Source organism: Amblyomma americanum, chromosome 9 (assembly GCF_052857255.1).
Source record: "Amblyomma americanum isolate KBUSLIRL-KWMA chromosome 9, ASM5285725v1, whole genome shotgun sequence".
Classification (NCBI taxonomy): domain Eukaryota; kingdom Metazoa; phylum Arthropoda; class Arachnida; order Ixodida; family Ixodidae; genus Amblyomma; species Amblyomma americanum.
Genome location: NC_135505.1, coordinates 39,073,820 through 39,650,535, shown reverse-complemented (window position 1 = coordinate 39,650,535; position 576,716 = coordinate 39,073,820). Strand labels below are relative to the sequence as shown.

The window sequence follows — 576,716 nt, the reverse complement described above, 5'->3', positions numbered from 1 at the left end:
GCACGTTAAAACATCAAAATTGCTTCTAAAAAATGGCATTCCTGGAATGGACACTCGAATTGATTGGCCCGCTAAGTTTACTCTCCACGCCTTTTATTTCCACCTAGGGTATTACTCAAACTCTCTCACGAAGTAATAAGAGAAACACGAAAATACATCAAAAACACTCTCACCTGTCGCCGGCTTTCTGAGTTCCTGCGACCCTGGCTTCTTCCAGCATTATGGCAATTATCGATCTCACACGAGCCGCTATCAGCGCGAGTAACAAACTACTCGTCTTGGTGACAACTGTTGACAGGCGTCCCCAAAAATCTGGAAAGTGGCGCCGACCTGTCGTTGCTGCCTCGGAACGTTCGTCAGCATCCCTTTGTACATCTACATTTCGTTAAGCTGGCCCTCTTCTAGAGAGCCGCTGGCATGCACCGTCCTCGGGCGTCTGGTAGGCGCATCCGCGCTGACCGTGCGCTGCGCTTCATTGTTCTCGGTCAAGCGCGAGCGTCCACACCGGTTTCGCCCAACGGTGATGACCCCTGAAACCTAGACGGACCAGGGGGGCGGTGGGCGCATGGCGGCTTCCACAGAGTCACTGCTCGTGTCTCCCCACTCAGCCGCATTGTCGCCGCAAAACGGGGACGTCGGCGGGGGTTCTGAGAAAAGCGTCCCTCTCCTTCCCTCTAGCACTGTCGCGGCCTCGGGTGGCGAACGTCCGTAACCTGCCTGCGTGTTTAAGTTTGCTAGCCACTGCAGACAAGCCCAATGTTGCCCATGCCCGTTGCTGACAAGTGCAATGTTGTCAGAACAGGCGCTACAGCCAAGTTCAGTGTTGCCCACGCCCGTTCCCGACAAATGCAATGTTTTCCAGCTGTTACCTGCTGTTGGAAACATGCGCTGCAGACGCCCCGCGTTTCGCAGGCCCAAGTTGTAGTGTAGTAACGCTAGCCTGGCCTGCATTTGTGCGAATAGGTGAGAGTCACCGGCAGTGTAAAAAATTCCTGGCCTTTCACAATAAGCAAACCAACATTCCTACTGGAACTTTTGTTTCATTGTCGGTGATTTTTCTGCGGCACTGTCTCTTTGTTGAGTCTTCTCTTAGCGGGGCTGCTGTAAAGTCCTTGCCGGAGTGGTTTTTGTATGCTGTATGTTTTCAGCGTATATTTTCGTGGTTTATTGCACAATTGTTGCGACAGTCCGTACTCAATTTTCCCATTCTTTGTCTTGGTTTGTGGCACATTTTTTTTTCAAATTGCTGAATCGTCAAACGTTAATATCCATCTCACACCTCTCATGAAAGCTGCGGTTACGGGTGACGTTGTCGCATGATTGATTAGGCGAAACTGATATAAAGGAGCTGAAGTGACAGTTGTGTCAGGTAATCTAGAACAGTACATTGGGTTGTAAGATCATTTCTTTTAGACACTGTTGCGAACAGTTTCATGATGGCATATACTTGCTCTCTTATCTTAACATTGGATACAGGAATATAAAAATCCCACTAAACACAACTTCCCCTAACTAAACTGTTCAGAGTGCAAACAGTAGTCATTATTAATATTGCATCCACTGCTCTGTGTCTAATCTGAGCTCGATGTGGCATCCACATATCCTCTGCAATCTGTGATCTAGTAGGTCCTAAGCATAGGCGATAGTGCTTCTGAAAGTGAAAGCTTCTCTCACTTAGAGACCTGCATTTCATGCTTCGTTTATGTGCTTGCTCCTTTTCTCCAATGCATAACGTCTCTTTTGATGTTGTGTAGTGAGCCCCCTTTGATGGCTTGGAGCTTATCTAGTGTCCTGAGAATAAAAAGAAAGGTGGCTACTTCTCTGAACATCAATTTTTATTTTTTATTTAACAGTTGTTTGCACCACCTCATAGTTCATTACTGCAAGGAGTAAAAAATGTTAAAAAGGAAACAAACTACTCATTGAAATCATGGAAGAAAACACCATTGGATAATGTATGAACAGTACATGACACTACGTTGTTCCACTCTAGGATAGGTAAAAAACAGAAGAATGGAAAACATCACCCTTTAAGGAACGCTCTTTTACCTTGAAATGATTCAGTATGTAATTAAGTTGTTGGTTGAGTATATTTCTCACAGTTCACAGCAGTTCTAGCAAGTAAATATTGTAGAAAGATTTTAATCCAAGATTTTTGCCGTGGTCGTTCTGCTGTTTCTATTTCAGTTTGCGGTTGCTCTGGCATTCTGAGTTACTGTCTTTATTTCCCTGTAGAAATCAAGCAGCGCTGTTGTGAATTTTTTTCAATTTTCAATTTCAATTTCCATTGAGGACTGCCGCCAATTGCAAGCTGACATTAACAACGTTGAGAATTGGTGTTTGATGAATCGCTTAAAACTGAATATTAAGAAGACTTCCGTTCTGTCTCTAACTAGGAAACGTGACACAGTTACGTTTGATTACACACTTTTGGCGGGTGAGATTTCTCGCGTGGCTCATGTACGAGACCTTGGTGTTGTTGTTGATTCAAAGCTTGATTTTAGACTGCATGTAAATTCAATTGTGTTACGCGCATTGAGGCATATTGGTCTTATCTCTAGATTAACAAAAAAATTTCGACGGCACGAATGTCTACGCACTCTATACTGTGCCCTTTTGAGACCGCGTATTGAGTTCGCGTCAGTAGCCTGGAATTGCGTATCTGTCGCCTATTGCACAAAAATTGAAAATGTCCAGCGTAAGTTCATACGCATCTATTATGATAGATATATTGGTCGCCGTCGTTTCTACGACTATAATTCTCTCTTGGCAGACCTCAATATGTCTACCCTTGGCGACAGGCGACGCATACGTGACATGCAGTTTCTGCAAAACGTCGTGCGCGGTTACATTAACTGTGGGACCTTACTGATGTCGCTGAATTTTCGTGTGCCGCATGCAAAAGCTGCAAAATGTTTCGACACATTTTATCCCGGTTTGCACGCCATCTGTCCAATGACTCGTTTACAAATCTTATATAACAAAACGTTTAATGACATGGACATATTTGCCTAATTGTTGTTTTCGTGCCTGCTTTTAAATCTTTTGAAATGGTGTTTTTGATGTATCTGACCTAGTGTGCGCTCGTTTAGGCCACTTGGCTGTTGAGGCACACTCAAATAAACATATCTATCTATCTATCTATCTATAAGTGGCCATGTATGCAAGCGCCAAGAAACACATCCATATTCAAGTATTGATCAGATATGACTATCAGCTGTAGTCTGAAATTATTTGCAAATGACCAAATCTCTACTGTAATAAACCCTGAACAGATGGCGGCCTTGTTAAAAATGTAATTCACATGATTATTCTAAGGCCTGAGATAAAAAGCACTCCCAAACTAAACGTCTTGCTTGTTCCTAAAGTAATATGGTTAACTCTGTACCTATCGAAATGATTACACAATTTGTGAATTACACTGGAGGAATATCATCAGGACCAAATACCTTGGCCTGATTAACATCTTCGAATAATATACCAATCGCGTTAACTCAAAATCTGACATCTAGAACGCGGTCTAGCTTAGCAGGCGGTGTGAATCGAAGAGTATGTGAGCAAGACGGCATGCAGATGACGAATAACCACTGCAAAATTTTGTTTGACATACACTATTGTTCAAAAACTAGTGCAGGTATGCGGTAAATGAATTAGTAGAGGAGGAGCACCAAGTAGAAACTGTCGGGGGGACCTCCTGTTATTAATTGTATATATGACGCATAGTAGCAACTACATGTCGGAAAAGAGGTGCAGCACGAATTAACAGTCACAAAAAATTTGATTAAGCATGCCCAATTTTACAAACTCATGAAGGAACACAGCAAAAAGAGAACAAAATACTATAGAAAACCACTCAAGCAATTAAAGTCATACACAATATATACCGGGTTCACTGGCACGGCAAAAGGAGGTAATTAAAAAGTACACACTTTTTCATCTTTTTATGGAATGATGCTTCTGTACTAGATGATGCGATGGTTGTTAGTAGAGAGTTGCAGACAGTGATTGCGGAGAATAATGACTAAAGACCAAACTCTAGAATATCATCACTTTTCATGCCAGGTATAGAGCTGTTGTCCGCAAAAAAAAGGAAAGATTTCGAGGCGTAGTGTACAGCACACTGTGCAGAGACTGCAAAAATCATGTGTATGTGGGTGAAAGTGGAAACTTTGTTGAAAGGTTGAAACAACACCAGTTCGATGTTGCAAACAAGAAACCTTCTTCAAAGGCAGTCGCCAAAAATTTTGAAAGCAAGCAGCATGATACAGATTGAAACAATGCGCTCATTTTAAAAACAGAAAAGAACATCTGGAGCTGTCTATTTCTAGACTCCTTAATCATTAAGACAACCGAACACTCCTAATCGCACTGACGGGGCACTTTCTAGTGCATACGCCTGCTGCCTAGGGCACATTTTCAAGATTAAATAGCTAGTCTTACACATCTGCACCTGTATGTGAACAAGCCTCCCGTGTGGGGCTGAAACGTCATTTAGAAGTTCATTTTATTTTGCCCTGTGTTCTGCCTTCTCCATGTACAGCCCCGACGAGACAGGTTTCCGTCCAACCCTCGAATTCATGCAGCAAGCATATACTTTCTAGAAAGCTCCCTACAGGGAACCTAAACTCAAACGTCAGCATGTGTTCATGCTCTAGGTCATCCTGCTAGGATTGCAGCCACTGCAAAAAAGTGTGAAGTTGCTTCCATGCATGTTGCATAAAGCATTATCTAACATTTTCTCTAACCATAAGTATCAGTGTACTCCAAAAATGCAGAAAACGTACCCTGAGAAACTGCCAGAAAGCACATGTTAGGTGCAACAGGTTTGCAGCATAGGAATGCAGTTATCTAAAAGCTTGCTACATTTTATTCCATTGCAAGGAAAGTAACTTCAAACACTCTGTGCACTGCAGCTACTAGCTTGCTAGATATACCTATTAACTGAAACAGGTGCAATCAGACTCCACAGCCTTGGCAAAAGAATAGAAAATTGGAAAGGGGTAAGTAGTGCAGGCAGCACTGAAGCAAAAACCCTCTTATAATCAAAGAGTAAACATGAACTTTCATAGTGAGAGGCACTCAATGGGAACTGTATAGTGAGAGTGCGATTGATTTGTGTCCTAAGTCTGTGTCAGCAATGCTGTATCAAAAGTATCGTTACAATAGGATGCATATATTCTTAAAGACTCAATAGAAAATTCGTGTTGACAGTGGCAGCATGGAGCTTCTTATTTTGTTTTGAGTTTCAGATTGCTAACTGTTCTGGGGCAAGGGTAATATTGGGGAATGGAAGATGATCTTAGAATGCACATTCACAATATAGTCCAAAGTGTTTAAAGGAAACACTACAGGCGAAGTGCATTTCAATTAGGCAGTAATTACTCATGAGTTTCTACTTGATCGCAGTTATACGGTTGCAGAGCAAAGCTAGACAGCTTTCTCAGAAGCTTTGCAGCTGAAGGAAAATTCTTCTTAGTCTGGGGATAGAACCAGGGACCACTGCCTGCCAGGGCAGTCACTCAATATTCAAGCTAACCAGAATGCCTAGCAGATGCAATGGCGAGGTCGAATTGATCAACAACCTGAAGCAAGAACGGTGTTAGTCTCGCTCTGAGCTGTTGATCAATTAGCTTTCTTTACATAAATGCTTTGAAGCTTCTGACACTAAGACACTACGCAGGAAATAGTTCGGGATAGCCCTTGCCCTTTTGCTTCTGACAGCTTATGCAAAGTTCTCGAGACAGCATGGTCACATTCCATAAAATGTATCTCTTCAGTCTTCTTTACGTGCTTTAAATTAATCCGGAGCAATCCTTTAAGGTGGCCCTTGTAGCCGGCGGGTTGTTTTTGGAAGTTAAACCCTACAATTTACAAATTTTTCATGAGCAGTACGCTGGCGCCATAGATGCGGCTGAGAGAAAGTCAAGAAGAGAGGCAATCCAGTGGTCTTTACGCTGCTCAGAAGGCATGTCGCAGGTGTTGAGCGAAGGCGCAGCGGATTCGAGTGCAGAGCGGCTGGCAAGCTCGGCCAATAGCGGGGAGCAGAACAAGGCATCAGCATCATGGTGCTTGCGGCCCGACCGATATAAGACGTGTGTGATGTTCTTGTAGATGTAGAGCTCATTGAGCCAGGCGACCGAATGGATCTTTTAACGAATAAAGCCAACATAGAGCACGGTGGTTGACGACCACGTCAAAAGGACGGCCATTATGATGAAGTCAAGAGTTGCCAAGGGCCCAGACAATGGCCAAGGTAGGCCAACATAGTCAAGCACTCACTCTTCAGTATACTTCATACATATCTGGCGACTGACTAGCTTGGTGGAGTTGCAAGAAACGCTTCTCCAAGAACTCTCGTCCCGCTAACTTTTGTCCCCGATAGTATATATGTGAATAGTGGCGTGTCACGTCCGCGAAATCTGCGGTGCGGCAATGCTGTATTCTTCTAAACGCGGCTTATCTCAGCCTGCAATCTTTACCCGTCCTTGTGAAACGAGATATGACGCCTCGATAAAAGGGGTCGAGACTGCGCAATTCATTTCTTCGCCATATCTTCCATGTCCCTCCATGAATGCCAGCACCTCAGTTCAGCCGCTGCTGTGGTTATTGTGCTCGGTTTCTCACCCGAAAGAAGCCGGCTCGATCCCACGGCGGCTGTCGGTTTTCGATGGAGGCGTTAATGCTACAGGCCCGTGTACTGTCTGATGGCAGTGCACGCTATGGAACCGAAACCAATCTTGTTCGGTTAGGAGAGAGCATTTGATTCGAGAAAAAATACCTAGACCTACGGTGTACATAAGAAGCTTGTAAATTTCTGCTTGAAATATTTCTCATGCCTGGCAGATCCCCCGCTGCCGTGACGCAGGTGCTGTCGCGACTCGGACCGGAAAAAAGTGGTGCCGGTTTTAGGAATAACATTTTCATGCTTCAAATTTGAGACTCAAGTTGGTGCAGTTGTAGGTCAACTCAGTTCGATGACAAAAAAAAATGGTAAAGTCGTCTGCCGAGTGCTTTCTTTGCAGAGTTTCGGTTTTGATTTTATAGTTGGCAGTTTTGTATAAAATCTGTACTATCGTTATTTTTGCTGTCAGCTTTCGTTGTTTTTATGGTGCTTCTGTGGTGTCCTTTCTTAATGATTCTCAGCAATGCTTCCAGCGCATTTCGTATCAGTTGCAGAAAAAGTTCATTTCATAGGTAGCGTTGTAGCGCCATCTGCTTGGGAAGGCCTGCCCATCGACATCAGCTTCATCATTCTGCGTGCCGCGCGTTGTTTTTATTTGTGGCTGGATTGGTGCTGTCCTTGTGTTTGTTGTAACAATAAGTGCATTTTTAAGCGCAAGCAAAAAGTTATGCTGCAGTGTTCAAGTATGACATGTTGGAGCCAGTTCAGGTGGGCTCTCCGTACTGCGCTGCTATCTACACGGCCTTCGTTAGTACTGTACTAACCTTTGGGAAAACAGCAGTTGAGGTACCTTATGGCCACTTTTCTTTTCGCAGGCTTTCACTGCTGCGTAATCCTTTCGGACAGAGTGGAGTTCATACTGCGTAAGTGTATGTACCACCAGCACCAAAATTAATGGGGTGCGTGTTCTCGGGGAAGAAAAAATTTTGTGGGGCTTCCTCGCGAACTAGTGTTTTATAAATGCTAACAGGGTGTGGCGAATGCAAGTCCCCTCGTTCAGACACTTCGATCGATTGGCTCACGTGGCGCTTGGCAACTGTGCCGGAGTTCCCGGGTTCGAACCCGACCGCGGCCGCGTTATCGATGGAGGCGAAACGCGAAGGCGCCCGTGTGCTGTGCGATGTGAGTGCAGGCTAAACATTCCCAGGTGGTCTAAATTATTCTGAAGCTCCCCACTACGGCACATATTTCTGCCTTTCTTCTTTCAGTCCCTCCGATATCCCTTCTCTTACGGCATGGTTCAGTTGTCCGCCAAGATGCGAGACAGATACCGCACCATTGTTCTTGTTGTCCTCATACTATGGCACCTGCCCACATAGGGGGATTGGCCGAGAATTGGAGGGCACACAGATTTTTTGAGGCAAATAATTCCTGGATGAAATTAAAATGAATGGTAAGGACCGAAGAAGCGAACAAAAAGAACAACGAAATGAAACGGGAAATGCGGAACGCACGCAGGAGATCTAGACTGATGTTTATAGCCGAGTAGTTAAATGATAATTATAATTGTAAGAATAAAAATATTATTAAAAAATTTAAAAAATAACAAGGTAGCCGTCTTGATTCCATTAAAGAAATTTGCACGGCAGTAAAAACAGACTTGTGGCTGTACCCAAGTATGGTGCTTCCAAAGAGATCCAGTTGTCATTCTTAACAAACTTTGTCTCCGGCAACAAAAAAACAATAAATGGTCTATGGTTTCGTGCTCACCACAAAATACGCAGACGGGAATAAGCGCCAACCCAGACCTGTGCAAATAAAAATTTAAGGGTGGGATTTGGCAGCGGAGCCTTGACAGAGATACCTCAGCCTGCCGTGAACGGCATGATTGCCTGCTCCACGAATACCTCAGGTGCAGGTAATCAATTTTAAAAGAGATCCAGTTGTCATTCTTAACAAATTTTGTTTCCGGAACCTCGCTGCTGTAATGTTTGCTATAGCCGGAACGATAGGTAGCACGGGGCCATTGAGGGAGGCCTTTGCCAGGCAGTCCGCAACTTCATTGGCTGTCACACCGCTATGACCTGGCATCCATATTGACATGTGTCATTTATCTTTATCGGGCGACCACGTTTTGCCGCCTAACAAGTGTTATCGCACAGCGCGGGACGCGCCTGCATCTATCCGAAGTTTCTTTCAAGTCATCGATGATTCTGTTCGCTGTCTGTTGTAGACGAACCATATGTTATCTGATTTCATCGCCTGACGCGAATGGTGTAGAACTTTGTGGAAGGCACGCGGGTCCCAACTATTAGTCTGGAACATTCGACGACTGCTATATAACAGCCGACGAGCTTGACCCGCGGATCAAATTTTCGGCGATCGCCTACCGTGCTCGCCGCTACCGTTGTATTTTGCTTCTTTTTGAAATTACATTATGTACTCTTCGTGACTGCCAGTGTTCTTCTGTAAATGTGGTCTGGTGTACCAATAAATTCTCTTTATACCGTTGTGCTGTAAGTGTAGCCTCTTTTGTGGGCACCGGTTCGCCCAATAAAAGTTAGTTTTCTCTTTCACAGTATTGCTACTGTGATCTTCAACGTCACCACCACGTGGCATCTGGTGGAGGCGCTTCTTTTTTGTTTTGTTCATGTACAGGACGCCCCCTACAAGCCGTGATCCAAGCCCGGACCGCAAAGAGAACACCAACGTAGACCTGGACAGTCGAGCAAGCCGCCGTCTTCAACAGCTGCCCCCGGAGCACGGACTTCTGCCTAAGAAGACCAAGAAGATTGTGGCCGAGGCAACCCCAATGGCAGCCCCAGCGTCCCTCATCGCGCTGCAGCAGCCCAGGGAACCACCGACGTTCCGCGGTTCCACACTTGAGGACCCGGAAAGCTGGCTGGAAACGTATAAGAGGGTCGCTACGTTTAACAGCTGGGCAAGCGACAAGCTGCGACATGTCTATTTAGCATTGGAGGACGCCGCCAGGACGTGGTTCCAGAATCGAGAAGCCACCTTGACGACGTGGGACCTGTTCCGAAGCAGCTTCCTGCAAACATTTACAAGCGTCCTGCGTAAAGAGCGAGCCCAAGTTCTACTGGAGACCAGAGTGCAGCTGCCGTATGAGACGATCGCAATTTTCACTGAGGAAATGAGCCGTCTGTTCCGGCACGCCGACACTGAAATGTCTGAAGAGAAGAAAGTCCGCCTACTGATGCGTGGTGTAAAGGAAGCCCACCGACGACCATAGAAGAGTTCCTTCGCGAGGCCACCAGCATTGAGAAGACACTCAAAATGCGGAACCGACAATACAACCGCCGCACGAACTCGACAAACTACGCCGGAGTTCAGTCACTGGCCACCGACGACCTGCGGGAGACCATCAGGGCAGTCGTAGGAGAGGAGCTTCAAAGGATCTTCCCTTCATCGCAACCTCAAGTGGCCTCAGTCGCCGAAATTGTCAAAGAAGAAGCCCAGCGATCGCTGGGAGTTCCCGAGGTACAACCACAATCATCGCAGCCCCAGCCAGAAGCGATGACCTACGCCGCCGTCGCCCGCCGTCAAGGTCCCCCTCCACTCCACGACTGCGCCAGAACCCTGTAGCGTCGCAATTCCGTCGACCACCGCCGCCGCCACCAACACGCCCACCCGTCGACCAGCGCAGCTACCCGAGGAAGACAGACGTTTGGCGCGCTCCTGACCACCGCCCGCTCTGCTACCACTGCGGGGAAGCCGGCCATGTGTACCACCGATGCCCATACCGCGACCTGGGATTGCGAGGGTTCGCCGTCGACGCACCGCGCCCTCGGGGAGGCGAACGCCCTCGTGACATCGCCGACTACCTCGCCGCTACTCAGTGGAGCCCTCGACGGCTATCCCGGTCGCCTTCACCAGGCCGCTACCTGTGGCCGCAGCGCCGTCCATACACTGGCCCAGCACGGGGCCGCTCTGCGAGCCCATATCCGGAAAACTAAAAGCAGCAACCGATGGAGGTGCGGTTGCTGTTCGTCGAACTGACGAAGATCCTCCGCCGCCGTCGAAGACGGCGCAGAGACCACCTAGACGACATAATAACGACACGCCGCCGTCCCGACGAAGTCAGGAAGCCACGAATACACCGACGAAAGACGACTTGACGACGCGACGTTCCAACTTCAGTTCAACACGACGCAGCCGTGATCCGGCGCCAAGACCTAACTGCAACACCAGACAAAGAACCACCGACCTCGACGTGCTTCTCGACGGCCACGCAGTTACCGCCTTAGTGGACACAGGGGCTGATTACTCCGTAATGAGTGGACACATCGCCGCCCAGTTGAAGAAAGTTAAGACTGCATGGGAAGGCCCTCAAATTCGGACCGCTGGAGGACACCTCATCACGCCGACTGGAATCTGCACGGCAAGAATAACCATTCATGACCGCACTTACCCTGCCACCTTCGTTATCCTCCAACAGTGTTCACGAGACGTCATTCTCGGTATGGACTTCCTGAACCCACACGGCGCAATCATCGACCTGAAGTCGAAGTCAATAACGCTGTCGGGAAGATAAAGCAATACCGCCGGAGAGCCCTCGTAGTCACCACGCTTTGAGTGTGCTCGAAGATCAGGTGAGCATCCCGCCTCGCTCAAGCATTGTTATTTCGGCCGGCACCGAAATACCCGCTGACGTAGAAGGTGTCATCGAAGGCAACCAACGTCTACTGCTAGACCGTGAAAGTTGCGTCGCAAGAGGGATCGCTCGACTGCATGGAGGGAAAACTGAAGTGTTGCTGACAAACTTCAGCCAGGCGTTCAAGCACATCAACAAGGGCACGACGATCGCATACATCGAGAAAATTCTGGAAACCAGTAATGCGTTTGTCCTCTCGGATTCCGCCGCATCTACCACGACGACCATGGTTCCCGAAGCAGACTACAACATTAATCCAAGTCTCCCCGTGATTAAGCAACAGCAGCTCAGAAGTCTGCTCCGACGATACAAAGGCTGCTTTTCGACGTCGTCGAGGATTCGACAAACACCAGTCGCCAAGCATCGCATAATCGCCGAGGAGTGCGCTCGACCACTCCGGCAGAGCCCTTACCGAAATTCGCCGCGAGAACGTGAAGCGATAAGAGAGCGAGTCGACGAAATGCTGCGCGACGACATCATCCAGCCGTCGAAAAGCCCGTGGGCATCTCCTGTTGTCCTGGTGAAGAAAAAGGACGGAACCATCCGTTTCTGCGTCGATTATCGTCGTCTGAACAAGATCACGAAGAAGGACGTATACCCCTTCCCACGGATAGACGACGCATTGGATCGGCTCTGCAACGCAAAATACTTCTCGTCGATGGACCTCAAGTCTGGCTAGTGTCAAATAGAAGTCGACAAAAAAGATCGCGAAAAGACCGCCTTCATCACCCCAGACGGCCTCTACGAGTTCGAGGTTATGCCATTTGGACTGTGCTCGGCGCGTGCAACGTTCCAGCGCGTGATGGACACGGTTTTAGCAGGATTGAAGAGGCAGACCTGTCTCGTTTACTTGGATGACGTCGTTGTCTTCGCCGCAAATTTCGACGATCACCTTAGGCGACTTGCCACAGTTCTAGAGGCCATCAACTCATCAGGGCTCACTCTAAAGCCAGAAAAGTGACGCTTCGCTTACGATGAGCTTCTGTTCCTAGGCCACATCATCAGCAAGTCTGGAGTCCACCCTGACCCACAGAAGACAGCTGCCATCGCACAGTTCCCGCAGCCCATCGACAAGAAGGCAGTGCGTAGATTTCTTGGCATGTGTGCCTACTACAGGCGATTTGTCAAGGACTTTTCACGCATCGCTGAGCCGCTGACACAGCTCACTAAATGTGACGTCGAGTTCAAGTGGGAAACGCCGCAGGCCGACGCATTTCAAGCACTCAAACGATGCATGCAGTCGCCGCCCGTACTTGCGCACTTCGACGAGCACGCCGATACCGAAATCCACACTGACGCCAGTAGCCTAGGCCTCGGTGCCGTCCTAGTCCAGAGAAAGGATGGGCATGAACACGTGATAGCTCACGCTAGCCGGTCGTTATCAAAAGCGGAAGGCAATTTTTCTACAACCGAAAAGGAATGCCTCGCCATCGTTTGGGCAACAGCGAAATTTCGCCCTTACCTATATGGCAGGCCATTCAAAGTGGCCAGCGACCATCACGCATTGTGTTGGCTAGCTATCTTAAAGGACCCTTCAGGACGGCTGGCACGGTGGAGCCTCAGACTACAAGAATACGACATCACTGTAACCTACAAGTCCGGACGAAAACACTCAGGTGCCGATTGCCTATCACGCGCCCCCCTTGACCCGCCCCGCAAGATGACAAGGATGACGACGCCTACCTTGGAATAATAAGTGCGGAAGACTTCGCCGAACAGCAACGAGGAGACCCGGAGCTAAAAGCCCTAGTCGATTATTTAGAAGGGCACACCGACGTTGTCCCTATGGCATTTAAGCGTGGATTGTCTTCGTTCACGCTTCGAAACAACCTACTCGTGATGAAGAACTTCTCACCAGTCCGCGCCAACTATCTTCTTCTTGTTCCGTCGGCGCTGCGTCCAAAAGTACTGCACGCCCTACATGACGATCCGACCGCTGGGCACCTCGGTTTCTCCCGTACGCTATCAAGGATACAAGAAAGATATTACTGGCCGCACCTAACCGCCGATGTCGCCCGTTACGTCAAGACATGCCGAGACTGTCAGCGACGCAAGACACTACCGACAAGGCCAGCCGGATTACTACAGCCGATCAAGCCTCCTTACCGACCTTTTCAGCAGATCGGGATGGACTTGTTGCGACCGTTTCCGACATCAACTTCCGGAAATAAGTGGATCGTCGTGGCGACGGACTATCTCACCCGCTTCGCTGAAACTAACTCTGCCGAAAGGCAGCGCAGCCGAAGTGGCGAAATTTTTCGTCGAGAACATCCTTCTGCGACATTGTGCTCCAGAAGTCCTCATCACCGACAGAGGAACGGCTTTTGCAGCAGAGCTCACGCAAGCCATTCTGCAATACAGCCAGACAAGTCACAGGAGGACAACTGCCTACCATCTGCAGACGAATGGTCTCACGGAGCGCCTGAACAAGACCCTCGCCGACATGCTAGCAATGTACGTCGACGTCGAGCACAAGACATGGGATGCGGTCCTGCCGTACGTAACATTCGCTTACAACACGGCGGTGCAAGAAAGAACACAGATCACGCCATTTAAGTTAGTTTACGGCAGGAACCCGACGACGACGCTCGACGCCATGCTGCCGCACGTCTCTGACGAGGAAAATCTTGACGTCGCTATCTATCTCCAGCGCGCCGAAGAAGCTCGACAGCTCGCCCGACTACGGATCCAGAACCAGCAGCGTACCGACAACCGACACTACAACCTGCGATGACGCTTCGTCGAGTACCAGCCCGGCGACCGTGTTTGGGTATGGACCCCGATACGCCGACGAGGACTCAGTGAGAAACTATTGCGACGCTATTTCGGACCTTACAAGGTCATTCGACGTATTGGCTCACTGGACTATGAGGTCGTGCCAGAGGGCATTTCGCATTCACAGCGGCGCCGCGCACGATCTGAAGTGATCCACGTGGTGCGCCTTAAACCCTTTTACGGACGCTGACGAACTTCCTTATTTTTGTTGTTTTCCTTGCTACGAGTGCTTTTCTTTATTTCGTTTGTTTGCAGCATCGGGTCGATGCTTTTCAAGAGGGGGTAATGACACGTGTCATTTATCTTTATCGGGCGGCCACGTTTCGCCGCCTAACAAGTGTTATCGCACAGCGCGGGACGCGCCTGCATCTATCCGAAGTTTCAGGCAAGTCATCGATGCTTCTGTTCGCTGTCTGTTGTAGACGATCCTTATGTTATCTGTTTTCATCGCCTGACGCGAATGGTGTAGAACTTTGTGGAAGGCACGCGGGTCTCAACGATTAGTCTGGAACATTCGACGACTGCTATATAACAGCGGACGCGCTTGACCCGCGGATCACATTTTCGACGATCGCCGACCGTGCTCGCCGCTACCGTTGTGCTGTAAGTGTAGCCTCTTTTTGTGGGCACAGGTTCGCCCAATAAAAGTTAGTTTTGTCTTTCACAGTATTGCTACTGTGTTCTTCAACGTCACCACCACGTGACAATATTATGCTAGTTAGGTAGGTATATTGATTTTAATGGCGCAAAAGCAACTGAGGCTATGATGCGCCAAACACACGGTTAGAGCTTTAGTTAAAGGTTACGCTTTTTATATCTAAAGTTTGTTTAAATCATTGGCTTCTCTGAGACACTAAAAAATACTTGTAAAATCATCCAGTGCTTGATCACCCAAAAGTAACATGGGGTGTAGTGGGAGGTATTCATTGTAGAATGTTGTGAAATATTTTTCCTCAGTTGTTACAGTTTTGTGCATAAAATCAAAATATGGTTTACCGTGAGTTCATCGCCACACATTTCACAGAGAGGCTTGTCTTTTTTTGTCACTAAGAAGTTGTGTGTAAGGTTTGTGTGTTCAATGCGTAGTCGATACAAAATAACCGTTGAAAAACGTTCCTGATGTTTACATGATCTTTATACTCCCAAAACGGGCTTTATAGAATGTAGTTTGTTGTCTGTCTGTTCGTCCTATGCAACCTGCCACTTATTTCTGAGTTTCCTGTGCAGTAATTTAGAAAAATCTCTGTGGTATGCTAACTTGTTTTATATCACCAATTCGAGCTTGTGCAGCGAAAGCACCTGCTCTCTCATTACCTAAAATTCTAACATCGCTAGGGATCCAGCAGAATATAATGTTATGTTTTTGCTTTGTGATTTTAACAATGTTATGTATGATTTTTCCGATTATGGGCTCAGAGGCATTTGTAGAGTGCAGCGCTTTGATCATACTCAGTGAATGGGTGTAAATGATGCTATTTTTTATGTTTTGTTTTACTATTTGTTTTACGGCTACAAAGATGGCATGACACTCCGCAGTACATACCGATGCATACTGTGGCAATCGTATCATTTTTTTCGTTTTTTCCTTGAATTACTGCACTTCCGACATGACTTTTTCTTCTTGAGCCATCAGTGTAAAATTCAGTGCAGGTGGCATATTTTTCTTGTAGTGCAAAGAACTCTTGCAGTATGCGCTCATGTGACATTTTATCTTTGTTTACCTGTGTCAGTGTGAAGTCGCACACCGAAGGGAGGCTGTACCATGGTGGCAGATATTCATGTATTTGTGCAATATTCGGTAGGGCGTCCAGCACTGAAAACTCTTCACATTTATCTTCGAAGCGCATTATTAGTGGCCTATTAAAATGTGGTTTATTATTGAATAATCTTCTAGATGGGCACTTGGTAACAATCGGATAGCAGAGATGTTTAGGAAGAGAACGGGTTTTTAGGATATACGTGCATGTAAGCGTGACTCTTCTATCCTCTAGTGTGGGCTCATTCGCTTCAACATAAAGACTATTTACCGGGGATGTTCTATATGCGCCAGTTGATAGGCGCAGGCCAAGATTATGAACAGGGTCCAGTCGTTTTAAGTAGGATGCTCTTGCTGAACCATATACTATGCACCCGTAGTCCAGATTGGAGCGCACCAAAGAGCGGTATATATGTAATAGGCATGCTCTGTCGGACCCCCACCGTTTTCGCGAGAGTACTTTTAATACATTGAGGACTTGGGATGCTTTCTTTTTAAGGTTGCTAATGTGTAGTAGAAATGTGAGTTTTTGTCAAAAGTGACGCCTAAAATTTATGTTCTTGTTTTACTGGCAGTGTGGATTGATTCAAGCACAGGTGGGAATCGACCTGCAGGCCTCGTCGTAATGAGAACCGAACAGCTACTGTTTTTTGAGGAGAGAACCTGAATCAATTTTTCTCTGCCCAAGCAGCCAGTTTATTTAGTGTCATTTGTATTTTTCTCTCGCAGGACACTGTGCTGGAAGAAGTGCATGCTATCTGTAGGTCATCTACATAAATTGAATACATTACGGACTTGGGTATTACTTTGGCTAAAGAATTCATTTTTACTATGAAGAGTGTCGTACTTGAAATTCATCGCTGGGGTACGCCCTTCTCTTGTGTGAATGTCATTGACAGAGTTGCTCCTAGATGGACTCTGAATGTGAGGTTAGGAAGTCGTTCGAGCAGTTCAGCATCCTGCCGCTGATCCCTAGTTCTGCAAGGTCATGGAGGATGCCGAACTTCCACGTAATATCATAGGCCTCCAAATCGAAGAAGACACTGATACAGTGCTGTTTGTGGATAAACGCCTCCCGGATGGTGTTTTCTAGGCGGACAAGGTGATCAGTGGTCGAGCATGCTTTCTTAAATCCACATTGATGTACATCTAAGGGTCGACGAGATTCAAGTGTGAAGGTCAGTCTAATGTTTATTATGCTTTCGAAAGATTTAGCAATGCAGCTGGTGAGGGCTATCGGCCTGTAATTGGTAGGACTTGTTGGTGGTGTTCCGGGTTTCAGAAAAGGTACAATTATTGCTTTCTTCCACTCCTCAGGTATATTCAAAGTTATCCATATTTCGTTAAAGAATTCCTGGAGTGTGATGGGTTGATTGGTAGTCCTCGTGCATACCTGCTTCAAATGGAAGTTTTTGTTTTTCTACTATTGCTTTTTACTTCTGGAACGTGTTTGTGTAATTGGACGAACTGGAAACTTCAGCAAAATGCTCACCCAGTATGTTAGCCTGTTCTTCCAATGACGTTTGTGTCCAGGGTGTAGTCAATAGAGGAAGTCTAAAAAGGGTGTGGTCACTACTAAATCTACGAACCTTTTCCCACGTTTTTTTAGGTTATTGAGCTGTTTATTGAGGACACATATTTCTGCCACGAGGATTTCTCGACATTTCTTCGGACGAGTCGCGCTCTGGGCTTGGCCCTTTCAAAGGCAATCAAGTTCTCCGCTGTGGGATACCCACACAGAGAGCCCCAAGCTTAATTTTGTTGTTTTTTTGCCAATTTGCATTCTTTTTTCCGCCATAATTGGTTTTCTGTCCTGTTGTTTGTGGTATGGCTAGTGTAGCGGCCGATATTATACATGTAGTAAACTTCAATAATTTCGTCTATGCTGAGATCTTCACAAAATTCTTTTTCTAGTGTGGCACTTGCTGTAAAAAGTGACCAGTCGGCGAGGTGAAGTTTCCAGCGCCGTGGTCTTGTGGGTATGACTGGAGTGGACGATGAGAGACTGATGATAGTAGGTAGGTGATCACTTCCCAGAGGGTCATTTAAAACATCCCATTTAAAATCGTGTAAAAAGCGATGGTGATGCGAAAGCTAAATCGAGGAAGCTCATTTTTGCCGAGCTTGGGCAACAATAGGTGGCTTTTCGCGTATTTAAAAGACAGATAATATTTGAGAGAATAAAAGCTTCAATTATTTGTCCCCTTGAGTCACATCGTTCGCTACCCCAAAATGGAGAGTGAGCATTAAAATCGCCAACTACCAGATATGGCTCCGGCAGTTGATCAATCAGGCCTTCTAAATCTTCGATTGTTAATGTGATGTGTGGGGGAAGATATAGAGAAATGACTGTTATTGTTTTGTACTAACGACGCTAACTGCAACTGCCTCAAGGTTTGTGTTAAGTGTGATTTCTTGAGCAGGAACGCCGCTTTGAACGACAATCACGACGCCTCCCGAGAGTCGATTTGCCTGCTCGCGATCGCGTCTAAAAGTTTTGTATTGTTTCAGGATATTCATATGTTGTGGATCTAGGTTAGTTTCCTGGAGACATAAGGCTACGGGCAACATTGACCCTAAAATATCTGTTATGTCACTGTAATTCCTCAACAGGCCTCTACAGTTACACTGAACTAAAAGAGCCATGTTTAAGTTTTTGAGAGGAAATAAAGCGAGGTCTACTTATGTGGTGGGGCCGTTATGAGGGGCCGGTGGTTTTTTCCTCTCAAGAGAGCCCTTCCGCCTCTGTAATGGAGGCGGAGTGGGGCCTCTCCCGATGGGGAGAGGTCCTGCGGGACGGCGACCCATGGACCGGCTCTCCCTGCTTTGAGGGTGGCAGAGCAGCCTTCGTTGTCCCTGCATGGGGCGTAGATGGCCCTGCCATCGGCTCGGTAGAAGCCGAGAAGAATGGGGGTCCTTCGAAGCACATTTCGCGCAGGTTTTTCGGCCGCGGGAACTTTGTGAGCCGTGGCCAAACTTCTGGCAATTGAAACATTGGCGGGGATTTGGTATGCAGTGTGTGACGTTGACCTTCATATATCCAACTTCGATAGCTTCGGGCAAGGTGCTGGTGTTAAATGTAAGGACCATGTGCTTAGTATCTATTTCCTAGTTGTCCTTGCGGATTTTGATTCTGTGAACGTCAATTACATTTTGGTCAGATAGTCCTTGAAGCATTTCGAATTCTGTCAGATGGATAAAGTCAGTTTCAGAGATTACGCCTCGGAGTGTGTTGAGAGATCGGTGGGGAGTCACGGAGACAGAGATGTTCCCTATAGATGCAATGCTTGAGAGTTTGGAACATTGTGTGCTGTCACGTAATTCAAGCAGTAAGTCACCACTGGCCATTTTTGAGATCCTGTACCCGGGTCCCAAGGGGTCGGTTAAGCATTTGGACACGAGAAATGGGGATAATATACGGGCTTGCTTTTCTTCACATTTAGTGTGTATGACATGGAACTTCGTGAAAGTCGGTTTCTTTTTGGCAAAAAAAATCTGCTGCTTCGTTCCGCCCTCTCTTGCGAGAGCGATCTGGTTTCGAAAGGGGAGGGGGGAGGAGCCATAAAAATGCAGTTATTCGGTCATAGTGCCAGCCACCAACCATGGAGTCCAACAAGGGGACGGGACAGGAACTTTATAGCAAGTCCTGCCCACGCCAGCTGTACACCTCAACTATAACCAAATATGATACAACTCAGCGTAGTTGGTCGCACAAGGTTAACACTCGACGCCAGGAAAGAAGGAAAAACCAAGAAGTGAGTAGGAGATAGGAGTGTTTTGAGAAAGAGATAGGAAAGTGAAATATGGAGGGGAGAATAGGAAAAGGCGACTGCCGATTTCCCCCGGTCGGGTCAGGCTGGAGGTGCCGTCTACAGGAAGCTGGGGCCAAAGTGGTGTGTTGCCTCCGCCGAGCGGCCTTAAAGGTCCAAACGCACGGCATCGGCTCAACCACCAGGATCCCGTTTTCCCCTGACACGGCGATGCCACGCACGGCTAGGCACGGGTGCTCGGGTCCGTGGTGATGCACTGTTCACCATCACCCCCCTGCGGGGATCTCCCTGCGGATGCTCGGGAACCCTTGGTGTTGCCAGTCACCAACGCCTGCAAGCTGCAGGCGCCCCCCTGCGGGGTCATATCATGTGAACAAGGCTCAAATGCGCAGGGAGTAATGAATGAAGGTGTGCTGGATTGGCGAATCTACAGCCGAAGCAAGGGACGAACACAAAGAAAGAGGGTCTATAATGACAGCCACTGAAGAGAAAGCTGGCTCTAGTTTGCGAAGAGCAAGCACCACCGCCAGAAACTCCACTTGAAAATTGGGGTGTAGTCGAGAAGCCGCACAGAAAAAGAGCAATCTAGAAGCGGGCAATATATTCCCGCCCCTGCCTTTTCATCACATTTGGAGGCGTCTGTAGCTATCGTTAAGCTAATAGGTAGGCTTTGTAAATGGTCTTCTAATAATCCATTTAAATGCGGGGTGGTAATTGCTTAGCGTTTTTCGAGAAAATGTCATCACAGACAATTTCTACAGAGTACCCACTGTTTTTTTTGTCGGAAGGATGTTGTACAAAAAAAAACATTTAGAGGTTCAAGCAAATTTTGTACCATAACTTCCTGCGGGGTATGAAATCTACGCCAGTAGACTCCGAAAAAGGATGCCAGCTGGCAACAAAAAACACACAAGGAACGGTGTAAATCTGATTCTATATTCTTAGGTACGTCCGAACAGTTAGGAATTGAAATCTAGATGATAAAAGACGAATACGGGCTTCAAGATAAACCACGTTATTGTCCACACATTTGGGGAGGCCAAGGCACAACCGATGCGCTTCCCGCTCTTAAAGTACGAGCGGGCGAATTTTGTAAGCAGCCGTACCGAAAAACAGCACAGCTCCAAATTCTAAAATTGGTCGGACAACATACAAAACATATATCAGCAAAAGTGCATCTCTCCGCATTCCAGACCGGGAATTACTTAATCTATGAAACATGCCCACAGCACGAGCCCCTTTCGCTGCGACATGGTCAATGTGGGAGCGCCATGTGAGGCTGTCATCGTAAATGACATCAAGATATTTTAATGACTTAACTTGAGGAATATTTTGTCGCTGGTAACGGATACAGATGAACAGGATCTTTCATTTGGAAAACAAGTACAGCGCACTTGTTTATATTTAGGGTGAGACGTAAGTCAAACAACCAACTTTTAAGCAAATTAAGGTACCGTTGCTGTCGCACGTAGAGAGATTAAATGTCAGCTACAGCAGTGAAAAATGCAGTGTCATCCGCAGAGATGAACATGCGAATGTTTCGATGGCTGGGAATAGAGCTCCTTAGAATATTAAAGAGCACAGGTGACAAGACTACCCGTTGTGGAACACCTCTAGATTGTTTATATCTTCCAGAATTGACACCATTTAGAATACAAAAAAACTGTCTGTTTTCAAGGAACGCAGATATTTACACAAGTAAGTAATTCGGAAACTGCAGAGCATATAATCTTTGCAATATTATGCAGTTTTCTACGCTGTCATAAGCTTTGGCTACATCAAAGGTCACCAACGCCGCATGCATTTTTTGGTGCGGCTCAAGACGAATGCGACTCTCAAGATCAGTGTGAGCATTTCATATGGAACATTTGTGACAGAAACGAATTTGACAGGGACTAAGGATGTTATTACGGTCCACAAGCTCCGAAACATGTAAGAGTATGACTTTTTCAATTAACTTACCCACGTTTGATACCAATGAAATGGGTCTAATATTTTCCAGAGAATAGTCACCACCATTGTTTTTTAGGTAAAGGGATCACTTTTGCGATTTTCCACTCAGGAGAAATCCATGCATGTTCGATTGAAAAATTTACCAGCTGCGATAAGGATTTAGGAGACTCCTCAAAGAGGATCCTTAACGTTTTTGATGTTACTGTTACGTTCTACTGGTCGAAGGCCGGCAGCTACGCGATGAAATCCAGGCCGATTCGCAGAGCAGAAAGACGACTCTCTGTTTCCAGCTCAGAAATATATATAGAAGCGAAAAGAGAGAAAGAAGGAAAGAGGGACCATCGACGCATGCGCGGAGAGGCGCACGTTGCCCCGATTAGGTTATCTGCAGCATTCCTTTCCCCTAGTAGCCGTAGCGCTCCACTGGCTTTCCGGTTCTTGTGGACCGACGTAGGTCAGGAACAGGTCCTTCGGGAAGGTCTTGAGCCTCGTATTTTGGTGCTCCTAAGGTCGTCGGAGGCGATTCCTCGGGACTTGATATGTGTATGCTTCCGTGTGTGTCTAATGGACGTTTCCGGATCTGGTCGACATGGCGTCGAACGACATCGTCCTCAGTAGCCACAGTGACTAAACGGGCACCACTCATCGATTTTACTTTGCCTAGTGACCACTTTTCTCCTATGCCGTAGTTGCGCACATAGACGGCCTCTCCAGGGGCGAAGTAGCAAATGGCGGAATCATCCGCTGGATTCTTGGGCTTTTCGTGGCTCCTGGGAGGAAGACACACATCTAGTCTTGTACGCAAACGGCACTCAAGAAGAAGTTCGGACGGTGAAAACCCTTAATCCTGTTGCGAATTTCTGTAGTTAAGAAGAATTCTAGTCAAAGCAGTTTCCAACTCCACATCAGGCATTCTCTAACCTTGAAGTCCCCGCAAATGCGCACTATTCCGTCCTTCTTCGAAATTGGCACGATGGGAGTTGCCCATTCGGAATGAGGAACTCGATATATTATACCAGCTGAGACAAATCTGTCAAGCTTCTTAGACACTTTATCAAGAAGTGCAAAAGGAATTTTCCTTGCCTTGAACTTGAGGTTTGCTCCGGCATTGATGTGCAGTCGGGCTGGCGGGCCTTTTATGAGACCAGCGCCTTCAGTGAAAAGGTCTGGGTGTTGCTGGAGCAGCGTCGGCCAGTTTTCCAAGGATTGTTTTGGCACACCTAGGAGCCGTCAAATACACGCTCAGCACCTGAATGCGTTCATCCGTTAATTTTTTCAGCAGGTCCCGACCGCATAGAATGGGGCCATTGCAGTCTAAAACTGTCAGACTGCACTGCACTGTGGTACCTTCATGAGAAAGTAGCATTGTCAGTGCACCCAGAAGCGGCAACTTTCCGAGATAGCATGACAGCTGTACTTCAGCCTTTTGTAGCTGCGGCCATCGGTGAGAGTGCAATTTGTAAATGCTCTTGGGAATGACACAAACAGGGGAGCCAGAATCGACGTCTATCCTTTTTTCAATGCCATTCCACGCAAACGATTTTCTGATGAGCGGTATGAGAGAGCGCGTGGTGGTCAAGGACCAAATTTGTGACGTGCTGCTATCACTCTCATTGGTTTCCGTAACCTGAGCAGTTACTGCTAGCATTTTGCTTGTTTCATTTGCCGCACACATTCTCGCTAAATGCCCTGGCCGTGCACACTGTAACATTTGCGCTTGATTAGTCGACAAGCATTGGTCTTGTGACCACGCTTACCGCAACATTTGCATTGTTACACGCCTTGCGACTTCGCGCGCGATACGTATTGACCAGAGAGTTTTAGCAATCTTGCTTGTTCTTGGTCCGTAACAATACCTTGCGAATCGCGTTCAGACCTCTCTCCGGCAACGGCAAGAGCCTCGGCTTCTTCAAGATTCAGATCTTTCTTCGCTAGCAGCTGCTTCTGCATGTTCTTGGATCTGACGCCACACACAATACGGTCCTTTATCATTCTGTCCAGCATAGTTCCAAAATTGCAGTTGTGTGCCATCTGCCGTATTGCCACTATGAATGCACGTACAGTATCCCCTTTTTGCTGGCAGCGATGGAAGAACTTGAAACATTCTAAAATTTCATTCGGTACCGGGTCGTAGTAGTAGCTGTCTAACGTCTGCACAACTTCATTATAGGTCAGGGTGTTAGGCTTTCGCCAAAATTCCATTGTCCTTCTATTGTCCTATTTCTATTGTCCTTGTTCCAAGCGCAGCTACCAGCAGGGCTCTTTGCTTAGCATCGTCCTTCACATCATTTGCTTCGAAATAGGCTTCAACCTTGACTAGGTACGCCTGCCACTTATGTTTTTCGTTTTCAAATTCCGGTAGCCTATGTGCCATGGTCGGTGGTGGGCTCCTTCTGCTTGGCTTCCTTGCTGCAGCAGAATCCTCGTCGCCACTGCTATGTCCTACCTGCCAAAGGCCGGCAGCTACGCAATTAAATCCAGGCCGATTCGCGGAGGAAAAATACGGCATTTTATTTTCCGCTCGGAAATATATGTAGAAGAGAAAAAAGAGAAAGAAGTAAAGAGGGACCATCGACGCATTCGCGGAGAGACGCACGTGGCCCCGATTAGGTTATCTGCAGCAGTTACCCTATCAGGGCCAGGAGCAGCAGTTGGTAACCTCAACACTATCGGGGAAAGGTCGGGAAGGGTAAAAGGTGGGACATGCTGAAACTGGTCGCGGGGTCAAACACATGAGGGTGAATTTTCTGAAACCCGAATTTTTTTCCGCCGTCTTAAGAAACCGAAAAGTGCGCGATGATTTCCTGATTTTGATCGGGAATCAAAATGCTCGGATTCAATTTTCTTTCGCTTGTGAGACTGCGTTTAAAAGTAGCCGCAATGAACTTATAATCATGCCAATTTTTGGGGCACTGATTATGTAGGCGCTTCTTTCATGCGCCTTTCTGCGTCTGTAATCCCGCGAGCAATCTGCATTCCACCACCTAGCTGAAGTATTCCGCCTTGATGTACGTCCCAAAATTCGGACTTCTTTCGGCATTTGTCAATGGCCAAGCATATGCCTTTTGCTGTATGTTCTTCAGCAGAATTAACCGCTAAAGCAAGAGTGGAGCACGAAAAGGACTGAAACTGGTCATAGTTTATGTATGACCTCAGCTGAGAGCACGGCGGAGTTAAGCGGCAATTAACATCATAAACGATAGGTATGTGATCGTTAGATGTTCCACAATCCACAGTCGACCAATTAGTACAGGAAACACTAGGGCTGGTGAAAGTTAAATCTGACACAGATCGAATTTGTGCAAGGAGAAATGTGGCCGAACCTGAATTCATACACGTAAGGTTATCAGTAACCGAATCCCAAAGGCGCTTACCACAGAAATCTATCCTATAGCCCCATGACACATGATGAGAATTAAAGTCACCGGCGAAGAGAATTGAGTTCTGACAATTATGGAGCAGGAGATCTAGCAGCCTCATATCCTGCACACATCAAGGAAAATTAACATTTACTAATGAAAACGAATAGCACCCCGGAATTTCAATGTCAAAAGCCAATAACTCACAGTATATAGCAGAGGACTGAAAGGTAATCTAAGCCCTGTGATAAAATTTACAAGAAACTAGTATGAGTAAGCCTCCTCCTCTTGATTGACAATCTTGTCGAAATGAAGAATAATTTTGCAAATGGAAATGTTTTTCAGATGTAAGCCAAGTTTCTTGTAAAATAGTTATGTCTGAATTATGTTGAGATATAAGGTACCGCAAGTCTGTTGAAGCTGAAAGAATTGACAGACAATTCCACTGGAGAACTCTTGACACCCATATGGTTGAGAAATCCGGGCAGCAGCAACTGCCTGCCCTAAAATAGTTTCTTTCGGCTTAGAGCCAATCTGCTGCTTTTTTGATTTCGGCTGAGGATGTGAAGAAGGGTTAGACATAGGATATCCGCTACGTTTGAGGATTCGCGCATCCGAATCCACCGTGTCTGCATCATGAATAATTTGAGCATTATCTGAATTAGTGGACCGAGGAAGCGGGGAAACAGCAGTAACCTGTTCTTGGGGCAGAGACTGCTCAGGCAAGAAGTGTTGGGTTAGTAACGAAGGCATGGCTGACATGGCACAAGTCATTCCAGTTTGCATAGCCTGGGTAATCTGCGTTGCCAGAGCATCAGATATGCACTCTGTTACAGTGGCCACTATCCTGTCAACCCATCTTAGCCGTAAAGGTTTCCACAGCAGTCACTATTGCCTGAGAGATAGACGAATCTAGTGTCACTCCTGAACGGGCTGACACACCTGCATAGCCGTGAGCTCTCTCTTTAATTTCTGATATTGTCTCGCGCCGCGAACAGTGTTTGCGGTCGGTTCTGTCTAGAATTTGCAATTCATGATCCCGAGAAGGACAATCTATGAAATTTGCAGCGTGAGATCCACCACAAAGGCAACACTTCTCGTTTTGATCAGAGCATAAAATGGCTGGATGGTCATTGTCGCATTTACAACAGCGCAAGGTGGACTTTCTGCCACGAGCACTATGGCCATATCGCCAGCAATTGCTGCACTGCAGTGGCTTAGACGGAAGGGGTTCTACACTGAAAATTGGGGGCCATGCTTTCATTTCTTAGGGGCCGGCAGTACCCGCAAAAGTGGCACTAACCGTTTCCATTGGCACTCGCTCATTGTTCACCTCCCGGCTACAGCGATACACAGCAACAACACCCGCTGCCAACAGAAGCTCGAGGGTCTCAACTGGAGACAAGCCAGAGTCCACACCGCGAGCCAGACCTTTTGTACAGGCAAGATGAGACGAACTGAAGCTGTTTACCGAAAGAGACTCAAAAGATGAGCAGTGTAGAATATTCTTTAATCACGACAGGTCTGGTGAACGGCACAGAATCCCGCCACGTCCAAACTGCCTTACCTCAGTGGTTGCCTCATAAAGGGAAGTGGCCGCCTGGAGAGCAGCTCGAACAGGTCCTGGATTATTAATTTTGATAGAACCACCATCCATTGGCACCAGCGCCACAGGAATGCTGCGGATGCCGAAGTGCTGAAAAGCTTCCAGAGGCATCTCATGAGGTGGTAGGGAAGCCGACCAAGGGGACCTCCCATAGCTGGGAGACTGCGTAGACATTACCTGTGATTTAGAAACTCACCGCATGCGTTATCCACACAAGAAAAAAGGTGCAAAGGCACAGGGGGGAAAGGAAAACAGGGCCAGCCGCCCAATACTTAGCCAATCTCTCGTCTTCCTCTGGAAGGAAGGAAGGAAGGAAGGAAGGAAGGAAGGAAGGAAGGAAGGAAGGAAGGAAGGAAGGAAGGAAGGAAGGAAGGAAGGAAGGAAGGAAGGAAGGAAGGAAGGAAGGAAGGAAGGAAGGAAGGAATGAAGGAAGGAAGGAAGGAAGGAAGGAAGGCCTCAGACGTTGCATGCACATACCAACTACGGGGGAGTGGCCAAGACACAGGCGGTTAATTACTGGATAAAGGAAAGTTTTGACGGGAAAAGCAGTGGCAGTAGTATGTAGTCTGATAGATTGGAAGAGGGAAGGAAAATGTCCAGTTAACTTGGAGATCGAAGACGGGACAATTGCTTAATGTGCATAATAGTACTCAATGCCTGTAATGTTGCAATGTCGTACTGACTAAGAGCGGGAAAAAGAAATTAGAATGGGAGTCGCTGCGTTTCTTGAAGAAAATTTTGCACAGCAGAGCGAAAACTCCTGTCGCTTCGTCCAAGCAAAGAAGCGCCAATGGAAAGAATAACCGCGGAAGACACAGGCAAGCCCAGTTGATGAAATGGAATTTGCAAAAGACGCTTCCTCAAATGAGAAAAGCGGCGGCAGAACAGCAGGAAGTGATCTATTGTCTCAGGTTCGGCACAAAAAGGGCACGGTGGGGAAGCTGCCAGGCCAGATCTGTGAAGGTAGAAATTTAGAAGGGGAACCCGGCAACGCAAGCGCGTGAAAGAGACCTCTAGTCTGCGTGAGCGCCAGTCTTTGCTACTCCAAGGATGCAGAAGATGCTCATATTCGGGAGATGATGTAAGAGCCGAGGAAGCAAATTCCTGAAATATTGTGTAGCGGCGAAACCTCACCGCAGCTGTATATGCACACGATGGTAGGCCGGCAAAACGCGAGCAACTTCTTCCACTCATTCAGATGATGTCCCGTGATGTCGCCATTTCTTTTCCCCAAAAACCTATCTTCTTCCCCGTACACGCCCACATCATAAATTTTGCCTGCTAATAGTACCTTCGTGTGACGCGATTCAAAATTGATCACTTCAGGCCTGACCTGCTCAATTGAGTGAGTTCACACAGTTAATTTTCTTAGAAATACTGAGCGCAGTGCGCGAGCTCAGCCACTGTGTCCCTGTATAGTAGACGGGTACCGCACAAAGGGGGAAAATGGTAGGGTTTTAACGCAGTTAAACCGAGTATATGTGCGAAAGCATGTGTATAGTCTGTTTGTCTCATGGCTTTGCTCTGCTATGTCGTCGGCACTTCTGGCGACGAGGTTAGTTCTAGAGCAGTTTTAGTTGAGGGAAGACGACGTCTTGCAATGCACATCGCGAGCGTGTGTTTGAGTTTAACGCGAGCCGTGGTCGTCTGCGGCAGCAGCATAGGAAGAGGAAGAAGCCGTTCTGAGCGGCTGTGCTTCAACATGCTCCATGCTGGAAACAGCGCATCGGCCGTTGGCCGAGGTCTACCGACGTCTCAGGACACTACGGACTCGTACAAAGTTGTCCTTCCCCGATTGCCAACCGGTAATGTTGTCCTTAATACCGTTTTCCTGCATGCTGACCTTAAGGGTCGCCCGTACCGAGCACCTGACTTCCGTGACGCACTCGCACAGATATTGGATCTCCGGGAAATTTTGTGCATTGGTCAATACCAAATGAGCCACGTGTGGATGGTTACCTGCGAGAGTAGTTCTTCCAAACAGAAGCTTGTTAACAAAGCGGAGTTTCCTGTCAAAGGACTGCGGTGCATGGTGTTTGACCCGGATACTAAGAACGTCAAGGTTAAGCTCCTTTGGCTTCCCCGCTATATGGAACACCGGAGGATTGTGGAAGCATTAGAGCCTTATGGCACGGTCCAGTCTGTGGAGCGTGAAAAGTGGCGGTGCCCAGGGATGGAGCATATGGAAACGGCGAACCGTGAACTCTCCCTCACACTCAAGGATGGAGTGTCAGCTAGCACCATTCCACACACACTTAATGTTTATGGAGTGCAGGCATTAGTCCTTATCCCAGGGAGACCTCCACTGTGCCTCCGATGTAGCCGGGTTGGACATGTCCGGCGCCAGTGTCGCACGCCTCGATGCACTCAGTGCCGACGCTTTGGCCATACTGCGGAGAACGGTGTCTTGAGTTACGCTGACAGGCTGCGTCAAGGCCAGTGGTCACGGGAAGATGACGTGGCATCAGAACACATTATGGATGTGTCTGAGGTTGTGGACGCGACCGGAGAACTAAGTCATGAGCATCGAATGGATGGGGAACAGAAGACTTCAACACCTCAAAACAACACGGAATATGAAGCGACTGGCCATCTAGCATCCACGCCTCCAGGACGAAAACCGCCGGACTCGGGCCTCCCCGTGAGTGTTACAGAGACTGCTGTGCTTGCTGCACAGGAACACCTCGTTGCCACAGGTCAACGTCCGGATATGCCTCCTGTGGAGTCAGTCGAGGCGATACAGCTAGTGAATGCTCGCCGATCCTCCTCTGATGCTGATTCTGCTTCGTCGTTGGAGGGTAACGGTGAGACGTGTGTGGCGTCGATCTCTGGCGTGTCAGGTTCTCTGTCGGCTGTCAGTGTGGCAGCGAGTGATGTGCTCCCCTCGGGTTCGTGGGCCGAGGCCTTGGCTGTCTCAGAGGAAGACATGGACAGCACCGCACCTTCGAAGCGTCCTGCAGATGCTGACGAGGTGTGTATCGATGGCGCTAACCAGAAGGCACAATGTGTAGAGGCCACGGGAAGGGTGGTGTTAAAGAGGAGGGCGATGTCTGCCCGAGAGGCCGCCAATTTGGCGGCGGGCCACCACATTCCAGGGAATGGCGTTTGTTAAGACTGGCACCAAAATGGCGAGCGTCGCAGCATATCAAGTCGCTACCCTTAACGTTAGGGGTATGCGTAATCGTAGGAGGCAACAGCAGGTACGGCACCTCTTAAAGAAATGGAGTGTGTGTGTAGCCGCTATCCAGGAAACAAAGTTGTCCTCTGATGAAGAGACAGCAGCTGCTCTTGAGCCTTTTTTGTCGGAATACAGCATTATTGTTAGCCACGCGAGAGGCTTATCCGGAGGTTGTATGCTATTCCTGGCGAACACGCTAGAGATGACAGCCATGTCTTATTGCATAGATGACGAGGGGCGACTTATATGCTCTGATCTCACAATTTCAGGTGTACAGTGGCGGATTATTTGTGTTTATGCCCCCACAAAGCAGCGCGATAGAAGGCTTTTTTTTCTGTCATTAGTTGAACATTTGTGCACGGACCGCAAAATTATATTGTTGGGAGATTTTAATTGCGTTTGTAGGGATGAGGACCGTTCAGTGGTATGTAAGAGATACGACCATAGTGCTGCATTACTTACCGATTTGGTTTCTGAATATAGTCTTGTGGATGTGGGGCAGGAAAAAGGCGACAGTATACATTTCACTCATTTTCAGTTTTCCTCTAATGCTCGCCTTGACAGAATTTACGTTTCTGTTGACGCATTAGCAAGTGTGTTTGGCTACTGGGTGCGGCCCATTTTCTTCAGTGACCACTGTATGGTGTCTCTTCAGATAGGAAAGTACACTCGGCATGTACTTCACCCTCGATGGGAGTTGTGGAAGATGAATAACTGTCTGCTCTCAGACGAAATCTTTCAGCGTGCTGTACCTACTTGTTTGAAGGACGTATGGTCACGCCGTGACCTTTCCATTTTTCAAAAGTGGGACTTGTTTAAACAGGAGATCAAAAACTTGGCAATTGAGGCCTCAGCAAGAATCGCTTTCCTGAAGAGACACCACCTTCGTGAGCTTGAGCGCACCCTAACGGAGCTACATGAGCTAGAGAGGGTAAGCCCGGGTGCCTATCTCGAAGAGATTAATAACGTAAAAGCACAGCTTCAACAATTTGCGACAGACAGATATAAGGGGGCCTTGATACGATCTAGGTCCCGAAGGTTTCTTGATGAGCCACCTTCTCGTCGGGCCCTGAGTGATGAAAGAGAGAATGCTCTTGCGAAGGAAATATTGGAAATTCAGTATGGTGATTGCACATACAGTGATGCGCCTGGTATTCTTGCTGCTTTCTTCGACTATTATCGGAAGCTGTTTGGCAGTTGCGAAGATCCAAGTCAGGGTTTCGATTACAGTTCCTTGCTCGGAAACTTCCCTCGACTTGATGATGAGAAGTGTGCTATAGTGAAGGGACCTATCACTTTGGATGAAATTCAATCAGCCATTTCTGCCCTGCAGAGCTAGAAATCTCCTGGGCCAGATGGTATTACTAGCGAATTCTATAAAACATTTTCGCCTTGCCTAGTGCCTGTTTTGATGGAAGTTTTCAAAGCATCTTATGATGTGGGTGTCCTGCCTCCCACTTTTTATTCTGGGCACACAATATTAATTCCCAAAAGCAAAGATACTAATCGGTTGAAAACTGTTGAGGGATATCGTCCAATTTCTCTTTGCAATGTTGATTACAAAATTTTTGCCAAGGTTCTTAGCAGTCGTCTGCAGCTCGTCATTATGGACTTGATAGGTCCGCATCAGGTCTGTGGTATTAGAGGCCGCAGTATTCAAACACATATCCATATTGCACGTTCAGTATTAGAGACAGTATCAGATGAGATAGGCCAAGTAGCTCTGATTCAAATTGACTTGGCTAAGGCGTTTGATAAAGTTCGGCACGATTTCTTGTTCGCGGTCTTGGAGTATGCAAATATTGGTGACGTCTTGCTCAAAGGTATAAGGCTGTGCTATAAGAACTCCTATGCAAGGATTATTGTTAATCAGGAGCTAACGAAACCAGTACCACTAGAAGCATCTGTTCGTCAAGGATGTCCACTGTCTCCATTGTTGTTTGCCCTATATCTGGAACCCATCTGTCTCAGTATAATTAACAGCGCAGCTATCCGCGGTTTCTCTCTGGCTCAATGTGAAGTTAAAGTTTTAGCTTACGCTGATGATGTCGCCCTCTTTTGTTCTGACAAAAAGAGTGTACTCGAGGCTCTAAGCTTGACTAAACAGTTCTGCGATGTATCAGGCGCGGCTCTTAATTTAGAGAAATCCAAAGGCTTTTGGTTGGGTCATTGGGGAACTAGGCCAAGCCACTTCGGTGGTATATGCTTGAACTGTAGCCCTCTTGAGTACCTAGGCGTTCCGCTGCACCAAGTTCGCAACAGTACAGCCTACTGGGATTCACAAACTGTAACTCTACGGCGGCAAACACAGGCTTGGATGGGTAGGGAGCTCTCAGTGTTTGCGAGGGCACAGGTCTGTAACATTATTTTGTTTGCAAAGCTCGCGTATGTCCTTCAAGGCCTGCACTGTGCGAGGAGGAAGGTGCAAGCAATACATAGAATATTTGCAGCATTCGTTTGGCGCTCTCAATGGGAGCCGATGAGGCGTGACAACTTGTTCCTTCCCTTAGAGGGTGGTGGAGTGGGCCTTGTTCATCTGTTCGTGCATCAACTCGTTTCCCGTTTTTTTCTTTTTCAAATCGGCAAACGACCCGTTTCTGGTAGCTGTGCTCATTAGGCGGCTTAGTTTTCATTTGCCTTACTTATTCGCACCGACTGTGCAGGCTCGTGAGGGGACTTTATGGGGATTTCTTAAGGAGGTTGCTGACACTTTCAATTTTCTCACTGTGCGCTTCTCTTTAGATTACCTGTTTAGCCTCTCGAGAAAGCAGATGACCCAGGCTCTCACTGAGTCTTTGTTCCTTACACCATTGTCATCATCATCATCATCATCAGCCTTACTACACCCACTGCAGGGCAAAGGCCTCTCTCATGTCTCTCCAATTAACCCTATCCTTTGCCAGCTGCATCCACCCTTTGCCTGCAAACTTCTTAATCTCATCCGCCCACCTAACGTTCTGCCGCCCCCTGCTACGCTTACTTTCTCTTGGAACCCACTCCGTTACCCTTAAAGACCAGCGGTTATCCTGCCTTCGCATTACATGCCCTGCCCAAGCCCATTTCTTTCTCTTGATTTCGACTAGGATGTCATTAACCCGTGTTTGTTCCCTCACCCACTCTGCCCGCTTCCGATCTCTTAACGTTACACCTATCATTTTTCTTTCCATGGCTCGCTGCGTTGTCCTTAACTTAAGCTGAACTCTTTTCGTTAGCCTCCACGTTTCTGCCCCGTAGGTGAGTACCGGTAAGATCATGCTGTTGTACACTTTCCTCTTGAGGGAAATTGGTAAACTGCCACTCATGATCTGCGAGAATTTGCCATATGCGCTCCACCCCATTCTTATCCTTCTAGTTATCTCCCTCTCATGATCAGGATCAGCTGTCACTACCTGCCCTAAGTAGACGTATTCCGGCACAATTTCTAGGCTCTCGCTGCCAATTGTGAACTGTTGTTCCCTTGCTAGGCTGTTGAACATTATTTTCATTTTCTGCATGTTAATTTTTAGACCCATCGATCTGCTCTGCCTGTCTAACTCGTTGATCATGATTTGCAGTTCACCTCCTGAGTGACTCAGCAAGGCAATGTCATCAGCAAATCGCAGATTATTTAGGTATTCTCCATTTATTCTTATTCCCAACTGTTCCCAATTCAGGCCTCGAAATACCTCCTGCAAACATGCGGTGAACAGCATTGGCGATATCGTGTCTCCTTGCCTGACGCCCTTCGTTATTGGAATTTTATTGCTGACTTTATGGAGGACTATAGTAGCTGTGCAGTTGCTATATATATCTTCCAGTATTTTGACATAAGGCTCTTCTACCCCCTGATTACGCAATGCCTGTATGACTGCTGAGGTTTCCACTGAGTCGAATGCTTTCTCGTAATCAATGAAAGCTATATATAGAGGTTGGTTATATTCTGCGCATTTCTCTATCACCTGATTGACAGCGTGAATATGATCTATTGTGGAATATCCTTTACGAAAGCCTGCCTGATCATTTGGTTGATTAAACTCTAACGTTGCCCTGACTCTATTAGCGATTACCTTAATAAGTACTTTGTAGGCAACGGATAGTAAGCTGATCGGCCTGTAATTTTTCAACTCCTTGGCGTCTCCCTTCTTATGAATTAAGATAATGTTTGCATTCTTCCAAGCTTCTGGTACAGTCGAGGTCATAAGGCATTGCGTATACAGGGTGGCTAGTTTTTCTAGCACAATGTCCCCTCCATCCTTCAACAGATCTGCTGTTACCTGATCCTCCCCAGCTGCTTTTTCCCTTTTCATATCTTCTAAGGCTTTCTTTACTTCATCTTTCGTTACTGGCGGGATGACGCATTGCTGTGCACTGCTGTCTTTCTCTTTAGCGCTCTGATTACATTGGCTACTGTACAGGTCTGTATAGAACTCTTCGGCTACGTTAACTATCTTATCCATATTGCTAATGACATTGCCCTGCTTGTCTCTTAATGCATACATCTGGTTTTTACCTATGCCTAGTTTCCTCTTCACTGTTTTTAGGCTACCTCCGGTCTTTATAGCATGCTCGATTCTCTCCATATTAAACTTCCTTATGTCGGCTACCTTGCGCTTATTTATTAACTTTGATAGCTCCGTTAGTTCTATTCTATCGGTAGTGCTAGATGCCTTCATGTTTTGGCGCTTCTTAATCAGATCTTTCGTCACCTGAGATAGCTTCCCGGTATCTTTTCGAACTGTCCTGCTACCTACTTCTACTGCGCACTCCGTAATTATTGATGTCAGATTATCGTGCATTGAATTAACATCAAGATCATCTTCCTCAGTTAAAGCCGAATATCTGTTTTGCAGCGCTATCCTAAACTCCTGTGCTTTCCCTCTTACGGCTAACTCGTTAATGGTCTTCTTCTTCGCTAGCTTCTTCCGTTCCCTCTTCAAGTCTAACCTAATTCTATACCTTACCATTCTATGGTCGCTGCAACGCACCCTTCCGAGGACGGCCACATCCTGAATGATGCCAGGTTTAGCGCATAGTATGAAGTCGATTTCATTTTTAATCTCACCATTGGGGCTCTTCCAGGTCCATTTCCTGTTTTCTCGTTTGCGGAAGAAGGTATTCATGATCCGTAAATTATTTCTATCCGCGAATTCGACTAATAACTCTCCCCTGCCATTTCTAGAGCCTATCCCATAGTCACCTACCGCGTGGTCGTCAGCCTGCTTCTTGCCCACCTTCGCATTGAAGTCGCCCATCAGTACAGTGTACTGCGATTTTACTCTATTCATTGCTGATTCTACGTCCTCATAGAAGCTTTCAACGGTCTGGTCATCATGGCTGGATGTGGGTGCGTAGGCCTGCACCACTTTCAGCTTGTACCTCCTATTCAGCCTAATTACTATAGCTGCTACCCTCTCGTTAATACTGTAGAGCTCCTCTACGTTGCCAGCTATATCCTTATTGATGAGGAAACCCACACCTAGTTCTCGTCTATCCTCTAACCCGCGATAGCACAGTATGTGTCCGTCCTTTAGTGCTGTATACGCCTCACCTGTCCTCCTAACTTCGCTAAGCCCTATCACATCCCATTTAATTCCCGCTAGTTCCTCAAACAGCACTGCTAGGCTAGCCTCACTAGCTAAAGTTCTAGCGTTAAACGTTGCCAGGTTCAGATTCCAATGGCGGCCTGTCCGGAGCCAGAGATTCTTAGCACCCTCCGCTGCGTCACAGGTCTGACCGCCGCCGTGGTCAGTTGCTCTGCAGCCGCTGGGGACTGAGGGCCGAGGGTTAATTGGTTTGATCATAGAAGGTTGTGGCCAAGTACTACACCAGGGTGGCCAAATCCTGCTCTGGTGAGGGAGTGCGTTGTCGGTTTTGGTCACCGAGATCAGGCCACACTCCAGGCCTGGTTATGCAATTCCATCGACACGCGGATTTTTTTTTTTAAACCCGGTGGAGAATTGCGCGGCACCAGGATTTGAACCCCGGTCCTCTTGCACGCGAGGCGGATGTTCTACCTCTACGCCATCGCTGCATCCATTGTATCGGCAGCCTTATCTGGGGTCTTTGGACATCAGTGTTCTAAAGCGTGTTAGGCGGATGTGCATTCAGGCAGCCGCTAAAACGTTCTTTTTCAAACTACACACAGCGACGCTGCCTGTCAAGACATTTCTTAATGACAAGGGGATGTTTGTACCCTAGAATGTGAATTGTCGTCTGTGTAACGTGCCTGAGACAATTGATCATTGCTTCATTCTGTGCCGTGATGCCATGTTCTTTTGGGACATACTACAACGAACTCTTAAGAAGGACATTGAAATTACACCATACACTATTAGATTTCTGCCTGTTGACAAAAACTCTGTTGTGCCTTATGACGTGTTTGTGTTGATGGGACTATTTAGTCTTTGGAAAAGCCGTATGATGGACAGACATGCCGAGCCACCAAGATAGTCCAAATCTGTGTTTCGGGAACAGTGTGCGTTGGTGAGGAGTGTATATGCTGCTCGCGACGAACCTCCAAGCTGGCTGCCATGCCTAGATGCTTGTGTGTGCCTCCCTGAATTTTGATGTTTTGATGGGAATGCAGTGGTGAGTTAGAGCTATGGGGGGCTCATATTAAGCAGCCCGGTAACTTGAGACGCGAACTAGTCTTATTGAAGTTTCCTCCTTTCTACAGAAGTTCTTCCATGCAATAAAGAAAAAAAACTGCGGCAGCAGCATAGTTCTCTCGTGCACAGGCCAGCGAAATTGATCTGCTCGCGCCGCCGCGGGTTCGAATCGCAGTTGCGGCAATATTTATTTTATTAGGTCAAGCTTCACACTAATTTTGTGAGCCAGTTAGACCTCGTGAAGTAGTACTTTGACACAAAAATATTAGCTCTCCTGAGCCAGAATGACAGTGACAACGTTAACAATTGCTGTACAGTTGATGCCTTCACAACCGTATAAAAACACTCCATAAGCACGTTTCTGACCAGCCCTACTCAATTCAGCACCTCAAATGAGTGTGAGCGCGCCTACCAGTTCAGTTTGACATAACTAGTGTTAACAGAGGTCATCAACATGCTTCAGCAAAGCATCTGTATTTGATAGCCTCTTCTCTCTATTTTTCTTTTTTACTGTGTTTTTCACTACCACTGCCTGCTCATAATGACAAATGCTACAACTGGTTAACATGTCTTGTATTTGGCAACAGCATGGCAAGACAGCCTAATACATTTGTAGCAAAGTCTGCCAAACAAGTTGTGGTACTATGTATTGCTGAACTTGGCATCACCGTATGCTGATGTTGTGAAGTAACATTGAGTGGCAGTTAAGTCTCGTTGCGTTCTTCTCAGATCTGTCTGCTGTACTTCAAAGTTTAGGCACACGAGTGCAAAACAGATTTGTTCAAAATACTTCTCACGAAAACAATTACTTACGGTACTGAGTACTGTGTAACAAGAAAGTATCTGCTGAGGCTATGTTCAACTCTAAAAAATGTCTGAACAGTGAAAAGTAAATCATTCTTAGTGTCGTGGCGCACGGGTTTACTCGAACCCGGGCTCCATTGGGTAGCGTGTCCGAACCTTCGGGTTGAAGAAATATAGAACTTGAAGCTTGGGAAAACGAAAAACAGAACGGGTTTACTGGCACTTTTCAAGAAACTTGATTACATAATTTAGAAGGAAACAGAGAGAGCAAACAGTCAAGGATTAAAAGTTCATAGCGTCGAGCTACTGGATGAGCCTTGTCGTCAGGGCCCAGAGCGATCGTTCGTGCTCAGGACACTCGTTAAATACACTGAGGCTCCGCCCCTTTAACCACACGATTCACAGATCGGAAGAGTCGCCGCACATAGCCCGCTGAGCCCCGTGGGAATGGGCGAGTAGGACACGGAGGTCCGCTGCTACTTCGTCCGAAGCAGTCAGTCACGGTAGTTTCGGGAATGCGCTTTTGCCCGCTTCCTTTTATCGTCTTGTCCATCGTGGGTCGCGTCTCGCGGTCCCACACAAGGGGAACGTGCGTGGGAAAGATTCCGCGGGTAGTTTCCCTGAGACATTTTTTTTCTTTTTCGTAAGGTCCTTGAGGGGTCAAACAACGTGCCCACAGCAGGGTTGTAACAATAGTTAGCAGCAAATTGAGAATGAGAAAAGGAGCATTACAAAAAAAACCTGTGGATACCAATGATGGCAGGGGGGGGGGGGTCACCTTTATCTCGGCCATGGAAGAACAGATGTGGTAACTTGCAGATAGTGGCTACATACAGAGTGCTGTAAGGTGGCATTTCTGGAGTGCACCCATGGCAATAAACAGACTCACAGTAAAGTATTCCTGCATCATTGTCGGCTGCTGAAGTGTCAAGCAAGAGTGATTTCTGCATATTTCCAACCAGTCTGCTGGCACTTAGTGATTGCCAAATGGCCACTGCTTCAAACTACGTTTCTGGTCATGTGCCACTCTGTGTAAAAAAAAAGGTGGCACCTTGCCCATTTTCAAAGTTCACTCGCACTTGACAAATAAATGTGAGAACCAGTCAGAAAGGCAATGCAGCAAGCAATACGGCACTTGATGTAAATGATAGGATTTCATGTCAACATAATGGGTCCGGCATTCTGTCCCACATCTTCATTGAAGAAGCCAGACAACTTTCAACAAAATGTAGTTTGTTTCTAGCTGTATTTGCATGAAATGTTTTTAGCAATATAAAAATAATTTTATGACTACTCTCATCAAATGTCACTGTTTTATGTGCGGAATATTACTTTCCAATTTTTTTAAAGGCTGCAGACCTAAGAAAATATAGCAGAAGGCTAGGTCAACATTCATTGTTCTTGCAGGGTGAAGTCATTCTTGTAATTTTTGTTTTTGTTTTGCAAAGCTCAAATTTTCGTTTTCAATTTTTTATATTCAGTGTTTGTTGACATACAAAAGTAAGAAGACAATTTTTTGTGAGAAGTTTAAAATAATAAATATGAAAAACAACGCTTGTCCAGACCTGCGGTGCGGTTTTAGGAGTGCAACGAAACAAGTGGTCCAGATAACATAAAACGGTTGGAGAGAAATATGCTCCGCAAGGGAAGTATCTAGGCAGGAAACTTTAACGGAGAAAACTGCCCATTTCTTGAATGTTTCCTCACAATTCACAGCCGCCGAGGTTCACAAAACAATTTTTTTACAGTACTCCCAGTCGATTTCAAGAATTAAATTTGGGGACAGCAGAGTCATTCCACGCGAAAGGAGATGCACCAAATTCTTGGTATTTTAGAATTCGCTGAGAAAATTCATAAAAGAAAAGTCGCAACAGAAGTGTAGAGACCTTTCGAGGAAAAAAAAATTTCTCCATATATCATGCTCATCTGGGCATTTTGCAAAAATTATTGTTCAGGAACCGGTCCTTGTCGGCAAAGTTAATCTCCGCATGTAGTCTGGTATTGAGATGCCATGTCACGCCTTAAGAGCACAGGGTAAGCCCTATGCTTCGCATGCATTTTAGGCCATGTTGAGGTACATGTTTCTCACTAAATATAAACAGTAGCCTAATAATACATATATTATTGTTTGCCAAATTTTGTGCTCTTTTTACTGAACTAGAATATTTGAAATGTGTTGAAAATTTGATTCTTAATAAAAAATTTTCCGGTAGTACACAAATCTGGCCTTTCTTTGTGCATTTCAAAATTCATAACAGAATAACTGCTCATTGAATTTGCTTAATTCTAGTTCAGTAGTTGGCAACACTTATGTAGATGATTGCAAAAAAAATCAGCCGTCTGTCTTGAAAGGCATTGGAAATAATGGTACCTTTGTAAGAAAAAACACTGTTTTGAGATAATAGAGCGTAAAGAGAAAAAAGATGTGAAAAACCATTTTTTATTCGCAGAAACGCCTCCATAGTAATTGGTTTATTAGCCCCCTGCTTCGTAGTCACTGTCGCCGTCATTTTTTCGCTTTTCGGCTTGTCGTTTTGACTGTCGGGCCTCTTTTGTAAGCTGTCGTGTTGCTCGGTCCGCAAAGTACATGCGCTTATGATCAGCTTCCCTCAGCCACTTGATGGTGTTGCTCCCTGGGTTCAATCCACACGCCTTCAAAACGTTGGCCCGTGCGATGCTACCATCATTAAATGAAAGAACAGCATCCATTGTTGCCATCCGTAGGGTCCGAAGCCTAACAAACACATTCTTTGGCGCGCGTTCCCAAACAACATGGTTGAACGACTCATTTGCATTTTGAGTTCGCCCATGCAGGCACTTCTCTAGGAGCTCAGCCTTCGATAGCTCCCTATAAATGGGTTTGATAGCCTCCAAGACAGATGCAGGCAAACGCTCCTTGTGGAAAAATGGCTTGCCCTCTGACTGACTTCTGTTGAAGGCACACCACGTATCAGGTCCCTTTGGGCAAAGTCCATGGCATGGGTCATCGTCTGTGGCCGATAAGTGGAAGAAGGTTGCCCAAACGGCCTTTCGCATTTCATCCAGGTTTCCTACATTTATTCTGATGGCCAAACCATAGTACGTCTGGAGCTTGTCTATTACTGCATCAGTCAGTCGGCCTCGGCCCGAGAGGCTCTTTCCATCAGAGAGTTTTCCTGCTTTGTTTCCTTTTTTTAGCCTTCGTAACCTTGTGCCCATCCTTTTTTGCACGTGCCCTATGCACTCAACCTTGGATATTTCAACGGAATCACCATATGGCATTTTTGCCTTCACAGCCATAAAAGCCTTGCTGTCACCATCCCCAAGGTATTTGACGTATCGAACGCCGTGAAGCTCCTCACTCCTGCCGAAAATTTTCAGTGCTCCTGCGACTTCCATTCCACCGCTGGTGCCTTGGTAGTTGCTTTGGCACACCTCTCTATGAAGGGGGTCACTCTTTGTACCCTTGATGCTGCACTTTGGACAACGTTTAGACAAAACCTACACATCCAGCACTTTCCCAGAGTCTACACTGGTCGCAGAGACTATGCCGTTATTGGAAGTATGGCCTCGCTTCTGCCAGCTTCCATCAAGAGCAACTGCGATGTCTTTATCCCCCTCATTCAGCTGCACAGCTTCGTCAGCAGCCCTTTTCATCGACTCCTGAGCAGCAGCTTCGATGTGACCTAGAAGCTCTTGATTGTGTTTCGCAAACTTTGTCGGCAGCTTAGGAAGGTTTAGCATAGCACAGAGTATATTTCCTGCAGCCATTCCCTTACCAATGGACCTCAAGGCATACACTAACCTGAGGTTGGCTTCATAGAGGCGAGAAGTAGTTTTCTTCGACGTCTAAAATCGTTGTGCGGCACTACACACTTCACAGTTCAATCTGTAAACGCTTGCAACACCTACCCGTTTTGTCACAATTTCGATGAGCTCAACACTTCCACCGCACTCTCTGCACACACAAATCTGTGTAATTGCGGCACAAATGCCGTCCATGTCCATTAAGGCATATTGGCTGCTGCTCTGTAGCACATCCTCTTCCTGGAAGCACAGAGAAAATCTTGAAAGCTTCGATGTCGAGGAGCTGGCGCGTTCGGCGTTCGGGATCTCATTCGGTCGTGGACATCCTTTTGCTTTTTCACGATGAGCGTAGCGGTTGCCGTGAAATTCACGCCTGACGAAGGCCTTCTTTGCCCTGGGCATCTCCACTTATCAGCAGCAACCAACATCGGCACAATTTACAATACTGATCGAAAGGGATAGCACTCGGACGCAGCTGCATGAAGGTTGCAGAAACGTGGAAAAAACGTGCAAAGCGTCTCAGGATTGTCTTGGCTAAAAAAGAGGAGCTGTACAATAGTTTCCAGACAATTTTTTATATGTAGTTGATTTTAGACAAGTTTTGAAATCAGGTGATGGACTTTTTGGTTGAAAAAATTGACGTTAATCCTGAAAGGGGGCGTGGCCGCTCACTACTTGGTTTCGGAAAAAGCGTTTTTTCAGCCGTAAATATGGCTTTCTGAGGAAAGTGCGATCATGGAACATGTGTAGAAAGAATTGAACTTCTAAAATTCCAAAAGAAAAAAAACGATTTTTTCTAATTTTACCTTACCCTGTGCCCTTAAAAAATAAACTGTGGATGATGCCATTTTCGTTTAAAATGGAATTGCTTAACAGGAGAAAAATTTGAAGATTTCGCCATTTTGTAAACTAAATTTGGAGTCTAAATTTGAGCAAACTTTTTTGGAGTTTTGCCTGAAACCTTGATCTAGCACTGTTTAAAATAAACTTGAACCTTGCGTTGTTCTGTAATTTAATAAAAAGTATATCGACTTTTGCGGAAACCGCCACATTGAGGACCAGAAAAGGCTATGTGGGCAACGGCGCTAGACAAAAAAATTAGCCAAACGGTCAACCCTTTGAGTTTCGCTTATTAAAAAAAACTAGAAAAATATTTTTGTTGGCGAGAAATAAATTTTTATAGAGGAGTTCCAGCGATGTGGTGCCCGACATGTTACGGTTCGGTAAAACACTGCTTTTATTTTTGGCCTCGCTAAACTCTAGGAACTGCCATTAGCATTGGACATATTGTGAGAAGATGGCCGAACGGAGCCATTTCAGTGTTTTCTTTTATTCTTAAAGAAAATGTTTGGGCGGAATACTCATAGTATACTGGGTGTTCCATGACAACGCAGGATTTAAAAAGCCAGTCTGAAAGCGTTAGATGCATGAGCATTTATTATTTACATTGCACCTGACTGAGGCATCAGCCTCAACGATTATTCAACTTCCAGAGCTGTGGTGTATAGCAAATGCAATGTTTAATGAACTATTCGGATAGAATTAAATAGGACACCTTGTATATGCACAAAATATGAAGGGGAGACTGCATAGTACAGCAAGAAAAAGGGGTTATAACATCCGGTGGCCTTAATTGCGAACAGCTGGGGATAAGGGTTAATAGAGAATACCTAAATAATCTGTGATTTGCTGATGACATTCCCTTGATGAGTCACACGATAGATGAATTGCTAATCATGATCAATGATTTAGTAGGCAGAGCATAATGGTGGGTCTAAAAATTAACATGCAGAAAACCAAAGTAATGTTCAATAGCCTAGGAAGGGAACAGTTTTCACAATTTGAGCGAGGTGCTGGAAGTGGTAAAGAGAATACGTCTACTTAGAGAAGGCAGAGAGTGTTGATCTAGATCATGGGAGGGAAATAACTAGAAGGATAATAATGGTTATGGTTAATGGTTAATGGGTGTTTAACGTCCCAAAGCCACTCAAGCTATGAGAGACGCCGTTGTGAAGGGCTTCGCAAATTTCGACCACCTGGCGTTCTTTAACGTGCACTGACATCGCACAGTAAACGGGCCTCTAGAATATCGCCTGCATCGAAATTCGACCGCCGCGGCCAGGATCGGATAAGAATGGGGTCGAGCCTATATGACAGGTTCTCGCAGATCATGATTAGCAGTTTACCAATATCCCTCAACAGAAAACTGTACAACAGCTCTATCTTGCCGGTACTCTCCTACTGGGCAGAAACGTGGAGGCTAACGAAAAGGGTTGAGCTTAAGTTAAGGACAACGCAGCGAGCCATCGCAAGAAAAATGATAGGTGTAACGTTACGAGACCGGAAGTGGGCAGAGCCGGTGAGGGAACAAACAGTGGTTAATGACATCCTATTTGAAATCAAGAGGAATAAAGGGGCTGGGCAGGGCATATATTGCAAAGGCAAGACAGCCGCTGGTCCTTAAAGTTAACAGAGTGGATTCCGAAAGAAGGCAACAGTAGCAGGGGAAAGCAGAAAGTTAGGCGGGCGGATGAGATTAGGAAGTTTGCAGGCATACAGGGGGCGCAGCTGGCGAAGGGCAGGGTTAATTGGAGAGATATGGGAGAGTGCTTTGCTCTGCAGTGGGCGCAGTCAGGCTGATGATGATAATGATGAAGATAGCGTGCTCATATACTTTTGGCGGCATTCTTGGCGATACGAAAGCCTCAATTAGATTCCTTTCAGTTCTACCTCTTGCTTTTGCAAAGAACAATGTGTTCTCAAGGGCAGGGAAGCAGCCATGTTTCTTGCATTTACTATAGTGCATTGCCAATTGGGCATACTCCCCATGGTAGGCGAATCTCGGCGTGTATTCCAATTTGTGTTCCTTTTGAAAATATCCCTTTCAGCGACACCTGATTGGCCAAAATGCCTAAAGTAGATGTGGATCTACTTCCGCCATTTGGGGCAGTCAGGTGTCACCGAATGGAATTTTGAAAAAAAAAGACAATGCACAAAACAAACAACACAGGAGAAAGACAGACGAAAGAAGTGCAACTCTGCCACTGTGTATTGACTTGGAAAGCGAGTGAATACATCAGCAAAAAGGCAAGACTAGACTTCTACAAGCTGGCTATTCTACTCTGCTGAGTTGCCAAAGTGTTACTGAAAAAAGGGTAAAAAGAAAAGTTTAATAACAGTGCAAAAACAATGTTGCCAAATAGAAAACTAAACATCTGATAATTCCATATATTCATAAGATGGCACACAATCTTAAACGTGTTGAGGCAAAGTTTAAAGTTCGTGTAGTTTTTTCCACCCCCAAGAAGCTGTTCTCCTTGTGTGGCAAAATGAATCCAAACAAGCCGAAAAATGCAGAACGCCAGAAAAAGCATGTCACGCCGTTTGTGAAATGTGCAGTGGGCGTAGTTTATCAGATCCCGCTGACGTGTGGAAAATCTTACATTGACCAAACGGGCTGATGTATTAACGATAGCCTTGCTGACCGCAATTGCGCGTTAAAGAACGGCACGGGTACTCTCTTACCACATTACTGTAAAGCCTGTGGGGAAAAAGGAGAAAAAATACCAGGCGAAGATGAGGAAACAAAAATCCTAAGCAGGGCAAAGATACCACAGCCCTTGAACTTATAGAGGCGTCCACATCAACAAAGGCAGAAGACATTATGTAAGCACACCATCGCTTACAATTGACAGAAAAGAAAGTGACTGTTTAGATATGTGCTGAGTCACATTTTTTCTATAGCCATTTGTTACTAACAAGTTTGTTTCCGGCTTCATTGAGTAGCTTCGGCAGTTGGGCGGAGCTGTTGTATTCGAGCTCTCGGCTAATTTAATCCATTGACAGCACGCATCTGAAGGTACATGCAAGTGAGCGCGAGAGCCCGATCCAGTGGACACCATACCTCCGGAAACGCGCGAAACCCGTTGAGGCGTCGTGCGTCGGCAATACTTTCAAGCCGCCAACATTAAATGCGAGTGCCCTTGAGCACCCACCCATTTTTTCTGGAAAAAAAAACTGGCCCTTCCAACCGTGGGAAACCTCGACGCCTCCTGCTGCACGGTGCAACAGCGCCATTCAAGGAATCACAATCCACTGGCCCCATAGCTTCGAAACGCCTACGATGCACGCGGCGCGCCGACCTTTTCCTCGCCCCTCGCGACTCCTGCCCTGGGGTTATGATATTTATTTAGCAACAGCTGCTCACACAGGAATGGGCAAACGATCCACTGGAGCCTAACCTAACCGTGCTCCCTCAAAAGCATAGCACGCTCTGTGGGGTTGAGGTCGCTTAAATGCAGGCCGGAGATTTTGCGAGAACTTCGTTGTCGTGTTCTCGAACAGGATCCAACTTAACGATTGCAAGACGCCGGTGCAAATTTGAACGAAGCGATGGTTGCGGCCCCTGATATATGCGATACGTTCAACGTACGAAAGCCGTAGCTTTCATTTGGGCTGCTGGTAGACCGCACCGCCAGCCGCCAGAAATCACGGAGTCTGCCTTTACGTCACGTTTCACGTCATTCCGTCCTATGACATCGTAGGAGGACGCCGTGATGTCATAAGAAGGTGCCGAGTTTGAATCGGAGCGACCTGAAAACTTTTTAAACTTCGAATTCAAATTTCTTTGAAATAATTGCATCTTTCGCTACTGGGCAAGCGGCAACAAAGCCATGAAATGCCGAGCAATCAGATTTTGCTAACAAAAAAAGTTAATAGAGTTCTCCTCACTGTCCCTTTAAAATACATGACCAATGCGTACGTAGACTCATTGACTATACAGAAAGATGTCCCACAGCAATATGCTGTAATGGGACCTCTTAATTGCACACTTTAAGACAACACAATGCAGACGTTTTCATATGTCTGTCTTGAAGTGTAGAGCAGCACATCCGCTGCTCCAGTGGACTGCATGCCAAATGCAGAAGTGAGTAGCGCTGACTATGAATGCAATACCCACCCTCTTATTCCCGCCACAGGACAAAACAACTTCAGTAATACACTCCTAGCAAAGTGTGCAAACGCTCCTCGAAGTGGTCACAAGATGCGACAACTTGTGTGTGTAGAATTATGGAGTACAAATGCAACTCAATGGCACACATACAAAGGCAGCACATACCTTAGGGCACTGACCGCAGCCTTGCGTTTTAAGCCACGTTTCTGCAAAGAAAGTAAAAAGATAAATGCTGAAGCAGAGAGTCTGTTTGACCATATCTTTTAATTCCTCCCCCTTTTTCCTAAGGGCAATTACCTTAGAAGGAAAAAAGGCTGGTTAGTTGTAATACCAGACTGATTCGGCACAATCTGCACAGAGATGACTATTATGTTTCATTTCTCAAGAAAAGTGGGCTGCCAGAAAAAGCTTTTTGCTCGTAACCAAATACTAGACATCGAGCAGTTAGGGAGACAACATGCTGTTCCGGATCACTTTCATAACAGTGTAAATGAAACTTCTATGCCCACTACTATCCGTGTCAGCATCACAGACTGGATTGCATTAAAACTACTCTTATAGGCACATGCCTAAAAAAACGACCATTTTCAAAGTAATTATGTACCCACCAAGTTTATTGAAGTGGATGTCTTCAATTCTATTAAGGTGCACCTGCTGGTCAGCAGTTTTTTCTTTAATGTTTGGTTCTTCTTTCGAACACTCATTTTTTTGTTGCTCATCGAGGGGCAATTTTTTTTTTTTTTGGCACTACATCATCGTCGCCATCAGAACTGCTTTCTTCTCTTGGGAGAAAGTCTGCCATTTTGCGCTTCTCCGCAGTTCTCCGGTTCCGTGAGGCATCTTTTTTTGAAGGGGCCTAGATTAAGAAAAAACTTCGGTAATATCACATATCATAGGATAAAGAGAATATTAAAATTAGAAGAGGGTGTCACTGCACAAAATTATCAGCCTGAGAATGTACATTCAGAAAGAAATGCATTTTATGAGCGGAATACAGGGCTGGAATCAAAGACATGCCAGTGTGCGAGTGCCACTCGGGTACTGGCATGAGCAAGTGGATAAACCAAAATAACTGTGGCAGGACTGCTTTTCAGCACTATCTGATGGCACGTGCCGGTTGTCAAGATGTCCGCAGTGAGCCCTTCCCAATAGTATGCTAGCCTGTTCGCATGCCCATAAGCAATCGTCTTGAAATTACGCGGTTGAGCAAAAAAAATTAAAGCCATGCAAGTAGCTCCAGAGGCATGCCCACCAGTGGAGCCGCTCTTTGAGCTTGTTTATAATTTCAAAGGCTCCTGCTCTCAGAACAAATATGCCCACTAACAGGCTCTGGTCGAGTACACCTTTTTTGACTATGCAGGGAAAGCTATGAGCGTGAGAAGTCGCCTTCTGCGCTGTTCTCCTGCGCTCACAAGACTAATAGACAGATCTGTTAGCTGGTGGTTCGCACTTGTAGCTTCCACTACATACAGAAAGCTGTCCTTGATTACAGCATCCTTTGAATCATCATCATCAGCCTGACTACACCCACTGCAGGGCAAAGGCCTCTCCCATGTCTCTCCAATTAACCCCGTCCTTTGCCAGCTACGCACACCTTATACCTACGAACTCCTTAATCTCATCCGCCCACCTTACCATCTGCCGCCCACCGCTATGCTTTTCTTCTCTTGGAATCCACTCCGTAACCCTTAAGGACCAGCGGTTATCTTGCCTTCGCATCACATGCCCTGCCCAAGCCCATTTCTTCCTCTTGATTTCGACTAGGATGCCATTAACCCGCGTTTGTTCCCTCACCCACTCTGCCCGCTTCCGGTCTGTTAACGCTACTCCTACCATTTTACTTTCCATGGCTCCTTCCGTTGTCCTTAAGCTGAACCCATTTAGTTCGCCTCCACATTTCTGCCCCGTAGGTGAGTACTGGCAAGATGCAGCTGTTGTACGCTTTTCTCTTGAGGGATATTCGTAAACTGCCATTCATGATCTGAGAGAACCTGCCATATGTGCTCCACTCCATCCTTATCCGCCTAGTTATTTCTCTCTCATGATCCGGATCGCTGTTACTACCTGCCCTGAGAAGATCTTTACCACTTCCATCACCTCGCTTCCAATTCTGAATTGCTGTTCCCTTGCTTGGCTGTTAAAAATTACTTTGGTTTTGTGCATGTTAATTTTTCGACCCACCATTCTGCTCTGCCTGTCTAAATCAACAATCATGCTGTGCAATTCACCTCCTGAGAGACTGAGCAAGACAATGTCATCAGCGAATCGCAGATTATTTAGGGAATCTCCATTAACTATTATCCCCAACTATTTCCAATTCAGGTCTCGGAATACCTCCTGTAAACAGGAGCGAATAGCACTGGTGAAATTGTGTCTCCTTCCCTGGCGCCTTTAAATATATACATATTGTCGCGTAGTGGTGACGGCAATCGAAGCAGCGATGAAGACGGACAAAACAGTTTTCTAAAAGAAAACTTTATTCGGCTGACTTGTACCCAAATGGACTGAATCACTCGGCGGCGGAGAAGCGACAAGCGTGCTCGGCGCTCGTCGAATAGAATGCCCGCCGCTGTCGGCCGTGCTCAATTTAAAGCTGATAGCGAACTTTTTAGATAAACAGCGCAAAGTTACTAGAACATTCCGAAACGACGTAGAATCAGCTCTGCCTGGCTGCGATCAATCGAGATAAATCTAGTCGCGTCTTGCGTCGCAAACAAAGTGATAAAGTGGTGTGGCGGCAGATTTGAAAAACGAACAAGCACTGCAAATATTCGCGGCATTTCTCCCTCTCAAATAAGCATCGACCCGATGCATTAAAACAAATAATGCGACTAGTATTAGAAAAAAAAAACGGATTATGCGAAAATAGAGCATGGAAATGCAGCGGCGTTTAGCGCAGATAATACGGCTTCAGACGGACTACATGAACAACTTCTGGTCGTACGCGGCGTCGCTGGGATGCAGTCATTGCGTCAGGGATGACTTCATAATCCAGTTCACCTAGCCGACGAAGAACCTTGTACGGGCCGAAATAGCGACGCAAAAGCTTTTCACTCAATCCACGGCAGCGAATGGGCGTCCACACGCAGACTTGGTCTCCTGGATTGTATTCCGCGTTGCGTCTTCGTAGGTTGTAGCGTCTGGCGTCGCTCCGCTGCTGATCTTTGATCCGTAATCGGGCAAGCCTTCGAGCTGCTTCTGCGTGTTGAAGGTAGGCGGCAACGTCGACGTTCTCTTCTTCAGTAACGTTAGGCAGCATGGCGTCTAGCGTGGTCGTGGGCTTCCTGCCATGAACGAGCCTAAAAGGCGTCATCTGGGTGGTCTCCTGCACTGCGGTGTTGTAGGCGAAGACGACGTAAGGCAGGATGACATCTCAGGTATTGTGTTCGGCATCGACATACATGGCGAGCATATCGGCGATGGTTTTGTTCAGGCGCTCGGTCAGTAAGTTGGTCTGCGGATGGTATGCAGTTGTCCTCCGGGGGCTGGTTTGGCTATAACGCAGGATGGCTTGCGTTAGTTCCGCCGTGAATGCTGTTCCTCTGTCCGTAATGAGCACATCGGGGGCGTCGTGTCGAAGAATGCATTCCACGAAAAATTTGGCGACTTCTGCTGCTGTTCCGTTCGGTAGGGCTTTCGCCTCGGCATAGAGGGTAAGGTAGTCGGTCGCTATGATGATCCACTAATTTCTAGATGTTGATGTTGGAAAAGGGCCAAGCAAGTCCATGCCGATCTGCTAAAAGGGCCTTGAGGGAGGTTCAATGGGGTTCAGAAATCCTGCTGGTCGTGTGGGAGGGGTCTTTCGTCGCTGACAATCTCGGCAGGATTTCACATAGTGTGCGACATCGGCAGACAGTCGGGGCCAGTAATACTGGTCTTGAATGCGGCGGAGAGCGCGAGTAAACCCGAGATGTCCAGCCGTCGGCTCGTCGTGTGAAGCCTGTAGAACTTCTGCACGAAGACAAGCAGGTAAACAAGGAGGTAGGCTGTTTTGCTCGCTGCAAAGTTCTTCACGAGGACCTCATTCTGCACACAGAAAGAAGACAGTCCTCGCTTGAATGAAGCGGGGGGTGAAGAAACCTTGCCTTCCAGGTACTCGATGAGGCGTTTTAGGTCGGGGTCGGAGGGTTGCTGCTCTGCAAACGAGCTGGGGCTGATGGGTCTCAGGAAGGCATCCTCATCGTCGTCCGGCGGCGGTGTATCTACAGGGGCTCGTGAGAGGCAATCGGCGTCAGAGTGCTTGCGTCCGGACTTGTAAACGACGGTGACGTCAAACTCCTGGAGACACAGACTCCATCGAGCGAGTCGGCCAGAGGGGTCCTTCAAAGTGGCGAGCCAGCACTGCGCGTGCTGATCGCTGACCACCTTGAATGGTCGTCCGTACAAGTAGGGGCGGAATTTTGACGTGGCCCAGATGATGGCAAGGCACTCCTCAGTTGTCGAATAGTTAGCCTCGGCCTTGGAAAGGGAACGGCTAGCGTATGCGATGACCTTCTCCAGCCCGTCGCTTTTTTGAACGAGAACGGCACCTAGGCCCACGCTGCTTGCGTCGGTATGAACTTCAGTGTCGGCGTTTTCATCAAAATGCGCGAGGATCAGTGGGGAATGTAAACGACGCTGAACTTACTCGAAGGCTTCTGCTTGCGGCGCTTCCAATTTAAACGGCACGTCTGTTTTCGTCAGTTGGGTCAGGGGCTCGGCAATGCGCGAAAAGTTTTTCACAAATTGTCGGTAATATGCGCACAGTCCGAGATATCTGCGCACTGCATTCTTATCTTCCGGAGGTGGAAACTGTTCAATAGCAGCTGTTTTCTGCGGGTCCGTGCGTACTCCCTCCTTGCTAACGATGTGGCCTAGAAACAGTAGCTCTTCGTAGTCAAAGTGGCACTTCTCTGCCTTCAAGGTTAGACCAGACGACTTGATGGAGTCTAGTACTGTTCGAAGTCTTTTGAGGTGCTCTTCAAAGTTCGAGGCGAAGACAGCGACGTCATCTAAATATACCACACAAATTTTCCACTTCAGGCCTGCCACCACTGTATCCATTACTCGCTGAAACGTCGCTGGTGCGGAACAGAGACAAAATGGCATCACCTTGAACTCAAACAGCCCATCCGGAGTTATGAGTGCTGTCTTCTCGCGATCTCTTTCGTCGACCTCAATTTGCCAGTAGCCGCTCTTGAGGTCCATCGACGAGAAATATTTGGCGTTGCAGAGGCGGTCCAGTGTGTCGTCGATGCGGGGGAGGGGTAGAAGTCCTTCTTTGTTATGTTGTTCAAGCGGCGGTTATCTATGCAGAATCGCAGTGCGCCGTCTATCTTTCTCACTAGAACAACCGGTGCAGCCCATGTGCTGTTTGAAGGCTGGATGACGTCGTCGCGAAGCATTTCTTCGACTTGGTCCCGGATGGCTTGTCGTTCTTGCGGTGACTCACGGTGGGGGCTTTGACGGAGAGGTCGGACGTGTTGATCCGTTATAATGCGATGCTTGGCAATTGGCGTCTGTCGCACCTTCGGCGATGTCGAAAAACACTCACTGTAGCTTTGAAGCAGATTGCGGATCTGGTCTTGTCTGTTCCGGTGCAGGTCTGGGTTGATGTCGAAAGTGGGCAGGTTCTCTTGGTTAGGCGAATCTCCTGCGGAGGGGTTGGAGAGGGCAAATGAGTCTCGTACGTCGGATATTTCGTCGAAGAAAGCAATCGTCTCTCCTCTGTTAATATGTCGGTATTCTTCGCTGAAGTTAGGCAGCAGTACTTCGGCCTGGCCATTGCGCAAATGTGCGATGCCTCTTGCGATGCTGATTCCTCAGTCTAGGAGCAACTGCATGTTGCCCTCGGTGATGGCTTCAGCGTTAATGGCTTTAGTGGCGCCTACGGTCACGATAACGCTTGATCGCTTCTTCCTCCAGGGCCCTCAGGGCAACGTGATTTTCCCGAGTTTTCATTGAAGCGATGGCTTCGTCCGTCGAAAGCGTGATCAGCTTGGATCGTAGGTCGATGATCGCCTGATGCTCATTAAAGAAATCCATACCCAAGATCACTTTGTGAGAGCATTGCGGTAGCACAACAAAGGTCACAGGATAGGTATGTCCTTTGACAGTCACTCGCGCTTGCCATCGTCCTGATGGAGTAATGAGGTGGCCCCCTGCGGTGCGAATTTGTGGGCCGTCCCAAGCCGTTGTTACTTTTCTCAGCTGCGAAGCGAATGTTCCATTTATCACCAACTAATCGGCTCCTGTTTCGACTAGAGCGGTAACTTTCCGGCCGTCGATAGTCACTTCTAAGTCATGGGTCCTGGTTCTTGCATTGCATGTCGCTCTCGGCATCGGGTCACGGCTTCGTCGCGTATGCGAATCGCGGGTGGGGCGTGTGGTCGAAGCTCTTCTTGGTGGCGGCGTCGTTTTCAAGGCAGCCTGCGTCATGTTCGGGGTTCTCATTGTGTGCGGCGTCGGTGCAGCGAGTGCCGGTTCATCATGCGGCATCGCGGGTGCAGCGTCTTCATGGGGCGTGGTCGGTGGAGGATCTTCGACGTTTCGCTCTTGAGCAACCGCACCTCCAGAGGTTGCTGCCTTTAGTTTCCCCTACGGGGGCTGGGAGACCTTCCTCGTACCGCGGCTGCGTAGCTGCGGCGTGGCGACGCAACGTGCGAGGTTGACGGCGATGGTGAGCGCGAAAAGCGGTTCGGCGTGTACTCTTTTCGACGCAGGTACTCGTCGATTTCCTGCGGATGTTGTACGAAGCGTGGTCGTGGGGCGTTAACGGCAAATCCTCGAAGGCCGATACGTCGGTACGGGCAGTGACGAAGAATGTGGCCGGCCTCATCGCAATGGAAGCACAACGGCCGGTTGTCGGATGTCTTCCACGCGTCGCATTTCCTAGGGCTTGAGCGTCGGTCGTAGGCTGGGCGGGCGGGGTCTGGGAGGCGGCGTTGTGGAACAAGTGGCTCATCTCGGGGAGGACGTGGTAGTTGTCGTTGGGGCTGCGCAGTCCTTACTGCTGCGGCGTAGGTCATTGCCTGGGGTTCTGTGGCCGTCGGGGTGCCAAGTGCCTGTTGCACTTCCTCCCGTACCACATCCATCAGAGTCGCTGCTTGTGGGTGTGAGGAGGATGGCAGTAATCGGCGTAGCTCCTCTCGGACGATTTCTCGGATAACTTCCAGCAAGCTGTCACTGGTGGTGGCCGGCGTGTCTGAACGGATTGCACAGGCAGAGGAAGGGCGATTGTACTGCCGATGTCGCACACTATGTGAAATCCTGCCGAGATCTGCGAGAGGTACGGGGATCGATACCCCGAACCTCCACCAGATGTCACGTAGTGGTGACGGCAGTCGAAGCAGCGATGAAGACGGACAAAAGGGTCTTCTAAAAGAAAACTGTTTATTGGGCTGACTTGCACCCAAAATGGACTGAATCACTCGGCGTCGGCGAAGTGACAAGCGTGCTCGGCGGTCGTCGAACAGAATATCCCGCCGCTGTCGGCCGTACTCAATTTAAAGCTGATAGCTAACTTTTGAGACAAAGAGCGCAAAGTTACTAACATTCCGGAACAACTTAGAATCAGCTCTGCCTGGCTACGATCAATCGAGATAAATTTAGTCGCATCTTGCGTCGCGAACAAAGCGATAAAGTGGTGTGGTGGCAGATTTGAAAAACGAACACTGCAAACACTGCAAACTCCAACTATTTCCAATTCAGGCCTCGGAATACCTCCTGTAAACAGGCGGTGAATAGCACCGGTGAAATTGTGTTTGCTTTCCTGGCGCCTTTAAATATATACATATAACCTCCTTGCGGTGGCAACAAGGCATCCCTAAAAGTGCCGCAATTTATTAACTCGACCTGCAAAGCCGCGTACCAGCTCAAGCTTACGGTGGGCATTGCCGTGATGAGGGTGAATGTTGGTGCCACCTGTTGTGGTGCGCCGTCCCTCCTGAGGAATCGCATTATACTTCCGCAGACAAACACCGTCATAGGATGCGGCTTTGTGAACACGTCTCGAAATAATAAAGCCGGCCGTGGTTTAGACAAAATTCACTATGGACTGTTCTTCGCTTCCTAGGGGGCAGACTGTCTGGCCGAGATTTACAGCTCACGAATTGTTTTATTATTCAACCACCACAAGCCACTTCCGCAGCACAATTCTTTGCATCAGTTCTGCAACGCACAGCTTCTACATGATGGCGGTAAATCCTATGTCGTGATCCTGCAGAGTGAAAGCTTCCCGAGCTATGTCTCCTGTGAAACTTGCCAACTTTCCCGTTCAACAAAAGATGAAGGAATGTTGGCACAATTCATAAGACAATACACAGCACGAAATTTTTGCCACACTGCCTGATCATGGATTACTTGCACAGAGCCGGCAGAGCTTATGCGCAAAATTGTGCCATACAAGTGGCATACGACAAAGAAATTATAAAAGGAATCACACACGTTAACTCACTAAGTGCGATAACCTGCCACCACGGAAGTGACAGAGTTTTTCTGTCAAATAAAGACACGTCCAATTGAACTGTGTTTGCAAGCAGGCCAGCAGTTTAGGGCCACGTCTCGACAATGGGCATGCACCATCAGATAGCGCTGACAAACAGTTCTGCCACCATTCTAGTAGTCTCTCCACCTGTGCTCTTGTCTAATCATCGGTTTCCAAGTGACATACATAATGGAGTCAAGCAAAGAGCTATGATGATGTAAAGGACAGCAGCAGTCTTCAAGATGACGACCACGCAGGTGATAGCAAGGTGGTGAACTGTGACTGCAATAATGCACTGCACTCAGTACATTTGGGAATGCCAATATAGGTGGCTTGCACATGACGTAAGGGGTGCCATGATGGCAATCCTAAGCTTCGGCGGTGTGGAACAAAGCAGGTGGCCATAAAAAGATTATAAAATATGCATGCCATCGCTGCACTCCTGTTTTTCTAACATGGCAGCTGCTGTGACATCAGTGCAAGCCACCTATAAATCTTTTTGCGATCCTTCCTAAGATCATTTCTTGCAAAGGGCATGGTCAACACTCCGGGACAAACGTACACTCATCTTTTGGCCATCTCCTCCAAGTGCATGTTCTTCAAAAATGAACCGTGGTACAGGGATCTTGCGCTTCGCTAGCATCTGGATCAGGTCCACCTTTGTAACTGTGCCATGGTGCAAACAAAAATGTGAATTATTGCATGTACGATGTACAGCCTGTGTCAAAAACACACAGCCAAAGTGCAAAGTGCACCATGGAGTTCGTATCCTTCTGCATCACCAGGATTCAAAATCTCTAAAAGGAAAGGTACTTTTGTCCTCACACCTCCAACATCAGCTGCTGAGCTAGGATGTCTTGCTATTCAGAATAGAAGCAAACCCATTGGGTTGCATACATTTAGCAAAAGCTGTACGCTAGAAAAGCACTGCTTGGAAAGTTTTAAGAACACTTTCCAAATCCCGTAAGTTAACTTCTCTTAAAAGCATAATCCTGCATCACAAAGGCGCGTCCTGTCCGCCAGTAAGACAGTGCAGCGGTCGAGAGCCCTGAAGGCAGAATAATACAACGCGCCCATCCTGTACCTTTCTTCCGTGAATTAAATGTGGCAATGTGGGAGTCGCATGACTGGAAAGCAACAGCTGTGCTGGTGCATGCAGGAACACGCTCAGGCAAGCCTTGCTTGCAGTATATTTACAGTACTGCACTTAACTTATATCGCGCTGCTATGGTTGAGGGGCTCTTACTGTACACAGAAGGAAGCAGATTTCGCTAGTTGTGCAAAGGACTGCTTGTTTGCACTCACTGCTAAGCACAATTTCCAGCACAGGCAGCGATGACGGTACTGAGTGCCGTTCTCTTTGTTATCAGAAGGCAGCATGCAAATGATAAGGCGTTAATAGCCTTGCAAGTTCAAGGAACAAGTATCAGGGCACTAACACGCCGCTTATATTTGACAACACTGCGTCGCTCATTACTGGGGTAGATTTTCGTCACCTAGCTGCTCCAAATGGTCAGTACACGCACACCGGTAAGCAGCAGTGCTTTTGACTATAGAGTCCCTCATGGAGTCCAAACAAAGGTTACATTAGGCTAAAGAAAAAACAATTGCCCTGCCCGCACTAGAAGGAAGCGACCGCTGCTACGCGCTATATAGGCAGTTGAATCATTGTGAAGGCCATGTTACTACTCACCGCCAAGCTCCACAACGTCCGCTTCATAGAAGCCTTCATCACTGGTCCCCTTCTCGGTGCTGCTGCACCAGTAAACGCTTCTGGCTTTTTTAGCAAGGTCGTTGACTGACGACGGGTCGTAGTTCTTAATGAGATGTGTACAACTGCCTTGAACCCGTCCTTATACTTCACGTACGCGAATGCAGGTGATGACACGAAGTAATTGCTTGTCAAGTACAGTACTTTCTTGCTCGCGACGCTCGCAACACACGCTGCTAGTCTGCTACGAGGGCTAAAGCTGACATGCGGCCAATGCGGCTGACTCAAAACAAAACAAGCCTCAATTCCCTTGGCTTGTCCCACGCCGCACCTAAAACGCAGCTCGCTGTAGGATTGCGCAGCGCGTTCTGCGCTAGCACACGACGTAGGTAGACCAGTAGACGGGACAACGCGGTGTGACTGGTGTGGCTTTATGTCAGGCGCTGGCTTTCACGAAAGTATCTTCTTGGGATTCAGTAATCTTAGCCGCGTCGCAGGGCTCATTCTAAGCACACTGCGCGAATAGAGAGAAGGATCAGATGAAAGCGTAAGCAAAATTGAAAAAAAAACTAAGAAATTGCCATCGTTCTTGAGGCAACAACAACAACAACATGCCAGGTCTCCGCAATATCGCTCTACTACTCTGCTGAACACGAAAAAAAATTCACCACATGTTGTCTATGAATTTCCATATTCCAATAAAGACGGCCAACATGCTGGTATTGGTGTGGATAGCTGCCCATGAAAAATGGTACGTGATCTGCAAAGTGTATATAAGCACGCACTATATAGGCAGAAACTAAAGAGCACAAGGATTATTTTTTGGGCTGTAATAATTGTGCTATGCTTGTTTGTGGAAGCCCCAATGCGCTATATCTGATATGCGTTTTTTTTTGTGCGCTGATGTTGCGGCGTTCGAAGCTAACAGCGCGGAAGATGGAAGAGATATGCGACTATAGACACGGTTCGGTATACGTTTGCCCCGCTACATATTCCACGTACAAGCTTCATCTTTTGAGCTATCTAGACAGTCTTCCATGCTAGCTACATTCACACCGAGATAGGCTGCCGCAGTGCTTAATAATAATTGTTTTTTTGGTGAAATGAAATGGAGCAGTATCTGTCTCATATATCTTTGGACACCTGAACCGCGCCGTAAGGGAAGGGATAAAGGAGGGAGTGTAAGAAAGGAAGAATAGGTGCCGTAGTGGAGGGCTCAGGAATACTTTCGACCGCCTGGGGATCTTTAAAGTGCACTGACATCGCACAGCACACGGGCGCCTTACCGTTTTTCCTCCATAAAGACGCAGCCGCCGCGGTCGGGTTCGAACCCGGGAACTCCGGATCAGTAGTCAAGCGCCCTAACCACTGAGCCACCGCGGCGGGGCCCGCACTGCTTGAGAAACGCGAAATATACGCGTAGCGTAAAGCAATTATATTAACTCTTGCCATGTACAGGTGTTAGGTGCGAAAAATCTTATCATGATCGAGTTGTACGGACGCCTTCCGCAAATGAAAAGGCACACGCTAATTTCAGCTGTATGTGCGCGGATTCCTGCTGGAGCGCAGGCGTTTGAGCGGAAATTTCTAGATGGCTCCAACTGCGGAGTAAAATTTTCCAGTGCAGTAAACACTTCCAACATGGGCGCGATTTCGGGTTGGCTGGAAACTGACGTAAATTTATGTGGATGGTTTCGAGCTTGAAAAGAGTGACCTGTTAATTTAATCCAGAGCTAGAAATGGGTTTTTATCATTGAGCCAGCGCCGCCACTATAATTCGCTCTTCAGTTTTTTATTTCAATCCTTTTTAATGCATGCTTTCTGTGCATTAACATCTTCTCTTCTCGGTTATGTTTGTCGTACGCATGCGTTAACCCATTACAACGTCCATGTGGAATCTAATGCAGCGCAAGGAAACCAAATGTATGTATAGGGCAAATTATCTATCCACGCACGTGTCGTCAACCAAAATGGAACAGTCCAACCAATTTTTGCCACTTCGATTTGAATTGGTTTCATCGTTCTAATTGGACATTTTACTCCAAATTTGTACCAGGTCAAACTATTTTTAGAACTATTATAAGTTCAGAATTGATATCCAGCTCAAATGGTTCCCAACTTCGTCCATTCGGAATCAAGTTGGAACAATTCTTCGGTGATCCAATTTGTTATTTATGAGTTCCACTGTAACGTGGTAACAGCACGAAAACGACTTCACGACAGAGAAAACAGGGCACACACAGCGCTGTTGTCTGTAAATGTTGACCATTTTTTTGAATAAACTCATGAGTTGATAGTCATAAAGAAAAGATAGGAAGCAGCTCTCTGCGTTCCCCTGTAGTAATTCGTTTCCGCGTTGTGACCACGTTACCTTGAATAACCGACTCGCCTGTACTTCCTCCCTCGTTAGGGTTTCCACCTGTTCCGTTTGGTTTAAAGCAGCCCCAACAGGATTATTCAGCCTGTTGATAACTCTGTCGTTCCAGTTGCAGTTTAATTCGGCACTTTACTCGCGTTTGATAGTGCACTGATGTCCAAAAAGACTTTAAATAGGGCTGATTAGCTGGTTATGAGAATAGCTCTCGAGGCACCTGTGCGCACACACAGAATAACGCTCCTAGAGATAAGTATCTTGCACATTCACTGGTGCCCCGCTTTTCACTTATCCTTCTAATCGATGGGTCCCCCTGTTTTAAAACTCCTTGCTATTTATTATTCATTCAAGACTAAAGAAAGCTTCAGATAAGCGAATCAGTAGACGTTTTTCGAGCTCCTCGATCGTCCTCGCTTTTGAGTAAAATGTCATTGCTATCATTCTTTTTTTGTCCGTGTTGTTTACGCTGCAATATCGCCCTCGTCAAATGGCCTATGAGGGACGCCGTAGTGGAGAGCTCCGAAATAATTTAGACCACCTGGTTCTTTCAACGCACACTGATATTACAAAGGAAACAGGCGCATTGCCTCTCGCCTCCACCAACACGCTGGCGGGATCGAACCCCTATCCTCGGGCTCAACAATCAAGCGCCTTGATCATAGCGGCAGAGCAATCACTCTCAGTTCAGGTCATGGTTCAAGTTTAAGTGAGGTGGACTTCATGGCTCGCACCTCTCAAAGCAATACGTACGCGACCAAAACACGAGACCAGAGGAAGACTTTTCATGTAAACAGACACAGGGCCGAACGGTCAATTATTAACACATACGTGCCATATCCTAGCGCAAAATCAACAATTACTTCTTTCAGAAGAGAGAGAGAAAACCTTTATTTCCACCAGAAATGGTGGGGATTCACACCTCGCGGAACGCACGCAAGCGACCGGAGGGTGTCCCCCACCGCAGTCTAAGGACTAGAGGACGAATTTTGCCACAGCCTTGGTCGCCACATGAATTATGGAGAGCTTAATTTAGATCCGGACATCGCCACGTGGTCTCCCACTCCGTTTTATTTCTGAATTTGCCGTACCCTCAGTATTGCGTGCACTGCCATATTATATGGTATTACGTGGCTACGGCACCGCAGAATTGGCATTTAGCGTCCCGCTCGTCTCTCGTCTGAGTCATGCTTCTCCATAAGCGAGACATAGCGTTCCCTGCCTGCAAGCGCCGCCAAGCGCGGGCCTCCGAAGGGCCGAGTGCACTGTCGGGGGGAGCGTATACCCTCCTTCCCAGCTTGAAATGTTCGGTTATTTCGTGGAATCAATACACGGTGTCTTTTGAATCGCTAACGTCTGGCGGCGACGGAAGAGAGCGTTGGTGTATGGGGATTTAAGGACACCTAACTTTCAGGTGCTTGTTTTCTTCTTTGTAATGATCCGTAAGGCATTATTATACACATATTACTGCCTGGTATTCTCCTATGACAGCTGAATAATTTATAATCGGATTTCTTTCTCGTGCTGTATCAGTTTTGGTTTCAACAGCCGCATGAGGACTCACGCCGACGTCTGCTTACAGGTCACGTGAGACATAAAAAAAACTGCTTTATAATCGCTGCTTCAACAATCGTTGTCATTCAGGCTCTTGAGGAAGGCTAGATTCAGCACTGCAGTAAATTAAAACGATGAAGCAGCGATTGTATGGACGTTTTTCATGCCCACGTGACACAGAAAAAAAAACACACTGACGTCACAGCCATCGTTCGGCTGTTAAAACCGAAACCAAAACAGCATGTCAGAAACAAATTGATTAAAAATTATTTAACAACCTTAGGCGAATATCAACGGTGATTCACGCGTAGCACTGTCTCCCGCATCATTGCAGAGAAGAAAACATGCTACCAAAAATTTTCTGCGGTTTTAACTACTGCTGAAACTGGTTAGGGAGCGAAATCTGGAGTGTATCAGGCAAGTAGACGCAGCTTGACGTCTGTAACGTTGAATGCGTTCCGCACACTGAACAGGTACCCGCCGCGGTAGCCCAGTGGTTAAGAGGCTTGACTTCTGAGACGGAGTACCCGGGTTCGAATCCAACCGCGGTGGCCGCGTGTCGATGGAGGCGAAACGCACCTGAGGGCACTTGAATATGCTTACGTGGAGGAATGCGAAAGCATGTATGTGTTTGAGGAAAGGAAACGTTTTGACGAAGGGAAAGGATGCAGTAGCTCTCAGATTTCGATATCTCGATGGACACCACAACCCTGCGAAAGCGTGACCTGGCTCTAGGAAGGTCCAATTTCGCGACACACGAAGAGCGGCTTTAGCTAGCTTATAAGTAGTGGTAGAGGACTGCGGATGATTTCGAAAACCTTTGTTTAATTCTTTAACGTGCACTGACAACGCGCAGTACAGGGTCCTCCAGCATTTCAATTTTTTATTATTTATCGGTGGACACCAGAACCGCGCCGTAAGGGAATGGAGGAAGCAGGAAGTGAAAGAAGAAATAGGTACCGTAGTGGAAGTCTCCTGAATAATTTCGCCCGCGTGAAGATCTTTGACGCACTGATACCACACAGCACACGGCCCCTTTTGTGTTACGCCTCCATCGAAACGCGGCCGCCACGGTAGGGTTCGAACCCAGGAACTCCGGCACTGTAGTCGAGCGCGCTAACCACAGTGGTGGGTACCAGCATCGGTACACAAGCATTTTGCCTCCACCGAAATGCGACCACCGGGCCGAGGTCAATGAAAGTTAGCCGGCGCGGCTACTGCGGCGGCAATGCATAGCAAGTCAATCCAATCCGCTCTTTGTGTACTTTCGCGCGCTAGTCGTCTGCGCCTGTTTGCGAAATCCGCTGTCACATTTCAAGGGGCATTGGCATGCGTGGCGTTCTTTAATTTTCTGCTGTGTTAGTGTTGGATTATCGACGTACGCATGTTTTCATTTGGCATTTGTTACTGTTGAATTGAAGTGAGTACGTCAGCACCATTTTCCGCAAGCTCCACTGCTCCACGAACGAAGGAGTACGCCCGCAAGTTCGTAACCGCAGCCCCTGCTAGGGACCCACTTCTTCGCCGATCATGAGCCAGGAGGCACCACCAAACCGTCGTAAGCTCTACTTAATCGATGCAACACAGCCATTTGTTGTCCCGCGCACAATGCTGTGGGCCAATAAGCAGCTGTCTGTCGCGCCGGCCAGCGCGAGAGTATCGTCCCTTCAACTTGTCGCCACACCGCAAGCTGAACCTTGTGATGAACAACTGCAGAACAGTGCGCCTGGACTGCCTTCCGAGGCCAGCTCATCAACGCAGCCAACAGTTTGCGATGTGACCAGCAGGGACCCCGTTGTGTCTCAGCTCAGAGCCTCTGGGCTGGCAGAGCTGGCAGCAGACACTGAAAGTGACTTTAGCTGCACCACTGAAGAAAGTGAGCAGGCAGACCACTGCGAACACGATGCTACTAGTGAGCCCCACGTCCAGGATGACACTGTACCGCAGTTTGACTATGTTATGCCTGTTATGCCTTCCAGCCCAAATGCATAAAGACGCGGACTCCCAGACCCGGAATTCCCTGAAAACCACCGCGAAGGTGAATGAGCCCTCTGGGGGAGACGTGACTCCAGGACTGCCAGAGGGAACGACGACAATAGCGTCCCCACGTGTTCTAACAGGAATGCTGGAAGAAGCGACGATAGCGTCCCCATAGTGACGATGGCGTTCAACAGGAATGCCGGAAGCAGCGACGATAGCGTCCCCATAGCGACGATAGCGCTCAACAGGAATGCGAACGACGACCATAAGCGTATTCGTCCCGGTCCTCGCCACGACGAAGTGCGGTATCAGTGTGGTCCCCTTCAGTCACGCTGGATTGGAACAATTGCCCGAGTGCCGCACCTGCGACAGAGCTTCCACGATCCGGTCACCAGTGCAAGCTCTTTCGACACCTGCGGGGAGACAGCCTGCATTCCTGTGTCATGCAGGTGCCCTCCGGACGCACGAGCGCGGCCACCTGGAAGCCGCGGGGACGACAACGTGACCGGGTCCTGTTCCCTTTCCCTCGACCGAGCTGCGAAGAAACATCAGGACCGCCCTGCCGTGGGTGGTACCATCAGTGCCATCGTGTGATTGGACGTCATTCTTTTCAATTCAATTCAATTCTTTTATTTTTCCAGAAATAAAGGATCCTGGAAAGGGTCAAGAGCTAAAAGCTGTCTCGACAGCTTGACTAGGCCCATGACCCCTTCTACAAGGCAGTAGTGGTTTACAGCAACAGGTAGTGTCCATATTAACATCAATTAATAAATGCAAAGAACAATGAGTTATACAGTAGCAGAAATGCAATTTAATTATTAACTAAACAGCATATGATTTCAAAATGTGTCTACAAACGCTGTACTTATATTTTTGAACACAGCACAATACCAACAAGAGAAGTTAATCAGACAGAAATATAAAAAAAATAGAATACATACATGTTCTTAAAAAACAGCACTTGCAAATGAAAAGGTAAACACGCATAGCCATTCATTCTTTGAATCGAAAAAACATTCTCAGTTCTTTTACACCGCAACTCATCACACATTTATGCTCAATTAGAATAAATGGCAGATTATGCTGTAGTGACTGAAATTTATAATTATTTCGAAATTTCGGGCGCATCCAGACATCATCATTACGCGTGGATAGTGTAACATGTCTTCTTTTTAGAGATCCTAGATTCATTAAAAAATCCTGAAAAGCTACAGTGGAAAAGTAAAAAGACCGGAGCAGGCGATATGGATACATACATTCAGCACTAATGATGTTGTAGCTTATAAAAGCACTTCGCGTGGGAGACAGGTAATCAAAGTTTGCAATATGTCGCATGATTCTCTTTTGAAGTACAACTATCTTTGCAACGTTTCCTTTTGTCGTTGTAGCCCATACTAGACCACAGTAGTCGATATGTGAAGCAAACAGTGCGTGATAAATTTGGATTTTGGCCTGTGTTGGAAGAAGATGTCGGCAGCGAGATAAGATTCCCGTCACTGCGGCCAGTTTTCTACAAACATCTTCTACGTGTTTATCCCAACTTAAGTTCGAAGAAAACGTAACCCCGAGAATTCTATGTTCATTCACTACTTGAACTTCTTGGCCGTGGCATCGGACAACATGGCATGTCTTGACTCTTATTTTTAGCTCTAAATATTACTACTTTCGTCTTCTTAGGTTTTATTCTAATGCAATTTAAATTGGACCAGAGGTGTAATTTGTCAAGTATTTGATTACATTTGATAATTAAATCATCTACATTAGGACCCGAAATTATTATGCTGCTGTCGTCTGCATATATGATAAATTTTACGTTTGAATCAATGTTCACGATATCATTTATATATATATATATATATATATATATATATATATATATATATATATATATATCAGCAGACAAGTTAAAGGAAATGAGGGGCCCGTTTGACAAATTTATGAAGGGAGCCAACAGTCACCGAAACCAAGGTGCATAGGGGAACGTTAATTTTTTTTTTTTTAATGTGTTATGCGTATCAGTGGGATAATAATTCTTAGATTAGTAAATCGCTTAAAGAAAATTACTTATAAAGCAGCAGAAAAAACAACTATGCCGCCGGTGGGATCCGAACCCACGACCTCCGAATATCGCGTCCGGTGCTCTTACCAACTGAGCTACGGCGACGGCTGTCCAATCTGCTGCTCTCGTGGGTATTTATGTTTACTGGGTGTAAGCGAGCCTTGAGAGTGTTCACCAGCGCCACCCTCGACCATAGCGGCGGACGTAGCACGTCCTGTAATACCGCGAGCGTGACGTAGAACGTCATCTAACGGTGAGGGCGGAAACTGTGCGAGAGCCCTCTTATGCTACCTTTGGCATTAAGACTGCCAGAACCGAGACCCTCGTTAAGCTATCAGCAGACAAGTTAAAGGAAATGAGGGGCCCGTTTGACAAATTTGTCAAACGGGCCCCTCATTTCCTTTAACTTGTCTGCTGATAGCTTAACGAGGGTCTCGGTTCTGGCAGTCTTAATGCCAAAGGTAGCATAAGAGGGCTCTCGCACAGTTTCCGCCCTCACCGTTAGATGACGTTCTACGTCACGCTCGCGGTATTACAGGACGTGCTACGTCCGCCGCTATGGTCGAGGGTGGCGCTGGTGAACACTCTCAAGGCTCGCTTACACCCAGTAAACATAAATACCCACGAGAGCAGCAGATTGGACAGCCGTCGCCGTAGCTCAGTTGGTAAGAGCACCGGACGCGATATTCGGAGGTCGTGGGTTCGGATCCCACCGGCGGCATAGTTGTTTTTTCTGCTGCTTTATAAGTAATTTTCTTTAAGCGATTTACTAATCTAAGAATTATTATCCCACTGATACGCATAACACATTAAAAAAAAAAAAATTAACGTTCCCCTATGCACCTTGGTTTCGGTGACTGTTGGCTCCCTTCATAAATATATATATATATATATATATATATATATATATATATATATATATATATATATATATATATATATATATATATATATATATATATATATATATATATATATATATATATATATATATATTAAACAGCAAACGCCCTAATACACTGCCTTGTGGTACACCATTTTGCACTGGTAAAAACGGGATTTCTGATTATCTATGTACACTGCCTGCTTCCTGTTTTCCAAGTACGACTTTATTAAAGCAAGAGGTGTTCCGCGGATTCCACTGATTGAAAGCTTGTAAATTAAAATATTATGGTTTAGGCAGTGAAACGCCTTACTAAAATCAATAAACAGGCCGAGAGTGAAAAGGTTTTCTTGAATATTTTGCACAATAATTTCCTTAAGCGTTAGTAGGGCGGTTTTTGTTGATCGCCCATTCCGGAAGCCGAATTGGGCGTCACATATAATATTCTTACAAAGGAAAAATTTAGACATGCGAGTGAATATCACCTTCTCAAATCCTTTAGAAAAGACAGGAATGACAGAGGCTGGCCTATAATTGCTTGTGTCGTTTCTGTCACCGCCCTTGAATATGACGCTCACCCTACTTTTCTTCATTTCAACAGGATAGACGCCCGTTTCTAGAATCAGGTTAAAAATATCAGCAATCACAGGAGCTATGAATTCTATGACATACTTAACTGGTTTTATTTGAAGGTTATCTGCGTCTAGGGCTTTGCTATTGTTTAAGTTCATGAATGTCCTGTAAACCTCTAATTCGTCGGTCGGCTCAAAAAAAAAGACTGTAGGCGCATGTCTTTATCGGCGCTTCTGAATTGGGTATCTGATTCACAAGCATTCCAACATTCGTGAAATGACTATTGAAATGGTCTGCAAGTGCGCTCCCTGACAGCTCACTTCCTTTATGGTTTATTCTTCCGACCGACGCATTCTTTCTGCCGCGGCCTGTAACGTCATTTTTCAGCTTCCAAAGTACGTTGGGCTGTTTCCTCGTAAGTTCAGAAAATAGTTGCTGATAATATGTTCGCTTGGCCTGTCTAAGCTCAGCGTTTAGTTTGTTTCGTGCGCTTTTGAATGTAATCAAAATTTCTGGCGACCGAGTACGTAGAAAAGCGTGATAAAGCTTATTCTTGTTCTTTATCATTTTAATATGTGCGGGTGCGACCCACGATTTCTTATTTTTTTTAGTGCTTCATTTCGTTGAGAGGAAAATGTGAGGCGTATATTGTTATAAATTCGGAAATAAACTTTGTGTACGCAGCATCTGCGTCTTTTATCTTGTATAAATGAGACCAATCGTGAATACTAATGTCATGCTTGAATCTTTCCAGAGCACTATGTGATATGTATTGTATGTAAATTGGCATTTCAGGACGACTGCAACTTTTCGGATCTGTGTAAAAGAACATAAACACAGGCCAGTGATCACTGACGTCTGAGGTAATGGTACCAGCTTGGTTGACGATAGTTTCAACATTAGTAATGAGCAGATCAATACAGGATGAAGTAGTCTGCGTAACACGTGTAGGTGTGTTGATTAAATTCATGAAACCAGTCGACTGAAGGGTAATCAGAAAACGTTGGGTTAAGGTGCTATCCCCTGCGATATATACATTGAAATCACCTCCGCAGATGAGGCGAAAATTGTTTGCACTAACGTAGTCTAAAAATGTTTCAAAGAAGTCTATGAAGCTTGAAATAATGCCGTTCAAAGGCCGGTAAACTACCGTATTAATTTACAAGTTGCATTTCAAGGTTACCATCTCATAATCACTCGTTGAAATGCAGATCTCCGGAACAGGAACGCAACGGCGCTGTGTTTCAATGTATGCGGCAACAACGCCACCACGTCTGTTTGGCCGATTTATGAAATAATTGCTGTACCCATTTAGGCCTAGTGCGCTGCTATCGCTATTGAACCATGTTTTGGTTAGCATAATAATACTAAAATGAAAACTGAATTGGCTCAGCAGTTCTGTTATATGGTCTTCTTTATTATTAGCTGGGCGAGCGTTGATATGTAAAACTGAACTAAGAGGCTGGTTTGGAAGCTGAACGCAAGAGGGTAAAATGAAATCGTGATATTCCATTTTGACTGTTTATGAAGACCTATCGATACCGGAACTTGGTTCAGGGCCCGCCTTGGCCGAGTCCGCTTCACTAGATAAAGGAGCACCTGTAGCTTCAGGGAAGGGGCCTATCTTTGCAAGGTCCGCTTCACAAGATATATGTTTAACTTCAGAGCAATCAGCCCGCCTTGCAAAGATCTTACCATTGTTTGTCCAAACTGATTTCCATTTATATTCATGCTTCCTTTTCACTGCCATTCCTAGTAGTTTTTTCTGCGCCGGACAAAGGTGTTCGTTCACATATACCGGTGTTTCGTCCACTAGTCCTATGTCGTTGTTAGTGAGCCGTGTCTTCTTTGCTTTCCTGAGGGCAGTGTCACGCTTTGTTCTTGACTTAAATTTAACCACTATGTTATGTCAGGCTTGTGGTTGGGCACTCGATGACATGTTTCGATGTCAGATTCAGTGATAGGTTCTTTGATGGCGCTACCAATTTCGGACAAAATGGCCACAACGTCTTCGCTTTCCTTCTCGATGACCCGAAAAATCTCAAGATTTGCTTTCCGCGAGTATTGCTCTGAATGAACAACTCGTTTTTCTAGCTCTGAGGCAGTCATTTCAAGAGTAGAGCATTTATCCTTAAGCACATCATTTTCACTTGCCTGCTTTGCGCTTTTTGATCTTTCGTCCTTCAGTTCTTTCTTCAAATCACGGATTTCAGCATAAGCATATTCAAGACTCTGAGTAAGATTATGTTGTTCAAGGCGTAAGTCCCTGACTACATTCCGAAGTTCCCTTTCCATCGATTCTTTGAACGTCTTTAGCTCTTGTTTGAGCTCTTCTTTTAGCCTAACAAAATCTTCTTTCAATTTAGTCAAATCTTTCGACATGCTTCACGACGCAACAAACAAAGAAAGCACGACAACTTGACAACTTAGCAGTAGCGGCGACTGACGCAAAGAAAAGAAAGTTACGTGTACCGTACTAACCTGCAGCAAAAAAAGGCAGCAGGCGCTTAAACGATGCTCTGTTGTCGCCACCACTGCCAAGTGAGCCGGACAGTGAACGATGTCTTCTTTTATAGCCAGCTGCTTGCCGAGATGCCGCAGATTGCGTACACAGCTGACAGATACGCCTCCTGGTGATGACAGTGCTCGGCTATAGCGCGTGGGAGCCCAACCGGTAAAGGGCGTCGGAAGCAGCTGCGCTGATCGGCGATCTGCAGCAAAAAAAGGCAGCAGGCGCTTAAATGATGCTCTGCTGTCGCCACCACTGCCAAGTGCCCAACTGTATTCCCCAGTTATGGATCTGGGGAATACGAAGAGTATTTAAGGAGCTGCTGGTTTGTTACCAGAGAGAGCCCCCTTTTGAGAGATAACCTTTGCTGGGAGAGACTCCCGACTTCTAACAAGCTCTTTTTACTGAGAAGCATTCTCAGTTGCCCTACTTGTACATTATGTAAATAGTTTTTGTATAAAGTTTTCCTTTCCTTGTTTTCCCTTCGTAATCACGTCTCCGATGATCCTCGTTCCTTCTCCGGCCCGACCACGCTACCCCATCCCAACAACTGGTGATCAGTGGTGTGATCCGAAGCCTGGGCGCGCCACTGAAGACAGAGATGCCCACGTCAAGTCACCAGCTCCAATGGACCCCGGCAGCTGCGTGATTGACTGATGGCATCAGCTACGCTCCTGAAGACCGAGAGATGAACGCGTCAGGTCACCGGCTCCAACGGACTCCGGCAGCTACGGGACTGACGGCGTCAGCTGTACCTCGGCAGTGTGAGTGCCGGATGTTTTCCATTCATATCGCTAGACGGCACTAGCACAGGAAGATGTTAGTAGTGGATTTTGGATTTCTGGGGAATGAAATTTTGGCTTTTTGCGTTTTGTTCGCTTCAAGTTGAGGCCTGTATTGTAGTGGGGGATCAGCGGCACGAGGTGTGATCCGCGATGGAGAATTTCAAGGTAAAGAACCTCCTCGAAATTCTAGAAGAATTAGGGATTTTAGTAGACCCCACTGAAACGAGAGAAGCGATCATGGATGTTATACGGGCGGAGGAGGTGACGGTCGAGGAGGCAGACGAGGCGTGGGAGACGATTTTGGAACGAAGATCTGAGCTAGAAAAACAAAGGCTCCGTGAGGAGAAATAGAAGCGAGAGCATCTTGATCAACAAGAAAGGCGAATTCTTCGTGAAGGAACAGAAAAGCAGAGGAAGGCGGAGCATCTCGAGAGACAGGCAGAGATAGAAAAGCAACACGAACGAGAACTGGAAGACCTCAGGCGTAAAGTAAAATTGCTCAGATGGCAAAGAGCGAGAGCACGTCTGAGAATTTTTAGAAGAGAAGAAAATTTCCAAAATTTTCTCGCAAATTTTGAATACTTTTGCGCAGATGATCAGGTAGACCAGGGCGACTGGCCATGGATGTTGACGGCCATCCTCCCTTGTGATGTCGGCGCCGTATTAGCGCGGCTGTCCGAAGAGGAGGCCGACAACTACGAAATGGCAAAAAGAGCCCTCTTCCACTTTTTCGGCATACGTACAGAGGCGCAATGACGTAGCGATGGCGTAGAGGTAGAACATCCACCTCGCGTGCAAGAGGACCGGGGTTCAAATCCTGGTGCCGCGCAATTCTCCACCAGGTTTAAAAAAAAAACCCGCGTGTCAATGGAATTGCATAACCAGGCCTGGAGTGCGGCCTGATCTCGGTAATCAGAATCGACAACGCACTCTCTCACCAGAGCAGGATTTGGCCATCCTGGTGTAGTACTTTGCCACAACCTTCTGTGATCAAACCAATTAACCCTCGGCCCTCAGTCCCCAGCGGCTGCAGAGCAACTGACCACGGCGGCGGTCAGACCTGTGACGCAGCGGAGGGTGCTAAGAATCTCTGGCGGAATCTGAACCTGGCAACGTTTAACGCTAGAACTTTAGCTAGTGAGGCTAGCCTAGCAGTGCTGTTTGAGGAACTAGCGGGAATTGAATGGGATGTGATAGGGCTTAGCGAAGTTAGGAGGACAGGTGAGGCGTATACAGTATTAAAGCGAAGTTAGGAGGACAGGTGAGGCGTATACAGTATTAAAGGACGGACACATACTGTGCTATAGCGGGTTAGAGGATAGACGAGAACTAGGTGTGGGATTCCTCATCAATAAGTATATAGCTGGCAACGTAGAGGAGTTCTACAGTATTAACGAGAGGATAGCAGCTATAGTAATTAGGCTGAATAGGAGGTACAAGCTGAAAGTGGTGCAGGCCTACGCACCCACATCCAGCCATGATGACCAGACCGTTGAAAGTTTCTATGAGGACGTAGAATCGGCAATGAATAAAGTAAAATCGCAGTACACTGTACTGATGGGCGACTTCAATGCGAAGGTGGGCAAGAAGCAGGCTGACGACCACGCGGTAGGTGACTATGGGATTGGCTCTAGAAATAGCAGGGGAGAGTTATTAGTCGAATTCCCGGATCGAAATAATTTACGGATCACGAATACCTTCTTCCGCAAACCAGAAAACATGAAGTGGACCTGTAAGAGCCCCAATATTGGGATTAAAAATGAAATCGACTTCATATTATGCGCTAAACCTGGCATCATTCAGGATTTGGCCGTCCTCGGAAAGGTGCGTTGTAGCGACCACAGAATGGTAAGGTCTAGAATTAGCTTAGACTTGAAGAGGGAACGGAAGAAGCTAGCGAAGAAGACCATTAACGAGATAGCCGTAAGAGGGAAATCACAGGAGTTTAGAATAGCGCTGCAAAATAGTTATTCGGCTTAAACTGAGGGAGATGTTCTTGATGTTCATTCAATGCACGATTATCTAACATCGATAATTACGCAGTGCGCAGTAGAAGTAGGCGGTAGGACAGTTCGAAAAGATACCGGAAAGCTATCTCAGGTGACGAAAGATCTGATTAAGAAGCGCCAATACATGAGGGCATCTAACCCTACCTATAGAAGAGAACCAACGGAGCTATCAAAGTTAATAAATAAACGCAAGGTAGCCGACATAAGAAAGTTTAATATGGAGAGAATCGAGCATGCTGTAAAGAATGGAGGTAGCCTAAAAACAGTGAAGAGGAAACTAGGCATAGGTAAAAACCAGATGTATGCATTAAGAGACAAGCAGGGCAATGTCATTAGCAATATGGATAAGATAGTTAACGTAGCCGAAGAGTTCTACACAGACCTGTACAGTAGCCAATGTAATCAGAGCGTTAATGAGAAAGACAGCAGTGCACAGCAATGCGTCATCCCGCCAGTAATGAAAGATGAAGTAAAGAAAGCCTTGGAAGCAATGAAAAGGGGAAAAGCAGCTGGGGAGGATTAGGTAACAGCAGATCTGTTGAAGGATGGACTGGACATCGTGCTAGAAAAACTAGCCACCCTGTATACGCAATGCCTTATGACCTCGACTGTACCAGAAGCTTGGAAGAATGCAATCATTATCTTAATTCTTAAGAAGGGAGACGCCAAGGACTTGAAAAATTACAGGCCGATCAGCTTACTATCCGTTGCCTACAAAGTATTTACTAAGGTAATCGCTAATAGAGTCAGGGCAACGTTAGACTTTAATCAATCAAATGATCAGGCAGGCTTTCGTAAAAGTTATTCCAAAATAGATCATATTCACACTATCAATCAGATGATAGAGAAATGCGCAGAATATAACCAACCTCTATATATAGCTTTCATTGATTACGAGAAAGCATTCGACTCAGTGGAAACCTCAGCTGTCATACAGGCATTGCGTAATCAGTGGGTAGAAGAGCCTTATATCAAAATACTGGGAAATATATATAGCAACTGCACAGCTACTATAGTCCTCCATAAAGTCAGATATAAAATTCAAATAAAAAAGGGCGTCAGGCAAGGAGACACGATCTCGCCAATGCTGTTCACCGCATGTTTACAGGAGGTATTTCGAGGCCTGAATTGGGAACAGTTGGGAATAAGAATAAATGGAGAATACCTAAATAATCTGCAATTTGCTGATGACATTGCCTTGATGAGTCACTCAGGAGGTGAACTGCAAATCATGATCAATGAGTTAGACCGGCAGAGCAGATCAATGGGTCTAGAAATTAACATGCAGTAAACCAAGGTAATGTTCAACAGCCTAGCAAGGGAACAACAGTTCACAATTGGCAGCGAGAGCCTAGAAATTGTGACGGAATACGTCTACTTAGGGCAGGTAGTGACAGCTGATCCGGATCATGAGAGGGAGATAACTGGAAGGATAAGAAGGGGGTGGAGCGCATACGGAAAACTCTCGCAGATCATGAGTGGCAGTTTACCAATTTCCCTCAAGAGGAAAGTGTACAACAGCATAATCTTACCGGTACTCACCTACGGGGCAGAAACTTGGAGGCTAACGAAAAGAGTTCAGCTTAAGTTAAGGACAACGCAGCGAGCCATGGAAAGAAAAATGATAGGTGTAACGTTAAGAGATCGGAAGCGGGCAGAGTGGGTGAGGGAACAAACACGGGTTAATGATATCCTAGTCGAAATCGAGAAAGAAATGGGCTTGGGCAGGGCATGTAATTCGAAGGCAAGATAACCGCTGGTCCTTAAGGGTAACGGAGTGGGTTCCAAGAGAAAGTAAGCGGAGCAGGGGGCGGCCGAAGGTTAGGTGGGCAAATGAGATTAAGAAGTTTGCAGGCAAAGGGTGGATGCAGCTGGCAAGGGATAGGGTTAATTGGAGAGACATGGGAGAGGCCTTTGCCCTGCATGGGGTGTAGTAAGGCGCATGATGACATAGGCGCACTCTAAAGATCGTAGTGATGGCAGCGGGCTGCGCTCCCATCAGAGTGTCAGCGACCAGCCCACGAACCCCGCTTGGTCAGATAGGGACGCAATTGTTGCTCGGAAGAGTGGAGAAAGGGACGGTTCTAGCCATGATACAGATGCCGCTATGGCAAATGAGGCAGAGATTGCGCGCCAGAAAGACTGCGGTGAACTTGTATGTCACCACACGGAAAGAGAGCTTTCCGTCGAAGAGCGTAACGCAGAGTCATTTGACAGCAGCGTTGAAGCGCCAAGACAGAGCGCAGCGTTAGTTGAAAAGTGCGATGTCACAGTAACCCGGAATGGCAATGACGCTGCTCCGATATCCAGAATTCAGGACAGCGAAATGTTACGCTCTGCGGAGATGCAAATGCGGGCAGACTGTTTTGAGTTGCCGACGGGTAGTGGCCCACGGATAGCGCCCGCTGACAGTTCAATTGTAAGCGCAGAATGCGGCTCAGCGCTGCATCGAAACAAATAGAAGCTCAGTGATGAGGAAATCACAGCGGCTAGTGACCGACCGCAAGAAAATGAGCTACCTTGTTTAGAAGAAAGAACAGCAACCGGCTCGTCAGGGGAACCGTCACCTGGCACTGAGAGCAAAGCGCGAGTGGCTTCGCTGCGCGAGAGAAACAGAGAACGCGACAAGCATTTGCCAAATGCTACGTCGGCTGCTGGTGTTGAGGCGAAGGCCGGCAGCTTAACAACACCCGACGGCACCGCAAGAACTGATGACAGAACGGGAAAATGAACAATGGTAGTTTCCCGAATACGGCTGCAGGCGAAGAAAGATGTGCGGGTCAAAAGCACCGGAAGTGTGAAAACAAATCAGCAGTTTAACGGCCCGACATCTTCACCGCGGCACAGGAAATCAGAAAGGCGTCGCGTGCAATACCAACCAACTAAGCGTGCAGGGCGAAAGCCACCTGTTCTATTGTGGGACCACGACAGGAGTTATCGCGAGACAGGTTACGTGTGCGGCGTGCTGCGCAGAAGGGCGCGAAGCTGCCACACAAAAGGGCGCCACAGAACGCGCGGGTGTCGGAGGGGGGCACAACATGCAAGAAAGGGAGAGAGGAGGAAGCGGCCCTGTCCAACACCCTTGCACTGTAAAGTTCCCAGGAGCCACCCGAGATTTCGACGCATGCCGCACAAAGGAAAGTCTCTGGAGGGTATTTACAGAGGCGTAGCTAATCAGCCTTTCAACTTTTGGGAAGCCTTGGCCTTAGGAGGCTATGCCTTGGCTGGTACAGCGGCCGTCCGACCGCATCCGCGCAGGGCGCGGCTGAAGAAACAGTTGATTCCTTGAGTCGCAAAATGGTTTTAGGCGTATTCAAGGAATAGGTCCTCTTTGTATATACTGTTTGCTTTTCTATTCATTAGAACCAAGATTTGAGTTTTATGCTTGAGTAGAATTTTGTACTCCTCATGAATTTTGTGCTGTAGTGATGTAGCTTTGATCTTAGTTTTTATGTAACTACTTAGTGTTGTTCAGTTAAATGTAGCGCAATATACCACTGTAGAAACAACCATTTGCTTTGTGAGCTGTAATCTCACCCGCGCAGTTATCTCATGTTTTGCTCTTTTCTTTCACGGCATTACTTATGCTTATCGGTTTGATGCGAATCACATTGCGGCATATTTAGCTGCGCACTGCGAGAGTGTCCGCTGATGAGCGGAAATAGTGACGTCATTGATGGGCTTATGTGGCGTAGTCCCTCGCTTGGGCACTACGAGATTACTTCTAGGCTTAATTTTGTGAGGATTGTTATATGGTCTTGCAAGAAAAATTACTTGCAGTTTTGGTTACATGCTAGTGTCCGCACTTGGACATTTGTAGATTAGGTCGCTCGCGAAAGCTCCTAGAGATGCTACTTGGTTTTACCGCATGAAATTGTGCAGCATATTGTTTCTGCACTTTTTGTTGTGCAAGATTTGCACATTTAGGTCGTGTCTGCTGCCATGCACAACGAAAGGAAGACCGTATGGTCAATTGCGCTAGTTAGGAATAAAGAATAGCTTGGGGCAAAATTGAAAGCCTCTGTTTAACCTCTCGGTTGATTCCTCCCTGCCCGGGTGACATCTGAGATCGTTTCAAACTTTCCGACCGATTGTACACCAATTCTAAATTTTCTTCTTTCTTGAGTGTCACGTATGACAACACTTTGAAGAGGTCCGAACACCAGAACTTTGCTTCGGGTATGCACCTCGTGTTCATTGAGGAAAATTTTGGTTCAGTTTAAAGTTTAGCATAGAGGGATTTTTCTAGTGTAATCTGTTTGTTTTGGTCTGGCGGGACGAATGGGTTTCAAACGGCCCTTGCTTTTGTCGTGTGCGGCTTGGCGTTTGTTGTCCCGTTTCGCTCGCCTCGCAGAGATCATGGAGCTGGACTTCCCCGGTGGAGGAGGAGAGGCCTGGATTACTGCTGAACGAGAGGCTATTCTCGCACGTTCTGTCAGCCTAGCTGCGTAGGAGCAGCTCATCTTCCCGACACATTTTCTGGTGGCGGCGGTGCTGTTACGCCTGGCATGCCTTCTAGCCCAAATGCATAAAGACGCGGACTCCCCGACCTGGAATTCCCTGAAAACCACCGCGAAGGTTAATGAGCCCTCTGGGGGAGACGTGACTGCAGGACTGCCAGAGGGAGCGACGACAATAGCGTCCCCACGTTTTCGAACAGGAATGACGGAAGCAGCGATGATAGCGTCCCCATAGCGACGATAGCGTTCAACAGGAATGCGAGCGACGACCATAGGCGTATTCGTTCCGGTCTTCGCCACGACGAAGTGCGGTATCAGTGTGGTCCCCTTCAGTCACGCTGGATTTGAACAATTGCTCGAGTGCCGCACCTGCGACAGAGCTTCCGCGTTCCGGTCACCAGTGCAAGCTCTTTCGACACCTGCGGGGAAACAGCCTGCATTCTTGTGTCATGCAGGTGCCCTCCGGACGCACGTGCGCGGCCACCTAAAAGCCGCGGGGAAGACAACGTGACCGGGTCCTGTTCCCTTTCCCTCGACCGAGCTGCGAAGAAACATCAGGACCGCCCTGCCGTGGGTGGTACCATCAGTGCCATCGTGTGATTGGACGTCTTTCTTCGAACTGCATTCCCCAGCTAGGGATCTGGGGAATACGAAGAGTATTTAGGGAGCTGCTGGTTTGATACCAGAGAGAGCCCCCTCTTGAGAGATACCCTTTGCTGGGAGAGATTCCCGACTGCTAGCAAGCTCTCTTTACTGAGGAGCATTCTCAGATGCCCTGCTTGTACTTTATGTAAAAGGTTTTTGTATAAAGTATTCCTTTCCTTGTTTTCCTTTCGTAACCACGTCTCCGATGCTCCTCGTCCCTTCTCTGGCCCGACCACGCTACCCCATCCCAACAACGACTGTGAGCTGTTTGCACAGTGTGTTCAGGACTTTGGGCAGAAAACGTTGCCAAACTCTACAACTCTGGCAGAGGCCATTGTTTTGATTATGTCATTTGTGGTGGCACATGAACTGACTTGGACAGCTGTTAACGACATGCTGAAGTGTATTGATGCACTCTTCGGTTACCAGCGGTCAGGCTTGCCTCACACTAAATACCTGTTCTGAAAGATGTGGGCACCAAAGTGTGCAACAATGATGAACACCCATTACATTTGTGAAGTATGTATCTCCCTCCTTGACCCTGATGATCGAAACTTGCATGCGACATCTGCAAGTCAACTATTTCCATCCGTGACGCCAGGAAGAAGGCCAGCTTCTTCATTATCATGGGCATAAAAAAACAGCTTTGCCAAGTCATGGCACGAGTGATAGATGTGCTATTCACCAGCCTTTCGAAGCTAAGAAACGAAATGAATGCAGGAGGCACACTGGTGACAGACCTTGGCAACGCTGCAAAGTGTCTTAGGCTTCGTAAAGGGGGACGTCCAAAATGGAGCAACCTAACGCTGACTGTAAACACTGATGGAAGCCCGCTGTAGAATTCCACGAAAGCTTCCATCTGGCATATCCAACTGTGCATCAATGAACTTCCTCAGCCTAGTCGTAATGATAACTGTTTTCTTGCTGGCCTGTGGTTTGGGCGAAAACACCCAGACATGCTACTTTTCATGGATAAATTTGTGCAAGCGCTCACAAGTGTTGGAGACTTTCTGTGGCAGCATGGCTCTTTGTCACTATCATCAAAAGTGTACCTGACATGCGTCTGCGTTGATGCCCCTACTAGGGCGTCTGTTGGGAACCATGTCCAGTTCAACGGACCTTTTGGCTGGCCGTCGTGCCTCAGTTGTGGACTGTTTGAAAATGGTAAGGATGTCATTGTACTAACATTCACTCAAGGCATTGTTTCCCTGCATGCTGAAATTGATACTACATTAATAGTCAAATAAATAACAAGGGATGTGTTTAACGTGCATGCATGAGAAACCTCGATAGTAAATGTCTCATTTCTGCTGCAAGTATTCCAAATCTATTTTATGTAATCTACGCGATATGAGATGTCCATGTGATGTTTATGTTATATCCAATAATTCATACAATCTTCACGTTTACGAAAGTGGATGCCACATAACACTCACATCACCACACCTGAATCTAAGACATTTAGAGCCAATACAGTCGTGCCTTCTTAGTATGGACACTTTGGTTGCCGAGCAAAAGTATCCATAAAGCGAGTTGTCTGTAATAACAAATCATTAAAGAAAAATAAATAAATATTTTGAAAACACGTTTTATGTTTACAGAGAGCTCCTGTGCGTATTTGCCGGCAGTAAAGTGGAAATCAGGCAATCATAACAGTTGAAGCCGCATTATTCTGGCTTCAATTACATTGAAAATTATGCGGGCTAGGTTGAAGCGTGTTTGAAGCACCCAGTGGCCTATGAGGGACATGACAGTTCCTCTTGGCATGACAAAATAGCTCCTACTACAACTGTTCACATCCCAACAACTGGGTACTCGCTCGGCGCACAGCTGCTCACTGTAGTTTTCAACAGAGAGTACAGATCTTTTTTTTTCGCATCCATTCATGCAATGCGGCCAAGGGCAAGGCGCCTTGACCACTGCAAAACACGAAATCACGCACACGCAAAAAGGTCATTCCTATGCAATTTTCACATTCTCGCTGCCTTTCACTGGTGTTCTGCGCTCAAAATATAAGCGACGGGGCTTCTGGTATTTCGCTCTCATCTGATCTCATAATAACAAGACAAAAATGCATGGCTCCCAATGGGCTCCGTGCATTTTCACTCTGTCCATTGTCCGCACAGTGAGTTTTCTCTTTAACGAGGCATGAATACATTGAAAAAGTATGGTCCTTAGCAAAACTGTCCATAATTCGAATCATCTATATTAACAAGGGTCGTATTGACGGGACATGACTGCATGCTGACTTTTGCACTGATAAACTTGCACTATACAAAAGCTGCTTGTTTGGGTCGCGAATGGTGCTGGCGATTATAATTAACTGTGATAAAATCAGGAATGCACTATCGCGATGGAAAGAAATGCGAACAACGCGGCACCTACGTGCTCCTCTATAAGAATGTCTTTTGATCATGCTTTTACCTTGGTGATAAGCAAATGACGTTGCAGTCGTCCTAGAATGCATCATGGATGACTCTAGCATCTTTTTGCTATCACCAAAGTAAAGGCACGATGAAAAGAAATGCGAATAGTACTGCGCATTGACTCCGCTCTGTTCGCATTTCTTTCCATCGGCCCTGTACATCATCCAAATTTGGTATTGAATAACCAAGAATGTCGTATGCCCTCGCTATCAAATTGCACCGCAAATAAGTGAGCGGTTTAACTGATAGACGCATCATACGGTGCGCGTATAGCATTGCATCAGTCTATATTTTCAAGTTTGGGGCGGCGTCTCTGTTAAATATGTTGTTCATTAATTTTTCTATTATAGACTTTCTGAAATATAATCCTGACTCAACCTTGTCTTTTAGGGCGCCGGCTCTACGTTGAGACAGAACCTCCTGCTGCAGAGAGGACAGCAGAGGGCGCACGTAGAGACATGGAGCGTGCCACACAGCTGGAGACATCAATAAATGGCTTCGAAGAACCATTGCCTTTTGCTGCTCTTGCATACCTGGACGTCGTGTGGTGCTATACTGTCGACTATATATACTGCGTATTCTTCGGTGTTACAAGGCAGTTTAGCGACTACTGGTTTGAATCATCCAATTGTCGAGAGCGGTACTACATAGGTGAGCAGTAGCAGTCTTTCTACATGTTGCGTGTATTTCAAATACCATTGCCTTGAGCTAGCTTCCAAATATAGTTGTGCGTCTACTTAAAAAAACTTTCAACTTTGCAGGGCGACCGGCTACTATGAATGTCGTCAACAAGCGCCTCCTCAGCATTACTCCACATCACATAACACCCTTGCCTCGCCCACTGCTGGAAAGACATTACTGGAAGGCACATGAATGGCGAAATTGGTTATTTTACTGCATACCTTGCTGCCGTGATGTCATCATCATCATCATCATCAGCCTTGCTACACCCACTGCAGGGCAAAGGCCTCTCCCATGTCTCTCCAATTAACCCTATCCTTTGCCAGCTGCTTCCACCCTTTGCCTGCAAACTTCTTAATCTCATCCGCCCATCTAACCTTCTGCCGCCCCCTGCTACGCTTACTTTCTCTTGGAACCCACTCCGTTATCCTTAAAGACCAGCGGTTATCTTGCCTTCGCATCACATGCCCTGCCCAAGCCCATTTCTTTCTCTTGATTTCGACTAGGATGTCATTAACCCGTGTTTGTTCCCTCACCCACTCTGCCCGCTTCCGATCTCTTAACGTTACACCTATCATTTTTCTTTCCATGGCTCGCTGCGTTGTCCTTAACTTAAGCTGAACTCTTTTCGTTAGCCTCCACGTTTCTGCCCCGTAGGTGAGTACCGGTAAGATTATGCTGTTGTACACTTTCCTCCTGAGGGAAATTGGTAAACTGCCACTCATGATCTGGGAGAATTTGCCATATGCGCTCCACCCCATTCTTATCCTTCTAGTTATCTCCCTCTCATGATCCGGATCAGCTGTCACTACCTGCCCTAAGTAGACGTATTCCGGCACAATTTCTAGGCTCTCGCTGCCAATTGTGAACTGTTGTTTCTTGCTAGACTGTTGAACATTACCTTGGTTTTCTGCATGTTAATTTTTAGACCCATCGATCTGCTCTGCCTGTCTAACTCGTTGATCATGATTTGCAGTTCACCTCCTGAGTGACTCAGCAAGGCAATGTCATCAGCAAATCTCAGATTATTTACGTATTCTCAATTTATTCTTATTCCCAACTGTTCCCAATTCAGGCCTCGAAATACCTCCTGCAAACATGCGGTGAACAGCATTGGCGATATCGTGTCTCCTTGCCTGACGCCCTTCGTTATTGGAATTTTATTGCTGACTTTATGGAGGACTATAGTAGCTGTGCAGTTGCTATATATATCTTCCAGTATTTTGACATAAGGCTCTTCTACCCCCTGATTACGCAATGCCTGTATGACTGCTGAGGTTTCCACTGAGTCGAATGCTTTCTCGTAATCAATGAAAGCTATATATAGAGGTTGGTTATATTCTGCGCATTTCTCTATCACCTGATTGATAGTGTGAATATGATCTATTGTGGAATATCCTTTACGAAAGCCTGCCTGATCATTTGGTTGATTAAAGTCTAACGTTGCCCTGACTCTATTAGCGATTACCTTAGTAAATACTTTGTAGGCAACGGATAGTAAGCTGATCGGCCTGTAATTTTTCAAGTCCTTGGCGTCTCCCTTCTTATGAATTAAGATAATGTTTGCATTCTTCCAAGCTTCTGGTACAGTCGAGGTCATAAGGCATTGCGTATACAGGGTGGCTAGTTTTTCTAGCACGACGTCCCCTCCATCCTTCAACAGATCTGCTGTTACCTGATCCTCCCCAGCTGCTTTTCCCCTTTTCATTGCTTCGAAGGCTTTCTTTACTTCATCTTTCGTTACTGGCGGGATGACGCATTGCTGTGCACTGCTGTCTTTCTCATTGGCGCTCTGATTACATTGGCTACTGTACAGCTCTGTGTAGAACTCTTCGGCTACGTTAACTATCTTATCCATATTGCTAATGACATTGCCCTGCTTGTCTCTTAATGCATACATCTGGTTTTTACCTATGCCTAGTTTCCTCTTCACTGTTTTTAGGCTACCTCCGTTCTTTATAGCATGCTCGATTCTCTCCATATTAAACTTCCTTATGTCGGCTACCTTGCGCTTATTTATTAACTTTGATAGCTCCGTTAGTTCTATTCTATCGGTAGTGTTAGATGCCTTCATGTTTTGGCGCTTCTTAATCAGATCTTTCGTCACCTGAGATAGCTTCCCGGTATCTTTTCGAACTGTCCTACCGCCTACTTCTACTGCGCACTCCGTAATTATTGATGTCAGGTTATCGTGCATTGAATGAACATCAAGATCATCTTCCTCACTTAAAGCCGAGTATCTGTTTTGCAGCGCTATCCTAAACTCCTGTGCTTTCCCTCTTACGGCTAACTCGTTAATGGTCTTCTTCTTCGCTAGCTTCTTCCGTTCCCTCTTCAAGTCTAAGCTAATTCTAGACCTTACCATTCTATGGTCGCTGCAACGCACCCTTCCGAGGACGGCCACATCCTGAATGATGCCAGGTTTAGCGCATAGTATGAAGTCGATTTCATTTTTAATCTCACCATTGGGGCTCTTCCAGGTCCACTTCCTGTTTTCTCGTTTGCGGAAGAAGGTATTCATGATCCGTAAATTATTTCTATCCGCGAATTCGACTAATAACTCTCCCCTGCTATTTCTAGAGCCTATCCCATAGTCACCTACCGCGTGGTCGTCAGCCTGCTTCTTGCCCACCTTCGCATTGAAGTCGCCCATCAGTACAGTGTACTGCGATTTTACTCTATTCATTGCTGATTCTACGTCCTCATAGAAGCTTTCAACGGTCTGGTCATCATGGCTGGATGTGGGTGCGTAGGCCTGCACCACTTTCAGCTTGTACCTCCTATTCAGCCTAATTACTATTGCTGCTACCCTCTCGTTAATACTGTAGAACTCCTCTACGTTGCCAGCTATATCCTTATTATTGAGGAAACCCACACCTAGTTCTCGTCTATCCTTTAGCCCGCGATAGCACAGTATGTGCCGTGATGTGGTGCCATCCAAATACCTGAGGCACTTTTCTCTGCTCTCTGAGGCCATTTTCATTCTTCTGCGTGACCAAACTTTCGACTGCTTCTGTCAACTATGCAGGTAAGCCTAAGCTTCCCTGCCTGGAGTGAAATCGATTGAAAATTTTTTTATCATGCCTATTGTATACAGAGCGCATGTCACTTGAGCCTAGGCTTAAAAAAATTGTTGTATGCTGCAGGTGCTTGAAGACCATGAAATATCTGTCAACATTCTATGTAGCTGGCTTTAAATTCTAATGATGTAATCAGCCGAGATTCATTATGTAAATTTTTAAATATTGATATCAGGCCCACCAACAACAGCTTCAACTGAATGTGTTTTATTTGCATAAATCAAATGCTATTTATGTGAGGCCGCATTAGCATGTAAAGCTGGATGCTGCTTCATTTCAGATAACCTCCTACGTCGTTTCGTCAGCCACGCTAAAGGACTGTATGGCAAACGCTGCATGAGTTTTAATGTGCATAAACTCACACCTTGTCACAGGCTGCCCGCAACTTCGGTCCACTGTGGGCCCACCCAGCTTTCGTATTTGAGAGTAGGAGTGGCGGTATTGTGAAGCTGGTAACAGCTGCAAATGGTGTGCCTGACCAGATCATTGAGCGGGTGATTATGGCTCAAGAAGTGCAGCTGTTGCTTTCTCTACCAGAAATCTCTGCCCAGTGCAAAATGCTGTGTGAAGAATTTATTACTTATAAGAGGATAGACAATGTCCATCATGTAGGTGGTGCATACATGTTTGGCACACCCAATCAGGTGCCTGCCGTTCTAGCTACTGAAAGAGCATGTTTGGAATCCTTACCAGGTAGTGTGCCTGAGATGCAAGAGCTCTTCAGGTTTTTCTATCGAGGAACCATCTTCCGTAGTAAGGTGTATAAACGGAGCTGCAGAGGAAACAGTACGTGTTTCGAATCAAGCAATGGTTACTCTTTCTTTATAAAGCGCATCTTTGAGGTTACTTATGAGAGGTCGGAACACAATGGTGATGTAATTTTGCTTTCCGGCAAAATTGTTCCTGAAGAATCGGAAGTTGTATTGCCGCCTCACATTACAGAGTGTTTTTTTTTTCTCGACAGTGTTCGCTTGTTGCCGTGAATATTCTTGACTTGTCTAAGCCTTGTATTTTCTTGTCTTTTAGTGGTGAGGAAACCTTCCTCTGCAAAATTCTAAATATTTTTGGGCGAGACTAACCTGCATCTGATGTGGACTGTTATCAGAAACTGCATGCAAATACAAGAACGAATAGACAAGCAAAGATAAACACGCCGCCCAGTGTAAACTGCATTGTCTTTAGTTGGTATGTTTCCCGGAGTTTTTGAAAACGAGCTATTTACACCAACTAGCCCACCAGAAAAGATTGCTGGGCGTGGGCGTGGGGACAGCGTCGTCATGCGGCTGCTTCACGGAATGCGTTTCTTCATGCAGATAACGGCAATGCTTCATCTCAGCGCGGGACCTATGGCACCGGCTGATGCCATTCCGGCTACGCCTGTGACTGTCGACGTTCAAGTTGGCAGCGTGGAAATTGGAGAACTCTGGCAACCCTGCTACACTATGGCTCCATCGTACAAGTCCTGCGCATCGTCCACGACATCACCTTTCCATCTGGATAAAAACAGGCTGCAGTGGCCTGCGCCTTTCAGTGGGCGTGGGGACAGCGTCGTCATGCGGCTGCTTCACGGAATGCGTTTCTTCATGCAGATAACGGCAATGCTTCATCTCAGCGCGGGACCAATGGCACCGGCTGATGCCATTCTGGCTACGCCTGTGACTGTCGACGTTCAAGTTGGCAGCGTGGAAATTGGAGAACTGGCAACCCTGCTACACTATGGCTCCATCGTACAAGTCCTGCGCATCGTCCACGACATCACCTTTCCATCTGGATAAAAACAGGCTGCAGTGGCCTGCGCCTTTCAGTGGGCGTGGGGACAGCGTCGTCATGCGGCTGCTTCACGGAATGCGTTTCTTCATGCAGGTTGGTAATAAGGAATCCATGTTTGCTAAGAAATCGAGCAATATGTGCCTGCTCCTGTTCCCACGCCCGGGAGTGCTGCTGATTTTGCTCGCCCAGTGCTTCGATGTTTCTCGTCAACTACTTTTGGTGTCGGGGGATGTTGAGCTTAATCCTGGCCCCGGGGCGGGCTCTGGCGCTGCTACGCGGTCCGAAGACAGCGCTGTTGATATTTCTCTGCAGAAACAGCTTAACGACATGTTGACTCTGTTAGAAGGCGTTAATTCAAGGACTGCTAAAATGGAGTTAGAGCAGTCACACTTAATAGCCTCTATAAGTGAACTGAAACTGAATCAGGAATCTATGATTAGAAACATTGCCGATATTGACGCGAGGTTGTCGGAAGTCGAATCTAAATCATCCGCCAGCGATTCGGCGCATGGGGAATTGCGGATTTTGCGTGAGCTAACCGATCAGCTTGTCAATGAGAATAACAAGTTACGTCTTGGACAGGCTGAGCTGGAAGACCGGCAGCGCAGGGATAATCTTCTGTTCTTCGGCGTACCCGACAGTTTGTCCGAAACGTGGGATGAAACGGAAGAAAAATTATTGAACCTTGTTTCAGGCTGCTTTGATCCTGTTCTTACGAATGACATGTTTGAACGAACACACAGGATTGGTGTGTTCTCGGATAAAAAGTGTCGTCCGATTGTTGTGAAGTTCCGGTCTTTCAAAACAAAACAACAAATCCTAGTGCAGTCTACCAAACTTATAAATAAAAAGGTCACTGGAAGTGAAGATTATTCTTTGCAGACACGTGTCGCTCGAAAGAAGCTTGTGCAGTTCGCGAAGGACGCTGACTTTAAGTATAAGCTGAGGTATAACAAACTGTATTGTAACAACAAATGCTACGCCTTTGACCCTGTTCGCGATAGCATTTTCGAGCTAGCTGGCCCACCGGGATCTTTAGTGGCCCCTTATCGCACTGCTCTGCTTCTGGCTCGTCTCACGCTTCGCCATAGAGATACGGGAGGGGCAGTGGACGGGCGACTGGAGATAAGACAGCGCTTTCAATTCTTTTCACAAACATCAGAAGCCTAATACTGAAGCGGGAAGATCTAAGCTCTGTCATCGACTCATGTGATGCCGAAGTTGTATTGCTGTTCGATTGCAAGAAGCGCTACAATGTTTATCGTTCTGATAGAGGTCACAGAAGTGGAGGAGGTGTTTTAATAGCCATCGCCAATAATATTCTGTCTTCGCCCATTAGTCTTTCTAACACCTTAGAGTTGGTTTGGGTTGAACTTCATCTTCATTTCAGGAAACTAATTCTGGGCATATGCTACCGTTCCCCGTCTTCGTGTGCAACTTTCGTTGAAGATTTGCATGATGCTCTTAACATGATCTCAGTACGTTATCCGGGTGCGGCAATCCTTCTTGCTGGTGACTTCAATTATCCCAGCATCGTGTGGGCTAATACATCGCCGTATCCTCGCCCCTTTTCTACCGAATGCAATAACTTTTTGCGAACCTGTTTGGGTTTCAACCTTTCGCAGCTAGTTACTAAGCCAACTCGAGTCACGCCATCATGTTCCAGTGCATTAGACCTTGTGTTAACCAACGCGCCGGATCTTATCCCTTCAATCTCGTACTTACCTGGTCTTAGTGATCACTCCCTGATTCATTTCGATGTAAAAATTAAAATTCCTAATCACCGGAGCATTCTCAAGTCTATTAGAGATTACAAACGGGCGGACTATGATGCCATTATTCGTGAATTAGCTCTTTTCTTAAACAGTTATTTACCAGAATTTTCACAGCGTTCTGTCAATACTAATTGGGAATTGTTTAGGGACACTGTTGAACGTCTCACTAATACATTTGTGCCACTAAGACTTTTGCGGTGTAATAGCCAATCACCGTGCTTCAATAACATTTTAAAAAGGCTATCCAATAAGAAAAAAACGTTTGTTTCGCTCGGCCAAATCATCGAATTCGCAACAACGATGGGACGGTTACCTTTCTGCGGCCGCTGAGTACAAATTAGCTCTGAAAAATGCTAAGGACTCCTTCTTTAACAGTACTTTGCCTGCTCTGCTGATTAATAACCCTAGACAGTTTTGGAACACTGTGAACCAGAAAGATAGTTCGTCACTACTACTTACATCTTCTGACGGCGTTGCATATTCACCTAATGAATGCGCTAGTGTTCTTAATAGTGTTTTTGTTGCTGCTTTTTCTGGCAATGTTTGCCTTACCAATCTGGAGTGTCCGGTCCTGGATGCTTTTCCCATGGATCCAATTCATTTTGACACAACTGGCATCCTGAGAATAATTGAGAACCTTAAGATTTATTCCTCCTGTGGCGTCGATAACATTAATTCAAAATTTCTGGTTAATACAAAGATGTACAGTTCAATGATCCTTACCAAACTGTTTGACCAGTCTCTGGAAACAGGCTGTATTCCCAATGACCGGAAGGTTGGGAGGGTGATTCCGCTGCACAAGTCTGGCGATAAACATTGCCCTGATAACTTTCGCCCTGTGTCGCTCACCAGCATTCCATGTAAAATCATGGAACATGTCATCTACTCTCATCTTGTTACCTTTTTAGAATCCAATTGCTTTTTCATTAATCCCCAACACGGCTTCCGCAAGTCATTTTCATGCGAAACGCAACTCATATGCTTCACAAATGACTTGCATTGAATTCTAGATCGTGGGTCCCGTGCTGATTCTATATTTATGGATTTTTCTAAAGCATTTGACAAGGTTTCACATGAGCTTCTTTTTCTTAAACTAAACAGCCTTAACATCGATTCCACATTACTTGCATGGTTGTATTGCTTTCTTTCAAACCGAAGTCAGTTCTTAACAGCAAATAACGTCAATTCAGATTCCTCGCCTGTGGCTCTGGTGTGCCTCAGGGGTCCGTTCTTGGGCCCCTCCTCTTTCTCATTTATATAAACGACTTACCCACTACTATATCGTCTTCCGTTTGTCTTTTTGCCGATGACTGTGTTATTTACCGCGAAATTATGATAATGATGCATCTGTTCTTCAGTCAGATATTAACAAGGTACTGGATTGGTGTAACCTGTGGAATATGAAGTTAAACATTACTAAATGCAAGCATTTGCCCATTTCTCGTCTGTCTACTACACACTCTACCTACTACATTAATGGCATCACTCTTGAAACTGTGTCGTCTTATAAATATCTGGGTGTTCATGTCTCTTCTAACCTGGGTTGGAAACCTCATGTTGACTACATTATAAATAACGCTAACCGCATCCTTGGATACCTTCGCAGAAATTTTTCATGTGCACCGAGTTCATTAAAACTACTACTTTACAAAACTTTGGACCGCTCGAAATTGGAATATGCTTCATCGGTGTGAAACCCTGGGGTCGAATCTCTCATTTCTGACTTAGAATCAGTTCAAAACCGCGGTTGTCGTTTCATACTTTCCAACTATTATCGTACTAGTAGTGTAACTGCCATGAAAGCTAACCTTTCCCTACAGCTTCTTTCCCATCGCAGGTCAATAGCTTCATTATGTACTTTTCACAAAATTTATCATAATTCTTATCTTAAAGAGAGGTTTTTAAAAAGACCATCATATATTTCAGCACGCATGGATCACCGCCACAAAGTTTGGATCCCTCCTTGTCGCACGAGATGTTTTCACGTTTCATTCATACCTAGAACTTGTGTCAGCTGGAATCACCTTCCCCACGATATTGTTGAAATTACCGATACTGTTGCCTTTCGAAACGCTGTTACTAATTTTATATAAGTCTCTGTCTATATCTATGTTTTATTTTATTTGCTGCTGTTTTCTTTTGTGGTTTGTTTTGTGTAATGCTGCCTTTTGCTAGTGCTGTTACTAATCTTAAATCAGTGTGTGCTGTAACTATATTCAAATTTTTTAGCTGCTGTTTTTGTTTTTTGTACCTATATGTTATTCCCACTCCCCTCTGTAACGCCTAACGGCCCTGAGGGTAAATAAATGAAATAAATGAAATGAAATTTCCAAGCCGAAAAACAAGTGCGCCGGGATAATCATCTCCCAAGGAGTCTGTGCATCGAGTGGTCTGCGCAGGCCAGGCCCCCAGGCGCACCATTTAAAAGCAGCACTTCAGCGATCCGCGTTGGTGGTGATTCTCTTTGATGAGGCATGTGAAACTTTTGATCTGTTGCTGTGTTTTAAGTGCTTTCAAGTGTAAAATACCATATGATAGTCTTCTGCAATGTCCAGTCTCTGTCTTGCCTAATGCTATGTAGCATCTCCACTTCAGCAACCTCTTTTCTAATCTTGAGTAACAATAAAACAATTATATGGCATGTAAAGTGGCTCTTCATTTAAAAGGTAGTGTTTATAAAGGTTACAATTTACTGCTGTCTATATCTACATTTCAAACAGCAATTTTCTTTAAAAATATGAGATTACACGTTCTTGGTGCCAAAAATTGCATCAGTTGCGTGACACTTATACACGTCATTACCAGAAGCTAAATTTTGTTGCTCAGCCTGTCAAATTACGGTGCACTCTTGTAGGTCAAATAGAGGCTTACACTTTGATATCATTATATGCTTTCAAGCTCTTAAATATCTTGTAGTACTGTTAAGTAGTACACTCAAATAAATTTTTACTTTACTGCATCTCATGGGCACTGAGTGGTCACCATTGTTGAATTATACACAATTTAGACACATAATCCATACTTAGAATTCCATGATTCTTTTTATGAATATGTGCATGTATTCCAGCTGTACAGCTTTAGCTGTTGCACAATAATTTGATCCTGGTGGTCATTGTAGCCAGGATGCAAATGTGGCTCCCTCTCCCTATATATATCGCATTCTCAAGCCTTGTTTTTGTGAGATCAAAATGGGATACTGTAAAGTAGGCGTGGGCACAGGATATGAGAGTAAGGCATGAAGCATCATGTGATTGAACATTGCGCATATTACAGTTGCGTGACCCGTGTTATGCTGCAGAACACTGTGTATTTCACAGTCCATTGTTTTAGAACTTTAGAGCTTCTTTTTGAAAAAAAATTGTGCATAGATAGTCATAGACGAAAGTTAGCGGGTTGGCAGAAAAAAAATTACTATGTATATCAGCGCAGAGCAAAGCATTACGACCGAGGGGGAATGTGTGTTCCATCTGCTGGAACTCTACATGACTGGTTAGAAGGCCACACAGAGATAGTACTTTTGCGAATCGCATCCTGTAAATTTTTGCCCATGACTACAACATCGCGAGTGTGGCACTTCCGGCTGATAACAAATAGAACACATGAATGCCAATTTAAATGTTTCGTACTAGGGGGAGGCAAGTTGAAAAAGAAAACTGCAAACTTGGATTTAATTTTGCGAGTGCCACATGGACTGTGAGGGCACGATTAATATATAACAGATTTCTGTTTTTTAACATGCGTTACATCTAGCACACTGATGTTTTTGTATTTCCTACGTCTGCATTGAAATACGACCATCATGGCAGGGGTTAAACCCCAAATTTGGATAATCAGCATCCGAACACAAAGCTGTGCTCTGGCCATCATGCCGGGAAGACGCGCGTTGATGCAAGACATACACAATCTGACGAGAGCTCGCGTCGATCTGCAGAAGTGGGCCACACAAATTCATACGAGAAGTTTGGCACACGAGCTTGTATGCAGCACATGCACACATACGACTCGTATGCAGCGGGACTGCACACATATGGGACACATAAGACTTGTAAGCAGCACATATGAAGTCATACGAAAGAGTCTTGCGACACATATGCACACATATCACCTCGTATGCAGCACTTACGCATCTCTTATGCGACACATATGCACACGCATCACCCCGTATGTAAAACAAATGAATCTCTTATCTCACACGTATGCACACGTATCACCTCGTATGCAGCAGATACGCATCTCTTATGCCACACATATTCACGCGTATGACTTCCTATACAACACGTATGAATTTATACGAGACACGTATGAAATAATATGAGATTTTTCGATAGGGTTATTGTCAGCATTTTATGCCCTAATTTATGTTTGTGATTATCTATCGAAGTGTTCTGCTCATGGGCTAGAATTCACAGTTAGAGCTACGATGAGAGTGGAAATAGTAAATAACCGACTAGTGCAGTGATGCCTAGATCACATATCGGTTAGAACTCTTAACTGCTCATTTCGGTCGTGTACGATTTTAGAAACGTTGGCTGACCACGATTGTGTAGCATGCCGTTTTGTTTACCTCAACGCGTCTGGAACCCCTAATATGGTTACTGCTTCTAGTCAGTGCAAATCCCTTGTCCCCATTGCCAACCAGCCAAAGCTTGATACTATTATCGCTTCGTTTGATTGGGCATCGGTAACTAAGCAAATTTCAGCGGGCGAGGTCTATGAAAAATTGCGTATGCAGCTGAAAAACTTTGAATTACAGTGCACTCGGTTGGTAACTAAAACAGTAAGAAAGGGTTACTGCTAGATGAGGCCGGACATTTTTACTGCAGTTTCGCATAGAGATAATTTGTAGAAACGGTGCAAAATAAGTAAAAAAACCCACAGCTCTACGTTTAGAATACAAGTCAGCAAGAAACAGGGTTGTCGCCCGTTTGCGCTGCGGCAAGCACCGTTTCTTCTTTTATAAATTTCGGCAATCTTCAAATAATGTGAGCAAAACTTGGTCTCTGGCAAATTATTACAGAGGTATGAATTCTAATAAATGCTTTGTTCTGGATTCTTTTCGTCAGCCTCCGCCAGCAGTAGCTGACGGTTTCAACAGGCACTTTAGCGTCGCAGAGGGCTGTTACTCCAACTACTAGCTCTACTTCGTTAATGCAATCCATATCTGCATCAGCTTTTCTTCCTAGGATCTTGAGACGTAATCTGGAAGAGATGCTTTTCAACTTAAGCCCAAACAAGCCTACTGGATATGATGGCATAGCATCACACATTCTTCACACGAACTTTAATGCTCTGTCAGATATTCTCCTTTGCATACTAATTGCTTTTTCGAAGGTGAAGAAATTCCTGAACGCCAAACAGCTGCAGTTGTTTTACCGCTACACAAGTCAAGAAAGGTATATAAGATTGAAAACTACCGGCCAGTTTGTTTTACCTGTAATTTCCCAGGTCTTGAAAATTTCTTTTCTTCACTGTGTCTTCTTTTCTTAACACATTTTCTGTCCTGAATGATCGCCAGTTTGGCTTTGTCTCTGGGCGTGGCACTATTCCCCTTCTTGAGGAATTTTCGGATGAACTGTTTCCAGCATTTGATGCTCTCTTCTTAGATGTAAAGAAAGCATTTCATCATCAAACCTGAACCATCAAATCTTTCTAAGCAAGCTGTATTTGTCGGGATCCCGTAGGCCTCTATACCACATTCTCAGGAACTACCTAAGCAGTCGTTATCAAGTGGTAGATACCGATGATAATGGCGTTTCCAGTTCTAAGCTCCCGCTGAATGCGGGTGTACCGCAGCGGTCAATTTTACCTCCATTGTTGTTCAATATTTTTTCAGTGCCTTCCCTTTGGCCATTTCCAAATGCTTAGTGTTCAATATGCTGATTACAGTGTTACTGGCAAAGCATCTTTCCAACAAAATGGCCTCTCGTTTGCTATAAAGTGACATTTACAATTCAACGCGCTGTTTGCTGACAATGTAATTGCTGTCAATGCCCAAAAATGCAGCTCGTTTGTTTTGCGTCTCCACTAAAGGAAACTGGTAATAACTTTCCTATTTACTCACGTATTTCAAACTGTGTTTATTGTAACTGCTCACCTGTTGAATATGTGCAATATGTTAAGTATCTAGGAGTGTTCTAGTAATGTCTTCCGAGAGTAGCTTCACCTGGCATCATCACTTATCTCATATGTGTTCTAAACTGAGGTCAGTGGCATGGTTGTTTATTCACAAAAGGTTTGTGCCTTCATCTGTAAAAAAAAAAACGATTGTACATGCTTTGGCGTACACTGTGTTAAGATACGGTGTTACCATCTTCGCCCTTTGCTCGGATTTTTGGATATGCACGATCGACAGCATATTAAAGAATATTCATAAAAACGTTGCTTATAACAAATCCATTTTCTCAGCTCAAAATATCTTCCGTGTATCAAGACTACCAAACTTCAAATCGTTGTTCGCTGATACAGTTCTCCTTAAGCATTATTGGTTCTATCAATTTAAACAGGAACCTACACCGACAAGACAACTTAAAAAACTAACCGTTACATTGTTCCTCGTTCAAACACGAGGTGTGGTGCGGCCAGGCGTTGCACTTATGTTCCGGCTACTCTTAACTGCCGCATGAAATCTTTACTGTTAGTTGTAGATGCAAGCTGAGAGAATTATTGAAGAATGAATTGCGAATATATTTAGGATTAGTGCAATCTGTTTCGCACGGTTTGATTTTGCGTCTTTATGATCTTTTCAGTTTCCTTTTGAATATGGTTACTAATTATAGTGTGATCTTTTGATTTTATTGTTTTGTTTTTGTCTATATACGCAAAATTCATGCTTTTCAGTACTATGTATTTTTTAGGCACGATCCTACAAGACATCTAAAGGATAAACCGCCTGTCCGGGATATTGACGGTGACAAAATAAATATTATTATAGTCACATCTGGACAGAGTGGTACCAAAGTTCTCACGCCGTTATATGCTGCAAAACGCACAAATCTTACTCCTTTTATTTAATTCTCTTTTTTTCGCCTCCACCTTTATCCCTTCCTTACGGCGCGGTTCGGTTGTCCACGCCGATACGTGAGTAAGTTACTGCGCCATTTCCTTCCCTTAAAACCAATTTCTGCCCGGCAAGCTCATTGGTTTCCGAGTAATACCTTGTTGCGAGCTTGTGCTGCGTGGAACATGAACTTAGTATGTCGTCGACGACTCTGGACAGAAGAGTGTGACCACTGTCGGTGAGCAGTTGACGAGGAGCACCGTTCTGAAGAATGAGATTTTGTAAGACAAATTCCTTGTCACCTGTAGCGCAACTTCTCGACAAGGCACACATGATGGCGTGTAGAATCGCATTGTCAGCTGCCACAGCGATCGAACTGCTGCCGGAGAAGAATGTGGAAAAAGGTCGAGACCAACGTGGTAAAAGGATTCCAGCGGGATATCAGTGGGTTTGTGGACTGCGGAAGGCCTCTTCCTACATTGACATGGGTCACACCCGGTGACGTACTCTTTACGGTACGATATAAACCAGGACAAAAAAACGCGCAAGACCAGAGGTAGATGCGGGGCACACCGAGCTATACGGCTGTCGGTATATCGTGGAGTTCAGGGACTAAGAAGCGCAGCTGTTGAGGAATTACAAGCAGTAGCGTAGGCCATCAGGACGTAGGCTGCGGTAGTAGAGAATTCCAGTCTGAAGAACACAATTTTGAAGGATGGATTCGGGTTTTTTGAGCTTAGGCCATCAATGAGGGGTCGTAAGGAGGAATCTTGGCGTTGTTTTCCGGTGATATGTAGAGATCACAGATATAAAAGAAGCAAGACACGGTATCAGTTTTACCAAGACTATGCAGCTCCACAGGACAGGGCCCTGACTTGTACGCGACTATACACTAATACTTCTTGGAGTCGCAGCCCCCAACGACTAAGGCGGTCGATGGGGTTTTTTAGTGAAGACACACAACAAAGGACGCGGTGGCCCGTCACGACTGAGAAAGAACGGCCGAAGAGGTAGGGCCTAAATTTGTTGACTGCCTAGACAAGGACGAGACACTCGCGCTGAGCAATTTAGTAATTTTTCTCGGAATTTAGAAGAAAGCGGCTGGTATAAGCGACGATGTAGTCGTGACCGCCATCACGCTGGGCAAGCACGGCGCCACCCTCGTATCCGGAGGCCTCGGTGCAAGCTTCAATGGGAGACTGTTGATCGAAATGGGCTAAAATGGGCGCAGTAGTGAGCATGTGGACAAGCAAAGAAAATCTGGTCTCCTGATCAGGGCCTCAGGCAAAGGCGGTGTCGGTTTTAAGATTGCTGAGGGGACAAGCAATGCCGGTGAAATCTGATAAAACGGCAGACTTATGAGCAAAGTCCAGCAAAACTGCGCTCGTCCTTGAACGACCGTGTTAGAGGAAAATATTTAACGACTTGAATTTTAGCGGTTTCCGGGCGTACACCAGAGGTGTCAATCATGTGCCCCAGATGGTTAGTTGTCAGCGGACGAATTTGCATTTCGAGGAGTTGAGCCGGAGCCCTATTGTGCGGAACACTGCCAGAATACTCGTGAGGCCATCGAAGTGCGTTGCAAATGTAGGCGAAAAAACCACAACGTCATTTAGGTAAAATGACAGATAAACCATGAACCGCGAAGAAGGGAGTCCTTCATTCGTCCGAACATAGCCGGCGTGTTGCAAAACCCGAAAGGCATAACTTTTAAACTGATATAAGCTGTCAGTCGTCACGAAGGCGGTCATTTTGCGGTCCTTGTAATCGACAGTGTTTTGCCATTACTTATACTGACGATCAACCGAATAAAAGTACACGGCTCCCTGAAGGTAATCCAATGGGTCACCAATTCCAGGCAGAGGATAGACGTCCTTCGTGATGCGGTTGACCCGAAGCGCCAGCTCCCGTCTTTTTTAGGCAAAGAGCACAGAATGTCTGCATGGTTGTCTGAGGAGGGCTGATGAATAGAAGAACAACCTTTCTTTTGTAAGCTGTGTGCCGTCGTCTGTCATTATAATCACACTTCTGGATAAAGTGGCACCAAAGTGCCTACGCTCTTACATGCTGCTAAACGCACAAATAACTCCCCTTTTATTGCATAGAAGTGGAGGCCAAGAACACCCACTAAAACAAGAAATACACAGAAGTATTCACTTTTAACTGTCATTTAAATACGAATAAGTGACTCATTTGGGTAAAACCCGCTCATTCCTTCTGTACGTCGTTCATAGCCAAAGGTGCCATTCAGCGCAGCATTCGTCTCAGGCATTCCGCTAGAGATATCGCACAATGTTTCTCTTTAGAGAGCCCTGAGGGGCAAGTTAGTGAACGGTGGTCGCCTTTGGCTTTCCCCACTGTGCTGTGCAGTGACCGGCAACAACACAAGTGACACCGCAGTTGAATACTCTCGACTGTTTTAAGTGGCTCTGCCGCACTGTTTGTTGTATCTAGTTAGCAAGGTTAAAGAAGATAGGACCGGTCGGCGCGTCAATGGTGACTCGCTGCATGTTTCGCCCAAGCCATATGCCAGTGCAAATATGCAATTGCAGAAGCGCCCTGCTCGTGTGGAAAAGGGTTCTTAGCCGAGAAGCAACATAGAGCCAGTCTAAGCGATTTATCTTCTTTGACATGCCATTTAGAGAACAATTCTCTCTCTAACGCTCTGCTCATTGATTTTCTCAAACCTGAGCCTGCTTGCTCTCACTCGTGGAAAGTACATGTCGCATAGAGGAAAAAAATGACAAACGACGGGACGGAAAATGTTTGGAAGGTATATTTCAGATATACGTTCCTCAAAAAGAAAAAAGAAACAACACTCGAGATGTGGCAAACACTGGTGAACCCTTCGCGCCCTCTGGAGATGCACCGAGCGCTCGCGCTGAAGGCAGTGGTGTCACAGCGCTTCTCTTCCGCGGCTCTCTTAAGGCGCCAGGCCGCGTAACGGGCACCTTCGAAGGGAGGCAGCGTCAAACACCATTCAGGCCGTTGCTGAAGACCCTTTTGAGCACCTCCATGAAAACTGTGCGCTCCTGCAGCTCGGAACGGAGCCTCAGCTCACGCTCCTGGCGTTCTATCTCGAAACGAGCTTTCTCAAGCGTCAGCTTCTCCTCTTGCAGCCGCAGCCGAGCCTTCTCCAGCTGAACTTCCTCCCGGCGGATCTTCAACTCGCGCTCGCGGACCTTGGGAGACAAGCAGGACGAAAACTGTTAGACTTCTTGTTGGACGTGTTGGTGCATTGGTATTGTTTAGAACGAGTGGCGCGCACATAAAATACGAACACGGGAAAACGATGAAGGCGGAAAGTGCGCAATCAACTGGTTTTATTGGCGCCCCGGCTAAAGAGAAATAAAATTCTAGGCAGGACCAAAGACAAGTAGGGTTTTAGAACCCTACAATATGTAAGTAAAGGGCGATTACTGCAATAATGACTTTAGTCGCCCTGTACAATACGAAAAAAAAACTTCCCCCGCGGATTCTCGTTATTTGCGCGCAGGCTTTTTTTGCCCTCTGCCCCCTTATTTTAGGCACGTGTGTACATAGCCTATATAAGCAATATTGAAAAGAATAAAAGCAATTGATAGTTTGCGCTCTTTCTGTACATTGTCTTTTATATGTTCGTACGTTATGTGTGCGCAGCTCACAGCAGAAAAACTACAGAGCTATACCACAGCACCAGGCCACTGGCGTCCAGAATGCCATTTTCAGGCGCTAATAAATAGCGATCATGGTAGCTTTTGCAAATCTTTCTTTTTTAACTTGCCATGACATGTTTGCACAGATAATATTCCCATATTCCACGGCGACTCATTATGACATTTCTCTAAAGTCCTAAAATATTCACATTATGCCTCAACACTGTTTTCAAGGTCTCAATTACACTTTTGATTCATTACAGTGAAATAAGTCATTATGTTCAGTAGCACAGATCAGTCTCTGTAAAGCGTTCAAGTGTGCTGAACGCAAGCACACTTCCTGGAGCCACACAATACCTACCGTGTAGAGCACAGAACAATTCATTTTAAAAATGGCTTTCTCCGTTAATTTTGCATACCTCATGTGAGGCGTTTGTAGAGATTATTACTCATATCTGGGCACTTTTGTTTCTCTTACGTTTGTGGTCGTTGTGCTTTGTGTACAGTCGCGGGTAAAAAAGATTAGCACACAGGACGGAACAACGGAGCGCCGGAATGACAACGCGTGGCGCTGCGGGTACGAAGAGTCTGATAACTAGAGCGCTGGGCCGTTCCCATTCTACAGTATTAGGGGGGTTCAGCGAAGTGTGACAGCCGAGCAAGATATATTTTTCTGCAACGCCCTCTCTTTTTTTTTATGCGTTGCATATTGCAATCACTCAGTTCAGCCCTTGGGCGCGGCCGGCAAGCCACCAAACCACGTGACGTGACGTCACGACAGCCGGAGGAAAAGCTGGACCCCAACTCGCGCGGTCGCGCGCGGCCGCAGCCACCACCTGACTCCCGCTCCTCCCGCTAGGGGCGCTGCGCCGGCGCGTGACGTCACGGAGGAAAAGCTGGGCCCCATCGCGGCCGCAACCACCACCTGACTCCCGCTAGGGGCGCTGCGCCGGCGCGTGACGTCACGGAGGAAAAGCTGGGCCCCAACTGGCGCGGTCGCGCGCGGCCGCAGCCACCATCTGACTCCCGCTCCTCCCGCTAGGGGCGCTGCGCTATGGTTGACGTCACGGCATATGTATAAGAGAGCTGCGTTCCTTCGCCGGGACAGTCTTATGCCCCTGTCACACGGGCATTTCGAGGGCCCTCGAACCGATAGTCTATCGACTCAAAGGCGATCGAGCGCTGCTACACGGGCAGTTTCAATGGCGATCGAGTCAAAGTCAACAGCCTATCGAGTCAACGGAGCAGCACGGAACTCCATCGAGATATGCAACGCATTATTGGCTTAACCAAGCTAAGCCTGGCCATTTTTTTGATACAGCCTTGCTCCCGCAGGCGAATGGTGAAGAATAGGATAGTTGTTTGTTTTTTTGCTTGTTTGGCAGTTATTTTTGCGAGCAGCCTCAGCCGCGCTGCGGAAGGATGACTATGAAAGAAGAGGAAACAATTGCCTGAAATAGGGTGGTTTATGGGATGTTGCCTAAGCGATAGGCCGAGCGAAGAAAAACGGTGATATCGCTCAGCCTGTTCGCGATGGGCGATAACACAGGTGTTATAAATTAGACCCAGGCCCTAACAATCTCGCCAGAAGGAAAAAAGACATGCCGCGCGTCAACCTCGCTACAAGAGCGGAAATCCTGACATTAGTTCAGGAAGGCAGGTCCCGGAGAAGCATTGCTGCCGAAGTAGGGTGCGCAGTAGGGACTGTGACACGCATTGTGCGTGCCTTCCTAGAAGAGAGGACTGGCGACGCGGAGCGTAGCGGACGTCCGAGAGCCCTAACTGAGGAGCAAGATTGGCTAATCATTGAGGCCGCCTTCCGCAGCCCTCATATTACCGCTGCCGAGATACAGCAGGAACTTGGCCTCCAGGGAGTCTCTGTGTGGACGATTAGGAGACGCCTTCGGTCAGCCGGAATGTATAGTCGAGTCGGTTTTCGGAGGCCACTTCTCACTGCACATCACCAACGACTCCGTCTTGACTTTGCCACAAGCCACCTCACTTGGACTGCAGAAGATTGGGGGCTAGTCATATTCTCAGATGAATCGACTTTCTCCACGAAGTGGGACCAGCAGCGGCGCGTCTGGAGGCCGGTTGGCGCGTGGTAGGTGCACAACAATCCTTTTTTATCTTTTACTTACTCGACGGCGAGACATTGATCTCGCCAGTAACTACGGTTAGTGCTCCTTCTCAAGTGAAATGCATTGTATGCTGCTGTTATTTTTATACGGTTTTATCGCTAAAAGTTCATCTTGGTGCACTTAAGGTGTAGCATTCTAATCTTTAACACTAAAGAGTCATGAATGACTATGCTTAAGTTATTAGAAATTTCAATCTTTTACTCCATACTAATGAGAAGTTTTGGCCAATAGGTGCTCAGCTTTTCTCAGACAAATTGCATACAGTATTTATTTTTTGCAGGTATGAACCACAGTTGGCGCAGGCCGTCGCATCCAGCGGACGTCGCTCCATTAACGTGTGGGGTTGCATTACGCACCAAGGGCTCGGGCCACTGATCAGGGCCGAGGGAACGCTGACTGCTGCTTCCTACTTAGCTATTATTCAAAATGACCTTCTCCCTTTTGTTTTGGACGGCCCATTCCCTGGTGGGTGCTTCCACTTTCAGCACGACAGAAGTCCTATCCACACATGCAGGTATGACAACGTTTTATCTCTGGTTATGTCACGCCGAGATAGTGTCTGCAAAACGAATTGCATTTCCATCGCAAGTGTGAACTAGAGCTGAGTAGAGTGAAGAGCGAAACAAAGCTACGCTGATAAGCAGGTCATATCTGGCAGCAACGCGCATATAGCAAGGCAGACACGACATGGAGAAGACGAGGAGCAAAAGTGAAGATACCGCCAGCATAAGCGCCTTCATTTCGATTTCACTGAAATAATAAACGTTTCGTGTCCCTATAAACACCTCTTCCCCCTGTTTTGGCAATGCACTATAAAGAAAACAAAGTCACGTTTTCGCAAGGAACAATTGTTTCCATGTGATGTCATACTACACTAAAAGCGATACAAAACGGACAAAATCGTTCCGCTTGCTTTATTCAATGTTCCCTAGCGTATTTTTACTGTTCTTTCATGCAAACACGAAACGAATGCTTGCTTGCAGCGTGTAATTGTTTTCTTTTTTTCTCAGGCGGGTGCGGCAACTGCTTGAAGAGCTCTGCATCCAGGAGCTACCATGGCCTCCCAAGGGAGCAGATTTTAATATCATTTTAAATATATGGGGGCTAATGAAAAAGCGACTAGAGAAAAGGCAGCTGCACGAGTCATCGCCAGATATTCTTTGGGCGGCGGTTCAAGAGGAATGGAGCAGGCTCCAGGCGCTTCCTGGCCTTGCAAGGAGCCTGTTTAAATCCTTGCCTGAGCGCCTTCACAGCGTTGTGAGGATGGGTGGGGCCTATGCACGCCACTAGTGCAATGACGTGCTTGCTTTCGCATACCGACAGCCAGCTGGCTATCCTCCTTCCTTCTTTTCTTGAATTGATGGGATAGTGCTCCTGTCACTATTATGTGGATTAGTTGCATTGAAAAAAAATAGTTATCTGTTTGTCGAGCTTTAGTAATACTGGCTAAAAGCAGCGCTGTCATCTATCCCCCCCCCCCCCCGAGTTTCTTTTGACAAACCACCACGGACATAAAAAAGACAGTAATAGAAAAGAATACATTTTTGCTGATGATAACCCAGCCAAAATAAATGCTGCCTGCAGAGTCACGTAGGGTAGGCACTTTGGCACTAAGGCGATAGCAGGCTTGATAAAGCTTACTTCCTACCCCGTCCCCCCCCCCCCCCCCCCTGTGCTACAAGAATGGAAACGACCCGATAGGCAGGTCCGCGAACCGCAGCGCCGCGTGGTGAGATTCCACAATTGTAATCGCAAGTGATCTGTGCTAATATTTTTTTGCCTGCGACTGTACGATGATATAAAGCTTTTCAACTCGATCCACATACGTGGATCCTACATCACAACTGCCGCTTCGCAAAGACATCTGTGGTCTTCGGCTGGAAGAAATTTCTTATGCAGGCCAGTGCACAGGTAGCGACCATCTTGAGTGGCCCATTGCGATGCAAGAGAAACAGTGTGCACAGGTTGGTTCTGATAAGCCCCATGAAAAGACGCGCTCCGAATCTGCCGTTATCGCATGCCGATAACTGCTGCACGCTGCGGTGCTCAGGCCGGTACGAGCCAGAGGTAACATGAAAAAACAAGCACGCTATCGACAGCGCAAAATTACGCACCTGAACAGCACAAACTCCTGTACTGAGGTCGCATTTCGAGCGCTAATTTTCTATATTATATTATTTACAGTCTTCCAGATCTTTAGCATGAACGCGCGAGCGTCGACCGCTATGTCGAAGAGCGCCGTGATCACTGAACGCCGCGACGAAATGTCTGTGAAATACGCACGTGATCGTCGATCCCGGACACGGACTCAAGCCCTTTTTTAGCACCTTATTGTCTTATTTCGTTTTTTTTTTTATGAACGCCGTCGCCAAGTTGCAAATAAAACGCCACATGCTAGAGCAGATGCGGGGAAAGAACTGCACGAACGAGACGCGGACGGCCAAGAGACAAAGACGCACACAAAAGCAGACTGACAAATACACTACGTGAAGGAATACAATGCGTATATATAAGCGAACTCAGCATCAACTTACAATCTAGCCTAAAAAGAACGCCGTTGTTGCATTTTCGATTAGGCTGTAAATGAGGTGCTGAGAACGCCTATATACACACACACACACACACGAAGGAAGGCAACAGCCACAGACACCAAGGCACACATAGGGGAATTTTTTTTTAATAATACTTCGATTTATCTGTCGCTTAAACGAAATTGCTTATAAAGCAGCAGAAAACACAACCATGCCGCCGGTGAGGTCCGAACCATATATATATTAGCAGACAAGGCAAATGAACTGAACTGAGGGGCTCGCTTGACATACATATTTAGGAAGCCAACAGTCGCCTAAATCAAGGTGCATAGGAGAATGTTTCTTTTTTAATATCTAGTGCCAATCAATAAGATTTTTTGAAAGAAAATTTCTTATAAAGCAGCAGAAAAAACAACCATGCCGCCGGTGGGATCTGAACCCACGACCTCCACGAACCCACGACCTCCACGAAAGCAGCAGATTGGACAGCCGTCGCCGTAGCTCACTTGGTAAGAGCACCGGACGCGATATTCGGAGGTCGTGGGTTCGCATCCCACCGGCGGCATGGTTGTTTTTTCTTCTGCATTATAAGAAGTTTTCTTTAAAAAAAACTAATTGATTGGCATTAGATAATAAAAAAAGAAACATTCTCCTATGCACCTTGATTTCGGTGACTGTTGGCTTCCTAAATATGTTTGTCAAACGAGCCCCTCACTTCATTTGCCTTGTCTGCTAATAGCTCAACGGGGGTCTCGGTTCTGGCAGTCTTGAAGCGATAGGTAGCATAAGAGGGCTCTCGCACAGTTTCCGCCCTCGCCGACAGAAGACGTTCTACGTCACACTTGCGGTATTACAGGACGTGCTACATCCACCGCTATGGACGAGGGTGGCGCTGGTGAACACTCTCAAGGTTCGCTTACACGCAAAACAAATACCCACGAAAGCAGCAGATTGGACAGCCGTCGCCGTAGCTCACTTGGTAAGAGCACCGGACGCGATATTCGGAGGTCGTGGGTTCGCATCCCACCGGCGGCATGGTTGTTTTTTCTTCTGCATTATAAGAAGTTTTCTTTAAAAAAAACTAATTGATTGGCATTAGATAATAAAAAAAGAAACATTCTCCTATGCACCTTGATTTCGGTGACTGTTGGCTTCCTAAATATGTTTGTCAAACGAGCCCCTCACTTCATTTGCCTTGTCTGCTAATAGCTCAACGGGGGTCTCGGTTCTGGCAGTCTTGATGCCAAAGGTAGCATAAAAGGGCTCTCGCACAGTTTCCGCCCTCGCCGTTAGATGACGTTCCACGTCACACTTGCGGTATTACAGGACGTGCTACGTCCACCGCTATGGACGAGGGTGGCGCTGGTGAACACCCTCAAGGTTCGCTTAGACGCAAAACATAAATACCCACGAAAGAAGCAGATTGGACAGCCGTCGCCGTAGCTCGGTTGGTAAGAGCACCGGAGGCGATATTCGGATGTCGTGGGTTCGGATCCCACCGGCGGCATGGTTGTTTTTTCAGCTGCTTTATAAGTAATCTTCTTTAAAAAACTAATTGATTGGCATTAGATATTTAAAAAAGAAACATTCTCCTATGCACCTTGATTTCGGTGACTGTTGGCTTCCTAAATATGTTTGTCAAACGAGTCCCTCACTTCATTTGCCTTGTCTGCTGATAGCTTAACGGGGGTCTCGGTTCTGGCAGTGTTGATGCCATAGGTAGCATAAGAGGGCTCTCGCACAGTTTCCCCCCTCGCCGTTAGATGACGTTCTACGTCACACTTGCGGTATTACAGGACGTGCTACGTCCACCGCTATGGACGAGGGTGGCGCTGGTGAACACTCTCAAGCTTCGCTTATACGCAAAAAATAAATACTCTCGAAAGCAGCAGATTGGGTGGCCGTCGCCGTAGCTCTGCTGGTAAGAGCACCAGACGCGATATTCGGAGGTCGTGGGTTCGGATCCCACTGGCGGCATGGTTGTTCTTTCTGCTGCTTTATAAGTAAATTTCTCTAAAAAACTAATTGATTGCCACTAGATATTAAAAAAAGAAACATTCTCCTATGCACCTTGATTTCGGTGAATGTTGGCTTCCTAAATATGTTTGTCAAACGAGCCCCTCACTTCATTTGCCTTGTCTGCTAATAGCTTAACGGGGGTCTCGGTTCTGGCAGTGTTGATGCCATAGGTAGCATAAGAGGGCTCTCGCACAGTTTCCGCCCTCGCCGTTAGATGACGTTCTACGTCACACTTGCGGTATTACAGGACGTGCTACGTCCACCGCTATGGACGAGGGTGACGCTGGTGAACACTCTCAAGGTTCGCTTACACACAAAACATAAATTCCCACGAAAGCAGCAGATTGGACAGCCGTCGCCGTAGCTCAGTTGGTAAGAGCACCGGTAGTGATATTCGGAGGTCGTGGGTTCGGATCCCACCGGCGGCATGGTTGTTTTTTCTGCTGCTTTATACGTAATTTTCTTGAAAAAAACTGATTGGCGCTAGATATAAAGAAAAAGAAACATTCTCCTATGCACCATGATTTCGGTGACTGTTGGCTTCCTAAATATGTTTGTCAGACGAGCCCCTCACTTCATTTGCCTTGTCTGCTAATAGCTTAACGGCGGTCTCGGCTCTGGTAGTCTTGATGCCATAGGTAGCATAAGGGGGCTCTCGCACAGTTTCCGCACTCCCCGTTAGATGACGTTCTACGTCACACATGCAGTATTACAGGACGTGCTACGTCCACCGCTATTGACAAGAGTGGCGCTGGTGAACACTCTCAAGGTTCGCTTACACGCAAAACATAAATACCCGCGAAAGCAGCAGATTGGACAGCCGTCACCGTAGCTCAGTTGGTAAGGGCACCGGACGCGATATTCGGAAGTCGTTGGTTCGGATCCCACCGGCGGCATGGTTGTTTTTCAGCTGCTTTATAAGTAACTTTCTTGAAAAAAACTGATTGGCACTAGATATAAAGAAAAAGAAACATTCTCCTATGCACCATGATTTCGGTGACTGTTGGCTTCCTAAATATGTTTGTCAGACGAGCCCCTCACTTCATTTGCCTTGTCTGCTAATAGCTTAACGGCGGTCTCGGTTCTGGCAGTCTTGATGCCATAGGTAGCATAAGAGGGCTCTCGCACAGTTTCCGCCCTCGCCGTTAGATGACGTTCTACGTCACACTTGCGGTATTACAGGACGTGCTACGTCCACCGCTATGGACGAGGGTGGCGCTGGTGAACACTCTCAAGTTTCGCTTACACGCAAAACATAAATACCAACGAAAGCAGCAGATTGGGCGGCCGTCGCCGTAGCTCTGCTGGTAAGAGCACCAGACGCGATATTCGGAGGTCGTGGGTTCGGATCCCACTGGCGGCATGGTTGTTCTTTCTGCTGCTTTATAAGTAAATTTCTGTAAAAAACTAATTGATTGCCACTAGATATAAAAAAAGAAACATTCTCCTATGCACCTTGATTTCGGTGAATGTTGGCTTCCTAAATATGTTTGTCAAACGAGCCCCTCACTTCATTTGCCTTGTCTGCTAATAGCTTAACGGGGGTCTCGGTTCTGGCAGTGTTGATGCCATAGGTAGCATAAGAGGGCTCTCGCACAGTTTGCCCCCTCGCCGTTAGATGACGTTCTACGTCACACTTGCGGTATTACAGGACGTGCTACGTCCACCGCTATGGACGAGGGTGGCGCTGGTGAACACTCTCAAGCTTCGCTTATACGCAAAAAATAAATACTCTCGAAAGCAGCAGATTGGGCGGCCGTCGCCGTAGCTCTGCTGGTAAGAGCACCAGACGCGATATTCGGAGGTCGTGGGTTCGGATCCCACTGGCGGCATGGTTGTTCTTTCTGCTGCTTTATAAGTAAATTTCTGTAAAAAACTAATTGATTGCCACTAGATATTAAAAAAAGAAACATTCTCCTATGCACCTTGATTTCGGTGAATGTTGGCTTCCTAAATATGTTTGTCAAACGAGCCCCTCACTTCATTTGCCTTGTCTGCTAATAGCTTAACGGGGGTCTCGGTTCTGGCAGTGTTGATGCCATAGGTAGCATAAGAGGGCTCTCGCACAGTTTCCGCCCTCGCCGTTAGATGACGTTCTACGTCACACTTGCGGTATTACAGGACGTGCTACGTCCACCGCTATGGACGAGGGTGACGCTGGTGAACACTCTCAAGGTTCGCTTACACACAAAACATAAATTCCCACGAAAGCAGCAGATTGGACAGCCGTCGCCGTAGCTCAGTTGGTAAGAGCACCGGTAGTGATATTCGGAGGTCGTGGGTTCGGATCCCACCGGCGGCATGGTTGTTTTTTCTGCTGCTTTATACGTAATTTTCTTGAAAAAAACTGATTGGCACTAGATATAAAGAAAAAGAAACATTCTCCTATGCACCATGATTTCGGTGACTGTTGGCTTCCTAAATATGTTTGTCAGACGAGCCCCTCACTTCATTTGCCTTGTCTGCTAATAGCTTAACGGCGGTCTCGGTTCTGGCAGTCTTGATGCCATAGGTAGCATAAGGGGGCTCTCGCACAGTTTCCGCACTCCCCGTTAGATGACGTTCTACGTCACACATGCAGTATTACAGGACGTGCTACGTCCACCGCTATTGACAAGAGTGGCGCTGGTGAACACTCTCAAGGTTCGCTTACACGCAAAACATAAATACCCGCGAAAGCAGCAGATTGGACAGCCGTCACCGTAGCTCAGTTGGTAAGGGCACCGGACGCGATATTCGGAAGTCGTTGGTTCGGATCCCACCGGCGGCATGGTTGTTTTTCAGCTGCTTTATAAGTAACTTTCTTTAAAAAAAAACTAATTGATTGGCACTAGATATTTAAAAAAAGAAACATTCCCCTATGCACCTTGATTTCGGTGACTATTGGCTTCCTAAATATGTTTGTCAAACGAGTCCCTTACTTCATTTGCCTTGTCTGCTGATAGCTTAACGGGGGTCTCGGTTCTGGCAGTCTTGATGCCATAGGTAGCATAACATGGCTCTCGCACAGTTTCCGCCCTCGCCGTTAGATGAGGTTCTACGTCACACTTGCGGTATTACAGGACGTGCTACATCCACCGCTATGGACGAGGGTGGCGCTGGTGAACACTCTCAAGGTTCGCTTACACGCAAAACAAATACAAACGAATGCAGCAGATTGGACAGCCGTCCCCGTTGCTCAGTTGGTAAAAGCACAGGACGCGATATTCGGAGGTCGTGGGTTCGGATCCCACCGGCGGCATGGTTATTTTTTTTGCTGCTTTATAAGTAATTTTCCTTTTTAAAAAAATTAATTGATTGGCACTAGATATTTAAAAAAAAGAAACATTCTCCTATGCACCTTGATTTCGGTGACTGTTGGCTTCCTAAATATGTTTGTCAAACGAGCCCCTCACTTCATTTGCCTTGTCTGCTAATACCTTAACGGGGGTCTCGGTTCTGGCAGTCATGATGCCATAGGTAGCATAAAAGGGCTCTCGCACAGTTTCCGCACTCGCCGTTAGATGACGATCTACGTCACACTTGCGGTATTACAGGACGTGCTACGTCCACCGCTATGGACGAGGGTGGCGCTGGTGAACACTCTCAAGGTTCGCATACACGCAAAACATAAATACCAACGAAAGCAGCAGATTGGACAGCCGTCGCCGTAGGTCAGTTGGTAAGAGCACCGGACGCGATATTCGGAGGTCGTAGGTTCGGATCCCGCCGGCGGCATGGTTGTTTTTTCAGCTCCTTTATAAGTAACATTCTTTAAAAAAACTAATTGATTGGCACTAGATATTTAAAAAAGAAACATTGCCCTATGCACCCTGATATCGGTGACTGTTGGCTTTCTAAATATATTTGTCATACGAGTCCCTCACTTCATTTGCATTGTCTGCTGATAGCTTAACGGGGGTCACGGTTCTGCCATTCTTGATGCCATAGTTAGCATGAGAGGGCTCTCGCACAGTTTCCGCCCTCGCCGTTAGATGACGTTCTACGTCACACTTGCGGTATTACAGGACGTGCTACATCCACCGCTATGGACGAGGGTGGCGCTGCTGAACACTCTCAAGGTTCGCTTACACGCAAAACAAATACCCACGAAAGCAGCAGATTGGACAGCCGTCGCGGTTGCTCAGTTGGTAAAAGCACCGGACGCGATATTCGGAGGTCGTGGGTTCGGATCCCACCGGCGGCATGGTTGTTTTTTCTGCTGCTTTATAAGTAATTTTCTTTTAAAAAAATAGCTAATTGATTGTCACTAGATATTAAAAAAAGAAACATTCTCCTATGCACCTTGATTTCGGTGACTGTTGACTTCCGAAATGTGTTTGTCAAACGAGCCCCTCACTTCATTTGCCTTGTCTGCTAATAGCTTAACGGGGGTCACGGTTCTGGCAGTCTTGATGCCATAGTTAGCTTAAGAGGGCTCTCGCACAGTTTCCGCCCTCGCCGTTAGGTGACGTTCTACGTCACACTTGCGGTAATACAGGACGTGCTACTCCCACCGCTATGGACGAGGGTGGAGCAGGTGAACACCCTCAAGGTTCGCTTACACGCAAAAGATAAATTCCCACGAAAGCAGCAGATTGGACAGCCGTCGCCGTAGCTCAGTTGGTAAGAGCACCGGTAGTGATATTCGGAGGTCGTGGGTTCGGATCCCACCGGCGGCATGGTTGTTTTTTCTGCTGCTTTATACGTAATTTTCTTGAAAAAACACTGATTGGCACTAGATATAAAGAAAAAGAAACATTCTCCTATGCACCTTGATTTCGGTGACTGTTGGCTTCCTTAATATGTTTGTCAAACGAGCCCCTCACTTCATTTGCCTTGTCTGCTAATAGCTTAACGGCGGTCTCGGTTCTGGCAGTCTTGATGCCATAGGTAGCATAAGGGGGCTCTCACACAGTTTCCGCCCTCCCCGTTAGATGACGTTCTACGTCACACATGCAGTATTACAGGACGTGCTACGTCCACCGCTATTGACAAGAGTGGCGCTGGTGAAAACTCTCAAGGTTCGCTTACACGCAAAACATAAATACCCGCGAAAGCAGCAGATTGGACAGCCGTCACCGTAGCTCAGTTGGTAAGGGCACCGGACGCGATATTCGGATGTCGTTGGTTCGGATCCCACCGGCGGCATGGTTGTTTTTCAGCTGCTTTATAAGTAACTTTCTTTAAAAAAAAACTAATTGATTGGCACTAGATATTTAAAAAAAGAAACATTCCCCTATGCACCTTGATTTCGGTGACTATTGGCTTCCTAAATATGTTTGTCAAACGAGTCCCTCACTTCATTTGCCTTGTCTGCTGATAGCTTAACGGGGGTCTCGGTTCTGGCAGTCTTGATGCCATAGGTAGCATAAGATGGCTCTCGCACAGTTTCCGCCCTCGCCGTTAGATGAGGTTCTACGTCACACTTGCGGTATTACAGGACGTGCTACATCCACCGCTATGGACGAGGGTGGCGCTGGTGAACACTCTCAAGGTTCGCTTACACGCAAAACAAATACCCACGAAAGTAGCAGATTGGACAGCCGTCCCCGTTGCTCAGTTGGTAAAAGCACAGGACGCGATATTCGGAGGTCGTGGGTTCGGATCCCACCGGCGGCATGGTTATTTTTTTTTTGCTGCTTTATAAGTAATTTTCTTTTTTAAAAAATTAATTGATTGGCACTAGATATTTAAAAAAAAGAAACATTCTCCTATGCACCTTGATTTCGGTGACTGTTGGCTTCCTAAATATGTTTGTCAAACGAGCCCCTCACTTCATTTGCCTTGTCTGCTAATACCTTAACGGGGGTCTCGGTTCTGGCAGTCATGATGCCATAGGTAGCATAAAAGAGCTCTCGCACAGTTTCCGCACTCGCCGTTAGATGACGATCTACGTCACACTTGCGGTATTACAGGACGTGCTACGTCCACCGCTATGGACGAGGGTGGCGCTGGTGAACACTCTCAAGGTTCGCATACACGCAAAACATAAATACCAACGAAAGCAGCAGATTGGACAGCCGTCGCCGTAGGTCAGTTGGTAAGAGCACCGGACGCGATATTCGGAGGTCGTAGGTTCGGATCCCGCCGGCGGCATGGTTGTTTTTTCAGCTGCTTTATAAGTAACATTCTTTAAAAAAACTAATTGATTGGCACTAGATATTTAAAAAAGAAACATTCCCCTATGCACCCTGATATCGGTGACTGTTGGCTTCCTAAATATATTTGTCATACGAGGCCCTCACTTCACTTGCATTGTCTGCTGATAGCTTAACGGGGGTCACGGTTCTGGCATTCTTGATGCCATAGTTAGCATGAGAGGGCTCTCGCAAAGTTTCCGCCCTCGCCGTTAGATGACGTTCTACGTCACACTTGCGGTATTACAGGACGTGCTACATCCACCGCTATGGACGAGGGTGGCGCTGCTGAACACTCTCAAGGTTCGCTTACACGCAAAACATAAATACCCACGAAACCAGCAGATTGGACAGCCGTCGCCGTAGCTCAGTTGGTAAGAGCACCGGACGCGATATTCGGAGGTCGTGGGTTCGGATCCCACCGGCGGCATGGTTGTTTTTTCTGCTGCTTTATAAATAATTTTCTTTTTTAAAAAACTAATTGATTGGCACTAGATATTTAAAATAAGAAACATTCCCCTATGCACCTTGATTTCGGTGACTGTTGGGTTCCTAAATATGTTTGTCAAACGAGTCCCTCACTTCATTTGCCTTGTCTTCTGATAGCTTAACGGGGGTCACGGTTCTGCCGTTCTTGATGCCATAGTTAGCATGAGAGGGCTCTCGCAGAGTTTCCGCCCTCGCCGTTAGATGACGTTCTACGTCACACTTGCGGTATTACAGGACGTCCTACATCCACCGCTATGGACGAGGGTGGCGCTGGTGAACACTCTCAAGGTTCGCTTACACGCAAAGCAAATACCCCCGAAAGCAGCAGATTGGACAGCCGTCGCCGTTGCTCAGTTGGTAAGAGCACCGGACGCGATATTCGGAGGTTGTGGGTTCGGATCCCACCGGCGGCTTGGTTGTTTTTTCTGCTGCTTTATAAGTATTTTTCTTTTTTAAAAAACTAATAATTGGCACTAGATATTTAAAAAAAAGAAACATCCTCCTATGCACGTTGATTTCGGTGACTGTTGGCTTCCTAAATATGTTTGTCAAACGAGCCCCTCACTTCATTTGCCTTGTCTGCTAATAGCTTAACGGGGGTCTCGGTTCTGGCAGTGTTGATGCCATAGGTAGCATAAGAGGGCTCTCGCACAGTTTCCGCCCTCGCCGTTAGATGACGTTCTACGTCACACTTGCGGTATTACAGGACGTGCTACGCCCACCGCTATGGACGAGGGTGGAGCTGGTGAACACCCTCAAGGTTCGCTTACACGCAAAACATAAATTCCCACGAAAGCAGCAGATTGGACAGCCGTCGCCGTAGCTCTGTTGGTAAGAGCACCAGACGCGATATTCGGAGGTCGTGGGTTCGGATCCCACTGGCGGCATGGTTGTTTTTTCAGCTGCTTTATAAGTAACTTTCTTTAAAAAAACTAATTGATTGGCACTAGATATTTAAAAAAGAAACATTCCCCTATGCACCCTGATATCGGTGAGTGTTGGCTTCCTAAATATATTTGTCATACGAGTCCCTCACTTCATTTGCATTGTCTGCTGATAGCTTAACGGGGGCCACGGTTCTGGCATTCTTGATGCCATAGTTAGCCTGAGAGGGCTCTCGCACAGTTTCCGCCCTCGCCGTTAGATGACGTTCTACGTCACACTTGCGGTATTACAGTACGTGCTACATCCACCGCTATGGACGAGGGTGGCGCTGCTGAACACTCTCAAGGTTCGCTTACACGCAAAACATAAATACCCACGAAACCAGCAGATTGGACAGCCGTCGCCGTAGCTCAGTTGGTAAGAGCACCGGACGCGATATTCGGAGGTCGTGGGTTCGGATCCCACCGGCGGCATGGTTGTTTTTTCTGCTGCTTTATAAATAATTCTTTTTTAAAAAACTAATTGATTGGCACTAGATATTTAAAATAAGAAACATTCCCCTATGCACCTTGATTTCGGTGACTGTTGGGTTCCTAATGTTTGTCAAACGAGTCCCTCACTTCATTTGCCTTGTCTTCTGATAGCTTAACGGGGGTCACGGTTCTGCCGTTCTTGATGCCATAGTTAGCATGAGAGGGCTCTCGCACAGTTTCCGCCCTCGCCGTTAGATGACGTTCTACGTCACACTTGCGGTATTACAGGACGTGCTACATCCACCGCTATGGACGAGGGTGGCGCTGGTGAACACTCTCAAGGTTCGCTTACACGCAAAGCAAATACCCCCGAAAGCAGCAGATTGGACAGCCGTCGCAGTTGCTCAGTTGGTAAGAGCACCGGACGCGATATTCGGAGGTTGTGGGTTCGGATCCCACCGGCGGCTTGGTTGTTTTTTCTGCTGCTTTATAAGTATTTTTCTTTTTTAAAAAACTAATAATTGGCACTAGATATTTAAAAAAAAGAAACATCCTCCTATGCACCTTGATTTCGGTGACTGTTGGCTTCCTAAATATGTTTGTCAAACGAGCCCCTCACTTCATTTGCCTTGTCTGCTAATAGCTTAACGGGGGTCTCGGTTCTGGCAGTGTTGATGCCATAGGTAGCATAAGAGGGCTCTCGCACAGTTTCCGCCCTCGCCGTTAGATGACGTTCTACGTCACACTTGTGGTATTACAGGACGTGCTACGCCCACCGCTATGGACGAGGGTGGAGCTGGTGAACACCCTCAAGGTTCGCTTACACGCAAAACATAAATTCCCACGAAAGCAGCAGATTGGACAGCCGTCGCCGTAGCTCTGTTGGTAAGAGCACCAGACGCGATATTCGGAGGTCGTGGGTTCGGATCCCACTGGCGGCATGGTTGTTTTTTCAGCTGCTTTATAAGTAACTTTCTTTAAAAAAACTAATTGATTGGCACTAGATATTTAAAAAAGAAACATTCCCCTATGCACCCTGATATCGGTGAGTGTTGGCTTCCTAAATATATTTGTCATACGAGCCCCTCACTTCATTTGCCTTGTCTGCTAATAGCTTAACGGGGGTCTCGGTTCTGGCAGTGTTGATGCCATAGGTAGCATAAGAGGGCTCTCGCACAGTTTCCGCCCTCGCCGTTAGATGACGTTCTACGTCACACTTGCGGTATTACAGGACGTGCTACATCCACCGCTATGGACGAGGGTGGCGCTGCTGAACACTCTCAAGGTTCGCTTACACGCAAAACATAAATACCCACGAAAGCAGCAGATTGGACAGCCGTCGCCGTAGCTCTGTTGGTAAGAGCAGCAGACACGATATTCGGAGGTCGTGGGTTCGGATCCCACTGGCGGCATGGTTGTTCTTTCTGCTGCTTTATAAGTAAATTTCTGTAAAAAAACTAATTGATTGGCACTAGATACTTAAAAAAAGAAACATTCCCCTATGCACCTTGATTTCGGTGACTGTTGGCTTCCTAAATATGTTTGTCAAACGAGTCCCACACTTCATTTGCCTTGTCTGCTGATAGCTTAACGGGGGTCTCGGTTCTGGCAGTCTTGATGCCATAGGTAGCATAAGAGGGCTCTCGCACAGTTTCCGCCCTCGCCGTTAGATGACGTTCTACGTCACACTTGCGGTATTACAGGACGTACTACGTCCACCGCTATGGACAAGGGTGGCGCTGGTGAACACTCTCAAGGTTCGCTTATACGCAAAACATAAATATCGACGAAAGCAGGAGATTGGACAGCCGTCACCGTAGCTCTGTTGGTAAGAGCACCAGACGCGATATTCGGAGGTCGTGGGTTCGGATCCCACTGGCGGCATGGTTGTTTTTTCAACTGCTTTATAAGCAACTTTCTTTAAAAAAACTAATTGATTGGCACTAGATATTTAAAAAAAGAAACATTCCCCTATGCACCTTGATTTCGGTGACTGTTGGCTTCCTAAATATGTTTGTCAAACGAGTCCCTCACTTCATTTGCCATGTCTGCTGACAGCTTAACGGGGGTCACGGTTCTGGCATTCTTGATGCCATAGTTAGCATGAGAGAGCTCTCGCACAGTTTCCACCCTCGCCGTTAGATGACGTTCTACGTCACACTTGCGGTATTACAGGACGTGCTACATCCACCGCTATGGACGAGGGTGGCGCTGGTGAACACTCTCAAGGTTCGCATACACGCAAAACATAAATACCAACGATAGCAGCAGATTGGACAGCCGTCGCCGTAGGTCAGTTGGTAAGAGCACCGGACGCGATATTCGGAGGTCGTAGGTTCGGATCCCACCGGCGGCGTGGTTGTTTTTTCTGCTGCTTTATAAGTAATTTTCTTTTAAAAAAAACTAATTGATTGGCACTAGATATTTAAAAAAAAGAAACATCCTCCTATGCACCTTGATTTCGGTGACTGTTGGCTTCCTAAATATGTTTGTCAAACGAGTCCCTCACTTCATTTGCCTTGTCTGCTGATAGCTTAACGGGGGTCACGGTTCTGCCATTCTTGATGCCATAGTTAGCTTGAGAGGGCTCTCGCACAGTTTCCGCCCTCGCCGTTAGATGACGTTCTACGTCACACTTGCGGTATTACAGGACGTGCTACATCCACCGCTATGGACGAGGGTGGCGCTGGTGAACACCCTCAAGGTTCGCTTACACGCAAAACAAATACCCACGAAAGCAGCAGATTGGACAGCCGTCGCCGTAGCTCTGTTGGTAAGAGCACCAGACGCGATATTCGGAGGTCGTGGGTTCGGATCCCACTGGCGGCATGGTTGTTCTTTCTGCTGCTTTATAAGTAAATTTCTGTAAAAAAACTAACTGAATGGCACTAGATATTAAAAAAAAGAAACATTCTCCTATGCACCTTGATTTCGGTGACTGTTGGCTTCCTAAATATGTTTGTCAAACGTGCCCCTCACTTCATTTGCCTTGTCTGCTAATAGCTTAACGGCGGTCTCGGTTCTGGCAGTCTTGATGCCATAGGTAGCATAAGGGGGCTCTCGCACAGTTTCCGCCCTCGCCGTTAGATGAAGTTCTACGTCACACTTGCGGTATTGCAGGACGTGCTACGTCCTCCGCTATCGACGAGGGTGGCGCTGGTGAACACTCTCAAGCTTCGCTTACACGCAAAACATAAATACCCGCGAAAGATGCAGATTGCACAGCCGTCGCTGTAGCTCAGTTGGTAAGAGCACCGGACGCGATATTCAGAGGTCGTGGGTTCGGATCCCACCGGCGGCATGGTTGTTTTTTCTGCAGCTTAACAAGTAATTTTTTTTTTAACAAAACTAATTGATTGGCACTAGATATAAAGAAAAAAAAACATTCTCCTATGCACCTTGATTTCGGTGACTGTTGGCTTCCTAAATATGTTGGCGAAACGTGCCCTTCACTTCATTTGCCTTGTCTGCTAATAGCTTAACGGGGGTCTCGGTTCTGGCAGTCTTGATGCCATAGGTAGCATAAGAGGGCTCTCGCACATTTTCTGCCCTCGCCGTGAGATGACGTTCTGCGTCACACTTGCGGTATTACAGGACGTGCTACGTCCTCCGCTATCGACGAGGGTGGCGCTGGTGAACACTCTCAAGGTTCGCTTACACGCAAAACAAATACCCACGAAAGCAGCAGATTGGACAGCCGTCGCGGTTGCTCAGTTGGTAAAAGCACCGGACGCGATATTCGGAGGTCGTGGGTTCGGATCCCACCGGCGGCATGGTTGTTTTTTCTGCTGCTTTATAAGTAAATTTCTGTAAAAAAACTGATTGGCACTAGATATTAAAAAAAGAAACATTCTCCTATGCACCTTGATTTCGGTGACAGTTGGCTTCCGAAATATGTTTGTCAAACGAGTCCCTCACTTCATTTGCCTTGTCTGCTGATAGCTTAACGGGGGTCACGGTTCTGCCATTCTTGATGCCATAGTTAGCATGAGAGGGCTCTCGCACAGTTTCCGCCCTCGCCGTTAGATGACGTTCTACGTCACACTTGCGGTATTACAGGACGTGCTACATCCACCGCTATGGACGAGGGTGGCGCTGGTGAACACCCTCAAGGTTCGCTTACACGCAAAACAAATACCCACGAAAGCAGCAGATTGGACAGCCGCCGCCGTAGCTCTGTTGGTAAGAGCACCAGACGCGATATTCGGAGGTCGTGGGTTCGGATCCCACTGGCGGCATGGTTGTTCTTTCTGCTGCTTTATAAGTAAATTTCTGTAAAAAAACTAATTGAATGGCACTAGATATTAAAAAAAAGAAACATTCTCCTATGCACCTTGATTTCGGTGACTGTTGGCTTCCTAAATATGTTTGTCAAACGTGCCCCTCACTTCATTTGCCTTGTCTGCTAATAGCTTAACGGCGGTCTCGGTTCTGGCAGTCTTGATGCCATAGGTAGCATAAGGGGGCTCTCGCACAGTTTCCGCCCTCGCCGTTAGATGAAGTTCTACGTCACACTTGCGGTATTGCAGGACGTGCTACGTCCTCCGCTATCGACGAGGGTGGCGCTGGTGAACACTCTCAAGCTTCGCTTACACGCAAAACATAAATACCCGCGAAAGATGCAGATTGGACAGCCGTCGCTGTAGCTCAGTTGGTAAGAGCACCGGACGCGATATTCAGAGGTCGTGGGTTCGGATCCCACCGGCGGCATGGTTGTTTTTTCTGCAGCTTAACAAGTAATTTTTTTTTAACAAAACTAATTGATTGGCACTAGATATAAAGAAAAAGAAACATTCTCCTATGCACCTTGATTTCGGTGACTGTTGGCTTCCTAAATATGTTGGCGAAACGTGCCCTTCACTTCATTTGCCTTGTCTGCTAATAGCTTAACGGGGGTCTCGGTTCTGGCAGTCTTGATGCCATAGGTAGCATAAGAGGGCTCTCGCACATTTTCTGCCCTCGCCGTGAGATGACGTTCTGCGTCACACTTGCGGTATTACAGGACGTGCTACGTCCTCCGCTATCGACGAGGGTGGCGCTGGTGAACACTCTCAAGGTTCGCTTACACGCAAAACAAATACCCACGAAAGCAGCAGATTGGACAGCCGTCGCGGTTGCTCAGTTGGTAAAAGCACCGGACGCGATATTCGGAGGTCGTGGGTTCGGATCCCACCGGCGGCATGGTTGTTTTTTCTGCTGCTTTATAAGTAAATTTCTGTAAAAAAACTGATTGGCACTAGATATTAAAAAAAGAAACATTCTCCTATGCACCTTGATTTCGGTGACAGTTGGCTTCCGAAATATGTTTGTCAAACGAGTCCCTCACTTCATTTGCCTTGTATGCTGATAGCTAAACGGGGGTCTCGGTTCTGGCAGTCTTGATGCCATAGTTAGCATAAGAGGGCTCTCGCACAGTTTCCGCCCTCGCCGTTAGATGACGTTCTACGTCACACTTGCGGTATTACAGGACTTGCTACGTCCACCGGTATGGACAAGGGTGGCGCTGGTGAACACTCTCAAGCTTCGCTTACACGCAAAACATAAATACCCGCGAAAGCTGCAGATTGGACAGCCGTCGCTGTAGCTCAGTTGGTAAGAGCACCGGACGCGATATTCAGAGGTCGTGGGTTCGGATCCCACCGGCGGCATGGTTGTTTTTTCTGCAGCTTAACAAGTAATTTTTTTTAACAAAACTAATTGATTGGCACTAGATATAAAGAAAAAGAAACATCCTCCTATGCACCTTGATTTCGATAAATGTTGGCTTCCTAAGTATGTTTGTCAAACGAGCCCCTCACTTCATTTGCATTGTCTGCTAATATCTTAACGGGGGTCTCGGTTCTGGCAGTCTTGATGCCATATGTAGCGTAAGAGGGCTCTCGCACAGTTTCCGCCCTCGCCGTGAGATGACGTTCTACGTCACACTTGCGGTAGTATAGGACGTGCTACGTCCACCGCTATGGTCAAGGGTGGCGCTGGTGAACACTCTCAAGGTTCGCTTATACGCAAAGCATAAATACCGACGAAAGCAGCAGATTGGACAGCCGTCGCCGTAGCTCTGTTTTAAGAGCACCAGACGCGATATTCTGAGGTCGTCGGTTCGGATCCCACCGGCGGCATGGTTGTTTTTTCTGCTGCTTTATAAGTAATTTTCTTTTTTAAAAAAACTAATTGATTGGCACTAGATATTAAAAAAAAGAAACCTTCTCCTCAGCACCTTGATTTCGGTGACTGTTGGCTTCTTAAATATGTTTGTCAAACGAGCCCCTCACTTCATTTGCCTTGTCTGCTAAAGCTTAACGGGGGTCTCGGTTTTGGCAGTATTGATGCCATAGGTGGCATAAGAGGGCTCTCGCACAGTTTCCGCCCTCGCCGTTAGATGACGTTCTACGTCACACTTGCGGTATTACAGGACGTGCTACGTCCACCGCTATGAACGAGGGTGGCGCTGGTGAACACCCTCAAGGTTCACGTACACGCAAAACGTAAATACCCACGAAAGCAGCAGATTGGACAGCCGTCACCGTAGCTCAGTTGGTAAGAGCACCGGACGCGATATTCGGAGGTCGTGGGTTCGGATCCCACCTGCGGCATGGTTGTTTTTTCTGCTGCTTTATAAGTAATTTCCTTTTAAAAAAACTATTTTATTGGCACTAGATATTAAAAAAAAGAAACATTCTCCTATGCACCGTGATTTCGGTAAATGTTGGCTTCTAAATATATATATATATATATATATATATATATATATATATATATATATATATATATATATATATATATATACCAAAAGTGATTTCTGGCAGCTGATTTGGTCAATTTAATATAAAATCACCAAAAATTGAAGAAACATAACAGGATTTAATTCACGACGTTTCGGCTGGAGGAGCAGCCTTTTTCGAGTGTCCTCCGAGTGTCCGAAAGACTGGTCCTCCAGCCTAATGTCGTGGATTTAAATCATGCCCCGTGGTATTCTTTAGCGGAGAACCTATCTTCACAAGTGAGGTAACAAAACGTTCTGGTACCTTAGAACATTGAAAAGCGAAAAAAAGAAGATACCGACGTAGAAAGAACTTGTCTGTCCTTGAATTCCAACCGCGCGCTAATAGAAAAACACTTCAGTGGATGAATGCTCCGTAAACAGCATTCCGGAAGTTTCGGTCCTTTTTTGTTTGCGCTTTTCGAAATAAGTTACACTTTTATGAATAAAATTAGCTCTAAAGAATTTTAAAAAAGCGAAGAATATTGATTTCATAGCATTTTAGACAAGAGTCGAAGTCTATGACGGTGGGCAACACAGTCGCAGCCGCAGACGACTCGGGACGAGTTTGTTTTGTGTTTCACGCTATCCGCTGTGGCAGTTAGGTGCGTTTGGTTTAGTTACTGTGTGGGTTTTTTTTTTGCGTATACGTTTGCTAGATACACATTGCTGTTACTATTGACAAAAAGTTTACGTAAAAAGAATGCTGATAGTCCCCTGCACTATAAAACCTGCTGCATAAATTCCCTGAACCTCGCTGAAAGTAAACAACATCGCCAGTGCGTGTGTGTGCAAATGAGTGTGAACAGTACTTCTTGCCGTTCACTGTGTGGCGTATTGCGGTTGTTGCCCGACCATTAGACTGTGTTTCAGCCCCTGTGTTCAACTATGCAACTATCGCGACATTCTACATCGGCCGTAGGGACCGTGCCACGGAGTATTCTTGCTGCTAACGCGATCTAATCGCGCGGCTCAGCAACTGAGTGAAACTACGTCAGCGTGACCTTTTTCTTTGTTTGCTCGTGTGTTTGTGCGCGCCCATGCGTCCAAGTGACCGGTGGTTTTACAGTTTTCTTTTTGTTTAAATAATTGTTTTTTAAACAGAGTAATGTAGGTACTTCATAACTTTATTGACATGAACAGTGCACAAAATACAGTTAGGAGATCCTGCCAAGCGGGCAGAAATTTCTGCATACAATAAACAGTTCTGCTGAAATAAACAATTCCTTGTAAAGCAAACAATTAAAATTGTCAAACTCTTATTGTAGTAAAAGAATGGCCATATTTGTGATACATCAGACTTATCATGAATAAGTCCCAAAAAATAGTAGAGGTTTAACATAGGGGAGAGGACTTAGTAGGGGATACGAAAGCACGCCTTTCCTTTTCTGAACTTCCTTTTTATTTTTATTTTTCTAATGAATATACAGTGTAATTCATGCGGCCACCTCCTAAAGGGGTTATAACACCATGACAGAGACGCTCATCTTTCCTTTCTTCAACTTCCTCCTTTTTGTCCCCCTAAAGGACATAGTTGATGTTGTTGCCAGTGACCACATGAAAGAGATAAAACTAGTAGTGCTTTCAAATCAAAATTAGCAGTGAGGAATCGCAGTGCACTACCTAATGCTACTGGCAGTAACGTGTATTCTAATCCTTCTTCTGCCACATTTCTGGGAGCATTAAATTTTTTCTAGGAGGATAAGGCTTCTTTTTTTATGAGGATTGACATTCTGGTTTTCTAAAATGTTGCAAGCAGTGCGTCTGATATGCCGTGACATGTAGGGAAACAACTGCCTAAGTGCAGAGCAACTTGAATGCTACTTCAGAGCTTAAATGTAGACAGCCTGTTTGTTATTAAGCCATCCTCATTCAAGCGTACATAACTTTCAGCAATCACCATCAACTGCAAAACAGCTGATGAGGGGACTGTTAGTGCCAGCTTCTCTTTGTTGTAGCACTTCAGCATGGTTAGCTTGATGCCCTCGGCTGAGCTGTTGACTGCTTCAAGACAGGCTTGGCAACTGTTTACTTTTTTTATTTGCGCGGCAACATACCCTGCATTGCACTCGAGAGATTCATGTTCCAAATTATCAATGTAAAGCAGGTCAGATCGACAGACAACATATATCTTGTTTTCGTCTGGTTTATCCTCCTCCATGCCAGTAACAAAAAGCAGTCCTCCTCAGCATAGCTGCCGTCCTTACTTGGCTGCCGAAACTGAGACACTGTAGCAGCTCAAAGTGTACGCTTGAATTCAAAAACATGGGGCACAGGGGTTTTGCACCGAAGTGTCGAGCAAACATTCTCAAGGCCGTCTTGGCTAAATCTCCTTAGAAGCAGGAACTTGAAGTTGTACTTCTCGAGAAACAGGGCCTGCAGATGTAACACGGATGATTTTGCTAGGATGACACCGGTCTGCGCTGGCTTCCAAACAAATTTCCTTTCATCATCACTAACAGAAATTTTCTAGAAAAGTGCAATTGTTTCCTCAAAAACCTGGAGAGCCTTCCGATACGCAATATTATTAAAATGACTCAGTGCCAGTTTTAATGCTGTTGAAGTTATCAGACGGAACAATCAAAACACCATCTCAACAAACCATGCAGTTGTTATGGCTGACTTATCCACCGATTCTTTCTCTACAAGCAAGCGTAACGCAGCAGCGGTGTCACTGTTAATGAGGCTGAAAGCTGGCCCAACCTTCATTTTGTCATAATGGCTTGGATCTACTGAAGAAGCCTTAAGGTGAGGCGCTAGCTTTAGCTCTGCATTGGCGTCAATTTCAATCAGTGTCCTGATAGGCTCGATTGACACTACGTTTTCTGGCAAACTGTTTCTTCTGGCATTTTGTTAAATGGCTCCTCGGGTTCTTAACGAGATGAGGAACGTCAGGCATGAAGAAAAGCTGCCTAGATGCATCACATAGGTGGGGACACGAGGTTTTAGGCTTGCTGCGTTTGCCTACGACTATACCGAATAGTTTCCAAATGGCTTGGTTTCCTCCTTCCATGTCTGTGACAATGACATCTACTCTTAGAGAAATTGCGTCACATGCTTTTTTGAAGTCAAGGATTATGTCCTTAACTGTTTTGGCATGGAATGAATTCTCAGTAAAGTGGTAAGCAACTGTGCTTCCAGCGGGTTGTGATGGTCCCGATCATAAACACCAGCTCATGAGTGGCCAGGCTTTCAATTGGTATTGGTCCATCTGCAAGCAGGATAGTGGGGGCTCCAAGCACTCTATCTAAAGATGGGCTGTACACTAAGCGTGGTGTAAGCAGCATTTCGTCCAGCATTAAAGTTGCATGCCGCTGTTCAGGTGACATGAGGCTGACCTGTGAGAAGGAAAGGATTAGTCAGTGAGAACAGAGCTACTCTAATAGTGACATAGGTGAGTGGTCATGAGCATGTACCTATTTACCTTAAGATCAAGTGACTCAGTGATCTCCTGCAGCAAACCTGGTGCAAACTTGTACCCTTCCAGGTTACGATTTAGAGTGCGTTCTGTTGGCAGAGGCTGACCAAGCTCCCTGATCGCTTCAGAGCCACGTGCTCCACAGGAAAATCTCACTTTCAGTGCCTTTATAATGGTCTTCTTAGTCCATCGTGTTCCCTTCATTGTTGCCATTTTTAGACATTTAACATGGTCCTCATTCAAATAATTAGTCAGACCGGCAACGAGGTGCTTATTTGCTTTTAGTGCCTGCAACCGCAGCTTTTCAGTAAGTTTAGCTTCAAGCTGCGCTATTCTCTTTTGCAGGGCTTCTTGTATCAGCTGGGCTGTAAGAGCGAAGCAAAATTTGCTGCAGAGCAGTTATAAAGAGCGTCCGAAATAATACCTTGCTGACAGTGGATGAACTTATATGAAAGAAAAGAGAATGCATATAGGAGCATACTGGACAAGTTGCAGTATTCATGGATATTATTTTCGGACTGTGCTCTTCACATTGTTTATTTGCCCTTACTTTGCACTAACGTCTGACAAACAGTGTTGTTAAAATGTATTGATGATTACATCAGAAAGGAGATGTTTTGACTGCAGGATAATAACTTGGCAGAAAAAAAAGCTTGTGTCACCTTGCTTACTTCAGTAAGCAAAAAGCAGTGGATGACAGAACGCTGCAAAAATCAAAGAATAATTTTTAACTCACCAGCTTCCGTACTTTCTTGTGGGAAAGCGACACCCATTTCTTTGGCTGATTGCACGTCAGAAGTACGTGCGAGCAGAACACGGCATTATGACAACCCTCCTTGTAGAAATACATTAGTATTAAATATGGAGAAAATACATACAGGATGTCAAATGCTTTGTCCCGCATTCAACTGCCGCCTCTGTGCTTGGATGGCCTGTGGATACAGGTACATAAAACATGCGAGAGTTTGCTGCATACACTGGACGAGAAAAAAATCGATATACAGAATATATAATTTGCCTATCTCTGTGCTGTCTGCACACATGTTTTATCTGCATGTGAACACGAGAAGAGCATGAAGACAAAAATGCTAACAGGAAAAATTGTGAGAGTACATGTAAGAAAGCTTACCAATTTCAGTGTCCACAGGTCGAGATCTGATGTCCACCTGTATGTTTGGCTCGATTATAGGGGCGTCTACGCAGGATACATGAAAACCATGAAACATGACAACTGAAGAATAAGTTCGTATAGTAAGTTTGGCTTCAAGGCTCTAACTTCTATTCAAAAATTTGACCCAATGAACACCATGTACTACGTACCAGCACTATCCACTCTTATTCTTCTGGGAGGTGGCTTTCGCAGCTTGTCAGCTGGTCGGTGCAAAAAGATGCTTGGCGTCGCAAATGGCTTTAACATTTTTGGCCGGTATTCTTTAAAAGAATCGACTCGAACTTATCTTTCGTGAAGTGGTCCTGTGGCAGAAGTGAAAAAGATTTCTGAGCTTGCTAGCAGTAGTATCCCACTCGGATTTTGGCCAGATCTGTATTTCACATACATTCACAGGACACATGTGCTATACTGCAAGCCTCTAGGGCTGTGCTCGAGATATCATCGCCTTCCTCTTCTTTAAAGCGCGATCGAATCAGTCCACACACGAGAGCACTTCGTCACGATCTTGTGTGAGGCAAAAGTAAAACCCGGCCCTTCATAATGCTGGTCCATTTAATTCTCATCGAATTACTCATAGCAATTGAGCATCGATTTTTTTTAAGCGCATGTTTAACAATGCGCATAGAAACACAGCTGCCAAAAAACTGCAAAAGTGGAAATGAATTCAGAAATTTATTAGTATTATCTCAAGAAACGCAATTCGCACATTTGTTAGCGACTTTTTCGCGCTCCTGTAACGCCTTACTTGCACGCTATATAAGACTGCGTGAGCTACGCTAGAATGCCGTGATATTCACGGTGGACTTTGGTCCTCAACACGTGCGCGCGCGAAATACTGTCGCAGCTCGGCACGTGCAGGTGAAACCTCTCTCTCGAACCTCTGTGTCGCGAACATTGCTTACCTCGCATAGTCGGCCAGTTGTCAAAGGTTCATAGTCTTTCCGGCTGATTCTCTGTAGCCACACTTTTCTTCTAGCCAAGTTTTGCTTCCCGCGCGGGATGCAAAATAATTTCTTGCCGTCTTCTGTCCGGACTAGGCACCCAACCATACAGCAGCAAGGCATTATGGCTTTTCCAGATCCTGATTAGCACAGCAATGTACGTATACTCATGTCACGATCTCTCAGAGAAAAAAAAAACTTTTTCGTTGAAAAGAGAAGATTGCGGGCAGTTGGCAAAGCAGGCGATGCCGCTGCAGCCCTCAGGTACTGTATATATATATATATATATATATATATATATATATATATATATATATATATATATATATATATATATATATATATATATATATATATATATATATATATATATATATATATATATATATATAGCCATGAAGAGGTAGCGATGGCGTAGAGGTAGAACATCCGCCTCGCGCTCAAGAGGACCGGGGTTCAAATCCTGGTGCCGCGCAATTCTCCACCGGGTTAAAAAAAAAAATCCGCGTGTCGATGCAATTGCATAACCAGGCCTGGAGTGCGGCCTTATCTCGATGACCAGAACCGACAACACATTCTCTCACCAGAGCAGGATTTGGCCACCCTGGTGTAGTACTTGGCCACAACCTTCTATGATCAAACCAATTAACCCTCGGCCCTCAGTCCCCAGCGGCTGAAGAGCAACTGACCACGGCGGCGGTCAGACCTGTGACGCAGTGGAGGGTGCTAAGAATCTCTGGCTCCGGACAGGCCGCCATTGGAATCTGAACCTGGCAACGTTTAACGCTAGAACTTTAGCTAGTGAGGCTAGCCCTGCACTGCTGTTTGAGGAACTAGCGGAATTAAATGGGATGTGATAGGGCTTAGCGAAGTTAGGAGGACAGGTGAGGCGTATACAGTACTAAAGGACGGACACATACTGTGCTATCGCGGGTTAGAGGATAGATGAGAACTAGGTGTGGGATTCGTCATCAATAAGGATATAGCTGGCAACGTAGAGGAGCTCTACATTATTAACGAGAGGGTAGCAGCTATAGTAATTAGGCTGAATAGGAGGTACAAGCTGAAAGTGGTGCAGGCCTACGCACCCACATCCAGCCATGATGACTAGACAGTTGAAAGTTTCTATGAGGACGTAGAATCAGCAATGAATAAAGTAAAATCCCAGTACACTGTACTGATGGGCGACTTCAATGCGAAGGTGGGCAAGAAGCAGGCTGACGACCACGCGGTAGGTGACTATAAGATAGGCTCTAGGAATAGCAGGGGAGAGCTATTAGTCGAATTCGCGGATAGAAATAATTTACGGATCATGAATACCTTCTTCCGGAAACGAGAAAACAGGAAGTGGACCTGGAAGAGCCCCAATGGTGAGATTAAAAATGAAATCGACTTCATACTATGCGCTAAACCTGGCATCATTCAGGATGTGCCCGCCCTCGGAAAGGTGCGCTGAAGCGACCACAGAATGGTAAGGTCTAGAATTAGCTTAGACTTGAAGAGGGAACGGAAGAAGCTAGCGAAGAAGAAGACCATTAACGAGTTAGCCTTTATTTTCCCGTCCCATGCGAAGCATATGCCCGCACATACACTAAATGGTCTTCTTTCTGAACACCTACAGAATTTTCCACATCATACTGTTCTCTCCACTGATGCCTCCAGCAGCTGTGAGAAGGCGGCGATTGGCATATATCCGCAGGATCTAGATTGGAGCTACTCCGTTCGTATCCCTGATTATACTCCTATATTCTTCGCAGAGTTTTTGGCCATTGGTTTGGCTCTTCTCAAAATTCCCAGACATGTCGCACGGGTTCTTATTCTCACAGACTGCCTTTCAGTTATTGTCTCTCTCCAAAATTCGGAAAAATCTTTCTTGACTCGTTCACTTAGGTTTTTTGTTCCGAGAACAGTGCGCGAGATCCGTTTGGTCTGGGTACCTGGGCATTCAGGCGTCTATTTTAACGAGGTGGCTGATTTATTGGCAAGGTCAGCTCTCAGCGCACCTGTAATATATCCCGTCCCTCACCTCATTCTGTTAGCAGCTTCACGTTTCCAGCGGTTCCAACATATTTCAGCCACTTTGAGTGATCCGTTGCTGAATACCGTGGACTTTCAACACCTAAAGTACCCATGGAATATCCGGTGGTGTAAGTCAAGGCTTTGTGAAGTGTCCATGACGCTCCTGCGATGTAGAATCCCTCACTTAAACTTGTACTTACGCAGGTGCGGGTTCGCTGCGACAAACCTTTGTGTATCATGTGGGCAAGTTGAATCAATCGATCATTTTCTCCTCTCTTGCCGGCGGTTCGCGGTTCAGAGAAAGCAATATCTGGAGGTTCCTCTTTCGAGACTAGGACTGCCTCTGTCTCTTACAGTTCTTCTATCGTTCGGTGCGAGTGCCAAGGGATTCCCGTTAAGCAGTGTATGCGGCTACCTTCACGATTACATAAGTGCAACTAATCGATTATCCTGTTAGCTATACACAAAATTCTTTCGCATGTCCAAAAAAGGCTAGATTGATTCTATTCCGGATGACTCATACCTCTTGAATTCATTTTATTTTTCCCAATTTTTTTTTATCTTGATTCAGTCTTCTGACGTTTCCTTCCCCGCGCAAATGCTTCATTGGCATTCTACCCTATACCTTGGCCAATCCCCCCACGTGGGTATGTGCCATATTACTTGAGGAGAAGAAGAAGAAGAAGAAGTTAGCCGTAAGAGGGAAATCACAGGTGTTTAGGATAGCGCTGCAAAACAGATATTCGGCTTTAACTGAGGAAGATGATCTTGATGTTCATTCAATGCACGATAATCTGACATCAATAATTACGGAGTGCGCAGTAGAAGTAGGCGGTAGGACAGTTCGAAAGGATACCGGGAAGCTATCTCAGGTGACGAAAGATCTGATTAAGAAGCGCCAAAACATGAGGGCATCTAACCCTACCGATAGAATAGAACAAACGGAGCTATTAAATTTAATAAACAAGCGCAAGGTAGCCGCATAAGGAAGTTTAATATGGAGAGAATCGAGCATGCTATAAAGAACGGAGGTAGCCTAAATACAGTGAAGAGGAAACTAGGCATAGGTAAAAACCAGATGTATGCATTAAGAGACAAGCAGGGCAATGTCATTAGCAATATGGATAAGATAGTTAACGTAGCCGAAGAGTTCTACACAGACCTGTACAGTAGCCAATGTAATCAGAGCGTTAATGAGAAAGACAGCAGTGCACAGCAATGCGTCATCCCGCCAGTAACGAAAGATGAAGTAAAGAAAGCCTTTGAAGCAATGAAAAGGGGAAAAGCAGCTGGGGAGGATCAGGTAACAGCAGATCTGTTAAAGGATGGAGGGGACATCGTGCTAGAAAAACTAGCCACCCTGTATACGCAATGCCTTACGACCTCGACTGTACCAGAAGCTTGGAAGAATGCAAACATTATCTTAATTCATAAGAATGGAGACGCCAAGGACTTGAAAAATTACAGGCCGATCAGCTTACTATCCGTTGCCTACAAAGTATTTACTAAGGTAATCGCTAATACAGTCAGGGCAACGTTAGACTTTGATCAACCAAATGATCAGGCAGGCTTTCGTAAAGGATATTCCACAATAGATCATATTCACACTATCAATCAGGTGTTAGTGAAATGCGCAGAATATAACCAACCTCTATATATAGCTTTCACTGATTACGAGAAAGCATTCGACTCAGTGGAAACCTCAGCAGTCATACAGGCATTGCGCAATCAGGGGGTAGAAGAGCCTTATGTCAAAATACTGGAAGATATATATAGCAACTGCACAGCTACTATAGTCCTCCATAAAGTCAGCAATAATATTCCAATAAGGAAGGGCGTCAGGTAAGGAGACACGATCTCGCCAATGCTGTTCACTGCATGTTTACAGGAGGTATTTCGAGGCCGGAATTGGGAACAGTTTGGAATAAGAATAAATGGAGAACACCTAAATAATCTGCGATTCGCAGATGACATTGCCTTGCTGAGTCACTCAGGAGGTGAACTGCAAATCATGATCAATGAGTTAGACAGGCAGAGCAGATCGATGGGTCTAAAAATTAACATGCAGAAAACCAAGGTAATGTTCAACAGCCTAGCAAGAGAACAACAGTTCACAATTGGCAGCGAGAGCCTAGAAATTGTGACGGAATACGTCTACTTAAGGCAGGTAGTGACAGCTGATCCGGATCATGAGAGGGAGATAACTAGAAGGATAAGAATGGGGTGGAGCGCATATGGCAAATTCTCGCAGATCATGAGTGGCAGTTTACCAAATTCCCTCAAGAGGAAAGTGTACAACAGCATAATCTTACCGGTACTCACCTACGGGGCAGAAACTTGGAGGCTAACGAAAAGAGTTCAGCTTAAGTTAAGGACAACGCAGCGAGCCATGGAAAGAAAAATGATAGGTGTAACGTTAAGAGATCGGAAGCGGGCAGAGTGGGTGAGGGAACAAACACGGGTTAATGACATCCTAGTCGAAATCAAGAGAAAGAAATGGGCTTGGGCAGGGCATGTAATTCGAAGGCAAGATAACCGCTGGTCCTTAAGGGTAACGGAGTGGGTTCCAAGAGAAAGTAAGCGTAGCAGGGGGCGGCAGAAGGTTAGGTGGGCGGATGAGATTAAGAAGTTTGCAGGCAAAGGGTGGATGCAGCTGGCAAAGGATAGGGTTAATTGGAGAGACATGGGAGAGGCCTTTGTGTTTAGCAAGGCTGATGATATATATATATATATATATATATATATATATATATATATATATATATATATATATATACCAACTATATTCAAACGTTATATAAACATTATAGAAAGATAAACGTATTTGGTTGCTAGAGGCAAAATGCAAAGTTGTGAAACGCTTCAGTTAGCCAAAGATTTATTTTGAGTCGACGTTTCGGACAGAGCCTGTTCTTTCTCAGGACTCAAGTCCTTGGAAAGGACAGGCTCTGTCCGAAACGTCGACTCAAAATAAATCTATGGCTAACGGAAGCGTTTCACAACTTTGCATATATATATATATATATATATATATATATATATATATATATATATATATATATATATATATATATATATATATATATTCGGGTTCGGATCCCGCCGACGGCATGGTTGTTTTTCTGCTGCTTTATAATAAATTTTGTTTAACTAATTCATTGGCACTAAACGTTAAAAAAAAGAAACATTCCCCTGTGCACCTTGGTTTCGTGACTGTTGGCTTCCTTCATATGTTTGTCAAACGAGCCTCTCATTTCATATATATATATATATATACGCCTTGTATTCCTTCATGTACTGAAGTTGTTAGTCTGCGTTTGTGTGCATATTTATCCTTTGTCTCTCCATGTCTCGCTCGAGCGGTTCTTTTCTTGCATCTAAAATGAACACACTAGCATGACAAGTTCAACTGTTAGCGCAGTGGCAACGGAAGCTGATCGCATTATATGGCTTTATACTTGTGGCGACACACTCCGCACATATTTCTGCGCAGCTTCCGCCTTTTTATTATCCTGCCCAGCCTAACACGACCACACGCTGGACTGCGTTCCCGATAAAACACAGCTCCACCGCTGCGTCACCGGAAGCATGCGTGACCGACAGTGGCTACAAAAATAGGCTGCCCGGCTGGGAAGATCGCTAGTCTAAATTCCGCTACCGAGACGAGCGTAGCGTCGGTATGCTCGTCCGCTGCCATCGGCAATCGAATAAACCCTTGTTACGTTTTTTTTTTATGTTGGGATCCGTCCTTCGATAGAAACGACATTCCAAAAACTCATCACTTTTCTTTGCTAGATAAGGGATGGCGGTACCAAGCTGCCTTTTGCACTCTGCTCTCAGATGCGTGCAGCAAACTGAACATACGGAGATAAACTCAAAAGCAAGTGCGGATGGGTCCGTTTCCCGGAAAGGCGTGGCAAAGGACATATACACCGGACTGTTCATTACACGCACGCGCACGTTCTCGCGCACTGCGCCGCTGCGCTTCGTGACGCGGCGCGCCTTGGAGGACGACGCTCGTGTGTTCCTCTTAAAAAACTGGAAGAGTGTGCCTTTCTAATGCAGCGCCATCTGCTCTCTTTTTCATCTAACCTAATTATTAATTATGCTTCAGATTGTGAAAAAAAACTTCCCAAAATGTACACGCAGAAAAAAAAAACTTCTGGGCCTTCTTAGCCATATTCTTAAACGAAAAATGAGATGGCTTTTCGGTGTCTCCTATGGCGCCTACAAGGAGTGTCTAACGCTCTCTTGAGATTTTCCCGCTAACACTCGGGTTGGAACTGGTTCCGTTGCCCTTCTTATATGGTACGTATGAGTTATCACCTTCTAGAATGTCCAAAGTTAAATTATCCTATGAAATTATACTATTCGGTCACATTATTCCACCTAAATCTACCCACTAAAGGAAAGTGAAATTAGAGTTTTATTCTGCAACAGAAAATGTAGCTTGAAGACCAGGTAATAAGCTGTAAAAAATAGCTTAAGGAGCTCTGACGCTCTTACACAGAGCAGCACAGCAGCGTGCAACGAAGGCGGTACACATGTCGGCACATATTTAGGCTAAGATACATCACGTGAGAGAGCAAACAAAAAAAAAAGAAACACAAATGAACTGAGAAAAATATGACAATTTACATTATCATACAAATATTGTACGCGGTGGCCTTGATAAGATTTTGGAGATGTCAGTGTTTGTCTTAACAAATATCTGATTTAAATCAATCTGTAATGAACAATTTAACATCTGTTTTCCGTAGTTTGGCATTTGGTAGCGTACGTTGTAAAGGTAGAATTTTTTCCGCAAATCCTGCTAGATGAGTTAAAGCGCTATAACGTTCAAATCATTCTGGTTTATATAGGAGACGTAGTTCGTAAATGCATGGTGACGTAACACGAACGATGTTGTGCTTTTTGAAAAGTTCTAATGTCTGGGAACGATGCGGAACTTTACAGGAAAGACGCAAGATTCGCTTCAGCAATTCTGAAAGCTTTATAATGTTTTCTGCTGTTTAGGTGGACCATCCTAGAAACGCGTATTTTAACAAAGAAGGAAATGGCGAACTGTATCAAAACAAGTTAACCTAGGTGGGGAGGACAACTTATTAACCATACACATCACAACTTCATTCAATGTAATATTTTCAGAGAAATATACCCCTAGTGATTTACAAGTATTTACCAATTCAATGTTGGTGTTAGCAAACACATTTTGCTGCCACTGAATATGCCTATGACGCAGATGAAAAAGTGCAGCTTCGGTTTCATGAAGGTTAAGTTTTAAACAATTGCTTCGAGCCAATATATTTACTTCGAACAATTTGTTATTGGCTTGATTCTCTTAATACTCACGCGACCTGTCTGAACACCTCTAGTTATTAACATTACTGTAGAGTTTTGTCCTCTATAAATAAAAACTGAGGTTGATTTTGCAGATAGGATGCGATTATATTCTGTGCTGTTCCCTTAATGCAGTAGTAATATTCAACTTTTTAATGAAATTTTTCTAGTCATTAAGACCAAAAGCTTTCGAAAAATCAGAACGAAGTCTTAGCACCTTATTACTGTGCTCGAATTTTTCCATCATGAGTTCCTGTGGAGGAATGAAGGAATTCTTCGTGTTCCTGCGAAAGCCTTAATACTAGGATGAATATATGCGATTATGACGGACAGTAAATGAGGACAGGCGTTTTAGAACTATTTTCTCAAGGCGTTTTGCAAAAAAGAACGGGTAAAAACAATACAGGACGATAATTTGTCATATTATTTCTATCGATTTTATTGACTGTAGTTGTCAACTTAGCTCTCTTTATATTACACGAGAAAATTCCAGTTGACAAACATTGAAAACAGCGCTAAAGCAAGGTGCAATTGCGTTGTAATTACTTATTTCACAGGTTTCCTCTGAATGTTTCTGGCATCGGATGCTTTGGTATTTTTGTCCGCAGTAATTCACCTTAATCCATTTTGTGGGAAGAGCAAAATTCCAAATTTTGGGGGCCCCCAGATTTTCGACTTTGCCGGTGTCCTATGATTGTTCTACACGCAGTCACGTAGTGTTGATGGCACAACTTTCTCGAGCAATCAGGGATTTTGAAAATATGAAAGTGAGCTGAATTTTTTGTTACTAGATAACCGAAATGTGTGTCTAAATGTCCTTTGCATCTAGCATTGAAATTAATCTCAGCAAAGGAGACTCCCGTTCAAGCTTAGCTGCACCTTTGCGCGTCAGCATTCAGAGCGCACAAGATCCATTGGCGTCTCCACCAGCTCGCTCAGGCGTGCTCCTATATAACCCTTGTCTGACCTTAAGTGAATCGCTTAAAGCATAGAGAAAGAAAAATACAGAGAGGAAACCAAACAGAAACTGGTCTCAGGAAGTACGTCATGACAACGCAAGCGTCTAGTATTCTCATCGAACGCCACAGGACGCGAAAGCGAAAATAAATGTTCTTATATTAACGCGAACAAACTTCTTGTTGCTAAATAATTATGTCCTGCTTCAACGCCAATATTTTAACATCTATATCAAGATGAAATTTATTGGAAAACGTTCGAGAGTTTGTATCGGTTTTATTTTTCGACCGTTGTCTTCACTGCTATCTGAACGTGAATGTGGGCGTCGGCTGCGTGGGTGTTGCTGTGTTGCAGAAACAACTTTTCTCGTGTTGGACAGCTGGTGAGACACATTTCTTACAGAAATGGTGCTTGAAAACGCTGATATAAGGAGTCAGCACAAGCAACTGTTGGGTTTTTACATAGCAGTGCGCTGTTAACTCAGCACTGAGTGCAGAACTCAGATTTTTTTGTAACAAATTGACAAATGTCCAACCCTCTGAAGGCAGCAGCTCCTCCGTGACTGCGAAGGGCCTTCTGTGGGCTTGCTGAAGGAATCTTTGGCCAGCAGCTTAACCGCGACAGAAAAGGCTTTTTTATAGGTAAGTTAGTGGTGTTTACTTTTAGTTCACAGATTTTACTGCTGTAGTAACTTCTTCAGGTGGCGTGCAAGATTCTTCTGGCAGCAGTATTCGAGTGACTGAACTGACTACAGAGGACACCATTGAGGACCAGTTCAGCACCAGCTCCCTGAGAGAATGTCCTACTGCACACTAATTATGGCTTCAATATTGATACGGGAATAAAAGAAGAGGCGGAGAGCGAGCGCGAGCGGCGAGCGCGCGGCTCTAGCACGAGGGAGATAGAACGAGAAAGCTTGGCCGCCGCCGGTCGTGCTTCGCCGGCTCTCCTCCGTACTGCTGCTATATTTCTCTGGGCGGGCCCGTGGCCACCCCGTGGCATCCCACACCGTAACATTTTGGTGGCAGCGGTGGGATCATGCCGCTCACCCGCTCCCAGAGTCAAGCACCCGACGTGCCAGACGACAGGAGTCCATCATCAGCCGATAGCGCCGACGACGCGGCGGCCGGCGCCGCTAGACCTAGGCGCTCGGAGGGGCTCGGCTCTTCGCAGCAGCCGGACGCCGGTGTTGAGCGCCTCCTGGATACAGTCACCCAACGGATGGACGCATGGGAGGCCCGTCTGACTGCCCAGGCTGGGGAGATGGAAGCTCTCCGGCGCGAACTCCGTCGCCTGGTGCCAGCCAAGCCGAGCACAGGTCAGGTGCCTTTGGGCGTCCCCGCCGCCGCTGTTTACGGCTCTGCCGTCGCTGGGCCTGCGGTCGTGGCCGCCAATGGCGTGCTCGGCCCGGGTGCGTCCTCGCCGCAGTGTTCGTTGGACGTTGTGGAATTGTCCACATTTGACGGCACCATCTCGTGGGATGCTTACCGCATCCAGCTGGATGGTATTGCGGCGGCGAGAGGCTGGGACGAGCAAATGAAGGCATGGATGCTCGTTGCAAAACTGAGGGGCCGCGCCACCGAGCTGCTGCAGAACGTGCCGCCCGGCCAGCTGGGCTCTTACACTGTTCTGGCGGGCCTCCTCGCCGACCACTATGGTGCCTCAGGTCAACCCCGTGTGCAGTACCACCGCCTGCGAGCCCGCCGTCAAGAGCCCGGGGAGACGTACCAGGACCTCGCCGCCGCCATTGAGCGCCTGGCTCTGCAGTCGCTGCCGGGAGCGCCTCAGAACGCCGTGGCCCTGGTCGGCACCGAGGCGTTTGTCGACGCCATCCGACTCCCCGAGGTGCAGCGCTTGGTCCGCTCTGGCCGTCCTGATTCCGTCCGCGCCGCCATGGCGCTCGCCATCGAGGCGGAATTGACTTTGCTGGCCATGCGGGGGTCGCCACCGTCTGCCGAGCGCAGCGTCCGGGTGCAGGCTCCTCGGTCCGCAGCCCCAACTGCGGCCTCTATCCGACGCCTGCGTAACGACGTCCGCATGACCTGCTTCCGCTGCGGCCTGCGGGGACACTACGTGAGGGACTGTGCCGGCCCTCCAACGCCGGGAAACGATTTGGCGGAACTCCGGGGGCGCCGTTCCGTCCCCACACTCCTTCGTTCTCCGCGTCCCCTCCTTTCGTCGGCTCCGATTACCACTGATGCTCCTTACGTGCTCGTCGACGTCACCCTGCTTGACCGGCACGTAAAGGCCTTGGTTGACACTGGAGCGGCTGTCAATGTACTGCACAAATCGTTTGTTGCTAACGCGCCCCACCTGCTTCTGCCAGCCGCCAAAACCCGGCTCTTAGCTTTTAACGGCACCCCTGTGGAGCAAGTCGGACGTGTCGTCGTCAACCTGACAGCACTCGGAAATACCATCTCCACCGAGTTTGTTGTCGCAGACAGCCCTATTTGGCCAGTGGTCCTCGGGTGCGGGTGGTGCCAGCAAGCCGGAGTCGTCCTTAATTTTACTAGAACCAAACCACGGGCGAGCCGAACTCTCTGTGGGCCGGGCTGGCTTAGCCGGGTTTCCAGCCTCGGTGTCGCCCTGTGGCAGTCCCTGGTGTCGGCGACCAAGCGTGCCTCAGCATCTCTGCGTGACCTCGCGACGAAGTGGCCGTGTCGAGTCAAGCCGTTCGACGTCACTACCGTGACTGTGGCGTCCGCCGTGACCCTGCCACCGGGTGCGGCAACGTGGGTGTATGCCAAGCTTGACAGTCCGGTCACAGCAGACGTGCTGTTCGAACCCATCCGGTGTTCAGCTCCAGCCCGTCAGATGACCTCCCCTCGAAGCCTTCTGCCTGTGCTCAAAGGAGAGGCCCACGTATTTCTACTCAACATCAGCAGCGTACCTCTCGCGCTGACTCCCGGCACGCAATTGGGTACAGCCTCAGTTTTGGACCCCGGGTCACCAGTGGCGTCTCTGCAACCTGAAGCCCCGCCTCGCCACCCTCCAGCGCCGGCGATCCTATCATGGGAAGAATTTAACTTTGGACCCAGCCTGACCTGCGCGGAGCTCGCCTCTCTGAAGACCTTGCTGCTCGAGCATCGCAGTTGTCTTGCTCTCAGCGCCGGTGAACTCGGGTGCACTTCCTGGGCTCAACATCGGATCAACACCGAAAACCGCGGGCCCGTTCATCACCAACCTCGCCGTGTAGCGCCAGCCGAACGGAGAGTCATCCAGCAGCACGTGTGCGACATGCTTGACCAGGGAATCATTGCCCCTTCTTGTAGCCCTTGGTCCTCCCCTGTCGTCCTTGTGCGCAAGAAGGATGGAACACTCCGCTTCTGCGTTGACTATCGGAAGCTAAATGCTATTACTAATTGCGACGTGTACCCGCTGCCTCGCCTCGACGTTGCGCTTGACCGCCTGAAGGGGGCCCGTTATTTTTCCACGCTAGATCTGCTCTCGGGCTACTGGCAGGTGCCTGTTCACCCCGATGATGCGGAAAAGACGGCTTTCGTGACTCCCGACGGCCTTTACCAATTCAACCGTATGCCCTTCGGTCTCTCGAATGCTCCAGCCACCTTCCAGCGTCTCATGGACCGAGTCTTAGGCCATTTGAAGTGGACTATGGCGTTGGTCTACCTGGATGACGTAATTGTCTACGCGGCTACATTTGAAGAACACCAGAGACGCCTCAAACTCGTCCTCGAAGCCCTTACCTCTGCTGGGCTTCGCTTAAAACCAAAAAAATGTTTCTTCGGTTTCGCGGAGGTGACGTACTTGGGTCACGTTGTGAGCCGGCATGGCATCCTTCCCGACCCTGAAAAGCTAAAAGCGCTTACAGCTTACGAAGCTCCCACCACCGCCAAGGAGCTCAAAAGTTTCCTTGGATTTGCTTCGTATTTCCGTCGTTTCATTCCGGACTTTGCCAAGCGCAGCGCTCCATTGACCGCCCTGCTGAAGAATGCACCGTGGAGTTGGACGCAGGCCCAACAGCTCGCGTTTCTTGACGTCAAGCACGCCCTCCTCGAGCCTCCTACATTGGCCCATTACGACGAATCGGCCCCCATCGTCCTCCACACGGATGCCAGCCAAGATGGGCTCGGCGCTGTCCTCCTGCAAGAAGACGAGTCTGGTGACCACAAAGTCCTAGCTTATGCCAGCCGCCAGCTTTCCGACGTTGAGCGCCGCCGCCACTCTTCAGAACTCGAGTGCCTCACCGTTGTCTGGGCCGTCGAGAAGTTCCGTCCCTACCTGTACGGCCGTCACTTCACCATAGTCACGGACAATAGCGCTCCCACTTGGCTGCAGTCCGCCAAACATTTGAATGCCAAGATTGCACGCTGGTCCCTGCAACTTCAAGAGTACAATTTCACAATAGTGCATCGGCGCGGCTCTGCCCATCAAGATGCCGATTTCCTTTCTCGCCACCCTTGTTCCGTGACGGCTTTGACGGACCTGAGGACTGCACAAACGCAAGATCCCGCCATTGCTGCCATAATCCACTCCCTTGGCACCGCCGCCGGCGCAGGCCTCCGCCAACTACGCCGGGTCTATCGAATGAAGGACGACCTCTTGTGTCATGTGAAGCGGCTCCGTGGTCGACCACCCGTCTGGTTGCCAGTTGTGCCGGCAACACTGCGGTCGCAAATCTTGCGCGGCTTACACGACGCTCCCACGGCTGGTCACCTTGGTCGCGGCAAGACCTACGCACGAGTGTCGGAGCGGTTTTGGTGGCCTAATATGTCCAGAGATGTCAAGGAACACGTGGCGTCCTGCCAGACATGCCAGTACAGAAAACCGTCCACAGGTGTAACCAAGCCACCCCCGCAGGCTTTTTCGCCACGAAGTTCACCTTTCGAGCTGGTTGGACTGGATCATTTGGGCCCGTTTCCGAAGACGCGTGCCGGCAACCGGTATGTTCTGGTTGCGATCGACTACTTCTCCAAGTGGGTCGAAGCACTGCCCGTTCCAGACACGTCGTCCGCTCATGCCGTCGCGTTTGTGGAACAGCATCTCGTTCTTCGGCACGGTGTTCCCCGGCGCCTCATCACGGACCGTGGGAGCTGCTTTATGTCCCATGAATTCGAGCGAGCCTTCCGCTCCTTCGGCATTGCGCATTCCACTACATCCGTCAATCATCCGCAGTGCAATGGCCTCGTGGAGCGTGTTAACCGTACCCTCACGGATATACTCGCATCCTACGTCGCTCCGTCCCACACAAACTGGGATCGTTTTGTTTCTGCTGCAGCTTTTGCAGTCAACACTGCAGCGCAAGAAACAACGCATGTGACGCCGTTCTCAGTCGTCTATGGCAGAACGCCCTCCATCCCTCTCGACGCGCAGTTGGGCCTTCCCCATCCCACTGCGTCACCAACTGAATCTGCTCAACGACTTCTTTCCGCCCGCCTCGACGCCCAGCGCAACCTCCTCACGGCTCACGCGCGTGTGGAAGCGGCCAACGCGGCAGCACCACCACATCCCCCCTTCCGGCCCGGTGACTTGGTCCTCGTTCGCCGCACCATCCGTGCGACTGGCCGTGCCGCAAAGCTCTTGCCCCGATACCGCGGCCCTTACCGTGTCGTTGCCCGACTCGGCCCCGTGACATACCGCCTCGAAGACCTGCCAGAGCATCGACCATGCGGTGTGCACCACATTTTCCCAGAGCATGTTTCAAACATGAAGCGATATGTCTACGGCGCCTGCGGTGACTCCGACTTAGCTACCGGGTCCTCATCAGTGCCGTCGTCGCCTGCTGGCTCCATGCCTTCCCCACGCAATGCAGTCCCATAAACGGATCGCCGCTCAATATGCATAAAACTCCCTGAAGTTAGCCTAACCGGTGTGGGACCTTCTTCGGCGACTGCACACACCTTCGCCCAGCTCACACACTTCGAATTCAACGAAGAGTGTGACCGTTTCCTATCTGCGAGCCCACATTGCATCGCCCCAGGAAACCCTGCATCAAAGCACGGCCTGACTTCTCCGCCCCCCCCCCCCCCCCCGGTGGAGAGGTGATACGGGAATAAAAGAAGAGGCGGAGAGCGAGCGCGAGCGGCGAGCGCGCGGCTCTAGCACGAGGGAGATAGAACGAGAAAGCTTGGCCGCCGCCGGTCGTGCTTCGCCGGCTCTCCTCCGTACTGCTGCTATATTTCTCTGGGCGGGCCCGTGGCCACCCCGTGGCATCCCACACCGTAACAATATAGCTTTTCTTATGCAGTATTTTCAATTCACATAATGTAAATTAGGCTATCTTTAAAAACACTCTGCATGTTCAAGAACGCAAGGTCAAATTGGGCTATTTGTGCTATTCTCTCTTACAAGAGGAATTGTGTCGCATTTTTTATTGTAATTATGCTTTCATGCCTACATAATTAGGAAAATGTGTATACAGCTCCTTATTAGGAACCCTAAATGGCAAGGGCTGGAGAAATGCACAAAAACATTTCGTCAGACGTCAGGCCATTGTACTCTCTTCCTGCTCGGCGTTACACTCTGTCTTGCTCAGTCATATTTGAACGCCCACCCGTGGCTCAGGGAGGGCCATGCGCACCTGCAATCACACTGCTATTGCAATATTATCAAACATTGTTTTCCGATGCACTGTGTGACACTCCTTAACACCATAGTGTGGCTAGGCCCACAGCTCCTTTCACATAGAGCAGATACAATGGAATCGCGCTTCCAATAGAGTACGCTTCTTTAAAAGCAGTATATACGACGGAGCTATTAAAACTTTCTATATCCATGATACCCTTGATTTAGATTAGTCAGAAATAATTGGTGGAGGTACTCGTACGAGATGGTTTGCTGTTTGCTCTTATATCATTATTTTTCTCTGCTGCAGCAGTTTCGTTCATACCTAAGATCAGTTCTGCATCAAAGAAGTACAAACGGACCATTAAACGTACACCAAGAAAGCAAGCCAGCGGAAAACTATCAGAAGACTGCAGAGACAGCGACGGAAGGCTCCGTCATCGATCTGAAAGACCCTTGGCGTTATTCAGCCGCATGTCACTGAGAAAGTTTTCAAACTTCTCTCTGCTCTTGTTCGCTTGAGGCCAAAAAGCAAAAGCAAGCGGTTTCCACTGTGGTTAAAGAAATTTGCCCTGCACTTAAACTTCCGTGGCCCGCGAGCCTACCGTTTTCTGGATCCATATATTTTCTTCCCACCCATGTTAATATGATACCAGGGATCATTCCTGGAATCATTCCTTCCATGGGAGCAAGTACTCAAACTTGGAACGAACATGACCGGGTTCTCTAATTTTTGATTAAATAGCACGAAAAAATACATGCTATGGAGTTACACAAGGTGTTGTCCACGGTTTTACAGACGATGGTATAAACCGCACTTCGAACATTGCTGACAGGGCTATGGTTGTTCTTCTTGCTGGTGTTTCTAGGAGGTGGGTCCAGCCGGTAGCCTTTACTGTAGGGCACACGTCAACACCACGTCAGTCATACACAACCTTCTGGTGTCGCTCAATTTGGAGCTTAGACGAGTCAACATTAAAGTGATAGCTTCAACGTGTGACCAGGGCACTTCAAATGTCAATTTCGCTAACCGGCGAGGCATTACTATTCAAAAGCATTTTTAAAAGTTACCGCTAGGAAGGTGTATTTCGTCTTGAATATAGTACCGCATTTGATTAAAACAACACGCAATAATGTCAGAGCACGCAAGCTGCGCATTGGCGATGACATTGTTAACTGGTCACACATTGTCAGCCTTTACGAATCCACATGAGTTGCGATTGCGGTTGGCTCCAAAGTTAATAGAACGGCACATCTTTAACAGACCTTTTGCATTGTAATCATGGCGATGGTGTATGCAAATGACCTCCCTGCTTCAGCCATGCTATGGCACAATTGTGTGACCACATGGACAAGCTTTTCGATGCTCTCAATAGTACGAGTACGAAAAAAAAATCTGCAAAAGTTTCACCGTGAAATTAAGAAGGGGGATTCCGAGTTGACTGACTTCCTTCGAGGCCGACTTCTTTGGATTGCATCATGGAAGTTTGACGGCAGACATCGGCAGCTTACTGCTGGGTGGTAGATAACAATTCAGGCCGATTGTCAGCTCTGGGATGACATCTAAAAAAATACAGCTTTGAATACGTGCTCATGCGTAGACTCCAAAAGGATCCCCTTGAAAACATATTTGGTCATAGACAGAAAAAAGGATGTAACACAAAGCCCAAAGTGTAACAATTTATTTCTGGTCTGAAACCTATCTGCCCCAGAAAGCTTTTCAAGCAACCCGAGCATGGAAATGTGGAGGACGATGGATGTGACCTCCTTCATGAGCGTTCACCATTCTCCCTCAATAGTGAATATCTTGTTAGCAATGAGGAGTGTGCGCAGCCTGATGACTTTCTCTCTTTGGACAACCTTTCTTATCTTGCAAGTGATGTTCATTCTCACATCATTGATGACTCTGCAGCTTATTATGTGGCTGGCTTTCTGATCAAACTGTTTGTTGGGAACTCAGGTAACGCTTGCAGTTGCCTGCGGTTACTGAGACTACAAAATTAGGGTGCGCGAGCAAAAGGAATTAAGAATAACAGTGCCCAGCCCACACCGCTTAGAGCACAACGGCCTTACAGACAGCACTGAGACTCTGAACAATCCCCGCCAGTATTTCACTGTTCTGAAAGCATACCACGTCCATAGCAGACTGTTTGGCAATCTGACTGTGCGTACGAAACAAGCTTTTTCTTATGTCCAGTAGGCTGAATCACACTTTCTAGTATTAATTCAGGCCACTGAACATCTCCCAGAAGTATTTGATGATTGGTATCGCCATTTTTCGCGAGTTGGCAATTTTTATTGCTGTTCTGCTGAGTACGTGTCACAACAGGTTTGTGCAATTTTTTTGCAGAAACAGAAACTTAGATAAAGTCCTGTTTCAATCTTCGGTCTCTGGTGTGCAACTTGTCAAATTTAAAGGTTAGAATGTGCTCTGCACGAACGTTTACCTTCTCTGAAGAGCCAGAACACTGCAGTGCAGCTCGTTGAAGTGATTTAAATTACCTTGAAAACATATTACAACTCATATTTTGTGTGCATTTTTTTTTAATCTGAAGTATTTACGGGTGAACTGTGGGTATTTGGTGCAGCTAGGTTGATCGCTATGTGCGCTACAGCTCAAGTCACACATTGATAGCAAGATCACTTCGGATGCTGGAATGTTTTCAGATGGGTTATAAACATCGCTGCAAGCATCGTACTTTAATGTGGGCACGTTTTGTCTCGTTACTCTTCTCACGGTCGAGCTTTTCGTCGACCACGTAACTCGTCGTCAAACGTCTTGTAATAATCCTCAAACTTGTAGCCTATGGTGGTGCACTGGAGGTTGTCCCCTAATATTACTCACTGTTTATGAAAGAGAACACAACATGCACAGCCTTAGTCTGCAGTAAATAGCCAAATGAGTTAGCTTCTCAAGCGTGAAATAGCGTTCTTGTAGCGTTAATTGAGGTTCTTACTTTCCGGAGGTGTGATAACTACTTTTCCTTTCGCCTTTATGATATTTGCATCGCTGACACTGACCGTCCAGCCACACGATACTCTAAACTTGTGATAAGGTGGTACATAAGAGAGGCAAAACGCCCTGCCGACGTGTGTAGCACCGTTTATTTTTCACTTTGTGCGCCAGTCGCAAAGCACTACCATTTAAGGACATCCAGCTTGTTCTTTTTTTCTGTAAAACTAGCGATGTGTTGACTGGCTGTCTTTTATTTCTCTGGATGTGTCGACTGCCTGTCTTTTGTCTTCCCTGTTAATACTTTCAGGTTTGTCTATATTAAGGAACGGGGTTATGTTTACATCCATGTAGCCTTTCTGTTCCATGCAAGCCTCGGTTTGCGTCCAGCCTTTATGCGTTTATTGTTTATATTTCCCTGGAATTAGCACTCTCGTCGACACTCTGTCAGTTTATTAAATTCTGCATGCTGAATGACCACTTGCTCCGAACAGGAGACAAGGGCGCCAGAAAGAGCCCTTGTTGATAATTGAGCCCATAGCTGCCCCTTTTATAGTTCAGTTGTCGGTACAACTCACACTCAAAGAATTCCGGTAGGACAAAATTTGCACAAGGGATTAAGCGAGATATTCCGTCCACCTCCGGCCACAGGCAAGCGTGGGCAACACGCAAGCAATTCGAAATTTGCACCAGTGAAACAGAAACAACAAATGTGTGCCAGTTCTTTTCACGAACCGCTTGGTGCGCTAGAATTGATTGGGCGGCGCGTAAGCAATCTGAATTTCGCTGCAGTGAAACCGAAACAAGTGTGGGCCAGCTGCTTCATCCAGCGGATGTAGCTTCACCAGTCGTTAGGTACCTTGAAATCGTTTTAAGCGGCACGCAAGAAATTCGAAATTCGGGCCCGTGAAACCGAAACAGGACGTGTGGGCCAGTTGCTCTGAGCAGCCGCTAGATGTGCTACAATCGATTAGGACACTCGGGTCTATGGGAGTGTCTTTTCTTATTCGTTCTTTCTCTATGCTTAAAGTTTAGAATTTATCCCAGAGGCCCGGTAAGAGGGCCAGTATTATGCACTCCAAATGTGAAAAAAGAGGAAAGTTTGAAATGGGACTGGCACCTTCTTTCAGGCAGGGACGCGGTTACCTGTGCCTCCTTGGCCTGCCGGGTGAGAAGAAAAGTGACCGCCTGCATGGGGAAGTCCACGGCGGCTCCGGCGGCGACCACTGCCCTACCAGCGTCGTGCCTCGCCTCGGCCACAGTGCTCTCCACCATGGCGGCCACCGCGGCCGTGCTCTCCTCCGGGGTGACAGCTGCCGCCGCCGCTGCTGCAGCCGCCTTGATCTCCTCGATGAGCACCTCGTCCTCAGTCAGCCGTGGACGCTTAGGGGTGTGCTCCGGACGGTCGTCCTTGTCCGGCTCACTGCTCACTGTAAAGTCGGTTAGTCGATGGAAGATTAACGGGAGAAATTTGACCGCAAAACTCTCGCGGCCAGAAATCGAGGGCAGAACGCTGCCGTGTATTTGTACCACCATGTGAGCAAGGAGCGCAGTCTGGCCACGGGCAGTGTATACGCATAGTCGCCGTAGCGATGCTGTTATTACCCACAATAGCTGCAGGGCTGAGAAGATGTGGGCAGATATACAAATAAAAACTACGCAAATAGAAAATATAGAAATGAGAAAAATAAGCCATTAGAGGCAAGTGGCAGAACAGGAATCGTGTCGTTAAGCCAAAACGTAGAATACTGCAAAAGTGTGCACAATCTTCAAAAAGTGTCCTGGTAACCAAAAGAGGCCGGAGTGCAAAACAAAATTCACATGCCATTGATGGGTGGTAATGTGCAACAATGCAACAGCATTCTACTATATACCTTGTGTTTGGCGCATGATATCATTACATGTTTTATGTTTCACTAAGCCTAACGCCTAACAGCGATAACAACATTGTCAATGTTGTACTATGTTGCGATAACAGTGGACCACATTTCTTCAATATAACGCGAAAACTTTAAACATTATTCAACATTGCATAATGTTGCTGCAATATTACTTGTATCATTCTGAGAATGTTGCTCTAAAGTGGTTTTTTTTTCATATTGCAAACAATATTTTTAAATGCTGAGTGTTGAACCACATAGGCTGCTACTGCTATATTATTATTGTTATATATTAAGTGTGCTGTCTTTCAGGCAATTTCTGCAGGCTAAAGAGAAAAGCCGCTGCCAGATCACTTCTCACCATGACAATATCTTTTTTTAATTAGAGTGTGAGCTTGCATATAATATGCGTGCAAGTGGTGAGCAGTGCAAATGTACTAACTTTGTGACGCTGAGGTAGAAAGATATATCTCAGCGGACAATATTTTTAAACAGCTGCAATTGCTTTATTTTTGAATTAAATGCGCAGACTAAACTGAAACTGTCTAAAAAATTTAGTTCTGGTTTCATAACCCACGACGCCAACCGCCTAAAAAACGACGACGCCACTCAGAAAAGCTTCGACCACACGCCACACCCGCGACTCGCATACGCGACGAAGCCGTGATCGAAGGCTGTAACATATATTAAGGAGCGTAAATTAAATTTTAGAGGAAAAAGTTCTGAAGAAGACGACGCGAATTAACCGAAGAATAAAGAAGAGGAAAAAGAAGCATTCGGGGAGGTGGAGGGAGATGATTGGTGGAGAAGCATTCAGTGAGGTGGAGAGAGATGATTGGTGTAGAAGAAAAGAAGACGAAGACAAGGCGCCGGTCAACAAGTGGAAGAAGGGCTGCGAAGCGGACGTGCTGACGTGTTCTTGCTGGCCGCTGCTGTTTTCTGCATCTTCTGGTGGTTCCGGCTTGTTCATCCTTGGTGAGCCCGTACTACGTTGGGGGGTTATGGCCAAGTCGTAGTTTAAGACGCAGTTCATGTGAACCTGAGAGCGCGTTTTGCTGAGATGTCGTTGACCTCCCCAGGTGGAGGGTCGGCAGCTTGGTTTGCCAGCTTGCCAGCCCAAAGCCTGCCACTTGAGTCCTACCACAAAAATGGCATTGATGCGGTTCCCGTGGCTATCGTCCCAATTGGTGAGGGTGCGATCAAAATGAAAACCCCCAAGCTAATTCAACAGGAGCTAAGATCATTGACTGCCCAATACCTGTAGATCTCTGAAGTGCGTCCACTTGGCTGTCGAGGAATTGTGCGCAAGTCCTCAGACATCCCTTTCCTTACGGCGCGGTTCAGGTGTCCAGCGATATATGAGACAGATACTGTGCCATTTCCTTTCCCCAAAAAACCAAATATTATTATTATTATTATTGTGTTGCACACTTGCTTAAGTGCACAATTTTCAGATCTCAGCTCATTGCCGGTGAAAGCATTCATTCCCGATCAGCTTGCATGTGTCAAGGGTATCGTAAGAGGTGTCGACCCAGCGTCGTCCCCGCAAGAAATTCTACAGGAATTTCAGGATGCAGGCGTTGCGGTCATTTCAGTCTACCGCTGCAGTAGAGATGTTAACGGCTCGCGTGTTGCTATTGAGTCTGTAATAACAACTTTTGCTGGCTATTCCTGCCCTGCTGAACTAAAAATCTGGCCGATTGTATACCGTGTGGACCCTCTAGAACCCCGCCCTCTTCAATGCACCAACTGTTGGCGGTTCGGGCATAGCGGCAAAGCATGCCAGTCGGAGACCCACTAACGTTTACGTGGAAAAGGTCATTCTGCTGATAACTGCACCTCAGAGCAGCCTCATTGTTGCCTATGCAGCAACATTCACTCAGCTGATGATGCCAACTGCGCAAAACGTAGTGAAGAGCGTAGCTTGTTGGACATTATCAAAGAGAAGCGGTGCTCAAGAGCCAATGCTTAAGCTGTTCTTAACAGGAAAAAAGATTCATATGCTAGTCGTGGGCGCGCTTCTGTTGGGTACATTGAGTCCAACTTGACTGCCTCAACTGTGAGCACAGTAGAAAAAGCTCTTAATAATGTGGTTGAACGAAAGCTAAACACTTTCTCTGAGGCGTTGGCTCAGTTTGTTGCAGTTCAGTCTGCGTCACCCTCAACACCCGTCCTGGCAGGAACGTCTGCGTCTGTTTCAGCTTCTGCAGCTAGTGCTAGCCGCTCTACATCACTTTCTGATGCTCCCCAGGTCCCACATCACATCTCTGTTCCTAGCAGTGAATGTCGCTGTGATATCTGCACAACAGATGTCGAAATGTCGTGCCCTACGCAGAAGCGCCGTGCTTCCTCATCACCATCTAATTCTAGTTCTCCACAGATGAAAGCTAAAAAGGGACCACCCAAACTTCATCCCCATGTTAATATCCTTAATGAGGCGGTTTCGGCCTCTTCAATTGGTCAATAATCATGGCAGGTATCAAAGTGTTACAATAGAATTGCCGTTCCGTCTTGTCTTCTCTTCCAGATCTAGAATACTTATTCACAAGCATAAGCCTGAAATTGTAATTTTACAAGAAACGCGGTTATCACCGTATAAATCATTTTCAATGAGAAACTTTCGAGTTTTCAGGTAAGATCGAAATGTTGGCAGGGGACTTGGATTAGTAACCATGCTATCTAAAAATTTATGTCATCAGGCATATATCTCTAAGAAAATTCTCCCTGACTGCGAGCTTTTAGCGATCAAAATTTCATTTCCGCATTGTGCTGATATTACAATTGCTAATGTCTATTTTCCTTTAGGTGTACACAGGACAGACTGTTTAGACAGCTTGGTGACTGGCACAAACAATGCAGTCATCGCAGGAGATTTTAATTCTCACCATAGTGACTGCGGAAGTCATACTGATTCGTGCGGCCAGCTTCCCTGGTCGTGGCTGTCTGCAAATGCTGTACGCTGCTGCAATTCTAGAGAAATAACCTTTATGCGAGGGGTAGCTCGCGCAGCCGTTCACTTAACATTATAAGCAGGTAGGCTAGATGTGACTGATTGGTCGACAGAGGATTCGGGTACGTCTAGTGATCACTTTCCTATAACTTTCACTATCCGGTTATCTCCTCTCAAAACTAGTTGTGTAACCCATAAGTTTGTCAACCACAAAATTTATAAAAATCTGATGTCCGCCTTACTTGCCTCTATAATTAATACAACCCGGGATGACAGAGCTCAGCAGACGGTTTCATTTTTGCAAAATGCAATAGACCACTCAATATTCGCTGTGCCCGCAGCAGCCTCTAATAAACAGCCGTCTCCTTGGTGGACAGAAGAATATGAGAAGGTCTATCGTCACAGAAAAGCGGCCTGGAAGAGGCTGTCCCGCAACCAGAGTCCGGCTAATTGGTTAAATTACAAATTCTTCTCTGCATCTTTCAAAAGGACACTTGCAAAAGCCAAGGAGGAGTACAACCAAAATTTAAACACATATCTTTCAAATCCTCGTCATCGGAAAGCCCAAGACTTCTGCCCTCCCTCTTGTCACTAGTTCAACAGTGTTATCACCACAAAAGGCTCAGGAGAGCCTGGATTGTATTGCTCAGGGATTGGCGTTACGCTTCCAGACGCAGAGAAACGTCCCTTTGTGCACAATTTCACCCTCTTCGGATTATACCGACGTAATGCATCAGAGCTCCTCTCAGTCCTGGCAATGTTGCATCCTGCCGCTCCTGGACCAGATGGTGTCACTGTTGGTGTGGTTAAAATTTTAGCCCAGGAGTTTGCAAGCGCCCTCTCAGATATGGTCAATGCTTCTCTGGAAAATGCACGGATTCCAAGCATTTGGACGATGGCGAAAATTATTTTAATAATGAAAGATTTAGGAAACGGATACGTCTATGATAATATTCGGGCAATTGCGCTGACTTCAAATTTAGTCAAATTAATAGAAAGATTAGTGCACAGTCGCCTCACAAAACATGTTCATAACATCAACGGTCTCAGCTCAGCCCAGATTGGCTTTCGTCGTGGATGCTTTATATGGTCCGCGCATGTGGATCTAGAAAGCAGAATCCGGCTCTCGCTACGCAGAAGAGAACTTTCAGCTTTGGTCACTCTTGATGTAGCAAAGGCCTACGACAGTGTAGAGCATACTATTCTACTTAACAGACTTGCTCAGTTACATCCTCCAACCTACATTTATGCGGGGAGATCTGAATTTCTGAAGGAGAGATTCTTTTACTGCGCCGAGGGAACCCTATGTTCAAATACATATTACCAATAAAGAGGTGTGCCACAAGGATCGGTGCTATCCCCTCTGCTATTTAATATTTTGGTCAATGGCATCCCCATTCGTCCTGATATAACAGTTTTTGTGTATACAGACGACATAGCTTTTTTCGCCTCGGCCAGGGATATCCACTCCCTTTACCACATTCTGCAGGGATATTTGGATGCTCTTGGAGTATGGTTGCAGGGTATTAATTTATCCCTGAATGTAGACAAATGCGGAGTTTTGGTAGTTTCTCCAGACAGGCCTTTGCACATTTCATTAGTCCATCGCTCTCTCCAGATTCCATAAGTGGAATCCGTAAAATATCTAGATGTTCCTTATCACCCAGCATTAGATTGTAGCCTTCATATAAGAACAATGCGTTTAAAGGAGATCGCGCTCTAGGCCGGCTGACAAGAATCGCCAATAAAATGTTTGGGATGCGCCGCGACACGTTATTGTTACTATACAAAGCCTACGTAAGAGCTAAACTTGAATTTCGTTGCATTCTGTTCTCTGGTAGCGCAAGCTACAAGATTCAACCCATAATCTTACTGGAAAGGCGCGCTCTCCGCCTCAGCCTTGGTCTCCCAAAATCAGTTACAAACGCCCTGCTTTACTGGAAGCCCGTATCCCTGATCTAACTTCCCGTTTTCAAATACTCACGGTGCGAACTTTCCTCAGGTCGATGGACCCAGTGACTGATGTCAGTACTCCTATTTTTGTGTCTCAGCCGGCCTTATTCTTTTCTCATCATTGACCACGGTATCAAATTCCACAAATTATGTTAACGCAGAGCCGGCAGCAGTGGAATTTCATTTCGACCACATCTTCCCATCTCATGCGAAACACATGCCCGCAAAATTTTTAAACGGTATTCTCTCGGATCACATAGAGGAATACCCCCATCATACGGTGCTTCCTACCGATGCCTACGTCAACTGCCAAAAAGTTGCAGTTGGCATCCTTTCGCAGGATTTGGCATGGAGCTATTCTGTCCGCATCCCAGATTATATTCCTATATTCTATGCGAAATGTTTGGCTCTTGGAATGGCCCTTCACAAAATTCTATGCCATGTGTCTCGTGTTATTATTCTCGCTGATTGTTTGTCAGTGTTAGTCTGCCTTGACACTTCACAAGAAGATTGTTTGAGCCGTATCCTGCGATTTTTTGTCCTATGCACTTTGAAGGTGGGCCGTTTTGTTCGGATCCCTGGCCATGCAGGTATTCATTCAAATGAGGTGGCTGATTACTTAGCAAGGTCGGCTCTTGACGGGTCAGTGACGCATCCCGTCCCGAATTTCAGCCTGCTGGCGATTTCCAGATCTCAGCGTTCCCTACATATATCAGCCAGGTTACGAGATTCCTTACTAAATACCACTGACTATCAGCACTTAGCATATAATTGGAACGTCCGTTCGTGCAAATCCAGGCTGTGTGAGGTAACAATGACGCGGTTGCGGTGCAGCATTCCAAGTTAGAATTTATATCTATGCAGGTGTGGGTTTACATTCACAGCGCAAAGACAAACACGGACTTTAGGGGAGACACCACAAAGCGCCGACTTCAACAACGTTTATTGCTCCACGCAGCGACTACATATAGCATACAGCGGGCATGCGCAGCAACGAAAAGGAAAGTCATGTGAGACTGGTAGCAGCGCCAACCCGCAAAGGAAACGCATCATTACAGGCACAAGGAAGACAACATAAAGCTAAAACCTAAAAGTCAGGACACAAACAAGAACAAAAACCATGATACCCTAGTTGGAAATTCCTAAGACCCGACGTTCTTTACCACTTAACAACACCGAAGGGGTGCTGACACAATAATCTCCTTTTTCTGCAATCTCACCAGCCTCTGCTACCTCCCTGGCAGTTTTGCTGACATACTTATGAAGAACTGTTGTTTTCCCAAAAAGGACCACGTTCCTTACACTGTTGGCAATCACTGCATGTATGCCTAGATGACGGGATGCCCCGACGACACTATACTGTGTTCCATGAGCCTCTCGTTTAGACATCTGCCAGTTCGGCCAACGTAGGCTCGGCCGCAGGGCAAAGGTATAGAGTACACTACGTTTTTTGCGCACTCTACGAAAGGTTGCCTGTGCCTAACAGTGCAGGAATCGCTGCCAGTAATGGTGGAATTTACCCTCTTGCACAGTTTCGACCGTTTCTCTGGTGCGGAAAACACCACATGCACACCTGCTCTTTTCCCTATTTTTTTGAGCTGGTGGGCGACGGTGTGCATGTACGGTAGTACCGCCACATTTTTTTTCCAATTTGTGTCAGTCCCAACGGTGTCCGGCACTACTTCCCTGCTTTCTTTGAGCATGTTCTCGGCAACCGATAACAAGAGTGAACACGGGTAACCAGAGCCGCTCAACCGGGTCACCTGGCTTGAAAACGCATAATCCAATCGATGTTCGCATGATTTCGTAGGAGCACTGCAAAAGCAAAATTTTACAATTGCCCGTTTGACTAGTTTTGTGTGGGCTGAACCAAAAGGAAGGACAGGTTTGTTTCCTCGCGGTTCATAAGCCCAACACACATGGTCAGCAGAAAAATGACTGCCCAGATCAAGAAATCTGATGAATTCGTTCACAGCCTCTTCATGAATCCGGATTAGTGGATCAAGGCATTCGGAAAACATATCAAGGATACTGAACATGCTAGCCTGATTGGACATATAATGTGAGTTGGTAAAAACGAGAAAATCAACATATCTGAAAATGCCCGCAACACTGGAACCTTCACTTTTGCGTTTCAACTCTCGGTCCCGCTCCGCTAGAAAAATGTCGCTCAAAACAGGAGCAACGAAGGAGCCAATGGATATTCCGTTTTTTTGAGTGACGATGTTACCTTCCCAAACAGCGAATGTAGACTTGAGGTACGTTGAAAGCAATTCCAGAAAGTTATTTACGGACAGACCACAACTGTTCTGAAACGGAATCACTCCGTGTCTGTCAATGCAGTTCCTGACACTGATCAACAGGTTGTCCTGAGGAATAGAATAATAAAGGTCTTTAATGTCGACTGAGAAATCCGACAGGTTCGCCTTGGGCCTGTCCTTAAGAAATCGGATCACCTCCTCAGAGTTCTTCACCTTAAAAGGGTCGTCAATCGTAAGAACATTTAATTTTTCTGCAGAAACCTTGCAATCGACTTCTGCCATGTCCCATTCTCAGAAATATTTACCCGCAGTGGGCAGTCCACTTTATGAGTTTTTGCAGCGAAGAAAAGTTCCAAGCCGAGCTTTTCCGCCTTGTCTATGGACTTAACAAGCTTATCCAAATTCATGGAGCTGCATAATCTTTTTGCCGCACTCTTTAAATGCTCCAGACGTACCTCATTTCTTCTATCGAACACCGAGAACAGCGCTTCCTCTGCTTTTGCTCTATACGTGTCCTCCGACAGCACCACAAAGCCTCCTTCGTAGTCGCCGGTTAGGAGCGCTAAAGAATTATCCCGCAAATAAGACACAGTTCTCTGGATGGGCAATCTACGACATTGGGCTTTACAACAAGAGACAACGTCCACACCCTCCGAAAGGCATCTCCCACTCTCCGAGCCAGGAGCAAGACTTGACACTTGCCTCACCATAACCAAACGTTCGGCGGCTGTCTTCTTTGGCACCACGGCGAACTTGGGTCCGCAGCTGAGCACCTGTCGCACATAAGACAGTAGTTGGACATCACCGACGATGTGGGCAGTGTTTCCGTGATGAGGTGTCCTAGGCGAAAGCACCCGGCGAAGCGCAGGAAGCTCTTGCTGCCACGGAAATTTCGTTGCCCTATCAACTTCGAGGGAATGTTTCCGCCAACGGAAAGCAGCGCTCGCAGAACTGCCGCCTGAGCCAGCCCATAGGCTCCGTACACTGGTCAGAGGGCGCTACGGAGCAGCGCCGCGCTCAGCGCCGCCGTGGCAGATTCCGCCCTACTGAGCCGGCGGGGCGGCAGGGCGCAAGCTGCCCACTTGCTCTTTTCGCCTTCGTGTGCACGGCCAGCGTCCGCTTTCGTGTTGCATCCACGGTCGGCACGATCCTCTGCAATGTCCCAGGTGGTTTTAGCGGGGTTTAGGCCCATTAAGGGTACAGAAGAATATTTTCATCCCGCCTCTCTGACGAGCGGGAAGAAGTTGTACGACGCTGGACACGTTTCCTTTGTGACGGAAGTTGACGGCGTGAACGTGCGGGCGAAGTGCCGCTCTCAACAAGGGAAACAAGTTTACGACGTTTCTTTGCACGTGAGTAAAGTTGTGGCATTTTTAACGTGGCAACAGCCACTGCTGAATACGGACCCCGCTGTCGGCGGTGCACGTTTTGTATCGCTCGTAGCATGTGGATTCGCGAACCGCTTTTCAAATCTCCGTGAGGCTTGTTACAGCGACATTATCATGTGCACGAATAAGCAACATCACTTCTCAGGAATATGATTGCCTTACAAAGTGGAGTTTTTCAAGTCTCTTAGGAGGGTTTGTAAAGGTATTGCGCGGTGGGAACGTAATTAATCATAATATGCGGGAATCATGTGCGAACGTTCTCATGTTGTTGGGTGGCTAGTTTGGCGGTCATAGTTTGTGTCAACTGTTGCATTTACATTGTGTTCACCGCAGAAAAAGAAGAATGACCGCGAACTGCAAGCTCGACTTTGCAGTTGCAGGTACGGCGCTGCAGGGTCTTGCAAACACTGCGCGGCTGTCGCGCTGCATGTCAACATGCACGACGACATCTCCTGCACATCTGAGAGGCAAAGGTGTGGAAGTCCATCGAAAAAGGCCCGTGTGGACGATAAAGCGTCGATTGAAGAACTTTGGTGGTAAGCATTGCATTTCACTGCTGAAGTAATGGAAGTTAAATGTAGTACCTATTTTTATTATGTATTGCCCGACATTTTGGCATTAGTTAAGAAACATATTGCTTGTTACGCAGTGGTAGAAGACAATAATGCTTGTGCTGTTCAGTCTGTTTCCACAAAGCATGCCCCAGCTTTGTTTCAGCTAATGCACCTGCATATTTTCTCTCAGCTAACAAGCACCCACATGTTGGTGGTGGAGAGCCTCCCAAACCGTTGGACCCAAGCTTTCTGATAAAGCACTTCCCCGACATTCAATGTCCAATGTCTAGAATTTTGAAAGCACAAAATGAAAATGATGAAAGTGCATGCAAGACAGTCTTTCAAGATATCATAAAGTAGTACTTGAAGAAGAAATAGAAAAACTCTTGTGTCTTTTGCAAGAACCAAAAAAAGGCTCTGCACTCTTTAATGGTAACAACAAAGTTTCCAAAAATATTAATTAAAAAAAGGAGTACGAAGAAGAAATGCCAGCAGAAGTGGCAGCGTACTACACCAAGAACATAAAATGCTTAAGTGCTCTGCACCTATGTGCACTGACAAAGGGGCAGGCTAATAATCACAGGTAGGTGCTTCACCTCCTTGTTCATATGTCACCTTGGATAGTTGCAATGTAACGTATCTCCAAATTATCCTGTTAAAATTTATAACAGGTGGCACAGAGAAAGAAGATTAACCCCCGAATGCAGAAATGTAACTTGGCTCGCGCTTCGACTCAACTTCGGCAAGTCGAGTCGAAGCACCAAGGCGGCTTCAGAACGGCCAAGTTGGGTTTCGTGTTTCATAGATGCTCAACCTGACTTGCTTCGTCAAGTTAAGCGCGTGCTTGAAAGCGAGGGCGCATTGCTCGTCTGGGGATGAGAGTATTGAACAATCTGTTATAATAACACCCATTTTGCTCCTATAAAACAACGCATCTCGTTCAGCAGTCATAAACAGGCACTAGGTGTGACTTCTGCGGAAAATTGCTGACTATAAAAACTACATTTCAACGATACTCGCTGCTTCCGCTTGATTGAAGCTTCAGTCTGGCAACATGCCCCACATTGAGCCAATTCTAGTTGAGCCATAGCCAGTTTTTTCCATGCTTTTTCTTTGTTGCTCGCGTGTTGTACTGGCAAGTCTCTCCTGCACGCTGTGTTCACCTCACGGGCAGCAAAATGTCGCTCCAATCATCGCAAGACGACTCCTGCTCCCAGCGGAGACCAGCGCCTCGCTTTACTTTCGAAGAAAAAGAAATCTTACTGGGTTTGATGAAGACATACCAGCATGTGCTGGAGTGCAAAAAAACCGACGTGTCGTCGCTGGCAAAAAAGAATGCCACCTGGAAGGAAGTTGCCGGGCTCTTCAACAGCCATCACGGGGTAACCCGACGGGACCCCAATCAGCTCAAGAAATGCTGGGCTAATATGAAGCAGAAGTCGAAGGGGGAGGACGCGACGAAAAAGAGAGATCGCCACAAGACAGGTGAGCGCGGCTTGCAGGCCGTTTACAAATGCTTGTTCCTGCATGCTTTGTATGCCATGGTTAAGGGCATGATTATTCTACTTGGGTCTGCGTAAGCAGCATGTACTGGAATGCATAGTGTTTTTGGCAACAATGTGATAACATGGAAATGGGCACGTAATAACCTTTCGGTGTAGTGTACACTGCTTTATTTACAAACGCAGATAAGTGCAACCTGCGTTAATCGTGTAAATAATGCAAGAGCAGTATCCTGTACAGCCTCCTTAATTGTTAAAAACTACATAGAATGTTTACTACATTCAAGTCAGTACGAAGGCATGCGATTTCTGCTACATAGAAGACGACGATGAGCGGGCAGCGCAGTGGGACGGAGGGCTCGCGCCAGGCCAGCAGCGAACAGACAACGCACGCTTTTGCTCGGGGTTGGTACCCTTCGCATACTGTCGCACCGCGAAGCGCAAATTGGGTGCACCGTAGTTCAGACGGTGTCCACACTAGCGATCTTCACGTTCATGAGGAAACTTGCCGCGCAATTTCGCTTGGTACTATCAAAAATCCGGAAGGCTGTACATACAGCTACCTACCTCGGCATAAAAACGGAGCGAAAACAACACGCAGTTGCATGCATTGGTATGCCTTTGGTTGCTTTTGTGTGGCACTTCATGAACAAAATATTTCAATGGCACATTGTCTATAAATTAAGGCTAGCGTCACTGTGTGCGATTGTTTTTTTCTTTTCAGGAGGAGGGCCAGCGAAATGCCACGTGAGCGCTCTGAGCGAGCAGGTGATGGCTGTTGCCAGCCACATCTCGACCAGGGCAGGCAACGCCACAGACTCGGATGGGGGCATCGACCTGCCACCAGTGGCAAGTTTGCCTGTGATAAGGCTGCTGCAGCCAATGGTGGATGAGCCAGGCGATGCAGAATGCCATTACTCAGGTAAAGCACTTCGCATGTTGTTGGAAAACAGCACTCCTCTCTTTATATTCCTTTGATGTGTACTGTGTGTACTGTGTGTACTGTCACGATTGACAGTGTTTCAATTTTTTATATTGCCTTGAACCTGCTGTGAGGAATGTAGGGTTCATCTACAACAAATTATACAAATCTCATTTATACAACACTGTGGAAAGCTGCTGTACATGTGGTTGGCTGAATGTTTGTGCAGATAAAGGCTGCATTGGTTGACAGTGCGAAAGGATGACCTGCTCCAAGCTGCATGTTGTTGGACAGCACTCCGAAGGCATTTTGTCTTGACTGCCTACATTCATGTGAGTGGTATGGTGTGTTTCTGTAGTGGAAGGAGGGTTAACCGTCGGACACTGAGGGAGCGGGCATTCAGTGCTGCAACCTGAACTGCATTCATTATGACATTCTCACCTGATGTTTTTGAGTCTTGTTTGGCATTCCTGCCTCACTTTAAACAAATGCCAACTTTAATGCAGTTTCATTATACATGCACTCCTTTACATACATTTCCATATTTTTGTGTACTTGTACATGATGGTGCTCCAGGGATAAGGTAACAACATTCTTGTGAATAATGGTGCAGCTTGCCTATGTGTAATGCTCAAAGCCTTTTTGAATTGGGCTGCTAGTTTTAAGGAAATTGTTAGTTTTGCAATGCAGAGGTTTCACTCGAAGCGTGTTTTCTGTAGCCCTGAATTAGGTTGCCTACAAGCATGCTTATTAGTGCAGACTGAAAAGTAGCACTAGTGGCTGCAGTGTGCACACAATAAAACTGTGCAGTAATATTTATGCAGGTAGCGTCAACAGTAAAAACTTCTTGCATAACAGAAGACTCAATTGTCACTTGTGCACAGTTTATTTTTACAGTGCACTGTATTACATAAACATAAAGGAGGTTGCAATACCAGCTATATGAATTGCACTGCCGATACAACACAACAACACTGAAACAGTATTCAGAGATTTTCTGATTCAGGACTACACGAGAAATAGCAGCTTTGTACTGTAGCTGCTATTTTGTACTGTAGCCGATAATGGACATGCGTCCATTATCGGCTGTGGCTCAGGCTGCAGCATTTGTCACTTTTCTTGTATGCCCCACCTTAGCATTGGTATCGCATATATGCGGCGAAGCAAGCAGGCAGGCATTACAAGAAAACCTTTGCAAAAAATTGAAAGTGGATTACCTCAGCTACTCCAGGATGTACAAAGTGAATGCTGTCGGCGTTCATTGGCATTGACAACATTCTAGACGCCGATCATTTTGAGGAAAGGAAGGGTGTATAACTGGCTCCCTGGGTCAGGGGACACACGCCAGTGCAAACTAGCAAATGTACTAAAACTGAAAAGAAACCCATTGAAAGAACAAAAAAGCTGCAGAGTTTGAGGATAACCACATGTGTAAAAACTCGTGGCCTGCGTGACTATCACTACAGTATCAGCAGAAAAAATAAAGTGAGGTCACCAGGCATACTTCAGAGTGAAAGCTGAGGAATATGGCAGATTAAAACAGAACAACTAAACTGGGGCCCCAAGAAACAAAGGCAGCTATTTGGCGCTGAGAAGGGCAACTGATGCCTTAGATAAGAACATTATAAAGCTTTCGTTATGTCTCTTCACCATTTGACCTAACAATCTGTGCTGTTGAGTCAGACAGCTAATGTATTGTTAGCTTAGGTTTGTGCAACTAATTTTTACCTTTTCTTTGTTACAGAAGACGAGTGGGAAACTCCATTCATGGATCAGCCGCAGTCAACAGTGGCGGCTCTTGGTAGGAGTGGGGCAACTCCAGAAGCAATTGAGCAAGAGAGCAATCTCTTTTTTCCTGCTGTGCAACCTGTTGCACAACCTGCTGATGCTTCAAGCACAGCTGCAGCAGGCTGCATTAGTGCTACAGTTGCTTCTGGAGCTGCCGCTGGTTCCACTACTGCTGAAGCAGTGGCCACTGGTGAACCTGCCAGGGCTCCAAGAGGGCGGATGGCCCTTTTAGAAAAGTCGCTCGCTGATGAAAACGACTTCAGAGCGGCTCTACTGCGAGAAGAGCACGAACTGCGTCTTAAGCTGATGAGGGAAGACCACAAAAGCACTCTGGACGAACGGCACGAAAAAAAAATTCTCGACATCCAGAAAAAAAAAATTAGAACTGGAAATATTGGAAATTGAAAAACAAATAAAACTCGAGCAGCTTTGTAGGCTGCGAGAGGCACCAGAGTAAACGGTGCCTACAACTAAAGAAACTGGAATGCTGTCTGAATGCTTGCACAAATATGTGGCAAATCCACATAACTGCACTTCATTTGCACATGTATGGTTTTAAGCACATGACTTGGGAACAAACATACAGCCCCATCACCACTTTGCATGCAAGTCTGACAAGCTATCGCATAGCAGGAGGCAGGTAGGATGGTTGCGTGGTACTTCTCCTGCTGTTATGCCTATATGGCGCTTGTGGATCTTTGTATGCAAGCAGCAATTTATTCATGGAAATACGCATTGCTGTATGCTACAAATCTGGCTGCTCTTGGAAGGAAAAACCTCCCCTGGCATGGCTGGCAAAACCAACCAGTAGGAAAAATTGTAGGCCACATTGTTAAAGTTTCCATGTATGAAAAGTCTCAACAATCTTGGCTCACGCAGCAGTCAACACTACATAAATGCACAAAGGCCAGCACTGCTCTCTACGCGTTCCATTATCTTTGCTGTCTCACCTAACCTAAACACTTGCAGCTAGTGCCTCCTACTCAAGAACCTTAAACCTTTGAATGCAGTTCCTCCGATGCCGTCTACAAAATGGGCCCATAGCTTGAGTCAATGAAATGCCACAGCCTGCCACTTTGCTGAAGTAATCTATTGCTCCAAAAATATGGCCAGCACATGCCTGTGACAACCCGCACTAGGCATGGAAAAAAAAAGACTAAAGAAACATGCGTCCAAAAACACTTGCTGATGGCACCCACGTTCTGCTATTTCGAACCCCGCCAAACCATGTAACAATTTTAAAACATGCCAGTTCTCGATAAATGGAATCGGTACTGCTCCAAGAAGGCCGGCTAAATGCAAAGTTTAAGCTGCGACAGCCAACCAGTACCTGCAGGTACAAATCAAAAGAACTGCTAGTCTACGTGTTTGCATGTGAAAGATTTCACTACAGCACTTGCAAGCTAGAAGTAACTACCAAGTCATATCGCAAACCATTAATTGAACCACAAAACAAAATGTTGCAAAGACTACTGGGGTCATAAAAGTTATCTTTCAGTAGTCCACCATGACTGCAGCAGCAAGAACTTTCCAAACGTCAGCAGTGCCTGCACACAATGATCTTGACTAAAGTGTTGGCTCATGATGACTCACTTTAAGACGTAGTGTTCAGCCATGCAAAGCAAGGCGCCTAACAAACACCAGGTGCATGTGGCTAGAGTACAATGAATATTGAGTGCAACTGCTCGCAGACAGATTGTACAGCCTTTAGCAACTGTTACAGGAGCTCTATGTACTACCATGACCAGGCGGCAGAGGCCCATAAAGGTCGATGCCCACACGATCAAACGGACGGGCAGGGCAAAGTAAGGGCTGCAATGGTCCGGAAAAGTGCTGCGGTGGTCACTTGCGGCGTTGGCAGTCAAGGCACAAGCGAATGTACTTTAATAGAAAGGTGTACAAAGGTATACAGAGGTATGGTGTAAATTTAGTTATTGCCCACAAGATGGCCACAAACATTCTTTTCCGGACACGGAGTAATTGATCTTGGCCTTAGACAGCGTGCGGTTGGCACAGGCGACAGCATATTCATGAAATCCAGGCTTCCGTTGTGCAAGCACAGCACCAATGCCGATGCCACTAGCATCCGTGTGAATCTCGGTTGGAGCGTTCTGGTCACATTTCGGTTGCAACAGTGCCGTTTCTCAGCTCCAGGACGGGGTCAGAGCACACCTCCACCACTTGCAATGGGTTTTTCGGGCACAAAGCACGGCATAAAGCACTGAACGGCGTTCACAGTCAACGGTTCCAGCAGCACCAACCGGAAGCACGCGCTCGCCGAGAGCAGTCCCGCTGCCATGTGGGCACTTCTTCGTCATTACAATTGTGACATAAAAACAAAAATATACTCAATACATAGAAAACATGCAAGAGCCGAAGCTTAAACTGCAAGCCGGGGGAAAGAAGAAAAGACGAAGTAGCAGAACTACCTGCTGTGAGGAACCATAATTCCATGCCGCTACCAAAGCAGCCACACAAATGTTCGCTCTGTGGAAAGGTGCACAAGCCCCGTGACTGCACCACCTAAGGCCTGACTGTTGTACTTCACCAAATCTGGGAATTTTTCACATGTGTGTAAGCAAAGCCGCCAAGGCAGCAGCTCTTAAGACAAATGAACTGAGCGCCATTAAGGCCCTCAGCAGCAGGTTCAACAAGATCTTTTCTGGTATTCGCCTCCTGCAAGATCAATACAGCATTTTTGAAAAATAGCATTTGGAATAGAACACTATAGCAACAAATGCAGGACCTAGAAGTACAAGAGTAGCAGCTTGTTAGCGCAACAAGCTCACAACATAAAAGGTTCCAAAGCTGAGAAAAAATTCTGGTGTAAAGGGGTGTATCCGCAGTGCAGGTCTGTGGTCGTAGATCAAAGCGCGTCATGATGAGCACACTCTCAGGAGCCACTCAGGATCCACCGCTGCACTTCGCCAACCTCTTCATCCTGCCGCTCGAACTGCTGCCAGTCATTCCCATTACTCTAAAATTTCTTTAGCTCCTGCAGAGAAGTTGGGATACGGGTAGCATGAGCAACTGCGGATTATAAACATACTTGATTCAAAATGCATGGTACAGTGTTGAGGACTGTGCATTTCTTACTTATATGAAGCTCTTCTGGATGAGCACCCGTCGTGCCTGCATTCCTGACAGGCTGTCGCTGACAGCATCAACAGGTGGAAGGTACTGTGGCCGCCTTGCTGCTGTCGTGCTGGTGCGAGTCGGTGGAGTGCCCTGATTGGGAGCGCTTTGAATAGGAGGCTGCGGCTCCTTCATTAAGCATGCAAAGTTCTGCAGGGCTGCACAAGCTGTTATGATAACTGCAGCTTGTTTCGGCTTGTGCTGGAGCCCCATATCCAGACAAGGGAAGCGGCGCTTCCAGACACCGAATGTCCTTTCGACCACATTCCGTGTCTTCATGTGGGCTTTCTTGTACCTGCATGCGTAAAAGAATATTGCATTGATTTAATGCCACAGCTCGAAAGTGTGGTCAAGCTTTGTCCACTTTGTCATGCACTGTCATTGGAAACATATTAACTAACCTTCCTTGCGGTGAATTTGCCGGGCCAGGGTCTGACAGCGGTGTCATCAGGAAAGGCTGGCATGCATAGCCAGCGTCTCCCAGCAGCACTCCAGGCACCCGACCCTCCTCGTAGAGCACCCGCAGGCGGGAATTGTCGAATATCCGACTGTCATGCACAGAGCCTGGCCAGTCGGCAACAATGTTAAAAAATTGCAATTCGGGTCCGCTAACAGCCTGCACCAAACAAACAAAAAGACCAATCAGCAAAGGCAGGGCGACATACGGCACCTTCTACTTCTTCAACTCGTAATGCAACTGTTGACACAATAGCCTATCTTTGAGAACGCGCAGTTCTTGAACAAGCGTGAAACCCGCTCTCGAGCGCAAGGGAGCAAAAAAAAAGAGAGAGAGACACGACAGACAGTGATTGCGTGCTGCTATAGCGCCTAGAATGCAGTGGCATACTCTTCACGGAGCATGGAGAACGAAGCTACATTATAAAGCAGTACTGGCTTTAAAAGAAATTTGTGGGCCTCGATCGCATATTCCAAAGAGACACATTTCGCTATCTGTCAGCGCTCGACGCAAGCATGCTTGTTTGGTTTTAGGTTTTAGGAGTTCCCAAAGTCAAGCTACGAAGGAGGCCGTAGTGAAGGGCTCCGGAAATTTTGACCACCTGGGGTTTTTCAGCGTGCACCGACGTCGCACAGTACACGGGCCCCTAGCGTTTCGCCTCCATCGAAATGTGACCACCGCGGCCGGGATCGAGCCCGTCTTTCGGGCAAGTAATCTTGTGATTGTACGTTCGTAGCACCGCGGTGAAATAAATAAAATGACAATACGTCCACTACGCGAACGAATACGCATGAGCTGAACAGTCGTAACTGTTCAGAGAACTTCAATTTTCATTGCTCACCTGCACATTGATGGAGAAATAGCCTTTGCGGTTTCGGTAGACTTCCGCATCTGCGTTACCCGGGCTGTTGATGCGGACATGCGTGCAATCTATGCAGCCGGTCACACCAGGGAATTCAGCGATGTCGTAAAAGTCCCGCATCAGCTTTCCAAACTGCGAGGCGGCTGGAAACTGCACCAGCATCGGGCGCAGGTGCTTGGCAATCAGCAAAGTGACCTTGCCAACTGCGCGGCACACCGTGGGCTGCGAAATCCGCACCAGATCCCCGGTGACGGTTTGGAAAGTGCCGGCCCCGTAAAACCTCAAAGCCAGGAGCAGCTGCAGCATCGGAGGCACAGGCTGTCCCCTGTTGTCGGGACTTTCACGCAGGGGCAACATGGTCAGCAGCTCCCGCACGGCGTTCTTGGAGAACCGATAGCGGGCGAGGAACTGCTCGTCGTCGTAGAGTTCCATGGGGTTCCCCCGATCACGTAGCGCTGGCCGTGGAATCTTCGGCAACGAATGGGCCTCAGAAAATGCTACGTCCATGGCGTGGCAAGCGAACTCGAACGCAGCTACCCTCCGTGCGACGTCCGATCGGTAGGTGGCCATGTTGGAAAATACAACGAAGTCGGCTTCAAGCAAGCTCCTCAGCCGACTTGAAGTTGGACCGAACTAGGATCGAGCCAAGCCGGTTGCAAGTCGCACTTCAAGCCGAGTTCGGTTTATGAAACACGATGGAGCTCACTTGAGACCGATGGAAGTTAAGTTCGAGCCAAGTTACATTTCTGCATTCGGGGGTAAGAATAACTTGTTCGCAAGCACACATGATACTGAGAACAAGGAAGCCTCCTCAAGACCTCTTGAAGATAATTCTGCATCGTCGAGGGTTTTGCTCTGCGGCCTCATCATATGGTACGTTTTCCAATATCACAACATCGCACGTTGGGCTGACTGAAAGTTACTTTTCAGGCATGAAAATGGAGCCAGTGGCACGCAAGAACTTTGAGGAGAAAGTTTGTGCCGATGTGTGAGAGGTAAGCTACATGTGTACAACCTGCTTGACTTAAAAATTTGTGATTTCACATTTGGTAGCCTCATTGCTTTCATATTTGCACATGACCATTGCACTTTCATGTCTGCGTTTGCATTATTTATATTAATTGTGTACTTGTGGGACATACACTTCAGAAAAGTACTTTTTCTCTTTTCATTTGCTTCAGAAAAATATTATTTCTTTTTCCATACTGGACTTGTGGTCCATACAGCCCAGCCGTGGCTTTGCGGAAGCCCTGACGGGCTCTTTGAAACGGCAAAGGGTGTTTGCCTTTTAGAGATAAAGTGCCCGTTTTCAAGACGGGTTACATTTGTGCCGTACATTAAGTACAAGAATGGCAAATTGACGCTCCTTGCAAGTCACCGTATTACACACAGGTGCAACTGTTAATATATATGTGTAATCTCAATGAATGTTTTTTTTTGTTTATTCATAACAACAAAACATCACCATCATTGTAGAGAAAGACGATGACTTCCTATGTTCCGCTGTGCGAGCACTGGAGGAATTTTACTTTACGTGGCTGCTCCCCACCCTTGTCAAGTCCACGAGAGTGTGATTAACCTTTCGTTTGAATAAAAAGATGTGTGGAAATGAGAATATAGCGTAGGTCTGCTGATTGTAGATGGTGCAGCACTTCAAACCTCACTGTTCGGAGCTTATAATAGCCGGCTGGAGATTTGCCAAGACGCAGCAGACATGAAATACGTCGCTCATCACTGCAATCAGCTCTGTGGGTATGCGTGTGTTGAGGATGTTGAACATCTTTATGCGCTGGATAATTCTTTCCACATGAATTCGCACCTGTGCAATTTGGTACGTCTCATGCACCTCACTTTCAGAAAATTGGTCCTGACCTTGCAAAAATGGGGGCATCACTAATACAGCCCGTACCTCTTCAAGGCCTGCCTTTATACCCGGAAACCCCTTATCGGCCATCACAACATCGCCTGGTTGCACTAGGTCTAGAAACCCAGAATCCACTGTAATAAAGGAATCTGAACACCTGCCTCCGTATGCCTTTGAGCAGAAGCAGACTGCACCACATGGCGTGATTCCAACAAGGAATTTCAGAGTATATCCTCCTTTGTAATGTGAATACAGCACACGCTGTTGCTGTACAGTGTACGGTTGTTCTGTACGGACTTCTGTACAATCAATTATCATCGAGCAGTCCTGGTAGTGAAGTTTAAGGCAATTTGGCATTGTCTGCCTAATGACATGATCAGGAGGGCGATATATCCACTTCTGCGTGGCAATGCTAAGTATTTTAAGAACACTCTTAAAATGACGAGAGACTGTGTTCCTGGACACGCAGAAAAACACTGCAAGAGATGAGTAATACCCCTGTCACACGGGACGTTGAATGTCATTCGCAGCGAATGGCATTACGTTTGAACAGGACTTGTCGGGCTAGTTGGTTGATCATAATGCAAAAAAGACGAACTGCGCAACAAGAACACGGACGAAAGGGAGGCAGACACACACTGCGTTAGTGTGTGTCTGCCTCCCTTTCGTCCGTGTTCTTGTTGCGCAGTTCGTCTTTTTTGCATTATTACGTTTGAATGGCGTTTTTTTCGCTGCTACACGGGCACAGTCAATGACATTCACAGCTAACGACATTCGCCCATTGAATGAGTTTCCCGAACTCATGCACGCGCGACCTGTGTAATCTCGACGACAGCGGCTTGGCGAAAAATTACAAAACTGATTAGTGAGAACAAGACGTATTCAAAGAAAACTTTATTTTAATTGCTGCAATGAGCTTTTGAATCATCTTTTCATGTAAAATAAGGTATTTGAAGCGATTTGCGCAACTACACTCTTGTTCCCAGTCGCCGCCAGTTACTGTAGAGACGGCCGCGTTTGTTTACAAACCGTTCTCCATCTTGCCTGAGTAGCGTGGTCGTCACTCCATTTGCCTTCAGTGCTCGCAATGGAAAACAACTCTGCAGCTTCGCCAGCCCAGCAGAAGGCGTGTGAACAAGCAATGTTCGCTTGCACTGTTGCTCATCAGCGACTGTCAAGAATTCGGCACCAATTTCGCAGCCCTCCATAGTGCCCACAGCGGGAGGAAGGGCGGGCGGCATGTACGGGAGGGATCGTGAGCGGCTTTGAGCCTGTCTTGCTTTGGATATTTCAGTGGATTGCTTGTTGACTATTGCTGCCGCAAGGCGTTGCAAAAAAGTTTTAAACAGTTTAATAATGTGTAACAGTGTGATACTAGCAATAAACATAAAATATGTGTATGAAAAACATGATTTGTAACGTTCTGCTATCATAGCAGTTAGCCGATGGACATCGCCATCATTTGCAAATGCCGTTTTGTGTACCCGTGTAGAACGGGAACGCCAGCAGGCAATGACATTCGTTGTGAATGTCATTCGCTGCGAATGACATTCAGCGTCCCGTGTGACAGAGGTATAAGTGATCCCAAGTTTAAGCTTCATCAAAAACAGCACAAGCCTATCGGTTATTGGCACATCAGAAGTTCGCTCAGCAGAACGGGGCATTATGCTAAGCAGGAGGGCATATATGTCGGGAGACACGCCACACAGATCCTTCATGGCAGCTGCACATGCTTGGACACTGTCGTATCCTGTGAAGCAAGCTGTCCTGCTGTCTCTACCAGACTGGTGGGAAACCACTGCAGGCTTGCACTGTACTTCGGCGTCGCGAACAATTTTGTGGTTGACTTGAGTGCACGCCTCATTGCCTCGTGTCGTACACAGGAACACCGAAAATGTGATAGAACATCTTGCAATGTCGTCGGCTTGGCAAGACTGCGTAGAAAAGAAAAAACAGGTATCAGTCATAAAACTGGACAGCTATGTCACCTGCACTGCAGTGAGATGCATATACATAAATTAGACTTTAAACACTTTAATTCACAGCAACGAGAGCAGGCAGTAAACTGCTGAAATTTCACACTTAAACTCTGCATGTAACATGTACACAGAGACGGCTTTGCATCAAAATAAAGAATGGCAGCGTCATTGTTCCATGGCCATCCCGGTTGCTTACCTCGTCTTTTTGTGCAGCGTCAACAGCCATGCAAAGTACCTCCAGGTTGGATGGCTCTTAATTCAGGGGATCCGTTTCAGAGGTGTCTTCTTCAGTGCTTGATGCCGTGTCTTTTTCGCTAACAGTGGCAGATGCCTGCTTTGGCATTACTCAGGCAGACGATGCCCTAGCCCTCCTCATCCTATGCAACCTGAAGCATATGAAAGATTCGAAATTTTATATTCTCCTTGTGGTCCTTCTTCTGAACGTTACATAATGAAAATTACCAGCTGCATTCAAATTCTGCAGACTAATTGAACTTAGAATTGCACACAGTAGTTCAAATATTGAATTCTTATAGGTGGTTCACAGTGCTAAAAGACATTTCATACCTTTCATATCGTGGAAGCTGCTTAGTAGCATCGACGTGGCTGACCCTGTATGCATCCGGGAATATGGTTGGGTAGTACCCTGGATGCGATGCGATCGTACTCTTCTCTCCGTTGACGAAATGCTTAGAGCATATTCTTGTCCTCTCATTCGGCACCCACTCGGAACCTTCGGCCAGGCTGAAAAAGACGACACAGCATTGTTTACACCACAAAATCCTCAACCCACAGAGGGCGGAGGCAGACAATACATGCATAATGTTTCCCTAATTCGCCTGCAATTTTACAGAACACAAGTTGTTTACACTACGGAGAAGTGGTCTGCGTACACCGCATAAAAGTTCTACCGGCACGCTCTATCATGTTTGCCACACTTTTCGCCATTTGCAGGGCCCAAAATAGCTTTGACACATGAGCCAACCGCACTCCTAGCGAATGTGCATGCGCGATAACTTCTTCCGTACCCAACCCAGTGCGCCGTACTCACGTTCCTAGGCAAGTGCAGTATGTACATACATGAGAGGAAGTTTGTACGTAGGCGCGACTAAAGAAGTACAATCGAAGAAATGCAGCGCGGACAAACGCCATAGAAAGTTAAGCGCGGTGATATATCCGCGATGAGAATGACACGTATGCGTAGGTACATATGCACGAGGTTCGAACAAAATTTCCGCAAACTTCACCGCCCGGAGCGCGGCGAGGCGTTCACATTTAAAATTACCACTCGCGGTATGAAACTGCTAAACGTACTATGTTGAAAAGACGCTAAGACTGGTGTTAAATGCGACAAAGAACTTACTTGATTCTCCGCACTGCCGTGATCCACTTCTTTCGTCGATCTCTTTCGTACGGCCTACCTGGAAATCTGTACAGCTTAATGCCAAACTGTCCTTCGCGGCTATGGCAATCCTTCACGCAGCAATACCGACAACTGCTTTTTCTTTTCGCATTTTTTTTGCCGAGGCCACCGCCACTACTACTGCTTGCCATCGTTGCAACGCGACTGAAAGCGTGCAGCCGGTGCAGCTGAGCGCGGCGGCGGAGCTTCCATTCAGCCGGCCCACAGACTCACTGGAGCGGCGCTAGGTGGCGCAAGGATCGTGACCAAACTTGACTGTACGGAGCCTATAGCCGAAGATGTTCTTTGAGAAGACGGGCTTGTCGCTGCCATTCCGAGCGCATGAGTTTGCACATCCTAACGCTATGGCTATTCGGCGGTGCCAACACTCCGAACGGTGCCACAAGATCGGGAGGGGTTATCCTGTGGCGAATGCAGACACCGAGTGACCTGGCCTTGCACGAGGCCACTGCTACCAAAGATACAATGCGACATTGGTCACTGAGAGAGACAGAACACTGAGAAAAAATGAACTTGCTGAAAATCAGTTGCTGGGCGAGTTGGTACTTCATGCTTACCTACACAGCGCAAAGACAAACACGGACTTGAGGGGAGACACCACAAAGCGCCGACTTCAACAACGTTTATTGCTGCGCGCAGCGACTACATATAGCATACGGCGGGCATGCGCAGCAACGAAAAGGAAAGTCATGTGAGACTGGTAGCAGCGAAAACCCGCAAAGGAAACACATCATCACAGGTACAAGGAAGACAACATAAAGCTAAACCTAAATGTCAGGACGCAAACAAGAACAAAAATAAGAACGAAAAGGTGCTGACACAATATTCTCCTTTTTCTGCAATCTCACCAGCCTGTGCAATGTCCCTGGCAGTTTTGCTGACATACTTCTGAAGAAAAAAGAACGGAATATGCATTGGCTCTTGCGTTGCTCCTGTTTTGAGCGACATTTTTCTAGCGGAGCGGGACCGAGAGTTTAAACGCAGAAGTGAAGGTTCCAGTGTTGCGGGCATTTTCAGATATGTTGATTTTCTCGTTTTTACCAGCTCACAGGATATGTCCAATCAGGCTAGCATGTTCAGTATCCTTGATATGTTTTCCGAATGCCTTGATCCACTAATCCTGACGCATGAAGAGGCTGTGAACGAATTCATCAGATTTCTTGATCTGGGCATTTATTTTTCTGCTGACCATGTGTGTTGGGCTTATGAACCGCAAAGAAACAAACCTGTCCTTCCTTTTGGTTCAGCCCACTCAAAACTAGTCAAACGGGCTATTGTAAAATCTTGCTTTTTCAGTGCTCTTACGAAATCATGCGAGCATCGACTGGATTATGCGTTTTCTAGCCAGGTGACCCGGTTGAGCGGCTCTGGCTACCCGTGTTCACTCTTGTTATCGGTTGCCGAGAACATGCTCAAAGAAAGCAGGGAAGTAGTGCCGGACACCGTTGGGACTGACACAAATGGGAAGAAAAATGTGGCGGTACTACCGTACATGCACAACATCGCCAACCAGCTCAAAAAAATATGGAAAAGAGCAGGTGTGCATGTGGTGTTTTCCGTACCAGAGAAGCTGTCGAAACTGTGCAAGAGGGTAAATTACACCATTACTGGCAGCGATTCCTGCACTGCAAGGCACAGGCCACCTTTTGTAGAGTGCGCGAAAAACGGTGTGTACTCTATACCTTTGCCCTGCGGCCGATCCTACGTTGGCCAAACTGGCAGATGTCTAAACGAGAGGCTCATGGAACACAGCAATAGTGTCGTCGGGGCATCCTGTCATCTAGGCATACACTGCCGTGATTGCCAACAGTGTAAGGAACGTGGTCCTTTTTTGGGAAAAACAGTCCTTCATAAGTATGTCAGCAAAACTGCCAGGAAGATAGCAGAGGCTGGTGAGATTGCAGAAAAAGGAGATTATTGTGTCAGCACCCCTTCGGTGTTAAGTGGTGAAGAACGTCGGGTCTTAGGAATTTCCAACTAGGGTATCATGGTTTTTGTTCTTGTTTGTGTCCTGAGTTTTAGGTTTTAGCTTTATGTTGTCTTCCTTGTGCCTGTAATGATGTGTTTCCTTTGCGGGTTGGCGCTGCTACCAGTCTCACATGACTTTCCTTTTCGTTGCTGCGCATGCCCGCTGTATGCTATATGTAGTCGCTGCGCGCAGCAATAAACGTTGTTGAAGTCGGCGCTTTGTGGTGTCTCCCCTCAATTCCGTGTTTGTCTTTGCGCTGTGAATGTAAGCATGAAGTACCAACTCGCCCAGCAACTGATTTTAAGATGCGGGTTGACACCGACGAACCTATGTGACGCATGTGGGAAAGTTGAATCTTTAGACCATTTTCTCCTCTACTGCCCAAAGTTCGCACTTCAGAGAAAGATTTATCTGGAGCTCCCTCTCTCCAGGTTAGGGCTCCCTTTATCATTGCCAGTATTATTATCGTTTGGTGCGAACGCCAAGGGATTTGCATTGGGTTCTATTTGTGGGTTTCTCCACGATTACATAATTTCAACTGGTACGTTGATGTGCTAATTCTTTTAAAGTTCTACGAGCTCTTCTTTTTTCACCAAAATGCTGCCTGTTATTTAACTGTCAATATTGTTCTGTTGTTTTTATTCATTTATTTTTCAAAATTCACGATTGGTGCTACAATTTTGTCATCTTCCATGGAAATTTCTTTGTTTATTCAACTACACCTTGGCCAATCCCCCCGTGTGGGTATGTGCCATATACCTGGGGTGAAGAAGAAGAAGAAGAACACCGAGGCTATAAAATGGCGAGTGAGAGCGAGGTCCGGGGGGGGGGACAGCAGAGAAGCGGAGGCTCCGGAAGGTCAGGGACACATCGGCTGGAAGAGAGAGACGCCGGCTACTACTCCGGTGAGCTCGCGTTCTACGACATCGCCTCGTGGACTTCCTGCCGTGCCTGAGCCCGTTCCGGGGAGTCAATAGAGGACGCTACCACCTGCTACGGCTAGGAGTGTCTCCAGCGCTGTTGCCACTCATCCGGGTGGTGCCCCAACGCCAACAACATCGGCATCACCTCCACGGGCGCTTGGACCGGGAGCTTGTACGACACAGCCAGCGACGCCAGCCCAAGCACGCCGAACGCCGCCTCGACGTCGGCCACGGGATCCATACAACGCCGCAGCCGCACCGAACCAGCCGTGAGCACGAACGCCCACCACGAATAGTAGAACGCTAGTAGTAGACGCTGGTAGTAGTGTGCCCGGGTCGTGTGTATTTATAGCCTTTGTGTGTTGTGTTAGTTTTGTTAGTTTTGTGTTCTAGTGTGTGTGTCACGTAGGGTGTATAAATGTGCGTTTGTGTGGGTACACCCATCGCCTAGTCCATTCTTTCGGTCCGAGTGTTCTCTGGAGAGATCCGTGACAAACGCCGAGGGCGAATTGCAATACAAGAGCCAGGACATCCGACTTAGAAGTGACTATCGACGGCCGAAAAGTTACCGCTCTGGTCGACACAGGAGCCGATTACTCGGTGATGAATGGAACATTCGCTGCGCAGCTGACGAAAGTCACAACAGAATCAGGAACGCTTCAACTATTTCCCTCGTTCACTGGTCTCTATGCCTGTGCAAAATTGTTGTCGTATTGAAAGGTGGGGTGCATTTGCACTCAAGCGAATATAAGGCAAGATTAAGGGGGTGGTGCCCAGGAGCGTTCATGTTCTCTTAAGTGGTCATTCACGCATCTCCCGGTTTGGCCGATGTAGCATAGTCCAGAAGATAGCTCAATATTTTACACTACATTTTTTCGGCACGGAACATAACGGAATTCACGGTTCTTTTCACAATCGGCAGGTGGCGGTCTTTCACAGTTGACTTTCTTGCACAGGCGCCTTAATTTGTTAGGAGCGGAAAAAACGACTCGCACACCCGCTTCCCGGCTATCCTTTTCAAGTTGTGCGATAACTTATGTGCATGAGGTATTACCGCACCTGTGTCTGTCCGCTCCTTTAGTCTGGTCTATTTGCGCTCTACGTTTTGCTGCGAAATGCACCGACTAGCCCAGACTAATACCCTTTTGCAATATTTCTCATCGATTGCCCTCAAGAACGGCTACTGGAAAATTGGGGCGACGAAAGAGATCGCGAGAAGGCAGCTAGCATTCATAACTCCGGCTGGGCGCTTTTGAGTTTTGAGAGCGAAATTTAACACGTTTGGAATATACTTCGGGATATTTATAAAGTATTTTAAACATATTTTTTATTCATGAATGCACTAAAAATATGCCGGAAATACGTTCCTGAAGTTTTATATGCTTGGTATTCGAAATATATTCTTAAAATTTTCCAAGAAGACGTCCTTAAAGCATGCTTGGAGCACATTTCAAATACGTGAAAAAATATGAATGTGATTTTAGCTTCTTTTCAGTATATTGAAAGTGTACATTGGAAAATATGAAATTAATGCATTAGAAGTATAGGCCACCTAAAGCCTTTTTCGAGCACGTTTTAAATACGTGAAAAATTATGAATGCGGTTTTACATCTTGTCTATATATTAAAAAGTGTACTTTGGTAAATATGGAATTATTGCATTCGAAGTATACGTCACCTAAAGCATGTTTTGAGTACGTTTCAAATACGCGAAAAAATATGAATTATGTTTTAGCATCTTGTCAATATATTAAAAGTGTACTTCCGTAAATATTAAATTCATGCATTCGAAGTATACGTCACTTCAAGCATGTTTAGAGTACGTTTCAAATACGCGAAAAATATGAATGCGGTTTTAGCACCTTGTCAATATACTAAAAGTACTTTCGTAAATATGAAATTAATGCATTCGAAGTATACGTCACTTAAATCATGTTTCGAGCACGTTTCATACGCGTGAAAAAAATAGCAATTCGGTTTTAGCATCTTGTCATTATATTAAATATGTACTTCCTTAAATGTTACATTAATGCATTCGAAGTATACGTCACTTAAAGAAGGCTTTGAGCCCGTTTCAAACACGTCAGAAAATATAGATGCGGTTTTAGCATCTTGGCAGTGTAATAAAGGTGTACTTTCGTAAAAATGAAATGAATTCATCTCAAGTAAACATCAATTTTAACAAACGGGCAGTCGTTTTAAACATATTTTAAGCACACTTTTATCTGCCGTTGTACATTGTAATGCTCAAAATCGCGCTTCGAGAAATGGTCTTTGCATGTTGACAATGTATTGAAAGTGTACTTTCACAAATACGATATTAATTCGTCCAAAGTACACTTCAGTTCTAACTAATCAGGTCTCCGCGTAAACGTATTTGCAGTACACTTCAAGCTGCCGTTGAACAGTTAGTGCTCGAAATCGCGTATCGGGAAATGACATGTTGGCAATGCATATAAAGTGTCCTTTCGTAAATGTGAAATTAATTCGTGCATAGTATACGTCAACTTTAACAAATGGGCAGTCCGCGTCAGCATATTTGCAGCACACTTCAAGCTGCCGTGGAACAACCTAGTTCTCGAAATCACGTTTCCGGGAACAGTGAAAACTGTCCCTTTTCGTTCATTCATTTATGTTAACTTCTAGCCGAAAGGCAATCACCACTTATGTAAATGAAGTGTGGACATCGTGATAGCACTGTACCGGCATGAGCGCCATGCATACCTCCGGGCCCGAGCATGTCAGCGAAAAGGACCCCGACTGGCAGGGCCGACCGGCTCCCACAGACGCTCATCTATTTGTTCGCGAACAGTTCTACTCCTGACCAACGCCTGACGCAACTTACGAGTAGCACTTCGGTTTTAGACAGACCGCAGATTGCAAAGCAACCACTCCGACGCTTGTGCGACAATTTGGGGGCCCACAGTCTTTCCGCAAAAAAGCGCCTCACCGGACAGCATAATGTGTCCTCTCTCGAAGGAAATATAAGCCACGCGAAGTATTATGCTTGTCAGAGGAGTTCGTGTTTGCTGACGTCACTATCCGTCGGCATTTTCTGCGTGGCGACATCTTTCACGTTCAGGTCTCGTCACGTGACCTTGCACTGGCATTTACTTCTTAATGACAACGCGTTTTATCTGGGATTGTCTATCTCCTGATGCTTATATTCAGTTCAGTCATTACTTCTGCGGTTGACAACATTTATCAGTATTATCCGGTTAATCCGACAAGTGCACGTTCTGTTAAGCCGAGCCGAGGTGAATATATTTTGAATGTATTCATCCTATATGTTTACTGTACTTTAAATGTAGTGTAATTCATTTAATATATATTTCTGGCATAATTTTAATGTATTAATTGTATAATTTTAGCATATTTTTAATGTATTTATGTGTATTTTAAGCACATTTTTAATGCGTAATAAATATGCTAAGCGGACAAAAAATTCATTTTTGATGCAATTGTAGGAATGTTCAGAAAACTACTCCTAACATACTTAGAAAGCACTTGTATTGCACTTTAAGCATAGAGACAAAAAAAATCCAAAATAAATACGAAATTAATAAAGGCGTTCGAAATGCATTTTTAGCACAGCCTTTTTTCGAAGTGGAAAATTTGTCTAGTATATGTAGATGAAGACGTTGTCTTCGCCTCGAACTTTGAAGAGCACCTCAAAAGACTTCGAACCGTACTAGACGCCGTCAAGTCGTCTGGCCTAACCTTTAACGCAGAGAAGTGCCACTTTGCCTATGAAGAGCTGCTGTTTCTAGACCACATCGTTAGCAAAGAGGGAGTACGCCCAGATCCTCAGAAAACAGCTGCTATGAACAGTCTCCACCGCCGGCCGATAAGAAAGCAGTGCGCCGATTCCACGGACTGTGGGCATATTACCGACGATTTGTGCAAGACTTTTCGCGCATCGCCGAGCCCCTGACCCAGCTCACGAAGGCAGACGTGCCTTTTAAATGGAAAGCGCTGCAAGCAGAAGCCTTCAAAGAACTTCAGTGCCGTTGACAATTCCCACAGATCCTCGCGCATTTTGATGAAAACGCCGATACTGAAGTTCATACCGACGCAAGCAGCGTGGGCCTAGGCGCCGTAATCGTTCAAAAAATCTACGGGCTGGAGAAAGTCATCGCATATGCCAGCCGTTCCCTTTCCAAGGTTGAGGCTGACTAATCGACAACTCAGAAGGAGTGCCTTTCCATCATTTGCGCTACCTCGAAATTCTGCCCCTACCTGTACGGATGACCATTCAAGGTGGTCAGCGATCACCACGCACTGTGCTGGCTTGCCAATTTGAAGGACCCCTCGGGTCGCCTCGCTCGATAGAGTCTGCGTCTCCAGGAGTTTGATGTCACCGTCGTTTACAAGTCAGGACACAAAAATTCTGACGCCGATTGCCTCTCACTAGCCCCTGTAGATACACCGCCGCCGGACGACTATGAGGCCGCCTTCCTGGGACGCATCAGCCACAGCTCTTTTGCTCAGCAGCAATGCTCGCACCCCGACCTACGACGCCTCATCGAGTGCCTGGAAGGTAAGAAGGTTTCTTCATCCACCGGTTTATTCAAGCGAGGACTGTCTTCCTTCTGTGTGCAGAATGATGTCCTTGTGAAGAAAAGCTTCGCAGCGAGCAAAACAGCCTACCTCCTGATTGTACCTGCTTGTCTCCGCGAAGAAGTTCTACACGCTTCACAAGACGAACCGACAGCTGGACATCTTCGGTTTACTCGCACCCTCAAGGCAAGTATTACTGGCCTCGACTGTCTGCCAATGTCGCACATTATGTGAAAACCTGCCGAGAATGTCAGCGACGAAGGACCCCTCCCACACGACCAGCAGGATTTCTGAACCCTGTTGAAACTTCCTCAAGGCCCTTTCAGCAGATCGGCATGGATTTGCTTTGTCCTTTTCCAAAGTCACGTCTGGAATAAGTGGATCAACATTGCGACCGACTACCTATCCCGCTGCGCCGAGGCAGAAGCCCTACCGAACAGAGCAGCAGAAGTCGACAAATTTTTCGTGGAGTGCATTATTCTTCGACACAGCGCCCCCGATGTGCTAATCACGGACAGAGGAACAGCATTCACGGCGGAACTAACGCAAGCCATCCTGCGTTAGAGCCAAACCAGCCACCGGAGGACAACTGCATACCATACGCAGACCAACGGACTGAACGAGCGCCTGATCAAAACCATTGCCGATATGCTCGCCATGTTTGTCGATGCCGAACAGAAGACATGGGATGTCATCTTACCTTACGTCGTCTTCGCCTACAACACCGTCGTGCAGCAGACCACCCAGATGACGCCTTTTAGGCTCGTCCATGGCAGGGAGGCCACGACCACTCTAGACGCCAAGCTGCCCAACGTTACAGAAGAAGAGAACTTTGACGTCGCCGCCTACCTTCAATGCGCAGAAGCTCCAAGGCTTGCCCGATTACAGATCAAATTCCAGCAGCGGACCGAAGCCAGATGCTACAACCTACGAAGACGCAACGCGGAATACAAGCCAGGAGACTAAGTCAGGGTTAGGACGCCCATTTGCAGCCGTGGATTGAGTGAAAAGCTTTTGCGCCGCTATTCCGGCCCGAACAAGGTTCTTCGTCGACTAGGTGACCTGGATTATGAACTCTTTCCTGACGCAATGACTGCATCCGAGCGAGTTGTCCATGGCGTCCATCTGAAGCCCTATTATGCGCACTAAAGGGCGCAGAATTTACACACTCTGTTTTCGCAAGATCCGTTTTATTGGTGGCTTGTCGCATTATTTGTTTTAAAGCATCGGGTCGATGCTTCTTTGAGAGGGGAGTATTGCCGCGAATCTTTGCAGTGTTTCTTCGCTGTTCAAATCTGCCGCCGCGCCGCTTTATCGCTTTGCGACGCAAGACGCGACTAGATTTATCTCGATTGATCGCAGCCAGGCAGAGCTGAATCTACGTTGTTCCAGAATGTTCTAGTAACTTTGTACGCTTTATCTAGAAAGTTCGCTATGAGCTTTGAATTGAGCACGGCCGACAGCAGCGGTCATTCTCTTCGATGACCCCGAGCACGTTTTTTGCTACGATGCCGCCGAGTGATTCAGTTCATTGTGGGTGCGGGTCAGCCCCAGGTAAAGTTTTATTTAGACGCCATCGTCGCTGTCGTTCTGCGTCTCGGATTGCAGTCGCCAATTCGTGACAATATGCACCTGTTTTTTGGGGGTTTATTAAGGAACTGCTCTTTTGTTATTGGGCGTCTAAAACCCATCAGCTTCAAAAATGTCGCCACAGTCAAAGCTTTATGTATCCATGCTGCTTGCTAGTTTTGGTTTATGTGTTCCAAGTGACATGAAGCGCAGGCTACGATCACTGAAATTTTTGCAGCACTGGAAAGCGGTTGAATTTATGAAATTTCTACTCAACTACACACCACTTTTCTTCATAGGAAATATGAAGTTCGCAAAGGAAATCTTACAATGACTTTATGAGGCTGAGGGCTGCTATTAATGCGAAAGCATTACACGGTTATGTCGCGTCAGCAAAAAGGTTCTGCAAATTTTGCCCGCATGATTATGTCGTTCTATGGAGATAAATGTGCAACAGTTTGATTTTATTAGGCCGTGGGTGAGTAGGTCGTGAAATGGAAAATGGTTGGTTGATGAATTGCTAACATTTAATTCATTAAACGAAATTACTTCAAATAAATGATTTGTTTGAAGGAGGTTTTGTGCGACAAATTCGATGAAGAACTATGTAAAAGCGTGAGATGGCATACTTAGTAAAAAAATGAAAAATAGAAATGAAACCAAATTAACAGGAAATATAAAATTTTGCACGCAAAGAATTGAAAATGAAGGGAGAAACAGAGAACAGACAAAGGCCTTCTGCATTTTCGCTCTTAGGCAGACTTAAGTGCAATCCTGTAATTTTGCTATCTTTGCATGCCCAGATTACGAAGTGCCTAATGTGGGCTTGGCGGAGCGCCTTGTTCAAGAATTTGTAGATCATGCTGGCTCCCTATATTGAATGGGGATCTACGTCTATAACGTGCACTTATTGATGCACCTAGCTGACGATGTCAGAAAAATTGGCCCTCTTGATGACCTTTCAGCTTTCATTTTTGAAAACTTCCTCTATAAACTGAAGACCCTAGTAAGGATGAAGGCTCGATCTCTTCAGCAGGTTATCAAGCGCCTCATCGACGAACGTCTTCTTAGTAATGTTTTCACAGGCTATCTCACTTCATACCCAAGCCTTTCAGGAAAGCACTGTAATGGACCTGTGCCACCAGGATTTAAAAGCAGACGGTACTCTGTGCTGGAGTTCTAAGAAACTGTGCTAAAGCGTGGCAGGCTGGATAGTTGTGTCCAGCTTAAAGAGCGTCACACGGTATTAGTATTTTATATTTATTTCAGTCCGTGTGGAGGGCCAGCATATGCGGGTACTATTTTACAACTTTAGCTGACATGTATTCATATCTATTGCCATCTTCAGATTTCTTCGTTTTTGTTGCTAGAGACCTTTGACAAGATCTCTGTGTCTGACCTGCTGATGACATCAAAAATTAATGCATGTGCTTACCAAGTGGTGGAGATAATTAAGCAGTTTTTTCCTCTATTGCACACATGCCATGGTTTAGTCCACTGAAATTAATGGACTAAACGAGACAAGTATAGCCTATGCTGCTATACTTGCTAATTTAAAATGTTCATTTCACTGAACCTGCTCTTCTCAAGGTCATGAGATTCAGTCCTTGCCACAGTGGCTACAATTTGATGGAGTGAAAATGCCTGTGTTCAGTGTGATCTCACTGTATGTTAAAGAACCCAGAGTTGTAAAAGTTAATTCGCAGTCTTCCACTTTTGCGTCCCTAAAAATCCATGTGCAGCTTCGGAAAGTTCAACCTCTGACTCCACCATGTCGTTACCTGCAGTACAAGTGTAGCAGTTGCATTGTGGAATAATGGGAAAGGCGGTATTTCCAGAGACCACTAGTTGATTTCTTAAATTATAAAACTTAGCTTAAACATTGACTCGAAATTGATGTAACATGGGCGATATATTGTTTCAACGTTTTCTTATCTATGTTGCGATAATGCAGCAAGGAGGCGACCCTAGTCACGCTAAGGCAATGTTAGAAGCTAACGTTGTTGTTACACTGAGGCAGCAAAGTGTGCTACTAGGAAGCATGGCTCGCTGCCAGCCCACAGCTCGTCACAAATGCTTTCTTAAATTGATTCAATTTTGTTTGGTGTTATATGGGGCTTTAACTTCCCAAAGCGACTGAGGCTATGAGGGACGCTGTAGTGAAGGGCTCCGGGAATTTCGACCACCTGGGGTTCTTTAACGTGCAACGACAGAGTACAGTACACGAGCGTCTATAATTTCGCCTCCATCGAAATTTGACTGCCGCGTCCGGGATCTAAACCGCGTCTTTCGGTTCAGCAGCCGAGCGCCATAACCACTGAGCCACTAAGTCTGTTTGTTGCTAATTATTCTTCCTTTTAGGTTCAGCAGCCGAGCGCCATAACCACTGAGCCACTAAGTCAGTTTGTTGCTAATTATTCCATTTTAGGTGCGAGGCATGTAGCGAATGACGCGTGACGCGCCCACGCGCAATTGCGGTGACACAGACCCGCCAATCCACTGTTCTCGTGGCATGCGCGCGCCCGCTTTCACGGCTACTGGCGCTGTCTCAACTTAATGACACTTCTTTCCTGCTCGAATGACTTGGTGCTTGTGGTGGATTGGCTATATGCATGCTTGGTTCCCAACGTAAAGGTTGTGAGTTGTAAGCCATGTATATTTCTTTAAGTTTCCTTTCATCTCTCCCCAGATTCCTCCGTCGATTGATGCTTTTTGTCTCTAATGAGCCCTCTAATGGTCGCGCATCAAAAATAAACATGCCGTGCACCGGCATAGAAACCAGTACGTTTGTGCACCAGCCGGGCAAAAGTGCTGTGTTGACCGCGCGCTATGCATTTTAAATGTTGCCCGAGGAGGCTGTTCATATACATCCATCGTATTACCTTTGCTTCAGGTCAACATTGCAAGGTATTTCTCTTAAGCCATAGATCTGACAACGTCCTGAGGGTTGTTTAGAGTCCGCTTCTTCAGCACCAAGCATATTCGTTATTACTGTACGCAAGACAAAACTCAGCTGTACAGTGGCTGCCAACCGGCCGTGACAACGTAGCTCATCAGAGAAAATTCACTTGCATTCCTGTAATTTCCGTTAATGCTTCGTCACCACAACCAAAGCATGTGAGAAGAACAATATAAGCATTTATTTCGTTATTTGAAGTCTAATGAGCCAACCTCGCATTTTCTCTATACTGCAACACATGCATTCACTTCACTTAAGAAGCGGCCGTGCAGCACTCGACGACGGCACCTTTTCATGCGTTAGCATTTGAACCCCCATGTCAGGAAAAACCATCCGGTGTCGTTCTCTGAAGCGTCCGAGAAAGGGTGAGTATAAAAAAAATATAGCCTCGAGCAAGACTCGAATCCGCGGCGGCGCGAACAGATAAGCCTGCCTTGCCGCTGCTTTAGACCCTGGGGCCATCACCGCAGCCTATTGCCTTCCATTTGAAACTGCCAGCCTCACGCGCTGCGCTTTTGATATGATGACTGTGATTTTTTATAGGGTTACGGCATCTGGGGCCAAAGAGCGTCATGATACAAAGTATTTCTTCTCCTTAAGGTGAGGTCAAAGACCAGTTTCCCAAGCATTTTGCCGAAAAGAAGCCGAGCACCAGGCCAGGGGAAGGCTTGTACTCATTGTATTGGCAAGGAAGCGGCATCTGACGAGCACGATCAAGTTATAGGAAGCGGCGAGACCTTTGAAGCTTGAACCATGGTGGCAGGGCAACAAAGGCCATATCTTTCACTGATTATCTTCTTACTGCCATAAACTCTTATCCTACCTCGACTGCATGTTTTTATATTTCTCCAAAGCGTTTGATCTTGTTAACCAACAATTACGATGTTTGAAGCTTAGCAGGCTTAAGACTGATCCCAACGTTTTAGCATGAACCACAAATTTTCTTCTCAACAGAACGCAGTTTGTATATGCCAATAATTCAGATTGTTCTTCTCCAGTTTGCTCGTACCCTAGGGTTCTGTGCCTGAACTATTACTTTTCCTTATCTACATTAATGACTTGCCTGACCACATTAACTCTTTTATCAGATTGTTCGCCGCAGACGGCATAACTTACAGAACGACATCTTCAATCTCTGACTCCGCCCAACTTCAGTCTGACATTAACAGTATATCCCACTGGTGTAACACCTGTAACATGCGCCTTAACCATAATAAGTGCAAAGCAGTGCCAATTCCTCGGAACCCGCTTTCTGTTTCCATTGACCTTTAAGACTACCAGATCGATGACCCTTCCCTAGAACACGTAACGTCTTACATATACCTAGGTGTATACATAACCAACAATCTGTCCTGGCAAAAGCATATATATTTCATTCGAAGCAATGCCAATCACATGTTTGGATATTTAAGGCGAAATTTCATTGTGGCACAGTCCTCTTTAAACCATTTACTCTATAAATTACTCGTACGTCCTAAACCGGACTCTGCATGCTCGCTGTTGGATCCTGGTGTCGAATGTAACATTAAAACGTTGGAGTCTGGAAAATCGCTGTCCAGGATGCATACTTCACAACAAATCTCGTATATCTAGTGTGCCAAGTATGAATGCAACTTTGAACCTTCTACTTCTTTCCTTACAAAGAAAAGTGTCTCGCTTATCTCTCTTTCACAAAGTTTATCGTCACAATCGCAATCTTAAAGAAGCGCTTCTCTTTGAACCTGAATACATTTCAACCCGTAGAGATCACCCTCCTAAAGTAGGTATCCTCTTTTGTCGCATGAACACATATCATCACTCCTTTATTCCGAAGACAAGCAATAAATGGAACCACCTGCCCACCAACTGCCACAATTAGCGACTCGGTTTTGTTCAAACCTGTCCTCCAAAAATAAGTTTATTCCTAGTAATCTGCATTTTACCGCGTTAATGTTGTTCCTATTTTCCCTTCTGTATTTTTCAGTATTATAATAATAATAATTGGGTTTTTTTTTGGGGGGGGGGGAAAGGAAATGGCGCAGTATCTTTCTCATATATCGTTGGGCACCTGAACCGCGCCGTAAGGGAAGGGTAAAGGAGGGAGGGAAAGAAGAAAGGAAGAGAGAGGTGCCGTAGTGGAGGGCTCCGGATTAATTTCGACCACCTGGGGATCTTTAACATGCACTGACATCGCACAGCACACGGGCGCCTTAGCGTTTTTCCTCCATAAAAACGCAGCCGCCGCGGTCGGGTTCGAACCCTGGAACTCCGGATCAGTAGTCGAGCGCCCTAACCACTGAGCCACCGCGGCGGGGTTCAGTATTATCGCAATTCCTGTGTTATAATTATATATATATATATATATATATATATATATATATATATATATATATATATATATATATATATGCTCCCTTCCTCCCAGCTCTTTTAAATTAACCCCCGCCTTACATTTGATGGAGGAGCCGGGTAACAGCCCTGGAATTGCGCAACCGTACTCTCCCGCCACCTGCGATGCCTCACGCCGTTCAACATCAAGCCTTGCAAGTGGGCCCAGCTGTTACCTGCGCCGGCTCCCTTCGCCAACGGGACCCGGCCATCTTCAGTGGGACCGATGAGCAGGATGTCGAGGATTGGCTCACGTCTTACGAGAGGGTGAGCCTTTACAACAAATGGGACGATGCCATCAAACTAAAAACGTAATTTTTTATCTCACCGGCGTGGCTAACCTGTGGTATCGGAACCACGAGTTAACATTCTCACCTGGTCTGCTTTCAACACAACCTTCTCCGAAGTGTTTGGTCGTCCTGCTGTTCGGAAACTCCGCGCCGAACAACGCTTGCGTGAACGGTCTCAGCAGGTCGGCGAAAGCTTTACCAGTTACATCGAAGACGTCATTGACCTGTGCAAGCGTGTCAACCTCAACATGTCAGAAGCTGACAAGATTAAACACATTTTGAAGGGTGTTGACGACGACGCCTTTCAGATGCTGGTAGCGCGCGACTTGCGCAACGTTGCTGAAGTCGTCACCCGCTGCCAAAGCTTCGAGGAGCTGCGAAAGCAGAGGCTCCTGACTCGAGAGCATCCTCTACAGGTTGAGTCGCTTGCTGGACTGACACCAGCACATGACACCTCATCGCTGCTGCAACAAATCAAAGTGGCGCGTCAGCTTTCTCTTCTGCCGAACCCGACAGGGCAAGCTCCAGATTTGGCTCCGGCCCTTCGACACGCCATCCAAGACTAGGTTGCCGAGGCTCTTCCGCCCGCCCATCCGCCACCACCTGTCGACGCTCCGCTGACATACGCGGACGTTGTCGCCCAGACGCCGCCCCCTATGGCCGCTCCGCCGACATACGTGGACGTCGTCGCCAGACCTCGACCTATGCTTTGCCTCCAACACCTGCGCGAGCGGTGGCTCCTTCTCTTCTGCCGGCTCCGCGACTCAGCAATCCCTGGCGCACCATCGACAACCGGCCTATCTGCTACAATTGCTGCTTGCCTGGTCATGTGGCCCGGCTTTGCCGCCGCCGTCTCCCAGTCTACGCGCCAACTCCTCCAGCTCCCGCGTGCTGGCCTTCCACGAGTCAGTACTTCAGATCTGCTGAGCCGCCGTCTAGTCGTCCTTTTTCTCGTGACCGTTCAGCCCTTTTTAGACGCCGTTCACCTTCACCGAGGCGCCGCTCCGTTTCTCCTATGCGACGTCGCCCCAATCTCCCTCCGGAGGAAATCTAGGTGCCGCAGTTCCTGAGGCGAGAACTGCATCCCGGTCTAACTTTCCAAGGCGTCACATATCCCCTGCTAATCTGATCGAAATTTCTGTCGAGGGCATTACTGTCTTGGCCCTTGTGGACACCGGTGCTGCGATTTCTGTTATGGACGAAAAGTTTTATAGTTCGTTGAAGAAGGTAAAGACGCCGATTGCTGGACTGTCGCTGCGTGCGGCCAGCGCTGAGCACATCAAGCCGTCCGCAGCGTGTAGCGCTCGAGTTGTGATTCAGGACTCCCTCTACACGATAGAATTCGTCATGCTGCCTTCCTGTTTCATCCTGTTATTCTGGGCTGGGATTTCCTTTCCGTCCATGAAGCTATCATCGACTGTGCTCGAGCGGAAGTCGGGTTTTCTTCTCTGCCCAATCTTTTTCTGGACGCTACTCCTCCTGTTGCCTGTGTTAAAGCCCTCGCCGCCGAAGAAATCGACATTCCCCCGTGCTCTTCCGTTCTTGTACACTTGTCTTGTGACTCTATCGGTGACGACACTGTCCTCTTTACTCCAGGCCATACTTTTCTGCACCGCAAGTATCTCCCTCTGCCATACGCCGTACTGACTGTGTCCGCTGGCCTTTCGATACTTTTGGTTTCTAACCCGTTTTCCTGCCCTACCGCTCTGCGCCTTGGTGTATGTCTCGGCAGTGTGTAGCCCATCGCACCTCTCCTCATCCGCGAGGAGACCGACGGTACACCGCTCCTCGCCATGAACGCGCTCAGCCCTCCTGCCTCTACGCCAGATCGCTCTTCTACCGAATTGTTCTTGCGCTCCATCGACGCCGATCTTCCCTCGCCGCACTGAACACAGCTTCTCGACCTCCTTCATCAATTTCGCTCCTCCGACGCTCACCAGACTTTTTTGGGCCGAACTTCCACCGTCACCCATCGCATCGACACTGGTGCCCACGCGCCGCTGCGGCAGGGCCCCTATCATGTGTCTCCAACCGAGCGCCAGACTATTACAGAGCAAGTCGACCAAATGCTTCAAAATGAGGTCATTCAGCCCTCAAGTAGCCCTTGGGCATCGCCTGTTGTCCTTGTGAAAAAGAAAGATGGCTCCATACGCTTCTGCGTCGATTACCGCCGCATTAATAAGATAACGCGCAAGGATGTGTATCCGCTCCCCCGCATAGATGACGCTCTGGACTGCTTGCAACAGGCGGAGCTCTTTTCCTCCCTCGATTTACGTTCTGGGTACTGGCAGGTACACATGGATGAGGCCGATCGTCCCAAAACTGCTTTTGTGACACCCGACGAATTGTATGAATTTACTGTGATGCCATTCGGCCTTTGTAATTCCCCTGCAACCTTCGAACGGATGATGGACTCCGTTTTGCGTGAACTCAAGTGGAAAATGTGTCTACGCTATCTCGACGACACTGTCGTCTTTTCCCCCGACTTTGAAACCCATCTATCTCGCCTGAAGCACGTTTTGACCTGCCTTTCTGACACTGGCCTACAGCTCAACTTGAAGAAATGCCGTTTTGCTGCGCGTCAGCTGACAATTTCAGGACACGTTGTCTCTAAGCAAGGCGTTCGTCCCGACCCAGCTAAACTTCGCGCTGTCGCATACTTTCCCAAACCCACTTCCATCAAATACTTGCGCAGCTTCTTAGGTCTGTGCTTTTATTTTCGGAGGTTTATTCGCAACTTTGCTTCACTTGCAGCGCCTTTAACACAACTGTCCGGCAGCTCCGACTTATCGATGTGGTCTCCGGCGTGCGATGATTCGTATAACACCTTGCGCCGCCTCCTCACAGCGCCGCCCATACTGTGCCATTTACTGCTCCTACCGAGGTCCACACGGACGCCAGTGGTGTCGGCCTCGGCGCCGTAATCGCCAAGCGCATCTGTGGTATTCATGAATACGTTGTTGCCTACGCAAGCCGCACACTTTCGAAGGCTGAAACTATATACTCCGTAAGCGAAAAAGAGTGTTTGGCCATCGTATGGGCCCTTGCCAAATTCCGCCCGTACCTCTATGGCCGCTCTTTTGAAGTTGTGACGGACCATGATGCGCTTTGTTGGCTTTCTTCCTTGAAAGACCCATCCGGCCGCCTTGCCAGGTGGGCTCTTCGTCTGCAAGGATATGACATCCGCGTGGTCTATCGTTCCGGCCGCAAGCATCAAGACGCTGATGCCCTGTCCCGCTGCCCACTTCCAGCCAAGATCGCCAGCCTTTCCACCCCTGACGACTCCCCGTCGTCCCTTCACATTAGCGACATGCCCTCAGTGCAACGTACTGACCCCTCGATCGCTTCTCTTCTCGACTTTCTCTCCAACCCCACGGCTGCTTCTCCATCCCGTGCTCTCCGCCGCCATGCTTCCCACTTCGTGATTCGCGGTAACCTCCTCTAACGCCGGAAGTACAGCACCGACGGCCGCAAGTGGTTACTCGTTATTCCTCGCCACCTGCGCATGAACATATGCGCCTATTTCCACGCTGACCATAATCCGGTCACGCGGGAGTTTTCAAGACATACACCCGCATCCGGCTGCGCAATTACTGGCGCGGCATGTACACCTTCGTACTTAAATACGTACGTTCCTGTCTCGCCTGTCAACGTCGCAAGCCATCTCCTCATCGTTCTGCTGGAGAGTTGCAGCCACTACCTTGCCCACCGACCGTATCGGAATTGATTTCCACGGCCCGCTTCCGTACACTGCGGCCCGCAACCGTTGGGCTATCGTTGCGGTTGATCATCTCACGAGATATGCCGAAACCGCCACTCTTCCGTCTGCCACAGCGACAGACGTTGCCTCCTTCCTGTTGCAACGTTTCGTCCTTCATCACGGTGCACCTCGTGAACCGCGGACGCGCATTTTTGTCAAATGTCCTCACCGCCCTACTCCGCCAGTGCAAGATAATCCATCGTAACACCTCCGCCTATCATCCGCAGACCAACGGCCTCACCGAGCGATTTAACCGCACCCTCGGGGACATGCTCTCTATGTACGTCGCATCCAACCACTCCAATTGGGATCTCATCCTCCCTTATGTGACTTTCGCCTACAACACCGCCCAGCAGTCTACTACTGGCTTCTCTTCCTTCTTTCTCCTTTACGACCGTCATCCATCTGCTACCATAGACACCATTCTGCCTTACCAACCTGACTCCTCCGAATATACCCCTGTTTCCGAAGCCGCGCAACACGCAGAAGATTGAAGCCAAATCGCCCGGTAACTCACAACTGACGCCCAGTATCGCCAGAAATTCCGCCACGACAACGCTCACACCACATCGCACTTCTCTCCTGGTGCGCTTGTGTGGCTCTGGATACCATCCAGTACTCCTGGACTCTCCTCGAAATTTCTCGCCAAGTATCACGGCCCTTACCGTGTCCTGGAGCGCACATCTTCCGTTAATTACGTCGTCGAACCCCTCACGCCATCTCCCGATCTCCGCCGCCGCGGCCGCGAGACAGTTCACATCCAGCGTCTCAAGCCTTACTACAACCCCTCCATATTGCAGTCGCCGTAAGTCGCCAGGATGGCTCCTCTTCGCCCTGGGGGTGATAGTGAAGAAGATGATGACCCAGACAAAGCAGGTAACTCGTGAAAACGAAGATGGCCCTGCGCGTCAGCCGTATTGCTATCGCCACGTGTCTGTGCCCGACCTGGTTGCCCTCGGATTGTTCTCGCCGCTGCTCCCTTCCTCCCAGCTCTTTTAAATAAACCCCGCCTTACAATATATATATATATATATATATATATATATATATATATATATATATATATATATATATATAGATGCCGTCTTTTGCACTTATGGTACTGTTCCTTGAGTAGGTTGTATTTTGTTACTGTGTTGAAATGTTTTTACCTGTCATTTCTCTTTTTTCGTCTTTCTCTAACAACGTATAATGATTCTCCTGTTTAACTTTCTCTGCTAATTTTGCCGACTTCTAAGCTTGACGAAGCTTGTCAGGCGAACATTGCGAACCGCTTTTTTTTCGTCACCCACGGTTTTTGTACGACAAAAGCTGAAATAAACTTGACTATATATATAGAAGCCAACCGCCACAGAAACCAAGGAGCATAGGGGGAGGTATTATTGCCATTATTTGTGGTGTTGATTTCTGGAGGTTTCTATTGAATTATTTTTCATTGCTTGTAAAATAATTGGTTACAAACAAGGAGAAAAAAGAACCACATGCCGCCGTTGGGCACCGATATATATATATATATATATATATATATATATATATATATATATATATATATATATATATATATATATATATATATATATATATATATATATAAAGAGAGAGAGAGAGAAGGTAAAGGAAATGTAGGAAGGCAACAGACAGCGAAACCAAGGTGCATAGGGGAATGTTTCTTTTTTTATTTTTGTAGTGTTGATCAGTGGGAGAGTAATACTGCTCCTAATCTTTATTTAACAGAAGTATTAATATCCCGCTGATCAGCATTACAAAAGTAAAAGAAATTCCCCTATGGGGGATTTTTTTTTATTTGTATGCCAGTAAGTTGGATTAAGGAAAATTATAAAGCAGCATAAAAAACAACCATGGAGCCGCTGGGATCCCAACGCACGGCCTCCGAATATCGCACCCGGTGCTCTACCAACTGAGCTACGGTGAGGGCTGTCCAATCATCTGCTTTCGTGGGTGTTTATTTTGCGTGTAAACGAACCTTGAGAGTGTTCACCAGCGCCACCCTCATCAATAGCGGTGAACGTGGCACTTTCTGTAATACAGCGAGTGTGACTTAGAACATCATCAAACGGCGAGGACGGAAACGGCGCGAGAACCTTTTTATGCTACCTATGGCATCAAGAGTGCCAGAACCGAGACCCTCATTAAGCCATTAACAGACAAGGTAAAGGAAATGAGGGGCTAGTTTTGACAAGCATATGAAGGAAGCCAACAGTCCCAGAAAACCAAGGTGCACCAGGGAATGTATTTTTTTTTTTTGAATTTGTAGTGTCAATCAATAGGTTTAAACAAAATTACTTATAAAGCAGCTGGAAACAGAAACCATGCCGCCGGTCGGATCCAAACCCACGACCTCCGAATATGGCATCAGGGGCTCTACCAAATGAGCTACGGCGACTTTTTTTTTCTTTATTGCAATTTGACAAAGGGTACAACAAATAAAACATGTCAGCAACACTTTTACTGACACGGTGAGTTCAAATTTTTTTTAGTTCAGCCAAGTCATCAAGCATATTTATCCATTTTGGCTGATCAGGCTGTGCCTGATACACTTCCCACACACTTATGACACCTTCAATAAAATGCTCGCGTGAAGATCTCACAACTACATCCGCATTGTTGAATTGTGTCCTTGTTTTCCATAAACTATGGAGGCCAAGGAGCATAATAGTGTCATAAGGGATGTCCTGTTTTTCTACCGGTAAAAACCTGATGCCATGCGGATGTAATGGTAAGTCTTTCTTTAAAGTTCTTTGAAGCACATCCCAGAAAAAAATAAAATCCCAACAATCTAAAAACACGTGATCTATTGTTTCAGATTTCTTACGCAAAAATCAGTCTGTCGACCAAGGGACAATGAGACCTTTATCATGCATCCATGCTTTCACCTACAGTGGGCCTGTGCGAAGTTAAAAGAAGTTTTTAAAGATAGGTACACCGGCATTCTTTTTACCCTTTTGAGCACATCTGCTCCTGGGCCTCCACAATATGACAAACGGTAAATGGGTACAGGGAGCATTGTTTCTATTAGATCTTTTTACAGATTTTTCCTAGTGACGTTGGAGAGGTACTGCATTGAAAATCGCACCTGTAACATCCTGTACGCAAGCACAACTTCGCGCAGGTAACCTCTCACGGTACCACGCATTTCTTCAACCGAGCATACTACAAATTTTGGTAGCAATCGACATAAACGAACTTGCTTAACAGTGCGAAGAAAAGTGTCGTTCTGGTCGCGAAGAAACATAAAGCGAGACACTATTTGTCGTACAAATAAATTCGCCAGACCGAGACCTCCTCTCTTGACGGGCATGAATAAGTTTGTTCGAGTGGTTCTTTCCCAAGTCGACGCCCAAACAAAAACGGCAAAAACCCTGTGAATCTTTTGAATACTGATCCGCGTGGCGCCCAACACATTCAAGACATACCATATCTTGGAGATGAGAAACAGGTTACACACGGTGGCGCGCGAGAACATTGATAGTTGCCGCCCATGCCACGCACTGGCCTTTTCCTGTGCCATTGGCGCCTGTTCACTTCAGTATTGTTCGGGTCTGCTATAACAATCCAGCGGCACGCCGAGATACGTCGTCGGAGTAGTGGCCCAGCCCATCGAAGTCGAGAGTAGTAGTCTGGCGTTTCCTCCCAGTCACCATGCCAGAATCCATAACTCTTCTCCCAATTTATTTGCGCCCCGGTGCATTTGCAAAACTCCTCAACGACCACCGTGGCTTCACAGATACTCTGTCTTCTTGAGCAGGAAACAGCGATGTCGTCGGCGTAAGCCAAGATTTTCACGTGAGCTGACAGTAACCTGAAGCCAGTTATACGGTCAAAATTTTGTATAGCCAGACAGAGGGGCTCGAGATAGACTGCGAACAAGAGGGGTGACAATTGACATCCCTGCCTCACTGAAGAGCGTACGTGGAGGCTTTCAGTGAGCTCCCCATTAACAATGACGCGCGTTGTGCAGTTTTCGTACGCCATTCGTACGCCCTCCTATATTACACAGCCCACATTAGCATGATCTAGCAAGCTGAACAGAACATCATGTGACACACGGTCGAAAGCCTCTGCGAGATCTAGCTACATCATTGCCACCCTGTCGCCAAGTGCGTCGCAACACTCAAGAACACTTCGCGCAGTGTGTATATTAGTGGCGATGCTCCGACCCTTGATACCGCAAGTTTGATGACTCCCCACTAACATTGTAATGACACCCTGAATTCTCTTTGCCAGAGCCTTCATTAATATCTTATTGTCTACGTTGGTGAGGCTTATCGGGCGATAAGACCCCACGATCAGACGTTTTTCTGGCTCAGAGAACTTCGGTATGAGTACAATGTGCGATGTTGTGAAAGACAATGGCGTATGTTTTTTCTCATATGCTTTGACAAGAACTTTCATCAAAATCTGCGCAGTCTTGAAATGTTTGTAAAAGGCGGCTCCTAAACCATCAGGGCCGAGTGCTTTACCCAATGGCATTTCGCCTATTGCTTCCTCTAACTCTTTGACGGATATTGACTGTTCAAGACGAATTCGGACTTCATCATCGAGCCTTGTTATAAGCGATAAAAAATCTTTTTAGAAACCTGCCTCCGTACTTCGTGTGTGACCCAGCAAGTCGTTGAAATGATCTCTGATTACGCGCTTGATAATATCGTTATCGGCCGACACCACGTCGCCGTTTTGTATCTGGTGTATTTCTTTTTAGCGGGCGTATCTTTTTTCATCGCCTAATGTGCGGTTTGTTGGCAATTCACCTGCCCAGAGTTTATCGGCGCGTGCGCGCACCACCGCTGCGCTGTACTCATCTGTATCTATTTTTTCCAACTGCGCTTTTTTCCTTATTTCTTTAAAAAACGTTCCTGGCTGAGTGTTTTCTATACTAATGAGCAGCGCAAGCTGCTCACGGAGCTGGGTTACCTTCTGTTCTTCTTCAAACATTAAGCTGCTTGTTTCAATTTCACTCATTTTGACAAACTGCTTAAATTCTTCCCACTGAACAGCGTAACTTGCCAGTTGCTCCATGAGCAGCTCTTCTAGCTCTTTTCCTACTCTACTGACGAAGCCTTCTTGCTTCAATAACTTTATATTGAGTTTCCATAAAGCCCAATTAAAGCGCTTTTTAAAGCAACTACTGCCAAAGTTAGCAACCACTAGGCAATGGTCGCTAAATGGCACCGGTTTGACTTCGTACGAGGTGCACAAAGGAAGAAAGTCTGTCGGCACATATATCCGGTCCAGTCGAGCATTGCTATCTCTCTGAAAGTGCTTGTACTGCGAACGCGTGCCAGTCATACATACACATCCTACATCAATCAATCAATCAGTCTTTATTTTCATTCTGTCAGTGATAGAGAAAGAAGTCACTGGCCAGACCATTCAAGAATTCTGCACTCTTATCACGTACGGCCGAATGCTTGGCCTGGTCGACTGCCTGACAAACACAGTTCATATTGCTACGGACGCTGGGAGGACGAGGAAGTGGTTGGTAACGAAGCCGACGCTGAGGTGCGCGCTTGTGTGCTGAGAGTCTACTCCAAGCCATCGGTTCCTTGCGTAGCAGGTTACCTCTGCTCTTTCTACTGCTGCTTCTAGCCGCCACGTATCATTTGGTGGAGGTTGCTAAATTCGATCACCGACCTCAAGCTGGCTCTCCGTCGTGGCCGCCGTCTCGCCAACATGTCTACCGAGTCCGAGCCATCTCCCTCTCCGTCAACACCGCCAGCGGTCGTCGTCGCCCACCACCGCGAACCGGGCACGTTCTGCGGCACAGACGACGTTGATGTGGACGACTGGCTGGCCCTTTACGAACGCGTCAGCACGCACAACAGGTGGGATCCAACACTGATGCTCGCTAATGTGATATTTTACCTGACCGGCACCGCGAGAGTGTGGGTCGAAACCCACGAATATGACTTGACCTCATGGGACATATGTAAGCAGAAGCTCCGCGACCTCTTCGGAAAACCCATCGGCCGCCAACTCGCCGCCAAGAAGGCACTCGCGTCCCACGCCCAAACCTCCTCCGAACCATACATAGCCTACATACAAGACGTCCTCGCCTTGTGCCGTAAAGTTGATAAAGACATGACCGAAGCAGATCGAGTTGGCCACATACTGAAAGGCATTGCCGACGATGCCTTTAATCTGCTTCTATGCACAGACTGTTCCACGGCCGCTTCTGTTCTTGAAGTGTGCCGCCGTTTCGAGCAAGCCAAACACCGGCGCATTTATCACCGTTTTGACCGGCTGCCGAACACTGCTGCTAGCTCCTCCTGTGATGATCTGCCAACATTGCGGCAGCCTTCTGACCCGGCTAACTTAACCCGTATCGTGCGCCGCGAACTGGAGGCGATGACGCCCGCTGTTTCTTCCTTGCCACTGCCGGACAACACCTTGGCCCTCATCCAAGCCGTCGTTCGCCAGGAGGTTGCGAACTTGGCCGTCCCTTCTCCTCGCGTCGTGGACAACGCTCATGCCAGCCCGGACCCTCCAGTGATCGCAGCTGCCACTTACAGTCGCAGCTTCTCGCCTCGGTACCGATATCGCAATCTTGCGGAATGGCGTACCTCTGATGACAGGCCGATCTGTTTTACCTGCTCTCGCGTCGGACACATCTCCCGTCACTGCCGCAGCCGTTGGTCCCCGCCACCTCGCCCCTACTCCTTCGTCGACCGCCGCAACGACTACGGCCCGCACCGCTTCACACCACGACCCGATCAGCTCCCTGACGAGCCCGCTCCGCACGCTCGTGGGTCCAGCCGCTCACCTTCCCCATTAGGCCGCCGCTCCCGTTCTTCTCCCACACGCCGCAGTCCTTCTCCTTCGACCTCCCGCCATTTCTCGGAAAACTAGCCGATGCAGCCCCCGGAGGTGTCGCTGCATCATTGACCCGGCCTGAAAATCCTCTCTTGACCTCCGCTGCCCAACGTAGTCTCTTGAATGTTCTCGTGGATGGTGTCCCGGTCCTTGCCCTCATTGATACTGGCGCCCAAGTGTCTGTCCTGAGCTCTTCTTTGCGCCGCCGTCTGAAGAACGTTTTAACGCCTGCCGCCATGTCCACGGTTCGCGTCGCCGATGGCAGCCCCGCTGCCGTGATTGGAATGTGCACTGCGAGAGTCAGCATTGCCGGGCGCCATATACCCGTTCTGTTCACCGTCCTGACCCAGTCCCCTCAGGACATAATCCTTCGCCTTGACTTTTTAACCGCCCATTCAGCTCTTATTGACTGTTCCTCAGGCCTTCTTCGATTGGATCTGCCCTTGTGCAATGACGACTCCACCAACTCACCTCGCCTTCAATCCACCGAGTTTGCTCGTCTCCCGCCACAAACTGCTGTCTACATCCCTCTGTCGCCTTCTCCTCCCGTCCCTGATGGAGACTACGTCGCCTGCCCTATCACCGCTGTGATTCTGAATCGTAATGTCCTTTTTCCCCACACTATTGTCCACATCACCAACAACTGCACCTGCCTTCCTGTCCTCAACTTCAGCCTGTCCCCTCAGGTACTTCCGACCGACATTTCCCTTGCTGATCTGTCCCCATTGACCGATTGCACAGTTTCTGTCCTGGCTCCTGACCCAACGACTGCCGTCTCCAATGTCCCTACATCGCAAACCTCCCGTGAGGACTCTATTTCCCGGATGATCGCGGCCGATCTGCCCTCTGCTGATTCTACAGCTCTTCGCAGCCTTTTGTCCTCCTACAGTGATATTTTTGATTTTGGGGATCGTCCCTTGGGTCAAACCTCTGTTGGCGCCCACCACATTGACACCGGCGAAGCCCGCCCTATTCGCGGACGGCCCTATAGGGTCTCCCTCGCAGAGCGCCGTGTTATTCAGGCAGAGGAGAACAAGATGCTGGCCCGCAACATCATCGAGCCTTCGAGTAGTCCTTGGGCGTCCCCTGTCGTGCTTGTTAAAAAGATAAAAAGAAAGATCAAACCTGGCGATTCTGCGTCGATTACCGGCATCTGAATGCCGTCACAAAGAAAGACGTCTACCCTTTGCCCTGAATTGACGACGCTCTCGACTGCTTGCGCGGCGCCAGTTACTTTTCCTCCATCGATCTTCGCTCAGGGTACTGGCAGATCGCTGTCGATGAACGGGATCGTTAGAAAACCGCCTTTGCCACTCCGGACGGCCTGTACCAATTTAAAGTAATGCCTTTCGGCCTGTGCAATGCCCCTGCGACCTTCGAGCGCATGATGGACTCCCTCCTGCGCGGTTTTAAGTGGACGATATGCCTCTGCTACTTAGATGACGTGATTGTTTTTTCGTCCACATTCCAAAGCCACCTGCATCGCCTCTCAGCCATCCTTGCCGTCTTCCACCGCGCTGGTCTTCAGCTGAACTCGAAGAAATGTACCTTCGGCCGCCGTCAGCTCAAGGTCCTTGGCCACTTGGTCGATTCTGCTGGGATCCAACCCGACCCCGACAAAGTGCGCGCCGTGTCTTCATTTCCTACTCCGCGCTCCTCCGGTGATGTGCGCAGCTTTCTCGGCCTATGTTTCTATTTCCGCCGGTTCATCCAGAACTTTGCGGAAATAGCCCGACCTCTTACCACGCTCCTCAAGAAGGACATCCCGTTCTCTTGGGGACCCCCCCAAGCTGACGCCTTCAGAGCCCTTATCAGTGCCCTCACTGCTCCACCTGTGTTGGCGCACTTTGATCCATCAGCCCCTACGGATCTTCGGACTGATGCGAGCGGCCATGGCATTGTTGCCCTACTTGCTCAGCGGCAACGCAACAAGCTTCGCGTTATTGCGTACGCCAGCCGTCTCCTTTCTGTGTCAGAGCGCAACTATTCTATCACCGAGCGGGAATGCCTCCCTCTGGTTTGGGCTATTGCAAAATACCGCCCTTACTTGATTGGGCACGGATCACCACGCCTTATGCTGGCTTTCTTCGCTCAAAGACCCTACTTGCCGGCTGGGGCGCTGGGCTCTTCGCCTTCAAGAGTACACAGTTTGTGTCGTCCACAAGTCCGGCCGCTTGCACCAGGACGCGGATTGCTTGTCCCGTTACCTTGTCGATCCGCCTTCCTCCAAGGAATGCGAGGCTGACGCCTGCGTCTTATCCATCTCGGCCTTCCGCAACATTGCGCAAGAACAGCGCTTGGATTCGTCGCTACGTTCCCTCATCGACCGCCTCACTGCCAACCGCTGTGATGCGTCCCTCGCCCCGTTATTGCTCCATGAGAACGTCCTCTACCGGCGCAATATGCGGCCTGACGGCGCTGACCTCTTGCTCGTGGTCCCTCAACACCTGCGCAGCAGCGTCCTTGAACAGCTTCATGACGTTCCCACGGCCGGTCATCTTGGAGTCTCCCGCACCTACGACAGCGTGCGCCGCCGCTTCTTTTGGCCCGGTCTATACCGTTCTGTCCGCCGTTATGTGGCCGCTTGCGAACTGTGCCAACGGCGGAAGACGCCCTCGGTTCTCCCTCCCGGGCACCTTCAGCCGATTCCCATCCCCGTAGACCCGTTTTCCCGTGTCGGCCTCGACCTGCTCGGCCCTTTTCCGGTGTCTGCTTTGGGAAACAAATGGATCGCGGTCGCGACGGACTACTCCACGCGCTACGCTATTACTCGAGCGATCCCTACCAGCTGCGCAACTGATGTTGCTGACTTTCTCCTCCACGACGTCATACTCCACTACGGTGCTCCCCGTCACCTGCTCACAGATCGCGGTCGCTGCTTTCTTTACAAAGTGGTCGCCGAACTCCTCCGCTCCTGCTCCGTCCGTCATCAATTCGCCACGGCCTACCATCCGCAGACGAACGGCCTCACTGAACGTCTGAACCGTACCCTCACCTACATGATTTCCATGTACGTCTCCGACCATCACCGCGACTGGGATATTAGCCTCCCATTTGTTACATTCGCCTACAATTCTACGCGTCACGATACAGCCGGTTTCTCCCCTTTTTACCTTCTCTTTGGCCGCGATCCTTTGCTGCCCTTCGACAGTGTACTGCCCGCCACCGCCTCCACGAGTCCTTACGCTCGGGACGCCATCGCTCGCGCCGACGCTGCCGGTCTTGTCGCCCGCCAGCGGCTGTCGGCCTCCCAAGTCAATCAGAAACGACGTCATGACTGTCGCCGTCGTGAAGTCACCTACTCTCCTGGCTCCCTTGTGTTACTCTGGATCCCTTCCCGCCGTGTGGGCCTTTGTGAAAAACTGCTCCCTCGATATACAGGCCCTTATCGGGTCGTACGTCCGGTGACCACGGTGACGTACGAGATCACCCGGCTACATCCGCCATCTCCGGCCGCTGCACCCCGCATCGACATCGTCCATGTGTCCCGCCTCAAACCTTACAACTCGCCGTCTAGCTGGCCTGTGTAGTGCGCACCGGGACGGTGCTTTTTGCCGCGAGGGGGGGGGGGGTCATGCTACGGACGCTGGGAGGACGACGAAGTGGTTGGTAACGAAGACGACGCTGAGGTGCGCGCTTGTGTGCTGAGAGTCTACTCCAAGCCATCGGTTCCTTGCGTAGCAGGTTACCTCTGCTCTTTCTACTGCTGCTTCTAGCCGCCACGTATCAATATCTCCTAAGAACATAACAATCTTGTCGCATTTTAAAAACGACTCAGTTCAATCAGAAAACAATTTGCGTTCCATTTCTACATTTGGTGCACACACAAATCACTCGAAAAGGCAAGTCATAGTACAAGAAATCGGCGACCAGGAGACGACCGCTTTCACGCGAAAAGAGCGACTGCATAGTTTTGCCTTTGTTGCTTCTAATAAAGACAATGCGACCACCTGAGGCACCGACAGTATGACACACGAACACATCAAAGTGCACACGAAAGGTAGACATCAATCGGTCAGTCGCTTCTTGGCTTTCAATTTTTGTTTCCTTGATTGCAGTTACGTGAAGGTCGTTCTCAAGAAGAAGCCGACTGAGCTGGCACTGTCGCTTTCTCGCTCCGATGCCTCTAACGTGGCTACAGGTAGCACTTCGCGTAGGTTAGCTGCCATTTCGGAAACAAAGGGTGCCTTATTTTATGGTATCTACCTTCGTATTACACATACGAAGATAGATACCACACCCCAAAGCAAGTTCAGCGACAAAAAAAATGGCCTATGGAGGCAGTTTACCCGCCTGCCGTGAGTCAACCGGCACGTTTGGCCGCGGCTTTAAGGTCGAACGCCTCATACCTGGCGCTTTGGTCGGAGGCTCGTCTCCATCACTGGCGTCAAGTTGAGGCGCACTGCAACCGGCTTCATCGGGCGTACGTTTTGCGGCCGCGCTGTTTGTTGCGGGTGACAAAACGTCCATGGGTTCCGCCGAAGGTTCGGTGCCGCTCTCCGAAGAGTCCACAGGCGTTTCTGTCGCACCCCTCGGCATGCTGGCGACTGGTGTAGTATCTACGGGAGCTACAACCAGCTGTCCGGTTGCTGCAGTGACTTTGGGTAGCATCTCCGGTTGATCCGTCTGGGGAGGCGTCAACGTGGATTCTTGAGTTGCTAGTTCACTTGCCGCTTTCGATGCTTCCTCCGCGTCGGCTTCGTCCATGATCAGCTCCGGGCTGTCCTCGCTGCTCACCCGCCCGGTGACGTTGGCGTAAGTACGAGCGCACTGATGTTATTCATGCCCAAACCGATGGCTGGAACCGCACCGTGGTATCCGGCACTCACGACGGATATGTCCTGTGCCCCGGCATCGGAGGCAGAGCGGAGCCCTGCCCGGGAAGACCACGAGCGCCAGCTCGCCAGCGCCGCTCACTTGATGGGGCACGTCGTCCAGCTTCACGCCGGCGTTCAACCTCAAAGTCACGAGCCTCGTCGTTGAACCCTTGTCAGACACCCAGTGTACGCGCCGCCGCTCCCTCGACACGTCCGTCACCTTTCCAAATGGTGCGAAGGCAAGCCGCACATCTTCGCCCAGAACACTGTGAAGCAGCCAGTGCAACTTCATTCGTACGTCCTAGTTAGCGGGGTCGATCACAAGACACCGGGCACTTTTCACTTTCAGCGCGCCGGCACTATCTTCTTCAGCGTTTCGTCGTCTTTTAAAGTGACCGCCAAGACAAGATTCATGCGATACGCGCCTAGGGCGACCACTTCCGGCAAGAGTAATAGCTGAGCGAGCGCATCACGAAAATCTCCCACCCGGTATGGGCGGGCCCTGACATCAGCGTGCAAAAATACGGTGTTCACAACAAAACGCCCTGTAGGCAGACTCGGCAATACAACCTGGTACTCAGATCCTGACGACAAAGCAGAAGCAAAAGGCCTGTCCGCTGAAGCCCCTCCAGCAGAGCTCGTCATTTCACGTCCGTCACGGTCGGTGGCCGGAAGTGGAATCCTCTGAGCTACGGCGACGGCCGTCCAATCTGCTGCCCTCGGGGGTATTTATATTTATTGTTTTATTTTTTTATTTTTTTATTTAAAACATACTGCAGTCATTGAAGACCAAGCAGGAAGGGCAATACAGGTCACAAAAAATGCAATTCAGCGCCACCATTGGGAAACAATCACAAAATATAAAACGAACAGGGTGCAGTGCAAACACATGATATAAAGTACAAAAGGGGAAATGAATCGGCAACCATTAAAACAAAAAAATAAAGGAAAAAATCAGCACAGGGTTTTTCGTACACTTGCTTCAAAAACTGTTACATTATCAGCGGAAAAAAACATCTCTTGGAAGAGCATTCCACTGGGTGACAGTGCGTGGAAAAAAAGAATTTTTAAGTCTGTTAGTACGTGCAAAGATTGGTTCCAGGTTGTGACGGTGGGAGTGCCGAGTTTGACGACTCACACGTGGATGAATGAATAATTGTGGATTGATGCCAAGTTGGTGATTGTTGAGCAGATACAGAAACCGCAGCCTGGAAATCATTCGTCGGCTTTCTAACGTCAAAATGTTGTTAGCACTCGTCAGAGACGATGGTGAATCTAATCGGCCATATGAATTGAATATGAAACGGACGGCTTTTCTCTGTACCATTTCTAGTTTGGTTACGTTTTTCTTCAAGGGTCCCATACTACACAAGCATACTCCAGCTGAGGTCTGATTAGGGTATTGAATGCAAGCAGATTAACATGGGAAGGGGCTGATCTTAATTTAAAATGAAGAAAACCTAGAAGGCTGATGCACAGGTTTTATTAATGTGGCTCGTCCAATTCAAGTGATTAGTTATCGTCACACCTAGGTATTTATACTCGTAGACCTGAACTATTGGATATTCGTTGATTTTGTACAAAAACTGAAACAGGGTTTTCTTGTTAGTTGCCTGAAGAAGGACGGATTTTTCTCGGTTTAATTCCATAGACCAAAGGCTACACCACTGGTGTACAGCATTAAGGTTATTGTTCAAAGCAATTTGGTCATCGATACAACGAATAGTTTTGAACAGAATGCAGTCATCTGCAAATAGCCTGATACTAACAGATGCGATGTCAACTGAGGCAACGATGTCATTAATATATATTAAGATTAAAACAGGGCCAAGGACACCACCCTGAGGGACCCCAGAGCCAACCGGTAAAATTTCAGAGGAGCAGCCATTGACGTGGACGAACTGTTTTCGGTTACTGAGGTAGGCTTGAATCCATTTCACTATCGGTAGAGGTAGACCAATGTTCTGAAGTTTTACGAATAGTTTGCTATGTGAGACACGATCAAACGCTTTGCTGAAGTCTAGGAATATCATATCTATTTGCTCGGCCTTATCAAGAGAGGATGCCACTTCGTGAATGGTAGTTACCAGTTGAGTAACAGTTGAAAGACCATTCCGAAATCCATGCTGGAAACACGACAAAATATTGTGTCTTTCGAGAAGTGCAATTATGAAGTTAGACACGATATGTTCCATGAGTTTACATATGCTGGAGGTTAATGAAATTGGACAATAGTTTCCAACATCAAGACGGTCACCTTTTTTGAAAACCGGAAACACTCGAGCCATTCGCCAATCGTCAGGAAGAACATTGTTTCCAAATGATAACTGGAACAGATGAGTAAGAAAATGGTCCAAGGGTCCCGCATAGCGACGTAGGAATACGATAGGTACATTATCAGGGCCGACAGAGGTCTTCACTTTAAGGTTGAGGAGCATATTAAAAATACCTTCGTACGTAATGATATCGGGTGATAGATCCGGGAGCGAATAATCAAATTGGACGTCACCGTGTGCCGTAGTGAAAACAGAGTGAAAGTACTGATTAAAGCAGTTGGAAATAACGGACGGGTCATGTGAAATGCAATTATTAACAGATAATTGACTCGGCTCTTTTTTAGTTTCGCTGAGGTACCGCCAGAACTTCTCAGGTCTATCCTTGAGAGTGTTCACCAGTGCCACCCTTGTCCGCAACGGCGGACGTAGCACGTCCTGTAATACCGCGAATGTGACGTTAAACGTCATCTAACGGCGAGGGCGGAAACTGTGCGAGAGCCCTCTTATGCTGCCAATGGCATCAAGACTGCCAGACCCGAGACCCTCGTTAAGCTATTTGCAGACAAAGTAAAGGAAATGAGGGGCTCGTTTGAGAAACTTATCAAGGGAGCGAAGTCACCGTAACCAAGGTGCATAGGGGAATGTTTTAAATTTTTTTAATGTCTCGTGCTAATCAGGGGGATAATAACACAGATTATTTTGTCGCGTATAAAAATTGCTTATAAAGCAGCAGAAAAAACAACCTTGCCGCTGGTGGGGTCCGAACCCACGACCTCCGAATATCGCGTCCGGTGCTCTACCAACTGAGCTACGGCGACGACAGTCCAATCTGCTGCTCTCGTGGGTATTTATGTTTATTGGGTGTAAGCGAACCTTGAGAGTGATCACCAGCGTCACCCTCGTCCATAGCGGCGGACGTAGCACGTCCTGTATCACCGCGAGTGCGACTTGGAGCATCATCTAACGGCGAGGGGGGAAACTGTGCGAGAGCCCTCTTATGCTACCTATGGCATCAAGACTGCCAGAACAGAGACCGCCGTTAAGCTATTAGCAAACAAAGTTAAGGAAATGAGGGGCTCGTTTGATAAACCTATAAAGGAAGGCAACAGTCACCGAAACCAAGGCGCATAGGGGAATGTTTAATTCTTTTTTTATGTGTTTTACTTAACAGTGGGATAATTACACATTAATATATCGCTTGAACGAGCGGACTGATACTGCATCATCTCGTTTCCGCAGCAAACAATTTTTTTTTCGCCCGCCGCAGTGGCTCATGGCTAGGGCACTCGGCTACTGATCCGGAGTTCCCGGTTTCGAACCCGACCGCGGCGGCTGCGTTTTTATGGAGGAAAACGCTAAGGCGCCCGTGTGCTCTGCGATGTCAGTGCACGTTAAAGATTCCCAGATGGTCGAAATTATTCTGAAGTCCTCCACTACGGCACCTCTTTCTTCCTTTCTTCTTTCACTCCGTCTTTATCTCTTCCCTTACGTCGCTGTTCAGGTGTCCAACGATATATGAGACCGATACTGTGCCATTTCCTTCCCCCAAAAACCAATTATTATTATTAAAGGAAATAGCGCAGTATCTGTCTCACATGACGGCGGACACCTGAACCGCGCCGTAAGCGAAGGGATGAAGGAGTAACTGACTGAGAGAAGGAAGAAAGAAAGAAGTGTCGTAGTGGAGGGCTCCGGAATAATTTCGACCACCTGGGGATCCTTAACGTGCACTCACATCGCACAGCACACGGGCACCTTTGCGTTTCGCCTCCATCGGAACGCTGTCGCTGTGGTTGGGTTCCAACCTGGGTACTCCGGATTAGTACCCGAGCGCTCTAACCACTGAGCCATCGCAGCGGATGCGTTTTCTTCCATTGCGCTTACTTCCAAGGCGAGCGGCTGCTCAGCGGCTTCTATTTTCCGCCGCGGTGCAGCAGCTAAGAGCATAGCGCATGCGCCCTTCCTTTCTTTAAAATCATCGGCGCCTAGACCGTTGTCAACGCCAACGCCATTGAACACAATGAACCCTGACAGCTCTCACTTTGTAGATCCATAGATTAGCTTAACTAAACCACATTAATTTTTTGCTGGATAATTTTAGAGCGCAGCTCTCAGGCGACCGCTCCTGGCTTCCGCGTCGTAGTCGTCAGCGTAGCCGGTTGTCGAATTCGAAGAACGAAATGCCATCTGGAAGGTGACTGCAACGGGGAGGTCCTGTACAATGCCTAGCAGCGTAAAGCCCAGTGTACGATCGTTTCTGAGCAGCATGCGGACGCGTCCTTGCGACTATGCGCAGTAACCAACAATGGAGCCGATGGTCGCATCTGCCCGGGCGGACCAAGTAGCTCAAATTCAACTTTCGGGCGCACAACCGTATGGTCGCTTCACATCTATAGGCTGCTGTCCCGTGACATGCCAGCTCCCGACTCCTCAATTTTGCCTGTGCAAAATGGCCGCTCGCGAAGCGGGGTGAGAAACCAGCCTTAGATGGTAGTAGCTATGCCGTGTAACACATAATATTGGCCGCATATAGCAATTACGAGTGCCGAAAGCGACTTCGAACTTCGCCGTGTGCGACAGTAGCGAGCGACAGTTTCCCCAAAGTTGCTTTGTCGTCGTCAACACTGAGTTGATTGAGTGGCCTTCAAACCTGTGCAAGACGTGGACAGCGGCGGTGTCGCGAAGTGTGTAATTTGCGCCGTTTGCGATTGTTACAAGTGCTGTTTATTCCCACGAGGATCTTTACGAACAGCATTGATGAGCAACTACCTAGGGTGAATTTCCTGCGCATGCAGTAAGCCTCACAGGACACTAACCATTGAGAGTGCAGTGAAAGTCATTACTTGCGGAACGAGTGCTGTTTCGATAGTTGGTAGAATAGCCTGCAAATATATATTCCGGTATAAAAGCTCACCACGCACGCGTTGTTTTCCTAATGTCGAAATGAACGTAGAGCTCTACAGGTGGTCGCATTCGTCCCGACGGTTGCAGTGATCCAGAGCGTAAGTCGTTCTTGGGACCTAGACATCGCTGATATTGATCCAGGTTCGTTAGTGAACCGCTGAGTTTTGCGTATGCGAAACGACCTCGGCGGCACGGGCATTGAGCTGTTTTCTGCCGAGACTACAGGAGCGCCAATACCATTATGCGGCATTGTGCTCCAAAAAGTGCATTTTTCGAATATGGTTGGCCGTATTACGATGGTGTGCCGGCATTCTGTGATCTGTGTGGAATCATTGTTGCGCACGGCCGCTGTCACTTCAGGAGCGTCTTTCTGTTATTTCCTACCGGCAGTGCGGGCCTATCTGCAATAAATATTTCTGTGGCGAACAGAATGAATCCAACTTCCCCTGCATGTGATCATAATCTGAGCCAAAGCAGTAGTTTTAAATTTATGTTGTGACATATTATTAGATCAGGAACTCATGTATGTACAAACGCCATTGTCGGAACTCACTCGCAGTTTTTTCACCACGCGCAAATATCTCACAAGTACCTACTACTGCTGCTCTTTCTCATGATCATTTCCTTTGATGTGATGCAAAAAGAAAGAGCACAGCACACGCTTGCTCTTCTCAAAGCAAGCAACGCACATAGAGTTGTGCCTTTTCTTATGAGCGCTGGTTCTGGATAAAAACTGTACATAAGCCGAGTTTTCCTTAATAGCGAATCGGGACTGAAAACGAGGGAAAGCATTTTCAGTAAACCGCTGGGAATAAAATATACTTTCCTTAGCAGCATGAAGGGAAGCTTGATTTCAGACATATGTTTGACAACAATAAGTGCATTACCATGGTTACCATAGACATTGGTAAAATTCAGCAGTCTTGAAGTGCTTCGTGAGCTATAAAATAAAGATAAAAACTGTACGCGTTGAATCGGATTCTGTTTCCATATTTGTTGTCGCCGAGCTGCTGGACAACTTGTCTTTATTTCTGTCGAACAGTTGGGAAGCACCGCTTCCTAGGTAAGCTGCACCAGCTTGTGTGAGATAATATCGACGCATTTAGAAGCATATATGTCATCAGTGCACATGCACAATAGCATCTGCTACGTTCATTTGCCTGTGACTGCCTACAATGAACATTATTTCCCTGCTGGGTGAAGGCGATGGTGGAACGCTGAGAACCGTATGCTTCTTAAATTTCTTTAGTGTTTCTTGCATTTGCTGCATGCCTAAATTTGTTTGCTTGAACATAAGAGCTTATCTGCACCTTCCACTCCATTTTTGTGCGTATTGCCAAACCACATTAACAAGGCTTATCTTGATTTTTCACATTGTCCTGTGCGCTACTCTACGGTGGCTGGTTCTGCAATACTGACGATGACCCATTTCTGAAAGTCCCGCCGTGCCGGTGAAGCCATAGACCTGTCTAGGATGAGACCACGTTTAATTTGAACCCATTTCGTTACTACTCGTAATGCATTCGCAAATTCTCTGCTTTGCACCTATGCTACGTTCGCCTCCTGCCTGACATGCTTTGAACTCGAGTAGTTTTTTTTTTCTTGCCACGTGCTCTGTTAAAAAAAAGCTTCGTGTAGAGAGCAGGCATCCGTGACATTGCAACAAAAGTTATGCTGCAAGTGAGGGGTCTAATTAGGTTTGTGCTAAACAATGTGCGCCAGGAACTGATTCGCAGAACCTTTCAGTGCCAATGATTTTGACACTAGAAAGAGAGGCGCTTTGTCCATCAGAAAGTCTGAGCGAAGAGAATCGGCGTGCTTGGCAGTTCACGGTTTAAAAAAAACTGCGCGCTATGCTACAAGTGTTATGATGGAAATTACATGGTGTAGCAAGCTTAGGATTCAGTCCGTATTTGAATTTCCTCCTCAAATCGAAACACCTCTAACAATCCTTCCGCCGTGTAATAGTATCTGGTTACCACAGTTGAGATGCTGTTCGAATCGCAATCGATATTACGCGACTAAGGTATGTAGCTACCTGTGGTCTTGGTGCGTTTTCACCCTGTCTATAGTATAAACAGCAAGTTGTCATGTTAATAAGGCGTACAGACTTCGAGAAAGTTTCGTCCCCAGAGAAGCTGTATATAATTTGAGTCGCCATACTACAGGGTTGACATTAACGAGGAATGACTGTATACAGCAAAATTTTGTATTTTTTGGTTGTGGTAACATCACAAGCAAAAAATACTGTTGCTTAGCTACATGGCAAAATTTGTAAATTTTGTAAAAAGTTGTAAAAACAAAAGTTGTACCTGGCAAAAGTTGTAATTGTTCTCTGCAAATGGCACGAGTTGATTAGAGTAATGTGTTGTATGACACAAGCGTTTAGTGGTTGAAAAATAATAGTCAGCTTTACCGAACATCATCAATTTAAAACAGCAGATTGTTAAATGATCCCTATGATGCTGCTAAAACAACGGTACTGTACAAGGGCGAGAGCAAAGATCAGACACCGCCACTGCTTCAGACAGCAATTCTGGTTGTGTTTTCCTCGTCTCTTAGTGCAGTTTCATATTGTTGCTTTAGCATCAACTAGCCGTACAGCACGCACTGTTCAAGCCCTGTGGCACTGAACCAAGGCAACAACTGAACAAAGTGCAGCAAGCATTTTGCATATATATATATATATATATATATATATATATATATATATATATATATATATATATATATATATATATAAGAGAAGTGGGCACTTCTACAAAGACACTTTTATTTATCAACGTTTCGACCGCGGTGCGGTCTTCTTCAGGACTGTAGTGGTCTCGCGTCAGATGGACGTTTTAAGTTTGTGAGCTCAAGAGGAGGGAGAAAGGAGTGTAACACGCAAATAGCAACAACGGTTCAAAAAATGGAAAATAAAATAAAAAATAAAGATGGGGGTGCGGGGAGCAGACAGGAACAATACTGGGGGAGGAAGCAAAAAATAGAAATAAAAGAAAAAAAAAGGGGGGGGGACTAGTGTAGTAAGGAAGGGTGGGGTACAAAAGGAGATGGCGAAACGAGAGAAAGGGAGAGGAAGACGGTGCGGGGGACATGGGCAGCACGGCAACCACAGGCGTACGAAAGCAAAACGTGCAAACAAAACACACAAACAAAATGCACAAACACAAAGGGCGCCGCTGCAGATGCGTGGCCGAAGAGGAGCCGCTGCGCAAATGACACTGGCAGTGACGAACAGGCCAAACCAGGCGCCTTTTGGGGTCTCACTAATTTCCGGTGAGCCGAGGGCTAGAACGTTAAGGAAGGAGTGGGCTACGTTAACGAGCACATGTCTAAGAACTCACTCACGGGGTCTGGGTTTCACTGAACGGTGCACCCCTCTCCGTGGGTGGGTCGTTGAACCGACCTCGCCGGGAATACTTGTTTGTAGGGGAGGAGGGCTGGGCTAGCTGTGTGCAAAGATTTCAAATTGTCGGAAAATGTAAGGAAAGAACGTCAAAAGCTTATCAATACTGCACGAGGCAGGATAGTGTAAGTAAGGAGGGGTATGATTGCCTGGGATATACACTAGGAGTTATAAAAGGTATATCTGAGTTAGCCAATTAACGAGAAATGTAGTATTATTTTGTTTTGAGGTCGTGAATAAAAGAAACGGTACCAGGCTTTTCGTTAACGCCTTCTTGAATAGTATTAAACTTTTGGATAAAATAGGATTCACGCTGTTCGCGTTCTCGCCTGTTTTTCAAGCCCCCTTGAATAATTGTTACTTTTAGTTGGTCAAATGGGTGTCCTTCTGCGTTTACATGCTTGGATAGGGGAAGGTTTGGAAGAGACTTGGCGTGTGCCCGGTGATTGTTAAATCGAATGCGGAATGCAGTGTTTGTCCTATGTATTGCTGGTTACACAGAGTGCATTCAAGAAGATAAATAATGTTTGATGAGTCGCAGTCAAAGTTACCGTTGATTGAATGCTGGAAAACTGACCTCGTACTAGTTGCGGAACACGTAGTCTGCATGTGCTTGCAAATTTTGCAGCGACCCTTACCACAGGGCTGGCATCCATATTTTGGGGTTTTGTGTTCCTTGGAGTGTACTAGGTGGTTCTGAATGTTTTTGGCACGCCTGTAAATCACGCGGGGTGCGCATGTAAATATTTTCGATGGTCGTTGACTTTGCTGGAGAATGTTAAAGTGCTTATTAAGAATTTTGTTTATGTTCGGTGCGTTACTGTTAAATGTGAGGATAAGGTTTGTAGTGTAATCATTTCGGTTATCTATTTGGTGCCCCTGGAGTATTTGACTACGGTTAAGATTTGAAGCTCTGCTTATGGCGTCATCAATAAGGGAACGTGGATAGCGCTGTGTTAAGAGCACGTTGCGCATGTGTTCGGAGTTTTCATGAAAGTCTAGGTCGTTAGAGCAGATTCTTCGAAAACGATGGGCCTGCGAATAAGGGATGCTGGTTTTGCAGTGACGGGGATGGGCGCTTTGAAAATGTAGATATTTTTGTGAGTCGGGTGGTTTTCTATAAATGGTTGTACTAACTGACCCCTTGTCCACCAGAATGTCAACATCAAGAAAATTGATTTGACTGGCTGAGTAGGTGTGCGTAAACTTTATGTTTGGGTCCACGGAGTTGAAACCGTCAATGAAATGGATAAGTTGTTGTTCCGTGTTTGTCCATATTATAAAAATATCATCCAAATAGCGCTTGTAAAAGTACGGCTGAATTGGACAAGAAGAAAGAAATTTTGACTCTATATGATGCATGAAGATATTCGCATAATTTGGGGCCATTCTTGTCCCCATAGCGGTGCCACTTACTTGCAGATAATATTGAAGATCAAATTCGAAGCTATTACATTCTAACACAATTTTGGCTAGTGTTCCTAACACGTTTGGGCTTGGAGATTCATGAGGTTTGTGCTGTCGATAAGATTCTAAAAGGGCTGCAATGCCGTCGGCATGGGGAATGTTTGTGTATAAAGATGTTACATCCATGGTCACAAGAAAGGCTCCTTCTGGTAATGTTATATTGTCTATCTGGCGGAGAAAGTGGTTTGTATCTTTGATGTAGGATGGATGTGTGGCTGGAATGTGGCTAATTAGTGTGTGAATGTACTTTGATATTGGTTCTGTGAGAGTGCCGATTCCTGAAATTATTGGCCGTCCAGGAATACCGGCTTTATGTAATTTAGAGAGCATGTAGAAACGCCCAGGAGAAGGATGGGTAGCCTTGAGTGCCTTGCATAGTTTCGGGGAGATTTCATTGTGTTTTGTGAGGTCGAGGAGAATGTCAGATATAGCTTTTGAGTGCTCGTCGGTGGGGTCGCCATGCAGTTGTTTATAAAAATGGTTGTCAGAAAGCTGTCGGATGCCTTCTGCTATATAGTCATCCCTGTTCAAGATAACAATGCCTCCGCCCTTATCAGCTGGCTTTATGGCGATGTCGGTACGGTTGCTGAGCGTCTCGAGAGCAGTACGTTCTCTTTTAGGAAGATTGTCTGGTCCTAACGTGCAGTTCTTAAGATTTTCAACAAAGTCATTTTGAGCTGCCCTAATATAGATATCCAAGTGTTTTTCCCGCCCGATGTTGGGAGTCCAATTTTGGTTTGCTGGGTGGAAGTCCGTGTTTTGGTGGGGGTTTTTGGGCTTATCAAAGAAGTATTCTCTCAGGCGAAGTTTTCTGGCGAAGTCGTCAAGATCTTTCAGGAGTTGGAATTCATTGAATTTGCCTGTGCGGGGGCAAAAAGTCAGCCCTCTAGATAGGACGGCTCGCTCATACTCTGTGAGCGGTGTTAGAGATAGATTGATGATGTTGTCTACACTGTGATGGCCCTGTTTTGAGAGTGTTTGCCCTTCGCTGACCTTTGACTGAGCGATATCGTGGTTGGGAGACCACTACAGTCCTGAAGAAGACCGCACCGCGGTCGAAACGTTGATAAATAAAAGTGTCTTTGTAGAAGTGCCCACTTCTCTTAAATCTTTATTCTGCGGAGCCAACGCAACCTACGTTCGTAACATATATATATATATATATATATATATATGCAAAATAACCAGGGCGTCCAGGCTAACTTTTGCCAAGGATTAAAAAATAAGATATTTGAGGTAGTCCAGGGAAACGACTTTCATACAGCTACCAGCCAGCTTGCGCATCTAGAAATTTTTTGTATTGCTGGTAATTAAGAAGTAATTAGGATAATTTTTATAAATGCGTAAATATTGAATTTAGAGAGATGATGTGAATGGGAGAGTTGCAGTGCACCTTCAGAAACCCCCATTTCATTTATTTGTGATAAAGAAAGCCTCACGTGCATCTTTTTTTCGAGCTCGAAAGAAAGCCCGCGAAATAGAAAAAAAAAATCACGTGACTAGCGCCTACGCGCGCCACGATTGTGCTGCTCTCAATGCTGGCTTGAGTGAACGAAAAGCAGCTGCTGGCAAGGCGCGACGACCCAATTGCTCCGGAAGGCAGATATGTCGACAGTGGTTGCCCCGTCACCCTTGCAAACTGGCTCGCGCGGGCGTCCCAACCACCGTCGAAATATCGGCCTACCGGAGCAATTGGGGTCGTCGCGCCTCGCTAGCAGCTGATCTAGTTCACTCCAGCCAGGATTGAGAGCAGCATCATCGTGGCGCGCGAATGCGCTAGTCACGTGATTTTTTTTTGTATTTCGCGGGCTTTGTTTGCAGGTCGGAAAAAAGGTACACGTGAGGCTTTCTTTCTCACAATAAATAGAATGGGGTTTCTGAAGGTGCACCCCAACTTTGCTAATCACATCTGCCGTCTAATTTCAATATTTAAGCATTAAAAATCTTTATTGCTAATTAAATAATTGCAAAACAAAAACATTCTATGATGCGCAAGCCGGTTGGTAGGTGTATGTAAGTGGTTTCCCTGGCCTACCTCAAATATCTTTTCTTTTAACCTTTGGCTAAAGTTAGCCTGGACACCCTCTATATGACTAAGGCCAGACCCTGGTTAAACGTTACAATAATGACAGCTGTTTTTCCACCGTGTTTCCACTTCATTCCGTTTATGTTCTACCGAATCCATCAGATCTTAACCCCCTGCGTCAGCCAGTTGGCACACAAGACGGTTATACTTGCCGCCGTCAACATATCGGCCTGCCGCTGCTGCGGGGCCGTCGGGTCAAGGCTACAGGTGGTTTCGTTTGCTAAGCTAGAGAGCAGCACGATCGGGGCGCGCGAATGTGTTAGTCACGTGGTTAATTTGTATTTCACGGGCTTTCTTTCAAGATGGAAAAAAGACACACCTGAGGGTTTTCTTATCGTAAATGATGTAATTAGGGTTTCTGAAGGTGTTGGACCACTCTTCGAATGCAATTTGTTCTCTAAAATTAATATATTTAAAATTTTGATAATGAAACTTATTTACATTATAATTTAATTGCAAACAAAAAATTGCCTTGCTGTCACCAATATGGAACTGCTTTGACTCGTCTATCTCTCAAAATTTATTTTTTTAACCTTTGGATGAACATACAGGGACACCCAGTATATATATATATATATATATATATATATATATATATATATATATATATATATATATATATATATATATATATATATGTATATATATATATATATATATAGCAGACAAGGAAAGGGAAGTCAGGGGCTGGTTATACATATCAGAGACGCCAGCATCCACAGAAACCAAGGAGCGTAGGGGGGCGGGCATTATTACTATTTGTGCTGTTGATTCATTGATTGAGATTACTGTGGAATATGTTTTTTATTGCTTTTAAGATAATTGATTGGAAAGGGGCAGAAAAAACAACCACATGCCGCTGGTGAGAACCGAACCCACGACCTCCGAATTACGCGTGCGGTGCGCTGCCAACTGTTGCTTTCCTGATGCTTTTCTAATCAATTATCTTAAAAGCAATAAAAAATTATTCAAAAATAATCTTCATCGATGAATCAACACCACGAATAGTAATAATGCCCGCCCCCTATGCTCCTTGCTTTCTGTGGCTGTTGCCTTCTCTGATATATATAATATAGCAGACAAGGCAATTGAGATGAGGGCCTCGTTTGAGAAATATATGAAGGAAGCCAACAGTCACCGAAACCAAGGTGCACAGGGGAATGTATATTTTATTTAATTACTAGTGCCAATCAATTAGGTTAAAGAAAATTGCTTATAAAGAAGCAGAAAAAACAACCATGCCGCCGGAGGGATCTGAACCCACGACCTCCGAATATCGCGTCCGGCGCTCTACCAACTCAGCTACGGCATTGGCTATCGAATCTGCTGCTTTGGTGGGTATTTATATTTTTCCGTGTAAGCGAACTTTGAGTGTGTTCACCAGTGCCACCCTCGTCCTTACCGGTGGCCGTAGCAAGTCCTAAAGCGTGGCTCGCATGGAGCGTTTTTTGCCCTTGAAATCGCGCCGTGCGCCCGACGCCCGCGCCGGCGTCGACGAATTGACTCCCGCATGGTCAGTAGCCGAGCGGCGTTTTTTTGACGTCCAGTTGTGCGACGCGCGCGCCCCCATCCATTCTGAAAGCAGACGGATGTGCAGGAAGCGAAGTGAAGCCGCTAGCTCTCGCGGGCGAAACGTTCGCGAGCGCGCATCCACCATGCGAGAGTCTCCCCTGGCAGGGTAATTGTAGCCGGGTGCACTGGCGCGGCCCCGTCCAGAATCACGTGACGCCCACTCCGGCTCTCATTGGCCCTCTGTCGCTGACCTCTCCCGGCGTCGGCGATTTTATCTGTTCCGGCAAAGACCGACAATTTGGCAAACACGTCAACTCCCACGGCAAAAAAGCGCTCCGCTGCCGTCGACGCCGGCGAATCGCCCAGAAAAACGCTCCTTGGGGGCCACGCTTAATACCGCGAGTGTGACGTAGAACGTCATCTAACGGTGAGGGCGGAAACGGTGCGAGAACCCTCTTATGCTACCTATGGCATCAAGACTGCCGGAACCGAGACCCTCTTTAAACTATTACAAGACAAAGCAAATGAAATGAGGGGCTCGTTTGACAAACATATGAACTAAGCCAACAGTCACCGAAACCAAGGTGCACAGGGGAATGTTCTTTTTTTCTTTAGTTAGTAGTGCGAATCAATTGGTTTAAAGAAAATTACTTTTAAAACAGCAGAAAAAACAACCGTGCCGCAGGTCGGATCCGAACCCACGACCTCCGAATATCGCATCAGGGTCTCTACACACTGAGCTACGTCGACGGCTCTCCAATCAGCTGCTTCCGTGGATGATTATGATTTGCGTGTAAACGAACCTTGAAGGGTTCACCAGCGCCACCCTCGTGCAAAGCGGTGAACGTAGCTGTCCTGTAATACCGCGAGTGTGATGTAGAACGTGATTTACCACACTGCGTAAATCATTTCTCACCTCTCAAATCAGTTTTGACAATCATCTCACACCAACCATTGCCCCATTTGTTTGCCTAACATTGCTCCTAATGATGAAAAATATTTACTCGCATACTGCTAGACTGGTGAGGCAATTAAATTGTTCGCTCCAAATCGGCACGCTCTTCCAAAAGTGTTTGCTTGATAGCCAACTTGTCAATTTTCGTAACATGCACTTGCACCTTGCTTTCCTTGAGAAGAAGGGTCGGTATGCGGGCCAGTTGGTTCACAGTAACTTGAAAAAAACCAGTCACAAAAGACAATGGACAAGAGAGCAGTGTACACGCCACAACGACTGGACTGTCAACTGAGATTTATTAGACAAAATCATAGTCCCAGCAAGGCCAGCAGAGCATGCGCAACAGCCGTATCACAACTCGCAGCGCATAGGGCACACAAGATACACCTCTACCGTGACCGGCCTAAAGAAGCAAATTCCTTTTCGAGTAAGCGCACCGAAGTTGTGCTAATGCAATCTTGGCCTGACAAACTGATATGGTAAGCCTCCAAGATTTCTCGCTCTTGCTTACCCCTGCCTCTACCAAGAATCATTACGTTGCTGAACAGTGGATAACACCCACATTCATTGCAATGGCGAGGCAAGTTGGCACCGTCATCGGACACCAGTGAGAAGTGGTGCTCACGCAGCTGGACATTAATAGATCGACCTGTTTAGCCTATGTATACTCTTTCGTGTGTGAGGGGGAATTTGTACACGACCTGAGCGACACACGCCGTGAAGCGGTTCTCGTGCTGCGTTGTACAAACGTAGTTCCTTTTCCTGCCTCCAGAAAGGCGGGAGCACAGACCCGAAAGCTTGCAACGGGCAGAAAACACCACACTCACACCCTGCCTGGCCGCCACTTTTTTGATGCCGTGTCTAACTTTATGCACGTACGGCATGACCTCGAACTTTTGGCGTTCAGTTGCTCCACCATCAGCCGGCGTCGCCCGTTCTTTCTTGAGCTTCTGAAGCAGCGAGTCAGCCACTGCTTTCAAAAAATTTTTAGGGAACCCTGTGGCTTCCAAACGTTGGAACTGATTATCAAGGCTCTTTTTGACAGCGTGGTGACAGCTTTTTTCCAGTGCATTGCGGAAATAATTCATCACAATGCCTCTCTTTAAAATCTTTGAGTGCGTAGAACCGAACGGTAACAGAGCGTTCTTGCTTCTAGGTAAAAACATCCTTGTCAGGGAGTTCATGGGTGCAATTAAAAGCGCGTAAAGAAGCTTTAAAAGCACTCAAAACGTCGTCTACTGCTGCAGGCAGAGTGTCATTAGGTAAAAGCTCCAAAAGTACTAAAAAATCATCCACGTACCAAAAAACATTGCACACTAGCTTGTCCTGAAGATGTTCCTGAATTGTTCTGTTAAATTTTGATAAAAATATCTGAGAAAGTACTGGAGCGACGCTAGAGTCAATACATACTCCACTTTTCTGAAGGAACAAGGAGCCTTTAAATTCAACAACGGTTGATGGCAGGTAAAAAGATAACAACTCCAGAAAGGTATTAACCGACATGCCACATGCGTTCTGAAAGTTCACCGTACTGCAAAGATCAATAAGTTCACGCGCAGCGACAAAGAGTTCATTGTGGGGAATGCTGTAGAAAAGGTCCTTAATGTCAACTGAAAAAGCCACGTTGGCACCAGGAATACCGCTATTAAGAGCGTCAACAACCGCTGCCGAGCTGGCCACGCTGAAAGGGTCCTGCACATTGAGGGCCGTGAACTGTTGCTGAAGGAATTGGCTCACTACCTTCTGCCATGAGCCAGTCTCCGTGATGATGGCTCGCAGAGGGCAACCACCTTATGTGTTTTTGCTGAAAAAAAAAACACTTGCAGGCGGTCTCTCTTGCATTTCTTGACACTATTCGAAAGTTTCTCCAAGTTGCTTTCCTTCAGTAGCTTCATGGCTTCAGTCTTTAACCTCGAGGGGTTCCGAATGGCAGGCACAAAGTTTTTCGCTACAGCAGCCATTGGCTTCTCTCCAAAAGAAGTTGTCGGAAGTACCACGAAGCCACCTTCTTTGTCCGCTTGGAGTAGGGTCAGGTCATTTTCGATTAAGTGGTAAACAACATGGTTAAGTGCGCGATGGCTGCATACTGACTGCTTGCCATTAACCTTCAAATGAACGTCAACCCCTTCAGACAAAAAGCGCTGTTTTTCATCCTTTTGCGCGTTATCAGCCAGCTGGTATACGGTGGCGAGCAGCTCATGGCCCCTCAACCTTGGTGTAAGGCTTTACTTAGGGCCATTTTTCAACAGGTCATCAGCAACCTTTGGCACTGTCGCACCTTCCAAGTATGGCATTTCAACTGCTCCACTAAATTTACAGGACGCAGGTTTAAAATAATATGTTCATGCAGTGCTTAGAGTCTATTTGAGGCCTAAATATTACCGCTTCAGTCGTACACTCGTTTATCTCCATTAAATTATCTGTGGACCAACTTCAAGAGCTTTCATTATGGTGTTACACTGAACAAGGTATCGAGTGTCATTACGAGCAAAAAATAGACTCGTATCATCTGCAGAGATGACAAACTTCGCATTATGGCTAATACTGTGAATATTATTTCTGTAAATATTGAACAGTACAGGCCTCAGTGTACTCCCTGGAGGGACACCATATCTCCGACAAGCATGGACTTTATAAGCAAGTCGCTTGATGAGACAAACCAGCGGCTTGAAGTAAGCTTGAGCGAAAACAAAGAACTGAAAAAGGAGAACCAAATGCTTCAGCAAAAGCTCTCAAAGCCGAGAAGGACCTGGCGGAAACTGAAGCAGCGCTCCTTAGGTCTGAACAGTATTCGCGAAACAGAAGCCTAGAAATAAAAGAAGTTATGGAGGAGCCAAATGAAATACTTGAGCAGGTGCTTAGGAAAGTTGGTGAAGTAATTGGCGAACCCATCACGCGGAATGACATTGATGTGTGCCACAGGGTGCCGACCAAGGATGCAAACAAGAAAAATCATTATCGTTCAATTTCAACGCCGTGAAAAACGTGACAAAGTTTTTCAGCTCGCTAAAAAGAAACTACTAACAAATACTACCCTAGACCTCACTTCAGATGAGCCCATTTTCATAAACGAACACCTATGCCCAGCTACGCAAAAAGTGTTAGGCATGGCTTCGGCCCGCAGGTACGAGCACGGTTGGAAACACGTATGGACTCGAAACGGTTCCATCTTTGCGCGGCGCACTGCGTCATCCCCAGTGATTCCGATTACTCGAGAAACTGATCTAGACAAGATCAGCAGCGACGCGCGGGACACTGTGTCACCAGCAGTCGTCCCAAACGGCGACGCTTCTGCGTGGAAAGGTCTTTTGATACTTATGAATGTTCATATCAGAAATGGTCAGTGCTTTCACTTCTCCCAAACAAAACAACACACCAAGCGTCTTAGACTGCTGCATTTGAATGCGAGATCAATGGAATCAAAAAAGGGGGACATATCTGCATTGCTTAAATCTTGCCATTGCAACTTTGATGTCCTTTTTATTCCGAAGACGTGGCACAACCAAAACTCTATTTTGTGCTACCCGAATATCACGATTTCTGTTTAAATCTCACAGACAAGAGAGGAGGCGGCGTGTCAATACTAACGTTGTTATCGCACTGTGAAATTTTAAATGAATATAGCCTTATCACAGACGACTACGAAATGCCAAGCGTGAAAAATGATAAAAATTTGTTTTCAGTGGTGTATCGCCCTCCCGCTGGTAATGTTAATTTATTCTTCGAGTTCTTTGAAAGCTTCCTTTCTTACATAAATGACTCGGCCTATACATTAACAATTGGAGGGAATTTTAATTTAGATCTATCTAAAACGTCTACCCAAGGCATAGAATTTCAATCACTACTCGAGTGCAATGGTTTTTTATAATGTCATTTCAGTACCAAAACGAGTCACTTCATCCTGGTCATTATTACTTGACTTGTTCATTACAAACTGATCTGATAAGATTGTAAAGTCAGGAGCTCTAATATGCGGCATTAGCGACTACCTCCCCATATTTTTGTTCTTACGGCGCAAAGAACCCACGTGTAAGCAGACACATCAGAGCACGTATCGTTGCATATGACCTGAAGCATTAGCACATTTCAAGGAAATGATTAGACAGACTGACTGGACAGATATTTTGACATTTTAGATACGAACAAAGCATATGAAACCATTTTTAGCCAGATTCCAAGCAAAATGCTCATTGTTTCCCTCTTAAACCTTATTTTCAGCCTAGAAAGGCTCGGAACCCGTGGATTACAGAAGAGTTGATGAGGAAAAATAAACCAGAAGAACAAACTTTATCAGCATTATATAGAATCACGCGATCCAGTAAAGTGGCGGCAATATAAAGCATTTCGTGATAAACTGAACACAGAAAAAGATAAATCAAAAAAGGACTACTACCACCGTATTTTTGACGTAGAGTGTCTACGGAAGAGCGACAAATTATGGAAGAAATTAAACAAATTGGAATGAGAAGATGAACCAGCCCCGAAGCCAACGACGACGAAGCGCTCGCGCCGCCGGTTGGATACTCGTGCTGGATGGAACACTGCCGCTTGTGTCTGGTCTCTCGGCTCTCTGCCTCGTAGATTGCCTGTGCCAAGGTCTTCGTAGCCGGCACTTCCATCGTGCCAATAAACCGCTCTGCATTTGGTGGAGGCTGCTGTGTTCCCCTTTTCACCATCACCGTGGACCTTCGCAGCCGCACCATCCCGATGTCCACTACCAAGGCCAGTCAACCGCCCGCCGCCACGTCGCAGCCAGTCATCTGCTCCGGTGCCGTCCGGCAGCGCGACCCCGCTGTCTTCAGCGGCCATAGCGACCAGGACGTGGAAGATTGGCTGGAATCATACGAACGGGTGAGCCGCCACAACAACTGGGACGACCGCGTCAAGCTTACCAACGTCATCTTCTGCCTCAGCGATGTCGCGAACCTCTGGTTCCGCAACCACGAGGCCGACATTCCCACTTGGGCCGTTCTATAGAGCACCCTTGCGGAGGTTTTTGGCCGTCCTGCAGTGCGGAAACTGCGCGCTGAGCAAAGCCTGCGCGTCCGAGCTCAGCACACGGATGAGACTTTCACCAGCTACATTGACGACGTAGTAGACCTCTGCAAGCGTGTTGATCCGGCTATGTCCGAGGCTGACAAGATCAAACACATCATGAAGGGTATCGATGACGATGCTTTTCAGCTGTTGTTAGCGAAGAGTCCCACCACCGTTACCTCGGTGTATACCCTTTGCCAGAGTTTCGACGAGTTGCGCAAGCAACGTCTTTGCGCTCGTCGGCCTCCTCCGCCTGCCGACTACATCTCCGGCCTGGCCATCAATCCAGATCTACTTGCTACCATTAAAGACTTTGTGCGGGACGAGGTCGGCCGGCAGCTCTCGCTCCTATCTCGCCAACATCAGACACCGACCCCCCTCAGCGCTGAGATCCGGCACGCCATCACGCAGGCGGTCGCTGACGCCCTCCCTCCTCTTCCACAACCAGCCCCCTTGGATCCCCAGGTCGGCCTTCCCCCGACCCCGCCACCGCCTGCTGCTGCTCCGTTGAGCTACGGTCCTCCAGTTGAAGTGCCGCCTGCCCCCACTCCCGTGCCTCTCACGTATGCCGAGGCTGTCGCGCGACCACCGCGACCGCAGGCTTATACGTACGTTCCTCAAATGGTGCCTGCGCCTGCTGCTCCAAGGACCCGCTTCACGCCCCCTACCTACAACCCTTGGCGCACGGCTGACAATCGACCGATATGCTACGCCTGCGGTCTTCCGGGCCACGTCGCGCGCCTCTGTCGATGTACTCTGCATGCGCCTGTCCACCCTCTGCCAGACTACCCTGATGCAGACAGTACCTTTCGCCCACGTTTCGGACCACAACCTCAGAAGACCTCTCCCGACCGCGAGCACGGTCGCCAGCCCTACGTTTCCCACCGCTCGCCTTCGCCTCGCCGCCGCTCATTGTTGCCCATGAGGCGTCGCAACGTCCGCGCCGATTCGGAAAACTAGCAGCCGCAGTTCCGGGGGCACGAACTGCGCACTCATCGCCCTGCTTAAGTCCTCGCCTTTCCCCGCCGAAACTTCTTGACGTTTTTGTCGACGGAGTCAAGACACTTGCGCTTGTGGACACTGGGGCCACCGTTTCTGTTATTCACGAAAACTTCTGCCGCTCGCTTCGCAAAGTTACAACCTCATCTTCTGGACTCTCACTCCGTACCGCCAGCTGTTGGAAGTTGGAAGCTGTTGGAAGCTGTTGGAAATTTGTTGGAAGTTAGTGCTCGTGTTGTTCGTTTCTTCTGTGTCCTGTCTACTCTGCGCTATAGTCTCTTGCTTGATCATGCACCAACAAGCCCAAGAAGCCACGCTTTTGCCGTGGAAAGTTCCTGTCACGCGCACTAGTTATGGCCGCCAACGCATTGATTACACACTCCCACACGCACTCAATGACTTCGCGAAGCAAGATGTAGATATTACGGCACTTAGCAAAGCTGACACAATGCAGTTGTTTGTTAACGACCATTAGTTTAACTAGACGCTACTCTTTTATACTTTCGTTTTCACTGTGATTTCTTTTTTTTTCCTAGTGAAATGAACAGAAAATTGAACCTTTACAGTGCTGTCATTGCTGCCAGGGTGGTTGGAGCTTTGTCAAGCTGCTATTGTACAGCTTATTCTCCTACCCCCCTTTTTCGCCATGTATACCTTATTTTGGTGAAAATAAAATTGAAATTGAAATTGAAAAAAAATTGAAACTGAAAATTAAAAGTGGTTTCGGTTCAGCCTGCGTACCATCAATCAATACTGCTTCCTGTAAAAATGATAAATACGAGTTCTTTGTTGATAATATTTTTCTTCGGATACCGTACCACTGCAATTTATTTAGGAGGGTTTTGATACCTGATAGGTCAAAAGCCTTCAAAATATTCACTGAAACTCCTAATAGCTTTGTTTTCGAGCTTTGTTATGTATTATTTTTGTTGAATAAAATGAAGCTCAATTAATTTGCCTTTGCAGGAACCTAACTGAAATCGAGTTAGCAGGTTAAATTTATGAAAGAAATCTGACAATTTTTGATGAAGCATTTTTTCAATAGTTTTTGAGAACACTTGCCAGAAACGGAATCGGCCTGTAGTCTCCATGGACATTTCTATCTCCTTTAATTGTAAATGACGACTTTCGCTATTTGCATTCTTACCATAAAGACTGCAGTCAGTAAACAGAGGTTGAAGATATGAGCAAGTATGGGCGCGATTATACCAGCTATATGCTTGACTGGCTGCATTTTAATGTCACCAATGTCGTAGCTACTGTTGTTTATCCTTCGTATTACTGACACTATTTCGCCTTCTAGATGCAGGAAAAATGTTTCATAATTTGTACTGCATATATATTTGCAAGCATCAGTATGGGCAACACGAGAACCCAGATTCCTTTGCGTTAAGAAACTATTGAATCCGTTAGCCAATTCCACACGAGAAAATTCCTTTACATCGATATTGTTTTGGTTAGTGTGGTGCGTGCACAATCTCTCTGTAGAAGTGAATTTAATCTTGCCCATAGTTTAACTATGTCGAATATTCTTAACATTCAGAAGTAATAAGTGATAAAAGCTCGCGCAGATCGCAGCATTTAAGCCAGGTTATTCCTATATTTCTTAAAGATCACAAGGTGCTCAACCTCTCGTGTACGCAAAACTTTTCTATATAGCTCGTCTTTGCATTGTATTTCTGTGCGTAGCTCTGGGGTTACTCACGGATTCGGGATTTTACGAATTTTCGTTCGTGTCATGGGAGGTAAAGTTGTGATATGATTGTTGTTGTTGATGATGATGATGACTACATCCTCATTTCTGTAACATTGCTGTTGAGTCTCGATTCCTTTGCATAATATATTGCTAGCCAGCGTTATTGCTGCAGCAATAAATGCCTTGTCTGTGTCAGCCAGAGTGTCGTTTCTTTGTTTCCCCCACATTACAAGGCCCACCGTGGTCGGCCAGTGATCGGTAGCGCGCGCGATGACGTGATTGGATGGGTGCTTTTGAACTGCGTCAGCCACGGTTAAGCGTGCAAAACGTATTTCTCTTCCCTATTACAAACCCACACAATGGAGGCAATGCAAAACCCACTGCTAGGTATATGGAACAGAGTAAGCGGAAACAAGGTCTGCGTTGGCAATATCTCCTGTAAGAAGCTAACAGTACATTTTGTGAGTTCACTTATTTTCATTGATGAGTCATTCCACGCCAAACGTCGCAGACGTTGCGCTGGACCATCTTCAATTTGTTCAAAAAAATTCATTTAAACTTATCCTATTATGCGCAATGAAAGCCTGAAATATTTTTGCCGAAAAAAATTTCTGTGAGGTAAAGGCAGTTTGAATATTTACAAATGGCGAGAAAACAGGCACTGCTCAATAAATAATGAAACGTTCAGATTTCCAGAAAACACTTCACAATTTTTTCATTGTCATTTACACAGATTCTGGCTTTTTTATAATTCGGAGCATGTACCTTTATACGGTATAAGTATTTTTTTAAAAAAACGAAGGAAAATACGAAATATACCAATTTTGTCGTTTTTTTAAAATATCAGCTGGCTCTCGGAAATTTACAGATAGCCGTTTTATTTCTCTTCATGTTTGGTATCTATAATAAATATTACAGGTCATGAAACTGCGTACATCAAAGTAAAAAATAATGAAGTTCCAAAAAGTGGGTTCTGATCCAAAAGGCCCGTTAATTTCACCCTGAGTTGTTCCAAGTAAAGCTATAAAGAATAGTGGTTTACGTAGAACAGTTTATTGCCTTTCATTCCTGAAACTATTATTCAGGTAATTGTTGTTTAAAGTGAGAAAAAAATTTCGAATGTGAGCTCTCGCACCGTAAGTTGCGTCGTCTTTAAACGCCTTTTCACCACAGAGCACACCACCTGGCATGGCACGACACTTATCGCCAGAGAACAATTTTCTGTTGTTTGCTGTCATGCATTTTTAGGGCTGGAGCTAAAGAAGTTATCGCGTGCCATTCGGCTGAGGATATGCAATAAACGAGATCGTTTTTGCTTTCGAAGTTCGAACAGACCCGATTTGGTGCGGGGATGCCAAGAGAAGAATTGCTGGTCGTATATATCTGATTAACATTGGTCCAAAGTGAAAAGCTGCATCGCCCTGGCTACGTTAGTGGTCGAGTGACTGGCGGTTTTAATATTTTTTTATTTGTTAAACATCTTGCTTCCATCAAAACGACATAAAAAGGCGCTCACACAAGACGGTATATATTTAATATAGCTTCTGTGACATTTACAACTGTATTATTGCTCGTTGTATGCGGAGATATGGAACCAAATCCGGTTGCAAACTACACCCAAATTCTGCACATAATTTCAGAAAGCCAAATTGACAGAGAAATTAGTTTTTTGGGGAAAGGAAATAGCTGAATATGTATGAAATAGCGTAATTTCTTTTTCTTTAAACTAACTTTGATTTTCCTTCGCTTACTCGCGGTTCGAGTATCCACCGAGATATGTGAGACAAGCCTAATCTCTTTTCCTTAAAACCAACTTTCATATACCTTTCCTTCCATTACGGCGCGATTCGGATGTCCACCAAGATATTTGAGACAGGCGCAGTTTCCTTGCCTTAAACCCAATTTTCATCTCATTTTCCTTCCCTTACGGGCGCGTTCCGGGTGTCCACCGAGATATGCGAGACGGGCGTCATATCCTTGTTTGACCTCTAGCTACATTCAAGATCAAACTTGCGGCCCCGCTGACGGCTAGAAAGGCTGGCGTAGTGAACAAGGGTATTGAGCGTGCTGTCTGGCATGAACCACCAGGAGGGAGGACCAGCTATCACAAGCCCTTTATTCATATCCGAATAAGATCGCGAAGAGCCCGCGCGAAGGAGTGACGTGCACAGGTGCGGCACTGAACGCGGCCCGCTCGCGCGTAGGTGCGTCGCTGACATTTCCAGATCGGCGTCTCGCAAGCTCATACTGGCGCTTACGTCTGTCATGGCAGCGACAAGAGTGAGACTGCGACAGAACCACACCGAACAACTATAGCTCACATGGGCATGTGCCACCCAGGGAGCGTTACGAAAATCTTTTCACACGGATACCTACTCAATGCTCACATGCTTGCCTGCACTGCAAAGCTCACTTAAGAACAAGAACTCAACATTTCGTCTGACCAGACTGTCAGTAGTGTCGTGCTATGCGGTGAAGAGGCGTAAAGAGACGACGCAAGTTGATGCGCGAGAGCTCAACTTCAATCATACTTTTCTCACTTTAAACAAAACTTAATTCGATAAAAATTTCACAAATGAAAGGAATTGAGCTGTTCTACGTAACCCACTATTTTTTGCCCTTTTACTTGGACCACCCCAGGGAGAAATTAACGACCGCTTTTGGCTTAAAACGCACTTTTTTCAACTTTACTCTTTTTTTGTACAGTTTCCTCCCCTGTAACATTAGTTGCACGTTCTAGACGTAGAGGAAAACAAAACGGCTATTTCCAAATTTCCGAGAGCAATCTTATATTTAAAACAAAAAACGACAAAAATTGTACCATTCTATACTTTTCCTCGATTTTTAAAAAATACTTCTACCTTATAAATCTGCATGCTCTGAATTATACCGAAAGCCAGAATCTGTGTAAATATCAATGAAAAAATTGTGAAGTCTTTTCTAATAATAATAATTGGTTTTTTGGGGAAAGGAAACGGCGCAGTATCTGTCTCATATATCGTTGGACACCTGAACCGCGCCGTAAGGGAAGGAATAAAGGAGGGACTGAAAGAAGAAAGGAATAGGTGCCGTAGTGGAGGGCTCCGGAATAATTTCGACCACCTGGGGATCTTTAACGTGCACTGACATCGCACAGCACACGGGCGCCTTAGCGTATTTCCTCCATAAAAACGCAGCCGCCGCGGTCGGCTGCGTTTTTCTAAAAATTTAATTTTTTCATTAATTACTGAGAAGTGCCTGGTTTCTCGCCTTTTCTAAATATTCAAACTGACGTCACTTCCTGAAAAAAAAATTTCCGGCAAAAGTATTTTAGGCTTTGATTACGCACATTATGATAAGCTTCCATGAATGTTTTTGAAAAAAATTGGAGATCGTCGAGTGCAACGTCTAGGACGTTTGGCATGGAATCACCGTGATCTATTTTTCATTTTCTTCAAATTAAACAATTGGCAATTCTCTTTTATTTTTACTTTCCTCTCTCGCAATTATTTTGAAGAATTGCTTCTTTATCAATTTGACTCCTGTATCCTAAATACCGCTATAGAGAACTGATAAACGTTCATGGTAACCAGCTGTTTGTACTTTGCGCTATCCCATAGTAGCAATTGGTCTGTCTAACTGAATACTTCTGTTGAATATATTTGTTATAAAGTAAAAGTGCTTCTGTGTAATGTTTTGTTGCGCTCACATTTAAATTAAACTACAACAGCTTATTAGATTAGGTCCACGCTATTATTATTATGATGTTGCACTTTTTGTTGTTCCAAAGCTTGCAACAACAATGTACAGAATTTTGTTATGTTTGCAATCTTTGTACCAAGTACTTTGTGCCGGCATGTAAGAATTATTGTTTGTCTTATAGTGTTATTTTTCGTTACATGATTTATTTACCTTTTTTTCTCCTTCTTATTTCCCCAAGAAGATTTTGGTGTGAAGCTTTTTTTAAAGCTATGTTTAACGTTTGTGCAAAACTGTATGCGGGGCAAGAGCCATCGTCAGGGGTTTCGCCTTTTGCTCTTGCTCCTCTTTCTGCATCAGAAAGGAACAAGTAAATAAAAAGACGGTTTTAAAAAGCAAGAAAGAGGCCATTCTTGAAATTAAAGGCTCCTCGGAATGGTTCCTAGCCTGCCAAATATGCACCTGACAAGACAACCTAATTTTCATGCACAGGATTACTAATATTTTCAACCGCTATGCTTATAGACTATTGCGCACAGATAAAAGAGAACAATGAAGATGCACAAGCAACATAACAGAGTTAGCCCTATCTAATAAAGTGGCTAAGGATAGGTTAATTGGAGAGACATGGGAGACGCCTTTGCCCTGCATTGGTTGTAGTCGGGCTGATGATGATGATAAGCTGCAAATATTGACATAGGAAGCATTAGCTACTCTGACATCTTCGACTACATTCTCCTTGAAGCTTCCCTTTACTAATCCACATATTTCTGCTTGCGAGAACTTTTGTAATAAAAGTATTTTCGCTACTGGTATTGTTGTTGTTCCCCTGTTGTGTACCCATTCTTATTTTGGGGACTGTAATTGTTGCTGTTTTTTTCATTCTCGACACACACCGCTGATTCCGTATTTGTTTTCTTATTTCGTGCTTATGCTTAGTTTCAGCTTTCTGTTTGCTATCGTGACAGAAGTGCCGTGGCATGCCGCTGCCCACTTGCTGCATGGGGGGTGAGAACTTTGTCAAGGGCTAAACGCTTTTAATCCCATCCAAGCCATCACTGTGTGAAGATGAAAAATAAATCACTGATATTGTTATTAAATGGGTCATTCCATGCCAAAGGTCCAAGATATTGCTCTTAGCCATCTTCAATTTGTTCAAAAAAATTCATGGAAACTTATCCTAATGTGCTTAATCGAAGCCTGAATATTTTTCCGAAAAAAAATTTATTCGCGAGGTGAGGGCGGTTTGAAAATTTCGAAAAGGCGAGAAACCAGGCACTGTTTCAATGATAATAAAAAAATTCAAATTTTAGAAAACACTTCACCGTTTTCTTCACTGACCTTTGCACAGAATCTGGCTTTCGACGTAATTCGGAGCATGCTGCTTTATAGGATATAAGTATTTTTAAAAAATAAAATGAAGGACAATGAACGATTTTTGTCGTTGTTTTAAGTATCAACTTGCTCTCGGAAATTCGAAAATAGCCGTTTTGTTTCTCTAGATGTCTAGTACCTACAACACATATTACAGTTGATGAAAGTGCGTACATCGAATTAAAAAAACAATACTGAATTTGAAGAAGGTGCGTTTTGAGCCAGAAACACTCGTCAATTTCACCCTGATGTGGTCCAATAGAAATGCAAACAATAACAGGTTACGTAGAAGAGTTTATTTCCTTTATTTCTGAATTTGTTATCGAGGAAATATTTGTTTAAAGCGAGAAAAGAATTTGGGAAGTTGGGCTCTTGCGGCGCAAGTTGCGTCGTACCAGCATAAGAGCTTCTGAGACGGCGATCTGGAAATTACCCGAACGATCCAGTGTTGAAAGAATCCGCGTCGCAGCAGCACCTCGTGATATCTGAGTCTTGTGGCACTTGTGGCCGTGCATGCGCATGCATTCATTCAGTGAACTGACGGAGGCCTGCAAAGCCGAGCATCGCCTCTACCCTCTATCCCATCCCTCCCTCGACAATTATCGCCAGACACTTTGGAGGCGGCTCCAAACACGCACCTTACCCTCCCCTTATATACGCTCGCGCTATCACCAAGTCCACACAAACCCCTCCAGTACCCTCTGCCACCACCCCAAAGCCACTCTCGATCATGTCCTTTTCCTCTGCCCGACGGATCCTTCCCCGCGGGGCCTAGAGCACCTTACCACTTGGGAGGCTTAGGAGACCCTACAGCGCTCCGAGGACCCGGCCAAGCAAGCCATCGCCACAGGCCAGGCTGCCAGCGTCATGAGCCTCCGGGAGATTAACGTTTGAGTGCAGTGAGGTCGTGCGGGGGCCCAATGACCTGCGTGTCCTAAACTCCGCTGTGTCCATTAAAGTCATCACCACCACCACCACGCTGAATACCCCCATCTTTTCTCTCTTGGCTGCCCCGCACCAAAGCGTATGTGTTTGAACTTCGCAAGCAAAACGATCTCATTTGTTGCATACCACACGCAGAATGTCACGTGATATCCTCTTTACCTCCAGCACTAAAAATGCACGACAGCGAGCGACGGCAAACTGCAGTGGTTATCTGGGAATGTGTTGCGCCAAGTTTGATGCCGTGTTCTGCGGTGAAGAAGCGTTAACAGATGACGCGACTTCAAAAACTCTTTTCTCGCTTTAAACAAAAATTACCTAGATAAAAATTTCATAATTGGAAGGCACTAAACCTTTCTACGTAACCCACTATTGGCCATAGGTGTTGTGACATTCCAGGTGCCACGTTCTACGGCGAAGAGGCGTTAAGAGAGGACGCAATTTGCGGCGTGAGACCTCCACTTCAAAAATTCTCTCCTCGCTCTAAACAAAAATTACCTCGATAAAATTCTGAGAAAAGAAAGGGAAGAATTTGTTCTACGTATTCCGCTATTGTTTGTATTTTTACTTGGAACACATCACGGTGAAATTAGTGTTTTTGGCTCAAAACACACTTTTTGCAAATTTAGTTTATTTTTTCACTTCGCTGTTCGCAGTTTCGCCACCTGTAGCATTTCTTATAGGTACTAGACATGTAGAGAAACGAACGGGCTATTTCCGAATTTTTGAAAACAGGTTCATATTCAAAACGAAAAACTGCAAAATAGTACATTTTCATCCTTTTTCTCGATTTTTCAAAAATATTTATGCCGCATAAAGCTGCATGCTCCAAACTATATCGAAAGCCATTATCTGAGCAAATATCAATGAAAAAAAGGGTGAAGTTTTTCTAAGAAATTGAATTTTTTATTATAGAGCAGTGACTGGTTTCTCACCTTTTTTAAATACTCAAACTGTGCACCCCACGAATAACATTTTTTCGGGAGAAAGATTTCAGGCCCTGATTGCGCACATTAGGATAAGTTTCAATTAATTTTTTTGAACAAATTGCAGATTGTGGAGCGCAATGTCTGGGACATTTGGTGTGGAATTACACATATACGATGTCTATGTACGAGAAGGAGGTAGGAGGATCGCACACACGTAAAGCTGTCTGCGTGACATCTTTTTTCTAGGTCTCCACTCCTGCATTTTTTAGTTGATCCAAATAAATCAACAGCTAAGAGTGAGTCAGTAACGATGTCTTTATGTATCTATTACAGAAGCCGATGAAAATATTGCTACGCTTAGAGGCTTCAGAGTGGTGCTTTTGTCAAATTGAATGATTGACAGTAAGGACTTGGCATTTTGTCGATTCATTATGTTTGATGCAAGGAGTGATAGAGGTAAACTTATAGCACAGACATCACCTATGGAGGTGCGTAATTAAGTTGTGTCCGAATTCCTGGATGAGCACCTGAAGGCAACGCGCGTGGTCAGTAACTGCCCTGCTAGAGTGTTTTAGCAGGGAGACGAAAAGAAATATGCAGCGAAGAGAATACGAAGTGGATGGGGGGGAGAGGGGGGGACAAGGAGAATTTGTGCATTGTGTCTCAAATTATCTTATTCAGCGGAAAGCTGAAAGTGTATGCCTTGAAGTAAGCTAATAGCAAAGCCTGAAATTACCTTTTTATAGTGCCTATCGATTTAAAACTACACTCTCCCACCTATAGTCTTTCAATTTGATACCAGCTATAGACGTAACCATTAGGAGAACCTCACATGATTAGCGCCGTAGGCCTCGGGTAATTAACCCGCGACTTCTCATCGTGGTAATGTTAAGATGCAGCACCGTCTTCCTCGCAACCTAGACTGGTTTAAGCTAATTGGTGGTAATGAGATCAGTAGATGAAACGCAATTGCGCGCAAGGACGAAAACACGGTAGACAGGACGCGAGCTGTCTGCTGTGTTTTCGTCCTTCGCACTAAACACGAATCTGCTCTAGTGCCGGTAACAGAGAGACTCATACCACTTCATTGGCCAGTCCTAGACATATATTCCGAAGCTAATAAATAAAACCGGTTGTTCTATTGACACTATACCCGTCCCAACTTAGGAAGCGTATGCGCAACATGACTCGATTCTATTCCAACCCTGAAAAAGCATTTTTTACATCAAGGTGGTAATTGATTACCTTTCGGAGGTGAGATTCTGTCTCGAGTTTAACTTAAATCAGATTTTAATTTAGAGCATGCGCTTTCTATCTTTCCACGATCAAATGTCGAAAAAAACGAAGAAAAAATGCGCAGATCGATAAGGAGATATTGTTTCGCGTTTTATTACCAGCCTGGTAACCGTAGAAAGATGTACGGAAACATCTGAAACCCATGAAAACAATAAACCCACCAGAACCGTTTAAATTTGTCGCGAACCAGCTGTTCGTAGTTGACTGCTGCCGTCGTTCGAATGTGATCATGCTCGCGATAGCTGGAGCGTCACTTATTAAGCAGGCCATTTAATTTTCCGAGAGGGAACCACCAGCTCACTCTTGTCGCAGTGTGGCCTCCGTAGGCTGGAATGCGCCACCGGCAGAGCCCACACCCCCACCGCCGCCTCGTGGCACTCGCCACGTTAAATGGACTCCCCGTTAGGGCCGGTTTCGAGGGACGAGTGCGAGCCCCCTCGACACCGGCCATGGCCCAGTGCGTTCACGTCAGCCCGACTGCATAGCAGAAGCGCACTTACCACGTTGCCAGAATGGCATCGCGGGTGAGCCATTGACTGCTTACTTGCGAATTACAACGCAGTAAAAGCCTTGACGCCACTGCTGAGTCACCGCTGCTATATATAGTTTCAACTGCTTTCAGGTTGGGCTGATCACCGATTTCAAGCAACCATGATTGTGTTTCAGTCCCGAATGCACTGAAACATCTGGCAGCGTAGTTCAAATTGTTTACAATAAGTGCCTTTGCAACTTGAGAAGCTTCTAGAAGCTTGGAAGAACGGAGACATTATCTTAATTCATAAGAAAGGAGAAGCCAAGGACTTCAAAAATTATAGACCTATCAGCTTACAGTCCGTTGCCTACCAGGTATTTCTTAAGGTAATTGCAAATGGAGTCAGGGCAACCATAGACTTTAATCAACCAAAGGATGAGGCAGGATTTCGTAAGGATAGTTTACAACAGATAATTTTCGCACTATCAATGAGGTGATAGAGAAATGCGTAGACTATAACCAACCACAATATATAGCCTTCATTGAGTACGAAAAAGCATTGTTTCCGGGAAAACATGAGCAGTTATACAGGCATGGCGGAATCAGGTTGTAGAAGAGCCTTATACCAAAATACTGGAAGCTATATAGAAACTGCACAGCTACCACAGTCCTCCATAAAGCCAGCAAAAAAATTCCATTATGGAAGAACGTCCGGCAAGGCGACACGATCTCGCCAATGCAATTCACCTCCTCTTTACAGGAGCTATTCGGAGGCCTGAGCTGGGAACAGTTGGAGATAAGAGTTAATGGAGAACCCCTAAATAATTTGTGATTCGCTGATTGGATTGCCGTGCTCAGTCACTGAGGAGGTGAACTGCAAATCACGATCAATCAGTTGGACAGACCGAGCAGAACGGTGGGTCTAAAAAATGACATGCAGAAAACCAAACTAATGTTCACCAGTATAGCAAGGGAACAGGAGTTCACAATTGGCAGCGGGGTGCTCGAAGTCGTAAAGAAATACGTCTACTTTGAGCAGGTACCTAAAGCTGGTCCAGATCATGAGAGAGAAATAATTAGGAGGATAAGAATGGGGTGCCGCGCATATGGCAGGTTCTCTCAGATCATGGATGGCAGTTCACCAACATCCCTCAAGAGACAAGTGTAAAACTGCTGTATTTTAACGGTATTCACTTACGGAGCAGAAACGTGGAGGCTAACGAAAATGCTTCAGCTTGAGTTAAGGACAACACAGCGAGGCATAGAAACAGAAACTGACAGGTGTAATGTTAAGAGCCCGTAAGCGGGCAGAGTGAGTGAGGGAAGAAAAGAGGGTTAAAGATATCCTAGTCGAAATCAAGGGGAACATCAAGGGGGGGCTTGGCAGGGCACGTAATGCGAAGGCAAGATAACGGCTGTCCTTGGGGGTAACGGCGTGGATTCCAAGAGAAGGCAAGTGTAGCAGAGGGGAGGCAGAAAGTTAGGTGCGCGGATTAGATTAAGAAGCAGAGCGAGAAGTTGGGCATGTTGCTACCGGTTCATCTCAATTCAAGGACAGCGCAGAAAAGGACGAGACACTTGAAGGAACAAATACACGACGAGCGCTCGCAAGTTTGCAGGTATGTAGTGGGCGCCGCTGGCAAACGACTGAGCTAACTGGAGAGACATAGGACAGGCCTTTCCCTTGCAGTGGGTGCAGTTAGGCTGCTGATGACAATTTGAGAAACAAGTGTCTGATTGATTCAGACAATGAAATCAGCTATGTTCCCTACACGCACTATGTGAGTGGTCGGTAAACTTATTTCACACACATTATAATGTTCTGCATGCTGAGGATTGTCACTGTTTAACTTTGTGCATTTCCATCTGAGGAGCACAGCTGAAGACATACAACAAGAAAGAATATGTGTTTTGGCTGAGTATCTTCTAAAGCTACAGGACTTTCGTTTTAGGTATTTCATGAATGCACCAATTAAAATAATTTAGAATCTTGAGAGTCTTGAGAATCTTGAGAATTGATAATGTTGAGAAACTTGAGAATCTTAACTTAAATTATAAGGTTATTTTTTGGATCAGGAGTTTTTCGGCCAGTCGATATCTAACCGTCTTTGTTAATGGGCATTCATCGTCCATCTCCCCTGTTAAATCTGGAGTACCACAAGAGTCTGTACTCGGGCCTATCTTGTTCTTAGTATATATTAATGACATAAGTAATAAGCTAAATTCCACGGTCAGATTATTTGCAGATGATTGCGTTACGTACAGACAGATTACTGATCCTTCCGACTCTAATCGTCTACAATCAGTCCTTAACAAGATTAATGATTGGCGCATACAATTTCAAATGAAAATTAACACCTCAAAAACAAAACTACTAAGATTTGCCACATTGTCTAGCGCCGAACGTTGTCATTACAAAGCTTCGGCCTTGGTCACTGTTGGGTGCAGTGGTGGCATTGTTCTTTGAGTTGGAAATGGCGCAGTAACTGCCTCGCATCTCGACGGGCACTGCAACCGCGCCTTAAGAGGGCTCAACAGCTACTAGGCAACTCAGATTTGAACTTTATCGGTCGATAGATGGCAGCACTTAACTACCACAAAAAAGGAGGGAACTTCTATTTCCCCTCCAGGTGTGTAAATTCTACCGCGACACCCCCTTGACCGCTTCACGGAAGTAGTAGTTCTACCGCGAACAAAGTAGGGCCGAGAACTTTCTTTGGATATCCTGCCAAAGCTGGAAATAAGAATAACACCTCTCAAGGGGTGGTGGTCAGAGAATGGACCTTTTTCCAGTAACCCCCCACACAGCTGACACAACGAAAAATAGGTTTTTGAGTTTGGCTCCCCCTAAGCTCTCTCGAATCTTTTCTGAGAAAATTCACTTACAATGACAGCTGTCAGCTAGGATGGGGTATACAGCCTATGCTGGTTTCCCATAGACAGAACAGATAAGTGTGAGTCATCTTTTGACACACCTTGGGAACACCTCCCCTTCAGCACTTCGTCCGGCTATTCCGTATTCCGCGTATTCCTCCGTCCCCATACACAATGCAAGCCTAGTGGCCGTGTACGAGTGTGGACGCCGATTCGGCGCCGTGGCCTCAGTGAAAAGCTTTTTGCGCTCTCATTGTTTGCGCTGCCAGTGTTTATTTCACATTGTCATTGCTGTTGTTGCCCTTACTTTTCGTTTAACAAGTCAACTCTGATTTGAACTTTTTCTGTCGATAGATGGTAGCACTTAAGCACCCCCAAACAAAGGTGGTAAGTTCTATCTCCCTCCAGGTATGTAAACTACACAGCGACAAAAAAGCATTCGTTCTTGCGCGTTCAAAGAGTAGAGCCCAGATTTTTCTGTAGGTACGCGGCGAAATTTCGGGGGACCGAAGCACAACAAATATAAACCCCTCTGAAGCCATTCAGCAACGAAGGATTTGGGAGTCAGACAATGGGCCATTTCGCAGTAACCCACAAATTTAGCGTTTCTGGTTTGGGCCGCCTAAGCTCCCTCAACCTTTCTGAGAAAATTATTTTAGAGTGGTAGGGTGGGGTTTCTGGTTTCGCGTGAGCAGACAGGTGTGCTCGATTGAAATGGCGGAAGGGACTTGGCGCATCCCCAGGACATTACTGGAAAAAGGTCCATTGGGTTGAGCACCTATGTAGCCAGCCCCAAATAAACGCAAAGAAAGGAGCCCCTAGCACGAGGCCTCATGGCTGGTCTTCTTCCCTTTCCCGTGTAGCCTTCCTTATATAGCTACAGATGGATGTGCTCGAGTGCAGTGACAGCGTGTAGCTTACATTTCCTAGTCCCGTACGAGCGTTCCCAGCGCCGAACAGCCATGTTCCGCTTCTCAGCACTAACAAGGCTTGAGTGTTTGGCTTGTTTTAACGGTGGTCATCATCTTGTGGCACTTTTATGCGCTATACTTTTGATCCCTGTCTTGACAGCAGTAGATTTGTCTCAAAGGGCTTGAATACCAGCAGGCAACAAGTCAGCAGAAAATGCCATCAAAAATTTCAGGTACAGGAAGCGTAAGCGTGCAGGTGCACTGATTGCGAACATCAGAAAGCGGCCAGCTCTCGAAAACGAAGCTCCTACGAGCAAAAGACACTCTTCTCGCTATCGTGGTGACCTTTTTCACCCTGCTGACGGTTATTCGACGCCTGAAGTCAACGAGCACAACCCAAGGCCGGCAGACGTTGAAGCCCTCATCAAAGAATCGGAGGTGCCAGGAAGTGCCCTGTCGTCTTCTTCATCTTCAGTGATGAGCGCAACATGGTCGTGCGACGAAGATATTGCTATTGGATGTTCCGCGACCACCTCAGTAAAGAACGGCAGTGCAAGTGCTGGAATTCAAGGGCGGCGCATTGTTAGCCTTCAGTACCTGTTGAGCAGCTTGCAAAAGACCGCCCTGCATGCTCCCTTCAACTACACTTTAGTGGATATGGACTGTGAGTCTGAAAGAAAGCAAGGTCTTCGAAGCACGTTGACTCTCGTATGCAGGATGTGCCGAAGGAAGGATGTCATCCACACGGACCCGCCACCTGACGCACAAGCTTCTGTTGGCTTCGGTGATGTAAACACATCAGCGGTATGTGGTATAGTGTCAATTGGCTGTGGCTTCTCAAACCTTAACGAACTGCTTGCGTCTATAAACATCCCAAGAATGTCATCGGACACTTACACAAAAATAGAGGACAAAGTTGGCCACATCAATCAAGCCGCCTGGGAGGAAATGAAAAGAGTGGGCGCAGAAGAGGCAAGGCTGGCAAGAGAATGTGGCAACATTGACAGTGACGGTACACCCACGATAGCAGTCATCGCAGATGGTGCGTAGTCAAAGAGATCCTACAAGAACAAATATGACGCTTCGTCAGGCGTGGTGAATGTAAAAATTTATTTAATTCCCAAAGTGGTAACAATGCTGCATTTTGTTCTCGAAATATTTTACACTTGCTCCTTCGGCTAATTGAAGAGATATGGAAAAGGCCCGCGCTTTCATAACAAAGCAATGAAACTAGTTTAGGTGCTAGCGCCAACGAAGAGAGAGAGCGCGCAGTAATTAGAACTGTGAATACAAAAATGCTGTTAGCGATGTTATGTGTGCTTGAGTTGGTCTTTGTATACGTGCAAACGCACAGTTTTAATAATTATAATTTTTTCCTGTTGTTCAGTGATTAGTATCTTGTGATAAACAGAGTATTTACATCACACTACTAGCAGGAAGAAAGACTATGTAATAAGCATGAAAGCGGAGCTATGTACCGCTGTGATCGAAAGGCATCAATTTGCCTGGAGGTAGTTACAAAGCAGCACTTGAGTCACAAGCATGACAATGCGTGTATGTTCTAGCGATTAGCAGTGCAGCCAGTATGGCAGCTTCGTGACTAATATTGGTCTTACTCTTTCAGGCTGCCACCGTTGGTCACAGAACTGGAAAAGTCCTGCACCTTGGCGTGAAAAACAAGGTATGCGCAATGTGTCGTCGGACTCCACAAGGTGCCACCCCGAAAGAGCATCAGTGCCACAAGAACTGGCAGGGAAGCTCAACAAGCATGGGGAAAGATGTTGTTGAAGGCTTCAAGAAAAGCGTTGAGCTACATGGCATCAAATATACAAAGCTTATAGCTGATGGTGAATCCAGCACTTACCGATCTATCGTCGCAGCAGCACCGTATGGCAACCAGCGGATTGAAAAAATTGAGTGCAGGAACCACCTACTTCGAAACTATGCAGCAAAAATAAGAGGGATCGCTCAGAAGAAGCGGCTGGAAAAAATTCCTCCTAATCTAAAAAACTCTATTTTCAAAGCAGCAGTGCGCCTATGTCATGGAGTTGCAACAGCAATAAAAAGTTAGAAGCAGTGAAGATGCATCGTTTTCTGAATAAGTAGACCGTCTTGCTCATGACATAAATAACGGCCCAAATCTTGTGTTTGGAGACCACGCCAACTGCGCTGATTACTTCTGTTCCGGAAGCAAAGCAGGAGAAGAAAATATATTTCATGAAATAGTTCAGAAAGGCATCTTTGAAGGAATTTGTGTTGCCATGAGCAGAGTGGTTGCAAATGCGGCGAGCCTAATAATGGACGTCGATAACAATGCTGCCGAGCATTACAATTCCGTTGTGGCAAAATTTGTAGGAGGAAAGGGGATAAACTATTCCTTGAAAGCATCTTACAAGACAAGGTGTTTTGCAGCCTCCTTATCGCTCAACTGCCGAGGAACATACCAGGAAAAAATCGCGCGCAGGATATCGGGAGGGCAGCTTGGAGGATGCACAGCATCATTTGTGAAGGAATTAATTTCCAGGAGAGATTCGAAGCAAAAGCTACCGAAAAAGAAGATATCAATCACTCAACGCTGCCAGCATCGAGAAAAAGAGTGACATATTGGTGCCGATGCTGATTACGGCGTACCAGACATGGAGCCTGATGCTTTTCAATCTGCTTCCGACAACTTCCTGAAATCACTCTCGCTATCAGCAACCAACATCAAAGACCTGCAGTGAGCAACGTCAAAGCTGAGTGGATCCACTGTGTGGAAACAAGAAAGGCGAAAAAGATTGACGGCATCATGCATTGTTTGGTGCTATTTTTAAAATGAAGCCAACGACGGGATGTGGGCGGACAGTTGGTGACATCCTGTACAAAGAAATAACTTCCGAAGCGATTAGATATGGAAAGGACCACGAGTGTTTAGCACTCAAGCAAATGGAGAATGAGTGGAATGTCGTGGTGAAGAAGTGCGGCCTGTTTGTTGATCGGGAGAGCCCCTTTCTTGGCGCTTCCCCGGACGGACTCATTGGGGAGGACGTTCTTGTTGAAGTCAAGTGTCCGTACTCAGCGAGAGACCTTACTCCACTGGAAGGAGTTCGCGCCAAAAAAATAACGTGCTGTGAGGAAAACAAGAACGGGAGAATGCAGCTGAAGACAAAGAGCAATTACTGGTATCACGTGCAAGCACAGTTGAATAATGCTCGCCGTAGGAAGTGCTTGTTTGTGTTGTCGACCAAAAAAGGCACAAGCACTTAGGTGATATCCAGGAATCAATCGTTTTGGGAGGACGAGATGTTGCCGTGGCTCAAAAAATTTTATATGCACTGCTTGCTGCCTGAGCTCGTGGACACAAGGAGGAGCCGTGGCCTTCCAACTCGTGAGCCTGATTACATTCTCGAAGCACAAAACACTCGTTCGCTCAAGCGACCATTGAAGGAAACATCGAAAAACGACGATAACCAAGAAACCACCTAGGACACCCATTGTGACTACAGCGCGTATTTTCCTTCTTTCACTGTGTCCTGCGTGACACACACGAACTGCGTTCACTGTGGGGCTAACGCAAGCCATCGTGCGCTAGAGTATAGATGCCGTCGAACGACGACTGTGTTTCATCCACAGATGAGCGGCCTCACGCAGCGCTTGAATAAAACCACTGCAGACAAGCTCGCCATGGTCGCCGACGCTGAACCTGGGATGTCTTCCTTCCGTACGTCATGTTTTTTCTACTACACCGCAGTTGAGATGACCAGTCATATATGACACATTTTAGTCTCATTTACGGCGAAGAAGCAACGACAACGCTTGACGCCATGCTGCCAAACGTCGCCAGTGAGGACAACCTTGACGTCACCGTCTGCTTGCAGCGTGCGGGAGCTCTACGAGTCGCTCGGCTACGCATTACACACCAAGAGCGAACCTGCGCCCGACGCTACAATCTCCGCCGTCGCCACGCACAATACAAGCCAAGTGATCGCGTATTGGTGTAGACGCCTATTCTGCAGCAGCGCATTAAAGAGCTTGTTTCAATACCACGTTAATCTGCTCGTCTGTTTTTTCATGGCATTTTCACCGCCTCGTACAATATTTATTATAAATTGTAGTAGATTTACTTCCTTTCACACCTCCTTCCCTGCTTATAATTTCACAACGAAATAAGTCAAAGTTGGATAAAATTTAAAAGGGCGGGAAGCGAGTTCTTGGTTAGCGCTGTTTACATGAACCAATAACGTCTGGTTGAGTAGGGGGTTGGGCTGAGCGAGGTCTACCCAACTCGACCAGTGCGTGTTTAGATGAACTTGATTTTAGGGAGTCGAGACCGGTTCAACTGCAGCGACACCAAGCGTCGAGCGAGCAAGCAGTGGCAGCCTCCGAAATTGGGCCGCCATCGCTGTATAGGTGGCGCGACGGCGCACGTGATAAGCAAGTGATAACCAAAAGAGCAAACGACGCACTGGGTGTGGAACGGTTGCCAGATTATCCTAAAGCGTTTGGCAACGCTGGTCAAACAGGTGTTTCCTCCCGACCCATAACTGTGTGATAGAATGGTGCAGGTGCGGCCCTTTGTCCAATTCCTCAATGGCGTGGGGCGACTTGCTAACCCCCGTCGAAAGCTTGGTCATGATAGGGAACGCTGTTCAGCTTGTCAAAACAGCGCGCCAGCTCAACGTCACGCACCATAAGCTCGAGCAAAAAAGGAAAGCAGAAATCCTTTCAGAAAACAGCCCAAGCAAGAGAAAGGGGAAGAAAGAGCTCAAGTCCTTCCAAGTTCTGAGTAAAAACCTGCGCGCACGAACACAGACAACCAAGAGGTTGGTGGTAGAGTGTACTAGCGACAAAAATATGCTGATGCCAGGTGGAGCCACGTCGCAGTGGTTACATATGGCGCGAATTTCAAATTCCCGCAGAAAATACATACACAACATTCAGAGCCTGTAAAACGCAAACACTAGGCTCGATATGGATGAAAATTGCAGCTTAACAACCAAGAGAGAAAAAGGAAGGAAATGTTGCGGACGAAATTTTGATATCTGTCTTAGTTTTTTCACTAGATGACATGAAAGACCGATATATCTAAATGTTCAATTTTTCTGGATATTTACCTCTGAATTGTAAAAAAATTAAACTTGAAAAATAAAATCTATCTGCAACATTTCCTCTCTTCACTAAAAAAGAAAACGTTGCCACAAACCTCATGAAAATCTGTCTATTTTTAGACACGATACAGCTTCTGAAAGTTCCCATGTATTTCCTATGGACACTGTCACTGGTGAACCCTCTTAAAGGTAGGGGTAGAGAGTCTGGGATGGCATAGAATTGAAGGTGTACATGCCATCGGCCAGAATTCCTATTGCAAGCTAGCCTCTAACTTGACTAGTACATGCAACCTATATTTTTTTTCTTTTTCTTTCTTTTTATTTTGACAGAACTGGTTACAATACAAGACCGAATAACACACATTGGTATAAAGCACTGCCAAGGTAGACGAGGCAAAAGGCGTTTAATGCACGCCTGACGAGGCCTCGTCTCCGGAATATTGCATCAGGACAGACGAGTGGCCGGTCGCGCCAACAACAAGAAAGAATAAGGAGGCAGCAAAACTGTGCAGTTACAAAACAATCAGAAAGATTCGGTACAAGACGCCATTATTAGAAACATCAATCACTAAGCAGGTAGAATACAATGCAAAGGCAATACTCAAGATACAATGGAATACCGTACATAAAAAAAAACACTTAAGAAAAAATCAAACAAATTAAAACAGCATACATCAAAACAGCGCAGTTATGCTTTATCTAGTAAAAAAGTTTTAACTTGTCTCTTAAAACTATTTACTGAGTTGGAGTTACAGACTATTTGAACAATTTCCTGAAACATGTTTAAAAGTGCAGGGATCTGAAAGTCAACCGACTGCTTCCCGTAGGATGTTCTGATCAGGTTTGAAGTAAACAATACATTTCTCAACTCGTAGCCACAGTGAGCACGTTCATATGTTGCGAAAAAGCCTGGTTGATCACGTTTAATTTCGTTGTATATTCTGAGGGCTAGTACTTGGCGAAATACGTTAGTAAATGTAAGAATCTTGTTTTCATAGAAAAAACCTTGAGTATGTTCACGTGCTGATAAGTTTTCAATAAATCGAATCGCTTTCTTCTGCATGATATGAAGCCGTTCAAGATTGCCCTTTGAAGTCGTGCCCCATACCAGTACGCAGCAGTGTAGTCGTGAGTAGATCATTGCATAGTACAACTGTCGCTTGAACCACGTGGGTAAAATGTACCTGAATTTGTTTAGGATACCTAAGGTTTTCGATATATTGGTGCAGATGCTATCGATATGTGAAAAACGAGAAATCATATGAGACCACCCGGAACGCTCTAATACAAACGGTTCCTTCACAATTTTGGCATGAATATGATGGTCTAAATTGGGGTGCTGAGCTTGCTGTGTGCATCAAAGACCGCTTCATGACGTCACCCTATATTTCTTGCCATCGCTGGGATTTTCTCGACCATCTGCGAGGACACGCACTACCGCACCCAAGCCGCCGGCTTTACTCGTAATGGGACTATAATGCCTTCGAATTTATGTCACTGGTCAACACTGCCCCACATGTGGTGCAAATGCTCTGCAGTGGGAGACTCACGCTCGAGGCTGTCGGCAGCAGAGTGTTCAGGCGTGGAGTCCTCCTGGAGGATGACGCGTGGCTTGTACAGTTCGAAGTCGTCCTCGTCCTCGTCCGGCGCACCAGTCGCGGCAACCGCCGGCACGTTGCTGACCAGGCCGCCCCCTATGCGCGAGCTGTAGCCGCCGGCACCACTCTCGTACTGCTGCAGAACCTGCATGCGCAGCAGCAAAATGCACGTTGGGGATCTTCCATCGACTAGAGAAATCCTAATCCTTCAGTTGCGATTTCATGAAGAGACAAACGATGCGCTAATAAATAAATTCGCCCCATCGACAACCGTAGTAAAGACGACACCATAGCGCCGACATGGACGACACACCCGCGATTGTTCCAAGGGCCAATTTTCCCGCAGCCAAATGCCCGCATAACGAAGTCAGTAGGTGAGAACGCCGCATTGTTTTGGCTGTAATATAGCGCACCAGACCTCTGGCTTAAAGATTGCTCACGGGCACCTCAAACTTTTTCATTCTGCCGCGGCTCTATTTATATTACTGCTTTTTACGTTGTAACGCTTCAGCAAATTTAAATAGAAAATATATCTTTCTCTTGACTGCCTTGATATAGAAAAAAAACATTCGTTCTTACTTGCTGTGGAGTTCGCTGACCATTCCGCGAACTCGTTGATCTTGTGTTCGCAAGGAAAGCTGCTCCCACGGGGTCGGAAGTCCCCAACAAAGGGGCCCGTCCCATCCCTGCCGCCCCTTTGTGCAGCGGACGTCCTCGTTTACGCCGCGCCGTCACGGGGATGACCCGCCGGGAAAAACGCGAACCAAGTACAGCTAACGACATGTGGTTGTTAAGGGGTTGACGAGGTTTCGGGGGCGCACGAGATATTAGCCGAGTGACCGGAAGCCCACTATTCCTGTAACGACTGCCTACTTCCCTTAACGACTGTGTTCTCTTTGTTGCTGTCAACAACCTGAGTCATCGCCTCGTCGGCACATGTTTCTAGCGTCTGTGGTGCCGTGGGTGGCGTGGGAACGGAAGTCGCATTTGCGTTGTTTGTGTAGTTATTTGAAACCTCCTTCCCAAATGTTTTAATCAGACCTTTTTCCCCAATCTCTGATCAGTGGGCGGACCTTATTTTCCTTTCCCTAACCACTGATTGGCGAGATGGGTCGTTGGTTATCTTATTGGTTGCTGTCCCCGCTAAGGGCGGAGACAGAGGGTTTAAAACCAAGCGCTCTGGGTTGAGCGGTGGCTGAATTCGTCTGATCCACGATTTAGTCATGTAAATAGTTTTCTCCTTGCTTTGCTTCTTCTCGTTTTTTTTACCTATGTTGTAAATAAATAGTTAACCTTCTCCTTCCCTTGAGTAATGTGAATGTTTGCGAGTAGAACCACCGGGTCATCAAGAAACCCCGATTTCATCATCAAGTAGTTTCCTCTCATCGCCACAGGAAGTTGAAACTCAACTGGCGCAGTCGACACAGGATCTCAACTGGCGCAGCACATAGGAAACTCAACTGGCGCAGTCGACACAGGATCGCAAATTCTTTCTACTCAAGGCATTGGACGGAAGGTGAGAAGAACAAGTCGGTGGACAAGCTGTTTGTCCTAAAGGAGAAAACGTGAAGCTGCGTCGCAAGACTGACGTCGAAAGCTTCGGGATCACGGGTCGAGTTCGAGAGGACGTCGGAGGCTCAAGTCAGCTAGGAGCTGAAGGAGCCGGGCAACAACAAGCCATCGAGGGTTCGAGTCAGCGAGCTGCTGAAAAGAACCAGGCGTCCACATCGAACGGGTTCGAGTCAGCGAGCTGCTGAAAAGTAACCAGGCGACCAAGTCAAGCCAGTCAAACGAGGCAGAAGTCAGCGAGCTGCTGAGAGATCCAGAGCTCAAGTCGTCCGCATCGAGGAGCCTGTCGTCATCACTGAGGACGACGAGATCACCGGGGCAGAGAGCAACCAGTAAGGTAGGAGACCTTTCTGCTTTCTCCGAATTCACCATGTCGGTGTAGTGTTTAGTGCTAGAAACGATAGCACGGAAAACGGAGATGGCTGCCGTACGGTATGATCAGGAGGGCAGGATGCGACGTGTTGAGCAGGAGGAGGCTGAACAGCTGAGTGAAATTGAAAATTTGAAATTCCAAATTGAACTAGAAAAGAAAAAACTTGCACAGATGCAATTGAAATTAAGGCAGGGGACGAAAGTGGATAGCGAGGTCTTATTCGCAGCAGTTCAATGTTATACCTGCATGAAATTTGGACACTCGATGATTGACTGCCTGAATTCAAAGCAAAAACAAGATGTTCCCGCTGTGAGGACAGATGTGTGCAAACTAGTAGCTCAGGTAGAGATACTGGCGCCTGATAAGCTACATTCCCAGTCGGAGATGACTGTTAATAAGGTCAGTCAACCAGATGGGATGGATGATCCGGCATGCGGAGACTTACATACCGAAGGTCAGAGTTCTGAAACCTGTGTGGATTCAGGGACTGAAATAAAATTAACAGGAGACCAAATTCAGTTACGTTCTAGGGGTGAGTGCTCTGAAGAAACGAAACAGGAAGATCCGGTTCTCCAGGTAGCGGACGCTGATCTCTCGTGTGTGCCGATGACTACAGCTTTGAAAGCTGAAGCGGTCAGACAGCAGGGCCTAATCTTGTGTGTCGCACCAGAAGAGATAGGCATAGGAGCGTTAGTCACTCCTGTGACGAACATGTTGTCAGAGCAACCCAATATAGACCAGACCCAGGAGACACATGACTGTATTGCTTGCGAACAAGAGTTCACCATCGCGCCCCAGCCAGTGTGCGTTAACTCTGACGCAGCATCAAGGGTCGAGGACGGGGAGAAGGCGGACCTGATTGTGAGAACGCTCTTTGCAGTCGATAGTAATCTAGCCGCCAAAGATGAGTTGTTTTGCCAGCCGGTGCTGACACTGTGCGCGCTGACAGATCTAGCTGAAGGTGCAGGGCAGCTAGTAACATCGGAAATACACTCGCTACTAGAGCAGCCAGAAGGGGACCAGTCAGATGAAGAACATCAGAGCTCAGATTTCGATGAGCGTTTCAGAATCTCGCACGAATCTGTTCGAGACAGACTCGAGGCTTCAGTGGAGCTTCAGGCAAATCCGGAAGCTGCAAATGTTTCTGCATCAGATTGGGAGCTGACAGGGACAGCTGCAAAGAGTTTCGCAGCGCATAGGAAACTGGTGGATGCGGGCAATTCCTCCATTCCTGTAGGTTTCCACATGGAGCAACCTGCCCCATTAGCAGAAGTGTGGAAGCAAGGCGGCGAAGGTGATCGTAAAACGATAACGAATGAGCGCATGCTTTTCTTTGAGGAGAACGCCGGCTGCCAAAGCTTGAAACAGCTAGCACTGCCGGAAACTGCATGCCAAAATGTAGGTCAAGTTGCCGATGACAGGCCCAACCCTATTCTAAAGTTCAAAATAAGGGCGAATGCAGACGCAATACCAACAGCAGCCTTCGTGGCCCGTGGGGAGTCTGTAAGCTCTATTAATTTTGAGAAGAGCGACAAGGGAGATCCGATAGCGGCGGCAGCCTTTGCAACCGGCGATGTGCCGGATAATTCGAAATGTAGAGTCAATCTGGTTGACAAAGCTAAAAAGAAACATGAGCCTCTGTTTCGAGATGTAGGCGGCTAGAAATAATTCCTGCCAATTTGGTGCACCGATCTGACATGGTGGATTATGGAATGTGCAGATTGGTGTCCTAACCTTGTGTGCACGGAACGAATTGAAGCTGTGTATGTGTGTGTGCCCAGTGCTGCTTGGAACCTTGTGGACGGACTTTAATGTCACACTGACAGCAAGTGTCCGCGTGACATTCTTGGTTGGGAGGTGTGGAGTTCGCTGACCATTCCGCGAACTCGTTGATCTTGTGTTCGCAAGGAAAGCTGCTCCCACGGGGTCGGAAGTCCCCAACAAAGGGGCCCGTCCCATCCCTGCCGCCCCTTTGTGCAGCGGACGTCCTCGTTTACGCCGCGCCGTCACGGGGATGACCCGCCGGGAAAAACGCGAACCAAGTACAGCTAACGACATGTGGTTGTTAAGGGGTTGACGAGGTTTCGGGGGCGCACGAGATATTAGCCGAGTGACCGGAAGCCCACTATTCCTGTAACGACTGCCTACTTCCCTTAACGACTGTGTTCTCTTTGTTGCTGTCAACAACCTGAGTCATCGCCTCGTCGGCACATGTTTCTAGCGTCTGTGGTGCCGTGGGTGGCGTGGGAACGGAAGTCGCATTTGCGTTGTTTGTGTAGTTATTTGAAACCTCCTTCCCAAATGTTTTAATCAGACCTTTTTCCCCAATCTCTGATGAGTGGGCGGACCTTATTTTCCTTTCCCTAACCACTGATTGGCGAGATGGGTCGTTGGTTATCTTATTGGTTGCTGTCCCCGCTAAAGGCGGAGACAGAGGGTTTAAAACAAGCGCTCTGGGTTGAGCGGGGGTTGAATTCGTCTGATCCACGATTTAGTCATGTAAATAGTTTTCTCCTTGCTTTGTTTCTTCTCGTTTTTTTTACCTATGTTGTAAATAAATAGTTAACCTTCTCCTTTCCTTGAGTAATGTGAATGTTTGCGAGTAGAACCACCGGGTCATCAAGAAACCCCGATTTCATCTTCAAGTAGTTTCCTCTCATCGCCACCGGAAGGGGAAAATCAACTCTTGCTATTTGGTGCACACTGCTATACACCATTCTAAACAGCGTCGGAAGCAATGGAAAATAAAATATGCTTGCTACAATGCAGCACTGCAAAAACGGTTGCGATAAAAGCACGAACCTTCAGAAAAAACAATTCGTATAGCTGGCTGCCATCGTCTTCCAAGCGATGGGTAGGAAGCTTTAAAATGTATGCTGAATCTCTCCAAATTTGATCGACCTAACTTTGGACGATGTAGCCCACCAGTCAAAGGAGTGAATTAAAACACACCATTTAAGCCTTTCAGAAAACTTCGTTCGAAAAACTCAAAATGCTGGCGCAGAAAACTTTTGATTCTTTAGTTTCTCGCATGTATCTATGCCACGAAAAGGCGCAAGTGTAAAATATTTCTATATTAACTGGAGTAGTGAACGGGCTCGCATAATGGACGTATACCCCCTATTTGCTTTATCTGTCAAAAGGTGCAAACCTCGCGTAATGAACACCCCCTTCCCTCAAATTTCACGAGTACTTTTTGCTGGCGATAGTGAATGATAACAGATATCTTTTTGAACATCGAAACAAGAATACAACTCGTTTTGTGCGAAATTTGTGGATTTTGCGAAATTCTAGAATGATCTGGTTACTTCCTTTGTTTCTTTTGTCATGTGTGCATAGGTGGACAGGAATGTCGGAAGAGAAAACTAAATTTTTTTGAGCTTTTGATTCACGCACAGAGAATACTGTTTTTTTGCTGAACTTTTAACATTCCAAGATGACCTTCTAGCATGTTATGTAGCTTTCTACTTCTTTATGTGTTTGTGTGCATGTTTATGTTTTTCTTGAGTATGTGCATATGCAAACACGAAACTCAGACTACTCTCACAGTTTTCAGTTGAAAGTTTATTAATGCATTCAGACAAAGTTACAAACGTATACAGCGAGAGATCCCTTGGTGCAACACCGTGGGCGGGGCCTCCCATGACAAAAAATTTCAATAAGCAACCAAATAAGAATTACACAACACATTAATTAGCGACGTCGAGAATAAATACATAGTGAAACATGAGTTACCGAAATATTTAAATACAAATAATATAATGCAGGAGAATGTACAACAAAACACTCACAGATGCCGCGATACAGAGGTTCAATAACAAAAAAGAAGGAAAAGCTTTAATTTGACCTTGAACAAAGAAAGCGTATTAGTTTGATGTCTAAGTTCAAAGAATTCCAAAATCGTATGTATAAAAACTAAGGCATTGTTTCCCGTAGTTAGTTCTGTCATTAGGCAGTAAAACTTATTACGCAGCTCAAAACGTGTGCCAATGTTGCTTATGAGCGTGCCGGCAGAAAATATGCTTAGCGGGAACTGATGATGAAGAATTTTAAAGAATAGGATGCCGATGTTGTAAAAATAAAGGGCCGAGATAGGTAGAACGTTTAAATGTATGACCAAAATGCCTGAGGGTGACATTCGAGGGGTATAGGTTTTGATGTGCATGGCTTGCTTTTGCAGTTTCATTAAAGGCCAGGAATTAATATTGATACGTGGCGGCTAGAAGCAGCAGTATAAAGAGCAGAGGCAACGTGCTACGCAAGGAACCGATGGCTTGGAGTAGACTCTCAGCACACAAGCGCGCACCTCAGCGTCGTCTTCGTTACCAACCATTTTGTCGTCCTCCCAGCGTCCGTAGCATGACCCCCCCCCCTCGCGGCAAAAGCACCGTCCCGGTGCGCACTACACAGGCCAGCTAGACGGCGAGTTGTAAGGTTTGAGGCGGGACACATGGACGATGTCGGTGCGGGGTGCAGCGGCCGGAGATGGCGGATGTAGCGGTGTGATCTCGTACGTCACCGCGGTCACCGGACGTACGACCCGATAAGGGCCTGTATATCGGGGAAGCAGTTTTTCACAAAGGCCCACACGGCGGGAAGGGATCCAGAGTAACACAAGGGAGCCAGGAGAGTAGGTGACTTCACAACGGCGACAGTCATGACGTCGTTTCTGATTGACTTGGGAGGCCGACAGCCGCTGGCGGGCGACAAGACGGGCAGCGTCGGCGCGAGCGATGGCGTCCCGAGCGTAAGGACTCGTGGAGGCGGTGGCGGGCAGTACACTGTCGAAGGGCAGCAAAGGATCGCGGCCAAAGAGAAGGTAAAAAGGGGAGAAACCGGCTGTATCGTGACGCGTAGAATTGTAGGCGAATGTAACAAATGGGAGGCTAATATCCCAGTCGCGGTGATGGTCGGAGACGTACATGGAAATCATGTAGGTGAGGGTACGTTTCAGACGTTCAGTGAGGCCGATCGTCTGCGGATGGTAGGCCGTGGCGAATTGATGACGGACGGAGCAGGAGCGGAGGAGTTAGGCGACCACTTTGGAAAGAAAGCAGCGACCGCGATCGGTGAGCAGGTGACGGGGAGCACCGTAGTGGAGTACGACGTCGTGCAGGAGAAAGTCAGCGACATCAGTTGCGCAGCTGGTTGGTATCGCTCGAGTAATAGCGTAGCGCGTGGAGAAGTCCGTCGCGACGGCGATCCATTTGTTTCCCATAGCACACACCGGAAAAGGGCCGAGCAGGTCGAGGCCGACACGGGAAAACGTGTCTACGGGGATGGGAATCGGCTGAAGGTGCCCGGGAGGGAGAACCGAGGGCGTCTTCCGCCGTTGGCACAGTTCGCAAGCGGCCACATAACGGCGGACAGAACGGTATAGACCGGGCCAAAAGAAGCGGCGGCGCACGCTGTCGTAGGTGCGGGAGACTCCAAGATGACCGGCCGTGGGAACGTCATGAAGCTGTTCAAGGACGCTGCTGCGCAGGTGTTGAGGGACCACGAGCAAGAGGTCAGCCCCGTGAGGCCGCATATTGCGCCGGTAGAGGACGTTCTCATGGAGCACAAACGGGGTGAGGGACGCATCACAGCGGTTGGCAGTGAGGCGGTCGATGAGGGAGCGTAGCGACGAATCTAAGCGCTGTTCTTGCGCAATGTTGCGGAAGGCCGAGATGGATAAGACGCAGGCGTCAGCCTCGCATTCGTTGGAGGAAGGCGGATCGATAGGGTACCGGGACAAGCAATCCGCGTCCTGGTGCAAGCGGCCGGACTTGTGGACGACACAAAATGTGTACTCTTGAAGGCGAAGAGCCCAGCGCCCCAGCCGGCCAGTAGGGTCTTTGAGCGAAGAAAGCCAGCATAAGGCGTGGTGATCCGTGATAACAGAGAAAGGGTGCCCAAACAAGTAAGGGCGGATTTTTGCAATAGCCCAAACCAGAGCGAGGCATTCCCGCTCGATGATAGAATAGTTGCGCTCTGACACAGAAAGGAGACGGCTGGCGTACGCAATAACGCGAAGCTTGTTGCGTTGCCGCTGAGCAAGTAGGGCACCAATGCCATGGCCGCTCGCATCGGTGCGAAGTTCCGTAGGGGCTGAAGGATCAAATTGCGCCAACACAGGTGGAGCAGTGAGCAGTGATAGGTGTTACCCCAAGATGAGATACCGTAGCTTAAATGGCTGTGGATGAATGCGTAGTAATGGGATAATAGTTTGTATTGGGAAATAGCTTCGGGATTTAATTAGTGCGCGTAACCCATACGAAATTTTCTTGCACGTTTGAGCTACATGATGATAGAATTTTAAGTGAGGGTCAATGATAACACCCAGAAATGAAACTCGATCTTGTGACAAAATAGCGGCAGAATTGAGGTATAGTAGTACTGTAATGGGCGATGGCTTCTGAGGGGATGGAAATTCTGAAAACAAGTCTTAGTAACGTTCACGGACAGGCGGGTAATGTGGCACCAGCGCTCAAGAGAATTAAGGTCATATTGTTGGTTATGTACGAGGTGATTATGTCCTGGTGCGATGATATCATGGTAGAGTCATCTGCTTATAGTATACTATTGCAATTCTTTAAACAGGATGGTAAATCATTACAGTAGAGTAAAAATAATACCGAGCCTAGAATAGTTATCAATATTGAGTGTAACAGGTTCTGAGGCTCTTGTCAGGCAGGAATACTGCCTCCTTACCCTGCCTTCTTTACCGCTCAGCACTAATTAAGATCAACCCAAATCAATAAATCAATATCGATATCTCGCGAACAGCCAATCAAAATGATCCGCGAGGAATCTAGAACCCAAAAGAAGCCTGGCCACTCGCAAGTGGTTGTTCTCTGTAATCTGCCACATTAAGTACTATAGAAATTTGCTGCTGTGCGGTTTGATGTTGAATGCTGTATTGAGCTGGAATGAACACTTGCTGTTCTCTCCTTAAATAGAAATATGAGCCGGTAAGATAAATATCTGAAAAGGTTAGCAAGTCTAGTTTTTCACTATTCTCGCTAGAGTAGAAACCGTGCTGAGGGTGTACTATATTTTATTTTTGAAGAGGAGGTATTTACGCATCAGTATTTATTTCACCGGTCCATTTTTGTCCCTTTTTTAGGTTTCAGAATTTTTCAAAATATTTCGCTGCGGGTAAAAAACTCCCCCCAATCTTCAGCTATGTTTTGGAAAAGTGACGTGCATTATGTGCAAGTACACACGGTGTTCAAGTCTTAAAACTGTGATTTATGCCGTCCTCAGTTTTAAAGAGCGTGACGCACAACGGTGCTCCAGTCAATAAGGGCGCGCATGCATTGGACACCTCTAGTTCCCTTTTGTTGCCAAGTCCCAGTTCCTAAAATTTGTCCTTCACGAAAGCAGTTTTCTGCAAGCGAAGTGATTGCGGCCTTGAACCATTAATCGTGACGCGGACTTCTGAAACGGTCGACCGCCACTCGAATGTGCCTGCAGCAGGCGCCTAATTTTCGCCCTGCAAAAGGAAGCAGACTCTAAAGAAATGTCCGCACGAAGCCCGTTTCCAATACCAAGCGGGTGGCGTGCGCGGGCGCTAATTCGGTCTCTTTCCAGCGCTGAAAACACTAGGCCTGCGACTTGTAGCACCGCTCGAGCGGCGGATGAATCGTGTCGGCAATGAAGCGGCTTCCAGCTCCGCAGGCGCCGCGGCGACGTGCGTGCACGTGAACGATTGGGCACTGCGCTGCAGAAGAGGGCACACAACTGTAAACACGGTTAAGAGCGTACCAAGCGTCCCCTCCTTGCGCCAGTTCTTGAGTAATTCAATGGCGACCGACGACAAAGGCAAGCACTTAGTGCAGCTTCGCTTTCCACTGTTCGCCGAATTCAGGGGCCAAATATCCTGTGTGTAATTTGTGTTTAATCTGCCCTTGCTTGGGCGTTAATATAGCAATAGTAATATTGATGGAAAATGTACGCTTGAGGTGTTTGCAGAACATTAAACACACAGAAAAAATTGGGAGACACTTAAAGTTCACCTTAAGAGGCCTCACCAGCTACGAGGCAACTCAGATTTGAACTTTTTCGGTCGATAGATGGCAGCACTTAACTACCACAAAAAAGGAGGGAACTTCTATTTCCCCTCCAGGTGTGTAAATTCTACCTGGACACCCCCTTGACCGCTTCACGGAAGTAGTAGTTCTACCGCGAACAAAGTAGGGCCGAGAACTTTCTTTGTATATCCTGCCAAAGCTGGAAATAAGAATAACCCCTCTCAAGGGATGGTGGTCAGAGAATGGACCTTTTTCCAGTAACCCACCACACAGCTGACACAACGAAAAATACGTTTTTGAGTTTTCGGTCCCCCTAAGCTCCCTCGAATCTTTGCTGAGAAAATTCACTTACAATTACAGTTGACAGCTAGGTTGGAGTATACAGCCTATGCTGATTTCCCATAGCCAGAACAGATAAGTGTGAGTCATCTTTTGACACACCTTGGGAACACCTCCCCTTCGGCACTTCGTCCGGCTATTCTGTATTCCGCGTATTCCTCCGTCCCCACACACAATGCAAGCCTAGTGGCCGTGTACGAGTGTGGACGCTGATTCGGCGACGCGGCCTCAACAAAAAGCTTTTTGCGCTCTCATTGTTTGCGCTGCCAGTGTTTATTTCGCATTGTCTTTGCTGTTGTTGCCCTTACTTTTCGTTTAACAAGAAAACTCTGATTTGAACTTTTCTGTCGATAGATGGTAGCACTTAAGCACCCCCAAAAAATGTGGTAAGCTCTATCCCCCTCCAGGTATGTAAACTACACAGCGACACGAAAGCATTCGTTCTTGCGCGTTCAAAGACTAGAGCCCAGATTTTTCTGTAGGTACGCGGCGAAATTTCCGGAGACCGAAGCACAACAAAGTTAACCCCTCTGAAGCCATTCAGCAAAGTAGGATGTGGGAGTCAGACAATGGACCATTTGGCAGTAACCCACCAATTTAGCGTTTCTGGTTTTGGCCGCCTAAGCTCCCTCGACTTTTCTGAGAAAATTATTTTACAGTGGTAGGGCGGGGTTTCTGGTTTCGCTTGAGTAGACAGGTGTGCTCGATTGAAATGGCGGAAGGGACTTGGCACATCGCAAGGACGTTACTGGACAAAGGTCCATTGGGTTGAGCACCTATGTAGCCAGCCCCAAATAAAGGGAAAGGAAGGAGCTCCTAGCACAAGGCCTCATGGCTGGTCTTCTTCCCTTTCCGCGTATCCTTCCTTATATCGCTACAGATGGATGTTCTCGAGTGCAGTGACAGCGTGTAGCTTACTTTTCCTAGTCTCGTACGAGCGTTCCCAGCGCCGAACACCCATGTTCCGCTTCTCAGCACAAAACAAGGCTTGAGTGTTTGGCTTGTTCTAACGGTGGTAATCATCTTGTGGCACTTTTGTGCGCCATACTTTTGATCCCTGTCTTGACAGCAGTAGATTTGTCTCAAAGGGCTTGAATACCAGCAGGCAACAAGTCAGCAGAAAATGCCATCAAAAATTTCAGGTACGGGAAGCGTAAGCATGCAGGTGCACTGATTGCGAACACCAGAAACCGGCCAGCTCTCGTAAACGAAGCTCCAACGAGCAAAAGACACTCTTCTCGCTATCGTGGTGACCTTGGCCACCCTGCTGAAGGTTATTCGACGCCTAAAGCCAACGAGCACAACCCAAGGCGGGCAGACTTTGAAGCCCTCATCAGAGAACCGGAGGTGCCAGGAAGTGCCCTGTCATCTTCATCGTCTTCAGCGATGAGCGCAACAGGGTCGTGCGACGAAGATATTGCTATTGGAGGTTCCGCGACCACCTCAGTAAAGAACGGCAGTGCAAGTGCTGGAATTCAAGGGCGGCGCATTGTTAGCCTTCAGTACCTGTTGAGCAGCTTGCAAAAGACCGCCCTCCATGCTGCCTTCAACTGCACTTTAGCGGATATGGACTGTGATTCTGAAAGAAAGCAAGGTCTTCGAAGCACGTTGACTCTCGTATGCAGGATGTGCCGAAGGAAGGATGTCATCCACACGGACCCGCCACCTGACGCACAAGCTTCTGTCGGCTGCGGTGATGTAAACACATCAGCGGTATGTGGAATAATGTCAATTGGCTGTGGCTTCTCAAACCTTAACGAACTGCTTGCGTCTATGAACATCCCAAGAATGTCATCGGACACTTAAACAAAAATAGAGGACAACGTTGGCCACATTATCAATCAAGCCGCCTGGGAGGAAATGAAAAGAGTGGGCGCAGAAGAGGCAAGGCTTGCAAGAGAACGTGGCAACATTGACAGTGACGGTACACCCACGATAGGAGTCATCGCAAATGGTGCGTGGTCAAAGAGATCCTACAAGAACAAATATGACGCTTCGTCAGGCGTGGTGAGTGTAAAAAATTATTTAATTGCCAAAGTGATAACAATGCTGCATTTTGAACTTGAAATATTTTACAGTTGCTCCTTCGGCTAATTGAAGAGATATGGAAAAGGCCCGCGCATTCATAATAAAGCACTGAAACTAGTTTCAGTGCTAGCGTCAACGAAGAGAGAGAGCGTGCAGTAATTAGAAATGTGAATACAAAAATGCTGTCAGCGATGTTATGTGTGTTTGAGTTGGTCCTAGTATACGTGCAAACGCACAGTTCTAATAATTATAATTTTTTTCCTGTTGTTCAGGGATTAATATCTTGTGAAATAAAGAGTATTTACATCACACTACGAGCAGGAAGAAAGAATATAGAATAAGCATAAAAGCGGGGCTATGTACCGCTGTCATCGAAAGGCATCAATTTGCCTGGAGGTAGTTACAAAGCAGCACTTGAGTCACAAGCATGACAATACCTATAGGTTCTAGCGATTAGCAGTGCAGCCAGTATGGCAGCTTCGTGACTAATAATGGTCTTACTCTTTCAGGCTGCCATCGTTGGTCACAGAACTGGAAAAGTCCTGTACCTTGGCGTGAAAACAAGGTATGCGCAATGTGCCGTTGGACTCCACAAGGTGCCACCCCGAAAGAGCATCAGTGCCACAAGAACTGGCAGGGAAGCTCAACAAGCATGGAGCAAGATATTGTTGTTGAAGGCTTCAAGAAAAGCGTTGAGCTACATGGCATCAAATATACAAAGCTTATAGCTGATGGTGATTCCAGCACTTACCGATCGATCGTCGCAGCAGCACCGTATGGCAACCAGTGGGTTGAAAAAAATTGAGTGCAGGAACCACCTACTTCGAAACTATGCAGAAAAAATAAGAGAGATCGCTCAGAAGAAGCGGCTGGAAAGATTTCTTCCTAAACTAAAAAACTCTTTTTTCCAAGCAGCTGTGCGCCTACGGCATGGAGTTGCAACAGCAATAAAAGTTAGAAGCAGTGAAGATGCATCGTTTTCTGAAAAAATAGACCGTCTTGCTCATGACATAAAGAACAGCCCAAATCATGTGTTTGGAGACCACGCCAACTGCGCTGATTACTTCTGTTCCGGAAGCAAATCGGGAGAAGAAAATATATTTCCTAAAATAGTTCAGAAAGGCATCTTTGAAGGAATTTGTGTTGCCATGAGCAGAGTGGTTGCAAACGCGGCGAGCCTAATAATGGACGTCGATAACAATGCTGCCGAGCATTACAATACCGTTGTGGAAAAATTTGTAGGTGGAAAGAGGATAATCTATTCCTAGAAAGCATCTTACGAGACAAGGTGTTTTGCAGCCTCCTTGTCGCTCAACTGCCGAGGAACATACCAGGAATAAATCGCGCGCAGGGTATTGGGAGGGCAGCTTGGAGGATGCACAGCATCATTTGTGAAGGCATTAATTTCTAGGAAAGATTCGAAGCGGAAGCTACGGAAAAAGAAGATATCAATCACTCCACGCTGCGAGCATCGAGAAAAAGAGCGACATATTGGTGCGGATGCTGATTACGGCGTACCAGACATGGAGCCTGATGCTTTTCAATCTGCTTCCACAACTTCCTGAAATCGCTCTCGCTATCAGCAACCAACATCGAAGACTTGCAGTGAGCAACATCAAAGCAGAGTGGATCCACTGTGTGGAAACAAGAAAGGCGAAAAAGATTAACGGCATCATTGTTTGGTGCTATTTGTAAAATGAAGCCAACGACGGGATGTGGGCGGACAGTTGGTGACATCCTGTACAAAGAAATAACTTCCGAAGCGATTCGGTACGGAAAGGACCACGAGTGCTTAGCACTCAAGCAAATGGAGAATGAGTGCAATGTCGTGGTGAAGGAGTGCGGCCTGTTTGTTGACCTGGAGAGCCCCTTTCTTGGCGCTTCCCCGGACAGACTCATTGGGGAGGACGTTCTTGTTGAAGTCAAGTGTCCATACTCAGCGAGAGTCCTTACTCCACTGAAAGCAGTTCGCGTCAAAAAAATAACATGCTGTGAGGAAAACAAGAACGGGAGATTGCAGCTGTAGACAAACAGTAATTACTGGTATCAAGTGCAAGGACAGTTGAATATTGCTAGCCGTAGGAAGTGCTTGTTTTTGTTGTGGACCAAAAAAATGCATCAGCACTGAGGTGATATCCAGGAATCAATCGTTTTGGGAGGACGAGATGTTGCCGCGGCTCAAAAAATTTTATATGCACTGCTTGCTGCCTGAGCTCGTGGACCCAAGGAGAAGCCGTGGCCTTCAAATTCGTGAGCCTGATTGCATTCTCGAAGCACAATACACTCGGTCGCTCAAGCGACCATTAAAAAAAACGTCGAAAAACGACGATAACCAAGAAACCACCTAGGACACCCATTGTGACTACATCGCCTATTTTCCTTCTTTCACTGTGTCCTGCGTGACACACACGAACTGCGTTCACTGTGGGGCTAACGCAAGCCATCGTGCGCTAGAGTATAGATGCCGTCGGACGACGACTGTGTTTCATCCACAGATGAGCGGCCTCACGCAGCGCTAGAACAAAACCACTGCAGATAAGCTCGCCATGGTCGCCGACGCTGAACCTGGGATGTCTTCCTTCCGTACGTCATGTTCGTCTACTACACCACAGTTGAGATGACCAGTCATATGTGGCACATTTTGGGCTCATTTACGGCGAAGAAGCACCGACAACGCTTGACGCCATGCTGCCAAACGTCACCAGTGAGGACAACCTTGACGTCACCGCCTGCTTGCAGCGTGCGGGAGCTCTACGAGTCGCTCGGCTACGCATTACACACCAAGAGCGAACCTGCGCCCGACGCTACAATCTCCGCCGTCGCCACGCACAATACAAACAAAGTGACCGCGTATGGGTGTAGACGCCTATTCTGCAGAAGCCCAATAAAGAGCTTGTTTCAATACCACGTTAATCTGCTCGTCTGTTTTTTCATGGCATTTTCACCGCCTCGTGACAATATTTATTATAAATAGTAGTAGATTTACTTCCTTTCACACCACCTTCACTGCTTATAATTTCACAACGAAATAAGTCAAAGTTGGATAAAACTTAAAAGGGCGGGAAGCGAGTTCTTGGTTAGCCCTGTTTACATGAACCAATAACGTCTGGTTGTGTAGGGGGTCGGGCTGAGCGAGGTCCACCCAACTCGACCAGTGCGTGTTTAGATGAACTTGATGTTAGAAAGTCGAGACCGGTTCAACTGCAGCGACACCAAGCGTCGAGCGAGCAAGCAGTGGCAGCCTCCGAAATTGGGGCCGCCATCGCTGTATAGGAGGGGCGCCGGCGCACGTGATAAGCAAGTGATAACCAAAAGAGCAAACGACGCACTGGGTGTACAACTGTTGCCAGATTATCTTAAAGCGTTTGGCAACGCTGGTCAAACAGGCGTTTCCTCCCGACCCATAACTGTGTGATAGAATGGTGCAGGTGCGGCCCTTTGTCCAATTCCTCAATGGCGTGGGGCGACTTGCTAACCCCCGTCGAACGCTTTGTCATGGTAGGGAACGCTGTGCAGCTTGTTAAAACAGCGCGCCAGCTCAACCTCACGCACCATAAGCTCGAGGAAAAAAGTAAAGCAGAAATCCTTTCAGAAAACAGCACAAGCAAGAAAGAAGGGAAGAAAGAGCTGAAGTCCGTCCAAGTTCTGAGTAAAAACCTGCGCGCACGAACACAGACAACCAAGAGGTTGGTGGTAGAGTGTACTAGCGACAAAAATACGCTGATGCCAGGTGTAGCCACGTGGCAGTGGTTACATATGGCGCGAATTTCAAATCCCCGCAGAAAATACACAACTTTCAGAGCCTGTAAAACGCAAACACTAGGCTCGATATGGATGAAAATTGCAGCTTAACAACCAAGAGGGAAAAAGGAAGGAAATGTTGCGGACGAAATGTTGGTATCTGACATAGTTTTTTCACAAGATGACACGAAAGACCGACATATCTAAAGGTGCAATTTTTCTGGATATTTACCTCTGAATTGTAAAGAAATTAAACTTAAAAAATAAACTCTGTCGCAACATTTCCTCTGTTCACTAAAAAAGAAAACGCTGTCGCAAACCTCGTGAAAATCTGACCATTTTTAGACACGATACAGCTTATGAAAGTTCCCATGTATTTCCTATGGACACTGTCACTAGTGAACCCTCTTAAGAGTATGACGCGATAAAGTTAAAGCGTCCCTACGGTCCTTTGGCAGTCCCCTGGCACACGCTTTCTCAGACATCAACACGCATGTTGCCAACGCATACTGCTTTATTACACTTCACTCTCCATATTTACTGATGACGCAGAGAAGTGACGCTAATTAAGCAAGTGTTCCTGTCGTGTATTTGGGATACTGTGCGGCGCTATGAGGTGATGGCACAAGACCTCTATTTATGAAGGTGGACGGACGTTTCTAAGTATTGTGGAGGCAGCTTGCCCTGATCCCGATCCAAAATAATAATAATTTTAATAGTAATAATATATTAATAATAATAATAATAATAATAATAATAATAATTGGTTTTGGGGGAAAGGAAATGGCGCAGTATCTGTCTCATATATCGTTGGACACCTGAACCGCGCCGTAAGGGAAGGGATAAAGAAGGGAGTGAAAGAAGAAAGGAAGAAGAGGTGCCGTAGTGGAGGGCTCCGGAAAAATTTCGACCACGTGGGGATCTTTACCGTGCACTGACATCGCACAGCACACGGGCGCCTTAGCGTTTTTCTCCAAAAATCAGCGGTTCAAATTCGCTTCACCACCTTTTTATTTTCATTTTAACACAGTGTCTACGTTACTGACCACAGTACCGATCTGAATCTTCACGTCACGATGGCGCGGACTTTTCAGCCGAACGGGAACTGCAATCCAGGCGACACACAGAAACTAACACCGACATGCGTGCTCATGTCTGTTTCTTCCCCTGTGTCCCTTAACCAAACATGTTTTCGCCGTATTACTGCACAACAGTGCATAAAGACCAACTATCTAGCCAAAGAGTTCTTACACCCGAGGTCATGAAGGATTGCGACTGCTTCTGTACAATGGCATAGAATCTTCACGGCAGCAAAAACCTGGCAGCGACCGTGCGGCGTCGTGCAGAAAAATCCTGATTGGCTAGCGGGCATTGTTGTCACCAAAGCGGAGAAATCCCATTGGCTGGAGGGCTATGACATCATCAGACCAAAGAATGCCTATCGACTGGAGCGAAGTTACGTCACCAGAAAAGGTTAGTCTTACCTAAGTCCACACCTGCCAATCGTGGCAGGTGGCAAGCGACGCACGGGAAGAGCTCGGGAAAGGCAGCACAGGTCTCACAAGCGTCATCGTTGACTTCGTTTGAAAGAGAGACCTGCCGCGGCATTGGAGCATCGCTTAACCGCTGCACCACTGTGTAAGTAGGGGTAAGAGCTCCAAACGTGGCTCCTCATTTTTACACACGGGTCTGTCTTACTTCAGACAAGACAGGCTATTTATTATTGCCTGCCACATTCCCTCCCTCCAAATTTCTAGAACGTGCAAGTTCGGCTTTCCAGCTAGTTCAACCGCCTCATAGATAGCTGCTCTTTGTCTTGCTGCGGATCTGATTGAACAGCGACGCCCTCAATATCCCGTCTCCATCCTGGCAGACTCCAAAGCTGCTTTCATAAGCCTACAAGGGCCAAAACATACTTCTCCAGCCGCAGCTCTCCTTGAGTCTCATCTGATGGCTTTAGATGACATCAGCATAGGTATTGCCCTTGACTGGCTTCCTTCGATCTCATTGCGCAACTCAGGCCAATCAAGGCGTTGGCGCTCTGGCAAAATCGGTTCAGTCTTCTTCTCCTGAAGTATCATTAGCAGCCAGAATTCTCTGCTTCCTCACATGACATTTTTGTACCGTTCTATCTTATCCTGATTCAAAAGTCTCTACAGGTCTTCCCTACAAGCGCACCCGGCGAACCTTTCCAGACGAAGACGTTCGTTTCTGCTTCGCCTCAGAATTGGCTCCACCTGGACAAGGTCTCGGAAATTCAGTCATGGATTAGTGCCAGACCCCAACTGTTAACAATGTAGTGAATCTGAGAAAGTAGGGCATCACCTCCTTGCCTGCCGTGCATATGACAGGCAACGCAATAATGTACTAACACATACCTATAGACGACATGGAGTGCCTGTGCTAAAAAAGAATCACCGTCTCTTTTTAAGGCGGGACTTCCTTCTAACAAGTCAAGATCTTCTCACCTTCCTTGACGTGTGCAAGTCTTTTCTTGGTACTACGACCTTCTCATCAATACCAATCTTCATAGTTCCACTGATAATACTATTTTTCCTATCCCATTCCATGTAGTTCCTTTAACTCCAGTGCAAAATCTATCTTTCAAAATCTCACACTCTTCTGACAGCGTATGTGCTTGCTGTACATTTATCCTCGCCTTTTCTGTTCCTTTCGACATTCTGAAGGGTCAATCTTATTTCCGAGCACCGCAATGACTTTGTGTATGCCTTTCACACTCATTAGTGACATTCCTTAGTCTCACAGCATAATTTCTGTATTTGTGAGCTTTCCTTTAAATTATTAACCTCTTGATATTCTTCCAGTGCGATGTCAGTGAATGTGCGTGTGGTACATCCATGTGCTACCTGACAGTTCATTTTAACTTCCCTTTGTGCCAGTGCATAGGTACATTTTACTGTGCTAACTGACAGTGCATACTGACTTCCCAGTGCATGGAGATATTGTCGTGTGTGTCACCTATGCTTGCGGCTGACTGCTCGGGGCAGATCGGCAATGAAGGTATATGCCGCATAACCGCTCCACGCGTGCTGCGCTAAGTTTAATCTCAAGCCCGGGTCGCCGTCCCTTCGCTGAGGAGGCTGCGATTCCTGCCTGCCGGCGTCTACAAGGCTGCACTTTCGGTCGTCGGTCCTCTGCCAACCCTCAGCAAAAGTGGTACGTCAGAACGTACCATGGCAACGCAGACGGTGACCCAATACGAGCAAACGAGCCCCTTCCCCGCGTTTGCCGCTTTGCCGCCGTGGTGGCCCAGTGGCCATGGCGCTGGGCTGTTGACCAGAAAACCGCGGGATCGATCCCGGCCGCAGTGGTCGAACCTCGATGTAGGCAATATTCTAGAGGCCCGTGTACTGTGCGATGTCAGTGCAGGTTAAAGAACTCCAGGTGATCGAAGTTTCCGGAGCCCTTCACTACGGCGTCCCTCATAGCCTATGGGGTCACTCTGCGTCCAGCCGGCCGGGAAGGCGAGCTTCTGTGCAAGCTACACGAAGGCGTTATTCAAGTACGCAACACGTTTGCCCAACCCGTGGCGAAGAGTCGCAGCCACGGCAGGTCCGGACGAAATAGGCAACGGCAGGGCACGCTACGAAACAGTTTATTATCCTAACACGAGGTAAAGCACACTGTGGAAGAATGTTCTATCCGTAAAATAGATGTTCAGCAGCTCACCAGGTCGTTGACGTCGTCTGGCGTTGGTGTTCTGGGGCCGGCGGGCAGCTGAGCGGGTCCGTGGGGCAGTCAGGCCAGGCCCGGCAGCGAGAGTCCCCTCCCGCCGCGCGTTTCCCCCTTTTATCCCCTCGGTCATTGCCTCCTTGGCAGCAAATCGTTGCCGTCAAGCTTAGGCGTGCTACCCTCTCCGCAGAAGGCAGCGCGCTGCCGTGACGTCACGTCAGTGCTGGGGCGGAAATGAGCAGAGTCGCAGGGGTGCATTCTCTCCACATTCCTGGTGGCCAGCGCGCCCGTGTAAGTCACGGTCGCCGCTGGCGCGGGGGACGAGGAGGGGATACCAGTGTATCCCACATCCTCCCCTCCTTAAGAAGCCTCCTGAACACAGAAACAGGGGCAACATTACCTGATCTTCTCCGCCATCCTGGGATCGAGGTTCGAAGTTCTTCAGCTCCCGCATGTGCATCGGTTGACGGCCGCGCCACGCCCCCGCCGATCAGCTGCTTCGCTCCGAAGGCTTGGCCTCCCGCACGATGACGCTTGGCATCTTGCTCCCTGTCACGGTCTTCCGAGTGCGCGCGGCTGCGCCGTTCCGGTGAATTCGGTCGACCGCCTCCTTGGCGCCGGCTGCGATGGCTTGGAGGCCAGGTCCATGGCTGCGCCCCTGAGGTACTGGGTCAGGTGGCTTCAGGGGCCAGGGCTGCGGCGCTTTATGGTTGAGGCCGGTTGGGCTGGCCTGGCATACCTGGTCAGCAGGCGAGGACCCAGGGTTGCGGTGGTAATGGGGCCCCGCAGGCGGTGGCGCACAGTCGGCGGGTGGGCAGCTCCGATGCTGTGTGACAGGTAGCAGGGGTGGCCAGGGTGGCGACTGCAAGTCGCGGACGGTGCGTAGCGTCGAGCCTTGGGCGCGGCGCGTTGCCGAAGCTGGATGGTGGCTGGTAGTTGGTAGTGGAACGGTGTCTTTCTGATGTGCCCTGCTTCTTTTCCATCTGCGCTGAAAAAGGTCAACAAAGATGCAGCCAACTCCCGCAGCGCGTGCTGCGTGGTTGTTCGACCCTCACGATGGTCATGCAGGTTAACGCAAGTCCGTCTTGCGTGACTGATCGGCATGAGCAGCCCGTACGTTCATGCATCTAACGAGACTGCCTGCCGGCTCGCGCCCTCGCTCTAGGCTGCGCAGGCAGATTCTGTTTCTGCTTAGGGCGCAAGTTATAGCGGGACGCGGGGTTCGCCGGCTGATCGCAGCGCTCGTTATCCGACTGTGGCGCGGGTCGAGCTGTGTCCTCTACCCACTCATCTCGCTGCACGTAGCGTTTCAGGTCGCATACGTGCACCGGTCCGCCTGTCGGTTTCGACCGCAAGTAAACGAGCGAGGAAAGTTTCTCTCGCACGCGGAACGGCCCGATCCATTTCGGCGCCAACGAGGCCGCAAACTGTTTGCTAGCGTCGCTGAGAACGTGCTGGCGTCGAAGCACCAGATCGCCCACTTCGTAGTGAACATCCCGGTGCGAGCGGTCGTACTGTGCTTTCTGCTGCGCCCTAGCGGTGCTCAGGTTGCGGCGAGCATTATGTAAGGCCTCCGTCATCTTAGCGCGCAGCTGCGTCGCGTACTCAGCTCGTGCTGACGAAGCGACTGGCGTCTTCCTGCTGTCCGATAGAATCCGGTCCACCGGATTTAGCAGCTCTCTACCCAAATTGAGAGAAGACGGCGCATACCCAGTCGAGCGGTTAACGCTCGAACGGAAAGCAAACGCGATCTCCGGCAGATAGGAGTCCCAATCTTTGTGCCTCTCAGAGTACGCGACAAGCAAGTGCTTAACGTTGCGATTGGCTTGTTACGTGAAGTTCGAGTGAACATGATAGGTGGTCGTTTTCTTGTGCTTAATGCCGAGTGCAGCGCACGAATCAACGAACATTTTCGCAGTGAAGTAGGACGCGTTGTCCGTTATCAGCTGCTCTGGGAAACCGAACCTGGTGAATACGTCCATTAGCTTCTCCATGATAACTCGTGCCGTCAGCTTTCTAAGGGGGAAAAGTTCAACCCACTTACTGAAGTGATCCGTGACTACCAGCAAGAACTTGTTCCTACTCGGTGTCATAGGATACGGACCCATGATGTCACTTGCCGCGATTTGCCAGGGAGTCTGGCTGTTAATCGGGTGCATGAGGCCGGGTGGTCGTCGCCTCGGGGCTACACACTTTCGCACACATGGCACGAGCGGGCGTAGCGTATTACGTCCCTTTTCATGCCAAGCCAGGTAGCAAAGCGACACAACTTAGTGTAAGTCTTGGGGCCGCTTGCATGCCCAGCGATGCACGAGTCGTGAAAGTAGCGTAACAGTGCTGCTCTCAATACTTGTGGTATCACCACCTTGAACGCCTCGTTTGTGTCGTTCTCGGAGGGACTATACCTCAGCAGGACGCCGTCGGAATCCAGCAGATACGAATCCATCGCGCTCACATCACTACCAGCTGTTTCCGAGCGCTCCGCAACGACAGCAAGACCAGCTGTCTCCGTGTGCGCGGCGGCCCTGCCGCCCGGCTCCCGGCGCCCGTCGAACAACTTTCGACAAAACGGATCTTTCTGCTGATCTTAGAGCAGCTCCTTTCTGCTGAACACGATCCCCACGGAACTCGCGTAGACCACGTGGTTCACGCTCTCGCCCTGGATGAAAGGTTGGTCCGCGTTCCTTACATGGGCTACGGCTCGGGTCTGTCCCTCCCTCTCTCCGGCTGTCGGGCGGTCGGTAGCGTGACCTTCCTCACACTGGACATGCGCTCGCGAGAGTGCGTCAGCCACAGCGTTGTTTTTCCCTTTGCGGTAGCGCACGGTGAAGTCGTAACGCTGCAGCAACAGGGACCAGCGCGCTAGGCGGCCGCTCGGCTCGCTGAGTCGTCTCAGCCAGGTGAGCGCCATGTGATCCGTCTCGATCACAAATGCCACTCCATCGACGTAGTAGTCGAACTTACGCAAAGCAAAAACTATCGCGAGACACGGCTCGCGAAAGCTACCGGACGGAGAACGCCGTCATGCTCCTGAAGCAACACTGCTTTCAAGCCCAGGTCAGCCGTGTCAGCGAGCACTTTGGTGAGGTTGCGCAGTGCATCCTCGTGCTCGTGACACCAACTCCAGCGCTCGCATTTCTTGAAAAGCTTTATCAAAGGCGCCTGCAGCGCTGCGCAATCTGGGATGAACTGGCGATAAAAGTTCGCCATTCCCAGGAAGCGTCTGAGACCGGCTATATCTTGGGTGACGGAAACTTAAGCAAAGCCTCAAGCTTATCGTCGCACGGCAGAATGCGGCCTCTGTCGATCGTGAACTCCAACAGTGTTATTCGGGTCGCGGCGACCTGCGCCTTCTTCAGGTTCAAAGTGATTTCCGCGGACCTCAGCCTCTCTAGGACGTCTCTAAAGTGGCGCAGGTGTTCCTCGAACGTTTTCGAGTACACCACGATGTCGTCTAGGTACGCGAGCGCATGTTGCCACTTCGCATCTCCCAGAACACGGTACATGAGGCGCTGATAAGTAGCGGGTGCTCCTACCAAGCCAAAAGACATTCTCTTGAATTGGAAAAGGCCTCTGTGAAAAGTGAAAGCAGTTTTCTCCTTGTCGTGCTCATTCGTTTTAACCTGAAAGTATCCGCGTCTAGCATCGAGCGTTGTGAAGTACTTCGCCCCACCTAGGTTGGACACTAGGGAAGAAATCGTTGGCAGAGGGTACGCATCTTTCCTCGTAACCTCATTCAGCATGCGGCAGTCCACGCAAAGTCGATATGTATCGTCTTTCTTTGGAACCAAGACTACCGGGAAGCCCCAAGGGCTGTTACACCTCTCAACAACGCCAGTGTCGATAAGTTCGTCTAAGGCGCTGTCCAGTGCTTTTCTCTTGGCCAAGCTAATTGGTCTAGGATTGCACTTCCAAGGCAGTGCGTCACCCGTGTCTATTCTGTGCCTGACTAGGGTAGTGAGGCCCGGGCGGTCAGTGAATGTCTGATTGTACTCGTAGAGGAGCGATGACAAGCGTGCCTTCTCCCTCTCCATCACGCTGTTAACTTCCGACAAGGGGTGCGCTGACCCTCTCTGCGCAGCAGAACAGCTTTCTACCGCGGCAACCTTTTCTCTGCCCTCTCTCTCTCAGCGGCGATGGTCCGCTTGCCTCCCGGATCTCGGGCTGGGGGTGGATTTGTCACGGTCTCCCCCTGCTCGCGCCGCGTTCGGAGTCTGAATGGTCTGCGACGCCGCGGGCGCTTTCGCGAAGGGCTTCAAGGCGCCTGACGTGCGCTCCCTGTAGCCTCGGCTGCTGATGTCTATCACAATACGTGTCTTGGCTAGGAAGTCTCGTCCAAGAATTACAGGAAGGGATAAACAGGGAAGATGAACGAGGCATTGTCGACGCACGCGTCTTTCCCAGTGAACCACGATCCTAGCTGCACCGCTTGATTGCGCTGTGCCCCTCGCGAGGCGAAAAGTGGTATCGCACTCTCTCAGCCGGATTTTGTTCTCGCGGAGATGGTTCAACATCTCGTCACCGAACAAAGAAGCGCTTGCTCCTGTATCTAGTAACGCGGTGAATTTCTTTCGAGCTATCGTTAGCTCAATTTACGGCGCTGACAGGTCAACAGAACTTCCTACGCGACATGCCAAAGGCGCTAACAAACCAGGGTTTTCTGTGTAGGCCGTGCGGGATATAAGGTCGATCACCGGCGGCTTTGGCCGTTTCCCGACCGTGTTTGGTCACGGGCGGGTGGGCGGCCACACTCGCGGGCGAAGTGCTCCGGCTGGGCGCACCGGTAGCAACGGTTGCCCGGGCCCCGACGGGCTAGGCGCTGGTCGCTCTGTTCCGGTCGGTCATCTCGAACTCGCGGCCCGGATGGTGGGGACCGCGTGTCGGCCTCCCGATCTCGCCTCGGTTCGTTCCGCTCTGCGGCAGCGTGTGCTGTTCGCAACGCGTAGCTGAATGGGTCCAAAGCGCGGTCGGAGAACTCCCAACCCTTTGGGGCACGCTCGTCAGCAAACTGTGCTGACGCTTCATCTCTATATGGACTGCGCGCTGAGCTGCCATTCCACGCACAGCGCGGCTCAAGTGACAGCGATGCGGGTGGAGGCGGCCGATACGCTCGCGCAGAAAGGATGTCTCCGTGAATGCGCTTCGCCTCAGCTGCCAGCTCATCCAAATCTCTGAACCTGACTCCTCTCAGGTAGGCCGTGAAAATCGGGTGCGCTTGTCTCGTGACACGCTCAACTTTCTCCGTGTTCGTGGCGCGAGGGTCAGCGAGGCGATAAAGTTCGTCCATCGCTCGGACGTACTCTAACAGAGACTCGTCGGGGTGCTGGGTTCGGAGCACCAGCTCTCTCCTCAAACGCCACTCATAGTTTGCGGGAAGGACTTCGTCACGGAAGCTTGCTCAAAACTCCTCCATTGTCCTCGCTCGGTTGCCGGCTAGTCGGTACCAGCTGGCCGCTTGCTCCGTCAAAGAAACAGGCACAACACGCGTGAGCATTTCGGCGTCTGCGATTCCTGTCACTTGCTGATAATGCAGCAGACGTTCGAGATACTCATTTCTCCCGTAATGTCGTGGTACCCGGTGTAGGTTGGCAAGTCTATCCTAACACGTGGTAACTGGGTCGGGGATTGCAAATTGTTTTGCAAAACACCCGCTAGACTCTGCATAACCTGCATTGCGTTCTGCAAGAGCACCTCGGATGATTGCGGACTAACGCCCCCGGAGTTGGGCGCAGCCGCTGATAACGTCGAATGATGAGGCCTACCTAGGTGCCTCATTGTTCGCGCCGCGGAGCGGCGAGGCGCCCGATGTGGAGCCCCCCATGCCAGGCCTAAGTCCTACCAACGCGTCAGGGGATGTTACTCGGCTATTCCGCGTGGAACGCCCAAGATTCACAAATTCAAACCCTTCCAACGGCGCGTCAAGTAGGGAGCCCTGGTTATGTGCCGCTGGCTCTGACAGCATGAACAAAGACTGCAAGTTACTCCTGTCGGCTGCCATCCTTTGTTAGGCCGACGGTAGTCGTTCGCTCCAACAAAGGTCACTGCTCAATTGGCTAGTTCGCCCCACGTTCGAGCGACAAGATATGGGGTCACTCTGCGTCCAGCCGGCCAGGAAGGCGAGCTTCCATGCAAGCTACACGCAGGCGTTACTCAAGTACGCAACACGTTTTCCCAACCCGTGGCGCAGAGTCGCAGCCACGGCAGGTCCGGACGAAATAGGCACCGGCAGGGCACGCTAGGAAACAGTTTATTATCCTAACGCGAGGTAAAGCACACTGCGGAAGAATGTTCTATCCGTAAAATAGGTGTTCAGCAGCTCACCAGGTTGTTGACGTCGTCTGGCGTTGGTGTTCAGGGGCCGGCGGGCAGCGAAGGGGGTCCGTGGGGCAGTCAGGACAGGTCCGGCAGCGACATTCCCTTCCCGCCGCTCGTTCCCCCCTTTTATCCCCTGGTCATTTCTTCCCTGGCAGCAAATCGTTGCCGTCAAGCTTAGGCGTGCTACCCCCTCCGCGGAAGGCAGCGCGCTGCCGTGACGTCACGTCAGTGCTGGGGCGGAACTGAGCAGAGTCGCAGGGGTGCCTTCTCTCCACATTCCTGGTGGCCAGCGCGCCTGTGTAAGTCACGGTCGCCGCTGGCGCGGGGGATGAGGAGGGGATACCAGTGTATCCCACAAGCCTGAGTCGCTTTGGGAAGTCAAAACCTTCCCAACCCATGGCTCCTGCCGTTGTCTCTTATCGTACAGCTGCAACGATCCATGGCATTGCCTCCGAGGATATGGACGACTAGCTCGACCAGTAAGAACTTGTCAGCCACCCCAATGGCTGTGCTCCAGAACATTGCAAGCAGAATCTGTACTTTTGTCTGGAGTGTATTGCTCGTGAACAGTACGAGAACCACGAGGCCGTTCTTACGTTCTGGGATACCTGCCAGAATGGGCAGTTTCCTCGCTGGCGTGCCGAAACCCCTCTTGCAACGGCGCCTTTCCTCCTCCTGCACCCTCCTCGCCCTTTTCTCTCTTCCCCTCTATTTTCTCTCCTCCTCCGCCTGCTCGCCTAGTTTTTCTCTTTCACAGCCGTTCCGCTCTTCGCTCCATTCCTTTTTTTAACCTCCGGCCTGAGGCAATTCCCTCAATAGCGTTCTCTACGCGACATTTTTTTTCTGTCGCGTGGTGTATGCTTGGCCCGAATACTTGACTACGGGTAGTTTGACTCGCGTTATTGCGCGTTGGACCACGTTTCGAACGCGTACCGAAGGCGAAAATGCGTCCCCGAATCGCTTTCTCTGCAGCGGTTAATGAACGGGGCTCTGCGGCTGCAGGAATGCTCGAAAATAAGCGCACTCAAGACGCTGGACCGCGCTTTCTATGCCCGAGCCGCAGCACGGCAAAATGGCCGCCCCGCACACGCGAAGATACCGCTGTAAGCTCAATGGCGAGGCGGGAGGTTAAAAAAAAAGGAATGGAGCGAAGAGCGGAACAGCTGGGCGAGAACAACTAGGCGAGGAGGCGGAGGAGGAGAGAAAATAGAGGGGAAGAGAAAAACAGAGGACGAGGAGGGTACAGGAGGAGGAGAGGCGCCGTTGCGAGTGGGGTTTCGGCACGCCAACGAGGAAACTGCAGACGCCAACCAATGGGCTCCGTGCGCTGGTATGGTGGCGCCAGCAGCGACCACGTCGCCAGCGCCGCCTCGTGGCACTCACCGCGTTAAACCGAACGCTCAGTCACGGCCGCTCTCTCCAAGGAAGAGCGCGCGCGCCCCCCTCGAGACTGAAAGTGGTGGCCCTGCGCCTTCCTCCATACCCGATGCGTTCCCGCCAGCCCGGCCGCATAGCAGACGCGTACTGACCACGACGCCATTCTAAGTCAATGCCTGCTTCTCTGCGGATTTCAAGGCATTGAAAGCCTTGACGCCACCACTGCTACTGCTTCTGCTGATCGCTCATTCCGAGCAACCATGACTGTGTAGCAGTCCCGACGGCACTGCAATATCTGGCAGCGCAGTTGAGCTTATTGAGATTATTTAAGTACCTTTACAGTTTGAGAAACAAGCCTCGGACCCAAATAATGAATTCAGCTATGTAATTTACATCCACTGTGACATCGAATATGTGAATTTTCGGCTAGAATTGCGAAAAACGCAAACTTGCTACACATATATATCAGATGATTGTGCTCTATATCCTGCAGGGTCGACACTGCTTTACTTTTTGTATTCCTCTCAGAGAAGCATAGCTCTAAGCATACAAAAAGACGATGGGTTTCTTCCTAAGTATCTTCCACAGGACTTTCATTTCAGGAATTTCATGAAGACACCAATTAGATGAATTATTTTGGTGGTATTGCTCTTTTGGTAAATACTTAACTATAGAAAGGCCGCCGCGGTGGCTCAGTGGTTATGGTGCTCAGCTGCTGACCCAAATGACTCGTGTTCGATGCTGGTTGCGGCGGTCGCATTTCGGTGAAGGCAAAATTTTAGAGGCCTGCGTACTGCGCGATGTCAGTGCACGTTAAAGAACTCCAAGTGGTTGCAATTATCTGGAACCTCCTACTATGGCGCCCCTTATAGTCTGCGTTGCATTGGGACGATAAACCCAAATAAAATCAAAAGATTAATTTCCGAAATTAAGTGTTTAGCGATGTTGTGAAATCCCAGAAATATATATCGAGAAATTCGAACCACTCTCTATTTTTCTATTTATTCGTGTAGAAAAGGATTTGAGATCTCATAAATGCAACAAATAAAGATACAAAATTTTAAACCACTGAAGGAAATAAAACGATGCAAATAAAACACAAAAGCTTAGGTGCCACGATGTGAAACTCAGAAGTACGACGTCGCTCTCACAGGATACACACACGCACGAAAAAAAAAACTAGAAACAAAATTGACACGCTGAACCACAAATGAGCATAGCAAACGAAGACTTAAACTTCAGATGCTAGCTCCAAGAACTTCATCGTAGACCATTTCCTGTGACTGACTGAGCGCATTCCTTCGCTCTACATAAAGACATAAAGCAGCTGCTACCAATGATGGCACGTTCAATACACCCCCGTCAATGTAAACCGTTTCCCAGCTCACACTCACGAATTTAATTCCACAGTGCAGTCATTTCCAGCAGACCCTCTGTGCATGAGCGAGCATGCACAATTTCCAAGCAAAGCGTTTAAATATAGTCGTTACCTTGACTGCAGTGTTTTTATAGCTTTTATGACATTGGGTAAACACAGCAGCCGGTAGAGTACCCATAATTATCCATGTTTGTTTTCGCCTTTGGACGAAACACCTCACCGCTCGCCTTGCTCACTGCAAACTGAACCGGAGAGCTGCGTTGTCTGCGTCCGCCTTTCGCCACCGCTCTTAACCAGGTGGCGCCACTCCCGCGCGCCAAACTGCAGCGCACGGAGCTTATATCGGCGACACCGTGCACAGGATATCCTGCAAACGAGGTACCAGAGACCAAATGAGTCCGTGACCACCAGTTTCGTCGAAGACGGCTTGTGGTTTGCGCCCGCGCCAGCCCCCGAGGCAACGAGTACAAAAAGGTACGAGCTCTCATGCGAGGCGCCAAGTGCGAAATTTTTCGCGGGCTGATTCGGAATCCACGGGCTACAGTGACCGGCTTTGTCAGCGAGGTAATGAACAATGAACCAGCCCAGGCTTCGCGGGAGGACCATTATCGTCGCCTTGCTGCAATTCGCAGTGTTTCCAGCCTCTCTGCTTCACGCTTACCGGCGGACACCATGGACACCGTGAACCTTCGCGAGCTCATCCGCGTAGTTGTCCGGAATTAGCTTAGGCAGCTGCTCCCGCCTACTGCCATTCCAGCTTCGTCCTCCTTCACTGCGGCTGTCCGCGAAGAAGTGCCACGCGTCCTCTATCCTCAGTGATTCGTTGCTTCCGCGCCTCTCTAGCCGCCGTGTTGTGCGCCTCCGTCGTTCGTTGCTCGCCTCCGCCGGTGCCGGTCCGCCGTCATTACTGGCCTGCACAACTCCTACCGCACCCTCCATCTATGTAAAACCCCCGCCCGCAGCAGCGGGGTCTCGAGGCCGACGTGTAGACGATAACCGACCGACGCCCACAGTGCTTCTACTGCGCAGAAGCCGGCCACGTCTATCGTCACTGTCATTACCGCGAGCTCGGCCTTCGCGGCTTTCAGCGGGATGCTCAACGTCCTCGATACGGCGATAAGCCTCACAACATTGCTAACTGAGAGTGCATATTCACTTCCCCTTGTGCCAGTGCATAGTCACATTTTTCTGTGCTAACAGGCACTACATACTGATTTCCTCTCCTGCCAGTGCGTGGTGGTATTGCCGCCAGCGCTGAAGAGGGTAACGAACATTTCCGACGAAGAAATGGGAGGCTCGTGTTTTCTCCTCGTCCGTTATTTCTGACCGCTTCGGTGGCTAATTCTTCGGAATTCGTCCTTGACTCACCCGCAAGGCTATTTACCTACGTAAATAGCATACGTGACATCTGGTGGAGGTGCCGGGTCGGCATTTCATGTACCAGACACTCCCTACAAGCCGGAATCAAGCCAAGGACGCACACCAACGGAACACACTCTAGTTCATCAGGCCACTCGCTGACTAAAAGGCCTTCCTCCCCAATTCGGACCTCTCCCTGACTGCAGGGTACAAGAAGCGTCGGCGTTGACACAATGGATCCGCCAGCATCAACAGCGCCAGTTCTGCTTCAACATCCGCGGGACCCACGCCGTTTGCACGGCTTTCCACATGAAGATGACGAGGACTGCTGAAGCCGTTCGAATGAGTGGCCGTTTTCAATGCTTAGGACGCTGACAATAAGCCGCGCCATGTCCACTTCGCGCTCGAAGACTCTGGGAGGACATAGTTTGAGAATCGTGAAGCAGGCCTCCGCACATGGGACACATCCCAGGCGGAATTACTGCTCACTTTCACTAGAACAATTCGCAAGGAAAAGGCAAACGTTTTTTTTCTTGAAGCGCATCTAGCATCCAAACGAGAGCGTGACAGTATATGTTGAAGAGACGAAACTGCTTTTCCGTCACGCGGACCCGAACATGTCGAAACATAAAGTGCCTTTCTTGATGAGGGAAGCCGGCAGAGTGGGTGAGAGGACAAACGCGGGTTAATGACATCCTAGTCGAAATCAAGAGGAAGAAATGGGCTTGGGCTGGATTTTTCATGCGAAGGCAAGATAACCGCTGGCCCTTAAGGGTAACGAAGTGGATTCCAAGAGAAGGCAAGCGTAGCAGGGGTGGAAAATAGTGAGGTGAGTGGATAAGATTAAGTTTACAAGTGAAGGATGAGCGCAGTGGCAACGAACCGGGTTAATTTGAGAGAAATGGCAGATGCGTTTGCCCTGTAGTAGCTGTAGTCACGCTGATGGTGAAGATGTCAAGGAACAACTGGTCGCTGGCCAAGTGCGAAGTCCTCCGTCACCAGTACCGATACCGTCAGTGAGGCGGGCGCAACAGAAAAGTTCTTTGACTTATGAGCCCGGCAGTACCGCCACACAACTGTATCAATGATCGCCGCCAGTGCTGAGGGAACTGCGACTCCTCCCGCAGAGTCGCTGCGCGAGCTGATACGGGCCATAGTGATGGCTGTTCTTTCTGACCGCTGCGGTGCCTAATTCTTCGGACTTCATCCATGGCTCACCGCAAGGCTATTTGCCTACGTAAATAGTCTACGGGACAATATTAAACTGTGCTAACTTACAGTGCATATTGACTTCCCCTTGTGCCAGTGTGTAGTGATACTATACTGTGCTAATGGACAGTGCTTATTGACTTCCCGTCATGCCAGTGCATAGTGACATTTTACTGGGCTGACAGTGCATATTCACTTCCCCTCCTGCCAGTGCATGGTGATATTATACAGTGCTGACAGCGCACATTGACTTCCCCTCGTCCCAGTGTATAGTAACAGTTACTGTGCTGATAGTTAATATTGACTTCGCTTTGAGCCAGCGCATATTAATATTGTTACGTGGCGGCCAGCCGATGAATGAGAGTAGACTCATGGCAACGAGATGGTTCTAATGGGCGCCGGCTTAGCGAGAGCACTCCGTCCCGCACCACTGCCAGCTTCGTGTTCTTCGTCACATTACACGGAGTCATCGAGTGATCGTCCCTATCAAATCGAATCAAATCAAATTTATTCAACATCACTGATGCTGGAGGGCACAGTCAAAATTCAGTTATTGACTTCACAGGGAATGTGCCCCCTGGACAAAACAACGGTAGCACGCACACTTAAACACGTTGCTGTTTGTCACAAAGTAAAATAAACATTCAATATGGAAGTCCGTTATTATTCACAACAATATTAAATGTACAAAAAATTACAAGTGAAGTAGAGATTAACAGTTTCCAGCATATCTGTAGACTTGCCTTCTAAAAATATCGGGAACATGCATACAAAACCATCACAAAATATTTTATAAAGCAATGTAGCGAAACACAGAAGACACTAACGAAGGAACGCGCGAAATAATGATGGGCTTCAGCAACGGCATAATAGAAAGGACATGGTGGTGGTGTGCTGGCAGCCACGTTGAGAGAGATGAGAGAATAAGCCTGGTTCACGGAGCTTCCGGGCCACAGGATCTTAGCAGGCAATCGCTGAGGCCCCACGACGCGCCGAATGGCCTGGGCATGGGAACAGTGTCTTCATGCGCCGCCAGCGCCTCGGGTCAGTCAGGCCATAGGTTATGGGGTAGCCGCATCATCATTTCCGTCCTTTCTTGTTGTCGGGGCCGGCGACGGGGCTGAGTTGAGCGGCGAGGTTGGTGCAGGCCTGAAAGGCTGGAGCAAGGCAGGGCGACGCAGGCCAAGAACTCACGGCTGGAAGCAATGGCTAACACAGGACGCCGAAGCTCCAGGAGGAGGAATCACCTCACACGAATTGTTAAGCGGCGACCAGCGAAAAATTGAGGCGCGATGAACGATGGGCAAAAGATGATTTTAATGAGCGCTGGTCTAGTGCAAGCGCTCCGTCCCGCGCACAGCCTGCTTCGTCTTCGTCTCAACATTACACTGCGCTAACTTACAGTGCATACTGACTTGCCCTCTGGATAGCGCGTAGTGACTTTATGTATTTCCTCTGTCCATTGACACAATGCGTGCATTTTGTGCGTCTCAATTCTAACGCTCATTGTGCATTTTGATATTCAACAGTGAAGTTCCTTATAACCTAGCTCTGTAACTCCTGTGTACAAGCCTTCAACTTCATTTCCTTCGACAAATCAGAGTGACCATGCATAATACCGCTCCTACAGCAGTCTCAAAAGAAGAAATGCACAGTGTCTAAGCCATCACTCATCATGATCGTCAGCTTGACTAAGACCATTGCAGGGCAAAGGCCTCTCCCCTGTCTTCTCAAATAACCCTGTTCTTTGCCAGCTCCGCCAACCCTATGCGAGAAACATCTCAATCTCATCTGCCAACCTAACTTTCTGTCGCCTCCTGCTATGCTTGCCTTCTCTTGGAATCCACTCCATTACCATTATGGAGCAGCAGTTATCTTCCCTTCGCATTATATGTCCAGGCCCATTTCTTCCTCTTTATTTCGACTTGATATCATTAACCCGAATTGGTTCCCTAACCCACTCTGTCCACCACCGGTCTCTTATCGTTACACCTATCATTTTTATTTTCATAGCTCGCTGCGTTGTCCTTAACTTGACCAGAACCCTTTTCGTTAGCCTCCACGTTTCTCCACGTTTCTGCTCTCTTGTTGAGTACTGTTAAGATACAACTGTTGTACACTTTTCTCTTGGGGGATGTTGGTAAACTGCCATTCATGATCTTAGAGAAGCTACCACACGCACTCCACCCCATTCTTATTCATCCAGTTATTTCCATCTCACTACACGGTTGAGCTGTCACGAGCTGCCCTAAGGAGTATTCCTTTACCATTTCGAGCACCTCGATGACAATTGTGAATTGCTGCTCTCTTGCTAGACTGTTGAACAATACTTTGGTTTTCTGCATGTTCATTTTTATACCCACTGTTCTGCTCTACCTGTCTAACTCACTGATCATTCTTTGCAGTTTATACCCTCGGTGACTAAGCAAGGCAATGTCATCTCCGAATCGCAAATTAATTGGGTATTATCCATTACATTTTGTCGCCAACGGTTCCCAGTCAAGATCAGGGAATACCTCCTTTTAACAGGCGGTGAATAGCATTGGCGAAATCGTGTCTCCTTGCCTGACGCCGTTCCTTATTGGAATTTGTTGCTGACTTTATGGAGGAGAATAGTAGCTGTGCAGTTGCAGTAGACAACTTCCAATATTTTCACATGAGGCTCTTCTACGCCCTGATTTCACAATGCCTGCATGACTGCTGAGGTTTCCAATCAGTGAAATTCTTTCTCGTAATCAATAAATGCTATACATGTTGGTTCGTAATATTATCCGCATTTCTTTATCACCTAATTGATTCTGGTAATATCATTTATTGTGGAATATTATTTACAAAACCTGCCTGATCACCTGGTTGATTAAATCAAAGGTTGCCCTGACTCTATTAGCGATTACGTTAGTAAATACCTATTAGGCAACGGAGAGTAATCTGATCGGTCTGTAATTTTTCAGACTTTGGCGTCTCTATTTCATGAATTAAGAAAATGTTAGCGTTCTTCCTTGCTTCCACACGGTTGAACTCATAAGGTATTGTGTACACAGGGTAGCTAGTTTTTCTAGCACAATGTCCCCTCCTTCATCCAATAGATCTGCTGTTACCCGATTCTCACCAGCTGCTTTTACCCTTTGCATTGCTCCTACGGTTTTCTCACTTCGTCTTTCGTTACTGACGAGATGACGCATTGCTGTTCGCTATTGTCTCTCTCAGTAAACTTCTGGTTACATTGGCTACTGTATAGATTTGTGTAGAACTTATCGGCTACTTTAAATATCTTATCCATACGGCTAATGCAATTGCCCTCCTTGTCTCTTAACACAGGCTTCTGATTTTAACGTATGCCTAGTGTCCTCTTCGCCGCTTTTAGTCTACCTCCGTTCTTAAGAGCATGCTAGATTCACCCCATATAAAACTTGTTTATTTATTAACTTCGATAGCTCTGCTAGTTGTATTATGTCTGTAGGGTTACGCGCCCTCCTCTGGCATTTCTTCATCAGATTTTTCGTCTCCGGAGCTAGTTTGAAGGTATCCTGTCGAACCGTCCTACCGCCTACCTCTATTGTGCAGTCTACACTGATGTGAGATTATCGTTCATTGAATGGACATAACGATCGGCTTCCGTAGTTAAAGCTGAATATCTGTTCTGCAGTGAAATCTGGAAATTCTCTAGTTTCCCTCTTACCCCTAACTTCTTAATGGGCTTCTAGGCTAGGCTAATTCGATATCTTACCATTCTGTGGTCGCTACACCGCACCTTTCCGAAGACATCCACACACTGCACAATGCCGGGGTTAGCGCATTGTACGAAGTCTATTGCATTTTTCGTCTCACTATTTGTGCTTTTCCGGATTCACTTCCTGTTCCCTCGTTGGCGGAAGAAGGTATTCATGATCCGTAAATTATTTCTATCTGCGAACTCGACTAATAACTCACCCCTGCTATTCCTAGAACCTTTCCGATAGTCGCCTGCAGCCTGGTCGCCAGCGTGCTGCTTTCGCATCCTCGCATTGAAGTCGCCCATCAGTACAGTGTACTGCGATTTCACTTTGTTCACTGCCGATTCCACGTCTTCATAGAAGCTTTCAATGATCTGGTCATCATGGCTGGATATATGCGCGTAGGCCCGCACCACCTACAACTTGTGCCTTCTGTTGAGCATAACTACGATAGCTGCCACCCTCTCGTTAATTGATGAAGAATCCCCCACTAAGTTCTCGTCTATCCTCTAATCCGCGATAGCACAGTTTGTACCCACTCTTTAGTACTGTATAAACCTCACCTGCCCTAACTTTACGAAGCCCTATGACACCCCATTTAGTGCACGCTAGTTCCACGGGCAGCACTGCTAGACTAGCCTCACTGGATAAGGGTCTATCGTTAAACCTTGCCAGGTTCACACTCCAATGGCGGCTAGTGATTCATATCACCCTCGGCTGCGTCACAGGTCTGACCGCCACCTTGGTAAGTTGCTCCGTAGCCGCTGGAGACTGAGGGCCGAGGGTTAATTGGCTTGTTCATGCAAGGTTGTGGCCAAGTACTACACCAGGGTGGGCAAATACTGTTCTGCTGAGGGAATGCTCTGTCGGCTCTTAGGTTCTCGTCGCCAAGATCAGGCCGCACCCCTGCCCTGGATATGCAATTCGATCAGTGTGCGGATTTTTTTTCCCTTCAAACCGGGTGGAATATTGCGTGGCCCCAGGATACGAAACCCGGTCCACTTGCATGAGAGGCGGACGTTCTACCTCGACACCATTGCTGCATCTCGGTCGTAGCATAGGTGGCTTGAGGCGTCCGCCACCGCTTCGTGAGGTGCAAGGTTTGAATGCTAGCACCGCCGGACACCCAACGGTTAAAAAAAGCTGGCAGAAGAGGCCGCCTCCGCCTTACCCCCGGCACTATCATGGTGCGGGCTCGGAAAGGAGCCTTCCAGTTTTAGCCGACTACGCTTGCAAAGCTCGCGCTGCTGCTAAAAAACGGACCACCCTGAATGCTTCGTCAAAGTTCGTAAGACTTGTCCAATTCTGTGCAGCGCAGTGAGCGCTACTCTGCTTTTCTACAGGTGCAGTCTCAGTGCCCTAAGGGTGACTCCATTACAGTTCTCCAGTCACTGTTTGAGCCCCACACCTCAAGCAAGAGAGACCAGCGCTCCTTGTGCGGTTAACTCTAACACGGACGCCGTTTCACCTCTGCCTAGTGCTACAGTTATATAGTGTCCTGTAGTGAATCACATCTTCGGCGCGTCACTGCCCCTCATCATGATAATCATCAGCCTGACTATGCCCACTGTTCGGGAAGGCCGCTCTGACGTCCTTTCAAATAACCCCGTCGTTATCCAACGACGGCTACCGTTTCCCCGCAAACTTCCCAATCAAACCTGCCCACCTAAAGTTCTTCGCCCTGTATAGGCTTCCCTCCCCTTCCAATCCACTCTGTTACCCTTAAGAACCAGAAGTTATCGCGCCTTCGTACTACATGTATTGCCCAATCCCATTCCTTCCTTTTCATTTCAACTATAGGATGTCGTTAAACAGCGTTTTTTCCCTCACCAACACAGCTCACCTCTGGTTTCTTAACGTTACATCGATCATTTTCGTTCCATAGCTCGCTGCGTTGTCCTTAACATAAGCAGGACCCTTTTCGTTAGAATCCACGTTTCTGCCCCCTAAGAGAGTACCGGTAAGGTACAACGGTTACATAGTGTTCTCTTGAGGGAATTTGGTAAACTGGCATTCACGATCTGAACACCTGCTGTATACAGGCGGTGAATTGCATTTGCGAGATCGTTGCTACCGGCCGGGTGCCCTATTTTATTGCAGTTTTTTTCCGGCATTATGCAGGGCTATGGCAGCTGTGCAGTTGCTACAGATCTCTTCCAGTGTTTTCACATAAGGCTCTCCTACATCCCGATTCCGCAATGCCTGCAAAACTGCTGAGGTTTTCACGGACTCAAATGCTTTCTCGTAACCAATCAAGGCAATGTATAGGTGTTGGTTACACTCTGCCTATTTCGCTTGTAACTGATTGATAGTGTGAATATGGCCTATTCTCCAGTATCCTTTGTGAAAGCCTGCCTGATCCTTTTGTTGATTGAAATCTAAGGTTGTCCTAATTCTATTAGCGATTTTCTTAGGGAACACCTTTTACGCGACGGACAGTAAGCTGATCGATGTGTAATTTTTCACCTCCATGGCGTTTCCTTTCTTATGAATTAAGAAAACCTAAGCGTTCTTCCAAGCTTCTGGTGCGCTCGAGGTCTAGAGTCGTTCCGTATACAAGGTGGCTAGTTCTTCTAGCAGAGTCTCCCGTCCGTTTTTCAACAGATCTGGTGTTACCTGGTGTTTTCCCCCTTATGCATTGCTCCTTATGCTTTCTTCATTTCCTCTTTCATTACTACCGCAATGTCCCATTGCTGTGTGCTACCGGTTCTTTTTTAACGTTATAATTAATGTGGCCACTGTATACAGGGTGTTTCAGGGAAGACTAAGTAATTTTCAAAAATAGGCTTTTGGGGGTAAAGACATGGCTTTTGCTGTATAGTATTAGCAGTGTTGGTGGACACAGGAAATCATGTGAAGTAGCTCAAGTAGTTATCTGGTTAATTAATTTCTTATAATTAACTCTTTAACTATTACATTTGGGCGCCTTCTTCAAAATCGATATTTTTAGCCGGTCGTTAGTATTATACAGATCAGTATTTAGAACTTCTAAAACACGATTACCATCATCGATGTGGCTCGATAAAATCTGGCTACATCGTGCCAAGATACATGCGCGTTCAAAAAGCATGCAGGCAAAGCAACCTTTCCAGTGCACGTAACTAGTAAAAAAAGTCGAATTCTGTCGACCCACATCGCGAAGGATAATCGTGGTTTCAAAATTTTGATAACTGATGTTGCTGTTACTAACGACCGGCTACCAATTTCTGATTGAAACTATGCGCCTAACTCTAATAAATATAGAGTTAATTATTAACAAATAGTTAAGCAGCTTACTACATAAAACGATTCACAGCTTTCCTGGCGTCCGCCAATCCTGCTAATACGATGCTGAAAAAGCCATAGCTTTGCCTCAAAAACGGTATTTTTGAGAATTACTTAGTCTTCCTTAAAACACCCTGTAGATTTGTGTAGAATTCTTTGGCTACTTTAACCAACTTATTCATATTGCTAATGACACTGCCTTTTGGCCTCTGCTTCTCTACTTCCTCTTTCGTTACTGGCGGGTTTTCCCATTGCTGCGTGCTACTGGCTTCCTCATTAACGTCCTGATTGCATTCGCTTCAGTATAGATTTCTATAGAGCTCGACTACTTTAACTATCTTATCCGTATCGCCAATGACATTGCCTTCTTCGTGTCTAACGCACTGTTACATCTGGTTTTTACCTTTGCCCAGTTTCTTATTCACAGCTTGAGGGATACACCTTGGTTCTTTACAGCATGCTCATTTTTCTCCATAATAAACTTCCTTATGTCGGCTACCTTGCACTTATTAACTAACTTCGAAAGCTCTGCCAGTTCTATTCTGTCTGTACGGTTAGACGCTTTTATGCTTTGGCGTTTCTTAATCACTTCGTGTCGTGAGATAGCTTGATGTTGTACTGTCGAGGCACCCTGCCACCTGCTTCTATTGCGCACTCCGTAATCATAGTTGTATGATTATTGTTCATTGTATGAACATTAGCATCGTCTTCTAGAGTTACAGCCAAATATCTTTTATGAAGCGATATCCTGAATTCCTGTACTTTCCCCCTTACCGCTAACTGATTAGTGAACTTACGCTACACTACCTTTTTCCGTTCCCTCGTCATTCTAAGAAAATGCAAGACCTTTCCATTCTGTGGTCGCTACAACGTACCTTAACCCCCTACCTCAAGCCCTCTCCAAGGAAGACCTCTTTGCCACCCATCTATGTGGCTTGCCTGGTGTGTTTTGTGCCCTCTTTCACGAACCGCCCTTCCCTACCCAGCCGCCGCGGTGGCTTAGTGGTTATGGCGCTCGACTGCAGGCCCGAAAGACGCGGGTTCGATCCCGGCCGCGGCGGTCGAATTTCGATGGAGGCGAAATTCTTGAGGCCCGTGTGCTGCGCGATGTCAGTGCACGTTAAAGAACCTCAGGTGGTCGAAAATTTCCGGAGTCCTTCACTACGGCGTCCCTCATAGTCTGAATTGCTTTGGGACGTTAAAACCTCCATAAACCATAAACCTTCCCTACCCTCCGCGCTCAACCCTTCCCCTCTCTGAGCTGTGAATCTCGCAAAGGACAGCAAATGAAAGAGCTATAACCGCCCCCCCCTCCCCCAACGAAGCGACGACAGGACTCCGCACGGATCTATGAATGGTATTGAGAGGGTTGTGACGTCTACAACACCACGTGACCCTCAGTGGACCGATTACAGGGCACCGCCACACTTGAAAATGTAAGGACCCCAAAAATTTGGAAGTTAGCTCCGCCACGAAAATTCTCAAGGACGCGCAAATTTCGGAAAAGCTCGAACATTCTAGAAGCAACCAATTCGCGCATACCTCTAACGAGAACGGTACGGGTTACAATACGAGTTTTGCAGGAAAATTGCACTAGTCTAAATGATAGCGCATTTTTAAGAGCGTGGTGAAGTAGGCCCCAATTTTTTATCGAATATCAGACTTCATCTTCACTCACCGGATTACACGTCTAAATGACATTTTAGGCTTTCCTTACTACCTCTTTCGTTACATTCACTATGTCAATTACATGAGCACCACTGCAAATGTCAATAATGGAATTGTTACTGCGGCTGCTGCCCGAAAACGTTCATTACCCATCAACTCCTTCAACTCTCTTTTACAACTTGCTGACGACATTCTCCTTGTCTGTCTTCTTATTTATTGTTACTTAAGCCCATGCACAATTTTATATTTCTTGCTGCCATGCCTTCTCTGCTCTGCAGTGTATCCGCACCTGTATTCGTGCTTGCATACAACACGACAGATTCGCTCCGTTTTCTCTTCCGTAAACATAAATTAAGCACATAATCAGCACTGCAAGCAGATATTCTGCTGTCGAGTATCATTGAAGACTGAGGTCGTAGTGCGATGTGCACATCGACAGTGTAGCCTCTCTCTCGCCGTGCTCTCGCAAGAAGCCAATACAAACAAGGCCGCGCTTTCGCCAAGCTTGACGCCCTCCCCGGTAGTGTTTTGCAGTCATTAGACTACGCACCAGAGGGCATTGCAGATCCATTCATAGTTTCACAGAAAGTTGCGCGTGCTTATATTTGAGCAGCATTTAGTCATTGCCATTGCACACCCATGACATTCATGGTGGTGTTAACAAAAAGAACATCAAAAGAACACACCTTTAGTCTCCAAAGGCGGCATCGTGAACTGAAAAAATTAACTACGCTATAGGGAACAACAAAAGGAATACACTCTCCTCTAGTGCAACCCCCAACAGTCAGGACACTCCCTAATAGGGAAGAGTATGCTGCCCGATCCCCGGGGTAAATTTTGATTCCAAAATATACGCAGTGTAATACTGTTGGCTAAGGAGGCACATCTCCACCTGAAATCAAACCTTGATACACTCAGCGACGGAAAAATCAATTAGAGGAGAAATGAATCCTGGGTTAAAATCTTGGCAGCTACTAGAACTTCGCATGTTTCGAAGAGAGAAAATCCATTCGTTTCCAATCCTAAATGTACCGTATTTTTAGGGATAGAAAAATATCCCCCAAGGCTTGCGCAGCATATCCTGCCCGCTATTAGAATGAGCTAACTGCCAGTAGACTATATTTTTAGTCGTTCATATGGTAATTAGTGTTTAGAGTGTCGGCGCACTATAATTCGCGGCCTGTGCTGGCGTGAGAGTCCAGAAGCCCACCTTAGCATAGCCGTCAGCGAGTACTACAACGCAAATAGTAATTAGACGCATTGGCTACGCTTCAGTCCGCCCACGGGTTACGCCTCAAAAGCTCGGCGCCGCGCAACGTTTACACCGTCAATCTAGCCAAGCTCACGTCTCACCGTCTGCCTAGTGCGAAGCGCCTGCACACTACCTGTACCTTTCTCAACATCCCGTCAGTCTCAATAACCTGCCACTGACCTCTCCTACCAGGTCCCTTCGGCACCGTGCTGCCATCCCGCAGAGAGGCGTGTTGCCTGCTAGCACACGCCTTTCGCCGACGCCTGCTCCTCGGACATCCCGCTCCTCCTGCTAGGCACCCAAACTTCGTGCACTGCACTTCAGACTCGGCAAACCACCTTGCCGCGGACTACGAAATCGGCCTCCTTCCGTACATTTGTACGTCCGTATTGTTCAAGCGCAACTGCCGCCACTGCTCCTCCGGCCCACGCTTTACAGGCGGCGGGTCCTGCAGCGTTTCTTATGCCACACTCAGGACGGGGCCAGTGGATGACGCAATACTCGTGTCAGTTTCATTACCTACGCTAGCGCGGCTGGTTAATCCGCGCCGCAGCTTCGACAATCTCATTCTTTATAAATGCACAAGCGTCAAAATAGCAAAGTCAATAGACCTCATACAGAATTGGAAAGGAGAAGAACTTCGACGTTATAATGGACTTTGGCTCCCGAGCAGAACTGTATATAAAATGAGCCGGTACAATAAAGAATGATGAAGAAACTGACGATGTTTCACGGTTGTTAGGCGGAAAAGAAATTATGTGCGCTAGCACTTCGGTTTCGGGTTGGGGCTCGGTTTTCAAGGTCACGCAGGCTTGTGACAACCATCGACGGAAGTTGTAGAATGGGGGCCCTCGTGCTAGCATATAAACCTGGACGGGCCACTTAAGCTCCCTCTTAAGGGAATCACGCGATATCGTTAATGAGTTAATGGCCATACAAGCGGAATTTGTCTTTTTTTTCTTTAGATTCACAGATCGCTGGGAGTCATCATTCTACTCCTGGCGCAGTGGCGCAGCGGTTAAGCGAAGCGCCACTGCCCTGCAATAGCACATGCTGCTACTGGTGGGGCTTGTGAGACCTAGGTAGCGCTCCCGAGTAGCCTATGGGGCTGAAAGGTGACGGCTAACGAAAACGATTCAACTTAAATTGCGGACAACGCAGCACACCGCGCAAAGAAAATTGATAGGCATAACGTTAAGGGACAGAAAGAGGGCAGTGTGGGTCAGAGAACAAACGCGGGTTAATGACATACTGGCCGCGATCAAGAGGAAGAAATGGGTTACAGCAGCGCATGTAATGCGAAGGCAAGATAACCGATGGTCGTTAAAGGTAACGGACTTGATACCAACAAAAGGCAAGTGTAGCAGGGGGCGGCACAAAGGTATGTAAGGGGACGAGATGAGTTTCGGGCGATAAGGGGGCCACAGATGGCATAGGACCGGGTTAACTGTAGAGACATGGGAGAGGCTTTTGTCCTTTAATGGGTCCTCTAGAAATTAGAATTTGCGGTTTAAGCCGAAAAACACTGATAAATAGGCGTCGAATTCATTTTTGGAAATTCGGTTTTAACCAAAAAATGGAAGTATTTCTGGCATGTATATCACAACAAACTGGCTATTCAGTAGCAGTTACAGAAGGTCACAGCAGAAAGCTAAGATAGCCCAAAAGCCAGGAATGTGTTGAGACAAAGGTATCTTAGTAATTTAGTGCAGTGACTGTACGATATGAGGCATTGATCCGCGAACCCATACACGCCGAACACAGCTCCGTACACAGCGCCGTACACCCAAACACAGCTCGATCAATTAGCTAAGCGCTACTGGCTAGCGTAGTGCCCTCTGATCAGACGTTTATCAACCGACTTGGGGCTGTCACTTTTTTAGGGGTTTTTTTTTTCACTTCAGGTAAGAACATTATAACTTTTTGGAACATTAACAAGCAACCGTGAATGCGAAACGGTATGCGATTGCATAAACAGCTCGAAGGTGTCGTGTTTTGCTTCCGCCACAATTAAGCAGCAGTCCCATCACTACCTCATCACGCGGAGTGTAGTGTGAGCGGTCCTGTCGTTTAGCCCAGAGTGCAACCAGATTGTGACAATCAGGGTTTTAGAACTGAAATCCCTCTTGCGTTTAGGCTAATGGTCCAACTTCGGCATTTTTGCTTTTTCTTACGACTACACGACTTTCATCAGCAAAGCCCGCTGAATCAGGGGCCCTGAAACAACATCCTAGGAGAGAACTTCAACTAGCTCAATCCCTGCATTGTGTTGTCATGAACACCTGAGCCAAATTATACATTTCTATACGCAGCAGAGAGCCCACAATTACGCGCGTAAGTTGGCGAGCCCTTCCCGGCGACATTTTCAAACTCGCACCCTCCTCCGCAGCTCGCATCTGCGTAACAAGTTACTAGGTGTCTATTGGTTAAATTCTTTCCGGCGTCAGGCAACTACCGTGGTCAAGAATGTCCGGCAGGTCAACAATGTCCGCCCCTGGAGATTGCGCCGGCGGAGAAGCGCCGACATTCCAGCGTGCAATAAGTTACGAGAAGAGAGTTAAAGGCGTGCAGACGCTCAAATTTAAACATTGACTGCAGATAACTCAGCTTCTGCAAAACACATTTAAAAATTATTCCCGTATAACATTCGTGAAGCGGCGTGCTTTAACTTCGCAGTTATACCGCAACTTTATTAGAGGCACTTCTAGAGAACCTTTTAGGCAGCCATTTATGCGGTACATACTGCTACATGAGCAGCTGGTTAAAAAAAGGGTAATATAAGCTGTTCGTAACTTTTCACCGCACAGGGACCTCACATATTTCATCGACAAAAAAAATTAAATTCTTATGTATAAAATAATATTCGCCAAAGAAACCGAAACTGGCGTTGTGAAATAAACACGAAAAAAGTCCGCCAAATTTTCTAAAAATAAAAACCGCTAAGTCCAACCATCTCATATATGGCAATCGAACCAGTTCAAATCGGAGGTTTAGCAAGCGCAGCAGTGGGCGATAGGAAGCTTGATGTGGGGATGAGATTATGTTTGTGGGGACAGGGTGGCCGCAGCTGGCAAAGACAGGGTTAATTGGAGAGACATAGAGGATGCCTTAGCCCTGCACTACGTGTAGCCTGCCTGATGATGATGATGATGATGATGATGATGATGATGATGATGATGATGTAGACCCCTATGGCAGGCCATCTAATTGCGGCCGTGTTTATTTCTTTAAGAATGTCGTTAAGACAAGCTTTGCCTACTATTGACTTCTGGTCTGTAAGATTCCACCCCGTTTGTGGTTCCGCTACCGCCTCTGAGCTAGGGTGTCTGGCTGCTTGAAATGTTTACTCTCTGTTCGAACAGATAAGCGACGCCATTAAAAAGGGGGCTACGAGCGCTTTCTCATCTGCACCGGCACCAATGCAAACACCGTGCTGAAGGTTCCGCCGAAAGCGCTTTGGGAAGCATCTGTAATCGTCATTTGCAACATTTGTTCGCAAAGAAAAAAGGGCGTATACTCAGTCTTCTGGCAGCGGCTGTACTTTGCTTGCTGTCTAGCGTATGCTGGACAGAGACCTGCCTTCGGTCGCCGTTCATATATTACGATAAATGGAATGATGCATCGACACGGCGCATTTACAGCATGAGCCATGAAACCACGGAACAAAAAAGAGATGCCATTATTGATCCGGTATTCGAATCGACGATCCAGTCCAGCTCTTTGGATCTACAAAGTGGTAAGATACCCTTCGTGTTTGAATCAAAACTCAGGATCAGAACCCAAATCGAAAAATGGAAACACGCTCTTCGGTTTCTCGGAGCAAATAAAAACTTGGCACCAATCACCGATTGAAATACGTCATGAGTCACTTGCGCTTTCTCGATGTCTTTGGCCAGTACCAGGGGTGCGTGTCAAAGAAACTTTTTTCTGCCTCACCTCGCAATTTATCTTCGGCTGCTGTCCTGTACTCAGAACGCAAGAAATTAAACTTATTTTCTCATTGCTGTCCTTAATAAGACAACCAAAATATTTAAGTGGTCGGTGCACTTTCCCCTTGTCCATCGTACGGACACCGTCGGGTAGACTGCAGTTAGTGAGCACGCGCATTCCATAGCTTGGCGCTCAGATTTCTCTGGGAATATGCGCTTGGAAAAATGGCCTTTAATTGGCTAAACAGCAAAGCAGATTCCAGTTGTTGACAGCAAAACGAATAACCGATTGCTCACACAGCGGTTAGATTGCCAGTCGCCGCGCGCCCTTGTACAAGCTCCTACTACATTTCAGCCACTTCTGTGAACATGTGCGCTGTTATACGCAATACGTGCTCTACGTGAGACCCACGGACCTGTTGCAGCAGCTGCTCCTTGACGGCGAACTCGTCCTTGGTGCAGAAGCGCTGCAGGCTTGCCAAGTCCCCTTTGATGAACTGGTCCAACATGAGGATAGTGCGCTCGCGGCAACGCCTGGAGCTGATGCGCAGCACGTTCTCCAGGTTGCGCGATATTGAGGCCCACGCCGTGGTAGGAGGAGTGTCCTTGAACGGGTTCAGGCTCACCACCTGCGCCAGTGCGACTACGCATTAATCCATCTTTCAGCGCTAACTGATGAGTTGCGGCGTGTGCTGTGACAGAAATTGCTGACTGATTAATGCGACCTTTATGAAGCTGGTTAAAGAAAAATAATAGGGACACTTGAAAAGTCACCTTTAGAACGGAATTCTACAGAACTGGAAGCAACGTTGCTATTACTTGTTCATGTTTCTGCCACTGTTTCATCGCATCCGCCGCGTTATTTCAATTCATCTTATTTTTATTTCGACACAAATATTCATGTGCTGATTGTGTCCGCCGAGAACTTGTTCCGGCCCGTTTGTCTAACCTTTCCCCAGTTCCGCACTCGCCCCTTGTCATTGAGTTTTTTTAATTTTCGCGCCGCAGGCAAGTGACCTGGTGATATCATCGCCCTCTTGGCTAATCAGCGACTTTTGAGATTAACCCGGGACGCGAAATTACATTAGGAGAAGTGTACTAGTAGGCCGGCGGGAGTTCCCGGGTTCGGACCCGACCGCGGCGGCTGCGTTTTTATGGAGGAAAAACACTAAAGCGCCCGTGTGCTGTGCGATGTCAGTGCACGTTAAAGATCCCCAGGTGGTCGAAATTATTCCGGAGCCCTCCACTACGGCACCTCTCTCTTCCTTTCTTCTTTCACTCTGTCCTTTATCCCTTCCCTTACGGCGCGGTTCACGTGTCCAACGATATATGAGACAGATACTGCGCCATTTCCTTTCCCAAAAAGCAATTATTGTTATTAAGTGCGCTGAATTACATTAATTGCCACATTCTACTTTGGGCAGGGTGTAATTCCATCACAATGTCACGTGACCTTGTGACGTCACCGCCCTTTCGGCCAATCAGCTAACACCCGACGCGAATCGCATAATGTGAAGTCTGATGCTGCTGCAATAAAATGGCCACATCCTTCGCGCCGTGAGGCAATAGAGGAAGCTAGGCGTAAAAGAAGAAAGAGGCGCCATACAGCACTGCTCCAGGTTACTTTAGACCGAATGGGGGCCTTTAACGTGCACTCACATCTCGCAGCACACGGGCGCCTTTTGTGTTTCGTCTCCATCGAAGCTCGCCCCATTCTGAACCCACGCCCTCCCGCTCAAAAGTCCAGGATTGCTGGCCATATTTGGGCTCGGTGGCTGTGCCACGATGCGGTCGATTAACCCGTTCTGCCTCGGCATGCAGGTGATTGCTCCCCTCTGGATTACCACGCTTTTCCTCGCCCCTCTTGCTGCCTGTCCACCGGACATCTCGCCGGAATGGACGCCCGCTCTCAACCGAACCGATATGTGCCAGCCTTGCGCCATCACCGCTTCGCCCGATCGTGCGCTGACCTCACCAGTGCACTGCACCCTCGACAGACAGTTGGAAACACCATCGCCATCAACATCCTCTCCCGCTCCAGCTTTTAAGCAGCTTCGGCCACCGGCGTCGCTTTGTGGGCTCGGTGGCTGTGCCACGATGCGGTCGCTTAACCCGTTCTGCCTCGCCATGCAGGTTAGTAAGCTTTGTTGTCTTTACGCTAAGAAATCTAGGGATTACTTTTTGATACAGCTGCCGAGCCCGCAATGCTGCCTTGCCATTGTCACTGAGTGTTCTGATGTCATTATTTCCTTGCTTTTGTTGTCCGGTGACATAGAGACTAACCCCGGCCCTGCTTCACTCGAAACTATAGTCACGGAACTTAAAAAATTGTCCGCCGGTCAGTCGACATTAATCGCGGAAGTTACAGACCTCAAAAACCAGTTACTAACAACAGACAACCTTATTTTTGATCTAAGCAGGCGCATCAGCGCTCACGAAGGTCATTACCAAACCATACAGTCACTACGCACAGAGATAGAAGGCCTAAGCACTCACACCACCCCGAAAACTCGCCAGCTCTGTGATCTCGAGGATCGCATAGACGAAGCAGAAAACCAATCACGAAGAAACAACCTCATATTCTACAACATTCCGGACCCTGACCCATCTGAAACGTGGGCCGACTCTGAAAAGCTACTAATTCGTCATTGATCCGAATTTTTGGACATCACCCTCGACCCCAAAACGATAGACCGCACTCACCGTCTTGGGCGCCACGAACCTGGTCGCTGCCGTCCGTTAATTGCCAAATTCGCACTTTTCAAAACGAAGGACGAAATTCTAGCTAATGGCCGCAAATTCAAGGACACTGACTACTCCGTTGGTGAAGATTTTTCACGCCGCGTTCGCAATGTGCGCAAACACCTAGTTACATTTGCCAAAAGCAAGACTAACCGTTTTTCTTTGCGATACAAAACCCTGTTCATCGGTTCCCGACGATATATCTTCGACGAACCATCGCAATCTGTAAAAGAGATACCATAGCGGTTGCTGCGCCGCCAGCCCCCAGCCGCTCATGTACCTGCCACCCCCCAGCCTAATCTTTCCTTTTCGGCGATTTTCACAAACATACGTAGTTTTCTTCCGAAACGCGAAATCATCTCCAATCTTGTGTGTTCCTCTACTAGTAACTTGCTGATACTTACCGAAACATGGCTCACTAATGGCATCACCGATACTGAGGTTCTTGCTGACTTACCGAATTTTAACCTTCTTCGCAAAGATCGCACATCCGCTCGAGGTGGAGGCGTTTTCATCGCAGTTAGCAATCAGTTCTCGTGTACAGTTATTAATATTCCATCAGACCTTGAGATAGTATGGCTACTTTGTCGCGCTGCGCCCCAAACCGTACTGCTGGGCCTTTGTTATAGAGCACCAAATACCAACTCCGATTTCTCTCGAATGCTTAACGACGAGATCAGCCAATTAACGAGGAAATACCCAAAAGCGCATATCATTCTTTATGGAGACTTCAATTTTCCAGAAATCAACTGGCAGACACAGACAGCAGTCGGCAACAGGGAAGCGAATGATTTTATCGAGGTCTGCCTAAACTTCAACTTAACTCAAGTCGTATCTGAACCGATCCGCGGTGCAAACATCCTAGATCTAATCCTGACTACCCACCCGGAAGCCCTCTCATCTATCACTTATCTACGCGAAATCAGCGACCATAAAGTAATCCACGCCACATTTGAGTTCCACCCATCACGACGCCAGAATCAAAACAAAACTATTCGCCTCTACGACAAAGGAAACTATGAAGCCTTTAGTGTTAAATTAAACCAATATCTCACAACATTTGAAGCATCTTTTCACGATAATTCAGTAAATGACAATTGGTCCCGTTTTAAGAAAAAGGTTAGCGAACTAAAAGATAGATACATCCCCAAAATAAGCTTCCACTCGGACCGCCAGAAACCATGGTATACCAAAACGATAAAAAAACTCGACAATAAAAAGAAGCCCCTTTTCCGTGCGGCAAAATTAAAGCAATACGACGAGTGCGCATGGGAAAAATACTATACAGCCGAACGCAAGTACCTATCAGAAATTCGCAACGCAAAATACTCTTTCCTTCACAACGACCTCCCCAAATTGTTGACTTCCAATCCCAGAAAGTTTTGGCAGGTCATAAGTGAGCACCCGGCACATACCATCACTCTAACTAAAGAGTCTGGAGAGGAAGCTGATGACATTGAGTGCGCTGACATTTTTAATAACGCCTTTTTATCTGTGTTCACTAACGAAATTCACCCAGCAACTGCAACTTTCGCCGTCAATATAGAGTCCAGCATGCCTGCTATCGCGTTTTCTGAAGCCGGCATTTCCTTGCTCATTTAACACCTTAAAACTTCATCATCGGCCGGAGTCGACGAAATTAACTCCAAAATACTGCGCAACACTAAGAATATTTCTGCAATGTACTTAATGTTATTGTTTTCACAGTCTCTTTCTACAGGTTTCATTCCGGATGACTGGAAAGTGGGAAAGGTCATTCCCGTCTTTAAGTCCGGTAATAAAGATTCTCCTTTAAATTACCGTCCGATATCATTAACCAGCATACCTTGCAAAATCATGGAACACGTCATCTATTCTCAAATCATAGACTTTCTTGACGCTATCAACTTCTTTCATCCCTCACAACACGGGTTTCGCAAGGGTTTGTCATGTGAAACTCAACTGGCCGTCTTTCTTCATGACGTTCACTCTAACCTCGACCTAAATTTACAAACTGACGCTATTTTTTCTAGACTTTGCAAGCATTTGATAAAGTTCCCCACAGGCATTTACTGCTAAAACTAACCATGCTAAAACTGCATCCTAACGTCTTATTGTGGATCGAAGAATTCCTTTCTAACCGCTCCCAGTTTGTTCTCGCTAACAGCCAGAGTTCTAACCCTCTTCCAGTAACATCAGGCGTACCCCAAGGTTCTGTGCTTGCTCCCCTCCTATTCTTAATCTACATAAACGACTTACCCTCAAACCTGGTTTGCAATGTTAGTCTGTTTGCAGAGGACTGCGTTATGTACCACACGATTTCCAACACCTTTGACCAATCACAGCTCCAAAACGACATTGACACAGTGCATGCCTGGTGCGATGTCTGGCTAATGTCGCTTAATCCTAATAAATGTAAACTCGTATCTTTTCACCGCCGGCGTAACCCCCATATTTTCCCTTACTCCGTTGCTAACGTTCCACTAGAATCTGTATACTCATACAAGTACCTAGGTGTCACCTTGTGCCAGGATCTCTCCTGGCGCTCTCATGTAACGAACATCGTCGCATCCGCTAACCGGTCATTGGGTTTTTTGAAACGTCATCTACGGCACGCCCCTCAAAGTATTAAAATTCTCGCCTACCAATCACTCATTCGACCAAAACTAGAATACGCATCTGCTATCTGGAGCCCGCAACAAGCATATCTCATCAGTTCACTAGAATCTGTCCAAAATCGCGCCACGAGGTTCATTCATTCTGAATATTCATACAACATCAGTGTATCGTCACTTAAACGACAATCAGGTTTATCAACTCTTGCCCATCGTCGTCGCATTGCTTCTCTTAGTCTGTTTCATAAGTTTTTTTACAGTTCCCTCGGACAACCACCCTACATCCCACCGCCCGCTCGCATATCTCATCGCACCGGCCATCCACTGCAAGTGTCATGCCAACGCACCCCCACCGTCACTTTTTCCGCATCCTTTTTTCTTCGCACTGCTAAAGACTGGAATGGCCTTCCCCACGACGTTGATGCCATCACCTGCCAATCAAGTTTTGTGAACAATTTAAATATGCATTTCATAAATATCATGTAAGCAATCATATTCTACCCATATTTGTACTCCCACCCCTTATGTAACACCCCCGAAGTGGGGTCTTTAAGGTAATAAAGTGAAGTGAAGTGAACTGTGAAATTCAACTTACTGTTACGGAAATAACTGTGGTAATGACACAATGTTCCAGAACGTAGCGAAATGTTTTGAATATTGGCCTTCGCTCCCACTGAGAATTTAAGACTTCCATACAAAACATATGGGGAACGTTTTTGACGGTAGCAAAAATATTAGCAAAAAAACTAAATTCCTCCCGAGGGGAGATGAGTGGATATATTGATTTTATAGCGGAATCTTAAGACATGGGCGAAAACTGCATTCATAACCAAGTTCGTGTGGAAAAAATTGGAGAACGCTTAAGCTTCGCCTTTGAGAGCGGTAAGTGACATCGTGTTGTAGCGCTGCCGGGGTATTACGCATGTACGCATCAGCACAGAAATACGCTTCACGAAGTCAAAACCGACAACAAATTTACTGAGAACACTTTTATTCATTTCGTACCAACCAGCTTTCTTAGCGTGATTTAAGTTACACACCGGGATACTACCAGTTAAAGAGTTTTTGGAGGGAAAGGATTTCTTTCTACCGTGGTGATCGAACTGCTTGATTTGTAAACAGCCCGAAACAATAGACCACGTTTTTTTTGCATTGCTGGGAAGGGATTTATTTTTGGGATGTATTACAAAGGACAAAAAAGAAAGAGCTACCACTTGACGCGCAGGGAATTCGTTATTTAAGCGCTGACAATGAGGATGGGGTACCATTTGATCTCATAATGCTCTTGGGCCTCCACTGTATATGGCGCTCCAGAATGGGAGGCTATTATTGTGACAAAGACGGACGACCTACCCGAATTTATTTTCGGGAAAGAATGAACTGCTTTCTTGCCATCCAGAAAGGCGCTGCGGAGCCTCCCGAGTGTCTCTCCAGGCTAGAGCCGCTCTGTATGCTTCGTGAATTTTAATATGACGAGGCCAGACTCACGCTGGCTGACCACGACAGTGTCGTATGTACACCCTCCCACTTTTTTAACCTGAATGCACGAGTGTCGAACGCCGAGTCGATAAGCGCCGTACGACGGAGCGCAGGGGCGAAATGAGCGAGAATACGCGTGTGCGCGCAGTGAGCACTGCGGTGCAGCTGACCTCTGCCTGGCTGTTCTGCGAACGGGACCTCACCCCTGCTTCGTTTGGGCACCGTTATCATCATCATCCTTTTTCTTCTCTGAACGCTTCCATCAAGTTATAAATAAGTGGTCAGGTGGTAGCGCTAGCGATGGATGGAATGCGATATACGCCCGCTGATTATACTACATGCTTATCAGCATTTTGTTTCTTTTTGCTACGGGTCACAGTAGCACTTTCCTGCGGCAAACTAAAGGTATCTGCCACTCGAAGTCCTGCTGAACAGGAACTTCTATCTTGGAAAGAAAACCGCAGACGCATTGTCACTGTCATAACAGAAATATATTTATTGCTTTTTCGAGAATCAAAAAGAAAAATGCATAGAATATATAAGGATACATCTGCTCGCACTAGCACTAAGGGGTATTAGAGATTTTCCTAATACAGCTGCTTGACAAACAGTGGGCTTCCGGTTGTCTTCAGTAGCTGCAAAAAGCTCCACCAGATTGAACAACCACGGCATTGCGTCGCGGAAGAGAGTCGTACAGCGCTGGTACGAGGTCGCGGTCCATTTTCAAAAGCTCCCATTCGGCTTGAACTTTGCGCCACAATTCATCCCAGCTGGTGTTGTGAAGCCCCATTTTGGACAGGTTTGTTTTCATTATGCCCCTCACGTTTTCAATGATATTGATGTCCGCTCCCAGTGGCGGCCAATCAATGGTCATGATACAGAGTTCTTCCAGGCGGCCTTTGACAGCGCGAGACGTGTGCCCGGGAGACAAATCCTGTTGTAAAATGAAGAAGTTGTCAACAAAAGGACCGTCGAGAACATGAGGAAGCTCCTGTTCTATAATACTCATATTCTAAAATACTAATGTATGAGTTAGCACAAAATCGGCCCTCAATTCTCTGTAGTGCTCCGGGACCCTCTTTTTTTGTTACCATCCCCCAAACTCTGACACTTCTGCGTTCACTGGCTCTTACTTGCTGGACGTATCGGGGGTCATACCTATAAGAGATGAAAACAATTACTCAATTTTTATGAGGAGTTTTGTAACAAAAATTCGATATCATTTGTCATGCATTACAGAAACATTTATTGCTGAATAATTATTAGTGATTTGTTTGCAATTGTGGTTATGCATGTTTGTGATGTAATCCTTGTGTGCCGAACTGCATACGGAGCAAAGGCCTTTGTCCGGCTTCTTGCCTTTTACCTTTGCTCCAGTTTCTGTAATCCAGTATAAAACAAATAAAATTACATGATAAACAGAAACAGGCGGACACTAAATAAATATACATAGTATGAAAATGCGAACCTGGTTAGTTCTGGTCAGTATACTATGCGCTTTTGGTCCCACTGCGTGCAGAATGTGGACACGTCGGTACAAACGACAATGTGCCAGTCACTTGCTGTCCAATGAAGATGGGCTTGGGCAAAATCTAGTCTTTTTGCCTTCGCGGCGTCCGAAAGAAGTGGCTTTTGAGCAGCACTTCGACTCTTCAGGTCTTCTTCCAAAAGGCGTCTTCTCACAAACTCTTCGTTGACATCCAGGCCAACCGCATCTCTAACCTGGCCGGCCGTCATGAAGGGATTGGCCTCGACGACAAGAACCAAGGCGGCATCCTCTTCTTCTGTCGTCTTCCGAACGCAGTTCCTTGCTGCGTCACATATGCGCCCTTCATCTCTAAACGCGCAAATTATCCTGTTCATTGCAGCTAGCTGTGAATCTGAAGTGCTCGCGCTCTGTCGTTGGGATGCGCCGCTCAAAGACATGCGTACTGCAGCTACTCTCTTTTCCTCTGGATCCCGAGGCAGCATCATTCACGCTATGCGAAGCACACTCCCGAATAAAACAGATGAAAGGCCTTATTATCATGAAGCGCGATGGCAACGACATCTGATGGGGTTACTTCGCTTATCAATTCACACCTTCCTCTCATACAGGAAAGCAGACGGTACCACGTCACCTTTTTTAATCTTTTCCCAGCGGCATGGAGAAAATAGAAGGAAATGCGATAACGCACAAAAAGCAGGTGGGGTTGGATCCGGTTCCCGTAACAGCCTGCCAAAGGACAGCTGCACCGGAGTGCTCATTGCGCGCGCGCGCGCATTCTCGCTCATTTCGCCCCTGCGCTCCGTCGTACGGCGCTTATCGACTCGGCGGTCGACGCTCGTGCGTTCTGGTTAAAAAAGTGGGAGGGTGTACATAGCGTTTTGTGTGTTTTTTGTTGAGTGTTTTTTGGTTAAATTTTATGAGCCAAAGCCAGGAAATAAGGAAAAAAAAAGCCTTCTTAGTGTGCTCTGCCCATGCTCGCCTCGCAATTTGAAAGGCCTGGGTTCGATTCCCGTTACCTTTGCAAGCTTTCTTTTATTTGCAGATTCTCGTTTTACAACGCCAACAACGTCGACACCGGGTTTTCTGCGACGCAAGCACCTTAACGCTGTCGGGTTGTTTTGCGCTTGTCCAGAATCTCTGGGTGTAACAGCAACGCCGCGCCCTACATACTTCATCATCATCGTCAGCCTGACTACGTCCACAGCAGGGAAAAGGCCTCTCCTATGTCTCTTCAATTAACTCTGTCCTTTGCCAGCTGCATCCACCCTTTGCTTGCAAACTTCTTGAATCTCATCTGCCCAACTAACTATCTGCCGCCCCTGTTACGCTTGCATTCTCTTGGAATGCACTCAGTTACCATTAACGACCAGCGGTTATCATACCTTCACATTACATACCCAGCACTTGCCATTATGAATAGTATGACATTAAGCCGCGTTTGTTCCCTCATCCATTCTGCCCGCTTCCTGACTCTTAACGTTAAGCCTGTAATTTTTATTTGCATGGCTCGCTGCGCTGTCCTTAACTTAAGCTGAACTCTTTCCGCTAGCCTCCACGTTTCTGACCCATAGATGAGTGCCGGCAAGACAGCTGTTCTATACTTTTCTCTTCAGGGATATTGGCAAACTACCATTCATGATCTGAGAAATTCTGCCATACGCGCTCCACCAGATTTTTATTCTAGTTCTTTTAATTTCATGATCGGGTTGAGCGGCCACTACCTGCCCTAAGTAGACGTATTCCCTTACCACTCCCAGCATCTAGATACCAATTGTGAACTGCTGTTTTCTTGCGAGACTGTTGAACATTATTTGGTTTCCTGGATATGGGCACCTCGACCGAGCGACCGCTCGAACTCGGGGTGCTCAAACCGTGGGCAGAATTGGCGGAGGCAGTGCAAGCCTCCCAGTTAGAGAGGCTAAGTACGACCAAGAGAGGCAGGGTGACCTTTGTAAAAGTGAGACTCAAGCCAGACAAATTAATCCATACCGAATTCGAAATTAGTACGGAATTGCCCCGCCGCGGTGGCTCAGTGGTTAGGGCGCTCGACTACTGATCCGGAGTTCCCGAGTTCGAACCCGACCGCGGCGGCTGCGTTTTTATGGAGGAAAAACGCTAAGGCGCTCGTGTTCTGTGCGATGTCAGTGCACATTAAAGATCACCAGGTGGTCGAAATTATTCCGGAGCCCTCCACTACGGCACCTCTTCTTCCTTTCTTCTTTCACTCCCTCCTTTATCCCTTCCCTTACGGCGCGGTTCAGGTGTCCAACGATATATGAGACAGATACTGGGCCATTTCTTTTCCCCCAAAAACCAATTATTGTTATTGAAATTAGTACGGAAAGCAGGAACACATTGGGAGTCCTCTCTTCCCTAGAAACATGCACCCAGAATTTAACATAGAAAAAAGTGCCAAACAAGCCAAACAGCGAACAGCCGAAGAGCGAAAGATCCAAAATATGGAAGCGAAGAAAGTCGCCCATGTCGATGCGGCAAGTGACAGAACGTGTGCGGCGTTAGCTTTGACAGTCAATGGCCAAGGTGGCGCCGGTATCCGTGGCACCCATCAGAGGCCGCAACAGAGTGACTGCGGAGAAAGTTGCGATAGCACTCGCTTGCGCAGGAACGGAAGCCACGTTCATAATTAGCGACAGCAAAACTGCCATCCAAATTTTTCGAAAGGTGAGGACATCGCCGGAAGCGGCCAAAATCCTCAACCAATGAATACTGAATAGGAGATTTCAGTTAATTTGGACAAAGGCTGTTGAGACCTGGTTCCCGGCCTGTTCGCTTCGTTAATTTGTAGGGGACTAAGTCTCTGTCCCTCTACAGTTTGGTAAACCCGGACGTGATGCACGCGGATAACGCCGCCACGGTTGCGGCGCCCAGGACCCAGGTCCCGACTCATGCACAAAGCTACGGTGGACATCGCCAGCGTCCACGTTCACCTGCCGTCATTGTGGCCTAGGAATCCTGCCGTATGGTTCGCGCAAGTGAAGGCTGTGTTCGACCTTCGACTTATCGCTTCACAACGCGTGAAGTATCTATACGTCCTGTGAACTCTCTCCCCCGATGTAATGGACTAGTGTGACGACGTTTTGAAGACGCCCGACCCTTTCTCCCCGCATGATCGCTTCAAGGCTACGGTCCTGGCCCGGAAGGCCATCTCGGAGCGCAGCCGCGCCTGCAGCAGTTTCTCAGCACTGAGGACCTTGGCGACCGTCCGCCATCTCAGCTCCTCCACCGCATGCGACAGCTGCTCGGCGACCACCCACAGGATCAACGTCTACAGCCCGCTACTACTTGAGCTGTTCCTTAAGCGCCTCGTGGTCGTCCTAGCTGCAGAAAGTGATGTTAGCTTGGATAAACTCGCGTAGTTGGTTGATCGTGTCTCGGACTATTCTGGCCCGCGTTCTGTGGCTGCCATTCCTTCCGCCGCGTCGTCCACTCTCGTCGATCGTCAGTCAAGCCTCGAGGCTAAAATCGACAACCTCGCGAGCACCGTTGCCGCACTGCGGGCGTCGTTTCCTCGTCGCTATCGGTGTTCCTCTCATCAACGATTGCGTCATCGTTCAAGTTCTATTAATCGATCGAACCCAGCTAGCACTGCGGTGGGTTCTGCTGGTACCACCGCAAGTTCGGCGCCGCTGCCCGACAGCGCCGGCAGCCTTGCCTATGGTCGCAAAACGCGCCGGCAAGTCACTGATGGCGGCCGGTGACTCTGGTTCTACATCCAGCCGCCTACTATACGTCACCGAGAATATCTCGGGAAGCCGCTTCCTCGTGGACACCGTTGCACAAGTTATGCATCGTGCCTGCCTCCCGCCTCGATGGGCAACGCGTTGTGCAAGGTGTTACGTTTGGAGACGCCAACATGCCAAGAATATTCATGCCACTGAGAAGCATCAATCGACAGAGGCTTCAAAGGGCCGTTGACGTGGTTGCGGCGCCACAAGTGCAGGTGGTGGCCTCTACAAGGGACCTTCCTTTCCACCCCCCCCCTGCTGTTTACCAGGTGAAACGGCCCTTCGCTGCCTGAGAACGGCTTTGGTGAACCTGTCGTTTGTTCTCAACGCCGGACCCTCCCGGAACATAACGACGTCTTTCTCCCGGAGGGGACGGCGGAGGAGCCGGCGAGCGGCGGGGCTGCAAATGAGCCGTGGCAAATGCGGCCGTGTTTGACTAGCCAACGACGCCGGAATCCTCGTGCTTCGAAAACAACCTCGTCTTAGACTAAGTGCTTTTCCTTATACCTGGAACCTTCTGCAAACTGCAGTGACAACCTTTCGTTACCACGCTACCGCTGTGAAGTGCAGGTGACTGTCCTTCGACGCTGCATGGGGCCCCCTTCGAGTTATTCATCACTGCTGCCTGGACAGCGCGGACCATAACTTGCCCGAAGTGGCGAGAGTGTGTTGTTGGGGGCGTCCTGGAAGGCGGACCCTAAAGCCTGGACACGTGATCCACATCACAGTGATTCGACGCATTTTTAATGAACTAAATTCCCTTATTAGGGACCTGGGGACAGCGGACCCTATTTATGCAGCAATCTGGCGTGTGATCAGCCAGCTCCCGATTCACTCTTTCGAACTATGTAAAAATGTAAATAAACCCTTTCAGTCTCTTCTCCACCTCGAAGACCCTCTCATCTCTTCGTCACCCCACAACAGCAGTCTCCCGATCCGGAACCCGGGGACACCGACCTGAGCGAGAGACGGCACAGGCGAACCAGGGGCCCGCATCTAACTACTGGTGGCAGCGGTGTGATCGAATCGCAATCCCCCAACACCGGTGGCCTGCGACGGGATAAAAGCCCCACACCTAACAACTGGTTGGCAGCGGTTGGATAGACCATGCGGCACGGTGTTGCTTCTGTGGGTGAGTGCTTGAATTTTCCATGAGATTCGCCAGGCTTCAATTGTTTGGGTTAATACATTGAACTGCTGGGAATCGAGGGAAGTTGATCAGTGAGTCTGAGTGCGTGTAGCTCACGTCGACAGTTGTTCAGCAAAGTCAAGGCTTAGAGCAGCAAATATGGACCTAATAAAGTTTCTATGGTCAGATTTGCTCTCAATTTTGTGAAGAGTTGGGTGTAGATGTAGAGGTTAATATCAAAAAGACGGATATTTGCAAATTGCTTTTGGAAAGCGCCGAGGAAACAATTAGCGATACATGGGAACTCCTCAAAGCAGAGCGAAAGAAAAAGATGAGCGGAGAAACATAGAGGAACAAAGGCTAGCGGCAGAGAAAAAGGAGCGGGAGCTCAGAAGGTTACAGCTCGCGTATGAGCGAAAGAAACTGGAAGATGAGATCTCGAGAGACAAGACTCCAGAGAGAGCGAGTCAGGCAGGATCGTTCCAGTTGGACAGATGTGACGACGTAAAACAGTATTGTGAAACAGCGCACAACCGTCATGAAGACTGCGGAGCTGTAATGTTGAAACGCAGTATCGAAAGCCACGCGGAGAGGACGAAAGCTACATTGCAGACGAGCAGGGCGTTTCAGGGGTAAGCGCTCAGGCCGATGAGCGGGCGGTGGAGGACTGCCTTCAGGAAAGCGAACTGCCCAACTCGGGGGCAGCGGAAGGTACGTCTGTCAGCAGTGGGGAGCTGACACTGACCTGCGAAGGCAAAGCGGCCAGTTTGCAATTGGATGAAGGTCTCCGAGGTGCCTCTGAAAAACTAGATCAAGCTGGTTGCGATCAGGAGACACAAACAGAAGTGTCTAGGCGTAAAAAAAGGTATAGGGCAAGGACCAAGAAAAAGCGGTTGAAATGCCAAGCCCTAAACTTAGCTGCACAGACAGGTGCTAATGTTAGCATACATGAAAATGCGGCAGAAGGAGAAGAAAAACCTTCCCGCATTGGACCTTGTAATCTTGCAGCTACAGTTACTGGTCAGAGGGCACGCGCAGGTCCTTCTAAAGGCGACCGCATTAATGGAAAGGGAAGAGCGCGTCTACCAAGTAGAACAGCGGCGAAGCTTTTCAAATGACATCGGCAAGCGGGAAGACACAGACCCCCCCGACCTAATAGTAAGGCGGTAAGGAAGAAAGGAAATCTTCCCGAAAGAGAAAGATCAGAAGGCGCTAGTTTGCGAGACACCCCGCGCATGCAAGCGCAGTGGTCGAGCAACAGAGACCACGCATGCAGGCGTGTTCGGCGTGCGCTCTTGAGAAGGATGGGTCCTCCACTTTCCCCACTGTATTCGAGGAAGCGCGCAGGGCGAAAGGGTAGCCGGGCTTGCTTGGGGCGAGAACAAGAGAGTAGCTTCTCGCGCTGGTCGCTGTCCGTCGTTCGAAATCGGTTATCGGCACTGCATGGGCTACCGGGGCCTTCTGAGCGTGTCGAGGGGCTGTGGAGATGACAGTAGCGATCAGGGATGTCTCTTTCCAGTTGCCCTTTGTCACGAGTTGACAGCAGTACAATCAGTCAGAGCGCGACCACGGCGGGCGCAGCTGAAAGACTAATCTTTTCGACGCGGGGGTGGTGAGCCATGTTAGACCTCGCGTAGCAATTTGAAGTAGCTGTTTTTTTATTCCTCTTTTTTGTGTGTGCGTGTAAAAACAGGGAGGAAATGCTACTTTGTTTTACGTTAAAGATTTGGATTTGATCAGGTGTTACTGTTTTCTTAACACTTAGATCAAGGTTATTGTGCCATTCAGTTAGAAAGGACATGTGTTAATTTGGGATGCTACCGAGAGATAAAGGCACTCACAGGAGTGCAGCGAACACAGTTCCTGAACATACGATGAGCTCTTTGCGTATGTAGAACCGCTGAGAGCTAGCAAGTTTTTTTTTTGTGTGTTTGAAAACTTCGCACAGGATTGTTTTTATATATTTAGTACATTCAGACATGTAAGTCTTGGTCGAGATACCAAGTGTTTTTCGCTAAGTAACGGCAGTGTTGCTTATGTCAGGCGAAGGCAAAGAAAGCACGGAAATTTGTGCCCATTTGAGTACTTGTGTTTAGCGGGGCTAGGTTAGCTAGCCGATATTGGTATTCAAAGATTAAGCGAACGAAGTGAGGCGACAGAATTCTGCGGAGAACAGCTGTAGCAGCTTTCTGTACAAGTGATGGTGACGAGGCGCATGACTGACTCATTGAGTTTAAGAGAAGTCTCTCGCCGGTACGGGCAGGAGTAAGGATTGCGATGCGCAGTCGCATCTTTACGAGTTCAACTCGAACAGTTGATTATTAGACTCGAGCGTCAAGCTTCTTTGAAAAGAGCCTGTGGATTAATTTGGTCGTGGGCCAAATTTTAAGCAATCTATCGGTATTCCGGTGGTATAAGGGTATCAGAGCTTTGGTTGATAAGGAATAGAGTTTCTAATCAAAAATTTGTAGGCTTTGGCACACCACCGCGTATTGTACAACTTGGCAGTCTGTCCTCGGCGACATCAGATGAGACGCGGACGCTCTCTTGACCCTAAATTCGGGCACAATTGAGGTGCCAATTTGTTTGTTTATTCTAGTTTTGCTTCCAAATTTTCCACTCCTCTTTAAGTCGTGTACTGCGAATCGGGCCTTGGCAACAAATTTGGCAGACATGGAAGCTGACCTTAGTAGCGGAGATTATTGCTGTCAGCTACAAGATTTTGTGTTTACGTTTATATTGACAATGTAGTAGTAATGCATAACAGCCTGGCGGCTCTCGGGTGAATTTCGTGCACTGCCTAGGGAGTGGCGCCATGTTGAGTGGCTGGTTTCAACTAATGCCTCCGTTGTCCGAGGTTTAGGATTCTGCTCTGTGCTTGCAGACAAGATGAAGAAGGGCCTTCCACACTACTACTCAAGTCATCTCTCCTCGACCAGTGATTGTGACCACTGGCCTATCGAGATTGTCCTGGCCGAGGAGGAGCTGTTACCTTTGGAGACGCCAACATGCCAAGAATATTCATGCCACTGAGAAGCATCAATCGACAGAGGCTTCAAAAGGCCTTCGACGTGGCGGCAGCGCCACGAGTGCAGGTGGTGGCGTCTACAAGAGACCTTCCCCTCCCCCCTGCTGTTTACGGGGTGAAACGGCCCTCCGCTGCCTGAGAACGGCTTTGGTGAACCTGTCGTTTGTTCTCAACGCCGGACCCACCCGGAACATAACGACGTCTTTCTCCCGGAGGGGACGGCGGAGGAGCCGGTGAGCGACGGGGCAGCAAATGAGCCGTGGCAAATGCGGCCGTGTTTGACTAAGCCAACGACGCCGGAATCCTCGTGCTTCGAAAACAACCTCGTCTTAGACTAAGTGCTTTTCCTTATACGTGGAACCTTCTGCAAACTGCAGTGACAACTTTTCGTTACCACGCTACCGCTGTGAAGTGCAGGTGACTGTCCTTCGACACTGCATGGGGCCCCCTTCGAGCTATTCATCACTGCTGCCTGGACAGCGCGGACCATAACTTGCCCGAAGTGGCGAGAGTGTGTTGTTGGGGGCGTCCTGGAAGGCGGACCCTAAAGCCTGGACACGTGATCCACATCACAGTGATTCGACGCATTTTTATGAACTAAATTCCCCAACTAGGGACCTGGGGACAGCGGACCCTGTTTAAGCAGCGATCTGGCGTGTGATCAGCCAGCTCCCGATTCACTCTTTCGAACTATGTAAATATGTAAATAAACCCTTTGTCTCTTCTCCACCTCGAAGACCCTCTCATCTCTTCGTCACCCCACAACAGCAGTCTCCCGATCCGGAACCCGGGGACACCGACCTGAGCGAGAGACGGCACAGGCGAACTAGGGGCCCGCATCTAACAACTGGTGGCAGCGGTGGGATCGAAGCGCAATCCCCCAACACCGGTGACCTGCTACTGGATAGAAGCACCACACCTAACAAAGGAGAGCCTTTGCAGGAGGTCAGCGCCTGCCAGATCGCTACCTACGGACAGCGCTCAGTCACCCTCAATTTGGGCTTACGATGGATTCCTCCTTTCGATGGAATTTCATCATCGCAGACGTGTGGTTTGCCATCCTTGGAGCGGGCTTTCTCGCCACTTTTGGTCCGGCTGTCGACCATCGATCTCGTCGACTTGTGGACCGCACGACTCACTTGTCTGTTAACGGCGTAATCGCCCCTGTGGCCACCCCCATCCTCGAAGGCGCTCCGCAGCTCCCGTCGACCGCCTTTGCTGCGGTTCTGGCCAATTTTCCTGTCATCACGTGGCCCACCAGCCTTGAACTTCCCGTCCGTCAGACCGTTACGCACCGCATAGCCACTACGGACCCACCAGTGTTCTGCCCACCGCACCGCCTTGCTAGCGACCGCCTCGTCATTGCCCGCCGCGAATTTGACCATATGCTGCAATTGGGCATCATTCGGACGTCCTCCAGCAGTTTGTCTTCGGTGCTGCATATGGTGCCGAAAAGTGACCCCGGCGATTGGCGCCCATGCGGCGAATATCGTGCACTAAACGCCCGCACTGCACCGGATCGATATCCTCTCTCTCATATTCACGACTTTGCGGCCGGCCTGCATGTCATGATCATATTTTCCAAGATTGACGTGGTGAAGGCCTACCATCAGATCCCGGTGAAGGCCTACCATTAGAGCCTGTAGACATCCCTAAGACTGCCATTGTAACACCGTTTGGCCCCTTCCAGAAGGTCCGTATGCCGTTTGGTGTGCGAAACATTCCAACGCATCATCACGCGGCCACTCGTGGCCTACGTTTTGTGTTCGCATATCTCGATGATCTGCTGGTCGCCAGTTCCTCGTCAGAAGAACAGGCTGAACACCTGCGCCTGCTCTTTTCACTCCTCGAAGAGCACGGTCTTGTCATCAATCCTGCCAAGTGCATTTTTGACGTCGATGCCATCGAGTTCCATGGCCGTCATGTCACAGCGCGGGGAATTCGGCCTTTGGAGAGCAAGGTGCGCGCCATCCGCGACCTTCTTCGCCCCAAGTCGCTTCGCAAGCTTCTCGAGTTCCTCGGCCACATGAACTTCCACCGACGTTTCTTGGCCGGCATTGCCCGCATTACCCTGCCCCTCACCGATCTCTTAAAGTCATTCCATGGTCCTCACGCTCCTCTCGAGTGGACTTCAGCTGCCGAAATCGCCTTCCAAGCCGCCAAGAACACCTTTTCCAATGCTACTCTGCTCATGCACCCGCTGGCCGTCGCCTCGTTGCGTCTCATCACAGACGCCTCTGGTGCAGCTGTAGGTGCCGCTTCACGACGCCTGCTGGTGCCAGCTGGGTTTCTTTTCCCACAAGCTCAAGCCCGCAGAAACGCGCTACAGTAATTTCGGTCATGAGTTGCTAGCTGTCTATATCGTCATTCGACACTTCCGTTACATCTTGGGTGGAGCCGTTTTTTATGTGTCACGGACCACAAACCCTTAACTTTTGTTTTCCCTGTGATTCAAGGCTCATACACTGCATGAGAGATACTGTACCTGAGTTTTATTTCGGAGTTTACGAAGTATATAAGACGCATCTAAGGACCCATGAACAGTGCCGCTGATGCGCTCTCCCGTGGCGCTGCTCTTGCATCAGGCGCGCTTGGTTTCGCAGCGCTGCCTGCCACAAAGGCGTTAGACCGTGAGCTTCAAGCCCTTCAGATCAACCCTGGCTCGCTAACCTAGTCGCCAATGCCCCTGCCGTTCTGCTCAGACACCATCGTGTGAGACATTTCCAGTCGTTCTCCATGGCCTTTTGTACCTACCGTGTTCCGCCGCCAAGTGTTCGAAAAGCTGCACAACGTAAGCCATCCCGGCATTCGTGCTACGCAGCGGCTGGTGACATCTAAGCTCGTCTGGCTAAGCGTCAACCGAGATGTGCGCCGCTGGGCTCGTGATTACTTGCAATATCAGCGTGCCTAAACACCGCGCCACACGCGGTCGAATCTCCACCATTTTCGGCTCCCTGACTGTCGTTTCGACCATGTCCACGTCGAAATTGTTGGCCCTCTTCCTCCATCACGAGGTTTCCATACATACGTGTGTTGACCGCTACACACTGTGGCCCGAAGATTTTCAGCTGCCCGATATCACGGTGTCTGCAGTGGCGTCCACTTTTGTCAGGGGATGGATTTCCCGTTCCGGCTGCTCTACTGTAGTGACGACGGATCGTGGCCGCCAGTTCACCTTGTTTCGCGCCCTGACATCTATGCTTGGCGTGCGCCATGTTCACACCACCGCGCATCATCCCTCCGTGAACGGCATGGTTAAACGCGTGCACCGACAGCTGAAGGCTGCCCATGTTGCACGCGAAACTCGCACCTCTCGGCCCGATTGCCTTCCTATGGTGCTCCTCGGCCTTCGATCAGTCTTTAAAAAAGATCTTCAGTGCACGGCGGCCGAAATGGTCTACGGGACAACCATCCGTTTGTCCGGCAAGTTCGTTTCGGTCCGCACCGAGGACATCTGTCCGCTTGCCAACGTTCAACAACTACGCCTGCTCTTCAGGCACCTGCAACCCAACCCCACACGTCCATCGACTCAGTCTTCGTGAGCAAAGCCCTCGACACGTCCTCACATGTCTTTGTGTGTCGAGACATCACCAAGCCTTCGCTCACCCTTCCCTACGATGGCCCTTATCCCGTCTTGCAGCGGGCTGAGAGAACTCTGAAGCGGTCCGTCGATGGACGAGAAGAAATTGTTGCCATCGACCACGTCAAAACCGCCTACATTGCGCATGTATCTCTTTCAATCAGCCAACACTAAATCTCAAGCCCCTGTTCTTCCACTGCCTCGGTTCGCGGCGTCAGCCGGAATGTCTCATAGGTGCGGTGCTGTTGACTGCCATTCCCTTTCCTATCCTTGGGAAGGGGGGAGAGCCCTGTAGCGGCACTATCACCATCAGCAATGCTGCGCCGCCTCGGCTCGTGACACGCACATGCGCTGGCTATGTGCGCAGTAGAATAAAGACAGTTGATTCCAGGTTCCCGGCCTGTTCGCTTCGTACGCATGGCTCTCCGATAATTTTTAGGGGACTAAGTCTCTGTCCCGCTACGCTACCATCCAGCGACGCATCATCCATCACGTGGAAGAGGCCCCAACCAGCCAAGGGCTGCCTGCCAGTCTGCAATCCGCGGGCGCATGACTCCCCGTCTTTCCAGGCTGGCGTGTCAGGGGCGGTTGGGAAGGAGCACTTTTTCCGACGGAAAAAAGTTACTTCAATAAATCAAGCAACCAAATCCACCAATCAATCTGAATAATAATTTTAGACCCACCGTTCTGCTCTCTATCTAACTCATTGACGATGTCTTGTAGTTACCCTCCTGAGTGACTTAACAAGGCAATGTCATCAGTGAATCGCAAATTACTAGGGTGTTGTGCAAAAACTCTTATTCTCAACTGTTATCAATTCCGGCCTCAGAATACCTCTTGTAAACAAGCGGTAGATAGCCTGGCACCCTTCCTGATTGGAAATTTATTGCTGACTTTATGAAGGACCATATAACTGTGCAATGGCTATAGATATACTCCGGTATCTTCACATAAGTCTCTTCTACAACCTGATTCCGCAATGCCTGCATGACAGCTCAGGTTGTTGTGTGAAAGGAAGTCTTGCGCGCACGCACGGACACACCCAAATGCCTTGTTGTGGCCCCTTCCACTGTCGTATACGTTCTCTTTCTGCTTTATTTGTGTCTATAATGTCTTACCAAGCGGGTTGCAGCCGTACCCTCATAAATTGCGAAGTCTCTTGACTCAGAAGCGCGCGGTTTCCCGAATGTGAGTTTTACTGCGGAGCAATTTGCAAGAACCGAATATTGCTGTTCCGTGCATCTGTTCCTTTCGTCCTCCGTTCGTGGAATGTATACAAATCTCCGCAGGTAGTGATCGCACAGATCAGTTTACTCTCTCTCTCTATTTTTGGGCCGGCCTATAAGGCGCCCTAGTAGTTCGTGCGTTTCTCGGCCCAGCTTCTTGCGCTGCTCTACTTCCATCGGCACCTGGCGTTTATGATGAGGATTCGGCACCGCTAATAGTTTACGGTCGCAATCTGTAAGCATTAGAAAATGAAGAAGGAACGTATAGATGGCGGCGATTCGCAACAGAAAAATAGTTATTTCAATGCTCTTGGTGTAAATAGAATCAGCGAGGACAAGCGGAATGAAACAACGCGACAGGGGGCAGATGTCAACTGAATTTGGTAAACATTTTGTATAGAAATTCCTAAAATTTATTCTGCAATAGATCACAGTCACACTATTAGTCAGTTGATAGAAAAATATGCAGAATATAACTTACCCCTCTATATAGCCTTCATTGATTACGAGAAAGAATTTGACTCAGTAGGAACCTCTGCAGTCATGCAGGTATTTCGAAATCAGGGTGCAGAAGAGCCTTATGTGAAAATTCTTAAATATGTCTAGAGCAATTGCGCAGCATAAAAAACAAGGTCGATGATCTAGTAATATTCCTTCAGTCCCTGACTATTAAATTTAAAGCTCTAGTTCTAACAGAAACCTGGTTAACAAAGGGCGACATACCACCTCACCTGCCAGGTTATAGGTGCGAAAGCATATTCAAGGGAAGCAAGAAAGGAGGCGGAATTGTAGTATATCTTGAGCAAAATATGTATTACGAAGTTATAGATAATTCGACAATGATTGACCAAAACGTAGAAAGTTTGTTTACCGAATTATCTGGTACTGTGATAGGAGCAATATACAGGCCGCCATCTGGCTGTGTATCTGAATTTAGCGACTTCTTTGAAAATGCACTGAGTTTTCTAGGATCTGTTACAAAATCGTTTATAATTCTTGGAGATGTCAACATTGATACAATATCGGACAGCTCGAATGCAAATGAATTTCGTGACCTTATTCATCTCTATGATTGTACGAACGTTGTGACAGTTCCAACAAGGGTGACCACCGATACCGCAACGTGTCTTGACATCTACGTTACAAATATGAATTGTGACGATATCGCCGCTGGTGTTATAACATGTGACCTCAGTGATCATCTTCCCTTGTTCTGTTTGGGTCCCCCTGTTTCCAGCAGACACAGAGGTAATAAGGAAAAGACCTGCCATCGTAAAATAAATGATGAAACTCTGAAGCTCTTTTGCACCCTAATAGAGAACGAAAGCTGTGATGACGTTTACAAGGAATAGAATGCTACAACCGCGTATAGAATATTTCTGAAAAGACTTCTGCGGTGCTACGATGCAGCTTTTCCTTTGTGTGAGCATAAAACAAAAAGAAAAAAGGTATGCGTAAACCTTGAATGACCGTGGAGCTATTCAAGCGCATAAAAGAAAAAAAAAGAACTTTCATGCTTTTTTCAAATCTCGCGATCTGCATCTATTTGTCAAGTTTAAAAGCTTCGGGAACAAATTGAACTCAGACCTGAAGAAAGCGAAAATTGAGTATTTTAAGCTGAAATTCTTCGGGTCCGTAATGACAATCGAAGGCTATGGGAGATCGTCAATATTTTAAGGAACAGAAAACGACCAAATCCCTGCGTACCAGCTATTACAGTGAATGGGGATCGCCTCCCTGATGCGCAGCTTGCGGACGAAATGAATCTTAGTTTCATTAGCATTGGAAAGTATACAGGTCCATTTGCTAGTACGTACCAGCCGACGCATACCAATGGTCCAATGAGCTCCATCTCGCTTTCTCCTAGCAGTCCATCAGAAATTTACAGAATAATCAAGATTTTGAAAAACAACGTAGCATCTGGAGATGACGGGATAAAATCTTTGCCAATTAAACATATCGCAAGCGTAAGTCACGTGTTGTCATATGTGGTTATTCTGATGCTTCTTACTGGAAATTTTCCTGCAGATATAAATATAGCAAAAGTAGTTCCCGTGTATAAAGGCGGTGGTGCAGCAAAAATTAATAACTATAGGCCAATTTCTGTTTTGACTATTTTCTACAAAATATTTGAGCTCGTTGTCAATGACAGACTCACTAGTTTTTTTTTTTCAGAAACATGGAATAATAGCTGACGTTCAGTATGGCTTTCGAGCAAAAAAATCTACAGAACAGGCTCTTCTGCATATAAAAGATAGAATTATTGAAAACATAGAAAAAAGCTCCTAACACTGGGTCTATTATAGATCTTAGCAAAGCGTTTGATACTGTACAACACGATATATTATTAACGAAGCTAGAGATCTGTGGGATTAGGGGTGTAGCGCTCAGACTACTTGGAACATATCTGAAGGGTAGGTCCCAGTATGTAATTATAAACAACTCTATGTCTAGTAGAATTGAGTTACAGTACGGCGTCCGTCAAGGATTCATTCTGGGACCTTTACTATTTCTTTTATACGTGAACGATATAACATAATACGAGGAACTGCTCAATTAATCATATACGCAGATAACACTAATATATTTTTTACCGAAGCAACAAAAGCATGCTTAGAAAAATCTGTAAATGAATACTTACTAAAACTATCTACGTGGCTGCAAGCCAGTCGTATAAACCTAAATATAACAAAATCTAAATACGTAATTTTCAAACCCACAAGCAAGCGAGATGCGACGGCAACCCGCTAGCGGAGGTCACCGAGCAAAAGTTCTTGAAGTATGGTTCAGTACCGATCTCTCATGGAACACCCACGTACATATCCTTAAGTCCGAATTATCGCGGTTTACAGGCTGCCGCTACCGAATTCAACCCTTAATTCCATCTTGGTTGAAGCTGACATTATATTATTCTCTGTTCTCCTCTAGGATAAGCTATAGTATACTAGTTTGGTTCACAACTGTCTCAAATTACAACAAATTAATTACTTTGCAGAAGAAAGTGCTACGCATATGCGAAACTTAGTATGAGGATAAACGGAAACTAAGAACTCACCCACTTTTTAGTAAGTACAATATTCTGAGGGCAGACCAGGTATACTACTTTGAGCTTCTACAATGGATACATAAGAACAGACTGTATAACGTACCTACGGAGAGTGTAAGCCCGTACGACATCAGAGATCCGAAAATAAGAATGCCAATAGTTCTAACAAAATATGGCCGGCCAACACTACCGTTCCATGTTACCAAAATGTTCAATGGAAGAGATATTCCCGTTAATTACCATAAGCCGTTCCCTACCTTCAAGAAGGTAAGAGAGCTCTTTTGTTCAGTGGTGTTTTCTACTCTTCTCACTAATATCTTTTCCGTGGAAGTGTAGTGTATAGATGTTTTCTCTCTTTTACAATTAATCATGTTCCCTTTGCCATCTCTCATTTTTCTTACTTGCGATGCCTGTACTGTTCGTATATGTGTGGATATTTGTTAATGGAGATATTTTCTTTCTGTGCTTGAAGGGGAAGAGGAAAGGGGAAAAATGAGGAAAGATCTCTGATTTAGTGTATTATGTTGCATATGCATCATGATTCTTATCATTTTTATGTTGTACCCATTCCACATTTATAGTGCAATTTTCTCGTTTAGTGCCCTTTCCTTTTAGAAATGTATCTTTGTGTTTGTTTCTTGTATGCACTGTATGCGTTTTTTTGACCAATGATATTGTTTGTATGCCGCCCAGCCGCACTATATATATATATATATATATATATATAACAGCGCGGCTGGGCGGCACAAAAACAATATCATTGGCTTGATCAATGGCATTGGTTTGATCGTGTCTCCTTGCGTGACGCTATTTCCTATTGTAAGTGTATTGCTGACTTTATGGAGGACTATGGTATATTTCTTTCTTTCTTTATTTTTTCTTAGACATTTGTCTAAGAGAGGGCTGAGACTAAAGGCTTGGTATCGCCTGACGAGGCCTCAGACCCCTGTGCATGACAACGAGGCAAACAATTTATATATATATATATATATATATATATATATATATATATATATATATATATATATATATATACGACACCGCATCAAGTATGCAGCGTACTCAGCTACTGCTATTGCTGGTGACCGTCACTTGGGCCGTTTGCCCAGCACTTCCCGGCACGTGCAGACTGCGCACCGATGATGCGACACCACCTCGGCTTGCCTTGGTAATCACGGCGCCGAATCCAGACCAGACTTTAGCGCACATCTGGCAACGGCGATTGGGGACTACAACGGACACCACCAAAGGAGGACTTAAAAGCCAGCCAGCAAGCGTCCACTTCGGGCATGACACCGCCTCGAGTATGCAGCGTACTCGGCTACTGCTATGGCAGGTTAGTTACGTACGGTGGGCTTCAAGCTTTAGGAGTAACAACTTCTGTTTGATCGTGGTGTCATGCCCACTTGAGTGGATTGATGTCTTAAAGCGTTCTATTCTGTGTTCGCTCTACTCTGCAATGTTTGATTTGCTCCTCTTGCTTTCTGGCGACGTTGAGACGAACCCAGGTCCAATGTCAAAAGCTGAGGCAGATGCGTTTGCCTCGGCTCTTGAGTCGATACAGAAACTAGAGGCCGCACAAGAGGCGCTCTTGACAGAATTAAAAAGCGCAAAGGGCAAACAAGCTGCCACTGATAATGAACTCATCATTCTAAAAACCAAGGTTGCGGCGCTTGAGTTGGCCACTTCCTCAGAAAACGCTGCAGATTCGAGCGTGAAGGAAAAATGAATCAAAACTGTAGTGATGTCTCAGACCAGCTGCAAACAATAACTTCAAGATGTGAGTACGCAGAAAACAGGCTCAGACGAATTAATTTGCTGTTTTTCGGGATAGAAGATGACCCTGATGAGGACTGGGCTACCCCTGAAAAGGAAGTCATAAAATTCTGCTCTGAAAAACTGCAAACTGAAACAATCAGTTCGCAATTCGAACGCGTACATAGGCTTGGGAAATACCAAGAAGGAAAGAACAGGCCTATAATAGCTAAACTAACTTTTTTTAAAGACAAGCAACGCATCTTGTCATCTGCACACAAATTAAAAGGCTTAAAATATTCAATCGGTGAAGATTTCTCCCCAGCTATGCGACAAGCTAGAAAGAAGCTGCTTGACTTCGCCAAACCTCAAAAAGTTCCTTTTAAACTGTCAGTAGATCGGCTGTTTATAAGAAATCAGACTTACACGTACGACAAAAACACTGATACCGTTGTCATGTCGCAAAGATTGCTAGACATAAGCACTTGCTCAGGCGATCTTCCACAGTCAAAGCTACCTATCAATGGGTCTTTGTTGACACTATCTTACGCAAACATACGAAGCATCATGCCCAAGCGCGAATTAGTTTGCTCTCTGCTTGAGGATCACGAATCTAATATTCTTGTTCTTACCGAAACATGGCTAAATCCTGAAATTACTGACGACGAAATTCTTCCTGATAACCATTCTTATAATATTTACCGCAAAGATCGAAATAGCAAGAGAGGCGGGGGCGTTCTTCTTGGTGTTAAAAAGTACTTATCATCACTTATTATCGACTCGAACTCATCTCTTGAGATTGTGTGGGTTGAAGTAATAATAAATACGACCAAACTACTGGTAGGTGCTTGCTACCATCCACCTGACTACAGCACTTCTTTCGTTACAGAACTACGCAATAGCCTAACCACGGCCCTCCAGCTCTGTCCTGCGCATTCTGTTTACTTATTCGGTGATTTTAACTTTCCGCTCATAAATTAGCGGAATTATCATCATCTTGTCGAATATCTGTGGATTTTCTTAACTAGTGGGAAGCCTGCTAGATTCCCGCCGTGGCGTCTGCGCGGCATCCCGCGTCGCTCTCTTTCCCTTTCTCCCGCCTCGGGCGGCGGAGAGACGGCTGGTGGCTAATCGCTGTCATTCGGCCGCAGCTCCGCCCCCGGCTTCCCAAGGGCCTTTGCCATTGGTGACTTTTGGCGGGAATTCGGGACCCGTTTGGGGTGGTCGCGCGGCGCGCGTGCGTCCGAGCGGGGCGCAGAGAGAGAGACCCCTCCGAGACAGCGTAAGGTGCGTACGTTACTGTTCGTCCGGGCCGGCCTCTGCCGTTCGGACCCGTTCATACCCGAGCTCGCCAGCGTGGGTCCTCGATCCGCCGCGGCTCGAGCCTGTCCAGGGGTCCAACGACCTCTGACAGGCGCACCTTGCGTTGACTGCCCACTCTCTCTCGCAAACGGCCCAACGACCGACACGAGAGAGACCACAGCACTGCCGCGGGGACAATCTCCTGCAGCGGCGTGCTAGCGGCGCGCATTTCTCTTGTTGCCCCGAGCGCGCACCGGAGCCTTGCTCTGAGCGCGCCCCGGGACGAGGTGACTGTTGAGTGTGTGTATGTACCGCTGGAGGACGGCGTCAATAAACGTCTCCTTTGTGAACTTGGAGGCCTGTTTCTTGCGGCGAGCCGCTCTCCTCTCTGCAGAGGTTGAACACCGCCGCAGCGGTGCCCCAGGGTGCGTGTGGTGACGGCTGATCGGGGCCCTTGGCTCGCGCGAAGCTCGAACCCGCGGTGGGTAGTGGCCTGTGCCTACTGAGAAACCCACAACTGGCGCCCAACGTGCTAAGTCACTGGCTCCTAGCCTTTGATAGCACATTTGCCGAGCAGGTCGCCTTGACGATCACGCTTGCGCACCATGTCTGCCACCCCCATCGGGGCACTCGGCAGCTACGTGTCGGCTCTCTTAGGAGTCGTAGCGTCCTTTGATCCGTTGGCGGCTGTTTCTTCGAATAGCCAAACACCGTTGTTCGCCGCGGCCCCCATTCGGGCATACGGCGGTACAACCCCCAACGTCGATCACGCAGCTCCCATTGGAGCTGTATCGGGAGCACCCTGCGGTGCACCCGTCAATCACATGCCTCCGCTGTGCGTGCTTTGCACCCAGTGCGAAAGCGGTGCGTGCGACGCTGCCGCAACCGGCCGTCCTGAACAGCAGCAGCCGTGCCCCGCGAGCAGTCAATTCTGCTCTGGGAACGGTGAGGCGCTGGCCCGGCTCCCTGTGGAAACCGCGCCGCTCATCGAACTGGGCGCCTTGCCTCCTGGGTTCGTGCAGCCCGCCCAAGCCTCCTCTGAGGCCGGGGCGCAGTCGCTGCTAAGAAGTGCTGCCCAGATGATTCAGTCGCTGTCAAGGGCGGTTGAGACGCTTTTGGCCGCGCCGAAGGTGTCTCACCCCGCGGTCAAGTTGCCCATGCCAACATACCGCGGGTATGATGACCTCCTCAGTGCCCGGGATTTCCTTGAGTCCCTCACCCATTACCAGAGAGCTATGGGTCTCACTGATCAGGTTGTGCTTGCACACATCATCCCCGCAGCACTGACTGACACCGCAGCTAGGTGGCATCGGCTTTGCGGCCACCGGGCAGCGACTCTCGAGGAGTTCCGTGCAGCATTCTTGCGCGAATTCCTGCCCGCTGACTATGAGCGTAGGATGCGGCGAGAGTTGGAGCTCCGTACACAGGCTCCGGATGAGTCACTCCTGGAGTACGTACGTGCGATGGAGGACCTTTTCTCAATCGCCGAGCCCAGAGCCTCGAACGAGGAACGTGTGGAAAGGACGATCAGGCAGGCACATCCGACTTTTTCGGCATACCTGCGCGGAGGCCGGTTCCGAGATTTTGAGGAGCTGGCCGCCGAGGCAAAGCGCATTCACGGCGACATTCTCGCCGCGCGCGCCTATCGTCCGCCAACGCCGGCAAGCGAGGCCCTCGAGCCACGCTGTGCATGGAGAGGGGCCATGCCCCTACCCAACCGGCGACCACCCGCACACGCTGCCTCTGCAGCCGTTAGCGGGCAAAACGAAGTATGGGAGTTGAGCGAACGAGCTCTCGATCCCTACTCCTACAGGAGCCGGACAGCCTGCACTGCACCGTTTTCTGGACCGCCGGCCGAGGGACGCCAAGCGCCCCAACGCACAGCGGAGGGGGAAGCCCGAATCAGCCAGCCCTTTGGCCGTGCAACGGGCGGAACCAGGCAGGGAGAGGCGCCATTGTTCCGCGACCAAGCTCGCGCTGTGCGCTGTTTCCGCTGTCAAGAGAAGGGGCACTTAGCGAGAGAATGCCCCGTAACCAGGTCTCCTTTGAGGCAGGGAAATGGCGGCGCGGGTCGGTCGTAAAGGGACGACCGGCCCAATCCTTGCTAATCCCCGCTGCGTACAGAGCAAGCTGCCTTGCTAATGCGCACGCGCCGTTTATTCCGGTCACCATTGCTGGCCGCGAATTTTTGGCGTTACTGGATGCGGGAGCCACTGCCTGCTTGTTCGGTGAAGAGGTGTTGTCCCACTTGCAAAAGCACTCGGTGCGCTTGCGGGACTGCCGTACGACATTCGACCTTGCGAAAGGCGTAGCCCATTCGGCTGGAGCCGCGAGGCTGACTGTCAGGCGGGGAGAGCGGACGAGACGCACGCGATTCATCCACCTCCCAGGGCTCAGTGTGCCCGTGATTCTCGGAAGGGACTTTCTCCTGAAAACCGGGATCGTGGTGGACATTGCGAATGGCGGCTATCGCGACGGACCATTTTCCCAGCTGAAGCCGTTCATCTGCCCATTGGCGTCAATAACTGCCTGCGCAGTGAAGGCGTTCGGAGAGTGCCACGCTCAGCGACCAGGGCCAAGCCCTTGTGTCGAGCGTTCCGTTGTTCACGCTCCCCTTTGGGACCGAGTGGCGCGGCACCACCAGGCACCACATCCGCTGGCCGCCTTTGCGGTAACGTTGGATGACACTCAGAAGGCTCGTTTGACAGCACTGTTGCGTCAGTACGAGGAGCTCTTCACGGATCAACCTGGCTGTACTAATTTAGTGAACCACAAGATCCACACCGGAGATGCGATTCCTTTGAAGTGCAACCCCAGACCCGTCAGCCTTGCGAAAAGGCAGGTGATCGATGGGTTGCTGGATGAGATGCTGTCGGCGGACATTATCCGTCGCTCGTCCAGCGCTTGGGCGTCTCCGGTTGTGTTGGTGCCTGACAAAGATGGCAGCCACCGGTTGTCTGTGGATTATCGCCGTCTGAATGCGCTGACTCGAAAGGATGCCTATCCGCTCCCGACGATCAGCTCAATCGTAGGAAACCTGGGCAGTCCGCGGTACTTTTCCACGCTAGATGCCTCCAAAGGTTACCTACAGGTCCAGATGGCGGACGCTGACCGGTCTAAGACCGTGTTCACGTGCCACAGAGGGCTGTTTGAGTTCACTCGCATGCCCTTCGGTTGCTGCAATGGTCCTGCGACTTTTCAGAGGCTCATGGACCGCGTCCTAGGGGAACCTAAATGGTCTCATGCCATGTGCTACCTGTACGATATCGTGATTTATTCACGAACCTTCGATGAGCACTTAGGCCACATTGCCGACGTGCTCGCGAGGGTACGGGCTGCTGGGATGACTTTGAATCCTGCGAAAGCCCAAATAGCGCGGACCCGAGTTCAGTTGCTAGGGTTCACGCTGGGCGAGGGCTCCATTGAGCCCGATGCGGACAAACTCCGAGCTATACTCAAGTTTCCCGCGCCCAAGGACGTACGCGGCCTCCGCCGTTTTCTGGGAATAGCCAATTTCTATCGGTTGTTGATCCCGTCCTGTGCCCGCGTGCAGGCACCCTTGACCAAGCTCTTGGGAAAGACTGCCGCGTGGCGATGGGGCCCGAGCAAGAGCGATCCTTTCGCCTCCTGTCTAGTGCCATTGCCGAGACAGCGCAGCTCAGGCTACCCGACCTGACCAGACAGTTCGTAGTCCAGACTGACGCGAGTGATCTGGGTTTAGGAGCAGTTCTCCTACAGGATTTCGATGGCCTGCTGCAGCCGCTGGCCTTTGCCAGCCGCTCCTTGCTGCCCTCGGAGAGGAATTACTCCGTGACCGAGAAGGAGTGCCTCGCCATCGTGTTTGCACTGCGGAAATTCGACGTCTACCTTGACGGGACGCAATTCGTGGTGCAGACAGACCACAGTGCGCTCAGTTGGCTGATGCGGCTCCGCGAGCCTGCGGGTCGGCTGGCGCGCTGGGCTCTCCTGATACAGCATTACGACTTTTCGGTGTAGTATCGAAAGGGGAGCACGAACGTGGTAGCTGACGCGCTATCCCGTGCCCCACTCGCCAGCGGCGCCTTGACGCCAGCAGGCGGAGCGGGCGAAAAAGCGGACGAGCCGCCGGGCGACAAGGAGGGGGAGCCCGCAAACGGGCTAACCCATTCCGCTAACCAGGCAAGCAGCGCTTCGCAAAGCGGGCGAGAGGCAAAGCTCCGCGTGAGCGCCTCGGAGACGCCGTCGCGAGCGGAAATTTTTGCTGCAAACCTGAAGGGGGACGAGACCAGGCCCCCCTCTGGGGTAACAGGAATCGTTTTCAGCCGGAAAGAGCTGCTGAAAGCCCAGCAAAATGACCCCATGTGTCGCGAGATGAGCGACGGCCTCAGGGAGACGGAGCGCCGGGACGCTACTTGTAGCGAGCGCAGGGGGTGAAAGCCAGCGTGTGTCGCGGCGAGCCCCGGGGGATTCATTTTTGTTGGGCCATGACGGGCTCGTGCTGAAATACATAGCCACCGATGATGAGTCCATTGACCCGTTCAAGGTGGTTATCCCCAAAAGTCTGAGAGGCGCACTGTTGCGATTTTCTCATGACGAACCACTGGCCGGTCACCTGAGTGGCTCCAAAGTTTTTGCAAAACTGAGTCAATCGGTGACGTGGCCCGGCATGAAGCGTGACATTTTCTCTATTGCCGTTCCTGCCATGTCTGTCAAGCGGTGAACTCAAGGGGCGGCAAGCCGCACGGAATGATGAAACCAATTGACAGTGTGCGTCCGTGGCAGATGGCCACCTGCGATCTGATGGGGCCTTTCCCCAGGAGTAAGCAGGGGTTCATTCACCTGATGGTGGTAGCTGACCATTTTTCCAAATGGGTCGAGTTGTACCCGCTTCGGAAAGTGTCAGCACGAGCGGTGCTGGATAAACTCCAGGAAGTGTTCTGTCGGTTCGGCTTTCCGGAAAGACTTATCACGGACAATGCGTCCTATTTCACCGCTCGGGTGTTCGGTAACACGTGCCGTTCCCTCGGGATCGAGCACTACACCACTTCACCCTACCATCCCCAGTCCAACTTGACCGAGCGAATCAACCGAACGCTCAAGCCAATGCTGCCGGCCTTTGCCGAGTGTCAAAAGGACTGGGCAGACCATTTGAGCGAATTTGCGTTCGCCATTCGAACAGCTCAGAATCGCTCAACTGGTTTCTCTCCCGCCTTCCTCAATTTCGGGAGGGAGCTGGCGAATCCGATGTCAAACGTCGTGCAGAACCAGCTCTGGGATGAGAAGACGCGGGCAGACTGCTCTGCTTATGCGTCGACGCTTCGGGACCGGCTTGGTCGGGCTCTCAACAGAGCAAAGCAGAGTTTGGCGGCAGCCAGAGCCCAGCAGAAGGCTCAGTATGACCGCAAGCACCGCAGCCTGACTTTTCGGGCGGGTGATCTTGTCCTCAAGCGCAACCACGTTCTTAGTGATGCGAGCAAGGGGTTCTCAGCCTCGCTCGCTCCTAAGTGACTCTGACCGAGTCTGGTTGCCGCTCGCGTACCTGTTGGAGGATCCCCTTACGGAGAAAACCAGCCGTGCCCACATCGCAGACCTGAAGGCCTATGCGTCACGGTCTGGCGAGTTTGCGTCGGTACCCATTGGTATCACAAGCAAGCGCAAAGGCAGAACTGGTGCTGCGGAACGCAACCGTACCGAGCACCGGTACAATCTGAGGTGACGGTCACCGATGTGATTGATGCCGGATGGCGGACTCTTCCGCAACCGAAGGCACGCAGCCTCAGCTAGCTGGCGAGCTTTCTCGTCGGGCCCTACCCCAGGTGAAGCACGGCGGTTTCTTTCTTTTTTGTTTGCCGCATGCTCCGTTACAGCCTTGTGCAGTTATTTAGTCGTTTGTTTTAGTCAGTCTGTAGCATGTTTTTGTTTCCAGTTTATTCGTTGTTTCTTCAAATGTTCCGAGATCTGTACATATGTAATATACGTTTGCGTTGGCGTTCAGTTTTTTAAACGAGACTTGTACATATGTAAAGTTCAGCCTACTCGCGATTGCACTTTTCTTGTAGCGCAGAGATGGCCTTCTTTTGTACAGCGCGCCTTGTTTTCATTTATGTTCTGACCCCACCGGTGCGGCCTTCCTCGCGAACACGGGACCGGCTGGTTCGCGGAGGGGTCGGCGAAAGTCTCCCCTTCCGGCTGGGGAGTGGTTTGCTCGTTAAGGAGCGATTGTCTCGCGGCATGGTTTTTGTGTGAAGAGTGCGTCTGTGTGTCCTTTGACCCCTGCCACGGCGCCTCGAGACGATTCCGACAAGCGGGTCGTTGTCACTGATCGATGTCCACTTCTGTGCCGTTGCGTGCCTGGGATGATGTGCGTGTTCCCAAGAACAAAGGCAATGCCGAGAAGGGGGCAGGAAGGACAGCACCCTTTCCCGTGCGGGTCCTCTTCGGGATCGTCGAGCATCGTCGACGTCCTCATGCTCAACTTTGATGACCTTGTGGAGGACATGGGACCGCCGTCAATAAATCGTCCACCGGGACCCTGAAGGCAGCAAAAGCGTGAGTTGGCCGCCGACAGGCCCAATGGGCCGCGCCACCGAACATTATGAGGCTGCAGGCCACCTGTCAGTTGGTATTGTGTACAGTGTACAGTGTAGTTAGTTTTGTGTTGCAAGTGTTTTGTTTTCCGTTCTTGTTTGTTTGTCTTTTGAGTTTATGGCTGGAACTGAAGTGTGGTAGTTTTATATGGGTTATTTTTTTATTATTATTATTTTATTTTGCCGCGCGCTTTCGCCGATGGGTAGGAGGGCATTTAAGGAGAGGAGGATGTGGGAAGCCTGCTAGACTCCCGCCGTGGCGTCTGCGCGGCATCCCGCGTCGCTCTCTTTCCCTTTCTCCCGCCTCGGGCGGCGGAGAGACGGCTGGTGGCTAATCGCTGTCATTCGGCCGCAGCTCCGCCCCCGTCTTCCCAAGGGCCTTTGCCATTGGTGACTTTTGGCGGGAATTCGGGACCCGTTTGGGGTGGTCGCGCGGCGCGCGTCCGTCCGAGCGGGGCGCAGAGAGAGAGACCCCTCCGAGACAGCGTAATACCCTCTTTACACGGGCAGCCTTAACCATGGTTAAGCTTAACTGTGGTTATAGGACTTAACTATGGTTAGCGCAAATCGTAGTTGGCCGCGCTTACACGCGGTTTAGGCATGTCGGTTAGTGTGACGGAAACCACCATGTGATCACCTCCATTGCGAATTTGTGACTGCACGTATACCAGTGTATTATTAAATACGGTTACTTTAATAAGGATAAATGAAAGAAAAAAAAGGTTTTTTATCGCACTACCCCCTGCGGGGCAGAGCTTTGGTTACGCATGTGGCGGACATTACCGAAAAGCAAAAAGAAGTTACAAACGATGGTTTTAGCTGACTTTTTAGCCGGCATAATAGCCACTTGTAGCCACTACTGTGCTGGGAACCGTCGTGGGGGCATTGTGCCTCTTTTGATTGCAAGCGCACCTCGTGTACGTGATCAGTGCAGTCACGTGCGGCGTCTAATTGCCTGCTTACGTTCTGTGTGTGCAATATCGTGTATTGTGAGTGTGTCGACATTCAGCATTCAGGCTGCGGTGGCTTCACGCGTGCCTGTGGCGGACGGTGGGGACGACGCCGACGTTGAGTTTTGGGCTGTGTTTGCGGCGCATCAGGCAGCACTTCAACGTCTCCGCATGCAGCGGCTTGCTCTGAGCGCCGAAATCGACATGCTGGAAGCGAAAAGTAGGCGTCATCGCAGGCGATCGAAACGCCTTTTGTTGGCGGCGGTTCTTCAATGCACGCGGCAGCGAGCGTTATGGATGTATCCACGCCCAAATTCGTGGTACGAGACGACGCTGCCCCATCTTCCGGACAGCGGCTTCCGCGATAATTTCAGAATGAACCGCCCCACATTTCACTATATTGTGGGCGTTTGCGAGAACATGCGTCGGCAAGACACCAGCATGCGAAAGGCAATCGCTCTGGAAAAACGCGTGGCGATTGGCCTTTACCGCCTCGCAACGTCAGCTGAAGAGCGGACTGTAGCGAACCTTTTTGGCGTGAGCCCTGCCTCTGTGAACATGATATTTCGCGAGTTCTGCGCCGTAATTGTGAACAACTTGGAAGCTCAACTTGTGTGTTTCCCGAAGTTGCATGAATTGCAGGAGCACATGCGCCAGTTCGCTGCAGTTTGTGGCTTTCCTCAAGGTGTTGGTGCCCTGGATGGCTGCCACATCGAGGTGTGCGCTCCAAAGGAAGAGGCGGCAGATTATTTTAACTATAAAGGGTGGTACAGCATCATCCTCCTCGCTGTGGTTGACCACACGTACAAGTTTTTGTACACCAACAGTGGGAGTCCTGGCAAAAAGAATGACTCTGCAGTGTTTCAAACCTCACGACTTCCGCGTATTTTAGACAGTGACCTGTTTCAATTAGAAACAAGGACAATTCAAGGGGTGCAAGTTGGCCCAGTGCTTCTTGCTGACCAAGCGTTCGCCCTGCAGAGGAATGTAATGAAGCCCTACTCCTTTTCTGGAACTGCTGGGTCGCCCGCACAGGCCTTCAACTACCATCTGTCAAGTGCCAGACGTGTCGTAGAAAATGCGTTTGGACGTGTTAAGGCACGCTTCAGAATGCTGTTGAAAGGCCTCGAGTGCAGTATTCACAATGTGAACATTGTGGTCCGAGCTGCTTGTGTGCTACACAATGTCTGCGAGCAATTCAGTGATGGGTGTGATGCAGGATGGCTGAGTGCGGTGCAAAGTGCAAACGAAAGGTGTCCCCAACCAGAATACACGAGTAGCCGATTAGAGCCGTCAGGAGTAGCAATAAGGAATGCCCTGGCGAACCACCTTGCAGGCAACTGAAGCATTTTGCATAAATCTGGCAAATCTGGCATAAGGTGGCACAATCTTTAGCTTTTCGTGAGAGCTACAAAAACAGACGCTTAGTTTTTTGCTGATCGGCAGAGATTTGATTGTTTCATTACCAGTTTATAAAAGAAGAGCGTCCACTTCTGAACAGGCCATAGCAAAGTTAAGAGAAAAGTGACAACAGAGATGAATGGTAATGTATGCATATTCAAATAACCTAAAATGAGTGATATCAGAAGACATTGTTGTAAGACTGGACACGGGCTTTAGAATGTTCAGACGCTGGCGCTCAACGAAGAAGACGACGAGAAGCGCCGAACACTCCGAAGCTCGTGCGTTCTCTGAACTGAACGCGGTCTCTGATCTGTGCCTGGATGGTTCCGCTGGTTGTTCGTGACGCTGTGCTTATTACTGTGCTGTGCTCTTATTACTGTGCTGTGGTGTGGTGTGCTGTGTGTGCTGTATTAGTAGTGTGCTGTGTACTTATTACAAGTGGTGGAGGTGCCAACGATCCCTCGCCCTGGAGCTTCGCACCCGCGCATTGCCTACCACCTGCGGTGGCGGCCCTCACCTGCTGCCCGTCTACAGGCCACCTACCCCGCAGTTAGAACCCCAGCGACCTGCAACCCCACCTTACCATCCGGTTGCCCACCCCCGATCACAGCTGCAGCCACTCAACCCCTGGTGCACACAAGACAACCGCACTATTTGCTACGCCTGTGGCATCGCTGGTCATGTGGCTCGTTTGTGTCGCAGTCGTGACCACCGTCCCTACGATTATAGGCGTGAGCCAACGTACGACCTTCCGCCGTCGTCCTCGCCTGCGTCACACTTTCCGCCTCCGGATTCCTCTCCTAGTTACCATCCCCGCTCCCACCGCTCGCCGTCTCCTGGCCGTCGTTCCCGTTCTCCAATGCTCCGTCGCCAACCCGCCGTCCACGCGGAAAACTAACCACCGCAGTTCCGGAGGCAAGAACTGCGTCATCAGCGGCTCACTCAAGACCTGTTTCTGCACCTGCCAATATTACTGTTTTCGTTGAAGGAGTCGCCGTCGAAGCACTTGTTGACACTGGCGCAGCCGTTTCGGTTCTCAGTCACACCCTCTGTCGCAGACTCAAAAAAGTGACGACGCCCCTTCCTCCCGTTTCTTTCCGCACGGCCAGCGCTCAGGACATTCGACCGTTAGCCGCCTGCACCGCCCGCCTGCTCATCGGGAATGTTCCCTACACAATCGAGTTCATCGTCCTCGCCCGCTCCTCTCATGACGTTATCCTTGGTTGGGACTTCCTCTCCTCACATCACCCTGTTATTGACTGCGCCCGTGCTCAGCTTGACTTGTCGCCCTACAGTGACGCCCCCTTGGACGTAACCGGTGCTGCTGCCGCTACTGTGGTCGTCTCAGAGGACACAGACGTTCCACCTTTCTCTTCAGTGTTGGTGCCTCTTTCTTGTGCTGTGCTCTCAGATGCAACTGTGACTTATACCCCCTCTTTACGATGCACTGACCAGAAGTCTGTTTTGCTGCCTCATGCTGTGCTGACAATTGTTCGTGGCTCCAGCGCTATTTATGTGGCCAACCCGCTCTCCTGCCCTACCACTTTACTCCGTGGCCAATCGCCTGGTAACGTTGCTGTTCTCGATCGCGCCTCTGCATACCCCCTCATCGTTAGCACGGCCGGCCTTCACGTCAGCGCCATTACGCCTGTTCCCATCACGAATCAGTCGTCTGTCGATATTTTTCACCATTCCGTCGACGCCGCCCTGACGTCTACTCAACGAGACCAGCTTGTAGCCCTTCTGCAGCGTTTTCAAGATTCGTTTGACTACCGGCAACCTTCCTTGGGCCACACCACCACCGTTACCCACTGTATTTACACTGGAACGCATGCCCCTTTGCGCCAACGTCCGTACCGCGTGTCAGCCTCTGAGCGCAGCATCATTGACGCCCAGGTGACCGACATGCTCCAGCGTCACGTGATACAACCGTCTCACAGCCCGCGGGCATCGCCAGTGGTTCTGGTCAAGAAAAAAGACTTAGGCCGATCGCCCAAAAACTGCATTCGTCACACCCGAGGGGCTCTATGAATTTATTGTCATGCCCTTCGGACTCTGCAATGCACCCGCCACATTCGAGCGCATGATGGACGCATCTGCAGCGATGGCGTAGAGGTAGAACATCCGCCTCGCGTGCAAGAAGACCGGGGTTCAAATCCTGGTGCCGCGCAATTCTCCACCGGGTTTAAAAAAAAAAATCCGCGTGTAGATGGAATTGCATAACCAGGCCTGGAGTGCGGCCTTATATCGGTGACCAGAACCGACAACGCACTCTCTCACCAGAACAGGATTTGGCCACCCTGGTGTAGTACTTGGCCACAACCTTCTATGATCAAACCAATTAACCCTCGGCCCTCAGTCCCCAGCGGCTGCAGAGCAACTGACCACGGCGGCGGTCAGACCTGTGACGCAGCGGAGGGTGCTAAGAATCTCTGGCTCCGGACAGGCCGCCATTGGAATCTGAACCTGGCAACGTTTAACGCTAGAACATTAGCCAGTGAGGCTAGCCTAGCAGTGCTGTTTGAGGAAATAGCGGGAATTAAATGGGATGTGATAGGGCTTAGCGAAGTTAGGAGGACAGGTGAGGCGTATACAGTACTAAAGGGCGGACACATACTGTGCTATCGCGGGTTAGAGGATAGACGAGAACTAGGTGTGGGTTTCCTCATTAATAAGGATATAGCTGGCAACGTAGAGGAGCTCTACAGTATTAACGAGAGGGTAGCAGCTATAGTAATTAGGCTGAATAGGAGGTACAAGCTGAAAGTAGTGCAGGCCTACGCACCCACATCCAGCCATGATGACCAGACCGTTGAAAGCTTCTATGAGGACGTAGAATCAGCAATGAATATAGTAAAATCGCAGTACACTGTACTGATGGGCGACTTCAATGCGAAGGTGGGCAAGAAGCAGGCTGACGACCACGCGGTAGGTGACTATGGGATAGGCTCTAGAAATAGCAGGGGAGAGTTATTAGTCGAATTCGCGGATAGAAATAATTTACGGATCATGAATACCTTCTTCCGCAAACGAGAAAACAGGAAGTGGACCTGGAAGAGCCCCAATGGTGAGATTAAAAATGAAATCGACTTCATACTATGCGCTAAACCTGGCATCATTCAGGATGTGGCCGTCCTCGGAAGGGTGCGTTGCAGCGACCATAGAATGGTAAGGTCTAGAATTAGCTTAGACTTGAAGAGGGAACGGAAGAAGCTAGCGAAGAAGAAGTCCATTAACGAGTTAGCCGTAAGAGGGAAAGCACAGGAGTTTAGGATAGCGCTGCAAAACAGATACTCGGCTTTAACTGAGGAAGATGATCTTGATGTTCATTCAATGCACGATAACCTGACATCAATAATTACGGAGTGCGCAGTAGAAGTAGGCGGTAGGACAGTTCGAAAAGATACCGGGAAGCTATCTCAGGTGACGAAAGATCTGATTAAGAAGCGCCAAAACATGAAGGCATCAAACACTACCGATAGAATAGAACTAACGGAGCTATCAAAGTTAATAAATAAGCGCAAGGTAGCCGACATAAGGAAGTTTAATATGGAGAGAATCGAGCATGCTATAAAGAACGGAGGAAGCCTAAAAACAGTGAAGAGGAAACTAGGCATAGGTAAAAACCAGATGTATGCAATAAGAGACAAGCAGGGCAATGTCATTAGCAATATGGATAAGATAGTTAACGTAGCCGAAGAGTTCTACACAGACCTGTACAGTAGCCAATGTAATCAGAGCGCTAATGAGAAAGACAGCAGTGCACAGCAATGCGTCATCCCGCCAGTAACGAAAGATGAAGTAAAGAAAGCCTTAGAAGCAATGAAAAGGGGAAAAGCAGCTGGGGAGGATCAGGTAACAGCAGATCTGTTGAAGGATGGAGGGGACATCGTGCTAGAAAAACTAGCCACCCTGTATACGCAATGCCTTATGACCTCGACTGTACCAGAAGCTTGGAAGAATGCAAACATTATCTTAATTCATAAGAAGGGAGACGCCAAGGACTTGAAAAATTACAGGCCGATCAGCTTACTATCCGTTGCCTACAAAGTATTTACTAAGGTAATCGCTAATAGAGTCAGGGCAACGTTAGACTTTAATCAACCAAATGATCAGGCAGGCTTTCGTAAAGGATATTCCACAATAGATCATATTCACACTATCAATCAGGTGATAGAGAAATGCGCAGAATATAACCAACCTCTATATATAGCTTTCATTGATTACTAGAAAGCATTCGACTCAGTGGAAACCTCAGCAGTCATACAGGCATTGCGTAATCAGGGGGTAGAAGAGCCTTATGTCAAAATACTGGAAGATATATATAGCAACTGCACAGCTACTATAGTCCTCCATAAAGTCAGCAATAAAATTCCAATAAGGAAGGGCGTCAGGCAAGGAGACACAATCTCGCCAATGCTGTTTACCGCATGTTTGCAGGAGGTATTTCGAGGCCTGAATTGGGAACAGTTGGGAATAAGAATAAATGGAGAATACCTAAATAATCTCAGATTTGCTGATGACATTGCCTTGCTGAGTCACTCAGGAGGTGAACTGCAAATCATGATCAACGAGTTAGACAGGCAGAGCAGATCGATGGGTCTAAAAATTAACATGCAGAAAACCAAGGTAATGTTCAACAGCCTAGCAAGGGAACAACAGTTCACAATTGGCAGCGAGAGCCTAGAAATTGTGCCGGAATACGTCTACTTAGGGCAGGTAGTGACAGCTGATCCGGATCATGAGAGGGAGATAACTAGAAGAATAAGAATGGGGTGGAGCGCATATGGCAAATTCTCGCAGATCGTGAGTGGCAGTTTACCAATTTCCCTCAAGAGGAAAGTGTACAACAGCATAATCTTACCGGTACTCACCTACGGGGCAGAAACGTGGAGGCTAACGAAAAGAGTTCAGCTTAAGTTAAGGACAACGCAGCGAGCCATGGAAAGAAAAATGATAGGTGTAACGTTAAGAGATCGGAAGCGGGCCGAGTGGGTGAGGGAACAAACACGGGTTAATGACATCCTAGTCGAAATCAAGAGAAAGAAATGGGCTTGGGCAGGGCATGTAATGCGAAGGCAAGATAACCGCTGGTCTTTAAGGGTAACGGAGTGGGTTCCAAGAGAAAGTAAGCGTAGCAGGGGGCGGCAGAAGGTTAGATGGGCGGATGAGATTAAGAAGTTTGCAGGCAAAGGGTGGATGCAGCTGGCAAAGGATAGGGTTAATTGGAGAGACATGGGAGAGGCCTTTGCCCTGCAGTGGGTGTAGTAAGGCTGATGATGATGATGATGATGATGATGATGATGATGGACAACATACTCCAAGGGCTCAAATGGCACACATGCCTTTGTTATCTAGACGACGTTGTAATCTTTTCCCCGGACTTTCCGTCTCGCCTCCAGCGCCTCGAGGCTGTTCTTCGCTGCCTGGCCGACGCTGGCCTCTAACTTAATTTGAAAAAGTGCCGCTTCGGAGCTCGGCAGCTCACCATTCTCTGTCATGTCGTGTCGAAAGATGGCGGTCTCCCGGACCCGGCCAAGTTGCGAGCTGTGGCTGAATTTCCAAAGCCCACTTCTGTAAAAGACCTCCGCAGCTTCGTCGGCCTCTGCTCCTACTTCCGCCGCTTTGTCCGCAATTTTTCCACTATCGTCGACCCCCTGAACAAGCTCCTTTCCAGCCACGACCTTTCGGCCTGGTCGCCAGCCTGTGATGAAGCGTTTACGACACTCCGTCGCCTCCTCACCACTCCACCAATTTTGCGTCACTTCGACCCTCGTTCTCCGACGGAACTCCACACCGATGCCAGCAGCGTCGGCCTCGGTGCAGTACTCGCTCAACGCAAGCAAGGCTTTGACGAATACGTTGTCGCTTACGCTAACTGGACACTCACAAAAGCTGTAGCCAACTATTCTGTCACCGAGAAGGAGTGTTTAGCCATCCTTTAGGCGATTGTCAAATTTCGCCCCTATCTGTACGGGCGCCCTTTTGACGTTGTCACCGATCACCATGCCCTCTGCTGGCTGTCCTCTTTGAAAGATCCCTCTGGTCGACTGGCGCGATGGGTTCTGCGACTCCAAGAGCACGACATTCGCGTTATCTATTGTTCCGGCCGCAAACATGCCGATGCTGATGCCCTCTTACGTTCCCCTGTACCATCTGAGGCAGCGCCTTGTATATCCGCCCTGCCTTCTTAGAAGTTTGAGTTCGCTGATATGGCTTCCGAGCAATGCAAAGACCCGTGGATCATTTGCCTTTTTGATCTCCTATCTGGCCAATCGTCTCGACCTCCTTCCCGTGCTCTCCGTCGTGAGTCCCACCATTTCGCCATCCGAGACGAGCTCCTTTACCGCCGCAACTATCTCCCGGATGGTCGCAAGTGGCTTCTCGTCATTCCGACACATCTGCGCTCCTTCATTTGCTCTTCCTACTACGATGATCCCCAGTGTGCCCATGCCGGATTCTTGAAGACTTTCATCCATCTACGACAGCGGTACTACTGGCGTGGGATGGCCCATTACGTCTGCCAGTACGTTCAGTCCTGCACTGCATGCCAGTTACGGAAACATCCACGTCGCCGACCCACCGCTCCTATGCAGCCGCTGCCTTGCCCAGTACAGCCCTTCGAGCGTGTTGGCATCGACCTCTATGGCCCTCTTCCCAGCACATCAGCCGGGAACTGCTGGATCATCGTTGCCACTGACCACCTTACACGTTACGCTGAAACATCGCCTTTACCATCTGCTACAGCCCACGACATTGCATCCTTCATTCTCCATCGCATCATTATTCGCCATGGTGCGCCCAAAGAGCTGCTCAGTGATAGAGGTCCGGCCTTCCTCTCAGAAGTTGTAGAAGCTCTCCTTCAGGAATGCAACGTTGTTCACCGCACCAGCTCCGCCTACCATCCCCAGACAAATGGCATGGTTGAGCGTTTTAATCGCACCCTCGGCGACATGCTGGCCATGTATGTTGCTTCCGACCATTGTAACTGGGACCGCGTTCTCCCTTTTGTCGCATACGCTTATAACTCCGCTGCTCAAGCCACCACCGGATTCTCTCCGTACTTTCTCCTGTACGGCCGTGAGCCTTCTTGCACAATGGACACCATTCTACCTTACCGCCCTGATGCTTCCGAATTTACAACTCTTTCTGAAGCCGCAACTTATGCCGAATAATGCCGACAGCTTGCCCGGTCCTTCACTTCTCACACCCAGCAGCAGCAGAAAAGCACCCGTGATCCCCCTGCACTTTCTCCCGCTTACCTTCCTGACTATTTGGTCTGGCTCTGTGTACCCTCCTCAGGTCCCGGCCTTTTGTCCAAACTTGTTAGCAAGTACCAGGGACCCTACCGTATTCTTCAGCAGACATCCCCCGTCAATTACCTCATCGAACCCCTTACGCCATCCTCTGATCATCGCCGCCGAGGCCGCGAAATTGTCCACACGACCCGCCTCAAACCGTACTACAACCCCGCCGTCGTCACATCGCCCTAGGCCGCCAGGATGGCGCCCTTTCGCCCGGGAGGAATTGTAAGACTGGACACGGGCTTTAGAATCTTTAGACGCTGGCGCTCAACGAAGAAGACGACGAGAACCGCCGAACACTGTGGCGCTCGAGCGCCAAACGCTCGGTCGCTCGTGCGTGCTCTGGACTAAACGCGGTCTCTGATCTGTGCCTGGACGGTTCCGCTGGTTGTTCGTGACGCTGTGCTTATTACTGTGGTGTGCTGTGTGTGCTGTATTAGTAGTGTGCTATGTTCTTATTACATTGTTTACATATAAATTACACAAAACTGGCAACAAAACTGAACTCCGATGTTGACCAGATTGCAAAACACTTGAGCTAAAGTAGTAACCTGTTCGAATGACCTGAGCATAGCTACAAAGGTAGTTGCAAAAAAATAATAAATACAATTTTTCACAAATCTTTTATATCCTGTGTTTTGCACTGTGCTTTCTATTCTTAAATACTCTGAAAGCAACAGTGATGTTACTGGTTACCTTCACCCACTCCTTATTCACATAATACTCTTGTAGTGCATATGCATGCTTACTGCTTTGAAGTTATGCCTGTAAAATATCGGTATTATGGCTGCAGGGCAGTGCGCACACCTGTGAGCGAACCTTGGTGAGCCTCTGTGCACTTCTCGAACAGAGGGGCTTGACATCCCGTCTGTTTTGCATCAAGTAGTGCCGTGCAGTGACCGAACGCTCCGCGTGTGCAACCTCGGACGATTAACAGCTGGGCACCCTGCTGCAGCTGTTGTGTGCGAACTGTTGTGCGCGTGTTTTTCCGTTCTTTTATTAACTCTGCACGATCGCGACTTGTACAAATGTATTATGTAAATAGTGTATTTATCACCTCATCCTCTATCCTTTCTTACTGACCGCTCACCTCTTTCATTTCATTTCTTCAAGCTGCCTGCTGTCCTGTATTTCCGCTGCCCCAGCTCAGGTGCTTCAGTATCGATGACAGATGCCGGGGCTGGCAAAAATCTTTTCCTTCCTTTTTGTTAATTTTAAAATAAACACTTACTGCTACTGTTAATCACATGCTGTTGTATCATGAATGCAAACCAACAAATATTGAGCATTCATAATGAATGTTCAGTTTATTTATTTTATTTATTTAAAATATCCCCAAAGGCCCTCATTCGAGGTTATTACATGGGGGGGGGGAAGTGGGTACAAGGCATTGTTTCAAGGTTATAATAATGCACTAAACCAAACCGGTTAAATCACAAACATCTTTTTTTTTATGGTGCAAAGGCATCTATGGCCAAAGAGCGCCATGACACAAGGTAATTTTCTTTTTCTCAAGGTGGGGTCAAAGACCCATTTCCCAAGCATTTCACCCTAAATAAATCGAGCACCAGGGCAGGGGAAAGCTTGTACCCATTGTATCATCGGTGGGTACCCGGCGGCACTGGGGATCGAACTCCGCACCTCTCGCATACGAGACAGATGCTCAACAACTTGGCCACCGCTGTGGTTTCACAAATATCAATGAAAAATAGACATCCACAAGAAGAGTCTGAACAATGCACATAGCAGCAGAATTTTAGGAACAGATAACAGCACCGCAAGGAAAAGACAACGCCGGAAAAAGTGCGCTGAAGTACATATGAAAAATAAAAGAAGACAAGGCAGAAGACAGTACGCTCAAAAAAACCTTCTTAGTTGTTGAAACATGCGTGATTAAGGTGTTGGAACTTATTTAGGTCGCATATGGCAATGTGTGATGGTAAAGTTCAGTTATTTTGCAGGGTAAAAAAGAATATGCATAATGGGATGGCTGGTAGTTAATGTGTTTAACTTTGTGAGGATGATCACGACGTGGAAAGGCAATAGGCAGTGGCTGAAAGAATTCGCCATGAAGGAAAGGATGGTGATAAAGGTTACGGAAAGTGATAGGCAGGAAATTTTCTTACTCGGCTGTAAACTTCAATGAGGTGACACTGGTGTAACATGAATAATCAGAAAAGATGAATCACGCAGCACGGTTTTGCAAGGCTTTGATGTTACTTATGATATAAGTCTGATGAGGATCCCAAATGGCAGACGTGTATGAAGAGTTTCGGACTGAATAATGTGGTATGCGCAAGATTTTTTTACATTTGTTGCGGCCTCTCAAATTATGTTTGAGAAGTCTAAAAGTACGATTAGCGGAGGCAAGAGTGAGATTAATGTGATTATTCCATGATAAGTTGAACTGAAGATTCACGCCAAGATACTTGTAACTTGTGGCGAGTTCTACAATATAGCTATGAAGAGAGTAGGTGGTAGGAACATGTGGCTTTTTGGTGAATTACATGACCTTAGATTTGGAAAGATTTAATGGCATTAACCAATTAGAACACTGTGCTTATCGCTTCTAGATCAGACTGTAGTAATTGGTTGTCAGCGTTGCAGGTTATACATCAATAAAGCACACAATCATAAGCAAATAGCCTGATTATAGACGTCACGTAACTGGGTAAATCATTAATATAGATGAGAAAATTAAACTGCCTTCCAGACGTAACATTAGCAAAACATGAGTTTGAGTTGTTAACTGCTGTGAACTGGATTTTAGATGAGAGGAAATCTGCTATCCATGCAATAATATAAGGGTGAATGTTCAGTTGTGAAAGTTTAACAACCTTTGGTGAGGAATGCAATCAAATGCTTAAGAAAAATCGCAAAATATTGCTTCAACTTGAAAACCAGCGTCAGTCAGTGCATGTATGTCGTAAATAAAACCGGCAAGTTGGGTGTCGCATGAGTAGCCCTTGCGAAAACAGCACTGATGATCGAAGATAATGCTATGATCGTCAGGGTAGTTGATGATAGGAGTATGTATAATATTTACTGCATTTACTGGTCATTTTACTTGAGGGGATGCTTGTAGCGTGACAAAAAATAGACAAGGGACAGAAGACGAATGGGACAAGTGCTACTCTCAACTAGTTTTATTGAAAGATCGATGGCACACATTTATACATTTTCTTTTTTCCTTCAAGAACACAATCACCAGAACACTCATGCGAATGACACACAAATTTCACATGCTTGCATCAGATCAGGCTATCTAAAAGCTTATACTCGTAAGAGTACATCTTCACCGAAGGGCTGCTGACGCAGTCCGACCCTTTCTTTTTAGCACCAGATGTAGAAAAAGACATAACCTGTAGTAATCAAAATTTATATATACGATCAACTCGTATCATGTTACATGCAGTAAAGTATGCATAGTTGTGTGCATTGGCTGTATATTCGCTACATGAAGGATTGCGTTTTCTGAAGAAGTAGAACTTTGTTTTAGTTGAACTCCAGACTAACATGCAATAATTTATATATGAAGAAACAAGGCATGATATATTTGGAGTTTAGCAGTTTGAGGAAGGATCATTCGGCCATGTGACAATATTCCAGTAACAGCCGAAAGCTTTCGCAGGTAGTCTGCATGACTGTCCCACTGTAGATGAGAGGCGAAATAAACACCAAGGGTTTTATGTTTCAGTTTCAGTTTATTTATTTCTTGCTACAGAGCAGTGGGCCCCGGGAAGAAATGCCGTAGCTTGGCAAGCTCCCAAGGCCCACAACATCCAGCAACAGTGGCACCATTGGTCACATGCAAACAAGAAAGGCATACATAAACCTAAGGCATAATTCACAATTCATGAATGAATAGCGGAAACACAAACTAAGCGCACAATATAACATAAAGAACAAGTTATATACAAAATTCAAAGCATGCACTGGAAGCATGATTTAAACATTCTATATACAGATTATAGCACTTAATTTCACAGCAGTGAACACATTGACAACGTATAAAAAAGAACAATTTTCAACATACATGAATGAAGACAACATGATATTGGCGTGCTGTCGGGTTATGCTAAGCTTTCAACGAACCTGCATATTTCGACCATATACGAAACAGCCACAAACCATAAAAAAGAGAATTATTTAGTGAAAGAACGCCCGGAGGTCAGCATTGCTGCATTTATTAATGTCAATGCCTGCATCAAAGATGCGGTTGGGTAGTGCGGGTAGATAATATCTGTTGTATCGTAGTAATGATAATTAGCAATGAAACAGTACACGTAGCATACGGTCGAGCCGATCTGTATTCTCCTACTTCGTCGTCTCTTCTCCCCCCATGCGCGCGAGTGCGTGCAGCGCACTTGCCACACTTCATCTTTATCACATTTCCGCCGCACTTAAAAAAAAACAAAATATCTAGCGGATGTCATAGTCTTTGAACCATGCGGGCCGCTTCTTTTTGCGAGTAGTTCAGCGAGGCGGCGCAGGAGGTGAAGCCGCAGTTGCCGCTGTGGATTTACTACACGAGGGTTGAGGAGCGGCTGCCGATTCCGGAGCGGGCGGAACGGCTGGCATCATATGGATTGAAGGCGCGTCCGAAGAAGGACCCTGGACCACGGTTCCGGACTGTGGACTGGGCGGCGGCATTCGGTTGCCGTCGATAGGCGGCGAAATATCATCGAAAAGGGCCGCTGGAGCTGAGGAGGACAGTTGCTGCTGAACTACTTCTGGGCGAACCGCAGAAAACTTGGACGAGTGCCACACTCGCCCATCATTCAGCAGATAAGATGCAGGTCCACGCTGCTCCACAACCTTCCGAGGCTCCGAAAACCGAGCTGACAGTTTGCCTCGCACATTTGGTTTGCGGACACGCACGTACTGGCCAATCTGAAAGTCACGACACTGGGCGCCACTCCGCTGGTCCGCATAAAGCTTGTATTGCGCTTGTTTCTCGTCAAGCCTCTGCCGCAAAAGCTTAAGCGCTTTTGTCGGATCCATTGAGAAGGACTGATCCGGCAGTCCTACGACGTTATGTCTTGTGCGGGGCAACCGGCCATGAAGTAGGACAGCTGGTGCAATTCCTCTCGTGGCATGGGGCGTACAGCGGTAGACACCGAGGTAGTCCACAATCGCTGTACGTAGGTCGCGTCGCTCGCACAGAGCTAGCTGAATGTAGGACTTAAGCACTCGATTGAATCGTTCAACGAGTCGATTAGCTTGGGGATGGTACACTGAAGAGTAGCAATGGCGTATCCCCCGTTCGCGGAGGAAAGTTTGCATGGCCATCGATGAAAATTGAGGTCCGTGGTCAGAGACAATCTCTTGAGGGTAACCCTCACGAGCGAAGAGGCCAAGCAGGAATTCTTGAACGGTTTGAGTTGTGATGGCATCAGCGAAGACAACTTCTGGCCACTTACTGTAATAATCCATGAGAGTAATCGCGAAGCGGCAGCCACTGGGAGCTTGGTCGAAAGGCCCCACGATATCAATGGCAACCTTATCCCAAGGTTTCTCTGAGAAGGCGACAGGTTGCAGAGGAGCTGCCACCGGACGAGCCGATTTGTCACAGGACTGGCACACGACGCATGTCCGTACCATTTCTTCGACGTGCTCGTCCATTCGCGGCCACCAGTAGAGCTCTCGCAGTCGACTTTTCGTGCAGCTGATCCCGGGGTGTGACTCGTGCGCGATGTCCATGAGGCGTCGTCGCAAACCTTCGGGAATGACGAGCCTGTCACCTCGGTACAAGACGCCTTGCACGACGGACAGCTCCGAGCGCAGGAGATAGTATGGCCTAAGGTTCTCCGGTAGGGATTTCTTGTCCGGCCATGTCGCCGATGTAAACTGAATGGCTTGAGCAACTGCCGCGTCGCTGATGGTTGCCTCTTGAAGCTCTTGTAGAGTCACGGCTGGCGATAGCAGGCAGACGAAGTCGTCGTCACTAGCGTCGAACTCATTGGGCTCACTGCACGATGTGGTCGGTAAGGGAAGGCGAGACAGAGCATCCGCAACAGAGTTGTCATTGCCTTTGCGGTACTCTACAGTGTAGTTGTAGCACAACAGGCGAGCCGACCAACGTGAAATTCGCAACGGCCGATGGCCCGTTCCTTTCGTCGACAGCAAAATGACAAGTGCACTGTGGTCGGTGTGTAGAACAAAAGGCCGGCCCCACAAATACACGTGCCACCGTTCGCACGCCCAAACGCAAGCTAGGGCCTCACGTTCACCAACAGAGTACTTTCTTTCTTGGGGTGTCAAGGTACGCGAGGCAAACGCAACAGTTTGCAGGGAATGGCCGTTGTCTTGCTGAAGCACTGCCCCAAGGGCATATCCGGAAGCGTCAGTCGTTACGACCACGGGAAGGGCAGGGTCAATAAAATGCAACACGTCACATGACGTCAACATGGACTTCAGTAGTTTGAAGCTTGAATCCGCAGCAGCTGTCCAAGTGAAGGCGGAGTCGCTGCCTCGAAGTAGGGCGCGCATAGGCTCAACGACGTCGGAGTAATGCGGGATAAACTTGGAGTAGAAACCCGCAAGTCCAAGGAGGGAGCGAAGCTCGCTGATGTTAGATGGAGTCGGAGCCTTCGTAATCGCCTCGATGGCAGAAGAAAGCGGAAACAGTCCTTCACCGCTGACAACATGCCCCAAGAAAGTGAGCTTCGGAACATCAAAGACACATTTGTGGTTGAGCTTGAGTCCGGCTTGGGACAGGCGCTCGAGAACAGCATGAAGGTTGGTCAGGTGCTCCTGTCGGGAGGTGCCATGGACTATGATGTCGTCGATGTAGAAGAGGACACCTTTGCACCCTTTTAAAATTAAGTGCATCATCTTCTGAAAAGCCGAAGGCGCCGAAGCAAGGCCGAAACACACTCGTTTGAAGCGGAAGAGGCCATCATGGGTAATGAATGTGGTCAATTCCCGACTCTCAGAGCTAAGTGGTACTTGATGGTAAGCCGAGGCAAGGTCCAACTTCGAAAAACGCAGTGACCCGGCCAAGCTATGTAGAAGTTCTTCCGTTTGAGGCAAAGGAAAACTGTCGACCACAATAGCCTTGTTCGGCTCACGCAAATCGACACACATTCGGATGGAGCCATCTTTTTTCCGAGCCACGACTATGGGTGAAATCCACTTGGAAGCGTCGACCCGTTCACTGATGTCTTGAGCTTCAAGCTTCTGGAGTTCCTCGGACACCTGCTGACGAATAGCAAACGGCAGCCGTCGGAGCTTGAAAGCAACAGGAGAAACGGAATCCTGCACTCTGACTTTGTGCACGTAGCCACGAGCAACTCCGAGTTCCTTGGAGAAGAGATGTTCGAAGTGTGGACGTAGCTCAGGAGGTAACAGAGGCGTATCAGGTGTCATGGAAAGACATTCCAACGATGCACCTTTGATCTTCATTTGTAGAGCGGCAATGGAATCCAGGCCCAGCAGCGTTGTGCCTCCCGAGACAACGTACAATAGGATGCAGGCGGTACGGTCGTGGAACTTTGCTGTGGCAACAAAACACACTTGGACTATAATCCGAGACTTAGAATAGTCGAATAGTTGAACTGCAGTTGATTTAAGCGGGAAACATTTAGCGAAGAATCAGTGGTATAGATCTTCAGAAATAATTGACACAGATGAGCCGGTGTCAATCAGGAAGCGGATGAACTTGCCTTCAATCAGGACTGAGGCGAAAATTCCGTTTTTTTTTACTTTCAACATTGAGAATAGACGCACTGCTGGAGCCATCCGGCATTGACGATGTGTCAGCAGTATCTGCAACTTGCTGAACTTGAACAGGACGGTCGGACGACTTGCAGAGAGAGTCGAAATGGCCCACCTTGCCGCACCGACGACACTTGCGGTTGCGGGCTCGGCATGCAGGGTTGTTCGCTAGGTGAGTTGTAGAACCGCAGCGGTAGCACATGCGCTCTGGTATTGCAGCAGCAGGTTGTGATGGTTGACTTTGGCACTTGCAGCAATAGGCCTGAGGTGGTGTTTGTCTCGATCCGCGCTCGCATCTCACACGATGTACTGGAGCGTCCTCCTCAGCCAATTCCCTGGCTTCCCGGGAAGCTTGCTCACACTGTCGAGCAAGGAGCATGGCGCGCGACAGAGTCAAGGAGGAGCCTTCCATGAGTAGGCGCTCACGCAGATGGCAACTCGAGGTCTTCTCCACCAGCTGGTCTCTGATCATATCGTCCGCCATGGTCCCAAACCCGCAGTCGCCGACAAGGCTGCGAAGGACAGCGACGTACTCATCGGTTGTCTCTCCTGGAGCCTGAACTCGACGGCGAAAGCGATGACGTGCGGCGATTACATTAACGGACGATTTGTAATGCTCCGACAGGATGGATATCGCCGCATCAAATTCGTCAAGGCGGGGCGCCTCGTCACCGGAGTGCGAAGCCGCAGCTGTAGGCGCTGGAGTGGACGACGGCGGCGCCAATGTATAAAAAATGCGCTGACCTTCCAGTCCGAGGCAATTCAGCAGGATGGCCTTCCGCCTGTCCGCGCCCAGAGTAGAGGCACCAGAGGCCAGCATGTAATTCCGGAACGCCAGCTCCCATTGCTCCCATGGAAGGGCAGGACGACCAGGAGTCGGCAGGAAGGGTGGTGGTGGCTGAAGCCCAGAAAAGCTCATGACGGATGGTGAGCAGGCCACGTGAAGGTCCCGAATCAAAACAGCATCCTCGTCGCCAAAATATGTTGTATCGTAGTAATGATAATTAGCAATGAAACAGTACAAGTAGCATACGGTCGAGCCGATCTGTATTCTCCTACTTCGTCGTCTCTTCTCCGCCCATGCGCGCGAGTGCCTGCAGCGCACTTGCCACACTTCATCTTTATCACAATATCTAAGCATCTGTATCCCGTAGTTAGTTCGTGGCGCGTTAAGGTTGTAGTGCCGCAGACGGCGTAGCGGGTATGTAGGTACAAGGAGCTCAAGCTTAGCGATTTGAGATATTGTTGAAATTTTGTCCCAAGTTTCCTGTTTGTAGCGCAAGGACAGACGTATATCAAAGAGACTAAATATTCTCGGCACGTTACTATTGTGAAAAAGGGCTGCGGAAGGATAATCATAAGGTTGGTTAAAATAATTCTTAAGGCCTTCTTCTGAAGGAGGTAAATATTTTGAAGAGTGGTCTTTGGAGCAGCTCCCCAAACTAGGTTTCTCTTCAATGCACTTAAGAACAGAGGTAAACAGTTCTTTGTGGGGAATAGAATAGTAGAGATCTTCAACGTCTATGGCGGCAGCCAACTCTACCGGCACCAGCCCTTTCCTTATGCAATACGCCAAGCGTCTTGCCTTGCATGTCGTCCAAGTGATGTGGGTGATTAACACAGACTCTTGCGATGGAGAGGAAAACACGAAAGAAGGGCCCACTGTACTAGAAATGAAGTTCAATAAAACTTTTTGTTGGGCAAGTTGGTTCATTTTACTTGAGGCGATGCTTGTAGCGCGACAAAAAGCAGACAAGGCACAGAGATGAACGGGACAAGCGCTGCTCTTAACTAGTTTAATTGAAAGATCGATCGCACATATTTACATAGTTTCCTTTTTCCTTCAAGAACACAATCACCAGAACGCTCATGCGAATGGCACACAAATTTCACACGCCTGCATCAGATCAGGCTATCTAAAAACATACTCGTCAGAGTACATCTTCACCGAAGAGCTGCTGATGCAGTCTGGCCCTTTCTTTTTGATATGGAACGCCTATACCAGTTCCCGCTTTAGCGCGCATTCGCTTTGACCAATGACCTCTTGTCTTTTTTAGGAATGACGAGCATTTGCAAGACTTGCAGTGAACTACCGGATTCGTTCCACTCCCATTCTCGACGCATTTTTCATGCTCGCACTAACACGGGAACTGATAGAGGCGTTCCATATCAAAAAGAAAGGGTTGGAGTGCGCCACCAGCCCTTCGGTAAAGATGTACTCTACGAGCATAAGTTTTTAAATAGCCTGATGTGATGCGTGTGAAATTTGTGCGTCATTCGCATGAGTGTTCTAGTGATTGTGTTCTTGAAGGAAAAGGGAAATTGTATAAATGAGTGCGATTGATCTTTCAATAAATCTAGTTGAGAGTAGCACTTGTCCCGTTCGACATCTGCCCCGTGTTTGTTTTTTGTCGCGCTACAAGCATTCCTTCAAGTAAAATGAACCAACTTGCCCAGCAAAAAGTTTTATTAAATTACCTGTCATTATTTTCTTTATCCTCTTTTGATTTTATGTAGTTGTCTAACAGTCGAACCAAGTTGGCGTTAATATCATTGCCCTCTTGTGTCATTCTAAGCATTTTCTTTCTAAATTTGTGGGCCCTTTTCTCCGCTTTCACCGCCTGTGCGGCTTCGTCTTTATGAAGCGCAAGAAGCTGGTGCACAACGGAACTGCTGTCCCGCTTGCGTCGGCTTCTGCCGCCTCCACTTGTTCCACCAACGTTAGCTCGGTTGCTGCAGCCCATGGTTACACTGGTACTGGGTAGCACAGCCAGGGGAGACGTGCTCAGCAGTTGGGTGTCCGCTCTGTCTCCGAGGGGCTCGTCTTCCCCTGACGCCAGTACCTCGGCAGTGCCTGGCACCTCATTGACGACTGGCAGCTGCACACGACCAAACATAGTATATTGTATTTTTCATCTTCCCAGGTGAATGGTCAAAGCTGCCGTAATAGTATGCAATCATCAGCTGCCTTAACCTATGCCAGCTAGAACAAAAGGACAGTTCAAATCTTTTATCTGCATATAACTGCATAGATATATTATTGAAGAACTTAACACAGTCTAGTAGCTGCATAGATATATTATTGAAGAACCTAATTATAGAGTCTAGCAAAAACTAATCACTGAACAGCAATAATGAATAGCATGTTTAAAATGAATGAGACATCGATAGTGTCATTGGTAATATATAACCAGTCTTGTTCACATTGCATAAAATAAGTTACCAACTACAATTACAATAACTCCATCTGAAATGTAACTGATTACAGTGGTCAATTACCGCCCCAGTATGGCTAAACGGCTCTGTTCCTGAGACCTGGAAATTGGCCACTGTGATCCCAATTACAAAAGCAGGGAAGCCACCGACGGATCTTGGCAACTTCCGGCCTATTTCTCTAAAATCAACACTGTGCAAGCTCACAGAGGTATTTTAGCCGCACGACTGAGCGGCTAACATTATTATATATGTTATAATAATAACGCGGCTCAATTATTATATATGTTGATGTCAGTACCCAGGGCTGTGTAACAACAACTGCAGTTTACTGTCCCTGCAAGCCTGCACTTGACAAGACGGTCAGGTTTCGATTCGCGGAACCTTCTTCCTTCTGTGCTGAGCTGGTTGCTATACAAGACTCGCTTCCCTCTGTAGCCGCAGTTACCTTGCTTCCCTACAGCCCACATTATCATCCGCACTGACGCCCTTCAAGCAATACGTCTACTCCGACGCGTCAGCCGCAGCCCAGAAATCTGCCAGAATATACATCGCCTGGTGGCTCGCATCCCGCAAGCCATTCGAATTGAGTGGGTCCCACGTGACCTAATCAATTCACAAAGCTCTGCAGATTCTGCAACCTGCTTGCCGACCCTACCCATATCAATGCCTCAATTCCTCAGTATAGATGATGCTACCCTCCTCACAAGGAACACCTCCGGCGCCACACACGTGCTCTCGTCCCTCAGAATGCGATAACCCTCCGCCTCACGGTCAAATCAAATCAAATCAAATCAAATCAAAGGTTTATTTGCACTTCATACAAAGAAATGCAGGGCACAGGGACAAAAAAGCTTGTCAGAAGACAGCTTGACAGGGCCCCTGCGCCCTTACAAATTGCTGGCGTACAGTGCAACAAAAAGCATCACTAAGGACTGAAATAACATGACATAATTACCACAATCAAAACGAAATTAGGTACACAAAAGAACTACTACAAAGATTTAGTTGTTTTGACCTTGAGGAGTGACCAGTTGCAGACACATTTATTAAAAATTCAACAGATACGTCTTAAGTTCGGCCGGTTTCATGCTGTATACATTTACATTTTTTGAGATTAACTCATTTAGAAGCCTGCTTATACGATTTTAAATGCTGTTCCACCCCTGACTCGTCCTAGAAAACGGAACCAACCATAATTCCTGGTTCCGAAGAGAATATTGCACGTCAGGAGGCCGTTTCAGATTAAGCAGTGATAGATATGCCTTATTATTGAATTTCAGGCATGTCTTATATCGCGTTATCAGTCGGTAGCTGTACAAGTTAGTGAACGGTAAAACGTTGTACGCTTGAAAAAGAGGCATTGATGGTGCGTCCCAAGAAACTCCCGCAACTTGCCGGAGAGCTTTTTTCTGTAATATGTGGATTCTATTAATATTTACCTTTGATGTTGTACTCCAAACTAAAGAGCAGTAGTCTATTTTGGATGAAAAAAGGCAATTATATACCTGAAGTTTAAGCCTTGCAGGTAAAACATGATGGCAGTTACACAGTACTCCAACTACTTTCGCCAAAATAGCAAGGACATAGTTCACATGCGAGTTCCATACCAAATGTTCATTAAATATGACACCGAGCACCATAGTCTCTGGTACAAGTGCAATCTTGTCTGATCCAATATAGAGGTGAAATATGCAACTTATGCGTTTTTCGGCCACAGTAAAAAGGATTGCCTTAGTCTTTTTAGTGTTAATATGCAGTGAGTTTGCTTGGCTCCAATGGTGTAACGCCTCAAGGGTGGCATTGGCTGCATCATGAAGATCGTCAAGGCTGTCAGACTTTATAAATACGCTCGTGTCGTCTGCATAGATAATGAAGGAAGCATGGTCTGTGATGTTTACAATATCATACAATACAATACCCGTGCAGAGGAGATTGTGCTCCGGAGGATCCGGGTAGGGGTTGCCCTCACTCCTGCCGTAACTGGGACGTGGCCTCAATTTCGCCACTTATATCCTTCCTCTTTTCTTCCCAACTCTCCTTATGCCCAGAGGCAATAAACAATGCTATAAAAATAAAGGATAACTATATAACCTGTAATGTTAGTCTGAAAAAGTAATTGATTACAAAATTACATAAAATGTATTCAATTACAAGTAACAGATTACAAGTAATCAACTACGTACAACTTGGTATATAACCTTGGCAAGAGGCCAAACCAATGAACCAAAGTAGATAGAGATGAGGTGGTAACTGCAGTATGACACTTTGGATTGAACTGCTGTGGGTTAAGAACCTTTTGTTCGCGCTTGCCTGACAACCATGGTTGTACAAGTGTCGTTTTTTTTCTGTGCAACCTCTTCCCTCCCTTTTCTACTCAGTTCTCTAGTATCCGCAGCCGGCGTGCCTTGTGCAGTATTCTGTACATTTAAAAAATTCATAGTGATGGAATTCCACAGTGACTGAGCGGTCTAATAATGGGTAATGTTTGAAATTGTAAATTACCTCCAAACTTTCCTCGACCCGCCCATCATCATTGATGGGTAGGCTGCCGAGGAAACTGTGCAGCTGCCAGTAGAACTGCCACGGGACACCAGGAGAGCCAGTGGCAGTTCCAGTTCGTCTCAGCTGCCTGGAAATATAGAAATGATTTCAATAATAAATGTGCTCTTGGTGATCTCTTAAGGCCATCAAACTTCCTGTGAACACTGGTACTTAAGACAAATGTTACATCAATATGCCGGTACCAACTGGCAGGTACTGGTGAAAATGTCACTTAACTGCACCAGTTGGAGCTTTTCAAGTGATCGGTTCAGCTGATAGCATTCTAGCAATATCTGCATAGTAGGCCAGTGAGGCCTAAAGTTATATATTTCAGAAAATCGAGACATTTGCTGAACTGTTACCTTAGCTGGTAGCCAGAAGTACCCGAGCACTCTATAAAGACACCTTAGCTCAGAAAAAAAAGAGCGAAATTTTGAAGCACGTGTATTCGGTTCTGCACGCAATGCTTACACTTGAGCGGAAGTTGATTGACTGAGAATTTCGCCTGCCAATCAATTAGTGCAAGTTAAATAGGAGATAAGTAATGATCACAACGCTGACCATGCGTGCTGCCATGCGTGCTAGCGGCTGTATGGCAAGGTCACTATGTACAGCGCTCTGTCAGTTTGAAACAAAAGCTTTGAACGACAACAGCTGCCGCGAAAATGAGAAAGACAAAGTTTGCATGCAGAGCGGTGCATGCACGCGTACACAAACGAATACGACAAGGTGCTTTTCTTTTTTATTAACTCAGTACAGGTGAATAGCCATCCGATTCTTGGCCGATCCCCCAGTGTGGGTATGTGTCATCTTTTGTTAGGCCAACAACTACGCAGTTTACGAAGAAAAAAAAAAACGGACTGGCGCTGTGTAACATACGCTGCTCCCGTCACACGGCACTCGTTGTTCAGTTCTTATATGAGTACATACATAATTGAAACATCTTGGGCGCTCGCGAGGTAAACAATACGCGACGACGGCGAAAAGTTTGCACGTTGCTGAACCAACACACTGCTGCCGCACACGTGGGGCTGACGTCGCTCCATAAAAACAGCGCTAGGTGAGCAATGCAATGAGAGTAAAGATAGCACTTACCGGTATTTTTTGTTCAGATTATTCATTTTTTGCTTGACCTGCTTTGCAGTGTAGGGGCCTTCGCCCGGCGCTAGACCGGCGTTCAGCTCCGCTGCCATGGCAGCGTATATACGCGCATTGCGCGTATTTCCCCGCAGAGCGGGTAGCTGGTCCTTTCAGATGCGAATCAAAGCCGCTGTTGTTACATCAGGCCAGTTGACACGCTTCTGGGAGGACGACTGCTGCGACACTGCTGCTGCTGCCTCCATGCCTTCCACGGACGCCGCCATTTTGTCGGTTAAGCGCAAACGGAGGTTAGCCAGCTCGGTTTACGGTAACTACGGTTAGTGGCGTAACTACAGTTTAGCTTTCCGTGTGAGCGCGGCTAACTATAGTTAAGGGTAACCGCAGTTTACTTAACCATGGTTAAGGGTGCCCGTGTAAATGCGGTATAAGGTGCGTACGTTACTGTTCGTCCGGGCCGGCCTCTGCCGTTCGGACCAGTTCATACTCGAGCTCGCCAGCGTAGGTCCTCGATCCGCCGCGGCTCGAGCCTTTCCAGGGGTCCAACGACCTCTGACAGGCGCACCTTGCGTTGACTGCCCACTCTCTCTCGCAAACGGCCCAACGACCGACACGAGAGAGATCACAGCACTGCCGCGGGGACAATCTCCTGCAGCGGCGCGCTAGCGGCGCGCATTTCTCTTGTTGCCCCGAGCGCGCACCGGAGCCTTGCTCTGAGCGCGCCCCGGGACGGGGTGACTGTTGAGTGTGTGTATGTACCGCTGGAGGACGGCGTCAATAAACGTCTCCCTTGTGAACTTGGAGGCCTGTTTCCTGCGGCGAGCCGCTCTCCTCTCTGCAGAGGTTGAACGCCGCCGCAGCGGTGCCCCAGGGTGCGTGTGGTGACGGCTGATCGGGGCCTTGGCTCGCGCGAAGCTCGAACCCGCGGTGGCTAGTGGCCTGTGCCTACTGAGAAACCCACAAATATAACTTTAGATATTAACCTGTTCCAGGTCGTTAACAAATCAAGCCGCGGTACTAACATTCTAGACCTTATACTCACCAACACCCCCGAAAAAATTGAATCTGTAGTTCATCTAAACGGCTTTAGCGATCACGACCTTCTTCAGGTAACAATCAGTGTTCCACTGCCCTTTTCAGGGATCTCAAAGAAAATAATACGTGATTATAATTAAGCAAACTACTCTAAATTAAAGATGAACTTGAAATATTTTCAACCGCACGCTACTTCCTTCTTTTTATAATCACTCGGTGGAAGATAACTGGGTATGTTTCAAGAATAAAATGTCTACTCTAATTAACAAATATATACCGTTGATCTCGATAACAAATGACAAAACAAATCCTTGGTTTACTAATGCCCTACGTAAGCTCAGGAATAAAAAGAAACGTCGGTACAATACCGCTAAACGCGTCAATAATGCTCCTTCGTGGGAAAGGTACAGCCTTTGCTTAAAAACGTACTGTTCTGCCTTAGCTGCAGCTAAAAATAAATATTTCTCCACAGATTTACCTTCTCTCTTAAATTCGAATCCAAAAAAGTTTTGGCGAGTTATATCACCTGACCGTAACTCTCACCAGATAGCCTTGCATAGCGATACAAATACTCCCCTCCCTAACAATGTGTGCCCCTCTGCGTTTAATACGTTTTTTTCATCGATTTTCAGCCGCGAGGATCATACCAATGAACCTGATGTTGCTGATTTTGACTGGCAATTCATAGAAAGTATTGAAATCTCGGTGGAGGGAATTGCATGTCTTATTAATAATTTGAAGTTTTCTACTTCATCTGGTGTTGACAATATTAGTTCCAAGATATTACAAAATACCATTTCTATATCCAGTAACATTCTGTACCATATATTCAAGCAGTCTTTGTCATCGGGACAGCTGACCAATGACTGGAAAATGGCCAAAACCACACCCATATTTAAAACTGGGGATAAACACTCCCCGGAAAATTACCGTCCAATTTCATTGACCTGCATTTGCTGCAAGATGCTCGAACATATAATTGCTACTCATATTTATAATCACCTAGAGTCCAATAATTTCTTTTTTCGCCATCAGCATGGTTTCAGGAAAGGATTATCATGTGAGACGCAGTTACTCGAAATCACGACTGATCTGCACCTTAACATGAACAATAACCAGCAGACCGATTGCATTTTCCTTGACTTTTCCAAAGCATTTGATCGTGTACCTCATTGTCGCCTTATTGCTAAATTAACTGCACTTCGAACTGACTCCTTCACTCTAACATGGCTTCGTAATTTTCTTTCGAATCGTCAACAGTTCACAGTAGTTAATAATATTGCTTCGTATCCTACTTACGTTACTTCTGGTGTGCCTCAGGGCAGTGTTTTGGGCTCTTTACTCTTCCTAATTCACATAAATGATTTGCCAATTAATGTTTCTTCTCGATTACGTATTTTCGCTGACGACTGCATTATTTACAGATCAATTAACAGTACTGACGACCAACTGACCCTTCAAAATGACCTTAGCCTAATTCATAGTTGGTGTAACACCTGGTTAATGGCTTTAAATGTGTCAAAATGTCAGGTAATTTCTTTTAGTCGTAAGCGTGACAACTCCCATTTTTTATACGACGTCAATAATAACGAATTGTTACATACAGTATCGTATAAATGTTTGGGTGTTCACCTAACCGATAACCTCTCCTGGACAGACCATATTACAGCCGTTTGCGCAAAAGCTTCAAGGACATTAGGTTACCTACGTCGTAATGTGATTAATTCACCTTCCCACATCCGCAAATTGGCCTATCAGACATTTGTTCGTCCTCAGCTCGAGCATGCATCTTCCATTTGGTCCCCACATCCTACATACTTAATCGACATGCTTGAATCAGTCCAGAAACGAGCTGGCCGTTTCATTTCACGTAATTATAGTCATCACTCCTGCGTAACGCAAATGAAACTCGATCATTCCATACAGCCTTTAGTTCTTCGCCGTAATATCGCTTTGTTATCCTTGTTTCACAAATATGTTTATAATGCCACACAATCCACACTACATATCCAGACCGCCTCGAACACGTCTCGTCGTTTAAATAACCACTTAAGTTTTGCGCGCATGTACGGTACGACACATGCTTTTAACTTTTCCGCACTCCTACCGCCATTCGCTTGTGGAATAATCTGCCTGATCACATTGCTTCCGAGTCAGAACAAGAAACATTGCGTCATCTCCTACACGAGCATTGTTCATAATAGCACTTACAAATAACTTTATCTTGTTTCTTACACTTGGCAATCTGCTTCGAACTTCTTGTGATATTTGTTATGCATTGCTATCTCGCTCCTGTGAATTGCTATTTTATGCTGCGTCGTGTGTTCACTTGTATGACCTGTATATATTATTGCTTTTTTGCATCTTTTTCCCTGAATACCACTTCAAGAATTGTACTCCCTGATATGTTCATTCTTTGTGTATTTTACTTTCTAGTATTAATGCCTTACGTTAAGTTTTACTCATGTTATTTCCTTAAGTGTACCTTTGTGGCCATTCACTACTACAGTTGTTCCTGTTTCATGTTTTTATCTTGGTAGTAATGTTGATGAGCCCTGTATTGAGGTGGATCTTTTGTATACCACTTTAGAAGGCTGCTTACTCTGTAACCGCCCCTTACACAATGCCCCCATGGGGCCTGTAAGTTATTTTAAATAAATAAATAAATAACAGTGCGGCTGGGCGGCACACAAACAATATCATTTGTCATATATATATATATATATATATATATATATATATATATATATATATATATATATATATATATATAAATTATTTGCCTCTTTGTCATGCAGAGGGGTCTGAGGCCTCATCAGGCGATACTAAGCCTTTAGTCTCAGCCCTCTCTTAGACAAATGTCTAAGAAAAAATAAATGAATAAAGAAAGAAATATACCATAGTCCTCCATAAAGTCAGCAATACACTTACAGTAGGAAATGGCGTCACGCAAGGAGACATGATCAAGCCAATGCCATTCACAGCCTGTTTACAAGAGGTATTCCGAGGCCTGAATTGGCAACAGTTAAGGATAAGAGTTAATGGACAGTTCCCAAATAATCCGTAATTCCCTGATAGCATTGCCTTCCTGAGTCACCTATAGGATCAAGTGCAAAGAATGATCAATGAGTTGGGCAGGCAGATAAGAAAGCTGGGTGTGAGAGTTAGCATGATGAAAACCCAAATTATGTTAAACATTCTAGCCCGGGAACAGCAGTTCACAAGAAATAGCAATGTGCTGGAAATGCTAAAGGAATATATACTTAGGGCAGGTGGTGACAGCTGATCCGGGTCATGAGTGGGAAATAAACTAGAATAAGAATAGGGTGGAGCGCATATGGCAGGTTGTCGCAGATCATGAATGGAAGTTTATCAGTATCCCTCCCCTCCCCCCTCCCCCCCCCCCCCCCCCAAGAGAAAATGATACTCTCCTATTTGGTACTGACCTACGGGACAGAAACGTGGAGGCTAACGAAAAGGGTTCAGCTTAAGTTAAGGACAACGCAGCGAGCCATGGAAAGAGAAATGATAGGTGTAGCGTTAAGAGACCGGAAGCGGGCCGAGTGGGTGAGGAAACAAATGCGGCTTAATGACATCCTAGTCGAAATCAAGGGGTAGAAGTGGGCTTGGGCAGGGCATCTAATGGGAAGGCAGGGTAACCCATGGTCGTTAAGAGCAACGGAGTTTATCCCAAGTGAAGGCAAGCTAGCAGGGGGCGGCAGTAGGTTAGGTGGGCCGACAAGATTGAGAAGTTTTCGGGACACGGTGGGCCCAATTGGAAAAGGACAGGGTTAACTGCAGAGACACGGGAGATGGCTTTGCTTTGCAGTGGGCGTAGTACGGCTGATGATAATCACATGGAAATGGAATCTGGTGGCCAATCCTGCACCGCGGCCACCGAGAACGTTACAGGGCCAACGTACACGACTACGGAATGGGCGGTATGAGGCGATTGGCGAGGTGGGCGGCATCACTCCCTTCACCTTTTCCAAAAGTAGCCTGGCTTGACAGAGGTGTCCGTATCTTTGGCTTTGGCAGCACTGCCTAGTAAGCGTAAAAAAGTAGTACTAGAACAAAAAAAAAACTTATTTCGTTGAATACTTGGAAAGGCTGTTAAAAATTACAGGATAGCATTAAGTCTGCTTAAGACTGAAATGCGAAATTATTTCCTTCTCCTCTTGCCCGCCGTGGTGGCTCAGTGGTTAGCGCGCTCGGCTACTGATCCGGAGTTCGAACGACTATCGGCCACACCAACTGGCAGATACATTCTGTCCACACTAGGCATAACATACGAACGACAAGGCGGACCCACAACTGACCTTCCCAAACATATACGCCAGCTTCTGGTCATTCCTCCACTACCTCGGAACATGCACCCAGATTTCCACGCTGAACGTCGTACAGAGAGAGCCAAATCATTAGGCAAACGCTTTCTTAATGATACCTCTGTGGTATATGTAGATGCGGCAGATTCTTCGGCTGACAAGATGGTAGCTGTGGTCACAACAGAACGTGGTACACTCATAACTGGGGGCACTATACGCACTCAGCACACACATGTTGGAGAAGAAACAGCCATTGCTCTAGCCATTGTGGGATCCTCGGCAGAAACCATTGTCAGCGACTCAAAATTGGCTATACGTAACTACACGTTTCGAAGAATCTCCCCACAAGCAGCACGGATTCTGCTAAATTATCAGCCCACGCGGCGCATTCGCCTAATCTGGACGCCTGCTCATGCTTCCCTTGCTGGTAATGAGGCGGCTCATAACCTAGCTCGAGAACTGCCCCGCCGAGCTGGGTCGTGCAGCCCACCCGCCCTATACTCTGGCAAGGACAGGTTGTTTTCTTACAGAGAAATCCTGCAGCACTACAGGCTTGCAAGACTCAGATTCCCCCCAGCAGATAAAACGCTCTCCAAGCAACAGGCCAAAGCATGGAGTAAACTTCAAACTAACACCTATCCAAATCCCCAATTGTGTAGCTTCTGTTCGGAAGGACTCTACTCAAACAAATGCAAAAATTGTGATGCGAAAGAAGATATAAATCATATAATCTGGAACTGCCCGCAGTCCCTACCCGCGAGTCACTTCATTACCGACTCTGCTCATTGGGAGGCTCTATTGCTCAGCCCCGACCCGGGGATACAGATCAAGCTCCTCCAGCTGGCTGAAGACGCCGCCGCTGCCCAAGGGATAGCGGCCGCCGTTCAAGCCGGGGGCGACTTCGTGTCGCTCCTCTATATCCGCTGGAAATAAAGTTTCACAACCAACCAACCAACCGGAGTTTCCGGGTTCGAACCCGACCGCGGCGGCTGCGTTTCGATGGAGGCGAAACGCTAAGGCGCCCGTGTACTGTGCGATGTCAGTGCGCGTTAAAGATCCCCAAGTGGTCGAAATTATTCCGGAGCCCTCCACTACGGCACCTCTTTCTTCCTTTCTTCTTTCACTCCCTGCTTTATCCCTTACCTTACGGCGCGGTTCAGGTGTCCGCCGATATATGAGACCGATACTCCGCCATTTCCTTTCCGGAAAAACGAATTATATATATTTCCTTCTCCTCTCTTTCTCCCTCAATTTTTCATTCATTAGTTTTTATTATTAGAAATTGTTACGTTTTCATTTTATTTTTATTCCTTTTTATTTTCCTATTATGTTGATTTAAATTTTGGTGTTTTCACTTTATTTATTTGTTTTTTCTATTGTTTATTTTCTCTTATTCCTCACTACTTTTTTTTCAACACATTCACTCAAAGCCCGCTTCACACACAGCAATTAATTATATAAATCAATTTAAATATTTACAATTCTTCAACCAAATTTATCACACTTCAAGATGTACCACACAGTGCCTATGACAAACTTCACATCTATCTACATACGATGACGGGATCGTGCGGAAAAAGTTTGCGGACACGTTTTCCGGGCAGTTTTTGGTGACACGACATATCCATGTAATACTTTCCCATTAATAATTCTGGTATACGAACGAAACGGTGGCACTGACGGCCTCGAGGTAAGAAGCGCACCAAAGACGTGTTCAGAAATGCCACGCAGGGTTAAGCCCACTTCCCAGCCAATCTTGCATGCGTGTTTCACGACAGCGCATAGGGGCCTTGAGGTAACCTCGGTTGTGACGGCTACAATCGGGCACAACTTTTCTTGCCATGTGAGGGCAGGTCCCTAGCTGTGTCATTCGACGAAACAGTTCTACCCAACGATGGTGTGACTGGCAGCCTGACTGCTGCTCCCTTCACGGCAGCTTCTGTAGATTGCGCAGCTCGCTCCATCTACGGATGCTTCTTGTAACTAGACGTGCCTATCCACGACCGGACTGAAGAAGCGGCGCGCGCCGTGCCGCCGCTCGAGCTCGGCCGTGGCCTGGCAAATTCACTGCAATCAAGCTATTTTTGCCGCGACTTCCTAACTTTGAGTGTTGGCAGATATTCTATAATATTTCGAAAATATAATTTCTCTAGTGAAAACTTTGACCGCAGATTGGGGACTGCATTCCGCAGCATGGAATGAGAAGACGTGTTTTCGCACCATAGTTTCCATGGTGTGGCCGAGAGATGATGTTGCTTAGTACAGAAATACGCAGGCGTATCAAATTTTCAAATTCTTATTCACCTGTCGCAAGCTGCCTCCCTCCAATCTTATTAGCAATCAACACTTTTGATGGCATGCTGAGGTAACTTTCTAGTGTGCTGGTGATGTGATATGCCTCCGCACCAGCGTATGGACTGCGATGTCCATATTCCACTTTAGGAATGCGGACCATTTTAAGGCCATTTTTCTCACATCCGATTGACAGCTCAGCTACATCGAGTTGTTCGTTTTTTCGAAACACCCTAGTTCATTTTGTCTACACTGAGCGCCTTCAAGTAAATTCGAAACATTCATAGGAAGCGGCGAGCTATCTCTAGATAGCGACTGCGGGCCTTATACAGCTTCTAAGAAACAATATAAAACTCAACCGTTCAACAGCTCACGCTCTAGGAGTTTGTTGGTTTGATTTATGGAGTTGAAGTTTCCCTTACCACGCGAATACGAATCATTCAATTTGAACGATGGCGTACAATGGCCCATTCTCAGTGATCGGGGCCGCTTCTGGACAACTAACCCCATGGAATATTTTGCAAAATGATTGTATACTTCAGTTTCAAAATCGGTTTTCGTCATATGATTGACGGAGAATGCTTGAATTCCGCGCGATACCTCTCAACATGGAGAGATCGCGGCAAGCATGTCGCCCAGGTGGCATCCTTGTCTCGCATCGACCCTGCTTAGCAGTGACGGTGTTCTCGAGACTTCGGAGCATCAATATTTAATGCTCCGAATGCGGCGCTCCTTTAAGTTCCGTAAAGTGCGGCTCCTGGGGTCCTGCTTGAACATCACCAATTTATTATTAAACTAATACTGTACAATTTCCTCTCGTTCCTAAATGATTTCCCTAAGTTTCGCAGCCATGCCACATTTCATCGCAGCGAGAACTGGTTTTCCACGAACACTTATTTTCAACGTCGCCAACTCTCTCTGCATGGTACAAGACGTCATCTGCTTCACAAAAAAAAAATATTTTGAGGCTACGTCGCCCCAGACATTACATGAACACAGTGATTGTTTTCAGTCGCTACTGCAGCTGCCAAAAACACGCTTACGTGTGTTTTTCTAGTTATATTGGGAGGTCATCGTTGTAACAAGCGAACCGTCGTCGCTGGACACGGATTGTGTTGGTTTTCGGTTTGCTGTTTTCGCAGTCTTAAATTGGTACTACTGCGTATTTTGAGAAACAGTTTGTCGTGGCGGAGGGAACGGACTGTTGAGAATGTCATCTGATTATGACTTCAATATATAAGGACAACACTTGCAGTTACCTTTTATGCAGTGCAGCCACAAATTTTGGAACGACATATGTCGATGCCACATTGCCCAGTTGCGCAGCGTAGCACGAAGGAGTAGGACGGAAAAAATAGAAAGGGGCAGGTCTGCCGTGCGTGGCAGCCACGCCCAGTTTCGGTGGTGAAAGGCGACGACGACCCTGAGGTCTGAAGCTCGCCTTGTGACCGAACGTTTGGCAAGCACTGCTGTCGGATTCCGCAAGTGATCCGGATTCAAGTGAGCCACAGCCCGTTTTTCATTTCGTAGAGGCTGCTGAACCTTCGCCCTGTCAACCTGGAGCTCCGTAGCCACACCTTAGCTCCGACTTCCGGTATGCCTGAAGTATGCCCTTCTGACTGTCTGCGAAGGCCACAGCGCAGTCTACGTCACGAACCCTTTTTATTGCCCGTCAGCGCTTCTCCGTGGGGAATGTCTCAGACATGTCGAATCGCACGATCACGTTGTTATATGCATCGTCTCTGATGAGCCCGCCTCTTTCAATTCAGTTCGTGTATTTTCAGAGCGGTTGCAGACACAGTCCTGAAGGTCCCCTGGGCTAAAAGTCGAACTCAGCAACTTGACGAGGCCCAGTGGCCAGAGTACAAAACAGCAGCCAACGCAGGTCATGGAACAATAAAGAAAGTACACACTTCAGAGTTGAAAGAACATGTGCAAAGATATTTGTATCAAACACACACATCATGAAAAAATAATCTATTATAATACAGAAGCCCAGAAACACAGGACAAGTGAATTCGTTTAACAAATATTAATCAAAAAGTGAATTCGTTTAACAAATAATAATCAAAAACCACACGCCAATAAGAGCTTTCAGAAATATAGGGTGAAGCGTATCGTTTGAGCTGTGGTTGGAAAACAACTTTTTAAATTCTTTCTTGCATGAAAAAGACTCTTTTGGGTATTTGTTTAGAAGTGATGGTAGGTTATGTGTAAGGACTGTAACTTGTGCTGGGTGCGGAAATAGAGAACTAATGAATATAAAAAATTTCTTCTGACAAATTTGTTGTTCGCTGCTATAATAATGCCATAAGTTTAAGAAAATTTACAGATTCTGCGGAGGAAAAATAGACCCGGTTCAACAACTGATGTTCATAACTGTGCAAGAATATAATGATGCCATATTTCGGGAATAGGTTCTTTATGGTTGTCTGTACGTCCACGTTCGCCAAATAACGCAGAACCTTTTTGTGAAGCACGTCGATTTTATCATTATTTCGTTTTCTTGTTGAGCTCCAAATAATACTCCAGTAATTTATGTGAGTTGCGAATACGCATGATTTAAATTAAGTTTGATTTGTTGAGGTCAGGTATTTCTGCAGAATGACAGAGTGTCTGCTACCGCAGAGAGGTTCTTGCACACATTGTTAATGCAGTGACCCGAGCTTAAGTGAGAGTTCAGAGTAACACCAAGAACGTTATGTTCATCTAATATTGCGATTTGGTGATTCATATAACTGACAGAATTTTGCAGTGTAATTATTTTATACCTTGCTGTAAACAGTAAAGCTTTTGTTTTTGTGGAATTAATTATAATTTGGTTAGACTGGGATAACCATGCCAGTTTTTCAAGCGTTCTGTTGCAGTGAAGGATCCGGTCATTTGCATCTTTACCGGAAAGTAGGAGGCTACTGTCATCGACATAGATAAACCATCTGGCTAGCTGATTAGAATTGTCACGGTATTCGTGACAAGGTAGGGACCCGGCATGACAGGGCTCGACAGCACGTCCTTTAGCAGTGGGAGACAGCGAACTTCAAGGTACTCTAATCCGAGCGCCACCAGCGTCTACGTCTTTTTGCCTGAGTGCCCACCTGGCATTCCTCCCCTCTTAAAAACAAACGCGAGCACACAAACGCACATAAGCACATGAGAAAGGTTCGCCGAAGCGGGGGAGGGGGGGGGGGGGACCGCAAAAAATGGATTAACGCGCCAAACGTAGACGACCTCTGGACGCGGAAGCCAACGTCTTCACTGCTATGGAAGTGTCTCCTTCGTATAGACTAGGCAACACTGCCATTTAAGAGTGGCACAAACAGTGTCCATCATCCGCTGAAATGTGGCAGACGCAGAAAAAACATCGAAAGGTAGAACTTTAAATTCATAAAGGCCGTCGGGAGTGAAAAAATTGGCTGTGGTTTAGCTCTGGTTAACCCAATTTGAATTGCGAAAGCTTCGTTTCCTCGGCACGTCGTCTACGCAGCGTCTCATTCCGACGCTCTCGAGAACTCAAACCGGTCTCTTCTGCGGATTAAGAGCCACTCCGGGACGTGGCACTACTTCTTTTAGCCGCATCTTCGTTACGACGCTTCTCGAGTTGTGCGGTGCGCTCTTCTGGCGTCTCTTGAGCGCGTTGTCTCTTCCTCGCTTCGTTCTGTCGTTCTTGCGCGTCTTTCACGCTCTCCATAACGACTACAATACACTGAGGCGAAGCGCATATATATATATATATATATATATATATATATATATATATATATATATATATATATATATATATATATATATATATACATATATATATATATATATATATATATATATATATATATATATATATATATATATATATATATATATATATAAATATATATATTAGCAGATAAGTTAAATGAAATGAGGGGCCCGTTTGACAAACTTATTAAGGGAGCTAACAGTCACCGAAACCAAGGTGCATAGGGGAATGTTTTTTTTAATGTGTTGTGCTTATCAGTGGGATAATATAGTACTTAGATTATTAAATCGATTAAAGAAAATTACTTATAAAGCAGCAGAAAAAACAACCATGTCGCCAGTGGGATCCGAACCCACGACCTCCGAATATCGCGTCCGATGCTCTTACCAACTGAGCTACGGCGACGGCTGTCCAATCTGCTGCTCTCGTGGGTATTTATGTTCATTGGGTGTAAACGAACCTTGAGAGTGTTCACCAACGCCACCCTCGACCATAGCGGCGGACGTAGCACGTCCTGTAATACCGCGAGTGTGACGTGGAACGTCATCTAAGGGCGAGGGCGGAAACTGTGCGAGAGCCCTCTTAAGCTACCTATGGCATCAAGACTGCCAGAACCGAGACCCTCGTTAAGCTATTAGCAGAGAAGTTAAATGAAATGAGGGGCCCGTTTGACAAACTTATTAAGGGAGCTAACAGTCACCGAAACCAAGGTGCATAGGGGAATGTTTTTTTTAATGTGCTGTGCTTATCAGTGGGATAATATAGTATTAGATTAATAAATCGATTAAAGAAAATTACTTATAAAGCAGCAGAAAAAACAACCATGTCGCCGGTGAGATCCGAACCCACGACCTCCGAATATCGCGTCCGGTGCTCTTACCAACTGTGCTACGGCGATGGCTGTCCAGTCTGCTGCTCTCGTGGGTATTTATGTTCATTGGGTGTAAGCGAACCTTTAATCGATTTATTAATCTAACTACTATATTATCCCACTGATAAGCACAACACATTAAAAAAAACATTCCCCTATGCACCTTGGTTTCGGTGACTGTTAGCTCCCTTAATAAGTATATATATATATATATATATATATATATATATATATATATATATATATATGAAGGGAGCCAACAGTCACCGAAACCAAGGTGCATAGGGGAACGTTATTTTTTTTTTATGTGTGTTATGCTTATCAGTGGGATAATAATACTTAGATTAATAAATCGCTTAAAGAAAATTACTTATAAAGCAGCAGAAAAAACAACCATGCCGCCGGTGGGATCCGAACCCACGACCTCCGAATATCGCGTCCGGTGCTCTTACCAACTGAGCTACGGCGACGGCCGTCCAATCTGCTGCTCTCGTGGGTTCGGATCCCACCGGCGGCATGGTTGTTTTTTCTGCTGCTTTATAAGTAATTTTCTTTAAGCGATTTATTAATCTAAGTATTATTATCCCACTGATAAGCATAACACACATAAAAAAAAATAACGTTCCCCTATGCACCTTGGTTTCGGTGACTGTTGGCTCCCTTCATAAATTTGTCCAACGGGCCCCTCATTTCATTTAACTTGTCTGCTAATAGCTTAACGAGGGTCTCGGTTCTGGCAGTCTTGATGCCATAGGTAGCATAAGAGGGCTCTCGCACAGTTTCCGCCCTCGCCGTTAGATGACGTTCTACGTCACGCTCGCGGTATTACAGGACGTGCTACGTCCGCCGCTATGGTCGAGGGTGGCGCTGGTGAACACTCTCAAGGCTCGCTTACACCCAGTAAACATAAATACCCACGAGAGCAGCAGATTGGACGGCCGTCGCCGTAGCTCAGTTGGTAAGAGCACCGGACGCGATATTCGGAGGTCGTGGGTTCGGATCCCACCGGCGGCATGGTTGTTTTTTCTGCTGCTTTATAAGTAATTTTCTTTAAGCGATTTATTAATCTAAGTATTATTATCCCATTGATAAGCATAACACACATAAAAAAAAAATAACGTTCCCCTATGCACCTTGGTTTCGGTGACTGTTGGCTCCCTTCATAAATTTGTCAAACGGGCCCCTCATTTCATTTTACTTGTCTGCTAATATATATATATATATATATAAGAGCGCCGGACGCAATATTCGGAGGTCTTGGGTTCGGATCCCACCGGCAGCATGGTTGTTTTTTCTGCTGCTTTATATAAGTAATTTTTTTTAAACCGATTGATTGGCAATACAAATTAAAAAAAATAAAAAAACATTCCCCTATGCACCTTGGTTTCAGTGACTGTTGGCTTCCTTAATATGTTTGTCAAACGAGCCCCTCATTTCCTTTACCTTGTCTGCTAATAGCTTAACGAGGATCTCGGTTCTGGCAGTCTTGTTGCCATAGGTAGCATAAGAGGGCTCTCGCACAGTTTCCGCCCTCACCGTTAGATAAAGTTCTACGTCACACTCGCGGAATTACAGGACGTGCTACATCGACCGCTATGGTCGAGGGTGGCGCTGGTGAACACTCTCAAGGTTCGTTTACACCCAAAGAACATAAATACCCACGAGAGCAGCAGATTGGACAGCCGTCGCCGTAGCTCAGTTGGTAAGAGCACCAGACGCGATATTCGGAGGCCGTGGGTTCGGATCCCACCGGCGGCATGGTTGTTTTTTCTGCTGCTTTATAAGTAATTTTCCTTAAAACCGATCGATTGGCACTACAATTTAAAAAAATTAAGAACATTCCCCTATGCAAACTTCTGTATCGATAAAGTATTGAACATAAAGAAAGGTTGTAGAAAAAAGAGCTAGATACGAACATCATGTGCAAGCCTTAGACCTGTATAGCCGTGCAAATATCATTCCGAAAGGCATGAGAATATACTTAAAACCAGCCACATCAGACTTATCGCTTCCTCTAAAAACCCATTGGCAGGACATACTTCAGAAAGCGTCAAGAGAACTAATGGATATTGTAATCCAACATGATAAGTCTTGTCTGGACGTTTTGAGGCTCAAGGAAGCTCAGCTACGCACAGACGTTCATCTGACCGATAAGGAAACTGCACATTTAGAGCTATTTCTAAACAAGAAACAGCGTTCACTCCTAACTCAGAGAGAGAGGAAGTTCCTTCGGGATGGGGTTCCTCTGCAGCTCCATTCGTCAGAATCAGAAATTTGTCAGCTCCATTCAACCGGTAGTTCAACCTCTGCATCAGATATAAGAATCAGTTCACCCAACTCAGGCTCATGCCAATCAACCTTAAAAGTCACCAAATCTACACCAAACAATGTTGTCATTTTCTCATCGGTACCTTTGTCACACGATGAGTGCATGGTGCTGTCCAAGGGCCTCAACTTTTGCCCCACTAGCGGTGTACTTAATGAACTTCAACCTTACAAAGATCTGGATAATTTCTCCCGAAACCTTAGACTGAGAGAATACTACCACAGTCGCCTCCAAAAATTGTATCCTGGTCCAAAACTTCGATCTATTGTTCATTGGACTCCACCTCCGCAGCGCGATAAGTGTCTAGATTTATACATAAAGGCAGTGCAACAGGATATCCTTTCCGAATTTCAAAAACGACGCTCTTATCGCCCGAATCTCGCAATACTTGAACGCAATGCGTTGCAGGCTCTCAGCAGCCGATCTGACATCGTAATAAAACCAGCGGATAAAGGTGGCGTCATCGTAGTTATGAATGAAAAAGATTACCTTGATGAGGCCCAAAGGCAATTAAGTGATTCCTCATTTTACAAGGCTCTCCCTACTGATCCCACGCCAGAGTATAATAAAAAGTTTCAGAATCTATTTTAGGTTTGGCAAAAAAGAAGAAAATTGAGGACAAGATCGCAAAAGCTCTAATTCCGTTGCATTCAAGTCCAGGACGTTTTTATCTTCTTCCAAATATTCATAAAGAAAACAATTCGGGAAGACCAATTGTCTCTGGAATTGGAACCGTTACTGAAAACATCTAGAGTTATGTCGACAGCCTCATCAGGGATATCCCTCCATAATATCCTTCCTATGTTAAGGACACCACCCTTTTTTTGAGTGACATTCTCGACTTAGTCATTCCAGATGATTCCCTACTAGTGGCCCTGGATGTCGCTTCACTGTACACCAATATACCGCATGCTGATGGCATCAACGCAGTCGTCTATGCTTATGAGCTCTTAGAATCCAAACAACCGGTTGACGGCAGCACACTTGCAGGGATGTTAAAACTGATACTTGAGTTAAATAACTTCGAGCTTAATGGCCAGCACTACGTGCAAATAAGTGGAACGTCAATGGGAACCAAAATTGGACCAAATTACGCTAATATATTATTGGCTGTGCTTGAGACGAAATTCCTCAGCAACTTTCCTTTTAAGCTAATATTTTACAGAAGATTCATCGATGACATATTTATGATCTGGACACATGGTGAAGAAACCCTAAGTTTATTTCGGACTTAATCAGCACTCATCCTAACATCTCGTTTTCCTCGTCGCATTCAGCCTCGACAATGAATTTTCTTGACGTCCAGGTGACCATCACGAAGAACAGACTTGAGACAACAGTCTACAGAAAACCCACAGACCGACACCAGTACCTACACTACCAGAGCAGTCACACTCGCCATTATAAAACATCCATCGCTTACAGTCAGTCCCTACGTTTCCGTACGATTTGTTCTAAAGAAGGCGACTTTTAATCAAACTGCGAGCAACTCCGTGTGGACCTAGCACGACAGAGGCACCCATTGTCAGTCATCGACGATTCAGTCAAGAAAGCTTCAAAGCATGACCGGCGCGAACTCATAAATGGCAAAAAGCAGCCACGCCCGGACTATCAAGTCAATCTGGTCCTTACCCATTCGGCTTCAATGCCCAATGTTAGCACAATTCTTAAAAACACCACAACATCCTTCAACAGAGTGAAAAGATGAAAGAAGTTATCCCTGATCCCCCACGTGTTGCGTATAGGCGCGCAAGGAACATCCGGGATATGATAACATCGTCTACAATCGGCAACCGTAGCTTCAGAGCATCTGCGCCATGCAATAAACCTAGGTGCAAACTCTGTCCGATGATGACAACAACCAGTGCTAAAAGCACAGCGTCATCCTTCTCATTTCAGATAAAAGGTAACTTTTCATGCGACAGCGCTAATGTTGTCGACCTCCTGGAATGTGGCACCTGTAAAGCTCAGTACGTAGGGCAGACAGTTACAGCGTTCAGAATTCGCATCAACCACCACAGATCACTGTGCGGACACAGCCAAATCTCCCACTTTCAAAACACATCAACAAACTTGGGCACCCATTCAATCACTTTACAGCTATTGTACTCCAATCGGGGTTCAAAACAAATTATGACCGCGAGAGCTGTGAATCGTACCTGATTCACAAATTTAACACAGTCTCGAGTGGCATTCACAAAACAGTAGGCCGGCTATCATGCTTACACACTCAATAGATGTAACAAATAGTTATCCCAGACTCCTAGAAAAATATTTATCCCAGACTATCCCAAATAATTATCCCAGACTCATAGAACGAGCGACAGCATGCATAACAAGCATAGTCCGAAGTGTTTTGCTTTTTTCACTTGCATTGTCCCCATTTTTTTCACTTGCATTGCCCCACATTTACTGCTATTTTATTTCACCTTTTTATTATTACTCTAATCTTGTATTGTCGCGCATTGTATTATATTGTCACCCATTTGCTATTATCCCCCCTCATTTTTTGCGGTCATGTCAGTCTTCCCTTCATACATTGATTAACTGCCGTGGGGACCATTACATTGTTTACTCTAAATGGTCATTTGTCTTGCTGTAGATTGTACTTGCGACTCATTGCAGTTCGTTTCTGGTGTTTGATTTATTGTTAGCCTCGTCTTTTTCTGTATCTGTATGCGTGTGTACGGAGTGCCCTTGTAAGGATTGATTAGAAACTTGTATTTTGATTTCTCTCGTGTTGCCACAACCCTTGTCTGAATGGATATTTCCAGGTCTTGTACAATGGCTCTTCTTTCATTTTTCCCTATTTTTTTTCTTTTTCTTATAATTTTTGTTTTTGTGTTTTTTTCGTTTTTTGCTCTTCTTTCTTTAGAGGCCTCGTTGGCATTCCTCTTTACCCCCTCCCTTCCCCCCTATCGATTCCTCTGGAATATTTTATTGCCTTCTGCATGTACAGGGGTCAAGCCCTTCACGCTTGTCACCAAAATGCGCCCTTCACGCCTTTCCAAGACAGCCCTGAGGTGGTGGAAGAGAATCTCCCCCCCCCTTTTTTTATGTCCTATTTTGTATTCTCTCCTGTTGCCACCACCCTTCTCTGAATGCATATTACCAAGCCTTGTACAATGGCTCCACTTTCCTTTTTTAACTACTCTTCCTTTTTTTCGTCTTTTTCACTACTCTTCCTTTTTTTCCTTTTTCGCCTTTTTTCTTTATTAAAGGCCTCGTCTGGGTTCCTCTTTACTCCCCCTCCTCCCCCCCAACTAGTTTCTCTGGAATGTAGCTTCCTCCTTGTACAGGGGTCGAGCCCTTCACGCTTGTCACCAAAATTCTGCGAGGAGCGACACCTCGAGGGCAGCCCTTAGGTGGTGGGAAAGAATCTCCCCCTTTTTTATACTTTTATTATCTTAATCTTTTTATTCTTTTGATATTAAAAAAAAATTTCGGCCCCTCGGGAACACCTGCATTAAGGTTAGGAGACGCCTTCTTAGATTGTCACCGATTGTCTCTCTTCATTTGTTAAAAAAAATTGTTCTTCCTGGTCTCTTTCCCCCCCCCCCCCCTCCTAGTGTTTTGAACTCGTGCTTTGCTGTAAACTTTGTACCTCGCGCACGCTGTGTGTTTCAAACTGCGCGTTTCAAACGCTGTACTACACTCGAAAAAGGCTGGTCCTCCAGCCGAAACGTCGTGAATTAAATACTGTTCTGTTTCTTCAATTTTTGGTAAATATATATATATATATATATATATATATATATATATATATATATATATATATATATATATATATTGTTACAGGTTCTATTTACAAATAATATTTACAAGGCAGGTCGAGAGGAGCCTGGTGCGCCGGCGGAAGGATACTTGACTTTCTCTTCTACTTCCAGCCGCCGCACGTCTTCTTTATTCCTCAGAGCCCATGCGCAGCACGTGACATTTCCCCGTTCGCAGACGAAGCCCTCTGGGCCAGTCAATCAATCGGGGTCCCGAGAGTGGAATGGCTTCAGCCGTGCGACATGCACGACCTGGGTTGTCCTTGAGCGGCGTCCTTGCGTTGATTGGGGAGAAATGACATAGTTGAGGTCATTGAGGCGAGCAACAACGATGAACGGGCCTGTGTAGTGGGATAGCAGCTTTTCTGATAAGCCACGCTTGCGTAGGGGCGTCCACAGCCATACAACGTCACCGGGCAGGTAGGAGACATCCTTGCGGCGGCGGTCATAACGCTGCTTAGAGCGATGCTGTGATGCCAAGGTGCGTATCCGGGCAATCCGACGGGCTTCTTCAGCGCGACATAGAGTGTTGGCAATAGAAGGCTCGGTGTCGAGAGAGAAAGGTAAGATGCTGTCGAGGGAGCTTCGAGGCGGACGGGCATAAAGAAGGAAGAATGGGCTGTAACCAGTTATTTCATGCCTCGACGTGTTATAGGCGTATGTAATGAAGGGAAGCACGTCGTCCCAGTTCTTATGGCGGGAATCGACATACATGGCCAGCATGGTCGTGAGTGTCCGATTGGTACGTTCAACCAGTCCATTAGTCTGGGGGTGGTACGGCGTCGAGTGGCGAAAATGGCATGAACTAAGACGCAGAAGCTCTTCCACAACGTCTGCCGTAAACTGGCGACCGCGGTCACTGATAACAACTCGAGGAGGTCCATGCCGGAGGATGACAGCACGAAGAAGGAAGAGCGAGACCTCAGCAGCGGTGGCGCAAAGTAGGGCGGCGGTCTCACAGTAACGGGTGTGGTGATCAACGCACACTATAATCCAGCGGTTACCGTTGGACGAGCGGGGAAACGGGCCGAGCAGATCGAGTCCAACTTGTTCATATGGCGTGCTTGGAGGTGGCAAAGGATGCAGGCGTCCAGGCGGAGAAGTCGTGGGAAGCTTGAACCGCTGACACTGCACGCAGGTGGCCACGTAGCGCTGAACCATGTGACGCATTTTCGGCCAGTAAAAACGTTCTTTGATGCGGTTAAGGGTCCTGGCAAACCCCAAGTGCCCAGCCGTGACGTCATCGTGCATTGCCTGCAGAACAGAGGAGTACAGAGTAGCCGGAACGACGAGGAGAAAGCGCGCACCTCCAGGCGAGTAATTCGTTCTGTAGAGTAAACCGTCGCGAACGCAGAAAGGGCTTGCGGATGTCGGGTCACGGGCTTCGGCAAAAAGCGGCGCCAAGTGCTGATCCTTGCGTTGTTCCATCTGGAAAGTGCCAAGATCTGGAAACTCTTGGGAAACGGCAGCGAGATAGTCATCGAAGTTTTCATCATCGGAAGTAGTAACCGTGAGCGGCAGCCGCTAGAGGCAATCTGCGTCGGCGTGTTGGCGGCCACTTTTGTAAGACACTTTGAAGTTAAACTCTTGGAGGCGTAACGCCCAGCGGGCCAACCGACCGCAGGGGTCGCGTAGATTGACGAGCCAGCACAGAGAGTGATGGTCTGTGACGACCGTCAAAGCACGTCCATAAAGGTACGAACGAAACCGTTGTACGCCGAAAACAACGGCGAGACACTCTTGCTCTGTTACAGTGTAATTGCGTTCCGACTTGCTGAGGGTGCGACTTGCATAAGCGACAACGTGTTGATTGCCCTCATGGCGTTGGATAAGCACAGCACCCACGCCGATGCCGCTGGCGTCAGTGTGGAGTTCAGTCGGTGCTGTCGGGCAGAAATGACGCAATATTGGCCGCGAGGTGAGGAGAAACTTGAGCTGCCGAAACGCGGAGTCGCATTCGGGAGTCCAGTGGAAAGGGCTTTCTTTCTGCAGGAGACTTGTAAGCGGGTAGGCTAAATCAGAAAACTTGGGAACGAAACGCCGAAAATATGAGCAAAGTCCTAGGAAACTCCTGAGCTCTTTCACTGATTTGGGTTCTTTGACACTGCTTACAGCTTCAACCTTCTGCGGGTCGGGTCTGAGGCCGACCTTGTCAACGAGATGACCAAGCACAGTAATTTGGCGTTCACCGAAGCGACACTTCTTCAAGTTCAGCACGAGGCCCGCTCTCTCTATGCAGTCTAGGACAATGGCTAAGCGGCTGTTATGTTCGGCGAAGGTCCTACCAAAAATAACATCGTCCAGATAACACATGCAAACTTGCCACTTCAGGTCACGTAAAAGCGTATCCATAAATCGTTCAAAAGTGGCAGGAGCGTTGCAAAGGCCGAAAGGCATAACATTAAATTCATACAACCCGTCAGGTGTCACGAATGCTGTCTTCTCTTTGTCTTGCGGGTGCATCGGGATCTGCCAGTACCCGGACCGTAGATCCACCGAGGAAAAGTAGGAGGCTGAGTGGAGGCAGTCAATGGCATCATCAACGCGCGGGAGCGGGTAAACATCCTTCTTTGTGACAGTGCTAAGCCGGCGGTAGTCGACAGAAAATCGCCAAGTGCCATCTTTCTTTTTGACAAGGATCACTGGAGCAGCCCACGGGCTTGAAGATTCCTGAATGATGCCGCGGTGCAACATGTCACGGACTTGTTCATCGATTATCTGACGTTCGGAAGGCGAGACGCGGTATGGCTTCTGGCGAATCGGCTGTGCAGATCCAGTATTGATCATGTGATGGGTACGGAAAGCTGGAATCGGCGGTGGTTGGTCGCGACCGAAGTCAAACACGTCCGCATGCTTCATAAGAACGGCCACTAGTACCTGGCGGTCACTAGTGGGTAGGGATTTGTTGACCATGGCTAGGAATTGAGAGTCGCTCAGATCGCGGTGTCTAGTTGGACGAGACACGTTGTCAGTGATCGCGGCAACTGGTACAGAAAAACGTTCTTCAAAGCCAGCAAGTTTTAAACCACATGGCAATACTGCAGGTTCGTTGGAATGATTGACAGTCGAAAGAGTGGCATGGCCCTTGGTCACATGGACGACGCTGCGGGGTACTAGCACACTTTTCTTTGCACAGTTAAGGGAACAAGGTTCCACCACAGCATCGAAGGCATCAGAAATCGTGCTCGAGGACACAACGGGAACGAATATGGCAGACATTGCTGGAACGACGGTATCTTCAGAGACAGAAAACACTTGGGCAACCACTTGCGAGTCTTCTATGAGAGCTGACCGAAGGCCAGGACTTAACGATATGCCACCACTGCGGAAGTCGAGAGTAGCGCCGCACTGGTGCAAAAAGTCAATACCGAGGATGATATCATGCGTAGAAGGAGGGAGCACCGTGAATTCAGTTCGGAACATGTGGCCAGCGATCACTACATTCACAAAACAAATACCAATCGGAATCTTGAGAACACAGCGCTTGCAGACAAAGGACCAGAACAAGAAGGACACACACCTGCGCTAACTAACAACTTTTATTTCGGAAGGGGGCCGATCCGCGCCTTTTATACAGAATTGGAGGGAATGATGCGCACGCGCACAACACAGCCAGGTGGGAGCATGGAAAGAGCCAACACATAGACCAACTATTCTTATCGCCACTGATAACCAACAACGCAGCCAAAACAAGCAAGAAAAGAAAAAAGAAAAAAGAAAAAGGAAAAAAGAAAAAAAGAAAAAAGAAAAGAAGAGAAAGAACCAACGGGGGGAGCAAAGGCAGGGAAAGTAAGAAACAATTCCAAAAAGTACCAAAAGATCCCGAAGAAGCCAACAACCAACACGGCTAAACGACTGACGATGAAAGGTAACAAGATGAAGGCACTAAAAACTGAACAAACAGGCATAAAAGGTGCAGGAAAAACCTGCGGGAGAGTAAAAGATTCGGCACAGCTAAAAGATGACGGAAACTAAAGGCGTTAAAACAGATGCAAGCAAAAACCCAAGAAGCCGACGCGAAAGAATACAAGCAGAAAAGGTGGTCACTAAAATATGTCATTGAACAGACAACAGATCTCTAAAAACAAGCAAAGAATCGTAAAAAACGTGTGGGCGATAAAACATAACAGAGAAGAATACAGAAGAGTTTAAAAAGGAAAAACATCGCAAAAAAATCATCACGGAATGAAACGAAAAGAATGCACTGAATCAAATCAAAGCAGAGAGGAATGAACACTCTTTGTCTAACAATGCAACTGATGGTGTGCTAACGCACTCATCTTTTAGCTTGGTAATAGTGGCTGCTTCAATGATTTCTCGAGTCAGTTGATTTAAGTTTTTTGCCAAAATATCTGTTTCCTTGAAAGTGCGGGAGACGCGTCGGCAAGGACTGCAATCACGGCAGTGATTGCAGTCGTGATTGCAGTCGTGATTGCAGTCCTTGCCGACGCGTCTCCCCCACTTTCAAGGAAACAGATATTTTGGCAAAAAACTTAAATCAACTGACTCGAGAAATCATTGAAGCAGCCACTATTACCAAGCTAAAAGATGAGTGCGTTAGCGCACCATCAGTTGCATTGTTAGACAAAGAGTGTTCATTCCTCTCTGCTTTGATTTGATTCAGTGCATTCTTTTCGTTTCATTCCGTGATGATTTTTTTGCGATGTTTTTCCTTTTTAAACTCTTCTGTATTCTTCTCTGTTATGTTTTATCGCCCACACGTTTTTTACGATTCTTTGCTTGTTTTTAGAGATCTGTTGTCTGTTCAATGACATATTTTAGTGACCACCTTTTCTGCTTGTATTCTTTCGCGTCGGCTTCTTGGGTTTTTGCTTGTATCTGTTTTAACGCCTTTAGTTTCCGTCATCTTTTAGCTGTGCCGAATCTTTTACTCTCCCGCAGGTTTTTCCTGCACCTTTTATGCCCGTTTGTTCAGTTTTTAGTGCCTTCATCTTGTTACCTTTCATCGTCACTCGTTTAGCCGTGTTGGTTGTTGGCTTCTTCGGGATCTTTTGGTACTTTTTGGAATTGTTTCTTACTTTCCCTGCCTTTGCTCCCCCCGTTGGTTCTTTCTCTTCTTTTCTTTTTTCTTTTCTCTTTTTTTCCTTTTTCTTTTTTCTTTTTTCTTTTCTTGCTTGTTTTGGCTGCGTTGTTGGTTATCAGTGGCGATAAGAATAGTTGGTCTATGTGTTGGCTCTTTCCATGCTCCCACCTGGCTGTGTTGTGCGCGTGCGCATCATTCCCTCCAATTCTGTATAAAAGGCGCGGATCGGCCCCCTTCCGAAATTGTGTGTCCTTCTTGTTCTGGTCCTTTGTCTGCAAGCGCTGTGTTCTCAAGATGTACCCCAACCAACTCGCCCAGCAACAAACCTTACCAATCGGAACCAATGATTCTCCCCCTACACCCCGGAATATAACAGCACGATCCCAAGCGAATATTATTTTACGACCCAGACGGTTCTTGAAAGTTGAACTCATCACTGACACCGTGGCACCAGTGTCCACTAAGGCCATGACGTAAATACCGTCCACTAAAACTTCAAGGCGGTTCCTTAACATAACAATGGGCAGAGGAATTGGCACTATCGATGATCCGGCGACCGCACCTCCATCGGCCGCACACGCTAGTTTCCCGGGGACGGTGGGGAACGATGTTCGGGGGAAGGCGAGCGGCGAGAGCGGTGCGGAGGTGGAGTCAGACTTCGGTCAGAGGCAGGGGAGTCGTTCCGTGGCGGCGCGTAACTGGATGGGCGCTGAGACGATGTGAAGACACGGTCATGAACAGGCGCATTGAAACTCTGACGAGGGTTCGACCATTGGCGCTGGGAGCGGGAAAACTGGCCCCGGCGACGGCAGAATCTAGAGATGTGACCGATCATACCACAGCGGTAACAAAGTGGTGGGTCGGGGGGGGGGGGGGGGGGGGGCACTCGGGATAACACTCCTCGTAGCCAGTGTCGAAACGACCATCGTACTCCGGCTGCCGCAGGTGGCGTTGCGGATGAGCTGGCGCCCTGGGGCCGGGGCGGGTGGTCTGGGGAGCGTCGCTGTAATCAATGCGAGTAGCACTGGTAGGGGCCTGGGCAGACAAACTCCAAGGGGAGGAGCGGTAGGCGGGAGCCGCCTGCAGAGAACAGCTCCCATACGGGACCTCACTGCGGCGCGCAAGATCTTGATGCCGGGAGAGTTGACACGCACGATTTGACGAATGACGTCAGGGAGAGTCGCCGCATTCACAGGCTCGTGGAAATCCACGCTGGCGACGGTGGTGACGTTAGGCAGGCGACCGAACTTGGGAGTAATTCGACGCAGTTTTAGAGCTTCAAAGGTGCGGCAGTGCTTGATGATATCCGTGGGCGAGTCTAAATTTTCTTTACTAATAAGAAAGCTGTAGACGTCCTCTGCGATGCCCTTGAGGAGATGACCAACGCGATCTTCGTCGGACATACTGGGATTAACGACTTTGCACAGCTTCAAGACCTCTTCTGTGTAAGTCGTGCAGGTCTCTCCAGGCACTTGCGCTCTCTGAAGCAAAGACTGCTCAGCGCATTTTCGTTTGGCAACAGTATCCCCGAAGCAGGCTGCGGAGCTCTTCTATGAAGCGGTCCCAACTTGTTATTGATGCCTCATGGTTTTCGAACCAAGTTAGCGCGGTGCCATCGAGAAAGAAGACGACATTGGCCAGCTGAAGAGTGGCATCCCAGCCGTTGTATTTGCTCACCCGCTTGTAATTGGTGAGCCAATCATCCACGTCTTCGCCAGCCTTCCCGGAAAACGTCCGCGGCTCACGGTAGTGCTGCCAAGCGGGCGTTGCGGCGCCGGTCGGACGTGCGTCGGCTTCCTTGGGCATTTGCACGGGCAACGGTGGCAATCCGGCGATTCTTCGGCTGCAGCGGTTGCGAGAGGTACGGGGATCGATACCCAGCACCTCCACCACACTGTTACAGGTTCTATTTACAAATAATATTTACAAGGCAGGTCGAGAGGAGCCTGGTGCGCCGGCGGCAGGATACTTGACTTTCTCTTCTACTTCCAGCCGCCGCACGTCTTCTTTATACCTCAGAGCCCATGCGCAGCACGTGACAATATATCAATATATATATATATATATATAATATATATATATATATATATATATATATATATATATATATATATTGGTGCCGGGTATACTGGCGGTTCCCCGGAGACGGATCCCCTGCTTCACCGTCGCTGGAGTCGTCGCATTGCTGGTCAACCGCCTTCTGTGCGTGACGTCCCTGGACGGCTACGGTCCGAAGTCTGTGCCCAGCAGTTCGTGGCAGCATTTACCTTACCGGGAGCCACGGTCGTTCGCGGGCTCAACCAGCGACGACGTGGATGAATGGCTCACCCACTACCCACGCGTGAGCCGCTACAATAAGTGGAACTCCTCCGCTCGACTTGCCAATGTTTTGTTTTCCCTAACGGACACGGCCCTAACGTGGTATGAAAACCACGAGGATTTTTCCACGACGTGGGACTGCTTTGTGAGGACCCGAAGAAGTGCTTCGGCGACTCAGTCGCGAAGAAGAGTGCTGAGCAAATGCTTGCGCAAAGGGCTCAGCTTCCCGGTGAGACATGTACGAAGTACATAGAGAAAATCGTCAAGTTATGCAAGGTCGTCTCTCCGAACATGGCATAAGAGGACAAAGTTGGCCATTTACTTAAAGGATTCGCCGAAGACGTCTATAATTTTCTTATTAGAAAAGAAAGTCTTGAGTTCGTGTCCGACGTAATCCAGCACTGCTGCACGTTTGATACATTGAGAATGCGTCGCATCACACCTAAATTTGGCCGATTGGGTGACGACGGTGGCAGCTGTAGACACATCATCGTCATGTGATCTGGCTTCCACAATACGCCAGATCGTTCGCGAAGAGTTGACCAGGTCGCTGGAACTCACACGGGATTCGTCAGCTCTCCCTCCTGTGTATCCCACGCGCCCTCCACCGCCAGCCGCCGTTAACGCAGTGGACTTTGAGGAGCACCGGGTACCCCGAGGGCTGCAGCCGAGCAACATACCGCGATCGCCCCCGGAAAACCGGTCCCGATTTTACCATCCTACGCCGGCCACATACGACGAGAACTTTCGGCCCGGCCCTTCGTATGATGACTGCATGCCGGCGCAGCCTCCTGCTGATTTTGCTCTTGTGTGCTACCGCTGTGGCCAACCCGGTCACATCTCGCGATTTTGTCCCCGTCGACGACAGCGACAGCCCTCCCGTTACGATTCCTCTACCTATCCTCCGCGGCTGAATTACCAACCCGCTTCTGCCCGGTACACATCCTACACGCCTGATTCCGGCAACCCATGGTCTGCACAAATGAGAAATCGTTCGCCGGCATCGGATACAAGTTTGTCACCACCTCCAGCTCTCCGCACTCGTCGATCTCCATCCCCCCGACGCCGATCCTCCTCACCTCCGCCGGAAAACTAGTCGGCGCGACCGATGGGGGTGAGGTCGCTGGACGTCTGCCGCTGGAAGAGATACCTCTGCCTGTAGTGATGTTACGAAACAAAGTGAATGTGCTAGTGGATGGAGTACCTGTGTTGGCTTTAGTGGATACCGGTGCTACTGTTTCAGTTATGAGTGCTACGTTTAAGTGTCGCCTCGGACGTAAAGTCTTATTTCGATGGGACAAAAATGTCCAGTTTTGTGGTATGAGTGGCGAACCGTTGCCTGCCGTTGGAGTGTGTAGTGTTAAGGTTTCTTTGAGTGGTGAAGCGTTCAGCACGGAATAGGCGGTGCACGCCCGGTCGTCGCACGATGTTATTCTTGGCCTCGAATTTTTGCAGCTGTGTGGCGCTAACGTCAACTGTCACACTGGTGAGCTCAACGTCGGCAAATGTTCCACCTCTGGCCTTGTGGAAGGCTCGTGCAGTGAAGAAAGTGTGTTTTGTGTTACTCGAGATACTGCCATGCCTCTTTCTTCGGCTGTCTGCGTACCCGTTTTCTGCCCCAATACCCCTCTCCACGTGTTTGATGCGACTGTGGAGCCGAATCACTTGAACTGCAGGAAGAAGAACATCTTGGTTCCACATGCCATGGTTTCTGTCACCAACGGAAGCACTGAACTCTCGACAGTGAATTGTTCAACAGAATCTGTAGTTCTGCCTGAAGGCCTCAAGCTTGCGTCATGCAGCCACGACACGCCGGTATCCGTTGCCTTTGTTACCACCGCCTCGGGCGCTGCACCACCAGAGCTTTACGACGAGTCGCAGTTTCTTCGCATGATCGACAACTCGCTTTCCACGCATGAGCGCCGTGCTTTGTTGGCCATCCTCGGGCGACACTCCACTGTGTTCGATTTTTCACAGCCCGGCGGCGCATCTTCCATTCCCTCGTCTCGGACCCTCCACAGGGTTGACGCTGGCGCCTCACATCCGATCCGACAAAAGCCCTACCGAGTGTCTCCGTCTGAACGCAAGGTGATCAATGAACAAGTCCAGGATATGTTAACCAAAGGTGTTATACATGAGTCCTCGAGTCCTTGGGCTGCCCCAGTAATCCTTGTTGGAAAAAAAGATGGATCATGGCGTTTCTGCGTGGATTACCATCGTCTAAATGCCGTCACCAGAAAATACGTATACCCTCTCCCTCAAATCGACGATGCCATCGACTGCCTTTTTTCAGCGTCTTAACTTTTCTTCTATTGACCTCCGGTCGGGGTATTGGCAAATCCCTATGCATCCCGCGGATAAGGAGAAAACAGCGTTTAGTACACCTTACGGCCTTTATGAATTTAATGTAATGCCATACGGTCTTTGTAATGCACCCGCCACTTTCGAGAGATTTATGGACACTATACTGAGTGGTTTGAAATCGGAGATATGCATGTGCTACCTTGACGATGTTATTATTTTCGGAAAGACGTTCAGTGAGATCTTTAGCTCTCGTCCTGGACTGCATGCGCAAAGCTGGTCTTGTGCTTAATTCTTAAAAGTTCCACTTTGGTGCCGCCAAGCGTTAGTGCTTGGACCCCTCGTTGACAAAGACGGTGTCAGACTTGATCCAGCCAAGACTGCACCTGTCGAGTCTTTAAAGCCACCACAGTCTGTCAAAGAGCTGTGACGTTTCTTGGGCTTGTGCTCATACTTTCGCCGTTTCATCCATCGCTTTGCGGACATCGCATACCCGCTGACAGGCCTGCTTCAGAAAGATGTGGCTTTCGAGTGGACCCCTGAGTGCGACTCCGCCTTCCGTCAACTGAAATTCCTTCTCACGTCCCACCCTGAACATCGCCACTTCGATCCCTCCGCCCCCACAGAGATTCATAACGACGCCAGCGGGGTTGGTCTCGGGGCTGTGTTCATCTAGCGCTGCGACACCAAAGAGCACGTTGTTGCGTATTCAAGTCGTTTACTCAGTAAGCCGGAGCGCAATTACACGGTCACCGAGCTGGAATGGCTCGCCGTCGTCTTCGCCGCGCAGCGTTTCCGTTCGTATCTCTACGGACGCCCATTCACCATCGTCACCGATCATCATGCACTCTGCTGGCTTGTTAAGAGGGCTCACGAGCTACGAGGCAACTCAGATTTGAACTTTTTCTGTCGATAGATGGCAGCACTTAACTAACACAAAAAGGAGGGAACTTCTATTTCCCCTCCAAGTGTGTAAATTCTACCGCGACACCCCCTTGACCGCTTCACGGAAGTTGTAGTCCTTCCGCGAAAAAAGTAGGGCCGAGAACTTAGTTTGTATATTCTGCCAAAGCTGGAAATAAGAATAACCCCTCTCAAAGGGTGGTGGTCAGAGAGTGGACCTTTTTCCAGTAACCCACCACACAGCTGACACAGCGCAAAATACGTTTTTGAGTTTGGGTCCCCCTAAGCTCCCTCGAATCTTTTCTGAGAAAATTCGCTTACAATGACAGGTGACAGCTAGGATGGGGTATACAGCCTATGCTGGTTTGCCATAGCCAGAGCAGATAAGTGTGAGTCATCTTTTGACACACCTTGGGAACACCTCCCCTTCGGCACTTCGGCCGGCTATTCCGTATACCGCGTATTCCTCCGTCCCCACACACAATGCAAGCCTAGTGGCCGTGTATGAGTGTGGACGCCGATTCGGCGACGCGGCCTCAGCGAAAAGCTTTTTGCGCTCTCATTGTTTGCGCTGCCAGTGTTTATTTCGCATTGTATTTGCTGTTGTTGCCCTTACTTTTCGTTTAACAAGACAACTCTGATTTGAACTTTTTCTGTCGATAGATGGTACCACTTAAGCACCCCCAAAAAAAGGTGGTAAGTTCTATCCCCCCTCCAGGTATGTAAACTACACAGCGACAAAAAAGCATTCGTTCTTGCGCGTGCAAAAAGTAGAGCCCAGAACGTTCTGTAGGTACGCGGCGAAATTTCGGGGGACCGAAGCACAAAAAAGTTAACTGCTCTGAAGCCATTCAGCAAAGAAGGATGTGGGCGTCAGACAATGGGCCATTTCGCAGTATCCCACCAATTTATAATAATATTAATTGGTTTTTTGGGGAAAGGAAATGGCGCAGTATCTGTCTCATATATCGTTGGACACCTGAACCGCGCCGTAAGGGAAGGGATAAAGGAGGGAGTGAAAGAATTTATCGTTTCTGGTTTGGGCCGCCTAAGCTCCCTCGACTTTTCTGAGAACATTCTTTTACAGTGGCAGGGTGGGGATTCTGGTTTCGCTTGAGCAGACAGGTGTGCTCGATTAAAATGGCGGAAGAGACTTGGCGCATACCCAGGACATTACTGGAAAAAGGTCCATTGGGTTGAGCACCTATGTAGCCAACCCCAAATAAAAGGAAAGAAAGGAGCTCCTAGCACAAGGCCTCATGGCTGGTCTTCTTCCCTTTCCCGCGTAGCCTTCCTTATATAGCTACAGATGGATGACCTCGAGTGCAGTGACAGCGTGTAGCTTACTTTTCCTAGTCTCGTAAGAGCGTTCCCAGCGCCGAACACCCATGTTCCGCTTCTCAGCACCAACAAAGCTTGAGTGTTTGGCTTGTTCTAACAGTGGTCATCATCTTGTGGCACTTTTGTGCGCCATACTTTTGATCCCTGTCTTGACAGCAGTAGATTTGTATCACAGGCTTGAATACCAGCCGGCAACAAGTCAGCAAAAAATGCCATCAAAGAATTTTAGGTACGGGAAGCGTAAGCGTGCAGGTGCACTGATTGCGAACACCAGAAAGCGGCCAGCTCTCAAAAACAAAGCTCCTACGAGCAAAAGACACTCTTCTAGCTATCGTGGTAACCTTGGCTACCCTGCTTAAGGTTATTCGACGCCTGAAGTCAACGAGCACAACCCAAGGCCGGCAGACGTTGAAGCCCTCATCAGAGAACCGGAAGTACCAGGAAGTGCCCTGTGGTCTTCATCATCTTCAGTGATGAGCGCAACAGGGTCGTGCGACGAAGATATTGCTATTGGAGGTTCCGCGACCACCTCAGTAAAGAACGGCAGTGCAAGTGCTGGAATTCAAGGGCGGCGCATTTTTAGCCTTCAGTACCTGTTGAGCAGCTTGCAAAAGACCGCCCTCCATGCTCCCTTCAACTACACTTTAGAGGATATGGACTGTGAGTCTGAAAGAAAGCAAGGTCTTCGAAGCACGTTGACTCTCGTATGCAGGAGGTGCCGAAGGAAGGATGTCATCCACACGGACCCGCCACCTGACGCACAAGCTTCTATCGGCTGCGGTGATGTAAACACATCAGCGGTATGTGGAATAATGTCAATTGGCTGTCGCTTCTCAAACCTTAACGAACTGCTTGCGTCTATGAACATCCCAAGAATGTCATCGGACACTTACACAAAAATAGCGGACAACGTTGGCCACATTATCAATCAAGTCGCCTGGGAGGAAGTGAAAAGAGCGGGCGTAGAAGAGGCAAGGCTGGCAAGAGAATGTGGCAACATTGACAGTGACGGTACACCCACGATAGGAGTCATCGCAGATGGTGCGTGGTGAAAGAGATCCTACGAGAACAAATATGACGCTTCGTCAGGCGTGGTGAGTGTAAAAATTTATTTAATTGCCAAAGTGTTAACAATGCTGCATTTTGTACTCGAAATATTTTACACTTGCTCCATCGGCTGATTGAAAAGATATGGAAAAGGCCCGCGCTTTCATAACAAAGCACTGAAACTAGTTTCAGTGCTAGCGTCAACGAAGAGAGAGAGCGCGCAGTAATTAGAACTGTGAATACAAAAATGCTGTCAGCGATGTTATGTGTGTTTGAGTTGGTCCTTGTATACGTGCAAACGCACAGTTTTAATAATTATAATTTTTTTCCTGTTGTTCAGTGATTAATATCTTGTGAAAAACAGAGTATTTACATCACACTACGAGCTGGAAGAAAGACTATCGAATAAGCATGAAAGCGGGGCTTTGTACCGCTGTGATCGAAAGGCATCAATTTGCCTGGAGGTAGTTACAAAGCAGCACTTGAGTCACAAGCATGACAATACCTATGTGTTCTAGCGATTAGCAGTGCAGCCAGTATGGCAGCTTCGTGACTAATATTCGTCTTCCTCTTTCAGGCTGCCATCGTTGGTCACAGAACTGAAAAAGTACTGTACCTTGGCGTGAAAAACAAGGCATGCGCAATGTGTCGTCGGACTCCACAAGGTGCCACCCCGAAAGAGCATCAGTGCCACAAGAACTGGCAGGGAATCTCAACAAGCATGGAGCAAGCTATTGTTGTTGAAAGCTTCAAGAAAAGCGTTGAGCTACATGGCATCAAATATACAAAGCTTATAGCTGATGGTGATTCCAGCACTTACCTATCTATCGTCGCAGCAGCACCGTATCGCAACCAGCGGGTTGAAAAAATAGAGTGCAGGAACCACCTACTTCGAAACTATGCAGCAAATATAAGAGAGATCGCCCAGAAGAAGCGGCTGGAAAAAATTACTCCTAAATTAAAAGACTCTATTTTCCAAGCAGATGTGCGCCTACGGCATGGAGTTGCAACAGCAATAAAAGTTAGAAGCAGTGAAGATGCATCGTTTTCTGAAAAAATAGACCGTCTTGCTCATGACATAAAGAATGGCACAAATCATGTGTTTGGAGACCGCGCCAACTGCGCTGATTACTTCTGTTCCGGAAGCAAAGCGGGAGAAGAAAATATATTTCCTGAAATAGTTCAGAAAGGCATCTTTGAAGAAATTTGTGTTGTCATGAGCAGAGTGGTTGCAAACGCGGCGAGCCTAATAATGGACGTCGATAACAATGCTGCCGAGCATTACAATTCCGTTGTGGCAAAATTTGTAGGAGGAAAGGGGATAAACTATTCCTTGAAAGCATCTTACAAGACAAGGTGTTTTGCAGCCTCCTTATCGCTCAACTGCCGAGGAACATACCAGGAAAAAATCGCGCGCAGGATATCGGGAGGGCAGCTTGGAGGATGCACAGCATCATTTGTGAAGGAATTAATTTCTAGGAGAGATTCGAAGCGAAAGCTACCGAAAAAGAAGATATCAATCACTCCACGCTGCCAGCATTGAGAAAAAGAGCGACATATTGGTGCCGATGCTGATTACGGCGCACCAGACATGGAGCCTGATGCTTTTCAATCTGCTTCCGACAACTTCCTGAAATCGCTCTCGCTATCAGCAACCAACATCGAAGACCTGCGTCGAGCAACGTCAAAGCAGAGTGGATCCACTGTGTGGAAACAAGGCGAAAAAGACTAACGTCATCATTTTTTGGTGCTATTTGTAAAATGAAGCCAACGACGGGATGTGGGCGGACAGTTGGTGACATCCTGTACAAAGAAATAACTTCCGAAGCGATTCGGTATGGAAAGGACCACGAGTACTTAGCACTCAAGCAAATCGAGAATGAGTGCAACGTCGTGGTGAAGGAGTGCGGCCTGTTTGTTGACCAGGAGAGCCCCTTTCTTGGCGCTTCCCCGGACGGACTCATTGGGGAGGACGTTCTTGTTGAAGTCAAGTGTCCGTACTCAGCGAGAGACCTTACTCTACTGGAAGGAGTTCGCGCCAAAAAAATAACGTGCTGTGAGGAAAACAAGAACGGGAGATTTCAGCGGAAGACAAACAGTAATTACTGGTATCAAGTGCAAGGACAGTTGAATATTGCTCGCCGTAGAAAGTGCTTGTTTGTGTTGTGGACGAAACAAGGCATCAGCACTGTGGTGATATCCAGGAATCAATCGTTTTGGGAGGACGAGATGTTGCCGCGGCTAAAAAAATTTTATATGCACTGCTTGCTGCCTGAGCTCGTGGACACAAGGAGGAGCCGTGGCCATCCAATTCCTGAGCCTGATTACATTCTCGAAGCACAAAACACTCGGTCGCTCAAGCGACCATTGAAGGAAACGTCGAAAAACGACGATAACCAAGAAACCACCTAGGACACCCATTGTGAATACAGCGCGTATTTTCCTTCTTTCACTGTGTCCTGCGTGACACACACGAACTGCGTTCACTGTGGGGCTAACGCAACCATCGTGCGCTGCAGTATAGATGCCGTCGGACGACGACTGTGTTTCATCCACAGATGAGCGGCCTCATGCAGCGCTTGAAGAAAACCACTGCAGACAAGCTCGCCATGGTCGCCGACGCTGAACCTGGGATGTCTTCCTTCCGTACGTCATGTTCGTCTACTACACCGCAGTTGAGATGACCAGTCATAAATGACACATTTTAGGCTCATTTACGGCGAAGAAGCAACGACAACGCTTGACGCCATGCTGCCAAACGTCACCAGTGAGGACAACCTTGACGTCACCGCCTGCTTGCAGCGTGCGGGAGCTCTACGAGTCGCTCGGCTACGCATTACACACCAAGAGCGAACCTACGCCCGACGCTACAATCTCCGCCGTCGCCACGCACAATACAAGCCAAGTGACCGCGTATGGGTGTAGACGCCTATTCTGCAGCAGCCCAATAAAGAACTTGTTTCAATACCACGTTAATCTGCTCCTCTGTTTTTGCATGTATTTTCACCGCCTCGTGACTATATTTATTATAAATTGTAGTAGATTTACTTCCTTTCACGCATGCTTCACTGTTTATAATTTCACAACGAAATAAGTCAAAGTTAGATAAAACTTAAAAACGCGGGAAGCGACTTCTTGGTTAGCCCTGTTTACATGAACCAATAACGTCTGGTTCAGTAGGGGGTCGGGCTGAGCGAGGTCTACCCAACTCGACCAGTGCGTGTTTAGATGAACTTGATTTTAGGGAGTCGAAACCGGTTCAACTGCAGCGACACCAAGCGTCGAGCGAGCAAGCAGTGGCAGCCTCCGAAATTGGGGCCGCCATCGCTGTATAGGAGGCGCGACGGCGCACGTGATAAGCTAGTGATAACCAAAAGAGCAAACGACGCACTGGGTGTACAACTGTTGCCAGATTATCTTAATGCGTTTGGCAACGCCGGTCAAACAGGTGTTTTCTCCCGACCCATGACTGTGTGATAGAATGGTGCAGGTGCGGCCCTTTGTCCAATTCCTCAATGGCTTGGGCTGTCTTGCTAACCCCCGTCGATCGCTTTGTCATGGTAGGGAACACTGTGCAGCTTGTCAAAACAGCGCGCCAGCTCAACGTCACGCACCATAAGCTCGAGAAAAAAAGGAAAGCAAAAAACCTTTCAGAAAACAGCCCAAGCAAGAAAAAAGGAGAGCGAGTTGACGGGCTAGTTGGTATTGCATGGTGTAGGAATAGCGCTAAGAACAGGACAGAAGTCAAACATGGAAGCACAGGGACGGGCGCTTCACAGCGCCTGTCCCTGTGCTTCCATGTTTGACTTCTGTCCTGTTCTTAGCGCTGTTCCTACACCAAGAAAAAGGGAAGAAAGAGCTCAAGTCCGTCCAAGTTCTGAGTAAAAACCTGCGCGCACGAACACAGACAACCAAGAGGTTGGTGGTAGAGTGTAGTAGCGACAAAAATATGCTGATGCCAGGTGGAGTCATGTCGCAGTGGTTACATATGACGCGAATTTCAAATCCCCGCAGAAAACACATACACAACTTTCAGAGCCTGTAAAACGCAAACACTAGACTCGATATGGATGAAAATTGCTGCTTAACAACCAAGAGAGAAAAAGGAAGCAAATGTTGCGGACGAAATTTTGATATCTGGCTTAGTTTTTCCACAAGATGACATGAAAGACCGACATATCTAATTGTGCAATTTTCTGGATATTTACCTCTGAATTGTAAAAAAAATTAAACTTAAAAAATAAAATCTGTCCGCAAAATTTCCTCTGCACACTAAAAACGAAAACGCTACCACAAACCTCATGAAAATCTGTCCATTTTTAGACACGATACAGCTTCTGAAAGTTCTAATGTATTTCCTATGAGAACACTGTCACTGGTGAACCCTCTTAACCTTGCACGGTGGGCTTTCCGGCTACAAGAGTTTGACTACACAGTCGCCTACAAGAGCGGTCGCCGGCACGCTGACGCGGACTGCCTTTCGCGGTTGCCTCTTTCTGAGACAAAGTCTTACATCGATGATTTCGATCACTGCGTCGCGTCAGTCTCATCGTGTTTTGCCGACTTCGCCACATTCCAAGCCGAGCAGCAGCGAGATTTGACCCTACGGCTTCTTCTTGCGGAGGCTGAACATCCCTCCGGTGCAAACCACTTCTACTTGCGAGATGGTCTGCTATGGAAGAAAAATTATTCTTCTACATGCCAGCGCTTCCTTCTGGTAGTTCCGCAGAGCCTGTACACCTCCGTCTTGCAGACCATGCACTGCGACCCTAAATCTGGACATCTTGGGTCGGCACGAACGATCCACCGTGTCGAGGCACGTTCTATTGGCCGAAGATGAGCACCACGACTGAGCGGTACGTCGCCAGCTGCCCTCAGTGCCAACGATATAAGCGCCTTTCTAGCGTTGCTGCTGGTCAGCTTCACCCTGTGACACCACTTTCCGCACCGTTCGAGCAAGTGGGCATAGACCTACTTGGCCCATTTCCCAAATCCTATTATAGGAACCGATGGATAGTGGTTTGTGTTGATTACTTCACTCGGTATTGTGAAACGGCCGCCCTACCCTCGTCTACGGCGTCTCATGCGTCCTCGTTTATGCTCCGCCCCATAGTTCTCCGCCATGGACCCTCAAAAGTTATCATCAGTGACCGTGGTCGGCAGTTCACCGCTGACGTTGTCGAACAGCCTCTCTGTTCTTGTGCATCGCATTTTCGCCATTCCTTGCCTTACCATCCCCAGACGAATGGGCTAACTGAGCGCACGAACCGAACAATTACCAACATGCTCTCAATGTACGTTGGTTCGAAACATAAAAACTGGGACAGCGTCCTGCCGTTCATTACCTACGCGTTCAATACCGCGCGTCATGAGACTACTGGATTCAGCCCCTTCTTTCTACTATATGCTCGCCCTCCACGCTACACCCTGGACACCATACTACCATTTTCTGCCGAGTCTCATGGAGACCCTTCCATCGCCGAGACACTTTGTCTCGCCGAAGAGGCCCGGCGTCTCGCCCGCCTTCGTGCCCTCGCCTCCCAAGATCGGGCCAAAGCGCGTTACGATGCCCACCGCCGTCACGTCACTTACAGACCTGGTGATTTGGTCTTGTTGTGGAAGCCTGTCCGAAAGCGGGGACTGTCCCAAAATCTGCTGTGCCACTACGATGGATCATATGTCATTACTGAGAAAATTAGTGACCTCAACTACCACATAGCGCGTCTCACGGCAAGCGGCCGTCGTTCTACACGAAATGACGTGACTCACATTGCCCGGCTGAAGCCCTACCATTCCCGCGGTGCTTTTTGACTCGCCCAGCTGGCTTCGGCTGTGTAGGGGGAAGTGTGACGCTCACGAAGAGGCGATGCCTAGTCTATTTGGTCGGCATCGCTTGGTAGAGAGAGGAAGAGGAGAACGAGGTCGTTGGTGGCGTCTCGTGCTTGGAGATTGGACCCCATCTGGCTTTACAGTAGCCCGTCGTGTTTTGAATAAATCCCGGACGTAACACACACACACACACACACACACACACACACACACACACACACACACACACACACACACACACACACACACACACACACACACACACACATATATATATATATATATATATATATATATATATATATATATTGCACGTAGATCATTGCACGTAGTGGCAGCGGCAGCAACGGCCTGTGACGGACTATACATAATCCTTTCAAACCGTGTTTTACAGCTGCTTGGCGGTGTGGCCCGACAACACTGCATGACCTGCATCTTTGCCTGCATCCCGATTGGCCCGTCCGGAGCAACGTCATCAGTGACAGCCCATGGACAACTATAAGAAGCGGTCGACGCACCAAGCTTCGCATCATTGCACGTAGTGGCAGCGGCAGCAACGGCCTGTGACGGACTATACATAATCCTTTCAAACCGTGTTTTACAGGTTGGTGCTCTTTTTCTTTTTTTGCTCAGATAGAAATAAGCTCTAAACGACTAAGTAGTTGCGAAATTTTTTCTGCTGCCGCTGCTGTGTTTTCTGTTTGCTGTGTTGCGGTGTTTTCCTAGACTCTATGCCTTGTGACGTATGCCTGGCTTGCCAGCAGACTATTTCAAAGGAATCTACGGCTATAAAATGTTCTGAGTGTTCATTCTCTTATCATGCTGGCAACTGCTCAGGAGTGGGGGAAGCAGCAGTGAAATCCAAACCGGATATAGGAAAGTCATGGCTCTGCCCGACATGTAAATCTTCTAAACTAAGGGGGGGCCCAAGCTCTGCAAAGGGTAAACCTGAACAAGATGCTGATATTGCGGCTAGGCTAATCGTGATGAATCGGAACATCACCGCCCTACTCCCACTTCTTGAGAAAATTGATGATCTCATGTCAGTCAAAGAAACTGTCGAAAGCATTGAGACAAGCATCAGCTTTTTGTCTGATAAGTACGATAAGGTTATCGAAATGGTTGACTCACAAAAAAAGGACATTGACGACCTCAAAGAGAGAGTGGAAAAAATCGAAACACAAACAGCGACTGAAGAAATCAAAGAACTTAAACAGCAACTAAACGACCTGGACCAATATAACCGCCGACAGAACCTTGAAATTCACGGCCTCAAGCAGACTGATGATGAAAATTTGTTGAGCAAGCTGAACGACATTGCACGAGAGTTGAACATTGAAGAAGTCACACACAGGGACATAGAAGCCGTACACAGGCTGCCGTCCAAACCCCCGAAGACACCCATTGTCCTTGTACGGTTTGCTTCGCGCGCCGTAAAAGAACAGTGGTCCGAACGAAAAGCACTTCTCCGAACGAAACTTCCCGACCTTAGTTTTTTTGACAACATGACTTCACAAACCCGGAAACTGCTGTGGCTGGCTAAGATGAGGGCAAAGGAACGTTCGTAGCAGTTTGCTTGGCAAAAAAACGGCAGGATCCTTGTCAGGAAAAAGCAAGGTGAAGCGGCCATCCACATAAAGTCAGAAGATGACATCATGCAAATCGCTTGATCGCTTGAACAAGTCACGTGTCTAGAGGAGCGCCTATCATCATGGCTGAGCAGTCTTGTAACTGCTGTTATCATGACACAAACTCTTTCAACAAATTGATAAAAGAGCAACCACGGAGGAAATCTATATCTCTATTCCATCTTAACACCCGAAGTTTGCAAAATAAGCATATCGATGTTGGTACATATTTGGACGCACTGAATCACAATTTTTCCATACTAGCCTTCACGGAAACTTGGTTCGAAAACGCGCAAGATGCAGTGCACTTCAACAATTATAACTGCGAAACACTGTGTCGTCAGCGGCAAAGGGGTGGCGGTGTGGCACTTTATATCAGCAGAGATATTATGTACACTGTTATTCCAGAATATACACTTATCACAGAAAACTACGAATGTCTAACAGTTGTAAGTCATGCTTTTGCAGTAGCCGTTATTTACCGTCCACCTTCAGGGTCTGTTTCCGCATTCTTAAGCTTCTTTGAAGAACTCGGCGAATACCTGCTCTCATTACATATTCCATTCGTCATGCCAGGCGATTTCAACATAAACATGCTTTCTTTCGACAATTCTTGCAATGCTTTCCTCGCGACGATGCATTCGATAGGACTTGTTAATGTGATTGGTATCCCAACACGCGTAACACCAGACAGCGAGACGTTAATTGATCTATGCCCTACAAACTGTTTAGAGGACACCGTGTGCTGTGGAGTGTTTTCAGTGAACATTAGTGACCACATGCCATTTTTTTGTTTTTTACCTATCATCCAAAGACATAGCGGACCCCAAACTGAAAGAAACATCGCGCAGATTTATCAGCGATAAAGGCATTGCGCAATTCCGTAATCATCTATCAGAAACAACATGGTATGACGTCTTGAGCACCGACGACCCGAACGATGCGTATAACTCCTTCATTCGTACAGTAAAAGAATTATATAATATTGCTTTCCCTCTCAAACAAATAAAAAGAAATAAGAAAGGAAGAAAACCATGGATTACAGATGAATACATCAATAGACTGAACTATAGAAATAATCTGTTCCACTCATTTATTGCGACTAAAGATAGCTCGAAATTCCTAGAATTCAAAAAGGTTAGGAATAAGTTAAACGCTGACTTAAAAAAAGCCCGTACATCGTACTACATGAGCAAGTTTACAGCAGCTTATACCTGTCCGAAAGAAACATGGGCACTTATGCGCTCTCTTGTCTGTAAAAATCAAGATTCTGTCCCCCAGCAAATAATCATTGATGGCAAAACCTATTCAGGTCCTTCACTGGCAGATAAATTTAACGGTCATTTTCTAGCATCTGGTGCGTCACAGAGCACACAGAGCAGTTCATCTAGGAGTTACATAACTAAGATAGAAACTAGTTCCATATTCTTGTCTCCAACCACGCCAAGTGAAATCGAAACAGTCATCAAAAGCCTCAAAGATACTTGCGCATGTGGATGACGATATTGCAGTCCGTGCGGTGAAAGGATCATGCGACATTTTGAGCGTACCCCTTTGTCATATCTGCAACTGCATAATGCGTCATGCGTCATTCCCTGATGAAATGAAGATCGCCCGAGTGTGCGCAATACATAAGAGCGGGGCAAAGAACAATATTGGTAACTATCGCCCAATATCCGTGCTTCCAGTTTTCGCGAAGGTGGCGGAAAAAATAATCAACACTAGAATCAGCAGTTTTTTGTCCTCTAAGGGTATAATTTCAAACCAACAGTACGGTTTCCAAAAAGGGAAATCCGTTGAATCGCACTACTGAATATTAAGGAAAAAATAATAACAAACATAGAGAGACAGCTATATACTCTTGGTATATTCCTAGATTTCAGGAAGGCATTTGACTCCATTAAACACGATATATTGTTTAGTAAACTTTACGACTATGGAATCCGCGGCAAAGCTCTTGATTTGATAAAAAGTTATTTGTACAACCGCCTCCAATTCGTTAGTATTCATAACAGCAGATCAACAGCACAGGTAATTAAATATGGCGTACCCCCAGGTTCCATCTTAGGTCCTCTCCTATTTCTCTTATATATTAATGACATTGTATCAATACCCCAAACCCCCGAAATAGTGTTGTATGCTGATGATACTAATGTGTTTTTCCATGGCAATTGTCTAATCACCCTAATGAAGAATGCCAATACATGGCTAGAAGAATTATCGACGTGGTTGCAGCATAGCCAGTTACGACTCAATACAGACAAAACCAACTACATTATCTTTCGGGCTAAAAATAAGGCGATTGACACTAAACTTAAACTAGTCTTCGAGGGGCAAACATTAAACCGTGTTAGCGCTCAGAAATTTCTGGGTGTACATTTCCACGAAAACTTGAACTGGACACACCACATAAACTATTTGACTATGGACCTCGCGAAAACTATTGGAATGCTAAATAGATTTAAGTTTATGCTCCCAGCGTGGTTCAAACGCCAGCTTTATTATACCATGATTAATTCAAGACTGCAATACTGCATACTAGTTTGGGGCACCACTACCACTGGTAATTTGGAACGTCTTCATATTCTTCAAAAGAAATGCATCCGATTCATAGAAAATGCAGCGTTGCGAGAACACACAGCTCCACTGTTCGTAAAAAATGAAATACTTGCAATTACAAGTATATTTCGACAGCGCTTGGCACTGAACATATTCACTCACATAAAAAGTAACCTAAATTCATTTCTTGGGAAGTACCGACGTCAAGAATGCGGCTATAACTTTAGGGCAAATTCATTTGTTAAGAAAAAAGTCAGAACTTCCTATGGTACACAATCGTTAGACTACCAGATTCCTGTCCATTTAAATTTGTTTCCAGAGCTTATTGACATCGCAGTGAATGTACAGTCACCGTATACTTATAAAGCACGGATAAAAAAAGTACTCCTGGTAGAAAAAAAATGACCTGTCTCCTTGTTATTTCATTTAGGTTTGTGTTTCGTTTGTATTGCTGTGTTCCTTGTTAGATTCTTGAAATATGTCGATACAAATGTTGCTTCTTCAGGCTTTTGACTCTGTAATAATTTTCTGGTTAGGAGCTAATCTTTTGTTGAGATAAATATTTATGCAACTGCGGTTCTTACCTTCTGACACAATAATAACTAACAGGTTGTGATGTAAGCTTTTTTTTTTGTTTTGTGAAGAAAATTTCTCTTGTTTTCTGTAGTACTTACAGTTTTAATTTCATATAATGCTTGTTCACAATGCTTCTGTTTTCTACACGTAATGAATGGTACAATATATTTTTTACAACGGCTTTTGTAGCATAGAGAGTGCAATGTATCTCGCCAGGAGGCGAGGCCTTGTCAGGCGTAGATGAAACGCCTTTTGCCTCGTCTTCCTTGGTAGAATAATCCTCTTTTAAACTCTCTTGCTCATGATGTATACTTGCTTTCTACCAGAAATAAAGTGAATTTGAATATATATACCCGCGAGAGTCACCTCCTCTCCCTCTACCCCAGCGGAGCACATCTGGTGGAGCGAGCGGCGACGGCAGCGGCGTCGACGGCTGCGCCATCTGTTGGAGCGCGGCTGCGGCGTTGCTAGGCAACGGAGGCTCAAGGTCAAGCCACGATCATACGGCTTAAGTGCGTGACGAGCCGAAATGGCTCGCTGGCTGGAGCAGTAAAGCTTTCGCTTAAAATGCCGTCTTCTCACGGTCCGATTCATCGACTTAAATTTGCCAGTAGCCACTTTATAGGTCGATGTAAGAAAAATACGGAGCGCGCTGAAGGCGGTCGAGAGAGTCTTAAATACGTGGCAATGGTAAACGTGACTGGTGACTGCGCTCAGCTTCTGGTAATCGACGCAAAACACAGCGTGCCATCTTTCTTTTTAAAGAGGACTACAGGCGAGGACCATGGGCTGTTGGAAGGCTAGATAACGCAGCCTTCAAGCATCTCCCTAACTTGCGACTTAATGACTTCGCGCTCTGTAGATGATACGCGATAGTGAGGCTGAGGGAGTGGGTGTACGTCATCGAACGTCGCGATGTGGTGCTTGCTTATGGGAGTTTGACGGACTTTCGACGAGGAAGCGAAGCACTCTCCGAATTCGGGAAACAGCGCACACAGCTGTTCCTGTTGGCTCGTGGACAGCGCGGAGTTGACGTCGAGGCTTTCGAGGGACATGGGAAGCAGTATTGGTGTTGAGGAGAAGCACTTGGAAACATCGCAGACACTGTGGCGAAGAAGACAAACTGTCAGTGGCGCGGGCAGGAGTGCTCGTGCTGTGTCAGCAGCCATTAAAATGATCTCAATGCCATCGATCATCACGCCCCTAACTTCGCCTGGCTGGCATGTAACATTTGGTGTGCGTGCGGGGTATTATCGGCATCCTTGTCCTGGAGCTTCGGCGTCCTGCGTCAGCCATGGTTCTCGGCCGTGAGTTCTTGGCCTGCGTCGCTCAGCCGTGCCCCAGCCTTTGAGACCTGAACCGACCCCGCCGTTGTTCCTCCCGCCCCGTCCCCGACCCAGACCACTGAACATGACGAATTGAACCCGATGAAAGGACCTGACCTACCGACCCTACCGACCCGAGACGCCGCTTACATCTGAAGACGCCGTTCCCCTGCCCAGGCCGTTCGGCGCCTCCTGGGGCCTCGACCGTCGGCTCCTGGCGACCTTCGGCCCGGAAGCTTCGTGGACCAGGAATCATTCAGCCACCTCATTCATCGTGGTGGCCAGCTCCTCACAACTTTCTCATTGCTTTCCAACCATCCTCTAAAGTTTGTAAGCACTTCGCGAGTCATCGGGAAGTTCGCTCGGAGGCCCCGGGTAGTGTGACGAAGAAGACGACGAACTGTGCTGTGGCGGGCAGGAGCGCTCGTGCTAGGTCAGCAGCCATTAAAATGATCTCAATGCTATCGATCATAGCGTCCCTTTCTTCGACTGGCCACCACGTAACAATACGTTCAGCGAGTGGTTCAAAAGTGCTGCGAAAAACATGCCGATACTCGTGCGTAAAATCAGAAGCAAGTACCTTTTGGTACTTCCAAAAGTATCCCCTTTTGGTAAAATCTTTACCAGCTAAAAGGCTCTGCTTAGCCCGTCGGCATTTGTGTGGAGCTTGCCTTTCTTGTAGCGAACCTCGAAGCTGCGGTGCTTGAGTGCCAGGCTCCACCTCAGTAGACGACCATTTTTGGGCGACATATTGTGCAGCCAAGTCAAAGGGCAATGGTCCGTTTCTACTGTGAAACGGGACCCGGAGACGTAGCATGCCAGTTTGTCTATAGCCAAAACGAGGCATGCGCATCCTTTTTCAGACGTGCTATACGCCTCTTCCCACGTGCTGAGCTTGCGGCCCAAGTAAAGGACAGGCCGTGTGTGCCTGCCATCGCTTTCCTGGCAAAGAATAGCCCATAACCCGCGGTCGCTGGCATCACATTGTATGATAAAAGGTTTCGAGAAATCTGGCGCTGACAGTATTGGGCGCTCGCTTAGGGCCGTTTTCAGACTCTGAAATGCCTTCTCTTTCTTTTGGTCCCAAGAAAGATTGGCAGGCTCACTTTTTCCAAGCGCGTCGGTCAGGAGGCTGGCTAAATCAGAGAAGTCTTTTACATAATGTTGATAAGAGCCTGCTAGGCCAAGGAAAGCCCTGTGTTCCGATTTTGTGGTTGAGCGACGGTATTCCACCACGGCAGCCACTTTAAGTTCTGCAGGTCTGCGTTGGCCTCTTCCAACCACGTGCCCAAGATAGTTCACTTCGGCGTACCCCTCGTGGCATTTTCCCGCCCTTACCGTTAAACCAGCCTCAAGCAGTCGGCTCAACCCAATACGCAGGTGTTCAATGTGCTCCTCCCAGTTTTGTGAGGAAACGGACACGTCGTCAAGGCAGAGGAGAGCGAAATCTGCAAGTCCCCGCAGCATTTGGTTCATTAACTTTGAAGAACAGTACGGAGCATTTTTCAAGCCGAAGCCCAACATTACAGGGCGAAACGTGCCCGCGGGGGACACGAATGCTAAGTACCTGCTGGCACGCTCCGTGAGTAGCACCTGCCAGTAACCACGAACTAAATCCAGTGTGGATATATATTTCGATTTAGCGACTGTTTCAACTCTCTCCTCGATGTTCGGAATGGGGTAGGTCTGGTCCACTGTGATTGAATTCAGTCTCCGGTAGTTCACGCAAGGTCTCGGATCTTTGCCTGGAGCCTCTGTGGAGGGTGAACCACACGTATTGGACGTCCCGGTAGCCGCGGCTGGTGAGTCGGCGGAGCGGGCTGTTGACGTGGCTGGATGGCCGGGCTGGTTGAAAATCGTTCTCCGATGTGCGAGGCCGATCTTCTTCAGCGCCGCTGGCGATGCCAGCGCCGCCACAGATGCTCCCCATCCCCTATCCCACCCCTATCGCGATGCGCGATAAAAGAGAAAAAAAAACAGTATGTAAAAGTTTGTACAGGTTTCTCAAGTCCAGGACACAGTTAGCTTCGTGAAGGCCGGGTCAGAGCTGGGGAAGGCTGTCGGGCGGAGGAAAAGAGCTCTGGCGGTCGAGCCTGGCTGCCTCGCAAAAGGCGAGGGGAGCCAAAAGATGAGGATGACGGAAGCACAAGGCGGGAAAAGTCATCGAGGAATGGGAGGCGAGTTAGGCGTTCTTCAGTCGGATAGCCTACGGGTGGGGCCGGCGGTTGGGGGGCAGTTTTGCGCTGGCTTAGTTGGTGCGGACGAAGATATAGCGTTGGGAAGACAAAGTGGAGCCGATGCCTCGGCCGCGGGCAATGGCGAAAGAACGGCGGACGGCACTGAGCGTGAGGTTTGCGGCATGAGGCACGTGCTGCCTTGTTAGATAGTAGTCGAAACGGGCGACGGGGTGTACCGGATGGCTGTAAAAGTGAGCTCGCCGTGGCGTTTGGACCGGTTGTTGGGGGCAAAAGAAGCAAGCCCGGGGAGTACTTGTCGGACTGAGAAGGATACGGAATGGCCGAGTCCATAGAAGGTGCTTGATGGGGCACGCCGCAATGCATCACAAGCATGCCACCACCTGCTGAGGCTCTCTCGGCCGTCGCGGAGGCACATGCAGTGGTGAAAGCGCCAGGTGGGCAGGGATGCGTGGCAGGCGTTTCAGGTGGCGAGTTAGGCGCGACAAGGCCCTGGGAAGGCGTCCATGCGTGCCGCGCGACAGGAAGGGCAGTTGAGCTCACTGTGGTGCGGCTTGAGGTAGCAGGCGAACTTGGGACTAGAAGCGAATTGAGGCCCGGGTCGAGAAAGGGTGCTGCCGGTGATGGCCCAAGGGCAGGCGCCAAAGCTGGGAAGCAGGGCTGGACAGGAAGCACCCAGGTACGGGAGCTCGCCGGTGGATGGCCGTCCGTAGGGGCCGTTGGAGCAATCTTGAGAGAGATCGGGGTGTAGTTTGAGGCAGCTGGTCGAGAAGGTTGGCTAGAGACTGGCGCGCCCTCGCGTGGCACTTGCCGAACCGTGAGTGGGGGCACATACGGTGGCGACGATAGTGGAGAGACCGGTGGGGGATGGGGCACCGACGTAGGAGCGGGCGGAGAAAAAGCCGAAACAGCTCGGGTAAGGAATGCGGCCAGGGGTGGTGGTTCGAGTGGCGCCGCAGCTTCTGAGTCCGGAACAGGAGCGCAGAATGTCGGCGGTAGCTCCAAGCCAAAATACGCCGTCAGGCCCTTCTTGAAGTCGGCGTATGTCTCGGGGCCAGGAGGCGGCAACCGCAGCTGTGCCAGGAGACCGGATGGGAGTTCGCGGCTGGCGTGCTTATAGCGCAGCAGGTGGCTGAACACGTTGTGGACATGAAAGTGCGAGTCCAGCAGCGCCAGCCACAAAACGGGGTCCTTGGCGTAAAACTCGGGCAGGCAGGCAAGCCGAGGAAGGCAGGGGCGTTGATACGGCTGAAGGAGCTCACCGGATGTGATGCAAGGTGCGTACATGGCGATGAAAATCTGCCGGAAGCCGGATGCGAACAGTGGGCGTGCAGAGAGAGGCAAGGCCGAGTGGAAGGACAGGACGGGCAGGAGCGCAGAGCCGGTGGGAGCGGCGTTGCGTGCGTCGGGGCTGTTGTCCGGTGTCACCAGATGTGGTGGGAAAAAATGATTGGTGACGTATAGTCACTTTCGCAGGGCACTATGACGCCAAGTTCGCACGTACGGCGGATCTCCGTTTCAATGATTTTCTTTTGTCTTGGAGAGACATGGTACAGTTTGCTCCTGATCGGATGTTCGCTGGACAGCTGAACGTCGTGTTCGATGAGGGTTGTTTTTAGTGCCTTGCTTGAAATCACCGCCTCAAAGTCGTGTACGACGTTTTTTATAACTCCGCGTTGACTTTCCGTCAAGCGTGGCTCGGTGTCGATTAAATTCAGCAATCATTCGCTGCTTGCTCGTCCTCATGTGGGACATAACGTATGTCTGAGATCTCTTCCTCTGGCGTGTTCAGCGCCATGTTAACCATGGCCTGACGCTGCACATAAGGGTTCATCAAATTACTGTGGATTATCCGATTGTGTTTGTTCTTAAATTTCACCTCATAGTTGGTGTCAGAAAGCTTGGACACCACCTTAGCTGGCCCTTCTCATTGCACCTCAAGCTTGTGCCTTTTTGACGGACGCAGCAAGATCACCTGGTCGCCAGATTGAAAGGTGCGCTTGCGTACAGATTTGTCCTAGTTCACTTTAGACAGTGAGTACGCTGCTCTGAAATTCGCTTCCACGAGGTCTGTGGTTTTCGCAAGTCTTTCCAGTTGCTTCAGAACGTATTCCACTACACGGGGATCCTCTCCGTAACCCTCCTGTGACTCCCTCAGCATGCGCAACGGGGTCCTCAAGTCACTCTCGTAGACTAGTTCTGCGGGGCTAAATCCTGTGTTTTTGTGGAGGACGGATCTCATTGCAATGAGTGCTGCTGGGATTCAGCCTTTCCAATCTCCCTTATTCTCAAAACACATAGACCTAAGTATCCGCTTTAGCACTTAGTGCACGCGCTCGACTGGATTTTACTGAGGGTGGTGAATGGAACTGCGGATTATTTTAATCCCACACCGTTCAAGGAACGTGGCTGTCAAGCAGCTTGTAAACACGCTCCCGTTATCGCTTTGTATCTCTGCAGGGAACCCCACGCGAGAGAAAATTGACACAAGGGCGTCTAGAACACATGCGGAACTTAGCTATTTCAAGGGAATGGCCTTGGGAAATTTGGCTTCCACGCACAATGAGGTCAGAATGTAGCGACAACCAGAGTTCGACGCTGGCAGCGGGCCGACAGTATCTATTACAAGACGCCGAAAGGGCTCTGTAATGATGGCAACTAGTGTGCACGTGCCTGTGCACGTGCTTGTGAGGGCGGAGCGGTCACGGGGTTAGGGCGGAGACTATGAAGAGTGTCGGCCCATTGGACGCTTGATCAGCCACCGGTTTCCCTAGCTAGGTGCCTAGAGAATATCCACTGTATTTAAGCCGCAATTTGGCTGGTATCACGGCACTTCATCTCTGACCTTTGGTCTTCCTGCTTCTGTAGTAAATATGTAAATAAACCTTCAAGTTTACCAACCCTCCTGAAGGTTTCCCTCCGTCGACTGCGGAGTTCATCGTCATGCGGTGAAGACCTCGGTCCTGATAACCAAGGATATCAACTGGTTGGAAGCGGTGGGATGGTCTGCGCCTGGTCCTATCCAAGCATATCAGCGCGCATGTGGGTCCGGACTGCGCCCATGTGGAACAGGAAGGCGCCTGCGTGACACAGGAACGCGGGCAGTCTCCCAGTAGGGATTGAAAGATCTTGTACTTCATCATCTGATGACCTGAACGTGGAACCTCTGTCGAAGGTGCAGCTCTCGGGTAATTGTTCAACCCCAGCGTGACTGAAGAGGAAAACACTCCGTTCATCGACCCGATGGCATGTTTGAACACGTGGGGACGCTATTATCGTCGCTGCTTCCGACATTCTTGCAGCCACGTTTCTTCCAGAGGGCTCATTCACCTTTGCGGAGGTTTTCAGGGCATCCTCTCCATGTCCAAATTCGCCGAACTCAACAGCAGGAAGTGAGCGCGAGCACAACAAGGCTCCGGTGGTGGTGATCGGAAACATGCGGCGTTGACGGCACGCCGTACCACCGGTAATTCGTTGGCGTTGCGTGTGCGATGTATTGACGTCAGTGTATCGAAGGGATAGGTACAAACGGGCCTCGGAATCGCCAATTCGTCGTCATGCGTCAGCGTCGACGTGTCGGAGGGATCGGGGACTGCCTACTTCGTAACGGTCGAAGCACCCTTATGTCGACTGGGCGCCGATATGTTGAAGTGAACGGTGACCGCGGACTTCGGAACCGGCGTCGGCATGTCGTGTGCGCGTCGCTGGGGCTCTCCCGCACAACTATTTGTAGCAAGCCTGCCCACTAAGGTCTCTTGTTTCAATTTTCCCGTCGTGGGCTGGGCGACCGGCCCTGCGCCGCTCGGGAAAAACTCGTGGTTGGTGATTGAAGGATGACCACATGGGTGATGGGGAACGAGCCTGCGGCCGCCGTTACTGAAGCCAGCGTTGATTTTCATAGGAATTCCTCGCCTGCCCGGGGTCTTTCGCCATAGCAGGGTCGAGGAGAATAGGCGGAAACCCTCGAAGCCCAGACGGCGGCAGCGGCACCGCCACTAGAGGTGACCCGGTTCACCGCAGTGGAAGCATTGTGGTTGTTGGTCGGGTTTGCGCTACACGTCGGCTTTTTGCGCTGATGGTCGAGGAGCCTCCACGTACAGTCGGAGACAAAAGTCTCTGGACCACGTGTTTTTGAAACGAAGCTAATAGTTCTGCTGCGGCTGGAGACAAAACTTGAGCAGATTAAAGTGAATATTTCGTTCTTTCCTCTCTACAGGTGTTGTCTGCAGCCACCGGCTAATAGGTGAGCTATGAGCTTTGTTTTAGGAACCCGTGATACAGAGACTTTTGCCGCCGACTGTACTACAGCACGAGTGCAGGCTTCCGCGGCATCTCAGCAGGAGCCGGAACGAAGGACGCCGAAGCGGGAGCAAGGCACCGCAGGGCGTAGGCGTGAGAGGACGCTCAGGCGAGACAGGAGGAGGGGATGGGCGAGGCTCATCGGCAAGAAAGGGCGGCCGCAGGGCTTGCTGCACCTCTTTGCGGACAACGGTCGCTACGGAGCTGGGAGCCGACCGAGGCGCTACGTACAGCTGCCGTAATTCTTCACGCAAAATCTAACGGATGAGATCGCGTAACAGAAAGGCCCGTTTTACATAGATGCTATTTTCGCCTGCGACACTGCGACTTCTGTCGGTCTGAGACTGGGGAGGGCCGTCGGTCTAGCCGCAGACGGCTTGCGATCGTGTTCCGTCCGGTAGGTATTCGGTCGCACCGACGCTGCATTCGCTCTGCGACTGACCAATGGAGAGCGCCGAGACGGCGTGCCGTCACGTGGAAGCTGTTGCCGCGGTGCAAGCAAGGCTGTTTATTCTAATTAGGACTTCAAAATATTGCCTTGCATCTAAAAATGCAGTGTTCATATCATCATCAACACATTTCGTGCACCGTTTCTGTCCCATTTAGTCATGGGCTGCCTATGAAAACATCAAGCAAGCCTGCCTGTCCCTCCAAGAGATTTCCTTGGATACGCCTCGCATATGAAAGCCCTGACCGAAAATCGCACTGCGGCGTCAACTACAATAACTACTGTTTTCGTTCGAGTCGCAGCATGTGGAACAGCCCTAAGGCGCCGGTCCCGTGCAATGGTAACTCGCCGGAAACGGAGGCGGCGGACAGGGGTCGATCGTACGCGGACGCTCTTTGCTGAAGAACCTTCTCAGTCATCAAAAACGCAGCGAGAAACTCGGCGACAGTCTTCGGAGGGCTGCGGACAAGACCAAAAAAAGCTGCTCTTTGAAACCACGCACGACATGGCGCAGCTTTTTGTCCTCGGACATTGCAGGGCCTGCGCGCTTGAATAGGCGCGTCATGCCCTCTGCATACGCTGCAACGTTCTCATTCGGGAGCTGAACGTGGGATTGCAGAGCGCGTTCTGCCCGTTCACGACCATCAGAGTTGCCGTGAGTTTCCAGGAGACGATGCCGGAACTCACTCTACGAAGACAACCGCTCTTCGCGGTTTTTGAACCATGTCCGTGCGCCGTCGTTCAGGCTTAAGTACACGCTCCTGAGCTGGGCTGCTTCATCCCACTGGTTAAATGCGGCAACTCTCCTCTTAGTGCGGCAATAAGTCCTCCATATCTTCAAAGATGACGCCAAGGAAGATCTTCGGAATGCTGGGATTCTGGAGCGTGAAATAGGAGGTTGTCACGCCAGGCAATGAGGTGGTCGTGCCAGGCATTTGGGTCGCCCCAAGTTGTTCCGTGGACATACCCAATGGTGCAGGCTCGGGTGGTAAGCCTCGAATCCGGCGGCTGGCACTGTGATCCCGCGTGTCGTAGGGTATAGGGCTGGAGCTCCGTCTAACCGTTGGGGTACAGGACATAGACCTATCCTACCTCCACCAGATTTGTCGCGATGTTGGCGACAAAACAGGGACCCGATAATACCGGGCTCGGGAGCATGTCCTTCCGGAGGGGAGACAGCGTACTTCAACGTCCGCTAATCCGAGCGCCACCAGCCTCTACGTCTTTTTTCCTGGGCGCCGCCTGGCAAAATGCATTATATCATTAATATGTAGGTTGAAAAATAGCCGGCCTATGACCCTACCCTGCGGTACATCACTTAGCCTATGGCACTTAGCCTTGACAACTTTACTACAGGGGTAGTAAAGTTCAGTCAACATTATTTGTACGGACACATGGTATGGAACAATTAAATGGTATGGCACATTTAAATTGAAGGGGCCCGCAATGTATTCCCTACCGGGGTAGCTTACCTATTGAAATGCTGTGGTTGAGTGAGCCGAAGGCTTTGCTGAAGTCAATGAACGCCAAGGCTTTGCTGAAGTCAATGAACAGACATAGCGTAAAAGACTGGCATCTATGTTTTGAACTCTCGGTTCTTTAAGTACAAGACCAGATATTCCCTCGATTAACCTGCTGCTCCGCCCACCTACTGCTCTGATTGCTTTTCCCTGAACTACTGATGCAAGCCTTTCGCCAGCGCAACGAGATCAGCTCACCGAATTCCTTCAGCGTTTCCGTCTGTCCTTCCACGTCCCGCACACATTACTAGGCTACACATTCGTCGTCAAGTTCATCGACTCCGGCACGCATGCTCCTTGCGCCAGTGCCCGTATCACGTGTCACATACTGAACGTGACATTATTACCAAAGTGTATGACATGCTCTAGCCCGCCGTCATCCAGCCTTTCCAAAGCCCATGGGCGTCCCCTGTTCTTCTCGTAAGGAAGATGAACGGATACATCCGCTTTTGCTTTGATTACCGTCGCTTGGTCAAGATTGCCCGAAAAGTTGTGTAACCAAACCACTTCCCCGAATTGACAACGCCCTCGACTGCCTGCAAGGCGCGGAATTCTTCCTCACTGGACCTGCGCTCCGGATACTGGCAGGTGCCAATGGCAGCTGCTGACTGGCAGAAAACCGCTTTTGTCACGCCCGACGGCGTCTACGAATTTAACATCCTGGCCTTCGGCTGATGCAATGCGCCGGCCACATTCGAGCGCATGATGGGCACAGTTCTCAGCGGACTCAAGTGGCACACGTGTCAGTGTTGCCTAAACGATGTCATCGTCTTTCCTAGAGAATTTTTATCCCACCTGGTCCGCCGGGAATGTGACCTGCAATGTGTGACCGACGCCGGCCTGCAAGTGAAACTGGAGAAGTGCTAGTTCGCTGCCCGGCGGCTTACTGTATCAGGCCACGTCGTCTAAAAAGAATGCTTTCTTCCTGATCCCACGAACCTTCGTGCAGTCGCCGAGTTCTCACGACCCACTTAAATTAGAGAGGTGCGTAGCTTCATAGGCCTATGCTGACATTTCTGCCGCTTCGTTCAGAATTTTGCTGCCATCCTGTCTCCTCTGATTGGGCTGATGTTCGGTGATCCTAACCTCTCGTCCTGGACACCTGCATGTGATGACGCCTTTAGAACGTTTCGGCGCCATGTGGTGCCCCTTCTGATACTTCGCCATTTCGACTCCAGTGAACGCACGGAAATTTACACTGATGCCAGCTACGTGGGCATCAGTGCTGTTCTTTTCCAACAGAAAACAGGCTGCTCGAACATGTTGTTGCGTATGCCAGGCGTACTTTGACCAATGCCGGAAAGAATGAATCCGTAATAGAAGAAGAGTGATTGGCAATCATCTATAGCTGTTGGAAAATTCCGACCTTACTTTTATGGCCGCTCATTATTTGTTGCGACTTTGCTGGTTTTTTCCCTCAAGGACCCCTTTGTCCGTCTTGCTCGTTGGGTGCTGCGTTTAAAAGAATATTACATTTTGAGTCGTGTATCTCCCTGGCCGTAAGCATTCCAATGCCGACCCCTATGTCCCGTTCACCTCTCCCCTGTGACTCCGCCTCCACATACCTCGGCAGCAGTGACTCCTCTTCTGTAGAGATGGCCGACATGTCTTTTGAACAACACCAGGACCTCAGGATCACTTCACTCCGCGCTTTCCTATGTACACCACTGCCACGTCCGGACGCTCGGCACCTCTAGCGTCAAGCCCGCCACTTTGCCATACGGGACGGCCTGATTTAATGCCGCAACTACTTTCCCGACTGGCGCAAATGGCTCCTTGTCAATCCTTGGCACCTTCATTCCGACATATCCGACTCTCTTTCCACGCCGACCTCCAGTGCGCCCAGGCCGGTTTGGTGAAGACACACACTCCTTCGACTCCGCTTCTACTGGCTGAGAATGAGCCGTTTCACCCACCAACCCATCCTCGCTGTTCCACCGCTGCGCTGCAGCCCTTGTCCTGCCCCACGCGCCCATTCGACCGCGTCGGCATCGATCTCTACGGTCCCCTGCCCATCACTACGGCTGGCCACCGCTGGGTCATCGTGGTGATAGATCACCTCATCCACTGCGTAGAAAACTCATCCTTGCCATCCACCTCTGCTCAAGACATTGCGTTTTTCATCTTGAATCATCTCGTTCTGCGCCATGGTTTCCCTAAGGAACTTCTCAGCGACCGAGGCTGTCTTACTCGCAGACACCGTCGAAGCACCTCTTCGACAATGCGTCATCGTTCACCGCTCTACAACGACCTACCACCCTCATACAAATGACATGAGTGAATGGTTTGACCCCACATTGAGCGATATGCTTGGTATGTATGGTTCAACTGACCACTCAAATTGGGACCGCATTCTCTCTTTTGTCACAAACGCTTACAATGCTGCCACACAGAGCACAACTTGTTTCCCTGCGTTCTTCTTTCTTTAAAGCCGAGAGCCGACTTGCAGAGTGGATAACGCGTGTCCGTGTCACCCTGATGAGTCCGAGTCTATGACCCTTTCTGAAGCAGCCGCATATGCTGAAGAATGCCGCCAGCTTGCTCAATCTTCTAGCCCCGAGGATCATAATCACCAGAAATAATTTCGAGCCCAGCCAGTCATCTTACGTCGTATACACCAGACACACACTGTGAGTATGGGCTCCGCCAAATGGCCCCTGCTTCTCCACAAAACTCCCTTCAAGGTACCAAGGCACCTACCATGTTACCTGCCAGACATCTCCAGTGAACTCCGTTGCCGAACCACTTTAACCGCCCCTGGATGCGCGCCATCGCTGCCGTGAAACAATGCACGTCGACCACCTATGGTGCGTGTTCCTTAAGTCAGCAGGATGTCTCCTTTTCCACCCGGACGCAATTGTAGCGTGGCAGCCACACTCAGCTTCGTTGGTAGAAGAGGAGGCCGACCCACACGTCTGAAGCTCGCTTGCTGACCGAACGCTTCGCTAGGACAGTTGCACGCCGCAAGTGACCCGGATAAATCTGAGTCACAACCGCCTTTAGAGGAAGAATAAAACTAAAGCTAGGCCAAATGTTTTAAGGGTAACCCCCCAAGGTGGAGTAGAAAATTCCTCCCGGATCAGGTAGAATTTTTCTTTAACTGCGATGTGTCTGAGAAAGCTGTACAGCTTTCCTTTACAGCCATATGGCTGCGCTTGGGTGGATGCCAATGAGTAATTACTCACTCATTATAAAATTAAAGCCTCTTGAAAACATTAAAGTAGCGGCGCTCCTCTCCAGCGCGTATTCCTCCTAGACTCTCCTCACTCGCTTGCTACCAGCTCTGCAGACGGCACGCTTTTTCTCCTGAGCGCCCTTTGGCCGGCCTCATCGCCCAATTGAGGTGCGGGTTTTTGCGACATTTGTGGGTCTCGATGTCGTACAAATATTTGGAAACAGATGACAACAGGAAGGACACTGAAAATAACGATTATGAGAACTATTTTTCTCAGGCACTTTTAATAAGGAATAAGAATAATAAGAAATAATTTTAATAAGAAATTAGTAAATAAGATTTAAGCCTAATTAGTTTGACACTTCAGTCAATTTCTCCGTCTGAAAACGTTTTATGATCAGTATTCGGCCTAGATAGTGATTTTGGCTCGTGTCTATCTGCCTTTTGTTCTGCTTAGTCTGTCCGCGCATATGCAGCTCAAGCCTTTTATTCAGCACACCTTCTTGAAATAAGTTAGTTGTGAGTGCGGTTTGGCTTCCTGATGTGATGCTTTCTTCACGTGAGTCATGTGGGAAGTGGCCACGACAGTTCCGTAATTTAAAGGCGATAAAGTACTGCCGGGACACATCAGTCGCAACTGAAACCGATGATTTACTCCATATTCCTTTATTAATATGTGCGAAAAAACCTTTCAAAATAGAATAGAGCGAAGACAGAGAGAAGCGGCCATTCTGTGCCTTGATGAATAAATAATCTTGCGTACTATGAAAACTCGCTAAAGCGTTACATGCGTACACATAACATGGCAAGGATGTTTTGATGTATGCACAAAACCCCTGCAGTATTATGCCATAACCACAATTTCTATTGTGCCGCCACGGTGACTTAGTGGCTTTGCTGTCCGGCTGGAGGTCCCAGCGTTGCAGTTTCGATCCTGGCCGCGGCGGCCGTTTGTTCGAGGAAGGCGAATTACAAAAACGCTTGAGTGTTGTGCAATGTCTGCGGACGTGAGCCCAAGGTGTCGAAAATTAATCAGGAGCCCTTCGCTACGGCATCTCACATAAGCCGAGTGTCGCTACGGAGCGCTACACTCCATAATTAAATATAAATTTACATAAACAATAGTGATTTCCTAGGCCTTGTTTGATGCAGTATAGCTGGTATGCCACATTAGCGTTAATGGGTCTATGCCTATATATGCGGAATTGGTCATTCTCTACATTCATAGATTCCTACGAGTTCTCATACCACTGCTGGCGCAGCAGTTAGGTGATGTGTCACTGCTCTGCGATGGCAGGTGTTTCCACCGGTGGGGGCTTATAAGCCAGGTTGCTCTCCTCGAGCAACCTATCGCAACCGTCTAATGTAACTGCCACCTGCCAAAGTGGTCTGCTTGCTCACAATCCGTTGGCCAGGTTGTGATGGCGCCTCAAGGTCACGTAACCTAGTTGGGTCACCTACATTGCTTCTCCGCGAATTTTTTACTCACGACTCCAGATTTTGAGCTGAACGGGAGCCGTAACGCATTCGCGTTGAAACTTGCCCCATGCGGCAGAAAAGTCCTGAGAGGCACGCATTTTGCGAGCCTGCGTTCCATGCATCACAGTTAATGATAGGCCCATCAATGCAGAAACTGGAAAGAGCATTTCGTCTTCTGCGGATCTTCACAAAATCATGAAATGTTCTGTCGACAGGACGCATCTGCGCGCAAAGTAGAATGCAGAATCTGTCGTGGATCTGTAAGTACAACACAGATGTCCATAACTTAAGAGGTAAAGAAATGCAGTATAAAATATTGCGCGCAGAGCATAAGAATTGTTTTTTTTTACCGCAGCACCGCACCGGCCTCGACACCACTAGTGCATCATCAGGTGGCGCCCGCATGCAGGACGGCACGGTTCAGAGCTTGGATAGGGTATCAGAGACATTTAACCCGGACAGTGCAAATAAACCCAGCACAAACATAGAAATAAATAGCAGCAAGCAGGAGGAACCCAAGATGCTGAATAAAGAGTTATGTTAAACACGAGTAATCAATGCCTTGCCAATAACGCCATCGATGTTTGGAACAAAAGTACTTCAAATGTTATGTATCCACTGCTTCATGCGCAAGCCGCCAAGCTGTCTTCAATGTTTGATAAATAGTGTGCAGCCATTTACAAACCACTTACCGCAGTTAATCGCGCAAAAGCACCGCATAATGGCAGCGCACAGCACAGAAAGTGTCACCCGAAAAGTGCTAAGAGCATAAAGGACAAAACGAAAAAGGGCGGTGGTGGTGGTAAAAACATTTATTAATTATAGAAAGAGGTGTTGGGGTCCGTGACCTGAAGGGTCACGCCCTTACAACCACTAGGTGGGGATGCCTAGTCAGGCACCCCATTGGCGGTTGCCGCAGCCCGGGCACGCTGCGTTAAGGCCCTTTGGGCCTGGAGGGTGCAGCAGCCGGACAGGGTCGCCTCCCAGTCCTCTCGGGTGGGGTTTGGGATAGGGGGTAGGGATGGGTTCTGCTGGCAGGCCCACACCATGTGGTAGGTGTCCGACACCTCCCCACAGTGTGAGCACCGCCCGTCGAATTGAGGATTGAAATGCTTTAGAGTTGCCGGGCACAGCATCGTGTTAGTGAGCAGGCGCAGGAGTACCCGCTCGTTGGCCTTCCCCAGCCCTTTGCAAGGAGTGGGAAGAGTTTAGTGGGTGGATTTGTAGTAATCGCATATTTCCTTAAAAGTGTAAACCGGATTGAAATCGGAGTCCTGGTCAACGTCGGGTCCCGAGGGAAACGCCCGGAGCGAGAGCGCGCGGGAGGCGGCGTCGGCTGCTTCTTTTCCGTGGAGGCCTTGGTGACCTGGAGCACAAATAATAGATCGGTGCGCATGATCGGAGTCTCGGCTACAATTTTGATAGATTCGATAAGCCAGGGGAGTAGCCCACCCTTGCTCGACGTTTCGACAAGCCCCTCGCGAGTCGGTGATTATGTATTTGGAGGAGGAGTCAGGGGCTGTCAGGGCGATGGCGATCTCTTCTGCGTGAATTGCTGACTGGGCCTTGAAAGTAAGGGCGTCTACTGTTTTGCCCTCGTGGACGACCGCGGCCGTGTACCATCCCTTGGGGTCCGGGCCGGAGGCGTCCACGTAGAAGACTCCTGGTTTATTCCCAAAATGGCGGTCCAAGGCTTCCGCCCGCGCCTGGCGCCTGCCATTATGATCCTCTTTGGACATGTTGGTGGGGAGAGGCCGCACGTGGAGGGCGCGTCTCCAGTGTACGGGAAGGCGGCATTTCTCCTCTGTGAATTGGGTGTGCTGGATGTGAAGTCGGGCTAGAAGGCGGCGACCCGACCCTGTCTTTGTGAGACGAGCGTACTGGTTGGTGAGCTGGGCCTCCCGAAGCTCCCTGAAAGTGTTCACCATCCCCAGTCCCATGAGGTGGCTGGTAGAGGTAGAGACCGGGAGGTCCAGCGCGCGTTTCATGATTTTGCGGAGGATGACCTCGAGAGCATCCTCTTCCTGTTTCCGCAGGTGGAGGTAGGGAGTCGAATACATGATTCGACTGGTCACGAATGCGTTCGCCAGCCGTAAGGCGTCTTTGCATCGTAACCCACCGCGCTTGTTGGAAACCCGGCGGACCATGCGGCCCACCTGGTCCCCCACCTGCCGGAGCTTGGCGAGTGTTGTGTCGCAGCGTCGCTGGTTGTGTATGAAGAATCCGAGGGCTCTGATTTCCTTGGATTCGTTAATGGGGCCGCTTTGCAGGGAGAGATTGATTTGTGTCGAGCATGTGCGCGAGGGGCGCAGATGCACGAATTCCGATTTCTGCGGGGAGCATTGCAGACCACAGTCCCGGGCATAGCGGTCCACTATGCTGGCGGCCGTTTGCAGGCTGGTCCTCATGTCCCCTAGGCATCCTTGCGTAGCCCAGAGGGTGATGTCGTCGGCGTACAGCGCGTGCTGGACCCCTTCGACGGCACTCAGCAGGGCAGGTAGGCGCATCATGGCTATGTTGAATAGCAGAGGGGACAGCACCGCGCCTTGTGGAGTCCCCCTCGTGCCGAGCAGGAAAGGTCCATGCTCTTGGTCCTGTATTTTGATGTATGATAGTCTGTCCGTGAGAAATTGCTTGCTTCACGTAATTGAAGGTATTGATGCCGCAGTGAGTTTGACTCAAGTGTGTGAGTATGACCTCGTGAGTTACTTTGTCCAACGCTCCTTTCAGGTCGAGCGCGAGGACAATTTTGTCGTTTTGGGGGTATGTGATGGGGTTCAAAATTTCGCGGTCGAGTTGGAGCAGGACATCCTGTGCGGATCTGTGGGGGCGAAATCCAAACATGGTGTCCGCGAAGGTGTTGTGTTGTTCGAGGTATTCGGACAGCCGATCCCGTACCATCGTCTCCATCAATTTGCCCACACACGAGGTGAGAGAGATGGGGCGGAGGTTGTCCGTGTCGATTGGTTTCCCGGCCTTCGGGATGAAGGTGACAAGGGCCGTCTTCCAGTCAATGGGGAGGGGGGTTTCCCCCGTCCAGATCGCATTAATGTATTCTAGAAGGCACTGGTACGCTGAATCAGGAAGGTTCGCCAAAAGTTTGACGGTAACCTTGTCCCTGCCCGGCGCGGTGCCCCTCTTCATTATGGCCAGACTGGCCCGCAGATCGTGAAGCTGGAAAGGCTTGTCCAACTCCGAGTTTTCCCTGCCTGCGTAGGAAAAGGCCGATGTGCGGCCGTCCTGAGTTGTGCACAGGTAGCGATCCCGGAGTGCCTGTGCCAACTGCGTTGTATTTCCTTGGAATGAGTGCATGGCTTTGTGTAGTTGCTTGTGCGTTTCTGTGCGGGTCTGCGTTGGGTTGATGAGGGCTCGGAAGAGCCGCCATGTGTTGCGGCTCGACATTTGCCTAGCCGCAGTGTTGCAGCGTTCCACCCAGTTGGAGTCAGCGAGTTGGGCCGCGTACTCTGCTGCCTGCCGGGTTGGGTCCGCAATGCGCGCTTTGAGCTTCTTGTTGTGTTTCTGGCGCTTCCAGCGGCGCGTACGGCCGCGGCGCGCTTGCCAGAGGTGGAGGAGGTGGTTGTCCACGTCCGTGACTGCCTCTGTGAGCTGTATCTGCTTCTAGTGGGAGCGAAGGTGCGATATGACTAACTGGGACCAATCCGTGTAGCCTTGCTTTGTGATGTTCGTGTTGGCGTCGGATGGGAAATTTTGGCGAATGGTGGTCCAATTGGGGATGTGTGCTTGTGTGGTGGGGCGCTTGAGGGGGCGTGTATAAACAGTGGTGTTGAGGATGCAGTGGTCGCTGCCGAGGGTTTCCTCGGTGTTGATCCAGTCAGCGTGTCTTATGTTGCGAGTGAAGGTGAGGTCCGGGCATGTGTCTCGGGTCACCGAGTTGCCTGCGCGCGTAGGAAATGCCGGGTCAGTGTGCAGGGTGAGCCCCAGTGTGGACGCCAACTCCGCCAGCATGCGTCCGCGCAATTCCTCCTTACGATAGCCCCATAGCTGCCTAGGGGCGTTGAAGTCGACCACAATGAGTGATTTCCTAGGCCTTGTAATGATGCAGTATAGCTGGTATGCCACATTAGCGTTAATGGGTCTATGCCTATATATGCGGAATTGGTCATTCTCTACATTCATAGATTCCTACGAGTTTTCATACCACTGCTGGCGCAGCAGTTAGGTGATGTGCCACTGCTCTGCGATGGCAGGTGTTTCCACCGGTGGGGGCTTGTAACAGCCAGGTTGCTCTCCTCGAGCAACCTATCGCGACCGTCTAATTTAACTGCCACCTGCCACAGTGGTCAGCTTGCTAACAATCCGGTGGCCAGGTTGTGATGACGCCTCAAGGTCACGTAACCTAGGTGGGTCACCTACATTGCTTCTCCGCGAATTTTTTACTCACGACTCCAGATTTTCAGCTGAACGGGAGCCGTAACGCATTCGCGTTGAAACTTGCCCCATGCGGCAGAAACGTCCTGAGAGGCACGCATTTTGCGAGCCTGCGTTCCATGCATCACAGTTAATGATAGGCCCATCAATGCAGAAACTGGAAAGAGCATTTCGTCTTCTGCGGATCTTCACAAAATCATGAAATGTTCTGTCGACAGGACGCATCTGCGCGCAAAGTAGAATGCAGAATCTGTCGTGGATCTGTAAGTACAACACAGATGTCCATAACTTAAGAGGTAAAGAAATGCAGTATAAAATATTGCGCGCAGAGCATAAGAATTGTTTTTTTTTACCGCAGCACCGCACCGGCCTCGACACCACTAGTGCATCATCAGGTGGCGCCCGCATGCAGGACGGCACGGTTCAGAGCTTGGATAGGGTATCAGAGACATTTAACCCGGACAGTGCAAATAAACCCAGCACAAACATAGAAATAAATAGCAGCAAGCAGGAGGAACCCAAGATGCTGAATAAAGAGTTATGTTAAACACGAGTAATCAATGCCTTGCCAATAACGCCATCGATGTTTGGAACAAAAGTACTTCAAATGTTATGTATCCAATGCTTCATGCGCAAGCCGCCAAGCTGTCTTCAATGTTTCATAAATACTGTGCAGCCATTTACAAACCACTTACCGCAGTTAATCGCGCAAAAGCACCGCATAATGGCAGCGCACAGCACAGAAAGTGTCGCCCGAAAAGTGCTAGGAGCATAAAGGACAAAACGAAAAAGGGCGTGCGTTTCCAAGCGCTACGGAGGGGAAAATTAATCGTCGTCCAGATAATCTGCTTAGACACCGGTCCGCGCGGAAACGGAGCGCAACAAAAGGGAAGGAGCAGGCGATTGCAAAGTGTGGCGGTATACTTTCAAAATACCGCGAGTTTTTAGAGAAAACAGAGAAAGGCGCGCCACGTAGATTAGTCCGAACATCCTCGCCATCACTAATGACAGTCATAGAGAGAAAAAAGACTCAACGCACAACGCTGATCGTTACTCCCGCTGGCTAGTTTCTCAGACTGCACCTGTCGAACGAGGCGGCCGCCTTATTCGACGTACGAGCGAAGGTATGTGACGCATGCCTGCTATATTACCCGGCCGCCACAGCCCACTCTACTCCGAATCACGAACAAACTCAGTCTTGTATCACTATTCCGTCCGCACCCCCCCCCCCCCCCCCCGACCCAAACTCGCATTACCTCAAGACCTAATGATAGGTGAATATTTGTGTACATTCCATGAGAAAACTGTCCTCAACATCTCTTCATCCGTTATGCTCCTGGCTACGAACATGAGCTCGATTATGATAGGAGCATATAACGACTCAAAGACATGTTGACTTTTATGTACGGCGTGTGGTCTTGGGACGGCAGAGTTTAAGGGGCACTAATGACAATTTTTAGGATTTTAAGGTGGGCTGCATCGATCGACTACTTACTATAAGTTGAAGTCCATAGAAGAAGACTTCGTCTCCACCACTAATGTATCGCGATCGATGAAAAAAAGTAATTAAAAATGAAAGTGGCATAGTGTCAAGCACATAAATCAGTTTTGATATATATGAAAGGGGAAAAAGGTTCAGGAGATGAAAGCAGGATAGAAAATAGGCTTTTCACTTGTGTGTGTTCAACAAAGTCTTGTTTTTCTGCGTTATAATGACAATAATTGGTTTTTTTTGGGGGGGGGGAAGGAAATGGCGCAGTATCTGTCTCATATATCGTTGGACACCTGAACCGCGCCGTAAGGGAAGGGATAAAGTAGGGAGTGAAAGAAGAAAGGAAGAAGAGGTGCCGCAGTGGAGGGCTCCAAAATAATTTCGACCACCTGGGGATCTTCAACGTGCACTGGCATAGCACAGCACACGGGCGCCTTAGCGTTTTTCCTCCATAAAAACGCAGCCGCCGCGGTCAGGTTCGAACCCGAGGACAAAGAAGCTATTTTCACTCAAAATGTAGCTTATAAGTTGCAAATACAAAAAAAAATCAGGTGCCGCGACCGCCGGGGGTTCGTAGATATCTCGCACGCAACCCCCAGGCTATGAAGCACCACTGTTCACTTATAAACGGCGATCATGGAGTCCTTCTCGGTATGAACGTCAAGTGTTTGAATTGAGCGGGGGGCGGGTTTTGGAGTCCATTTTTTCTGAAAAAAATGTGTATTTTCCGACAAGAAAAATCTCAACATAACTAGAGAGAGCAGCTGAACCGATATTTACTGAGACGACGTTGGATAGTTTTTCTCACTGCGCCTTAATTTATACTTTAGCGATAACAAAATGGTACATTACACTGGCGCTTCGGCTAAACTTGATAGGCCCGCCACTTTCCAGCCTTGTCCACAGTCGCGAGTCGCGACAGACGGGGTGGTGATCGTCTTCATCCGGAGGCATGCGGTGCGTGGTCAACCCCGAAAGGAGCCACGCCCAAGAGCAGTGAGCTGTGCAACCGCGAGTGTTACTTAATACTCTTCCCCTACCCCCGCCCCCCCCCCCCCCCCCTGCAGTACATTCTACGATAATCTTATCCGCGAGCACGATACCAGTTCACACAAATAAATTTATTCAGCACATTGTGGCAACTACTTATGTGCAGACATCTTGAAATAGGGTACCGGTGTACAATACAATACAGTACATCTTTACACAATTATTTTCCAGAAAACACCTACAACTGAATTGGTAGTCTCTTGGGCTAAAAGCTACTCATGTGGCTTAAGTGGGGACGCGTCTTTGAAATCTACCAAAATGGTCAAAAAATAGATTTTTTGAAAATGGTTGTATCCGCTTGTAGGCCTCACTTTTTATGCTTTCCCGAGTTTTATTGCGGCAGTCGACAGGGAAGTACTGCATAAAAAAATTCGTTGGTGAACCTCGGTCGCTCTCCACTGCGGGCAAACGTTCGAACAATGGGCATTCTTATCTCTTACGGTTTCCTGTCTATGTAGTCAGCGGCCGGAACTATTTCTTCATGACTGTTTTATTTACTTTGGCCCTGTATAGCGTGCCTCACTGCGCGCCCCCGCTCAGGGTGAGGCCATCTGTGTCGTCTGCTACGGCGGTCGCCATTCTCGCTCCCGCGGCATGCAGGTTTCGTTCTCGTGGAGGGTGGGCTGCTCGCTTCTCGCTTGTCGCGAGCGCTTAAAATAGGAAAAATAAGGAGTCTTGCGGTGCGCTTCTGTTTTACATGAGAATAGAATACTAAATTTTGTTCGAGAGCCTTCTGCTTTTAAAAACTGGACAAGCAGCCAACATCAAGGCGTCGACGGTAACAAGGAAAGCGGGTATGCAAGATATGCACCAATTATGTCAGTGAAGCTTCTCTCGAATCTACCGCTATAGTTCAAAACCAATCTTTAATTATGCACTGAACCCATTGGTGCGTCTAAACAGCACTCAACCCCTACATGAATTTGCGTCGTCAGCTAGCTTACTCGAGTCTAGCTACCATCCTCCTAGAGAAGGAGAGGGAAAAATTCCTGAAAACGTTTATTTACCGAGTTTTGCGAGAGACTATGACGAAAACAACCGTTCCTAAGCAGATGAGCACGCAATAATAAGTTTTGAGCCGCTTTTAAGACGAATTAAATCCCGATGACGGTTATGTCAAGGCATATTCTGCATACCAAAGCGGGTACTGACAGACCCATTGGTGCTGTCATTCCGACGCATGTTTAATCTCCGGGCGAACAGAACCCTCGAAAAATGACACAAACCACTGCGTGGAGGGGAGAGTTTGAAAAATCTTTTTAGAGCACACCTCCCTCAATTGAAATTAGTTAATTCTGCTAACTTCTTTCGTAGCTGATTTCAAACTAACAAGTTTAATATATTGCTGAAACGCAACGGGTGATTTCTATCCCAGCTTGTTTGGCGTTCTTTTTTAGAATTTTAGCTATAAATATCCCAATACAAGTGACTGCAATGGATGGGTAAGAAACGGTGCATACGCGGTCAATGACACAGCGTCTTAGTTTCGCACGTTTTGAAGAAACGATTATCTGCAACAGTATTAAAATATAAGCACTTGCCTGTTCATCTCGGTATTCCTAGATGAACACAAACTGTTACCCAAGCAAACATGAAATCATTTATTCAGTGGTTATGAAAGTGGTTATCCCGCCAGACGGGATTCCGTCGAACCCTAGACTTCGAAAGCACAATAAAGTTACCAATATTTCTGTTAATGGGAACGTGAACATTATTGGCCTTTTCAAAGTAGACATCTGTGTTAAATAGACGACTGTAATTGACAAAACATTTGTGCCTGCATATATACATGGATGCAAAATTCAGGCTTCGAAGCTAAGCTTTCGGGGAACTTCATATTCTGGCTCGGTTACACAAGGCTGACTCCAGCACTAGTTTTGCTTCCGTGCCCACTAGAATGAGGGCTCGAAATTTGGCGAAGATGAATTCGGAGCCTCACTCTGGCATACGCAGCAGTCAACATATTTCTTATTCGCTCTTTGTGAGCCATGCAAGTCTGCTCAGAGGGCTTGTCTATCTCTTCAAGATATGCGTCCAAAGAACGAAGTGGCGACTTCATGGTGAAAAATGTGCCCCTACACCATGAATTGACGGCTGTAAAATGCTCTTCATAGTTTTTCACTGTTTTCATTACATCCCTGCTGGGATATATGAGGTTTTGTCTATCCCTGACGTCTTCCTTGAGTACAGTGAGGGTAGCATACCTACGTTAGGGTTGCCAAGGAGGCAGCATTGCACTGCGCACGAGTTATGAATTTTAGAATTCCTTTCATAATAAAACCGCACGGTAAAACAAGATACGGCACTCGGTTGACGTGAGCTCTTCCGTGAACAGGATTTCCGAATCATTGATTTAATCGACTTCGTTTTCTGTACCTTCCTTCTTGGTGTGTGCAAGCAGATCGACAAGGTATTCATGGTCATCAAGTTCGTAACTTGTCGACCTGGGAGTATGAAGAAAGTGGCGGACGCTGATGAGTCGAAGTGCACACTTCAAGCCGTACGCAGTGGGCACTGGCTTCATGAGCCGCACCACAGCAAAAAAGTTTTCTAGGCAGTCTTGCAACAGCCTCCTCGTCAGAAGTAATTCATACCTTTCTCTGCCAAGAAGCACTTCTTTATGGCGAAGGACAGCCGTTGTTGATCTTTGGATCCCTGCTTGCAATGGCTTCCACTGAGATCCAGTGCCCATTTTCAGTTCCCTGATCGCGTCTACTGCCATACGCAGTGTGTCCAAGGCGGCATGATATTTAGTCATGTTTCTGCGGCTTAGCGCCATGGTGGAATGACGCGATGACATAAGGGCGTGCCACCTAGAAACAAGGTCCATTAACCACACTGTTGTTTCGGCTTCTGGTTCAATCACTCCTTCTTTTATTAGGAACCGAATAGCTGGCGGGGCTTCATGGAAGAGCTGGACAGCGACTGCGACTTTCATCTTGGTGAAGTGTCCACCACTAATGTGGATTTTGATAAAGTTGGTGCTACCTTAAGTTCATTGGCAGCGTCACAGTCCAAGACGGCCTGTACATGCTCTAGTTTCGCCTTCGAGGAAGTCAATCCGTTCTTCCTTATTGTATAATCACTTAGTGTGAAAACTTTACAGCTTAGAAGCTCTCCTTTAAGGTTCTTAAGGACATGTGCTGGGTCAGAGATGAAAAAAGTCCTCCCCGTCTAAGGTTGGGAGGTGTATTGAGCACGAAGTTGTCGAATAGCGGTGACCCGAAAAGCCGAATTCTCTCCACATAGCGAGGTTTGCTGCACCCATATCACAGGTGACTATCCGTACTCTTAGAGAAATCCGGCTGCATATCTGGACTATTTCCAGGATATATGTCTTGAGTACAGAGACGTCCACGTGCCTACCAGTAAATTCTTAGGTTATCACTTGCTTCCATCTTTGGTATTACTCCACCTAGCATTAACACCAAAGCATGGTCGGCTGCCTCTTCAGGCTTCGATGGCAAGGCCGTTGTCCCCAAAAGCACGTCTTCTCCACAGTCGAGTTCAAATCCGAGTGCTATCTCCAATTCATCTAGAAAGAGAACACAGTCGTCTTCCACGTCCTCTATTCCCTCTGTTTTCTACCTCATTACGTCGATCACTTTATGCAGGATACCTGGCAGAAACTTCAGGCTCTGAATTCTTCTTGCTAACGTTCTGCTTGATGGGAGAGGGTAGCCAATCTTTCTGGACGTTTCATACCCAGTGGTTGCGCAAGCAAATTTAATTTTTAGGCCTTGCTTTACTGTTTGCACTGAACATGAATTGCTAAGATTGTTGTTTCAAATAAGAGCACGAATTTGGTCTTCATTTAAAAACTTCGTATTTCGTGAGAAATTAGCTGCCTCTTTCTGCAGCTTGAGATTCTGCTTCTGTAGTTCTTGACACTGTTCTTGGATTCTTTGTGGTGTTGTTTCAGCTTATTAATAGCTGCTGTGAGATCTACTATCTTCTTCATCAGCTCTGCTACCTGAGAATCAAAGGGTTAGGTCGCACGAACCACTGCAGTTTCTTGAGGCCGTACATCCGTGGTGGTCGAAGTAAGTTGCTCACTAGAATTACTGCTTGCTGTTCCCACCAATGTCTCATTTTTATCTCCGTCAGACGATGATTCTGCTGGTAGATATTCTTGCCTGTTTAAGGGAAAGACATTTCTCAATTGTGGTGAAGAACCTTGTGGGGCAGCGTCTTCACTGAGTAATGCAGGAACATGCACACTATGGTCCCTTGGTGACATTCGCTCTTTAGGAAATTCTGGAAGCAGATAAATTAGCGAAAATAGCACATTACATATTTAAAATAGTTGTCCTTCTGCAAAACTCCAAAAGTAAGCTTCTCTGGTGTGCAAAAGACCCTTCACCATGGCGGCCTATCCTAAACGTCACGTGCAGCTGTTTTTCACCCCCTTCAACCAAAGGAGTGTCTAGTCAAAGCTGGTGCTAATCCCGTTATTCCGACAGCGTGTCGTGTAAATGAAAGGAACGCAGCATTGTTCAGGCTAGATATGTCTGCAGCATTGCACCTTTTTTTACCCTAAAGCTGGTTTGGTGGCCAGGGTGAAGGAATTTTGTTGTGCCAAGAAGCTGACCTCCAAAGTTTTAAAAAGGGTTCATAGAAGACGCGCTAGAAAATTTAATATGCATGCACACCAACCACTTCCTCACTCAGGATTTTCAAATGTAGACGACGAGGCGATAAGCAACATGGCAACAAACACCAAGGTTAACACTTATCTGTCCTCTGAATGGGAACACCTTTGGGACAGCATTGGACTTGAGCTTCTTCCGTCCGTCCGCGCGCTTTTGTTCGAAACTCATGTCTTCGATATGAGCCTGCAGATGAATTTTTCATTGTAATCAGCCCCACATTTCCTCTAGATGCACAGTAATTGCAACGGCGTATGTGCCCTCGCTTGTTCTCGTCCTCTGTGCCTTGATTCGGGCCGGCCGCGGCAATTATTTTCTAATGAACAGAAGCGGCGAAAGCACGTTTGGTACGCAATCACGAGCGAAAACATTGCGCGACATGCAATTTCGGATGCAAACAGGGAAGCGACAGGCAATGGGCGGTTCGGCGCTGAAGCTTTCCTTTTTTTTTAAGCCGAGCAAAACGAATGGTGCGGAAATGACATCTGACCAATAAAAATGTTGTGCTACACTTAGCTGGCTAAACGCAAAAGCGGTAAATCGCAACAAAAATAGCACTGAACCAACATGGGGCACTTACACTACCGACACATAAGGAGTTCGTCGGTTGCCACTTGTCACACTTGATCCAGACCAGCCACAGAAGCCTCCTTTTCGGGTCTCTTGGAAAGTGGAACATGCTCCAACCATTTCTCGAATGGTTGGAGCACTGAGGAACACAACATCCAGGCATTGCACGGCGATGAAAGGCGCGCGAATGCCGGCGCGCAGCAGTGACACCCGCACGAGAGTAGAGCGGCGAGGTCGACGCGGGGAACGCAAAGATGAAGTGAGCGCGCGAAAACCGGTTTAGGCGGCGTCGAGTGGTTCAAAGGGTGTCTACACCCTAAGCGGGGGCGTGCGCATCGAAGCACACTAAGCCTATTACTTTGCTGCGCTCCTGCGACCATTTTGCAGCTCAAGAAATTGCGTGTTGCAAAATTTGAGTTTTAAGCTTCTTTTTCTTCTTACTGTAGATATGTCAACGAACATTGAATCGCAGAAATTCAGGACGAAAATATGCGATTTGCAAAAAAAAATTCTAATATGTCTAGACCAGCAGCTTTCCAGTAGGAACGAGGCCTTCTGCCAAAATTTCTTAAATGCGAAGCCTTTTTCTATGTTTGAGAAGAAACTGTAATATATAATAGACAACAATTTTCTCGACATTTAACATTGAAAATTTACCAGCAGTCAAAATGTAATTTCTAATATGCTCATAATTTTCTGTAATACGAAAATAAAAAAGAATTGCTGAGAAGCGCGTCCCATTAATCGTTTGGAGCCATGAGCAACACTGCGGACAACGGGAAAGCACGGAATGGGGCGGGCCTGTTGTACAGTTCGATGTTTTCAGCGCAGGTAAATCGAGGTAAAAAGAGGGTCCCGGTTTTCACCTCTGAGGCCAATGTGGAACCGGGCATTATTGGCAGAGGGCGAACGTAAGTCCGGCGTCGACGAGGGCGCCTCTCACGGCTGAAGGACAAGCTTGCCGCCGCGCGAGCTGCGACGGCTGCATTTATATAGCGGCGAGAGATGCACTACGCTATTCGCAGTCTGTTAAGACTGCCTATTTTAAACATAAATTGTTGCGTTGTCTAGGGCAGAGCCATGCACATGTGGCATTTCACCATCAACTCGATTTCAGAGGTGAATTCGCTTGATCGCGCTTGTTCCTCTGTAAGCGTTTTATAATGCACATTAACTTTTCTGGTTACCGCATGATGAATGCTACAACAATGAATTTTGGTTCACCACACGATACTCAAGAACATAGAGCAAGCAATTTTAAAGCTTTCAGAAAGCAAATGGAGAGCCCTACCTACCATCCTACTACCGCTCGGTTCTGTTACTTGTAAAAGCGACACCTCTCACTAATGGATTGCTGCTTTTCTGGAAGAAAAAAATTCCTTCGGAACTATATTCTTATGATCACAGATTCTCGCAGGTCTGTTGAACCCGATTCAGTTCTTGCGCAATTATAAATGTAATAAATGCCGGCCTTAAAGCAACGCCAAGAGCACGTGCTGAAAATTTACGCCTACATAAATAGAGTAAAGGGATATTTGCATCATGCCGCAACGGTTTCTTTTGCATTGCTTGAAAGAGTATTATTATTTTACTAATAGATAGGCATAGCTCGTTACAAAGATATATCTTGCCTGTCCTCTCAAGCCAAAGTCTCCCGAGTGGCTGAACTGGTTTAAAAGTTTATCTTAGCTGGTATCAACTTGGAACTTGGTCTTCAGGCATCTTCTATCATTTAGGATGTTTTAACCTCAGCCGGACGCCAATTAGTACGTACCCGCTTCGTTCATTCTTTGTCCTCCGTATCCTCAACAAACACACATTGCTTCGGTTGACGTCTTCCACCTGCAGAAACTCCTTAAGCTCGTGATTGGCTGGTTCGTGACTAAAACTTCGCAGTTTAACAAACAACGCGACAGCTGCACCCTGATCGCTTCTTTTTTTGCGTGCGGGCGCTGAAGACGCACAGCGCCGCAGTTAAGCGCTCTCGAAAGGCAAATACGCGAAATATGCTAACTACGGTCTATACAAAGGGTGTGATCTTAGTGTTTTTGGGGATTATGTCACTTGTCGCTGAGCTGACACCTTTTATGTCGTTAGGGTACGTTGTTTTTAGGAGACTAAGTATTTATGGTCTTGCATATAGTGTAATGTTACGCTTCTAATAGCGTAAAATTGCACTGCAGTAATCAGAGTAACTTTAAGCCAGCCAGGAATAACATTACAAATTTCTAAAAGGGACAGGTGTTATTCTGAAGACAGCCTATAAACTAACCTTGCATGAAAGGTGCAAGTTTGTACCTTTAGCAGGTAAATTTATGCTACATCTAGAGGTGTAAAGTTACTTCCACAAAGATTAACCTTACACCGATATAAACAGAGCAAAGTTTGCAGCCCTGTGGTGCAAGCGTATACCCTCACTTGGTGGATAATGTTACCCATCTAGGGGTACAAGCTTTTGTACTATTGCAAACGGTATCTATGCACTACCTGGTGGTATATGTGTATATATATTGTGTAAGAAAAGTAAAAACAGCGCTAATTTCTACACAAACCACACAGAAAGACCAGACAAGACGGGCGCTATCCTGTCAGCGTCCGTCCTGTCTGGTCTTTGTGTGGTTTGTGTGAAGATTAGCGCTGTTTTTAACTAGCCCAGCAAGAGGTAAGAGGTACTGTGAAATGTGTATATATATATATATATATATATATATATATATATATATATATATATATATATATATATATATATATATATATATATACTGTCCACACAAGAGTACTATTACCCTTGTGTGGCATAAACCTAGCCACTGAATGCAGGACTAAGGACTAAAGTAGACCCGTATGATGTAAGCCGTAGTCTTTCTGGAAGTGCAGGCAGTGTCGAAATGTTGAGACAAATCTTTCATGTGAAATGGGCTGTGTCACCTGGGCTTCAGGTGCAGGTACTACTGCACAATGCACACGAAGGATTCATCAAGCAATCGGAGAAAGAATATAGCATCGTATATATTTTGCCACATGCTAGATCATATTACAGCAACGGTCCTGGCAGTCTTCACGATACAAGTGGAGGCAGTATGTACCATGTATTTGACCTGCACAAAGAAAACGTATAATATATTTTCGAACTACAAAACTTAGTACGACATAGCCATTGGCCTAGTGAGTTCATGCATAAAAGTGTAAACTACGCAAAAGGCAGGAACAAAGGGAGCCACAAGTGGAGGCTTCTGAAGCAAAATAAAAATATATGCAGAAAAACACAACGCATGTTCCATATGACACCTACCTAATTGCTCGATTATGCTCACATCATCACAAGCACAATACCTTCTCAGGAAAAAAATTGAAGCTGTGGCCAAAAACAAAAAAAGTACTAAGAAATCACAAAAATCCCGAATATTTTTCTCCAGCTGCATGGTCAAAGTGTAGGCATCCCGGATGCTGGACTACAGGGAGGGGCCCTGCTAAGAAATGAAGAAGCACGTGTATGAAATAGAAACTAGTAAAGGTGGCCAAATAAAATACAATTTAACAAATCATTCCCGCCATTCCCATGCATTTAGTTCTCCATATCATTTCCTTTCATTGTTAAATCATGTCTTATTCCCTCACCAGCACTTCGCTTGGTTGCTGCATTTCCATTCCATCATCTACGAATTTTCATTTCTGCTTGGAGAATTTGCCTTCCCAGTGGTCTGATTTTTAGAGTGGCTAAGGTTTGATGCACCCCCTGGTAACAATATAACTCTGGTCTCTGATGCCGCTATATGTTTTTAGCTTATGGTGTGAATTAAAAGGGAAGTGTAGGTGACTATCTAAGTGTCAGTGAGTGGTATCACCAGCTGTTTTTTTGTTTTGCTTTCCCTGCATATATTACCCGTGAATTCAATTCCTATTAGTGAACATCAGGAAGCTTGTGCCTATGATGGCATTTCTAGGTGCATCCCATTGTCGCTGCCTTTTCATACAGTTCAAATTCTTGGATCAAGGCTTGGACATGACAAAAAGGCTATGCACTATAAATTACACTAAAGAAGGGGCGCACTCCTTTATCAGGCTAATCTAAGGCTTTTCAAGCGCAACTCCTACCGTCACGTGATGTTGAAATAAAGGCATTTGCATTTGTTTGCATTTGTAATTTAGGGTACCCTCCTGCAAAACAAGGAAAAGCTACGGGCTAAAAGTGAATTAATAGCACGGCCAACTTACACATCTAAGAAGTCATCGCCACTCATGTGGTAATTAGGTGACATAAAACACACAAAATTATATGGATCATTATAATACAGGTAGCTTTACTACAGGCTCATAACCAGTATTATACTACACCTGTAGAATATGCCTGTACAAAAAGCTTTGGCTACTCGATCAGCCTTCAAGGAAAGACCACCTTAACTACACAGGCAGCCTAAAAGAATCTCCTTCTATAGCACTATTTGTGCTTGAGTACATTACAAACCTAGACTTTTATATACATAGTGCTGCATCACCTAATGCTTGTAACATATGCAGGAGCAGTAAATCTTATACATTTTGCTAGAACAGTAAAATGCAACTTCTAACATTTTTTTAGATGCTTAGCATAATGAAATTGTAAATACTGACTAACAGCATGAAATAATGCCTATTAAGACAGTTACCTTCCATATTTGCTGTCAGGTGCAGGCCGCCTGAGCTTAATTAAATTTTGAGTTCTCTCTATTGTGAAAATGCAGAACTAATATGGGTTCATGTTAGCTAATGGAAATTGCTCACATCAGTCAACATCACTTTCCTGCTGAAAGGGAAGTGCCCACAGTGCAAAGAAGGTTAACATTCTCACGCCGCTGCACATCGCATTTAGCTTTACATCATGCATAAATAATTCTAGTCATACTAGCTTGGTTGCATGCCAGCCTGCCAAGGGTTACTACAGCTGTGCGTCATTTTTCTCCTCACTTTTCTCACACATGAAATGAAGGCAGCACTGGTCAAACTAATTTAGTATGGAACCTTTGCTGAAGTGAAACCTAGTTAAAAAAACAAAAAAACTGCATTGATACATGCAATAAAAAGAGATCACAATTATTCAAACCTATATTAAAAAATTCCTTTACTACTAAGTCCTGCAAAACTTTTAATGGTTCCAAACTTTGTGTATTAGAATGGTTGCAGCTAGATACCATAGTATGGTCACTGATGGACATCAAGCAATTCATAACAAAATACATACCACACAAATATAGTCTCGACTAATTGTGCAGTTTTGAAGAAGGCAGGTTGAACTTTAGTGCCAGGAGCGCCATTGCTTGTGTGCTTTTGCACTCCTCCTACTGCCAGGTGTACTGCAATAGAGGAACCACTGATGCCATTAGTGCAACAGTTGGTCATAACTTGTATAATCTTTAAACCGTTAATGGCAGCATCTCAAGAAACAAAAGGAATATTTCGACAATGGGAAACTACAAACCTTGAATCCACATTTTACTCATTACAGCACTTGGAACATATTTACAAGAGGCGTAATTGACGCAGTGCCCAAGTTTATACCGGACATCTGCTCACACAGTAAGCTTAGAAAAATTTCTACAACTAAAAAGCTGAGTGCCATTGAATTGTCGCTAACAGCATAACATAATTAACATAATGTCTATCAACAGCAACTGCAGAAGGAAGAAATAACTATACTGTTACTGCTTATGAGATTCAAAATATTCATAACAGAAGCTTAGGAACTGCACTTTCAGTCTACACTCTCCCACAAGGATTAAACGATGAACTGAACTTAAGAGAATACGAGAGCACAAAAGAGGGGACAGTCTGTGCGCTTTTATGATCGAACGTTTAGTCATAAACTAGACTAGAACTTTTCACTTCTCAAAATAACTAAACAAGTCTACTTTTCACGATTAGTTCTCAGCCTGAGTGCAGAGCAAGTTACATCAACTTAACACCATTCGCACACGCATCTTCCATTCGAATACAGTAAAACTGCTGGAATGATAAGTCACTCTCTGGGTTAGCAAAGAATATTGCAAGGTTTACGCGAAAATGGCCGCACGCTAGGAAACGTAGAGCGCAAATGAGCTGCTGATTTCTTGCGTGTCAACGTTCCATGTTTACTGTTATATTGTTTGCTTTCTACTCCATGCTAAAAAAAATTTTGACGCCGTCCATTCACCCACGAAGGAAGAAAAAAAAGCGGCCTGGCAGCTGGATTTGTCTTCTAGCGAAAAAATTAAAACACGTTAACAGTGCAATGAGAATCAGATACAGTGCTGCGGTAGAAGGTAGCGCTGCCACGCAGTACGTGCCACAGAAGCGTGCACACTAATTTACTCGCCCTTTTCTGTGCTTTGGACATGCCTGATCCTGAATGGCCGTCAGCAGAGACAAACACGTTGCGTTGAAGAGACGACAGGCAATATTCTTGCGCGGAGGAAACGAAGGATCACAGCCTGCAGCGAATGAAAGCATGAGAAAGATGCTTGCTCATTGCGCCGCTGCGGTCGTGCTTTGTACCCGAATCGGCTGTCTCCGGCCGCCACGCAGCCGGTTCAAAACAAAAAATAGCAACAACTAGTGGCTTGCGCACACAATCCATGATAAAGTATCGTTATTTAATACACCATAATTTGATGGCAAGTGAAAACCACGTACAACCAAAAAAAGGTCACTTACATGCACGGTTGAAATTTGGCGCAAAGAATCCGCACGATGAGCTCGCCGCCAAGATCTGGCGCCCATTGTTTCTTTCAGACGTAGACTCTTTAACGGAGATGTCGCTCACTGCAGCGTCACACATCGATCAAGCGTGCACGATCAGTTAATCGCTGAGCACAACCGAATTCACAACGCACGTCGGCATGTAGAACACAAAAAGAGGAACGCGCGCCGTGACACGCACAAAGAGCAATCTGCAACAACTAAGAAAAGTGTGGTATATAGCGGCTCCGTCTCCGACACCTGGGGAACAAATAGCGAATCCAAATTGACAGGCACGCGACTTAAAGAGCAAAGGGAAAAGGTACAAAATGTAAAAAAAAACACTGCTTCGCGCGTTACTTTTGTTCGGCAGGCAGCCGCGCTTGCCCTCTTTCCTTTTCTCCTCTGACTGAGGGAACGTCACCCAACATATTTCCCAGCAGTGTTCCAAGGTAATGCCTACGTGCGGAGCGACAGCCTTCGGTGCTTGCAATGTGCGGGTTGCTTGCATTCTTTTTGCGTGCGCCCCTCTGCCTATGTGACACGTATTTTTCTGCACTTTCGGCGCATCCACAGCTCTTTCGCTCTCAGGGACAACGAGCGCGGCGAGGCTTCTCTTGTCTCCACTGTTCCTCATCTTCTTTGAGGTATGCGTTTGAAGATTTTCTGGTAGCAAGCTATTACGCAATATGGGTAAACGCTGAGGTCGCCGTAAATCTGTTGTCTCATTTACTTGCGCATACGGAAGGCATTGCGAGATAACTGGCAATAAATTTGCCTTCCTGTACTTCGAAGTCATTTATAGAACTGGCTAAAAATGCGATGTAAATGCTAGAGCATTATCGATGCCACGTCAGATACAGTAACAGTTTGTAATACTGATATGGAATTTTAACTTTCTTTTTGATTATCAACTGCAGGCTTCAGGAGATTTCGAAGAAATAAAAAAAAACAGCTCTGTTTCAAACTAGTTCAGCTCAAGCGAAAAAGATACAGCTATAGAAATATGGATTCAGTAAACCCGTACCGAGTGTTAAGAAATTTCAGGCAAACAAAGGGTATTGAAAAATTTTTAACTTTTGAGGAAGATGGCGCAGAACAGGGTTTCAAACAACAGTCGACCGCTGCTGATTCAGCAGTTCTCACATTTCATCGCTTGAGTGTACGCGGAGTTCTCGAAATATTTTCAAGAATGGTTCCACTGAGCAGGAACTGACCACTGCCAGCGCTCTGCCAGCCCAAGCACGTGTTCAGATGCTTCAAGCGACAGGCGGCCCGGACGATTCCGTGTATTATACGCGCTTTCATTTTATTCAAGATAGGGAACTACCGCCACTGAATCTATGTTTCTGTTAAAGATAGTATCATCAGTGCGACAGAATGTGGGTTCTAGGTCAGTTTTATTTGTAGGTACAAGATAAAAGCCTCATTCCTCCGAAGCAACTTACGATGATGAAGGAAAGCCTGTCTGTTTAGACGCCAAAGCTTCATTTATTTTCGAGCTTGGGCCTTTGGGTTGCGTCTATCCAGTGCAATGTACTGTTTAGTGCTTATCATTACCTTTTAAAAGAAAAATTTATTTCCTGACCCATGAACCGCTGTATCAGAATTCATAGTGCACTGCCGTAATATTAGCGCCATGGTTACCGTTTCCTGTGGCAACCGGTTTGTTGCTGAATTCAATGCTTTCATAGTGCTAGTAATTAAAAAAATTGGAGAGAATCAACTCCATCTCTGCCCTGGTAAGCGTGCAGCGCAAATGGTGCAAGAGAGCCGCAAGAGAGGTCCTTAATAGACTTAAACTCCTTTGGTCGCCTCGATCCCTTTTTCCCAATTTAAAATAAGCTGAAATCGAACAGCTTCTAGGTGAAACGCTTCTAGACGCCGAGACATGATCAGGAAATGCAGCTATCTTGAAAAATGATTACTGTGGGCTTTGCTGTTTAGTGTCGAGAGAAAGGATCCGTAAACTTGTTGTAAAGGAAACGTCTAAATGTCTTTACGCTGCCTTGAGGAGTTTGAGAGAAATCAGCAAAACTGTAGCTCTGAGACCTGGCTGATGTCATAGTAAAAGTGGTCTAAACAAATTAATGGTGAGGATGACGCATTTATCACCGAGTGCGGCTCGTTGTTGTTGAAAGGCGGCAGAAATATCAGACTGCAACATGTCTCCAGTTAACATAAAATTAATGCGTCAACAATCTCCTCGTTCGTAAGCTTTTGATTTAATAACTTTTATGCACGTTAACCTCAGTTGTTTTTTTATTCGTCTACGACTATTGATATTCCAGTCAGGGCTCCACCGACTCTAACGAGCAACGCAATACAATATCGAGGACATTCTTGGCGGGTGGAAGATACGATTTGGCTCGTGTCTCTGAGTCTAGTGACAGCGCGCAGTGCTAACTTCGTGTAACACTGTGTCGCTTTATTTGCTCAAGGAACACCTGCCATAACGATGGTTTTCTCGAAAAGCAGCGACGTGATTTGGAAATGCACGGGGGTAAATAAGCGTCCTGGAGTTTTTATTATACGCTATTACAAAATGAAGACCAACGCTTACGAATAGAGCTGTGAAGCAAAGCGGCTCCATTTAAAGCTCTTATTACTCCCTTAATAAAAGATTAATTATAATCCGAAATTACCAATGAAATAATTTTCATGCCTCTTGTAGGCTTGTTAGAGTGAAGCGTTAAAATGTTGATTTCGTTCTGAGAGCTGCAATTGGTCAACGGAGTGACACAGAACCCATCATGCCGTCGGTCTTTGCCGACTTATTGCTTTTTAAAACGATACCAAATCATAAGTATGAAAGCACATGCGCCGAATATTAGTTATTATTTTAATGGTTTGCATGACTGGCGGTTTTCATGGCCGATCGCGACCCATGCACCTTTTCCCAGTAAAGTTCTGGCATGCGCCAAGCCTAACGTGGTCGGCATTTTTGCAGACCATGTTAGGCGAAAATGGGACGGAGATCGCTGTACGTGTTCTTCCCCGAAGACGCTCCGGGCTTCAGTGCTAGCACTTTCTGGGCCCTTGCCGAAGCGAGGAGGCGCGGTCAGTTTCGCTAGCGCCGTTAGTGACTGATCAATGCAGGGGGGGAGCGTCTGTCCACAGATGAATCACGCCTACCTGTTCTGGCTAGGCGAAGCCAGCATAGCTCTTAGCAAATGTGCTCAAAATAACCCAGCCACCTTGCTTTCCGGAGAGAGCCGTCTTCGAGAGGGGAGGCGGTGCTTGCTTTGTTGTACAGTGTCTTCGCGCAGGGGGAACGGAGCTGGTTCTAAGAGTGTAAAAAAGGGTGTAGCTTTTTCGAAACACACTAACCACCTCGACGTGGGTGTTAGGAGAGTGCATAGTTAGTCCATGCGTCTTCAGGTAGCATAAATCGTGACAACGCGCCCTCTTTGGGCCTTTATTTGTTATAGTGTACGACCTTACAGCAAGTGCAGTCAAGCACAGCGCAATGGTTGCAACGGCCACGTGCTACCGTCTTGGTCCACTAGCCGCGCTAGAACTCTCTAAAAACAGCCATAAAATAAACTCACATCAGAGAATTACAAGCTTCTTTTATTAGGAAGCACAGCGGCGTGTTGATTATCGTGGGCACACATTTAACTGTGGTTTCGGGCTCCTGACAACGCTAGTTCTTTCATGTCATATCAGCTTTTTCTGCTTCAAAAAGGGCGAACCCATTTTAACGATCTTTGTGACGAAAAAAAAAGAAAGCTCACAATTAAGCCCTCTTGGCTCTCGCAAACTGTCCAAACTATTGTTATTCGGAACCTTTCTCTCGATGCTTTCAGTGTCAGGCTATGCTACCCAGTCTGCTACGTCACCTGCGCCGGAGCAGCAATCCTGCAAAACTCTCACCGCTGATCGCTGGGTGGCGCTGGCTGCTGAGTTAGTGCGGCGGCTCCCGACGAATGCCCGTAGCCTATAGACGGATGGAACTCGAGAACAGAGCGGCTTTTCCCCGTCAAAACACCCCCTTCCAGCCAGTGGCGCCGCCTGATTCTCATGACTCTCATAGCGTTGGTCAAATCTTTAGGGGAATCCCCCAAGGTGGAGTAGATTTGTAATAAGGGACTAATTACTCATTGGCTACCACCCAAGCGCTTGGGTGGACGCCAGTGAGTAGTTACTCTCTTATTACCCTCATAGCATGAGAATTGAGGGAAGGGCAGATAAAAGGGGGTAGTCCTCTCCTTCCATGGTCGAGGACAGTGCCCTTCCTGCATTGTGCGCCGCTCACTGCATTGCCACGCCGGCGCCGTTGGCTGAAAGGGGGCACTTTGTCGGGCAAAACCCGCTTCGTTCTTGAGTCCTATCCGACTATAGCTCTCGGCAGCCGAAGGGCAAAGCGACTAAGCCAACAAGTCCCGTTTTTACAGTGGGCGGACGATGGTACTCACCTCTCGCAGGAGCTGGATATCCTGCTGGCCCGAGAACCGCAGCGGACGCTTCCGCTTGTCCACCGACTCGTCGTTACTGCACACAAAAAGGGGTAGGAGGAGGCGCCGCATGAGGCTGCAAGCGCACTCTACGCAAGAAGAGCGCACCATTTATTTACTTTTTCGTTATTTACCAATGGCCCTTTCAGGCATATATTTATTTATGTATTTATTTATTATGCATACTTTCAAGGCCCATAGGTTCCCCATAAAGGAGTGGTGAGTCCGTTACATTAGTTTGCAGAAAAAATAAATAAATATTATAAGGCACTTTGAACCGCGATCTTGAAGTGAATGGCGTCATAAATTACCGACCCATTTCATTAACTAGCACTGTTTACAAACTTCTTGAACACGTAATTCACTCGCAGGAAATTAACTATCTTTAAGAACATAACATTGTCTTTAAATATCAACATGAGTTCCGTAAAGGCTACTCATGCGAAACGCAACTTGCCGGATTCTTTCAAGACATACCTTCATCGATTGATGCTGGCATTCAAGTAGACTCCATATTTCTTGATTTTTCTAAAGCTTTCGAAAGAGTACCTCACAACCGGTTATTAATGAAACTAACACTGCTTAATAATCACCTTTAAAGCAGACAGCTGGGCTAGTTGGTGATCTTTAGATTCAATGCACATGGTAACTGCGCTAGAGACACGGACAAAGATAGAAGGACACCACGAGCGTTCGTGGTGTCCTTCTATCTTTGTCCGTGTCTCTAGCGCAGTTACCATTTGCATTGAATCTAATATTCACCCTCTTGTCATTGCATGGGTTAAAGGTTTTCTCTTTTCCAGGTCCCAATTTAAAGCTGTCAATAACCACAATTCGTCTTTCAGTCAAGTACACTCTGGCGTCCCACAAGAAAGTGTGCTTGGCCCCTTACTTTTCCTAATATTTATCAACGATTTACCGGATTCCATTTCTTCCCATATCAGACTTTTTGCTGATGAGTGTGTAAATTATCGCAAAATTTATTCTAACACCGATTGCCAATCCCTTCAATCTTACCTGGATTCAGTAACAGCATGGTGCTCAACCTGGCTTATGCAACTTAATAATTCAAAAAACTAAATTCATGTCTTTTACTAACCGAATGTCTCGAATTCAAACAGCATATTCCTTAAATAATAGCTCACTCGAGCTAGTCACCACGTATAAGTACTTAGGACTTCACCTTCATTCAGACTTAGCATGGAACCACCATATTAACCTTATGCTTACATCTGCTAATCGGTCATTAGGTCTCTTAAAACATAACCTAAAGCATGCTCCTCCTCACCTCCGCGCCCATGCCTATACCACTCTATTTCGACCTAAAATCGAATATGCCTCGGCTATTTGGGACCCTTACCAATCTTACCTAATAAATAACATTGAATCATTGCAGAACCGCGCCGTTCGTTTTATTTACTCCGATTATTCACGTAACACCAGCATCACAGCCTTAAAGAAACGCGCAGGTCTCCAGGATTTATGTCTCCGCTGCAAAATTGCACGACTATCACTTTTTCATAAACTTTATCATCATCCATCACTTCATAACGACTTTTTTCTTTGCCTCCTTCGATTTTTGACCGCCGCGATCATCCCTTTAAAGTTAGGCGTTTCACGTGCAGAACATTTAACTATGCACATTCATTCTTACCACGCACAATATCTGACTGGAACACTCTGCCTTCACATATCACAACCACCACTGATCCTGATAAATATTTTAATCTTATATCTTCAATAACTACTGCTCAGCTCTTCGCATACATTGTTATTTTTTCATGGCTTACTTTAGAGGGTATGTTATTGCAGGGTATGTTAATAAATGATTCATTGCATTAGTGTTCTGTTTGTATAATATTAATACTGCAGTAATCTTCGTTCTTTGCCGCGCTGCCATTCTTTTGATTCTTTTGCTTACTTATGTCATGCGAAGTGCCTTATTTTTGCTTTTGTTGTTTTATATTTGTGGTTTTGTTTTATTCTGTTCATTTGCCTGTGCCCCCCCATGTAATACCCTCTCGAGGGCCTTTAGGGGTATGCTGTATAAATAAATAAATAAATGGAGACTGTGGAGGCGGGGAGGATCCATTCGGTAGCTACTCGTGGCAAAAAGGAAGAATGCCCAGAATTCGACACAGGGCATTACACGAGGAAGAGGCGCTTACAGAGGAAAATGTATTCAAAACAAAAACTTATATTGAACAATAAAAGCAATATTACACAGTGCTCACAAATTCCATTTGAAGAAAAAATTCGCAGGCTATTTCTTCGTCGAGAGTAGGTGTAAGCATTAAGTGTACCGCAGGAGAGGCGTACCGTAATCTAGGACGGCTCATACATAGCTGCTGCCGCTGTGACTCAGTGGCTGTAGTGCTCGGCTGCTGACACAAAAGACGCGGGTTCATCTCGGCCGCGGCGGTCGCATTTCATCATCATCATCATCATCATCATCATCATCAGCTTGACTGCGTCCACTGCAGTGCAAAGGCCTCACGCACGGCTTTAACCCTGTTTTTTTGCTAGCTGCGGCCACCCTATCCCCGCAAACATGATCTCATACGCCCACCTAACTTTGTGCCGCCTTCTGCTTCGCTTACTTTCTCTTGGAATTCAATTTGTTACCCTAAAGGACCAGCAGTTGTCCTGCCTTCACATCAAATGCCCTGCCCAAGGCCATTTCTTCCTCTCGATTTCGATTAGGATGTCACTAACACGTTTGCTCCCTCACCCAGTCTGCCCACTTCCGGTCTCTTAACGTTACACCTATCATTTTTCTTTCCATAGTTCGCTGTGTTGCCTTCAACTTGAGCTGAACCCTTGTCGTTAGCCTCCACGTTTCTGCACTGTAGGTGTGTACTTGTAAGATGCAGCTTTTGCATACTTTTCGCTCGAGCGATACTGGTAAACTGCCTTCATGTTTTGAAAGAACCTACCATATGCGCTCCTCCTCATCCTTACCCTTCTCGTTATTTCTCTTTCATTATCCAGTTCAGCGATCACTACTTGCCGTAAGGAGACATTCTTTTACCACTTCCAGCACCTCGCTATTAATTGCGAACTGCTGTTTCCTTGCGAGGCTGTTGAACGTTACCTTGGTTTTATGCATGTTAATTTTTTATATCCACTGTTCTGCTCTGTCATTGTTCATTCATTGCAATTAAACCCGTAGATTACTCAGCAAAGCAATGCCATGAGCGAATCGCAGATTACTTAGGTATTCTCCATTCACTTGTATCCTTAACATTTCCCAATTTAGGCTTCGGAATACCCCATGTAAACAGGCGGTGAATAGCATTGGCGAGATCGTGTCTCCTTGCCTGACGCCCTTCCTTATTCGAATTTTATTGCTGACTTTATGGAGGACTACGGTAGCCGTGCAGCTGCTGCAGACATCTTCCAGTATTTTCGCATAAGACTCTTCTACATGCTGATTCCGCAATGCCTGCATGACTGCTGAGGTTTCCACTGAGTGAAATGCTTTCCCGTAATCAGTGAAAGCTACATATAGGGGTTGGTTATATTCTGCTCATTTCTCTATCACCTGATTGATAATGTGAATATGGTGTATTGTCGAGTATCCTTTTCGAAATCCTTCCTGTTAATTGGCTGACTGAAGTTTAGCGTTGCTCTGATTCTATTAGCGATTACCTTAGTAAATCCCTTGAAGGAAATGGACAGTAAGCTGATCGGTCTGCAAATTTTAAATCTTGACGCCTCCTTTCATATCAATTAGGATAATGTTGGCGTTTTTCCAAGCTCCTGGTACGGTCCGGTTCATAAGGCATTAAGTATCAGGTTGGCTAGTTTCGATGGAGGCGAAATGCTAGAGGCCCGTGTACTGTGCGATGTCAGTCGACGTTATAGAACCCCAGGTGGTCGACACTATCCACATGCCTATACCTCGGCGTCCCAGAAAGCCTACGTCGCTTTCGAATGTTAAACCTCTTAAAACCAGATGCTGATTATTGCAGACACAGGTTCAGGCGCTCGGCTATTGAGCCGCCCCGGTCGGTTTCGAACACGGGATTTACAAAAAATACACTTTTAATATATTGACAAGGTACTAAAACCGCATTCATAATTTTTCACGTGTTTTAAACGTGCTCGAAACATCCTTTAAGTGACGTATACTTCGAAAGCAGTAATTTTATATTTACGAACGTACACATTTAATATATTGACGAGATGCTAAATCCGTAGTCAAGGGTTCGACAGAATGCTGTCTGGCGAGGGGGATTCATAGCGGATAATTAAAACGTACACTCGCCAAAAATGGGTTTTAAATTAAGACGTTTCGGGACCACCACGGGTCCTTTGTTCACATCAAAATCAAGGGACCCGTAGTGGTCCCGAACCGTCATATTTTAAAATCCATTTTTGTCGAATGTACGTTATTTTCATCCATGAATCTAAATCCGCATTCATATTTTTTTCACGTACTTGAAATGTGGTCGAAACATGTTTTAAAGTGACGTATATTTCGAATGCATTAATTTCATATTTACGAAAGTAATCTTTCAATATAATGACAAGACGCTAAAACCGCATTCATATTTTTTCACGTGCTTTAAACGTGCTCGAGACATCCTTTAAATGACGTATCCTTCGAATGCATTAATTTCATATTTACGAAAGTACACTTTTGATATATTAACAAGATGCTAGAATCGCATTCATATATTTCACGTGGTTTAAACGTGCTCGAAACATTATTTAGGCGACGTGTACTTCGAATGCATTAATTTCATATTTACAAAAGTACAATTTAAATATATTGACAAGGTATACTAAAACCGCATTCATATTTTTTCACGTGTTTTAAACGTTCTTGAAACATGCTTTCTGTGACGTATACTTTGAATGCAGTAATTTCAAATTTAGAAAAGTACACTTTTAATATAGTGACAAGGTATTAAAACCGAATTCATATTTTTTCGCGTGTTTTAAACGTGCTCGAAACATCCTTTAAGTGACGTATACTTCGAATGCAGTAATTTCATATTTACGAAAGTACACATTTAATATATTGACAAGATGCTAAATCCGTAGTCAAGGGTTCGACAGTATCCTGTCTGGCGAGGGGGATTCATAGTGGATGAATAAAATGTACACTCACCAGAAATGGGTTTTAAAATATGACGTTTCGGGACCACTACGGGTTCCTTGATTTTGTTGTGAACAAAGGACCCGTAGTAGTCCCGAAACGCCATATTTTAAAACCCATTTTTGGCGAGTGTGCGTTTTATTCATGCACGATGCTAAATCCGCATTCATATGTTTTTCACGTATTTGAAATGTGGTCGAAACATGCTTTAAAGTGACGTATACTTCGAATGCATTAATTTCATATTTACGAAAGTAAGCTTTCAATATAATGACAAGATGTTAAAACCGCATTCATAATTTTTCACGATTTTTAATCGTGCTCTAAGCATGCTTTAAGTGAAGTAATTTTGGCAAATTTTAAGAATATATTTCGAATGCCAAGCATAAAATTTCAGTAACTTATTTCCGGCATATTTTAGTGTATTCATGAATAAAAAATATGTTTAAAATATATTATAATTTGCCCGAAGTATATTCCAAACGTATTAGTTTTCGCTAAGGCTGATACTTTCGCTAAGGCAGATACTGCGATGTTTCCTTTCCTCGACTTTCAATTTTTATTGCACACCAATTTTTGGGGGGCATCCCTCGTCAGCTACCTCTCCTTTTTCTAGCTTTTCTTCATGACCGACAGTGCGCCGGGCTTATTTGCCGCTTGTTATGTATGGCAACCCGAACGGCCAGCGCTCGCCATGAGCCGAGGAAGAGGGGCTTGTACCAGCAAGTTCTACACAGAACGCTGGGAAATTTTCACCGCGGTTGGAGGCCGCTGTCAATGTTTCAGCCGAGCACCACGTCGAAGCACAAAAATTTAGAGCCGTTTACTGGTTGTGCTGATAAATTGAGCTACGGAACCGGTTTTATAGGTTCGCGTGAACAATGTAACGGCGGCAGCTCACGCGGTGCCGTCGCACAGCTATGAAGAGCCACCAGGACTGCGCTTGTGCCACTCGGACTTCAGGTCAAAGCTTTGGCGCCTTCAAGCCGCGCGATAGCCTCGCCGACCACGGGGCCACGAAGACGTCATTGCTGCATGCGCTACTCCTACTGCAGCGCAGGACGTACCCCATGGCGGACTGGAAGTTTCGTTTTTTGGTGTCTAACGTCCCAAAGAAACTCAGGCTATGTGCGATGCCGTAGTGGGGGCTCCGGGCAATTTCGAACACCTCGGGTTATTTAACGTGCACGGACATCGAACGCTACACTGCCCTGTAGAATTTCGCCAGCGTCGAAATGCCACCACGGCCGGTAAGCCCGGCAGAACCGGGCGCACCATCACCACAGTGCCACTGCAGGGGTTTGCGGACTGAAAACTTCTCCAAATTTCTTTTAGGTTCGCCTCTGTGTACTCCGTTCTGGCGCCAAAGTCTTCCGGGGCAAAAAGCATTTCTCGCATAGAAAATAAAAAATTCGAGCATCACAGTGCACCCTCTAGAAACTCTGAGGACGAAAACTATGTGATAAACATCGCACTGAAGATAGGAGGAAGAGAGCGGGAGGGAGGAAGTGTTATGTCGCACCCTCTGCCCGGTGCTCGGACTTCTATGACAACACATGCTTGGAAGAAGCGTGTGTCCGAAACCATTGCTCAGTCGGATCAGTGATTTGTTAGACTGTCCAAAGACAATAACTCGCCTCGGGTAGTAAAAATAAACTCTGCTCATTGCGAGAGCGAGCTAACGGCGAAACAATTGTTCAACGTCTTTCTGATTACTGCGTCATCAACTATCATCAGCATGTCTTTAATGCACATCTGCAATAAAGCAGCAAAAGCGGCTGTTATAGCCACCGGCTGAGTTAAATGACAGCTGTCCAAACAGCCCTCCCAGCTGTTTGAACCTACAGATATGCTCCGGAAGACACGCTCACGCGGTTCCATATAATCTCCTCAGACCTCAACACTCGGTTCTCAGTCAGCATCTAACCTTTTTTTTTTTGCTTGTAACTTCATTTCTCACTTTAACCGATTTATAAGACCGAGCATAATTGCTGCTCTTGATTTGAGAGAGATTATAAAGGAGTCAATTTCTGCTATAGTTCTCGCTGCTCTCTTCTCATATCGCCCTCGCGCATCTAATACCGCCAAATCTGCCATAAAGAGCCCTCCTTGGAGGGTGCTGACAGGTTCCGCGTAGTCCGATCCTTTCACTGGTCACATGTCACAATGTGACCATTCGCCTATTGCTACCCTAGAGACAGTCGTGGTGGCAGACTTGCCACGAAAGACTTTGCAAAAGACTGCAAGGACTGCCAAAAAATACTTGACTGTACGTGTTGAGCATTGCTAAAATAGCCAGCAGTGCCAGAAGGACAGCTCTCCCTTAGTATTACGATACTGTAGAAGTTTGGGCAAGTTGGTGTGACATGGTTTTTCAGCAGCGCAGGGGCAAAGGACGTGACAAATGCACAGACACGGCGCTGAACTTACAACTGGTTTATTGAGGTGATTTTCACTACTTAAATACAGTGGCAACCAATCTCAAATGAAAAGAGAGATGCACAAAACAGATTGACGAAAATGACATTTCCTGAGCACCGGTCTACAGTGGCACAAGACCAGCTGCGCACGATTTTCTATTCTCATCAAGGAAACGTAGTTCTTTATCAGACAGAGCTATTGAGGCAACGCTTGCGCATTCATCTTTGAATTTATGGATTTCATGAGCTTCAATGATATAATGAGTGATTTTTGTTCTATTATCTGACAGCACTCGACACTGAATGAAAAAAGGATAACACAGCGGTTTTTTGTTCTTTTTTCTTGCCTCTGTGCAGTCTCTGCAATGCATGCCAATGTGACGGGAAGCGGTGCCACTCACGTTGTTGTTGTGTTCCCGCAGCCGGTCGTTGAGGCAACGACCAGTTTGCCCCGTGTAGTGCTTGCCACATGTAAGCGGAAACCTGTACACAACATTGCTGCTACATGGTACAAAACGTTTTTGGTGTTTCTTATCGCAGCCAACCATCCTTTCATTGCTGCTGTTTTCAATATGGCAGAGTTTGGAGAGATTATCGGGCGCGGAAAAAACAACGTTTACATTTGCACGCGCTCCCACCCTTTTCACATTATGTGAAATGCGGTGTAGATAAGCAATAACCACATATGTTCTTTTTTCTTCCTTGGGCCTTTCAGAGGAATCTCTGCGGCCTGAATTAATGATTTCTCTTAACAGGCTCTCTGATATTGCAATCAGAGGTCGGAAGGGTATCCTGCTGCTTGTAAGCGTACCACCTGATTTTGATAGCTGTCTTCCATCGCATGATGGCATGATTTTTCTAGGGCATTTCTTAAACACAACTTTGCGATGCCGCGCTTTACAAGCTTAGAATGTCCAGAAGCGAAAGGCGTAATGGCTTTTGGCATCGTGGCTCGTAACGCCAGCACACATGGCTATTCTTGAGGCACATGGCAAGATCTAAAAAACGGAACTTTCCTTCAGAAGGCGTTTCCTGCGTCAAAACAAGAGGGTCAAGACCCTCTTGACCCTCTTGTTTATCCTGTTTTCACTCAGTGTCGAGTGCTGTCAGATAATAGGACAAAAATCACTCGTGAAATCATTGAAGCTCACGAAATCCATAAATTCAAAGATGAATCCGTAAGCGTTGCCTCAATAGCTCTGTCTCATAAAGAACTACGTTTCCTCGATGGGAATAGAGAAACGTGCGCAGCTGGTCTTGTGCCACTGTAGACCTGTGCTCAGGAATTGTCATTTTCGTCAATCTGTTTTGTGTATCTGTCTTTTTCATTTGAGATTGGTTGCCATTGTATTTAAGTAGTGAAAATCACCTCAATAAAGCAGTTGCGAGTTCAGCGCCGTGTCTGTGCACTTGTCACGTCCTTTGTCCGCTGCGCTGCTGAAAAAGCTTAGTATTACGAGTTACGCGCCAAAGCATTAATACTCCGCAATTTTGCCTAGTGCGCATCTTAAGTGGCAGTGGTGCAGGTCTCAAATTGGTAAGTTTGACTCTCCTCCCGGGAGCACTCAGTACACTCTAAGAAAAAAAATGGCTCAAGGGGGGAATAACGTCAACTTTAGTCCTCAAAACGGCCCGTTAGACTGCGAAAGGTCCAACTGCGGCGAGCTGCGTGCCGTGTGCAAATTTGGAGGACCATTTGTTTAGTCCTGGCCCGAAAAGGACTAACGGGAGGACAAACTGCTCGCTTACTCACCCGACCGATGCGCGCATGCATGCATGCATCCATGGATGCACTGGACCGCGAAGCGAAGCAGTCGCGCGCTATGAGAATTTCAGGCGCATGAAGGAATGTGGTGAAAACGCATTCTTCATGTAGGCTGGCTGGTGGTCCATGCCCCACGTGTCCTCACTCATTCAAATGCGCTTCCCGATTTGCGATGTGTTACAATAAAAAAATGCCTTTATCCGTGTATCCCACACTGACGCAAAAGTTCAAAGGCCACTGCACAGTAACCAAAGGCCCGAGGATGAGTATATATATATATATATATATATATATATATATATATATATATATATATATATATATATATATATATATATATATATATATATATATATAGCGCCATTCTTCATGTAGGCGGGCTGGTGGTCCATGCCCCACGTGCCGCGCTTGTTCCGAGGGCGAAGCGTCCGTGAGCGGCATGGGTCCAGCGACAGCTCGGTGATCGCTATTTGGTGTAGTCAAGTTCATGCAAGCAACAGATAGCCGTTACGGCGAAATGCGCGTGTATATATATATATATATATATATATATATATATATATATATATAGTGGAAGCAGTTAGGGTTGCTCAACGGGCCAGTGAAAACTTGCACAGTGAAATGGTCACAACTGGTTCGATTATCTAGGTTTATTCACCAACGGTTTCGGACGGTGGACCGTCCTTCATCAGGGTGAAGGACGGTCCTGATGAAGGACGGTCCACCGTCCGAAACCGTTGGTGAATAAACCTAGATAATCGAACCAGTTGTGACCATTTCACTGTGCATATATATATATATATATATATATATATATATATATATATATATATATATATATATATATATATTATATATATATATATATATATATATATATATATATATATATATATATATATATATATATATTAAGGAAGCCAACAGTAACCGAAACAAAGGTGCATAGGGGAATGTTTATTTTTTTTTTAATTTCTAAAGCCAGTCAATTGGTTTTTTTAAAGAAAATTACTTATAAACCAGCAGAAAAAACAACCATGCCGCCGGTGGGATCCGAACCCACGACCTCCGAATATCGCGTCCGGTGTTCTTACCAACTGAGCTATATATATATATATATATATATATATATATATATATATATATATATATATATATATATATATAGCTGTGAATACATGAGGTACTTGACTGCTTAAAATAATATACATCGAAGTATGCGCTTCATTTAAGGAAACATTTTTATTTGACTCGACGTTTCGATCGGAGGACCGATCTTTTTCAAGAGTGACCATGCAGTGCATGGGCGCGTGTTCTTGTAGCATGGGACTTGACACACAAAAGGCTTAAAAAGAAAAGAAATAAAGAAAAGTAAAGAAAAGAAAAAAGGGGGAAGGTGCAGCCGGGAGAACGGAACACAACTGACACCTATGGCATATTAGGGAAGCAAAGGTGGCGCGTCGCGTACCCGTGAACTCACTGCACACACACACACACACACACACACACACACACACACACACACACACACACACACACACACACACACACACACACACACACACACACACACACACACACACACACACACACACACACACACACACACACACACACACACACACACACACGAAGAGAAACTATGTGATAAACATCGCACTGAAGATAGGAGGAAGAGAGCGGGAGGGAGGAAGTGTTATGTCGCACCCTCTGCCCGGTGCTCGGACTTCTATGACAACACATGCTTGGAAGAAGCGTGTGTCCGAAACCATTGCTCAGTCGGATCAGTGATTTGTTAGACTGTCCAAAGACAATAACTCGCCTCGGGTAGTAAAAATAAACTCTGCTCATTGCGAGAGCGAGCTAACGGCGAAACAATTGTTCAACGTCTTTCTGATTACTGCGTCATCAACTATCATCAGCATGTCTTTAATGCACATCTGCAATAAAGCAGCAAAAGCGGCTGTTATAGCCACCGGCTGAGTTAAATGACAGCTGTCCAAACAGCCCTCCCAGCTGTTTGAACCTACAGATATGCTCCGGAAGACACGCTCACGCGGTTCCATATAATCTCCTCAGACCTCAACACTCGGTTCTCAGTCAGCATCTAACCTTTTTTTTTTTGCTTGTAACTTCATTTCTCACTTTAACCGATTTATAAGACCGAGCATAATTGCTGCTCTTGATTTGAGAGAGATTATAAAGGAGTCAATTTCTGCTATAGTTCTCGCTGCTCTCTTCTCATATCGCCCTCGCGCATCTAATACCGCCAAATCTGCCATAAAGAGCCCTCCTTGGAGGGTGCTGACAGGTTCCGCGTAGTCCGATCCTTTCACTGGTCACATGTCACAATGTGACCATTCGCCTATTGCTACCCTAGAGACAGTCGTGGTGGCAGACTTGCCACGAAAGACTTTGCAAAAGACTGCAAGGACTGCCAAAAAATACTTGACTGTACGTGTTGAGCATTGCTAAAATAGCCAGCAGTGCCAGAAGGACAGCTCTCCCTTAGTATTACGATACTGTAGAAGTTTGGGCAAGTTGGTGTGACATGGTTTTTCAGCAGCGCAGGGGCAAAGGACGTGACAAATGCACAGACACGGCGCTGAACTTACAACTGGTTTATTGAGGTGATTTTCACTACTTAAATACAGTGGCAACCAATCTCAAATGAAAAGAGAGATGCACAAAACAGATTGACGAAAATGACATTTCCTGAGCACCGGTCTACAGTGGCACAAGACCAGCTGCGCACGATTTTCTATTCTCATCAAGGAAACGTAGTTCTTTATCAGACAGAGCTATTGAGGCAACGCTTGCGCATTCATCTTTGAATTTATGGATTTCATGAGCTTCAATGATATAATGAGTGATTTTTGTTCTATTATCTGACAGCACTCGACACTGAATGAAAAAAGGATAACACAGCGGTTTTTTGTTCTTTTTTCTTGCCTCTGTGCAGTCTCTGCAATGCATGCCAATGTGACGGGAAGCGGTGCCACTCACGTTGTTGTTGTGTTCCCGCAGCCGGTCGTTGAGGCAACGACCAGTTTGCCCCGTGTAGTGCTTGCCACATGTAAGCGGAAACCTGTACACAACATTGCTGCTACATGGTACAAAACGTTTTTGGTGTTTCTTATCGCAGCCAACCATCCTTTCATTGCTGCTGTTTTCAATATGGCAGAGTTTGGAGAGATTATCGGGCGCGGAAAAAACAACGTTTACATTTGCACGCGCTCCCACCCTTTTCACATTATGTGAAATGCGGTGTAGATAAGCAATAACCACATATGTTCTTTTTTCTTCCTTGGGCCTTTCAGAGGAATCTCTGCGGCCTGAATTAATGATTTCTCTTAACAGGCTCTCTGATATTGCAATCAGAGGTCGGAAGGGTATCCTGCTGCTTGTAAGCGTACCACCTGATTTTGATAGCTGTCTTCCATCGCATGATGGCATGATTTTTCTAGGGCATTTCTTAAACACAACTTTGCGATGCCGCGCTTTACAAGCTTAGAATGTCCAGAAGCGAAAGGCGTAATGGCTTTTGGCATCGTGGCTCGTAACGCCAGCACACATGGCTATTCTTGAGGCACATGGCAAGATCTAAAAAACGGAACTTTCCTTCAGAAGGCGTTTCCTGCGTCAAAACAAGAGGGTCAAGACCCTCTTGACCCTCTTGTTTATCCTGTTTTCACTCAGTGTCGAGTGCTGTCAGATAATAGGACAAAAATCACTCGTGAAATCATTGAAGCTCACGAAATCCATAAATTCAAAGATGAATCCGTAAGCGTTGCCTCAATAGCTCTGTCTCATAAAGAACTACGTTTCCTCGATGGGAATAGAGAAACGTGCGCAGCTGGTCTTGTGCCACTGTAGACCTGTGCTCAGGAATTGTCATTTTCGTCAATCTGTTTTGTGTATCTGTCTTTTTCATTTGAGATTGGTTGCCATTGTATTTAAGTAGTGAAAATCACCTCAATAAAGCAGTTGCGAGTTCAGCGCCGTGTCTGTGCACTTGTCACGTCCTTTGTCCGCTGCGCTGCTGAAAAAGCTTAGTATTACGAGTTACGCGCCAAAGCATTAATACTCCGCAATTTTGCCTAGTGCGCATCTTAAGTGGCAGTGGTGCAGGTCTCAAATTGGTAAGTTTGACTCTCCTCCCGGGAGCACTCAGTACACTCTAAGAAAAAAAAATGGCTCAAGGGGGGAATAACGTCAACTTTAGTCCTCAAAACGGCCCGTTAGACTGCGAAAGGTCCAACTGCGGCGAGCTGCGTGCCGTGTGCAAATTTGGAGGACCATTTGTTTAGTCCTGGCCCGAAAAGGACTAACGGGAGGACAAACTGCTCGCTTACTCACCCGACCGATGCGCGCATGCATGCATGCATCCATGGATGCACTGGACCGCGAAGCGAAGCAGTCGCGCGCTATGAGAATTTCAGGCGCATGAAGGAATGTGGTGAAAACGCCATTCTTCATGTAGGCTGGCTGGTGGTCCATGCCCCACGTGTCTCACTCATTCAAATGCGCTTCCCGATTTGCGATGTGTTACAATAAAAAAATGCCTTTATCCGTGTATCCCACACTGACGCAAAAGTTCAAAGGCCACTGCACAGTAACCAAAGGCCCGAGGATGAGTATATATATATATATATATATATATATATATATATATATATATATATATATATATATATATATATATATATATATATATATAGCGCCATTCTTCATGTAGGCGGGCTGGTGGTCCATGCCCCACGTGCCGCGCTTGTTCCGAGGGCGAAGCGTCCGTGAGCGGCATGGGTCCAGCGACAGCTCGGTGATCGCTATTTGGTGTAGTCAAGTTCATGCAAGCAACAGATAGCCGTTACGGCGAAATGCGCGTGTATATATATATATATATATATATATATATATATATATATATATAGTGGAAGCAGTTAGGGTTGCTCAACGGGCCAGTGAAAACTTGCACAGTGAAATGGTCACAACTGGTTCGATTATCTAGGTTTATTCACCAACGGTTTCGGACGGTGGACCGTCCTTCATCAGGGTGAAGGACGGTCCTGATGAAGGACGGTCCACCGTCCGAAACCGTTGGTGAATAAACCTAGATAATCGAACCAGTTGTGACCATTTCACTGTGCATATATATATATATATATATATATATATATATATATATATATATATATATATATATATATATATATATATATATATATATATATATATATATATATATATATTAAGGAAGCCAACAGTAACCGAAACAAAGGTGCATAGGGGAATGTTTATTTTTTTTTTAATTTCTAAAGCCAGTCAATTGGTTTTTTTAAAGAAAATTACTTATAAACCAGCAGAAAAAACAACCATGCCGCCGGTGGGATCCGAACCCACGACCTCCGAATATCGCGTCCGGTGTTCTTACCAACTGAGCTATATATATATATATATATATATATATATATATATATATATATATATATATATATATATATATATATATATAGCTGTGAATACATGAGGTACTTGACTGCTTAAAATAATATACATCGAAGTATGCGCTTCATTTAAGGAAACATTTTTATTTGACTCGACGTTTCGATCGGAGGACCGATCTTTTTCAAGAGTGACCATGCAGTGCATGGGCGCGTGTTCTTGTAGCATGGGACTTGACACACAAAAGGCTTAAAAAGAAAAGAAATAAAGAAAAGTAAAGAAAAGAAAAAAGGGGGAAGGTGCAGCCGGGAGAACGGAACACAACTGACACCTATGGCATATTAGGGAAGCAAAGGTGGCGCGTCGCGTACCCGTGAACTCACTGCACACACACACACACACACACACACACACACACACACACACACACACACACACACACACACACACACACACACACACACACACACACACACACACACACACACACACACACACACACACACACACACACACACACACACACACGAAGAGAAAGAGGGAGGCCGGGCTGGGTGCGCACGCGGTTACTGCGACAAGAAAAAAGAAAAAAAGAGAGAGAGAGAGAAGCAAAAGCAGAGAAAAAGGGGAAAGCAAATAAGAAACGTGGTGGAGCTTAACAAAAGAAGGGATGCGTCCGCCAATTGTGGGTTTCGGTATGCCTCTGTCCGCGTATGTGCGGCCCCGAGCGGCTCCGAAAGATGGCCGGGACGAGGCGGAACAGGCTGAGACCGCCCAGAGTGGCTACACATGGTGACACGCGAGCCGCTAAAACCAGATGAGCTTCCCATAGGAGGACCAGATGGAAAGGCTTGTTGACAGGAATGCAAAAAAACAAGATATTTAGCACAAAGAAATTTCAAAAAGTATATATATATAAATGACAAAAAAGGAAGAAAGAGAAGGGGACAAATGGTCCTCGCGGGACCAAAGAATGAGTTGAACGGCAGATGGAAACAAGCCGAAACTGACATGCAACAGGGGTATGACCTCAGACGACTCGATCAGTGGTGGTACTTTGTCTATTAGGGTTGAAATTTTCTTTGGTTTCTGCCATCCAAAGAGACGATAGGGTGCCATGGTTTTCGTTTATGCCCTTTTGCACTGTGTTAAATTTGAAAATAAAGAATGATTCGCGTTGTTCGCGCTCCCGGGTGTTTTTAAAGCTACTCTGCAATATCGTTACTTTAAGTTTGTCAAAATCGTGGCCTTTTTCGCGAAGGTGTCTCGATAGTGGGAGGCCAGGTAGAGATTGAGTATGTGAGCGGTGGTTATTAAATCTTAATCGGAAGGAATTGTCTGTTTGGCCAATGTACTGCATCTGACATTCGCCACACTCGAGCATGTAAACAACATTACTGGAATCGCAGTTTTAGTCCTCTCGTATAACATGTTTGACATCTGAATGGGTACTTTTAGTCAGTGCTGTTGTTTGCATGTGTTTGCAAACTTGGCATCTGCTCTTTCCGCAAGGTGTGCAACCCACCGGCCTCGAATTATTAACCGGTGCTATATATATATATATATATATATATATATATATATATATATATATATATATATATATATATATATATATATATATATATATATATATATATATAGTACCTGTGCTCTTACCAACTGAGTTTTATTATATATATATATATATATATATATATATATATATATATATATATATATATATATATATATATAGCACCGGACGCGATATTCGGAGGTCGTGGGTTCGGATCCCACCGGCGGCATGGTTGTTTTTTCTGCTGGTTTATAAGTGATTCTCTTTAAAAAAACCAAATGATTGGCATTAGAAATTAAAAAAATAGAAAACATTCCCCTATGCACCTTCGTTTCGGTGACTGTTGGCTTCCTTAATATATATATATATTGTTACAGGTTCTATTTACAAATAATATTTACAAGGCAGGTCGAGAGGAGCCTGGTGCGCCGGCGGCAGGATACTTGACTTTCTCTTCTACTTCCAGCCGCCGCACGTCTTCTTTATTCCTCAGAGCCCATGCGCAGCACGTGACATTTCCCCGTTCGCAGACGAAGCCCTCTGGGCCAGTCAATCAATCGGGGTCCCGAGAGTGGAATGGCTTCAGCCGTGCGACATCCACGACCTGGGTTGTCCTTGAGCGGCGTCCTTGCGTTGATTGGGGAGAGATGACATAGTTGAGGTCATTGAGGCGAGCAACAACGATGAACGGGCCTGTGTAGTGGGATAGCAGCTTTTCTGATAAGCCACGCTTGCGTAGGGGCGTCCACAACCATACAACGTCACCGGGCAGGTAGGAGACATCCTTGCGCCGGCGGTCATAACGCTGCTTAGAGCGATGCTGTGATGCCAAGGTGCGTATCCGGGCAATCCGACGGGCTTCTTCAGCGCGACATAGAGTGTTGGCAATAGAAGGCTCGGTGTCGAGAGAGAGAGGTAAGATGCTGTCGAGGGAGCTTCGAGGCGGACGGGCATAAAGAAGGAAGAATGGGCTGTAACCAGTTATTTCATGCCTCGACGTGTTATAGGCGTATGTAATGAAGGGAAGCACGTCGTCCCAGTTCTTATGGCGGGAATCGACATACATGGCCAGCATGGTCGTGAGTGTCCGATTGGTACGTTCAACCAGTCCATTAGTCTGGGGGTGGTACGGCGTCGAGTGGCGAAAATGGCATGAACTAAGACGCAGAAGCTCTTCCACAACGTCTGCCGTAAACTGGCGACCGCGGTCACTGATAACAACTCGAGGAGGTCCATGCCGGAGGATGACAGCACGAAGAAGGAAGAGCGAGACCTCAGCAGCGGTGGCGCAAAGTAGGGCGGCGGTCTCACAGTAACGGGTGTGGTGATCAACGCACACTATAATCCAGCGGTTACCGTTGGACGAGCGGGGAAACGGGCCGAGCAGATCGAGTCCAACTTGTTCATATGGCGTGCTTGGAGGTGGCAAAGGATGCAGGCGTCCAGGCGGAGAAGTCGTGGGAAGCTTGAACCGCTGACACTGCACGCAGGTGGCCACGTAGCGCTGAACCATGTGACGCATTTTCGGCCAGTAAAAACGTTCTTTGATGCGGTTAAGGGTCCTGGCAAACCCCAAGTGCCCAGCCGTGACGTCATCGTGCAATGCCTGCAGAACAGAGGAGTACAGAGTAGCCGGAACGACGAGGAGAAAGCGCGCACCTCCAGGCGAGTAATTCGTTCTGTAGAGTAAACCGTCGCGAACGCAGAAAGGGCTTGCGGATGTCGGGTCACGGGCTTCGGCAAAAAGCGGCGCCAAGTGCTGATCCTTGCGTTGTTCCATCTGGAAAGTGCCAAGATCTGGAAACTCTTGGGAAACGGCAGCGAGATAGTCATCGAAGTTTTCATCATCGGAAGTAGTAACCGTGAGCGGCAGCCGCGAGAGGCAATCTGCGTCGGCGTGTTGGCGGCCACTTTTGTAAGACACTTTGAAGTTAAACTCTTGGAGGCGTAACGCCCAGCGGGCCAACCGACCGCAGGGGTCGCGTAGATTGACGAGCCAGCACAGAGAGTGATGGTCTGTGACGACTGTAAAAGCACGTCCATAAAGGTACGAACGAAACCGTTGTACGCCGAAAACAACGGCAAGACACTCTTGCTCTGTTACAGTGTAATTGCGTTCCGACTTGCTGAGGGTGCGACTTGCATAAGCGACAACGTGTTGATTGCCCTCATGGCGTTGGATAAGCACAGCACCCACGCCGATGCCGCTGGCGTCAGTGTGGAGTTCAGTCGGTGCTGTCGGGCAGAAATGACGCAATATTGGCCGCGAGGTGAGGAGAAACTTGAGCTGCCGAAACGCGGAGTCGCATTCGGGAGTCCAGTGGAAAGGGGTGTCTTTCTGCAGGAGACTTGTAAGCGGGTAGTCTAAATCAGAAAACTTGGGAACGAAACGCCGAAAATATGAGCAAAGTCCTAGGAAACTCCTGAGCTCTTTTACTGATTTGGGTTCTTTGACACTGCTTACAGCTTCAACCTTCTGCGGGTCGCGTCTGAGGCCATCCTTGTCAACGAGATGACCAAGCACAGTAATTTGGCGTTCACCGAAGCGACACTTCTTCGAGTTCAGCACGAGGCCCGCTCTCTCTATGCAGTCTATGACAATGGCTAAGCGGCTGTTATGTTCGGCGAAGGTCCTACCAAAAATAACAACATCGTCCAGATAACACATGCAAACTTGCCACTTCAGGCCACGTAAAAGCGTATCCATAAATCGTTCAAAAGTGGCAGGAGCGTTGCAAAGGCCGAAAGGCATAACATTAAATTCATACAACCCGTCAGGTGTCACGAATGCTGTCTTCTCTTTGTCTTGCGGGTGCATCGGGATCTGTCAGTACCCGGACCGTAGATCCACCGAGGAAAAGTAGGAGGCTGAGTGGAGGCAGTCAATGGCATCATCAACGCGCGGGAGCGGGTAAATATCCTTCTTTGTGACAGTGTTAAGCCGGCGGTAGTCGACACAAAATCGCCAAGTGCCATTTATCTTTTTGACAAGGATCACTGGAGCAGCCCACGGGCTTGAAGATTCCTGAATGATGCCGCGGTGCAACATGTCACGGACTTGTTCATCGATTATCTGACGTTCGGAAGGCGAGACGCGGTATGGCTTCTGGCGAATCGGCTGTGCAGATCCAGTATTGATCATGTGATGGGTACGGGAAGCTGGAATCGGCGGTGGTTGGTCGCGACCAAAGTCAAACACGTCCGCATGCTTCATAAGAACGGCCACTAGTACCTGGCGGTCGCTAGTGGGTAGGGATTTGTTGACCATGGCTAGGAATTGAGAGTCGCTCAGATCGCGGCGTCTAGTTGGACGAGACACGTTGTCAGTGATCGCGGCAACTGGTACAGAAAAACGTTCAAAGCCAGCAAGTTTTAAACCACATGGCAATACTGCAGGTTCGTTGGAATGATTGACAGTCCAAAGAGTGGCATGGCCCTTGGTCACATGGACGACGCTGCGGGGTACTAGCACACTTTTCTTTGCACAGTTAAGGGAACAAGGTTCCACCACAGCATCGAAGGCATCAGAAATCGTGCTCGAGGACACAACGGGAACGAATATGGCAGACATTACTGGAACGACGGTATCTTCAGAGACAGAAAACACTTGGGCAACCACTGGCGAGTCTTCTATGAGAGCTGACCGAAGGCCAGGACTTAACGATATGCCACCACTGCGGAAGTCGAGAGTAGCGCCGCACTGGTGCAAAAAGTCAATACCGAGGATGATGTCATGCGTAGAACGAGGGAGCACCGTGAATTCAGTTCGGAACATGTGGCCAGCGATCACTACATTCACAAAACAAATACCAATCGGAACCAATGATTCTCCCCCTGCACCCCGGAATATAACAGCACGATCCCAAGCGAACATTATTTTACGACCCAGACGGTTCTTGAAAGTTGAACTCATCACTGACACCGTGGCACCAGTGTCCACTAAGGCAAGGACGCAAATACCGTCCACTAAAACTTCAAGGCGGTTCCTTAACATAACAATGGGCAGAAGAATTGGCACTATCGATGATCCGGCGACCGCACCTCCATCGGCCGCACACGCTAGTTTCCCGGGGACGGTGGGGAACGACGTTGGGGGGAAGGCGAGCGGCGAGAGCGGTGCGGAGGTGGAGTCAGACTTCGGTCAGAGGCAGGGGAGTCGTTCTTTGGTGGCGCGTAACTGGATGGGCGCTGAGACGATGTGAAGACACGGTCATGAACAGGCGCATTGAAACTCAGGCGAGGGTTCGACCATTGGCGCGGGGAGCGGGAAAACTGGCCCCGGCGACGGCAGAATCTAGACATGTGACCCATCATACCACAGCGGTAACAAAGTGGTGGGTCGGGGGGGCACTCGGGATAACACTCCTCGTAGCCAGTATCGAAACGACCATCGTACTCCGGCTGCCGCAGGTGGCGTTGCGGATGAGCTGGCGCCCTGGGGCCGGGGCGGGTGATCCGGGGAGCGTCGCTGTAATCAATGCGAGTAGCACTGGAAGGGGCCTGGGCAGACAAACTCCAAGGGGAGGAGCGGTAGGCGGGAGCCGCCTGCAGAGAACAGCTCCCATACGGGACCTCACTGCGGCGCGCAAGATCTTGATGCCGGGAAAGTTCGTCACGCACGATTTGACGAATGACGTCAGGGAGAGTCGCCGCATTCACAGGCTCGTGGAAATCCACGCTGGCGACGGTGGTGACGTTAGGCAGGCGACCGAACTTGGGAGTAACTCGACGCAGTTTTAGAGCTTCAAAGGTGCGGCAATGCTTGATGATATCCGTGGGCGAGTCTAAATTTTCTTTACTAATAAGAAAGCTGTAGACGTCCTCTGCGATGCCCTTGAGGAGATGACCAACGCGATCTTCGTCGGACATACTGGGATTAACGACTTTGCACAGCTTCAAGACCTCTTCTATGTAAGTCGTGCAGGTCTCTCCAGGCACTTGCGCTCTCTGAAGCAAAGACTGCTCAGCGCATTTTCGTTTGGCAACAGTATCCCCGAAGCAGCTGCGGAGCTCTTCTATGAAGCGGTCCCAACTTGTTATTGATGCCTCATGGTTTTCGAACCAAGTTAGCGCGGTGCCATCAAGAAAGAAGACGACATCGGCCAGCTGAAGAGTGGCATCCCAGCCGTTGTATTTGCTCACCCGCTTGTAATTGGTGAGCCAATCATCCACGTCTTCGCCAGCCTTCCCGGAAAACGTCCGCGGCTCACGGTAGTGCTGCCAAGCGGGCGTTGCGGCGCCGGTCGGACGTGCGTCGGCTTCCTTGGGCATTTGCACGGGCAACGGTGGGAATCCGGCGATTCTTCGGCTGCAGCGGTTGCGAGAGGGATCCGTGGTGATCGACCCAGCACCTCCACCACACTGTTACAGGTCCTATTTACAAATAATATTTACAAGGCAGGTCGAGAGGAGCCTGGTGCGCCGGCGGCAGGATACTTGACTTTCTCTTCTTCCAGCCGCCGCACGTCTTCTTTATTCCTCAGAGCCCATGCGCAGCACGTGACAATATATATATATATATATATATATATATATATATATATATATATATATATATATATATATATATATATATATATATATATGCACGCGCATTTCGCCGTAACGGCTATCCGTTGCTTGCATGAACTTGACTACACCAAATAGCGATCACCGAGCTGTCGCTGGACCCATGCCGCTTACGGACGCTTCGCCCTCGGAACAAGCGCGGCATGTGGGGCATGGACCACCAGCCCGCCTACATGAAGAATGGCGTTATATATATATATATATATATATATATATATATATATATATATATATGTGGCGTATTTCGATTCCAAGTTGAAGAAGTTTTTCCCGCCGCTCCGATTCAAAACTCGACAACTCTTATTACGTCACGGAGAACTCTTATGACGTCACAGGACGTAGTGACGTGAAACGTGACGTAAACGAAGACTCCGTGATTTCTGGCTGCTAGCAGTGCGGTCTAGCAGCCGCCGAAATGAAAGCTACTGCCGCCGCACGTTGAAGGCATCTATCGGGAGTCGCTACCGTCACTTCGTTTACGTTTGCACCGGCGTCTTGTCAGCGTTGCGATGAATCCCTTTCCCGAACCCGACGACGTAGTTCTCGCAAAAACTCCGGCCTGCATTTCAGCGACCTCAGCCCCCAAAGAGCGTGCGATGCTTCTGAGCGAGCATGGTTATGTTAGGCGCCGGAGTGTCGTTTCCCCCTTCCTCAGTATGCAACCGTTGCTAACTAAATAATGAATATCGTAACCCCAGTGCGGGGAGTCTCGAGGGGCCAGGACAAGGTCGGCGCCTTGCGCCCATCGGAGGCTGCCCGGGGCTTTGGGGCCAACGGATTGCATTTCCTTGAACGGCGCGGTTGCACGGTGCAGCAGGTGGCGTCGAGGTCTCCCGCGGTTGCAAGGGCCAGGTTATTTATTTATTTTTTGCCACAAAAAATGGATGGGTGCTCAAGGGCGGTCGCGTTTAAAGTTGGCGGCTTGAAACTAAAGCCAGCGCACGACGCTTTAACGGCTTCCGCTAGATCCAACGGGTCCACTGGATCGGGCTCTCTCGCCCACTTGCATTTACCTTCATATGTGTACTGTGAATGGATTAAATTAGCCGAGAGCTCGAAAAGAACAGCTCCGCCCAACTGCCTAAGCTATTGAATTACGTCACAACGCGCACCTCGCCGCGGAGTTGAATAAGTCTACTATGGTCGGGCCGGCGGCGGCTGGTGCACTCGGCGCGAAATAAATGCTCCAAGTCTTCCCGCCAGTGCGGTCAGAGTGAGCCGAAGCTGCCGAACGCGTCGGCGGTCAAGCGCAGTTGGAGTATAGAGGGTCTCGCTTTGGCCGACGTGACGTCGCCTTCCAGCGCGCGCGCGCGTGTTGCGCCGGAGCGTAAAACGCGCCTTAACAGAGCCTGCGCTTAGCTGCTAACCAACGTATTCGGTGGCGGAATCTATGGGAGCCAATGAACCCCCCACCCACTCACTGAATAAAAAAAAACCCTGTGCCGAAGTTCGGAATCGAATCAGGGCCTTTGGCGTTTGAGGCGGAGACGCTACCACTCCGCCACGACGGCTCAAGGTACAACCATCAATATAGGCGCATCTAGTGAATGCACTCTGACGATGCAGAAATATCCGCGCTTTCGCTAGGTATATCCTGGCCTAACAAAGCTAGGCCATCAGCAATTTTTCCTAGCTGCCTTCTACCTTGTCTCCCGTCCCTAACAAATGATTTCCATTAAGTAGTTTGATGTTGACTGGCACAGCTAGGAACGTTTTGTCGGGTGTGTGTGCGATGACACACAAGTGCTGCCTTGTACGATCACCGACCATCGTGCCATCATAGTTTTTCATCGACCGTGGCGATCATCTGACAAGCGTTAACAGGCTCCTTCAAAGGTTAACTAGCACTTGAAGCGGCACTTGGAGTTCCTCTGCTGTTCGGCGCTTGTAAATGGAGGCGCGTCAGAAATAAAACCACGGGGCACGCAAAGCTCATAGACGCGAAGCGCCATAACAAATCGAAACTCTCCTGGCCGCCTGTGGCGCCAAATTTCCGTCATGAATTCTTGAACGGACTCACCATCAAGCTGGCAGCGGTTGAAGAAGCGGAAACTTTCGGTAATTTTATGGCGCTTGGGATCAAAAAACTCGTTCAGGACCTACACGACATCTTCGTACTCCAAAGAATTCGGCTTCTTCGGCGCTACTCGTCCTGCTAATATTTGAACGGTGCGCGTGCTTAAAGCGGCTACCAAATGCGCCCGTTTCTTTGCCGACTCCGTCACGCCCGTTGCCTCAAAATATGCCTCAGCCTTGATAACATAGGCCTTCCAGTTGTCTCTTTCGTCGTAGAAGTCGGGCAGTTGATGGTTTGCCATCTTCGAGTCGTCGCTCCGTAGCGTAGCTGCCGTCCGGTGCTTCAAGGGTTTGCCAGGGGTTTTGATTTCCGTTTCTTGTCGCCACTGTTAAATCGTAGCTCGGACACTGCGCTTGACGCAGTCGAGGCAGACACAAGCTGACAAGCTGGAAGAATGGGCGTTTATTAGCAGTGCACGTCCAAATATATAAGACAGCTTAAGAAAGGAGGGGAAGAGAAACAAAGTAAGAAAACAAGATAGGCAGCCAGATTGGCACGTGTAGCCGTCGACGTCATCTGATAACTGATAAGAATAACATTGCAGTTATAACAGTTTCGTCGGGTGTGTGTGCGAAGACACACAAGGGCTGCCTTGTACGATCACCGACCATCGTGCCATGATAGTTTTTCATCGACCGTGGTGATCATCTGACAAGCGTTAACAGGCTTCTTCAAAGGTTAACTAGCACTTGAAGTGGCACTTGGAGTTCCTCTGCTGTTCGGCGCTTGTAAATGGAAGGTGCGTCAAAAATAAAACCGCGGGGCACGCAAAGCTCATAGACGCGAAGCGCCATAACAAATCGAAACTCGCCTGGCCGCCTGTGGCGCCGCCAAGCATCGGTGTCCTTTGCTTCCGACATTAATGTCTGTTGTCTGCCTTCCTTGGGTGATAAAAGTCCACTATCGGTTTTAAAACAAAACTTCCTTCAATATTGAACCTTGCAACCTGCCTTTCTCAGCCTCAGAGATTCGCGGTCACATTTACGAATGAAAATTTCTCCAAGGTGGCGTCTCTTGTCCTATGACGTCACCACGCTTGTACTTGCGAGATTGGCCTGTGGCGCCGATACCTGTATTTTGGTTGTTGCTATTTTCTACCTTACAAGGGGATTGTTTTCAGTAAGAGCGGCGTTTTTGTAATCAGGAGCTGGTATTCTATCGATACAAGCCAAGTTAAATTTCTCCTCAGTGTCCCTTTAACTGCTGCAGTGCGCAGCCATGAGTGGTATGAGAACTCAATACGATCTGTGAGTGTAAGCAGAGAATGGCTGATTATGTATGCTTTGCTTTACGATTGTATGGTAATGCTTTCGCACTCATGCACATAAGTGGTCTCTTCCGAATTCATTCTTTGCTTGGGAGCTAAGTAAGCAGCCTGCAAATTTCTTTTCATGAACTTCGTAACATAGCAAACTGGGTGTTATACCTGTGCTTCCATGTTTTATTTATGCCTAAAGCAACCGATGTGCTAGAGTTCTTCATTACTGTTATTTTATGCTCGTATTCTCCACTTGTAGGCTCAGCTAGAGTTTGAGCTCATCACAAGCGTACCGATCTTGGAACGGCTTGAAGAGGCACTTCATCGCACAAAAGAAAAAATTGTGCATGCAGCTCGAAAGTGTGCCACCTGGAAGGCTTCCTAGAAGACTTTGATGCCCGCATCGATGGCACTTCGGAAGCTGAAGTATATGGTACACATATTATACTGTATATTGTCGGCATATATATAGCTTATCGTATCCACTTGTGTAGGGGCTCCACTATTGCAGACTGACAGACTGCGGATATTACATGAAAGTGGAATATTCCCACAGTTTTTTCGGCTACAGTGGAACCCAGTTCATGCATCACCCATTTCTGTGACGGCCCACATTTTGCAAAACTTCCGCATGGTCGTAGTGAACTCTTCACAAAGAAAATGCATTGAATGTCTGGAAAAAGCGACGCACTGCGGGAAAGCATTGCTGCACTACGATGAAGAATTCGTGTGATAACACTTCTAGATAGAGTACGAATGAATTGACGGTTACTGCATGCTGCAATCAGCAGTCACAGTCTGGTATCGCTCTGCGGAGTGCCGCGTGAGCAAATACATGACATGAGGGTCTCATACTGGTTTTCTTAGTTATCAGTGGTCATTTTAGCTGGAGTGGCCCTTGCATGAGTGTGTGCAGTATGTTCCATATAATAATAAGAATTATAATCTTTATTTTTCTGTCGACATGATGGAGGCGGCCACAGGTAACAGCTGGAAAACAGCTTGGCCAGAGCCCCAGTTCTCTTTTGTAGACTGCATGTTGTTAAGCTGCACGATTTCATTGTTTTTGCTGTTTTAGAGGCCCTTGACTGGCTCTTATAACATGTTTTGGGGTCAAATTATGTTTTACAGAATATTGTCTAACTCCAAGTAGGTCAAAATGGTACTAGTTATCTTTGCCGCAGTTCTTATCTAAGTCATTCTGCTAAATTTAATGTGTAAGAGGTGCGCATTCTTTCAGCAAAATATTGGCTGGATACCTGCCACGGCTAACTGGTTTTGGCATTCGGCTCCAAGCTGAAAAATTGGGGATTGAATCCAGACAGCAGCAGACATTTTGATAAAAGCAAACTGCATGACTGCCTACATGCTGGTCGATGTCGCTGCACTATAAAGAGCCCCAGGTGATCTAAAATAACGCAGAGTTCTTCATCATGGCTTCCATATAGTCCATGTAGTTCTGCAGGGCAATGAATCCCACATGCCACATCCTCTGCTGCTTCTATCAAATGATCTACGACTGAGTTGGCAAATATTTAATGCTGCTAAGTGGTGAGATTTTAGAATGAAGTCTGAAGTTTAAGGTCTAGAGGTTGTACATGGACTACGAGGGACACTGTCCTGAACGACACTGGATTAATTTAGAGCACCAGGAGTCAAGCCAATGGATATTGCAAGATAAATACCTTTCCCTATTATCAGTGCATCGGTAAGGCCCAGGCATGTGTAGCAATGAGCAATGTAAGGTTTCCAGTCGCGCTTTTGTTCCTTGCAAAGTGCATTGGAAAGAATATGTCATTAAGAGTTATATAGTCTAGAGTACTATGAATGTTGCACTATGGTTTGAATTTCCGAGCTATGAAATGCTACCAAAGTCATTTAAATGCTTACTGCTCTAGAAAACCTGTGCTGAAGTTTGTTGTATCGACCACTAAATTGCAATACGCAGTCTAGCAGTGAGAGAAGTAAGCAGTTTCTGGCACACTCATAGTGCTTCCTACCTGCCCTTATTGCATGAACTTAGGTGTCCAAATATATATGAGGCAGATACTGCGCCATTTCCTTTCCTCAAAGAAACAATTATTATTATTATTATCACAAATTGTGAAGGCCACACGAGGCGAGCATCACTAATTTGGTCTGCAGGGAATGCCTTCTGTGGCTATGCTGGCAAAAAAGGGAAAGACGGGTCTTTGTTTAGTGAAGGCTGGAGAACTGAGAAGCAAGTGTCATTCTGCAGCAGAATAAAGTCCCGAAGAGAACGGGGACTAGGGTGATCAGCTCGCATAATGAATCCCACCAGCCTTTTTTTTATGGAGCCACGCAAACAATTCTTAGATATGGCTGAACCAGGCCCTAGCTCTCTCTCGCTCACCTCATCAACTATGCACTTTAAGCGGGATTCACACGAGGGAGGATTCTACCCCTATCGCTCGGGGAGGTATGTTCACATCACCAGAAATTGACGTCCTTGGGCGCCAGCCTAGGGGCGCCTGGCCTCTGGAATAGGGGTCCTTTTGCTTGGCCAGCACAAATGCTTCCTCGGTTGGAGGGGGTAAGCGGTCATTTTGTTGTAGTTTTGGGCCATAATATTATTTTAAGAGAATTTTGTTTCCGCATGTCTGCTGGGAATATTCACTACAAGCACAGGAGCTGCTTTCTTGTGCTTCGGCACACTCTAATATAGTCAAGCGAGCTGTTCACAGCTTGTCTCGAATCTGCTCTTTTGAGGTCACGTAATCACGCATTTAAGTTTTAACAAGCTAGTTGAAACGGTTGCTGTTAGCTGGGTTCCCCTGTATGGTTATCACTTCATGCTGAGGAGGTTTCCTAAAAAAATAAATGGTGCATATTGTGGAAGCAATGCGAAGAGGAAAAAATGATGCAGCTAAACTCGAAATGATACCATATGCACATAAGGTTGCTCATGAAAAAGAAAATAGCTGACAAACATGGTACACAAGTTGTGTTTGCTTCTGCTCAAAAGCTCGTCCAAATTTTGTTGCACATTTTGTGCCATGGAAGAAAAAAAGGGCCAAAAAGTTTTTGCCATGTTGCAGCAGGATTGTCTATGAAATTCTGTTGACCTGTGGGAAGGCCCATGTAGGCCGACGAGGCACCTACGTTTGTGGTCATTAACATGTAAAGAAGCACATTTATTACAGCATTGTGGCCACGGATGCATGTGATAAAGATTTTGCACCTGAAATTTCTTGGAAGCTTATGCATAAAAAAAGGAAATGCACTAGAGAAGCATCTGTACAGCTCTTAAAAGCTACATAATGGATCTTGAAATTCTATGCATAAATGCACACTGTTTACAGCTGTTCATTCTGCATGTGTGTTGTTTTTTTACATTTCCTCACCTGAAACACAAATTGCATAAAGCAGATAAAGTGGGCAGTGTGTGATGCTTGTTTGTCTTGCGCTGGCGCTTTACTACTACTTGAAACTATGAACCATCTTGCCTGACAGCAAGCTCCGCTACTAGTTTACATTCTGCCTGAACTGTTGTTCTTGGTTTATGTCTAGTTAACCCCGAAGTGGCAGCTATGACTTCAAGAATGTGTTTGATATGCAGGGCTATTGCCTAATTTGTTATGCCTTCTAGTGTGAAATGTAGAAGCTCATTGCTTGGGTAGTTAGTGTGGCACACCTTTTATTTTAGTTATCTCTAGTGCAGCCATTCTGGGATGACAACGCACTTTGCTTGATGCTTCTTGAAGGCACTAATATAGTCTGCATGCAGTAAAAAGTTGGCTGGAGCAGGACATTCGGACTGAAACATATTGTAGCAAGCAATAAACATCAGAATTTATTTTTCATTTGAATTTGGTGCTCTTTTTTATGTCTCCATGTTTCATGTCAAAGTATTCAAAATTCATTCGCCACTCTTTTAGAGACAACTGTCACGGCAGCAGTATGCCTGTTGCCAAGCTTGGTGAAAGAAAGAGTGGAGACTTTCGTCCGCCCATAATATAAGTTTCTAAAACCGCATGTGTGAGCAGCAATGTTTTTTGGGATGCTCGGGGCATGCTGTTATATTTCCCCTTGAGAATGCATTTGATATTACTTTTGTTTCTTAAACAAGTTAAACAAATATACCGTGTCAGACTGAAGAAACCAAATGCAAAATATTTGATATAATAACATAGCTTTGCATACTAGCCTTCATATTCTTGTTACATGGAAATTTTCAGTGGTTTCTAAAACAAGGTAAACAAATATACTGCGTCTTGCTGAAGAAAACAAATACACAGTATTTTATATAATAACATAGCCTTGCATACTAGCCTTCATACTAATGTTACGTGGACATTTTCAGAGGCTATGTAGTCCAGAGGCTTAGAAATTGTCAGTTGCTATCGAACTCGAATCAGGTGTGCTGCAACAGTAAACTCTATCACCATTGAAGGATTCCATCTCACACTGAGGCGTAGTGGCGTCACTATCGCAGCCAGTCATTGTTCACGCATCCAAGAAATTGACTTATACATCTAAACTGAAAAGGTTAAAAACAAAGTGGTGGTTGCTTTCAGGAATATTGCGCACTGTTCAAGTTAGTTTTGTTGCATTGGACAAGCTGTAAGCATACATGCACTACCGAGGAAGCTGTTTGGTTATTTTTGTTTCACTGGCAGCAATGGTACTGTGCTTGCTGTAACGTTTATTTTGCAGTTTCATAGTTTTTCAGCAATTATCCTGCTCCGATTTTTATACCTAGTACATTACTGTGAGCAGTGTTGTCGGTAACGCGTTACAAGTAACTGCGTTACCGGTAACGCATTACTTTTTTCAGTAACTTAGTAACCTATTCGTTACCATTTCCGAACTGTAACGGGTAACGTACTTACGTTAACATTTTTCGGTAACGTGAGGTGTAACGTTAATTTATATTTTTTTGTTCCAATTTTCCCCCACTCCGCCCCTTTTTTAGAAAAAAAAGAAGCGCAGTGCACATAAACTGATGTTGCAAATAAACAAAAATGCACAGGTGCTCTCGACGACACCTGTAACGGCTCGCATGCATGCCAGAAAACATGTGCCCTTGACGATGCACCCATCTAAAGAAAAAAAACAGAGAATAGGTATAAAGCACAAACACATGCACGAACACGCATTTACATACTTGCCTTCACCTACTTCCCCTTCCCAAACCACTCACACACAAAACTCTCGAAAGAGTGGAAGCATGCCGAGCATTCTGGAACATCACATTTTTTCAGAATTACTGCGAATTTGTTGAGAGTTCAGCGATGTTTTCTTTGTCAATTTAGAATTGATGGCGAAGTGTCATTTTGTGTATAATGTCACATTTAGAAAATGGCTTCACCATGTGCCACAAACTTTGAAGCCATCACATGTAACCCCACAGGCAACTTTTGGCCACTATAAAATTGCTAAGCTCCTGCACATTTGTTCAGACTATTCTCGTTAAATCAAGATTTTCCCTAAAATCATTGTTTGGGCTAGAAATTTCATGTGAAATATGAGCTCTGTAAAATTGTCGTGAGTTCTTAAGGCGAAGACGCACTGATTAAAATTTATGCCCATTAAGTAACGGCAAAGTAATGTGCAGTACTTTTTTTGGTAACGGTAACGCGTTACACTTTTTTGTAGGTAACGTACGGCGGTAACGCGTTCCTTTTTTTTAGCGTAACGAGTAACGTATTTAGTTACTTGTTTTTGGTAACGCCTACAACACTGACTGTGAGTGCTCCGTGTCCGAGAGTGCATGCTGGCACTGCTAACAGGCCTTCAAAATTTCAATTGAGTTCCACACTTCTTAGTTCCTTTGAAAGACTATTTACTTGATGGCCATTGAAAGCGCCCGTGTACCAGCGCTCATTGACTTTAAGTGGATCGACTATCTGTTTAGGGCCCTTCGAAATGCCCGTGTGACAGGGATATCAAGGACTGCAGCACACATTTCACTGTAGAGATATTGGTCATGACCACTGGTATATTCTAGATTTCAGTCCGCCTGCCATTTATTGAACCTTGTAATTTTACCAGCGTCAGCCAGTTTGCTTCCAAAGTGAATTTTATCAATACAGGCATTAGACGATAATGAAAATGCATTTGTTGCCATTATACATTATAGAATGGTTTGGTTTGTGAGTGCTTAACGTCCCAAAGCGACTCAGGCTACGAGGGACGCTGCAGTAAAGGACTCCAGAAATTTCGACCACCTGGGGTTCTTTAACTTGCACTGACATCGCACAGTCTATGGGCCTCTAGAATTTCGCTTCCATCGAAATTCGACCGCCGTTGCTGCTATCAAACCCGCGTCTTTCAGGCCAGCAGCCGAGCACCATAACTACTCAGCCACCGCGGCGGCATATACATAATAAAATGACCTGGAGAGCAGCTGACTTGGTTTAAATTCAACAGTTTTGCGTAGGTGGCCTATTTAGCTAATTAGCTCTAGTAAGCCACCGTTTAATATGTATAAAGCATTGTGGAGGGACAAGCTTGCAGATGCTTCCTTTACATGCAAGGCTGGAGGTGTCTGAACATGGGATTTCTGTAATGATTTTCAAAAACTCTTTTCTAGACCTTGTGAGTGCGTTTGTTCTTTTTTTGCAGGATCCTGCAGCTGTGCACTATATCCCAACTGTAGAGCACAGGGGCGGCATTCTGACAACGTCAGATTTTTCTGTTTGCCTTGAAAAGACTTGTGTCAAGGAGACAAGCCTGCTGGCGGCACTTGCAATACAGATGGCCTTATACTGGGCATTTAATATTGTATTTGATAAAAAAGCACCAGCGTCAGAACCAAACACTGGCAAGGTCCCACGCCCAAGCACACCTACGTGACTGGACAAAATTCCGGCAAACCTACACTAATTCGGCCTCTATTCACGAACAAGGCTACCACGCGTGGTCATAAGAATTGGTTACACACCTTCGTTCGGTACAAAACTCAAGTCCAAGTAACAGAGGCCACGCCGGAGGTGCACAACCACCTTCTGCACATCTGGGAGGCGCGGCACAGCCTCGTCCGCAGAAGGCGCCGCCAAAAACATAATCGGAAGCTCAAAATTCGCATCGCCGAGCTCACCCAGCGAGCGGCTGATTACGCGGTAGATCTCGCGGACTCCAATTGGGTGGACTGGTTCAACACGGCCGCTAGACACATGTCTAGCCGGAGCACTTGGCGTCTCTTTCGCACCTTGATCGATCCGAGTAAAACCAGAGCCGAGACCCAAAAACACCTCCAACGGGCTATCCATAGCATCGACGGAGATACCTCTAAATTAGCATGGAATCTACACGATCAATACCTCTGCATCCAAAAGGGCAACCGAGGGCCAGCGTACTCGTATGCAGGTTCCGAGAACACGGAACTGGATCAACCGTTCCGGCTCCACGTCCTGAAGGCGGCCTTGAGTAAAATGAAACGAGGAACGGTGCCGGGAAGAGACAAAATAACTGTGAAATTAATTGCCAGCCTTCCAGACCCGGCCTACGAGACACTCTTCGCATATATAAATTCAATCTGGCAAGGTGAGGCACCCCTCACAATCGAATGGAAGTCCGCTTTGGTCGCCTTCATTCCTAAAGCCGGCAAAACCATAAACACGGACAACCTCCACCCCATCACCCTCACGTCTTGTGCGGGAAAGCTGATGGAGGCTATGGTGCGAGGCAGGCTGTCCGAGTTTTTGGAAAACCAAAATGTATTCGCAGACACCATGTTCGGGTTCCGCCAGCACCGGGCCTCGCAGGATGTACTGGTTCAACTAGAGCGAGAAATTTTGAATCCCGTCAAATACCCTCTTATGACAAGGTAGTACTAGTAAGGGGCTTTCGACAATGTTACACACGACATAATTCTGACGCACCTCTCCCAAACCAACTGTGCACACAACACGTTTCACTACATTTGGCAATTTCTCTCCGACCGGCAATCATATATCCGGATACAAGATGAAGAACACGGCCTCTACCAATTACAATTAGGGACGAGAGGTACCCCGCAGGGCGCGGTCTTCTCACCTCTACTATTCGATTTGGCAATGATAAAACTTCCGGCGCAATTGGAAAGTGTCAAGGGCATACAGCAAGCGCTAAATGCCGACGACATCACCAGCTGGGCTAAGCACGGATCGGTAGGAGACATTGAAGCCAACCTGCAGCAAGCGGTGGAGATTGTGGACGCTTACGCCCGCCGCTGCGGCCTTGAATGCTCTCCGGCCAAATCGGAATTTGTGCACATTCGACCCTCGGAAGTGCACTACCAAAATCGAACTGTCCCTAGCGAGCGCACCCATCCCAGAACACGATGAGATCAGAGTACTGGGTCTCTTTATCAATAAACACCGCCGTGTCGACACAACACTGGCCAAATTGCGTAAGGTGGGGGACCAGGTGGGCCGCGTGATCCGCAGGGTTTCCAATAACCGCAGGGGTTACAGTGCAAAGATGCCTTGCGGCTGGCGCACACATTCGTAACCAGTCGAGCCTTGTACTCGACTCCTTACCTCCATCTTCGCAAATGTGACGAGAAAGCCCTTCAGGTGGTTCTCCGTAAGATTTAAAAGCGTGCTCTCGACCTCCCGGTCACCACGTTCAACCAGCGCCTCCTGGGCTTGGGGATGGTCAACACCTTCGTGGAGCTCCGAGAAGCACACTTGACAAACCACTACACAAGACTCTCAAAGACGACGTCGGGTCGCCGCATGCTTGCCCGACTTTAAATCCACCATCCAACCCTAACGGAAGAGTGCGTGCACATCCCCGAAATCTGAAGAAACGCCCTGCACGTACGCCCTCTTCCGGCCAACATGACACGAGAGGACCATAGCGGCCGGTGCCACGCGCGGTCGGAAGCCTTGGCACGCTACTATGAAAACAAACACGGGGTATTTTACGTGGGCGCCACCGGCCCACATAATGGGGGTTGGTACACAGCTGCAGTCGTCCACCAAAACACCGCAGTGAATAGCCTTACGTACAAAGCTCAAGACATTACTCATGCGGAAGAGGTGGCAATCGCGATCGCAGCCGCCGATCAGGACTCGCGGGTCATCATTACCGACTCGCGGAAGGCCTGCAGGAACATCGAAAGGGGCTTTGTTCTCTATTTGGCATACCGAATTCTTCAACATAGTAATTATCCCGGGGCTCCCGCGTCCCGCACAATAGTATGGACTCCCGCGCACAGGGGTCTCGATGGTAACGAAGCGGCCGACGCCGCTTCCCGCGCGCTCACTCTCCGGGCATCACCCTCACCTTCCACCGATGTGAACTCCGACCTTAATCCGGCTTTTACCTTCAAGGAAATCATCCAGTATTATCAATTCGGCCACGCAATCTTTCCTAAGCCCTGCAAGGGCCTCACGAATGCGGAGGAACACTTACTCCTTCGCCTTATACTAAAACACTTCTGTGCCCAGCAGTCATCAAACATTCGACCCTGCGTGCACAGGGGAGTGCCCGCACTGCAGGGAAAAGTCTTCGGACATTTACCACATGGTGTGGGCATGCCAATAAACTCTGCATCTTCCCCCTATCTCCAACCCTACCCGGGAGGACTGGGAGGCGGCCCTGCTCGGCTGCTCTGGCCTGGCGAGCCAAAAGGCCCTGGTCGGGCGCGCCCGAGCAGCAGCTACCGCCAATGGGCAGCTGTAATGACCAGCCCACCTAGCATTTATAAGGAACGGACCCTTAAGGACCGCTTCACTAGCTCCCTGTATATATTTTGAAAATACAGTAAGTCAGTCATGTGGCGACGCGGGCTCCCTCGTCGCTCCTGCTCGTGCTGCTTCACGCACGTTGGTATCGCCGCCGTATTGCGCAGCAATGCGCTGCACAGACTCTGCCTGCCCCTGAAGTCGCCATCGTGTTCGCGCAACGCCTGGTGTTACTTCTGCTGTGCCGCCAGTGTGCCTAGCCTGCCTAGCTCCGCCGCACCAACATGGCGCATGTAACGCGTCGGCCTGCGGGAAGCCGCCAACTTATCGCCCGGCACTTTACGCGCGCTTGCCGTGATAATCTTGTATCACGGACTGGATATCATCGATCTGGGCAGCAAAATTCTGCACTGGACGTCTCATTCAAGCCAGCAGCATGTGGGGAAGCAACGTCTGGCAATTCATTGTCTGCGCAGCATGCAAACGCTGGAAGGTGCCGTTTATCCGCGCCGACATGGCAGTGTGTGCGTGACGCATCAGTTTTCTCGACACCCAAGGTCCCTAGGACCGGATTATTATCGTCGGGTACAGGGGTAAGCAGTACCAAAATCTATTTCGATGCAGCTGAAGCGCTTGCACTAAACGCCACTCCCTCTTCAGTATGCGAAGACTTGCTCTGAATCCCACGTGTTCCGAGACGAAAGGTTTCATCGTCGACCCGAGGAATCAGCTCTTACAGCGGTCACTAAGCAATTATCTGAGAAATTTATTGTTGCATGCGGCTGGAAAAATTGCGTGTCAATACAACCGTGGCTCCTTGCGTTAATATGTACATCTGGAATTATGGCCTGCTTTCCTAGGGACCCAGTTTCCTCCATTTATTTACGCTCCGTGAAAATGTAAAAGCTCCACAAGTAACGAGCAGGGGGAGAATGCACGGCCGCTGGGGTCCGCGAATGTTTTACACATTATTACCATCAACGTTGAGATGAAAACCCCGCCTGCCCTAATCGGTTGCTTCATTTTCTGTGTTTTAAGGCCTGGTAAAGCAAACCAAGCGATTTTGTTCTTTGTAGTCATGTCACAGTACATGGCGATGCTTTAGCGCCCAAGGAAACTGCCTAACTACTTATATTTACCGCGTTGGTGAGGTCAAAACGTAGCAGCAATTTTCGGCAGCGGACACGCGGTGGCAAACACACTGAGCGCTGCCTATGTCGGTCGTTAGGCGTCCAAAATATGGCGTGGGTTCCAAAATCTGGTTCCTTTGTGTGCCACAATGGTATCTTTTAAGCTATTCGTACTTAAAAAATTGGAGGACGCTTAAGCTTCGTCTTTAAGAGTGAGACGCGACAGCGTGTCGCAGCGTTGGCGAGGAGTGCACGGAACGCCATCGCCCGTTCGGCGCGATCGAAGCGTGGCCCGTTGGACAATTTAAGGAAAGGGCGCCTGGCTCACATATATATAATTGGTTTTTTTTGGGGGGGGGAAAGGAAATGGCGCAGTATCTGTCTCATATATCTTTGGACACCTGAACCGCGCCGTAAGGGAAGGGATAAAGGAGGGAGTGAAAGAAGAAAGGAAGAATAGGTGCCGTAGTGGAGGGCTCCGGAATAATTTCGACTACCTGGGGATCTTTAACGTGCACTGACATCGCACAGCACACGGGCGCCTTAGCGTTTTTCCTCCCACATATCTCGGCGGACACCCGAACCGGACCGTAAGGGAAAGAAAATTTTTGGTTTGATTTATGGGAATTTAACGTCCAAAGCGACTATAAGGCTATGAGAGACGCCGTAGTGAAGGGCTCCGGAAATTTCGACCACCTGGGCTTCTTTAACGTGCACTGACATCACACAGTACACGGGCCTCTAGAATTTCGCCTCCATCGAAATTCGACCGCCGCGGCCGGGACCGAACCCGCGTCTTTCGGGCCAGCAGCCAAGCGCCATAACCACTGGAAGAAAAAAGAAATGAACAATTGGTTTTAAGGAAAGGAAATGACGCCTGTCTCACATTTCTCGCTGGATACCCGGATCGCGCCAAAAGGGAAGGAAAAATCGACTGAGCGATCAATCAATAAATCCTTAACGCTGTCGCGTTAAAATCGCTTCCCTTACTGCGCGGTTCAGGTCTCCATCGAGATGCGCCATTTTTCGCTTACGGCCAAAGACGCTGACGCCGACGACACCGGCTTTTCTACGACACGAACTCCTCAACGCTGTCGCGTTAAAATGTAAAAAAGAATTTTCCCATTCGCTTACAGTTTCCGAGCACGATCTATTTATCTGAAACTATCCTGGAGGCAAGCATTCGGTTCTAACTGCCGTTCGACGCTGCTTTCCATTCGCCGTATTACTATACATCACCCATACTCTCTGACGGGGGCAAATAAAGTTCTTTCTCTCTCTCTGTACTATAGGGGACAGAACTGCCCAGGACGCCGGTTCAATGGCCGGAGCAGGGAAAACTGCATCGCAGCGCTATCTAGCGATGGGTCACCTGGTTCAAGATCAAAAACAAGCGCATGCGCGTCCTAGCTTGCGTACAAGCGTGTACTGGATGTCGCCTTGACGCGAGTTGCTTTTTGCCCACGAATCTTCCGCGAGATGCCGCCATGAAGGAATTGGTTGAAAGCGTCTGATGCGCTGGTGATAAGGAAGTTGTCTTGGCTTTTGCCGAGCGGGAGCGGTATCCGATTAATCACGCGTGCACTTAGTGGTAACGTTTTTTCTTTCAGGTTTTCTGACTGCGTCTTTTTTTGCAGTTTTTTTCCAGAAATTTGGCCATAGACTTTGTGGAAAGGAAAACTGGTGCACCTCGGCCTGGGAAGCGTTATCTGCATTTGATAGCGCATCACATAGCGGCATCTCGCGAAAGGTTCCTGGGCGAAAAGCAACTCACATGAACGAGCCAGCAAGTACAGACTTGAACCCAAGCTAAGGCGCTAGCTTTATATTTCCAACCAGGCGAAACATCGCTAGATGGCGCAGCGATGCAGTCTGACTTGCTCCGGCCGTCGGAGCCGCGTTCTGGGCAATTGTGTCCGCGATAGTACATTAACGGTTACGAAAGCACCTGTCTATGCAGCTTGTGAAACCCTGAAAACCAAGTTAAGCCGCTGTCCGCCGACAGGGAACAGATATATACCAGCTACTTGATTAGGTTCTAGCAGTGTTGTCGGTAACGCGTTACAAGTAACGGTGTTACCGGTAACGCGTTACTTTTTCAGTAACTTAGTAACGTACTCGTTACTATTTCGGAACTGTAACGGGTAACGCACTAACGTTAACATTTTTGGTAACATTAGGTGTCACGTTACTAGCTACTTTTCATTCTTGTTGTCGCCCCCTTCGTCTCCTTTTTTTGGGAAAAAAAAACACCTAAAGTGATGTGAAGATGCTCTCCACGACCCTTGTTGCGGCTCGCATCTATGACAGAAAACACTTGCGCTTGACGATGCACCCAACCAAAAAAAAGCACGAACTTTTCTCCGTAAGCTTGTTTTCCAACCAAAAGGTCTCGTTCCTAGATGACACTCTCGCATTCTTTGTTGAAGCGAAGCGAGTCAAGGTTCCCCTTCTGGGTAAACTCAGGAATGTTGCCAGGTTACTTCAAGGTGGCCCTGAGAGAGCTGTCAAAAGAGTACAGTGGTACAGCGCAGAAAAGGGGATTGCAGTGAACCGGCTGTAGCACTGCAGTAGAGAAAAAAGAAGGAAATGGGCCTTTGTTCCTGTGCGGGTAGTAGTGACTCGTGAGCTACCTTATACTACATTTTCTAAAAATTTTCTGCTGAACAGCACTGTCGCTCTAACTTTCTACTATATCCAGAACAAGGAACAACCAACTCCCGACAGCTCTGTGACAAAGGACGGTCTCCCTCTTTTTCCTTCCTAGACTCTGTTGCATGCAGAGTGCGACCATCTGGAGTTTTCATTCGCTTGAATATGAGCATGTCGACTGAGTTCGAGACCTTTTGGTTGGAAAACAAGCCTGACAGGGAAGACGAGTTACAGGTTTCCGCAAATGGTCGATTCTCGGAAAAATGGCACAGAATTTCTTGAGAAGCTCTACCTCAAGGTGGGGAGGGTAGAGTCGCCACCGCTCTAAGCTTGATAAAAGCCGCGGAGTCCACCATGCGGCCCACACGAAGACGCTTTTGTTAGAACTGGATTGTTGCAAGTAGAATGCTGTCACCTGTGTCTTGTCCGTATTCCTCAGAGAAGAATAACATTAGCCCATTTCCTCGCATCCGGTTTCTGGTGGCGGAGAGCTGCAGACATTAAGGACAATGCTTTCAGAAGGCCTTGACGTTTGCTTCGACCTCTAGTCGGGTTCCCGAAGTCAAGGCTTGAGGGGGCTTGAGGAATAATAGGAAACACGCGCTTTTCGAAAAGGAAAACGCCAGGAACATGCGAGGAGGGAACAGACCGCCGAGGTGTGGAAGAGTATAACAAGTAGAGGCGCCTTCAGGCTACGTCGTCTGCCAATCTAGGCCTTCTTGTAACTTGGAAGGATGGCCGCGACAACTCTGCACCCTTCGCCATGGCCTGCACTGAGTATTTTTTTTTGTTTTAGAGAAAAGCAAAGATGAAAAATTCACTTACAAGTGCATCCTTTGTTTGCCAAAACTGAAGCTGTTGAGCTGGGGAAAGTCCTCGAACTCCAACTTGAAAAAACATGTGAAGGTAAACATGACTTTTGAATCCATCTTTTTAATTTTACTTTGTTTCCGGTGTTGAGCGTCAGTACTGATGCATTTTTGGCGATGTTGACAGATTAGCAACACACCAACACGACTATTGATATTTCAACAATTCTAATGACCGCTTATTATTTTTTTTTAAACAGCAACCGCGCAGGCAAAGCCTCCTCGAGTTTGAGATGCTGGAAAAAAGGAGACTGTGCGAAGAACATTTGAGTCCGGAACAAAATTCGCCCAAGCGGATGACTCAAGGGAAACAACTTCATTCACTCAAGAGCGACTTGACGGGCTTGTTGAAGAGTTTGTCATCAGTCCAGCGCAGCCCTTTTCGGTCCTAGAGGAACCGTCATTTTTGAAGTTACTCAAACAAAGAGCCCCAGAAAGAACAGTTCTTACATGTCCAATGCTCATGACTCGTCTCCATGCGCGCCACGAAACGATGAAAGGAAATTTACGCTAAAAATTAAAGCTAAAAATTAAAAACTATCCTTCATGTCGCTGTCACCGCGGACTGTTGGACTCACTTTCACAGGTGAATCTTTTAGCTCTTGCTGACTGTTTTGAAACAAGTGCGTAGAATAAAGAGTTGTGCTGGTTGGTTGGTGTTCATCTCATCGTGTAAATAATACTCAGCGCGAAGCTTTAAATATAAAGAGAAGAAGGAAGCCTGTATCGTGTCCGTTCCTAACCCTTCGCGCTTAGTATCACTTCCATGATGAAGAAATGTATATTTGGCGTATTAGGTGTCCCCCCGCGTTAGCCCAAACCAAGCCCACCTTCTAAATCGTGTATGTTTGCGCCATTGCCTAGTGTGATGTTTCATTAAAATATGGTTTTTAGGTGTTACCTTGGAGTGACAGCTCTATGGCTAGACCCGGAGACTTTAAACCGAAAGGTTGCCGCCTTAGCTTGTCTCCGAATGAAAGGGAGCGTAAACTATGAAAGCCTGGCCACTACACTTGAAGAGGTGTTCAGTGAATTCAAGCTTCACGGAAAGGTCACCAAATTGATCAAGGACAGTGGATCGAACTTCTTGAAAGCTTTTAGGTAAGTTAAAGCATTTTCCACCCTCTGTGAATTACTGAGTTCTGGTACACATTGCTAAACATTGTCTTCGCGCTGCACAGGCTCTACGGTCAAGATGAAGGAGACGATGAAGGCGAGTAGGACTGCGAGCCGGTACATTTATGTCCGCTCATCGACACCGTGAGGAAGGCAAGCACCGGCTTCCACCACATCATCGGTGTTCGGCGCACACCATGAAACTAATTGCAAGTGTTGACCCAGCGAGGGCGGATTCTACTGACGCGGATTACGCTAGGATAAAACAGTGTGTGTTGAGCAAGTGCCAGAAACTCTCGAATAAGCAAGGACAGTCGGCGCAAGCAGCTGACCTGATTAAGACCCATTGCGGGATCTATTTGCCGCACCCAGCTGTTACAAAATGGAATTCAACATTTTGGGCTGTCGACGCTATCAATTCCTCGCTAGGAAAAGGTCATGACATGGAATTCATTTTCTCCAAGCTAGGAATTTCCAGCTGCAGAAACCTCACGAGCCCAAGTTCATAGCGGAATACTGCAAGGTATGTAGCTCCTAGGTATAATTCTCGCGGCTTCTAGTTCAACATCCGGTTTTTACACTGCAGGTCATGAAGCCCGTGTGCAGTGCCTTGGACGTCCTGCAAGGTAACAACTAACCTACTTCCGGCGCTCGATGTTGTCATCAAAAAGATCGAGCTCGAGAAAATCTCTGGACTGCACTTCTGCGGGCCTCTAGCTCAGCGTGTCTTGGATAGCATCCGCAAGAGGTCAGTTTTTAACACACGTCTTAGGCTTATTAAGAAAAAATTCACTTCATATATATTGCCACACAGCTCACATTCTGCGGGCGCCGCCTTGCGACCGAGCGGTGTGACTTGGCTCGTGAAGGAGCGAGGAAGACGGCGCTTCCGCTCCGGTGCGTGCTGCTAGTTTGCTTGGCCGTGCGATTAGAAGCACCTTTTCGAGTCGCACTATATTTGTTGTTGAAAATATCTAAAAGCTGAAGACGGTCCGAAGAGCTGCGCGCTCATGTTGAGGAAATCATGCAAACATGATTCGCATATTCAAATGGTTTATATTTGAGCATTTTTCCTATTGCTTTTCTGTTTGTAACAAACATATTTCGTGCGGTCGAGGATTATCACTTAACTTCATCTCTTTAAGGTAGTGTACGATATCGCAATATACAGGGGGTGTCATTTACATATGTTTATAGCTATTCGACAAATTCCCAGTAACCTTGTTGATAAAAGCAACTTTGCTGAGCGAGTTTTTGCTGACGGAGATTCAACACTGTTATGAATCAGAAGGATCAGCTGGTTGCGGCTACCTTGCTACCGAGGTTCAAGTTGTCGTGGATTGACGATGAAGCGAAGCGAAATGCTGTTCTTGAGACCGTCAAAAGTGAGCTGCCGAGATTTTCTCGCCTTGCGGGCATCCATACAGCGACCAGCCTCAGCACCAGCACAACAGAGGATGACTTCTTCGGGAACTCCTTGACTTCGTCGTCAAGTGAAGATGAAGACTTGTCTCGGTACCTTTTGGTGCCGCGTAACTTTGCGCTGAGTGGGCTCAAGGAAAACTTTGCACGCTTTCACCAGCTCTTCTTGAAAGTGTATACATGAGTACCATTCAGTGCGTCCGTCGAGCGCTTATTTAGCGTAGGTGCGGACGTATACACTAAGTAGCGAGGTAAGCTGTCCGATGACAGCTTTGAAATGCAGCTGTTACTTAAATTCAACAGCAAGGTGTAGTTATTAGAAAGTTGTCATTGTTTATTAACATTGTTTTCAAAATAAATTTAACTTCTTTTTATCCGCAACTGCGGCTACGTTTCTGGTTATTGAGTTCCTGAGTGAGCGAGGCTGACCTGGAACACCTTAACATAAACACTCGCATTTTTGCGATAATTATACAGGTTCAAGTGAACAAAATGTTTATATGCAGAAATATACTTTTTCCGGAACCATGTCATTGAGGCATTTCTTTATTGCTACACAATTTGCGCGAATATTTTTTAGCAGAAGTGCAACAGAATTACTGTAAATTTGTACAGTTCAGCCATGTTTTTATTTGTGAACTTAGAATTATGTGAAATATGAGCTTTATAAAATTGTCTTGTGTTCTTGAAGCGAAGACGCCTTGATTAAAATTACTGCCGATAGAGTAACGGCGAAGTAAAATGCGATACTTTTTTTTCGGTAACGGTAACGGCAACGCGGTAACTTTGTTTTTAGGTAATGTAGGGCGGTAACGCGTTCTCTTTTTTAGTCTAACGAGTAACGTATTTAGTTACTTTTTTTCGGTAACGCCTGCAACACTGGGTGCGAGTACTGCTAGCTAATCTTTTGCCGTGAAAAACTTAGAAGGCAACAATAGCTGTCTTATTGAAAACTGTCCTCTGAACTGCTTGTGTGAGCTTGACATAGACTATATTTGATGCGGCTCATCCTTCAAGTTTTGTGGTTTAATTTCTTTCTTGGTCTTACTTATTTTCCATTGCCGTTCATGCGTGCTCAGCAGGCATCGCCGTTTTCACCGGGACCTGGCTCTCTCCCGATATTACTGATGACAAGATATTTCTGTGCGAATGTACTTTATCGCTTTGACCGCAACTCGGCGTCAGGTGGTGGCGTATTGATAGCAGTGCCCGAATCTTTGGTTTCTAGAATTGCGAATATAACGTCTCCTTTTGAATTTTTTTGCGCACGCGTGGTTAGCGAATGCAAGAGTTTTGTCTTTTGTGCCTGCTATCGACCGCCACTTTCGCCTCTTGCGCTTTGTGCTGACCTACATGATGTATTTAGCGATCTAGTCACCCGCTTAGCGTCATCGCCACTTTTTCTTCTTGGTGATTTTAACTTTCCGGCAATGAAATGGTACAATGATTTTTCGCCTACGTGTTACAGCTCGTCTGAGTGCTCTTCTTTCATCAACCTATGTCTAAAGCAGCTTATACTTCAACCTACTCGACGCACGCAACATCCAGCTAACATTCTAGATTTTATTCTCCCGACTGAACCTCATTTAATTCCTTCGTTAACCTTGCTACCTGGCTTGTGTAATCATTGCATTATTCCCTATCAGGAAATCATCAAAACTCACTGGCTATTGTAGAAATGCTGATTTTCTTGCTATAAACGGTGAATTAGAAAACTTCATTGATTAATATAATCCCACTTTTGAAGCCCGTTCTGTTGAGCAGAACTGGACTTTAGTCAAAGAAAAAGTGGCCGCACTAATTACGGAACACATTCATTAAAAACTAATCAATTGAACTCTAGTGCTCCGTTGTTTAATGCACGCTGAAAACGTTTGCTGAACAAAAGAAATAGACTATTTCGGCGCGCTAAGACAGCACAGACATCTGTTTCTTTGGAATGCATACTTCGCTGCTAAAGCAGCATATAAGGAAGCCGTCTAGGTAAGTAAAAATGAGTTCTACCAGCGAACCTTACCGTCCGTCCTTAAACATGATCCAAAAAAAGTTTGGAATGTTGTCAATAATAATGGTAATATTAATACTGTTGTACTTCACGATCAATGCAGTAACCCTGCAAATGATCACGACTGCTGAAATATTCTGCATAAGGTATTTGTTCGTGTTTTTCAACCACTTTTGCTACTAATCACCCAGTTGTTTGCCATTGTGAATATGTTCCAATGTATCCTTTAACAAGTGATCCTGCTGGTATTGCCACTCTGATTCGAAAACAAAAGTTTTCTTCCTGTGCTGGCGTCGAAGGTATTAACATCAATTTTTTTAAAAGTACAGTACACGCTCATTATTGATATTACGTGAGATATTTGCCCAATATTTGCAGTCTGGCTGTATTCCAAGTGAATGAAAGGTAGGGAAAGTGGTTCCTTTGCATAAATCAGGAAGTACTCTTTCATCGCTTATTACAGGCTACTGTCATTGACCACTGTTCCATGCAAGATCCTCGAACATAGCATTTGCTCGCACCTTGTCTCTTTCCTAGAAAATCACTGATTTTTTTTCTTCATGTCAACATGGTTTTAGAAAATATTTTTTATGTGAAACGCAGCGGGCGTCTTTCACAAATGATTTACTCCAGACAATGGACGACGGAAATGTAGCGGACTGCATATTTTGTCTAATCGCAGTATGTATCCAACCATGATTCGTCACCTATCGCTGTAACTTCTGGTTCTCCGCAAGGTTCTGTTTTAGGGCCTCTTTTTTTCGTCATTTATAATAATGGCCTACCATCGCAAGTAACGTCCCAAGTAATATTGTTTGCTGATGATTGTGTAATCTATAGCGTTATTTCTGACCCCTCTGACAGTGTTCCGTTACAAGATGACCTCAACTCTGTTTTTTCTTGGTGCACGGATTGGCTATGACCCTTAACGTTACTAAATGTAAACACATACGTGTCTCTCGCTGCATTTCTAGTGATCACACCTCCTATTTCTTTGGAAGTTCTTAGTAATGTCAGTAACATCTTATAACTTGGCGTTCACATCACAAATAACCTAGTCTGGAAAAACATGTTGAATCTGTGCCAAATAATGCTAATCGCATGCTTGGATTCCTTCGTCGTCATTTCTCATCGGGCACAGTGCCTGTAGAACTCCATCTATATACTGCTTTAATAAGACCCAAACAAGAAGAGCATGCTCAGGTTGGGGCCCCTGTCATCTCGTCCTTTCACACACTATTGAATCCATTCAGAACCGAGCCGCACGCAACATTCTTTCGAACTACTCAAGGACTGCTAGTGTATCTGCTATGAAACTTTCCCTTAATCTTCCTGACCTTGCAATTCTCTCCGTCGCAGGTAGATTCGGCTTTGCCTGTTTCATAAAATTTACAGTTACATCACTCTTATTCAGCAATTACTTACTCCTCCATCGTACGTGTCATCCCGCATCGACCACCGGTTTAAAGTCGGCGTTCCGCAAAGCCGCACTGATACTCGTCTCCGTTCGTTTATTCCTCGCACTTGTAATTAGTGGAACCACCTCCCTGCCTCCATCGCTACAATAAGCAGCGATGAAGGGTTCAAGAAATGCCGCTATGATTTTGTATGCCCCTCCTCTCTGTAATGCCCTCGGGCCTTGAGAGTATAGAAATAAATAAATAAATAAATAGATAAATGAATAAATAAATAAATAATTATGGCGTTCCTCATGAAGTGAAATATAATCGTCTAGCCATCATAAATGCCATATAGTAAGAAAAATTGCTCCAAAAATGTTCTGCAAAAACTACTTAAAAAGAAACAGGAACATACTCCTGAAATTTACTATAAAATGAGCTCCAAATGAGTAAATAATACTTATTAACTGCACAGCTAAATTCTTTGTGAGCGCAACATTTACTCCAAATAAACTCTTGTCTAGAGATCAGCAGCACTATACGTCTTCTGGCACTTCAAAATGATCTATTAAAACAGAGAAGTCGACCAGATACTCCTGTTCTGGTCAACTCCATCCCATTTGCTCGACAGACGAAATGCACTCCAAGCGCGTTATAATTGCGCTTACAGTAGGTAGGCGTAGCTGATATACCTGCAGAATCACTCCAAACGCGACGATTTTGCCATAGTTTGGGTGATGTGGGTTTAACGAACTAAAGCGACTCGGGCTATGAGTACGCGGTAGTGAAAGGCTCCGGAAATTTAGACTACCTGCGGATCGGTTGGCGAAATCGAGGCCAACCTGCAGCAAGCGGCGGCTATTGTAGACGATTATGCACTGAGCTGCGGCCTTGAGTGCTCCCAGAGAAAATCAGAATTCGTGCACATGCGTCAAAATCCAATCTGCACAACCAAAATTGCCCTCTCCCTGCTTAGTGGCCCGATACCTGAACCCGAGGAAATCAGAGTAATGGGACTCTACATACACAGGAACCGCAAGATTGACACCACGCTGAAAAAGCTCCGCAAGGTGGGCAGACAGGTTGTCCGTATGGTCTGCCGGGTATCGGGTATCAAACAAACGGGGGGGTATCAATGCAAAGACGCCCTGCGGCTGGCCAATGCATTCGTAACCAGCCGAATCCTGTATCCAGCACCGTACCTCCACTTGCGCAATTGCGATGAGAACGCTCTCGATGTGATTCTCCGCAAAATTTTTAAGAGCTCTCGACCTCCCCATTGCAACTTCCAACCAACGTCTCCTCGGCCTGGGGTTGACGAATACCTTTGGGGAGCTGCGCGGGGCTCACTTCAACAATCAATACTTGCGGTTAAGCAAACCACGAGTGTGTAGCAGCTTTCAGACCCGGCTCCACATCAATTGCACAATCCAACAGCAGAAGCGGGTATCCCTGCAAGAGGCCTGGCGCTTCGCCCTGCAGGCTCGCCCCCTTCACAATAACATGATAAAGGATGCTCATGATGGCCGCCGCCTCGCGTGAGCGGAGGCCATTTCCGAGCAGTGTGGTACTCTACCAGGGGTACTTTACACGGACGCGGCCGGTCTACACCAAGGAAGTCGCTATCGTGCTTGCTGTTGCGTATCCGGCGTCCCGAGACATTATCACCGACTCGAGAGGATCTTGCCGCAATTTTGAACAGGGACAAATTCCAGATCATGCCTTCCAAATGTTACATAGATGTGAATACCGTGGTTTCCCAATTCGGCGCACCATCATCTGGGCCCCAGCACATGCGGGGATAGAGGGAAATAAGGTAGCGGACGCTACCGCCCGCACGCTTAACCACCGGGCATCGCCTCTCCGCTGCCTGATCCGGCTGCTGATTTGAGTCCGGCTATTCCTTTTCGAGAGATCTCTGTCCTGTATCAAACCGCTCACGGCCGATAGCCACCCACCTGTAAAGGCCTCAAGAAGGCGGAAGACTGTTGGCTTCTTCACCTCTACAGTGTCAAGGTACTGTGCCCGGCAGTGCTTAAACATTTCAGTTCGGCATTTTCGGGGGATGTCCACACTGTGAGGAAGTATTTTCGGACAATTATCACATGGTGTGGACGTGTCCTGCCAATCCTGATTTCCCACCCCACCCCCACCCCTCACAACAGGACTGGAAGGCTGCCCTGCTCGGGTGCTCAACCCTCCAGGACCGACGAGTCCTGCTGACAAGAACCCGGGCCGCCCCGGAGGCCGCAGGGGTCCCGGTCTAGGCATCCCTCCTGGTGATTGCGAGGGCCGGGCCTTTCAGGCCCGGTCCAAGGAATACCTCTTTTGGAAATAATATATATATATATATATATATATATATATATATATATATATATATTTTACACCACGACCACCTGGGGTTCTTTAACGTGCACTGACATTGCACAGTACATGGGCCTCTAGAACTTCGCCTGCAACGAAATTCGACCGCCGCGGTGGGGATCGAACTGGCGTATTTCGGGTTAGAAGCCGAGCACCATAACCACTCAGCCACCATAGTTCAGAGCATGCGTAGTTGCCATAGTTCAGAGCATGCGTACAGCAGTCGGCAGCTACTCTGAATGATGCCATATTGCCACGAACTGCGCTGCCAGGTTCAAATTGCCTACTTCCCCAGATTAACGAAGCAACTAAGCAGATGGCAACAGGGAAACAGTTCGATCATGGCGACGTTCATGCTTTGCCCACTGACATTTATGGACTCAGCGCGCCGCCTTCCGTCTAGAGTCAGTGTATTAACCCTGCGCTGAGAACCAACTGAAGTTGGCATCTACTGATAGGTTACCGCGTTCTGATTACAAAGATGGTACACTCTATAAAACGAGTCTTTTATAAGCTGCAAATATCAGAAATCAAAAGACAGGAGTCGCCATCTCGGGCAAATTTAACAGCTACAATGCATCAATGGATAAACAGCGGATCCCAGAGGCTATGCCGCACTGTCGTTCAGTTCATAACGGCGGCAAACGTCCTCAGTGAAAATGTTACAAGTACCCATCGAGAGGCAGAAAAAAAATTTGGATGCAATTTTTTCCAGAATAAAATTACCGGGGGACTTCAGGAACTTTAGTGCGCGTAATCAGAAAACTGTGCAATGTTATTACAACTCCATTCAGATAGCGTTCAAATTCTATTTGCTTCACTTCCAGCTGGTACTTGTAAGCACTATTATTGGATTGAAAAAAATTATTTCGTCAGAAAAGGCAAAACTCAGATGATTCGTGCTAGGTTGCTATAAATCCAGGGCCGACAGCGACATGAGCAGCCAGTTCAATGGACCGGGCTTGAACGCCCATATCTGAGCTCACCATCATATGCCCCGATTTCTCGACAATATGAACTTGTATTACAGGTTCCGATGGCGGCTCCTTTTTACCGTTCCACATAGTGTCCATTCCGGGCCGTAATCACCGGGTTAGAATTTTCATGAGTCATGAAGGATTCAGTGGTTAGGGCGCTCGACTACTGATCCGGAGTTCCCGGGTTCGAACCCGACCGCGGCGGCTTCGTTCTTATGGAGGAAAAACGGTAAGGCGCCCGTGTGCTGAGCGATGTCAGTGCACGTTAAAGATTCCCAGGTGGTCGAAATTATTCCGGAGCCCTCCACAACGGCACCTCTCTCTTCCATTCTTCTTTCACTCCCGCCTTTATCCCTTACCTTACGGCGCGGATCAGGTGTCCAACGATATATGGATAAATACTGCGCCATTTCCTTTCCCGAAAAAACCAATTATTATTATTAGTCATGAAGGATAGCGTCAGGAGTCGCCTCCAGGTGGTCTCGTGCTCCTTAACTAATGTTTTGTCTGAAGGGGGAAGATCCTCCTTTATAGTTTAAAATAAGAAATAATATCGTGATATGATGCTAGGCCATCCTTCGAGAGACTCTCAGTAAGTAGCGCGTCGCCTGCTCGGCTGCTATGCCTCTCGCATAAGTGCGTATGACGAATTTTGACTCGTTTAGTATAGTCTCAGCGTTGGTGCTAACGATAGCAAGGACGATAACATGACTCGTCTGCCGTTTCATAGAATCTCGTTTTAGTACTGTCGCTGACTATCAGTCTTCTTTGCGTGTCCACCGCCGCTAGTGCGAACGCTTGTTTCTGTGGGTATTCTGCGGCATCTACATATACCGCTTGTGCATGTTGGATGTACAGCGGTAAACAGCCCCGTCTAGAGCACACCGGCGGTGCTCTGCGGAGCACGTCAGAGCCATCAAACGTTAGGCTCTGGGTTTGAGTTATGCGTCCCGTGCACATGAGCGGTAAATACAGAGGGATGCCTGCTCATCGCTTCCCTGCCAAGCGTCCACCTTGCGAGTTCGTTTCCTGCCGCCAGGGCCGCGCTGCCTGCATTTGTGACGCTATGACGCTGGCGAGGGCGTCGCCATGCCGCCGTGTTTCACGAGTGTAACGAGGCAAGGAGGCCACGTAAAGAGGCTCAACTGATAGCGGATGATCGCGTTTCTGCACCCGAGTTCCTAGTTCTGTACAGATGCCAAATGCGGTGTCCCTTGAAGGTGATAGCCCAGCGCAAAGTCACGCCATTAAACAATAAGCCTGCAACGCATGATGAGTGGAGGCAACGCGCTAACCTGATACGGAGAAGAGTAAAACGCACCAAACCACCAACGAGGCCAAATTCCCGCACTCTTAGACTGGTGCGCGTATGAAGCGCGCTATCACCCGTTATTTCCAAATTATTTTGAAACGCGCGATCACCCGATATCACTTCCATTTGCCAGCATAGCCGCCTCGCGATTCGCGCGAAACCCGTTGGTTTTAACGCGAAGGCGTTAAAGAGCTCATATCTAAGAAAAGCCGCTGTCGTCGGCGTCTTTGGCCATGACCGAAAAAAGGCGCATCTCGGTGGACACCTGAAGCGTGCCGTAAGGGAAGAGATTTTTACGCGACAGCGTTAAGGATTGATTAATTGATGGATTAATTGTTGGATTCACGGATTTATTGATTGATTGATGAATAGATTGATTGCTGGATGGATGGATTCATTAATTGATTGATTGATTCTTCGATTCTTCGATCGATTGGTTGATTCATTGATTGATTCATCGATCGATCGAATCGATCGATCGATTTTTCCTTCACTTACGGCGCGATCCGGGTGTCAGCGAGAAATGTGAGACAGGCGTAATTTCCTTTCCTTAAAAGCAATTGTTCATTTCATTTTCCTTTCCTGCCCCGCCGCGGTGGCTCAGTGGTTAGGGCGCTCGACTACTGATCCGGAGTTCCCGGGTTCGAACCCGACCGCGGCGGCTGCGTTTTTATGGAGGAAAAGCGCTAAGGCGCCCGTGTGCTGTGCGATGTCAGTGCACGTTAAAGGTCCCCAGGTGGTCGAAATTATTCCAGAGCCCTCCACTACGGCACCTATTCTTCCTTTCTTCTTTCACTCCCTCCTTTATCCCTTCCCTTACGGCGCGGTTCAGGTGTCCAAAGATATATGAGACAGATACTGCGCCATTTCCTTTCCCCCCAAAACCAATTATTATTATTATTTCCTTTCCTTACGGCGCGGTTCGGCTGTCCATTGAGGTATGTGAGACAGGCGTCCTTCCCTTAAATTGTCCTACGGGCCACGCGTCGCGCCGAACGGCCGATGGCGTTCCGTGTACTCATCGGCAACGCTCCATCACGCTGTCGCGTCTCACTCTTAAAGATGAAGCTTAAGCGTCCTTCAATTTTTCCGGCCGCTGTTACATAATATTCAGCGCGCCCCTGGCGGCGTGAAGCGCAAGCACCGAGAGGAAATGAGGCGAGAACCCACGAGCAGCCATTGCTTTATTTTGGCCGGCAATGAGCACGGGACGCAAAACACAAACGAAGAGCCTAACTTTAGATGGCGCTGAATTACTCCGCAGAGCACAGTCAACGCGCTCTAGACAAGGCTGTTCCCCACTGTACATTCTGTGTAGAGCTTTTGCCCTAGCTTTGATTCTCCCTTCGAGGTGAGCAGGATGCATAATCTTAGGTAGTGGCGTGGCTAGCATTGCCTGAGCGATGCGTTTCGGTTTTAAAGCGAAAGCTTTACTACTCCAGCCAGCGAGCCATTTCGGCTCGTCGCGCACTTCAGCCGTATGCGAGTGGCCTGACCTTGAGCCGCCGGCGCCTAGCAACACCCAGCCGCGGTCCAAGAGATGGAGCCGCCGTCGACGCCGCTGCCGTCGTCGCTCGCTCCACCAGATGTGCTCCGCTGGCGTAGAGGGAGAGGAAGTGTCGCGTCGCGAGGTATATATATATATATATATATATATATATATATATATATATATATATATATATATATATATATGCGCTTCCCCTCAGTGCATTCAAGCCGTTATGAAGAGCGTGAAAGAGACGCAACAACAAAACGAAGCGAGGAAGAGACAACGCGCTCATTAGACGCCAGAAGAGCGCGCCGCACGACTCCAGAAGCATCGTAAAGATGCGGCTGAAAGAAGTCGTGCCACGAACCGGAGTGACTCTTCAACTGCGGGAGAGACCGGTTTGAGTTCTCGAGAGCGTCAGAATGAGATGCTGCGTAGATGACGTGCCAAGGAAAAGAAGCTTTCGCAATTCGACTAGGGTTAACCAGAGCTTAACCAGAGCTAAACCACAGCCAATTTTTTGTAACTTGGTATCCAGTGCTGGCAGCTCGATGTCGTCCTAGATGATCAAGTACGGCCCTTCCTGCTTCGGTGCCGAAAAACCAGCCTAGTTCTATTCTTAACTGCGTTTTCTGAAGCTCGTCTAGGGTGGTGTGTACTCGTTGGAACAGGAGTCTTTCTATTTAAAAAATAACAGCGCGGAAAACGGGGACTTCAAAGGTAGAAACCCACAGCGGTGGCTCAGTGGTTAGGGCGCTCGGCTACTGATCCGGAGTTCCCGGGTTCGAACCCGACCGCGGCGGCTTCGTTTTTATGGAGGAAAAACGCTAAGGCGCCCGTGTACTGTGCGATGTCAGTGCACGTTAAAGATCCCCAGGTAGTCGAAATTATTCCGGAGCCCTCCACTACGGCACCTAATTCTTCCTTTCTTCTTTCACTCCCTCTCTTATCCCTTGCCTTACGGAGCGGTTCAGGTGTCCAACGATATATGAGACAGATAATGCGCCATTTCCATTCCCCCAAAAAAACCAATTCATATTATTATTATTCAAAGGTAGAAAACACAGGGCAGAAACACAGTATTTCGGTGGAGGTAGAGGTGCGGACATAACTAAACGCAGCACTCCATTCCGTCCAAATTGCAATCTCGCCTTTCCTATAGGAGAAAGGAAACATTATTTGTTCATGAGAAAAGCAAATATCGTATACTACTAGCCTGCACATACCACATTTGCCAAGCTCAATTAGGAAGCGAGTGAAAAATGTCAGAACGCAAAAGCATGCTCCGTTTGCTTTTGGCCGCAGCTGTACAGTTCGGTAGCCCTAATGCACCCTTGTGTGTCTAATTATAGTCTGGTTTTTCAGTGCTGTCTAATTTTAGGTATGAGAGTGCGTAGAGAAGCTTGCTTAGTAAAAATACTTGTACTACACTTGTGCTTTTACTACTCCTTCACTCCAGTCCTTTTCTTCGCAATTCGTTTTATAATTCCCTGCCGTGTGGACGGTTGTCTTGAGTTTTTCTAATGTCTCCTTGTTCTTGCTGTTTGACTGAAGGAAGAGTCTGAGGATACTTATAGTTTGAACTTCGCTTACAGGGATCCCTTCCATCCTGATGTAAAGTGGTAACCGAGGTTTATAATTTTTGGCTCCACAGCCTCTTGGTGTGTCCCTGATTAGGAATGATTCGGACTTGAAAAGCGAGCAGGTTAGCTCTGCTATACCCGCCAGGTTTTCGATTAATAATGCAAACGCATTATATGGTTTAGTCGCATCGCAAAAAGTGTCCGAAAATTTTTTTCCGCATGATTGTGTTGTTCTGTGCAGATAAATATGCAAAAGTTTGTGTTAGTGCGTGAGTATTGAAATGGGAAAAGTTTGGTTGATGAATTGTATTTCTTTAAGTAAATTGAGTTAATAAATACAAATGCTGTGTTTGAAGCAGGTTTTGTGTGACGGATTCTATGAAAAACGATGTAAATACGTGAGGAGGCTTACTTAGCACAAAATAAAAGAAATAAAAATAAAAGGAGAAAAGTAAATTTAAATAATGATAATAAGATTTTAAATAATAAAAAAATGAGCAATTGAGGGAGAAATGGAGGAAAGGGAAATGCTTGACATTTCCGTTCTTAAGCACGCAAGAGAAATCCTGTAAATTTTTTATCCACCTTGTTGCAGGGTATCTTCTATCTGACCATCGCTGCCAGTTGTGGTGCATAAAGTGATATCTGCATAGAAGTTGAGCTTAGGCATAAAGTTCGAGTACCGTTGAGGCCAGGTGATTATACCTACAGAAATAAGCGAAGCGGATCGTCAAGAAAACCGGAGGAGGGCCAGGGCGAATACAATACGCAAAAAAAGTATCTAGGGGATGATAGTGCCTTGTATGTTGATGCGGTACATTATAACATTACAGGCAAAGACGCTTTCGCTGTGAGCGCTGTGAGCATCTCCTGCAGACTAGCGGTTACGGTGGTCACGGACCGAGTGGAAGAGACCGAAGAGGCTGCAGTAGCACTAGGGATCTTTCAAAAAGGCACCAGCACAATTCTCAGTGGTTCCAAAACGACCCTTCGCAACTTCTCGAGGGGACGTATCTCCGCCACTGCATACAAAATTGTTCGTACGATGCCAAAAAAAAGTTCCCGGGTTCGAACCCGACCGCGGCGGCTGCGTTTTTGTGGAGGAAAAACGCTAAGGCGCCCGTGTGCTGTGCGATGTCAGTGCACGTTAAAGATCCCCAGGTGGTCGAAATTATTCCGGAGCCCTCCACTACGGCACCTCTCTTCTTCATTTCTTCTTTCACTCCCTCCTTTATCCCTTCCCTTACGGCGCGGTTCAGGTGTCCAACGATATATGAGACAGATACTGCGCCATTTCCTTTCCCCAAAAACCAATTAATATTATTATTATGCCAAAAAGATAGCAAGAAAGTGGATCTGGTGTGGGTCCCGGCCCACGCGGGTGTTCCAGGGAACGAAGCCGCTCACCAGTATGCTCGAGGTTTTTTCAGCCGAGCCGGAGGTGGGTTCTCGGACCCGAATGTCCCTAGGGGCGAGAGAGACGCAAATTACACATCAGGACATAACCAACTATTAAAGGGAGCTTAGAGCGAGCCTGCCTCCTCCGCACGTTTCGCTCAGCTGAGAAAAGGCTAGCACCTGGAGGCGGCTGCAAACGCGGTCGCAGTCAAACCCGTGGACGTATTCCAATATCTTTCCCGATTTGGTAAATCCGTATTGTCAGCTGTGCGGCGAGCCTGGCACCTTAGATCACATAATCTGGGACTGCACGGAGGATCCGCCTCCAGCAGATCTAGTCACATCTTCCACGCTTGGAAAATGAAAGCTGCTCTCGCCAGCCCGCACCCGGACGTTCAGTCCAGGGCCATGGGAAGAGCGCGGGAGGTAGCCGACAGACTTAAACTGCCGGGCACCTGGAGCGGCTGAACTAACCAAACAAGATCACTATCTTCCTGGCAATATAGTTTTTTTTTCTCTCTCAGTGCTTGGTAGTGACTAGTATTAATACGTAATAATAGTGTCTACTACTTTTTAACATTTCGCACTTTCCCGCCTTCCATGACGTTATAACGCTTCGAATAATCGCGAGCTTTTTAACGCTGGCACTTTTCGGCGAAACCGGGCTTTCGGCTCAATCAGCCCTCCAATGCTTCCACATTAAAGTATGTATTCCGAACAAAGGTTAGCGTAGCCAGAAAGGGGAACAGAATCATCATAATCATGATCATCACCATCATCATCATCATCATCATCAGCCTCACTCTGCTCACTGCAGGGCTAAGGTCGCCATCTTTACCGAGTGATATAACGGTAAAGAATGGATGGAGTTCTTCCTAGGCTCCCTTTAACTCTATCGCGGTAAGAACAGGGACCTGTGCAACAAGAAATTCGGCGGATACATATAAGACTGCTTACGCTTGAAATGCGATAGCATTGATGTGCTGCGTCATGCTTCGTTGCTGAATGACTGAGTCATGGTCATGACTACAAGGCATGATTTCACATACTACTTTGTGCAAACTCTATACATCTTAACCTACTCGTAAAGTGCTCAGTCATGCCATGTTTTAAAATATTTGAGTCATGACCACGATTTGGTGGCAGACCTGCGTATGGGATATCCGCACACTAAGAAGGATATATTTCAGCTCGAGCTAGTTGAAATAAAAGTTGTTCGGCACATTGTTGCTAAATATACAAGACATGATTCTCCTTCCTTATTGACGCCATACCATAACATAGACTCTCTAATGTCGTCGGAAATTCAGCCGGCTCGCAATTTTGTGCCACTACATCTCACGTAAGCTGAAGTTAAACTTTCCGGGTTGCGCAAAGGCACATTTCACCAGAAAGACAAGACACATAACAGCCTGCCTCACTAGCTGTCTTCGAGTTTCGCCAGAACTCTCAGTGAGTGGAATAGAGGATAAGCAAAATTACGCAAAGCGCTTTCTTGCATGACCGACCACATTGCCCAAGAGAAGATGGCTGTCCATATGTTTCCAGCTGGAACGAAGCAAGAACGACTAATTTTTTGTTTTATTCTTCCAAAATGAGTTCCTCACATTCTATTCACATAGTTAACTCTTATCTTGTAGCCTTTGCAGTTTGTTTTACAATCAAGTCGGGCATCTTGTCTCTGGCGGCATATGTATGTGGGAAAGCGCACTTGCGGAATTTTGCATATACCTATTCCTTGCCTTCGCATGCTTTCGCAGCAAGCGACCTTGCCTAAGAATTGTAGCGTCAATTCCTGTATTGTTGATTGTATTTCGCTTGTTATGAAATTTGTTCTCTTTTTTTCCTTTCCTCTTCAGTGATTTCTATACATTTTCTTATTTTTATACCGTCATGTTCTTCTTATATATGAATTTACACTTTGCCACAGATGCCCCTCCTCTCTGGACCGTGTATATGTGTGGTCTGAAGTATCTGCAAGTAAATAAATAACTATTCAACTTACATTACGTTACGTGCAATGTGCTGAGTCATTATAGGTTGCAAAGTGATTACTCATGACGATGACTACGCATCATGACTACGTGTACTTTGCGCCAACTCTATACACCTTACGTTACGTTTTTTGAAGTGCCGGGCCATTATACGTGGTAGAATGATTATGAGCCATGAATTTCAAAGGCCATAATACGTTGCGTTTCATCATTCGTGTTCGTTTGCATGTGTTGTGACACTGTACACCGGTGTTATGACATCCTCCGAATTTCGTGCCGTACACAGCGGACGCCGGATTTCGTGCTAATGAGACAACTTCTTTTGCATGAATAAAGCTGTTAAGAAACCGCGAGGTGCTAGAATAGCTATATGAGCATGGAGGCCTCACACGGTTTCACGCGCAGCCGTGACATTAGAACAAACAGTGTTTGAAACCGAAAGAGAATATGGAAATGGAATGAGAAAAATTACTCGCTGCCATTCCACTACCTCCATCACTCGTGGTTCGGGAGCCCACCCAGAGACCGCAGCAGTCTTTGCTTCTCTCAAAATCAATTTTAATTTCGTGTGCTGCAGACTTAACCTGTGGGCGACCCACACCAGCCCATCTCTCCCAAACCGAGGCCAGCCTTGCGCACATTCTCCTATCCAGACCGGCATTCCCTACCCCGCTGAGCCGGTGCCTCTCCGAACCTGGGAGGACTGATCGAGAGACCTCATTCCGGTCAATGGACCTGGACAGGCGGAAGGTCGCCATCAAATCGGGCGCGTACGTCATGCACCAACATCACATAAACGCTTAGACCATGAGTGGGGTCCTGCGAAGACCCAGGGGACCTGCGAGCCTCGAATTCTCTTGCTAAAAAGAGTTTTAAAGCAAAAACATTACTAGACCCAGTAGGAGAAAAGCCGGCGTCGCCTGTGCGTTAGTCTGCACTCGCAGATGGTACAGAAAATCCCAGGTACGGCAAGAGAAACAGGGTGACATCATGAAGCAGCCGCATGACGAACACAGCAAGCCGAGCACCTTCACTTCAGGCAATCCTATACACATCATTCGTCTCCATATTCCCGCTAATGCATAATTTATCGTGAAATCCGCACAGCCACTGATGATGTCGTTCTTCAGCAGGACCTTGTATACATAACTAAATGGCGCACATCATTTCAAACGACACTCAATAGTGACAAACGTAAAATCGCGACACTCAGCCGGAAGCATTCAAACTCGCTGTTTACTTATTCCCTTAAGAGTATCACGCTAACCCGCACGTCTTACCGTAAGTAATTAGGCCTTGATCTGACTTCACATATCTCTTGAGCGGAACATACTAAACAACACAACTACCAAAAGAATCGCGCACGCTTCGCCACCTGCACAGAAATCTTCGTAGCGCGCCTGTTTCTACCCGCAAGCTCGCATACTTAACATAGGGCAAGTACCACCAGAACTAATATCTCTGATCTTTCCCAGGCTCATCAGGGCCTGTGGGGGAACGAGAAGGCGCATGCGATCGCCCGAGGGCTCACTTTCTGGTCAATCGCCGCTGACGCGCCGCCTCCACGCAAGGAACACCTCCCTTCAGGTGAGGAACTAGAAGCATTCCACGAAATCGTTACTCATTATAGGCTCGGTCGTATAACCTATCCAGCAGCAGATAAACACCTCCGTAGGGAAGAGGAAATCATTTGGAGAAAATTGCAAACAGGGGTGTTTCCAAACCCTCAACTGTACAGTAAATGCCATCCGGTAGCCTTTAACCCTAGATGTACGCACTGCAATAGCATCGCAGATCTAGTCCACATGGTCTGGACTTGCCCTTTCTATAACGACCCGGATAGAAATCTAATATCCTGAGATAACTTATTGCTCAAGCACGAAGCAGAACAACAACTGAAAGTCATACGTATCGCCCTCTCCGCCGCAAATTCCCATGGGATTTCGGCCGACGGTTTGGGGAATGAATGGGGGTTTAGGCTAAAGCCTTCTCCGCCGTCATTTTCGACGGGTGCAAATTAAATTTATTTCCTTCTCGCTCTCTTCGTCCTGCACTAGGTTATCCTTCGGTTATCTGGTCACCACCCCATCAGGCTTATTTAACCCATTTCTTCGAAGTAGTTCAGAAACGAGCAGCACGTTTTATTTCTCACGACTACAACCGCCATTATAGTGCAACGAACAACAACTTATCTTTATCGGAAGCAAGTTCACAGACACGTAGGAATATCGCACTTTTTTGCTTACTAAATAGACTAATACAGCCATCATCTGTCAATACTGCCACTTGCACGCCTAATGCGCACTTCACGTCGCCAGCATAATAATCGAAGCTTCTAAAGTCTATTTGGCAGAACACTCGTGTTGGAATAGTCCTCCGGACTGCTTTGCTACCATAAGTGACGCGTTAATATTCAAAAATGAAGTCGCCTCCTTCATGCAACCATGATATACTACGTAAAATGCGTTCACAACGCAGTGCGGCTACAGGGCCGCCGCGGTGGCTAAGTGGTTACGGCGCTCTCGGCAGCTGACCATAAATGCGCGGGTTCGATCGCGGCCGCGGGAGTCGAATTTCCATGGAGGCGAAATTATAGAGGCCCGTGTACTGCGCGAGTTCAGTGCCCGTTAATGAAACCCAGATGATCATTGTGTGTAAACATATTACGGTTTTCTTTCATGTTTTAATAATTGTTTGCAGTCCAACGTGTATACATTTCTGTACTTTTGCACTTCTCTACTTTCTGGCATATTTTGCCAGCAAAATATTGCAACCCCATCCCTCACCCAAAATTCCAAGTGTAAAGACCGTGAGGTAAAATAAATACGTGCTAAGCTCCGCGTCTGCAAGTTTGCTCGACAACATTCGAACCAAAATGATGACGCAACCGTTTCCCGCCGCGATGGCTAAGCGGCCAAGGCGCTCGTCCACTGAGTCGGAGGACCTGGGTTCGAACCCGACCAGGGCGGCCGCGTTTCGATGGAGGCGAAACGCTAAAGGCGCGGTTTTTGTTTTCCAGCAGCGCAGTGGACAAAGGACGAGACAAAATGCACAAACATGGCGCTGAACTTACACCTGATTTTTATTGAGTCGATTTCCACCACTTAAATACAGTGGCAGCCAATCTCAATTGAAAAGACAGACACACAAAACAGAATGGCGATAGTGATAATTCCTGAGCACAGGTGTACAGTGACACAAGACCAGCTGCGCACGTTTTTCTGTTCTCAGAATAGAAATAGAATTCTCAGAATAGAAATAGAAAAACGTGCGCAGCCGGTCTTGTGGTCGAAATTATCCCGGACCCCTCCCCTATGGCACCTCTTCCTTTCTTCTTTCACTCCTTCCTTTATCCCTTTCCTTACGGTGCGGTTCAGGTGTCCGCCGATATATGAGAGACAGATACTGCGCCATTTCTTTTCCCCAAAAAACCGATTAATATTATCTCCCGGCGAAGTTGCGAAACGTTAAAGCGCCGGTGTGCTGTGCGATGTCAGTGCACAGTAAAGATCCCCACGTGGTCGAAATTGTTTCGGAACCCTCCAGTACAGCACCCCTTTCCTCCTTTCTTCCTTCACTCCCTCCTTCGTCCTTTCCTTCCGGGTGCGGTTCGGGTGTCCACGGAGATGAGAGCTACTGCGTCATTTTCTTTCCTCAAAAACAAATTTTCAATTTTCTGGGGATCCTTAACGTGCACTGAAATCGCATAGCACGCGGGCGCTTTTTTGCGTTTCGTCTCCATCGAAACGCTGCTACCGTGGTCGGGTTCGAACGCGGGTACTGGAGCCCCACCACAGCGGCAGCATTTCGATAGAAGCGAAACACTACAAATTAGCTGTAGTTTAACTACTGCTGAACCTGGTCAGAGATCGACAGCTGTGGTGCATGGGGCAAGTAGATACGGCTTGGCGTCTGCAACGTTGAATGCGTTCTGCACACTCCGAGGTCGCTTCGTATGGAGTTAATGCCGGCGCGCCCACCCTGCCTCCCTGACAAGTGGCTGTTGAACGCGAGAGGTTGGTCACCGAATTAACGCGGCGGCTGATTGCTGCAGTGCCGCAGCCCATCTCTCTCGCTTATCACCGCCACGTACCTGAAAGCATGATTGAGGCGCCCACTAACCCAGGGAGCCAGTTATGCCCTTCCTGTCCTCAAAATCACCGGAGTCTAGGAGGTTGTCAACGCCACTGAATACAATGAACGCTGACGGCCTATAGAAACATAGGCGAGCGCTCGGTTTCGGCAGCTGCTGAGTGACGTCATAGTTGTCGCGTTGTTCAAGGTCGGTTCAAGGTCAACCGCGCACACACGGCACATACAGAGCACACGGCGCACACGGCGAAGAAGCGATGGATGGGAGTAGTAAAGCTTTCGCTTTAAAAGGCGCGCGCGTGCTGTACGATGATACTGTGCGTTAAAGATCCCCAGGAGGTCGAAATTATTCTGGAGCTCGCCACTTCACTACCGCTGCAGCACCGCTGCCTTCCTTAATTCTTTCACTCCCTCCTTTTTCTCTTCCCATACGGCGCGAATTGGGTAATCATCGACATTAGTGATACAGGCAGTAAATACGACTTCTCGTTTCATATAACATACATGCGTTAGTAAAATTGGCTAGAAGGCTTGCTTGCGACAGGGATTCGAACTGACGACATATGCACCTTGCATTTTATGCCATCCAAGACTACCTTTACCGCTTAAACTCGATTGAGGTTTCCAGCGAGATGTGGGACAGGTATTACGCTATTTTCTCTTTTAAAATGCAATTTTTGTATAAAGAAATTGGAGGATGCTTAAGCTTCGTCTTTAAGTGGGAGACGCGAGAGCGTGTCGCAGCGTTGCCGAGGAGTACACGGAACGCCATCGCCCATTCGGCGCGACGCGTGGCCCGTTGGAAAATTTAGGGCAAGGACGCCGGTCTCACATATGCCGGCGGGTACCCGAACCGGACCGTAAGGGAAGGAAAATGAAATGAACAATTGCTTTAAGGAAAAGTAATGACGCCTGTCTCACATTTCTCGCTGGAGGCCCGGATCGCACCGTAAAGGAAAATCAATGAATCGATCGATCAATTGATCAAGAAATCAATCAATCGATCGATCGATCAATCGATTAATAAATCAATGGATCGATTGATCGATCAATCAATCCATCAATCAATCAATAAACGCTGTCGCGTTAAAATCCATTCTCTTACGGTGCAGTTCAGGTGTCCACCGATATGCCCCATTTTTCGCTCACGGCCAAAGACGCCGACGCCGACGACACCAGCTTTTCTGCGACACGAGCTCCTTAACGCTGTGGCGTTAAAACTGTGATGCAATCGTTTCTCGTAAAGCGTTCCGGGTGGTGTCATAGGCGCCTTTGTGTGCGTGAGCGTCAGTGCAGCGAGGTGGACTAAATTTTTCCCATTCCCGCACATAAGAAGTGTGTCTGCCAATTTTTTCTGCACGTGCACAGCTCGCCACATTTGCAAAGAAGCTGCGGCGCGTCATTGCGCTTTTTTCACGGAAGGTAGCGTTCCTGGCTCAGCAGGCCGAAACGCTAGGTTGGCTCGATGCCAGCGCCGGGTGGAGACAACTTCAGCGGCGCCGCCATATTGAATCACACGGGACAGCGGCGCTAGTGCCTGTAACGGCGCCGTTCATACTCTCGGCGCGCTTCAAAGTGCTTTAACTTGAACGGTCTTTTGCAGCGAGAGCTACACTGGGCTACCGGTCGATCATTTCGCGGTGCATGGAGAGGCCAGTTTTATTTCAATATGGCGGCGTCGCTTAAGTTGTCTCCACCCGGCGCTGGCATCGAGACACCCTACGGAACCCTGGACAGTGCTGCTGCCTAGTGACGAATTTCTTGTTTCCGACTACTGCTTAAATTCCAGAGTGTGCACCTCAATTTAGTGCCTTCAAATCTAGTGGCGTCCCAAACAGGTATCTCGCATCCTAAAGTGCGTCTTTACTCAAGAGGCGGCGCTGACTTCTACGCGCTTCTGCGTTGAAAGCTCTGCAAAAATCGCTACACAGAGGCGAGGGGGAGTTCTTGCTAATACACTCGTTTCTCAGTGTTTTAATCAGATTACATATTACGCGATTACGGAATATGTAATCTGCTTAAAACACTGATCTGCTTAAAACACTGCTTAAAACACTTAAAACATTCGGTCGAAAGGCCGTCGTCTAATACCCCTGTCACACGGCGCGTGTAATGTCATTCGCAGCGAATGACATTACATTTGAATGGCGTTTTTTTGCTGCTACACGGGCACAGTCAATGGGATTCACAGCTAATGACATTCGCCCTGTGAATGAGTTTCCCGAAGTCATGCACGCGCGACCTGTGTAATCTCGACGACAGCGACTTCGTGAAAATTTACAAAACTGATTAGTGAAAACATAATATAAACAATAATAACTTTTACTATAATATAATATAAATAATAATATATAATTATAATATATATAATATAATATATAATATATAATATATTATATATATAATATATATTATAATATAATATATTATATATATAATATATATTATATAATATAATATATTTGAAATCTTTTTTTGACGTACAGCAGAATGTCTGAAGGAATTTGTACAACTATATTCTTCTTCCCAGTCACCGACGGTCCCTGTCGGCCATGTTTGTTTACAACTCGTTCTCGGTTTTGACAGTGCGGACGAAGCGTGGTTGGTGTGACTGCATTTTCGCGTGCCATCTGCCATGGAAGACAGCTGCACAGCCTCGTCAGCGCAAAATCGCAAGCCGAAGGCGCATTGGACCGATGAGAAAACGCGCGTATTTCTCAAAGTCTGGGAAGATCATATCGGCGATCTGCGCCGGGAGAAGCGCAACCTGCAGGTGTACGTCGCCATGGCCGAATGTCTTCGCGCGCAAGGTGCGCAAAAGTCAAAGAAATAAAATCGAAGACCAAAAACTTCGGAAACAGGTACCGGTAAGTGAAAACTTACGTCCTACATTACAAGCGCTCAGCTGCTGAAAGACGCGGGTTCGATCCTGGCCGCGGCGGTCGCATTTCAATGGAGGCGAAATGGCAGGGCCCTTGTGCTATGCGATGTCAGTGAGCGTTAAAGAACCCTAGGTTGTCGAAATTCCGGAGCCTTCTACCGCGGCGTTTCTCATAGCCTGAGTCGCTTTGGAACATTAACGCCATAAAATAAACTATATACATTACAAGGCGCCGTCACCGTGTGCGTGCCGTTTTCAGCGGTCGGGACAATGTATGGTACCACGCGCACACGCTTTAAAAGAGGCTCTGAAGAACAATCGGCCTGTGCCTCGCCGTTCACACGGCGCTTATTTTAAGTAATCTGTGATGCAATCTGTCCTTAGATTCCTTTTGTCCCGCCAGCACATGCGCCGCTACTTTGTAGTGATACACTTAATACAGCTGGGTATGCAAACACATCGTTAATGCATTTGTTTTTAATTTTTATTACAAGACCCGTTAATTTGACTGCTCTCTAAGTACTAGTTCATTTCACGGTGTTTTTATTTGTTGTTTATGCGTCCGACGACCACCGTTTTTTTACAATGACTCGGGCAAATTAATTTCATTTGAAACTGCTGAAGTGTCGAAATATGTGAAAAGCTGCATTTGACAAGTTCTTGTGCAAGTGGCATGAATACAATACATTGCTGGGCAAATATCACTACCAGACAGCATACCAACAACAGTTAAATGCTTTTCTAGTACCAGTGATGTTGTAGAGTCCTCTCAAGAATAGAAATTAAATTGCAGAAATCGCATACCTTTCTTGCAGGAAACAGCCGCAAGACAACTGGTCAACGCGCCATTACGTGGCGCTATTACAAGGAAATTGCCGGCTCTCTTGGTCACCTGCCCGTCAACGATAGCAGCCTGATGGATGAAAAAGTGGATGACGAAAACGTGTCTGTCGAAATGGTAAGTACACGTCTGTAGAATAATGCAGGGCTTCTGCAAACCCAGTAAGATAATTCCCAGGTATAAGACACATTGATCTCTAGTGTTCGTCTGGTGGAATGGCACATGATAAACGTGGCTTGTTTATTGATTCATCAGCCTCAGCACCCCTTGTGGTTGGGTAAAACTGTGCACATGAATTCAAATTGGGCATGGTAAGAGCATAAGAGAAATGTCAAAGCCACATAATGCTAGGGTAGGATAGAATATTCGATATAGAAATGCGCACACTATGCGCGCTGAGGTGAAGGAACGCATGCAACACGTAGCTGTGTTTCACTTCCTTAGTAACATCCAGGAGAGTCATTGCAAGCCAGCTTTTCACACACAATTTTTTCTCTTTTTCAGCTAATAGACAGCATACAGCAGGAGCCACCGTCACCAGCTGATGACGAGTCGTCGATGACTCAGGCTGCAGTCTCCGAGCCACCTACGCCCCCACCATATGATTCGAGAAGCCAACCCTCAGCCCTCCCTCACCCTCTTCACCTTTACCGGCAGCACCCAGCACAGACCACAGATTACATACAGCACCACCAAACAGCGAAGCCACCGAACACCACCACCAAACACCAGCACCAAACAGCCACCATCAAACACCACCACCAAACAGCCACCAAACAGCGAAGCCAAGCAGGCATGCCACACAAAAGAGCCTCTTACAAGACCTTGTCAATACAAATCGCGAGTTGTGCGCCGACCTCAGAAGAAGCCGGAGAGAAGAAACGGAGTTGAGGAGAATGGAGATAGAAATTCTCCGGGAATCAACAGCCACCGAGAAACAGTTGACGAATTCACTCCTCAAATATCTGGAGAAATATAGTATGGTCATATTCAATTCAATTGCATTTATTTCCCAGAAAATTCTGGCTGGCTGTCTGGACTAAAAGCTGTAGGTATACAGCTTGACGAGGCCCAGGCAGCCGTTACAAGGAACAGGGGCAGACTCAGTTCAAAATCGTTACATGCACAGAAAAAAAGGAGCAGATACAGTTGAAAATCTTTACATACACAAAATTAAAAAGCGGACACATAATCGGGTTGCAGTTTTCACAAAAACAGGACAGTCAAAAAGCACAAAATTATAATGAAAATACGGAAGTGCAAAAAACAAATTTGCAAAAACATACAAGGGAGCAGCTGTACTTGGGTGCGAAGAACTCAGGAATTATTTCTGAAGAAATAAATCATGCAATGCTTTCATAGTAGGGTTATTTATACCTTTATATCTATTTAAAATTATTAGAACGATTAGAGGAAATTATTAGGGGAATCCCCCAAGGTGGAGTAAAATTGTAATAAGGAAGTAATTACTCATTGGCATCCACCCAATGCCGTATGGCTGCACTTGGGTGGATGCCAATGAGTAATTACTCCCTTATTAGAAATAAAGTACGTTCTTGAGCTCCTCATGGGTCACTAAATTTACTGGGCCCGCTTCCAGAAATACTCTGCAAGTGCAGCCCTCCCGTTCTGGCCGTCTCCAGTACATGCATCACTGTTGTGTGACGGCTGCTGGTACAGTGCATTGAAAGTGTGCATGTCTTGTACGCACTGCTCGTCCACGTTGTCTCAAAAGGCTTCGCAGATGTTGTGCAAAGTACAGGATGCCTTAATGGCCTACTTTACATTTGACGGTTTACACTCCATTCTCTTCATAATGAATCTGAAGCGTGCCTTCACTCGCCCAAATGCATTTTCCACAATTCTCCTCGACCTGGATAGGTTTTAGTTGAAGAGAGCTTGTTTCGAACCGCATGGGGCATTAGAAAATGGCTTCAGCAAATGGGATATGAGTGGAAAGGCTTGGTCACACAGAATAATTGGTGCAATAGGTGTCCCTTCAATGACGGAGACTGGAGAATTGAAGCAGTCACTATCCACAATTCTCCTCAGCTTGGACCGCCCATACACATGGACGTCATGGCATCTGCCTGGGCTTCCCACGTTCAAATAGAGGAACCGGTACTGGTGATCGACAATCGCCAGCAGTATGATGCTGTGCCTGCATGTAAGAAGTGTTTATCAGCATGGTGCACAAACCGTCTGAAGTAAATTAAAAAGTTTTGATCAGTTTGTCAACATCATAATAATAATAATTGGTTTTTGAGGGAAAGGAAATGGCGCAGTATCTGTCTCATATATCGTTGGACACCTGAACCGCGCCGTAAGGTAAGGGATAAAGGAGGGAGTGAAAGAAGAAAGGAATAAAGAGGTGCCGTAGTGGAGGGCTCCGGAATAATTTCGACCACCTGGGGATCTTTAACGTGCACTGACATCGCACAGCACACGGGCGCCTTAGCGTTTTTCCTCCATAAAAACGCAGCCGCCGCGGTCGGGTTCGAACCAAGTTTAGAAATACTGAAGACAGGAGTGTATATACAGAAATATTTGATTTACTGCGGTTTCCTCCTAGGGAATGTTTTTTACACCTGAAAAACACTAATTATTGATGCTTTTCCGGTCGACGCTTTCTTTTGTGAGCGGAATGTCTACCTGAAGCAACTAGTATTTCAATTTGGGTTGCTAGGTTTATCGAAAATGTTTACTGGATTACTATGAAGGAGAAAAAAGGCACAAACGCTAGCTTTTATCAAGCAAAACAAACAAATTGAGGATGTGTGTTCTATTTATCATGTGCAGAAAAAAATGCTTATCTGTCAGTGAAAGAGCTGATACAGCATTCTGCATATCAGTAGACATACTGCATATGATTCTGTATAACAAATCGTCATTTTTTTAAAAGGAAACCTGAATGTCGCGGTACCTAATAAACAAGAAATTCTTGGTTAATGTCGTTTTTAGCCATTTACTGTTTATCCCTGCACTGATATTAACAAATTCAAAGGCAATATAAAAGAACGTACCAGCCCTTTTAGTTGTAACAGTCTGCTGCATCTTTCTTGGGCGATGATATGGCGAAGTGGCACCCGTCTAGCGCGCCGATGGCCGGCGGGAAACCAGTGACGGCGTAGCACTCCCGCATGGGCTGGGCCATCTGCCGTGGCATGTGCAGCCAGGTGCTCTCAAGGTTGTTGACGACTGCTTAACAGAATTATCTGAATACAGTATTCACAGTGGACCGGCCAATGCCAAAAAAGATGTGCAATTGCCCTGTCCTCAGCGCTGGAACACAGGCGGTACAATCCCACGGCAACGCGTTTCTCCACAGTAATGGGCTTGCGCATGTTCGTGACCTGGCGCTGCAAGACTGACTGCAGCGATTCCACCACGTACCTGAACGTGGCAGGGCTCATGCTGAAGGCCTGCTTAAAATGATGGTCACCCAGGTTAGGCAGAGTGTCCTCAAACCAGTTTTCATTTCTTGGAAACGCCCATCTTTCACGGATGATTCCTGATGAATTAGAAGCCCAAACAGCGACCGACGTAAAAGTATTGGCAAGCAGACGCTGTTCCAAATCCCTCGTAGTCCTCGCGGATTCATCAATAGCAAGCCTCACTCACTTCAGCCGGTTCCGACGTTTCATTTTCAGCAGCTGGAGAACAATTAATGCTCGCTTGAACTGCTCATCATTCGTCACGGTCACAATTTCGCCAACACTTCCACAGCTCTCCATATTGCCGACTGCGGGAGGCATCACAAGCGGCTTTCAGCCTGTCTTGCTTTGGATAGTTAAGCGGCTCTGTCATGGACTGTTGCTGACCTTTAGCATTCCAATATATTTTTTAATAGCCTGTCAATCTTTAGCAATATATTACTAACAATAAACAGAACATGCGTAAGGAAAAAGCATAATTTGTAACGTTTTATCATCATCCTAGTTTGCCGATGAACATCGCCATCAATTGCAAATATCGGTGAAATGACATTTCCTATGGCCGTGTAGACAGGAAACGTCAGATCGCAATGACATTCACTTTGCCTGTCATTTCCTGCAAATGACATTACACGCGCCGTGTGACAGGGGTATTAGTCGGCGCCAGGTGTGGGAAAAAAATTTGGAGGATGCTTAAGCTTCGTCTTTAAGAGTGAGACGCGACAGCGTGTTGCAGCGTTTCCAAGGGGTGCACAGAACGCCATCGCCCGTTCGGCGCGACGCGTGTCCCGTTGAACAATTTAAGGAAAGGACGCCTGTCTCACATATCTCGGTGGACACCCGAGCCGGGTCGTAATCCCGGAAAGGAAAATGAAATGAAAATTGGTTTTAAGGAAAGGAAATGACGCCTGTCACAATTCTCGCTAGACACCCATACAGCGCCGTAAGTGAAGGAAAGTCCCTTCCTTTACGGCGCGGTTCAGGTATCTACCGAGATGCACCATTTTTAGCTCACGGTCAACGCCACCGACTACACCGGCTTTTCTGCTACACGAGCTCCTAAACGCTTTCGCGTTAAAAAATTCGAGATCACTTCGGTAACCAGCATTAGAGTAATGCGAAAGCATTGGCGCCTCCTCTACACTCGTAGCCTGTAGTAACTCCTCTTTGCCTCTATTGATCGTATTTACTCGAGGATTTGTGCAATTAGTCTAATTCCCACCACGATTATTTCCAATTTTTCCAATTTGGCGCCGCGCGCTGGCTCCGCCCACACTTGCGGTCCCGAGGTACTACACTTCCGACGTTTCAAATTTGGCGCCACGTTTGCTCTGGCCACGGCCACTTTTTGCGCATTTTTAGCTCTAACTGCCTATTCATCCGATCGTCACCAATTTTTTTGCACCGCATTCTCACATCATCCTCTTTCGATTATAACCACGTTTAGACGCTCTCTTTCTAGTTACCCACATTGGCTGTGGACTCGTTTTGATGACACGAAACCGCCGACATAGCCTGCTAAAGCTTTTACTTTAAAAAAAGTGAAAAAAGTGGACTCAGTGGTATGAGAATGCTCAGAATTAAATGCCGGTTCTTTGTGGTGCGAATTAAGAAAATTTTTATTGCGTAATTTATCAATTCAGTAAAAAATGGAAAACAAATGAAACATTATTCAAAGGTGGAATGAAACGCTCAGAATGTAAGGCCTCACGATTACGCTATCGCGGCATACCCTTAAGGCGTTGCTGAAGTGTACTCTCCAGTTGTAACTCGGCAGTGTTAAGAAGCTTGTGTCGCAGAAAAGCCGGTGTCGTCGGCATCTTCGGCCGTGAGCGAAAAATGGCGCATCTCGGTGGACACCTGAACCGCACCATTTGGGAAGGGATTTTTCTTCCCTTACGGCGTGGTACGGGTGTCCATCTAGAAAATTGAGACGCGTCATTTCCTTTCCTTAAAACCAATTTTCATTTCAATTTTTTTTCTTCACGTCGCGGACCGGTTTGGGCCTCCACCGAGATCTGTGAGACAGGCGTCCTTTCCGTAAAAAAATTTATTTTCGTTTTTCTTGACTTACGGCGCGGTTCGAGTGTCCGGCAAGATATGTTTCCTGTCCTTAAATTGTCCGGGCAGGGGGCCGCACCGATGGACGATGGTGTTCCGTGTATTCATTAGCAATGCTGCAACACGCTGTCGCGTCCTGCTCTTAAAATCAAAGCTTAAGCGTCCTCCAAATTTTTTTTTCAAGCGAAAGTTTTACTGGCCTCGAGCTTTCGACTTTGCCGTGGCGGTGCTCCGAGGAGGCTCATGACGTCATAACGCGCACCTCGCCGTGGCGCAAAACCGATCTGACCAGACCGGCGGCGGCTGGCGCCATCGCCGCGAAATAGAGACGTGCTCCAGGTCTCCGCCAATACAATCAGAGTGCGCCGAAGCCGCCGAACGCGTCGGCGGTCAAGCGCAGTTGGACTATATAGGGTCTTGCTTGGGCTGACGTCACCGTGCAGCCCGCGTGAGCGTGTTACGACGGAGTGTCAACGCGCCTTAACAGACCCTGCGCTGAACCGCTAACCAACCTATTCGGTGGCGGCATCCATGGGAGCCGCTGAAATCCCGCGCACACTCACTGATGAAAAGAAAAACATGTCCCGAGACTCGGATATCGAACCATGCAGGGCTTTGGGCGTTTGAGGCGGAGACGATACAACTCCGCCTTGACGGCTCAAGCTTTAACCTTGAATAAAGGCGCATCTAGTGAATGTACTCTTCCGATGCAGAACAGAGCTAGGCTATCAGCAATTTTTTTTCCCTGTCGGTCAGTATTTTGCTACGCCACTTAACTTTCCAGAACGTAACACCAGCGGTGGCGGTGTTTCAATAGAGGTGAAAAATAAACCTCGCCTGTGTGCTGTGCGATGCGAGTGCGCTTTGAAGATCCTAGGTGGCCGAAATTAGTCTGGAGCCCTCCACTAGGACACCTCTTTCTCTCGTTCTTCCTACACTCCCACCTCTCCATTTTCCGTCACGGCGCGGTTCAAGAGTCGACAGAGAAGTGAAACATTTTCCGCTCCATTCATTTTCCGATAACCCTATAACCAACCAATCCACAAGGGAATGCTCGGGCTTGACCTATAACAAATTTTTTACAAAGAAAATTAAAAATTCGACTTTGAAAAAAAGTAATAGCCCAGTAATTATCTAACAACTCGGTGGACACCAGAACCGCGCAACAAGAGGAAGGAGGAAGGTGGGAGTGAAAGGGGAAAGGAAGAAACAGGTGCTGTAGTGGAGGTGGAGGGCTCTGGAGTAATTTCGACCACCTGGGGATCATCAACGTCCACTGGCTTCGCACAGCCCAGGGACGCCTTCGCGTCTCCATCGAAACGCGGCCGTCGTTGCCGTGTTCACACAAGGGTATTCCGGCTCAATAGCCGAGCGCTAACCACAGGGAACTCTTTAAAATGAAGAAACGCGGCCTGCAATTCAGTTATGGGGAGCGCTTGAGAATTGATGCTGCTGAGTGTCAAGCACTGACTTGCACGCGCCCACATGTTCTCTGTACACATCGCTTACTGATGTTAATTAAGCTGCACTCCCATGAAAAACCATAAAAGGCTGGACTTGTCGTTTCTCTGCCAAGTAGAAAATTGAACTTTTTTGAGGAAAGGAAATGGTGCAGCAATTGTCTCACATCTCTGTCGACACCCGAACCGCACATTAAAGGACAGGAGGAAGGTGGCAGTGAAAGAAAGGTTCCTAGTGGAGGCCTGCGCAATAATTTTGACTACGCGGGCTTCTTAAATGAGCACTGACATCGCAAAGCACATGACCACCTTTTGCGTTTAGTCTCCATCGAAACGCGGTCACCGCGGCAGGGTTCGCACCCGGGAACTCTGGTGCAGTAGCCAGCAACACTAACCACTGAGCCACCGCGGCGGGTCCAGTCAAGTAGCGAATGCATCGTGTCGACGCATAGATTTTATGAGCTGCGCTGAGGAAAAGGCAGCTAACGACACGCCTCCGCAAACAGTACTGATGCTTTCACACGAAACGCCTGCCTCCACACAGGTCTAATAAGAGGCTTTCAGGATTCAAAGCCGAGTGCTCTGCTTGTTCATCCTTGATTTATTCGGCGTCTCTAATAGCCTGAGTCGCTTTGGGACGTTAAACCCCCAGAAGCCAAACCAAACCTGATTTATTGTATGTTTCCAGGCACGTCTTCGATTTCAGAAGCCGCAATAAATGCACGATCTTGCGAATAGCATCACACAAGCGCTTGCAAGTACATTTTCAGACACGCTTTGGAACATACCGAGACTCTCTCTGATATAGTTCGCAGAGTATCCTGAATATCTAATCACGCCGCGTACTCACTTCTTCTGGCTCGTCGTCGTCTCTGGTGCGCTGCTGGTCTTGTCCGCAGAAGCCATGAGAGCGGGTCAAAGGTTTGCGGCCGCCACGTCGAGGATCCGAGTGCACAGAAGGCGGGCGAAGGCAGCTGTGTCGTCGCAGGGGCAGCTGGACCGAGGCTGTGTACCGCGTGGCACCGAATGGAACGCGTTCTCAAAGACACGAGCGAGCCGCTCAGCGAGACGTCTTCGTCACGTGGTCAGCGACGCACCCGCTGGCAGGCACGATGCCTGCGCGCCCAAAGTGTCGAGGTCCGCTAGCACGCGGGATGCATTATCATCATTCGTCGCCGCGTCCTGGGGTTCTCTCTCCCGTTCTTTCGTTAAAGGGAAAAAAAATAGGGGTTGCAAAAAACTGCTACGTGGTTATCACCTTCTTCGGAGCTGAATCGCGATCGATGACTCAGCAACGTCGGTGGCTGCCGCAGCGAAAAGGACGACGTTTCCAACTGCGCGCTTATCATCGTCTTCGTTAGCTTGCACATTGACGCCTTGAAGGTTCGCGGCGGAGCCAAGGTTTACAGTACAAATCGTATGTCTTAAATTGCTTGTCCTGACCGGTAGCGTTATCGGCAAAAAAGTAGCGTGCGAAAGATTGAAGTCAACGCTACAGCTAAGGTCGAATAAGGGTTCCTAATGGCGTCATGCAGCCGGCGTTAATAATAACAATAATTGGTTTTGGGGGAAAGGAAATGGCGCAGTATATCGTTGGACACCAGAACCGCGTCGTAAGGGAAGGGATAAAGGAGGGAGTGAAAGAAGAAAGGAAGAAAGAGGTGCCGTAGCGGAGGGCTCCGGAATAATTTCGACCACCTGGGAATCTTTAACGTGCACTGACATCGCACAGCACACGGGCGCTTTAGCGTTATGCCTCCGTAAAAACACAGCCGCCGCGGTCGGGTTCGAACCCGGGATTTCCGGATATGTAGCCGAGCGCGCTAACCACTGAGATACCGCAGCGGGCTATCCAAAGCACGTTTTCGCGCTCCGCGAAGGGAAAAGCGTGCTGCTGTGGAATTCACATCGTGCGTTCTTATCAGCATAGGCGGGTTGGTGGTCCATCGTGGATCAAGGGCCCTCGCGCGATATTTTCTGCCTCGTCCTCGCTGGAGCAGATCGGCCGCTAGGGGGCCGTGGCGAGCGGACGTATGTCACGTCGGCTTTGTCTTCCTGCAGTGATTTCTAGCGGCAAATGTTGTCGGATCGACCAGAGCTGGTTAAAATCGCCAATCGGAAGTTGAGAGGACTCTGCGAACACCAGCGTTTTTTCCGTAAGTGGATTTCTCGCTAGTTTAGAACCAAACGTCTGCCAGCCGTGTGCCGACGCGCTAACCCGAACGCCGGCCACTAGGCCTAACGAGGGCTAAGGCTTACCGAGGCCCCCGGTACCGCCGCGTCAGCAGTGCGGCAGCCAACAGGAGGTATGAATATCGCCGTGGAAGGTCGCAGCGCCGAAAAGGGCGAGCTCGACGCCCCAGATTGGATCACTGTACTCAACAAATGCAACCTCGAGGAGAAATGGGCACGGAAAACCAAGCTCGTCTCAGAAGAAATGAAATTGATAGACACCCCACCACCATCAGCGAAACGCAACGTCAAAAAGCAAGCGGAGAAATCGATCGCCTCGAACCAAGTCAAGCTTCCCGAGAATGGCTGGAGAATCATTTTCCGCCCCAAGGAAGGCATGGCAGTCAAACAGTACGATGGAACAACCCTGACCGAAGCCATACATGTAAGTGCGAAGATTGAATGGAACAAAGCGTGCCAGCTCGTCAAGAACGAGAAGCAAGGCATTTTGGTCTTCTTCACGTCCAGCACGGAGGCAAGAGACAAGCTCCTACGCCTCACACATCTGGCCATTGAAGGGAAAATGCACGAGGTGACCGTTCACCTGGCAGTACCCGACGACTTTTCGAGAGGAGTCATCCACGGAATAGGACTCACGACCTCACTGCAAAAGATCAAGCAGGGGATAGCAGAACATGAGGAGAACCCCAAGGTGCTGGAGATCAGACGACTAGGACAGAGCAACACCATCATGCTCACATTCACCACCAAGGAGGTACCGAGGAAAATCAAGTGTCTAGGTGCCATCTTGAACTGTTATTTGTACAAGAAAAAGTACGACGTATGTTATAAGTGCGGAGACCTGGGACACCGATCCGACGTATGCGAGAGCTACGAGGAGAAGTGCAGAGGCTGCGGCATCCCCTACCCAACCGAGGGACACGACTGCAACCCCACCTGCAAGCTGTGTGGCCAGCCGCACCCCACCGGTGACAGAACCTGCAAGGAGATCTTCAGAACCCCATACATCGTTAAGAAACGACAATGGGAGAAGCTTCAGCAGCAAGAGGAGGAGGAGGAGAAGAAACTACCAGATCATCGCAGCAGGCGGGACGCGAGCAAGACGCGGGCCACGAGCAAGGAGCGACGCCGGTCTACATCCTTTCCGAGGCTACCGCAGCAGGCCACCCCAACCCCGCCCAAGATGCAAGGGGCACCACCCACCAAAAGGGTAGGCTGGGAAGCGGGGAATTCCCATGACTCAGGCATAGTGAGGGAGCTCAAAGTGCAAATGAAACAACAACACGAAATGATGAAACAGCAACAGGAGCAATGGAAACTTTACCAGGAGCAAACACAGGCTCAGATGCAGGAGCTCCGTAATCACATTATCGAGTTGCAAAGGGAGAACACTGAGCTCAAAGCTCAACTCAGACAACCGGAAGCGCATCAGGAGGCCATGGAAGATAAGTCGTCCGAATCCGAGCCACAGGTACCTGCACCGCCAAAGAAAAAACGAGTTAAAAAGACCGATTCGGGCCTTACGAAGACCGAGGGCAGGGCAGACAAAATTGAGGTAGACATGCAGCAACTAAAAGAGGTAGTACAACAGGCGGCCATAGCTACCCAGCGTAACGCGGAGAGGATAGACCAAGTTTCCGTCCAGCTCAGCCAACTAGTTATTCCAATGGGAACTAGAATGGACCAACTGGCAGAACAGCAAAATCAAATCCTTCTGCGGTTGAATCATGGCCAGACTCAACACTAGGGCAAACAATATGGCAATGGAACTGTAGGGGATTTACAAAAAAAAGAAACGTTCTCCAAGCCTACCTTGCGGGACGCGATGGTCCCGACATCATCGCGCTGCAAGAATGTGGGAAAAACGCTAAACTGAGCGGATACATAACGTACCCAGGCCAGTCGCCAAACACGCAGACTGCTACCCTGGTGAAGAGAAATATCACTGTCATGCAGCATGAAGTAGGATGCACGCAGATTGACTATGTGTTAACGGAGATTATACCGCAGAGGCGGAAAGAACGCAGCCTGCTAGTCTTGAACGTCTACAGCTCTCCTAAATTTAGGAAAGGCTGCGGCTTCAGGGAGGTCTTTGCTAAAGCGCAAGCACTGGCACAAGGTCAGCAGCGTCTCGTAATAGTAGGAGATTTTAATGCGCCACACCAAGCATGGGGATACAACCACTCCCAGATAAAAGGGAGGGAAGTATGGGACGCCATGACACAGTGCAATTTAACCCTCCTTAACGATCCGCTCGCACCGACGAGGCAGGGGAACAGCGTTTCATACGACACCTCCCCCGACCTGGCCATGATAGGAGTGGACGTTGAGGCTACATGGCACAACACGTGAGAGAACCTAGGCAGTGATCACAGAATCATAGAGATCGTTATCCAAAACGGGGTCAACATCAAACGAGAAAGGAAAACCCTCAAATCCATCAATTGGCAGTCCTTCCGCGCCAACGGAGGGGGTTGCGGGGAGATCACCGACATAGCTGAATAGGCCAATGGCATCAAGCAGGCGTGCAAAGCAGCTGAGGAGGAAGTGGAATTAGATGAACAAAACTGGGTTGACAGCCACATGAGACAACTGTGGCAAAAGAAAAAAGAGGCAGAAACCGAGCTCGCCCAAAAAAGGGGCAACCGTAACCTGAGAAGGAGAATAGCTGCTCTCAACAAGGAAATTGAGAGCCATGCCCAAACACTAAATAGACAACACTGGAACGACATCTGCGATAGACTAGACTGCCAATTAAGCTCCGTCAGCACCTGGAAACTATTGCGACACCTCCTGGACCCAGGCAGCACCAAAGCTGAGACCAGGAGAAAAATGCAAAGACTAACCCACAATTTTCAGGGATCGGAGGAGGAGATGATCAACCAGATAAAAGAGAGGTACATAGAGGAAACAAATACCGAAACATTGCCCGACTACAGCGGCGAAAACAACGAGGAGCTAGACCAACCAATCTCCGTAAGAGAGGTCCAAGCGGCCTTAAACAAGCTCCGCGGAAAAACTGCGGCTGGCCCAGATGAGATTAGCAATAAGAAGCTTAGAAATCTCGATGACGACTCCTTCCAGCAACTAACAGCATTCATTCAAAAGTGTTGGGAACAGGGGGAGATACCTGGGGAGTCGAAAACAGCAAATCTAGTCCTCATCCCTAAACCTGGAAAAGAACTCAAACTTGAGAACCTTAGGCCAATATCGTTAACCTCCTTTGTAGTCAAGCTCATGGAGCACGTCATACAGAATAGGCTCAACGGATACTTGGAAGGTAAGGAACTCTACCCAGACAGCATGGTCGGATTCAGACAACAACTGTCCACAAACGATGTCAGGCTACAAATCAAAGAACAAGTATTGGAAAGGAAGACTAGCGACTCGAGAGTCATAGTGGGGCTTGACGTTAGCAAAGCGTTTGACAACGTCAAACACCAAGCGATCCTGTCGAATCTCAATCACCTTAATGTAGGACTCAAGCTATACAACTATATCAAAAGCTTCCTCATGGACCGAACGGTAAACATAGAAATCGGGGGCACAATACGAAAAATCGGTGCTCTCTCCTATTCTTTTTAACATTGCAATGATCGGGCTGCCAGAACGACTAAGAAAGCTAGAGGGCCTCTGCCACACTCTCTACGCTGATGACCTCACCCTTTGGGTTGACAGAGGGGGGAGCGATGGGCAAATAGAAGAGACCCTACAAAGGGCAATATGGGAAACGGAAAGCTATCTGAGACCCATAGGGCTAAAATGCTCACCAGAAAAGTCGGAGATGCTAATCATGAGCCAGCAGTAGGTTAATATCCAGCTCCTGGTCAAAAACACCCCGGTCCCAAGGGTGGACAAGATCAGGATACTGGGTATGTGGATACAACAAAATGGGAGCAACACCGAAACAATAAACCGACTTGAAGCGACGACCAACCAAACATGCAGGCTTCTCAAGAGGATAGCAAACAAAAACGCGGGGATGAAGGAGGCGAACCTACTTAGGCTTGTTCATTCTTTCATTATTAGCCGAATCACCTACGCTATCCCGTACCTAAAGACAACTAAAGCACAGAGAGACAAGGTAGACATTCTCATCAGGAAAGGGGTAAAAACTGCCCTAGGTTTACCAGCGTGCACATCAACCGAGACGATCCTCCACCTAGGAGTGTCGAACACACTAGAGGAAATGTGGGAGGATAAACTCACGGCACAATATGTCAGACTAACTGGCAGCAAAACGGGCATATCCATCCTTAGGAAACTGGGGTACCAAAACCCAGAATCACGAGAGGGGATAACCACCATCCCCAAAGAGATTGCCAACAAATTAAGAATACCCCCCATCCCAAGAAACATGCACCCCATACACAACGAGGAACGCAGGAGAAGCAGAGTCCAAAGACTCCAAAGCTCCCTCCTCCAAAAACAAGGGGTTGTGTACACCGATGCGGCAGAGTACTCAGAAGGCCACTACGCGGCAGTAGTAGTGAGCGACAAAGGCGAGGTAATCTCAGGCTGTAGCTTACGACACTCTTCACCAGAGGAGGCAGAGATGGCAGCGATTGCCCTGGCAATCACAAACCCATCAACTAGAATTATCACCACCGATTCTAAAACTGCAATCAAAGCCTATGACAACAGTCAAGTGTGCAAAGAGGCCGGCAAAATTCTGCAAGCAGGCAAGGAGAAAGTACCTAACGACCTAGTCAGCATAATATGGGCACCCGCCCATAGTGGACTCACAGGGAACGAGATCGCCAACGAGGTCGCCCGAGCACTCACACACCGGGCCCCAGCGCAGGCAGAATACTCCATGTCCAAAAAGACACTTAATCACTGAGTGAAATTCTAGAACACTACAGAATGGGGAGGAGAACTCTGCCTCCCCCCCATACATCTCTCACAAAGAAGGAAGAAGTAATCTGGCGAAAACTGCAGACGGCTACTTTTCCAAATCCGTATGTCCTACACAAATGGCATCCTGAGGTGCACTCTTCAATTTGCAAAAACTGTGGAGACATAGCGACCCTAAATCACATGCTGTGGGCTTGCCCAGCGCTAAATGGTCGACATGGAAACAGAGAGTCATGGGAATCCTCCCTCCATAGCCAGGAAGAACACGTACAGCGACAAGTCATCGGTCATGCCCAGGCCGCCGCCGGAAGTCAACTGATTCCGGCTGACGTCTAGGGGGGAGGCAGACGGTAAAATGGGAGCTGCGTCTTACTCATCACCCATACTCTCTGACAGGTGCAAATAAAGTGCTTTCTCTCTCTCTCTCTCGCTGGAGCAGTGAGGTGCCCTTATAGATGAAGATCGTGGTTTGTCTTGCATGTCTTTTTAAACCCCGTGATAGCGGATCGAATACACCACGCCTTGCACCGTATATCATATATGTCTTACTAACCAGGGCGCCTATCGGGTGCCACGGAGGGGAGAGAGACTCTGCCGTGAACCCGAAAAAACCAAGAAAGATTACAGGCAACAAAATTATATTCATCTATTTTCTTCAGCATCGCAAGAGCGGAAATTAATTAACAGGGGATTACGACAATCGGTGGTGCGAAATTTGAGCACAGATATTCACACGCTACGGTGCTGGCCACCTTCTGGGACCTTCACGTGGTGGCCACCTTCCGACTGTCCATTTCCCTCACCGCGGCAGGTGGAGTTTCGTTCTTTTTTTTTATTCGAGAAGTGTGCCACTACCCACCACCTGTCACACGCCTACCGAGGCTTCCTGTCAGGTGGCGCATTACGACGCCGACAAAGGCGCGAAATGGAGGAATGAGCCCAAAGATCAGCACTCCAAATCAATCCTGGTATGACTTTCTTCTCCAGCTGTTGCTCGAGCTGTGGAGCTTCCAGAAATATTACAGTGCCCGTGAAGCCAATAAATGACTGTCCCGTTTCTGTAGAAGCCGTTGCCATCACCGTCATTAGCGCTTCAGAAGTCCATTGCATGACAAGCCATTCTTGCCGTCTCTAATTAGCATATCTTGCGTCAGATGAGGTCACTGTTTCGAAACAATTCTTTTTCTGTGTTATCGTCCCACCTGCCCTTCTGCCGCAAGCCTTTGTCTGTCTCCCCTGGTGGCATTGCGGCATTTCTCTTCAGCGTTAGGGGGTACGCAATGCTACTGTGAATAATGGAAAGTTTGAATCTTTAGTTGCAATAGAAGCAGCCTCTGAACCAACAGTCCGGCTGTTGTGACTTGCAGGTCGGAAATATTAAAATTAGTTATTGAGCGCCAAAAGGATAAAAGGGCGCGGTAATGCCTGATAGTAAATACAAAAACGGACTAACATGAACGTTGCGATACTTAGACAGCGAGTACTATCAGCGATACAAGTCTCTAGGACACGCTAGCGGCAACCAAAGCACACAGTTTTCTTATCGGCGGTAATTTAGGCCGTACTTACGAACTCAAAAGTTATCTCAGGGCTGTTTGCTGGAGGTAACTTAGTTCATATTTTAAAGGCGGAATTCTCTTTAACGCAACACATAAAGAGGGCAAGACAAGCTGTTAATTTCTGAGCAGATCAGCAGTCTAAGAAAAGAAGGGTACCCTCATCATGTTATTGAAGTGAAGTGAAGTGAAGTCTTTATTTCATAGCGAAATGTACAAAAAAGAAGTACTGGTCAATCTAAGCACATAGTGCTTGTTAGCAGACCAGGCAGCGAGTGTTGCATCCTTAAACTAGGGTAAAAAGCAATATACATTCACAATATTCACATAACAGAAAAAAATAATAATACAAGGTAAATACAAGTAATACAATCTAATGCAAACAAAATATAAAGAACGAGAAAATATAATAAAAACGAAAAAAAGAAATCTGACAAGTTCCCCACTTGAGTGGGAAAAAAATCACACATTACAATACAAAGTTGAACACCATTTCCTTACCTCTCTCAGCATTACAGCTCGTGTTTTTAAATCGTACAGCATCTCACTTAGTTCATTGAATATCTGAGGTACATAATAATTCCTGGCTTTCTTTCCATAGTTTGCAAAGACTCGTGGATTAACATATTTCTCAGTTTTTCGTAGTGATACATCTTTCTTTACTAATAGCTTAAAATTGTTAGAATAATAGTAGCGGGTCAACACAGTATACTTAAATAGCTCATGCACTGGAAGTATTCCTAGTATGCTGTATTTCTCATGTGTCTCTATATGTTCCCATTCCGTTCCATAGGCTATGCTATTGACAATTCTTTTAATTATTCGGTTAATATTTTGTTTCTTGTGGTCAGAACACGTACCATACAAGGTGATACCGTATGTGATAATTGTTTCGGCTAATGACTTATATACAGTTCTTCGAATGTTGACAGGGCTTTTCCCTCGAAGGTTATACATCATGGCTGCGACAGCCCTCAGTTTTCTGCAAACGTAAATGACATGGTCACTCCAGGATAGGTGCTGGTCAAAGAAAATTCCTAAATACTTGACCACTGGCTCGAACTGCAATGGTTGGCAGATGCATGAACTACACTTAGAAGAATGCAAATATATGTCGTTATTTAATGAAAGCGCCTTATGAGGATTTGTGAAGCACATTAATTTCGTTTTTTGTGTATTTATAAAAATTAAATTATGAGCGAACCAATCTCTATCGCTGATAAGTCCTTTTGAAAAGCCTTGATGCCCCGTATTATAATCCTGAATTTCCAGAGCAATTGCAGTGTCGTCTGCGTACTGGAAAATTTTTGATTTCAGCGGTAGCAGGCCGAGGTCGGAAACATATATGTTGAAAAGTATCGCTCCGAGGGTGCTCTCTTGGGGCACACCAAACTTTATTATTTGAAGTTCACTGCATGTCTCTTCTAGTTTAAAGCACTGAAGTCGGTCGGAAAAATAATTTACAAAAAAGTAATAAAAGCGTCCTCTGAAACCTAGCTTCGTTAATTTCAAGGAGAGGGCTGAGTCGGGCTGGTTGGTTCATGTTGAAATGGTAGGCAAAACAGCGCTGACGGACGGGACGGAAGAAGGCGAGACAGACACATGCGCTGAACTAACAACCAAATGGTTTATTGCGAAAGAGGGGGCAATATAAAGCATGCTTTATATTGCCCCGTCCGTCAGCGCTGTTTTGCCTGCCACTTCGTTAATTTCTTTAGTAATAAGTTGTGTTCTACCGTGTCAAAAGCCTTGCATAGGTCTTGAAATTGAGCTATAAGACTACGTTATTTTCTATTGATGCGGTTATATAGTCGGAGAATTCCTCTAGCAAGGAAGTTGTGTTTTTATTTTTTGTGAACCCGTATTGCGCCATGTTATTCAGAGAATACTTTTCGCAAAAGGATTGCGTTACAGAGAAAATATACTTTTCCATTATGTGTGCAATAGTGGACAATATCGCTATCGGCCTGTAATTTGTGCAGTTATTTCTTTTACCGTTTTTGTAAACCGGCCACACAATTGAAATTTTTAATTCTTTGGATATTATACCTGTTTCGAATATCACATTCAATATCTTTCGGAGGACCTGTTTGATAATCTCGAAGTTCGTGCACAAATCCCGAGAGCGAATTTTCTCAAACCCTGGTGGTTTAATCTTTTTCATGCCCCTTATTATATTCCATAGATCTATTTCAGACATCGCTGGGAGATATGCAGAGTGCGCGCATACACGTTTCGGTTCATATTAATAATGGCGGTCCCTTTGCGTTGTTCTCAGTTTCTCAGCTGCAGCGATAAAAGTTTTATTGAACCTGTCACACAAAGTCTGAAGGTTTTCCTTTGGAAAATTTCGTTTGATGGTATCATCGACACCAGCTGTTTTGGATCTGCCCATCAATTCGTTTGCCGTACTCCACATTTTTTTCACGTCTTTTTTGCTGTCTGCAAATCGACGCATCATGTATTTCCTTTTTCCCTGCCGTAACTTTGCGGTCACTGCGTTTCGCAACATTCGGAATTCTGCCCTGTAATCTTGATTGCCAGGTTGTTTTCTACACTTTTGCCATGCTTTATCTTTTTGAAAGCACAACTCAACAATATCACGCGTGATCCATTTCTTATTAGGGTTCCTTTGTTTGATTCTTATGATTTTAGTATACATTGCCTATGTCGTCTTAAATGTTTCAGTAAAGTTGGAATATAATCTAACATGGTCTAACGCTAAAAGCGCATTCCAGTCCGTGTTTTTTATGTATTTACCAACTTTCTCGTTATCTATGTACTGTTTCTGTATTCTGGTGTCGCAGTCAGCATTCCTTTTGTCAGACATAATTACAAGAGACGTAAAGAAATGATCAGCTAGTTTGACTCCAATTACACCGCTTGTGTAGCACTGATTTCTTAGCCGAATAAGAATGTGATCAATGCATTATCTTGTTATTTTCGTGCCCAAGTTTTCCTCTCTTGTGTAGGCATTAATTACATTTACCAGTCCATATTCAGCTATGATATTAAGGTAATCTGTAACGGCCTTCCTCGATACTTGCATTACGTCAATATTGAAGTCCCCTACCAATATAAGGTGCTGGTCGTTCATGTATTTCTTTAGTAGAGAGTTTAGTTCCTCGAAAAACAGATCTGTGTTCATGTTCGGCGGTCTGTATATCGCACATATGGTGTAGGTAACATCCATTTTGCTCAGGGTAACAAAAAAAACTTCCGCATACTTGAATTGTACTGGGATATTATGAAATACCCAGTTATCTTTTACAAATATAACTACTCCTCCGCCTTTTCGAGTTTCCCTGCATAAACCAATCTGAGAGTACCCGGTCAGTGTATACCTACTCAGTTTGCTTGTATCGAGATTGACCTCTGTGATCACTATTACATCGATGTTAGCAAGCCTCGCGTGTAAATATGCGCATAACTGATCCCAGTTCTTCTTTATGCTCCGCACATTTACGTGTATTAAGAAAAGCTCTTCTTTTGTCTTGTTTTCAGCTGTAGCGTTGGAAACGTGTAGGTCCCAATCGCGAAAAGAATCGAATGAAGCCATCTAAGACATTTTCGCAAGATCATTCTCAGTGGTAATGACGATCACATTAGTGCCTTCCGATTTGCGGGCTAGAAACCTGCCATTCCGTGTCCAGATAAATTTATACCCGAGTTCCTTGCCGAGCTTTCTGCTTTTCCAAAACACTTCTTTTTGTGCTGTCGTGAAGTTTTCATTCACGAAAATATTTTCGCTTCGAAGGGCGTGTTTCTTTGTCAGCCACAAGTCCCTTGTTTTCCGCTCTGTAAACCTCACCATTATGGGTGCGATTTTGTCTTTCTGTGCCTTTAATCTGTGCACAGCTTCAAGTGAGTGTTTTTCAGGCACAGGCAGATCAAGCTTGTTGCTAAGGTCCACTAGGACCTGGTACAGATCTTGGTCCTCTGCTTCTTGAACGCCATGTATTTCAATATTCTTCCGTCTCGAATATTGTTCTCCACTTTCTACTCGTTCCCTGAACTTTGCGTTTTCGTTATCTTTTCCTTTCATGTTTTGTTGCAGTTCTTGTGAGGTTTTCTTTAGTTCAGCAATTTCGTTCTGCTGATCGTTCACCTTTGTCAGGAGGTCTTCAAACTTAGCTGCTAAAAATTCAGTTGACTTCTCAATGGCCTCAGTTGTGTTACACTGCTTATCTACCTTTCAAGATTTTCAAGCCTACCCAAGACTTCCATTATCTTCTGGTTTAGATCACCAATCAGCCTAGCCAAAGAGCTGTGCTCACTTGACTCAGATAGTGCTTTTTTCCTGCGCTCTTCCGCATCACTGCTATCTGAAGCAGTTCCATCATCTTTTCCTTCTCTGTTACACATGTCACATTCCCAAGCTTTGATTTCACCCTAATTCATTTTCTTCAAATTCCTACTGTTCACGCCCGAACATTTGCATGTATGGTACCTCTTCTTGCACCGACTGCAAATTAGATATTGTTCATCTTTTTCAATGCAAGTACAACATGTCACACACTTATGCGGCATAATTCAGCTCAAGGAATGGTGCAGTCCGGTGGAGCAAAAAAGAGAGCACAACTTCCACAAAAAGGCTGCTTACCTAAAAGCAGAGAAGGCTGTTAGTCTGTCTCCCGATGCCTCACCGGACTGCGAGCTGGCATCACAAGTGTTGTGCTTTTAAAGCTGTGGTCCGTGACGTCACTACCGTAGTTTGCGCGAGCAGCGACGCCTTCGCCACGTTCTTGAGGTAGTTCTACGCTGTTCTTGATTCATCGACGATCCCTCCCTCATCCGCCAGACAGGTCAGCAGGAAAGCGGAACGTAGCCAGACAGATAGCGGGCGGTAGGCGGCAGGGCTCGGCCTAAAAGTAGAGAAGGCTGTTAGTCTGTCTCCCGATGCTCCACCGGACTGCCGTCGCTGACAATGCTGGACTGGACTGCCGGACTGACAATCGCTGAGACATTGTTGCAAAAGTGAGAGGGCGAAAGAAATCGCCAGAGTAGAAAATGACGCGACTCCGACAGTAGTGCCATATGTTCATCGAATGACCCATACTCTGGAAATAATGGCGAAAAAGCACAAAGTGGCTGTTCTTTTCTCAGCCCCCTAATACTGGATGTGGCAAGTGCCATGCCAAAATGTATAGGAATTCTGCTAGCGGCGTAGTGTGTGACTGGCTCTTTTATGCGGTAAGACATACATTCGCCAAACGAGCAATGTTGGCAATTACACGGCACGGCAGCACGGGCTGTAAGCATTCAACGAAGCAAACCTACATCAGCCAAAGCATTGAAAAAAATTGTAAATTCACATTAAAGTTAACCAGCATAAAGTTTACAGGCAGAAGTCATGACACTGGCACACCACCTACTGGAAGCGTTTTCTATCAGGAAAAGGCTGACATGTGCACCTGCGAAACTTCAGCGTGTTTAAACGAAAAGGACACTTCTTGGTGACACACGCGTGAGATTGGGAAGATTTGAGTGCGAAAGCACTCATCCGCACCTTTAGAGCCCACTTAGATTTGAATAACACAAGCGCTAGAGACACAGACGCAAAGGGGGGACCACAGCGCTTACTCGCAACTGAAGGGTTTATTAAGAAGCTTCAATGTATGCACACACGCCCCACCAACACAGAGCACCCATGCGTCAACGTGTGCGCGAGAAAGTGTTACATTGCATTCTAAGAAGAGCTTCAAATGGGCCTAGTTGGTTTGTAATCTTCGGCATTGTTATTGCGCTACTCGAGGTTTACACAGACAAGAGAGACACATACAGACAGGGCGCAAACTATCAACTGATTTTATTGCATGGGAAATTCGTTATATGAATTGTTAAGATTAAAATACACAAAAACAAGTAGCTTCATTGAGATGAGTAGTCTAATCTTCTTCTACAGACAAGCATGCGTAGAGGACGGAGTCTTTTCACTTCTTTAAAAATTTTATTCTCGCTTCCTCAGCGCTACCGGCGGGTCGCTTACGCAAGTGCTTTCCTTCCCAGAAGCAATGGCTTTCAGTGTTTACACTTGGAGCAATGCGCCGCCAGATAACCCGACGCGGGAGCCAAGCCACATAGCCGGCGGTGCTCCCGGAGCCGTTCATTCAGGCATCGTCCCGTCTGGCCGACATATGCCCTGCCACATGATAACGGTATCTTGTACACGACTCCGGAGTTACATGCAACAAACTTGGTCGCGTGCTTGACCTCACATGTGCTCTCACTATTCCTTGGCTGTGGGTTGTTTACTTTAGCACACAAAATTCTCATTTTGTTTGGCGCAGAGAACACAACTGCCACATTATGCCTTTTTGCATCTTTCTTAAGCTTATGCGAGACGGCATGTACGTACATAAGGCAATACAACCGGCCTCGTATTTTTGTCGCGCTCTTTTTTGTCTTTTTGTTTCCCTTTCACGACAGTCTTCAGAACACTATCAGCCACTGATACGAGCATCTGTGTGGGATAGCCCGCTGCTTTCAGGCGTTCAGCTTGCAAGTTGATGCTGTCACTAATTTTGTGATGACAGGAATTTTTCACTGCCTGGGTGAAAAAAGAGATCGCTATTCCGCGCTTTGTGAGCTTCGAATGCGCCGAATCAAACGACAAAAGTCCCTTTTCACTTCTACATTTGAATAAACAGCGCAAACAAAGACGAGCACAAAAGACAAGAAAGCGAACGACACGGAGCTGTTTATTCAAGATGCTTAACCAACTAGCCCGCCAAAACATGTTATCTACATTTGAATTGCCAGCAAAAATGTTGCCCCGCTGAGATGGAGATGTCGAGGTACTGCAGGGTTCCGGCCTTCAGGATCTCATGCGTAAACTCAAGTCCAGGGTGCGCTGTTTCAAATTGCTTCAAGATGTCGTGTATGAAGCTTTCCGACACGCCTCCCTGACTAAAGAAGCCTAAGAAATCATCAAAATACCTGAAACATTTAACGGCACCGAGTGGCTTCAAGGTTTCAGCAAGCAGTCGGTCTCCTCTGGCCAGGAACAAGTCACAGAGTACAGGCGCTATGCAACTGCCAATACATATCCCTTCTTTCTGGGTGTACACTTCCCCGCCGAACTCGATGAACAGAGAAGACAAGTGCTTCGCGTTGAGAGCCACAAAATCCAAGGTTTTAACACCGCTTTCATTCATAAATTTCACTTCACCATATTCAGCCATAGCTTCTTTAACAACGTCAAGTACATGTTTCTGTGGAACATTGTAGAATAGGTCCTTTACATCTATCGACAAGCAAGATACCTTTGGCTCCTCTTGCAGAAACCCGATCACCTCGTCCGAATTCTTGACCAGAAAAGGGTCTTTTATGGACAGTTTGTTCAGATTCTTCTGCAGGAAGCTCGCCAATATTTTTGACACGTACCTCTATCTTCCACTATTGTCCTGAGCGGATTGCCCTGTTTATGTGTCTTTACCACATTCAAACAGAATGTCTTGCATTCCTTTATGCCATTTGCTAGTTTTTCTAAGCCCATGGACTTACAAAGGTGAAATGCGTCCCTTCGAATAGCTTTTCTTCCTCTTTCGTCCAAGCTCTCTTCTCTCTTGAAGTTCTTGAGTATCGCTTCTGTTGCTTTCGGTTTGTGCAGTCCTGCATCAATGACAGCAAACTGTCTTGTTTTATCTGACATCAGTAGCTTCAAGTCGTTTTCTCGAAGGAATTTCAAAACTCTTCTCGGGTTCAAGCAAGGACACGTAGTAGTGACTTCCCTTTCTATGCACTTTTGCGCCTCCAATTTGCCTGCATCTCTTTCTTCCTTGTCGGCTTTGTTGGCTATTGCATGGGACATATCTAAGAGTTGGAGTGACGTTGCGGTAAACTGAACCGCGTACTTCGATCCCTTGCTCAAAGTCGCAAGAAATTTTGCTGGTATGCAGCTCCCAGTTAGATTTACCACGTCAGACTCTTCTCGGGCCTATTTTCTCCTCCTCGGTAAATTGCGAAGGGAAGCATCCCATGCTCGCTGACCTCGCACTTCTGCCAAGTCAAAAAAAGTACTTCACCATTTGCCTGCTATTCCTTGAAACCAGCATTGAAGCGCAGATAACCCTGATGTAGTCTTGGTAGATACGCACTTGTCTCCAGATCTCTCCTCGTAAAAGTTTGCAAAGGCGTCCTGACGTTGTCTCTATTGGTGCCATAAATCCGAACAGGAGCGAAATAACCGGTCCACTCACTCCATTACACAATGCATACGTCAGTGTCCGTGTGCGGCTTCTGGCTTCAGCGATGAGCGAAATGAAAAGAAACCCTTGTGGGAGGGGGGGGGGGGGGTTACATAGGAACGTGAAGGCCCGTCTGCATGTGTCGTTCTTGTCTGTGTAAACCTCGAGTAGCGCAATAACAATGCCGAACATTGCATTCGTCCTCCGTATATCTGAACATCTCTCTTCTGGAAAGACTAACCGATGCATGGAGAACACAGGAAGTCCCCCATTTTTATATGAAAAACGCTTCCACTCTCTCCCGCGTTAGTCGATCTCGGTGACGGAACAGAACGCTCGTTCACGAAATCAACGGAGAGCATTCATGTTTTTTTCCCTTTCCGTTGCTGTAGTTTCGACTGTGTGCCACCAAATTGATTGAAGTATCAACCCAATCAAGGCCATTGGCATGTTTCATAAGCTACACATTCAGACACCGTCCACTCTGCCCTACATATCTCCCACCGCATGACAAAGGACGCTGTATACTGCTCCTACCTTGAAACCAACGTACGGTAAAATGTGCTTGAAACCACAACCCCTCTTCCTCAGGCTGAGCCACGCTTTGACTTCCACCAGAGGGCGTAACCTTAACTTTTTCTGAGTCGAAAACATGTCTCGAACGCCACATCTACTAGCAACTTTCTTAATCATTTGTGACAGACGGTGAACGCATGGCATCACAACGGAACTGCATCGTTATTTCGCCTCCTCCCAGCTAGCATTACACTTCACCCAGCGAGAAACCTTCTCGCTTGCCCTGCTTACCACATTACGTGGGTAGCCACTTCGCTCCAGTCTGCTAACCTGGTAATTTACGCTTCCTTTGACTAGATGAGGGCTGGAATTCAATACAGCGTATTTCAGGCAGCAGACATCGATTATATCCTTAATATTCATGGAGTGCGATGAAGCAAACTTTAACAACCTTTTCGCCGACCGTGCACGGTATACCCAACAGAGATAGCTCGGCTTCTTCAACAGCCTAACATCAAGAAACTACAATTCACCTTCGCCGGGGACATCATGCGTGAACTTCAATCCTCGCCCGCTGTCCTTAAAGGGCTTCAGCACGTTAATTACCGTACGTACGGAGTTTTCGCTGTAGTCGAGAACCAATAAAAGCCATTTACGTATCGGAAGGCCTTCCTGATCAAACCGTCCGAACACCAAACGATTGTCTTATCCACACCGCCCAGAAAATGCTACAAAGAGCTGGAGCTATTTACTCGAGACCCTATGCACACTCTGAATATGAATGAGGTTGTGATGGCCAATTACAGTAGACTTCAGATAGTATTACAGTATTTCTAGGAGCCTTCAAGAGAAATACCGCATCCATCAATACACGCCCTTTCATCATTGTGTTCAATTATACAACACATGACGCCCCTCATCAATCTGTCGTACAGCATTGAATAATACAGGTCTTCTACATCAATACAGAGGAAGTTGCACTGCATTGGGTTCTCGTTATTCAAATACGTGACCAAGGCATCAGTGTTCTTCAGAGCCTAGGAAAAGCGCTTCTTGCCGATTGTATATTCCAGACGCGCATTTGTTAAGTCCGAGAAGCGCGAGCGCTCCATCCCGCGGCACTGCCCGCAAAGCGGCGACTTCTACGTGGCACTAATCCGCTGGTCTTGACCCGAGTAAAATAATATGTAGCCGATTGTTTTTGTTGTTTCTGGCCTCATAAACTGGCACATAGCCACATTTGCCGGTTGTACGTCCGGAAAGCGCGAGCGCTGCGTCCCGCGGCACTGTCCGCTCATCGTCGTCTTCCACGTAGTACAAATCCGTGCTTTCGCGCTGATTTGATTGTATTAGGCATACTTCGACAGTTTTTTTATATCATGAATCACTTTATATATATATATATATATATATATATATATATATATATATATATATATATATATATATATATATATATATATATATATATATATATATATATATATGCATGCTCTCAATTTCTTCCTGAATGAAAAGTTGTAAGACACTGTCTGGACCCCTCTGTGTTTTGTGCTTTAAAGAATTCAGGCTTCAAGATCTGAAAATAAGTGTTGAGCTCTGTTATGTATACTAGACAAATCGAGCCAACAGGCTCTTGTTCACTTATTCTTAATTAAAGGAATACTAAAGCTTTCATTAGTTCAGTGCCTGCAGTGATCAGCGGGAATTATGGAGGAATTGGTGTCCAAGAAGTTAAAAAAGATAAAACACGCAGTACAGGAAATAATTAATGTTGCTGATTCTTGATCAAGGATATACTTGGTGACGGTCGCCTTAAAACGACAGGTCCTCAATGTAGGCTACAGAGGGTAGATAGCGGTTGCACTCTCGGCTGGTTTCCAGTGAAAAGAAATTAAAAAGTACATTTGCTTCACAAACAAGGACCTCCAATTTATACGGGTGATAACCACGTGTGGACACGTGAGAAAGGGGCGAAAAATGTTTATGTTTAACCGTCTCGTTAATAAAAATAAATTCACCGAGAAGGTTTCCGCGTGGAAGCTAATTTCGAGCTGCTTGGTTGGTACTGCCAAGTTATGGTTTTATTTAGAAGCACCCCCTGTGCGAAAAGAGTTTGGAAGCATGAAACAAACCAACGGTTTTGAGCTGATTTAGTTGTGTCGATTCCTGTGAGTTGCCGCCGCGGTCGCTGAGTGGTTAAGGCGCTTAGCTGCCTGCCCGAAAGACGCGGGTTTGATCCGGGTCGCGGCGGTCGAATTTCGTTGGACGCGAAATTCTAGAGGCCCGTGTACTGTACGATGTCAGTGCATGTTAAAGAACCCCAGGTAGTCGAAATTTCCCGAACCCTTCACTACGGCGTCTCTCATAGCCTGAGTCGCTTTGGAACGTTAAACCTTCTTAAAACAAAAACAAACAAAAACATGCGAGTTGTTTCATGTACCACATTGATGACGCCTGCTCAACGTCGACTTGAATTAGTGTCTATCACAGGAATAACTTGAAAATTATTCAACGCCTGAGAAAAAAATTTGCACATGTAATCTAGGGGCCAAAGGCAAGCCCGAAGGGCAAGACTCACGTTGATAGGACTGTGATCGATAGAAGCATGCAACGATATAATACTAGCGATGTGAACACAAATATATTTAGAAAACGTGACACCTCACGAGAAGTTGGGCTAACTTTAAAGTAAAAGTATTAAGCGGCTATCAGAAAGGCATGACATGGGCATAGCTTTGCACTTAAAGAAGTGAAGGAGCATTTGTCATTATTGACATCAAGTATATTTGTTATGAAGATAGGTCTGAAAGAGGGAATCATCATATGCGTCATTTAAAGGGCGAAAATTAACAGATATCTGCGAACCTTTTAAAAGAAGAGCGAATTCCAATACTCCAAATGCTGCGGACGGCCCAGTTGCGTACGGATCGACTGCACCTGATATCTACTCGCACATTTCAATCTACCCCAGAAGGGATACCTAGCTAGGCTGACATCGTCCTACACGTGCTGTTCTAGTCGCATGCAAGGAAACGGCGAGAAACATATTCTGAGTGGAACTTGGGGCAAACACGACGAACCAGCGAATTGCCTAAAAGCGGGCTTTATTCAGCGCCAGCCTCCGTTGCTGCGGATGGTGTAGGCAAGCGTCGATCGGCAGCATTCGATATCTACTTGCAGATTTCAGGCCACCCCAAAAGGCATCTCTAGAATGACGTCGCCCTACACGTGCTAACCCACTACATACCGTGATGCATTAAAGGTGGCGAAAGTTGTTCCAGTATTTAAAGATGGCAACCTTAAGCAACTGGGAAACTCTAAGCCGATTTCTTTGATCGGTCGCGTTAATACTCTGAGATTTTCACTAGCCCGTCATATCAGGCAGTTCTTATATAAGCATAAACTTCTTTAACTTAACTACCATGGTTTTCGAATTAATAGATCATTATCTACTGTTACATATTCTCGCTTCTAGTCTAATAATCAGCCTCTTGATTATCAGAACATATAAAATTTGTAAATCTTTAGAAATTAAAAAAAAAACATTTTGCTCTAGATCACTATATGTTGTGTTCAAAACTGGAAAGATATGAATTTAGTGGTGCAGTTTTTTAAATGCTTTATCTGTGGCCGTAGACAGTGTGTAATAGTAGGTGAAGCATCGAGAGTTCTGGTACTTTTGCTGTTTGCTCTTTATATTGATGACTTATTAGATCGTTTAACAAGTGCCCTTGCAATAACGCACGCCGATGACTTCGCGTAGTACACAGGCCTCTAGGCCTTCTCCTCAATCAAAATGGGACCGCCGAGGCCGGGATCAAACCTGCAACTTTAGGGTCACCAGCTATAGATCTCTATTTATAGGGCGTAATAAACAAATTTCTACAGAAACTCTAATAGACAGGGATGTATAGACAGTCTATAGATGATCTGTAGACTTACGGCTTCCTGTAGGTTTTTGTCTATAGACACTATAGGCAAAAGTCTACTGGTCCAGTAGACGTAGGTCTGTATGCTGTCTATAGACATTCTATAGGTAGATGGCCTGGCAATGCTATAGACTTTTGTCTTTAGACATGTCTACTAAATCCTCAGTCGACCATTGTCTATACACATCTGTCTACTAAACCTGCAGTAGACCACTGTCTATAGGATGTCTACAGACGGTCTACAGCCGTTAATGAAAGGTCACCACACACTCTTCACAAATGACATGACGATCAATCTACTTATAAATTTAGTTTATTTCCAAGCTATCCAGGCTGGCAAAACCCAATACAAGCACCATAAAGATGCACACAATTATACAAATAAATGTTGAATGTAACGGTCCGACTAATTTTCTCAGAAGCATTCTTGGGACCTGTTGTCTGCAGTCAATCATCCGACCATGTAGAGCTGTACAGCGCAATGGAAAAAAAATAATATGAAAGGAACTGACAAAAAGTTCAAACTCCATATCTACAGACGTGTATTAAAGCGTATGGCATCTCCTGGCTATCTCAATTTAGAAAAGTAACCTTAATCTTTTGTTTTCTTTTTATGGGGTCCACAGATCTAAGCTAACTTAGGTTATGAGAGATGCTGCAGAGAAAGGCTGCGGAATAATTTCGGCCATCGGCAGTTTTTTACCGTGCACTGACATCGCACAGTACACAGGCCTCTAGAATTCCGCCTTCATCAAAATCCGACCGCCGAGGCTGGGATAGAACCTGCATCTTTCGGGTCACCAGACGAACACGATAACCGCTGAGCCATAGCGCCGGTTTTGTCATTTCAGTAAATACACATGACAAATTCTAATTGGTTCTCATAACATATTATAACTAAGACCCGTAATCTGAGGAGCAGTCTACCTCTAACTGAATGCCTACTGCCAATTCTGATCTCTGCATGGCAGTCCTTTTACATTAATTGGAACTGAAGACTTCAAAGAATTGGTCATATACCAGCACTGACTCACTACGCTCTTGAGAATACCCCCCTCATAAAATGCACATTGAGAGTTCCTTATACAGGGATCAAAACGGTAGAATATTTTAGCACTTATTCCTTTGCCCCCTATTGAACAAGCGCTTCAAAATACCCTGCGTGAAGCCTGGTACGTACACCGATGCTCAAATGGAACAAGCCACGCAAAACCTACCAGGCAGACTGAGAAGCAGTTCACAGTTTTGCGCTCTTAACTTGAAGCACAAAGACGGAAGAGCACACTCTCGTATTTACCCGTGCGGTTTGCAGCGCTTCCTTGCCCCGCTCATAATACAGAAACACTCAAACAGCACATACTGGCTGCAACTCTGCAGCCGCGCCGTTCCAAAAGCATACGAAAGCTTAATTGAGACAACATACGCATTGCTGCCACAATGAAATATCGTCTCAAATTCACTTAGTTTTTCTTGCAAGTGCAGCCCGACCAGTGCAGCAAGGAGGTGCTTCTTGCATGCAGGCGCCCTAAACTAACGCTGCGGGAAATATCAACGAAAGCAACGAACGGGCTCAAAGTAAGAACTATTTCAATGAAGCAACGCCTTCATCATCAGGTGCATCCATTGCGACACAGCGCGAGCTAAATTGCCTTCGTCGCACAAAAAAGGCCAATGTATCAATCTGAGATCAAAAACGCATACTCTGCCTCTCGCACAGATGCTATTTGAGCAATTTGTGTATGCGTGAGCAAGGTTTACGAACTGGTATCTCGGAACGAAATGCAAGCCATCTATTGTAGAGGCGACCTTTACTCAGCTCCAAAAATGAAGTGCAGGTAGGCCAGGGGCAGCGAATGGCTTAGATAACAGGGATGGACGAATCCATATATACGTCTGTAGCAAAAGGGGGGACGGGATGCAGCTCATAGATTCGTCGCGGTGTTTGTACAGGCTGGCCATTCGCGCCAGCAACGAATTTTATTCACCCGTCGGATTATTTGCATTCCTCCAATGCCGCTTGACTTCAGCTTTGACAAACGTCCCGTGCTCCACTCTATGGCGTTACAAAACATCTTTGGGGAAACGTCGCTGTGCACGACGCGCACCGAGCGAGGTAGGTAGGTAAAAACCTACCATGTAAGGAAACCAAGTAAGGAAAAGCGTTACGGGGAGGTTTGGTTGGCTTCGTGCTTAATCTCGATTGGCGGCCATCAGTCCATGACTTCTGGCGACATTCTGCGCCCATTCCACCAGCCTCTTCTAGAAGTAAGGCCGGCTCTGAGCTAGAGACCGCGATTTCCCAACCTACTAGGTCTGTGAGGTTCCAGCGAGATGGTTGTTGGAGTTCTCGGCATATGAAGAGAATGTGTTCGATGTTCGCTCCCGGAGCCCCACAAAGAGAGCATTCGCGCTTGTATAGTCCCGGGTGTATTAGTGCCAGACAGGTCGGTGAAGGAAACGTTTTGGACTGGAGTCGCCTCCATATAGTCTGTTGTTCCTTCGATATGGTGTGGTATGGTGGCGGATATGTGAGCCTTTCCTCTTCCTTACAAAAATGAATATCGAGTTTCTGTTGAACTTGTATAGGGAGCCTAATGATTCTAAATGATCTCTATAGGAACTGGGTGCCTATCGAGCAAGCACATTAAGAATTCTATTTAATATTTAACGAGACCTTACTATAAACTCTAGCTTTGTACGCTGGCAACCGGGATTTTATAGAAATAGCTCCGTAAGAGTTCATAATGAGCCAAATATTAAAGAACTTGTTTGGTGCCTTCACTATACGAACTCGCTCTGTTCGCAGTCAAAACAAATTCTTTAAAATTGCCTCTGTAAGATATCATAATGAGTCGAATTTTACAGAGCTTGTTTTGAGCCTTTGCTATATAAACGCTCTCTGTTCTGAGTCAAAAGAGATTCTATAGAACAAGCTCCGTAATACTTCAAAATGAGTATAATTTTGTACAGCATGTTTTGTGCCTTCGCTATATGAACTCGAATCGTCCGCTGTCGAAACAAAATCAATTTCCTCTCTAAGATTTTATATTGAGTCGAATTTTATAGAGCTTGTTTTGTGCCTTTTTTTACGAACTTTCTTTGTTCTGAGTCAAAACAGATTCTATAGAACATGCTACCTAAGACTTCAAAATGAGCCTAACTTTGTAGAGCTTGTTTCGTGCCTTCGCTCTATGAACTCTTTCTGTTCCGCGTCAAAACAATTTCGATGGAATTTCCTCTGTAATACTATAATGAGTCAAATTTTATAGAGCTTGTTTTGTGCCTCCGCTATATGAACTCGCTCCGTTTGCACTCAAAACAAATTGAATAGAACTGTCTCCGTAAGACTTCATAGTGAGTCTGTTTTAGAAATCTTGTTTCGTGACTTCGCTGAATGAATTAGCTCGATTCGCAGTCATCTATTGAATTCTCTCGGTAAAACGTCTTTATCAGCCAAATTTTAAAGTGATTGTTCATTGTCCTGTATTAATTCCCTCCGTTCGCGGTAAGAACGAAGTAAAATTATAAACCAAAGTGCACCTTAGCACACTGGAAATAATTGAATGCAAACATAGAGCATTACATTTTAAAAAGGCACCGCTGAACCAACCACTGGCCTCAGAAAGAATTCGGCAGGACTCAGCGGCTCATACATGTATTCGTTTCCTTTATTGAGTAAAAAGCAACCTCATTGCCATTCCGATTGCTTGAAATCTCCGGAAACAGGATAAACAAAGCATATAAATATCTGTAAACGAATATTTTTCCTCGATGGACGGCGAAATATTATCAGCTCTCACTACTGACTATTGAGCGCAAATAGGGGTAGACTTGTTCACCGCCGAAGTTACTGCATTCACCATTTTACGAGCGCGTGTTGATTTGTGTCGGCATAAGTTATTTCCTATTGCTCCTTCGGCGATAAAATGGGCCTTAATTTTTCCCGTAACGTCCTGTGTATAGCATAAACATTACGCACGTGTTCTACCAAGAACGGTGTTTGTCGACCAAGCACATGACGCACTGCAGGACAATAATTCGGCGCAGTATTAGCAGAACAGTTCCAAAGCTTCGTAAGTCACGTTTTCTGCATAGCAAAAACACTTCTACCACGGCTTCGCGGGCCGTCCTAGGGGCAGGAGTTCGGTGCAGCGCTGAGGACTGGCAAAGCTTCGTGTAACGATTCCGTCGCGATTGCAGCGGGTTGAGGGTGCGTGTCAACTGCGCATAAATATCTTGGCAGAGCTTCGCCTAATACCTTTATTGCCGCAACAACACAAGCCAGAAGCGCGTGCACGAAAGCGCACAACATTTTTTGACAATACATTTCTCCACAGCTGCACCCGATCTGCCCCTAAAACAGGTTTGGCCTGAATGGTAAAGATTCCTTCCGCTCTAAAGAGAAGCTGACTTTGAGAGTTTTGCAAATTAAGGGCCATGCCCACGGAAATTCCCGCGTCGTCCCAGCACGTCCCGGCCCCAAGCGAGAACTTGTAGTCTCGTTTTCAAGACTTATTGTGTAGTTATCAAGCACATTAAGTACATCGCTGCCAAAGTACTGTGTGACAGGAATGCCCACAGGCTTGTCAAGCACATCTGTGGCTAGACGCGAAGCCAACACTGACAATTTCCTCAAGCAAGCACGAGAAGCTATTGTGGAGCGGCTTATAATGAACACACCCAGCACATTCCTTTCCAGCGCAGGAAATATGTAGTTGAGACTGGCGGCCGCTATAGGAAAGAGGCACAATGGTACGCCAGCACTGCTCCAAAATATGAGCCCTGCCGCGCAACAGGAATTTTCGCTCCCTGGAGTAATCTGCTCCGAAGGAATCCGAAGCTCCCGCCAGGTGCCACGGCAAAAAAAGCTAGTCGAAGCCAATCAAGTTCAATCCCCAACGTCGATAGCTGCGGCAGGATGAGGCGCCATGTTCTGTTGGTTGCTGGGTTGCATTTCGGGCGTTTTGTCTAGTAACGTTACGTTTCATGTTGCGCCTTGCGTGGTTTTTTCGTGCTGTGGTTTTCTGAATGTGTTAAAAATATGGTGTGCGACATGTGCGCTTCGAAAGATCTTGTCAAGCGCCTGAAGTTGTTCTGAAGGTATCGGAAGACTTATTGCGCCTTGCACCACGTCGTGACAACGCCGGCAACTAAGCAGAAGAAAGAACGACATGGCAGGATTGCTTAAGAATGTGAGTAGTGCCCTTGAAATTTTCTTTCAAAATGTTTTGGTTGGGTGCGTGAAGTGCTGTAAATGCTAGCGGGGGTTCTCTGACAACTTCTTCGGAGTGCAGTAGAAGTTCGAGTTCGACGCAACGGCTTCCCCGAGTGCGCTGTTTTCACGTGACCGCTAGCCAGCCACATGGCCATGGAAACCGTCGTTTCGCGCCTATAACTTCTCCGCAGCGAAGAAGTTGCGATATGTAGTATAGTTGCATGTTTTTGGTTTAATGGTATATTTGCCCTCACAATTGGGATGAATGGGACCAACGCGGGGAAAGCACTCTGTTAGAACGACGTATGCTACTCAGTGGCGGTGGTTTTTGGCGTTTAGTTTTTCGTGCTTGTGTTTGTATGTGTGCATGTGTGTACGGGGTATAATTCCAAGCTCAACAAAACATAGCCTTGATATTACACATTAAAACGGGCAGAGCGGGCAGCCCTTCTGTGCCTGGAAGTGAAATGACGATGTAGCTACAGCTGTCTTAGTTGCGCTCGCCAAATGTACAAGAAATATTGCCGATGACTTTCGCCACAAAAATGACTTTTCTGAATTCCTTTGGGGTGTTGTTCGCTCACACAGAGCATTAAGCATTTTGTGGGCACTAGATTTGGATGATTGGTTTTAATTTTTGGCATTTTAAGCGCACTTCGAATTGCTCCAGTAATGAACCTCTATAAAGAAAAAAATAGTGACACACGTTTACACCTTCCAACGTGTCGCTGCACTGTGCAGGGAACGCTTTCGTTTTTGTAATTGCGCACATCGAGCTGTGCCATTGCAAACTGCGCATAATGTTTTTTTTTCGAGTGTGCTTTTAAATAGTTTTACTTTAAAGCACTTTGTGTTCAATGGTGACACGTGCAGTTTCGCCAGAGTTCTTGAATGAGACAAGTACTAACACTTAAATTTCGCCGAGATGTGCAATTGGAGCTTCCACCCGCGCTGTAGTGTCGTGCTGTAAAAAGCTTACTATTTTACATTGTGTTTTGTCATATCTGTGGTATTGGCGCTGATTCATTCACCTGGCTTTAATTTCATTGCTTTTCTGCAGCAACTGAAACAATGCTTTATTGATCTCACTACGAGAGCGCTAGGATATCGTAAGTTTTTAATATGCCTGTAACTGAATGGAGTGATTTAAATGCAGTTAAAGGATTATACGGGTTAGCAGTTTGAAAAGTAATTTGCCATTAATCATACACCTACTATCTTTTTACAACTATTTAAGGAGTATTAATTCAGCGTTATTGAAGCAGGAAAGCGAATTTTCTAAATGGAGCAGCATTTATGAATTGTTGAAATGCTCTCCTCCTAAACAAAGGGGGTCGACGGCATCACTTTCTTGTCAGATATTTAGTAAGTGCAATTACTGTGTTTGAGGCACCAGTCTGAGAGACCCAGATGTAGATGCTCTGTGCTGCCTATTAGGTATTGAGGTTAAGTGACAGCTGCTCTCACAGTTCTCACTGGCCATAATTTTCTTACGCAATTAACCGGTCACTTATAAAACACCAGTAGGTGAATTAATTCTCTTAAAATAAGTGATTTTGAATGTCATGCTATATAGCGGCAATAAATACTTTATGTATCAGAAGAGTATTGTCACAGGCTAATGCAATAGTGTTATTCATTGTCACGAAATAGTTCAATATGGCAGGGGCATCAGTCAGAGCTGGCTGGTGTTTACAGTACTTTTCTAAGGGCACAATGAATGTAATTTGGAGTCGTACATTCTGTATTGCGCTGCTAGCAATCTTTTCAAAGCTGGATGACCAGAATGCTACATCTTAAACATACTAATTTGATTGTTGCTTTTGTTTGCATTAGTGTGAAAGCAGTTGCGTGCTCGGTCTCACTGACAGATTTTTTTTCTTTGACCTATACGCAGACATCTCGGTACTTCAGACTGGCAAGCATGGGTAGCGCCTACCTGATACCTCCTCGTATCTGCACAGACAAGAACGACGCACCTCATAAACTGCCAACCAGGTCACACCGTCGGTTTACTGAAAGTCATCAGAACAATTTATAATAAAAATACTGGTGTCTATGCAATTGATATATTTCACTTCGCTTTATGCCGGCATGAACTGTCTCCTATGGCCATTTTTTATTTTCAGAATAATGCAATTTATGAAAAGATCTGAATTACAAACTAAATAGGTCTACACCAGCATGGTTAGAAAGACAAATCTCAAATCAAGCGTTTGCATGTGTCAAGTGCGTGCTTTGAGTTGGTTTTTAATATCCCAGCGCGTTTATTCTCCTTACTATAAAAGAATGCAACGAACATGAAACAGATTGGTTTTCTCCTCTAAACCAGATATGCGTTGTCTAATTTTTTTGTTCACTTAATTACTACAGCACATCATACCTTCCTTGAGAAATGAATTTGGCAGCATGCTTCTGATGATCTCTTAGATTGTTAGAAGCAACCTGCCTCATGTGAATCCAGGCAACACTTGATCACAGCTCGGGAAAGCATGTGCATGGGTGTAAAATTATTTGCATGTTGGCAGCAGCAGTTGAGTGAAGAAAAGGGGCTGTAACAGATGACATTCACAGCTTACGTTGTCACCTAACATGGATTGTCGAACAGCCTACTCTAAAGCATCCTATTCTGACCGCTCTCTATTCCCTATGGGTGGACGAAGCTGTACATTGAAAGCATCACAGGAAAAGACAAGTGACATATATGTGTAATAAAAGAAACCAGTCCTTTTGTTGGGCAGAGTGACGGATTAGAGTGTACAGTTTCTTGTGGTTAATAGCAGGCAGTGCAAACCGGTCAGAACTGAAATGCCAACCAATGCACACCCTTTTATAAAGAGTAATCTGCGTGATGGTTAACTGGCTCATTCCTGCTCAGTATCAGATATTAAGTACTCCTTGAAATTTGCATTCTCATGAGATAATTTTAGTCATGTAGAGTAGAAATGAATATTGTACTCTTTCTTTTGCTTATTCTTGAATTTTGTGTCTTGCTCTTATGCCTGCTGTTTAATGGAGTACAGAAAATTAAGGTTTGCGGGGTTGTTTTCTGCTTTGCAATGATGCATAAGGCATTATTATACATAGGTACAATAATTCCATCTGTAATATCATGTGGTATTCTGGTATGACCGCTAATAATTTATAATACAATTTCTTTCTCACGCTGTTTCGGTCTCTACAGCGGAAAGATGACTGTGACATCAAAGTATGCTTATAGGTCACGGGAGACATGAAGAAACTGCGACATAATCGCTTCTTTGTGTTTTTAATTCGCTGTGATGCTAAAGGCAGCTGGTCTCAACAGCTGGAATGACGACGAATGTCAGCGATATAATGTTTTTTTATTCCTCACGTGACCTATAAGCAGTTTAGCGTCACACCCATTGTTCAGCTGTTGAAACAGAAACAGCGTGACAGAAAAATACACTTACAAATTATAACACCTGGTGATTCATGCATAGCAGTGTCTTCTGCATCATTGTAGAGAAGAAAACATGCCACCAAAATTAAGTGTCTATATTCTTTCATTAACAGGTCAGTTTAGGACTTCACGGATCTCGCATTTGCTCTACAAAACAATTTTTATCCCTTGATCATGTTCACTTTTTAATTATGCTCACGGTCCTTGGACAGCTTTAAATGATATCCTTTCAGAATATTACATATATGCACATAGTGCTTTTTAACTTAATGCGCGTAGAATGAACATGCAGCTAGCCTTTTGCAGTGGCTCCAACTAGCATTTTGCATCTTATGTTGGGCATAAAAGTATCAAAATTAAGGCAGGCTCATACTAACAGGTATTCAAGGGGGAAGACTAGGCAGTATTTGGGTCGGTACTCCGCTGTTTTTTCTTTAAAACATGCTCTCTTTCAGATGTGATCTTTGTTGCACATGTGGAGTGTAAACTAATCTTAATCTAAAATTACAAGTTCCCAAATAAAATGTGCTGATACTGCTCACATGCCACACCTCCAGCCAATTTTCTTCATAATTGCTGCAAATTAGTAAGGCTCTCTAGGGGCTGCAAAGATTTATTCATAAGCTACTGCAAAACATGCTAAGTGAAATAAAGTTACTTGTTGCATATGGTGTGCGGTTGCTGTGTATTTCTGGCATGCTTACAGCATTAACAGTTGTTACATCATGCACTTTTTGGCTGTTTTCCTTCCCACCAGGAAATAGATATCAATGCGTAACCCCATTCCATAGCAATGCTGTGGCTGAATGACTTACAAAATTGTTTGCACATTCAAAAGCAACACGCTGCCAGAAAAAGAGCGTGAAAAAGCTTTCCTAAATAACACCCGAAGAGCTTTCCGAAAAGAGTCATTACAGTGCGTCTCTTGAAAGCGACTAGCTGAGCTCTGTAGTAATGTGGCGGCCATTTAGTTATTGGAACTCATTGCTCAAATCTGATACAGAAACAAATAGATCACATTGCAATAAAAATATTACATTCAAACGGATTTATATAAAATTCCTTTAACTAGTTTCAAAATAGAGTTGTTAAGGTGTTTCTTATAAAAGACATTAGCCGTGTCCCTATAACAATGCGGTGGTCAATTAGTTATGGAAACACTGTACCCAAATTCTATACACATTCAAAAGCAGCATATTTTAATGAAATCAGTGCACTCAAAAGGGTTTGTAAACAACTTCTCAAGGAGTTCCTAAAGCAAGTCATTAGAGCATTTCTTTTAAAGGACACTAGCCGTATTCCTATAACCATGCGGTGGCCAATTAGTTACTGAAACGCTGTACCCAAATTCTATACATTCAAAAGGAGCAAATTACATTAGAACGAGTGTACTCAAAACGGTTTCTAAACAGACTCTCCAAGGAGTTTCTAAAGCAAGTCATTACAGCGTTTCTTTTAAAGGACATTAGCTGTGTTCCTATAACAACGCGGTGGCCAATAAGTTATTGAAACTCTGAACAAACATTTCATGCAGATCTAACAGAAACACCCCCTGTAGCACAAGGTGGTGGGCCCATGCGGGTCCGACATGGGCAATGAGGACTACATGGAACTACATAAACTACATAGACCTACATGGGTCCCTCGTGGGCGCAGTGCTGGCAAAAAAGTTTGGGCTGCCCATTTTATGCCTGAGTGGGCCCCTCGTCAGCTACGCATGGGCTTAAAGAGAGCGGCCAGCCCACCTGGGTCTCACCACAGATACATGCGGGCAACAGTGCGGGCTCTATTATGGCGAAGTGTGGGCAGCCCCTCTTGGCGTTGCCCGTACAGCACCTTGAGAGAGCCACGGTGGTTTTGTGTGGGCAGAGAGATAGTATTCCCACCTTCGGCCTACATGGGTCCTGTGTGGAAAATACAGGGGCTGAACTTTGGGCTTCACGGTGGCGAAGTGTTGTAGGCCTGCAGTTTGAGCTGTCTGAGCAACACCTACGTTTGTCCCGCATGGGCTAGGGGTGGGCGTATTTGTCATTCCCGCATCTTCTCCGCCTGTATCCTAACCTGGGTATGAAAGGGCTAAGCATGGGCTGCATGCAGTTCGTGTGCGTAAAATATGGGGTTACATGATGGTGAAGTGCGGGCATACCCAATAGGGGCGGCCCCTGCAGCACCCTCAAGGATCCAAGGAGGCTAGCTGCCTGTGGGCAAACATACAATATTCCCATCTACAGCCTACAAAGGCACTGCGCAGAGAATACGTGGGCGGCGCATGGGCATATATGAGCCACTGCCATATCTTCCCCGCCTACATATCTGGTAGATAAGGGCTAAGTGTGGATTATGCATTGGCAAAATGTGTCTGCATGAACCTGAGCTATACGACGGTGAATTGCGGGCAACCGCGATGGGGGCTTGCCGTGCATCACTCTGACGACACTGTGTGTGGAAAAAGGAGTATATTTCTGCCTGTAGGCTTCGTAAGTCCTCCGTTGATCAGTCTGGAGTTTGCAGTGCAGAAACATCACGCGTAATGTTAGCGATCTTTGCCCGGCGACACTTATGGACATGTAGTTCCACTTACATTAGCCTGGCCGCATATCCTACATTACATGTAAAAGGGCTGCATGGGTACCACAGCGATGGAGCATGGGCGCATGGGTGAAGTGCGGGCATATATATATATATATATATATATATATATATATATATATATATATATATATATATATATATATATATATATATATATATATATATATATATATATATATATATATATGCTCAGTATATGGGCTGCCTTAGAAGGACTTTGGTGCAGGCCAGTTGGTATGACATCGTGAAGAGAAAAACCGCAAAACAGGACGGGACTGAGGCAGGCGACAACACTGGGCGGTACTGACAACTGAGCATTTATTGAAACACAGCTGAGCTTATAAGGATCGGTCACGCGTGTAATCTGGAAAGCAATCATAAATTATAAAAAGATGAAGCATGTAGAAACAATTCAATGGCAACCATGACGAAAACATTCAGTGCGGCGAAAGGAATGAAACCGAGCAAGAATGATACAACTTACCTGCGCAAAACCAAGCAAAAAACAACCTAGTGAAACGCTGACAAAATTGCTAACTCTTTCTGAAAAATAGACACAGAAGGCGTGCTGACACACTTATCTGGCTCCGATTCCCGGATGGCAACAGTTTCGACAATTTCCCTTTCCGACTGCCCCTTTCTTCTTCCTATTATCTCTGTACAATTAAGCTTAGGATAGCAGCCCTAACAACTGCGACAATGAACGGGCAGGGCAGGTTCTCCGGGCCTACTCAAGGAGTGCGCATGCTCTTGCAGACGAATGTTTAAACATCTGCCAGTGTGTCCGATATAAAATCGACCACAGCTGAGGGGAATCTTATAAAACACCCCCGTCGCGTATGAGACGTATTTTTTCGAATGCCTCATGCCGCAAACTGCATGCGTTGAAGTCTGCTTCTTCACCGAATTAAAAAGTTTTGAGAGCTTGCAGGGCGCAGACGTGACCACGTCAACGCCATATCTGCCTGAGATCTTCTTAAGATTGCGGGAAATACTGTGAAGATATGGTAAGACAACACACTTATTTCGACTAGGTGGCTCATGGGAAAAGTTGTCTTCTTTTGCCATCTGGCGAAGCTTTTTGAGCAGCGATTCGGCCACAGATCTTAAAAGGGAGCTTGGAAAACCCGCCTTTTCGAGTCGCTCAAGTAGAAGGAGAAAACTGAGCTGCACTTTGTGGTGGCATGATTTCAAAAGCGCAGACCTAAAACAAGAAGAAGCCAAGGCCCGTTTAACGAGCTTTGAATGGGATGAGTCGAACGGCAATAAAGCTTTCTTAGATCTCGGTTGAAAAGCCCAGAATACATGACCATGTTGAATAAAATCGAATTTTAAATCTAAAAACTGGATATATCCATCTTGCGGAAGATCAAGGTTAAAATTTAGAGAATGTGAACATCCAAAGAACACAGCCAAAAGCTCATCCGCTACGTCAACTAGTACATCATTAGGTGAAAGCTTTAAAAGGAGAAGAAAATTATCCACGTATCTAAAAACGCTAGAAATGAAGGCATGGGTCAACTTGCGTTTCAGCACTCGATCTAAATTGGCCAGAAAGATTTCGCACAACAGTGGGGCAACGCTGGAACCAATACAGATTCCTTTCTTTTGATCATAGTGTTTACCATCAAAAGAGACAATGGTTGAAGTTAAATAGAACCTGACCAGCTCCAAGAAGGAATCCACAGACACACCACAGGAGTTCTGGAAGTCAACCACGTCACCAGCTTCTATGAGCTCCCTTACAACGCTAAAAAGTTCTCCATGCGGAACAGAATAAAATAACTCTTCGACATCAACGGACACCACACAATTAGCACCAGGGACGGCTGTTTATAGCAATTCGACCAAATGATGAGATCCGTCAATCTTGAAAGGGTCTTCAGGCTTTAGGTTTTTAAGATGGGTTTGCAGAAACCTGCGGACTTCGCCCTGCCAACTTCCTCTCTCTGTAACAATCGCCCTGAACGGACAGGCATTCTTATGGGTCTTTGCCGTAAAAAAGATATTCAGGACATCAGACTTGCTAACCAAGACCTGCTTTTTCAGCATCTGCAGGTTCAGTCCATCTAAAAGAGCAATTGCCTTGCTCTTGAACTTAGATGGCTTCTGATTGACAGCATGGAAGTTCTTGGTCACTGCGTTTGATGCTTTTTCCTCGAAAAGAGTCTGCGGCAATACTGTAAACCCCCCTCCTTGTCCGACTGAACAAGAGCGAGATCGTGCTCACTAAAATAACCGGCCACTTCATCTAGCACTTTGGAGCTGTCAGACTTGTTGCTAAAATTCTTTTGCAAGCTTCCAACACTCTCAAGAAGGCAGCATCTTCTCTCTTCAGCTGTTGCCTTGTCAGCTGACAAGGCACCAGCTTTGACAAGGCACCAGACACCAGCTGACAAGGCACCAGCTTTGACAAGGCACCAGCCTTGTCAGCTGACAAGGCACAATGCAGAACTTTATTTGAATGGGGTAAATAGCTCATGGGAGACAGGGGATGTGCCGGAGCAGCTCAAGCTAAGAATATTTAATCCCAAACCAATGCCTGGAAAAGATTCTTCTATAATTTCCTACCTCACACCATTTGCTTTCACTTCCACCATCTGCAAATTGATTGAGCTACTAATCAACAAAAGAATTGAATCTTACCTGGAATACGCCACAACCTGGTACCACATTGTCCAAACTGGCTCTCGCCCCAATTTTAGTACACAAGATTGCTTATGGCTGCTTCGGCGAGTCATTAATCTAACTTCCCGACACATCGTGCCTGAATACGTCCTCGCCGTCTACATGAGAAAAGCTTTTGACAACGTCGATCAAAACGTCATCTTTGTCGAACTTGCCCAGGCCTACCCCAGTCAACGGGCGCTGAACCGGATACGGAACTTTCTCCAGAGCAGACCTGTACGTATCGACTGTGGTACCCAAGAATGGACCCCTCGCACATACTACGTCGACAGGGGAGTTCCTCAGGGCTCAATCTTCGGCCCTTTATTGTTTAACTTGGCGATAACGAAGGCAGCAAGACGCCTAGAACAAGACAGTGCAGGAAGATTCGCGATATACGCGGGCGACGTAACAGCGTGGGTCGAGGCCAATGATTTTGAGCCCGCTGATCACATGCAAGCCGAGCTGCAGGCAGCGGTGCATAGCCTGGAGACCTCACTAGCAGTGCTGGGCCTTGAACTGGCACCTGACAAGACTGAATTTCTCAGCATTGATGGCATGACTCGTACTAATCCGTCCCAATAGTTGCATCTGCTCATGGCAGGCCAGGGGCTCGCATCTCACAACGGATCCCTCAAGCTTCTTGGTGTGCCCGTCAGCAGCTTTAACAGTCCTCGTACTTGGACCAAACTCCTCAGGAGCAACTGGAAGAGTACCCTACATCTCATAGCTCGTATGTCAAACAAGTACGGTGGTGCAAGGCAGGAGGCTTGTCAGACGGTGGTTTGCGCGGAAGCAGTTGGCAAGATTCTCTACGGCGCCCCCTCGTACGAACTAACCACGAAAATTCACGAAGACCTAGCTCGTCTTCACAGGGCCACGTTACGCACCATAACAGGTCTATCACGACATACGCGCATCGCGGCTCTAGAGGAAGCGGTGGCCATTCCTCCTATACACAAAATCTTTCAGGGAGCTGTTTCTCGGCAAGAAACAGGCAGAACTTGCCCGAAATAGGGACGCGCTTTGGAACGCTGGGACCGGAAACTTTCGGCCCCAGTGGATTATGAAGGCCGGCCGGCTCCAGCCTGGCTTCGTCCACACCTCGGCAGCTAGAGACGTACGGCTCCACTCAGAGCATGTATGGCGGTACGGCTCCATTTAGCTCGACGCACGGCCGCTGAGAGAGAACAAGATGAGGAGGACATATACGTAGATGCATCCCTGAACGCCGGCGCCATATCAATGGCATGGCGCAGACGTGAGAATCTCCATTTCAACGGCTGCCATCTATTCGTGCCACCCGATGGGTGCATTAAGGAAGGAAAGCTGCTAGCTATGTAGGGCGCTCTACTGCAGGTGAAAAACTTTCTGATCGGTATTAAATTACTACAAACTGACATGTCGCAGAAAATCCGAATACTCTCTTATTCACATGAAGCTGTACGCGAGCTCCACAAACCATTCTCGACCCACCCATTTGCACAGATTACTTATGTAATCAGAACCATCTCAAAACGCAACGTGCGCAACCGCCTTGCGTGGATCCCTGAACACACGGGCGATGATGTCGGGAACCAGTCCGCTCACAACACGGCTCGGGAGAGTGTCTCGTTCCTTCCTCCGCTGGAATACCCCGCCGTTACCGACGACCCTGCTGATATGTCCAACAACTTGGCTGTCGTAACGTGCAGACTTGAGCGTGACAAACAGAGGAGCCGTCTTACTTACGACTTACGACCGTTACACCACCAGGTTGCCTCGACACCTCAGCTGCTCTCACACGGCATGAGCAGATTTTCAGTAATAATACCAACGCCAACGCCGCCTACAAGCCAAACATCATCCGTAAATGGCTTGCCGGACCTCGCTGGCATTAAATGAGCAATATTAACGTTGTGAAGTGCCCGTACTGTGGCTGTATGTGTCGTGCTGAGCTGTACCACCTAGTTTGGCATCGTTCAGTGTTCCTCAAGGGACGCGACGACCTCGTCGCCAAGCATGGTTTTCCCACCGATGGCGAGGAATTTCGTGCATTGACCAGAGCCGGAGCGAACGGCTTTGGCATATATGCTAAGTGGCCTCTACAAACCAGTGTAAAGTGTGGCTAGAGCACCCATGCCGTCCCTTCATGAATCAAAAGACCCTTACTCTTTCCTTCCTTAACAACTCAATTCCCCAAGAAACGGCCTCGAGCCTCCCTTTCTAACTAAACAGCTCATTCATTCATTCATTCATTCATTCATTCATTCATTCATTCATTCATTCATTCATTCAATTGAATGGGGAGACGTGAAACACACGCCTCTGTCACACGGACCGACGAGGCACCGGAAGCTTAATCAGAGATACTAGCAGCACGCAGTCAGTGCGTCCATGCAAGCATTTGGAGAGCAAGACAAGGTCCTGCGAGTGCGCTCCAATTGGCAAATTGTTTACTCCCTGAACATGCAGGGCAGTCGTTTAATCGTCTAGGCGAGCCGAAAAGCAGCCCACACGGTCCATGGCACTTCTCACCAACTGTTTATGCACATTTCGGATGACTTGCTAAAAGTTGCAGCAAATCGGATTCCATACAGCGGAAGTCTTCTTTAGTCTCGGGAGAACAATTCTCTCACAAAAATAACTTTCTTTAAAATTCGTGTTAACTTTCACTTGACTCTGTGAAGGCTAGACGCGGCCGCACATTTTTGCCACATGGCTAGAGAAGTTATTAGCGGCGACGGCGGGCGAACAACACGTCCGCTCTGCCGCTGTGGCTTCGGCGTTTCACCCGGCGCGTGACTGCCACCTCTCCTTATTCGAAGCTCGAGTCCACGTGGTGGCGCGAGAGAGCCCCCCCTCCCAGACTTGTGGAGAACGAAGAAACAAAGCAAATAAACTGCCAAACAAAAGAATCTGTAAAACTAGAAACAGGATCCTGTACACATATGTACAGGTGAAGTCCGTGCCAGGTCACAGTAAGATGTAAGCTGCTTGTGCCGGATGGATCGACGGCGGGTATTTGGTTTGATCAGACTGTGTTACATGGTACGGTGGCCATCGGCCGAAGGCTGAAGTGAATGTAGCAGGGTAGGCGTTGCAGAGGTACGTGGGTATCGTCGGCCCATGTGACGTCGATGAAGGTTAGTCGTAGGGAGTCTTCCTGCAGCGAACTTTCCTTCCGGCATGCGAATAGAACGGCGACCATCCCGCTGCGTGGAGAGAATGACGCGGTGAGCAGTGGGTGACGCTGTGCTTGTAGCGGACGGGGCACGTGCCGTGGAGGGAATTCATAGCAGGACGAGGAGAAGGAAGAGGGAAGGCAGGGAGATTAACCGCGTATTAATAGCAGGAGGAGGAGGAAGAAGAGGGAAGGCAGGGAGGTTAACCGGAAGAATAATTGGTTTGCTACCCTACACTGGGGGAAAGAGGTGCGGGGATAAAAAAATGAAAGAGAAAAGAGAGTAGCAGAAAATTGCAGTCATAATGAAAAGTAAGCGTTCCCTAAAGTCACAGCCTACCGTAAAGGCCAGAAGTTTGCAGTAACTGGAGCAATGCCTTGGAGGTCTTCCCCGCATACGATAGCCGCGGCCAGTGGCTGAGAATCTTCATTCCCGTCAGTGGGCGCGGATCCAGCGTACGGCACAGAGGCTGCATTTCGGCGCTGTAGGCATGGAAGTCGCAAAAAATGTGGGATATAGTGTCGCCATACCCGCAGATAGCACATGCAGGGCTATCTGCCATACCGGTTAAGAAAGAGTAATGGTCGGTGAAGGCTACAGCAAGCCGCAGGCGACACGGTAAAGTTTCTTCACGTCGTGGTAGGCCGGATGGAAGCCGGAGCTTTAGATCTGGGTCCAGAGATTTTAAACATGAATAGGAAAATTTTCCGCAATTCCACGCGGCAAGCGTGATGTCAGGCGCAAGTGCGTGAAGCCTGCCCGCTGCGTCTGATCTCGAAATGGGGATCGACACAAAATCGCCGTCGTGGAGAGCAGCTAAGGCTTTTATTTGGGCTAGTTGGTTGTAGCAGTGAAACATATTGACTAGCGCAAACACAGACAGGACCAAATAAGAGTAAGAGACAGGACACACGCTAGTTTTAGTCATCACCCTAGCACGGAATGTGCTAGGAGCAATCAGGTTTACGTAGGTAAACGAAAGATTTTGACACAAAACAGAGGGAAGGACAGGGCCCATTGTACGAGAAATAGTAAATGCTAAGGCTTTCATTTGGGCTAGTTGACACTAGCGTGTGTCCTGTCTCTTACTCTTACTTTGGTCCCTGTCTGTGTTTGCGCTAGTCAATATGTTTCAGTGGAAAGCAGTTCGCGCGACCTCATCCGCGCGGTGATTGCCTGCTCTGCCGCTGTGCCCCGGTAGCCGTTGGTAGATAATGTCGTGCCCTTTATTTATGGCAGAGTGATCTTGTTAACGGGTTTCCGCGACCAGTTGTTAATGGACTCCACGGCGAAGAGCAGCTTGTAAGCCTTGGAGGGCAGCTTTAGAATCGGTGAAAATAGACTACTATTGAAGAAGGCACTGCTGATTAATGTCAATGGAGACACGAAGAGTGGTGAGCTCTGTATCTGCCGAAGAAGTCTGGTGAGGTATCCTAACACTGATTTCTTTAGCCCTTGCGGGGATGAGCACGGAGCCCGAAGAACTGATGGGGTTCACTGAGCCGCTGGTGTGGAAGTGCACCCGGTTTGCATGGTGCTCACGGAAATATTCAAGAGGGACTTCCTGTAGTTCTATCGGCGATAAGTCGATCTTCTTCCCGATTCCAGGTATTGAAAGAAGCAGACGGAGATTGTGCAGGCTGCAAAGTGGCGAGGAAGATCTATAGGCAGGTGTAAAGTGGGACGGCAGAATGGCGCGATGTGCATCAATGAGGCTTGTAAACGATGCGCGCAGCCTGGTAATAGGAAGACTGGCAAGATGCTGACAGGGGACCCGGGAGGTGTGTCGAAAATGTGCCCTCAGCGTGTGAACTGTCAGTTAGGTAGGGATTGGATGCTCCTGAGCGATGAGGACAGATGCGGCCGTGGAGGCACATTTCAGCAATCCTAGGCAAGTCCGGAAAGCTTGAACTTCAACGCTTTGCAGACTTCGTAGGTTTGTTTTTAGAATGTTTCCAAGTGCAGGGAGGCTGCAGCGAAGAAATGCCATGAATAAAGATTAGTAGAGCTGCATCATCGACCGCAATGACGCTCCTCACGATTTTGTCCTAAGAAAGGTGAGAACGTGAGCAAACGCTATATGTATCTTTTGTATGTAGGAAATATGGGGTCCATGATTGATATCGGCCGATGATTACTCCCAGAAACCGATGGCTCTTTGCGTAGGGTATTGCTGTGCCGTTTATGCAGACGGCACAATGAGACATGTTCTTGCGTGTAAATGCAACGTGCGAGCCCTTTGTTGAAAACTGTAGGCCTTGCAGGTGGAGGTAGGCCGCAAGAATTCTTGACGCGTTTTGAAGTCTCCGCCGAACTTGTGGACGCACAGCTCCGGATGCCCAGATACAGATGTCGTCCGCATATATTGAGAGTTGCGCCGACTTTGGTAGTACGTCGACAAGCCCGAAAAGTGTAAGGTTGAACAGCGTTGGGCAAAGAACTCCACACTGCGGGTCTCCATGGGAAGTGAACTGAGATGTTGGGCCATCCTCACTGTGCACAAAGAGAGACTTGTTGGATAAATAACTGCGTCCGCATATATTGAGAGCTGCGCCGACATTGGTAGTATGTCGACAAGCGCGAAATGTGTAAGGTTGAACACGTTGGGCTAAGCACTCCACACTGCGGGTCTCCACAGAAAGTGAATTAAATGAGATCTTAGGCAGTGTGCACAAAGAGAGACCTGTTGGACAAACAACTGCGTATCCAGCAGAATACGTAACCAGCAAGCTCGGCAGCTTCAAGTGCGTACAAAATAGCATGGTTAGTTACATTTTTGTATGCGCCCTTTATATCCAGGAGCAATGCGGCAGTCAAGCGCCTCAAAAGTTTTTGACGCTGGACGGATGGCACCAGCTTGACCACGTTGTCAAATGAAGAGCGTCCACATCTAAAACCGGACAGTATAACCATATAAATACGGTAGCGCTCCAGGTACCACTCAGTTCATGTAAGTTCTATCCTTTCAAGTAGTTTGCCAACGCAGATCGCCAGAGCAGTTGCACGGTATGATGTCAGGTCAAGAGGCGGTTTCCCTCGTTTCAGGAGCGGAACTAGACGACTGGACTTCCACTCGTCTAGAGCTGTGCTCTCATTCCATGATTTGTTGCAATACTACGGAAGGACACGCCTAGCTTTTTCTCTGAGATATGGAAGTAAAGAGTATGGCACACCGTCGGATGCCGGCGATGATGACCGTCTGCAATAAGCCAGCGCGGCGTCAAGTTCCTCCACGGAGAAGGGAAGGCCCATCCGAGAATCCAGAGAAGCGGGAACATCGCTGCAGTGCAGCTTTGCGGGTGGGGTGGATGGCCCTGCTACCATAGCGCAGAAATCCTCAGCTACCTTGACCTCGCCACTTCGTTGGTAGACTGTGAGAAGTTTGAAAGGGTGCAGCTGGTGTGGGCATGTTTGAAGGCCACGAACGATATTCCAGATGCGCGACAAAAGTTTCCATGGATCAAGCGTTTCACAGCATGACCTCCAACGTTGTGCCTGGAGGACTTGAATTCAGGCCTGAATTTATTTTTTGCATGCGCCTCGCATCTCTGAGGTCAAGGCTCGACTTTCTGCGTAGGTATTTACGCCCTGCCCTCTGTCGCAGTGATCGCAGGCGCTGCAATTCCATAACAAATTCCGTGTACTTTGTGTTTGGGGTTATATAACCGCGCCGCGTCTTCCGTGGCCTCCTAAAAGTTTCCTTATAAACCAGCGGAGGAACCTTCTCTGCATGTATATTCCATAAGTGCTGGAAACACTGACCAATCGATGGGTCGCATACGTGTGGCGGAGGGGCATGTGGAAGGCCAGTAATGGTCAGATATGAGGGATATGGTCACTTCTGCGGGTTCCAATATCGGAAAACCACCGGTCGTTGCTGATTAGGCATCGAGAAACGAAAGTCAAGTCAAGGCAGCTGCTGTAAGTTGTCCCTCGAATATAGGTTTGGGAGCCGTCATTTAGACACTGAAGGTCACGATCAGAGGTGAAGGACACAAGTTTTCGTCCCCTAATGTTCATTCTAACACCTCCTCACATGGTGTGGCGAGCGTTCAAGTCGCTCATGATGCAGGGCCAGGTGTAGCCGCCATCAAGTCACTTAAACGTGCGGTGTCAAATCGAATTGATGGCGACATATACGCACCCTCAGGCGTAAACATAACGTAACGCCTCTTCACTGTTAGGAAAACGTACTGATTGTCGTTGTTGGGGGAACCGGATGGAGCACATACGTTAAGTTCCCGCCGAATGCAGACGATGACTTTACTATTCCCTCGGTGCGTGGCAGACGCAAACGCCTCGTAGCCTGACAGTCGCAATAACTTTGCTACATTCGGCTCACAAATGACAAGGACGGGTGAATTATTTACGTAAACAATTTGCCCTATATCGGAAATTCTGGACTGGTGTCCGCGGGCATTCCATTCAAAAATAGACTCATCCGCTTTTCAAATGTTAGTGCTGGGGGATCCGTTGTTCCTGCTACTGTTGAGCCGCTAGAACCGGAGTTAGTGCGCCCACTACCTGCAGCGCATTCAGTGCTGCTGGCTTGCGCAGTCCTGCCAGTACAGCGCGGATGGCACTCAGGACGGACTTTAGCATTGCTAAAACCTGCAGTTTGTGGTCATAGTCAAGATCTTGGATTTTCTCTGGATTAAAAGTAGGCGCAGAACTTCGAGATGACAATTGCTTTCCTGGCCCAGAAGGCGTGCAGGATTTCGGGAGTGATGGCCAGGTAACGCGCGAAGCAACAAGTCCGGCTTCACCAACTGTCGGGATCCCTTGATTTAGTATGACAGGTGGAGGAGGAGGACAAGATGCAACAGTGCTAGTGGCATCCCTACAAAAAGTAAAGGCTTTCTTAGAAGTCCTTCGACGATGCAAACGGCGTCGTCGCACTTTAGCAGCGGCCTCTCTGTGCGTAAAATGGTCTTGCACCATTTTCTTCAGCACTGCTCGTTCGTTCTTTAGGCGTGGGGAGTCTTTCGAGGAGGAATCGTGAGAGCCACGGCAGTTGGCGCACTTTAGGGAAGTCGCACTGCAAACGTCCCCGCTTTGTGACTCGAGGCATCTAGGGCACACCATGGTGTCCTTGCGGACGCCACTCACGTTTCCGATTATTATGCTTTTTCTTTGGGCACGAAATGTCGGACCGTGTGGTGAAAATAAACTTTCAAATATGACAATATGCAGTCGCTTTTGAATGTAAGCTTGATGCACTGAGGTTTTCCAAGGAACTTCCATTATTGAGATGCTGTTGGATGCTGGCGTGGTTGAAATTGGCAAATCTGGATCAGTGGCGGAAATGCCGACGTTGTAAATGATGCCTGTGGTGCCTCTGTCTTGGAAGACATGGGAGCGACAGCGGACACGCTGACAACTCCGGCTAAGGCAATTTTGTGACTTTTTACAGTTGGCATCGGCAGCGCTTGACCTGCGCGTAGCACTGTGTGGCCTGCTGCAGTCGGCGAAGCCATATCAGAGGACCATCGATTACGAAGCGGAATGACCTTATCATAGCCGTGGTGAAGCCTGCCGGGAGCCACGCCCACCTGCAACACGGACTATAAAGAAGACACGGCACGCATCTGCGGGCATTTTGGCAGCGACAGGGGACACGCTGACAACTCCGGCTAAGGCAATTTTGTGACTTTTTACAGTTGGCATCGGCAGCGCTTGACCTGCGCGTAGCACTGTGTGGCCTGCTGCAGTCGGCGAAGCCATATCAGAGGACCATCGATTACGAAGCGGAATGACCTTATCATAGCCGTGGTGAAGCCTGCCGGGAGCCACGCCCACCTGCAACACGGACTATAAAGAAGACACGGCACGCATCTGCGGGCATTTTGGCAGCGACAGGGGACACGCTGACAACTCCGGCTAAGGCAATTTTGTGACTTTTTACAGGTCAGTCTTCTTTTTCTTGTACCGATTGCGCGGTTCACTTTGTGTGTTCTCTGTTGCTGCCAGAAACTTGTGCTGTAAACATGGGTGATGATTTGATATGTTTGACATGTTCAACAGAAATAGACAAGGATGAATGCTACCTGAAGTGTAATGAGTGCAATTATGTCTATCACTTGGGGAAATGCACTGGTATCGCCGAAGCTAAGTTTAACAGCATGAGGGAAACGACAAAAAAGGCATGGCGATGCCAGACGTGCCGAGTAGGGCGATCACGAGGTGCATCGAAGAAAGCTAGTTCCTCAGAGGCTGCAGATGAGACTAACGAAATGTCCCACATTAGTCTAGCTCTTGTGGACATACAGGAAAAACTTGCAACCCTTCTGAGCCTGAAGAGCACAGTCGAAAACATCGAACAAGCTGTGCAATTAATGTCTGACAAGTACGACCAGATTCTCGTGGACTCAGCACGTCATGAAACAGAAATCAAGGAAATTAAGGCTAGGGTTGAAAAACTTGAACAGCAGGACACAGTGGGAGTGCAAACTATGCAAGAACAGCTAAATGACCTTGAATGGAGGAACCGTAAGCAAAACCTAGAGATTCACGGAGTCGCAGAGAGTGAACAGGAAAATCTGCTTGACAAAATCAACGCTCTCGCTGAGACAATTGATGTTCCAGAGTTAGCCAAGCATGAAGTTGTAGCCATTCACCGCCTTCCGGCAAAGCCCGGTAGGGTTCCTGGCATTATACTCCGCTTCGCCAGACAAGACACACGAGAAGAATGGTTTGAGAAGAGGCGTGCCTTAAGCACCCACTCATCGCAGGTTTACATACAAGAGAACTTGACAAAGCACTCACGGGAACTACTTTTTGAAGCGAAGAAATGGGCCAAAGAGCACGACTTCCAGTATGTGTGGCACAGAAATGCTAGGATTTTTCTACGGCGCAGAGACGGAGAGCGTGCATGGCGCATCCAGGCTTTGAACGAACTGAACAAAGTTGCAAGAAGTGGCCCTCGATAGTTCCACGTTAGTGCTTTTATTTTGTTTCCCTCAGATTCTGCCATGGATACACAATATGTTTCTCTGAATAACTTTGACACTTCTGTAGGCAAAGACTTTCACTCGTCCTTTAAAATATTTCATGCTAACATGCAATCTGCTCGAAATAAAAGCACGCCACTTGAGGTTCTTCTCAGTCAAATTAAGACCCAGTTTAATATACTCATGTTGACAGAAACATGGTATCGGCACGAAGATGAGGCACTTTGTACGGCGGAATATCAGGCATGTAATCTCAACCGAAGTTACGGCAGGAGGCGGTGTTTCCATGCTGATAAGGAAGGACATAAAATACGAATTGCTGACAGCTTTCACGGAATCAACAACAGATTTTGAGGTATTGTCTTTACGTTGCAACAAGATGGTTCTTGTTGTGGTATATAGACCCCCCGAAGGAAACTTGCCAGTTTTCTTCGATTTTCTTGAGTCCCTTTTCTCTTACGTTAATGACTGCGAACTTGGCCTTGTTTGCGGGGGAGATTTCAACCTAAACATGCTTGAAACAACTTCAGGTCGTATCAAAGAATTTAAGCTGTTGCTTGAAGCACAAAATATAAGAAACACCATTTACCTTGCAACACGAATTACATCCAGCACATCAACACTGCTTGACTTATTCTTAACTAATTACACAGCCAATAAAACTAAATCAGGTGTCCTTGTATGCGATCTCAGTGATCATCTTCCTATTTTTATATGTGTGAAGCCTCTAGAAAAGGGAAAAAAAGTAAATCGCGTAGTTACCTACCAGCAAATTTTACCAGCGCAATTAGACCAATTTCGGGATGAACTAAATAAGGAGGACTGGTCACACGTTCTAGAATCAGATGATCCTAATGTTTCCTTCTGCTTATTCACAGATAGGTTCAATGAGCTTTACAGAAAACATTTTCCTTTCCGAACTATTAGAGTGTCTAGGAAGATCAGGAAACCTTGGATAAACGATCACCTATGGTGTAAAATTAGAGTTAAGAATGACTTGTTCTATAGGTTTATACAGACCCGAGATATGGCTAAGCTGAAAGAATTTAAACAATATAGAAATTGTCTTAATAAAGAAATAAAGAAAGCTAAAAGTGCCTATTTTGAAAACTATTTTAATGCAATCAAGCATGACTGCAAGTCTACTTGGCGAAAACTCAATGATGATCTTGGCCGTTCATCAATTTCGGGCTCGGTTAGCGAGCTAAAGATAAATGGCGCGACGGTATCTGGCCATGCCTTAGCGGATGCATTCAACGACCACTTTGCCAATTTACCTGTACCAGCATTACCTAATCATGATCATGCAAAGTCCCTCAATAAAGAATATCCTAGTAGTATTTTCCTGAATCCTGTTACCTCCAATGAAGTGTACTTAACAATGATGCAACTAAAAAATTCAACCAGTTGTGATGTCCATGACGTGAAAATCAAGCCCGTAAAGTATGTCCTCGATGTTATATCACCTATACTGTCATACATTTTTAATTTGTGCATAAGCTCTGCAGTCTTTCCTAATGACATGCAAATAGCAAAAGTACGAGCTATACACAAGAAAGGTGATCATAACAATCTTAATAACTATCGCCCAGTTTCTATTCTTACCGTGTTTTCTAAAGGGTTAGAAAAACTTATTCTAATACGCTTTGAAACGTTTTTTGAAAAAATGAATAGCATAACTGATTCCCAGTACGGTTTTCGGAAATTTCGATCTACCCAACTTGCCTTGCTTGACCAGAAAGAATACATTTTAACCATTATAGATAGTAAAAGGTATGTAGTAGGCATATTTCTGGATTTTACCAAGGCATTTGACTACCTCAACCGAAATCTCCTCCTCGAAAAATTAAAAAATTACGGTGTTCGCGGGCTACCATTTGAGCTAATTAAATCATACCTCTCAAATCGCGTACAATATGTTGAGCTAAATAATTATTCTTCAAGCGTGACTTGTACTAAATCAGGAGTCCCGCAAGGAAGTATCTTGGGGCCATTTTTATTTAATAGATACTTAAATGACATTGTGAACGTGGATATGCAGACTAAGTTCGTCATCTATGCCGATGACACTAGCATTTTTTGTGCTTCCGATAAATGTACAGAATTGTTTAGCACTGCAAATTCCGTGTTAGCTAAAGTAAGTGATTGGGCAAAACACAATGGACTAATAATTAATAGCCTGAAATCAAAAGCGATCGTTTTCCGCGCGAAATCAAGACTAGTTCCGTCTGAGTTAAGACTTAAGTTGAATGGTTCGGAGATAGATGTTGTTGACGAATTTAAAACACTAGGGGTTATTTTTACAGAAACAATGTCCTGGAACAAGCACACAGAATATATAGCCTCAAAAATCGCGAGTGTAGTTGGGATTCTCCACAGAAACAAATATTTTCTACCGAAAAATGTCATGATGCTTCTATACAACTCTCTTTTTCTGTCTTACTTAAATTACTGCATACTCGTGTGGGGAACGACCACAATGACCGGTATCCAGAAACTTAGCAGACTACAGAGTAAGGCAGTTAGAGTCATTACACACTCTGCCCATGATTCTAGTGTACAGCCATTATTCCACAAGCTGGGCCTATTACACATTAAAGAGATGTACAAGTACAACCTATGTCTCGCATTAATTCGAGAAAGGAGGCAAAATAGCACAATCCTAACAAAATTAGCACAACTAGCCGTTAAAAGTTCGTCAGGTCACTTCACAAGAAATCCAGAATACTGGAAAGTTGGCTCCTGCAGAACAAATTACGCTGCACAAACCCTAAAACACCGCATTCCTTCGGTCTTAAACTCCTATTTGTCTGAAGATGTAGACATTTTAGCGCTGAATTCTACGCAGCTTAAGAATATTTTTCTTCAATAAAACGCAAACTGTATGTAACCGCTATTAATATTGTATAATTCATAGAGATGTTCTGTTGTTAGTCGTGAAATCTGATGTATCACTTTTTCGGTAACCATGTTCAAATTCCATGTTCAATTAACCATGTTCAATGTACCTTCCTGAGATTTTTTATTATTTTTTATTATTATTTTTTTTTCATGTTTTGTTGTCATGTATTGTTACAATAGGCATTTCTTCATTTAGTCGTGTCAAAACGACTGTTCTTCTGACATGCTTTTTGTTGTTAAATGTTTGTCAAGTGCCACCTGTCGTTTTCATATAGGGGGGCGGGGACCAGTCAAGCTGCGGTTGCAGCTTTTAGCCCCGTCTCCCTCCATCTTTTTTTTGATGGAAAATAAAGTTTATCTTATTTATCTTATGTCGCCGAGTTTGTTAACAGCAATCAAACATTGCAGTGCGCTACGCTCCGTGACGTCAATGGCGATGATGTTTTTGTAGGGGTTGACTCTGACGTCTTTAATCCCCCCAGGGACGAGACCTTCTAAGAAAATAGATGTTTCTTGCATGTTTAGGAGGCTGAAATTTTCAGTTGGCATATCAGACACAAACAAGACGGTACTTTTCGAGGGACCTCGCGTCTTGATGATCGCAGACGTGCTTAATGAGGTCCAGTCTTCACGTCGAGGCAGTCTTCGCTTGTCCTTGTTCCCGAGGACTCGTACGAGGACTCGTCCGTCGAAGAGTCATCACTAGCCGCCGAGCACATGTCGATGGCCTGTCTACTTGCGTCACTAAGGTGGTAGAGGCGTTTCCTCTGGTCGGCCGCTGCCGACCGACCGGGTTCCAAGGCAGGCTTATGAGCCTCCACTTCCATCGCGGTGTGTGAAAGGGAGCAGCGCCTCCCTGGAATCAGCGTTCTGGTAAGAACTACTTCTTCGCCTTCCCGCATCAATTCATAGCAGTGCACACAGTGAACGAGGGACTTGACACGTGCATGCACGAAGGGCTGGCGGCGGCACTGTGCAAGCAGAAGGATGGCGCGTGTCTTGTTCATAGTGTAGTGGAAGAAGAAGCACCAAGGCGACAACGACTCTACAACACGTACTATGGAGGTTGCGCTGCGTGGAGCGTAGGCGTCAGGCGACGGGGGGTGGAGAACTCCACTTACACGGCCTCGCTGTGCGAGGTAATCGCAGCAGGTGAAGTGTACGTTTGCTGCAACGAATCAAAGGAGTGGCTTGAGTCGAGTGCTGCAGACTTACATGACTCGGAGGCTAGCGCGTAACCGATGGTGACCGACGGCACAAGTCCGATCTGCTTCTATGTCTTTAACGTCGTTGTTGTTGTTGTTGGCCTCATAAAATGGCACATACCCACAAGGGGGATTGGCCATGGTTGGACCAGGCAGTGTCTACTGTAATGCAAACTGCATGCGGGACACATGGTATGGTGTAAGTAAAGAATTTGGGCAACCCAGTTTAAGTGACAGAGGTGGGTGAGGGTGGTAAGGTAGCCTACTAAGCTTAAATTTATGAGGCAGTGAGTAAAAGAAAGAGAAACAATGAAACATAAAAAGATCGCAAAAAAGAATTACGATAACAATGGGCAAAAGGGACATTCCGAAAGCTTATGATGGTAGGCGTTTTGATTCTAAAACAAAATTTTGAGCGGCAGAGCAAACATTCCCACTGGTATGTCTAAGCATAGAAGAGCCAAGAGATAGAACAAACGCAGAAGACAGGCGCAAACGGAATTTCTGTAATGAAACTTCTAACAGCCGCCTCTTGACCGATGAGTAGCGACTACAACAGAGAAGAAAGTGCTCTGCAGTTTCCGTCTCAGCACAATACGATTAAATGGAGAGATCGCGGGATACGGCCTGCAGAGGTAAAAATTTAGTTGCGTCACACGACAATGTAGTCACGTGAAAGAAACCTCAAGTTTACGAAACCGCCAAGCTTTTACTCCTCCAAGGAAACCGGAGGTGCTGAAAATCGTCCAAGGATGTATAAGCACTGACGCGCCAAATTCTCCCATTAAATGTACTACTCCGGACAAAAGTTTCCGGGACGCGAGCTCTAGGAAAGACGTTTATTGTAGCTCTACCTCGCTACCCAGTAGCCTGGTATTGTATGAAGGCATTATAGGCATAAATGCTCCTTCCTGTCTTCCCAGAAACATTTGTCCCCAGCAGTACGTACGAAACCGGGCCGCCGTAACGAACGCACAGGTTGTAAGTGGGTCAACGATCGGAATGAAGGCCCCTGTGTCCAGGAACTCAAATAAACCGAATTGATTTGACATGTGGAGGAATCAGAAATTTGAGTGCTCGAAATGGCTGCGATTCCGTAGACGCGGACAGGGAATGGCATAAGGATAATGAGTTCGTAATTATTATTACGGTTGCAAAAGAGTTGCGCATCTTGCGCTGAGCAAGAACTATCGCTAGAAACTGGGCGAAATAAATATGCGCTGAATTTTGAAGACAGAGAGAAAAAGAGCAGTCAAGGTATTGGAAGATTATGACTACACCTGCCTTTTCTTCACACACCGACACATCAGACGCAACAGTGGGCTGGGCAGCAGCACATCAAGCACAATGCCCAGGAACACATTTTGCTTCATTGCGCAGGTTTAGGCCGTCTTGCTGCCCGTACAATCATCATGCCTCGGCTATGATTCCTTCCAACTGCCTCCATATCAAGCAAGCGACGTTTGCCTTGAGACTCTAGCACGTGCCGTCCTGTGCTTGATTAACCACCCTAGCGTTCCTATCACCACCGTTTCTATGACTGCGCCATCACTGGGAGCGTCCCATCATGGGGACACCGTCGCCTATATGATGCTCTACATCGCCGCCTGCATGCAGTGAGCTCGGCAGTAGCTCATCGAACACAATTCCCAGGAGCCCATTTTGCTTCATTGCGCAAGTTGGTAACTATTGTATTTATCTGCTTGTTGCTATCGTAGTGACAACAGCTTTCTGTTGCTGCTGCCCAGCCCACTGTGTATAAGAAATGCTTTGTCATACGTTTATTCTGTCCAAGACAATCTCTTAGAATGTGGTCACGTAGAATGAAATCCAGGCCCAGATATGACGGAAAAGGAAATGTTACAGCAGCTACTCTTGGGCCAAAGTACCCTGACATCGTCTGTTATTGACATTCTGAAAAAAACAGGTTTTTTTGAACAAAAGATAGATAGCTTGACAGAATTAATGTCTTGTAAGTGAGGTAGCAACGATCAATGCTTTAAAAACGGAAATGCAGCACCTGAAGTCGACTGTAACTAAACTGGGTGGCACCGTTTCATACCTGTTAAATAAAACAGACGACCTGGAAAACAGGGGCCGTAGGAAAAACCTGCCTATTTACGAAATAAAGGAAGAGAATGAAGAATCAAAGCACAGCTTAGAGACAAAATAACAACGGTTATTTTAGACGAGAAGTTAGGAGTGGAAATAAACAGCATAAAACGGTGTCAATGAATAGGTATGGAGTCATCAAAGAATCTCCCTGTCATCATGAAATTGAGCGACTGCCGAAAAAAGGCTTCAATAATGAAGGTATGTCCAAAGTTAAAGGCGTAGAATTTTTCGGTTATTGACGACTCCTCGAAAAGAATTCGTGACGTCAGAAAAAGTTATGGGAAAGCGCATCGCGGGAAAAGAGCAATGGTGCCAAGGTAAGGCTAGTGTTTGACAAGCTTAGCATTGAAGGTACTATGTTCGCATGGGATAATGCAAGAAACACTGGGTATAAAATCACGAGGAATGAAAAGTTATACCAGAAAGGGAACAGTCCGGTTTTCAGAATTCTTTAAATAAAATCATGCAGCGTCGTAAACAAAGCTGCAGAACTTGAAGGCATGCTGTTCTCACAATAAGCGCACCTTGCCATGCTTACTGAGACATGATTAAGCGATGAAATATTTGACAGTCAGTTTGTTCCCAAAGACGATAAAGTTTTTCGTGGATACTGCGAGCGAAGAGAGGAGGAGTGGCAATTTTAATGAAATCATTATTGCAACTTTTCAGAATGCCTGATGATCAAGACATTGAAGCCGTATTTTGCGCAACATACATCAACAAGGTTCCCTTTGTTATTGGTGCTTTTTACAGGCCTCCCAATTCTTGTGTTACGGTCTTGAAAAACTTAAGAGCATATTTTCAATGCCATGCAAGTAGAGGCGATAGACTGATACTGGCTGGTGATTTCAACTTGCCTAACATTCAATGGTACACCTTTTCATCATACTCTGCCATAACGCGGATACTGTAATGCTCGACATTGTGGTCACATTTGACCTCCTGCAAATAGTAAACAATTTTAAGAGAGTGCAAGGAGCCGCAGGATTAAATCTAGATCTTTTTTTTATAAGTGGTGCCATCCGCAACTTCATAACCTGTGACGTCACAAACGAGAGCTGTGCTGCTGAGCTTGTCAAATGTTCACCCAGATCTTCAACTAGCGTGCAATTTTTTCCCAAATTTTCGCTTGCGGAAGACGAACCTATTCTCGATATGCTTGATTTATGTTTTGATAATTTAAGAATAGCACTGAGAGTGTGAATGACCTATGGCTTACCTTAAAATGACCGTTTCTGATTTTATTGCCCCTTTCGTTCCCAAAATTTCAAGAAAATTTGTCTACCGCAATCTATAAAATTCTCCGGAGACGTTCCGCTTGCAGCGAAGGTTTAAAATGTTAAACAAGAAATCAAGCAGAAATTCATCATTAAAGCCAATTGTGGGAGCAATTTCAGAGCAACTTAAGCAGAAAATAATTTGCGACAGAGAAAAATATTATGAAACGATCTTGCCTTCGTTAATTAGAACGTCACCTGAGAGATTCTAGCCCCAAATCACGCCCAAATCTTCTTCCACGAACGAATTCGTAGCAGACGGCAAATGTGTGCGTAATGAGGCGGCGGTTTGTTCTCCTTTCAACAAATTCTTTCAGTCGGTATTCACAGAGGACAAAGGTTGTCTGCCCAACTTTTCTGCAGCACTCCCTGCCAAATCTGATGTTTTAATTTCAGAGACTGGTGTTTTTAACTTGCTTTTGAACCCTGATGTTAATCACTAGGCCCTGATGATATATCAAACACTTTTTTGAAGCGCTATGCGGAGTGGTGCGCAAAGTACTTGACAGTAATATTCACCAGATCTTTACATGACGGTTCTTTAACGGATGGCTGGAGGACAGCCGCGAATAAACCTCTACACAAAACCGGGGAAAAACCACACATCGTATATTACCGACCTATATCTCTAACGTCGATTTCATGTAAACGTTTAGAACATATAAATCACAAAACATATATTAGGTTTCTTGAAAGAGCACTATGTATTTACCAAGTTCCATCATTGTAAACCCAGTCTGTGAGTTTGGTGCCTGTAAATTCGAGAAGTGTCAAAAACAAAAACGCTGGCATTGAGGGTTTGCTCTTCTATCTTGATCCCCGTGTTATGTTGTTTGCTGAAACGCAGCCACATGAACAATGTATGAAACAGTGATGATGTGCCCCCATCGTGCAAAATATTGAGACATGACCGGGAGTCTTGTGGGGCAGCTGTGGCTATCATCGTAAAGAAATGCATAACTGTGACACCATTTGATCGCATTCCTACACATGAAAACTTGTTTTTCAAGGTAGAAGATTTTGATAGCACTGTTGCCATCGGTGTTGCATACCTCCCGCCAAATGCGGACATTGTTTTTCTAAAGCAGTTCTTTGATTATGTGCAGTGTTTCATTGCTGTTAATGAGAAACTTATTTGGGTGGTGAATTTAAAAGGGCTTTGAAAAGGAGCTCTAATAAAGTTGCGGCAATCCTGGGATTTTAATGCACGCCGATTTACGAATATTGTCTAGAAAGAACTTTTTAATGCGTTTTCCAGGAGCACAGTTCTCTGCAATCAAAATTTATTTTCAGCGTCTTCGCGACATGCCCTCTCCTCTCGTCGCATTTTGCACGCTGGAAGGTAGGCGCTCCTTCGCAGGCCTCACCTCCGCGGGCGGAGCTTACGCTACTTACTGGCTGCGGCTACGGTAGCTGCCTGACATCTGAAAGAACGTAACCAATAGCCATCTCATAACTTGTTTATGCAGTTGCGAGCGATGGAGAAGAGTGTGAGCATGAAAAAGTCGCCGGAAAGGGCTCGCCAACTTTGGCGCGTGATTGTGGGTTCTCTGCTGCGTCTAGAAGAATATTATGTAGCTCGGGTTTTCATGGCAGCACAATGCAGGGAATGAACGAGTTGATGTGCTCTCATTGGAAGGTGTCTCAGAGCCCCTTTAACTTACCTCCTATTGACTGCCTGAACATGACAGCACCTGGTGGCAATTCAGTAGATTGTAATCATCTTTTAACTGTTGCTTTTGCAAGCGACCTCACTCAGGTGACTCACCTGCATACATGGATTCACGTGTTCACGTGCCTACATGAAGTTGCCCTCGGCAACTTTCTGAAAGAGGCGCCAAAGAAATTTTTGACTTTCTAAATGAGAACTGGTCGCATAAAATTGCTCTATTTGTTAATGGAACACAATATACATACAATAAATAAATAGCCAAAGAGTTTAACAAGTACACACCACTCACTGCTCATCACTCATCACCATTCAGTGCTTGCACCTAAAGATCACAGCATTGCGTTTGCTCACGAGGGGTTCCAGCCGTCAATGCGTGACATAGTTTCGACTCAAAAAGTCATTTTTATCTTAGACATGAAGGTGCACGAGAAAAGGGCAGTTGATCCAGACAGTATTCCTATATCATTCCTGCGACACTATGTGGAGTGGATATCACACTACTTACATGTCATTTTTACTGCTCTGCACTGTCTTACAACTAGAAAAATGCACAGGTCTCAATTTCCAATTCAAAGGATCGCTCAACGGTATCCAACTACCGCCATTAGTCTTTAATTTGAGTTAGTTCTAAGCTGCTGCAGCACATCATTTGCAATGAACTTGTTCAGTATTTTAATAAAAAGGCTTGTTTGCAGATGTTCAGATTGGCTTTCGGCGCAGGTTGTCCAACGAGCCTTATTACTTATTTACATCAATGAAATTGCGACTGTGTTATACCCTGCCATCATTCTAGGCTGTTTTTAGACAACTGTGCTCTGCAGATAACGGTCAGGTCCGCATATGATCAAAAACTCATTAATGCAAACCTCAGCAATATTCACAGCTGGTGCGAATAGTGGAAAATGGCGTTAAATATTGTCACTGAGAAACGGTTGGCGTAAGCAGGGCTGGTTTACTTGCTTTAATTAAACGCGCAAGGCAGCAGGCAGCACGAGAGAAGAAGACGACGAAGCACCTAGCCCAGAGATGGCTCAAGGCTTGCCAACTGCCAGGAAATGCAGTTTAGCCGCTGTATGGCGTCATTAGAGTAGTTAGTAGCGTAGCATTGCTCCCCCTCTCTTGAAGACACCTACTCGGTGTGGTAGCAATTGCAGGCAGGACCACAAGGGTAGTCGCACGTGTCTGGCGTGTGGCGTAGACACGCGCGAGGGGCTAGCGGGCGTGGTACGGCTTCATCCGAGCGACGTGAACAACTTCGGAGGTCGGCCGTCTAGAAGAGCGAACTGTTCCTTGGGGGAGAACTTCGTAGGTAACTTGACTGAGCTGGCGGAGCACCTCGTAGGGGCCAAAGTATCTGCGTAGAAGCTTCTCAAAGCGTCCCCTCATGCGGATTGGGCTCCACACCCATACTTGTTTGCCGGGCAGGTAACGCACATTTCGGTGGCGGGGGTTGTATCGCTGAGCGTCGTGAACTTGCTGGTGCCGGATGCGCTGTCGAGCGAGTTGGCGGGCGGCCTCAGCGTAACGAACAAATTGGGCAGCACCCATAACGGCCCTGGTGTCCTAAATATAGGGCACATAGCAAAACTAGCGACATGAGGCTAGAAACCAACCAAAACTACCGAAACAAGAACCGAAACAGAACTTGGGACATCGCTGTTGACATGGGCATCAATGCCGATGTTGTTGTGGCGTTTGCAACGACGGGAGACGACGACCAAAATGGCGGTCGGCGCGGGCGACGGCAGTGAAGGTAAGCGAGATTTTGCGATTGGTTTACTCAACGACTAATTTGCATGCTGCCCCTGAGAATTATATAGGTTCTTTTTAAGACCTTCGAGATGCTAAAATCATAGAGCAGATTCTACATTGGGCTGTATGTCGGTCACAAGAGGCCACGAATGACGTGTCCTATATAAAGGACACCAGGGCTCAAGGGTTAGCGATCAGCGGGAGGTTTTACTGCGGGGCGTTCGGTGTTTACTTTTACGGGAGCAATAATTTCGCGTTGTTTTTTATGTAGGTGCGACAATACCTACTGCGTTGTTCTACTCGGCAAGGAGATTGCCTCGCTCAAGAAGGCCACGTCTCGAAGATCCGGATATTATCTTTTCTGCACTGGGCAACGGCGATATATCGGACATCGACGATGACGAAGAAGAGGTAGACGAAGCAGGTGAGCTAGACGATGCAGTGGACGGCGACTGGGACAACCAGCAGGAGCTATCTGACTCGTCTGACGAGGAAGAGCCGGATAAAGAGAGCGCTCGAGAGTACGGCTCCTGGTGCAGGAAACCATTTGAAAAGCCAGCTGCTGAATTCAAGCCGGTAGCTGACGAGAACGAAAGCTATCGCGATCCTCTTCTCACGCCTTACGAGTATATTTCAAAGTATGTGCCCAAAAGCGCGTTTATTGAGTTAGCCGACAAGACCAACACATACTCAGTTTTCCAAGATGGAAAATCAGTGCTGACAAATGAAGAAGAAATCAGAAAACTTATTGCACTTCATTTGACAATGGGTGTTCTGCGCTATCCATGGGTGCGCATGTATTGGAAGCCTTCAATGAAAACAGAACTTTTGACATCTGTAAACATGTGCAGGAATCGCTTTGAAAAGCTCAGTAACTGTCTTCATATTGTAGACGTAAATAGAGATCAAAACAATAATGACCGTTTGTGGAAAGTGAGGCCACTTCTGAATTCATTTCAAGAAAGATGCCATAATCTTCCTTTGGAGGAGCGCCTATGCATTGATGAACAGATCATACCGTTCAAAGGGAAGCTTGATATCAAGCAATACATCAAAGGCAAGCCGAACCCCTGGGTCGTCAAAGTGTTCATGTTGTGTGGTGCGTCGGGAATAATTTATGATTTTCTCGTTTACCAAAACTCCACAACAGAACTTAGCTCAGAAATCAAGAAAACGTTCGGAGTAACAGGCGCCTTTGTTCTCCATTTAGCATCCAGGATACCTGATGGCATCGGGCACAAGTTGTTTTTTGATAACTATTTCACCTCCCTGCCTGTGCTCCGTGTGCTGCTTGAGAAAACAATTTATGCTGCTGGCACTATTCGCCAGAACAGAACTGAAAAATGCCCTTTGAAGACGGAAAAACAACTGAAAAAAGAAGGAAGAGGGTCATCAGACTACCTCGTGAGCAGCGACGGAAAAATTATCACACGATGGATGGACAATCGAGCAGTAAACCTGGCATCGAATTTTGTTGGCGTTGATGATCTAGGCGATGTGACAAGGTGGAGCAAAGCAGACGGGGCTTTCATAAATGTGAAACGCCCAGCAGTTGTGCAGCAGTACAACGAAAGCATGGGGGGAGTAGACAAGACAGATTTTTTGGTGTCCCTCTACAGGACCTCAATTCGATCGAAGAAATGGACACTGCGTGTAATAACGCACTTTTTCAATTTGTGCGTCACAAACTCGTGGTTGGAATACAGGCGCCATGCCGAGCATTAAAATTCAAGATGAAGGATCAAATGGATTTACTAGAGTTCACTCTGAATGTAATAGAGAGCTTGGCAAAAGCTTGCGCTGCCGGGTTGCCACGGAAGCGCGGACGGCCATTTTCCTCTCCACTCCAGCCGCTGAAGAGCCCGAACTTGATTGAAGCGAGGCCAATCCAAGACATTCGGTACGACCAAACTGGTCACTGGCCTTCAGTAGAGGAAGAGCAGCAGCGGTGCAAGCTTGAAGGATGTGAAGGCAAGCCCAAGGTGAAGTGCCAAAAGTGCAATGTGCACCTTTGCCTATCTGCAGCAAAGAACTGCTTTCGAGCCTTCCATACGCAATAGCCTAAGCCTTTGCTAGAAAAAGCTCCAAACAACTGTTTCTGTTTGAAAATAAACTTCAGATTGCAACTTTGTGTTTTGATTTCTGACAACCTCCAAGCCCTGATGTCCTATATATAGGACATGATCCAATCTCGAACACCAATGAGTCCAAAAGGTAATATTTGATTGTAACATGCTTTTTGTTGGGTAATTAGAGTACTTAAGGCAAAAAAAAAATTTTCCGCGCCATAAAAATAATTCAGGGCTGAAAGGGATAACAGAGGGGGTAGCGCTAGATGGAAGCAGCACTGCATCCAGCATGGTTGTGGTTTCGCGACCATGTACTAAACGAAATGGAGTGAAGCGTGTCGTTTCCTGGACCGCAGTATTATAAGCAAAGGTGACGTAAGGGAGTATGGCGTCCCAGTTCCGGTGGTCCGCGTCGACATACATAGAAATCATGTCGGCGATCGTCTTGTTGAGCCGTTCGGTGAGGCCCTTCGTTTGAGGGTGGTAAGCGGTTGTTTTGCGGTGACTGGTGCCGCTTAGGCGCATAACCTCCTGCGTAAGGGCCGAGGTGAACGCTGTTCCCCTGCCAGTTAAAACGATGGTGGGTGCACCGTGACGAAGCACAATGTTTTGAATAAAAAAGTTCGCAATTTCGTCAGCAGTACCACGGGGAAGAGCTTTAGTCTCACAGTATTGGCTGAGGTAGTCGGTGGCGACCACAATGTAGCGGTTACCCAGCGAGGACTCCGGAAATGGGCCGAGTATGTCCATGCCAACTTGGTGGAAGGGAACCTGAGGCGGATCAATAGGCTGGAGTAGGCCGGCTGGCTTAGTCGGCGGCGTCTTGCGACGCTGGCACTCGCGGCAAGTTCTTACGTAACGTTTCACAACTGCAGCAACCCTTGGCCAGTAGTATTTTTGCCGTGTTCGTGCCAAAGTTCGAAAAAAACTGAAGTGACCAGAAGATGGGTCATCATGGCTCGCCTGCAGGACTTCGTCGCAAAGGGCCGTAGGCACGACGAGTAGATAGACAGCTTCTGATGGACTGTAGTTTTTCTTATACAGGACGCCGTCACGTAAACAGAACGACGACAGTCCGCGCGAAAAGATTCGCGGGGGAGACTGAGCGCTTCCTTCTGGATACTCAATGAGGGGCCGTAGTTCACTGTCATCCCTTTGGTGTTGAATGAGGATGTACGTAGAGATGGCACCAAGAATAAGAGAATTGTCGTCGGGGTCAGCTCGGTTGTTCTCGATAGGAGCACGAGACAAACAGTCGGCATCACTGTGCTTCCTACCAGACTTATAGACGATGGTGACATCGAATTCCTGAAGTCGAAGGCTCCAGCGTGCAAGCCGTCCCGAGGGATCTTTGAGGTTCGCCAGCCAACACAGCGAGTGGTGGTCGCTGACGACCCTGAAAGGGCGGCCATATTGGTACGGGCGAAATTTTATTACTGCCCACACAATGGCCAGGCATTCTTTTTCGGTGGTGGAATAGTTCGCCTCCGATCGTGACAAGGTGCGGCTCGCGTATGCGATTACGCGTTCGAGACCATCCTGCCTCTGCACAAGGACCGCACAGAGGCCGATGTTGCTGGCGTCTGTGTGTAGTAGTTCAGTGTCGGCTGACTCGTCGAAGTGTCCACGGATGGGCGTACTTTGGAGACGAGTGCGGAGGTCTTCAAGGGCTTGCTGTTGCTCCAGGCCCCAGAAGAATGGTTCGGATTCTTTCGTGAGTCGCGTGAGGGGCACAGCGATCTGGGAGAAGTTCTGCACAAAACGCCGATAATAGGCGCAGAGACCCAGAAAGTGGCGCACACTGCGCTTATCGGTGGGCACAGGAAAAGCAGCCACGGCAGCAGTCTTGTCGGGGTCTGGGCTAACCCCTTTAGCGCTCACGATGTGGCCTAGAAACTTCAACTCTTCGAAAGCGAAGTGACACTTTTCGGGCTTCAGGGAAAGGCCGGCCGACCGAATTGCTTCGAACACAGCGCGCAGGCGTCTCAGGTGCTCTTCGAACGTGTCAGAAAAGATGACAACGTCATCCAAGTACACAAGACAGGACTGTAATTTGAGATCGGCAAGAACGGTGTCCATCATCCTCTGGAAGGTTGCAGGAGCCGAGCACAGGCCGATACGGAGCACCCGGAATTCGTACAGACCGTCCGGTGTAATAAAGGCGGTCTTTTCCCGGTCGCGTTCGTCCACCTCGATTTGCCAATAGCCGCTTCGTAAATCTAGCGATGAGAAGTACTTGGCGTGGCGCAGCCGGTCCAGGGAGTCATGAATACGCGGGAGAGGATAAACATCCTTTTCAGTGACTTTGTTTAAACGTCTGTAATCAACGCAGAGCCGCAGGGTTTTCATCTTTCTTTGCCACTAGAACAACAGGCGACGCCCACGGGCTCGTCGACCGCTGTATCACGTCGTCCTTGAGCATTTCTTGAACTTGGCGGCGAATGGCATCGCGCTCCTTCGAAGAGATGCGGTAGGGCGGCTGACATAACGGCCGTTGGTTGGAGTCAACTATAATTCGGTGCTTTGTGAGCGGTGTCTGCCTAACCTTGGAGGACGAGCCAAAGCAGTCGCAGAAAGACTGGATAACGCTTTCCAAGCAGCGTTTCTGCTTAGTTGGGAGGTTTGGGTTCACGTCAGTGTTTATGGGAATGGTCGGTTCCTCCACTGATGCCGGGGCTCCGGACAAAGCATGCTGTCCCGCGAATTCGCTGAGTTCCTCGAAAAACGCAATAGCTGTTCTGCCAGGCAAAAACTGAGGTTGGCAACCAAATTTGGTCACCAAGAGTTCGGTTCGGCCCTTGTTCAGTTCAACAATTCCTCGAGCAACACAGACTTGCCGACCAAGGAGCAGCGACATGTTGGTTTCAACGATGCCCCGAATTTTGGTGCTGTTATCGCACTCTACAGTAACAAACATGCTGGATCTTGATGGGATCAAAACGTCGTCGTCACAGACGCATAACTTAGCCCTGCGTGTCTCGGTATCGTCGTCGACAGGACCTTGGGTGGAAAACGGAACGATTAGCTCCTGGAGGTTGATAACGGCACCGTACTCTCGAAGGAAATCCAAACCGAGTATGAGGTCTTTGGAGCACTCGGGTAACACAGCAAAACAGCCAGGGAAAGTAACACCGCGGATCTGGATTCGCGAATTGCAGACACCGATCGGAGTTACCACGTGGCCACCAGCTGTCCGGATCTGCTGCCCAGACCAAGGGGTCAGAGCATTCCTCAAGACCGTGGCTAACCGTCTGCTAACTACCGAGAAATCGGCGCCAGTATCCACGAGTGCGGTAACGCCGTAGCTGTCGGCGGATACCGGAATTTCGGTGGAGGCCAGTCGGTCGCAGGGCGTCGTCGAGGTCGTCGGTTCAGGTCGTCGTCGGTCGGCGCGTCGCGGCGAATCCTCGGGTGGAGGCTCTTGACTCGGTCCAGTTGCGGCAGCCCTACCCCCAGAGGACGCCGTCTTCAGTTTTCCCGACGTGGGGACGCACCTCTGAACTGGCCAGAGGATGACGGGCGGCCGGGCGAAGAGAACCGCCTTGGGGATGGCGATCGGGACTGGCGTCGCTGCGAGGTTGAAGATTGCACGTTTTCAGCCAAGTACTGTACGATATCCCGTGGTCTTTCACCGTAGCGTGCTCGAGGTGCGTCAGGTGAAAAACCCCTTAAATCCATCCTGCGGTAGGGGCAGTGGCGGAGGTTGTGGCCAGGCTCTCCGCAGTGGTAACAGAGCGGCCGATTGTTTGGCGTACGCCAAACGTGCGCTTTGCTCAAGGGGGTCTTGAACTCCTGCGGCACGGAGGGTGCGGTTGCGATTGGCTCCTGTAGGTATTGCACAGGAGCGATTGGGGAAAAGGCTCGGATCGCTGGCCCGGGACTTCGTAGCGCCTCGCTGTACGTCATAACGGAGGGCGCCGGGTGTGGAGCGGGGGGTGGCTGCAGAACTCGTCAGATTTCTTCGCGGATCACGTCCGTAACGGCAGCGACGCTGACCTGGGGAGCTTCAAAGCGAAGTTTCGCCAGTTCCTCGCGCACCAAGCTTCTTACAAGCTCCCGAAGGTCCTCGGCGGGCAGCGACGTAGGCGTGTACTGGGACTGGAAAGCGGCTGCTACACTAGCCTGACGTCCTTAGTGGGCGCACCGTTACTGTAAAGAGCGCTCGATACCCATTGCCTCCTTGGTGAAGTCGGACACTGTTCGTGGCGGGTCACGGACCAGTCCGGCAAACAGCTGCTCTTTTACGCCACGCAATAAGTGGCGTACCTTCTGGGCTTCGGGCATAGCAGGGTCGGCCCGATTGAACAGCCGGGTCATGTCCTCGATGAACATCGCGACGCCCTCGTTCGACTGCTGTGATCTCGAGCGCAGGGCGATTTCAGCTTTATCTTTTCTTTCGCTGCTGGTAAATGTCGCTAGCAGCTTTCGACGAAAAGCCTCCCAGGTGGTAAAGGAAGCTTCGTGGTTCTCAAACCACGTTTTGGCAGAGTCCTGCAGCGCAAAGTAGACGTTGCGCAGCTTGCGCTCGCCGTCCCAATCATTGAAACCCGCCACTCGGTCAAGGCTGGCCAACCAGTCTTCGACATCCTCGAACCTGTCCCCGTGGAACGGTGGCGGCGATCGAGGTGCGTGAAGGACGAATGGCGGGGCACTCCTGCAATGTTGACTTGTCTGGCTAGCCGCGGTGGATGGCATGGCCCTTACCGGCGCTGTCAGTTGGCCGAACTCGGGTTGTAGGCCTCGCAGGCGGCGTCTCGCCTTGTGGACTGGTGTTGTCGCCACGTATTGAGAGCTGACGTCGAAGGTGTCCTCGAGGTCAGCGTACATGGGCCGTCACCCAGCACCTCCACCAAATATGTCACTGAGAAACGATTGGAGTAAGCAGGGCTGGTTTACTTGCTTTAATTAAACGCGCAAGACGTTGGAACGCGCAAGCCAGCAGGCAGCACGAGAGAAGAAGACGAAGCATCTAGTCCCGAGATGGCTCAAGGCTTGCCAACTTCCAGGAAATGCAGTTTAGCCGCTCTATGGCGCCACTAGAGTAGTTAGTAGCGTAGCAATATCCATAACCGTTCTCTTCGCACATCAAACGAGAAACGACCATAAAAACATATATACAATACTGTTGGGGGAAGTAATATCAAAGGTACGAGTTGCAAAATACCTAGGAATAGCAATAGCATAAAATGCATGGTGGAAACAACTTATTGGGAAGATATGCTGCACATATGAGTGTGGTTGACTGTAAGGACATAGTGAGATTTTATTGCCTCTTTAAAAAGTGTGAATGCATGAATTTCGTTATTTGCCGTTTTTATCTGTGTTTTGGTTTGTTTATTTGCCGGCTCCGGCTTAGACTCCAGGAGGAGCCTGCACTGTTGTTAAATAAATAAATATAGAAAACAAAGTGAACAAGGAAGGTTAATTGGGCCGTATTGTGCTCAACCAACGCTTGGACAAAAGGAGTTCTAATCGTCTGGACGTGTGAATCTGTTTGCGTTAATAGTGTTAATCTGTTTCCTCCGGTAAGTGTCCCAAGGTGGAGTTAATATAGATGCGTCGAGAATGGTGCCGCAAGAACAACAGGGCTCACGTCGCCTCATCTGCAGTCGCGGTGGCTCAGTGGTTATGATGTTCGGCTGCTGACCGGAAAGGCGCTGATTCTATCGCGGCCACGGCGGTCGCATTTAGATCGAGGCGAAATGACAGAGGCCCATGTGCTATGCAGCTTAAAGAACTCAAGGTGGTCGAAGTTTCCGGAGCTCTTCTTAACGGCGTCCCTCATAGTCAGAGTCGCTTCGGGAGGTTAATCCACATAACCCATGAGCCAAGATGTAGCAGCACCTGGCGCGGTGTAGTGCATGTCGAAGTCGGTGAGTCCTCTGTCCTGGTGCAGGCTGAACTCGGCTGACGGATACTCATATGAATGTGACACACGCTTTGCAAAGAATTTACAGCAACAAGTTCCAGCACAGGTATTTTGATAAGATTTGGCGAGACTTTTTAGATCAATCCTTCTTCAATGGGCGTCCGTCTATCAACTCATTTCGCGCCCATGTTTTTTCTCAATATTTTATATATGTTTTAATGTTTTATATATAAGAAAAGTAATTTTGTCGCCATCCAGGGAGAATTATTATCCTACTTGCCAATCTTTCAGAGTCTATCAGAAAGTAGTCACGCTGAGCATTTATGATCGCCGTTTCGCTTGAGAGCATGGAAACACCTAGACAGATATGTCCCTAAAAAATTCCTGCGTCTCAGAAAAGACTTAAACCATAGTTTAGTTCGGATGTACGTAGGTTGATACGGAAAGCTAGAAGCGCATACAGAATTGCTCTAAGTGTAACACTTCACTCAGCCGCCAACTATTAAAGGATGCGAACCGGATGGTAAAACTAGGTATCAAGAATGCGAAGCGCTTATTGTTTGCCCAGTTAAACACACATCTGAAACAAAACCCTAAAGCCCTCTGGGAATATATGACGACCAGTAGAATCGATGACACTTCCTTTCCCGCACTAAAATCGAATGATACCTCTATAAAGATACATGCAGCGATGGCGTAGAGGTAGAACATCCGCCTCGCGTGCAAGAGGACCGGGGTTCAAATCCTGGTGCCGCGCAACTCTCCACCGGGTTTAAAAAAAAAATCCGCGTGTCAATGAAATTGCACAACCAGGCCTGGAGTGCGGCCTTATCTCGGTGACCAGAACCGACAACGCACTCTCTCACCAGAGCAGGATTTGGCCACCCTGGTGTAGTACTTGGCCACAACCTTCTATGATCAAACCAATTAACCCTCGGCCCTCAGTCTCCAGCGGCTGCAGAGCAACTGACCACGGCGGCGGTCAGACCTGTGACGCAGCGGAGGGTGCTAAGAATCTCTGGCTCCGGACAGGCCGCCATTGGAATCTGAACCTGGCAACGTTTAACGCTAGAACTTTAGCTAGTTAGGCTAGCCTAGCAGCGCTGTTTGAGGAACTAGCGGGAATTAAATGGGATGTGATAGGGCTTAGCGAAGTTAGGAGGACAGGTGAGGCGTATACAGCACTAAAGGACGGACACATACTGTGCTATCGTGGGTTAGAGGATAGAAGAGTACTAGGTGTGGGTTTCCTCATTAATAAGGATATAGCTGGCAACGTAGAGGAGTTTTACAGTATTACCGAGAGGGTAGCAGCTATAGTAATTAGGCTGAATAGGAGGTACAAACTGAAAGTGGTGCAGGCCTACGCACCCACATCCAGCCATGATGACCAGACCGTTGAAAGCTTCTATGAGGACGTAGAATCAGCAATAAATAAAGCAAAATCGCAGTACACTGTACTGATGGGCGACTTCAATGCGAAGGTGGGCAAGAAGCAGGCTGACGACCACGCGGTAGGTGACTATGGGATAGGCTCTAGAAATAGCAGGGGAGAGTTATTAGTCAAATTCGCGGATAGAAATAATTTACGGGTCATGAATACCTTCTTCCGCAAACGAGAAAACAGGAAGTGGACCTGGAAGAGCCCCAATGGTGAGATTCAAAATGAAATCGACTTCATACTATACGCTAAACCTGGCATCATTCAGGATGTGGCCGTCCTTGGAAGGGTGCGTTGCAGCGACCATAGGATGGTAAGGTCTAGAATTAGCTTAGACTTGAAGAGGGAACGGAAGAAGCTAGCGAAGAAGAAGACCATTAACGAGTTAGCCGTAAGAGGGAAAGCACAGGAGTTTAGGATAGCGCAGCAAAACAGATATTCGGCTTTAACTGAGGAAGATGATATTGATGTTCATTCAATGCACGATAACCTGACATCAATAATTATGGAGTGTGCAGTAGAAGTATGCGGTAGGACAGTTCGAAAAAAAGATACCGGGAAGCTATCTCAGGTGACGAAAGATCTGATTAAGAAGCGCCAAAACATGAAGGCATCTGACACTACCGATAGAATAGAACTAACGGAGCTATCAAAGTTAATAAATAAGCGCAAGGTAGCCGACATAAGGAAGTTTAATATGGAGAGAATCGAGCATGCTATAAAGAACGGAGGTAGCCTAAAAACAGTGAAGAGGAAACTAGGCATAGGTAAAAACCAGATGTATGCATTAAGAGACAAGCAGGGCAATGTCATTAGCAATATGGATAAGATAGTTAACGTAGCCGAAGAGTTCTACACAGACCTGTACAGTAGCCAATGTAATCAGAGCGCTAATGAGAAAGACAGCAGTGCACAGCAATGCGTCCTCCCGCCAGTAACGAAAGATGAAGTAAAGAAAGCCTTAGAAGCAATGAAAAGGGGAAAAGCAGCTGGGGAGGATCAGGTAACAGCAGATCTGTTGAAGGATGGAGGGGACATCGTGCTAGAAAAACTAGCCACCCTGTATACGCAATGCCTTATGACCTCAACTGTACCAGAAGCTTGGAAGAATGCAAACATTATCTTAATTCATAAGAAGGGAGACGCCAAGGACTTGAAAAATTACAGGCCGATTAGCTTACTATCCGTTGCCTACAAAGTATTTACTAAGGTAATCGCTAATAGAGTCAGGGCAACGTTAGACTTTAATCAACCAAATGATCAGGCAGGCTTTCGTAAAGGATATTCCACAATAGATCATATTCACACTATCAATCAGGTGATAGAGAAATGCGCAGAATATAACCAACCTCTATATATAGCTTTCATTGATTACGAGAAAGCATTCGACTCAGTGGAAACCTCAGCAGTCATACAGGCATTGCGTAATCAGGGGGTAGAAGAGCCTTATGTCAAAATACTGGAAGATATATATAGCAACTGCACAGCTACTATAGTCCTCCATAAAGTCAGCAATAAAATTCCAATAAGGAAGGGCGTCAGGCAAGGAGACACGATCTCGCCAATGCTGTTCACCGCATGTTTGCAGGAGGTATTTCGAAGCCTGAATTGGGAACAGTTGGGAATAAGAATAAATGGAGAATACCTATATAATCTGCGATTTGCTGATGACATTGCCTTGCTGAGTCACTCAGGAGGTGAACTGCAAATCATGATCAACGAGTTAGACAGGCAGAGCAGATCGATGGGTCTAAAAATTAACATGCAGAAAACCAAGGTAATGTTCAACAGCCTAGCAAGGGAACAACAGTTCACAATTGGCAGCGAGAGCCTAGAAATTGTGCCGGAATACGTCTACTTAGGGCAGGTAGTGACAGCTGATCCAGATCATGAGAGGGAGATAACTAGAAGGATAAGAATGGGCTGGAGCGCATATGGCAAATTCTCGCAGATCATGAGTGGCAGTTTACCAATTTCCCTCAAGAGGAAAGTGTACAACAGCATAATCTTACCGGTACTCACCTACGGGGCAGAAACGTGGAGGCTAACGAAAAGAGTTCAGCTTCGGTTAAGGACAACGCAGCGAGCCATGGAAAGAAAAATGATAGGTGTAACGTTAAGAGATCGGAAGGGGGCAGAGTGGGTGAGGGAACAAACACGGGTTAATGACATCCTAGTCGAAACCAAGAAAAAGAAATGGGCTTGGGCAGGGCATGTAATGCGAAGGCAAGATAACCGCTGGTCCTTAAGGGTAACGGAGTGGGTTCCAAGAGAAAGTAAGCGTAGCAGGGGGCGGCAGAAGGTTAGGTGGGCAGATGAGATTAAGAAGTTTGCAGGCAAAGGGTGGATGCAGCTGGCAAAGGATAGGGTTAATTGGAGAGACATGGGAGAGGCCTTTTCCCTGCAGTGGGTGTAGTAAGGCTGATGATGATGATGATGATGATGATGACCTCTATAAAGACAGACGCTGAAAAGGTTGAAATGTTTAATCAGTACTTTAAATCGGTGTTTTCTGAGAGACTGATGCCAGTCGCAACCGCATCACTTCCTCCTAACTGTGCCTCAGAGTACTGCATGCCTGATATAAGCATCGATGTACATGGTATTGACTGTCTTTTACGAGAACTAGACCCTCTAAATCTATGGCTACAGACAGAATCCCATCCTACATTCTAAAGCAATGTCACAGCATTATAGCACAGCATCTCTGTATCATATTTAAAGCATCGCTACAAACTGGATTGGTCCCTCAAGACTGGAAAGTCGCGGCTGTCAATCCGATCTTAAAATCAGGGGACAAGAAGCTGGTGGAAAATTATATGCCTATATCCTTGACTTCAGTTTCCTGTAAAATTTTTGTGCATATATTCTACAGTCAGTTATTCAAATACCTTGAATCCATTAACTTTTTTACCGCTTGACAGCATGGTTTTCGTATTGGGCACTCATGCAACACACAATTAGTTGACCTTCTGCACTTTGTAGGTAACTCCCTCGTCAAGAATAAACATGTAGATCATGTATTCCTAGATTTCAAGGAAGCGTTTGACACAGCTTCGCATCCCTTGTTAAGTATCAGTTAACCTCTTTGAATTGTATTGTATTGTATTGGGTTTTATGGCGCATAAGAAACCTAAGCTATCATGCGCCAAACACATGGTTTAATTCATTTCAAAAATTGGGTGTCCACAGCGAAAGTCCTTGTGCGGACAAGGACTCCGAGGAGCACATATAATCGAATGCAGACCTCAGCCTTCTTCTCAGGACTGAGAAAATGGATGAGGTGCGTCATAAAATGCGCGAAAGCATGGGTTTTTTCAATAAAAACTTCTGAATTAATAGTTCTGCGATATTTGATATCATATTTTGTTTAAGATGGCAGCGTCTTTCAGAAAATTAAAAACAGATGAAGTTCTTACAAGTGGATTATATTCTAAAAGTAAATTGGGGTGGAAGGGAATGCACTCATTGTAAAAAAGAGTAAAATATTTTTTTCTTAGCCGTTCAAGTTGTGAGCAGGAGAATAAAATATGATTAACTGTCAGCTCATCTCCACATTTCTCACATAAGGGTTTGTCTTGTTTTGTCAGTAGAAAGTTGTGTGTTAGGTGTGTGTGTCCGATGCGCAGGCGGCATATGATTATTTCTATAAAACGCTCTTGATGTCTGCATGATCTCCATTCTCCCAGAATAGCTTTTACTAGATGTAGTTTGTTATTTTCTCCACTATTCTATGTACACTGCCGTTTTTATGTAAGTTTATTTTTTACTAACTTCATGCAATCTGCATAGGGTACATTTACAGTCTGGACTTCCTTATGGCAAGCTTGACCAGCGCACGTGTCCGCTCTCTCGTTGCCACGAATTTCGAGATGGCTTGGTATCCAACAGAGCTTAATTTCATGTCCATGTGTTTCAGCAGTTATGTCATGTATTATATTTCCTCTTACGTTTCTGGCTTTCAGTGCTGTGATTGCACTCAGCGAGTCCGTGTAGATAATGCTGTTTTGAATGTTCTTGTCAACTATGTTTGATACAGCCACCAAAATGGCATAACGTTCAGCTGAGAAAATTGGTGCGCACTGAGGCAACTGAGCTACCTTTTTCCATTTGTCTTGCACCACAGCACTTCTGACGTAAAGTGATGTTTTAGAACCGTCTGTGTAAAATGCTGTGTATTCTTTGTACTTTTCCCCTAGTGCCAAAAATTCTTGTAGTATGTGTTCACGTGGAGTTTGCTTTTTCTGAAATTGTGTCATTGTGTAGTCCCCTACAGCAGGAAAGGTGTACCAAGGTGGCAGTGGTTTGGGCCTCTGGGCGACATCAGGTAGTGTGTTTAAAATACCCAATTCCTGGAAAATGTCTTCAAAACGGAGGATAAGGGGTCTCGTCGCATTCGGTTTGTTACTAAAAAGCTGCTTAGACTGTCACTTGGTAACTATGGAATAGCAGAGATGTTTTGGTAGTGAACGGGTTTTTAGGACGTATGCACATGTGAGCATGGCTCTTCTATCTGCGAGGTCTGGTTCGTTAGATTCGACATAGAGGCTGTTTATTGGTGATATCCTGTATGCCCCACTTGCAAGGCGCAAAGCTGGATTATGTGCTGGGTCCAATTGCTTAAGGTAGGATGGTCGAGCTGAGTTGCACACTATACACCCATAATCTAGGCAAGAGCGAGCTATGCTGCGGTCGGTGTGCAAAAGGCAGGTTCTATCAGACCCCCAGCGTTTATGTGAAAGCACCTTTAAGATATTTAATGATCGAGAAGTTTTCTTCTTCAGGTTCTTTATGTGGGGAAAGAAGGTCAGTTTTTTGTCAAACGTTATAATATATAATTGGTTTTTTGGGGGGAAAGGAAATGGCGCAGTATCTGCCTCATATATCGCTGGACACCTGAACCGCGCCGTATGGGAAGGGATAAGGGAGAGAGTGAAAGAAGAAAGGAAGAAATAGGTGCCGTAGTGGAGGGCTCCGGATTAATTTCGACCACCTGGGGATCTTTAACGTGCACTGACATCGCACAGCACAAGGGCGCCATAGCGTTTTTCCTCCATAAAAACGCAGCCGCCGCGGTCGGGTTCGAACCCGGGAACTCCGGCTCAGTTGCCCAGAAATTTGTGTTCAATTTTTATCGGTAATTCGATTTCGTTCAGGTGTAGTCTAGGATCTGTCTGTAGGCCACGTTTGAGTGAGAGAAAAATGGCCACTGTTTTCTGTTGGGAGAACCGGAAACCATTTCGGTCAGCCCATGTTGAGAGTTTATTTATTGTTAACCACTTGTCTTTCGCATGTTGATATGTTTGAGGACATGCCGGCTATCTGCAGATCATCGACATAGATCGAATACATAACAGACCTTGGAATTATTTTGCTAATAGAATTCATTTTAACAACAAAGAGGGTCATGCTTAAGACACTTCCTTGAGGCACTCCATTTTCCTGAATGATAATTCTCGAGAGGGTTGAACCGAGGCGTACATTGAATGAATGGTTTGACAGGAAATCTTTTAGGCAGTTCAACATCCAGCCACGAATGCAAGTTCAGCCAAGTCGTGAAGAATTCCGTACCTCCAGGGTGTGTCATATGCTTTCTCTAAATCGAAAAATCAGTAAGACATTGTTGTTTGTGTATGAAGGACTCAGGGACAGCATTTTCAAGGCGAACTAGGTGGTGTGTTGTGGAGCATGCCTTTTTGAAACCTCACTGATGAACATCGAGAAGCTCACGGGCTTCTTGCACGAAGGTTAATCTAATATTCACGATACTTTCAAATGATTTTGCAAGGTAGCTGGTAGGGCTATGGGCCTATAACTATTGGGAGAGGTTGGTGGTTTTTCGGATTTTAAAAATGGAACGATGATGGCCTTCCAGGGTTCGGGTAGTTTACCCGATAGCCAAACCTTATTAAAAAACTTAAAAGTGCCTCTACGGCAGGTTCAGAGAGGTGGGACCGCATTTGATAGTGTATTCCACCCGGCCCCGTGCTGTCTGTTTGCCAGCGGACAAAACTGTGCTGATTTCTTGAACTGTAAATAAATTATTAAATGGTTCATTTGTATATCCACTTGTAGGGAGTCTGTTTCTCGGCTGTGTTTTTGTACCTTAGAAATGATTCTGTGTAGTGTGATGAGCTGGTAACTACCGAAAAATATTCACCTAAAATGTCTGCCTGTTTTTCGATGTTTGTCTGTATACAAGGAGCTGTTAGTAGGAGAAGTGTGAATGGGGAGTATTTACCATCTAGCTTTCGTACCTTCTCCCACATTTCTTTTGATGTGGTTGAGCTAATTACTGATGTCACGTAACTTTGTCAAGAAGTTTTTCAGCATTACGGCGGATATATTGGGCTTCTGCCCTTGCCTTTTTAAAATTTATGAAATTTTTATGCGTGGGGTACCCCCGAAAGTTTCCGCATGCTTTGTTCTGTTTCTTTCTTGCTAGTCTGCATTATTTTGTGTACCACGTTTTGTGGTTTTATTTCACCACTCCAGAAGATTGAGGTATAGCCAGGCGCGAAGCGGAGATAATGCAGTTTGTGATAATTTAATTGAGTTCATCTATACTTAAGCTATTTTGATCTATTTTTCTAAGCTGGTATTTTCTTGAAACAGTGCCCAGTTGGACAAATGGAGTTTCCGACATCGTGGTTTTGTAGGAATGATTTGCGGATATGATGTTAGGCTTGTAAGAACGGGTAGATGATCGCTACCACACGGGTTGTCCAAGACATCCCATTTAAGAGCAGGAAAAACAAAAGGTGATGTAAGTGACAAATCTATGCAGCTCCATTCTCCGGTGCTTGGAGAACAATATGTGTGTTTGCCCCCGTTGAGCAGGCTTATAATATTGCGCAGAATAGAATCTTCTAAAATACGGCCTCTAGTGTCCGTTTGTTCGTTTCCCCACAATTTGGAGTGAGCATTAAAATCGCCGACTAACAGATATGGCTCTGGTAATTTTTTAAAGGGTGTTCTTAGTCATGGAGTGTTACTGTCATGTGTGGTTGGAGGTATACGGAACGTACTGTAATTGTTTTAAAATGTACTACAGATACTGCAACGCCTTCAAATGTAGTTTGAAGCTTGACTTCACGAGTGGCCACGTTACTTTGAACGACTATGGCGGTACCTCCAGAGAGCTTATTTGGTTGCTCTCGGTCGTGGCGAAAGACTTTATATTTACTTAAAATATTTTTATGTTTTGATCCCAACTTTTTCTCCTGGAGACACAAAACAACCGGGGAATATAAAGCAAGAATATCTGTTACGTCGCTGTAGTTTTTTAGTCTGCCTCGACATTTCCAGTGAATTAGGAACGCCATATATAATAACCTTTGGTGATATATTTAAAAAACCTATGCTCCCTATTTTGTGGGGCCTGTTACTGGAGCTTTTGCTCCTTTTTGTGTTCAAGGGAGTTCCACCGCCGCTGCTGCGGAGCCGAGCTACTGCTTATACCAATCGCCTCATGCGAGGCGATCGATTTCCGTGGAGAACCCGCGTGGGTACGGATTTGTGGCTTCTCCCTACGGAGGAAGCCGTGCGGCCTACCGGCTCAGGGGCCAGAGAGCCTTTCTTTTGAGATGACAGGGCAGCCTTGGCTGCACCTGTCAAATATGTGGATGGCCCAGCCTGGGCAGTGGCCTGAAGTTGGGGTGGTCTATCACCACTCCCGCCAACTTTGGTTGTGCCAAAGGCCGCCGTCAGGTGCACCTCTGGAATGTCAATGGTGCCGACACCGGAGGGCCGTTAGAGTGGGGACTGGGCAAGCACACATCAACGATGGTGTACTGTGTGCCCACTGTAACCAGACGCCGCTCGGCCCCCCGGCGCATGGCGTCAACATATGACCTGGCTGTCTCTTCCTTAAACTTTTTCCTTGCCTCAAGGTAAGATATATTTTCTCGTACTTTCAGATTGATGATTTGTTTTTCTTTCTTGAAAACTTCACAGGTTCGCGAGTAGGCTGCGTGTGGACCTTTGCAATTCGCACATTTTGTTTCAGTTGCTTGGCAGTTGTGTGTTTCATGTTCGGTTTCGGCACATTTGCAACAGGTATCCTTGCCTCTGCATGCCTTGCTGCCATGGCCATACCTTTGACATTTGAAACATCTCCTAGGGTTAGGAATGTATGGGCGCACTGGGCACATGATGAATGCAACTCGGACAGACTCAGGCAAACGAGTGCTGCCGAGTTTTAGAACGATGTGAGGTGTTGTTTTTCTTCTCCGTTATGCCTTATTGTGATGCGGTGAATGGACGTCACGTTTTGGTCACGCAAATTTTCAAGGAGCACTTTTTCACCCTCTGTCATTAGCATGCGTTCAGAAATAACTCCCTTAACGCTGCTCAGGCTTCTGTGGGGTGTTACAGTAATGTCAAGATTACAGTAATGTCAAGATTACAATGTCAAGATTACAGTAATTGGTGTTACAGTAATGTCAACCGTAACTGGGGATAGCCAGCCGGCGTGCTGGAACTCTAGATAAATTGAAATGGTGGGCGTGCTCTCCGGACAAAAGTTACCGAATTACCGCAGCAGTCGCCGCCACCACTGCCAGCGTGTGCATGCGCCTCGCAGCAAGCAGCCAGCACACTACTATTACGAGCAGGGAAGCGCGGCAGAATCTTTTTCCGTTAAATGTCAGCCAGCCGGCACAGCACGCACTCGCACCTACGTTAACTGGGGATAGCCAGGCGGCGTGCTGGGAACTCTCGAAGAAATGAAATGGTGCGCGAGCTCATCAGACGACAGTTACCGAATTCCTGCAGCAGTCGCTGTCACAACTGCCAGCGTGGGCATGTGCCTCGCAGCAAGCAGCCAGCAGAGACTACTATTACGAGCAGAGAAGCAAGGCGACAACTTTTTCCGTTAAACGGCAACCAGCCGGCACAGCACGCACGCGCACCAACGGTAACTGGGGATCGCCAGCCATCGTGCTGGGAACTCTCGAAGAAATGAAATGGTGGGCGCGCTCACCGGACGAAAGTTACCGATTTCCCGCAGCAGTCGCCGTCACAACTGCCAGCGTGTGCATGTGCCTCGCCGCAAGCAGCCAACAGAGACGACTATTACGAGGAGAGAAGCGAGGCAGAAACTTTTCCGTTTAACGGCAGCCAGCCGGCACAGCACGCTCTCGCACCAACGTTAACTGGAGATAGCCACCCGGCGTGCTGAGAACTCTCGAAGAAATAAAATGGTGGGCGCACTCAGCGCACGAAAGGTCACAACTGCCAGCGTGTGCATGTTCTTCGCAGCAAGCAGCCAGCAGATATTACTATTACTAGCAGAGAAGCAAGTTAGAAACTTTTCCCGTTAAACGGCAACCAGCCGGCACAGCACGCACGCGCACCAACGTTAACTGGGGATCGCCAGCCATCGTGCTGGGAACTCTCGAAGAAATGAAATGGTGGGCGTGCTCACCGGACTAGTTACAGAATTCCCGCAGCAGTCGCTGTCACAACTGCCAGCGTGGGCATGTGCATCGCAGCAAGCAGACAGCAGAGACTACAATTACGAGCAGAGAAGCAATGCAGAAAGTTTCGCGTTAAGCGGCAGCCAGCCGGCACAGCGCGCACGCGCACCAACGTTAACTGGGGATAGCCAGCCTGCGTGCTGGAAACTCTCGAAGAAATGAAATGGTGGGCGCGCTCCCCGGACAAAAGTTACCGATTTCCCGCACCAGTCGCTGCCCCAACTGCAAGCGTTGGCATGTGCCTCGCAGCAAGCAGCCAGTAGAGAATACGAGCAGAGAAGCGAGGCAGATACTTTTCTGTTTAGCTTCAGCCAGCCGGCACAGCACGCACGCGCACCAACCTTAACTGGGGATAGCCAACCGGCGTGCTCGGAACTCTAGATGAAATGAAATGATGGGCTCGCTCACCGGAGGAAATTTACCCAATTCCCGCTGGAGTCGCCGCCACAACTGCCAGCGTGTGCATGTGGCTCGCTGCAAGCAGCCAGCTTAGACTTTTCTTACAAGCAGAAGGCGAGGCAGAAATTTTTCCGTTAAACGGCAGCCAGCCGGCACAGCACGCACGCGCACCAACGTTAACTGGGGATAGCCAACCGGCACGCTCGGAACTCTCGAATAAATGAAATCGTGGGCGCGCTCACCGGAGGAAAGTTACCGAATTCCCGCAGCAGTCGCCGCCACAACGGCCAGCGTGTTCATGTGCCTTGCAGCAAGCAGCCAGCTGAGACTTTTATTAGGTGCAGAGAAGTGATCCAGAAAGTTTTTCCGTTAAACGGTATCCAGCCGGAACAGCACGCACGCTCACCAACGTTATCTGGGGATAGCCAGCCGGCGTGTTGAGAACGCTGGGAGCAATGAAATGGTGGGCGCGCTCACCGGACGAAAGGTCACAACTGCCAGCGTGTGCATGTGCCTCGCAGCAAGCAGCCAGCAGAGACTACTATTACGAGCAGAGAAGCGAGGCAGAATCTTTTTCCTTTAAATGGTGCCCAGCCGGCACAACACGCATGCGCACCAACGTTAACTGGGGATAGCCAGCCGGCGTGCTGGGAACTCTCGAAGAAATGAAATGGTGGGCGCGCTCACCGGCCGAAAGTTACCGAATTCCCGCAGCAGTCGCCAACACAACTGCCAGCGTGGGCATGTGCCTCACAGCAAGCAGCCAGTAGAGACTACTATTACGAGCAGAGAAGTGAGGCCGAAAGTTCTCTGATAAACGGCAGCCAGCCGGCCCAGCACGCACGCGCACCAACGTTAACTGGGGATCGCCAGCCATCGTGCTGGGAACTCTCGAAGAAATGAAATGGTGGGCGCGCTCACCGGGCGAAAGGTCAGAACTGGCAGCGTGTGCATGTGCCTCGCAGCAAGCAGCCAGAAGAGACTACAATTACGAGCAGAGAAGCGATGCAGACAGTTTCCCGATAAGCGGCAGCCAGCCGGCTCAGCACGCACGAGCTCCAACGTTAACTGGGGATAGCCAGCCTGCGTGCTGGGAACTCTCGAAGAAATGAAATGGTGGGCGCGCTTTCCGGACAAAAGTTACCGATTTCCCTCACCAGTCGCTGCCCCAACTGCCAGCGTTGGTATGTGCCTCGCAGCAAGCAGCCAGCAGAGACTACAATTACGACCAGAGAAGCGAGGAAGAAAGTTTCCCGTTCAGTGGCAGCCAGCCGGCACAGCACGTACGCGCACCAACGTTAACTGGGGATAGCCAGCCGGCGTGCTGGGAACTCTCGAAGAAATGAAATGTTGGGCGCGCTCATCGGAAGAAATTTACCGAATTCCTGCAGCAGTCGCCGCCGCAACTGCCAGCGTGTGCACGTGCCTCACAGCAAGCAGCCAGCTGAGACTTTTATTACGAGCAGAGAAGCGAGGCAGAGACTTTTCCGTTAAACCGCAACCAGCCTGCACAGCACGCACTCGCACCAACGTTAACTGGGGATAACCAGGAGGTGTGCTGGGAAGTCTCGAAGAAATGAAATGGTGGGCACGCTCACTGGACGAAAGATCGCAACTGCCAGCGTGTGCATGTTATTCGCAGCAGGCAGCCAGCAGAGACAAATATTACGAGCAGAGAAGCGAGGCGGAAACTTTTCCGCTTAATGGGAGCCAGCCGGCACAGCTCGCACGCGCACCAACGTTAACTTTGTATAGCCAGCTGGCGTGCTGGGAACTCTCGAAGAAATGAAATGGTGGCCGCGCTCAACGGACGAAAGTTACCGAATTCCCACAGCACTCGCCGTCACAACTGCCAGCGTGGGCATGTGCCTCGCAGCAAGCAGCCAGTAGAGACTACAATTACGAGCAGTGAAGCGAGGCAGATACTTTTCTGTTTAGCGGCAGCCAGCCGGCATAGCGCGCACGCTCACCAACAGTAACTGGGGATAGCTTGCCGGCGTGCTGGAAACTAGATGAAATGAAATGGTGGGCGCGCTCACCGGACAAAAGTTACCGAATTCCCACAGCAGTCGCCGCTACAACTGCCAGCGTGTGCATGTGCCTCGCAGCAGGCATGCAGCAGAGACTACTATTACGAGCAGAGAAGCAAAGCAGAAACTTTTCCGTTAAACGGCAACCAGCCGGAACAGCACGCACTCGCACCAACGTTAACTGGGGATAACCAGCAGGCGTGCTGGGAAGTCTCGAAGAAATGAAATGGTGGGTGCGCTCACTGGACGAGTTACCGAATTCCCGCAGCAGTCGCTGTCACAACTGCCAGCGTGGGCAAGTGCGTCGCAGCAAGCAGCCAGCAGAGACTACAATTACGAGCATAGAAGCGAGGCAGAAAGTTCCCGTTCAGCGGCAGCCAGCCGGCACAGCACGCACGCGCACCAACGTTAACTGGGGATAGCCAGCCGGTGTGCTGGGAAGTCTCGAAGAAATGAAAAGGTGAGCGTGCTCACTGGACGAAAGGTCACAACTACCAGCGTGTGCATGTTACTCGCAGCAAGCAGCCAGCAGAGACAACTATTACGAGCAGAGAAGCGAGGCAGAAACTTTTCCGCTCAACGGCAGCCAGCCGGCACAGCACGCACGAGCACCAACGTTAACTTGGGATAGCCAGCCGGCGTGCTGGGAACTCTCGAAGAAATGAAATGGTGGGCGCGCTTACCGGACAAAATTTGCCGAATTCCCGCAGCAGTCGCCGTCAAAACTGCCAGCGTGGGCATGTGCCTCGCAGCAAGCAGCCAGTAAGGCCTACTGTTACGAGCCGCGAAGCGAGGCAGATACTTTTTGGTTTAGCGGCAGCCAGCCGGCACAGCACGCACGAGCACCAACGTTAACTGGGGATAGCCAGCCGGCGTGCCGGGAACTCTCGAAGAAATGAAATGGTGGGCGCGCTTACCGGACAAACTTTGCCGAATTCCCGCAGCAGTCGCCGTCATAACTGCCAGCGTGGGCATGTGCCTCGCAGCAAGCAGCCAGTAAAGACTACTGTTACGAGCTGCGAAGCGAGGCAGATACTTTTTGGTTTAGCGGCAGCCAGCCGGCACAGCACGCACTTTCACCAACCTTAACTGGGGATAGCCAGCCGGCGTGCTGGGAACTCTAGATGAAATGAAATGGTGGGCGTGTTCACCGGAGGAAAGTTACCGAATTCCCGTAGCAGTCGTCGCCACAACTGCCAGCGTGTTCATGTGCCTGGCAGCAAGCAGCCAGCTGAGATTTTTATTACGAGCAGAGAAGCGAGGCAGAAAGTTTTTCCGTTAAACGGCAGCCAGCCGGCACAGCACGCACGGGCACCAACGTTAACTAGGGATAGCCAGCCGGCGTGCTTGGAACTCTCGAAGAAATGAATGGTGGGCGCGCTCACCGGACGAAGGTTAACCGAATTCCCACAGCAGTCGCCGTCACAACTGCCAGCGTGGGCATGTGCCTCGCAGCAAGCAGCCAGTAGAGACTACTTTTACGAGCAGAGAAGCGAGGCAGAAAGTTTGCCGTTAAACGGCAGCCAGCCGGCACAGCACGCACGCGAACCAACGTTAACTGTGGATAGCCAGCCGGCGTGTTGGGAACTCTCGAAAAAATGAAATTGTGGGCGCGCTCACCGGACGAAAGGTCACAACTGCCAGCGTGTGCACGTGCCTCGCAGCAAGAAGCCAGCAGAGATTACTATTAAGAGCAGAGAAGCAAGGCAGAAACATTTTCCGTTAAACGGCAACCAGCCGGCACAGCACGCACGCGCACCAACGTTAACTGGGGATCGCCAGCCATCGGGCTGGGAACTCTCGGAGAAAAGAAATGGTGGGCGGCTTCACCGGACGAAAGTTAACGAATTCCCGCTGCAATCGCCGTCACAACTGCCAGCGAGGGCATGTGCCTCGCAGCAAGCAGCCAGTAGAGACTACTGTTACGAGTCGCGAAGCGAGGCAGTACTTTTCCGTTTAGCGGCAGCCAGCCGGCACAGCACGCACGCGCACCAACCTTAACTGGGGAAAGCCAGCCGGCGTGCTGGGAACTGTAGATGAAATGAAATGGTGGGCGCGCTCACCGGAGGAAAGTTACCGAATTCCCACAGCAGTCGCCGCCACAACTGCCAGCGTGTGCACATGCCTCGCAGCAAGCAGCCAGCAGAGATTACTATTACGAGCAGAGAAGCAAGGCAGAAACATTTTCCGTTAAACGGCAACCAGCCGGCACAGCACGCACGCGCACCAACGTTAACTGGGGATCGCCAGCCATCGTGCAGGGAACTCTCGGAGAAAGGAAATGGTGGGCGGCTTCACCGGACGAAAGTTACCGAATTCCCGCAGCAATCGCCGTCACAACTGCCAGCGTGGGCATGTGCCTCGCAGCAAGCAGACAATAGAGACTACTGTTACGAGCCGTGAAGCGAGGCAGATAGTTTTCCGTTTAGCGGCAGCCAGCCGGCACAGCACGCACGCGAACCAACGTTAACTGGGGGTAGCCAGCCGGCGTGTTGGGAACTCTCGAAGAAATAAAACGGTGGGCGCGCTCACCGGACGAAAGGTCACAACTGCCAGCGTGTGCATGTGCCTCGCAGCAAGCAGCCAGTAGAGACTACTATTACGAGCAGTGAAGCGAGGCAGATACTTTTCTGTTTAGCGGCAGCCGGCCGGCATAGCGAGCACGCTCACCAACCGTAACTGGGGATAGCTTGCCGGCGTGCTGGAAACTAGATAAAATGAAATGGTGGGCGCGCTCACCGGACAAAAGTTACCGAATTCCCACAGCAGTCGCCGCTACAACTGCCAGCGTGTGCATGTGCCTCGCAGCAGGCATCCAGCAGAGACTACTATTACGAGCAGAGAAGCAAAGCAGAAACTTTTCCGTTAAACGGCAACCAGCCGGCACAGCACGCACTCGCACCAACGTTAACTGGGGATAACCAGCAGGCGTGCTGGGAAGTCTCGAAGAAATGAAATGGTGGGTGCGCTCACTGGACGAGTTACCGAATTCCCGCAGCAGTCGCTGTCACAACTGCCAGCGTGGGCAAGTGCGTCGCAGCAAGCAGCCAGCAGAGACTACAATTACGAGCATAGAAGCGAGGCAGAAAGTTCCCGTTCAGCGGCAGCCAGCCGGCACAGCACGCACGCGCACCAACGTTAACTGGGGATAGCCAGCCGGTGTACTGGGAACTCTCCAAGAAATGAAAAGGTGAGCGTGCTCACCGGACGAAAGGTCACAACTACCAGCGTGTGCATGTTACTCGCAGCAAGCAGCCAGCAGAGACAACTATTACGGGCAGAGAAGCGAGGCAGAAACTTTTCCGCTCAACGGCAGCCAGCCGGCACAGCACGCACGAGCACCAACGTTAACTTGGTATAGCCAGCCGGCGTGCTGGGAACTCTCGAAGAAATGAAATGGTCTGCGCGCTTACCGGACAAAATTTGCCGAATTCCCGCAGCAGTCGCCGTCACAACTGCCAGCGTGGGCATGTGCCTCGCAGCAAGCAGCCAGTAAAGACTACTGTTACGAGCCGCGAAGCGAGGCAGATACTTTTTGGTTTTGTGGCAGCCAGCCGGCACAGCACGCACGAGCACCAACGTTAACTGTGGATAGCCAGCCGGCGTGCCGGGAACTCTCGAAGGAATGAAATGGTGGGCGCGCTTACCGGACAAAATTTGCCGAATTCCCGCAGCAGTCGCCGTCATAACTGCCAGCGTGGGCATGTGCCTCGCAGCAAGCAGCCAGTAAAGACTACTGTTACGAGCTGCGAAGCGAGGCAGATACTTTTTGGTTTAGCGGCAGCCAGCCGGCACAGCACGCACTTTCACCAACCTTAACTGGGGATAGCCAGCCGGCGTGCTGGGAACTCTAGATGAAATGAAATGGTGGGCGTGCTCACCGGAGGAAAGTTACCGAATTCCCACAGCAGTCGCCGCCACAACTGCCAGCGTGTGCACATGCCTCGCAGCAAGCAGCCAGCAGAGATTACTATTACGAGCAGAGAAGCAAGGCAGAAACATTTTCCGTTAAACGGCAACCAGCCGGCACAGCACGCACGCGCACCAACGTTAACTGGGGATCGCCAGCCATCGTGCAGGGAACTCTCGGAGAAAGGAAATGGTGGGCGGCTTCACCGGACGAAAGTTACCGAATTCCCGCAGCAATCGCCGTCACAACTGCCAGCGTGGGCATGTGCCTCGCAGCAAGCAGACAATAGAGACTACTGTTACGAGCCGTGAAGCGAGGCAGATAGTTTTCCGTTTAGCGGCAGCCAGCCGGCACAGCACGCACGCGAACCAACGTTAACTGGGGGTAGCCAGCCGGCGTGTTGGGAACTCTCGAAGAAATAAAACGGTGGGCGCGCTCACCGGACGAAAGGTCACAACTGCCAGCGTGTGCATGTGCCTCGCAGCAAGCAGCCAGTAGAGACTACTATTACGAGCAGTGAAGCGAGGCAGATACTTTTCTGTTTAGCGGCAGCCGGCCGGCATAGCGAGCACGCTCACCAACCGTAACTGGGGATAGCTTGCCGGCGTGCTGGAAACTAGATAAAATGAAATGGTGGGCGCGCTCACCGGACAAAAGTTACCGAATTCCCACAGCAGTCGCCGCTACAAGTGCCAGCGTGTGCATGTGCCTCGCAGCAGGCATCCAGCAGAGACTACTATTGCGAGCAGAGAAGCAAAGCAGAAACTTTTCCGTTAAACGGCAACCAGCCGGCACAGCACGCACTCGCACCAACGTTAACTGGGGATAACCAGCAGGCGTGCTGGGAAGTCTCGAAGAAATGAAATAGTGGGTGCGCTCACTGGACGAGTTACCGAATTCCCGCAGCAGTCGCTGTCACAACTGCCAGCGTGGGCAAGTGCGTCGCAGCAAGCAGCCAGCAGAGACTACAATTACGAGCATAGAAGCGAGGCAGAAAGTTCCCGTTCAGCGGCAGCCAGCCGGCACAGCACGCACGCGCACCAACGTTAACTGGGGATAGCCAGCCGGTGTGCTGGGAACTCTCCAAGAAATGAAAAGGTGAGCGTGCTCACCGGACGAAAGGTCACAACTACCAGCGTGTGCATGTTACTCGCAGCAAGCAGCCAGCAGAGACAACTATTACGAGCAGAGAAGCGAGGCAGAAACTTTTCCGCTCAACGGCAGCCAGCCGGCACAGCACGCACGAGCACCAACGTTAGCTTGGGATAGCCAGCCGGCGTGCTGGGAACTCTCGAAGAAATGAAATGGTGGGCGCGCTTACCGGTCAAAATTTGCCGAATTCCCGCAGCAGTCGCCGTCACAACTGCCAGCGTGGGCATGTGCCTCACAGCAAGCAGCCAGTAAAGACTACTGTACGAGCCGCGAAGCGAGGCAGATACTTTTTGGTTTTGTGGCAGCCAGCCGGCACAGCACGCACGAGCACCAACGTTAACTGGGGATAGCCAGCCGGCGTGCCGGGAACTCTCGAAGGAATGAAATGGTGGGCGCGCTCCCCGGACAAAAGTTACTGATTTCCCTCACCAGTCGCTGCCCCCACTGCCAGCGTTGGTATGTGCCTCGCAGCAAGCAGCCAGCAGAGACTACAATTACGACCAGAGAAGCGAGGAAGAAAGTTTCCCGTTCAGCGGCAGCCAGCCGGCACAGCACGTACGCGCACCAACGTTAACTGGGGATAGACAGCCGGCGTGCTGGGAACTCTCGAAGAAATGAAATGGTGGGCGCGCTCAACGGACGAAAGTTACCAAATTCCCACAGCACTCGCCGTCACAACTGCCAGCGTGGGCATGTGCCTCGCAGCAAGCAGCCAGTAGAGACTACTATTACGAGCAGTGAAGCGAGGCAGATACTTTTCTGTTTAGCGGCAGCCGGCCGGCATAGCGAGCACGCTCACCAACCGTAACTGGGGATAGCTTGCCGGCGTGCTGGAAACTAGATAAAATGAAATGGTGGGCGCGCTCACCGGACAAAAGTTACCGAATTCCCACAGCAGTCGCCGCTACAACTGCCAGCGTGTGCATGTGCCTCGCAGCAGGCATCCAGCAGAGACTACTATTACGAGCAGAGAAGCAAAGCAGAAACTTTTCCGTTAAACGGCAACCAGCCGGCACAGCACGCACTCGCACCAACGTTAACTGGGGATAACCAGCAGGCGTGCTGGGAAGTCTCGAAGAAATGAAATGGTGGGTGCGCTCACTGGACGAGTTACCGAATTCCCGCAGCAGTCGCTGTCACAACTGCCAGCGTGGGCAAGTGCGTCGCAGCAAGCAGCCAGCAGAGACTACAATTACGAGCATAGAAGCGAGGCAGAAAGTTCCCGTTCAGCGGCAGCCAGCCGGCACAGCACGCACGCGCACCAACGTTAACTGGGGATAGCCAGCCGGTGTACTGGGAACTCTCCAAGAAATGAAAAGGTGAGCGTGCTCACCGGACGAAAGGTCACAACTACCAGCGTGTGCATGTTACTCGCAGCAAGCAGCCAGCAGAGACAACTATTACGGGCAGAGAAGCGAGGCAGAAACTTTTCCGCTCAACGGCAGCCAGCCGGCACAGCACGCACGAGCACCAACGTTAACTTGGGATAGCCAGCCGGCGTGCTGGGAACTCTCGAAGAAATGAAATGGTCTGCGCGCTTACCGGACAAAATTTGCCGAATTCCCGCAGCAGTCGCCGTCACAACTGCCAGCGTGGGCATGTGCCTCGCAGCAAGCAGCCAGTAAAGACTACTGTTACGAGCCGCGAAGCGAGGCAGATACTTTTTGGTTTTGTGGTAGCCAGCCGGCACAGCACGCACGAGCACCAACGTTAACTGTGGATAGCCAGCCGGCGTGCCGGGAACTCTCGAAGGAATGAAATGGTGGGCGCGCTTACCGGACAAAATTTGCCGAATTCCCGCAGCAGTCGCCGTCATAACTGCCAGCGTGGGCATGTGCCTCGCAGCAAGCAGCCAGTAAAGACTACTGTTACGAGCTGCGAAGCGAGGCAGATACTTTTTGGTTTAGCGGCAGCCAGCCGGCACAGCACGCACTTTCACCAACCTTAACTGGGGATAGCCAGCCGGCGTGCTGGGAACTCTAGATGAAATGAAATGGTGGGCGTGCTCACCGGAGGAAAGTTACCGAATTCCCACAGCAGTCGCCGCCACAACTGCCAGCGTGTGCACATGCCTCGCAGCAAGCAGCCAGCAGAGATTACTATTACGAGCAGAGAAGCAAGGCAGAAACATTTTCCGTTAAACGGCAACCAGCCGGCACAGCACGCACGCGCACCAACGTTAACTGGGGATCGCCAGCCATCGTGCAGGGAACTCTCGGAGAAAGGAAATGGTGGGCGGCTTCACCGGACGAAAGTTACCGAATTCCCGCAGCAATCGCCGTCACAACTGCCAGCGTGGGCATGTGCCTCGCAGCAAGCAGACAATAGAGACTACTGTTACGAGCCGTGAAGCGAGGCAGATAGTTTTCCGTTTAGCGGCAGCCAGCCGGCACAGCACGCACGCGAACCAACGTTAACTGGGGGTAGCCAGCCGGCGTGTTGGGTACTCTCGAAGAAATAAAACGGTGGGCGCGCTCACCGGACGAAAGGTCACAACTGCCAGCGTGTGCATGTGCCTCGCAGCAAGCAGCCAGTAGAGACTACTATTACGAGCAGTGAAGCGAGGCAGATACTTTTCTGTTTAGCGGCAGCCGGCCGGCATAGCGAGCACGCTCACCAACCGTAACTGGGGATAGCTTGCCGGCGTGCTGGAAACTAGATAAAATGAAATGGTGGGCGCGCTCACCGGACAAAA

The 576,716-nt window shown here is 47.4% G+C and overlaps 3 protein-coding genes, 1 long non-coding RNA gene and 4 pseudogenes across 5 annotated transcripts; 4 read left to right on the top strand and 4 right to left on the bottom strand.

The window, feature by feature from the left end:
* The first annotated feature begins 9,272 nt into the window (after positions 1-9,272).
* On the top strand, positions 9,273-10,599 carry LOC144104407 (uncharacterized; annotated as a pseudogene).
* An 84,850-nt stretch (positions 10,600-95,449) lies between these two features.
* Positions 95,450-492,624, bottom strand: LOC144103923 (uncharacterized). The gene is made up of 6 exons (XM_077636642.1): positions 492,346-492,624; positions 420,135-420,210; positions 283,033-283,245; positions 237,347-237,539; positions 142,077-142,360; positions 95,450-95,739 (listed from the first exon to the last, which is right to left on the bottom strand). Exons 1-6 carry the CDS (start codon positions 492,399-492,401, stop codon positions 95,527-95,529), a joined length of 1,035 nt encoding a protein of 344 aa, XP_077492768.1. The 5' UTR covers positions 492,402-492,624; the 3' UTR covers positions 95,450-95,526.
* Positions 120,693-123,262, bottom strand: LOC144104906 (uncharacterized; annotated as a pseudogene).
* On the top strand, positions 123,385-139,074 carry LOC144105075 (uncharacterized; annotated as a pseudogene).
* Positions 152,627-156,131, top strand: LOC144103926 (myb/SANT-like DNA-binding domain-containing protein 3). Of its 2 annotated transcripts, XR_013308376.1 has the most exons (4): positions 152,627-153,401; positions 154,143-154,340; positions 154,570-154,672; positions 156,085-156,131. XR_013308376.1 is itself a non-coding variant. In XM_077636643.1 (3 exons), exons 1-3 carry the CDS (start codon positions 153,095-153,097, stop codon positions 154,587-154,589), a joined length of 525 nt encoding a protein of 174 aa, XP_077492769.1. In that variant the 5' UTR covers positions 152,627-153,094; the 3' UTR covers positions 154,590-154,826. The 2 variants fall into 2 exon arrangements, 1 of the variants encoding a protein (XP_077492769.1); XM_077636643.1 differs by lacking the exon at positions 156,085-156,131 and having other exon boundaries at positions 154,570-154,826.
* LOC144105074 (uncharacterized) lies at positions 162,172-196,184 on the bottom strand. The gene is made up of 6 exons (XM_077638274.1): positions 195,993-196,184; positions 195,425-195,845; positions 165,477-165,480; positions 165,037-165,169; positions 164,015-164,380; positions 162,172-162,944 (listed from the first exon to the last, which is right to left on the bottom strand). The coding sequence occupies exons 1-6, from the start codon at positions 196,182-196,184 to the stop codon at positions 162,243-162,245; spliced, it is 1,818 nt and encodes a 605-aa protein (XP_077494400.1). The 3' UTR covers positions 162,172-162,242.
* LOC144104971 (uncharacterized) lies at positions 412,016-414,359 on the bottom strand. Its single transcript, XR_013308671.1, has 2 exons — positions 414,245-414,359; positions 412,016-412,124 (listed from the first exon to the last, which is right to left on the bottom strand). It is a non-coding gene; the product is annotated as an uncharacterized LOC144104971 (long non-coding RNA).
* On the top strand, positions 460,634-462,511 carry LOC144105072 (uncharacterized; annotated as a pseudogene).
* Positions 492,625-576,716: the final 84,092 nt, after the last annotated feature.

Coding starts and splice junctions, on each gene's coding strand:
- LOC144103926 (XM_077636643.1), top strand. CDS start 153,095: ATGTCGCTCCAATCATCGCAAGACGACTCCTGCTCCCAGCGGAGACCA. Junction 153,402..154,142: donor GAGAGATCGCCACAAGACAG/GTGAGCGCGGCT, acceptor TTTTCTTTTCAG/GAGGAGGGCCAGCGAAATGC. Junction 154,341..154,569: donor TGCAGAATGCCATTACTCAG/GTAAAGCACTTC, acceptor ATGTTTGTGCAG/ATAAAGGCTGCATTGGTTGA.
- LOC144103923 (XM_077636642.1), bottom strand. CDS start 492,401: ATGGCTTCTGCGGACAAGACCAGCAGCGCACCAGAGACGACGACGAGC. Junction 420,211..492,345: donor ACGACGACGAGCCAGAAGAA/GTGAGTACGCGG, acceptor TTTTGTGTGCAG/TAACGACGAGTCGGTGGACA. Junction 95,740..142,076: donor GGCAGGCCAAGGAGGCACAG/GTAACCGCGTCC, acceptor TTGTCTCCCAAG/GTCCGCGAGCGCGAGTTGAA.
- LOC144105074 (XM_077638274.1), bottom strand. CDS start 196,184: ATGAAGTTGCACTGGCTGCTTCACAGTGTTCTGGGCGAAGATGTGCGG. Junction 195,846..195,992: donor TGGACGACGTGCCCCATCAA/GTGAGCGGCGCT, acceptor GAATAACATCAG/TGCGCTCGTACTTACGCCAA. Junction 164,381..165,036: donor TATTCCCGGATGCATACAGG/GTCAGCCACGTC, acceptor TTTTCTACGCAG/TCTTGCCAAGCCGACGACAT.